The sequence below is a fragment of the Hemiscyllium ocellatum genome, chromosome 39 (assembly GCF_020745735.1).
Source record: "Hemiscyllium ocellatum isolate sHemOce1 chromosome 39, sHemOce1.pat.X.cur, whole genome shotgun sequence".
NCBI classification, from domain to species: domain Eukaryota; kingdom Metazoa; phylum Chordata; class Chondrichthyes; order Orectolobiformes; family Hemiscylliidae; genus Hemiscyllium; species Hemiscyllium ocellatum.
Window position 1 is genome coordinate 19,133,899 of NC_083439.1, and position 576,716 is coordinate 19,710,614.

Consider the following 576,716-nt stretch of genomic DNA (forward strand, 5'->3'; position numbering starts at 1 on the left):
CCACAGTATTGTCACAATCTTCACATGGTGAAACCTGCCTGATGTCCATTCATTCATTGATCATAAGATTCCTTACAAGGAATTCGCCCATTATGAATATTAGGTAGTATTAATAAAATCCTCTGAAGTTGCCCTCATTTAAGTTGAGGATATTAGTTTGTGACCTAAGTTGCTCACCCTCAAACTGAATTGGAAATTCTATCATGTTGTGATCGTTACCTTGGGTAACTTAAATGAGGGCAATTGCAGAGGTATGAAGAACTGGTTGGGAAAATAGATTAAGGGGAAAGTCAGTGGATGAGTAATATCAGACATTTAAGCAGATAGAGCAAATGTTTTAGTAACCGGCACTTATGGGATCAGGACTTGTCAGTTGATGAAATATTCCTCTTGATTAAGAGGTGTGTAAAAACACACACTAAGTAATAGAAATGTAATGCAGGAGCTACACACATTATTGGTATACTTTATTTACAGCATAAATTACTTGAATAATAATGCAACTTTTCCTAAAATAAGACTTACCAGCAGACAGCCTGCTCATTTGCACCCTCAATTGACTACTCAGATATTGCGCAGATCACAATAATAGAGTAACCTTCCAGTATTTAACGTAAACGTCTGGTATTTGAGGTAAATTTTGGCTGGTTGACTGAGAGTGTTTTAACCTTATGAACCAGCACAGTTTTCTGTATTTCATAACGCTCAGCAAAAATTCATTCCGATTAAAAAGGACTCACTGAGAAGGAGGAACCATCAGTGGTTAACAAAGGTAGCAAAAGTGAGCATCCAATCAAAAATGAAAGTATATAAAACAACAAAACTAATGGTAGGCCAAGGAATTGGCAATTATTTTAGGAACCAGCTACAAATGACTGAAAAACTAATAAAGATGGAGAAAAACGATTACAAAAGTAGATTGGCAGGAAACATAAAAACAAACAGCTTCTTCAGCTAAAGGAACTGAGAGAGCCTCGGAGGATCCACACGATAACAGGGAAAATAGAAATGACACATAATTTGAAGCAAACCTTTACATCTATCTTCACAATGGAGAACATGATAAAATTCCCAAGTTTAAAAAACAAGGTGGGCAAACAATACAGCTGAAATAGCTCACTTAGGAGATGACTTAAAGGTCCCTGGTCCAATCCCGGGCTTTGGCAAAAGAAAGCATTGCTATGGGCAGCATGATGGCTCAGTGGGCAGCTCTGTTGCCTCACAGTGCCAGGGACCTGGCTTGGGTGACTGTCTGTGTGGACTTTGTGCATTCTCCCTGTGTCTGCATGGGTTTCCTCCCACAATCCAAAGATAAGCAAGCCAGGTGAATTGGCCATGCTAAATTGCCCATAGTGTTAGGTGCAGTAGTCAGAGGGAAATGGGTCTGGGTGGATTACTCTTTGGAGGGTCAGTGCGGACTTGTTGGGCCGAAGGGCCTGTTTCCACACTGTAGGGAATCTAATCAAAGGTGCCAGTGGAAGGAAAAGACTTGTATCAGCCTCTGTTTTAAGAGACAATGTATTTGACAAATTAATAGGACTGTGAAAGTGGAAGCATTGGTCGAAATATTCCAGAACTGGTGGGGTTGCAGCAGATCACAAACTTCTATTGTGCCACTCCTATTCAAGAAGGGAGGCAGGCAGAAAACAGGAAACAATAGCCTAGCTAGCTTGCCCATCTATCATTGGGAAAATGCTTGAGTCTATTATTGAGGAAGAACAAAAGCAGGATAATTATAAAAGTTTAACTCAATAAAAAAGTCAACATCATTTTGAGAAAGGGAATTCATGGTTAGCAAATTTGTGAGAATTAATTGAGGATATAACCAGTGGAATTGATAAAGAAAAACTGGTGGATATAGTGTCTTTGGATTTTTAGAAATCATTTGATAAAGTGTTACATAAAAGATTATTGCATAAGATAGAAGCATATAGTATTAGGGGTAATGCATGGATTATGGATTGGTCAGGATTAATGAGTCATTTTCATCAAAAGACATAAATAGTGGAGTGTCATAAGTAACAATTCTTGGGCCTCAGTTCATTACCATCATATTGTGTGTTTTTTCCCTGGTTTCCTTTAGAGACAGATTGGGGGACAGGTGATGAGTATTCCAAAGAAAGGTTATCAACTTGACTTTTTAAAAGTTGGAGCAATAGAAGCAGCCTGAATGGGTGTGGTCAAGCCCACAGAACCATGGATTTTGAGTTTAACTTTTAACAATGCTATTGGGGTCTTGAAGAAGTGAAAGTTATGTTTTGTCCCCCTCTCGGTTACAGCCAAAAGCTGGAGGTTTTATGACTGCCAATGGAGGTACATGTGAGTCATAGAGTCATAAAGTCATAGAGGTGTACAGCATGGAAACAGACCCTTCGGTCCAACCCAACCATGCTGACCAGATATCCCAACTCAATCTAGTCCCACCTGCTAGCACCCGGTCTATATCCCTCCAAACTCTTCCTATTCATATACCCATCCAAATGCCTCTTAAATGTTGCAATTGTACCTGCCTCCACCACATCCTCTGGCAGCTCATTCCATACATGTACCATCCTCTGTGTGAAAAGGTTGCCCGTAGGTCTCTTTTATATCTTTCCCCTCTCATCCTAAACCTATGCCCTCTAGTTCTGCACTCCCTGACACCAGGGAAAAAAACTTTGCCTATTTACCCTATCCATGCCCCTCATAATTTTGTAAACCTCTATAAGATCATCCCTCAGCCTCTGACACTCCAGGGAAAACAGCCCCAGCCTGTTCAGTCTTACCCTAGAGGTCAAATCCTCCAATTCTGGCAACATCCTTGTAAATCTTTTCTGAGCCCTTTCAAGTTTCACAACATCTTTCCAATAGGAAGGAGTCCAGAATTGCATGCCATATTCCAACAGTGGCCTAATGAATATCTTGTACAGCCACAACATGGCATCCCAACTCCTGTACTCAATATTCTGACCAATAAAGGAAAGCATACCGAACGCCTTCTTCACTATCCTATCTATCTGCGACTCCACTTTCAAGGAGCGATGAACCTGCACTCCAAGGTCTCTTTGTTCAGCAACATGGAAAACCACACAGACAGTCACCCAAGACAGGATTTGAACCTGGGTTCCTGGTACTGTAAGGCAGCAGTGCTAACCATTGAGCCACTGTGCAACAATTTGCTTTTTGAATTTACCTTTTGTGAAGGGTGTGTTCATGTGCTGTTACTATGTTGGAACAATTAATTAGTAAGAGTTACTGTATCTATTATTCTGTTAAGCTTTCCAATAGAGTTATGTTTTCAATTCCTTCTTTCTTTTGCTGTGTTTTAACTACAATGTTTGAATAAAGTGTGTTTTGCCTTAAATCCAGTAGTTTGGCCAATCAAATTGCATCTGGAATGCAACACCTCATATTTACCTTTAAAATAAGAAAAAGTTGGGGTCTAGACTCTCTTCTGAATATTTTGAGGGGTTTGGCCTGGTCCACAGCAATATTAATGCCTTACATGGGTTTGCTCTGGGTGCTCCGGTTTCCTCCAACAGTCCAAAGATGTGCAGGCCTGGTGAATTGGCCATGCTAAATTGCCCATAGTGTTAGGTGCATTAGTCAGAGGGAAATGGGTCTGGCTGGGTTACTCTTCGGAGGGTCGGTGTGGACTGGTTGAGCTGAAGGGCCTGTTTCCACACTGTAGGGAATCTAATCTAATCATAGCAATATTAATGCCTTAGATAAAGGGGCATGTTTTGCTGACAATACAAAAATGGATGGGAAGCCATCTTAGATCCAGTGGTCATGGTCCAAGGAGGTACCAATGACATAGATAAAACTAGGGCAGAAATTCTGCTAAGGGAGAATGAAGTTCTAGGAGCTAGATTAAGTAGCAGAACCATAAAGATTATAATTTCTGGATTGCTATCTGAACCACGAACTAATTGGCACAGGCTCAATAAGATTAAGCAGAAAAATGTATGGCTGAAAGATTGGTGTGGAGAAATGGGTTTGAATTCATGGGACATTGGCACTAGTACTGGGGAAGAAGGGACCTGTTCCAATCGGACGGGATTCATCTGAACTGCGATTGGACTAGAGTCCTAGCGAATCACATAACTAGGGCTGTAGACGGGGCTTTAAATTAAAAGGATGGGGGTGGGTTTGGTCATAGGGAAATTAGAAAATCCAAATTAAAGGAGGAAGAGGTAAAAGTGCAGATCTCATGAGAGGTTATTAAAATCTCCAGCACAGACACAGCTAGAACAGAGTGTATGGAAAGGGTTAGCAATCAAACTTCAAGCACATTGGACAAATGAATGACAATGAGAAGAGGGACGGTTAATACAGGACTGAAGGTGTTATTTCTGAATGCACGCAGTGTAAGGAACAAGGCAAATGAGCTTGTGGCATAGATTGAAATTGGCATGGTGGGCATCCCGGAGACATGGCTGCAAGGGGATTAGGGTTGGGAGCTGAATATTCAAGGGTATACATCCTATCAAAAATATAGGCAGGGGGGCAGTGGGGTGTGGTTACCTTATTAGTAAGAAATGAAGTTAAATCAATAGTATGAAACAAAGTAGGGTCAGATGGTGTAGAGTCTATGTGGCTTGAATTGAGGAACTGTAAAGATAAAAAGAACATAGTTGGAGTAATGTACAGGCCTCCAAGCAGTAGTCAGGAGCTGGGGCGCAAGATACACCAGCAGATAGAAGAGATGTGTAGGAAAGGGGGATTTCAATGATCAGGGGGGATTTCAATATGCAGGTGGATTGGGAAAATCAGGTTGGAAGTGGATCGCAAGAAAAGGAATGTGTGGAAAGTTTATGAAATGGATCTTTGGAGCCCACAAGGCAGACTTGATAAGGGAGCTTTAGGTGAAGGAACCCTTAGGAGGCAGTGACCATAATATGATTGAATTTACTCTGCAATTTGAGAGGGAGAAGATAGAGTCACAGGTAATGGTATTACAGCTGAATAAAGGCAGCTGCAGAGGCATGAAGGAGGAACTGGGTAGAATTGATTGGGACAGGAGCCTAGCAGGAAAGACGATAGCAGCAGTTTCTCGGAATAACTCAGGAGATAGCACAGAGGATGAGTCAACCATGGCTGACTAGGGAAGTCAGGGATAGCATATAATGTGGTGCAGGGCAGTGGGAAACCAGAGGATTGGGAATCTTACAAAGATCAACAGAAGGCAACAAAAAATAACAAATAAGGAGGGAGAAGATTAAATATGAGGGCAAGCTAGCCAGTAATATAAAGGAAGACTGTAAGAGTTTCTTTAACTATATAAAGGGCAAAAGAGAGGCAAAAGTGGACATTGAGCCACTAGAAAATGATGCAGGAGAGATAGTAGTGGGGAACAAGGAAATGGCTGAGGAACTGAATAATTACTTCACTGTGGAAGACGTGAGTAATATGCCAAAAATTCAAAAGAGTGAGGGGGCTGATCGGAGTATGGTGGCCATCACCAAAGAGAAGGTGCCAGAAAACTGAATGGCCTGAAGTTGGATAAATCACCTATACCTAATGGACTACACCCCAGAGTTCTAAGGGAAGTACCTGAAGAGATAGCGGAGGCAATAGTGGTGATCTTTCAGGAATCGCTAGAATCAGGGAGGGTCCCAGAGGGCTGGAAATTGCTAACGTGACATCCCTGTTTAAATAGGGAGTAAGGCAGAAGATCGGTCATTGGTAAGATCCCAAAATCCATTGTGAAGATTGAGATTTCTGAATACTTAGAAGTGTATGGTAAAATACGGCAAAGTCAGCATGGTTTCATCAAGGGGAGGTTATGCCTGACAAATCTGCCAGAATTGTTTGAGAAAGCAATGAGCAGGTTAGAGCAAGGAGAGTCAATGGATGTTATCTACCTTCAAGAAGGCCTTTGACAAGTTGACACACAGTAGGCTACTCAGTAAGATAAGGGCCCATGGTGTCAGAGGCCAGGTGCTGGCATGGATGGATGCTTGGCTGTCTGGCAGAAAGCAGAGAGTGGGGATAAAAGGGTCTTTCTTATGATGGCAGCTGGTGACAAGTGGTGTTCCACAAGGGTTGGACCACAACTTTTTCACTTTATACATTAATGCTCTAGATGAAATAACGGAGGGCATTTTCGCTAAGTTTGCAGATGAGACAAAAATAGGTAGAGGGACAGGGAGCATTGAAGAGATGGGGAGGCTGCAGAAGGATTTGGACAGGTTAAGAGAGTGGGCAAAGAGTGGCAGATGGAGTACAATATGGGAAAGTATGAGGTCATACACTTTGGTAGGAAGAATAGAGGCACGGAATATTTTCTAAATAGGGAGAAAATTCAGAAGTCTGAAGTGCAAAGAGACTTGGGAGTTCTCGTCATGGATTCTCTGAAGGTACACTTGCAGATTGAGTCAGTAGTTAGGAAGATAAATGCAATGAGGGCATTTAGTTTGAGAGGACTTGAATATAAAAGCAGAGATGTACTTCTGAAGTTCTATAACACTTTTGTCAGACCACATTTAGAGTATTGTGCTCACTTTTGGGCCCCATATCACAGGAATGATGTACTGGCCCTGGAGCATGTTCAGAGGAGGTTAATGAGAATGGTCCCAGGAATGAAAAGCTTAACCTATGAGGAATGTTTGAGGACACTAGGTCAATACTTGATGGAGTTTAGAAGGATGAAGTGGGGAGGGGGGTGTCTAATTGAAACATGCAGAATACTGAATGGCCTGGACAGAGTAGAGTTGGGAAGATGTTTCCATTGGTAGGAGAGACTAGGACGTGAGGGCACAGCCTTAGAGTAAAGGGAAAACCTTTTAGAATGGAGATAAGGAGAAACGTCTTCAGCCAGAGAGTAGGGAATCTATGGAATTCATTGTGACAGAAGGCTATGGAGGTCAGGTCATTGAGTACGTTTAAGACTGAGATAGATAGGTTCTTGAGTATTAAGAGGATCAAGGGTTATGGGGAGAAAGTGGGAGAATAGGGTTGAATGGTGGAGCAGATTCATTGGGCTAAATGGGCTAATTTCTGCTCCTATGACTTATGGTCTTATGCTGTGACGAAAACACAAAGAATCTTAAAGTGGATGCAGATAGATTGGATGAATAGTAAAAAAAAAGCTTGGTAAATGGGAGTTTTTTGAGGGAATGCGTGAAGTCATACACTTTGTTAGGAAGAATCAAATGGCAGACTATTATTTAAATTGAGAGAGACTCCAAAAAAGAGTAGCACTGAGGGCTCTCGGCAGTCCTGGGCATGAAACACAGAAAGTTAGCATGGGGGTGCAGCAAGTAATTAAGAAGGCTAAACAGAATTTTAGCCTTTATATAGAGAAATATTGTTACAAATATACAGGGTGTTGGTGAGGCTTCATATAGAGTACTGTATACAGTTTTGGTCCCTGTATTTAAAAAGGATATACTAGAATTGAACACAGTTCAAAAGAGATTCAGTAGGCTGATTTCTGGGATGAAAGAGTTGACTTATCAAGTGCAGCCAAATAGGTTATGTCTTTATTCAATTGAGGTTGGAAGAATGAGGTTTGATCTTATTAAAACATGTAGGTTTCTGAGGGGGCTTGAGAGAATAGATGTTGAGGTGTTTCCACTCGTGGGGGAATCTCATTTAAAACTAAAATACAAAGGTATTTTTTTCTCTCATAGGATAGTGCCTGGAATTCTCAACCGCAGAGAGTTGTGGAGGCCAGATCACTGCAAGTAATTGAAGAGGAAGGACATAGATTTTTGAGGAGTTGAGGGCTATGATGAGTTGGCACGAAAGAGGAGTTGAAGCCTGGGGTAGATCAGCTATACTCTTGTTAAATGGGGTGGGCTGAAAATGTGTTGCTGGAAAAGCGCAGCAGGTCAGGCAGCATCCAAGGAGCAGGAGAATCGACGTTTCGGGCATGAGCCCTTCTTCAGGAGCTCATGCCTGAAACGTCGATTCTCCTGCTCCTTGGATGCTGCCTGACCTGCTGCGCTTTTCCAGCAACACATTTTCAGCTCTGATCTCCAGCATCTGCAGTCCTCACTTTCTCCTTAAATGGGGTGGGGGCAGGTTTGAAGGGCTGAATGGCCCACTCATGCTGCCATCTCTTATCTTCTCATGTTGTGCATGGTCTGTTTGTTGCATTGGTGCAGATAGTTGTGCAACTACACAGCTAAGCTCAGCATCTAAAATGAGCTCCGAAATTAGTAGAAATTTGAGCTTCTGCTTCACCAGTGGAGTAAAGGTTAGATTATAGTAAATACATTTTTACTCTTCCTGCAGCCCGATACTGATAAGAAATTTATAGACATCTCGAGCTGACCTGTGACACGGCACATAGCTCCTTATCTACACATTGAAAACACAATTCTAACTCTGCCATGCTTCCTAAATCCTTTGAATTCACTGTGTGCTACCCACATTTTAGAGTCAAAAGTAATTACCTATAAGTCAACAACTCCATCAGATTGAAGTAACTCTTATCCTTGCCAACTACAATAGGTATTTGGACAACTTGAGTCTTCACTGCTGCACTGCTGAATAAGCAGCAGCAGGATTTGACTGGGGGATTATGATATGACTTTAGCTGCATGGACTCTAACAAATATAGAACAGATCATTCAAGATGTTACTAACTGGTTTTCTGTGCGGCCACATACCTTTCCTGAATGTTGCAGAGAGGAGTCAATGCTAAAAGAAATAAATGTGCCTCAAAATAAAAAAATAAAGTTGGGCAGTATTGAAAAGTGCAGTTTGATACACCAGGCTTTCGATAATATTTTGCATAATCACAGTGCTGGAGTTTCAAAGAGGTATAAGGACAGCCTTGTGGATGCGCCAAGCTGTCAGGTTTGCTGTGGGGCTCAGGTTAAATGCCTTAACGGTTACAAAAACAACGCCATCCAATGGGTGAAAGTGTGATCTGCAAATGCTAGAGATCAGAGTTGAGAGCATTCTAGGAGCAGGAAAATCGACGTTTTGGGCTGGAGAAGGGCCTGACCTGCTGCGCTTTTCCAGCAACACATTCTCAACTCCATCCAATAGGCTCCTGGCCTCCTCACCCCTGGCTGCACTCTGTTTCACTCCTTTCCTGAGAAGCTACCTGCTGTGATGGGCAAGGCATTGAAAACCCTCAAAATGGCTGCCATCTGGCTTTGCCGCTGACCATCAGGCAGACAGCTCTCACCATCAATCAAACCACTCATATTTGAAATGGCATCACCAGAGCAATGTGACTTGGGCACAGAGCAGGGGACCCAGAATTCATGTGGGCATCAGGCTAGCAAAGTCCTCTTCAAAGTCTTCAAAGTCCAGTCCCTGATCATCAGTCTGATATGTGTGTAAGTTTTTATAACCAATCAGCCGTGTCACTTTAACAAATTACAAACGCTGCCCACCGGGGGCAGTTCAACATTTGCAAGCTTTTAGGTAGTTTCTAATCAACCTGTACAGGGATGTTATTACACACCTCTGGAACAGGTGGGACTTGAACTCAGACCTCTTGGCTCAGAGGTATGGACATACCACTGTACTATAACAGCACTAATTGCAGGTTTTTGTTTAAGGAATTTAAAGTCCATGTAAGGATGTTAATTCCCCATGAATTAGGCTGGACCTCTGGATGAGATGACATTAATCCCATGCCCCAGTCTCCCGAGTGAACAGCAAGGTTTTCTTAATTCATTTATGGGACATGGGCAACACTGGCTGGCCAGCATTTACTGCCTGTCCGTAAGTTGCCCTTGAGATGGTGGTGGTGAGCTGCCTTCTTGAACCACTGTGGTCCACGCACGGTGGGTTGACCTACAATGTCCTTAGGGAGGGAATTCCAGGTTTTTGAGGGGAAGTTAAAGGTGATGGTTTTCTCATGTACCTGCTGCCCTCGTCCTTCTAGATGGAAGTTTTGTGGGTTTGGATGTTGCTGGCTGAGAATGTTTGATGAATTCCTACCATTCATCTCGTACATAGTATACACTGCTGTTATTGAGCGTCTGTGGGGGAGGGAGTGAATATTTGTGGATATGGTATCAGTCAAGTGTGCTGCTTTGTCCTGGATGGTGTCAAGCTTCTTGAGTATTGTTGGAGACATACATAGGGAGGCATGTGGGGAGTGTTCCATCACACTCCTGACCTGTGCCTTGTAGTGAGCTGGCATATCTACCCAACAGAGGCAGATTCTTCATTGCAATGTTTCCTGATCTCTAGGCCAAAGGACAGAAAACTTGGCAGTAATCCCAAACCATAGCACCTTCCAAAGCCACAACTTCCACCAGCTGGAAGGACCCACTACCACCAGCCAGATTCCTGTCAAGTGGCATGGTGATTCAGTGGTGAGTACTCCTGCCTCACAGTGCCAGGAATGTGGGTTCAATTCTAGCCTCAGGTGACTGTCTGAGTGGAGTTTGCACATTCTCCCTCCCTGGGTTTCCTCCGGGTGCTCTGGTTTCCTCTCACAGTCTAAAGATGTGCAGGTTAGATGGATTGGCCATGCTAAATTCTCACAGTGTCCAGGGATGTGCAGGCTAGGTAGGGATACTGGGATGGGGTGAGTCTGGGTGGGATGCTCTTCAGAGGGTCAAGGTGAGGCTGATGGCCTGCTTCCATCCTGTTGAGATTCTATGAAGTCACACAGCATCCTGAAATAGAACCATGTTGCCATTCTTTCACTGTCATTGGGTCAAATTCCTAGAAACCTATCCCCACTTGCTGTAAAATCAGGAACAGAGTAAAGAGGCTGAGAGAGGAGTTTCTGTAGAAACAACGGAACACTGAAAGAGTTTTCAAGGTTCATTTGGACCCTCATTCCAAAATATTGCACTGAATAAAATGCATTTACAACCTCAAACGACATAAATTTGGGCATCAGGCTAAAATATTAAATATTATTCATAAGCATTATTTTTGAACTGTGATTATGTGATGTACTAGACTGCAATTTACTAAAACAAAAACCAATTTTGATTCTTCATCTAATTCACTTATTTTGTTTGGTTTTACACTGACATTTGATTAGTTTGGACATTCATATATTTGCCCTACTGCAAACCACTTTATATGTATCCATAACTGCGCAAGTATATTCACTGTTGCTGAGTATAACTTGTTTATATCATACAACTGAATGGTAATGCTGGGATAAGTTTAGATATGAACTGAAAATGTGTTGTTGGAAAAGCGCAGCAGTTCAGGCAGCATCCAAGGAACAGGAGAATCGACGTTTCAGGCATAAGCCCTTCTTCAGGAAACGTTGATTCTCCTGTTCCTTGGATGCTGCCTGACCTGTTGCGCTTTTCCAGCAACACATTTTCAGCTCTTATCTCCAGCATCTGCAGTCCTCACTTTCTCCTCATAAGTTTAGATATACCTTTCATCTCGATGTATCATGCCTTGCGTATTCACCTTTTATATTACTCCAATTTCACTGTATAATCCTTAAATGTAGATGACCTACAAATTGTTCAATATTGATAACTCTCCCTCTATCTTTATTGCCAAAGAGTTTCCTTCATCCTGTCAGTGGTGTCTGAAGGGGGAAGCACAGACACATGGAGACATAAAATTCACATAATCATGCTTTGTGCTTAAACATCTTTGTAGGTCAAACTTCTGAAACGGGATGATTGCAGTTTTCAGTGAAAAGAAAATAAATCCTGTTTTAAAAAGCAAGCTCGTCTGTCATTTATTATAATGCAATAGGAAAAAAAATCAGAGACTCCAAAATTTCATACTCCGTTACATGTTGAGATACAAAAACAAGACACAACAGCAATTGTTTTAGTTTAACATACTAGTTGGACAATTTAATACCAGGATTTTGTGTAATGAGAAGTTTAAACATTTTAGTAAAATGAAAGTAATATCACAATTTGAAAAAAATACCTTTCAATAGTGCTATTTTACATATCAAACCTTGACAGATTAGTTTGGGGAATATAACTTTTTAAGATATGTTGCTCTAGTTGTTTAACAGGAAGGGTAAACTTGAGTAAACTATTAACTCATAGCAATGTGCAGTGAGTTGCTAAATCCATAGAGTCTCTGCTAAAACCAGTCTCCATATTACTGCATGTTCAGTTTATTATAAATGAAAGACAGGATTTTGTATGTTTCTTGTATGGGTTTTGCCACACAATTGTTTTGTTATAATTACCCAGTACAGAATATGAATACACAAAGCATTGTGATAGTTCAATTTTAGCTGCATATTTAACAGTATTGTATTTAGGAGCATGGAAATGTTTAGCATCATGAGAGATAAGGTCACCCTCCTCATCTACCCAAAGCTTAAAATGAAACATATCCCACTTTCTATACTACAATTACTTTCTACACTGAATATTTTTGATGTTTTCTTTTAAATTTACTAACACTATCCACCCCTATTCCTCCTTCCAGCCCATGTAACGTTTTTTCAGATATTCTGCATAGTTTAACCTGAATTGTCTGTTCATGTTCCTTGCTCTAAGCTTGTGTTAATGTTGTTGTGGTTCTGCTCGCTGAGCTGGAAGTTTTTGCTGCAAACGTTTCGTTCCCTGGCTAGGGAACATCATCAGTGCGGTGGGAGCCTCGTGTGAAGCGCTGCTTTGATGTTTCTTCCGGTATTTATACTGGTTTGTTCTTGCCGCTTCCGGGTGTCAGTTTCAGCTGCAGTGATTTGTATCTGGGGTCCAGGTCGATGTGTCTGTTGATGGATGTTCTTGCCGTTTCCGGGTGTCAGTTTCAGCTGTAGTGGTTTGTATATGGTGTCCAGGTCAATGTGTCTATTGATGGAGTTTGGGGATGAATGCCATGCTTCTAGGAATTCTCTGGCTGTTCTCTGTCTGGCTTGTGTTAATGTTACTTATACCAAAAGTCAGAAACTTCAAGGATCTAGACTGACACTCCGAGTACTGAAGGAGATCTATACTGTCCGAGATACCAATTTCCAGATGAGTTGCGAGACTTAGGCCCAACCTGCCCCCTCAGGTGGGTGTATTTCAAGGAAGAACACAGGAATTATCACCAGTGTCCCAGGTAGATGAGAGTAAACAGGTTGATGTGGTGTATATGGATTTCAGCAAGGCATTCGATAAGGTTCCCCACAGTACAAAATGCAGAGGAATGGGATTGTGGGAGATACAGCAGTTTGGATCTGTAATTGCGGACAAGTGTGAGGTGATTCACTTTGGTCGGAGTAACTGGAGTGCAAAGTACTGGGCTTATGGTAAGATTCTTGGTAGTGTAGATGAGCAGAGAGATCTCGGTGTCCAGGTACATAGATCCTTGAAAGTTACCACCCAGGTTGACAGGGTTGTTAAGAAGGCATACAGTGTTTTATCTTTTATTAATAGAGGGGTCGAGTTCCGGAACCATGAGATTATGCTGCAGCTGTACAAAACTCTGGTGTGGCCGCACTTGGAGTATTGTGTACAGTTCTGCTCACTGCATTATAAGAAGGATGTGGAAGCTTTGGAAAGGGTGCAGAGGAGATTTACTAGGATGTTGCCTGGTATGGAGGGAAGGTCTTACGAGGAAAGGCTGAGGGACTTGAGGCTGATTACATTAGAGAGAAGAAGGTGGAGAGGTGACTTAGTAGAGACATATAAGATAATCAGGGGGTTAGATAGGGTGGACAGGGAGACCCTTTTTCCAAGAATGGTGACGGCGAGCACGAGGGGGCATAGCTTTAAATTGAGGGGTGGTAGATATAGGACAGATGTCAGAGGTAGTTTCTTTACTCAGAGAGTAGTAAGGGTATGAAATGCTTTGCCTGCAATGGTAGTAGCTTCGCCAGCTTTAAGTACATTTAAGTCGTCATTGGACAAGCATATGGACATACATGGAATAGTGTAGATTAGATGGGCTTCAGATTGGTATGATAGGTTGGCGCAATATTGAGGACCGGAGGGCCTGTACTGCGCTGTAATGTTCTATATTTTGTGTTCAATGTTTATTTCTTATTCAACATCATTAAAAACAGTTTAGTTACTGTCACATTGCAGTCCATGGGAGCTGGCTACATGCAAATTGGTTACAGTGTTTTCTACATCATAAGTCATTACACTTCATAGAATGCTCAATTACTGCAATGTACAGATCATGACAGATATGATATAAATTCTTTCTTTATACATTTGGGAGTTCAAATCATCGATACATTTGACTTTATTTTATTTTCATGAAACATAAAATTGAGAACAAATCTTGAATCTGGCATTTAACTTTTATTATCAATAAATGGTACACTGGATTAATTACAAATGGCAGCACAATTGCATAATATAAACCAAACAGCAAATTCAAGAAATGCTCTCAAAGTCATCTCAGTTTTTGACACATGGATTTGGTATTGTTGGATAGAATTATTTATTTTCCGTCTCAAAATCCTTACCCATTCCAGTACCAGGTCATGAATCCAGTCTGTTATTAACAGCTCAAACTCCTTCAATATTTAATCCATCTTAATTTTGATATCATTTGATTAAATGGAGGACAAGTCACCAGTAGTAGATGCCTGGTTAATTCAGCAGACTTTGCAAAAACAGATCCTGGACATAGGCCACTCTCTCAGACTGTCTGCATAAAAATTACAAAATTATGATTAAAGTCATGCATATTGATAAATCTGCAGATGTAAAATTCAGTTTTGTATTCTCTTGGGTATATTTTAAAGTCAAGTCAGAACACAAATATTAGCTTTAAAAAAATGTACTGAAGAATCCTAAAGCTCAATCCCCAAATCAGTTTGAAAATGTACATTCTTTCAAAAAAAAAGGCTTTGTTTTCCATTTCTATTTTTTAATGCTGATTATGATGAGAGACGTTAATGATGGTGTTAACTGAATATGGGTGGGATAACCCCAGAGACTATATAACATTGGAACTTAGGGAGAGCGTGGGAGAATTGTGTGAGATCAGCAGTGAGGAGTGAAATTCAGAGTGAAACTGTCAATTCAGGGCAAATGACAAGCAACTTTCTGAATGCATTAATTCAGCTCACAAGTTAATTAATTCTAAATACTGCACCCCTCCACCCCACCAACAGGTGACTACAATCGAAAGGCTTTTCACTCCAACCTTCTTCAGCTTCACTACTCTGAGTTCTCCACATAGTAAAGGACAAGTTGCCTCGTCATACATTCCTGTAACCTGAACATCACTTTGCCTCAGGCAATCAGAGAATCCCTACAATGTGGAAGCAGGCCATTTGGCCCAACAAATCCACACCAACCCTCTGAACAGTATTCCACACAGACTCATTCCCCTACCCTATTACTTTACATTTATGCTGATTAATGCATCTAACCTACACGTACCTGGACACTATGGACAATTTAGCATGGCCAATTCACCTTAACTGCCCATTTTTGGAATGAGGGAGGAAACCAGAGCATCTGTAGGAAGCCCATGCATACACAAGGAGAATATGCAAACTCCACACAGGCAGTCACCTGAGGCTGGAATCGAACTTGGGTTCCTGGTGCTAACCACTGAGCCACCATGCTACCTCAAGGCAAGGATGGAGATTGAGAAGATGACCTCAGCTGGTGCAGGAATTGAGCCCACACTGCTGACATTACGCCGCATTGCAAATCAACCATCCAGCCAACTGAGCCAACCAATTTGTCCATTACTGGCCTCTTGAACATCTCTGATTTTAATTGCTATCACCATTGGTGACTGTGCCTTCAGCTTTCAAGTCCTTAAGCCCTTGATATCACACTATAAAACTCTCTTTTTATTTGTTTAAGATACTGCCTTTATCACATTCAACTGCCCCAATATCTCTGTATATAGATTAGTGTTAAATGGTATTTGATAAAGTGAAGCACCTTCCTATGTTAAAGGAATAGTTAACATTGTTAACTATGTGCTACAGCAAACACAATTTACTGCTGTTATGCCCCTGCACAATTTTTCTTACACTAATCGTGTTAACATACCGTACATTTTGTTCTGCAGAAAAGGTTTGTCGGTGGAATCATTAATATTTTAGGGGCATAAGAACATAACACTTAGGAGCAGGAATAGGCCTTTCAGCCTTTTGTGCTTGCTTCAAAATTCACTTTGATTTTGACTCAAGTAACTTTCTGTTTCACCCCATTGCTCTAGACTCTCTTATCTCTCAAAAATATGCCATTTCCTGGGAGGATAATTCTACAGACTAACAGCCCTACTCAAAAAACAAATTCTCCTCATTACCATTCTAAAGGAAGGCATCCTATTCTTTGCCATAGCACAGCACAGAAACAGACCCTTCGGTCCAACCCAAACATAATCCCAAACTAAACTAGTCCCACCTGCCTGTTTCTGCCCATTTTCCTCCAAACCTTTCCTATTCATGGACTTATCCAAGTGTTTTAGATATTGCAATTTTCTTTAATAAACATTAGATGAGATTCCTTACAGTGTGGAAACAGGGCCTTCAGCCCAACCAGCCCACAACGAGAACCCACCCCGACCCATTTCCTAAGGGCAATTTACCATGGCCAATTCACCTGACCTGCACATCTTTGGACTGTGGGAGGAGCCCCACACAGACACAGGGAGAATGTGCAAGCTCCACACAGACAGTCACCCGATGCTGGAATCAAACCTGGGACCCTGGTGCTGTGAGGCAGCAGTGCTAACCACTAAGCCACCGTGCCGCCCACATTCACCATTCCCTCAGCAAGTTCATTCCGCACAAAAACCACCCTCTGTGTAAAACGTTGCCCCTCTTGTCTTTTTTAAATCTCTCTCCTCTCACCTTAAAAATGCACCCTTTATTCTTGTAACCACCACCCCCCCATCCTAGGTAAAAGACAACTACCATTCACCCTATCTTTAACCCCTCATGATTTTATATATTTCCTTTACTCCAGTGTAAAAAATCCTAATCTATCCAGACTTTCTTTATAACTCAAAGTTCCAAACCCGGTAACATCCTGGTAGATCTCTTCTGAACCCTCTCCACTTTGTAAAGTTGGGCAACCAAACTGTGTGTTCTAGTTCTAGACCCGCCCAATAGAGGAAACATCTTTTCAGTATTCGCTCTATCAAGTCCCCTCAGGATCTTATGTGTTGTAGTAAGGTCACATCTCGTTCCTCTTATCTCTTACAGATACAGGCTCAGTCCATCCAAGCCTTTCTCAAGGGATATTCCCTTAAACTTATAGTGAGTCAAGTGAACTCCTCTGCACTATTTCAAATGCAATTCTGGATTTTTCTAAATAATTGGTTCAGTGATGCTATTACACACATCAGGATCAGGTGGGATATGAGCCCAGGCCTTCTCATTTTAAAGTAGAGGCATTGCCACTGTACCACCAGAACCCTCAAACAGAATTAAATCCTTTTTCAAGAAAGGAGACCAAAAACTGATTTCCTATTGCATATTCTGAAAATAAGTCTGCAATCTCTTTACATTCCCTTACACTTTAACAGCAAACACATTTCATTGGCTGTGGAGCACTTTTTGAGACATCTGGTGATGTTGAAAGGTGTGGTATACTGGAAATGTAGCTGCATGTACTGAGTGAGGTGTCCAAAAGGGTACACCATCTTCTAAGAGCTTGGCTACAGTGAAGCAAAGTAAAAATGTACAGCCCTTCGTGTTTCATTCTGGAGAACGCAAAACCAAATCATAAACAGTTAAACCTCTGAGATTTCATTTTGTGAAAGGACCCTCAACTCTCATTTGTTCCCTTTGTTTTGGATGCAGTAATTGTGCTGAATTGTTTCAGGTTCGCGGTGTCCCCAATGCCAGGTTGGGAGATCGGAGACCAACAACACTAGGTGAATTTACTGCCCACCTTCCAGCTGGAGTCAGGACTGCCCTTCCTTTACGAGATGAGCTCCTGCTTCCAAGAGCTGCTGGCTTATTGGCAGCTCCTCAGTCCCAGGTGCATTACTGCTCCTGTTGGCAATTGTGAGTATTGCACTGACATAGGAGCAATTGCATTGAACGGTGCCCTTGGAGGAAGGTAAGATGGGTTCAGTATCACAGGGGACAATCCACACAATTGGCACAGCAGATGGGGGGGGGGGGGAGGGTGGCTAACTCAGAGACAGAGTTAAAGGACACAGAGCGGGTCCATGGTGAGACTGCCACGGTTTAATGAGCTGTCTGCATCTGTGGCTGAGGGGTCCTCTACCCCACCATTTTACAGAAGCCACACAACCCTCACTGGGGGCTTCCAATCCATTCTGAAAGACCTCCTTAAATTCTGCTCATTGTCATGGCGCTGTAGAGTGACAGGGTCATACAGCACAGAGAAGACTCTTCAGCCCATCTGTCCTGATGAAGGGCTCCTGCCCGAAACGTCGATTTTCTTGCTCCTTGGATGCTGCCTGACTTACTGTGCTTTTCCAGCACCACTCTAACCTTGACTGCCCATAGTTTCAGTGTACCTGCTGGCCAAGCCTCAATAGTGCCCACTGTTCTGGGTGGTGCTCTGAATGTTTCAGCAGGCCACTGCTGGAGGCAAGGTCGCACTACTGCCCCATGATTGAGGGGAAAGCCCCCACCAGCTTCTCAGGTTTACCTGTGACCAGCTTTTCTGTCTGACATCAGTCTGTGCACTGGATCAGCACCCACTTTCATAGCAGGCTGTCAAATCTAATAGAGGATTGTGCCTTGTGAATCATTTTACAGATTTAAAGTTGCATTTTGATCCACTTGTTACAATAAGTTCGGTAAATTCCTTTGAAGAGTTCATTCAATTCCTCTGGATTTGAATTCATTCTGAATTCACTTCTGACTTTTAAAATAAAGTCACCCAAGGTTTGCAAACCATGTGTTTCTTTCTTGCTTCACTAGATGATGTGAAACAGAAATGAGTATCAAGTGTGGAACGTTGCTTGAGGAGAATAATATGCGTTTTCACTGAATTGAATAGTTCGGTGTGCCTGGGCCACATCATTTATTAAAGCCAGAATAACCACTCTCAGATTATATCTATTTTTAAGAAATCATACCTGTTATCTGTAATTTAATATGTGAAATATAAAGTCATGTCGGATGGTTTTCATTACTGGAGGATTAACCCAATGTTGCTTCGCAGAACCAACATGATAGTTTTGTAGCCAAGTCTCTGACCCATGCTCCAATTGAATCCACTGGTGACACAAGCTTGTCCAATCCACTCTTTGGTGAATTTAACAGCACTCATGCTAAATTCATACATTTCAGCATTTTTAATTAAACTTTAACTTCTTCCCGATAACTCCTATTTCCCCAAGCAGAACAGAACAGAAGAGATAATTTATGATTCCATAATCCCAGCAGAGAAGATGGTCAGAAAATCACAAGCAGTGCACGTGTGACTTTCCAATTGTAAAGTTACCCCCAGGAGCAGACAAAGCCACAAGAAGAGCACCATGACAACAGAAGAATATATCACCAGCTGTCATAACTGTATTGGGATTTCAGCTGCCATTGGTATTCTTGTTCTGATGAACATTAATTCTACACGTCGTTGTATGACAGATTCCACTGATGACTAGGCAACTGTTTGAAATGCCAAACAATTATTTTGGTGCATAAAACTCACATTGCCTTTTCTGACTAAAATTCATTTGCTGGAAAGAATTGAGCATGTGTGGGTGTTCAAAGGCTATGAGGTAGAAATCATCCAGCCCATTTTGGGCAGGGTGTGGCACTTAATAGAGCAGTCCAAGTACAGGGTCTCCTGCATCATTAAGAGCTTATGTGCAAGGAGCTGCTTGCCCAGATTAGGGGTGCTGTGTCATGGGCTGACACAAAGGAGCAGACCAGTGAGCAGGACGTCAGTGGTAGAGAGGATTCTCAGGGACAGGATTTACATGCATTTGGAAAGGCAAGATTAATTAGGGGTAGTCAACATGGCTTTGTGTGTAGGAAATCATGTCTCACTAATTTAATTACGTTTTTTGAAGAAGTGACAAAGAAGATTGATGAAGGCAGAGGGGTGGTCGCGGTCTATATGGACTTCAGCAAGGCCTTCGACAAAGTTCCACTGAGTAGACTGCTCAGCAAAGTTAAATTGCCTGGAATCCAGGGGGAGCCAGCCAACGGAATACAAAATTGGCTTGATGTTAGGAGGCAGAGGGTAGTGGCAGAGGATTGTTTTTCAAACTGAAGGCCTGTGACCAAGGTGTGCTGCAAGGGTTGGTGATGGGTCTACTGCTTTTCCTCATTTATGTAAATGATTTTGATGTGAATATAGGAGTTATCGTTAGTAAATTTGCAGATGACACTGAAATTGGTGGTGTAAGTGGACAATAAAGAAGGTTATCTGAGTACAATGGAATCTTTATCAGATGGGCCAATGGGCTGAGGAATGGTAGATAGAGTTTAATTTAGATAAGTGTGAGATGTTGCACTTTAGAAAGGCAAACAAAGAGACTTTGGAGAGCAGGTACATAGTTCCTTGAAAGTGAAGTCACATATAGATAGGATAGTGAAGAAGATGTTTGGTATACTTGCCATAATTGGTCAGTGCATTGATTATAGGAGTTGGAAGGTCATGTAGCAGCTGTACAGGACATTGCTTGGGCCATTTTTGGAATACTGCATTCATTTCTAGTCTCCTAGCTATAGGAAGGACATTGTAAAACTTGAAAGGATTCAGAAAAGATTTAAAAGGATGTTGCCAGGGTTGGATGGTTTGAGTTGTAGGGAGAGGCTGAATAGGCTGGGGCTATTTTCTCTGGAGTGTCGGAGGTTGAAGGGTAATCTTATACAGATTTATAAAATTATGAGGGGCATGGATAGGGTGAATAGCCAAAGTCTTTTTCCCAGATTAGGGGTGTGAAAAACTAAAGGGCATAGGTTTAAGGTGAGAGAAGAAAGATTTAAAAGGGACCTGAGGGGCAACTTTTTCACAAAGAGGGTAGTGTGTGCATGGAATGAGTTGCCAGAGGAGATGGTGGAGGTTGGTACAATTACAACATTTAAAAGACATTTGGACTGATCCACGGCTAGGAAAGGTTTCAAGGGATCTAAGCCAAATGCAGGCAAATGGGAATCAATCAGTTTAGGATATCTGATTGACAGTGACAAGTTGGACCGAAGGTTCTGTTTCCTTGCTATATAACTCTATGATTCCGTGACCTTTCTCCATAAATAGTGGGCCATGTTTCATCATTTTGATACCCATAAAACTTAAGTAAACTGCATGGGAAGTCATAGCAAACAAAACAATTGCCACATGGAATGTGTTATTGTTGCTATCTCGGCTATGGAACTCTCCAACTGAAGTCTCTTCATGTATGAATATACAGATTGAGAAAATGCGACTTAGAATCACAGAGAAAGGCCGTTTGACCTATTATGTCTGTACTGGCTCCTGAAAGAGCTCCCCAGCTATTTCCATTGAAGAGCCCTATCTCTGTAAAACTCTAAATTCGTCACTATCAAAACAGATTCAGCTCTCTTTTGAAACTTCCTGTGGAATCCACTTCCACCACTCTCTTAGGCAACACATTCCAAATCCTAACAACTCTCGGGGTAAACAACAACTCTCTTCCTGTCAGTCCTAGCTCTCTTGCCTGACAGTCATGAAATTGTGCCGCCTAGTTACTGACATACTAACTAGTGGAAACAGAGTAGCTTTCTTTACCAATCAAAATTCTTCATCATTTTGAACACCACAATAAGCTCACCTCTGAATCTTCTCTGCTCCAAGGAGAATAAATCCGATTTCTCTAATCTTGCATCTAAAATCCCTCATTCCTGGTATTCTAGTAAGTCACCTTTGCTTTCTCTCAAGGGCTTTAACATCCTTCCTTAAATAAAAGTGCCCAGGATTGAACACAATACTTCAAATGTGGTATGAATACAGGTAGAGCATCATTTGCTTGCTTTTAAACTCTATGCCTCTATTTATAACCCAAGGTCTCCTCAAAGATAGAAGACAGAGGGAGGTGGTGGAGGGTTGTTTTCCAGATTGGAGGCCTGTGACCAGTGGAGTGCCACAAGGATCGGTGCTGGGTCCTCTACTTTTTGTCATTTACATAAATGATTTAGATGTGAGCATAAGAGGTACAGTTAGTAAGTTTGCAGATGACACCAATTTTGGAGGTGTAGTGGACAGCGAAGAGGGTTACCTCAGATTACAACAGGATCTGGACCAGATGGGCCAATGGGCTGAGAAGTGGCAGATGGAGTTTAATTCAGATAATTTTGGAAAAGCAAATCTTAGCAGGACTTATACACTTAATGGTAAGGTCCTAGGGAATGTTGCTGAACAAAGAGACCTTGGAGTGAAAGTTCATAGCTCCTTGAAAGTGGAGTCGCAGATAAATAGGATAGTGAAGACGACGTTTGGTATGCTTTCCTTTATTGGTCAGAGCACTGAGTACAGGAGTTGGGAGGTCATGTTGCGGCTGTACAGGACATTGGTTAGCCACTGTTGGAATATTTCATGCAATTCTGGTCTCCTTCCTATCAGAAAGTTGTTGCGAAACTTGAAAGGGTTCAGAAAAGATTTACAAGGATGTTGCCAGGGTTGGACGATTTGAGCTACAGGGAGAGGCTGAACAGGCTAGGGCTGTTTTTCCCTGGAGCGTCGGAGGCTGAGGGGTGACCTTATAGAGGTTTACAAAATTATGAGGGGCATGGATTGAATAAATAGACAAAGTATTTTCCCTGGAGTCGGGGAGTCCAGAACTACAGGGCATAGGTTTAGGGTAGAGGGGAAAGATATAAAAGAGACCTAAGGGGCAACTTTTTCACACAAAGGATGGTACGTGTATGGAATGAGCTGCCAGAAGATGTAGTGGAGGCTGGTACAATTGCAACATTTAAGAGTTATTTGGATGGGTATATGAATAGGAAGAGTTTGGAGGGATATGGGTCGGGTGCTGGCAGCTGGGACTAGATTGGGTGGGATATCTGGTCGGCATAGACAGGTTGGACCGAAGGGTCTGTTTCCATGCTGTACATCTCTATGATTCTATATGCCTTCTTAACAACTGTTTCAACTTGCCTGGCTACCTTCAGAGAATCATGCACATGAACCCTGAGGTCCCTCTGCTCTGTACTCCCCTCAGAGTTGTACCATTGAGCTTGCATTGTCTCTCTATATTTGTTTTTTCAAAATGTATTACCCTCACATTTCTCTGCATTGAAATTCATCTGCCAGCTGTTTGCCTATTTGGCTGTCTTCTCAGTGTCTCTCTGAAATCACTCAGCATCATCTCCACAATTCACTATGCTCTCTAGCATTGTATCATCTACAAATTCATAGACTTTTCACTCAACACTGATTATCAAATCCTTGATATAAATGAAAAAAAGCAAGGATCCCAACATCAATCCTTGGAGACCATGGCTTTCAACTCATCTCTGCTCTGAGAAATGCCCATTTCTGCCCAACCTCTGTTTTCTATCCTTTAGCCAACTTCTAATCCAAGCTGCCAAGGACCCACCAATCCCAAACATTTCTAATTTGCTAACCAATCTGCCATGTGGCACCCTATCAATATTTTCTGAAAGTCCAAATATACAACATGCACAGTACTACCTTCATCTACTTCATCCTTCCTTAAATAAAAGTGCCTAGGACTGAACACAATACTCTAAATGTGGTCAACTCATTAAAAAAAAATTAAATTTCTCAGCCATGACGTGGCTTTGAGAAAGCCATGTTGACCCTAGTATTAACTTATTTTTCTCTAAGTACAGTATATATTTACCATATCCTGCATTATGGCCTCCATCAATTTCCCACTATTGATGCCAAGCTGACAGGTCGGTCGTTTCTTGGGTTATCCTTTGCCCTTATCTTAAACAATGGCATGACATTTTCAATCCTCCAGCCCCCGGAACTAATCTTGTGTTCAGAGAAGTCTGGAAAATTTCTGTCAATGGCTCCGCAATTTGCTCCCTTACCTCTCTCAGCAACCTAGGATGCATCCCATCCAGGTCTGGTGACTTCTGTACCTGGGGTGCTGCCAACCTTTTTAGTACCTCTCCTTTATCTATCACTAAACTGCTCTGTTGCTCAACACCCACATTTTCACTTGGGCCATTGTTTCCATCTTCTAATTTGGTAAAGACAGAAGTACAGTACTCATTTAGTACATCTGCCATACCCTTTGCTTCAGTGAGCAGCTTTCTCTGTTCGTTCCTTAGGACTCCTCTCTATCCTTCACTAATTAATATGAAGAACATTTTACCATTTGTTGAGCACAGCCTCCCATTCCTTTCTCACACTTCCTCTTAGCCTTCCTTATTCCGGCTTTAACTCCTCTCCTACATTTGAGATTCTCTTCCTGGTTTCTGGTGCTACTATTATTCCAGTATGCATTGTATACCTCTTTTTTTAATTTCTTATTTTCTCATCAAAACCTTAGTCATTCAAGACACTCTAATTTCTTATTTTCTCATCAAAACCTTAGTCATTCAAGACACTCTAGCTTTAGATACCCCATATTTATTTCTCATGGATATGTACCTTGCTACTAACCTATTCATTTCTCTTTTGAAATTCTCCCATTTTCCTTCCACTGTTTTATCTACCAAATGCATTTCCAGTGTACCTGCTCCAGTTCAACTTTTAGATCCTAAAACCTACCCTTTGCCAGTCTGGGATCTTAATCATTAACTATTTTTTATCATTTTCCAACTTAATATGGAACCTTATTATATTATGATCACTATTTACCAAATGGTCCCCCACTCTGACATTCTCCACTTAGCCTGCCTTATTTTCTAGGAGCAGATCCAGCAAGTTTCCGGCCTGGTGGACTGGTAATGTACTGGACTAGAACATTCTCCTGCACACATTGTAGGAACGTCTCCCCTTCCACGTCCCACACTGTGTATTTTTCTCTGTCTATCCAAGGGAATTAAATTCACCAACTTACTACTATCCCTGCCCTGCAGATTTCCACAATCTGCTAACAAATACTTTCTTCTACTTCCTTCTCCTTCCTTTCCTCCTCTTACTATAGACCTCCTGTTTGGAGGTCTATAATAACTACCCAACAAGGTTCTGCTGCTTTTCTGTTTCTTATCTCCAACCATATAGATTCTATTTTAGCAACTGCATCTTGTTCAAAGGCAATGATACTATCTTTGACTATGAATACTACACCACCTCCCCTTTTACCCACCCTGATTCCACTAAAGGCCTTATAACTGGGCAGGATGTTTAGTATCCAGCCCTGTTCTGAATTGAGCCACATGTCTGTCAAGGTTACTATGCCATATCTAGTTCCCCAATTCAGTTCATGATACTCCATGCATTTACAAATATACAATTTAACCTTGCCCTTATCTCTTTCTTAGCCAGGCAACATCAGGGGGTGGAGAAGTCAACATTTCAGGTAAAATCCTTCTTCAGGAGTCCTGGACAATTTCTCCACTTCCTGATGCTGCCTGGCTTGCTGTGTTTTTCCAGCCCCGTGCTTGTTTTGGATTCCAGCAGCTGCAGTGTTTTTGTCTCTTATCTCTTTCTTGCCCATTTGAACATGACCATTTCCTTGTTCACTGTCACCACTCAAGCCTTCCGTCTCTTGCTTTTCCTTGCTCCCGAACTTCACTCTTTTGCCTTCTATGCACCTCCAAAACTCGGCCCATTAGTCCTCCCCCCCTACCCCATGTCTTACAAGTTTAAATCCACCCTCACTGGAGTAGTTATGCTCTCAGCCAGTAGATTAGTTCCTTTTCTGCTCAGGGGAAGCCTGTCTTTCCTGAACAACCTTCTCCTTTCCCAAAAATGATCTCAATGTCCCAAAAATCTGTACTCCTGCCTGCTGCACCATCCCTCAAGCCACGCATTACCTCCCTCATCTGTCTTTGCCTAACCTGTGACACAGTTATTATTTCTAGAATTACTACCCTGGGCAGGTGCTGCCCTCAATCTACTCCCTAATAGCTAAAACTGATCCTGCAAGTCCTCCACACTATCCCTGTAGGGTTGGTTCCCTCACCAGTTGTCCCCTTTCCAGAAGCACGGTGATACAATGGTACTGTGGTTAGCACTGCTACCTCACAGCGCCAGAGAGACCCGGGTTCAATTCCCTCCACAGGCTCCTCTGTGTGGAGTTTCCACGTTCTCCCCATGTCTGTGTGGGTTTCCTCCCACAGTCCAAAGATGTGCAGGTTAGATGAATTGGCCATGCTAAATTGTCCGTAGTGTTAGGTGTAGGGGAATGTGTCTGGGTGGGTTGCTCTTCGGAGGGCCGATGAGGACTTGTTAGGCTGAAGGGCCTGTTTCCACACTGTAAGTAATCTAATTTTAGATTAGACTTACAGTGTGGAAACAGGCCCTTCGGCCGAACAAGTCCACACCGACCCGCCAAAGCGCAACCCACCCGTACCCCTATACGGGCAATTTAGCATGGCCAATTCACCTGTGGGAGGAAACCGGAGCACCCGGAGGAAACCCACGCAGACACGGGGAGAACGTGCAAACTCCACACAGTCAGTCGCCTGAGGCGGGAATTGAACCCGGGTCTCAGGTGCTGTGAGGCAGCAGTGCTAACCACTGTGCCACCGTGCCGCCCACAATCTTATGCCCCAAGCCTTCGCACAGACCATGTGGGGCTCACGATCTCGGGCTGCAGACTTGACCGGTCTATCCCTATTCCTGATGAAGGGTTTTCACCCGAAATGTCGATTTTCCTGCTCCTTGGATGCTGCCTGCCTGACCTGCTGTGCTTTTTCCAGCACCACTCTAATCTAGACTCTGACCTTCAGCATCTGCAGTCCTCACTTTCGCCTGGTCTATCCCTCAAGCTATTGAGTCAGCCGCCACCACTGCCTCACTCATCTGCCCACCAGCCTCTACTTCCCTCCACCATCACATTCATCACTCCAGCAGCAGCCCAGTGATGAGGAGAGCCTCGATCACGTTTTGGGTCAGTTGACGTTTTCTTCCGAGTTATCTTAATTTCTTGTCACGGGATTGCAAGCCGAGGTGCCGCGATAAATAATTCATGGCGCCTCTTCTTTGCTGCACATCCCCACATATTGCGGGCTGCAGTGCTGACAGCTGTGTCAGGAGAAACAGTGAGGATCTGACATGACAAGGGACTAACAAGTTTCTTTGAGTTTGTTGGGGGGAGGGGGCAGGAATAAATACACAATGTAGCCAGTACAGAAGTTCAGAAAGCAAAATTTAAAAATAAGCCTCCCTTTCTTTCCACCCAAATGTTTGCCATGAGCTAATATCCGACCTCTGGTCATTTATGAAGTTACCACACCCCCTATGTGCTTCACACATGCCTAGTCCTTCACGCTTCTCGACAGATCAATACAAGCAATTCTTGGAGAAATACGATGTATCCATGGCAACAAAGCCACATATTCTCTGTGGAAACCAATGAGACCAGTAGTGAAATCTCAAGAGGGTTTCCATCTTACAAGGAAAGACATATTTAGATATGGGAACGGCGACTCAACAAAAAAAATTCATTTTGTTTTGCTTTGCTCTTTCACGTCAGCTTCAGAACCTGATGGACACAGGGCGTTTAAACAGACCTTCCATTTTGATGTTACACCAATAAAGTGCCTAAAATCAAACCACAAGGAGCACACGCACATTCCCTTCCCACTGCGTACAAATCAGGTTAAAGTTTTAGTGGGAAAAGAAAGAGGAGGTGGGGTGGGATAGAGAGACAAATGTTGAAAGTCAGCAGCCATCACGGCAGCCGTCAAACTCTGCGAGAATCTCGGCCGAGCGGAGTGCGGTGAAAGATAATCCTGCTGCCATGGGTCCAATCTGAGTTTGCAGATGACCTGGGGGACCTGACATGGTTTTCAAACTGCACCCTTTCACCGAAAATTAAATCTCAGCCGGGCTCCTTTGGGATGGATTGGGGAAGTCTTTGCAGCTGCCCCCTGTCAGAATTGGCTGCAAGATTTGGAAATCTCTTTGCTAGTTTGACAGGCCTTAGAGAGGATGAATCATATATATATATATATATATATAAACAGCCCGTATATAAAATAAATGAATCGGGCACAGAGTATATAGGGACTTGAGAAAGTCCAAACAGTTTGCAGAATAGAGGGAGAGCAAAATGGAGAATTGCAAAAACAAATGGTTAGAGATGTCGGTTTGACCGACCAGAATTAGATGTTCTGCTGTGCTTTACTGCAGTCGCAGGGACATGAAGATGTCAAGGTGCTCTCTGCTTCCGCAGTCAACCTCATGTCATATTTGTCACTGCATTTCGCATTTATCTTTGAAGGGTTTTCACCTGGACTGTCCGACTCCTCAAAGGCACGTCTGTCAGGCACATCCTCAGGTTCTTGGTGCTTTGCCGGCTCTGGGCTGTTGTCATGCATGTTGTGTGCAGCTGTCAAAGCAATAAAAAAAAACGTTGAACACACACACACACACACTTAAAAACATAGTTTTGGCCACCTAATTCGTGAACAATCCTATCTCTGAAAAATGTGGAGAGAAATAGAGGCCAGTGAACGGTGTGTTTCTAAAATGTTCTCAATCAATATCAAAACAAGTAACAGTAGACAATTAAAACAAAATCGAGAAATGCTGTCCACTGAGGGAACATGGAAGATGTTAAGACATCTGTGCGCTTATGGATGTGAATGTACTGTCCTTTTCTCTCAGAGATCGTAAGCTTTATAATAATTACTGAACGGTACATAAAATGATAACATCAGAGTGGACTTGCCAACTAAGTAGCCCCTTTCTCCTGTAGTATAAATTGCTGTGAGTGTTGAAATTTGGCATTCTTGTGTTTGACCTGGTGCAGCAAGGCAAAACTAATTGACAATGTGGTTCTTTTTTCCAGGAAAATATTGCCATTGGTGCTATAGTTTATGCATCTATGCTTTATTTCTGTCAGTACTAAGGACTCCAAAACAAGTGCTGCCTCAAATTTGATGTTACAGATCCTTACAATGATCTCATACCACACCACGGCTGAAACCTGAATGAGTGTTAGATCAGTCATGTCCACTCACACTTCAACTTTAAACTGATTGTAAATTGTGTGCTGATTACGAATGAGATGAACAAGCGCAGTGGTAAGAAGTACAAGGAAACTCTTAACAACTACCTGAGCAAGAAGGAAGGAATGACACATTTTTGTCATAACCATTTAGAACAGGCTTGCTAGGAAATAGCTATGAGATAATTTGTCACACACAAGAGGTGGAAGAGTTGGTCTGATCGCTTTGTGTAGTGACATAACAAATACTTATCTGGAATTAAGTATCCAATGAGGACTATGAATCCATTGCCAATTGTTGGAAAAACCGATCTGGTTCACTAATGCCATCCTTACCTGGTCTGGCCTACATGTGACTCCAGACCCACAGCAATGTGATTGACTCTTAACCACCCTCTGAGCAATTAGAGATGGGTAATGAATGCTGCCTAGCCAGCGACGCCCTCATCCCGTGAAATGAATACAGAAAAAAAATTATTAAAAACCTTCCTCCTGGGGGGTGGTTAGCTCAGTTGGCTAGACGTCTGGTTTGCAAAGCAGAATGCTGCCAATAGCATGGCTGAATGTTACCAAGAAGGGTTTTCCATCTCAACCTCTCCCCTCACCTGAGCTGTGGTGACCCTCAGGCTGAATCACCGCCAGTCATCTCTCTCTACTGAGAGAACTGCCCTGAAATACTGGCCTGGCCAGCGACATCCATTCCTCAAGAATGAATGAATGAATGAATGAATGAGTAACAAAAGGGTGACATCAGCCCTGTCTACTGGCTGGAAAGCCTGGAACAATACTACCAAGCCTTGACATGGGAACACTGCTACCTGCAAGTTCCCCTCCATGCCACACACCACCATGTCCTGAGACTATATCGCTATTCCATTTCTGTCGTTAGCTCAACTTCCTGGAATTCCCTTCCTAACAAACTGTGGGTGTCACTACACCGCAAGAACTGCAGTGGCTCAAGATGAAAAATTAACGATGGGCAATAAATGCTGGTCTAGCCAGTAACACCCACATCCCATGAGCGAAAGGAGCAAAATGCCAAGGAAACTCAACTTGTTTCTAACAGCAGAAGCACATCATTAATAAGTTGAGACTGTATAAAAATATGAACATAAAAACTAGCGAATGCAATGAATGCCAGCAGAGACATAGATTTGAATATCCTAGGAATGCCAGTCAAATCATTAAAGAACAAAGAACATTACAGCACAGGAACAGGCCCTTTGGCCCTCCAAGCCTGCACCAACTCAGATTCTCTATCTAAATCTTCCATCTATATTCTAAGGATCTGGACACCTCTGCTCCCTGCCCATTCATGTATCTGTCTTGATACATCTTAAGTGACACTATTGTTCCTGCCCCTACCACCTCCGCTGGCAACGCTTTCTGGGCACCCACCGTCCTCTGCATGCATATCTCTCCTGAGCTTTTCCCCTCTCACTTTGAACTCATGATCGCTAGTAATTGAGTCCCTCACTCTGGGAAAAACAGCTTCTTGCTATCCACCCTGTCTACACCTCTCACGATTTTGTAGGCCTCAATCAGGCACCTCCCTCAACCTCTTTCTTTCCAATGAAAATAATCTACTCAACCTCTCTTCATAGCTAGCACCCTCCTTACCAGGCAACATCCTGGTGAACCTTCTTTGCACTCTCTCCAAAGCATCCACGTCCTTTTGGTAATGTGGGCGACCAGAACTGTACGCTGTATTCCAAATGTGGCTGGACCAAATTCTTATACAACTACAACATGACCTGCCAACTCTAATACTCAATACCCTGTCTGATGAAGGAAACCATGCCATATGCCTCCTTGACCACTCTACTGACCTGTTTTGCCACCTTCAGGGAACAATGGACCTGAACACCCAGATCGCTCTGTACATCAACTTTCCCCAGGACTTTTTCATTTACTGTATAGTTTGCTCTTGAATTGGATATTCCAAAATTTATCACCTTGCATTTATCTGGATTGAATTCCATCTGCCATTTCTCTGCCCAACACTCCAATCTATCTATTTTCTGCTGTATTCTCTGCCAGTCCTCTTGACTAGTATGGTTACCTAGTTTGGTGATGAAATGTCTGAAAAAGAACCTTTCAGCTCAGCAAGCAAACCTACATCCAGAACCTCAACCTGAGCTACAAATCTTCTCAAAATTCATTAGTTATCTTCACTATCTGTTACTCCACCAATCATAGTGTCATCCACAAACTTGTTAATGAGGCAACCTACACCTTCTTCCAAATCATTTACGTATATCACAAACAACAGTGCTCCCAGCATGGATCCCTATGGAACACCACTAATCATAGATCTCCATTTTGACAAGCATCCTTTCACTACTACTCTCTGTCACCAGTTACCAACCAGTTCTCTAGCCATCTAGCTAGAACACCCTGGACTCCATGCGACTTTACCTTTTTCATCAGCCTACCATGGGGAACCTTATTAAACACCTTGCTAAAGTCCATGTATATGATATCTACATCCCTTCCCTCATCAATCAATTTTCCCGCCTCTTCAAAGAATTCTATTAGGTTTGTAAGACATGACCTTCCCTGCACAAAACCATGCTGCCTATCACTGATAAGCCCATTTTCTTCCAAATGGGTATATATCCTAAGCCTTTGTATCTTCTCCAGAAGCTTCCCTACCACTGATGTCAGGCTCACAGGTCTGTAATTACCTGGATTATCCCTGCTATCCTTTTTAAATAAGGGGACGTTAGCAATTCTCCACTCCTCTGGGACCTCCCCTGTGTTCCAGGGAGCTGCAAAGATATCTGTTAAAGCCCAGCTAATTCCTCTCTCACTTCCCCCATCAATCTGGGATAGATCCCATTTGGACTTTAATGCCACCTTAATGCCTTTTAGAGTACATAACACTTCCTCCCTCCTTATACTGACCTGACCTAGAGTAACCAAAGACCTATCCCTTACCTCAACATCTGCCATGTCCCTCTCCTGACACAAAGTACTCATTAAGAATCTCACCCATTTTCTCTGACTCCACGCATATCTTTCCTCCTTTGTCCTTGAGTGGGCCAGCCCTTTCCCTAGTTACCCTCTTGCTCCTTATATGTGAATAAAAGGCCTTGGGATTTTCCTTAACCCTGCTCACCAAGGATATCTCAAGACCCTTTTTAGACCTCTTAATTCCTCATCTCAGATTGGTCCCTTATTCCCGATATTAGAATAGATTAGATTACTCACTTACAGTGTGGAAACAGGCCCTTCGACCCAACAGGTCCACACCAACCCACCGAAGCACAACCCACCCAGGCCGATTCCCCTACATCTATCCCTTCACCTACCACTATGGGCAATTTAGTGTGGCCAATCCACCTAACCTGCGCATTTTTGGATTGTGGGAGGAAACCGGAGCACCCCGAGGAAACCCATGCAGACACGGGGAGAATGTGCAAACTCCACACAGAGAGTCGCTTGATTCTTCCAAAGCTTCATCTATCATCAGGCACCTAGACCTTATGTATGCATCCTTTTTCCTCTTATCTCGTCTCGCAATTTCACTGGTCATCCATGGTTCACTAATCTTGCTATTTCTATCTCACAGGAACAGATCTCTCCTGAACTCTAATCAACCCCTCTTTAAAAGCCTCACACATATCGAATGTGGATTTCCCTTCAAACAGCTGCTCCCAATCTATATTGCCAAACTTTGGTATAGTTGGCCTTCCTGCAAATTTAACACTATTCCTTTATTTCCATTCTCGTCTTTGTCCATGTGTATTCTAAAACTTAAGGAATTGTGATCAAGTACAGGCACACTGTCCGATGGAGAAATATGTTTGGGATATAAGGAAGGTGTGGCACATGCAGCCACATGGTGATCTCCAGAAAACAGCATCAATAATAGATGTCTTTATGTAGTTTAAAGGATACTTGGTCACCTGCAATGACGCTTGCCATCTTCAAAGAGGAACCAATACGCCCATATATACTCTCAAGCTTGTTGTTGTGGTAGAATATTTTGGTACACAACCGTGTTACTTTGATGAAACGTAGGAACACAAGGAGTAAGGATCACACTAACCATTTGTCATTACCTTTTAGGAGAAAATCGACCAAGTCAATTTGCAACTGACTTAGTAGACAACTGACTTGCAATTAATTTAGTAGCACTGAATCAATGTCATTGGGGACATCCCCTGTTTGCCACTTGTAGTGAAACTATTAGCAAGTTCTTTGTACACACATTTAAAACTCTGCTACAATTTGAGAGCAGAAGAAACCTTTCTTGGTGGTATGGATGCTAACAATACCAGTTTTCTGGAACATAAGAAAGACCAATGTTGTATAACAATCATGCCAATTGTACAACCTTCAGTCTGGGGCAAACCTACAAATTTTATTCATTTTAAACTATATGCTCTTGGTAAAAATACTTCCACCATAACTGTATAGAACATCCAGGATTAGCAATATAGTCTACCAGCAGCATTTCACATTGTTCCCAATTTCAAGTGCTTGTGGCTTGTTATTTGATTGTACCCTGTAGTGCAGCATTAAATATTGGAAAATCTCTAACACACTGTTGGCAAACAAGACTCCCCACTGCAAACATGCATTCAAGATATCGACTTCCTTGAAGTAGACCCTGAAAACGGATTTCTATTCCAGGACTATGCATCTATGGATTAATGTAAAAAAGGTAACTGTAAAGGAAACATAATATCAAACACTGGTAAGCAAACAGCTATATTCATCTACAACTAAAATGAGCACATCACAATGAAAATAACTAATAAACATTTTATCAGGGATATAACTAAAATAAAACTGAATAAAAGGTGACTAAGGTAGAAACTCCGCTGACTAGAATCTGAACTTCAATTCAATGTAACAGGGAAAAAAAAGTCAATATATAGCAATGTTTTATCTTATGTGTTATTGCATTCAGAATTAACTAACTTACAATAAGCCACTCTTTTTCATAACTCAAATCAGTGCAAGCATCCTTTCTCAATCCTACTGAATGAGCAGACAGATTTGCAACTGAAAACTTAAAACCTCACTTTCAAAAGATCGGTTACCATTGTATTGACACAAACAGTTTGTTTCAGAGTTGACATTAATGATGACAAATTACACTACAGTGAATTAAAATGAATCTACACAAGGAATACAATGTACTTGATCTCTTCTGAGTCAATTTTAAATGGAATCTACCATTCTTGAGTACATTAAAATGCAGATAAACAACTAATCAAATCCATTTAGCTATTCAAAGGAGTCATTTCAAAATAAAGTCACAGTAAACTGGAGTGTGAAATTGTCCTAATTGAGGGAGGTTAATAGTCATTAATTTTCAACTTGTTCAAGGTATTAGCTTTTTCCTTGCAAGCAGGGCTGCTGTGCTGGCATCAGGTGGGACATATAGGGGGCCAAGGGCTATCTTTGGAGAGAATTCCAGAGGTGGTTCAGAAACTGGCTAGAGGCCACCAAGCTGAGAAACCTTGGTTAAGCAAACAGAAATATTCATGAAATAGGTCAGTGTCAGATGATAATTGGGTGACTCTATGATTCAGAAGCACTGATTTCCAAAACGCCAATCTGAAGTAAAACAGAAGTCCCCGTAAACAGCAATTCTCCAGAGACTAGCACAAACATAATCACATTCAAGCTATGATTTTGTTTCATTAATACATGGGATGTGGGTGATGTTGGCTCAATCAACATTTATTGCCCATTCCTGATTTCCCTTGAGAAGGTGGTATTGAACTGCCTTCTTGAACTGTTGTCATCCATTTGGTGCAGATACCTCCATAACGCTGTTACATAGGGAGCTCCAGGGTTTTAACCCAGCAACATTGAAGGATATATTTCCAAGCGAGGATTTTGAATGACTTGGCAGTGCTGTTGTGTCCATATATCCGCTACCCCGGCCCCACCAGATAGAAATTATTGTAGTTTTGGATGGTGCTGTCTAAGGAGCCTGAGGTGAATTTCTGCAGTACCTATGCAAATGGTACATTACTGCTGCTGAGCGTTGGTGCTAGGGTTGTGAATGTGGAGATTGTGGATGTAGTGCAAGTTGCTTTAACCTGGATGGTGCAAAGCTTCCAGAGTGTTGTCACAGCTGCATTCATCAAAACATTTGGACAGTATTTCATCACATTCCTGACTTATGTTTTGAAGATGGTGGATAGGCTTTGGAAAATCAGGAGTCTAATTATTCACTGCAGGATTCCTAGCCTCTGACCTGCTCTTGTAGCCACTGTATTTATATGGCTAGTCCAGTCCAGCTTCTGAGAGTGGTAACTCCTGGAATGTTGGGGGTTGCAGGAGTCAGAGGTGGTAATGCCATTGAATGTCAAGGGACAATGATTAGATTCTCTTTGGATAAAGACGGTAATTACCTGGCATCTATGTGGTGTTGAAATTACTTGCCACTTGTATTATCCAGGCCTTGCTGCTTTTGAACATGAACTGCTTCAGTATCCGAGGAGTCGCGAATGGTGCTGAACATTGTGCAATCATTGACGAGCATCCCCACTTCCGATGTTATGATGGAGGGAAGGTCATTGAAAAGCAGCTGAAGATGGTTGGGCCAAGGACGCTACCCTGAGGAACTCCTGCAGAGAGGTCTTGGAGCTGAGATGACTGACTTCTCACAAACACAAGCATCTTCCTGTGTGCCAGGTATGAGTCCAACTAATGAAGATGTTTTCCTCTGATTCCACTGACTCGTGTTTGTCTATGAGCTCCTTGATACAATGTATGGTCAAATGCAGTTACGCTAACTTCATATCCGGAATTCAGCTCTTTTGTCCAGGGTTGAATCAAGACTGGAATGAGGTCAGGAGCTGAGCTGCCCTGGTGTAATCCAAACTGAGCATCACTCAGCAGGTTATTGCTGAGCAGTGCTGTTTGATAGCACTGCTGATGACTCTTTCATCACTTTACTGATGATTGAGAGTAGACTGATGGGCTGGAAATTGGCTGGGTTGGATTTGTTTTGTTTTTTATGTACAGAACATAATTGGTCATTTTTCCACATTGTTGGGTAGATACCAGTGTTGTAACTTTACTGGAACAGCTTGGCCACGGGGAAGATTGTACGTTGTGTAGCCAAGTATTTTGCACTGAAAGTATTCCCCAATACTGACCTTCTTTGAAGAGTTTGAAACACAGTTTGAAATGTAGGTGAACAAAATTGGATGATTAACAATACATCAAGTCATAATTTGCTTGTGGTTAAATTATGAAAGAAATTATTTAAATAGTTAGTTTTTTTTTCAAATGTAGTCTAGTCAATTCATCTGCAGTGATGTAAACAAAAAACAAAGAACAATTTTGCACAAGAGCAGGCCCTTTGGCCCTCCAACCTGTGCCAACACATGATGCTATTCTCAATTAAAAAACATTTGCCTCTACACTAACTGTATCTCTCCATTCTCTGCCTATTCATCGATCTGACAAAAAGCTTCTTGAACATTGCTATTATATTTGCCTCTCACACCTCCTCAGGCAGCGCATTCCAGGCACTTACCACACTCTGTTTAAAAAAAATCTCCCACATCTGTTTTAAACTTACCTCTATCATCTTCAACCTATGTCTGCTAGTAATAAACATTTCGAGCCAGGGAAAAAAACTCCAACTATCCATGCGTCTGATAATTTTGTCAACTTCCATCAGGTCATCACACATCCTTCGACATTCAAGTGAAAATAAACAAAGTCTGTTCAAACTCTCCTCATAGTTAATATCCTCCAAACCAGGGCAACATCCTGGTAAACTGTTTCTGCACTCTCTCCAAAGTCTCTGTATCTTTCTGGTAGTGTAGCAACCAGAACAGTGCATAAGACTTCAAATGTAGCCTAACTGAAGTTCTACACAGTTGCAACATGACATGCCAATTTTTGTACTCTATGTCCCAACTAATGAAGGCAAGCTTGCCATATGCCTCCTTGACCACCTTACCCACTTGTGTTGCCACATTCAGGGTGCTGTTGACCATTCTACTTAGATCCCTCTGGATGTTGATGCTATGAAGACTCCTGCCATTTACTGTACAGTTTCCTCCCACATTAGATCTCTCAAATGCATCACCTCACATTTGTCTGCATTTAACTCCATCTGTCATTTCTCTGCCCAAGTCTCCAGCCTATCTTTATCTTGTTGTATCCTCTGATAACCCTCACTAACCACAGCTCCCCCATTTTATGTGTTGTCCACAAATTTACTTGTTAGGCCACCTACAATCTCTTCCAAATCATTTATATATATATATATTATATATTACAAACAACAGGACTCCCAGCACTGACTTCTATGGAAGACCACTGGTTACAGATCTCCAGTCAGAAAAATGCCCTTCCAGAGCTACTCTCTGTCTTCTATGACTAGGTCAGTTCTGTGTTCATCTTACCAGCTAACCATAGATCCCATGTGACTTCACCTTTTGTATCACTCTGCCATGAGTGACCTTGTCAAATATCTTGCTAAAAATTCATATAGCTAACATCCACTGCCGTGCTCTCATCAATTGTCTTTGTCACTTCCTCAAAAAAGCTCATCAAGTTTGTGACACACCACCTTCCCTGCACAAAGCCATATTGCCTATGGTTAGTAAGACCAGATTTTTTACAAATGTGAGTAAATCCTATTCCTAACAGTCTTCTCTGATCAGTTCCCTCCCATTGATATCATATTCTCCAGCTTTTAATTTCCCAGATTATCTCTTTGTCCTTCTTAAACAAAATAACAATGTTGTCTAATTCCAGTTCTCCTGTGACTAAAGAGAATGCAGTTTCCTCACCTGCCTCTCTCAGCATTCTAGGAAAGATCACACCAGGCACTGGGGACTTAATCTAGCTTAATGCTTCTCAAAGTGCCAAACATCTCCTTTTTTATGTTAACATGCCCTAGAATACCAACATACCCTTCCCAAAGCATGCACGATTCCTTTTTCTTAACATCACAAATTAAAAAAGGGTCATTCTATCAATGGAGATTCAACGTTTTGGGCAAAAGCCCTTCATCATTCCTGATGAAGGGCTTTTGCCCGAAACGTCGAATCTCCTGTTCCTAGGATGCTGCCTGACCTGCTGCGCTTTAACCAGCAACACATTTTCAGCTCTGATTTCCAGCATCTGCAGACCTCACTTTTTACTCATTCTATCAATCCCATGTTCAACCAATTTAAGAACCCTAAGGTGAATTATTAAGGTGAATCTAAATTTCCCCATGTTCAGAAACAAAGCCGCTCAGAAACTTATACAAATCTCCTACACTTCCTTCCTTTTTGTACGTCAAATAAATAATGACTTCACTAAGATTTGGAATAACCATTACAGTGCTTTTTCATGACTTGAATTAACTTCCATCACTTGCAGTTGCTCCAACAAAAGATGTAACAATTTTATTCTAAATCAAAACTCATATCCACCTACAACATGACTCAATAGTTTACAATGGAGAATCACGTTGCTGGGTGCTTTCAATCTCAGCCTGACAATAGTGCTGATAAATGTCAGCGTACCTGGTCAAGGTCTGTAAACAGTAGAAACTTTTGGCAATTTGATTATCATAACACCAGTGGAATACTCAAAATATATGTACAGTACTACAGATCTTCCATCAATCTGATGCACAAATATAGTTCAGGCAACATAACTTGCTTAGATTAGATTAGATTCCCTACAGTGTGGATACAGGCCCATCGGCCCAACCAGTCCACACCGACCCTCCAAAGAGTAACCCACCCAGACCCATTTCCCCTCTGACTAATGCACCTAACACTATGGGCAATTTAGCATGGCCAATTCATTTAATCTGCACATTTTTGGACTGTGGGAGGAAACCGGAGCACCTGGAGGAAACCGGAGCACCTGGAGGAAACCCATGCAGACACAGGGAGAATGTGCAAACTCCACACAGACAGTCACCTTAGGCTGGAATACGAACCTGGGACCCTGGTGCTGTGAGACAGTAGTGCTAACCACTGAGCCACCTGAGAACAAATATATTCCTATTAAGGTTTCAGAAGTCAGATGGCAACAATAATAATAAAAAGATCTTAATGGCAGAAAGACAATTTACTGATAATTAGCAGGAATGTTGATGCAGACAAGCGCAGCCATGTACAGATCCTTGAGAGTTTAGAAACAGACAGCAGAGGTGTGAGAATCCAAACTTTGGAGAGAAAGAGCAGAAGGAAGGAAGAATTTCGGAATGACTTAGCACAATTGCCTCCTTTGTGTTGTAGAATCCTAGATTCCTCAAAATTAACATAGCACCATTTTTGAGCTTTGAATTCTATTTAAAAAGTGGTGCAGATCTCAAAGAAGAAAGCTTTGAGAACCGTCCTTAGAGGGTGTTTTGACTGAGGGAAGGCTAGGATAAAATGTATATAGAATACTGTATTGTTCTGTTTTCTGAAGGAAAGTCAGGCAGCGTGAAAAGTGTTGAAACTGTAAAACTAGTGAAGAACAAGAAAACATTCCCCTTCTCAAAAGTTGCTCTCCTCACGGCTCACCTGAACATGGATACACGAACTATATGCCAAGAGAAGCCATTGGAGATGCAGGAGCTGACTTCAAGTGTTAATGATGAATGGCTAAGGATCCTGGGATTGTATTCATTAGAGATTAGTAGGTTGTGGGGAGATCAAATAGAAACTTACAAGATAATGCAAGAAAGGGTGGATGCTGGGAATTTGTTTCCATTAGGCGGGGAGACTAGGACCTATGGGCACAGCCTTAGAACTAGAGGGGGTCAATTTAGAATGGAAGTGAGGAGACATTTCTTTAGCCAGAGAGTGGTGGGCCTATGGAATTCATTGCCACGGAGTGCAGTGGAGGCCGGGACGTTAAATGTCTTCAAGGCAGAGATTGATAAATTCTTGATCTCGCAAGGAATTAAGGGAGACGGAGAGAGTGCGAGTAAGTGGAGCTGAAATGCCCATCAGCCATGATTAAATGGTAGAATGGACTCGATGGGCCATATGGCCTTATTTCCACTCCTATGTCTTATGGTCTTACGGTTAATCTCCTTTCTTTGGCAACAGAGAATTCAAGCAACAGACTCCAATGATACACCACAGAGACTTAGAGGGACCTTCTCCTCAAAGTATTCTTTTGTCATGTAGGTACTTGTCCTAATCTTGGTATGTGTAATCTTTAGTTAATAACTTTATTCATAAAGATCATTTAATAATAGTTTGAAATAAATTAAACTTTAATCTGTTTACAGAAGAAACTTGACTGCTGATTTGTTTGAACTTCAGGCTTTACAAATAAAAAGGTACAAGGGGCCTATAAGACCTGTATTAATCTTATAGTTCATTGATCGTGTGGTGGGCACCTTTAGTGGTCATGATAGACACAAACTGGAAGTTGTAGGATTCTGGTGGCAGGAAGGGAACAGGCTTTCCCTGGGATAAGTAGAGGTATAAATGACCAGAGTGAACACTGTGCCAGTTATACAAAGTTTTTGTTTGTAACCTATTTTGATTAGTTCATAAAGAGGCCCATGGAAAGCTATTCAGAAAAGCCAGTGTCTGCTGACACCCAGTGTCCCTTGTGGCCGCTTCAGAAAAATGGCTGCAGGAACTTAAGTTTAATGATGCTATAAATATGCCTTCAGGCCCACACATGACATTAACCCATTACTTTGTGCACACAACTTTACGAGGCAACTTTATCATTATTATGCATAGCATTTTAACATGCGCAATAAGAAATACACCAGTGTTGGGAGTGGGCAAGTGCACGTACGTTATACTGAAAGGAATTATCCTAAACGTTTACAAAACATATTTTAGATTTATATTTAGTCTGAGTATTGCATCAGTTTTGGGCTGCAAATTTCAGGCTGAATGTCAGAGCCTTGTGGAGGACAATGTCGAGAGGTAATACCAGAAAGCTTTCAGTTACAGATGAGGGAAACGTTTTCTCCTCACAGAAGGGAAGGTCAAGGGGGATTTCAGAGTTCAGCATTATGAAGGGTCTTGACACAGCAAATAAGGAGGGACTGTATCCACTGGCAGAGAGATTGGTATGGAAAGGACACAGGCTTCAAAGAATTGGTAAATATACCAGATGGAGCTGACAATATATTTTAAAATGTAGCAGTTATGATCTAGAATGTGCTGTCTATGAGGGTAGTAGAAGAAGATTCAATTGTAACTTTCAACAGAGAATCGGATGGATAATAAACAGGAAACATTTACAAGCGAAAGGATAAACAGCAAACAGCAGGACTAATTGGACAAGTCTTTCAAACAGCCGTCACAGGTTAGCACACTCTATACTGTGTGACAGCATTCTTTGATATTTAAAGAGATGGAAATAGGGAAAGATCAACATGCCTGAATAATACCAAGACCTCCACCATGGGCAGGGCAAGAACTCAAGGCCTAAATTCATCCCAACCAGAACAGGAATTGAACCTTATGCTATTGGCATCAATCTGATTCACACTGGCCTTCTTGCCAACTGAGACAAACTGCCCAAACCCGAGTGAAATTCCTCGTGGAATCTTTAAATGTACCTTCCTCTTTGGATGACACAGTCCTCCTTTCACATCTGGTAGTATCCTTTCAACTGCTACTCTGGCAAGGCAAACAGCTGGAAGGTGAAAAACTGCTTTTCATCATTTATATAAATAGTTTGGATGTGAACATAAGAGGTATGGTTAGTAAGTTTGCAAGTGACACCAAAATTGGAGGTGTGGTGGACAGCATAGAAGGTTACCTCAAAGTACAACGGGATCTTGATCAGATGCGCCAATTGCCTGAGCAGTGGCAGATGAAGTTTAATTTAGATAAATGTGACATGCTGCATTTTGGAAAGGCAAATTAGGACGGGACTTACACACTTATTAAGCCACTATTGGAATTCTATGTGCAATTCTGGTCTCTCTGCTATAGGAAGGATGTCATGAAACTTGAAGGCGTTCAGAAAAGATGTACAAGTGTGTTGTCAGGATTGGAGGGAAAGCTGAATAGACTGAGGCTATTTTCCCGGGAGTGTCAGAGGCTCAAGAGTGACCTTACAGGGGTTTATAAAATCATGTCGGACAGGGTAAGCAGACAAGGACATTTCCCAGGGTGGGCGTGTCCAAAGCTGGAGGGCATAGCTTTAAGGTGAGAGGGACAAGATAGAAAAGGGACCTAAATGGCAACTTTTTCACACAGAGGGTGGTGCATGTATGGAATGAGCTGCCAGAGGAAGTGGCGGAGGCTGGTACATTTACAACATTTACAAGACATCTAGTTGAGTTTATGAATAGGAAGGGTTTAGAGGGACATGGGCCAAATGCTGGCAAATGGGACTGAATTAATTCAAAGTATCTGGTTGGCAAGGATGAGTTGGACTGAGAGGCCTGTTTCCAGGCTGTACATCTCTATGACATTAAATATGTATCCTTTCAGCCTCAGTGATCTCTCTGTCCTGTCTTTGCCTCTGGTCAATCATGTATAACACTCGGTGATGATTTCTCTCCAACTAATGCCCAGGACCTTACATAGATAATGCTGATTGGAAGATTCCCCAAAAGACTACAACTTCAATTCAAACTAATGTTTTCGCTTTAAAAAATGCATCCTATGAAAGTATAGCACATTCTTCTGCAGTATCCTTGATTTAAATCCAAAACAGTTCAACGGCTGGTGATAAGTGGTTAGCACTGCTGCCTCACACTACTAAATCAGGTTTGATTCCAGCCTCAAGCGACTGTCTGTGTGGAGTTTGCACATTTTCCCCCCGTGCCTGCATCGGTTTCTTCCCACAGTACAATCAAGTGCATGATGTGGAGGTGCTGGTGTTGGATTGGGTGGAAGTCACACAACACCAGGTTATAGTTCAACAGTCATAGAATTATAGAGATGTATAGCATGGAAACAGACCCTTCTGTCCAACTTGTCCCTGCCGACTAGATATTCTAACCTAATCTAGTCCCATTTGCCAGCATTTGGCCCATATCCTTCTAAACCTTTCCTATTCATATACCCATTCAGATACCTTTTAAATGTTGTAATTCTACCAGCCTCCCCCACTTTCTTTGGCAGCTTACTCCATACGTGCACCCCGCCGTGTGGAAATGTTGCTCCTTAGGTCCCTTTCATATCTTTTTCATCTCTAGTTCTGGACTTTTTTTTTACCCTCTCCATGCCCCTCTTGATTTTATAAACCTCTATAAGGTCACCTCAAGCCTCTCATGCCCCAGAGAAAACAGCCTCAGTCTAATCAGCCTCTGCCTATTGTTCAACCCCTCCAACTCCAGCAACATTGTTGCAGATCTTTTCTGAACCCTTTCAAGTTTCACAACATCGCTCCGAAAGGAGGGAGACCAGAATTGCGCACAATACTTCAGAGGTGGCCTAAGCAATATCCTGCACAGCCACAACATGACCTCCCAACTTCTATATTCAATGCACTGACCAATAAGGGCAAACATGCCAAATGCTTCTTCACTATCCTATCGACCTGTGACTCCACTTTCAAGGAATGATGAACCTGCCCTCCAAGGTCTCATTGTTTAGCAACACTCCCTAGGACCTTACCATTAAGTGTATAAGTCTTGCCCTGATTCGCCTTTCAAAAATGCAGCACCTCCCTTTTATCTAAATTAAAACTCCATCTGCCACTCCTCAATCCGTTGGCCCATCTGATCAAGATCCCATTGTAATCTGAGGTAACTTTGTTTACTGTCCAATATGCCTCCAATTTTGGTGCCATCTGCAAACTTCCTAACTATACCTCTTATGCTCACATCCAAATCATTTATATAAATGACAAAAAGTAGTGGACTCAGCACCGATCCTTGTGACACTCCATTGACCACAGGCCTCCGGTCTGAAAAACAACCCTCCACCTCCACCCTCTGTCTTCAAACTTCGAGCCAGTTCTGTATCCAAATAGCTAGTTCCCAATAGCTTGTATTACGTGTGATCTAACCTTGCTAACCCATCTACCATGAGGAAATTAATTCAACACCATACTGAAGTCTATATAGATCACACCCACCAATTTATCCTCATCAATCCTCTTTGTTACTCCTTCAAAAAACTCAATCAAGCTGGTGAGACATGATTTCCCATTCACAAAGCCATGTTGACAATCCCTAATCCTTGCCTTTCCAAATATGTGTAAATCCTGTCCCTCAGAACTCCCTCCAACAATTTGCCCAATGCTGACGTCAGGCTCCTTGGTGTCTCTGGCTTTTCCTTATCATCTTTCTTAAATATTGGCACCACATTAGCCAACCTCCAGTCTTCCTGCACCTCACCTATGACTATTGATGATACAAATATTTCAGCAAGGGGCCTAACAATCACTTCCCTAGCTTCCCACAGAGTTCAGAGGTACACCTGAGTAGGTCCTGGGGATTTATCCACCTTTATGCATTTTAAGACATCTAGCACTTCCTCCTCTGAAAGATGGATATTTTTCAAGATGTCACTATTTACTATTTCACCATGCTCTATATTTTCCATATCCGTCTCCTCAGAAAACATTGATGCAAAATGCTCGTTTAGTATCTCCCCATCTCCTGTGGTTCCACATGTAGGTGCCTTGCTGATTTTTGAGGGGTTCTATTCTCTCCCTAGTTACCCTTTTGTCCTTAATGTATTTATAAAATCCCTTTGTATTCTCCTTAACCCTATTTACCAAAGCTATCTCTTGTCCCCTTTTTTCCCTCCTGATTTCCCTCTTAAGTATACTCCTACTGCCTTTATATCTTCTAAGGATTCACTAGATCTCTGCTGTCTACACCTGACATATGCTTCCTTCTTTTTCTTAACGAAAAAACCTCCATTTTTCTAGTCATCCAGCATTCCCTATACCTACCAGCCTTTCCTTTCATCCTAACAGGTATATACTGGCTCTGGACACTCGTTATATCATTTTTGAAGGCTTCCCATTTTCTACCCATCCCTTTACCTGCGAACATCTGCCCCGATCAGCTTTCGAAAATTCTTGCTTCGTATTGTCCAAACTGGCCATCCTCCAATTTAGAACTTCAGATTTTAGATCCATTCTTTTCCATCGCTATTTTAACAGTAATAAAATTCTGGTCACTGGCCCCAAAATGTTCCCCCACTGACAACTCAGTCACCTCTCTGCCTTATTTCCCAAGAGTAGGTCAAGTTTTGCACCTTCTCTAGTAGAAACATCCACATACTGAATCTGAAAATTTCTTTGTAAACACTTAACAAATTCCTCTCTATTTAAACCCTTAACACTATGGCAGTCCCAGTCGATGTTTGGAAAGTTAAAATCCCCTACCATAACCATCCTATTATTCTTACATATAACTGAGATCTCCTTACAAATTTGTTTCTCTATTTCCCACTGACTAATGGGGTAGGGAGGGGTGGGGGTCTATAGTACAATCCTAATAAGATAATCATCCATTTCTTATTTCTCAGTTCCATCCAAATAACTTTCCTGGACATATTCCCAGGTGTATCTTCCCTCAGTACAGCTGTAATGCTATCCTTTATCAGAAACACCAGTTCCTCTCCACTCTTGTCCTCCTTTCTATCCTTCCTGTAGCACTTATATCCTGGAACATGAAGAACCACGTCTCTGTAATTGCTAATGATATCCCTGTGCCATGTTCCTAATCATGCCCTGAGTTCATCTGCTACCCTGTTAGGCTTCTTGCCCCGAAATAGACGCAGTCTAATTTATCAGTCTTACTGTGTTCTCTGCTTTGTTCCAGCCTGCCCTGATTGTTTGACTTCAACTTTTCCCTACTGCATCAGTCTCAAACTGATCTCTTTCTTCACTATCTCCCTGGGTCCCATCTCCCTGCCCCTTACTAATTAGCTTAAATCCTATCAATCAGCTCTAGCAAATCTCCCCGCCAGTATATTAGTGCCCTTCCAAGTTAGGTGCAATCTGAACTTCTTATGTAGACCACTTCTACCCAGAAGAGATTCCAATGATTCAAAAATGACTATACCTAATTGTAGCTTGTGACAAGAAGGTCAAGTATCAAGGAATATGAATTTTAATAAAAAGATATATGGAAATCAGAAGCTAAATCAGGCATAATCTATCCAAAAACCCTTCTCCCCTATACCAGCTCCTCAGCCATGTTTTCATCTGCTCTATCCTCCTATTCCTACCCTCACTAGCTCATAACACTTGGAGTAATTCAGATATTACTACCTTCAAAGACCTCCTTTTTAAATTCCTGCCTAATTTCCTACACTCACTCCTCAGAACCTTGTCCTTTTCCCTTCCAATGTTGTTAGTTCCAATGTGTACAATGACATCCTGCTGATCCCTCTCCCCTTTGGAAACATTCTGTACCCTCTCTGAGGTAACCAGGGAGGCCACACACCATTCTGATTTTTCACTGCCGGCCGCAGAAACGTCTGACTGTGCCTCTGACTAGACAGTTCTCTATCACAGTTAATCATTTGGGACTTAGTATACCCTTCATTACATCAGAGCTATTCTTAGTGCAGAAACTTGGCTGTCAGTGCTATATTCCCCTGAGAGTTCATCACCCCTACATTTTCCAGAACAGCATACTTGTTTGAGATGGGGATAGCCACAGGAGACTCCTGCACTACCTGCCTCCCTCTCCTACCTTTCCTGGAGGTAACCCATCTACCCAACTAAATGTTTGGTTTATCTCTCTCCTTACAACTGCCATCCATCACACCCCCAGCTACTGTAAATTCCGAATTGCCTCTAACTGCCACTACAACCAATCCATGCAATCCGATAGGATTCGCAACCAAGCATACTTGCTGCATAATCATCAATAACATGGAAACTCTCCCTAATCTCCCATATCTGACAGGAAGAGGATATCACTCTACTACAGGCCATCTTTATTCCTTCACAATCTACAGATCCAGAAAACAGCACAATCTTATTGCTCTAAAACACTGCTCCAGGCTAATTTAGTACCTATGTTTTATTATTTTTAAAGTTTTATCAAGAGAAAGATCTCATTAAAAACATATAATTAAAAGAACCCACTCTACTCACTATTATAGATTTACAAAAACAAACCAGCCACTTAGTTGCTCTCCTGCTGTGATCTTCCCACACAAGGTCAGCTGTGAATTTCGCTGCTTGTTTATTTTTCTTTGGCAAACTCCAATGTCTAGATATACTTGAAATCCAACAGCAAAGGCAGTATCTGTGTTATTTATTTATCTCTTAAGGCTGGCAGAAACCATATCTGGAACTAGAAGACGCCACTGAATACTACAGACCAGCCCTTTTTGATCAGTTAATCCCAAATGACCATTTTTTAAATGATATCAAGCTCAAAACAACTTATCTAATCGTCATTTGACGTCACATATGGTAATAGATTTTCACAGTGTTCCCTTTTGCTGCCTCAGTCACCATCCATATATGGAATACAGAAGGCAGACTCTCCGTAACTTTTTGATGAAAACTAGCAGCAGACAAGATGGGGACAGGCAAAAAGGGAAAGGGAGGGGAGAGAGGTTACTTTGACCTGTGCACAAATTTGGGAAGCCTGCCTTACTGACACCAATTGTTTCCTGTCAATTTATTTCACAAAGTTAATTGCCAAAAGGTTGAAAAAGATTATGCCTGACTTAGCTTCTGATTTCCATGTATCTTTTTATTAAAATTCATATTCCTTGATACTTGACCTTGTCACAAGCACAAATTTGCTTGGATCAACTTTGTCACTTATCTTAATAGACTTGAAAATATGATTTACGCCATTTCAAAATCTCTTTATCTTCGGAGAACACAGACCCAACCCCTCTAACCTTAACATCATAAATTCCTAACATAATTTGGGCTGGTCTCAAATCTCGCTGGGAACAATGCCAAGATACATGAGTCATGATGGTATCCTGCCGAAAATATCAATGCCTTGGTGACAAATGTCACACCACACTAACAACTTGCTCAGGAATTGACTTTTTCTATTGCAGCCATTTAATGTTGGAAAGGATATATATGTCATCACTTTCATCCTGGCATGTGCCAGAAATCAACTGGAAGGGCTGAATTTGGCTACCAAGACAGATCGCTCAAACTGGGTTATTTCTCAACTTGGCAAAAGTGAGGACTGCAAATGCTGGAAATTAGAGTCTAGATTAGAGTGGTGCTGGAAAAGCACAGCAGGTCATTGCTGATGAAGGGCTTTTGCTCGAAACGTCGATTTTCCTGCTCCTCGGATGCTGCCTGACCTGCTGTTCTATTTCTCAGCTTGCTAGACTACCCTGCTTAATATGTAGACCAACACACACAAATTGCAATCTGGGGGCAAGGGGAAAGGCTACAGCCCTGCACACAATCTTGGAAACAGTGTAGGTGACCATAGGGGTGGAGAATTAGTGGCATGGTTTGGGTAGAAGGCTCGCCTTACTCTGCTTTTGGGGCTTTAACCCAATTGCTTTGGAAGATTTTCTAGCCCTCAAAGCTCATTCACTAATGCCCCCCACACTCTGTTACGATGCCCATGTCAACTTAATACCACGTCATTCTATTCACCCACCCCAATGACTCCACATAGATTCCATGTAACCTGCAAAGCCACCCACCGGACAGACGCCACAACAATGACAGATAATGCTTCATTAGCCCCTTTAAACTATTGATCAAGTTGTGACCTCTGAACCCCTTCTGAGATAATTCTAGCTGTCATATTGACAAAAGTATGATCCTTGAGGAAGATGTCAACAAATAACTCTGTTAAAACTGATCAATCAGATGCTATTTTGTTTTCCCAACATACACCAGATGGCCTGTCAATCAAAGCTGTCCAGCAGGTTTTAAAAAAAAATTCTCAGTGATAGCCTGCTTTTGTTAAGGTTTAAAAAAACAGGGTCTTTTAAAAGCTTTAGATCATGACACTGAAACATTACTAGTCCTTGAAGAGTAGTTATGTTAACCCCATCACTTTGTCAATTCCATTTAGTGGGTTAATGGCCTCGTAATGGTGAAAGTGGTGTCAGGTAGAATTCAACACTGAGTTCAGATTTTCATACCCTGCCTCCTTCCCCCAGCAGCAAGAATTGGATCACTAGGATATAGGGGCAGAAGTTCCATATTCAGGCCCCATTCTCAGTTCTTAACATTCCAAAATCCAGCTCCAAGTCTCAAGTTCTGAAAAAGATGTTGCAACTGAATTTTAAAAATCACTTCCAGATTCTCTTTAATATTTTGTGGATTTATAGCTCTTGTTTTTAGCTTACAATTTGCAGCATTTATGGAGGCAGCAATAAAATATAAGTTGGGATGCTACTGATCTACATTTTCTGGAAGAGTAATCCAGCAATCAGCTCACTTCCCTGGGACATCAATAATTTAATTATAAAACCTGCACTTCATAGATTAGCTAATGTCAAAGAAATCACCAGTCAAAGATCATCAAACTCTATTGCTACAAACAAGTCTCCGGGATAGAAATTATCAGTGATGCTGGTACAGGTCTTTTAACCTATTCGTAACAAATTCTTCTCCACTATTTTAACAAATACACTAAACCCTAACACTTTAAAATTTGTCACTACCTTTGTTATGACAGTAGAGAAATAATCTTGACATAGACATATTAATATGATCATAGAATAGAATCCCTTTAGTGCGGAAGCAGGCTGTTCAGCCCATCGAGTCCATCTTAGACCCAACTCCAGCCCTGTAACCCGACATTTCCCTATGGCTAATCCACCTAACGTTTGGACTGTGGGAGGAAATCTTCATGGACGCAGGGAGAATGTGCAAACTCAACACAGTCACCTGGGGGAGGAATTGAATCTGGGTCCCTGGTGCTATAAAGTAGCAGTGCTAATCACTGAGCCACCATGCTACCCTAATCATTGCTCTCACTTCAGCTAGTTGTTGACTTTCTAAAAATTTTTTCACATAATCATTCAAACTTTAGCCGAAATTCTTTCATTGAGAACAGACGAGTACAAGAGTATTGATAAACTGCAGGGTGTGTATGTATTACAATTCACTCAGGGAGTCCAAGTTGCCATGGCACAAGGCAGCATGCACTTTCCCATGTATGTTGTGGTCTGGACTTATGGATTGTGGTGATGAATGTTTCAACATCCTTTTCATCATTTGGCTGATCAGAAATCTCTCCCACTCTTATCACCTGCCATTGGTGAGAAATGCAGAGTAGGATATGCTCATCCCTGTAGGATTCTCACACTGGTAATGGCTGCTATATTCATTATAACCTACCAATTAGGGTGTATCTTGGGAAAGGATACTACATTCTGTGCTACGCTTCTAGTACTACGACAAGTAGCTGAAAGATATGGTGCAAGGCATAACAACCTCATAATATCATCATGGTGAAGCTACACACAGCTTGAGGGGTTGCTTAGCTCAGTTGGCTGGCTAGTAAGTTTACAATGCAGAGTAACACCAGCAATGTTGGTTCAATTCTTGCACCAGTTACCATGAACGACTCTCCTTCTCAATTTCTTCCCTCACTTGCGGTGTGGTGACCCTCAGGCTAAACTATCAGTGGTCATCTCTCTAATGATAGAGTAAGACTATGATAACTTTCCTTATCTTCCCTTTTAAGGACAACGGGAGATTGGATATCTTAATGGCGATCATAGAATCCCTACAGTGTGGAAACAGGCCTTTTGGCCCATCAAGTCCACACCAACCCTCTGAAGAGCATCCCACCCAAATGCACCTTCCTATTTTGTCCCTATAACCTCACATTTCTTATGGCTAATCTAGCTAGCTGACACATCCTAGACATTATGGGCAATTTAACATGGGCAATTCACCTACCTGCACATCTTTGGATTGTGGGAGGAAACCAGAGCACCTGGAGGAAACCCAGGCAGACACAGGGAGAATGTGCAAACTCCACACATGGTGGAATCAAACCCGGATCTCTGGTGCTGTGAGGCAGCAGTGCTAACCACTGAACCACTGTGCCACCACGGTGGTGCTAAGAATATAAGATATAGAGAGTGGAAACAATTTGATTAATCAGTTTGTTGTCTTCTGAATGAAGGCATGCACCACAAGCAATGTGAAGAACAACATTTTAGCGGAAATTTTCATACAGATACTTCAATTGTCATATTATACCCACGACATCTTCAGTTATTTTATCCAAGGGAATAATTTTGCAATAATCCGTTTCTCTTACAACAGAATGGGATAAAGTCTTATCATTTAAATGTGTTTAATAGGATATACTTTGAAAACATAAATTTGTTTAGGAACACAGAAACATAAGACTTAGGACTGGGAAGAGACCATTCGGCCCCTCAAGCCTGCTCTGCCATTCCATAAGATCAGGGCTGATCTGATTGTGGCTTCATCTTCACCTTCCTGTTTGTACCTCCATAGCTCCTTGACTGTCTGGTCTATTAAAAATTCAACAAGCTCAGCTTTAAATGAATTCAATGACCCAGTCTCCACGCTTGCAATGGAAGAGAATTCAAACAAACCTCTAAAAATCTGTGTTTAGAAAAGAATTCTTGTTATTTTTAAAGTGTGTTTCCTAGTTCTTTTCTCTCCCACAGGAAGAAACATTCTCCTGGTGTTCACCTTATCAAGCTGCTTCAGTGTGTTATGTGTTTCAACAAGATCACCTCTCATTCTGCTAAACTGCAATTGGTATAGCGCCAACCTCGTTCAAGCCTTTTATCCCAGGAATTTGGCTAGAGAACCTTCTTTGATTTGTTTGTAATGTGTTTATTCCCTTTCATGTAAAGGTCTTTTGCTGTTGCAATAAAGCTTCCTTACTTTTATATTCCATTCCCTGTGCAACATACCCCAACATTTCATTTACCATCTAATCACTGCACCCACATTTTGTGATTCTGGTAGTAGGACATCCTGGTCCCCCCTGTCATTTGAGTTCAGAAGCATCTCTCTATTTAAACAGTATACTTTTTTTTATTCTTCTTGCCCAAGAGGACAAGTTCAAATTTTCCCAATTTTATACATCATCTGTCAATTTTTGTGTACTTACTTAGTTTTTCAATTTCCCTTTGTATACTCCTTTCTCTTGACAATTTACTGACCTATCTGTCTTGGTGTCATAGGCGAATTTAATGACCATACATTCAGTTCCTTCATCCAAATCACTAATATAGGTTGTAAACAGTTGAGGCCTGAACATCTTGCCAACCTGAAGATGACGCATTCGTCCCTCCTTTCTGTTTCCATGATTTGGAGATGCCGATGTTGGACTGGGGTGTACAAACTTAAAAATCACACAACACCAGGTTTATTTGGAAGCACTAGCTTTTGGAGTGCTGTGTTGTGTGATTTTTATCTCTGTTTCCAGTTGGTTAACCAACCATTTATCCATGCAAATATGTTACAACCCTATACATGAGCTCTTACTTTATATTGTAATCTTTGATGTGTAAACTTATCAAATTAGTTTTGGAAATCCAAGCACATCGCATATACAGGTTCCCTGCCCGTTACTTACTCAAATAGATTTAATAAATTCAATGCAATCTACTTTCCACAAAACTTTGTTGACTTTGCCTAATCCTGATATGATTTTCTATGTTTCCTGCACCTCCTGAGTAATGTATTCTCGTAATTTGCCTTTCACAGATGTTAAGCTGCTTACTACTCATATATTAAATAATAGTCATAAACAATAATCATGCGAACAATGTTACATTAATTTTAAAATTTCTGTGAAGAACATCAAAATATTATAATCACAGTATTTGACAAGTATTTTCCATAATCTGTTATTAACTAACTGGAAAATGAAATATCTGAGCAAATATACTCAGGAAGCCCATTGAACCTGCTGTTCTAGATTTGTTTGCCATGATGACTTGAGTTTCAAAATCTTCATTTTTGCCTTTTCTCCAAATCTGTGATGCTCATAGCTTCTAACTAAGTCTCTATTTCAACTTGAAGTATCTCCATCAATGTTATATTTAACGTCCTTTGGAACAGTGCTTTGGATATGACCACAACCCTTTCTCGGAAGAACTTTGATTCCCTTATAATCAGTGTGGCATGAATTTTGAAATAAAGGGCAAGGTTTTAACTCATTCTGAACCCATTCAATTAATCAGATAAAATTGAGCTAGTTTCCTGATTGGAATTCGTCCACGAACAAAGTAATTTCTCTTCATGTTCACAATGCCTTTCATTATTTTAAGCACTTGTGATGAGAAAACCTCTTAAGCTCCTCACCTACAGGGGTTAGAAACCAAACTTACCCAGTCCATCAGTAGAATTGAATCTCTTTAACACAAAGGCAATTCCTTTGGCTGCCTTTTTATTCCCATGTATCCTTCTTAAGGCAGTAGACATGACATTCCACATCTATCCTACAAAATTGCTTCTAACCCAACTCTTTGCCTCTAAGTAAACCAAATAGTTTTCCAGGTGAAAGTGAGGACTGCAGATGGAGATCAGAGACAAGATTAGAGTGGTGCTGGAAAAGGACAGCAGGTCAGGCAGCATCTGAGGAGCAGGAAACTCGACGTTTCGGGCAAAAGCCCTTCAAGCTCGGATGCTGCCTGACCTGCTGTGCTTTTCCAGCACCACTCTAATCAAATAGTTTTCCAACTATGCTACAAAACCATCAAGAATTCCAAAAAGAATCAGTCTGTGGCAGCTGAGTTCAGGAATGACTTGGTGATGAACACTGATTGTTGAACCTAAAAGTGAGCAAAACCACCAAATTCTAAATCTGTTATACTCCCGTACACTTTTAGTAAATTGTCATTTAGAAGAGGGAAGTGACTAAAAAAGAATTTGTCTGTTTGAGAATCAAGGCTGAGAATATGGAGCAAGCAAGGCAGTTCAGCCCCTCACACCTATTCTGGGATTCAAATGGTTCAGAAACCTGCAAAGTTGCATACTTGGTTTCAGAAGTTGAGCACAAACAGTAACTGATGAAAGAATGCAGAATATATCAAGGACAGTGCTACTTGCTTCAAACAATTCAGGCCATTTAACCTTTTGAATGAGTGTCTGAAATAGAGATTGCCCCATTTCTACTGCACTAACTTCCTACATCTCAAGATTCAAACAGTTCATAAAGAAGTAAAACATCACATTGTAACATAAAATGCACAGCTCTAAATAGGCCATTGGCCAATTATTTCATATTTCACATATACCTCCGCTTAAACTATCAGCATAACCATGTATTTCTTCATAATGCTTTTACCTAGTTACTTTTAAACACACCTATGCTGTTGACTACAACTACATCATTTGCTTAGAAATTTCACAATCTAATTACTCTCCAAATAAAGAAGTTTCTTACAGATTCCCCATTGAATTCATTAATGACTAACTTGTTTTAATGATCAGTGCTGGCTGTAATAGGCTGCTCCTTTTTGAGTTATTTTAGGTGTTGGTGATTTCCTCGAATTCCTGGAGCAGCAATTACCGTTTTATATGCTGTTGCACTGCTTTGCAACTTTGGTGAAAAAAAGGTCTAAACAAGGGCACTTTTAAAAGGGAGAAGGACAGACAAAGGAAGCAGATGGTCCGGTCAGTGCAGGAGAGAGAGAGAGAGAGAAAGAGAGAGAGAAACCACACTGCTAACTGACAGAGTGGTGAACCTGTGCAGTTACAGCCTTAACTATTTGAATTCATGTATCTCTGGACATCGGAGTGTGTTGAGGAAAATTAACAAACAGTGAAATTCACAACTAACCTTGGAGGAAGCTGTTTGGGAGAGGTCACAGCACAGAAACACATAAATCTATGTAAACCTACATAGTGAGTAGAGTGGGTTCTTGATGATGTGTTTTATTGAGATATGTCTCTGAAGCCATTTTTATTAAGTTAGCCTGGAGCAGGGTTTTATAGAGGAATAAGACAATGCTATTTTCTGGGTTTGTAGATTTGAAGAAGCAAAAATGCCCTTCAGGAGAGTGATATGCTCTACTTGTGTGATATGGGAATTTAGGGAGAGTTTTCTTGTCACTGAGGATTATACCTGCAACAAATGTTGTTGGTTGCAAATCCTATCAGATCGAATGGATCGGTTAGAGTGACAGTTAGAGGCAATGAGGAATTTACAAGAGCAAGGGGATGTGATCGATGGCAGTTATAGGAAGGGAGAAAAGCTGCAGATATAGCCACATAGATGGGTTACCTCCAGGAAAGATAAGTGAGCTAGGCAGATAGTGCAGGAATCTTCTGTGGCTATCCCCATTTCAAACAAGCGTTCTGTTTTGGAAAACGTAGGGGGTGACAGATTCTCAGGGGAATGTAGCACAAACAGCCAAATTTCTGGTATTGAGACTAGCTTTAACGTAATGAGGGGTATGTCACATTCCAGGTGATCGATTGTGTTAGGGGACTCTCTACACTGAGGCACAGACAGATGGTTCTGTGGCCAGCAGCAAAAAATCTGAATGGTGTGTTGCCTCCCTGGTGCCAGGATCAAGGGTATCTCAGAATGTTCTCAAGAGGGAGAGGGACCAGCAGGAGGTCATTGTACACATCAGAACCAAAGACACAGGAAGGGAAAATGATGGTATTCTGAAGGGAGAATATAGAAAGTTAGGCAGGAATTTAAAAAGGAGGTCCTCGAGAGTAGTAATATCTGGATTACTCCTGGTGCTATGAGCTAGTGAGGGCAGGAATAGGAGGATAGAGTAGATGAATATATGACTGAGGAGCTGGTGTAGGGGAGAAGTATTCACATTTTTGGATCATTGGAATCTCTTCTAGGGTAGAAGTGACCTGTACAAGAAGGAACAGATTGGACTTAAATGGGAAGGGAGCTAATATATTGGCAGGGAGATTTGCTAGAGCTGCTCAGGAGGATTTAAACTAGGAAGGTGGGGGTGAGGGATAGGTGGGGGTGAGGGGTGGGTGGAACCCAGGAAGATATTGAGGAAAGAGGTCAATCTGAGACTGGTACAGTTGAGAAAAGAAGCGAGTCAAACAGTCAGGGCAGGCAGGCACTACGCAGAGAACATGATAGGACTGATAAACTATACTGCATTTATTTCAATACAAGAGGCTAACTGGAAAGGCAGATGAACTCAGGGTATGGTTAGGAACATGAGACTGGGATATGATAGCAATTACAGAAACATGGCTCAGGGATGGGCAGGACTGGCAGCTTAACATTCCAGGATACAAATGCTACAGGAAGGATAGAAAGGGAGGCAAGAAAGGAGGGGGAATGACGTTTTTGATAAAGGGTAGTGTTACAGCAGTGCTCAGGGAGGATATTCCCTGAAATATATCCAGGGAAGTTATTTTGGGTAGAACTGCAAAATAAGGAAGGAATAATCACCTTATTAGGATTGTATTTTAGACCTCTTAATAGTCAGCAGGAAATTGAGAAACAAATTAGTAAGGCAATCTCAGCTGTCTATAAGAATAATAGGGTGGTTATGGTAGGGGATTTTAACTTTCTAAACATAGACTGGGACTGCCATAGTGTTAAAGGTTTAGATGGAGAGGAAATTATAAACTGTGTACAAGAAAATGTTCTGATTCAGTATGTGGATGTACCGACTAGAGAAGGTGCAAAACTTGACCTACTCTTGGGAAATAAGGCAGGCCAGTTGACTGAGGTGTCAGTGAGACAGCACTTTGGGACCAGTGACCATAATTGTATTAGTTTTAAAATAGTGATGAAAAAGGACAGATCAGATCTAAAAGTTGAAGTTCTAAATTGGAGAAAGGCTAATTTTGATGGTATGAGGGAAGAACATTCAAAAGCCAATTAGGGCAGATGTTCGTAGGTAAAGGGACAGCTGAAAAATGGAAAGTCCAGAGAAAGTATATTCCTGTCAGGGTGAAAGGAAAGGCAGGTAGGTATAAGGAATGCTGGATGACTAGAGAAATGGAGGGTTTGGTTAAGAAAAAGAAGGAAGCATGTGTCAGGTATAGACAGGATAGATTGAGTGAATCCTTAGAAGAGCATAAAGGCAGGAGGAGTATACTTAAGAGAGAATTCAGGAGAGTAAACAGGGTCACGAGATAGTTTTGGCAAATAGGGTTAAGGAAAATCCTGTTCTTACAAATACATTAAGGACAAAAGGGTAACTAGGGAGAGAATAGGGCCCCTCAAAGACCAGTAAGACGGCCTTTGTGTGGAACTGCAGGTGATGGGGGAGATACTAAATGAGTATTTTGCATCAGTGTTTACTGTGGAAAAGGACATGGAGGATATAGAATGTAGGTAAATATATGATGACATCTTGAAAAATGTCCTTTTTACAGAGGAGGAAGTGCTGGTTGTCTTGAAATGCATAAAGGTGGATAAATCCCCAGGACCTGATCAGGTGTACTCTAGAACACTGTGGGAAGCTAGGGAAGTGAATGCTGGGCCCCTTGCTGAGATATTTGTATCATTGATAGTTATAGGTGAGGTGCCAGAAGACTGGAGGTTGGCTAACGTGGTACCACTGTTTAAGAAAGGTGGTAAGGAAAAGACAGGGAACTATAAACCAGTGAGCTTGATGTTAGTGGTGGGCAAGTTGTTGGAGTGAATCCTGAGGCACAGGATTTACATGTATTAGGAAAGGCAAGGACTGATTAGGGATAGTTCACATGGCTGTGTGTGTGGGAAATCATGTCTCACAAATTTGATTGAGTTTTTTGAAGAAATAACAAAGAGGATTGATGAGTGCTGAGCAGTGGACGTGATCTGTATGGACTTCAGTAAGTCATTTGACAAGGTTCCCCATGGGAGACTGGTTAGCAAGGTTAGATCTCATGGAATACAGGGGGAACTAGCCATTTGGAAAAAGAACTGGCTCGAAGGTAAAAGACAGAGTTTTTTTTCAGTCTGGAGGCCTGTGACCAGAGGAGTGTCACAACGATTGGTGCTGGGTCCATTACTTTTCATCATTTGGATGTGAACATAGGAGGTATAGTTAATAAGTTTGCAGATGACACCAAAATTGGAGGTATAGTGGACAGTGAAGAAGCTTATTCCAAATTACAACAGGATCTTGATTAGATGGGCCAATGGGCTGAGAAGTGGCAGATGGAGTTTAATTTAGATAAATGTGAGGTGCTGCCTTTTGGGAAAGCAAATATTAGCAGGACATATCCACTTAATGGTAAGGTCCTGGGGAGTGTTGCTGAACAAAGAGACCTTGGAGTGCAGGTTCATACTCCTTGAAAGTAGAGTCTCAGATAGATAGGATAGTGAAGAAGGCATTTAGCTTGCTTTCCTTTATTAGTCAATGTATTGAGTGCAGGAGTTGGGAGGTCATATCATGAATGTATAGGACATTGCTTAGGCCACTTTTGGAATATTGCATGAAATGCTGATCTGCTTCCAATTGGAAGGATGTTGTGAAATTTGAAAGGGTTCAGAAAAGATTTACAAGGATGTTGCCAGGGTTGGAGGATCTGAGCTATAGGGAGAAGTTGAATAGGCTGGAGCTGTTTTTCCTGGAGGCTGAGGGGTGACCTTACAGAGGTTTATAAAATCATGATGGGCATAGATAGGGTAAATAGACAAGGTCTTTTCCCTGGGGTGGGGGTGTCCAGAACTGGAAGGCATAGGTTTCAGGTGAGAGGGGAAAGATATAAAAGAGACCTAAGGGGCAACCTTTTCACACAGAGAGTGGTGTATGTATGGAATGAACTGCCAGAGGAAGTGGTGGAGGGCAGTACAATTGCAACATTTAAAAGGCATCTGGAGGGGAAAAGAATAGAAAACATTTAGAGGGTTTTGGGCCGGGTGCTGACAAGTCGGACTAGATTAGATTGGGGAATCTGGTCGGCATGGACGGGTTGAGCCAAAGGGTCTGATTCTGTGCTATACATCTCTATGATTATGACTCTATGGTGGCGTCCTGATAATTGGCTGAAGGGACATGATGCCTTATGTACTGGAGAATGAATTTCATTCCCAATAACAGACAAATGTTTAAACTCATTCGCTTGCTTCTTTACCTTTTGTAACCACAACGACAGAACACCACACCATTCAATCATTTCACAAGAAGCATATAAGTAGCAGAGAAATATTATGGCATGAATATTTGTAACTTTTTCCATTACACAGTGATTCAAAAGAATAGCTTCCAAAAATGTCACTGATGGAATGGCAATACAGCATTCATAATCAAGAGTATTTTTGTGCCCTATCCAAGGCAACTCATACGGAAAAGACAGAGACAATCAGATTACAGCAATTTCTTTTAAACCAAAATAAAACAATCAATCAGTCTGGCCAGGAAAGCTTCCTGAGTTTTCTAAATTCTTGCCCTAATGTAGCACGAAACATAATGAACAAAGAAACTGAGGACACCTGCTGACCAGATTTAATCATTTAATTGACTGCAAATGAATTTTGAACAGAGCACATGGATTAAACCTGTCCTGCACAAACCATGTTTCACTCTAGTTTAGTTTCATCACTGAAAACAGAATGATGCTGTTGATGTGCTTTGTAGCACCGTTTTGTTTTGCCCAACAACATTTGCATTGTAAATAATGTGATGCCAAAACCAAAAAGACTTATCAAATGGAGAATAGTATTTTGAAAGCATCATAATATTAGTTGCAAAAGTTAAATGAGGAGAATACGAGCTGCAAAAATGTGAAATATTTAGAAGTAAAACTGATTCAAGTTGTTAGATTACAACTCCACCAGCCACAGGTAAACATAGCTCCTCAGCTCCCAGATATTTCTTTTCAGTTAATTTGTGGGTTGGTATTCTGTAGATGCATTCAAAACAGTTGGTTGGTATTCATATGGGCTGATTTCTGGTTCACATAGAAATTATTCTGGTTAGAGTGTATTTTAAAAATACTTATATTTATACAGCACCTTCAACAATCACAGGATTCCCAAAGCGCTTTACAACCAATTAGATCCTTTTGAAGTACAGTCACTGTCTTACTGTAGGAAACATGTTTGCCAATTTGTACACAGCAAGCTTCCACAACTGGTAATCTAGTGACGACCAGTCAATCTGCTTTTCAGATGTTGCCAAGGGATCTTTTTCGAGAGTATAGGCCAGGCCTTGATTGAAGTGACATTCTTGAGCTTTGTGTTCAAGTTCTGGTTACAAAAACAGACCTAACCCCCGAAGATAGGGGACTGAACGCATTGGCTATGGCATGCAGCAGTGTCAAATCTGGTTTGCAAACGTGAACATGTCATAAACCTACCTCAGCTTATTCAAATGTTTAGGCAATAAAGACAGTTTGGCCTCCTGGTCCTTCTTGAAATGTAAGACTCTCTGCCCCACAGATCAAACTAATTTTCGAAGCTTTGGGGTATTGAGGATTGGGAATGTGCAGGGCTCAGAGGTAGAAGTAAACCTAATGAGATGGGATAGCAGAAGACCAGAACTTTGCTAACCTCCACACCTTAGCACTAACTAATCTCTGAATCGGAAGGAACAAGCTTGCCATTCCTGCCTTGCCACCAACTGGCTGTCCTGTTGTTAATTAATGACCAACTAAAGGTCTCAGTCCATCTGAACTGCAAGGACTTCAGTTTCAAGTGGGACAAGAATGATTTATTGCTCAACTGGGCTGACCTGTTTAGGGATGGTGGTCCCTTGATCAGCACTAATTTGTCCAAAAACCATGCAACTGGACCTAGGGCTGGGAGCACAGTCACCCTTTGCCCTTGCTTCTGACCGCCTTGTGACCTCCAACCCCAGAAAAAATGCCCTTAACCAACACTTACCTTTCCTGACAATCCAGTGGATTTTCTCCCCTTTAGTAGGCCGCAATTTTGAAACTCCCTACTTTCAGACTCCAAAATGAAAAGATTACCTGCTGATCTCAGTTGACATTTGAGTCACGTAGGAAGCTACAAACATTCACAAAGGTTCTTTCTGCCTGCTGTACCTGAACTGCGGCTGCGACAGTGTTAATGTACCAAAATCTACCAAGACGAAAGTAACAGTTTGGTAACTGGTCAGCACAAAGTCATGGATGTTGGTTAATGCTACACTGTTCCAAGAAGCTATCGCAGGCAAGATCTGTTTCCAGGTGGTCAATTGTCAGAAGTCAGTGGTGTTATCAGGAAAGGAGCTAGTTACGTAAAGATACGGCTCAAGCCTGACATACAGATTGACTGGCTCACACTAATTTACTTCACACAGATTCCATTTATCTCCTGGAAGGTCCCCTGGCAGTAGCTTATAATGGTGTCTCCCAGGTTTTTTTTTAAAGCTGCAGAACTTGATGAATCCAGTCCAGAAAACAGTTTGCAGATTGAACCCTGGTGCAATCAGAAAACATCAGGCAGCACAGCTGGGTCTTGCTTGACTAGCTGAACCAGCTGAACATTAACTACACTGGCTACCCTGCTGGCAGCTCCACATCACCAGGATAAACACAGGCCGCTGCACACAAAGACTAAAAACACCCAAACCTGCAGAATTTACATTGAACCTTGAGTCAGAACTACAATGAAGCTATTAATAGAAGGGACAATAAACCATTTCAAGGCATGATCCACTCCACCAAAGTTATAATGTAAACAATTTACACACTATCAAAATACCATTCTTATTACAAGGTGTTAGATTAAATATTATACTGGAAGAAAGACTTCCATTGGTTCTCCATATTGATTTGCTCACAGACAATTCTGTTACGGTACAGGACGTCAGCAATTAACTAACTTTGTACCATAAATGGCTATACAAACAAAAGTAACCCACAAAAGTGTATTGAAGTAACCCACAACAAAGTTAACATTTTGTGATTATCTCAATAATGTGATGACTTTATTAACTGGCTTTATCCAAAGGTTACCTTAAAGATTGTGCATGTAGAATATCTTGCTTTATATCAGCATTTTTAGTAACCATCACTGAGTATGATATTTTAAATTGCTGTTGTATACATTACATTATTAATCATGGTTCTTTTAGTAAATATAAATGTATGCAACTCTAATTGATGCATTATAATATAACCATTGTCAATAATTCATTATTTCCATGCCTAACCCTGCATCCAAGTAAAATCTCTCAGAATATTGTCACTATTATTAAAGTAAAGATATTTTTTCTTTAAAAACATGCACAAGTATATTGGGAATTAAATTTAATTAAGGAAACAAATGTCATCTTTTCGGATCGACATAACAGCGTGCAATCTGTGAAACCTGTTCCTGTTTTGCTGAAAAGTGGGATTACTCAACATGATCATTTTGTCTCTCTGTCATTTTAAGTGTTGCTACAGCAGAGAATTATCTGCTTATGAGCTCGAACCAAAAGATGCTCAGACAGTTCCAAAACCAATTAAACATGCAAAATGCTGCCAATAGCCATGTTGATCCTCATTAAGTTATCCTTAATGGGAAAAAACTGTTTAATTGCAGGCTGTGAAACCTCTTAATCCAAATCTTTATAGTGGACAGACTGTTTCACATCAACTGTGCTGAGTTGAACCAACATCGATACCTATATCAGCTTCTTAAATATAGGCCCATCTTTATTCTTTCCTAGATCATATAATCCGAATCTTACAATCATAACACTGTATCTAATATTAACACTAATTAGGTTCAAACATTTAACAAATTCAGATGTAATACTGTGAAGCTTAAAAAAACCCATTTAATCTGTGCATTTGCATATTTTTGAACCCATTTTCAAATGCTAAATAAAGGGGCAAAAATAAAGGGACGGCACAGTGGTTAGCATTGCTGCTTCACAGCGCCAGAGACCCGGGTTCAATTCCCACCTCGGGTGACTGTCTGTGTGGAGTTTGCACGTTCTCCCTGTGTCTGCGTGGGTTTCCTGCAGGTGCTCTGGTTTCATCCCACGGTCCAAAGATGTGCAGGTCAGGATTGGCCATGTTAAATTGCCCATAGTGTTAGGTGAAGGGGTAAATGTAGGGGAGTAGGTCTGAGTGGGTTGCTCTTCAGAGGGTCGGTGTGGAGTTGTTGGGCTGAAGGGCCTGTTTCCACACTGTAACTAATGTAATCTAATCTATGATGGTCACAATATTTAATTAATTTAATGTTTATCATTAATGAATCAGGTTTACCTTTACAGCAGGAAGTGAAATTACTATGTGCCAAATAAGCAAGACAGTGAACAAACATTATTAGTGTAAATATCTAGAATGTACAGTAACCTGTACCTGAATTTAAGAAAAATAGTGGGAGTGGTAATGTTACTGATATAATAATCCAGAGGTACTGGCTAATGATCTGGAGTTTGGATCCCACCACACAATGGTTAAATTTAAATGAAATTGATTAATTAACTTGTAAATAAATAAATAATGTTCTTGGGGTGCTCTTGTGGTGCAGTGGTAGTGTTACTCTCAGACTAGGAGGCCTGGGTCAAGTCCCACGTGTTCCACAGGTGCGTAACAACATCCCTGAGCAGGTGGATTAGAAAAATAAGTTTAAAAAATAAAAACTAGTCTTAATAATGGTGACAGAGTACAGTGTCCAGTTCTGGTTGTCCTGTTGTAGGAAGGATATTAGCAAGCTGGAGAGGATTCAGAAAAGATTTACCAGAATGTCGCCAGAAATGGAGGGTTTGAGTTATAGGGAGAGGCTGGATAGGCTGAGACTTTTTTCATTGGGGCATAGGAGGTTGAGGGGTGACCTTATAGAGGATTTTAAAATCATGAGGGGCATAGGCAAAGTGAATGGCAGGTGTCCTTTCCCTGTGGTGGGTGATTTCAAGACAAAGGGCATATTTCTGAGGTGAGAGGAGAAAGATTTAAAAAGGACGTGAGAGGCAATTTTTTTTTTACTCAGAGTGGTTCGTGAACAGCCAGAGGAAATGGGTGATGCAGTTAGAGTTACAACATTTAAAAGACAATTCGATAAGTATATGAATAGGAAAGGTTTGGAGGGATATGTGCCAAACACAGGCAGATGGGACTAGTTTAGTTTGGGAACACAGTCAGTGTGGACTAGTGGGACTGAAGGGTCTGTTTCTGTGTTGTGTGATTCTACTAATTATTGTGAAATATATTTTCTAATTGATCTCTGCAGAAATGTTATTACACGCCTCTCGAGCAGTTTGAGACTTGAACATAGGCCTCTGGATTCAGACACTACCATTGCACTGCCAGAGCCCTTCCAAATTATTTTAAAACAAAATCTAATCAATGACCTTCAAATGTGGAAATCCACCTACATTATCCATTCTGATGTATAGGAGAATGTAGACGCGGAGTAATATCTCTGACCTTTGAAAACAGAAATCATTGAAAATACTCAGCAGGTCTCAATGCTTTCATGGAGACAGAAAAAGAGTTAACGTTTCAAATCAAGTGTGACTCTCCGCCTAAACTGCTGACTCTTCACTGTCCTTGGAAATGGTTTGGATTGAATGCAATTTGGATTAAGTCCAGTTTTGTATACCTGAAAACATTTTGACCATTAGCTTATTTTTTGACCCTTTATTAAGCGTTTGAAAATGGGTCCAGAAGTGAATCTGAAGTGAGTGTTGCAGAGTGTAAGAAAGCAGAACTACAGAGAGAAACACCCACATCCATCACCATAGTCCTCCCAGACCATAGGGCTGCTCTATCATTAGAGGGAAAAGACTGGTGGTGGTTTAACCAGAGGTTCAGTGTGTCTCAGATGAGGAGAGAAGTTGAGAAGGTGGGACCTTCATGGTGCGTTCAAGCTGGTGTGGAAATTAAACACAGGATGTTGGCATTAATCTGCGTTGCAAACTTGCCGTCCAACCAACTGAGCTAACCAACTGGCAACAAAGCTGCAAGCCACAGTTTAAAACCTGGTTAAGATAAAATAGCTGAAAAATGTGTTGCTGGAAAAGCGCAGCAGGTCAGGCAGCATCCAAGGCGCAGGAGAATCGACGTTTCGGGCATAAGCCCTTCTTCAGGAATGAGGAGGGTGTGCCAAGCAGGCTAAGATAAAAAGTAGGGAGGAGGGACTTGGGGGAGGGCATTGGGTATGCAATAGGTGGAAGGAGGTTAAGGTGAGGGTGATAGGCCAGAGAGGGGGTGGGCACGGAGAGGTTGGGAAGAAGATGGCAGGTCAAGAAGGCGGTGCTGGGTCTGAGGGTTGGGACTGAGATACGGTGGGGGGAGGGGAAATGAGGAAGCTGGAGAAATCTGCATTCATCCCTTGTGGTTGGAGGGTTCCTAGGTGGAAGTTCCTGATCTCCAGCATCTGCAGTCCTCACTTTCTCCAAGATAAAATAGCTGCAGCTTTTCCTCTATCGATATCACTATTGGGGCATATCACTAAATCACAAGATGTCAAGGCATCAAAGGTGCCAATTCAGTCAATTCTCTCTGCACCAACTCTCCAAATATATGGTGACTTAGTGCTAATCTCCTACTGTTTTCCTATTCAAGTGCATATAGTTTCCATTCAAATAATTATCCATTCCCACTAGTGCCTGACTCAAACCACTGATTGTGTGAAAAAGCATGTTCTCATCACATTTGCTTCTTTGGCAAATCACACTAAATCTGCTGTATTGTTCTTGATTCTTTTATGAGCAGGAACAAATTAGAGTCACAGAGACATTCAGCATTGAAACAGGTCCTTCGGCCCAACTCGTTCATTTATCTGTCCAAGTGTCCTTTAAACGTTGTAATTTCTTCCGACCAACTCTATCTGGCTTTTACGCAATTCTGAAAACTTCTGTATGTTCTCCTCTGTCCTCTTCTCTCCTATCTACCTTCAAGGCCAAAGTTTCTCATCTCTGGAATCATTCTTGTTAAGTTCTCTTGCCCTCTCTCAAACATGTTCACATCCTTTCAACAGTGTGTTGCCCAGAACTATACAAAATACTCCAGCTGAGGTCTAACTAATGTCTCATACAAGTTCTACATCACCTTCCTTGCTCTTGTACTCTATGCCCAATTTATGGTGACCAGATATGGGATACTGTGTACTGTATTTACTGCTTTCTCCACCTGTCCGACCATCTTCAATGCTATATACACCCAGTCCCCCTGCTCCTGTACCTGCTTTGGAATTGTACTCTCTATTTTGTACTGTCTTTCAAGGTTGTTTCTACCAAAGCTCATCACCTTACACTTAGAATAGAATCACAGAATCATTGAATCCCCTACAGTGTGGAGGCAGACCATTCAGCCCATCGAGTCCATATGACCCCTCGGAAAGGCATCTCATCCAGATCCATCCCCCTACCCTAATCCTGCATTTCCATGGCCAATCCATCTTCTCTCCATTGAAAATGATCTGTCCCTATCTGCCCACTCCACCCCTTGTCAGTTATCTCTGAGGTTTTACACTGTGCTTCTCATGTTTTGCAATGCCTCTGAGATTTGTATCATTCCCAATCATTTGAAATCTACTACTTCCTCTGACTTGGGCAATTTTGGATCCGCATTGCAATTGTCCCCTTTATTCCATGAGCTATAACTGTTCTTACAAATTTGTTTGGATGTCTATGCCCACCATCTCAACACTGATATCCTCTTCAAAATACCTCCAGCAAGTTACTTAAACTCAATACCTCTTTAGAAATCCAGGCTAGATTTCAATAATTTATCCACCTTTTTCGATATGATTATCAATTCTATCCTGAATGATTGTTTCTAGAAGCTTCTCCACCACTGAAGTTAAACTGACAGGACTGTATTTACTGGACTTATCCTTACAACCTTTAGAAACAGTGGAATGATGATTACAATTCTCTGATCTTCTAGCACTTCCCCTAAATCTAGGGAAGGCTGAAAGATTATGGCCAAAACCCAACACTTTCCATTTTCAATTCCTTCACTATTCTCAGATACATTTCATTCAGTTTCTGTACCTTGTCAACTTTAAGTACCAGCAGCTTATCCAATCCAGAGTTTCCTCCTCTGCTACCATGGCGTGGGCAGTATCTAATTCTTTAGTCAAAGTTGGATGCAAATTATTCATTTAATAACTCAGTCACACCCCTACTTCCATGTCTAAAACCCGTTCTTGGTCAGTAATTAGTCCTAGACCCTAAACTTTATGATGTAATCATCATTGCCTCCTAAGTGTTCCTCCACTGACACCTGACACACCCAGCCCGCCTCATTTCCAGAAGCAGGTCCAACAGCGCTCCCTTTCTTCATGGACCGGACACATCCTGCTGCAGGAAATAATCTTGAACACAATCCAGGAACACTTGCTCCTACTGTCCCTTACACCACCTATATTTAGGCAATTAAAGTTCCCCATCAAAGCTACTCTACAATGTTAGCATCTCTCTGTTATTTCCTTGTAGATTTATCCCCTTATATTTTTTCTAACAGTTGGCAGTCTAAAGCCTACACCTCACCTCTACGTTACTTTGCTCTAGACACAAGTGGCATGGTGGCTCAGTGGTTAGCACTACTGCCTCACAGCACCAGGGACCAAGGTTCCATTCCTATCTCGGGCAACTGTCTGTGTGGAGTTTGCACATTCTCCCTGTGTCTGTGTGGGTTTCCTCTGGTTGCTCTGGTTTCCTCCCACAGTCCAAAGATGTGCAGTTCAGGTGAACTGGCCATGCTAAATTGCCCATAGTGTTAGGTGTAGGGGAATGGGTCTGGGTGGGTTGCTCTTCAGATGGTCGGTGTGGACTTGTTGGGCTGAAGGGCCTGTTTCCACACTGTGGGGAATTTTTAAAAATGATTTTGCCCCTTGAACCCTCTGGGGCATCCATTTTCTCCAGCACTGCAATGGCATCCTTACCAATCCCTCCTTTTTTTTAATCTTTCGTGAATACCCCATAATCGGAACATTTAACACCTTCATTGAGTCAGGTCTCTGTGATCATCACAACATCACACTTAGCAACCTGTGTATAATTGTCCAATATTACTTTACTATACTGTGTGCATTCACACGTACATGGTAACTCCAATTTATAACTTGCATGACATGAAGCATTTTCCTTGCACAATGGCAGGAAACAAAATAGCGACAGATCTGTTGAGCAAGTCGGAGCAGTATCAGGTTGCTCCATTCTTATCACTAGGAGAAAGTGAGGACTGCAGATGCTGGAGATCAGAATCGAGAGTGTGATGCTGGAAAAGCACAGCAGGTCAGACAGCATCCAAGAGCAGGAGAATCGATGTTCTGGGCATTAGCCCTGCATCAGGAAAGTTTCCTGATGAAGGGCTTATGCCCGAAACATCGATTTTCCTGCCCCTCGGATACTGCCTGGCCAGCTGTGCTTTTCCAGCATCACACTCTCAACCCCCATTCTAATCACCATTGGGAAGAGATTGCTTCCAAATGTTTCCCACCCAAACTCTCTTGGAAGAGCAGAAAGAATACACAACAGATATCTCATAGGCCTGGAAGGCACATACTGAACCCCAACTGAACATAATGGAAAAATGGAAGATCTTCACTGTTAGGGGCCAAAGTGAAAAAGAGTCAGTTGGTCAACATATGACCTCATTAATGCAGCTTGAAAAAAAAACTGTGAAATAGTGCCATTTAAAGACAATATAATTAAAGTCACGATTATATTAGACACAAGACACTGCAATCCTGCAGTGAAAGCATGGTTCCTGGGAAAGGAGAAACTTGCACCCCAGAGACCAAATGACATGTGCAGAAGTGCTGCAGTTATGAATCAACAGCTAGACCATTTTCATGGCAGAACAGGCCATACCAATTATTTTTCTGACAGATATTCCAGGCAGAGAAGGCAGAACAATCACAGACAAACAGATAGGTACAAACACTATAGAGGATGTAATGCAAAGGAAAAGAAGGAATACCCAACAGCAGGAAAGCAGTATTCTCACTGCAAGAAGCTGAATAATTATGCACCCAAGTATTTTCCTAAAAAGTCACACGACAAGCAAGTATGGATTGGCTGAAGATTCTGAAAAATGATCCTCCACCATGCAACAGATTATTTAGTCAAGTCATTGGTGATTTCTGACTTGGAATAGGGACTGGAGATGGAAAACTTCAGATCAACATAGAGTATCAGGTAGACAATGGGCTATCACAGAACATGTGAAGTGGCTCAACATGGCCATATGAAAATAAGCCACTCAGAAGGCAGATTAAAGCTGTATGATGGTGCGATATTCATTCAGAGAGGATGGACTGCTCTGGAAGCCCATTGCAATAACATGAAAGAGCATCTGGAATTTCAGATCATAAACTGCATGGAAATGCCATTCATTTCAGCCATAACCAAAGGGTCTGCTTCTGTGCTGTATGACTCTATGACTGTAAGACATAGCAAGTCTAAAGTCTCAATGTACCAAGAGAGATGTTTGACCTGTGGCTTGAGGAAAATGCATTGACGTGCTTGTGGTTGGAGTCAACTGTCACTTTGTCTGTGTAAGCACACTAAACCATTGACTGTAGAACAGATCCTAAAGGCATATAATAATGTGTTCACAGGGTTAGGATGTCTTCCAAGAGAACATCTTTTCAAAGAAGCAGTGAGTGCAAGGCTAATTCAACATCAAAGGTGTGAAAGAAAAGATAGAAGAACTGGAAATGAAGGGGGTAATTAAGAAAATGAAAATGATTAAGAAACCTCCTATGGAATTGATTAGCAGCATGGTAGCAGTATGGAAACAGTGTGGAAAGCTGAGATGATGGATCAGCCTGAGGGATCTAACTAAAACCCTGAAGAGATTGCCCTATTCCATGTCAACTACTGAAGGAATGTTGGCTGCTGATAATAAAAATGTGACTGCTTAACAGAGCTTGACAGCTGAAACTGAATAAGAAAAAAGTGCACAATTAAAATGTCCGAACTCAGACACATAACCATGCAATGAAAGAATAATGTCTTTACCCAGATCCTGAAAAGGAGAGATCTGTAACAGTGATGCAATGACCATCAGAAGTAAAAACGGTGCAACAATTTGTTGGATTCATCAACTACTTGGCAACATTGTATCCCCAATTTGTCAGCAGGGCATGGACCATTGAACCAACCCATGGTTAGGGTTTGTGTCATGGTTCTCAGACATTGAAAAAGCAGCAGCATTCACTAAAACCAATCAACAACTGATGACAGTCAGTGCTGAAATACAAGAACTTAAATGATGAAGTCACCTTACAGTGTGATGAACAGCCTAATGTAGCAGGAATAACCGTTTACATTCAGGGTGCTAAATAAAACGATGTTACATCCAGATTGAGAAAGAGTGGTTTCTTCCATTATGTCTCTGTACTCATACACGAACAGATCATCCACTGTATATTTACTATTCCTCTTGAGTAGTGTAACTATCAAGCAATGTGCATCAGCATCTGTGTCTGCTGAAGGGTGACCAGAAGGTGATTCAAAAAACACCTGCCTATTGTGTATGCTCATGAGCATAATCATCAACAACTACTTGGAAGAGACAAAGTGACAGTTGACTCCAACCACAAGCACCTCAATGCATTTTCCTCAAGCCACACTGTCTGCTCCAGTGTCCAATAGCTTGCAGGCAGAGGGTGCAGATGTGCTGTCAAGAGCAGCACTCCTGATGAAGAAAGTGGAGGATGCTGCCACTGAATGTGAAATCTTCCAGCCTCAACATGAAGGAGCAGCTCATTGTCCTCTGGAAGCCATCAACCCAGTCGATACTATGAATGTAGGAGATGAGTGCTTTGGCTCAAATCAAGCAAACTACCCAACAAAATGTAACTCTCCATATGTTACAAGAAGTAGTGATGAAAGAATAGTGCAAGGACACCCAGGACACACCTATTGCTTTAAAGAGAGAATTGAACAGAGAGGAAATGCCAGCCCAAGATGGTATACTGTACAAAGGAAATTGAGTCATTATATCAAAGGAGTTGAGAGGAGAAATGTTGAAGCACACCTGAGTAAACAAATGCGAAATTGAGTCAGGTGTGAGGAATACATGCTCTACTGGCCAAACATGAACGACAAAATCAAGGAACACATGAGTGCTTGTAATGAGTACAAGGCTTGCATAATTCCTCAGGTATAGAAGTAGTCTGTGCTCACATGAGGCAAGACATTAATAACATTCAGGCTTGGACTGATAAATGGCAAATAACAATTCTGTAACATAACTGCCAGGTCCAGACCGTCTCCAGTCAAAGAAAATCTAACCAGCTTCACTTGATGTTCGATGGCATTACCATTTCTGAATCCCACATTATCAACATCCTGATGATGACCATTGACCATAAACAAAACCAAACTAGCCATATAAAATACTTTGGCTACAAGAGTAGGCAAGAGACTGGGAATTCTATGGCAAGTAACTCACCTCCTAACCAAAGCCTGTTCACCGTCTACAAGTCAGGCGTATGATGGAATACTCTCCCCTTGCCTAGACGAGTGCATTTTCAACGGCATTCCAGGAGTTTGACACCATCCAGGACAAAGCATCCTCCTTGATTGGTACCCCGTATACATTCTTAAGCATTCACTGCCAACACCAGAGACTCAATGGCAGCAGCATATATCATCCACAAGATGAACTGCAGCAATTGATCAATTGTCCTTCAACACCAGCCAAAAGTACAAAGGCAGTAAATTCATGGGAAATACCGTCTCCTACAAATTCCACTTTAAGTTATTCACCATCCTGAAATAATATATTACTAGTTCTTCACTCAACGTCCTGGAACCCCCTTTATGACAGCACGATGAGTTCTCCTGTACCAATGTAGTCCAAGGCTACTCATCACTGTCTTCTCAAGAACCACATAAGCAGAAAATGCTGGTCTTACCAGTGATATTCAAATCTAATGAACAAATTAAAACATTTTATTGCTCCATTAAATTAAACAATTAGTTGCTATGTAGCTCGTTATTAAAAGTGTTGCTTTTATGATTTGGATTTAAATGCTTAAAGGAACAATGTATGAGGATAACACAAAATGTGAATGTGCCTTAAAAAGGGAAACATAAACATATCACATCGTAGAAAGAACAACTCTGATGAAAAAAACAAGTCAATCACAGCAATGATACACAATTGCTGAAATAATGCAATTCGAAAAGGGGTTGAAATTTCAAGAACATGCTGGAAGTTTCACACACGATTCGTGACTTTGTTGGTTCCTGGTCAAACTTCACACATCTGGCATGCAGTGAGATCTTATCTAACGTACTAGTTATCACTTTAGCCATGGTCTCAACAGAGACAAACATCAAAGTTGAAATCAAGTGCAATACTGGCTGGACTAAAACCAGGAATTTTCTCAAGACTTTTCAGTGATCCTTATCTGATTGTCAGAACATGGGATTTGCACTAGGAAATATGATCAGTATGCTTTCAAGTATATTGAAGTATCAGTCAATAAAACAGAATACAAGTGGGCATCATGTATGTGGAAGGATCTAAAACAAATTACAACAGTAATAGGAGGAAGGACAGGCATTTTGCAGCTGTCCTACTTCTGGACAGTCTGTTTGAATTACAGTGAGATTCTGAAGCAATTTGGGGATCATCCCAGAACCATCGCACCACAAACAGTACAAAGTGTTGCAAATTTGTTACAAAAACAGAAGTTGCTTGAGAAACTCAGCAGGTCTGGCAGCATCTGTGGAGAGAAAACAGAGTCATGCTTCAAGTCGGTTCTGATGAAGAGTCACTGAACTCGAATCATGAACTCTGCTTTCTCCCGACAGATGCTTCCAGAACTGCTGAGTTCTCCAGAAATTTCTGGGGTTTTTTTGTGTTTCAGATATCTAGTATCTGCAGTTCTTTGTTTTATTCCTGATTTATTATCCTGCTTTCTGTCACCCTTATGGCTTTGTTGTCATTTGAAGACAGGTTCCGTGCCACTGACATATCCAAGTATTCGCTTAATATCATTAGTTGCTTAAGTCACTTAACTGAGGAGTAAACAATTGTCTTGATTCTTGACCATTCTTCCCTCTCTAAACATTCGAACTGAGCCAAGCAAATGCACATCTTGAGAACAGAAAAGCAGTAATGACTAGGCTTCATGCACAGATCTCCCTAGGGTGAGTCACAAATCATACTAGACGTTTTAGCCACCCTTCCATCAAAAAAAATTATTTCCTTCACCCTCACTTCCCATAATACAGCAACTAATTAATAAATGCTTCCAAAAATATTACCTGCAAAACATTCTGGGGAAGTTATTGCACAAATTTGTCGCAATTTAGTCTTGGTGTGAAAAGAAGGATATTTTGATCCGAAAACTCGCATTTGCAACACTGTTTGACTTTCTACTTAAAATATGAAGCTGGAAATTTCTTTTCCATCTAGTTTCCATTATTCTTTTCCTGAGATAAGCTGAGTGTTGGTTTTGTTAATAGTTACATTGTCGTTCATGAAATCACTAATTAATACAGGAATTGGTGACTTTTCAATAAATACCATGAAAACACTGACAATATGTCCCTGCACTTGGTTTCCATCACTATCCTATCCAAAGCATTATTAAAGGACCTTTATTAAATTATAATGTCTTACCTATTCATCATCTGGAATGTCATGAAACACATGGTCACATCTCTTACAGATTGCTTGAAGGTTGAGACCTAAACTGACCTTTGCCTTTTTCGTTTCTTCTCCAAGCCTGACTCAGTGCATCAATACTAACCAACGGCGAGAATAATCAAAGCCATTCAGAATCTTCTGATAGTTATCTATGACTCTGCATTCCCCTCCAATTTCTATTTGCAGACTGTTAAAAATTGGCAAAATTGAAAATCGTGCTCAATCATGTTATCTGTCATGATGACCATAGTTGCAAGAGAATCAGGTATTTCAAGCTTCACAGCAAAGGGCAAATTGTGCTCCATTTTGCTAGTGTTAGCTTGATAACATTCATGTTACCAAATAAAACAGATAAGATACATTTAACATGGTGCCTCGAAGATTTCAGTAATTTATGTATAAAGTAACTTAATAATAATTGCAACTTGAATAATGTTAATAAAATTTAAGATTGTGCAGTAACATAAAGCCTTAAATAAAATATGTTATTAGTGGTGATTCATTAACAATCAACTTTCTCCTATCCATGAGACAAGTAGTACAGGAAAAAAGCTTTAAAGATCACTGAATTATAAAAGCTGAACACCCCCCTAGCAATTCTGCAAATCATAACTATAAACAACATTTTTTTATCATGTTAAAAAAAGAATGTATCTTTGACAATTATGTATCTGCGGCCAAATATTGCCTTCAACTTTAAATCAAGCTCTCTGTCCCCAACTGATAAGTAATCTATATTGGACAGCTCTCTATCATGTTCAGAGAAAAATGGACTAGCTATGTCCATCTTTTCCCATTTGCTCCATTAATCTGGTCTATGGGGAATACTATTGAGCTAGCCATTGCTAAAAGAATGATGCAATGTACTGATAAGATTTGAAAAAAAAAATTACCTTTACCCATAGTCTGCTACTTCTCACAATATCACCAAAAATCTGTTTTATATTCTATCAATAGGAAGCTTCCATAAGCCCAACATTAAAGTGAAACACATCCGAGTTATGGAAACGCGTAAATGGTGTCGAGGAGCCTCGTTTGCTACTGTTCCCTAAAAGAACGAATGTCAAAATAGATTGACCTATCTCACATAACAAACATTTGCAGTGAAGGGCAATAAGAGACAAAGCCTATTGGAGTCAGTTCAAAAATTCAACCAACAAGAATGCTGAATCTTCTGACCCAGCTGGAGAAAGGTCAGAGAGCAATTTTGAATAATAAATGAGAACTCCTGACCTTGCACCCCAAATCTGGCAGGGTCAGCAGCCGTCCTTTCACCAGATGCTGAAGCCAGATATTGAGGCACTAACATCTAAGCTAATGAGCTTCCCAATAAGTTCCAGTTACAGTGATAATTCTTTGCTGTTTCAAGAAATGCATTTCATGTAGAACAGAAAGCATTAAACTTAACTATGGACATTTACATTGACATTAAATATCTACCAGTTTATTTAATAAATTGTGAGTTGTGAATAGTTATAATATTAAGTTATTAATTATATTTTATTTATCAGTACAAGACCACGATTCAATATGTGGATGCAATCAAAAATTGTACTTTCTTATTTTAATTTTGAGAATTTTTTTGGCATCAAGGGCAAGATATTAGTGCCATTTTTGATGGCAGTCCCATGTGAATTGAAACTCTAATTAACGCAGGTTAAGCCTCCTGTACCCAAATCTAACAATGGGGGAGGATTTCCTCTGTGGACTGGGTGCAACAAAACATAAGGCCACAGAAGGTATTAAAACTCACAGTGACCAAGTCATGATAGGGGTAAGTGAAGCAAAGGCAGAAATTAAATTTGACAATAAATATTTACATTTCAAACAAAGATGTGCAATCATTGAAACAAAAGAAACTCTCTAGCTGGCAAGTGAAGTTATAAGACATTTTAACCTTGAAGATCACTTAGGCCTGTACTATTTTCATCGTGCAGCTTTCTCATTCTGTCTGCATGTTTTTTCTCTGTATAATTCTTTAATGTTTGCCTGTTCTCATCTAAATATTGTTGGCCCGCAATTGAGGAAGAAATCTAATCAGATCTTTGTTTAGTTCGACCATAAGATCATAACGCAAAGGAACAGAAATAGGCCATTCGGCTCATCAAGTCTGCTTCACTATTGATCCCCTTCCAAATCAAGACCTATCTTTCCTGTCTTAAATACACTTAATGACTGGGCCTCCACTGCCCTCTGAGGTGGACAGGTTCACCAATCTCTGGTTGAAGGAATTCCTTCTGATCTCAGTTCAAAATGATCATCCCTTCACTCTGAGGCTGTGCCCTCGTGGTCTTGTTTTCCTACTAGTGGAAACATCTTCTCCATGTCCACGCTCTCCAGGCCTCTCAGTATTCTGTAAGTTTAAATCAGATACCACCTCCCCGCCCCCTTCACATTCTTCTAAACTCTATCGAGTGCAGTCCCAGAGTCCTCACATGCTCCGAACATGACATCTGTTCATTCCTGGGATCATTCTTGTAAACTTCCTTTGTTAGATTTATACATTTAGGTTTTTACATTGTTTTGTGTGCAGGTCTTTGAAGAATTATCTACACTGGGAACTACACTGGGAAGGAAACCAGAGGCAAGAATGGAGGTGGTTGGGCCCTAACAATAGTACCCCTGGCTATGTGCTACTTTCCCAGCTCCATCTAGCCCTGGCCCAGTTTCCTGGAGGATGGGGGACACCAGAGCTATTTGCTCAATAGCCAAAGGCAGCCATCTGATATAATTAAACATCTTGAGTACGGCTGAAAAAGACACATTTTGTCCAAATGTTTTTTTTTGTACCACTCTCATTAGGATACTTTGCAAGAATATCTTTAAAATACAAAACCACCATTTATATTGCATGAGAGTAAAGTATTGATTGTTTGACAAGTGGACTCTGATTGTGAGAGGTGTTACATGGTGAATGCAGCATCTATCATGATTTTAGTGTTGGTGGAATGCCAGGAATGTAGGCTGTACATCCCAAAGACTGGTGGATAATATCAAAACGTATGTCCTTTCTACTATTCATAATGAGCACGGTACTGATCGTACTTAATAAGCCCATGCTTAGTGACGTTTTAACCCAGTATCCAGCGGCCTGCAACTGGACAGCGTTCACTGGGTAACCCTGAAGAACTGCTGACAACCAATTTCAGATTGTCAGTCAGGCTCACAATATGGTGTGTATATTGTCAGCTGCATATATTAATATAGAGAGCAGTGTTCTTCACAGACAGGATGAACGTGTACTCACACTGTTCAACTCAACAGAACAGGTGACAGCCTTTCACTGGTTCATTTCTTAGGGCAATACTTTTACAAATTAGACAACCCATTGCCCTGTGACCAACCACTTCAACTCCCCCTCACAATCCCCCAAGGACATGCAAGTCCTCGGCCTCCTCCATGGCCAAATCAAAGCCACCCAACTAGAGGAAGAACGCCTCATCTTCCACCTCCACATGTCATCAACACTGGCTTCACCAGTTTCCAAATCTCCCCTTCCCCACCTCATTCCCGGAACCAACATTTCCAACTCGCCAACTCCACACTCCCCACTAATCTATCACAATTACCTCCCACCTACATCCACCTATTACCATTCCACCTACCTTTACCCACACCCATCACCATATTTATCTCTCAGCCCCCTTCCCCTCCACATTTCGGGCATAAGCCCAAAACATTGACTCTCCCATTCTTTGGGCGCTGCCTGACCTCTTGTGCTTTTCCAGCACCACACTTTTTGACTTTGACAAATTAGAGTCAACCTGTCTGGTTTAAAATCTAAACAAAGCCTGGCAGTTAACAGTCAATCATCATTAACTGTTACATTCTCCACTGCAACTCCTCTGCCAAGTAGAGTTCACTTTCCAACCAACCAGCACTCTTGTCTCATACAGAGAAATTTTCCTTTGTTTGTATTCTTGTGAAATGTCCTGCATGCAAGATGAAAGGCTTTGACAAAATTGGTCCTCTATCAGCTAAATTCAATTTTCTGCACTGCCAAATAGCTATTAAATAAGTACTCATTGAGACCTTTTAACTGATGTCAACTGAAGTTTTGTAGCTTGTGTCTAGGGACTGAAATTTCATCTTCAGTTTGAGAATTACATGTGGGCATTTTCCAACATCTGACTTCAAAAAGGCAGAGCATTTCCACGAAACACTGATTTCTTCAAGATGTACCAGGGCTGGAGTTGAAGCCTCCTCCTTTTGAGGCAGATCTAAGATGGCAACACAGATGGGAAACTCATGAAGGTAACAGTTTAGAAGTTTTACCTCCATTAATTGGACCATCTGTACAATTGTATTCACGTTTGTTAGACTCTCTAACCACCAACTCCATCACTACCCTCCAACCACCTTCATGACTGCTCATATTTCCCATTCCTTCTTCATCATACCTTATATCTCCCATGTGCCTTCCACATTCCTTGCCAACGGTGCATCATCCACACCCACCTTTTAAACCACACGTGCCACATTACAATGAAGTGTTTGAAATGCTCGCAAAATATTTTAAAAAGACATCGATCAACACAGTCAATAAAATTGGCATTGCAACAACTGTATTCTACTTAACATTTCATAATCTTGGTTGAATAAACAAATAGGCATTGAAAAACATTTCAAAGAAAAGTAGATGTAATATAGTAACATAATACTGTTGATGGAATTAATTACTGGGCATCAGAGTAGTTTGCCTGGCAGGTTCAAGACATGCCAACTGGCATTCCAACACATTGGTTTCTGCTTGCAGAAGCCAGCGACCTTTAAAGGACTGCAGAGCTGGAAGAAAACATAACCTCAGGGAATGTTTGTTGCAACCATCTCAAAAGCATCTGCAGACGACTTGCTGCAGAAGAGGATGAGAAGACCTAGTTGTTTAATGGCAGTAGAGGGCTTCACTTTACAATATTTACCAGAAAGTATTGCATAATGTGCTTTTCCAGCTAGCTGAACTCTGAGAACACACAGCATTGACTTGAATGTATGGGTCAATTTGATCTCTCAATGAATTCTCTAATGGTTATAGCTGCTTTTTTCATAGAATCCCTACAGTGTGGAAACAGGGCCTTCGGCCCACCAAGTCTACACTGACCCTCCAAGGAGGAACCCACCCAGACCATTCCCCTACCCTATACTTACCCCTAATCTACACATCCATGTACACATTTGTGGGCGGCACAGTGGCACAGTGGTTAGCACTGCTGCCTCACAGCGCCAGAGACCCGGGTTCAATTCCCGACTCAGGCGACTAACTGTGCGGAGTTTGCACATTCTCCCCGTGTCTGCGTGGGTTTCCTCCAGGTGCTCCGGTTTCCTCCCACAGTCCAAAGATGTGTGGGTCAGGTGAATTGGCCATGTTAAATTGCCCGTAGTGTTAGGTAAGGGGTAAATGTAGGGGTATGGGTGGGTTGCGCTTCGGCGGGTCGGTGTGGACTTGTTGGGCCGAAGGGCCTGTTTCCACACTGTAAGTAATCTAATCTAATCCCTGAACACTGTGGGCAATTTAGCATGACCTGCACATCTTTGGATTGTGGGAGGAAAGTGGAGCACCCGGAGGAAACCTGCACAGACAGGGCAAGAATGTGCAAACCCACACAGACATTTCCGCAAGGCTGGAATCAAACCCGGGTCCCTGGCACTGTGAGGCAACAGCACTGAACCACTGTGCTGCCCCACGTACCAACATTGTACTGAAAGCAACACTATTCAGCTCGCAAAGTTAATATTGAGAAAAACAATAATCTTATCAATGCTGATAGGTATTTAAAAATCTTCAGCTGGGTGTTGGACCAATGACTGAATTACCATGAGGAGGCAGGATATGAACACATGAAGAATGGATAATACAGAGCATTACTGATAGTGTACTTTGCAAAAGAGACTAGTAGTAAGTTAGTAAGTTTGCAGATAACACCAAAATTGGAGGTGCAGTGGACAGCGAAGAGGGTTACCTCAGATTACGACAGGATCTGGACCAGGTGGGCCAATGGGCTGAAAAGTGGCAGATGGAGTTTAGTTCAGATAAATGTGAGGTGCTGAATTTTGGGAAAGCAAATCTTAGCAGGACTTATACACTTAATGGTATGGTCCTAGGGAGTGTTGCTGAACAAAGAGACCTTGGAGTGCAGGTTCATAGCTCCTTGAAAATTGCATTGCAGTTAGAAAGGATAGTGGAGAAGGCGTTTGGTATGCTTTCCTTTATTGGTCAGAGTATTGAGTACAGGAGTTGGGAGGTCACGTTGCGGCTGTACAGGACATTGGTTAGGCCACTGTTGGAATATTCCGTGCAATTGTGGTCTCCTTCCTATCAGAAAGATGTTGTGAAACTTGAAAGGGTTCAGAAAAGATTTACAAGGATGTTGCCAGGGTTGGAGGACTTGAGCTATAGGGAGAGGCTGAACAGGCTGGGGCTGTTTTCCCTGGAGCATCGGAGGCTGAGGGGTGACCTTATAGAGGTTTACAAAATTCTGAGGGGCATGGATAGGATAAATAGACAAAGTCTTTTCCCTGGGGTCGGGGAGTCCAGAACTAGAGGGCATAGATTTAGGGTGAGAGGGGAAAGATATAAAAGAGACCTAAGAGGCAACTTTTTCACTCAGTGGTGGTACACGTATGGAATGAGCTGCCAGAGGACGTGGTGGAGGCTGGTACAATTGCAACATTGAAGAGGCATTTGGATGGGTATATGAATAGGAAGGGTTTGGAGGGATATGGGCCGAGTGCTGGCAGGTCGGACTAGTTTGGGTTGGGAAATTTGGTCGGCATGGACGGGTTGGACCGAAGGGTCTGTTTCCATGCTGTACATCTCTATGACTCTATGACTATGACTCCCAGTTATGGCTTGGAGGCAAGAGGAAAGTATTTCTTAAACATGTTCCATACAACATTTGATCATAGGAGATAGTGAGCACTGCAGATGCTGGAGAAGTTATAATTGATAAAGTGTGGCGTTAGAAAAAGCACAGCAGGTCAAGCAGCATCTGAGGAGCAAGACAGTCGATGTTTCAGGCTTACCTCCCTTTCATCTGGAATGATGTATTTGATCATATGCAATCATACATAATGGACTATCCACTGGACATCCTTCATTGGTGGATATAAACAACAAGAGACACAGAAATGATTGCAGACCGTCTCCAACTTAGCAGACCTGAGGCCTAAGGTATTCCTCAGCTCTCAGTGCAACCAGCAACCACAAAGTGGGCTGTGAAACTGCCCACAAGCTATGAAATGCCTCATTAGGCTCCTGACCTCAATATAAACATGGCAGTCGACATTATAATGTGACTAGAACATCTGGGCAGCTCTCCATCTGCACTTGTTAGACAGATACTGAACAGGAGGTTTTCAAATCCAAACATTTATTTCAAAAAGCCAGCCCACCTGCCTTTTTGACTCTGTCAGCCTGAGTGTGTAGCTCTTGCTGGATGACCTGAGTGTTCTTCACTGGAAGGTGAGTTAATTTTCTGTGTTGATGCTTGTAAACCTTGTGCAGCACTGGTGGCATGGCATTCCAGTCATACTATTGGTCTCTGAATGTGGAGGAATATTCGGGTATGGGCATTGTTATACAGAGCCCATTCCGATATGACAGGATGTCCATTCATGTAGACTTCCAGCAGAGTTTGTTCATTAGAGATTGGAAGTGGACTGTTTCATTACTTTTTCAAAAACAATACTATCTGGTTCAGGGGTACTGGAACAATTTGCAATGTACATACCATTTGCACACTTTGGCAGGAAGTAGCTCATAGAGCATAGAACATTATAGCGCAGTACAGGCCCTTTGGCCCTTGACATTGTGCTGACCAACCTGAAGCCCATCTAACCTACACTGTTCCATTTTTGTCCATATGTTTATCCAATGACCATTTAAATGCCCCTAAAGTTGTCAAATCTACTACTGTTCATTGCAGTGCATTTTATACCCCTACTACTCTCTGAATAAAGAAGCTACCTCTGACATCTGTCCTTTATCTGTTACCCCTCAATTTAAAGCTATGTCCCCTCATGCTAGCCATTACCATCCGAGGTAAAAGGCGCCACTGCCCATTATCTGATTATCTTATATGACTCATCAATGCAGTTTCAGCCTGGAACCATGCCAGTCTGTATGACATACTATTTCACTGGCTGACCTACCATGGAAACCCATTCTGTTTCGGTCCTGCATGCTGATGATATCACCTAGTATTGATGAAGAATGTCAGTGTGGTGTTGCACAGTCGCCTGAGGGTGGAATCAAACCCAGGTTCCTGGAGCTGTGAGGCAGCAATGCTAATCACTCAGCCACCTTGCCAACCTCATTGTGAATGCTTTACTGAGCAACCAAAATTGATGAAAATGGCAATGCATGAAAATATATTTGGACCAGATATTTAAATAACAAGACCTGTTCTCAGTGTAATTATTGAATCTAAACAAAATTTTAAAACAAATCAAGCCAGCCATTAAATTCATATAAATCCAAAACTGTTGACTGCCAGAAATTGGTTTAATATCAAGAACGTGGATCAAGAACGTAGCGCAGAAATTTTCAGAATCAGCAAATGCTACAACATTAAAGTTGACCACTTGCTCATCATGTACGTGCCAGCTCTTTGGAAGAAATAACCATTGGTCCCATTCCTCTGCCCTTTCCCTGTAGTCCTTCACCACTTTCACTTTCAAGTATTTGACTGTTTTGAAAATTATGATGGATCTCTTTCCACAATGGTTTCAGAATTTACAATCCAGAAATGCTTCCGTTTATCCTCAGAGAATAGAAAATAGCAGCAAACTTCTTACAGAATACAAGGAAAGGAAGTTTATAACCATGCTGCATAGAAGTTAAGAATTTATGAACACACAACTGATGTGATTGAAGGCTAATAGCACACATTAGTAAACCTATTACTGGCAACGTGGCGATAAACACAGCAATATGACAGTGAGCATTTATGAACAGCAGGCAGCATTACAGATCTCAGTTACAGAACAGTTTCTATGAAGTGGAAATCGCTTATACTTCTAGAACATCCTGTTTTGATTATTAGAATTACTTACTTTCAAATAGAAACTAACACAACCACAAGGAAAATCTCTGCTACCAGCTGAATAATAAGTTTACAAGTAGTTTCACTTTTTGAAGGCTCCCTGTATGAGTTACAGAGATATAAAGAATTTACAATCTATTTGCTTGATACATATTTTGACCACAACGCTGGAGGCCTCTTGCCTGTCCATTCACTTCTATGGAAAAAATTGTCAAAATTGAAAAACTTATGAGAAAACAAATTCAGGACAGTGAAGCTCCCTGGTATCTTTAACATAAAACATCACAGATAGTAAGCTATCAGATAACCTCCCAAAGAAACAAGTTTACTGTCTCCAAGTAACTGTGTACAGCAGCTTGGATGATGCCTTAAACAATATTAAATTTAAAAACATAATCAAAATATTATAATTATAGATTCTGACATTACTGAAAAGGTTGTGACACTTTTTGTTTCTTTTCATTCACTCCAAGGACTTCACAATAGTTTATTATTAATACAGTCAAGTATTAACTTCTTCAAGACTGACTCACTATCCATCAACAAAAACTTAAGTTTTAAAAGCACCTTCAACCAATAGAAATCATCACAAGATGCTTCACAGGAGCATTACAAAATAAAGTATGATGCACAGCCTTCTAAGAAAATATTGAGTCAGCTGGACAAATGCTTGATCAAGGAGGTTAACAGTCATAGAGTCATATCGATGGAAACGGACCCATTGGTCCAACATGTTCCCAAATAAACCTAGTCCCACCTGGCTGTGTTTGGCCCATATCCCATCAAACCTTTCCTATTCATGTACTTATCCAAATGTCTTTTAAATGTTATAATTGTACCTACGTTAACCACTTCCTCTGGCAGTTCATTCCACACACTAGCCACTCTCTGTATAAATATGTTGTCCCTCGTGCCCTGTTTAAATGAATCTCCTCTCACCTTAAAATTATGCCCCCTAGTTTTGAACTCCCCCATCTGAGAGAAAAGACATTTGCTATTCTCCTTATCTATGTACCTCATGATTTTATAAACTTCTGTAATATCACCCCTCAAACCTCCTATGCTCCAGTGTAAAACGTTCCAGCCTATTTTTATAACTCAAACCTTTCATTCGAGGTAACATTTTGGTACAGAGGAACCTCGATTATTCGAATACCAATTATCCAAAAATCAGATTATCCGAAGGACATCTCGAGGTCCCAATAGAAACATTATATCAAACACGTGTTTCCAACAGGAATTGCGTCTTCTGTTTACAATGATTAAACAGCACCGTCTCCAAATGACTGACCTTACACCCTCCCTCTCTCTCCCCACACTTTCCCTGGAGTTCTACAGAGGAGTGGGGGCGGGGTCAGGGTTGGGGGCAGGAGTTGGATGGGTTGGGGGCGGGGATAGGGTTTGGGTGGGGGGGGTTGGATAGGGTTGGGGGGCAGGGACGAGGTTGGGGCAGGGATGAGGTTGGGGCGGGGCCGAGGTTGGATGGGGTTGGGGGTGGGGCAGGGGTGGGGTTGGACGGGGTTGGGGCAGGGATGGGGTTGGATGGAGTTGGGGGCAGGGGTGGGGTTGGACAGGGTTGGATGGAGTTGGGGGTGGGGATGAGATTGGGTGGGGCGGGGTTGGACGGGGTTGGGGCAGGTGTGGGGTTGGACGGGGTTGGATGGAGTTGGGGGCGGGGATGAGATTGGGGTGGGGCGGGGTTGGACGGGATTGGGGGGCAGAGACCAGGGTGGGGTTGGATGGAGTTGGGGGCGGGAATGGGGTTGGACGGGGTTGGGGTCAGGGATGGGGTTGGGGGCAGGAGTGGGGTTGGGGTGGGGGCGGGATTGGATGAAGTTGGGGGCGGGGATGGGGTTGGGCAGTGTTTGGGGCAGGGTTAGATGGGGTTCTGGGGGTGGGTGAGGGGGTGGTGTTGGGGGGCGGGGTATCATGCGCTGTGTGTTGCTGCAGTCTCCTGAATGGGGAGCAGACATTTAAAAACTCCGAACGCCAGTGGAAAGGCATTTAATCAATTAACTGAATAATCAATTATCCGAACGAAATAGTGGCTGCCCATCACCTTCGGATAATTGAGGTTCCCCTGTAAATCTTTTCTGAAACCTCTCCAGTTTAATAATATTTTTCCCATAACAGGGTGACAAGAACTGGACACATTACTTCAGATTAGGCCTCACCAACGTCTTGTACAACCTTACTGCTATACTCAAAGGTCTGAGAAATGAAGGCAAGTTTCTAAATGCCTTCTTAACCACCCTATCTATCTGAGAAGCAAATTTCAAAAAGGTTATGTATCTGAACCCTTAGGTCTCTCTGTTCTGCAACACTACCCAGGGCCCAACCATTAATTGTATAAAGCCCTGCCCTTGTTTGTCTTATCAAAATGCAAAACTTTGCATTTATCCAAATTAAATTCCATCTGCCACACCTCAGCCCATTGACCCAACTGATCAAGACCGCTTTGTAATCTTTAATAATCTTCTTCACTGTCCAGTATATCACCAATTTTGGTGTCACGCCTCCTATATTCTCTAAGTTTTAAGTTATAAGGAGGCAGGGGTTGAGGGTGTAGGGAGAGAATTCAGAGCTGGAGGCTGATATAACTGAAGACACATGATTGGGTAATTATAATTGGGAATGCACAAGAGGCTAGAGGTTGCAGAGGTCCAGTCACAGCTGACGGGACTGGAGAAGGTAAGGAAGGGTAAGGTTCCTTGATGCTGAAGAGGGAGCTTTGAGTAAAAAAAACAAATGATTTCTTATAAATACACTTCAACTTTGCTGACCAATCTATAAAATGATACTTTATCGAAGAGTTTTCAAAAGTCCATGTACACCATGTCATTTGTATTACATCATTGACTTATCAAAAAACTCTATCATGTTAGTCAAACATAATTTGCCTTTAACAAGTCCATTCTGGTTTTTGCAATGAATCACACTGTCCAAGTGATTGCTACGTTTGTCTCGGAATATCCTTCCTGAAATCTTTTCAAACCCCTCAAAAGTTAATATGACCAACTTTCAATGGCTGGGTTCATCCTTACCCTCAGAACATGGAGTAAACAAGCATGGATACAAACTTGGCTGAGTAACAGGAAACAGAGTGAGATGGTTGAAAGGTTGTCTATCAACTGGTATGAAGTATAAGATGGGGTTTCCAAAGTGTTTTATAGTCATAGAGATGTATAGCACGGAAATAGACCCTTCGGTCCAACTCGTCCATGCCGACCAGATATTCCAACCCAATCTAGTCCCACCTGCCAGCACTGGCCCATATCTCTGACCCATATGCTTCCAAACCCTTCCTTGGCGCAAGAACCACAGTTTCAGGATTTTCTGATCCATACTAGTAACCCAGGCTTGGGTGTAGACTTTCAAATGTAGATGAAAGAAAGCTTGAAAGTATTGTCAATAATGATAAATGTCAAAACAAGAAAGACAGGTATCATGGGCAGAGACCTGACAAATTAGAACTAAGTGAAGGGACACATTTGGATAGGAATAATAAGGAGAGACCATATCAAATAATGGTTGCAATTCCAGACAGGCTTTGAGAGAAGAACAATGCTTGTTAGATCTCAGATGGAGTATTGTTTACAGTTCTAGGTGCAACATTATAGGGAGGCTGTGAATGCTTTGGAGTGAGTGCAGAAACAATTTATCAGAATGGCTCCAGGGATGAGAAACTTCAGTTATGAGGATAGATCGAAGATGTTGGGACTGTTCCCTTGGACAGAAGGCTAAGATGAGATCTAGTAAAGACTTTCAAAATTGTGGGTAAATAGGAATAAACTGTTACTATTGTAAGAGGAACAAGAATGAGAGGGTGTAGATTTAATGTGATCTGCAAAAGAAATAAGGGAATTAGAGAAAACAGTTTTTCAACATCTTTTCAGGTCTGGAATGCACTGCCTGGAAGTGCAATGGAGGCAGGTTCAATTGAGGGAATCAAAGGGGCATTGGATGAATATTTGAATAGAAACAATGTGTAATCGTTTGGAGAAAAAAGCAGGAGATTGGTATAAGGTAATGATGCTCTGATTTGAAGATGTGATGCAGACATCATGAGCCAACTTGCTTCCTTCTGTTCCCGAAGACTTCAGTGGCTGTGAATTGATAGAATATTGTCTTAAATTCTGGGAATATTTGGAAAGATATGAAGGCTTCAGAGTGGGTGCAATAAAGTGTAGGAGACTGGTGTTTCAGTTGAAGGTCTTCAGTTGTATGGATGGATTAGCATTGTTGGCCTCAAAGAAGAGAAGATTGAGAGGAGATTGAATCAGAGTCAGGAGGGGTCTCAGTAGACTGAATGGAGAGAAACCAACAGTGGAAGAGTCAAGAAGGCAAGAATAAATTTAACGTGGTTGGCAAAAGAACTACATGCCACCTGCGGAAAAGTGTTTAACACATCGATTGAATTTGACAGTGGATTTCAGATTGTAAATAATCATGGCATTTGCAAGGAAATTCGATCAATCTGCAGGTAAGATTTGCAGGATCGCAGGGCAAGGACCAGTGACGTGCTTTAGCTAAATTACACCCATAGAACGTTGGTACAGAAGCAATGGAACAAATGGCCTCCTCCTTTTTGCCGGAACCATTCCATGATTCTGATGTTGATTGAAAAAGTGCAACAAAAGAAAATAAGTAGTTGGAAATTTTGGTACTGCTTCAATTATGAAATATCTAAAAGTTGGTCCAGTTGGGTAGAACAGCTGATTTGATGCATTTAATTGTTTTGGAGACAATGGAAAATGAAGACTAATGGAGGAAAAATCTCTGGAAAGGGAGTACCTAGGTTTCAACTGCTTAAATAAGTTCCAAATAAAAGCACTGATATTTACATCTATCTGGCAGTGCGGAAAATTATGCAGGGTACATCCTGTGCTCAAAAAGCCAGCAGCATCTATTTCATAGCCAACAAATCCAGGAGTAAGATTTGAACCCAGGGAGAGTTCAGAGATAAGACAGCTGTCCACTGAGCTATACAGTGGGTGAGCTGCTCTCTGTGTAACAGAACTAAGATAAAAACGCATTTTCACACCCTATCTGTTCCTTTCTGCCAAACTGATAACATAGTTTGGCCAGTGTGAAATCATTTTGATGAGCTCACATTTGTAACTGAAGGAATTTGGTTAATTTATGCATGTCTGACTGACTGCTCTGGCTTACGGTAAAGGAAGGATTGAAAGAATGTAGCCACAAACATCTCTGTCTATAATCTCTTTCCCTCCACCTCTCTAAGCCATGGTAAAAAGTCAGGTTGAGTGCACAACTATTACAATCCAGACGTACTGTGTTAAAGATACAATGCAATCAAAGTGACAAGGAGGGAAGATAGTTCTTGGTCTGAAATCCAAAAGCATGTTTTGATTTTCAATAAGACTGTGACTGCCCTTAGCCTGTAGCCTTAACATTCAGGGATTTTGTGAACTTAGCATGACCAGGCCATGGACATTGCTCATTGTCCATTCTAAATTATGTTTATTCATTTGTATTCATGTCATCGACACTCAATCTATTGGTGAACAAAAATCATCATCTGAGCTTGTATATGAAGGACAAAATTCTGTGCCTTAGATAACAACTACTTCTCACGCCTTTGAAAGGAAAACTTATACCTGTGTAATACATCAATGTTAATGTAATATAAACCCCAGGATAATGTCTGCCTTGAAATCAGGTCAAATTAAATGGCAGGGCTGCATTGCAATAAGACTTGGTCATGCAAGAGACAAGGATGAAGTGCCATGAGACAGAAGGAGATTGATGACTTTCTGTCTTGGCCTTGGGAAAGTGATAACATACTGAATGAATGAACTGGATGTGTCAGATCAGTGACTCGGGAGAGTCTGGCTCAGCAAGGAACATGAAAACTCTGAAACGAAAACAGAGATTGCTGGAGAAACTCAGCAGATCTGGCAGCATCTGTGGTGAGAGAAAGCAGAGTTAACGTTTCGGATCCAGTGACCCTCCATCAGAACTCGTGGGAAGGCAGTCGACCACATTAGCTGGAGGAGTGTTCAGAGGCTTCATGTAGTCAGTCTTTCAACTGACAACAATCGTAAATTCAGGAGCACTGGGGTCACTCCAGCTACCAGAGTGTGGCTTTGCTGGCCTTAATCTGATCATTAATAGCTACCTGCCCAAAGAAAAGACAGCATCAAAGCACAGTCATCTTAGACTTGAAACATTCACTCTGTTTCTGTCTTCACCGATGCAGCCAGCCCTGCTGGGGTTACTCTGGTTCTTCTGTTTTTATTTCAGAAAGTGCCACGTTGGCTTGTTTTCCAGAAGAATGGAAAAGTAATCAATCCTTCCAGGATCCCTAAAAGACACCTGTTCATACAGCGAAGGTTTTAATTAATCAATGCTGGCACTCCATACATTGGGATAGGATAAAGTATTCCCACTTTATGAATGAAAACTAATATTCAAATAATATACACTAGTGATTAGCAATTCCAACTTCACAACGTCGCAATTTTCAACACTGAGGAAATCAAAGGGAGTTGCAAATTTCTCAAATTAACATACAATATCCTGTTTGTTCTAAATCTGCTGTAGCACAACAATCAGCTTACTGAACAACAAGAATATCCTTTAAAACATTGGCTGATAAGGCAATTACCCAATTCTCAATTTCAGCCAAGTTGCCTTATAACCAATATGTAACATACATTTACAACTGCAAACAGTGTAAAGAAAACTACTGCTTCACCAAATGAAAGCACTCACTTTTATTCTGATGCGTTGTGTGCTGTACTGCATAACCAATTCGCAGAAACAGAAGGGGGACAGGGACTGAAATTGTAGTCGAGTATATGGAAGGTTAGGAGTAGTGAAGTCAGAACTAAGGTTTCAAGGTTGCAAGAAAGCACCAGCAAGCAAGAAGTTCGTTTGAAGTGTCTACTTCAATGCCAGGAGCATCCAAAATAAGGTGGGTGAACTTGCAGCATGGGTTGGTACCTGGGACTTCGATGTTGTGGCCATTTCAGAGACGTGGGTAGAGGAGGGACAGGAATGGTCATGGCAGTTTCTGGGATTTAGATGTTTCAGTAAGAACAGAGAAAATGGTAAAAGAGGGGGTGGTGTGGCACTGTTAGTCAAGGACAGTATTATGATTGCAGAAAGGACATTTGAGGGCTTGTCTACTGAGGTAGTATGGGCTGAGATTAGAAACAAGAAAGGAGAGGTTACCCTGTTGGGAGTTTTCTATAGGCCTCCAAATAGTTCCAGAGATGTAGAGGATAGGATAGCAAAGACAATCCTTGATAGGAGCGAGAGTAACAGGGTAGTTGTTATGGGGGACTTTAACTTTCCAACTATTGACCAGGAATTCTATAGTTCAAGTACTTTAGATGGATCAGTTTTTGTCCAATATGTACAGGAAAGTTTCAGGCCAACAAGGGGCATTGCCACATTGGATTTGATATTGGGTAATGAACCCAGGTAAGTGTTAGATTTGGAGGTAGGTAAGCACTTTGGTGATAGCGACCACAATTCGGTTACGTTTACTTTAGTGCTGGAAAGGGATAGGTATATACCGTAAGGCAAGAGTTATAGCTGGGGGAAAGGCAATTATGATGTGAGTAGGCAAGATCTAGGATGCATAGGATGGTGAAGGAAACTGCAGGGGATGGGCACAATTGAAATGTGGAGCTTATTGAAGGACCAGCTACTGCGGGTCCTTGATAAGTATGTACCGGTTAGGCAGGGAGGAAGTTGTCGAGCATTGGAACCGTGGTTTACTAAGGAAGTTGCATCTCTTGTCAAGAGGAAGAAGAAGGCTTATGTTAGGATGAGATGTGATGGCTCAGTAAGGGCAATTGAGAGTTAAAAGTTAGCCAGGAAAGACGGAAAGACAGAGCTAAGAAGAGCCAGGAGGGGATATGAGAAGTCGTGGGAAGATAGGATAAAGAAAACATCCTAAGGCTTTCTACAGTTAAATCGGGAATAAAAGAATGACTAGAGTAAGGTTAGGACCAATCATGGATAGTAGTGAGAAGTTGTGTTTGGAGTCATTGGATATAGGGGAAGTGTTAAATGAATACTTTGCGTCGGTATTCATGCAGGAAAAAGATAATGTGGTTGAGGAGAATACGGAGATACAGGCTACTAGACTAGTCAGGATTGAGGTGCATATGGAAGAGGTGTTAGCAATGCTGGAAAGGGTAAAAATAGATAAGACCCATGGGCCTGATGGGATTTATCCTAGGATTGTCTGGGAAGCCAAGGAGGAGATTGCCGAGAGTTTGGCTTTGATCTTTATGTCGTCATTTTCTACAGGAACAGTGCAAAAGACTGGAAGATAGCAAATGTTGTTCACTTCTTCAAGAAGGGGAGTACAGACAACTCTAGAAATTATAGACCTGTGAGCTGACTTCGGCTGCGGGTAAAGTGTTGGAAAAGCTTATAAGGGAAAGGAGTTATAATCATCTAGAAAGGAATAAGTTGATTAGGGATAGTCAACCCAGTTTTGTGAAGAGTAGGTCATGCCTCACAAATCTATTGAGTTCTTTGAGAAGGTGACCAAACAGGTGGATGAGGATAAAGCAGTTGATGTGGTGTATATGGATTTCAGTAAGACATTTGATAAGGTTCCACATGGTGGGCTACTGCACAAAATACGTAGGCATGGGATTGAGGGTGATTTAGCAGTTTGGATCAGAAATTGGCTAACTGAAAGAAGATATAGTGTGGTGGTTGATGGGAAATATTAATTCTGCAGTTCAGTTACTAGTGGTGTACTGCAAGGGTCTGTTTTGGGTCCACTGTTGTTTGTCATTTTTATCAATGACCTGGATGAGGGCATAGAAGGATGGGTTAGTAAACTTGCGGATGACACTAAGGTCAGTAGAGTTGTGAACAGTGACAAAGGATGTTGCAGGTTAGAGAGGGACATAGATAAGCTGCAGAGCTGGACTGAGAGGTAGCAAATGGAATTTAACGTGAAAAATTGTGCAGTAATTCACTTTGGAAAGAGTAACAGGAATGCAGAGTACTGGGCTAATGGTAAGGTTCTTGGTAGTGTAGATGATCTCGGTGTCCAGATACATAGATTCCTCAAAGTTGCTACCCAGATTGATAGGGTTGTTAAGAAGGCATATAGTGTGTTCACTTTTATTTGTAGAGAGATTGAGTTTCGGAGCCATGAGGTTATGTTGCAGCTGCACAAAACTCTGGTGCAGCCACATTTGGAGTATTGCAGAGAGCTCTGGTCACTGCATTACAGGATGGAATGGGAAGCTTAGAAAAGGGTTCAGAGGAGATTTATGAGGATGTTGCTTGGTATGGATGGAAGGTCTTATGAGGAAAGGCTGAGGGACTTGAGGCTGTTTTCATTAGAGAGAAGGTTGAGAAGTGACTTAACTGAGACATAAGATAATCAGGATTAGATAGGTTGGACAGTGAGAGCCTTTTTCCTTGGATGGCGATAGCTAGCATGAGGGGACATAGCCTTAAATTGAGGGGTGATAGATACAAGACAGATGTCAGAGGTAGTTTCTTTACCCACAGAGTAGGAGGGGCATGGAATGCACTGCCTGAACAATAGTAGACTCGCCAGCTTTAACGGCATTTAAATGGGCATTGAATCTGCATATGGACGAGAATGGAATAGTGTACATTAGATGGGCTTCAGATTGGTTTCACCAGTCAGTGCAACATCAAGGGTTGATGGGCCACTACTGTGCTGTAATGTCTTATGTTTCATGTTCTGTAGAAGGTTAATCAACCCCTTGAGCCCACTCCATCACTCAATTAGATTGTGGCTGATCAGAACTTCAACTCCATTTACCCACAGAAATGCAGGACATCTGGCCTTCTAGATATCATGAAAGAACACACATTTCATGGCCAAACACATTTGTGTCCCGAAAAGAAAAGACAAGGCATTCTCAGAGTCTGCTTTAGGAATCCTCACCCGATAAGCCTTAAGTTGTCAGGCTATCTCTAGTCAATGGCTCTCTCTAGTCAATGCATTTCCAATTCTTATAGTATCCCTTCCTGCTTTCATGTGTTCAGTACTTCACCTAAAAACTGCAGGGAGCTCCAATGATATGACATTGATAATGTGAGCTCCCTTTCTGGTGAAGATGCCGACAGACAATATGAAGTTAATGTAGTTTGTTGTATAGTGCTGTTTTAACCCACACTACCTGCATGACATGATATTCTTATGTGTCTGTGCAAGTGCAGTATTCTTTGTAGATTTTTATGCCATGTCGCACATTTAACTTAATCCTCCCTCTCACTGACTTCGCTCGTGTGATATAGCAGTGGAACTTGGAAGGGAGGGAGACGCCACAAAATGTACCCATGGCATTACACTAGTTTTATGAACCATTAGCTGCCACTTGATCTGGGCAAGTGTAAATGTCTGCCCATGTGTGCACTGTATGCCAGGTTATTGGTCTGTGTAACAAACATGTTGTGTCTCTCTTTGCCTCATTCCCATACTCCATCAGTCGGTTTATACCATGCAGCCATTCCACGTCTCAGTGAATGAACCAGGTTTTGGTTATATTCTTTTCACTATTTCTCTACAGCTTGATGCACTTTGTACAGGATGAATGAAATATTAAATATTTATACCTGTTAAGAGGCTGATTGGAGGTCATTAGGATCAATGACAAAAATGCCACGCAACCCTTTTTATAAACGAGTGCAAGAGGGAAATATGGCCCTAATGCCTGTTTGTTGTGATCACCAACATTATTTTCACAGCATTTGCAGGCCTGGGGAGGCTAGTAACTGATAACTAATATCTCAGCATTTACACCAATACACTTAGCACCCCTTCTCCCACTGCCCCTTAGTCATTTAGTTTCTCAGCCCCTAATGGCTTTTCAAAAGCTGGTTTTATACACTTAAAAATCCATTAGAAGCATACTTTTTAAAGAATACCCAAGATTGGAATGCCGTCTGTAACAATTCATATTTTAGACTGCTATCCACATTCCAGCTATCCAAGGTAATAAAGTTTCTGAGTGGATCAAAATGTATACCACATTAGATTGTACATTTTATAAATAGTGTGAAGCGTTTTACAAATAATTAGAGGAAGAATTCCGACTGGAAAACAGTGCTATGAATGGGATCTGTTTAGGGTGCAATAAAAGGCTGGATTTTATTTCTGTGAGGTGGGTGGTTTTCCAATGGATTAAATTTGGGGCCACCAGGGTCAGTCAGTGATTCCCTCAATTCCTAACGGATAGTCCACTGAACAGACTCAGGAGCTGACAGAAGCACAAAGATTTCATCAGATTCTGATGCACCATATCTCAACAATGTCTCTGCAAATATCCACCCACCCAACATTCCCCCCATCACAGGAGCAAGAGGAGGCCATTCAGCCCCTTGAGCCTGTCCTACCATTTAATGAATTTTGCAGCTTAACTCTTTCTACTTGCATTTCACTCAGTATCACTTAATTTTTTGCTTTATCTACAAGCATTACCTACATAAGATACCAGAAGAACATGAAAAGCAGACAACAATGACAGTAGCAAACAGACTACTGGTTACCAGACAGTGCAATTTTAAATCAGGTAAAAGTGATAGGTTTATCATGGCCAGCAATTAGAGAATGTCATTTTTATGCACACTTACCTTTTCAAGATTACTATTAGAGTCCGTAAGGAGAAAGCCACTATAGTCTTACCAGATACAGGGGTGCTCTAGTTAGAGACAGACCTGGTGGCAGTTTAACCTGAGGGAAGAGGTTGAGTAGGAGAGTCCTTCACGATAACCTGAGCTGACACAGGAATTGAACCCACACTGTTAGTATCACTCTACATTGCTAGACCAGCTGTCCAGCCAACTGAGCCTACCAATTCTTGATTGGAAGCAGTCATCTTTTATGAAATGTATTCAAATATCACATGCATACATATTTCATGGGCAGGAGCTGCTTATTCACACTAAGGACCACAAAACATTGTGTAATATTAAGGATGGCCAGCGTCCATAGCGTCATTATTGCAGTTGCAGTTGCAATGATATTCATTCACACACCAGCTAATGATGGGTACTGAATGTATATTTACAAATGTGAAAACATATTTACAATGAAGTCCCACCCAGGCCTCCTATATGTCCTGAGGAGGTCTTTTTCAATTCCTTCTCATATGTCTTAATGCAGCCCTGGTCGCCACAGCTAGAGTGGAGGGAGCCACCTCTACAGTGGAGTCCATTGTTCTTGGAGTTTTGGCTGGGCACGCCAGGGGTGTTTGTGTCTACAGGGCCAGACATGCTGACTGACTGCTGCCCAGAGGCAGGTACATGGCCTGACCTCCCCCACAGGTTGAGGGTGCCAGTCAGGGTGGAAGTGGAAGGCGAGGCAACTCCTGAGCATCCTGAAAGGAGACTTCTGGAGAAGGTGGGAGGAGGAGTCTGTATGTGGTTCCTCCTCTGGCTGGTTGCCTCTTGACACTGCCCTATCTCCTCCGAGGAAGAGGCACGTCCAGCGAGGTCAAGGTCCTCACTCCCCTGTCACTTTGACTTTGGTGCTGAGCACCTATGGCTGGGGCAATGGACTGTGCGTCTGCACACCTCTCCAGCAGACCCTGAGGTTGCTGTGCCAGGGCCTGCATGGAGGTAGCCAGATGCTCTCATTGCCAGAGGCACGGGGTGCAAACAGTGTTGGTGCAGTACTTCAGCCTTCAAGGCAGTTTGCCCAGTGCCTAGTGCCTCCAACAAACAGGAGGGAAAGTGGGCTGCCAGGTTTTCTCAGTCAGCCATATCTGGGCCAGAGATAAAGGACCCTTACAGGGTTGCTCTGGTGTGTTTTCAACATGGCAACAGGAATCCTGGGATTAGTGGGAAGTACTTCTGTCTTTGACAATGGAGAAGATACAATGAGCAGGCCACCAGTGAGGCGCAGTGCATAGCTAATGAGACAACTTTTAGAAAAGGAGCCTTCTGCAGAGGGTGGGGGGAGGGCATGAGGAATCTTGCTATGCGTCACAGAGAGAAACCTTGCACCAAAATTGATGTTTAACTAATTTCTGGTAAAATTAAGCCCTCTGATTCGACCAGCTTAATTTTACTGATAATGAAGGTCCTCGCTTCATAATTTTAAAATAAAACAATTTCCATTCAAATTGTGGAGAGACAGCAGTTGGTAGACATTTGGAAGTATCTTACCTAGTGATTCTAAAGCAGTTGCTTTAAGGAACAGGAAAAGGCCATTCAGCCCCTTAAGTCTGTCCCACAATACAATTAGTTCATGGCTGAACTGTACCTCAAATCCATATGCCTACCATTATTGTAAAACTCTTGATTCCACTTCCCTAAGAAAAGTCTGTTGCTCAGTCTTGGAAGCTTCATCTAAGTCAGCAAGACTTCTCAGGAGAGTATTCTAGATTTATAAGACACACTGTATGAAAATGGCCTGTCCCAGTTTCAATCCTGAATGAACTACTCTAGTTTTAAGATTTTGCTATCAGCTATCAAAACATGTGAACAATGAATGGAGGTAGGCCTTTCAGCCTCTTTGACTCTGTTTCGCTATTCAATAACATCATGGCTGATCTGATTACCACCAAAAATCTTCCACATTCTCACCTACCCTGAAATCCTTCCATCTCCTTGTTTAATAACAATCTATCTACCTTCACCTCGAAAATCACCTTTCAAAGTAGTGACTTCCAAAGATTTGTGGCTCTCTGAGAGAAAAGAATTCTCATCTCTGCTTTGAAGCATGATCCCTCATTTTTAAACATCACCCTTTAATTCTAGATTCTCCCTATGAAGAAAGCCCTCTCCACAATGACCCCGATTAGCCTCTTCAGACCTTATACGTTTGAATCGAGTTCCTCTTACAACCCTAAACTCCAGTGGATACAAGTCTAACCTTTCTTCATTATAGAAATGGCACATTGCAAGTGTTCGAACAAGGGTTCCCGAAACGTTGACTTCTCCATCTCCTGATGCTGCCTGGCTTGCTGTGTTCTTCCAGCCTCTTGCCTGTCTACTTTACGTTCCAAGTGTTAGTCTGGTAAACTTGCTCTGAACTGCTTCCACAGCATTTACAGCCTTCGTTACAAACAAGACCAATACTGTGCACAGTAATCGATTCCCCAAATCTGGGAAATTCATTTCTCATAATATATTCCAATTTATTTTATCATTTTAATGGTAATTTTAATTGCATTTCATCATTTTAATTACATTCATTTGAAATGCTGACATGGGAGAGAGGAGGGGAAGATTTATTTGGAGATGTCATCACACTAGAGATGGCAGAATTTGTGATAAAAGACCTTTTGAATCAAGAGGCAGAATTCCAACAGGACTCTTCCCACGAGGATACCCTGGTGCACTCCCCTATCACACCCAATGCCTCTTCTTCTACCCATGCAATTATGAGCAGTGCAACATGTAACCTCCTCCCTCCTCACTATCCAAGGCTCCAAACACTCCTTCCAGGTGAGGCAATGATTTAACTTGTACATCTTGTTCAATCTAGTTCACTGTATTTGCTGCTCAGAATGCAGTCCCCCTTTGAATTGGGGAGACCAAACGCAGACTAGCTGACAGCTTTGTGGAACACCTCTGTTCAGTCTGCAAACATCATGTTGACCTTCCAGTCACTTACCATTTTAATACATCATCACGATCATAATTCTGTCCTAGATCTGCTGCAGTGTCCTGATGAAGTCCAACACAAACACAAGGAACATTTTTCACCTCTGTACTTTACAGGCTTTGAGTTCAACAAATTTAGACCATGATTTCTTCCCTCCAATTTGTTTCTGTAGCATTCACTGTTGATCTTTGTGGTTTTATTTTCAGCAGAGCTGACCTATAGTCTGCTATTAACACCTGCTTTGAACACCTCTCCCTTCCCTACAACCATTACAACTTATGTGGTCCCTTGTTCTGTGACACTTGTGATCTCTAATCTCACTCATCCTACAGCCTTCTTGCATTGTGGATGGCATAATGGTTAGCACTGCTGCCTCACAGCACTAGAGGCCTGAAGAATAATTCCAGCCTTGAGTGATTATCTGTGTGTAGTTTGCACATTCTCCCCATGTTTGTGTGGGTTTCCTCCAAAGGATGTGCAGGCTAGGTGCATGAGCCATGGGATTTACAGAGATAGGGTGTGGGTCTGGATGGGGTGCTCCTCAGAGGCCAGTGTGGGCTTGACAGGCTGAATGGCCTGCTTCCACATTGTAGGGATTCTATGAACCATCAGTTTTATTTGCTCCTCCTCAGGTATTGAATTGAATTGAATTTATTGTCACGTGTACTCAGGCACAGTGAAAAGCTTTGTCTTGCGAGCAATACAGGCAGATCACAGAGTTAAGTAGCACAGATAAGTAAATAATCGGTAAACAGTGGCAAAACAAAAACACAGGTATAGGCAATGTAAAGAGTTTGTGAGTCCATTCAGTATTCTAACAACAGTACAGAGTCAAAGAGATGTACAATATGGAAACAGAACCTTCGGTCCAACCCATCCATGCCGACCAGATATCCCAACCCAATCCAGTCCCACCTGCCAGCACCCGGCCCATATCTCTCCAAACTTTTCCTATTCATATACCCATCCAAATGCCCCTTAAATGTTGCAATTGTACCAGCCTCCACCACTTCCTCTGGCAGCTCATTCCATACACATACCAACCTCTGTGTGAAAAGGGTAGAAACTGTTTCAAAAACGGCTGGTGCGTGTGTTCAGGCTTCTGTACCTTCTCCCTGATGGTAGTGGTCGTAGGAAAACATTGCCAGGGTGGGATGGATCTTTGAGAATGCTGGCAGCCTTTCCTTGACAGCGGACCTGGTAGATGGATTCTATAGCTGGGAGGTTGGTCTTTGTGATTGTCCGAGCCGAGTTCACCACTGTCTGTAACCATGTGCGATCTTGAATGGTACAGTTGCCATACCAGGTCGGGATACATCCAGATAGAATGCTTTTTTTTTTGCAATGTAAAATGTACCACATTTTCACCTCGGGTTTCAGTTCCGAAGATGATTCATACTGATCTCAAAACATTAATTTGCTTTGGTATGAAGCTGTGGTTGCTGGGTCAGGAGATGTACATTTGCCATGTTTAGTTGTAAATAAATACAAAAAGTATCAAGATAGATTCCAGTTCCAGCCTGTACCACCTGCCACCTAAAGGGGAATGTCAAACACATTCATAAACTATTGTAAATAGTCATTTCTGTCATTTGAGCTCTTTTCAAAGATAAAATGGTGGTCAGTAAATGGCGGTATCACAGTTCCAGAGTCAGGTTACTGAGTTGTGCAAAAGAGGGAAAGAAAAACAACCAAACTAAGATTTCACTAGTAGAGCTACAGGTGAAGGTTTTGATTGATGGGATGAGATGATGCCAAGCTGTCTGATAGCCTTCCACAGAATATACTGAAGGAACTCGAGGTCTTTCATGATGATCTCTGACGACAGATGAACAGCTATTTTATTGAAGTATAAATGGAGGTTGCATCAAGTCTATATCCTATTTTCTTAGACACAGCCTACCAGCTTCTTCAAGCTCAGGAACATCAAAATGCCACCAGACAAAATTATTTTTAAGCACAAGCAAACACAGTAGATAAACAACAACAATTGTGAGCATTTATATATCACCTTTAACATAATAAAATGTCCCAAAACACTTAGCAGGAGCATTATCAAACAAACATTTGACACCAAAGCTGGAATTGAACTCTGGGCCCCTAGTGCTGTGAGGCAGCAGTGCTAACCACTGTGCCACCCACAGCATGGAAAGGCTGTAGGATGAGTGAGATCAGAGATCACAGATGCCACAGAACAAAATACCATGGAAGTTGTAATGGTTGTAGGGAAGGGAGAGGGGCTCAAAGTAGGTGTTAATACCTGACTTCAGGTCAGCCCTGCTGAAAATAAAACCACAAAGATCAACAGTGGATGCTGTTGGCGTCATCTCATGGCAGATGGAGTACAACGTGGGAAAGTGTGAGGTCATACACTTTGGTAGGAAGAATAGAAGCAGGGACTAGTTTCTAAATGGGGAGAAAATTCAGAAGTCTGAAATGCAAAGAGACTTAGGAGTTCTCGTCATGGATTCTCTGAAGGTAAACTTGCAGGTTGAGTCAGTAGTTAGGGAGGCAAATGCAATGATGGCATTTATTTTGAGAGGACTTGAATATAAAAGCAGGGATGTACTTCTGAGACTCTATAACATTCTGGTCAGACCGCATGTGGAGTATTGTGTGCAGTTTTGGGCCCTATATCTCAGGAAGGATATACTAGCCCTGGAGTGTGTTCAGAGGAAGTTCACAAGAATGGTCCCAGGAATGAAAAACTTAGCCTATGAGGAATGTTGAGGACTCTTGTCTGTATTTGATGAAATTTAGAAGGAATGGGGTGGGGTGAAATCTAATTGAAACATACAGAATATTGAATGGCCTGGACAGAGTAGATGTTGGGAAGATGTTTCCATTGGTAAGAGAGACTAGAACATGAGCGCACAGCCTTAGAGGAAAGGAAAGACCTTTTAGAATGGAGATAAGGAGAAACGTCTTCAGCCAGAGAGTGGTGAATCTATAGAATTCACTGCCACAGAAGGCTGTGGAGGCCAGGTCATTGAATATATTTAAGATGGAGATAGATAGGTTGTTGATTATCAAGGGGATCAAGGGTTACGGAGAGAAAGTGGGAAAATAGGATTGAATAATGTACCAGCCATGATTGAATGGTGGAGCAGACTCGATGGGCTGAATGGGCTAACTTTTACCCCTGTGTTTTATGGTCTTATGGTCTTATAAAGAAATGCTAGGCCACTTGTACTTTATTCATGTTATGTGGGCGTTGATGGCAAGGCCAATATCTGTTGTTAATCCCTCATTACTCTTGAACTGTATGCTGTACTAGGCTATTCAAAGGGCAGTTAAGAGCCAACATATTGATCAGGGCCTGGAGTCACATGTAGGCCACACCAGGTGAAACTAGCAGATTTACATGGGTTTTTACAATCGATGATAGTTGACATGGTCACCATGAATCAAACCAACTTTAACTTTCAGATTTTTTTAACTTTTCTCCAATTCCACCAATTCCTGGGTGGGACTTGAATCCAGGTCCCTAAAGCTTCAGTCTCAGTCTCAGGATTGCTTGTCCAGTGATCCGATCACTGAATGACCATCTTCCCTGTAAGAACTGTATTAAGCCTGATCTAAGAAGCTGGCTTTAAGCAGCATCTCAAAGAAGGAGAGTGAGGGAGTGAAGCAGAAAGAACTGGGGAGAGTATTCCACAGCTTTGGGCATCTGCTAACAAAGGCACAGCCATCAATGACGGAGTGAGATATCAGAACTGAAGGACCACAGGCAGGTTGTGGGCCTTCAGGATGTTACAGAGATATTTTTAAGAATGAGAATTTTAATGTTGAGCTGTTGTCAGAAAGGGCTTCCACAAGTAGGTCAGCAAACACAAAAGCAATGGATGAACGGACTTAATGAGAGTTAGGATACAGGCAGCAGAATTTGGAATGAGCTCTGGTTTATGTAGGGTGGAAGATGGCTGCTAGCAAGGAGAGAATTAAAACAGTCAAGTCTAGAGATAACAATGTTCTATTGGTTACTTGTTTTGATTCCATTGGATTTAATGGCTGAGGGTCAGTATAGTGAAGAGATGTTCATGGCTGATTCAGCAAATCAGCTTACTGTTTGATGTGGTATAGGCTCATCGGAAAGCTCCCTGGTCTGTACTCAAAGCATCACGGCATCAGAGGGAAAGCATAAGAGAAAGATCGCTACTCAGAATGCAACCCAGGCTAGAAAGAGGCCAAATCAGTGCAAGTGATATTCCCAAACTAAATGTTGGAGACAATGGGAACTTTTTGAAGACAGGATTAAACTCAGCTCAAAAATTAAATGATCATCTGAAGTTATTATCATGGCTTACATGGTAAGAATGTGGAATAAGAAAAGATGGCCAATATATGCTTTGGAGTCTTGGACAGTCTATCCCAGGATCACTGGGTAAGTACTATCAGCAATAGATTTACACGTTCCTCCAAGTACAATGGCAAGAAACAGTGTCCACACCCACATCAATTTGCCTGGTGCTTACCATTTGAAACTAGCCATGGTGGGTGTGATCTGTGGTTTGAAAGCTGGACAGTCCCAAAAGACTCGGTGATGGCAGGAGGTGCATGGGAGAATAGTAGAAATGCTTTAGGGATGTCACAAGAGGATGTCTAAAGAAATCAAATGTACCCACTGAAACCAGTCTTATGACTGAACCAATGGAGAAGATGAACTCGGAAATGTGCCAAATACGTTCAGAGACTTTGTTAGGAAAATGCAAAGGCATCAGAGGGGGGTGTACAAACCTCTGCAACAAACCATGACCCTAACCCAACAAGCAATAACTGACCTGCATGAGTCAGAACCTGCAGATCATTCACTAGATTGTTCAACCATATTGGAACCATTCTGTGGGAGCAGGTCATCCTTGTATCCAAGGGATTACCAAGATGAAGAGCACACCTGAAGTGTCAAACTCCCAGAATAGACAAGAAAAATGGACAGACTAAATTACTTAACCAGATTTTGAGCAATTAATCCTTTAACTGATTCATATTGCTTTCATTTACATCACAGCAGAAGAAGGAATACAAATTTGTCAGAAAAAGGTCGAAATGAGAAACAAAGAGTGAAGAGAATGGTTATATCTGCAGCACAAACACATCACCAGAACACACCGAAATGCTGCATAACTACTTGTTTTACTTTATGCCCACATCAGGCGGTTTGACAGAGAGCATATGCGTTGGCCCATCGCACTGATTGCTTGATGAAATAGTAAGCTACCTTAAGTGAATTGCATCCTTTCCATTTTTCCAATCACTTAGGGCTTGGTATCAGTGGATATCATCAATCATCCCATGGGCCTCAAACAAATGATGCATCAGCAAATCTTATGCTTGAACTAAATGGGACTAAAAGCTGCTATACAGTGTGCTGCAAGAAATACACATGTTGAAATACAGATTTATTGTTGGGTAGGGAACATGGTAAATTAGAACATAGATGGGATTAGATAGGATGCATCTTTAAAGGATTCAAAAATGTATCACCCATCAGACAGACAAGCAGAAGATCCAAAATAATTGGTTAGCAGTGCTTGTCAAAATGCTGGAATTTTAGACCCAACTTCTATGTTCTTCGATGATCCATATATCATGTATTTACAACTGTATTTTAAATTCACCTTTAATCTACAATTGAATAGTTTCACCTTCCTTTTAAAGCTGAATCAGAGATTCCTAGCAATTGTAGTGTCTGTGTGTATTTGTACATTCCCTGTCCCTTCATGCAGTTTAACATTCATTAAAATGCAGCTTAAGAATTTTGGCTCAGACTCTCATTTTGCAAAGCCAATCATCTTGGAACACATTGATATAAGTAATACAAATCACTTATAGGGAATGCACTGCAAGAACTGGCCTCTCTCAACACCAACATTTTACCAGAAACACTGTTCTGTCATCAAAACAAAAATAAAACCCAGCTGCCCATGAAGTACCAGAGCAGAAATAAGCAATAAAATCAGGTTGGTTCCATAAACTGAAACAAGCCAGTGGACATTTCTTTTAGTTATAAGGCCCTTACACAAAACCGAAACATTTATGTTCTACTATTTGATGATTTACTGTGACCTCAGAGATTTTAAAGTAAATGACGTCTCTGTGCAGCAGTTCACGTAAAATCCTTCTGACATGTGAGCTGGAGCTAAGTGGAAACTGCGCTGCGATAAAATTGTATTCGTTCATCAAGAGCATACATCAAGACAGTATTCAGAGTGAAACCTTTGATCTCCAGCATTTAGTAGAAATGGATGGTGCTTTTGTTAGGGGCATGAAAAATAAGTAAGTTTTTGAAAATAGCAAATCATGGGTTGCTATTTCTAAGTGTGTATTTGGGGACTGATTTTGCTCAAAAGTAAATGATTATGGGACAATCTAAATGAGATATTGCAAATTAGAAAGGGTTGAAACAGAGTTGATAGGAACACATTGATGACTAGTAGGTAACGCACAAATATCAGATAATGATCCTCTCCAACAAAGATGAATCTAACAATTTTCCAATGGCATTATCATCACTGAATCTCCCACCATCAATCACAACCAACCTGAAACTGAGTTGAATCAACTATATAAATACCGAGGCTGCAAGAACAGGTCAATAACTCACCTCCTGACTCCCCAAAGCCTGTCCACTATCTACAAATCACAACTCAGAAGTTTACTGGAATATTACACCCTTTCCTGATCAGGCCTTCATGTGATTCCAAACATAGCAATGAAGCTGACTCTTAACTTTCCTCTGAAATGATCGAGCAAGCTAATTAATTAATGGGCAATTAGGAATGGACAACAATGGCTGGCCTTGTCAGCAACACACACATCCCATGAAAAAAAAGAAAAACACTAGCTGCAGATTGTAAATCTGAAGAGAATGTAGGATGAGGGAGGTGTGGGATATGAGGAGGAGGGCTGCTATGATGAAGGTGATATCATTATCTATTATTCCATCACCACTGTCCTGGTTTCAACAATGTTTGTTCATACAATACGTGCACAATGTGCTCCATGGGAACAGGGGAGTGCAGCAGTGCTCATGGAGCTGCTGTTTAGCACCTGTTGCATCCAATTGTGGTTCACATTGCAAGAGAGTGGGAAATGCATCAGCGAGTGCTGTTTTTGAGTATGGCTGACCTCGCAGAACAGAGTTTGTGAGAACTGAGAAAGTGGATATGGGGCACACTGCAATGATAATTGCGTGAGTATAAGTTGAACATGATTAGTCCTGATGGGCCGTGACTGTGATAGCCAAATGATGGGGAAATCGTACACTGGGCACCATCTGATGCTCCTGCTGTAGTTGGTAGGTATGCCATTTGAAGATGCATTCACTAACCTTGCCCATTTGTGTGAGGTTGTTGAACGTTCCGCAGCACTGCATTGAGGTCTTGGAGGGCCTGATTCCTGGCAGTGACCACCGTGGTCTCTGAAGGTCCTCCAGGGCCCCTTCTGCATAGTACACAGCTTTCCTACTCTTCATCTCCACAAGACATTCAGTGTCATATCAGAAAATTGTACAGACTGCTTGCTTCCTTGTTATGCCATGACTACGCCTTTGCCTATATCAGAACAATTTCTGCATTGACTTCCAATGATTTAGCAAGAATACATCTCCCTTTCAAGAGGTAGAGGCTGACCTGAAGCACTGCAGCTTAGCTTTAAATACTGCCTGCATCTCACGATGTTAGGTTCCCTGCTGAGCTGTGTAGCCAGTCAACAGGATGTTTAGTGCTTACTACACACTACAAGCTTGTTAACTAGAGGCAATACAAACTTGGCATGCCACCTGCATCGAAAGTAATGGGTATGGATTAATCTCCGATCATAACCCTGTGCCTTTCTTTATTGGGGGTGGGGGTGGGGGCGGGGGCAAACAAATTTAGCCTCAAGAGGGAGAGACACTGAAAGTGAAAGAGTGAGAGAGAGAGACAGACACACACACAAAGAAAGAGAGAGAGACAAATTAAGGACACTATAAAACATGGAAGCGAAGTGCACAGGGGTTGATTTTCATGTTGCTCTCTCAAGACTCGGCTTAAAGATAAAAGCATCTATAAAGAGATAACAGCAAGGGAGATACCAGGCAGCACAATCTCGGGATGACTCCTTTAGATCAGGGGTCCAGGTATATCCCAGTAGCATCTGGATGCCAGAGCGCCTGAAGCAAATGATTAGGCAGAGTAAGCCCTCAGGCCTCTGAATTTCGAATGCTTTGTTGTTTATGCACTTGCTGAAGGAGGAATTTTCAAGTAATGTGGTGACTGCATTGCGTAACCTAATGATACCAAAATTAGAAAATAATTCCTGGAAATCCAGCCTGCATTAGAATTTAATTTCTGCTGTGAGGTATTTACCTAATCAACCTCTGGCACTGCAATGCTTGAGGACTGATTCAGAAAGCTGCCGTTAGTAGGCTGACACCATATGGGACAGTAGTGTTGTACTGTTGGTAATACCATTTGCTAAACAGTGCTATTTGTTTCGCACCATTATCAGCAGAAAAACTGTGCTGTAAATCACAGGTTCTGTATCTTGCTTGTCCTAACTATAAAGTCATAAAGTCGTATAGATGTATAGCACAGAAACACACCCTTCGGTCCAACTTCTCTATGCTGACCTGATATTCCAACCTAATCTAGTCCCATTTACAGCATTTGGCCCATATCCCTCCAAACCCTTCCTATTCATATACCTACCCAGATGCCTTTTAAATGTTGCAATTGTACCAGCCTCCACCACTTCCTTTGGCAGCTCATTCCATACATGCACCACCCTCTGCATGAAAAAGTTGTTCCTTAGGTCCCTTTTATATCTTTCCCCTCTCACCCTAAACTCTATGGATAAAGATATTTTTCCAAAAGGTAAGCATTGCATTCAAAGACCCAGAGTGTGCAAGCTTTAAATAACGACAGACTGCTTGGTTGTTTAAGCCTTTGGACATGGCCAAAATACCTTACACAACTAAACAAGTTGTCAGATTGAACAGTAACTTCAATACACTTAAGTCCGGTTTCGTTTCCCCCTTGTCAAACTATTATCTGTCCAGAGATAAAGTGAAATTCACTGCCAAAGACCTTCAACAGATTTTATGCTCCATTACACAGGATCCAGAGTGCTAACAGACAGGAAGCACCTTTTTCTAACCTAAGAGATCTCACCTCTTTTGTATATACGAACATGTAAGATAGGAGGAAAGGGCCATTTAGGCCCTCCAGCCTGCCTCCACTATTCAATAAGACCATGGCTGATCTGACTGTAACCTCAAACCCACATTCACACCCACTGCCTTAAAAATACTAAAGACTTTCTTTTCAGGAAAACAGCTCCAAAGACGGATGATCCTATTTGAGAACAACAGAAAGCTCATTCTGTGTATTACACAGGCGACCACTGATTTGTAAATCTGGTTCTGAATTCTCCCACCAGTGGAAACATCCTCTCTACATCCCACCCTGTCAAAACACCTGAGGACTGAATTTAAACTTTTCCCTCAGCATTGAATGTATACAAGTGATCGTCACTGCCATTTTTATATGCTTGCAAATTTAAATCCTAATTGCAGCAACTGGTCAAGTCCAAAGATTTTGAAATTGTAGGCTTGATGAATTTTCAGCAAGAGAACTTGTTGACATAATGAAACTCCACTCGATATTGAAAAGTCAGTTGAGGATTCCTTTAATAATGTAGTCTCTCTCTTTTCTATGCATGCAGTTCACTTGACTAATCCTAATGGGCTAGGCTGATATCTCTCCTTCCGCTAATATTAGAAGAGTCGAGAGTTTGACTCAATCACTAGCAGAGCACATTCCCAGTAATCGAACCACAACAACACTGCTATCAACTCTCCAATGTCAAGCAAGAAACTAGCAAGCATCCACACTGCCTTAGAAAAAAGCCTGAGAAATCCAACCTGATTTGAAAGGACAATGTCTAACTTAAACCAAACACAACAACAGCACAGACAAGACCCTTTTGTAGATAATTTTGGGTGATGAATATTTAATTGTTCAACATTGTTTTTCGGGCTAAAAGAACCAATGGGAGAAAGCAAGAACAGCTGGATGATTAGCCAGGATCACACTGAATGACACAGCAGGCTCGAAGGGCCAAATGGCCTACTCTTGTTCCTATTTTCTATGTTTCTATGTTGGTTTGACATTTCTCTGTTAATTTATCTGAAATAAACAAGTAAAAATAATACACCTTTAATTGTCAAATCACCAATAGTGAATTACAGACATCACGTGGCTTAAGATGATAAGTTATCTTTCATTTATATTGTAATTAAGACTAGATTCCCAACCTAATGGAAACAGGCCCTTTGGCTCGACAAGTCCACATCGACCCTCCAAAGAGTGACCCACTCCCCTACTCTATATTTACCCCTGACTAATGCCCCTACTATGTACAATTTAGCATGGCCAATTTACCTGACCTGCACATCTTTGGATTGTGGGAGGAAACCAGAGTACAGGGAGGAAACCTACGCAGACATGGGGAGAATGTGCAAACTCCATCCAGACAGTCACCTAATGCTGGAATCGAATCCAGGTCCCTGGTGCTGTGAAGCAGCAATGCTAGCCACTGAGCCATCGTAACACCCGTATTAATTAATTACTTATTAATTTCTAATCTTGCTAAACAAAAAAAAGAGACATTTCAACAGTAGAATAATGAATGTCTTCTCATGGCAATAATACTCCATCCTGATCAAAGGTGTACAGTGCTGAAGGTTGTTGTGGGAAGCAGGCTATGAAAAGGTCAGTGGAAGCCCACTTCCATTTGGTGAGAGTATCCTGCAGCCACTTATTGCCCGACCTGTTTTTAAGTGGCTGAAGGAGGACCTTCCAGCTCCATTGAGGAGAAAGTCTCACCACTAAGAGCTGCCAGCCACTCAAACTGCTCATGGTTCTTCTGTCTGAGCAGTGCACAGAGGGCACAGTTGGCAGGGCAGAGGAGCTAGGGAGCTTGGGTGAAGCTAAATCTGGGATCTTACTGAGACCAGGCTAGCAGACGTTAGTGAAGGGATGGGCTATTGTCAGGGTGAGAGGGGGAAATTGGCCTCCACTGGGCACAGGAGATCTGAAAAGAAGGCACCCACCCTCTCCTCACTCTGCCACCAGACCAGTTTCCAGTTGTGGGCTGTGGCCAGCCTCCTCTGCCATTGGTAAAGTACCAGCAATGGTGGGAGCAACCATAAGGTGTCCATTAACTCACCATGAAATGGTCTAAGTTGACCTACAGACAAGGGGCCACCCAATGCCTTCCCTGACACTAATGAAATCACAGCAGGGCAGGGGAGGGCAGGTAAGAAATGGACATGGCATCACTGGCATGCTCTCTAGTTTTACTTCACTTGCCTTCCCTGCCTTAGGTGCCTGTAAATGCCAGCTATACTCTGACGTACTTCAGGAATATCCTGGCGTATCTACCTGTTGTATGAAAAACAGTGCGCCATTCCTTCCTGTCATCACACGACATCTAAACAAAAAGCTGCAGGGCACAAAACAATGGGGCGACATTTAAATTTTACTAAAGCTCACATGCAAAGAATTACAATCAGGCACAAAGTGTTACCCATGTATGAACTGACTTCTGTACAAAGTTATTCCACATTTCTTGAGCATCATTTAAGTTTTGCGTCCTTAACTGGGCACAGATTTGCCTTACAAACAGAATAGTGGAACTAGTATGGCTTAATATAACATGTCTGTCTATACAAAGAAGCACATCATTTGATTTGAAGGTAATACCATGGGAGACCTTCCAGCCATATATTGAACATTGTAAACTTCAATGCTCAAAATGAAAATTGGACTCTGGATGTTATCCATTGTTACAACGGGTAACTAAAGATGGAGAACACATACCAGACTTGACAACGGTGTCCATTTCCCTAAAAATTCAAAACAGATTTAATATACTGAAGCCTGAGACTGAAAAACATACTCTTAGCTACAGTTTCTTGTCCCATTAAGATCCATGTCATTATAGGGTACACTCATTTAATTACAGTTAAGACTTTATTGAACCTATGAAGAACGGATAGTTTAAATTAACACGAACATTTGTTTCGGAATACAAAACAAATTGAAGTATTGAAGGCACAGACAGCTGAGCTGCATATTCACACATTCTACAAATTGTGCAATTGTCCTGTCTTTATTAAAGAGTGTATTGTAACTCACTATGGGTCAGTACACAGGAAATCTGAAAAGCTCCATGTTTATGTAATGTAGTAAGTTCTTTGTTCATACCTCACTGTTTGAACATTAGTCTTTGAAATGTTGATGATCAAAGGGATTTGCTCACTTCACCACATTTTGACTGATATCTATAATTAATAAAGGTAGATCCTTCAATATGCAGCAGCTACATGTCAAGGTGAACAAGCTTCAGCTGGACCTGCCCACTGGGGCAAGCAAAATCGAAGTAACAACAAATATGTCAGATCTCAATGAGCACTGTTAAAAAGGATTCACTTAAAACATCCATATATTTGTCTGTTGCCACTCCAATCTAATGGGTGCTAAAAACTAAATGCTTTTTAATGAAATAGTTAATAAGCATGGGGTTTGAAATCAATTGAAAGCAACTTAATAATACAACTGGAATGTTGCCATGTCTATTGTGAATACAACAAGCTAGTTCTTTCAACATTTGTATAAAATATTATTCCAGCAATCAACTCCATGGCTTCAGAAATCACACACATTATAAATGCCTCTAAAATTGGACAGCAAATACTTTTTTTGTAGAAAGCATAATTAAAGCACTGAAGGTACAAATTACTATTGATGTGAGATTAACAGTGGATATTAAATCTGAGATTGCTCAATATTTGTTAATCAATGGCATTCAGGGATGGAGTAAGAGTATATAGAGTTAGCCTGTAGATCAAGGATGATTCCATTGAATAATGAATTAGACCTTAGAGACATATGCTCAACTCTTGTTCCTATGTAGCACACAGTACATATTTCAGTGTTTGTCAAAAAATATCCAAAGCATAGCCTATACGCTACTAGTACCATAACAAGTTGTTGTACAAATTGGTAGCAGCAAGGCAGTTAGGGAAAGGATTAAGACTTTGAAGAGTTGAAAATAAGAGGTTAGGTAGAAGGTTATAAAACAGAACCTCAAACGTGGTCATCTCTGGTTTATTCCTGGTGCCAAGTTCCAATGAGAGAAGGAATAAAAGGATAGGGCAGATAAATCAATGGCTGAAGAGGTGGTGCAATGTGCAAGGGTTCAGATTCTCAGATCACTGGGAGCTCTTCTGGGGTAAAAAAAGACCTATTCAAAAGGAACGGGTTTCACCTGAACTGGAACGTGACCAACATCCTGGCAGGGAGATTTATTAAATCAATTTTGGGAGCCTTATAAAGTATTAGAGAGATGGGGTGTAGGGGTTCCTAAGTAGCAGTGAAAATAAAAAGACAGATGAGGATGGTTCTGAATCAGGAAAGGGTAAGTTAATTAGAAAAGACAGACAAAAGCAAGTCAGAGAACAAAGTAACTCTGAAGAATTAAACTGCATTTATTTCAATGCAAAGGGTCTTACAAGTAAGGCTGATGAACTCAGGGCAGGTATCGGAACATAGGACTGGGATCCTTAGCTTTTATAGAAATTAGGCAGAAAGGACAGGCAGCTCAATAGTCTGGATTTTAGATGCTAAAGGAAGGATAGAAGGAAAGGCAAACTAGCAGGAGGAGTGTTGCTTTTGACTAAGGAAAACATTACTGCTGTAATTAGAGAGGATATTTGAGAGGGATTGTCAAGTGAAAATGTATGGGTTGAAAATAGAAATAAGAAAGGGATGATCACCCTGATGGGATTGTATTATAGCCTCCCCCAATAGTCAAAGGGAAATTGAAGAGCAAATATGTAGGGACATCTCAGATTTCTTTAAGAATAATAGGGTTGCAATAGTAGGGGATTTTATTTTCCCAAACATTGACTGGGACTGCCATATGGGCAGCACGGTGGTACTGCTGCCTCACAGCGCCAGGGACCTGGGTTCAATTCCCGCCTCAGGCGACTGACTGTGTGGAGTTTGCACATTCTCCCCGTGTCTGCGTGGGTTTCCTCCCACAGTCCAAAGATGTGCGGGTCAGCTGAATTGGCCATGCTAAATTGCCCGTAGTGTTAGGTAAGGGGTATATGTAGGGGTATGGGTGGGTTGCGCTTTGGCTGGTCGGTGTGGACTTGTTGGGCCGAAGGGCCTGTTTCCACACTGTAAGTAATCTAATCTAATAAAGTGTTAAAAGTTTGGATGGTGAGGAGGTTGCTAAATGTATTCAAGAAAGTTTTCTTTATCAATATGTAAATGTTTCTACCAGAGAAGGAGCAGAGCTTGACCTTCTTTTGGGAAATAAGGCAAGGCAAGTGACTGAAGTGTTCGTAGGGGAACACTTTGGGACCAGTGATCATAATTCCATTAATTTTAACATAATAATGGAAAAGGATAAGCCTTCTTAATTGGAGTAAGGCAAACTTTAATAGTATTGGGACAAGACTTTTCAACAGTTGATTGGAGTAAACTGTTCGCAGGCAAAAGGACGACTGACAAGTAAGCAGTTTTCAAAAGTATAATAATGAGAATTCAGGGGCATTATGTTCCTGTTAGACTGAAAAGTAAGACTGGTAAGATTAGGGAACAATGAATGAATAAAGATAGTGATGTTCTAGTCAAGTACAAGAAAGAATCATATGTAAGATATAGATAACTGGGATCAAAATATTCTTTTGAATAGTATAAGGAGTGTAGGGACATTCTTAACAGGGAGATCAGGAAGGGAAAGAGATGATATGAGATAACCTTGGCAGATAAGGTTAAGGATAATCAAAGAGATTCTACAAGTACATTAAGAGCAAAGCGCACTAGAGAGTGACTAGGACTCCTTACAGACCAACAGGGTTGTCTTTGTGTTGAACCTCAGGACATGGAAGAAATATTAAATGAATATTTTGCATCAGTTTTTACTGTGGAGAAAGAAATGGAGGCTAGAGAATTTGCAAATAAACACTGATGTTTTCAAAACAGTTCTATTTCCGAAGGGGAAGTGCTAGAAAACATAAAGGTGGATAAATCTCTGGGATCTGATCAAATCTATCCCAGGACATTGTGGGAAGTTAGGGAGGAAATTGCACGGCCCCTAGCAGAGATATTTGTATCATCTGTAACAATGGGTGAGATGCCAGAGGACTGGAGGGTGGCTGATGTTGTACCTTCATTTAAGAAAGTGTAAGGCGAACCCCGGGAACTACAGGCATGTGAGTCTGACATCCGTTGTGGATAAGTTCTTGGAGGATATATATGCATTTGGAGAAACAAGGACTGGTTAGGGTTAGTTAGCATGGTTTTATGTGAGGGCAATTGTGTTTCACAAACTTGACTGAGTTTTTTGAGGAAGTCAAATTGATGACAGTTGAGCAGTAAACATTGTTTATTTGGACTTTAGTAAAGCCTTTGATAAAGTTCCGCATGGTAGGCTAATTAGTAAAGTCAGATCACATGGGACTCAGGGTGAGCTTGCCAATTGGATATAAAATTGGTTTTATTGTAGGAGACAGAGGGTAGTGGTGGAGGGTTGTTTTTCAGAGTGGAGGCCTGTGACCAGCGGTGTTCCACAGGATCAGTACTTGGTCCACTTTTGTTTGTCATTTATATAAATGATTTGGATGAGAATATAAGAGGCATGGTTAGTAAACTGGCGGATGACATCAAAATTGATGGTATAGTGGACAGTGAAGAAGGTTATCTAAGATTATGAGGAGATCTTGATCAATTGCATCAATGGGCTGAGGAGTGGCAGATAGAGTTTACTTTGGATAAATGTGAGATTTTGCATTTGGCAAAACAAGTGAGGGCAGGGCTTATACAATTAATAAGGTAGGGCCCTGGGTAGTGTTGCAGAACAGGACGATCTAGGGGTTCAGGTACATAGTTCTTTTAAATTTGCATCACATATAGACAAGATGGTTAAGAATGTGTTTAGCACACTTGCCTTCATAGCTCAGACGTTTGAATGTATAAGTTGGGACGTCATGTTGAGGTTGTATAGGACTTTGGTGAAGCCTCTTCTGGAGTACTGTGTGCAGTTCTGGTCGCCCACTTATAAGAAGGATATTATTAAACTGGAAAGGGTTGAGAAAATATTTACCAGAATGACTGGATCAGCTGGGACTTTTTTCACCGGAGTGTAGGAGATTGAGGTGTCACCTTACAGAGCTTTATGAAATCATGCAGGGCGTAGATAAGTGAATAGCAAACACCTTTTTCCTAAGTTGGGGGAGTACAACACTCAGCGGCATATTTATAAGGTGAGAAGAGAAAGATTTAAAAAGGACATGAGGGGTAACGTTTTTCCAGAGAGAGTGGTTAGTGTGTGGAAATGAACTGCCCGAAGAAATGATGGATGCAGATACATTTACAAAGTTTAGAAAGTATTTGGATAAGTAAATGAATAGGAAAGATTTGGAGTGATACGGGCCAAGTACAGGCAGGTGGGAATAATTTAGTTCGGGAAAATGGTCGGCATGGGCTAGTTGGACCAAAGGGTCTATTCCCATGCTGTGGCCTGGCCAAAGCTCTGATATAACTGTAACACAATTACATTCGCTTCTGCATTCCAATCCCATTTAGAGAAAAGCAAACAGCTCATTAGGCTATTTGATCATTCTTGCGTTTACAAGCATTTCCTAAATGTCTTGGATTGTGTACACTTCCGAGTTTCTCATATTTCAGAAAATGCTGACGGTGGATATCTTTGCCTCAGTCACATTAAAGTCTATCCGTCATAGTTTTGCCCCCTCACTGCTGAAGCCAAATTGTGATTTCCCGGGCCCATCTGTGCTGGTTAATGTCCTGTCATCTGCTGGCATTTACTCTGTTTGTTATTCCATTGTATAATTGCTCTCAAGCTTTTTAATGTCTTTCATCATTCTTGTCTGAGTCGAGATATTTTGTGAGTCAATGGAACTATATGATGAGATGGTGAGACAACTAGTTCCATGGGTTGGTTTTTTTAAAACCAGAAATCAGCGAAGAGTTCTTTTTGGCCAATTTCGTGGAGGCACTCTCTGTGTCACATCTCGATGGCACCCTGCTCATCCTACCTAACCACCCACCAAAGGTGGAAGCACTCCCTACTGCCAGGGGTCTCTGAGGATTCCTGGTGCCATGTAAATTCCTAAGGCCCAGCTAAGCAGCCAATCAAGCCTTACCAATCGGGAGTGCCCTTCACAGGGCACGTAGTGGGAGGGAAATTTAAAAAAAAACACATCTCAGGTAATGCACAGCTGACACTTCATTGCACATTTGTACATGTATTGCTACTTAAGAAACAAATTGCACAGCTTATTGGTCCTTAGCCTCATTGCCCTCTTCCCCCAGTGTCCAGTGCGGCCCACAGCTTAGTCATGCCAACCGCCAAGTTGCACTTTCCTGCAGGAAAGTCAGGTTGGTTGTGATCATCAATGAGTTCCACTGCAGCAGTAACCCATCTCCTTCAAGCTTAGATGCTGACTTGCTGCCTACCGCCATTACTGTTCCCTCTCTAGCCCAGCATGCTGACTCCAACCCCGCAACTGACTTCCCCAACTTTTGTACCACAGTCCCTGATCAATGGCTGAGGATTGTTCAAATTGACAAAGCAAAGCACAAAAATCACACTCACATAAAATCAAACATTGCCACGCTAAACTAATACATTTCCACATTCATCAAGCCAGCTCCAGGATTACTGCCCTTATTAACCCTTACCACTGCAATTTTTTTAGACACCCTTTCATCTCTCCCAACTTTGATAAATAGCTTCCTGTGGTGCCCAGCTTTGTGGATACCTACCAGTGAATATGCAGAGTATTTTCTCGCCTCTGCATTCAGTCAGATGCACTTCACCTGATCTGAAAGTCTGTGATTTCAAATAAAACTGTTGGACTATAACCTGGTGTCGTGTGACTTTGTCCATCCCAGTCCAACTCCTGCACCTCCACATCAGACACAATAACTCAGGTCTGCGAGTACATGCAGTGCAATTTCAGCTTAAATCTACAAATTGGAATTAGACTTTTCCCACACACCTTCAGGGTTGGTCGAAGCACAATGGTTTGCTCAAAGTTTATTATTAATAATAATTCAGTATTAATATATCACCCAGACTGGATTGAAACTTCTCAAAGAAACATAACTGAATTCACAGGCTGCCCGTCATTAACACTGAAGAGCCTTCCTGCACTATCCGGTCCTCTCCTGGATGTTGCCATGTGGGAATTTTATCCTCAGGATGTACGTTTGCTCGTTGAACTGGAAGGTTCATTTTCAGACGTTTCGTCACTATACTAGGTAACATCTTCAGTGAGCCTCTGGACAAAGCCCCATCCGATGAAACGTCTGAAAATGGACCTTCTAGCTCAGCAAGCAAACTTACATCTAGTGCCTCAACCTGCGCTATAAATCTTCTCAAAACTCACTAATTTTATCCTCAGCTAAACTATGAAGGAAGCTGAAGTGATTTGATTGTGTTTTAAATGTACAGACAACATTTGATTTCTTTGAAATTAGGATCTCCTTACCAAATATGTAGGCCAAAGATTTGAACTCACTAAGACTTTTGAAGAGTGAATAAAAATGCTCTTCCTTTGCTTCAGAATGGTTTGGTAAATACTGTAAAGAGTGTCTTTAATTGAAATGTTTCATTGAAAGCTGCATGCATCACTGCACCATTTCTGAATAAGTTTTCTCCATGTCTTGTAGATATGAGCAACTTCTGCTGGTGGCAGCATCATTGCTTTTAGATCAAATGATAAATAAAAGCAAAGGTGCATGCATGATGCTTGAAGCAAGTATTTTTTGTAAATGGGATGAGGCATTGCTGGCTTGGCCAACATTTATTGCCCATCTGTAGTTGCCCTGAGAATGAGACGGTGAGCTGCCTTTATGACCTGTTGCAGTCCATCGAAGCAGCTGTGAAGGGAGTTTAGGATTTTTGATGCAGAGACAAACAATGAATGAATGATTTTATTGTCATGTGTACTTCACAGTGAAAATTATAGTAAAATACAGTGAGAAGCTTATATTGTCGCCATGATTCTGGAGCCATTTTGAATAATTTAAGGATTTTTTTTTAAAAAAGAGATAGCTTAAAGTGAATCCATAATCCTTCACCATTGCTAGTACTGGACCCAACCAATGTTGATGCTTCTCAGGCTCCACCTTTTGCCGCTGGGCCTACGTCACGAACATCGCCCCCACCACTGTAGCAGCTGATATCGGCTCCCATGCTAGCCCCTCTGTCACACCATCCACCAGAGTCATTAGATTAGATTAGACTTACAGTGTGGAAACAGGCCCTTCGCCCCAACAAGTCCACACCGACCCGCCGAAGCGCAACCCACCCATACCCCTACATTTACCCCTTACCTAACACTACGGGCGATTTAGCATGGCCAATTCACCTGACCCGCACATCTTTGGACTGTGGGAGGAAACCGGAGCACCCGGAGGAAACCCACGCAGACACGGGGAGAACGTGCAAACTCCACACAGTCTGTCACCTAAGTCGGGAATTGAACCCGGGTCTCAGGCGCTGTGAGGCAGCAGTGCTAACCACTGTGCTACCGTGCCGCCCACGCTCTGTCCCTGACAAAGTCCCCTTCCCCCTTTCTCATTGATGCCACCAATGTCGTCAAGCGGGCTCTCCCCAGAAGGTAAGCAGGAGCAAAACTGAAAAGAAAAAAAAGAGAAAAAAAAAAGAAAAACAACAAAAAAAGAGCAGACAGTGTGAATGAGCCATGGATACTGGGGCACAGACGCTGACCACTCAGCTGCCACCATCTTGATATAGTTGAACATCAAGAGAATGTGTGTCTTGGAGGGGAACTTGCAGGTGGTCATGCTCCAATGGATTTGCTGCCTTTGCCTTTCTACATGGTGGTGATGGTGGATGAGGAAGGTGCTGTGGGAGAAACCCGGTGAATTGCGGCAGTATTTGTTGGTGCACATGCTGTTGCCATTGTGTCCTGATGGTGGAGTTCACATGGCACATTCTTAAAGGAAGTTTTAATTTGCAATTCCTGGAAGTATCCTGTGTTTTTGTTTGATGAATTATGTCACTTGCAATCACCAATCTATGGTTTGGGCTTCGCTGATTGAAGTGTTGACATTGCAGGTAGAAGGAAAACATAGACCCATTAAGGTACAGCCTTTCAGGGGGCAACACGGTAGCTCAGTCATTAGCATTGTAGCCTCACAATACCAGGGACCCAGGTTCGATTCCAGCCTCGGGCGACTGTCTTTCCGGGGTTTGCACATTTTCCCCCGTGTTTGTTTGGGTTTTCTCTGGGTGCTCCGGTTTCTTCCCACCATTCAAAGACGTGCAGGTTAGGTGAATTGTCCATGCTAAGTGTTCAGGAATGGGTAGGTTAGGTGCCTTAGTCAGTGGTAAATGTGGAATAATGGGTTTGGGTGGGATACTCACCGGATATGGACTTGTTGGGCCAACACTGTAGGGATTCTAATTCAGACTACAAGTCCATGCCAGCCTACTGCACAGCACTATCCTTCTCCTGCTCTTTTATCCTGATAAATTGATTACCCTCAAGTGTCCATGCAATTTCTTCATCAAACCATTGGCTTCCATAATCCTCATTGGCAACCATTTCCAGGTCATTACAATTCACTGCATAAAAATGGCCCTTCTCCAAACCTCCAGTATCTTTTTGATATGTAAAGTTAAAAAAAATGCTCTTAAAATAAGTAAAAACTTCAAAAGTGGCAAGTCCGATTCAATAGTTTCCCTGGCCAGGTTAGAGTTGGGTCATCGCACCAGCTACTTCCCCACAGTAACCACAAACATATCATAAGTAGTGCTACTCTGTCAGCTTGTGTACAGCTACTTGAACAGACTCACAAAGCTGAAGCCTCCTCCTGAAAATTCCCCGTTAATTAAACCATGCAAAATTACTTCAAAATTTGAACCTTTGGCATATTACTCTTAAAAATAACTAACACTCCATCTGTATGACTGCTACTGATTATTAAAAAGGAATACTCTTCACTCTTCCCAAGGCTAATTGCACATTTCAGGAAGCATTTTGTGATTTAGTTGTCAAATAGTTACTTCACTATGTTTGTCTGCAGTATCTTTCAGCAGCAGGTAAATTGATTTTTAAACTCATATTTACTTGGTGGCAAAAAAATATAATGGGTAAAAATGAAACAAAAGTCCTGAGAGATTGAGAAAGACACATTCCTTAGTGAATAATTATCTAGGGAAAACTTCCGTGACTAAGATATATAATATTGCTTAATTCAACAACACTACAGAAACTTTATAGAGGTTTATAAAATCATGAGGGGCATGCATAGGTAAAATAGACAGCATCTTTTTCCTGGTGTGGGGGAGTCCAGTTCCAAAGGGCATAGATTTTGGGTGAGAAGGGAAAGATTTAAAAGGGACCTAAGGGACAGAGGGTGGTGTGTTTGTGGAATGAGCTGCCAGAGGAAGTGGTGGAGGCGGGTACAATTACAACATTTAAAAGGCATCTGAATGGGTATATGAAAATGGAGGATTTAGAGCGATGCGGGCCAAGTGCTGGCAAATAGGACTAGATCAGATTAGGATATCTGGTCGGCATGGACGAGTTGGACCAAAGGGTCTGTTTCCATGCTGTACATCTCTATGACTCTAAGCGAGACCACAATTCAGTGCAAATTGGCTTTGTTTCTTTTAGTTCTGCTATTGTTTTTTAAAATTCTGGATTTTGTGACCAAGTTGTTGCCAGAGAAGGGCAAGTTTGTATATTTTTACTGTACTCCTGTATTGCCATACACTTGACAACAATAAAATCCAATTCTAAATATAAAAAAAAATTTAGCTTGCCTGTTAATTCAATTATGTTTGGCTTATTCAGCTGGTAGTGCTAGAAGCTTATGAGCTTGAACTTGCAATCTAGACCAACATTGAAATGCAGCACTGAAAAAGCGTTGCATTTTTTGGGGTATGCAAACCAAACCAGACAGACATTGAAGATGACATGGTTCCACTTGAACAGGAGTAGAGAACAATGTGCTTGCCATCTCTCCTCACATCAATAAGAGTTTCATTGTAAATAACCAATGTCCTGTACATCCACAGCATGATCTCCCAACTCCTATACTCAATGCTCCTTTATTGGTCAGTGCATTGAATACAGGAGTTGGGTGGTCATGTTGTGGGTGTACAAGACATTGGTGAGGCCATTTTTGGAATACTGGCTCAATTCTGCTCTCCCTCCTATAGGAAGGATGTTGTGAAACTCGAAAGGGTTCAGAAAGATTTAGAAGGATGTTGCCAGGGTTGGAAGATTGGAGCTATAGGGAGAGGCTGAACAGGCTGGGGCTGTTTTCCCTGGAGCTTTGGAGGCTGAGGGGTGACCTTATCGAGGTTTATAAAATCATGAGAGGCATGGATAGGATAAATAGACAAGGTCTTTTTCCTGAGGTAGGGGAGTCCAAAACTAGAGGGCATAGGTTTAGGGTGAGAGGGGAAAGATTTAAAAGGAGCTTAAGGGGTAACTTTTTCACAGAGAGGATGGTGAATGTATGGAATGAGCTGCCAGAGGAAGTGGTGGGGGCTGGTACAATTACAACATTTGAAAGGCATCTGGATGGGTATCTGAATAGGAAGGGTTTAGAGGGATACTGGCTGGGTGCTGGCAAATGGGACAAGATATACTTAAATATCTGGTCGACATAGACGAGTTGGACCGAAGGGTCTGTTTTCGTGCTGTACATCACTATGACTCTATGAGCTACAGCAGGTAATTAGGAACAAAATGGAACATTAGCCTTTATTGCAAGGAGTATCTAACTTAGGATGTCCTTGTACAACTGTACAGGGTATTGATGAGACCACCTCAACTGCTAGGTACAGTTTTAGTCTCTCATTTAAAAGGAGGAATATATTCACATTAGGAGCAGGTGAAAGAAATCAGTTGATTCCTGAATGAAGGGTTGGATTCTGAGAAAAGATTGAACAGGTTGGGTCTATAGTCATTAGAGTGTAGAAGCATGACAAGTGACCTTACTGAAGCTTAATATTCGGTGGGGGGTTGGACAAGACAGAATCTAAGAGGAAATGTGGGACTAGGTAGAACAGCTTTCAAATAAGAGGCCTTGCACTTAACGTCAAGAGAAGGAGGGATATTTTTCTCAGAGGCTTGTTAAACCACATGGAGCAGTGGAGGCGAGCTCATTGAGTATATCCAAAGCTGAGCAAGAGCATTCCTGATTTACAAGAGCCAGAAGGTTTTGAATCCACACAGCAAAGTGAAGTCTAATAATCAAATTAGACATGATCTTATTGACTGGTGGAAGGGGCCAAATAAGCTAGCCCAGCTTCTATTTCTTATGTTCTGGTGTAATAGCACAAGAAAAAGACTGGCCTTACATTACTTATCAAATCTTAAGGCCTGAAATTAAGTACACTTATGACTAAAAACATCCCTGTTTTCCCAAATGACCAGTAGCAACCCCTTCAGTGCCTTGGAATGTAGGAGCAGATTACAGCAGATGCTTGAATCTGTACTGGATGCTATCATGGAGAGACAGCAAGTCAACAATTCGAGATGAGATGACCCTTCACCAGTGCTGACTGACTCCCTGCGATTTCCAGCATTATTTGGAATGTTGTTGCCTTCCCAATGTCTATTGGCAGAATTCTGACACAGAAAGTTTCACCAGCCCAATTATTCAATTCCTGCAAGCTTTTACAGGCGAGGGATAGGCAACAGCCAGTGCTGCCACATCCTGTGAATGAACAAAAAACCAAGATGACACAGAAGAGAGGAGGAAGAGGTTGAACATGAAGGAGGTAGTGTTACCCTGTCTGACTTTGCAACAAAGTGGTTTCCAACTAAAGGTACAGCATTTTAAAGAGGAAATAATTGGGGAAGTAAAACACTTTGGGTTGACAATGACACACAAGCTTCCTTTATGTATATTCTACTCAGTCACATAATCATTGTTAAACAGGAGGCCCATGTTATCTAATGGCTTGTTAGTAAAAACTGTCAACCTAAACTTAGCTAATGTTGCCAATCCAATTGGCTCCTTCCCTCCAATCCTCCCTCTCCCTATCACAGCCCAAACCAAATGAGAGAGGGCGAAAAGCTGCAGCAGTCTCCACTATCACTGGCAATAATGCCGTACCTGGCCTAGATGGAAGTCAGCAATCCAGAAGGTCGTGGAGGCATGCGCCTCACTTTCAGGTGTCTTGCTCAAGACCAGGTACCTAAGCTGCACCCCATGTGGTGTCAGGGAGGAAGGAAATGCCATCCTGTGCCTTTGCATTTCTGATCTTAGGACATTCATTGTCATTCACTTTCTCCAACTTAACACATTCATACTCTGTGAAGCCAGAGACTGAATGCAAAGTGACCACCAGGTGGCTACTTGCTCGTTAAAGTTTAGCAGAATTTGAAGAAATGCAGACAGTCGCTTGTCAACACTTGCTGAAATGTTCTAGAACTATCACTTGTGAGTCACTGACTAACCCTTGAACTTACTGCTTTTGGCAAAGATACAGCAACAAACCCTGTGCAATCAACCTACATGCCTCAGATGTTACAGTTTGAAAGTGATGGGGAAGGTACAATTACACTACAAATGCTATGGACTGAACATTTCACACGGCTCTCTTCTGCACTGGCTAATGACCAGGTCTTTCAATGAGCATTAGTGAGCCTCCCAAGGGCATCAAATGACGTAACAGCAGGCCCACTACCCAATGCCAACCCTGCTGCTGGTTAACTTCCAATGGGGGCAGGGGAGGACGTGTTAAGAGTAGGCCACTCAGCCCTTTGAGCCTCCTCACCCATTCATGAAGATCATGGCTGATCTGATTTTAACTTCGACTCTATATTCTTTCATACCCCCAATAATCTTTCATTCCCCCCCCTTGGAATCAGGAATCTATCTACCTCTGCCTTAAAAGTATTTTGGCAGTGGCATGGAACCCATGGCATTTACAGAACATCCCACCACAAACCCACTGCTGGGGCCTGTAAAACCCAGCCGCTGTTTTTTTTACAATGGTAAGCTTTCCAGGAAAATTCCTCCTTGCCTGGCTTGAAATAATTTTAACTTAGTGCTGCCTTTGTCACTTTTAATGTTAATCCCCAATTTTAGAACATAGAACATTACAGCACATTACAGGCCCTTCAACCCTTGATATTGCGCCCACCTGTGAAGTTAACTTGATGCCCATCTAACCTACACTGTTCCATTATTATCCACATGTATGTCCAATGCCCATTTAAATGCCCTTAACATCAGCGAGTTTACTACTTTAGCAGGCAGGCCATTCCATGCCCCTACTACTCTCTGAGTAAAGAAACTATCCCTGATAGCTGTCCTATATCTATCACCCCTCAATTTAAAGCTATGTCCTCTCGTGCTAGCCATCACCATCCGAGGAAAAAGGCTCTCACTGTCCACCCTATCTAACCCTCTGATTATCTTCTATATCTCGACTTAGTCACCTCTCTATCTTCTATCCAATGAAAACAGCCTCAGTTCCCTCAACCTTTCCTTGTAAGACCTTCCTTCCATAGCAGGCAGCATCCTAGTAAATCTCCTCTGAACCCTTTCCAAAGCTTTCACATCTTTCCTATAATGCAGTGACCAGAACTGCATGGAATACTCCAGGTGAGGCCTGACCAGTGTCTTGTACAACTGAAGCATGACCTGATGGCTTTGAAACTCAATCCCTCGACCAATAAACTCCAACACACCATAAGCCTTCTTAACAATCATATCAACCTGGGTGGCACCTTTCAGGGATTTATGCACCTGGACACTGAGATCTCTCTGTTCATCTACACTGCCAAGAATTTTACCGTTAGCCCAGTACTCTGCATTTCTGATTTTTCTTCTGGAGTGAATTACCTCACACTTTTCTACATTCAATTCCATTTGCCACTTCTCAGTCCAGCTCTGCATCTTATCTATGTTCCTCTGTAACCCACAACATCCTTTGGTACTATCCAAAACTCCATCTGCCTTAGCATGATCCACAAATTTACTAACCCATCCTTCTACGCCCTCATCCAGATAATTTATAGAAATGACAAATGCTACTGGAATACATTAACCGTCGCTACATTCCGATGATGCCAACTTCGACAATGGAGCCTCTGAAATGTCCACCTTCTTCCTCAATTGAAGATTCCCCAGAACTGTTATTGACAGGGTCCTCAACTGGCTCTGACCCATCTCCTGCACCGGGATAGGGTTCCCCTGCTCCTTACCTACCATTCCCCCAGCATCTACATCCAGAAGATCATTAGCCGCCATTTATGCCACCTTTAGCAAGATGCTACCACCGGACACATATCCCCCTCCCTCCCTTGTCTGCCTTCAAGGGACCATTCCCTCAGAGACGCCCTGGTGCACTCTTCCTTTCCTCTCAACACCCCGCAGCCCAATGGTACTTTCCCCAGCAATCACCGAGGTGTATTTACCTCTTCCCTCCTCAGTATCCAAGGGCCCAAACACATGTTCCAGGTGAAGCAGCGCATTACATGCACTTCTCACAATATAGTCTACTGTATAAGCTGCTCACAACGTTGTCTCCTCTACATTGGGGAAATGAAGTGTAGACTGGGTGACCATTTCACAGAACACCTTCATTCTGCCTAAAAAAAAGACCCTGAGCTTCCAGTCACCACCTTAACACCCCCACCCTGTTCCCTGGCCAACATCTCTGTCTCAGGCTTGGTGAGGCACTCCAGCAAAACTCAGCACAACCTGGAAGAACAGCACCTCGATTTCCACTGAGGGACCCTGCAGCCTTCAGGACTTAGTATTGATTTCTCCTTCTTATCACATAGTCTGTTATTACACACAACTCATTGTCAGCCATTACCGGTCTCCATTAACAGCTATTCACCCTCCTAGCCAGATCGTTATCCATTCCTTTGTCTGTCCAATAACTTTCCTCTCTCTTTGGGCTCTATCCCCACCCATCATTTACTCCTTACCCCCACACGCCACCCTATTTACTGCATAAAAGCCCATGTTTCCCTCACTACCATCAGTTCTGAGGAAGGGTCACCGGATCCAAACCATTAACTCTGATTTCTCTTCACAGATGCTGCCAGACCTGCTGAGCTTTTCCAGCAGTTTCTGTATAGCTTAATTCCACATTGAGAAGTGCATTAATTAGCCATGCAAGTTAAATTACTCAATTTGTTTTTGTCAAATACATTTAATTTGTTCCGTCCCCTACATTTACTTCAATTTTTGAAGCAAGTCGAATAGAACTGAAATTTAATTCCTCCCAAAACTCTGACCTGGCAACTGGCATAAACAGACGAGTGGTCACAAAGAGTCAATGAACCTCACAGGAAGTGTTTGTAATTTGGTCTACTCATCAAACCCCGTGTTGCTTAATTCAAAGCCTGTCCTGACCCTGTACCAGTCAATGGAACAGAAAGGGGGATTAGTTGGCAGAGTGGTCTAGCATACTGTTGCTCTAGCTCCAGGGATTGGGCTTGAGTTGAACCCAGACTAATGGGATGGAAGTCTCATTTCTTCACAGCCTGAGAGGGTCTCAGGAGAAGGGAGTTTGAGCAGTTTCAGCCCAGTTGCTCACAGATGTAAGGCCACAGCTCAAAACTGCCCGTAATCCATCTCTAATTGGCATCCTCACTCAGAAAGGTTGCAAGGATGGCTGGTGCGTGAAGCAAAAATATCACAAACGGTGCAGTAGGGGGTGTTTTAATGAGGTTGAGGTTAAGGCACATTGTGGGGGCAGAGCGCAGGGAGCTGTAACTTACAGCTGGTTATACTGTACCTGATCTGCGACTGCCGAATGCTGACATCGGTTACAAAAAGAAGAGAAGTATTTCACTCCCCAGCACTGACAGCCTTCACTTTGAAGAACAAAGAAAAATCACCAAAAATCTAAATTAAAAAAAAATCAAAAACATGCTTTGTTCCATTATTTCTCCCACTTCAGGTCTACGATTGTCTAAGAATAGATTTATTCATCATTTTACAAGAAATCAGAACTCTGCTGACGACCCAGCCTGATCTAACGAGCCTGATTCTTTGCTGTAGCAAAGCTAACTCTAAATGATAACATTTGAGCTGATGTTCAGTGCTGATTACATGTCAAATAAATATGCATGCATCAAAACAGATATATAGATATGTCTATCATGAGTCAATGTTGCCCTAGATATAAGACAGGTTGTAGTCAGCCTTTAGCTACATATTTTGTTTAATTGGAGACAAAAAAAATTACATAATTTTTCAGCAAATGAATCTGATCTCCGAAAATGAATGCTGCATCACCTCAGCTGAAATTGTCACTCTCATCAGCTTCACACATTGAAACTCAGCCGACCAGAGAGCTTGGTTCTTAGGCTGATCTTTTTTAACAGATCCATCAGAAAATACTTGCTTGGTTGGTTTTAAATGTTGTGGGTTTGATGAGCATGTCTGTTTGGAGAGGGATACAGCAGCATTAACACAATCCCCAAACACCCAATCTGTGCTGGAGTGTTATGAACCTGAAATAGAAGCCTCTAAATATTTTATTTCTTGGGTAGAATTAATCTTTAGATTCTCAGACACGCAAAAGATTAGGAATAAAGTGTTCAAATTACTCCCATTACTATTCTTCTGATATAGACGCCATTGATTCACATGTAACACTCTAATTACAGTCACTTGCATGCATTTTGTTAACCAAATTACTTCATTTATTAGCCACAATTATGACTTATCTTGTAAAACTCACAAGATAAATGCTCACACTCTGGGATGTAAAACTTTTTATGTTCATGGTCAAAGGAATTTGTCCAAGCTGTTTATCCAATTGAGTTTCTTTAATATCCTAATACAGTAAAAGCTTAATCGAATCTGGAACATCAATCCACACCAGCGATAAATCATTGTATTTGTTTTAAGGCGACATCTTTATGGTGCAGAACTCTAATTGCAGTCACTGGATAACACCAAGGAGTGAGCAGCTGAACATATCACGAAGAAACACCTTCTAACTTCATCTATGAAAGGTTCAGATTCATGGAACACAGTCAAGCATCAATGTTATTAACTGCTCCAAACGGTGAGCAAAGCATCAAAGTTGGAATAACTCAGGAAACCCGACTGGAAAGTAACACAGAACATAGAACTGAACAGCAAAGAAATGGGCCCTTCGGCCCACAAAGTTGTGTCAAACATGTCGCCGAGTTAAACTAATCCTTTCTGCCAGCCCTTGGTCCACATCCCTCCATACCTTGCATATTCATGTGCTTATCTTAAAGTCTTTTAATTGTCCCTGCCGTATCTACGTCCACCACCATCCCTGGCAGCATGTACCACACTCCAACCCTTCTCTGCATAAAAAGATTTGCCCCTCACATCTCCTTTGAACTTTCTCCCTCTCACCTTCAATGCATGCCCCCTAGTGTTAGTCATTTCAACTCTGGGAGAATCATTCTGACCATCAACCCTATCTATGCTTCTCATAATGTAATATATTTCTATCAAGTCTCCCCTCAGCCTCCGCCACTCCTGAGTTTTTCTAGATTCTCCTTATAGTTCATACCCTCTAATCCAGGCAACATCCTGGTTAACCTCTTCAGCACCTTCTCCAAAGCCTCCGCATTCTTCCTATAATGTGGCGAACAGAACTGAATGCAATACTCTAGGTGTGGTCTAACCAAAGTCTTATAAAGCTGCAATATGACATCTTATACTCAATTCCCCGACCAATAAAGATAAGCATGCCATAAGCTTTCTTTACTACCCTACCTACGTGTGTTGCCATCTTCAGAGAGTGATGGCTTTGATCCACAAAACTCCTGTGTACATCCGCTGTACCCCCTGTACATGGGTTTATTGCTGAACACCAAAATAGAGCCACGACTTGTGGCATATATCAACTAGTCCCTGCCCGGGACAGATAATTCTGCAGATCCAGCTTTACAAAAGGCTTAGGTGATGAGTTCTAGCTGGGCAGGTTACTAAGGCAACTTGTACTTAAGCAGCTCTATAGGAAATTAATTACTGACTCCCCATGAGTCTTAAAGAGGTTATCACAGAAGTGTTTCTTCATTTGATGTTTTAAACATCCTAACCCATTTCTGTTACACTGTTCATCATCTATTTATCAAAGCAGGAAGCAGAGATCAATGTCTTTCACAACTGTTTTTTATGTTTCATATTTAAATACAAACTCCAGTCTGTTCCCACATTTTCCCAATTAACACTCCTCACTAGGGAAAACCAACTCCTTAAATATTGTCTCCAATCAACACCATGAGCATTTCCTGATGTGTCTTTACAAAGACTGACATTTATGACATTAATAGTCACTGTTATTGGAAAAGCAAAACATTCAGAAACACAACATATTGCTGGCATTAATAATGACGAGCTTCCAATTTCTAGTTTTGTAATTTGTCCTCCAAATACTAATGAACAAAGCTTTGGCATCAAATACAGTCCTTTCTACTTACAGAGGCATCTGAAGTAATGCCTGACCGTCCCCTGATCCCTCGTTTTGTAAACAGGAGCTAGTCACACACCAAGCTCAATTCTCGCAGACAGAAGTATTTCCAACTATTGAGGACCTATTTTTGAAAACACGTTAAAGCAAGGCTTTGATAAGAAAAGGCAAAGGAGAGAAAAACATCAGCTATAATGAAAAATGGATTCCAATTCAATTTAAGGATGTCCATTCCAAAATGAACCAAATTTCGCGTAATTTCCTCCAACTGGCATCGATTGTCCCAAAAATGGAACAGGGTAATTTGGTACATCATTGATATCAAATCACAAAGGGTGGATTGTTGTCAACTATAGGATAGGTAAAAAGGAAAAAGAGGTGGGACAGCACTCATAGCAAGGAACATTAGTGAGGAAGGAGCATAGATCAAATAATCAAGACAAGGAGTATGTTTGGGTGGAGATAAGAAACAGCAAAAGGAGTTGTTTATAGGCCACCAAAGAGTAATGATAATGTTGGACAGTGTATAAAACAGGAAATTAGGAATGTAAGGTGGCTCATACGGTAATTGATACAATGGAATTTGACTGAACGTTACAAGTTTTTAAAGAACTGCTACATACATGATGTACAACGGATTCCTCTATATTCCTCTAAGGTACAAATGTCCAATGGAGAAAGCGAATCCACTGAGGCTAGCAAAAGAAGTTAAAGATCAAAACAAAAACACTAGCTTATAAAGGACGCCAGAAAAAGTAGCAAACCTGAGAATCGGGAGCAATTTAGAATCTCAAAAAGGGTGACCAAGAAACTATTAAAGAAAGGGAAAAGGGAAGACAAATCCAAGCTAGAGAGAAACATCAAGATGCACTGTAAAAGCTTCTTTAGGTAAATGGAAAGGAAAAAATTAGCTAAGACGAATTTTGTTCCATTGCAGGTGAAGACAGGAACAATTATAGTAGAGAACAGGGAAATAGTCGTGAAGCTACATAATTATTTTTGTATGGTCTTCATGGAAGAAAATACAGAAAATCTTCCAGAAATACAAGGGTACCAAGGACCTACAAAATAGAGAAATTGAAAGTATATATTGAACTTGTAAAAATTAACTGAATTCTAGGTGGATAAAATCTCTGAAACAGACAGTTACATCCCAGAGAGTTGAAAGAAGTTTTTTTTTGAAATACTGGATGCCTTGAAGATTATCATACAAAATTCAACAGATTCTTGAAAGGTCCCAAAAGGTGATGAGAGATAAGGAGCTTGGTCCCTCAGGCCTGCTCTGCCATTCAATAGGATTATGAGTGATCCGACTTCCTTCATGTCCACTTTCCTGTCCTTCCCCTTTAATCCTTGAATCCCTCAAAATGATCAAGAATTTATATCAGACTACATATACACAAGGACTCTGTCCCCACACCTCTCTGTAGCAAGGAATCCCAAGGACTCTCAACTCTCTGAGAAAAGGTGTCCCTCTTCATCTCAGTCTTAAATTGGTGCCCCTTTATTCTGAGACTATGCTCTCTGGTTCTCCTGTGAGGGGAAAACACCATCTTAGCATTTACGCTGTCAAGCTTCTGAAGATGCTGATATACTTCAATGAAATCATCTCTCATTTTCCTAAATTTCAATAAATGAAGTCCCAGCCTGAGTGTGAGAGAGGGTGAGAGAGTGAGAGAGAGAGTGAGAGAGCGTGAGAGTGTGAGTGAAAGTGAATGAGAATGAATGAGAGTGTGTGAGCATGTGTGACAGTGTGTGCGAGTGTGTCAGAGTGTGTGCGAGTGTGTCAGAGTGTATGCGAGTGTGTGCGAATGTGTTAGAGTGTGTTAGAGTGTGTGTGAGTGTGTGTGAGTGTGTGTGAGTGTGTGTGGGAGTGAAAGAGTGAGAGAGTGAGAGAGTGTGAGTGAGTGTGTGAGAGAGCAGGTGAGAGAGCGGGTGAGAGAGCGGGTGAGAGTGTGAGCATGTGAGAGCGTGAGAGAGGGTGAGAGAGTGAGGAGTGTGTGTGACAGGATGTGAGAATGTGTGGGCATGTGTGAGCGTCTGTGAGAGTGTGTGAAAGAGTGTGTGAGAGTGTGAGAGAGTGTGGGAGAGTGCAAGTTGGGAGTGTGAGAGAGTGAGAGTGTGTAGAGAGTGTAGACAAAGTGTGAGAGTATGAAAGAGTGTGAGAGTGAGAGAGTGTGAGAAAGTGTGTGAGAGTGTGAGTGTGAGAGAGAGTGAGAGTGTGAGAGTGTGTGATGAAATGTGAGACAGTGAGTGTGTGAGAGAGTGTGTGACAGTGCGAGAGTGTGAGAGAGTGTGTGAGCGAGAGAGTGTATGTGAGCGTGCCTGAGAGTGTGTGAGAGAGTGTGAGAGAGTGAGAGAGTGTGTGAAAATGTGTGAGTGAGAGTGTGAAAGAGTGAGAGAGCGTGAAAGAATGAGGAGCGTGTGCGAGTGTGTGTGAATGAGTGAGAGTGAGTGACAGTGTGTGAGCGTGTGTGAGCATGTGTGAGCCTGTGAGAGAGTCTGAGAATGTGTGAGGGAAACTGAGAGAGAATGAGAGAGAGTGTGAGAGAGTGTGAGAGTGTAGCGAGTTTGGAGTGAGAGAATGAGAGTGAAAGAGAGAGTGAGAGAGAATGAGACAGAGAGAGTGCGAGAGTTTGTGAGAGTGTGTAAGAGTGTGTGAGAGAGAGTGAGGGAGAGTGAGAGTGAGATGAGTGAGAGAGAGAATGTGAGAGAGTGTGAGAGAGACTGAGAATGAGAGAAAGAGAGCATAAGAGACTGAGAGAGAGAGAGTGAGTGCATGAGAGATAAAGAGCGTGAGAGAGAGTGAGAGTGTGCGAGATTGTGCAAGAGTGTGCAAAATGTGTGAGAGTGAGAGAGTGTGAGAAAGTGTGAGAGGGAGTGAGTGTGAGAGAGTGTGAGAGAGTGAGGTGTGTGTGTGTGACAGAATGAGAGAGAGTGAGACAGTGTGTGAGAGTGTGAGAGAGTTTGCGTGTTAGGAGTGAGAGAGTGAGAGTGAGTGAGAGAGAGTGAGAGAGTACAAGAGATTGCGAGAGTGTGAGAGTTTGAGAGAGTGCGAGAGAGCGCAAGAGAGCGCAAGAGAGCGGGAGAGAGCTGGAGAGAGCGGGAGAGAGCGGGAGAGAGCGGGAGAGAGCGGGAGAGAGAGAGAGTAAGAGAGAGCACATGGGAAAGAGTGAGAGTGTGCGAGAGAGTGTGAGAGTGTGCAAGAGTGTGGGAGTGTGTGAGTGTGTGTGCTGGGAGTGAGAGAGTGAGAGTGAGTGAGAAAGAGTGAGAGAGTACGAGAGATTGCAAGAGTGTGAGAGAGTGAGGGAGAGTGAGGGAGAATGAGTACGAGAGATTGCAAGAGTGTGAGAGTGGGAGAGTGAGAGAATGTGACAGGGTGCGAGAGAATGTGACAGAGCATGTGTGTAAGAGAGTGAGAGAGAGCACATGAGAGAGTGAGAGTGTGAGAGAGAGTGAGACAGAGAACATGAGAGAGTGCGAGAGTGTGTGAGAGAGTGTGAGAGAGTGCGAGAGAGCGCGAGAGAGCGTGAGAGAGAGCACCTGAGAAAGAGTGAGAGAGTGCGAGAGAGTATGAGAGTGTGCAAGAGTGTGGGAGTGTGTGAGTGTGTGTGCCGGGAGTAAGAGAGTGAGAGTGATTGAGAGAGAGTGAGAGAGTATGAGAGATTGCGAGAGTGTGAGAGAGTGAGGGAGAGTGAGGAAGAATGAGGGAGAGTGAGAGAGAGTGTGACAGAGCATGTGTGTAAGAGAGTGAGAGAGAGCACATGAGAGAGTGAGAGAGTGCAAGAGAGAGTGAGAGAGAGAACACGAGAGAGAGTGCCAGAGAGTGAAAGAGAGTGTGACAGAGCATGTGTGTAAGAGAGTGAGAGAGAGCACATGAGAGAGTGAGAGGGTGCAAGAGAGAGTGAGAGAGAGAACACGAGAGAGAGCGCGAGAGTGTGTGAGAGAGTGAGAGAGAGTGTGACAGAGCATGTGAGTAAGAGAGTGAGAGAGAGCACATGAGAGAGTGAGAGAGAGAACACGAGAGAGAGTGTGAGAGTGTGTGAGAGAGTGAGAGAGAGTGAGAGAGTGAGAGAGAGTGAGAGAGAGTGAGAGAGTGAGAGTGTGAAAGAGTGAGAGTGAGTGAGTGAAAGTGTGTAAGCATATGTGAAGTATGTGACAGTGTGTGAGAGTGAGAGAGTGTGAGAGAGTGAGAGTGAGGGTGTGAACGAGTGAGTAGCTTATGTTAGAGTGTGTGACAGATTGTGAGAGAGTGTGAGAAAGTGTGAGAGAGTGAGGGTATGAAAGAGTGAGGAGCGTGTGTGAGAGTGTGAGAGAGTGAAAGAGAGTGAGAATGTGAGAATGTGTCAGAGAGTGTAAGCGTGTGAGTTGGGAGTGAGAGAGTGCAAGAGAGTGAGAGTAAAAGTGAGTGAGCATGTGTGAGAGTATGTGACAGTGTGTGAGAGTGAGTGACAGAGTGAGCGAGAGTGAAAGAGAGAGAATGAGATAGTGAGTGAGAGTGCGAAAGAGCGAGGAGCATGTGGGTGAATGTGCGAGAGTGTGTGAGAGTGTATAAGAGAGTGTGAGGCAGTGTGGGAGTGTGCGAGTTGGGAGTGTGGGAGAGAGAGAGAGTGAGAGACTGCATGGGAGTGTGCGAGATTGAGAGAGTGCACAGGAGTGTGTGAGAGTGAGAGAGTGCGAGAATGTAAGGGTGTGCTAGAGAGTGAGACAGAGTGAGTGAGAATGTGTGAGCGTGTGTGAGAGCTAGTGAGAGTGTGCGAGATTGAGAGAGAGAATGAGAGAGTAAGAAAGAATGAGGAGCATGTGCGAGAGGGTGTGAGAGAGTGTGGCAGAGTGTGAGAGTGTGCCAGTTGGGATTGTGAGAGTGAGAGACTGTGAAAGAAAGTGGGAGTGTGAGAGTGTGTGAAAGAGTGAGAGTGTGTGAGAGTTTGACAGTGTGTGTGAGAGTGAGAGAGGGAGTGTGTGAGAGTGTGTGAGAACATAAGAGAGTGTGAGTGTGTGAGATTGTGTGAGTGAGAGTGCGTGAGAGAGCGAGAGTGAGTGTGTGAGAGTGTGAGAGTGCGTGAGAGAGAGTGTGTGAGAGTGTGAGAGAATGTGAGTGTTTGAGAGAGTGTGTGTATGGAGCAGTGAAGCAGTTCCTTTCTATTTTGAATATTGCTTTATTAAACCCTGTCGCCGACGTCACAGCTAAACCTTTGCTGTGGGTTTGCATCAAAAACTGGAATCCACAAAATAGAATTTAGGGAACACCTTTCAGCCTATCTCAGACAGAGACAGAAGTAAAAAGAGGATGTTGACTATATCTGGCTTGTGAAGGAAGAAGTAATTATAATTTAAATTCACTTCTCTTGTCCCCTTGTCCATTCAGTAACATTTCCAAGTTTGCAAATGGGTTGTGTAGAGAATGCAAACTTACTTCACGGGGATTCGGAGAGGCTAAGTAAGTAGGAAAAGAATTGGCAGATGAAATGCAATGTGGAGAAATGTGGGATTGTCCACTTTGGGAGGGACAACAGAAGTGCAGAGAATTTCTTAAATGGTGCGAAGCTAGGAAGCGTTAAACTTCAAAAGGCCTTGGCTGTCCCAGTTCATGAGTCACTGGAAGTTAACCTACAGGTAAAACAATCAACTGAAAAGGCAAGTGATACGTTGGCCTTCTGAGAAACAGAACAAAACGTCTAATCACAATTTTATTGGGCCTTGGTGAGACTAAAACTATATGCAGTTTTGGTCTCCTTAATAAGGAAAGGTATACCTGCCATACAGGGTGTGTGACAAACCTTTTCCTTATTAATTCTTGGGATGGTGGGATCATTCTGTCAGATAAGATTAAATAGACTGGGCCTATATTCGCTGGAGTTTAGAAGAACAAGAGGTGATCTCACTTAAATATCAAGACTTCTTGCAGGGATCAACATCGAAGATGAATCAAAGACGTCTCCCTTGGCTGGGAGAAGTAGAACTAGTGGGACAGTGGCAGGAGAATGGCCAGACCACTTAAGACAGACATGAGGAAGAATTTCTTCAATCAGCAGTTGGTGAATCTTTACAAGTGTCCATCTCAGAGAGTGGTGGAGGGTCATTTGTAGACTAAGTTTAAAATTCAGTTTACTCAACAGCTTGCAAGGCACAGCAATTCCAATAGCATGGGTTCAATTCCCACACGAGCTGAAGTGACCGAAAGGAACTCTCCGCCTGAACCTCTCCCATCACCTGAGGAGTGGTGATCCTGCACCAGTCATCTCCCTCTAATGAAAGGGCAGTCCTGTGGTCTAGTAGGGTTATGGCAACTTTATTTTTGTGTGCAAGACTGAAATGGATAGATTTCCACAAATTAAATCATCAAGGGGTGCAAAGATAGTGCAAAAAAAGTTGATGTAGAAGGTCATCCATGATCTCACTGAATGACAGAGTGGGCCCAAAGGGCTGAATGGCCTACTCCAGTTCCTATTTCCTATGTACTTGTTATTCAATGCAGCTACGGTGCTTTAGCTATATGATGTGGGAGCTGGCTGTTCCCATTGTGAACAGCAGTGACCACATCTGCAGCAAGTGTTGGTTGCTGGAAGAACTCCAGATCAGAGTTGATGATCTGGAATCTGAGCTTCAAACACTGCGGCACATCCGGGAGGGGGAGGGTTACCTGGACACTTTGTTTCAGGAGGCAGTCACACCTGGGAGATTAAGTAATTCACATTCAGCTAGTGATCAGGCACATCAGAGTGTGACTGTAAGTGAGGCAGATAGGGGGAATCTGAGTTCAGGAGTGGAGGAGCCTCAGCCCTTGACCTAGTCCAACAGGTACGAGATTCTTGCTCCCTGTTCAGATGAGGAAAAGGGCTCTGGACAGGATGAGCCAACTGACCAAGGCACCATGGTGCAGAAGGCCATTCAAGAGGGGGAAGCTAATAGACAAGTAGTGGTTATAGGGGATTCTATAATTATGGGGACAGATAGTATCCTTTGCAAGCCGGATTGGGAGTCTCGCATGGTGTGTTGCCTGCCCGGTGCCAGGGTGCGGGACATCTCCGACCGGCTTGAAAGGATATTGGAGCGGGAGGGGGAGGATCCAGTTGTTTTGGTCCACATTGGTACTTACAACATAGGCAAGACTAGGGTGGAGGACCTGTTTGGGGATTACGAAGCACTAGGCAGGAAATTGAAGCACAGGTCCTCAAGGGTCATAATCTCCAGATTACTGCCTGAGCCACGTGCCAATTGGGATAGGGACAAGAAAATTAGGGAAGTAAACACGTGGCTAAGGGATTGATGTGGGAAAGAGGGATTCCACTTCATGGGGCATTGGCATCAGTTTTGGAACAGGGGGGATCTGTACCGTTGGGACCGTCTCCACCTGAACCGATCAGGTACCAATGTTCTAGCGAAGAGGATAAATAGGGTGGTCAGTAGGACTTTAAACTTCTGAGTTGGGGGGAAGGGAAAGTGAAAGCGACAGGGAGTATGGCGTTAAATGGAAAGATAAGCAGCAGGATAGCATGCGTCCTGGCGGATTTAAAATTGAGGCAGACTGGGAATGCAGAAAAAAGCAAGGATAACTTAGGACATCATATGACTTCCAATATCTCTAATGATAAGAAAGTTAGCATTAAGGCAATTTACCTGAATGCTCGTAGCATTCATAACAAAACCGATGAAATAATGGCACAGATCATAGTGAATGATTATGATGTGGTAGGCATCACAGAGACTTGGTTACAGGAGGGTCAGGGCTGGCAGTTAAACCTCCAAGGTTTTTCAACTTATCGAAAAGACAGGGAGGTGGGCAGTGGGGTGGGGTTGCCTTGTTAGTTAAGAACAAAATTAAATCTATGGCATTGAATACCATAGCGTCAGATGATGTGGAGTCTGTGTGGGTGGAATTGAGGAACCAAAAGGCAAAAAAGCCATGATGGGAGTTATGTACAGACCTCCTAACAGTGGTCAGGACCAGGGACACAACATGTACTGGGAAATAGAGAAGGCATGTCAGAAAGGCAAGGTCACATTGATCATGGGAGACTTCAATATGCAGGTGGACTGGGTAAATAATGTTGCTAGTGGATCCAAAGAAAGGGAATTCATGGAATGCTTACAGGATGGCTTTTTGGAACAGCTTGTCATGGAGCCCACAAGGGAGCAGGCTATTCTGGACCTAGTGCTATGTAATGAACCAGACTCTATAAAAGATCTTAAAGTAAGAGAACCCTTAGGAAGTAGCAATCATAATATGGTAGAGTTCAGTATGGAGTTTGAAAGAGAGAAGGCAAAATCGGATGTAATGGTGTTACAGTTAAATAAAGGTAATTATGAGGGCATGAGAGAGGAACTGACAAAAATAGACTGGAAGCTGAGGCTAACCGGGAAGACAGTAGAGCAAAAATGGCAGGAGTTTGTGGGTATTTTTGAGGACACTATACAGAGGTTCATCCCCAAGAAAAGAAAGATTATCCGGGGAGGAATTAGACAACCATGACTTACAAAGGAAGTCAGGAAATGTATGAAATAAAAAGAGAGATCCTATAAAGTGGCCAAGAACAGTGGGAAATCAGAAGATTGGGAAGGCTACAAAAACAAACAGAGGATAACAAAGAGAGTAATAAGAAAGGAGAGGATCAAATATGAAGGTAGGATAGCCAGTAATATTAAAAATGATAGTAAAAGTTTCTTTCAGTACATAAGAAACAAACGACAGGCAAAAGTAGACATTGGGCCACTTCAAACTGATGCTGGAAGCCTAGTGATGGGAGATAAGGAAATAGCAGGAGAACTTAACAAGTACTTTGTGTCAGTTTTCACAGTGGAAGACATGAGTAATATCCCAACAATTAAAGGGAGTCAGGGGGCTGAGTTAAGTATGGTTGCCATTACAAAAGAGATAGTGCTAGAAAAGTTAAAAAGTCTTAAAATTGATAAATCTCCTGGCCCCGATGGGATACACCCTAGAGTTCTGAGGGGGGTGGCTGAGGAAATAGTGTAGGCATTGGTTGAGATCTTTCAAGAGTCACTGGAGTCAGGAAAGGTCCCGGATGATTGGAAGATCGCTGTTGTAACCCACTTGTTCAAGAAAGGATCAAGACAAAAGACGGAACATTATAGGCCAATTAGCTTAACCTCGGTTGTTGGTAAAATTCTAGAATCCATCATTAAGGATGAGGTTTCTAAATTCTTAGAAGAGCAGAGTCTGATTAGAACAAGTCAACATGGATTTAGTAAGGGGAGGTCATGCCTGACAAACCTGTTGGAATTATTTGAAGAGGTGACAAGTAGGTTAGACCAGGGAACCCCAGTGGATGTGGTCTATCTAGACTTTCAAAAGGCCTTTGATAAGGTGCCACACGGGAGGCTGCTGAGAAAGGTGAGGGCCCATGGTGTTCGAGGTGAGCTGCTGGGATGGATTGAGGATTGGCTGTCTGACAGAAGGCAGAGAGTTGGGATAAAAGGTTCTTTTTTGGAATGGCAGCCGGTGACGAGCAGTGTCCCGCAGGGTTCAGTGTTGGGGCCACAGCTATTCGCATTATATATTAATGCTTTGGATGAAGGGACTGGGGGATTCTAGTGAAGTTTGCCGATGATACGAAGTTAGGTGGACAGGCAGGTAGTACTGAGGAAGTGGGGAGGCTACAGAAGGATCTAGACAGTTTGGGAGAGTGGTCCAGGAAATGGCTGATGGAATTCAACGTGAGCAAATGCGAGGTCTTGCACTTTGGCAAAAAAGAATAAAAGCATAGACTACTTTCTAAATGGTGAGAAAATTAGTAAAGCCAAAGTACAAAGGGATCTGGGAGTGCTAGTCGAGGATTCTCTAAAGGTAAACATGCAGGTTGAGTCCGTGATTAAGAAAGAGAATGCAATGTTGTCACTTATCTTAAGAGGGTTGGAATATAAAAGCAGAGATGTGCTACTGAGACTTTATAAAGCTCTGGTTAGACCCCATTTGGAGTACTGTGTCCAGTTTTGGTCCCCACATCTCAGGAACGTGCTGATACTGGCTCTGGAACGTGTCCAGCGGAGATTCACACAGATGATCCCTGGAATGGTAAGTCTAACACATGAGGAACGGCTGAGGATCCTGGGATTGTATTCATTGGAGTTTAGAAGATTAAGGGGAGACTTAATAGAGACGTACAAGATAATACATGGCTTGGAAAGGGTGGACGCTAGGAAATTGTTTCCATTAGGCGAGGAGACCAGGAGCCGTGGACACAGCCTTAGAATTAGAGGGGGTCAATTCAGAACAGAAATGCAGAGACATTTCTTCAGCCAGAGAGTGGTGGGCCTGTGGAATTCATTGCCACGGAGTGCAGTGGAGGCCGGGATGCTAAATGTCTTCAAGGCAGAGATTGATAGATTCTTGTTGTCTCGAGGAATTAAGGGCTACGGGGAGAACGCTGGTAAGTGGAGTTGAAATGCCCATCAGTCATGATTGAATGGCAGAGTGGACTCGATGGGCCGAAAGGCCTTACTTCCCCTCCTATGTCTTATGTTCTGCTGAAATTATTAGGTATGACCAAACTCAAGCTTGGGTAGAGTGCAGTTTGCATCAGAATTCAGTCAACGGATACCACAATAACATGCATTGCAACTTATGTCGTAAAGCATTGGGCTGGAGAGGAAATATAACAATGGGAGGACATTAAGGAGGAAACCAATAACCCTGACACGCCACAACCTGACAAGTGAAACCTACTAGGCTAGAGATTGGCAGTGACCCTAAAATCCCACTGGCAGTGGGAAGTAGCCCTTCATGGGGCCATCTCAGTGTCTCAATTGGCATTTGGGTAGTATAACCTTCCAATGCATCCCTTGCTGCTGGTAAAACTACAACTGGGTGTAGGCAGATGCCAGGTGCAGCAGTTGGCATGATGCTAAATTTAATGGCCAATGACCCCCATGCTGCCTGGTTATCAACCCATACCCCAGGGGGCTGCAAAATTCAGTCTTTTAACTGAAAATGAACTCTTATAACTGTTACACTGTTAAATTTGTAATTCACTGGAACCAGGAATTATACATAAGGGAGGCACAGGTGAAACTCAAAACGGGAACGCTTTATTTTCTGCTAACAGCTCGATAGCCAACCCTAGACTCAGCTCCAGCTCCATGCCTTGTGAGTCACCTGAACAGCTCTCTTAAAGGGGCAGTGCCCCAATGATAGACATACCATCAAGCAAAAATAAGTAACTGTTTGGAACAATACAGTTCCTTTGTCCTAGGAGGATAACGTGCACAAATGCAGGCCTATTAAAGAATTCAGTTGTCTTCAAGAATGAGTTTCCTTAAGAAATCAAGCTTTTCCTTTAGATTTTCCAACCAGCTACCCATTCTCTAATTCTCTGCAGACTATACATTCCGATGGTTTTACCAAATTGATGATAAAGACAGGATGAATTGGTGACTGTGAATATCCCAATGGAGCAGAAAGATTAAAAAGAGAAATGCTCCTGGGTTAAAATTCGAATTGGGATATCTTTTGAAGGTGTGGGACCATGCTGAACGCACAATTATCTTTCTCCTTTTCTGTTTTTAGAACGCAGGTGATGTTCTGCATTGTAAGTTCGTCAAGTTTTTGAAAGTACAACAAAAGGTTATTGAGAAGGGTTACAAGTACCAGCACTTCCCTGCTACTTGCAAATGAGATCTGTCATTCCAACCTTCTCGCATCCATGAACCATAGTAACCACCATGAGGGATATTCAAAACAGGACGACCCACACTGAATAAATCACTTTGGCCTTCTCATGTACTACTCTGTCCAGCAGCATAAGATGGCTGAAGAATCATGAGGGCTGGAGGAAATTCAATATCTAAATGTTCAAATAAAGGTATCCACAGATGTTATGTAAATACTAAAAAGTGAAAATACAATAAAGAATTACAATAACTACCAAAAAATTCAAACTTTGTACATTTCCACTTACAAAGCATTGTTGTGCTTGGATTTTGTTGTGTTTCTTGTAACTCTATTTGTTCACTTTGGGAGTCACTGCTGCCATTCTGCGCTCCAGTCAATGCTTGGTTACAGATTGGTTTCTTTCTCAAAGATCTGAAAACCCTCTGAACTTCTGAGAGCAGCATGGCTTGTACTGCTTCCAACAGCTGTCAAAAATGTTTAACCAGAAATGCGCATTAATACGTGTCTAAACCCAATCAGTGAATTCACTTTCATTATTGACTGCAAGAGCTTACCTCCACTGACTGCACTTGCCAACTAGCGATCAGGCTGGTAAGGGTGTCGAAACTCTTTTCCTTACTTAAGCCCCAGGGTAGAGAAAAAGTTCGGTCTATGGAAGGGGAAACGGTGTTTTAATTTTGAGAAATAATTTGAATTATTATATAGATAGCACCACATTGATATATTTGTTTCTGTACTGTTGTAAAACGCAACACTTTCAACAATACCCTAACAAAGTCCTGAGGATCTGCCCTAGCTCTGGGCTTCCAATAACCAATGTTAACTTTCTTTGTGCTAGCTATGACACCAGCCAGTAGAAATGGTGAGGCTCCCCCCATTGAATACTGCCTTCAATTTGACTAGAGCTCCTTGAATCCATACTTGGGCAAATACTGCCTTGATATCAAGGACTCTCAGCATCACGTCATCACCAGAACTCAAATCTTTTGTCTGCATTTGGACCAAGGCAGTAGTGAAGTCTGTAGCTGAAGTGTCCAGGTCTAACCCAAACTCAGCACTGATTAACAGCTTCAGTATTTCTGTGTGAGTGGCTTGACAGCACTGTCATTGGCACTTCCCTTACCTGTGTTGATATTTGAGACTACACTGATCGAGGGCAAAAGTGAGGACTGTAGATGCAAATCGACGTTTCGGGCAGGAGCCCTTCATCCTGCTCCTCGGATGCTGCCTGATCTGCTGTGCTTTTCCAACACCACTGTAACCTAGACTGATGGAGTAGAACCAGCTGGACAATTGTCCCATTTATTTTGGACAGGCAATTCTCGCATTGCCAGTGGTTGTAGCTCACTCTAGGCTCAGCCTCAGCTCCATGCCATGGGCGGCACCTGAACAGCTCTCTTAAAGGGGCAGTGCCCCAAAGTTAGACATAACATATACAATCAAGCAAAAATAAACAATTGTTTGGAATAATATATTTCCGTAGTCTCGGGAGGGTAATGTGAACAAATGCAGACTTATAAAAAAAATGTAGTTGTCTCCAAGAATGAGCTTTCTTAAGAAATCAGTCTTTTTCTTTAGGTTTTCCAACCATTCTCTAATTCTCTGTAGATTATACATTCCGACAGTTTTACCAAATTGATGATAAAGGCAGGATGAATTGGTGACTGTGAATATCTCAATGAAGCAGAAAGATTATAGCAATGTGGCTAAGGCAACTATCTCACTAGCACTAGGCCCTACTAGGTTAATTAAGATGTTGCCCAGAGCTTATATAGTATCTAATGCTTTCAACCATTTCTCATTAACATAAATGTAGAACAAATCAAATTTGTTTGGTGGCCGTACGTCAGAAGAAGCCAAAATGGATCATCCACTTGGCACTTTTTGCTGAAGGTGTTTGCAAATGCTTTGACCTTCGCACTGATACACTGGCTCCCCCATCATTGGGGATGCAGATGTTTGTGGAGCCTCCTCCTCCTGTTTGGACACATCACGGCTTTGTATGGCAACTGCTCTGGCCAAAACCATAATGAACACCAGAGAGTTATGATCACAGCCCAGTCCATCATGCAAGCCAACCTTCCATCCATTGACTACATCCTTGGAAAGGCAGCCAATCTTATCAAAGACCCCTCCCACCCCAGTTATAACCTCTTTGAAACTCTTCCATCAGGCAGACGATACAAAAGCTTAAACATGTGTAACAACATGTTCAAGAATAGCTTTTTCCCTTGCTTTTATTAGACTTCTGAATGGACCGCTCAAATATCAAATCTAATATTGATTTTGCTTTTTGTGCACCTTCTTTGCAGCTGTAACTGTGTATTCCTTGCTGTATTCTATCAGCCTATGATCTTTGTATGGTATGGTCTGCCTGTACTGCGTACAAAACAAAACTTTTCACTGTACCTAGGTACATGTGACAATAATAAATCAAAACCTGTTGTTTAATAGTCCATTCACAACTAGATGCTGCAGGACTTCCACACGATCGATTAATTGTGAGCTCTGACAGCAAAAGTAAAGATGAACATTTTTTTGAAATAGGAAGGAAAAGTTTTTAAAAATGTGGTAAAAGTATTGATGCTTTTATTGTTTGACTACAAAAAACAAAGAGGAGATGAACATCTTTTCGGTCTTATTCCAACAAGTGCAACCTTTTATTCAGAAGCCGGACCATTGTCCTTGAAAGTTCCTGTTTCTTTTCTGTGGGTCAATACTTACTTTGTTTCCCTTCTGCAGAAAATGATGGGATTGATGAGTGGAAGGCATCCCCTCCTTTACCTCTTAGGCATTCTGTCTTCTGCTGCCTGTGGAGAAGGAACAACATTGCTGGTAACCAAAGGGTGGGTCAGATCCAAATAGAGTCATAGAGATGTACAGCACGGAAACAGACCCGTCCATGCTGATCAGATATCCCAACCCAATCTAATCCCACCTGCCAGCATCCGGCCCATATCCCTCCAAACCCTTCCCATTCTTATACCCATCCAAATGCCTTTTAAATGTTGCAATTGTACCAGCCTCCACCACATCCTCTGACAGCTCATTCCATACCCGTACCACCCTCTGCATGAAAAAGCTGCGCCGTAGGTGTCTTTTACATCTTTTCCCTCTCACCCTAAACCTATGCCCTCTAGTTCTGGACTCCCCAACCCCAGGGAAAAGACTTTGCCTATTTAACCTATCCATGTCCCTCTTAATTTTGTAAACCTCTATAAGGTCACCCCTTAGCCTCCAACGCTCCAGGGAAAACAGGCCCAGCCCAATCAGCCTCTCCCTGTAGCTCAAATCTTCCAACCCTGGCAACATCCTTGTAAGTCTTTTCTGAACCTTTTCAAGTTTCACAACATCTTTCCGATTGGAAGGAGACCAGAATTGCACGCAATATTCCAACATACTTTGAGTTTTGAGGACTATTAACACCTAAGAAATAAGTTTAGATTTCAATCTAAATAAAATCCCCCGTTTGCATTATGAGACCATTTTATTCAATGATAAACGAAAAAAGGGAATTCAGCACACAGCAACAATGCTGCATTCTGTGTAAGTTCATGTACATCCTCCCTCACCCAGGACTGATCATTGCAGCCACAGCACTCATGATATAAACCAACTTCACAGTATTCAGCTCACTCAAACAGACAACCCAGTAATACGTTGGTTTGAATGGAATATTTTCAATCCTTCACAAACGTTTTATATTTCAAGAACTCCAGCACTGAATAAAAATGCAAAGTATTCCACATTCCAGCATGAACAACTGAACAAGTAGCTTTTGCTTTGCCTGAAGTGTCAGTAGCTGACCTGAGGAAGTGCAGTTTATTTTGAGACATTTATCCAAAGGCATAGCACACTGGGAGTGGGTGGGGAAATGGAGCGGTGAAAAGTTATTGCTGTTAGAAGGCAGCACAGTCTATTTTCTGAACGTGATAGGTTAGAATTGAAACCCATGCCCTGAAATAGAATCCTCCCGCCCTGATACACAACGTGTTTTCAGCGGACAAAGTCACATCAACACACTGCACTATCATTCTGAATTGCTGTCCACGTGCTCTCTGTTTGGTGTCAGCAGGAGCATTAGATGCACATACCACACAGTGAAAATGTTATAAGGAAATATAGATATAAGTAAGTGTGTGTGTATAGCTTGAAAGAAGGGCTCATGCCCGAAACGTTGATTCTCCTGCTCTTTGGATGCTGCCTGACCTGCTGCGCTTTTCCAGCAACACATTGTCAGCTCTATAGCTTGAAAGTGACAATCTCTGAAGAGGAGTAAACACTGGTTCATTGTTGCATGAGACATATGGGTTAATTGGACAGAATAATTGGGCAATTTATCCATAATGATCTAGTTTAAGTAGGCAACAAAATAAACTTTTCTAAGCCAGCTCTGAGTTTCTGAATGTTGCCAAATAGAGCAAATGTAACTGCATATGTTCCCTGGGCATGAAGTTCAGTGAAAGGGGAAATTAATTATAGTAGAATTCATGATTGCACTACAACTGTTGTACTCAAAGTGAAAGTGTTCCCATTCTTAGCCTTTTTCATAATTTAGTACTGGATCATTAACAAGTCTCAAATCAATTCAATATATTAAATACAAAATGATCACACAACAGAACAGCTGTGTGACTACATGCGAATACAATACTTATCATCAATTAATTACATGCGCTCAGAAGTTTTTAAATTCTATAAAATTGTTTATAAAGTGACCTGAGAGATTTGAACAATGAGCCACAGCCAATAAAAGTTAAAACTAAGAGAACTGTGAATACAGTAAATTAGAAACAAAGCAGTAATTGCTGGAGAAGCTGAGCAGGGCTGGCAGCATCTGTGGAGAGAAACCTGAGTTAATGTTTCAGGTTGAGTTTTGAGGAAGGGTCACTGGACCTGAACCGTTAACTCCGATTTCTCTCCACACCTGCTGAGCTTTTCCACCAATTTCTGTTTTTGTTTCCAATAAAAATTAACTTGAATATCCTACTGTAAACTTCCATAATTTTGCGTTATCACTACATACTATACTTGTGAAGTAACCGATTATTTCTATTTCCCTTTTAACAAAGTTGCAACAAAGTTGGAAATATACAGCAGACTCGTGAACATCTGGATGCAACAAACGCAATCTATTCTCAGAGAAGTTTGAGATGTTCCCCCTCAAAGCGATGATAATTTTAACAAGCATGGCAGGTAGTTAGGCTTGATGCTTTAACATTTAGAGTCATATAATTAAAGAAATAATGCCTGGTGTGAAGAGATATTAATTTAGAAATAAAAACACCTAGACAATACAGGTAGCAAATTTATATATCCAATAATCCTGTCGCTGCATTATATTATCAGGTGCCAAGTACAAAAATAACCAGCAAAGGAACATAAACACAGGACCTGGTGTTGTTAATGGAATATTTACTGACAAGAAGCACTGAATTTTTCAATGCCTCTCAAAAATTGATTTGCCACACCAACAGCTTTACACATTGCTATCAAATACAGAGGCACTGTTTATTTTCAGATTATCCAACACAGCCTTAGAGCTTTGAGTCCATCAGATAGTAAACACTGCAGAATCCTTAAGGTGGTTTTCAATAAGACAGCTGCCTGGTTTGTTAGTTTAAGCTCAGCCCTTTAAAAGCAGCATTCGACTAAATATTCAATTCCTCTCTAATATTATGATTTAAGGTAATTTTGTTGCAAATAAACCATTTGTCTAAAAGTTCGAAATGTTTATTAAATTATTAGTCATTCTTAAAAGCTTCTGGCCTCCACTTAACACATATAGATTTACTGCCATGGTTGGAGAACGGTGATTATTTATTGTCCTGGGAACTGATTATACACAGAAGTTACTATTTTGCCTAATTTGAGTATAACCCACATCCGTAACTTTAATATTATTCAGCATTTTAAATGATTGATCTTGAAATCACACTTTTGTTATCAGATTAACTATTTACAGGATTATATCCATGAATGTTGAGTTAGTAGGTCTCAACAGTGGCTTGCAGTAGGAAAGGACCAGGTCTGGAAGTTGAAAACCGAACCACGTTCTCTTTCCTAGACACTGCCCACTGACACTGATTGTAAAGCACACGGGGAGATTACAAACAAGTTTGACCCTGCCAGTGAAGTGTCTCCATGATCCAATAGTGTGCTGACATCTACTAGTAAGCATCACATTGGAACAAAATGAGACGTGGTAGGGTGATGAAGGATTCAGTGAGGAGCCATCATATTGAGAAGGGCAGAGGAGAGACCTGTGCCGTATTTAATTGCTCTGTGTTTGATTCTGTGAAACAGTTTACTATTGACGCTCACTTTGCTTGCTTGATTGATTCAGCTCAGATGAAGACTCAGAAACATAAGAAAGACCTGGAAGCCTGTCATAGAAGTGTGGCATAAACCATTTTAAAGCATTGTAAACTAAACCTGTTACACACATAGATGCAGAATAATCAACATGACAAATGATTGCTAGATGCAATGTCTAATTTGTAATAATTTGTCAAACATGGTATCTGAGTACTCAAGAATACTAAAGTAATTCTAAGTTTACAGTATTATAGCATTTGAGTTACATGGTTAGTATATGAAGTTAATGCTCATGGATATATTTCACCACTAGAATGTGGGTGAGTGTATGCAATAAATGATTGAAAATATGTCCGATCTCAAGTAGAGACTACGAAAATACATATAAGCAAAAATCAACACCATTCTCTGTCATCGCATATGCCTTCCCCAAACAAAAATAAACGTTGCATCAAAATTAAACCTCAAACTAGTCAAGCAACACTGCCACTCAAGAGAATTTTACAAGTCAATGTATCATTTATGCATTGATTTAACAGAAGGCACTAAACCCCTTTCTTACTGTAAATGAATTAAATTTCTGTTTAAATATGGTAACGAAATGGTCGGTAAGTGTGTTAAACCACAATGCAATTCCACTCCAATAAAGTTTGGGGGAATGGTAGAGGTTAGCCAAATGTTGAACAGCAGCATTGTGAAGACACATACGTTGTCTGTTGAACAAGAATCAACAAAGCAACGGGGTGAGGAGGATGTCAAGCAGTGAACAGAAACAGAGCAGGCCATGCAGAAAGTAACACAGATTCTGCAAACTTATCCCAAGGCCTGCCTATACCTCCTCATGTTTCTTGTAACCAGCCTCGCCATTGATAACATTTGCATATCAGATAAACAAAGATTTTTTTTTGAAAATGTATTATTATTGAAAACAATGCCAAATGTGCATTTGACACAATGTGATAACTGTGCTTGCTCCTTGTCATATGCGCATTCATGGTTTGTAGTTTGTGGAACTTTGTTTTTATTTATTCAGTCATGGGCAGAGGGCATTACTGACCAGGCCAACTTTTATTGCCCATCCCGAATTGCCCAGAGAGCAGTAAAGAGTCAAGCACATTGCTTGGGTCTGGATTCACATATAGATCAGACCAGGGTTGGATCGCAGTTGCCTTCCCTAAAGGACATTAGTGAATCAGATGGGTTTTTCCAACAATTGGAAATGGTTATTGCTAAAGACTCTTAATTCCAGATTTTTATTGAATTCAAATTCCACCATCTGCCATGTGGGGATTCAAACCCAGGTCTCCAGGTCATTGATCATGTCTCTGGATTAGCAGCCCAGTAATAATACCACTGGGCTATCACCTCCCCATTCCTATAATAATATTCCGATTTGAGATGGTCCTGAAAGACGTGATAAGAAGGTTTCCACGTTGTTAGAGCATGTAATCTAACACATGTATAAGCCTCCATGTGATGAGTTCTGCATCTACATGAAGAGCCTGTCCTACTGCATTCATAGGATCACCTGGAGTTTACTACACCCACAATGCTTCAGCCTGCTGTATATTAGGGGCACCTAGAAGATTGGGTGCCACCTCGTTGTCCCTGTACATTTCCCCACATGCTACAGGTGGAGGCTGGGTGGAGGTTGATGTCACTCAGTGTTCAATGTGAACTGTTGCACTGATATCTCTGAATCCCTGGCTCCTGACTCACTGAAGTCTGAGATGAAGCAGGTTAAACCAATGATTTCAGTTGCAGTGCTTGGAACAAAATATCTGACAAGGGAGGCAATGCTCTAGTGGTATTATTGCTAGACTATTAATCCAGAAAACTTAGCCAATGTTCATGAATGAAACCATTGTCAACTGTTGTAAAATCTATCTGGCTCACTAATGTCCTTCTGCAAAGGAAATCTGCCATCTTTACCTGGTCTGGCCTACATGTGAATCCAGACCTTCAGCTGCCCTCTGAAATGGCTTGGCAAGCCATTCAGTTCCAGGGCAGCTAGCAACAGGTGAGAACCAGCTGATGACGCACAAATCTCACGAACGAACAAAATGAAAGCTGTCCAATGGAAAAAAAACACCTTTAGAGAATTAATACCTGAGTGTTCCTAATACTGAAGAAATTTCAGTGGAAAGATCTTATCTTTATATTGTTCGGATCCCTTCTGCTATGCAAATGTGGGGGTCCCTTATTCATTCAATCTTAAAAGAATCCTTCATTCAAAGTTTATCACTAAAGAAGATGGTTCACTTCCTGGCCTTGGTTTGACAGAAAAATAGATGCGAGAGTATGACGTGATGGGGCCATAAAGAATATACATAAGTTCAGCAAGTGAGAAAAAAATATGGCAGATGAAGTTTAATGTAGAATGTGTAATGTCTTGCACTTTGTTAGGAAGAAGCAAAAGGCAGATTATTTAAATAGAGAGAGAGAGAGAGAGAGAGAGACTCCCAAAAAGTGGAGCACAAAGGAATTTAGATGTTCTTGTGCATGAAAAGTTCGCAAATAGGTGTGATAAGTAAATATGACAAATAAAATTTTGTCCTTTATGTCTAAAGGATTGATGAGGCTACACCTGCAGTATGATACACAATTTTGGTCACTGTACTTAAGGAATGATATACTGGAATTAGAGACGCTTCGAAAGAGATTCACTCAGCTAATTCCTGGAATGACAAGGTTGACTTATCAAGAACAGCTACAGAGGTTAGGTCTTTAATCATTGGAGTTAAGAAGAATGAGAGATGACCTATTGGAACATTCATGTTTTTGATGAGGCCTGAGAGGGTAGATGTTGAGTAGATGTATCCACTAGTTGGGCAACCTCAAAGTAGGGGCACATTCAAATGGGAAAGAGTTTCTTTTCCCAGAAGGTAATGAATGTCTGAAATTATCCACCTTGGAAAGTTGTGGAGGTTAGATAATTGGAATTATTTAAAAAAGAGTACATAGATCTTTGAAATATTGGGGAGCTGTGGTCCATGAGGAGCTGGCATAAAAGCGGTTAGAGGTCTCAGACAGATAAGCCATGATCTCATTGAATGGCAGGGAAGGAAGGATTCCACCTTTCTTGTGTCCTTGAGGCCCTGGTATCTAATGGTATTCAAGTGATAAGTATCTTTACTATGTTTTGTCAGTTGGATGGAAGTGTTCTTATGTTGCAGTGGTAATTTCTGAACCAGGAGGCCAGGGTTTAAATTCCACTAGCTCGAGAGATTTGTAATAACATCTCTGATTAGAAAATTTCTATCAGTTGGATGTATTCAATATTCCTCGTGTATTTAATTATTGTTTATACATTTCTGTTGCCGGTATTGATGCCTAATCCATTAATTCAATTCAAAGCTTATCTGTATCCTGCCTGTCCCCTCCAAGTATATCCGAATTTCAATGGGGATTTCTGGCTTTTCCTGTTAAATTCCGAACAACACATTTAGCAGGATTCAACATGTCCAGGTAATGGTTACACCTGAAACAGGTGAGAATGTTATAAAAAAGTTTAAATCAAGCTATTTTTGTATGAAATATGAATAAAACATGAACAGACTGGGAATAATCGAGCTACAAGCTCTTTCAAATGTTGCACATTACTCACTGCAGATTTGCATGAAAATATCCTCAGTTGTTACCATCAATTTCGTGAAATCCGTACAATTTGACTAAACAGCTGAATAGGAAAATCACAGTAAGATCCTTACATTTGCTAAAACAAGGTTGCACATTCAGACTGAAGTTCAGCCTCACATGTTTGATTGATAAAGTTAACCTGAACTAGCAGCCAGACATCCAAATAGAATATGGGTCGAGAGTGTGACATGGAAAAGCACAGCAGGTCAGGCAGCACTCGAGGAGCAGGAGAATCGACGTTTCCGGCATAAGCCCTAAGGAATTCAATTCTCCTGTTCCTCGGATTCTGCCTGATCTGCTGTGCTTTTCCAGCACCACTCTCTTGACTCTGGTCTCCAGCATCTGCAGTCCTCACTTTCTCCTATCCAAATAGAATGTAAGTAACTTACATCTGCATGCAATTTTCTATCATACATTCCTATTCCCACATTTGCAAGGAAACTGCTGAAATAAACTTGTCACCCAGACTTCCCAAAGCTGGTGTTTCATCACTGTGTGACATCTTTACATGAGCCATTTTTGTTTTAGCGCGGGGCACAGGAATTTATGATGAAAATATAAATATTATGCACTGGCATGTTGTGATGTATTGCTCTTTTCCTAAGGTTTATACCTGTTCTTCATGCCCCATAACTAACACTATGGGAGACAGAGTTGAATCGATAAACTAGTACATGCAGTGGTTTCCAGTCATTAACATCTCAGCAGTGCCTTCTGAAAGATGCAAATCCTGTTATTTTACCCAAACTACAGGGTTAGTTCCACAATCCCATGGCTCCCTTGTGGGAACATGCATTTAAAAACGAGTGTAGGATGGACCTGAAGGTGACAGCACCGTCATACAGCGTGGACACTGGCCATTCAGCCCATCAGGTCCACAGCAATCCTCCCAGCAACATTTCATTCAGACCCATCTCCACAACCCTTCCCCTATAATCCTGCATTTTCCATGGCTCATCCATCTAGCCTGTCCATTCCTGGATACTATGGACAATAGGGCAGCACGGTGGTCAGTGGTTTGTACTGCTGCCTCACAACGCCAGGGACCCAGGTTCGATTCCAGTCTCAGGCAACTGTCTGTGTGGAGTTTGCAAATTCTCCCCGTGTCTGTGTGAGTTTCCTCCGCGTGCTCCGGTTTCCTCCCACTGTCCAAAAGATGTGCAGGTTAGGTGAATTAGCCATGCTACATTTCCCACAGTATTAGGTGCATTAGTCAAGGGTCAATGTAGGGAACTGAGTCTGGGTGGGTTATTCTTCAGAGGGTTGGTGTGGACTTGTTGGGCCAAAGGACCTGCTTCCACACTGTAGGTAATCTAATCCAATTCAGCATGGCCAGTCCACCTATCCTGTACAACTTTGGACTGTGGATGGAAGCCAGAGCACTCGGAAGAAACCTATGCAGACATGGGGAGAATGTGCAAACTCCATACAAACAGTCACCCAAGGGTAGAGTCAAACGTGGGTCCCTGGTGCTGCGAGGCAGCAGTACTAACTACGGATGGAGTTACAATAACGATATATTTTATAGTATTTACAGACTATTTATAAAATTATGTCATAGGAAAGCCAGTCGAGTTTTGAAAGTAATACAAATTTTGGTGAAGCCATTAAGGACATTACATTTTTAACGAGGTTGCTATTACATTTAGTAAGAGCAGACTTCATGCATTAAGAGCCATGCAGTCCTTTGTCAGAAATGTTATTTATGACTCACTGCCATTTGAAAGAAAAACAAAAATCTGAGAGGTTGAATAAAAGGCACTGGTCTTCTGAGCATTATGTCTGTTTGGAAGATTTGCAATTTTACTCATGAACAATTGCAGATTTAGCCCAAAACACACATTGAATAGAATGCTACATTTATTGAAACTGTTTTGCATTTCTTTTATCTTAAATAAAAAAAATTATGCTCTGTAAACTCTATTCATTGCTCAAGTTCTCTTCTATGGTAATATCCCCACTGACTGTTAATTGAAGTCGCATTGATATCCATAACAATAATCAAATACCAAAATTAACTAGCAAAAGGTAATTAAAAGGCATTTTCTAATCAAGATCTCGTCTGTTAGCAGGTATGTTGTAAATATTCCATATCAAAAAGCTTTAATATTGGTGAGGACTTGGATGTAATCCCATTTTTTGTTGTATTGTGACTGAACTCTATTATCCTTACCTCATGGCATTATGTGTTTCGTTCCCCTTGGACAGAAAAGACATTCTCATCTGTACATTGACCAACAAGATGACAGATAGCAAATAGGATGTCATTTCTAACTGAAAGTTTCCATCTGCTTCATCACTCAGGATCTCCTCCACAGAGACAGTACAAAGCTGGGTAATGTTTGAGACCTGTTTTGCAAGTTCCACAACTTTATTTGATATCTTGCTGCAGAATACATAATCCTTTGTCCCCTCCCGATTGAGCCGATACCATCCCGGCAAAAGGAGAGACAAGTGATCGTCTTGTGACAAAAGGCCAAAGGACACTGGACAGCAAGGCTCAAACATGCCCAGATGCTTTGTGCAGAGTTCATCCAGGTCTCGATCCACACCCCATGGAAACAGGCAAGAAATGAGTAACTTAGCTGTGTCTCTGGCTGTATTAACATCCATTCTTTTTACTGTTGATGGTGTAACCCTTTTCGTACCCTTGAGTTTAGTTTTTTGTTTGCTAATTGCAGCACTTTCCCGTGCAAGTCCGTTTGTGATGCTTTCGCTATAAAATAAATGGTCATGGACTAAATCTTTAACCGAACCATTTGCCTGACATGGAGACGATGTTGCCTTATTTCTTTTTAAGGATATTGGTGGTTTTTTGCCATCAATGTTAGCTAGTCTCTTTAACGTTTCATGGTTTGGGATGGTATTCTGTATCTTGGGCTCTTTCTCTTGATGTGAGAGCAGCTGTTCGCAAATGGCACTGACGTCAAATAGTAAAACGTGGATGGTGCTATCACTCCATTTTGTCTTCACAGGCAGCACCGTGAATGGCTGCAGAGTTGGTTCCAGAAATGCAGACTGCAATTTAAAAGCAAAAACAATGATTAACAGTGATGAAATGATGATTACAAGTAACCTGACGCTTAAAAGAGACAGAGGAAGATTATGACGCAATAGACTGTCACAAAGCACGTTGATGTCACTCTAGGTTTACGAAATATGTTAAACACAAACTAAATAAGCTTGTTTGATAACTTGAAGTGTTCTACAACCTGCAATGGATTAGTTTCAGCCAGAGTACTGCAATATTTCTATTCTTGTGAGGTTGTCACGATCCCAGACCTGATCATCAAATTTATGTTATGGTTTATCTAGGGACCAATAACCTTTATTTATAAAGTAGTCAACATATGAGATCCAGCTTCTTACTAAAAGAATAAAGACACAAGATTCCACAATTTTAGAAAAACAATAAACCTTACTATACTAAGTTAGAATAGTAATACAATCCACAAACAGTGCCCTCCAATCTTTATAAGCGCAGGATCACTTTTTGAATTTAAGTGCAACTCAGGATCTGAAGAAAATACACAATAAAAGTCTTCTTTTTAGTGCCATACAGATCTAAAACCAAACAGATATCAACATTCCTTTTGTCAGCGACTCACCCCAAGTCTCATTGTGACAACTACTACCTCTGCACATTATCTGCCTGTGTCCTGAAGTCTGGGTTGTATTTGATAATCCATATATAGTCCACCAAATGGGTATTTGAGAGGTGGGTGCAATGCATGGAATGGATTATCTTCAGTTGGGAGAACACTGTCTCACAGAGGAATGTGGAGTTATAGTAACCTTTCACTTTAAAAACACAGGATGGTAGTAGTGTCTGCTTTTCTCTGTTTACAAGTCTCAAAAAATTAATCTCCAAAAAGCTCAATATCACTTTGGACACCAATTATCTCCAAGGTTAGTAAATCAAACACCTGATGGAATCTGGTAGCCATTACATCAATTTCTACTTGAAGGAATTAGAGACAAACTGGGTAAGTTGTTCCATCACAACTAATTCCTGAAAATAGCTTGTTGAATTCCTCTGCTATCTTCCTTAACTGTGCACAAATGTTAATTGTGTGGAACCACTTTTCCTAAACTTTTGTAGATTTCTACTGTTTTATCCAGATATAGGAAGCGTTGTAGTGTCATTATTTTTAAATTGGGAGGACTACAGACCCCCTTTTAAGTTTTATTGCAATCACAGCACTGATCCAAAGTTGCTAAGTCTCTATCCTTTCTCTGCAGTTGACATTCAGTTTCGATGTTATGTCTATAAGGAACCCAAAGCCAACCCAATCATGCACTGTCTAACAGCTCTCTGCATACTTCATTCTTTGATTTAAGGGAAATACAAATCTCAGGCATCATATATCAAAATCTTTGCAGGATCTTCCCTCAACCTAAGCACAGCACATGAGCACGGTGGATTAGTTCACTGTAGCCAGCATCAGCTTTGTCAAGTAAGGATTTAAATATTGCTGAAGGCCCCTAACTCTAATCAAATGTCTCATTACATGGGACAAGTCCATAACTTTACTTACTAATACTTGCTGATGGATTATATAAAGGTATTGATAAAGGAGAGAAGTCAAGATCATTTCTACAAAATGTAACATAGTTCACCAGAGATGCTTGGTCCAAATATGGGCTACCAATTATGTTGGAAACCAGTTTCCTGATTAGAATGCCGTTTTCTCTCAGGCATGTGCCTCTTTTTGGTAGTTTGCAGTATTTTCCTTGTTCTCTCTTTAAGGGGCAAAAGAGTGAGATTCTCTTTGATTGCTATGTCCTTCAAAACCATGCACACAAAATCCAACAGCTGGACTGTGCCAATCACATGAATGGATTAATCTAACTGCAGGGAGGAACATTCACAAACCTCAAGGTTCTGCTGTAGTTGATGAAAGAAATCTTCGGACAAAGATTCCACTTGTCAGACTACAGTGGAGGCACCGAGTGACATATCTGCATTGTCGTTATTATTTCTCTTTTGTTTTAAAGTTTGTGGGTGAAGAGTGAGCGACCAGTCATTGCTTCTTTAATTATTTTGCCATCCGATAATGATTTCAGGTGTTTTGCCAGGAGATGGCAAATTCATAATTATTATTCAAACAGGCCTTACCTTTTTCTGCTGTTTTAGAAAATAATTACATTCAGCTTTCAAAACAGCCTTAGCTCATCACCTGTCCTAATCTGGAGCACGCTGTTCAAGGGAAGACCATCATTGGATTTACTCTGCATCACTGTGTGACATTGTTCCAAATTCCCCCCTTTTACCAATCCACGTAAGTTTGGTGATGTACAAATCAAATGCTCTTATGTCTTTTTACAATTATGACCAGACATTCATTTTCCTACTCAGTGTGGAACTCTGTGCATTTTTGGTTTTGTTTTCAATGATCCAGCTTTATCACTCATCATTACAGCTTCATTTTGTAGTCTGTGTTGTCACTCTGCTGTTGGTCACACTGCAGGCAAGCCCTCTGGATCAGCACCCTGGAGTATCTCAAAGGTTGCAGGCTGCTTTCAAGTTTGGAGGCACAGGAGGTCACTTACAGAGTCATGCAGCACGGAAACAGACCCTTTGGTCCAAACTAGTTCATGCTGAACATAATCCTAAACTAACCTAGTCCCACCTACCTGCTCCTGGCCCATGTCATCTAAATCTTCCCATTTGTGCACTTATCTAAAGGTGTTCTAAACATGGTGTTCGAGGTGAGCTACTGGATGGATTGAGGATTGGCTGTCTGACAGAAGGCAGAGAGTTGGGATAAAAGGTTCTTTTTTGGAATGGCAGCCAATGACAAATGGTGTGCCACAAAAAAAAAGTGGGCGGCATGGTGGCACAGTGGTTAGCACTGCTGCCTCACAGTGCCAGAGACCTGGGTTCAGGCGACTGGCTGTGTGGAGTTTGCACATTCTCCCCCTGTCTGCGTGGGTTTCCTCCAGGTGCTCTGGTTTCCTCCCACAGTCCAAAGATGTGCAGGTCAGGTGAATTGGCCACGCTAAATTGCCCGTAGTGTTAGGAAAAAGGGGTAAATGTAGGAGAATGGGTGGGTTTTGCTTCGGCGGGTCGGTGTGGACTTGTTGGGCCGAAGGGCCTGTAAGTAATCTAATTGTAATTCTGCCCACATCTACCACTTCTGCACAACTTTCATTCCACCCTCTGTGTAAAAAGGTTGCTTCTCATGTCCTTTTGAAACCCTCCTCCCCTCACTTTAAAAATGTTCCCCCAAATCTTGAAATCACCTATCCTAATGAAAAGATACCAACCATTAACTCTGTCTATCCCCCTCATGATTTTATAAACTTCTATAATATCACCTCTCAACCTCCTTTGCTCCAATGAAAAATGTCCCAGCCTTTTCTTCTAAATCAAATCAAACCCTCCATTCCTGGCAACTTCCTGAATCCTCTCCAGCTTAATAGTATCCTCCCTATAACAGGGTGACCAGAACTGGCCACAGTATTCCAGAAGAGGCCTCACCAATGTCCTGCACTACCTCAACATTACTTCCCAACTCTGATACGCCTGTGGTCACAATTTGTTTTTGGGCTCTAGACCGCTTGTGTAGCTCAGATATTGGATGTGGACGTGGCAACCTTCCTTGTAAATGTCCTTCGGCCTTTAGAGACCTTTTGCAGCTGAAGATTACATGTACACAGGAAAGGAATGGGCTGCAGAGAGTCCGGGTGGATATGACAGGCTGAATCACCTCTTGTGTTTCTTGTACTGTAATACAATGGTTTCATATTTCAGTTCCTAGTATATTTCTTACTCATTTGCTCGTATTGCTACCACAAAACATTATTTAGCCTGCTGATGACAGTCCATCTGGACCGAACTGAAACACATGCCCACAAGCTGACAAGGCCTGTGAAGAGCATGGACTTTTCTTTAGCTGCACAGCTTCCAGGAGTGGCATAATGATGGACATGCGTGCAACAGGGGAAATGCAAAAAGATGGTGAGATCAATTGTTAGAGACTCCGCGATCGACGAGACAATTATCAGCTCGACTGCGTCTGTGAAGTTTGCACATTCTCCCTGTTTTGTCTGGGTGCTCGGGTTTCCTCCCACAGTCCAAAGATGTGCAGGTGAGGTGAACTGGCCATGCTAAATTGCCAGTGTTCAGGGATGTATAGGCTAGGTGGATTAGCCATGGAAAATGTGGGAATTCCAGGGAAAGGGTAGGGGAGTGGATCTGGGTGGGTTGCTCCCAGATATGTGCAAGAGGCCATAGATCCACTACATGTATACATCTATATATAACTTCAGATTAATTCTGGATGTCAGAATTGAAGTAACAAAACACACTGTGGTCAATCACTCCACTAGGTGCATTAAATAACATATAAAATCAAGACAGATCCTACAGACGTCACAGCAATCTCCACCTCCCAAATGTTAGTGATCATGTGTGTTGCCAAAATTCATTGAAACATTCCAAGAGCTTCCAATTCTCCTGCTGACCCAACTTTGGAATTTACTCAAAAGCAATTCCATTATGGACTTTCCTGATGAAGAGCTTATGCCCGATACATTGACTCTCCTGCTCCTTGGATGCTGTACTTTTCCAGTGCCACACTTCTTGACTCTGCCTCAACAATCGCTCGTGTCCACAGAGTCCACTTTCCCAATTGGGAGTGCACTCCCATGGATTCTGGAAACTGCACTCCAGCACCTACTGAAAGGCAGAACTTCAGCTTGTCCACCGACAGCTCACTTCGCTGAGTTGCTTCTACTTAATGTTTCTCAAAGCTCTTATCTTGCTCAGCTGCCCAGCACAAATATTGCTTGTGGGCTTCCTTTTCTCTCACGGTTAACTACATTGAGCTATTAACTGTGCATCACTTCTTCTGTATTTCATAACTCCCAGGTCTTTTCATTGCCCCTGGACTTTTGCTAACTCTGAACTGAATGGGGACTGCTACAGCAGCACCTTTTTTGGATGGAGCCTTGTCTCTCTGCTCCTAACTGACCAGCAATCTAAACATAGAGACCTTTTCCTCTGACTGTTTTGTTCAATTCCTCAGAATTGACTGTTGAGTACAACTTAAAATTCTTTGAAAGACCTATTTACAATCTTACAGGGCCCGCTCTTGATTCTAAGTGGTATTGCATGTAACTGTTATTTTGTAACAGTTACATGGAGCAGTTCTCTTGAAACTGTCCTGTTTCCTGAATGTTACAATATTCACAGATTGCTGGCTTACACATTACTAAACAGATACAAAACAAAGACTTCATTGCAGGGCCAAGAATATTAGATAATTATCCAAAGCTTCTCTCTCAATTTCTACCCAGCAGCCTCTGCCGAAAATGCATGCATATGAAGATAGGGTCGGTTTCACCTCTGATCTTACTTGCAGCTGAATGATGCGCAGACACTCAACATCAAGGGTTAATAGTAGCTACTTGGGTGAGACAACCTATAGAATTGTACTCTGGCAAGAAGTTACAGCTTTCCAAGGGTGTTCAAACCTTGGAAAGAGAAAAAAAACTCATTATATAAAGATGGGTAGAAATAAGTGCTAGCAAGTATAACACTGTAACATTTGGGAAATTCATCAACGATTATTTGTCTGTTATTTTAACCAAGGTATATTGAGTTAACGCAGCCAGCACAGGAATGTCATACAAACACATTAAGCACTGCATACTTTTATTGTCAACTCATTCGCACTCTGTAGCATGTGTTTTTTTTTCACGTTTTAAGCCATGCTTATCCTCTTTGTGATCACATGCTGGAAGCTAACAATCAGCACAGATGCTGTTCTGCAATATGCTCTGCCTTCAGCTTTTCAACATATGCACACACCTTCCCTCCAGCCAGGCTGAAACAATAGCCAGCAGCTTCCTCCGATAACTGACCTTGTGTGAGCCACCGCTTGTAAAGACATTACCATTGTGCTCAGGTCACAATTAACCACAGTCTGTTGCTCAAAAACATCACTAATGAACCTGTGCAGTAGAAACACATTGGAAAGCCTAAATCCAGCAGGGCTTACTTCATAACCGCATAAACAATTATTGCTCGCTGCTACAATCATGCAGTATTGTTTCAATGAAAATGTTTGCCTTGGTTATGCAATTTGCTTGTTCATTATCGCCACTAAATATTGGCACTCTTGGCTTGCCTATGGCAAAATGCCAATTCCTAATGCTCAGAGAGACGGCTTTCAGAAATTTACATAAAACGCCATTGTTTTATGTAAATCTTGTGGCTTAAAAGACCAAACTATTAATTTAAAATGAGTACAACAAATGCTCAATTTTATTCTTCCAGGATTGAATATTTAAATAAAACTGCAATTCACTGAACCTACAGATGCCATTGAAAACAAAATGCCATCGAAATGAAGGCATTTTACACCTTTGGAAAATACTGAGAGTATAGACTTGAAGATGATCAGAAGAACATTTGAGGAGAGGTTACTATAATGCAAGCCAGGAAAAAGTATGAATATTATTGGCCTCTGATGGTTCATCAGTCCAATTTCCAATTTAATGGTCAAGAGGTCAAGCCTCAGGGCTATTTGTCACTAAGTTTGCTCACCTCATCTTGACGGCACCTGCCAGACTATAGGTAGCCAACGTTGGCACAAAAACACCCAATAAGCACAAAACATTCCATGAGAGAGAGGGGGAAGGGGAAAAGGAAATAAATTGGAAGAGGGCTGTTTGATTTTTGGATCATACCGATTAATGTAAACAGATTAGAGACTAGGAGCAGAAGTAGGCCATTCGGCCCTTTTAGCCTGCTCTGCCATTCAATATGACCATGTTTAATCTTCTACCTCAACAAAAGTGGCGATTACCTTGCTTGGATCATGCCACAGACATCTCAATAATCAGAGGAGATCGAATATTAGATACGTAGGCAAATCACAGAAAGGTGTGAGAGAAACAGGGTTATAGTTGTAGAGGAATTCAACTTTGCTAACAGTAACTGGGAACGCCTTGATGTGAAAGGATTAGACAGGGTGGGATTTTTGAAGTTCATCCTGGAGAGCTTTTTGAGACATGACATAATTAGTCCTATTAGGATAATCATCATAGATGGGGCAGTGCTAAATTTAATTCTAAGGAACGAAGCTGGTCATGTGATTGAAGTTTCAGTGGGTAAGCATTTTGGGGATAATGGCCATAACTCTATAAGTTAAGGGAAGTGCAGAAATGAACTGTCTAAATTTGGAGAATCTCATTAGACAGGATCTGGTGAATCTAGACTGGGAGTAGCTACTCACAGGTAAGTTTACATTTCAAAGGTGTGAGTCTTTTAAAAGTAACAGAGTGAGAATTCAGGGCCAGTGTATCTCTCTAAGAGTGAAGGGTGAGGACAGCACATTACTGAAGAACTGCATAAACAATTATTGCTCGCTGCTTAAGTCATGCAGTAATCTTTCGATGACAACCCTGGATGTTAAAGAGTTTGGTAAGGAAAAACAAGGAAGCCGTATGTCAGGCACAGTGCATTGAAAAAGGGAAGGCCTTTCAAAGGTAGACAGTTGGCACAGAGGAGCAGGTGAGATCAAGGAAAACCCCAAAGCCTTCCATAAGAATATTAAACGTAAGAGGGGGACCTACTAGAGTGCAAAGAGGCAACCTGTACATGGAGCCAGTGGGCATGGGTGAGGTCTGAAATGAATATTTCTTAACTGTATTCACAAAAGAGAAAAACACTATAGCCAGGGATGTCAGTTAGGACAGTGAGGTTCTAGAACACGTTAAGATAAATAGGGAAGAAAGTTTTGATGTTTTGGTGAGCACCTAGGTACATTTATCCCCAGGGCCTGATGAGATATATCCCAGGCTGCTCTGGGAGGCAAGGAAGGGAAGAGATTGCTGGGACCCTCGTGGAGATACTTAACACTTTGCTGGCCACAGGTAAAGTGCCAAATGACTGGAGGATAGCTAATGTGGTTCCTTTGTTCAACAAGGGCAGCAGGGATAGGTTAGGGAAACACAAACCAGTAAGTCCAATGTCAGTGGAAAATATTGGAAAAGGTGCTGAAGAACAGGATTAATCAATACTTGGAAAGACAGGATTGACAGAGGTAGCACAGATTTGTTCGAGGAAGATCCTGTCTGACTAACTGATTTGGGTAGGGGAGGCAGGTACTTGTACGATATTAAAGAAGCATCTGGATGAGAACTGAAAATGCCAGGGCACAAGAGACTATGCACTAAGTGCAAGTAAATAGGATTAGTGTACTTTGGTTTTATAGGTCAGCACAGACATGGTGGGCTGAAGAGTCTGTTTCTATGTTGTCTGAATCTATGACTCAATGCCATACGCTCAGGATACATCTTTGGTACCTTTAAAATCTAAAAACATAACTCTTTCTGTATTATATTTAGTGATTTGGCCTCCCCAGCCTTCAGTGGTAGAGAATTCCACAGGGTCACTACCCTTCAAGTAAATCAATATTTCCTCATCTCAGCTCAGAATGGTCTATCCCAGATCCTGAGACAGCGAACCCTGTTTTTCGACTCTCCAACCGGGGAAAACATCCCCCTGCATCTGATCTGTCGACTTTTTATACAGTTCAATCAGATCCACTCTCATTCTTCCAAACTCTAGTGAATACAGGCCCAGTCAAGCCTCTTACGACTGTCCTGTCATGCCCAGTATAAGCTTAGTGAACCTCGACTATGAGGAAGGCCTTTTGCCTGAAACGTCGATTCTCCTGCTCCTCGGATGCTGCCTGTTCTGTGCTTTTCCAGCACCACACTCTCAACTCTAATCTGCAGCATCGGCAGTCCTCACTTTTGCCGATGGGCAAGTATATCCTTTCTTAAGTAGGGAGACCAAAACTGCTCTCGATACTCCAGGGGTGGTCTTATCAAGGTGCTTTAAACTGCAATGAAACATTCAACATGTGAACTCAAACCTTGACAGGACATTGGATGGGTAGCTACCCCCCACAGTTAAAAAAGATCACTGACTGGTGCAATGTGATTAAAGTATCATTGAATCATTTCACTTTTTTTTGTTCGTCCTTTACAGTCCTCAGTATCCCAGGTTTCAGGGCTAGGCCAGGGGCTACTGTGTTCCACTGGTTGTCTTACACTCCTTTTAGTAGCTTTCCTGAGCAGCAGAAACAAGATCTCAATATTAACCCGATCAGTTTTGAAGAGGAGGAATGGACATTGAGGGTGATGTGGAGGATGGTGGAACTGGTGGCGTGGGCAGAAGCCTTGCAAGCGGTGTGCCAGATGGAGGTTGGCAGCGAAGGTGGCGAAGGTGGCTGGCGAGTACGGGTGGGTCTTAGCCCAGTGTGGCATAAGCAAATCTTAGCAGGACTTATACACTTAATGGTAAGGTCCTAGGGAGTGTTGCTGAACAAGGAGACTTTGGAGTGCAGGTTCATAGCTCCTTGAAAGTGGAGTCACAGGTAGATAGGATAGTGAAGAAGGCATTTGGTATGCTTTCCTTTATTGGTCAGAGTAATGAGTACAGGAGTTGGGAGGTCATGTTGTGGCTGTACAGGCCATTGCTTAGGCTACTGTTGGAATATTGCATGCAATTCTGGTCTCCTTCCTATCGTAAAGATTAGATTAGATTAGATTACTTACAGTGTGGAAACAGGCCCTTCGGCCCAACAAGTCCACACCGACCCGCCGAAGCGCAACCCACCCATACCCCTACATTTACCCCTTACCTAACACTATGGGCAATTTAGCATGGCCAATTCACCTGACCCGCACATCTTTGGACTTTGGGAGGAAACCGGAGCACCCGGAGGAAACCCACGCAGACACGGGGAGAACGTGCAAACTCCACACAGTCAGTTGCCTGAGTCAGGAATTGAACCCGGGTCTCAGGCGCTGTGAGGCAGCAGTGCTAACCACTGTGTCACCGTGCCGCCTGTAAAGATGTTGTGAAACTTGAAAGGGTTCAGAAAAGATTTCCAAGGATGTTGCCAGGGTTGGAGGATCTGAGCTACAGGGAGAGGCTGAACAGGCTGGGGCTGTTTTCCCTGGAGGATCAGAGGCTGAGGGGTGACCTTATTGAGGTTTATAAAATTATGAGGGGCATGGATAGGATAAATAGGCAAGGTCTTTTCCCTGGGGTTGGGGAGTCCAGAACTAGAGGGCATAGGTTTAGGGTGAGAGGGGAAAGATATAAAAGAGACTTAAGGGGCAACTTTTTCCTGCATGTATGGAATGAGCTGACAGAGAAAGTGGTGGAGGCTGGCACACTTGCAGTATTTAAAAGTCATCTGGATGGGTATATGAATAGGAAGGGTTTGGAGGGATATGGGCCGGGTGCTGGCAGATGGGACTAGATTGGGTTGGGATATCTGGTCGGCATAGACGGGTTGGACTGAAGGGTCTGTTTCCATGCTGTACATCTCTATGATTCTATTCCCAGCACAGGGACAGTGAACCCCCTCAGGGAAAGCCTAGCTTGGAGCATCTGTGGGCCCATGGCTTAAGGAAGGTCTGTAACGTTTGACTTTTTCAACTTTATTTCTTTATTTTCCTATTTTTATACTAAGAGGGCTGTAGTGCTGAACTTCTAAACTTATTTCTTTATTTTTCTACTTCTGTCACAATGATTTTGCACTGAGGTACTTTGTAACTAAGATGGCATCCTGTGTGGTGACATCATACACTCCTAACTGTACTCTTGTACACTGTACTTGAATACATGTGACAAATTAATTTAGGATAACTGGCAACATGGACAGGTTTGACCAAAAGGTTTGTTTCAATGCTACAGATCTCTATGACTCTAAATCTACAATCTCAACATATTACTGAAGAGTGTGTGGAACAGGATGCCAGTAGAATTCTTTACAGCTCAGGAGTTTAGCTGAATGGATCTTGCATGAGGATCTTCCAGCCTGAATCAGAACTTTTATCTTGTCACTGTCTGTAATTGATTATGACCTTGATTCTCAATTGTTCTGCTGCTCCTCCCAGGCATTGGTTAGGCATCTTTGGACAAAATGACTCTGTAGCTGAGCCAGCTCATCGTCATGATGAAGCCACTGAAAAAACAGAAATTGCTGGAGAAACTCAGCAGGTCTGGCAGCATCTGTGATGAGAAAACAGCATTAGCATTTCAAATCCAATACCGTTCTTCAATAATGAGGACCTTGGTGTCAGTGAGCGTGTGGTGTTCGATGCCTCCAACTGATTGGAGTACCTGAAGAGCAGCTTCAAGTTGCCAAAAACATGCTTCACAATTATCCTGCTACCTCCCGAGTCCTTCAATTATTTGTGTTCTACATTGGCCTGCGGTTGCTGGATAAAAATCGATTACGAATAGAATCCCTTTCCACACATGTAGGATATATCAATATGAACTGTAAAACACATACCACATCAGCATAGTCATCCCCTGCCCTTGTAGAAAGACAACATTGGAATGGAATTGCATTGTTCACAGCCATGCTTGCTTTGGTCAGTGAGAAAATGATGGGATCGTTAGCCCTTCTGAATAAAGCAGCAGTCCTCCCTTCAATGTACCTATAGGCAGCAGATAGCACTGCACACCCCTCCATTTGGAAGGAAACAATCTTAATTGTAACTGAGTGCAGCACCACTCCTCCCTGCTCAGACACTGCTGCTCAATCTATCCCAGGAGTCTGGGCTTGTGGTAGATCCCGACAAGATGATACTGATGCCATCCCAACTCTCGGCCAACACATCCTTGCTTTTATTCCAGTTTGGCCACTATGCCATCAAGTTCAATGCCAACAGCCCACAATTGAAATGTAAATCCAGGGACCAGCTGAGATCATCATAACCTATACTGTCAGACACAGCTCAATAGGTAGCAGTCCTACACTAAGGGGTTACATAAAGGCAAGTCTTTCTTTCTGGTAAATAGAATACTTGCCATTGAGAACTGGAAGTTACTGTTGTAATATGTCTGTTCATAATGCTTTCTGTTCCATCCCAAAAGAAGTCTACCCAAGGATAATGGTCATGAATTTCATTTCTCCCCATTTCATCAGGCAGGTCACTGGGAAATTCAACCCAACCCCTGTCGTATTTGGAATGAGGTCAGTTAGGCGAATCTCATAGCATATGAGTTCCCTGATTGGGGCTATTAATCTGGTCCAATCAGGGACCCCTGGTAGACAGATGTAAACAGGAGAGCCATAGATTCTGTTCAATTTTGGAGCCAGCTCTGTACTAGCTGCGTTAGCGTCATGTACTGTGCATGTGTTAATAAAGGATGGCCTGATGATGGGATAGTGGACTTTGTGGAGTTATTTCGCCCCCAAGTTACAGTCAGGGCCATATGCCACTCCCTGTGTCAGAAGTTAATGCCCTTGGTATAATAGCAGAAGTGTGGAACAATCTACCATGCCAACTGACCTCCATAGAAATATTTAATAAAATTCTGCTTGAAGAGATACAACTTAACCTTAAAGATGTGCTGGTTCCTTGTGAAAATCTGGGAGTTGAGATGGTACTCACTGAAGGACAGGGGCAAGGAGCAATTGTTGAGAGCCACGCCAGTGTGCAGAAAGTATTGAATGGGGTGCTGTTGGCAGTATTTGGATTCCTACAGTTTCCAACTTTCAAAACAACTTGATTCAGAGACTTGAAGCAAACTGGTCCATTGAGATTCAAGATAGGGATTTTATTCTGAGAATTATTTCTAGAATCCAAGAATATGATAGAAATAGGAGAAACTTCAGCCCTCAAGCAGATGACTGGATAGTGACATATGGAAGACAATAGCCAAGAAAAGGTAGCTGGAGAACATTGTGATCAGACTTATGGTAGTTGGACAGCACTGAGATTCAAACTAATCAAAGGCAATGTCAAGAGCTCTTCCTGCAGACAAGATGGAATTAAGCTCTGGGTAGAGTGGTAAAGGCAATAACTTTGCTCACTGGGTGCAATTATGGGAAAACCAAACATTTTTTCCAAACGGAAAAGATGGGTCAAATTCCCACACACATTTGTATTAATATTGAGATCAGAATCATGAATTACTAGGAATAAACCTTTTAGAATCACAGGAATCCACAGTTGATCTGTAAATGAGGATTCGTACAGAAATAAAGGAGCTGGATGAAAAGGCCTTGGTTAATATTTTAGGAGCCCTGTAAATGCAGAGGTAAACACAAGGTCTAGAAGATCATGGACATGAACTTGATATTCATTAAGGACTGAGGCAAAATAAAAGATCTGTTACTTTAATACCGGCGCAGTGCAGCAGCTCAAGCGCATCAACATTTGTTTGACAAACTGACTCGTTGTTTATCTGGGAGCTCATTGAAGAGATAATTCAGTTAAAAGATCAGTGCTACCCAGCAGACATAATTCACTTAAATATTTAAGCTGTATTTAATAAAGCTCCACAAGTGAGGCATGTGGAATTAATGGCAAATTAGCTAGCTTGGCTTAGCTTGGCAATGGAAAACATGAGGCAGCAGTAAATGGAAAAGGACTACTTCTAGGGGCCAGAGACCATCCGAATTATGGAAGGCAGGAATCATTATCATGAGAGTTAAGAACAGTCCAGGGAATAGCACTTTCGCTCACAATGTAACAGTTCTGTTGACACGCAGGTGTGTTTGTTAGGGCTTCGTGCATTTTTTTCTAAGTAGATTGAAGAATTTAATGTCAGTAAAAATAAAGTAATACATCTCAGAATATTAAAGATAAGCTCATGTTCACGAACCACCTATTTGGTTTACACAATTATCAGTCACATTCAAATTGATAAAGTAGCACACCAATGTTAAAATGTCAGATCTAAGTCCCAGCAGAAACCAGAGAGGTAATACACTATGAAATAAGCTACAACGTAGTCTTAGGCGAGATATACAAACTCTGATGATTAGTTACATATTCTGGACATTTAATAATATAACTGCAAAGCCTCCTTTAATGATTTAAGGTTATGGACATACTTGACTGCACTCTCAGATTTATAATTTATTAGCCAGAACCTCCTCAGCAGTGTGTGTGTGTTTCCAAGGCAGGCAATGCAGCAAGGCTCTTGTGAGATGTGCTTTCCATTCTGCAGCCCTGCTCACTCACGATAATACAGTACAGGCGCAGCCTTAAATGCGAAGCTATTGTCAAAAGGCTTGTTATGCAGTCAGATGTTTCTTGAGACTATTTGATTATGAATCAAAGCAGAATGTTATAGTTCCAATTACGCAAATACTACTCAAATATGCATTTTCTTCCATTGTTCGACTTTGCGGTATTTAAGTCAAACTGCCAAGGATAACATTGGATTTGGGCCTCAGAGTGACAGACTCACAACAGTTAATTTAATTGCAAATAAAAACTGCTCTTAATTATCTTTGCAAATGAAACGGCATTGGTAGATCTACTTTGCTGGATGTTGTTTTCAAGATTACACTAAACTTTGTGCTGTAAAGATGCAGAATAGCAAACACATTCATGGACCACTAGGCTTTGTTGTGGAGCAGAAAGACAGGTTCAAACAGGCATGCAAATTGGGTCCTGCTGCATCTCAACATCCAAAGAATAAGAATAAGTGCCAACCTTCAATAACAACTACACTATCATCAGTACATTCTGAAAATGGTACAACAGCTACACTGCGGGAAACATTTCCAGGAACTTTTGGAACTGATTTGTGATTTCGAAATGTACACGTAGATAAAATAAGGTTAATTTATTCCCAGTGGTACTGTACATGACTCGTTTGTCTTAATGAATGTATGCTGTATTAAGTGCTCGAGTTATAGACGCACATCTTAGAAAAGTTGCCAACATTTCAAAAGAGTCTAAGCTCTCATGGAGATGGAGGTGCTTGTGTCTATTGTCTCGTAATGCAGACAGATACAGCAGCAAACTACGAATTGATTGCACTTTCTGCAAGTCTCCAAGAGAAATGGCATACTGTTCCCGTACCCAAGACACTTCACAATTTACATCACCCATAACAGTGAATTTGCCAGTTAATTTGCAGACAACTCTAGCTTTTTATTAATAAAAACAGTATAAATCTGTAAATAGTAAATTCACTACGTGCAGCAAGCACTTTGAATTGCATGCAAATTATTTGTAGCTTGTGCTGATTAATTCAAGATCATTTGTCTTCCACTCAAACATGATCAGACACTCCCTCCCACCCACCTGAAGCTTCTTCTTCCCATTAAAGCTGATAATTATTCTCCTCTGACTGATAAATGTCAATGGGGAGATGGGACTGATATTTGAGAGTCAGCCCTCAGAAGGCCTATCAACCCCTAACGTCTCAGAGGATAGGTGCTATGAACCATACAAATGTGTTGCCTTTGACTAGATTCCTCACAACCTGGCTTTTTATCCACCCTTGATGTCCACGAGAAGAATGCAGACATTATAAGAGGTCACCCTCAATCTCAGGAAAGGGCAATCTTCCCTTGGGTGTTTTTCCCCAAGCCATATGGACACCCAAAGTATTGGTTTAATCAATACGTGAGGATGGACCTCTATTGAGCTCAAGGGGATCTGGAGTCCAGCACTGCCAGATGTCACACTTGGCCTGCCCTTCCACTCCTTTCTTAGCAGATGGCTCTCTAGTCGCCTGTGCCTCAGGCTGCCAAGTATAAAGAAATTAAATGCAGAAAAAAAAGCCTCATCCAAATTGTAAAGGTTGAGAGTTCTTTGTCAACTCACTAAACAATAAAACTGAAAAGTTGAGAAAAGCAAGTGCATCTTGGGGAGAAATCCCAGCAGAGTGAGTATTTACATGATTTACACTCCCCACAATATCAGGTTTCTGTTGCTTTTTCCCATTGCAAACTTTGGTCACTTTAGTAGCTTTGTGCCATTTAGAAAAGTTCCTGTAAAGCAATTTGTGTTTAAGAGACATTTTCAGCAGTCAACAAAATTGACTGGCAGCTGTAAGACAGATACAGCAAGGCAGGTTATATGTCCATGTGCATTTATAAGATACCCTGATCAGAGAACATTCAGAATGATTTTAAGTCTCTATCAGATGCACTTTGTTAGATTCAGGCGGAGTCATGCTTGTCCTCCTCCAGTGACTAACAGCTGTAGGCAGGTTTATATATGATTATTTCTAAATTGTTTAAACTATTTTTTCCCACAAATATAGATGAGCAAACTTGGTAACTCAGTTACAAATGAAAACTAAGTTGGCGTCATCATTCTATTAATCTGTAATACTTTTACATGGCTGTTTCCGTCAATTGTTTCACAAATTTATAATTTACATACAAACTATGTACAGTATTGACTCATCCTCTGACATGAATTTCATTCTTTTAAATGTGATCTAAACTAATAGAAACTTAGACTGATCAGTTAGCACCAATTTGTGCTTTAAACCATTGCTGAGCCGAATGCATTTGTATCCCAACTATAAAATTGCAATATTGCCTTTATTTCTTCGACAATAGGGTAAATTCTATGTGTAACCCTGTATTGTAATTTCTTACTTTACTAAAGAATCTCTTGTGTATGATTTAACATGACACATGATTACTTGCCTTTTATTTACAAGCTTGAACTGCTTCTAGTGATTACTGCAGTAAACAAGGACATAATTTTTAAAAAGAAAACAAAATACACATTATTGCATGAGTGATGAGCAGCCTTTAAGCCCTTTCATGTTGTCGAGTTCTGCTTTTCAATTACATTAACAAAATCTGTTTGCTGCGTTCTGTTTGATCCTGTCCTATCTTCTGACCCTGAACTGGTAAGGCACTGTCTCTGGGATTAAAGGTAAAACAAACCACCAGTACCTGGGAAATTAAACATTTCTCTCTGGCTTTTGTCTTGAAGTGGACTGGCAAAGAAACCTTGAGACCTTTATATTCCCCAAGAAACACCTCGACCTGATCCACTATTCCATTGTGGGTCTTCCTTGAATTAGATACAACTTGGGTCACAAAAGCTCCATCCTCACTCAGTAGCAAAACAAAACTCCTCCTTTCTGACAAGTGTGGAATGAAAACAGTGGTTTGCGAAAAAAAAAAGAGGAAACACAAGCCCTTTCTTCCTTGGGGTGGGCGGTGCTGGGGATGTTTTGAACATTCAGAATTGAATCCTCAAATGCAGTAGAGGGAAGGGCAGCAATCTCAGTGATTGGCAGCAGAAGAGAAACGTAAAAGCCCTCAATTTTTGCAGCTGATGCACAGGCAGAGTTCAGTTTACAATAGAAAGAAAAACAGCATTACCCAGCTAATGGCAAAGGCAATCATCTGAACACCGTGCACCTCTGCTAACAGTGGGGCTCCCATCCTCAGTTAAGCGGTAGAGTGCCTTTTAGTTTTTTTTTGACCACGGCAGGGGTAAACAACCTATTGCGCAAAACCCACTGGCTGGTAATAAATTACTATATCGGATACCTTTGTTGTCTCTCACCAATGATTTCACTTCGTCCTCCTACTATCGTTACTAATTAAAGCTGTGACAGCTTTAGATTTTTTTTATCCTGCTGTAGATCACGCCTTCATCTCCCAACTGCTTCAGTGAAGGGTCAAGAGGCCCTTTTGACCCCTGTCAGTTACTATCCATTGACCACTTGCTATTTAGTGCAATCTCAAATGAACAGATGGACACCTCACTGCCAGCCACTAGAGAGGCCACAAAATAAAGAAAAATGATATTGCGCTGGGATTTCAAACTGGTCTGTGAATGCAAAAATTGGGCAGGAGCTCCTTAATAAAGCTCCATTCCCTTCAAAATGTGCAATCTATCAAGTTAAAAGCGATTGAAAGATTTTATCATTGGGACTTGTGTCCATTTTAAAAGGAAGGAATATTTTAGCTGAAATACTGTGCAAACCTGAACAGTAGCCTGGCCACATTTAGCATCTGTGCATTTTAACAGTCACTCGACATCATCTCATATCGACATGTGCTGCAGGAAACAGAGAGAGAGAGAGTGAGGTACAGTTTACCAGCAGAATTCAATTTCAGTTCAGTTCTTGGAGTGTTCAAGCATTGAAGCTTTTACTGTTCCGCTTTGGAAAAGAACAACTTTTCCAATGACATCAGCAAGTTCAGGCTCCACCCATTTACAGAAAAGGTAAATCAAGCTATTCTTCAAAAGGTCTCAGAAAACCTCAAGTACAAAAGCCTCTTCTGGTTGTCTATTTATATAATGCAAGGGAAAAAACAAACAAATTCTGGTGAAAACAACAGATGCTGGAGATCACAGCGGGTCAAGCAGCATCCATGTAGACAGAGTAAGCTAATATTTCGAGTCTAGATGATTCTTCATCAGAGCTGAAGTGTGGAGGGAGGCAGCATTTATCCTATAGTTTTGGAGGGGTATAGTGGGTGGAGGGTTCTGATGGAGAAAAAATGTTGATACAGTCAGTCCTTCTCTAATGCGATGGTTTTGTGTTCTTGTGCAAGTCCGCGCTATAGAAAAATCACACTTTAGGAACAGCACTTAAAAGTGTTGGCGCTGTAATCGCGTTATAGCCAACACACATTTTAAACGTTTGTGCCGTGGAAACAGCATCCCCAATTGGTCAATCCTGTTACAGTGAATTTGCATTGTCGAAACGCGCGTTATAGCAGAACAATTAGTTCAGACTAAGTGATCGGAATGTGAGAATGGCAGAACAATGGTACATCTAACTGCCAGACTGGAAAGAGAAACAAATTTTGGTGTTAATACTGAGATTGGATTAGGCGCCAAGAGAGTTAGCCCAGCAACACTGAGCACCGGTCCCATCTTTCTAAACAGTATCTTTTATTTCATTGTAATACAGCCACGCCCAGCTGGGAGGTAACTGTACAGCAGGAGCTGAAACAGAGGAACTCAGATTTTAACTCACAGATCGCCACTCTAGTTTTGTTGGCATTAAGAAAGAGCTGCACACTTCTGACAGGAGATTCTGATCAGGGCTGCTTCAGAAATGCAAGGCTGTCCTTTCTGCCCGACACTACCCTTTCATGGTGCAGGTTAGTGGGGGGGGGTGGCGGGCAGCACTCAGTTACCACCTTATGTGATTTAAACGCCCCCCCACCCCCATCACGGCCAACCACTTTGACAGCTCCTGTGAAGGGGTAAGCATACAAGGGAAGCATGAGGTTAGGGTACCAGGATGGTAGAGGGCCAGGAGGGCAAGGAGCCAGGGAGTAGGGTGCCAGTTTGGTAGGAGGTAGAATGCCAGGTGGAAAAAGTGACAGATGGTTGGGACGTGGACTGCTAGTTAGATAGGCTGCTATGTGGGTTGTGTGCCAGATGGGCAGGGCACAACATAGCAAGGGACCAGGTAGATGAAGGAGTGTTTGGATTTATGTGAGACTGGAGACTTTGTGTCAGGCAGGGATGACCTGGAGGTATTGGGACTCATGGAAGGTGGGGGGGGGGGGCAAGGTGGTGGAGGGTGAGATACTCTGGTCCTTGAGTGTGTGATGGAATCAGGTGCCCCTTTGGGTAGGGGTGTGGTCATGTTGTTGGGTCTAGCAGCTGGGGGGGTTTGTGGAGGTCAGTCCTGGGCAGCTGCAGGATGGTATGAACGTCAGGTCTGGGTGGGGGTGGTGATGCATGAGTGGGGGGAGATGTGTTGAGCTGATTCTTGTAGTAAAGCATCTTTGGGAGGTGCAACTGGATATGGGTTGTGAAGTAAGTATGAGATCTTTGTTTCCGTTGGATTGTTCAGCAAGTAAACTAGGTATTGGAAATCTAACTTTTCCTGGATATCTATTTAATCAACTGCAGTGGAACCCTCCAAATTCTCTGATTTAAATAGGTACTGCAGGAGTTTTTCAGGCCCAGGGGAATTCCCAGTGGAAACCTCAATTTTCTGAGGAATCCCCTTGGCATGAGCTCCGTCAGGATTCCACAAGTTCCTGATCCCCAACTCCGACCTACGCTGTAGAAACAGCCATCAGAAAATGTTCAGCCGTATAACTGTCTGTCATGATGAAACACGCATGCTTATATTTTGAAAGCTAAGGGTGTCTTAGTGAACAGTAAATGATTGGATGCTTTAAGACAATGGTTACAGTTGGGTTGAGGCTACACTCTCCCCAAGCCATCCTTGTGATCACAGCCAATGACTGATCCAATCCAGAAGAATCATAATCCTACAAATGGGATTAAAACAGATGGGTATTTGCTGACCAGCATAGACACGATGGGCTGAAGGGCCTCTTTCTGCGCTGTTAAAAACTTGACCACTCTATTTCCGAGTGTGTGTTATTTCCTGCTGCCTGGTAAAAGTAAAGCTGAGGTAACATGCTGACAGGACAAAAATGACAGCAGCCCTGCTTTAAACACAAAAAAGCCGGATATTACTCAAAGCAAGAAGGCTTCAGACCTCAATGGAGGGGGGCCTTGAAGACTGAGGAGTGCTGTTGGTGGGCCCAGGTCACTGGCAGGAGTAGTGCTGCTGCAATGACAAGACACTGTCAGCAGAGGGCTCTGCTTGTGGGCTATGGAGTGCCCATAAGAGGGCTCCCACTCTGGAACTCACTGGGAGGATACTCCCTGAGGGAGGAATTATCCCTGATGCAAAATGGCACAGTGGCAGGAAGATATTGGGCACCATTTCCAACCACCCTCTCCATCCTACTTTATCGTTTTGCCATCCTTTCTGACTCCCAGACTTCCCTGAAAGGATTGGGATAATTCAGGCCAAAGCATATTTTATGGCAGCTTAAATCCTCAGTCTAGAAGCTTGTTTGGCAGAAATGAAAGCACCCAAACCATTGAAGTATTTGGCATTAAATGATAGCGATTTCTGTGCAGGTTGATACACAATGACATGATGCTGTTGTGAGCAAAAACTGTTGGTCTGACTTCCTTCACTTAGATGCATCAGCATCAAACCACTTCTAATGATTTACTTCAAGGTAAATTCGAAGAGAAAACATCGTCAGATTATCCCTCACGTAATTTCAAACCTAGACACACAACAATCATTTACATTTATATAGCACCTACAAAGTAATTATCCCATATTACTTTAATAAAGCAGAAATAATTTGTACCAATTCGTGCAAGACCAGGAAGCAATGATGAAAACAGATGTGTAAGGCATGGATCAGGACAAAGCAAAGCTTATAAAACAGTGTTTTCAGGGAGGAGTGAGATATTGTTCTTAGGAATAAGAGGAGAAACGAGTATGGGGAGAAAACGGGATCACACTGAATGCTGGAGCAGGTTCAAAGGACTGAATGGCCTACTCCTGCTGCTACCTTCAGTTTCTATGCACTGTCTGAGAAACAGCTTATAAAGGACAAGGCAGATATGAGAAAATGTCAGATTTCTTACTCTAAGTATGGTTAATATACATCATAACCTTATTGGACTGCACTCCCAGTAAACAATTGGTTAGCAGCTTAACCTGAAGGCCATCACATCTCAGGTGAGGGGGGAGGTTGAGAAGCAGAGACCTTCGTGGTAACCTGAGCCAGTGCAGGAACTGAACCCACACTGTTGGCATCATGTTGTATCACAAACCAGCCATCCAGCCAACTGAGGTAACCAATTACCTTAGGCCACTATAAAAATACAGGCTAATGCAACACAAGGAAGCCACTCTCTGCATTGCAACTGTGTTAACATTTTGAAAGAGTAACTTAATTAGTTAGTTCCCCATTCCTTCCCAACCCAACTATAACCATTGTCTTAAAGCATCCAATTATTTACTGTTCACTAAGACACCCTTAGCTTTCAAAATATAAGCATGCGTGTTTCATCATGCCAGACAGTTATACGGTTGAACATCTTCTGATGGCTGTTTCTACAGCGTAGGTAGGAGTTGGGGGATCAGGAACTTGTGAAATCCTGACGGAGCTCATGCCAAGGGGATTCCTCAGAAAATTGAGGTTTCCACTGGGAATTCCCCTTGGCCTGAAAAACTCCTGCAGTATCTATTTAAATCAGATAATTTGGAGGGTTTCACTGCAGTTGGTTAAATAGATATCCGGGAAAAGTTAGATTTCCCCTTCAAGGGTTCATCAAGTTCCCCTATGAATTTTGAATAGCCTGCCACTTGGTTATGTGGTGGAACGCGTGTGCAGAGGGATGTCGTGAGCAGCCCCTGCTAGCTGAAAGTGCCTACTGCACCTGGCATTCCCAGGTGGTTCCCCCATTCCTTCAAAGCTATTATTGAAACCACTTCTATCACCTTTTGTGGCAATGCATTCTAGATCAGAAGCTTCTTCTTTCCAAAGGAGTCCAATTTCCATTTGGGAATCAAGGTGCAGTGACCGCGACAGACTGCGGAGGGGGACATGGAAGATCTGAGGGGAGGGCTGTGCACCAGTTGGCTTCATACATTCACCCAGCCACCTGCAGCCAGTGTACAGTGGTGACCACTGCAGTGGTCATGCATAGCGCCAGGAAAGTAATTGCCCAGACGTGAGGACTATCCAATAGCTGTGGTTGCTTTGTGCATTTTTAAGAAGTGTTGAGTGGATGCCTCACCTCTCTCTCTCTCCTACCTTGGGGATTCCACCTCAGACAGCCAATATGGAGAGTCTCCTGTGGGTCTCCCAAGCTCCGACATCTATTGCTCACCTCAATGCTTCTTGCTACTTATTAGACAGTCATTGGAAAATGACCTCAGGAGTTTACTTCCGACACACTGTGGAGTTGGGATCCAGAAGTTCTCCAAATGTTGGGTTCCTGACCCCAGAAGGAAAATCCAGCCAAAGGGCAGCTTGGGAGGAAGTCTCCTACATGCCATTTCATTCATTGAATAACAAGTACACACCCCAAGTGAACACTCCTCACGTGTATTTACTGCAGCAGCAGGGTTCTGTCATTGAATGTTTTGCCGATGTTGAATTAAAAAGGCCAAGATTCACCTGCCCCACAATCTCAGTGGATATTTGTGAATGCTGATTTGATGTTTCGGGCATAAGGCCTTCTTCAGGAATGCCCGAAACATCGAATCTCCTGTTCCTTGGATGCTGCCTGACCTGCTGCGCTTTTCCAGCAACACATTTTCAGCTCTGATCTCCAGCATCTGCAGTCCTCACTTTCTCCTCGGGTATTTGTGAATGGTGACCTCATGCCCCTCAATTCTCATTCATTTCCCTGCAAGGTCCAAGAGACAGAATACCCTCGTGCTGAGCTGCATTGACTTTATATGATGTTAGTTTCATTCAATGGATTTGTGGCAAGCAGGCCTGGCTCTCCCCAGTATCACAGGGTACTGATTAATTTACCTTGTACTGTACACACAGCCAGAGCTAGAGCGAGAAACCCTGCAGGAGAGTCTGAAGAAACAAACCGTGCTTCTCCCATTAACTGGGTGATGAGCAGGAGCATGCAATTGGAAATCAGCTTGGAATGATCTCTGATCAAACAGCCTTGTAGGCCCTTAAGCGCAAAGCTCTCTCACAAATCAGCTAAGCTGACATGGCTCATTGTTAAAAACTCCAGCTCCTCTGATAGCCTCTCAAGAGGATTGGCTGGAAGGACTGGAGGAATATTATGCCTGTCCTGACCATCGTCTTAAGTAATGTCGGTTTCCTTACCTAAAGAAGGATATATGTCCCTTCGAGGGGAATGCAGTGAAAGTTCATCAGATTGATTCCTGGAGTGAGACAGCTGACCTCCAAACAGAGATCGAGGAACATGGGCCTATGTTCTCTGGAGTTAAGATGAATAAGATGCAATTGCATCGAAGCATCCAAAATCCTCAGAGGGCTTGACAGGACAGAGCTGAGAGGCTCTTTTTCCCTCGCTGCAGAGTCTGGAACCATAGGTCAAAAACTTGGGATGAGGTGTCAGCTACTTAGGACGAGCTGACATGACATTTCTGTGAAGCTGTGGAATTCTACCCCGCCCCCCCACCACCTCCCACCTCCCTCCCCCCCTCCCCCCACCGAGGACTGAATGCTCCATCACTGAGTATATTAAGACTGATATTGATAGAGTTTGGGCAGTACAAGACTCACTGGATCTCGGGATTTATGCAGACGTAAATGCAGAAGTGATGTAAACAACCAGTCATGATGTTAGTGAATGGAGGAGGCTCATAATTATTTATTTGATGTCCTAATGTAAAACTCGTGGGTGGCACAGTGGCACAGTGGTTAGCACTGCTGCCTCACAGCGCCAGAGACCCGGGTTCAATTCCCGCCTCAGGCGACTGACTGTGTGGAGTTTGCACGTTCTCCCTGTGTCTGCGTGGGTTTCCTCCGGGTGCTCCGGTTTCCTCCCACAGTCCAAAGATGTGCGGGTCAGGTGAATTGGCCATGCTAAATTGCCCGTAGTGTTAGGTAAGGGGCAAATGTAGGGGTATGGGTGGGTTTCGCTTCGGCGGGTCGGTGTGGACTTGTTGGGGCGAAGGGCCTGTTTCCACACTGTAAATAATCTAAGTAATCTCATCTAAACTCCCTGTTACCGTATCTTAATAGATTGATAGATATGAACAAAGAGCAGGAGTAGCCTATTCTGCCCTTTGAGCCTGCTCCACCATTCAATACGATCACAGCTAATCTGATTGTGACATCAAATCCATAGTTTCACCCCTTTGCCTGAACAAGAATCTACCCACCTCTCCCTTGGAAACAGACAAAGACTCTGCTTCCGTCGTCTTTTCAAAAAGTGTTTCAAAGATTCACAATCATCTGAGAGGTAGATGTTTGCCTCATTTTGGTTTTAAATGGGTGACACCTTATCTTCTGTTCAACCTTTGACCTTAAAGGGGTGGCAATGGTGGCTCAGTAGTTAGCACTGCTACCTGACAGTACCAGGGACCCAGGTTTGATCCACCCTTGGGCAACTGCTTGTGTGGAGTTTGCACATCCTCTTCGTGTGTGCGTGAGTTTCTTTCTGGATGCTCTGGTTTCCTTCCGCAGTCCAACAATGTGCAGGTTAGGTGGGTTGGCCGTGGTAAATTGCCCATAGTTGTGCATGTTGGCCATGAGAAATGCAGTGTTACAGGGATGGGGTAGGGGGTGGGTCTGAGTGGGATGCTCTTTGGAGGGATGATGTGGACACGATGAGCTGAATGGCCTGCTTCCACAGTGGGGGGATCCTATGGAACAGCGACCCCCTAGTTCTTGATTCTGTTATGAAAGGACCCATCCTTTCCACAGCCTCTCTTCAGGCTCACCATGTCAACCTCACGAGGATCCATTCAACCAAGTTGCCTCTTACTCTTGTAAACACCAGCAGATACAACTCTAAGTCAACCTTTCCTCATAAGTCAACCCACTCATTCCACACATTAGTCTGGTAAATGTTCTTTGAACTGTTTCCAATGTATTTACATCCTTTCTTAAGTAAGGTGACTGATCCTATGCACAGTATGAGATGCGGTCTCACCAGTGCTCTATATAAGTGAAGTATAACCTTCTGACTTTTGTAATCAATTCCTCTCACAATAAATTATATGTTCTATTGCTTTGCCAATTACTTGCTGAACCTGCACACTAACCTTTTGTAATTCATGAATAGAATCCAGACCCCTTTACATCTCAGAGCTGTACAATTCCGTACCATTTAAATATTTTTAAAAACATTCTTGTTGCCAATATGGATAACTTCACACTTTTTCACATTATATGCTAATTGCTAAATCATTGCTGACCTGATTAGCCTATCACTATCCCTCTGTAGTGTCATTACATCGTTTTCACATCTTACTTTCCCACTTGTCTTGATGTCATCAGCAAATTTGGCAACCTAACCTTCCATTCCTTAATCCAAAATCATTTGTATAAATTGTAATGAGTAAAAGTCCCATCACTGACCCCTGTGGTACACCATTCCTGCCAATCTGGAAAAAAAACCCATTTATACCCATTCTTTGTTTTCTGTAAATGATAAGGGGCAGACCCTCCTCAGTCAATAAAGATTTTAAAAGTGGCTAGAATTCTCTTTTAAAATGTTTGAAGTGATCCACATTACAGAAAGATGTTGGTAAAAAGGTTCAGGAATATTCCCCACACGGATCCAATAGGCCATCACAGGCAAATAGAAGGGCTATTGCTATTAGCCCAATGGACGTAGACAATCTTAATTGTACAGCAGTAAGGGAGTGATGTCCTTGTGTGAAATGGATTTCTAGTTCACTGTTATTAGTGCATTTTCTGCCTGATAGCAGAAACCAGTTGCTTCTACAGCAGGAAGATTTATTGAACTGGCTCCCATGCCCTTCACCAGCCAATGGCCCAGAGATGGATTTAGCTCTTGCTGCCTTTGAGACATTGCTGAAACCAATGGCTTCACTGTAAACACCTTGGGAGCTGACATCAGGAAAACAGCCGACATTTGTGCTGCTTGTGCAGCTAATGATCACAAACCCCAAGGTATTTTCTTTGATCCAAATGGGGAAGGATATACTTTACAGTTTGACAGCTGCCAGTTCATGTCTCAACCCGACCTGACATATAATCTCAAACTTTTATTTCAAGCTCAAATCACCGAGAATTCTGATCAGCTGAAAACTACAGTATACTTAATGCATGACCAACATCTTTTTTAGATAGTTAAAGGAGTTTCTCTCCACATCTTGTGTATTTACTTGGGAGTGAGTCATAGAGTCAAACAGCACAGAAACAAAAACAGAAATTGCTGGAAAAGCTCAGCAGGTCTGTCATTATCTGTGGAGAGAAGAGAGTTAACTTTTCACATTGACTGACCCTTCCTCAGAAGAGTTATTAATTCCGAGGAAGGGTCACTCGACCCGAAATGTTAACTCTGATTTCTCTCCACAGGTGCTGCCAGACCTACTGAGCTTTTCCAGCAAGTTCTGTTTTTGTTACTACATCTGCAGCTCTTTCGGTTTCTACTTCATTAATGTTTGGGTCATCGGTGATCATCAAAACTACGTATTCAAAGTCTGCACCAGGTACTCTGGGAGATGTCTCAGTGCTAAAGTCCTTGAGAACTCGTATGTTTCTGCTTTGCTTCAAGGGGCAGATGCTTTCCCAGGGTGCGTACTGGGAGGCCAGAGCACCCGCTCAGTAACCATGGCTGATGACAGCATGATGCAACCCCCTGACTAAGGCCGGACAGAGAATCAGGGGAAGGGCCCAGTAGTGGTGAGTATTTCTGCCATTGTCGAGCATGGAGGATAGCACAGGCAGGGTATTATAGAGGTGGGGTACATACACGCTGAAGTGAGCAGCACAGAATGAGCAGCATCGTGGTTCAATGGGTAGCACTGTTACCTCACAGTGCCAGGGACCCAGGTTCGATTCTAGCCTCGGGTGACTGTGTGTGTGGAGCTTGCACGTTCTTCTTATGTCTGTGCGGCTTTTGTCCAGCTGCTCCCACAATCCAAAGGTGTGCTGGTTAGGTGAGTTAGCCATACTATGTTGTCCATAGTGTTCAGATATGTGTAGGTTAGGTGCATTAGTCAGGGGTTAATGTATGGGAATGGGTGTGGGTGGGTTACTCTTCAGAGGGACTTGTTGGGCCAAATGGCCAATTTTTCCACACAGTAGGGATTCTATGATGATCTCAGAACTGTGAGAAATAGCTCACAGCGAGAAACGCTTCATAAAACTCACCAAAATTGATACTTAGCTGACGCTTGGTAAAGTTCAGCCCATTATCACCACTGTCTTGACAAATGCAATGTTGAATATTTTCAACATTTTCTGTCTGTGTTTCAGGAAAGCCAGCTTTTGCCTTCTTGGCTCTGAGCAGACTCTGAGAAAATCCAATTTGAGGCACAAGGACTGGCTAAAAATAGATGTGGATTTTAAAAAAGAAAGTCAGAATTGCATAATTGTACTCATTTTAAATGTTGAAAACTGACAGATTCTTTAGGCTTCCTTCTGTGGACAATGACTGATTCATATGGAGTTCACCACGGTGTCCAGCACAAAATGTTAGAGTTGATTCGTAAATGACACATAAAACGCTGTGAGTGATGGATTGCACTATAAACTGAGGGGTCCACAAACAAAAGAAACTGTCTAGTCTTCATTCTCTTGTTTTATGGAGTCAGTGTATTATCTCTGTTGTTAAATTCTTATAACACATTCCAACAAAACCCCTGATCATCTGCATGTGATATGAACACATAATTCTTTGAAAATTCCATCATTGGTAGACAGGGTTGTTTAGAAGGCATTTAGCACATTTGCTTTCATTGCTCAAACCTTTGAGGACAGGAGTTGAACATCATGGTGGCTCAGTGGTTAGCACTGCTGCCTCATAGCTCCAGGGACCTTGGTTCAATTCCCGCTTCGGGCAACTCTCTGTTTGGAGTTTGCACATTCTCCCTGTGTCTGCATGGGTTTCCTCCAGGTGCTCTGGTTTCCCCCCACAGGGGGGAATTGGCCATGCTAAATTGCCCATAATGTTAGGTGCATTAGTCAGGGGTAAATGAAGGGGAATGAGTCTGAGTGGGTTGCGCTTTGGAGGGTTGGTGTGGACTTGATGGGCCAAAGGGCCTATTTCCACGCTCTAGGGAATCTAATCTCATCTTGTATAGGACATTGGTGAAGCCTCTTAGAGTCATACAGCATGGAAACAGACCCTCCAGTCCAACCAGTCCATGCTAAACATAATCCCAAACTGAACTACTCCCAACAGCCTGCTCCTAGACCAAATCCATCCAAACCTTTCCTACTCATGTATGTAGTTAAATGCCCTGTTAACATTGTAACTGTTCCTGCATCCCCCACTTCCTCAGGAAGCTCATTCCACACGTGAACCACACTCTGTAAACAATTAGCCCTTCACGTCTTTTTAAAACCTCTCTCCTCTCACATTAAAAATATTCCCCTCTAGTCTTGACATTTCCCATCCTAGGGAAAGGACATCTACCATTAACTCTATCTATAACCCTTATGATTTTCTAAACCTTTGTAAGGTCACCTCTCAATCTCCTACGCTGCAGTGAAAGAAATCCTAGCCTCTGTTTATAACTTAAACCTCCATACCCAATAAATTCCTGGCAAATTTCTTCTGATTTCTCTCTGGCTTAATAATATTCTTCCGAGAACAATTCTGGAGTGCTGTGTGCGTTCTGGTTGCCGTGTTATAGGCTGAACATCGTTAAACTGGAGAAGGTTCAGAAAAGAGAGTTACCAGGATATTGCAGGGAATGGAGGGTTTCAGAAATAAAAATAGATGGGAATGGTTGGGATATTTTTCACTGGAGCACGGGAGGTTGAGGGGTGGCCTTATGGAGGTTTATAAAATTATGAGGGCCATACATAAAATGAATGGCAAGGGTCTTTTCCCTAAGGTGGGGCAGTTCAAAACTCAGGGGCATATTTTTAAGGTGGGAAGAGAAAAATTTTAAAAAGACACGAGGGGCAATCTTCTTCCTAATAGAGTTTGTGTGTGAAATGAACAGCCAGAGAAAGTGGTAAACGCAGGTACAATTATGACATTTAAAAGATGTTTAGAAAAATAAATACATGAATGGGAAAGGTTTGGAGGGATATGGACCAAGCACAGGAGGGACTAGGTTAGTTTGGGAGCATGGTTGGAATGGACTGGCCAGACCAAAGGGTCTGTTTCCCTAATGTATGGCTCCATGACTCAATGTCCACAGGGAACAAAGTTGCAACTGCAGGAACTTAACTGATCCATGAAAACTACTCAAAATTGAGTAAAATCTAGCTCTGTGGTAGTGGTACCTGGAGGCAAATATATTTTTCCACAATCAAGCAGCTTTTCACATTTTAGGTACTGTCTTATATTAGCCCAGTGAAATTCTTAGAAGGAAAAAAACACAAATTAAAATTATCCACTTAGAGTCATAGAGGTATACAGCATGGGAAAAGGCCCTTCAGCCCAACATACCCATACTGCCCTGTTTTCATAATTAAACAAGTCCCATTTGCCTGCGTTTGGTCCCTGTCCCTCCAAACCTATCCCATCCATGTACCTGCCTAAGTGTTTCTTAATGACAAAATTGTACTTGCTTCCACCACTACCTCTGGCAGCCTGTTCCAGTTACCATCAGAACCACATGTTTGGAAGAACTGATTTAGTTGAGGAAGTTTGCTGAAATTGACATTTGTTTCAGTACTCATGAAATAAACAATATTAAATAGCTTTCACTGAGCAGACAGTGCAGCTGGGATGTAAAATTCAAATTTGTGGTATAGTATTGTATCTCTACAGTTCACACTGACCCTCCGAAGAGTATCCCACCCAGACCTGTTCCCCATTGGCCTACATTTATCCCTAACTAATGCACCTAACCTACACACTACGGGCAATTTAGCATGGCCAATTCACCTAACCTGCACATCTCTGGATTGCGAGAGGAAACCCGCACAGACATGGGGAGAATGCGCAAACTTCACACAGACAGTCACCCGAGGCAGGGATCAAATGTGAGTCCCTGTTGCTGTGAGGCAACAGTGCTAACCACTGAGCCACCGTGGTGCCCAAGCTGTATGTCAACTGTATTCCATCACCACTCCCTCACCACCAGACGCCTGGAGGAAGAACGCCTCATCTTCTGCCTTAGAACACTTCAACCCCCAGGGCATCAATGTGGACTTAACCAGTCTCCTCATTTCCCCTCCCCCCACCTTACCCCAGTTCCAACCTGCCAGCTCAGCACCATCCTCATGACCTGTCCTACCTTCCAATCTTCCTTCCCACCTATCCACTCCACCCTCCTCGCTGACCTATCACCTTTGTCCCCATCTCCATCCACCTATTGCACTCTTAGCTACCTTCTCCCCAGCCCCATCCTCCTCCCATTTATCTCTCATGTCCCAGAGGCTCCCAGCCTCGTTCTTGATGAAGGGCTTTTGCCCGAAATGCCGATTTTCCTGCTCCTCGGATGCTGTCTGACCAGATGTGCTTTTCCAGCACCACTCTGAACTTGAATCTGATCTCCAGCACCTGCAGTCCTCATTTTTGCCTGTATTTCAACTATACCAAATCCTGACACAACTACTCATGATAGTACATTGATCAAGAGTTTAAAATATTGTTACAAGATTGAGAAATGCTATTTTTGTTCCAACTTCTGGAAGTAATCATCAACATTTCCACCCCTTTTCTTGTAGGAAGAAATAGCCATCACAGTGAAATGGCTACTACAGTTTAAGTTTTAGTCAACAGTTACTCACAGGATGTTGATAGTGGGGGATGCAGTGATAGCAACACTGTCGCGTGGTGATACACAGATTCCCTCTTCTTGGAGATGGCCATTGCCTGGTAAGAATGTTACTTGACATTTGTCAACCCAAGTCTGGATATTGTCCAGATCCTGTTGCATTTGAATATGGGCTGCTTCAGTAGCTGAAAAGTCACGAATAGCACTGAACATTGTGCAATTATCGGCAAACATCCCACTTCTGAGCTCAGGACGGATGGAAGGTCATTAATAAAGCAATTGATAAGGGTTGGGCCCAAGACACTACCCTGAGGAAGTCCAGTAGAGATGTTCTGGAATGGAAATGACAGACCTCTAACAGCCACAACCATCTTCCTATGTGCCAGGTATGACTCCAACCAGAGAGTTTGCCTCCGATACCCATTGATTCCGGTTTTGCTAGGGCCCCTTGATGCTAGTATCAGTCAAATGCAGCCTCACTCTCACCTCACCTTTGGAATTCAGCTCTTTTTTCCATGTTTGAACTAAGGCTGTACTGAATTCAGGAGTCAAGTGACCCTGACAGAACTATGTCAGTGAGCAGGTTATTGCTGCTTGACGATATTGTTGATGACATATTCCATCACCTTACTAATGATCGAGTATAGACTGATGGGGCGGTGATTGGCTGGGTGGGATTTGTCCTTCTTCTTGTGTACACATTGTCCAACAGTGTTGTTACTGTTAGAATAGCTTGACTGGGGATATGGCAATCTTTGGAACACATACCTTCAGTGCTATTACTGGGATGCTGTCAGAGCTCATAGCCTTTGCAGCATCCAGTGCCCCCAGCCATTCCTTGATATCACGTGGAGTGAATTGAATTGACTGAAGGTTGGCATCTGTGGTGCCGGAGACCACTGGAGGAGGCCAAGCAGTTTCATTCACATCGCACTTTTGGCTGAAGATTATTGCAAATGCTTCAGCCTTATCCTATGCAATGACGTACCATGCTACCTCACCATTGAGGATGGGGATATTTGTGGAGCCTCCTCCTACTGTGAATTGGTTAATTGTGCACCATTATTCATAACTGAACAAGGCAGGACTGTTGGGCCTAGATCTGACACTTGGTTGCAGAGATGTAGAGATTTCTACATCTTCACAAGAATACTCCCAGTCCTCACCAATCCTCTCCTTGTTGGGGGTAAGGGGATGAATATTCAGCACCCACTCCCATCCTGGCTCTTTCAGCCCTGTTATGGACCATCGCTGACAAAGAGAGAAAGGAGGGTTTGAGTGAGATGAAAGTGGATGGTACAGCTAGTAACGCAGGTGCAGGTGGAGGTGGGGAGGTAAACAGTGATGTGGTGACCAAAGACTGTGAAGAACCCATGCTGGTGTTTGTGTGTGTGCATGCGTGTGTGTGTGTGCACGCTGTATATGTGCGTGTGTGTGTGTGTGTGTGCGCACGTGTGTCTTAGTGTGCACACCTGTCCATGTGTACCTGTGTGTGTGTGTATACCAGTGTGTGTGCCTGTGTGTGTACCAATGTGTGTGTGTGTATGTATGTGTGTGTCTGTGTGTGTATATACCCATGTGTGACTGCACGTGTGTCTGTGTACACGCATGTGTCTGTGTGTGCACGCATGTGTCTGTGTGTACCCGTGTGTGTGTGTGTGTGTGTGTGTGTACCAGTGTGTGTGTCTGTGTGTGTACCTGCGTGTGTGTGTCTGTGTGTACTTGTATGTGTGTGTGTGTACCTGTGTGTGTGCATGCGTGTGCCTGTGTGTGCACGCATGTTTGTCTGTGTGTGTACCTGTGTGTACCCGTGTGTATGCATATGTGTGCCTATGTGTGCACGCATGTTTGTCTGTGTGTGTGTGTATATATATGTGTGTGTCTCTGTGTGTGCATGTGTGTGGTCTGTGTTTGCACATGTATGTCTGTGTGTACCCGTGTGTCTGTGTCTATGTGTACGTGTGTGTGTACCCGTGTGTATGTATGCGTGTGCCTGTGTGTGCATGCATGTTTTTCTCTCTGTGTGTACCCATGTGTGTCTGTGTGTGCATGTGTGTGTCTGTGTGTGCAACGTGTGTCTGTGTGTATACCTGTGTGAGTGTGCGTATGTATGCATGTGTGTATGTGTGTGTACCACGTATTTGTGTATGTGTGTGTGTTTGTGTCTGTGTGCACACGTGTATCCGTGTGTACGTGTGTGTCTGTGTGTGTACCTGTGTGTGTACCCATGTGAGTGTGTGTATGTGTGTATGTATGTGTGTGTACCACCTGTTTATGTGTATGTATGTGTGTGTCTGTGTGATGCTGTGTACCCGTGTGTGTCTGTGTGTACCCGTGTGTGTGTCTGTGTGTACCTGTGTGTGTCTGTGTGTATGTGTGTGGAACGGGGGATACTAGGATGGGTCACAGCAAGTGAGGGAAGGTGTTGCACGTGACAGAGGTGGCAAAGTGAGAACGGAGGTATCTACACTGATGGAATGGAGAGGGTCAGTGAATGCCCATACCTTGCCATCCCTCTGGACTGTGGATACCACACGAGCCACAGCAGCGACCTTAGACCTGGGTGGTCGAGTTTGATATGTAAATCAGACACAGCTGGAGTCTCTCCAGCAACTTCTGTTTTAGTTTCAGATTTCCAGCCTTCGCAGTTCTTTGCTACTGTTCTGGAAGATTCCGGAGTCGTGGCCTCCTTTACTGATCTCCTGGGGAGATGCCGTCCCTCCTCTGTACCACCCCATCCTCATCCCTGTTGCCTCGTATCCACCATGTCTGGGGTGAATGAGTGCCAATCCATGCAGAACAACCGTTAACTGTCAGCCCACGACAGGATACACTATGGCCTTTTAAATGTGGCACTAGCAGCCGGGTTGTTAGTACATTCTGGAATGTCCCAGCAATGGCAAATGGGAGAATGTGACTTATATTGGATGACAGGGATACCATAAACGACATGTTAGGTACTGACTGAGTCGAGCTTGGAAATATTGTGTGAAATTGGTTAGCACTGCTGCCTCACAGCGCCAGGGACCCAGGTTCAATTTCAGCCTCGGGTGACTGTCTGTGTGGAGTTTGCACATTCTCCCTGTGTCTGCGTGGGTTTCCTCTGGGTGCTCCGCTTTCCTCCCACAGTCCAAAGATGTGCAGGTTAGGTGAATTGGCCACGCTAAATTGTCCATAGTGTTAGGTGCATTAATCAGAGGGAAATGAGTCCAGGTGGGTTACTCTTCAGAGGGCCGGTGTGGACTTGTTGGGCCGAAGGGCCTGTTTCCACACTGTAGGGAATCTAATCTTAAAAAAAAGGAACACCTTGTGGAGAGAAACCTTCTGCAAACCTTGGTGAAAATGAGTTTAAGCCAAAATATAGGAATAGCCAGCCCTACAATTCCCCAATTATTAGAGATGGCTGGTAAATGGCAGGCTGCAAGTGTTTAACTTTACACTATGAACTTGGTAAGCATCGTAGAGTGACAATGCAGAGTCTTTACCCTTTTAAAACAAAACAGACTGTTAATGCAAAGAAATAACATCTAAATATGTTCAGTTAGATGTACAGAGTAATCTGTTTCACATCTAACTTAGAATTGACTCCAAATTTGACATGCAAACACTTATCATACTCAAATCACATTGCTGTGTTTGTAATTTTAAACATTAATCTCATTTATTAAGCACTCATAGAGTACTGTTGCAAATGGAATGTTCTGTGGTAAAAGGAATGTAGTGAGTTTATCTGAAGATACTTGAATCAAGGTTTGAATTTCTGATTGTCACAAGCCAAGTGTGTGAGGTTTAATATTCGAAGCCAGGGCACTAGATAAAATGAAGGAGGTTTGGGGGAAGGGAGCAGGATAAATTACTCTGGGACCTGAAGCCTTGTATTCTGCAGTGTCACTTCTATTGCCTAATTATGGAGCAACAGTAGCTCAGGCTAGCCTGGCGGGAAAACATGACATGGTGGGAGCAAGAAAAGGATCATTAATAAATAGAAAGGAGTATAGCAAATTCAACATCAAACCCCCTTTAATTATTTTGCTGTGCCAATGTACTAAATTTAATATTTTGTGGACAAATAATTTGAATCCTGGCACTTTGGGAGTTTATGTTCGACATTTCCTTTGCTTGAAAATGTCTCAGACAGCCAGTGTTGTCATTCCCAATGCAACCAATGATGTTAAGCAACTGTGACAACTATTTACACTGTAAATTGAACAGAAGCCCAGCTTAATACATTTCCAGTGTGAAAAAGTTTGGTGTTGCTAATCCAAATACTAACATTTCGATGGCACCTCCATCATGTCCATTATATTACAGACTGTGTCGTGTACTGTGCACAAAATAAAACGCTGCAAAAATGCCATATCTGGAATATGATCAGTCATCCTTACACTTCAGTTCAGTTCTTTCCCCTGGGTGGGATCTACATCTTTTGCCTACCTTATAATAATTTACAATAAAGATTAATATTGGACAGCTGGTTAACTCAATGGAAATATTTAATGCATTTTGACTAAATTTAGCTGAATACTATTCAAGTCACACTTAGAATACAGCAGGATAAAAATGCAAGACAGGGATACAGTGCCTCAATGCTTTCAAAAATTTTTAATTCAATATGCTTGAATAAGTTAGATTAGATAAATCATTACACTGAATTAGTAATGTTACTTTGCACAGCTTACATACAATAATCTATTTATCTGTTACAAGTCTTGCATCAGCCCACATTCACACAGTAACATTCACTTATTATTCTGTTATATTTTGTGTCATAGTCATGTGTGTTGGGGGGGGGGGTTGGTGGGAAGGCGAATTGTGAAGTGGTTAAAGTAGTAATAGTTGGAAGCAAAAGAGAGAATAAGGGAGAGTGGAAGAACGCAGAAGCAAAGAAGGTGGTTTGAGGCAGAATGTTAAAAATCATGCAACACCAGGTTATAGTCCAATAGGTTTATTTGGAGGCACTAGCTTTCAGAGCACTGCTCCTACATCAGGTGGTTGTATCATGCAGAATGGCCCTTGCTGTTCTTTATCTTATAAAACAATTTCCTCTTTATCACTTCTTAAGTATAATATTTCACCTTTACCCTCAACTACTTCCAACATTAATTGTTTGCTACTTTTTCCAAACTATCACTTACTTACTTACATTATTGTGAAAATGTAACCACTTCCCAAACACATTGACTTTCACAGCCACCGGGAACAACACCGTTTCTGCCATCGCCGCAGACACTTCCGCCCCCAGTGACGTCACTCGCCTACACACTGACCACACCGAATGTGTCTCCGCCCCCGCACCGATCTCTGCTCCCTTGCCGATCCCCGCCCCGGCGCCTAACCCCGCCCCCACTCCCAGTTCCAGATTGACATAACTCCACAGAGGCTGGTATCCTGTCACCAAGCCACCCTTTATTTATCAGTGGAAAGTCAACGACGCTGATCCAGCTCTTTCAGAGCCAGCTCTCAGAGTGAACAGAACTTCTGACACTCCTGTTTATAGCTGTCAGCCAGGGCTCCTTGACTGGAACAGATTTACAGCTCCAGTCAGGGAATTCATTTCAAGAGGTCCACCTGGCTGAACTCCTCACAACCTCTACACATACCTTAAAACCACAGTGTGGAAACAGGCCATTTGCGCCATTAACCACGCGGCCGCTGCAGCAATCGTCGCCACGAACCATGATGTCACTTCCGCCCCCACCGACCATGCAATCTCTGCAATCGCCAACCAGACAACCCCCTCCACGATCGCCAGGAAGATCATCATCGACAGATTCGCGGCCTCCGCGGGCTCCACAGCCACCGGGAACAACACCGTTTCTGCCATCGCCGCAGACACTTCCGCCCCCAGTGACGTCACTCGCCTACACACTGACCACACCGAATGTGTCTCTGCCCCCGCACCAATCTCTGCTCCCTTGCCGATCTCCGTCCCGCGCACCTAACCCTGCCCCGGGCCGATTCCCGCACCGATCCCCGCCCCGGCGCCTAACCCTGCCCCCACTCCCAGCTCCAGTCCCACACCAGGTCCTAGCTCCCAAACCTGCCGTATTTTCACCATCCCTCCAGAACAACCCCGTCTCTGAGAATGAAAGATCAGTCCTCAGCAGAGGCCTCACCTTCATCCCCCTACACTCCTGGATTAGTGAATTCAGCACACGGCGAGACGTTGAACAATTCTTCTGCCGCCTTCGCCTCCGTGCCTACGTCTCCAACCAGGACTCCTGCCCACCCTCTGCCGACCCCTTCTCCCGCCTCCAACACCCCCATCCACCTGCACACCCCGTGCTGGCCTCTTACCCGCCCTCGATCTCTTCATAGCCAACTGCCGCCGCGACATTAACTGCCTCAACCTGTCCACCCCTCTCACCCACTCCAACATCTCACCCTCGGAATGTGCAGCCCTCCACTCCCTCCGCTCCAACCCCAACCTCACTATCAAACTGGCAGACAAGGGAGGCGCGGTGGTAGTTTGGCACACCGATCTTTATATTGCTGAGGCTAATGCCAACTCGCAGACACCTATTCCTACTGCCCCCTTGACTATGACCCCACCTCCCACAATCAAACCATCATCTCCCAGACATAGCCTCATCACCTCAGGGGATCTCCCATCCACTGCCTCCAACCTCACAGTCCCACAACCCCGCACCGCCCGTTTCTACCTCCTGCCCAAAATCCACAAACCTGACTGCCCCGGCCGACCCATTGTCTCAGCCTGCTCCTGCCCCACCGAACTCATTTCTGCATACCTTGACACGGTCCTGTCCTTCTTAATCCAAGAACTCCCCACCTACGTTTGGGACACCACCCACACCCTCCACCTCCTCCATGATTTTCACTTTCCCGGTCCCCCATGCCTTATCTTCACCATGGACATCCAGTCCCTGTACACCTCCATCCCCCAACACGAAGGACTCAAAGCCCTCCGCTTCTTCCTTTCCCACCGTACCAACCAGTACCCTTCCACTGACACTCTCCTTCGACTGACTGAACTGGTCCTCACTCTTAACAACTTCTCCTTCTAATCCTCCCACTTCCTCCAAACCAAAGGAGTTGCCATGGGCACTCGCATGGCCCTAGCTATGCCTGCCTCTTCGTTGGATATGTGGAACAGTCCATCTTCCGCAGCCACACTGGCACCACCCCCCACCTTTTCCTCTGCTACATTGATGACTGTATCGGCGCTACCTTGTGCTCCCACGAAGAGGTTGAACAGTTCATCCACTTTACTAACACCTTCCATCTCGACCTCAAATTTACCTGGACCGTCTCAGACTCCTCCCTCCCCTTCCTAGACCTCTCCATCTCTATTTCGGACAACCGACTCAACACGGACGTACACTATAAACCGACTGACTCCCACAGCTACCTAGATTACACCTCCTCCCACCCTGCCCCCTGTAAAAATGCCATCCCATATTCCCAATTCCTTCGCCTTCGCCGCATCTGCTTCCAGGAGGACCAATTCCAATACCGAACAACCCAGATGGCCTCTTTCTTCAAAGACCGCAGTTTCCCCTCAGATGTGGTTGATGATGCTGTCCACCGCATCTCCTCCACTTCCCGCTCCTCCACCCTTGAACCCCACCCCTTGAATTGCCACCAGGACAGAACCCCACTAGTCCTCACCTACCACCCCTCCAATCTCCAGATACATCGGATCATCCTTTGTCATTTCCGCCACTTCCAAATGGGCCCCACCACCAAGGATATATTTCCCTCCCCATCTCTATCAGCGTTCCGGAAAGAACACTCCCTCCGCACCTCCCTTGTCAGATCCACACCCCCCACCAACCCAACCTCCACTCCCGTCACCTTCCCCTGCAACCGCAAAAGAAAATGCAAAACTTTCGCCCACACCTCCCCCCTCACTTCCTTCCAAGTTCCCAAGGGATCCTTCAATATCCATCAGAAATTCACCTACGCCTCCACACACATCATTTACTGCATCCGCTGCACCCGATGTGGCCTCCTATACATTGGGGAGACAGGCCGCCTACTTGCGGAACGTTTCAGAGAACACCTCTGGGACACCTGCACCAACCAATCCAACCACCCCGTGGCTGAACACTTTAATTCCTCCTCCCACTCTGCCAAGGACATGCAGGTCCTTGGCCTCTTCCATCGCCAGACCATGGCAACACGATGCCTGGAGGAAGAGCGACTCATCTTCCGCCTAGGAACCCTCCAACCACAAGGGATGAATGCAGATTTCTCCAGCTTCCTCATTTCCCCTCCCCCCACCTTGTCTCAGTCCCAACCCTGGGACCCAGCACCGCCTTCCTAACCTGCAATCTTCTTCCCGACCTCTCCGCCCCCACCCCCTCTCCGGCCTATCACCCTCACCTTAACCTCCTTCCACTTATCGCATTCCCAATGCCCCTCCCCCAAGTCCCTCCTTGCTACCTTTTATCTTAGCCTGCTTGGCACACCCTCCTCATTCCTGAAGATTCTCCTTCTCCTTGGATGCTGCCTGACCTGCTGCGCTTTTCCAGCAACACATTTTTAAGCTCTGATCCCCAGCATCTGCAGTCCTCACTTTCTCCTATTTGACCCATCAAGTCCGCACTGACCCTCTGAACAGTGTCCCACCCAGACCCACCCTTCTACTCTATACCCGTAACCCTGCATATCCCATGGCTAATCCAACAAACATATACAAATGTCATAATTTGGCTGCTTCTTTAGAAAACACAATATCCTTTGACTCACACAATAGTATATTAAACATGATTGTAAACCTTACACAACAAAATTACGAAAGGAAGACTTAGATTTATCATGTTTCAGAAATATCTCCAAACATTTCATGTATAATTATCTTGGCCTCAAGGGCAGTCAACATGTAGATGAACATTTTGCATGGAATAAGCTCACACACAAAACACAGAGAAGATCTGGGGTAATCAGTTGCTGGTAGTGCTGACCGAAAGAGATAGTAGTGTTGGTAGTGCTGACTGGAAGAGATAGACAGGACCCGAGTACAATATCTTAACCTGAATGACAACACTTGTGATAAAGAAATAGACTCCCCCAGTAGTAAACTGGTGTGATGAAGGGCTTATGCTCGAAACGTCGAATTCTCTATTCCTGAGATGCTGCCTGGCCTGCTGTGTTTTGACCAGCAACACATTTGCAGCTGTGATCTCCAGCATCTGCAGACCTAATTTTTTACTCTCAGTCTACTCTACCCAGTCAGATGAATTGCTAATGAATGTTCCTTTGTCTTGTAAGTGATTATATCACTTCTTTTTCTTTACTCTTCTCACACCTAATGACATACGTGAAATACTATAAGTAATTAACACAGAGAGGGTAGTTACTAGATGGTTTAGCAGCCTTAAAAGTGAATAAATCCTCTGACCTGAATGAGATGTATCCCAGACTGTTGAGGAAGGCAAGGAGGGAGGCATCTGGGGCCATGTCAATTTTCAAACTTTTTCTGGCCATGGATGAGGCACCAGAGGACTGGAGGGCTGCTAACGCTGTCTCCTTTACTACAAAAAGGGAGGAAAGGATTACCAGGAAAATCCAGGCCAATCAGTCTAGCCTCGGTGGTGAGGAAGTTATTAGAATTCTGAGGGACCGCCATGGATTTGTTAAAGGAAAGCTGGGTGTGACAAATTTGATCAAACCTTTTGAACCACAAGCGTGATTGAGGATAAAGCATTTGATATGGTCTCCATGGACTTTAGCGAGGTGCTTGATTATATCTCTCACAGCGGATTGGACAAGAAAGTATAAACTCAAGGGACCCAAGTTAAAGTTGGACAGAGGATCCAAGATTGGTCAAGAGGCAGGTTGAATTGGGTGGTGGTAGCGGGATGTTTCTATGACTGCCAGCTGTTGGTGCTGGGGTCCTTGCTGTTTGTGGCATATGTGAATGATTTGGATGTAAATGTAGACGTGTAATTAAAAAGTTTGCAAATGACACAAAAGTTGGTATGAATAACAGGACCAGGAAAGTACTGACAATCAGAGTGATCGAGCTGTGCATACCCACAGCTCCCTGAAGCTGGCAGAGCAGGAAGATAAGATGATTAAGAAGGCAGATGGGATATTTGCCTTTCTTAGCCAAGGCACACACTGCAAGAGCAAGGAGGTTATATTGGAACTGTATAAAATGCTTGTTAGCCCTTAACTGGATTATGTGTGTCATTCTGGTCAGCACATTATAGGAAAGATGTGACGGCACTAGAGAGAGTGCAGAGGAGATTTACCAAGATGCTGCCTGAGCTGGAAGGTTTGAACTATGAGGAAATATTGGACAGGCTAGTAGTGGTTTTCTGTAAGGGAACCTAATAGAGGTGTATAAGATTATGAAGGGCATAGATAGTGTGGATAGAAAGGCACTTTTTCCATCATAGAGGGGTCAATAATCAGGAGGAATAGATTTAAGGTGAGACGTAGAAAGCTAAGAGGAGAGTCAAGGAGAAATGTTTTCACCCAGAGGCTGCTGGGAGTCTGGAACTCTGCCTGAAAAAGTGGCTGAGTCAGAAACTCTTATAACATTGAAGCAGCATTTAGATATTCACTTGGTCACCATCACCTCCAGGCCAAAGATTGGAAAGTGGAATTAGTGTAGTCAGATCATCATTGACAGCGTGGACATGGAGGACCAAGTGGCCTGTAAACATGCAGTAAACATCTACAAATCTAACAAAGTAACATTGGTTTCCAAAGCTAGATTTTCCTGGAATAGATCACTCATCTGTCACCAGAGGCTGAAACTTGAGGGGTGCCACTCCACACGGAGTCTGCCTGACCAGGAGTCTCTCCCACTCTCTCACCTCCTGCCAGGTCAGAAAGATTTACAGAAACAAAAACAGAAATTGCTGGAAAAGCTCACCAGGTCTGGCAGCATCTGTGAGTTCTGAGGAAGGGTCACCAGAACTGACACGTTAACTCTGATTTCTCTCCACAGATGCTGCCAGATCTGGTGAGCTTTTCCAGCAATTTCTGTCTTTGTTTCTGATTTACAGCATCTGCAGTTCTTTTGGCGAGGAGAATTTACAGATTGATAACCACATCACCTTATAACCGTTCCTTCCAAGGCTTGACAAGTGTTGGAGTGCAATATGATTCCAACTTCCAACTCAGAGAAGGAGGTCTTTCACTGTGCCACATGAGCTTGGAATTCACAATTACTCCAAGCAGATATAAACAGTGGATCACAATCAGAACCTGAAACAATCACAATGTAGGTCATCACTCTGCAATTCTATATAAACTGCAACGATTTAGAATTTAGTATCATTGCAGTTGGTGCCTTGTTTTAATCAACTTAATAGACTGCAATTTTTCGGCATTTTTGCATTAAACTCTCTGTGAGATTTGAACTGTCGAGATCAAGGCTGGAAGTAATGTTCATTGTCAGCTGAGCAGTTTGGAAAAAAAAACTGCTGCTGGGATGGTGGCCGAGGGTCCCCAGAAAATTTGAACAGAAGGTTGTTTCAAAATCATAAAATCAAAAAAGAAATCAATACACAAACAGCACAATATAAAAAGGCACTGTGCCCACATTCCCTAAACTTGCTGTTTTATTAGTTACTGCAAAATAATTCTGACTCCCTTGGTGCAAGAATAATGCAATGAATTCCCCAAAGTCCAAACCTTGTGTAATGGAAGTGTACCCCTGTGCTGTTCAAATCGGCAGCAGGAACCATCCAAGTCTCTGGGTATGCTGGGCTGAAGCAGCATCGGCTATATTTATGAAGGAGCTGCCACCTGCCTTCCAGTTGCCTTCACAACAGGTTTTATTTACAGTCCCATCTTTAATTTGTAGCTTCGACATTTTGTGAGGTGATGCCAAAAGAGCGGTTACTGCACATTGGAGATTTTCATGCAACAAATGAAACTCTCTAATGCTTGAAACTAAAGTGTAATCCTCCATCTTCATTTACATTACATGGTTTGTCTTAGAAGGGCTGTGGGTTATCTTCATGGGCAGATCAATACCATAGAGTGACAGACAAAACCAGAATCCAGAATGTCAAAATTGAACAGCCTCTGCAATGTGCCTGGCTGGCAGCAAGCATCTTCATTCAAAGGCTAATTGCACGTTTGGGGAAATTAAGCCAGTTTGAGCTACACAGCTTGTAAAACTGTTTTAATTGTGATACCACGTGTCTGAACACAACTATAATATAGTAGGGCTCAGCACATATTCAATAAAGAAGCATCAGTCAGCTGCAGCAATTCAGTGCCTTACACAGTACTGACACGCAAAACGCTTCTCATCTGTGAGGAAGTAATTAGAACACAGCAATTAGCCAATGTGATCATTGTGGCTGAGCAACAGTCACCCGTTAATGCAAGGATTGTAGGGCACCTACAATACAAAATACCATCTAGTGGTAACACAACCGCATGACATACACATGTCAGACAAAGCTATTGTTTTATGAAATGGCAGAAGGGAAAATTCATAGCAGAAAAGTTTTGAATATTAGATCAAGGCACTATGCCTCCAGATATAATTATGCATCTGCATTTCTATTATCTTGACTTAACCCTTTCAGAACAGTGAGTTAATTTGCTCAAAATAGGTACATTTGAATGTCAAAGAAGTTTTACAGATTGCCAATAGACATTAGCGGAGATTATTGACCTTAAGTATTAAATCGCTACTATCCTCTTCCTACAGATGAAATAGGTCTTGAGGACTGTTTCCTATCTTTTCTATTTTGGATTTCCAGCTTCGACAGTATTTTACTAAGTTGCAATTTTTTTTGTATTTTTGATGGATTAAATAATTACACTTTGAACTATGAAGCATTTTGCTAAGAGGTTGTTCTACGCCAGGTGTAAAAACCTGCTGGAGAAGACTCTGAAGAAGTTAATTTTCAAGACAGATGTGAGGAGGTAAATAACCCAGTGTGGAACTGCAGCTTGTCACACGACTCAATGTGGAACAGCATTCCGTATCCTGGACTCAAAAACAAAACCACACAAAATTGAGTGGCAGCCTGGTGCATCTTCACAGGAATGGGGCTGGGGGGGTGGCACAGTGAGCTGGCGGAGAAAATCAGCAAAGAAACCACTCCCCAATCTCTACCTGAAGATAATTCAAACAATGAAACAGCAGCAGGAATAGCAAATGGACAGACCTGGATCAGCAAGATGGACCTAGGTGCGAAAGGGATAGGGAATGGAGAACAGAGACAACAAACAAATAAGGGTATGGAAAAGAGAAACCAATTGCATCTTATTACTGTGTGCCACAACTGAGGAATATCAATAGAACAAGTGAAACTCTGAAGCAATTTTGCAACAAACTTAAGGATTGATCTGAGTAATGATGTAGGATTTCTATGCTGCATCACCAAGGAGCTCAGAGAAATGAGAAATCACATTAACACATAGCTTGAAATAGCACTGACTAAATAAGCAGCATTTACAAAATGTAATCCTCAAACCAAGTCTTAGTTGTTCCCCTCAATTTCACTCAGTTGCCAATTTCATATTAGCACTGTTTGCTCCTATTGTACTCTTTGAAGGGCCCTACACCCACTAGGTGTTCCCATTGTCTGAGGTTGCTTCTGGACAGACCTTAATTAGCCTTCCAATGCTGCCTGGCTAAGCACTTCAATCACAGGATGTTTGTCGAACTAGCCTTTGTACCACAGCAAACTGAATTTCTTTATTAAAGTAAAAGCAAAATACTGCAAATGCTGGAAATTTGATGTCAAAACAGAGTGCTGGAGAAATGCAGCAGGTCTGGCAAATCTGCAGATAGAGAAACAGAGTTAATGTTTCAAGCCCAATATGACTTCTTCGAACTGAAGAACTGTGGGTGCTGGAAATCAGGAACAAAAACAAAAATTGCTGAAAAACCTCAGAAATCTGGCAGCGTCTGTAGAGAGAAAGCAGAGTTAATATTTCGAGTCCAGTAAACAGGAATTCAGGGTCATTCGACCTGAAATGTTAACTCTACTTTCTCTCTATAAATGCTGCCAGATTTTTGAGTTTTTCCAGCAATTTTTGGTTTTGTTTCTGATTTCTTTGAAACTGAAGCGAAAGAGAGAGAGACTCTTCTGAAAAAGAACAATATTGCCTTCAAAACATTAGCTTTGCTTCTCTCTCCACACAGTATGCCTGACTTGCTGAGTTTTCTTTTTTATTACACTTCCATGTTAGTGCAATTTAATGTGAGTTTGAGTGGAAATGAACGGTAAACGATTGAACCCAAAATTCTGTCTGTCTGAGGCAAAGTTTCCTTTGTTTATGGTTTGAGTACAAACAGCAAAAAAGATTTTCTGCTCTGGCTTTTGTATATCTCCCAGCTGATTAGAGTATTGACATGAGCAGCTATAATATGTGAACAGAATATAGCTGCAGAATCGCCACTCCAGTCAGCAGGGAGTTTGATAAAGGACATATGTTAAAAATAAAAGACATAAAACACTAACTGGAATTTCACAACTGCAGGCTTGTTAAATAGCTTTCCATGATGCACTTTTTTCCAATGTCAAGATTAATTTCTCATATCATCATAAAGTATAACTGCCTTCTGTGATTCCACATAATTAAATGCAGATTATAAATGAGAATGAAGTGGTAACAAAGCACCCTTTAACAAGCAAGAGTGTGTTCAATCTTTGTCTGTTTTATTACAGAGTTTTGACTGTATGCTTTGAATGCTGAAAGAGCAATTCATATAGTTCATCAGTTTGCTTACTCCTTCCTTTCAGATGATTATAGTTGCAGTTCTCAGGAGTTTTATTACAGGAAAGTAACTGTCTTGTTCTTGCCTGACCATGATACTTACCTGTGAGAGGGACGAACGTTCTGAACACAGATACCTGAGAGAGAGCTTGAAGGCTGGAAAATCTGTAAACCATCAGAGGTTCAACTGGCATAATCAACAACAAAAGGCCCACACTAAACATTCAATATCAGAGCCCATGGCCGACAGTTGCAGACTGGCATGTTCCCAGGTCCGGGACTACATGCTGACGGATGCAGTAAAGCTCAGAGCTGCTGCAGGAAAGGTGCAATGGAGAAATGGACAAAACCCCTCAGGCTGTCTGTCTGACACAGAATGAATTTTGTAAGTATTAACTGCAAAGGTAGTGTGTAACATACAGAATTGGAAGAAATGGATTTGGCTTGCACCTACATAGTTTTAACTTTTAACATTCATATGAGATAATTTTTTTAATGAAATATAATTTTGGGAAAAGAACTGAATATCTGAAACCAATGTTATTTCTGTTTCTGAGTGTTGTCTTATACAATGCAAAAAAAAGTCTTTAAGCAGGCATACAACACCTACTTTTGACATTAGCACAACGTCTAAATAACCATTTTCAGAAAAAAAGCAAATGATCTGCCTGATGTTTTTCATCGAAATCTATTAGAGAACCAACATTATTCTTTGTGGTTTGCACTAAATATTAAATTAATAAAATTAGGGATTGAATTTTCAAGATGAATGATAATGACTTTCCAATCAGATTCTTGATGACATTACGAAGAACACCTAACCTCTAGGCAAAGCATAATTTACTGCACATAACACTGCTGCCACCTGCACATCCTTTATAGCTACTGCTAAAATGTATTTCTATATTTCAGTGCTAGTAATGTAATAAAGATCTAAGAAAAATCAAATTTCAGAACTGATATCCTTCAACTTGCGAACCTCTACTAGCCCTTGCAAGTGAGGACCGCACAAGGTTTCTGCTTTGATAAAATTTTGTATTTTTCATTACACTCAGTTTAGGACGATGTTGTACAATGCATGGAGACAGTAAGGACGGCAGCTACTGGAAGCCAGAATCAATAGATGTAAAGCTGGAAAAGCACAGCAGGTCAGACAGCATCCGAGGAGCAGGACAGTCAATGCTTTGGATTGAAACCCTTCTCTTTTACAACGCATTGTTGATGTCCATAGCTTAAAAGAGAAATTCTATGTAATTGCACCTTATAACTGAAGCAGGAATGAACTGCTTTGAGAGTTAGGTTTTATTAGTGGGACAAGATGTTGCCATGGTGATTCTGTGGGTTTTGCATTGTAGTACACTGGAGGCTCAGTGGAGTGCCACAAAGATCGGTTTGGGTCCACTACTGTTCATCATTTATATAAATGATTTGGATATGAGCTTAAGAGGTTTGTTTGTACGTTTGCACATGATATCAAAATTGGAGGTGTAGTGGACAGCGAAGAATGTTACCTCAGATTACAAAGGGATCTTGGTCAGTTGGGCCAATGGGCTGAGAAGTGGCAGATGGAGTTTAATTCAGATAAATGCGAGGTGCTGCATTTTGGGAAAGCAAACCTTAGCAGGACTTATACACTTAATGGTAAGGTCCTAGGGAGTGTTGCTGAACAAAGAGACCTTGGAGTGCAGGTTCATAGCTCCTTGAAAGTAGAACTGCAGGTAGATAGGATAGTGAAGGTGGTGTTTGGTATGCTTTCCTTTATTGGTTAGAGTATTGAGTACAGGAGTTGGGAGGTCATGTTGCAGCTGTACAGGACATTGGTTAGGCCACTGTTGGAATATTGCATACAATTCTGGTCTCCTTCCTAATGGAAGGATGTTGTGAAACTTCAAAGGGTTCAGAAAGGATTTACAAGGATGTTGTCAGGGTTGGAGGATTTGAGTTACAGGGAGAGGTTGAATAGTTTAGGGCTGTTTTCCCTGGAGTGTCGGAGGTTGAGGGGTGACCTTATTGAGGTTTATAAAATCATGAGGGGCATGGATAGGATAAATAGACAAGATCTTTTCCCTGGGGTGGGGGATACCAGATATAGAGGGGCATAGGTTTAGGGTGAGAGGGGAAAGACATAAAAAAAACCTGAAGGGCAACATTTTCACACAGAGGGTGGTGTGTGTATGGAATGAGCTGCCAGAGGAAGTGGTGGAGGCTGGTACAATTGCAACATTTAAATGGCCTCTGGATGGGTTTATGAATAGGTAGGGTTTGGTGGGATAGGGGGCCAAGTGCTGACAAATGGGACTAGATTGGGTTGGGATAGCTGGTCGGCATGGGTGAGTTGGACTGAAGGGTTGTTTCCATGCTGTACATCTTGCTGACTCTATGACTAAAGGCCATGTGCTTGGCTAACAGTGGGTCTTTTACATTCGTCTAAAAAGATGTTTGCCTGAACAACAGGCATAATATTGAAGCCCTCTGAGAAATGAGTTAATGCCACCTAAAGTCAATTAGTTATTTTTGGGTTTCTCTTTACAACAAATCCTACATCAAGTATCACACATGAAATTCCTTACGATTATAATCTTTTAACTACATGCTCCTGCATGGACTGCAGGCTGGAGTTAAAGAACTCAACATAGTGTTCTTTAACACTACTGGTAAGCTCTCAGTTAATTGTACCTCACTGGATGTTCATTGACTGGGCTATCTTAAATGGGATTCAAACCCTCTGAAGTAAATCCACAGAGGCCAGTATTCCATCACCAAGTCACCCTTTACTTGCATGTGGTGAGTACCTGACACTGATCCAGCTCCCTCTGAGTCAGCTCTCAGAGTGATCTGGATATTTGACATGGCTGTTTATATCTGTCAGTCAGGGCTCCCTGATTGGACCGGGTTAACAGCCCCAATCAGGGAACTCATAGAATACGAGATCCACTTGGCTGACCTAATTACAATCACTACATTCTCGCCCTCTGATCCAAGGACACAGGTCTTTTTTGTTGTTGTTGTTGTTCCTCCTGAGTCAGGTTCTGCCAACTCTGCCGTCGATACAGCCAGCGTATAACACGCAGTAGCTCACTTCTTGAACCTAGAGTGTCTCAGAAGAAATTCATTCTCTTCTTCAGGTAGCTAAGACATCAAAGGCACTGTGTCCATCTCAGATTCCGAGGGATCTTCAATGCTTGATGGAGGGGGAGAAGTTGTGGGTTCTGGAACAGTCAGAAAGGCTGTCGAGGAACCAGGCATGTTTTACGAGTTTGCGCTTGTTCAGGACCATCGTGCCTACCCAAACTTAATACACCACCAGCCCGACTAATGAACAAGTATCAGTTACTTCCTGTGGTGAATCCACCTGATAAGTTAATTAATCCAGGACATCAAACATTCACATTTAAAACTGGAATGTTAATAATCATGAAGATTGTGCAGGGATGACAATTTTCAGGATACTCTTTTCCAAACGTATTCCAGAGAGAAGGAAAGCAAGCTCTTAGCTCCTTTACTGAAACCACCTTGGTGTTACACAAAGTCTCATTTCTGTTAGGTATGTGGGTAGCTTTGGAGAATTAAACAGGAAATATTCCTCCAGCTTCACTCTCCACTGTGCACTGACTGTCAACTTTATTCATGAACATAGTTACAAGGCGCTGCAGCATCTGCAGGCCGACAAAAGGAATGGCGGAGGCAGCAGCCATCTGTAACATTGGTGCTTCGACTCTGAACATCAGTGAGCAGCAGCTAGGACCCAGCAAGGGGCTTAATTTGATGATAAAATTACAGCGCGAGTACAAAACCATACAATTACAGCTCATTCCAAGGGAAACCTAAAGATTTTCTTATATAAATCAACACAACAAAAAGCAGGTTACCAAGTACAAGAACCAAATATTGATTTCTTTTTTGTGTGGTGCAGTAAAGCATCTTCCTGCTATTTGGTTGCTGTCAAAGACACTGTTTAACAGCTGGAGTCAAATTGCACTATTTACAACAAGAGCTCCTGTCAAGTGGACTATAAGTGTTCTTTCACCATACTATTCAAATGTTGCTTTGCCACAAAAAAAACACATCGACCTCACCTCAATTGGAGCATGGTCCATGCAAAACATTCTTCATAGCCCACCAAAGTATTAAAGCGTTCTTATATTTCATGAATGAACTGTCTTAAATGTGTTTTGTTTAAATCACTCATTCTAAGTCACAAAAGCCCAACAGGAATACCATGTGCCTAACTTTAGCTGGATTTGTTACACTGCATTAAAGCAGACACTGTCCATCACCCCTCATTCCACTGTCACTTGAGAGATCTGTGGCACGTGCATGAACAAAGGCAGAGTTGAAAAAGTCAAAGCTGCGTGAAATCAAAGTTTTCTTCCATTGTACTTACAGCCAATTGTTGGGAAAATGGTTGCAGACAAAAGCGAAAACCAGCTCTGAATGAGGATTTGTTCTGCCGGCCGTTCAGCTTTTGTCTGGTGAAAGTAGCCCTTCGATATTCCATTGCTGTGGTGTATATAAATAATCACACATTTGTCTGCCTTCAGCAACATTCTTAGTATTTTGGACTGTTTTCCTTCTGGCATTAATCCTTTCACTGATTAACACACTTTGCAACATTTTTACTGTGATGTGTCCCAGTTTGTGACTCACACACTGTTTAAAATTAATTGCTCTTTTTTACTTTTAGAGACATCCTTATAATCTGAATTTTTAATTAAAAAATCCTTTGGAATGTGTTTAGGCAGGACACATAAGAATACACTAAGGTGTATTGTGTAAAGGTGACGATGGATAATTGTTGGTGTGGTGGGTGGAAAAACATTACGGAGATGATTAAAACCTTTATGCTTCTGTAGACTCAAAAACTAAACTCTCACAAGAACTCAGCAATTCGAACCTTTTATGTTAAAGTCTTCAGTAGAACACATACAATCTTCGACTTTTTTTCTTCAATGATTGAATATACTGATAATAAACACATCTCTAATAATCAATCTATTGAGCACAAAAATAAAACAAAAACTTTCAACCCTCAATGAGTGTCACTGGACTCGAAACGATAACTCTGTTTTCTCTCCACAAATGCTGCCAAACCTGCTGAGTTTCTCCAGTAACTTCTGTTTTTGAGTAACATATTAAGCATAGTCATTTTAACGTAATGGACAATTGATTAGCATACACACAATATAACCTTTAAAACAATACAAATTCAGCCAGCAGAGATTTCTATTGGCCATAATCTTAAGTTTTATTGTTAGGATAATGCAAACTTTCAAGTTTTGCATTGATGTGATAAAGTCTGACATGAAGTGCTAAACGTTACATGTATGGCCATATTTGATACATAAACAATTGTTTAAAAACAATAATTTCATTAACACTTCAGTGATACTGCACAAGAAAAGGAATACCAGTTTGATCAGTAGACAGTTTTAATTGATGGACCGTACTCTTGAGGATATCCCAATTGATATCTGCAGGCAACCTCCCTGAGCTATTTCTAGAATATCCTTAGCAAACATATTCCATAAACATACCAAGGAGTTGATCATGACCAGGTGCAAACTCCAACCACATCCATCCATCCTGCACTGCTCAGTTATGGGGAGATGCTCTCCAGATATGTCCATTCCCCATGTGGCTGCTGAGCCATGTGCAATCATAGAATCCCACTTGGCCAATCATGTTCACACCGAACCTCCCATCCAGACCCGCACCCTCTACCCTATCCTTGTAACCCTGCATTCCCATGGCTAATCCACATGGCCTGCAAACCCCTGAACATTATAGGCAATTTTAGTATGGCCAAGCCACTCAACCTACACATCTTTGAACTGTGGGAGGAAACCAGAGCGCCCACAGGAAACCCACCAAGGCAAACTCCACACAGACAATCGCTGAAGGATGGAATCGAATCCAGGTCCCTGGTGCTGTGAGGCAACAGCGCTAACCGCTGAGCTGCCTGTTAATAAATCAGCAGCTATTAACAGGGGTTTAAGTGCCGATGTGCACTATTAGCTGTCTGCAGACTCAAGGACCTCCTTTTGCCCATCACCTCTTAGTGCCTTCCTTCTCCAACCTAAGTTGACATGTTGCTCGAGGTTCAGAAAAACATTGTCTACTCTTTCCCTTTCATTTTGGCATCTCTTTAAATTCAGCTTTGGGCAATTTTTGCCAGCACCATGGTCCCTGCACTTGCTGCCCTTGATGCGGAGTAATTATAGACAAAAGACAGAGGTGTAAAAAACATGAATGTTATTCAAACATTCCCAACTGTGCATCCACAGTGCTCTGAAGTAGGGAATCTCCAAAGGATCGCCACCTCTGAGTGAAGGAATTCCTCCTCATCACAGTCTTAAAGAATCGATTTCCTATCCTGAGACAATGTCCCCTGACCTCTTGACTCTCTAGTAAGGGGAAACAACTTAGCATTTACCCTGTCAAGCCTCCTTTGGTCCAGATGTGTTTCAAAGACAGCACCTCTCATTTATTCTAGCCTCCAGAGAGAACTGATGTGCTGAACTCTCAACAGGGAACAACTCTCTTATCTCAGCAATCAACTAGTGAAGCATCACTGCTCCACTCCCAACGTTTACAGAACTTTCACAAAAGAAGGAAGCAAAATGCACTGTACCCCAGGTCTGTTTTATCAAACCCCTGTATGATTGTTGCAAGACTTCCTCACCTTTACACTCCAATTCTAGTGCAATAAAGGCAAATATAGTATCTGACTTCCTAATAGCTTGCTGCGATGGGCAGTTCATGCTAACTTTCTGTGTTTCAAGAACAAGGAACCAAAACTCTGGATGCACCGGACCGAATTTCATCAAAAGTTGGATGAGTGCCAATTTCTTATCTCATACTGTCTGGGTTCTCCTTATTGTGCATGCACCATGTTTCCAGGAACATCACAGTTGGCTATTGTACGCTCACCAGTGGAATAGATACTTGGCACTGCCAGGGCTTCCCAGGATATCCACCACCCGGGCCATATTTAATATCAAGCCATGCAGCAGGTCAATTACCGTCAGCCGTGAATACCCCTCCGCAGTAACAGATAGTGTCAGCGAGTCATAGAGATGTACAGCATGTTAGTGGTAGGGAAACAAAAAGAAAAGTCTGGGGACAGACTCTCACATTCATAAGTATATTACTATTTTACATTATCACCTGTCATTGTAACCACAGCTATAAGGATCAAGCTATACAGGCAACCTGTTCTTAGCATTATCCCATGTCAGAACCATGTCTAAGGGAATGCTTAACTTCCTTAATGCCCAGCTTGGCGTAACATCTTCACATTGTTCAATGTGGGTGCATCACATGGTGGAAAGCCTTTAAATGGTTGGAAACATTAACTTGTATTGAACCACAGAAAAAACTGAAAAAAAAAGAAATGCTGAGAAAAATCAGGGGCTGTTTGCCTTTGGAGCAACAATAAAATTCTAGTCAATGAATGATCGCTTCAGCCAACTCTCACCTTTTGAAAGCACTGCCTGTTGGTGGTCCCAGACCAAAATGTGTTGCTGGAAAAGCCCAGCAGGTCAGGCAGCATCCAAGGAGCAGGAGAGTCGACGTTTCGGGCATGAGACCTGCTGTGCTCTTCCAGCAACACATTTTCAGCTCTGATCTCCAGCATCTGCAGTCCTCACTTTCTTCTAGAAGGTCCCAGACTAACCCAAGGATCGAAAAGGGACCCAAGGCCACAGTGAGTGAGAACCTGATGGGGTGATGAGAGAGGAGGCAAGGGTGGGTGACCAATGGACAATACTGCCTGCCCAGTGGTGGGTTCTTCAATTGGGCACTGACTGCAAGGTATCCCACTGGCAAATTGCTGCCAAGGTTGTGAGAGACCAATACAGCCTCCATTTAATCCCTGAACCACTGTTGAATAGTTCAGGATTTATGGGTGCCGGGGGCTCAGAAAAAAAGCCTAATCAATACCCTGTCAGAGCCCATTGAAAATTGGCAGAGGCTTACCCATTGAATCATACATTAGAATCATAGAGTTCTATGGTGCAGAAAGAGGCCATTCAGCCAGGTACAGAGATTTATCTGGCACCTCTCCCATAAGGAGGTAGGTATAGCTACAGGGTTCCCAAAATGGTGAGCTGCATTAAATCCTCATGAGTATCAAGATAACAGGCATGAACTTGTAGAGCAAAATGGATTATGTATGTACTGTAATCATTTTGAAGGTACGAGATTTTCAACTCACATGATTTATCTTCCTACGTCACAATTAAACTCTGACGGACATCAACAACCATGCTTAAAGATGATAAAGATTGTCTAACAACACAAGGATTATCTCAAGAGTTCAAAACAGTTAAACTCTACCACCACAAATGTGTACACACTTAGATTTCAGCAGAAGTCAGTGGGATCATGCACCTGTCCGCATGTCCATTGATTGATAATTAGCAGTCCTGGCAATATTAGCCAGTCTAAGTTTTAAAAGCAGTACAGATGCTATGACTCAATAAAGTATCAACAATGTTCAGTCATACTTAAAAGAAGAATTTTAAAAGAAAAAAAATGAAATCATTAGTGATGTATAATATTCCAGATTTTATAGTCAGAGTGAAATACAGTCAGCATTCATTACGTTTACCTTTGACTGCAGATTTTTGGAGAACTCTTCCACTACGACCTACAGTTAATGGAGAGCTTAAACAGGGGAGCAGAAGTCTGTGTGAAAAAGTGAGCAACACAATTTGTCCCTAAAGCCAATTTGATTGAAGATGCTTACTCAGGTATGCAGAATCTAACCCAGGTAAATTGGAATTCTAATTTCTAGTCAATTTCAGGTCAAGAAAGTGAAATAAAGAGAGTGAAAAAAGATGGGATAGAGACAAAGCTGAAAAACCAGGATGAAAGAGACAGGAACAGAATTAAAATAAATAATTTTATTCATTTTTTTTTCAAAATCTCCAACAATAACTAAATCTCAGGGAATAAGAAACTACACTTGTGAATCTGAATGTTCAGTGTGTTTACAATTAAGAAATACTTTACATTTTAAAAAAAAATCATTTCCCCTTTAAGAAACAATCCCCAATTTTGGGCGGGGGGGGCAGATTTGGTCACTATACATTGAGCAAACGTTAACAGTTTCACACCCTTCGTTTGTTCGAATGCTGAGATTTCCAAAACGATCCTGTTAGAATACAGGTTTTGGAGGAATATGGATCCAGAGACAGCAACTTCCTGAACTCTGCATTTACTTGCACATGTGCACACGATGGAGGGTGCAGTCTGATTTACTCCCTAACATTGGTGATGCCGATACCCTTGTCATTATTCTTGCTGCAAAACCAGGTCAAAGAAACTTTCCCAGCAACAGAATTTAGGATGTTTGCGGTCTCAAACTTGAGAGATTACCCATGACCTCTACTGAAACAGATGCAGGATCTGTAACAGATCTTGCCATCAGAAAGTCCAATGAGAAACAGAGAAATTCAACAACAGGCTGATCGCACCTTGTACCCTTAAAATTGGTCATTCCTATAAACCTGCAAATTCTCTAATTCACTATGAGTGACACCTCAGGATAAATTGACTTCATAATAGTCAATCTCAGAGTTGATCATCACATCAAGAGATCCAGTTTATCATTAATAATATCATATCTGTAACAAACGCCTTCCATTGTTTCACAGAATCTGAAATTTACAGGCCGTTATAATCTCCATACTTTTATGTGCATACAATTGCCTATTGAAAATAATAGCAAAAAGCAACATGACAGATTTATGGATGCATACCATATTCTGCCGAACCCAAAATACTTCTAGAAACTACTTAAGAGAGGAACAGATTGTATTTAATTAACTCAGTAAGTCTTTACCTCTGTAAGAAATATTTAGGAAAACCGACGATAAGCCAGTCAAATGGAGCAAATCTTATTGGTGGAGGGCGGGATGACATTGAAATAAAATAATAACCTTTAGTTTTGATTGAGGATAATTTGAAATAATATTAAATATATTTGAGGAGAGGTGAAGTGGTAACCCAGAATCTCAATGTTCTGTGGACATTGGGTCTAATCCTACCATAGCATTGGTAGAAATTAAACTCAATAAAAATCTGGAATGAAAAGGTTGGTCTTATGGCAACTAGGTAACCACTGCTCATTATTGTAAAAACCCATCTGGTTCACTAATGTTCTTTAGGGAAGGGAATCTGCTGGCCTGGCCTTCATGTGACTCCAGATCTACAGCAATGTGATTGAAACTCAACTGCCCTCTGGGCAATTAAGGATGGGTGTTGCCCATGTAGCATGATTGAATAACATGACGTCAGGTTATTCATCGGCAAAGGTGCTTTCACCATCCCAGCATTAACACTACTTGTTAGCTTTCCGATGTAAACACAGACTTTTAAAAAAAAACTTAACAGTGGATACCTTAGAGTTATTTCTATTAAAGTAACTTCAATTACCTTCTCGGAAGATTTGGAGCTTTCTGCAGTTTGGAAAGCAGGTGAAGAGGAGCTGAATTTGAATGAGCCAGATTGTTTGTAGTTAGTGTTCTTCTTCTTGATTGGATCTGGAGGTCTAATTCCCAGAGATATCGAATCCATAACATTCACGAATGTAGATGATGTGTCATCACATGAAGCAATGATTGCTTTTGCAATATCACCAGTCTCATGACGATCAAGAGTACCTACCAAGGGAGTTAAGAACATTGGCAATGTAATAACAAAACATTTTCACACTTTCTTCCCACTGTATTCTGATGTGAGAACACTTTTTTGGGCCAACTGACAGACTATGTTGACAAGCAATGAGCATTCAATAAATAAATAAATAAAATGTTTACATGTCACTAATACATCTCAAACAATAACTATGTCTTATTGAATGAGATTCCACACTTGTAAAATCTAATTTTAGCCTATTCTCATATTATGTCAGTTGATTATGTTATGAATCATCACCAGAGTCCTAACACACCATACAGCAGCTCCCTCATTACAGAGAGATGACAGGTGGTGAGCTTAGTCTGAAGGCCACCATACCTCAGGTGTGGAGAGGGGTTGAGAAGGAGAGTCCTTCCTGGTAAACTCTGCTGGTGCATGAATTGAACTCTCACTTTTGGCATGACCAATCTACTGTCAAGCCACTGAGGTAAATCTGTGACTCCCCCACCCCCCATCCCCAACTTATTCATGTTATAGTGTATGTTAAAAGGGAGATTTTATCAGGCTTTCTGTCTGTGTTGAGTCCGGATTATGAGTTCTAATGCTGCAACTCCATCTCTGCAACTGTGTGCAGTGGCTTGAGGATCTGCACTGGGAAATTTCCGACAGTATTCAACCCTAGAATAAAACAGTTGTTAGACTGCTGTCTCACAAATGCATCCGGCTCCATTTCTGACCCAGGAAATGCATTGCTGAAAATGTGTTGCTGGTCAAAGCACAGCAGGCCAGGCAGCATCTCAGGAATAGGGAATTCGACGTTTCGAGCATAAGCCCTTCATCCTGATGAAGGGCTTATGCTCGAAACGTCAAATTCTCTATTCCTGAGATGCTGCCTGGCCTGCTGTGCTTTGACCAGCAACACATTTTCAGCTGTGATCTCCAGCATCTGCAGACCTCATTTTTTACCAGGAAATGCATTGAAAGCCACTCCTGCTCTTGCGGATGCAGCACACACCCACTCCTGGATTTCACGTTATTCCGTGTGGAATCCCAAAGCTTCAGTTTCAGTGGGACAATGTCACTGAACACTGACAAGTACCTTTACAAAATGCAAAATCTTCTCTTTCATTAAGTTCCGTCACCATTGTTGAGTTCTGGAGCAAAACAGCATTGCACTGATTTATAGAATCATAGACTCATACACAGTCTTTGGTCCAAACAGTCAACACCAACAATGTTCCCAAACTAAACCAGTCCCACTTAGAGTCATAGACGTGTCCAGCATGGAAACAGACCTTGCATTTGGCCCATATCCTTCCAAACCTTTTCTATTCATGTACTTATCTTGATGTCTTTTAAATGTTGCAACTGTACCAGCACCCACCATTTCTTCCACACACTAACCACTCTCTGTGTAAAAAAGCTGCCCCTCAAGTCATTTTTATATCTTTCTCCTCTCACCTTAAAAATATGCCCCCTGGTTTTGAATTCCCCCACCCTATGGAAAAGACTCGCACTATTCACCTTCTCTATGCCCCTCATGATTTCATAAACCTCTCAGGTCACCCCTCAATCTCCAGCTCTCCAGTCAACAAGTCCCAGTCTACCCAATCTATTTTTATAACTCAAACCCTCCGATTCTGGTAAATCATTTCTGAACTCTGTCTAATTTAATAACATCCTTCCTATAGCAGGGTGACCAGAACTGCACGCAGGACTCCAGAAAAGGCCTCACCAATGTCCTGTACAACCTCAGCATGTCATCCCTACTCCTACACTCAATAGTCTGGGCAATGAAAGCAACATGGTAAAACATTTACAGAACCACTCTGTTTAACTGTGATGCAAATTTCAAAGAATTAAGTACCTGAATCCGTAGGTCTCTGTTCTGTAACACTACCCAGGGTGCTACCATTAATTATACAAGTCCTGCCCTTGTTTCTTTTACCAGAATGCAATACCTTGCATTTATCCAAATTAAATTCCATCTGCCACTCCTCAGCCCATTGATCCAGCTGATCAAAATCTTTGTAAATCTTAGATAACCTTCTTCATTGCCCACTATGCCACTAATTTTGGTGTCATCCGTAGACTTATTAATGATGCCTCTTATATTCTCATCCCCCCAAATGGTTTATATAAATGATAAACAGATGTGGACACAGCAGCAATCCCTGTCAAAACACCACTGGTCACAGGCCTCCAGTCCCAAAAAAACAACCCTCCACCACCACCCTCTGTCTCCTACCATCAAGCTAATTTTGCATCCAATTGGTAAGCTCGGTCTGAATCCTATATGATCTAATCAGTAGTTGATGATTTACTCATGAAAGCCCTTAATAATGTTTTTCTTTGCTGAAAATTATCAAGGCAGGACTTCTGAGTTTACTTGGTATGAAGTATGATGAGCTCTGAGTATGCCGATAAACATGTTGCATGTGTCCTAGTAAAGTATCTGCCTTCCTCAACATCAACATCCTTCATCTTGATCAACACAAACATAAAAAGGGAATTATTAGTGCTCTAGTGGAATGTTATCACAGACATCTTAATGGTCAGCTTAAAAGTGCTAGCACAGGAGCCTTGGGAACAAGGCAGGTGCATTAGACAATAATGGACATCATTGTTGGACAGAATGTATATCTTTGTTGGATATACATCATTGGTGGATTTAAGGAGATAACATACACACGAGGCAGAATTGGAAAGAAAAAATGTTATTGCTCAATAAACATCTTCTAAGATACGCTCCTAAATCTAATAAAATTTTAATGCTCCATTTTATAGTGATGCTCCATTTCAGTGTTATATTCTTCTGCCACCCCACCAGAAAAAAAACTCCTGTTATTTATAGTTCAATGGTCCTGTAAACATTACACTACCCAGAGTCAAACAATTGTGCTGTCATGTCACATACACCATCCCTGGTCACAAAAGGAATTTGCCAGGAGATGAATGTTTAACAATATTGTTCAATCACTTACTCCCTTTAATGTACTTAACAGCTATGCTCACTTTGCATTTTACATATTTCTCTTTCCATTGACTAATCTTTACTCTGCGTTCCTTGCAACTTGGAAATAACTTTGCAGTTTGTTTTACCTTGAAGTCATTTGGCTGTGTCAAAAGGCAAACTGATCACTGAGCATTGCAATAAGCCATTTTGACCACTCATGGAGTACAAATGGCAGATGTCATATTAATATTTTAGAGTACATTGGTCAGACCACAGCTCTGGAATTATATCACTTTCTGATCACTAAGGCACAAAAAAACCTTCAAGCTTTAAATGGTGACATGGAAACAAATTCCTAGATTAATTGACTGAATTATGAGCAAATATTGCAGCCATAACAGTTACCAATGATGTTCAAAATGAGGTTAACTGGGCTGATTGGTAGAATGGGGGTATTTTCCTATGAGTAGACTTGACCTCTATATTCCTTAGAATTTAGAAACATGAGACAAGAACAATATGAAATTCTTAAAGGACTAGATAGATTAAATGTTGGGGGGATAATCCTTCTAGCTATGGAGTCTGGGAATAAAGGTCACAATCTCACAATAATGAGTTAGATATTTAGGATTAAGATGCGGAGAAATTTCTTAGCTCAAAGGGATTTAGATCCTTGGAATTTGCTACTCCAGGGGGCTCTGGATTCTCGTATTTAAGTCTATTCAAGATAGAGATTAATAATATTCTAATATTCAGGGAATTGTTGAAAATGCAAAAGTGGAGTTTAAGTTCAGTCTCTTGATCATACCAATGGTAGAGTGGGCTAGAAAGGTCCTGCTCCTATTTCTTACCTTATATTTTGTAAATAAAGTAATTCCAATCCAAGTCTGAATTTATTGTACCACACTGTTAAGAACACCATTTGAATCAATCAATCAAAAAGAAATCGATTGATTGATTTATTGTTGTCACACGTACCGAGATACAGTGAAAGCTGTTGTTTTATATACTGTGCAAGCAGATTGTACTATACAAAGTGCATCAGGGTAGCAGAACAGAGTGCAGAGGACAGTGTTACAGTAACAGAGCAGGTGTAGAGAGAAAGAGAGAGAGAGAGAGATTAGAATTAAAACTTGCAAGCCCCATTCAAAGTCTGATAACAGCAGGGAAGAAGCTATTCTCAAATCTATTCACACATATATTCAACTTTTATATCTTCTGCTCAAAGTAACTATAGAGAGAGAGAGAGAGAAAGAGAGAGATTAGAATTAAAAGCATCAGGGTAGCAGAACAGAGTGCAGATTACAGTGTTACAGTAACAGAGAAGGTGTAGAGAGACAGAGAGAGAGAGAGATTAGAATTAAAACTTGCAAGCCCCATTCAAAGAGTAAAAAATGAGGTCTGCAGATGCTGGAGATCACAGCTGCAAATGTGTTGCTGGTCAAAGCACAGCAGGTTAGGCAGCATCTCAGGAATAGAGAATTCGACGTTTCGAGCATAAGCCCTTCATCAGGAATAAGAGAGAGAGAGCCAAGCCGGCTGAGATAAAAGGTAGGGAGGAGGGACTAGGGGGAGGGGCGATGGAGGTGGGATAGGTGGAAGGAGGTCAAGGTGAGGGTGATAGGCCGGAGTGGGGTGGGGGCGGAGAGGTCAGGAAGAGGATTGCAGGTTAGGAGGGCGGTGCTGAGTTGAGGGAACCGACTGAGACAAGGTGGGGGGAGGGGAAATGAGGAAGCTGGAGAAATCTGAATTCATACCTTGTGGTTGGAGGGTTCCCAGGCGGAAGATGAGGCGCTCCTCCTCCAGCCGTCGTGTAGTTGTGTTCTGCCGGTGGAGGAGTCCAAGGACCTGCATGTCCTCGGTGGAGTGGGAGGGGGAGTTAAAGTGTTGAGCCACGGGGTGATTGGGTTGGTTGGTTCGGGCGGCCCAGAGGTGTTCTCTGAAGCGTTCCGCAAGTAAGCGGCCTGTCTCACCAATATAGAGGAGGCCACATCGGGTGCAGCGGATGCAATAGATGATGTGTGTGGAGGTACAGGTGAACTTGTGGCGGATATGGAAGGATCCCTTGGGGCCTTGGAGGGAAGTGAGTGTGGAGGTGTGGGCGCAAGTTTTACATTTCCTGCGGTTGCAGGGGAAGGTGCCGGGGGTGGAGGTTGGGTTGGTGGGGGGTGTGGATCTGACAAGGGAGTCACGAAGGGAGTGGTCCTTGCGGAACGCTGATAGGGGAGGGGAGGGAAATATATCCTTGGTGGTGGGGTCCGTTTGGAGGTGGCGGAAATGGCGGCGGATAATACGTTGTATGCGCAGGTTGGTGGGGTGGTAGGTGAGAACCAGTGGGGTTCTGTCTTGGTGGCGGTTGGAGGAGCGGGGCTCAAGGGCGGAGGAGCGGGAAGTGGAGGAGATGCGGTGGAGGGCATCGTCGATCACGTCTGGGGGGAATCTGCGGTCCTTGAAGAAGGAGGCCATCTGGGTTGTGCGGTGTTGGAATTGGTCCTCCTGGGAGCAGATGCGGCGGAGACGAAGGAATTGGGATTGCAGCAAGCCCCATTCAAAGCCTGATAACAGCGGGGAAGAAGCTGTTCTCAAATCTATTCACACATATATTCAACTTTTATATCTTCTGCTCATAGTAACTAGAGTTAAGACTACAACAGGAAACTAGTGCTAAAAACCACTTTTTCACAAAACTCAAAGCAATATTAATAGCACTCAACATGATTCCGGATTCCTTTATTCTAACACTTCTTTGAATTCCAACCTCCACGGGCCCACAAAATATCACAAAATTATAAAATATTGGTGATATTTTATACTGCGATTTGTGGCATTAGTCAAATATATTTCCATAAGATCGTCTACTTAGCCTGACTTCCAAAATGATTTATTAACAAATCTCCAGTGTTAAATTTGACATTGAAACATCAAAACCTAACTGCTTTTGTAAACAAGCCACAATAGAGAAAAGAAATAACAGTCAGCTGTAATTCAATTTTTTTGCCAATACCGTAAAACACTGAATCACAGAAATCAAATTCTGGGAAATATTCCAAACCACTGGCCTGTCTGTTCATTTTTCAGATGCAGATGGACTTGTCACCAATTTCCTTTTTCTGTTTAGATTTTGTCAAGTATTTTTGGCTATTGCCAAAGGAACTGTGCTGGGGATCCACCAATTGTAAAAGACTTGGAAGGAACAACTTGACCAAAATTGACAATTGGAAGTTGCAGCCTTTTTCAAAATGGTTTCTAAGCTTACAAAGGCATATATTAATCCTTGCAATAAAAATAAATGCGCAAACTATTTATCAGAATAATGCACCAAAATAAGTATTTCTAACTTTATGAAATTAATTTTAACTTTGGCAATTTCTAACATGTCTCCCAGAAGCTTGACATAGGCTGTCAATCATTTTAAACTGAAGAGATGAAGAATGATGAAACAGATACAAATTAATTTAAGGAGGGTCTACACCACAAGGTGAAACATTAAGCCATTTACAAACCAGCTTAAATCAGTAAATTATCATAAAATCATAACATGTCACAAAATTATAAAATATTGGTGATATTTTATACTGCGATTTGTGGCATTAGTCAAATCAGCACAGCACACTCTACAGGGATCCTGGGCCTGTGCAGAAAAGGCAGATAAACTAACAATTAGTGTTACTCCCAAGCCTGGCAGGCTCTCACCCTTCCTGAGGTGGGATTTCCAGCCTGGAGGGAGAAGATTTGGTCCATATTTCCTTAAATGTTGTGATCACTGGGAGAAAGTTAAATGTAACTCTGGCTGTGTACAATTAAAAGAGGGATAGCATTCCTGTTCATTTTGCTCCTCAGGCAGTGCTTTCAGAGAGTTGGGCAGCTTAGTTGGCTGGATGGCTGGTTTGCAATACAACAGCCTGGGTTCAGTTCCTGCTCTGATTCAGGTTTTCATGATTGCCCTGCTTTCTCAAACCCCTCACCTGAGATGGTGGTGACCCTTGGGTTAAACCACCACAAGTCATCTCTCTCTCTAATGAACATAGCAGCCCAAGAACCCTCTCAGATTATGACAATGCTTAACTTCAAGGTAGTGCATGCTCGTGACTGTAGAGTCACTGTTAAAGTGGAGTTTGTGAGAGACTGGATTTGTGGGGGGCATTTAACAGTGCAAGAAGTTGCTGCCTGATATGTTCCTTGACAACAATGAGCAGTGATTGTCGCAACGTTAAATCCAGCACAAGATCTGGGCTGATTTATCTCAATCATGTCAGATGGCAATGTATCATTTTAGGTACCTATGTTGTAAAAACATCAAAATGATTGCACTGTTTGGGAAAGTGGTGAACAATTACAATGCAATTCATGGTGTGTGCGTGTGTATGTGTGGGTGTGTGTATGTCTGTGTGTGTGTCAGCGTGTGTGTGTGCGCACGCACGCGTGCATGTCTGTGTCTGTGTGTGTGTGTGTTTGGTGCGTCTGCGTGTGTGCATGTGTGTATGTGTATGTATCTGTGATTTGTGTTCCTGTGCATTGTTAGTGGGGATTTGTGTGTGACACTGTGCGTAGGATTGTGAGTGCAGGTGTGAGTGTGTGCATGAGAGATCATGTGTGAAAGCGTGTGTGAGAATCTGTTTTGTGTGCGCGTGTATATTTGCATATTTGCGTGTGCATTTGTTTGTGTGTGTGTGTGTGTGTGTGTGTAGTTGGGGGGGGGGGGGGAAAGGACTCTGCAGGAAATAATGCTTTCAACCCAGATAAAAGGCAAAGCTAATTTTGACTCCAGTACCATTCAGAAACTCTAGGGCTGCTCATTACTCGGCATCACAAAGTAGTCATTGAATAATGTCAAAATCAAATTCACACAGTCACAAAAACTATATAAATTATTCACTGAAAGCAAGGGACTGGGCTTAAGCTTTGTGTATAAAATATACACCTTAGAAAACCGTACAAATTGGCAAGCTTCAGCTGAAGTAGTGGAAGTGAGTTTTGATGCTTTCTGTTCATATCCAGCCCTAGGCATCAAATCAACGCGCAGCTGTTGGACCCCTTTGAAGAATTTACTACTTACAACTGACCGCTTGAAAGGGCCCATTTGAAAGGTATTCATTGCTGACATTTTCTATGTTCACCCATCAAAACAAACAGGCTGATATCACGACAACAGTTTAATACAATCAGTTCTTATTTAACAATGGGCCGCACTTGCTCATTCAGGGAGTGCTGGATGAGATGTCAATCTAACTCTCTGCCTGCAAAAGATGCCATGGTGCTTTTCTGAAAAGGAGCAGGGGAGCTCTCTTGGGTGAACTGGCTGATAGCTATCCTTCAATCAACATCTTTAAAACAGATGATTGGGTCATTAACTCATGCTATTTGCGGGTTCTCTCTGTATGCAAATTGTCAGCTGCATTCCTGCTCTTTTAAACTACTTGAATGAATGGGATGTCATGAAGGCACGAAAGTCATTGCATTGGCATCTTTGTGCCTTTTCATTTGCTTGACAATTTTAAATGTGCATATTTTCTAACTTTCCCCACTGTTTTCCTTACATTCAACATTTACAGCATCAATCACAAAGTGGCAAGCCTTTCAGGACTTGTGAAAAAGCAGCAACTTCACGACTGTAATTAATCTTCACCTATAACAAATGTTAATGTATTCGTGTGTTGTGTCAAGCAGAGACCTATCCCTTGCTCTTCAGAACATAACCTTCACAATGTAGCCAAGCCATTGAGGGTGCTGTGAGTACACTCCTTTTGTCTATTAGCTTTAATTCTGTGCTTACTGAAACAATGGGTGAATCTGGTACCTTCACGAATGTACTACAGTTTGACTCTCTTGATTGTTTGGCTCACTGTCACACTAAACAGTTGCTTTACCCATTTTTTGGTAAGGAGAGAGCAATTGTAATTTTTTTACAATTATCTATTATGGGCGGCATGGTGGCACAGTGGTTAGCACTGCTGCCTCACAGTGCCAGAGACCTCGGTTTAATTCCTGCCTCAGGCAACTGCCTGTGTGGAGTTTACACATTCTCCCTGTGTCTGCGTGGATTTCCTCCTGGTGCTCCAGTTTCCTTGCATAGTCCAAAAAGGGCTTTTGCCTGAAACGTCGATTTCACTGCTCGTTGGATGCTGCCTGAACTGCTGTGCTCTTCCAGCACCACTGATCCAGAATCTGGTTTCCAGCATCTGCAGTCATTGCTTTTACCGAGTCCAAAAATGTGCAGGTTAGGTGAATTGGCCATGCTAAGTTGCCCGCAGTGTTAGGTGAAGGGGTAAATGTAGGGGAATGGGTCTGGGTGGGTTGCTATTCGGAGGGTCGGTGTGGACTTGTTGGGCCGAAGGGTCTGTTTCCATACTGTAGGGAATCTAATCTAATTTCCCTGATCTTTGGTTGCACCTGAGAACATAACTTCTGGAGGAAGTATGTTGAGTAGCAGTTTAAAGTTAACATAGTTAGGCCCAATCCTCTCCTGAGAATGCAAAACAAAGTGTTTTTCCTTCATCCTGTTAAATACTATTTTAACTTCTGGAGACTTGTAAGAACATGTGTGAACGGAACATTTTTACAGGTCCACTGTGTTTGGCTCATGAATTGTGTTCTATTTAACAGATTCAAATCACAAACACCTTCATAGCAACATTGTCCATGCTTCAGCTCTTTAAATGAACCCTTCAAAGAGCAAAGAATGATTCTTGTCACACCATCCCACCATTCTGTGCAAATGTGACAAAATAAAAGAGCATTAGTCCGACTTTAACCCTTTACTTTAACCTTTGTACCTTTGTAACACTCATTTTCTTAGAAATTGATTTCTTATAAATTTGAAAAACCGGAGAGCTGCAAAGCAAATAGTGAGGAAACAATGTAGATTTAACTCTTCCTTAAACTTATGATTCCAATTCTGAATAGATTAATCACTACAGTAATTTTGAGTATTTGCCTCTCTCAAGTACACAAATTTCAGTCTGATTTTCATGTTCTGCTTTCATGGAAACAATCAAGATCATAAAAGCAAAAAGGAAGCATTACAAGAAAATTCTAGTTTTTTGAACAATTATTCTGCCATTTACACATAGTCTCACAAAGTCCCAGTGTGTCAGCTGACATTGTCCTGACACTGGATTAGGTACAGTTGCGGAAGGTGGGTTATTAAATATGTTCTTTACATTCAGAAAACCTGAGGCTCATGTTTTAAATGCTTATTTATTTCATTCATTTGATGAAAAAGAAGTGGAAGTGAGTGATGAGATTTTAAAAAATGATATTGATAAAGTTAGTATTACAATGATTAACAAAAAAAGTATCCTTAGTAAAGCTTGACAAATCCATGTTGTTCTACTCAAGTGAATATTATCACACCCTCATATCATAATCATCAAACCTTCTGAGGGAAAATGAGTGTTTCTAGCACTTACTTAAAATGCTGGACACAATTTTTCATGTTCTGCTTTCAACAAAGGCAATAAGATACAAAACGATCCAAGGTCTCACAATCAATCCTATCGCCAAAGAATCTTTCAGAAAAATTTTAAAAATGCACGAAAAAGAAGACAGTTCGCAATAGCCAGTAGTCAATCATGATGCCTGGTCACTCAGTCCAATTGAACAGACATCATTTATCATCAGTTACAGATGAAGTTCATCGTCTGGGCAGCAAGAACTCAACACACATCGACCTATTGTGCCCCTTCCTGACAAAACCATTTCACAGTTACTGCACTGTACTCCTGCAAATATATAGAAAGGCTGAAAATCTGTCCAGGACACCAGGCCCCTAAGGTAATAGAGTTAGTTAACGTGGGATTCTGATCACAAAACATGGAAACAATCAAGCTCATAAAAGCAAAAAGGAAGCATTACAAGAAAATTATATTTTTTTGAACAATTATTCTGCCATTTACACACAGTCTCACAAAGTCCCAGTGTTTCAGCTGACATTCTCCTGATACTGGATTAGGTACAGTTGCGGAAGGTGGGTTATTAAATATGTACCCAGTCTTTACATTCAGAAAACCTGAGGCTACAGAGAATGCATTTAGAGAGATCAGTGACCACTATGACCTTGACCTGAGCTACAGCATAGCCTCCAGCACATGAAAGGCAACTGCAGGATTTATCAGCAGGGCCACATTTGCCCACTCAAATCTAATTCTGACCAATGACCTGGAGAAAAATAGAGGGAGAGACAATGATAGCAACTGTAAATCACTAATATTTGCAAGGACAAAGGGGTCAGAATGAAGGAATTATGATCGTGTATAACAAATAAGTCATGGATGACATTGGCCTTTTGAAAAAGAAATCTTTAAATCTTCAGAATATTTGATCTCAGAAATATTGGGCATCCAAACATTATTAGCACTTTTGAAGACAGCATGTTTTTAGATGTTAACCTGCTTAATTGGTTGCAGTGTCTGAAACTCCCCATCGTTCTTGTCTCAAATTTAGAATATAGCTCTAATGGCATTTGTTGTAATGAGAAAGATTTCATGAACAATAAGCAGTATGACTTCAATCAGTCCCCTTGTTACACTAAAATCAAGTACAGTGGGACCCCTCCCCTCCAGGGAACCATCTCACAATGTATAACACATGTGCTAAGTGAGATAGTACTCAACCAATCACAAAATCACACTTTAAGAGTGACCAAGTGATTCTATAGACACTTGATTTTTCAAGATTCTGATGTTCATTAGAAGCAGCCACTCCAACATGCAAGCCCTTAACATTAAAGCCAACCAGCAGGTCAGTAGATCACCATGCATGCAGACAAATACCTTTGAACTGAACTCTGTACAATCTTCCAATTGGTAGGTATAACTGTCAGACCCCATCCACCACCCCCTGAGAAAAGGAACAGGAAGTGACTTCACCAAAGGAAATAACATCACCACAGGAAATGACATCACCAACCCAAAGAAACCCAAACATATAAATAGAAAGCAGGAATTTTCAGCATTGCTTCGCATGAGGTCCACTGAAGATGTTATCTAGTAAGGTAACAAAACACATTGAAATGAACCTTTCAGCTCAGTGAACAAACCTACATCCAAACCTCAACCTGAGCTACAAATCTTCTCAAGACTCACTAAGGTATAACTGTCAAAAAACTGCGATCAGTCCACACATTAGAGCCACACGATAACTACAATCTTTGTTAATTCTATTAAAACTTGCTTGTAACGTGGCACATAACTACATTCACTAAAGTCTTCAGGATTCTTAGAATGGTGGTCAAAAATCACACCCCCAAATGAGTATGAAGATGTCTGACGTGGATCCTCTTCATCTTCCACTTCAAGAAAACATTGGTTGACAGTCTATAGCTAAACTGGACAATTTGGTAAATGAAGTAGCCCACAGCAGGTACACTTTACCAAAGTTATATTCTCATATGTACAATTTGTACATTTTACCTCCTACAAAAGCAGGAATCTCAGCAAAAAACATTCACAAAGGTAAAGTCTCTGCAATGTGCCAGATTAGAGACAGTGACAGTATTATCTCAAGATTACTAATCCAGAGACCTAGCAGAGGGTGGAATTGGAATGCAATAAAACTCCGGAATTAAGAGTCTGATAATGACCATGAAACCATTAAAAGCCATCAGGTTCACTCATGTCCTTCAGGGAAAGAAACTGCCATCTTTACCTGGTCTGGCCTACATGTGACTCCAGACCCATATTAATGTCGTTGGCCCTTAACCACACTCTGAGCAACTAGGGATGCGCAGTAATGCTGGCTTGGCCAGCAACACTCACACTGAATGAATTAAATAAACTACAATGACATCTATTGAAGAATTTGGGAGCTGCTATTGCTCCTCAGTAGCTTTGGATTGTCACTCACCATTTTTTCTATTTAATAAGAAACATGTTGGAAAACAAAGTTAAGGAATGTGAATTAGTTAGAAGATATAGGGCTAGAGATGCAACATTTATGCAAAAAAGCAACCATGCTCTGCCAAATCTGTTCAGTGATCAAAATAAAATTAAATGAATAAAGTCTTTTACCAAGTTACTACACAACAAATGTTATTTGTAAGGTGTCAGGCTTGGTTCAGCAGTTACTGTCTGACTCAAATTCAGAAGGCAGTGGATACTAGTCCCACTCCAGAACCTTGAGCACCAATTCTAGGCCCAGTTCAGGCTGGAGGGAATGCAACACTGTCTGGGTGTCATTTTAAATGGAACATCAAATCTGCCTGCTCTCTAAAGTGGATATAAAGAATATCAATGGAGGCTGGTACAATTACAACATTTAAGAGACATTTGGATGGGTATATGAATAGGAAGGGTTTGGAGGGATATGGGCTGGGTGCTGGCAGGTGGGACTAGATTGGGTTGGGATATCTGGTCAGCATGGACAAGTTGGACTGAAGGGTCTGTTTCCATGCTGTACATCTCTATGACTCTATTTCTATTTGAAATGCTGGGGGGCTCTCTCTATGTTTTCGCTGATACTTATCCCTCAATCAACACCACTCACAGCAGATCAACAGATTAACCTCAATGTCATTTCTAGGATCATTCTATATGGAAGCCAAAAAAAGGCTTAATATCTGTACCCTCTAAACTGATGAACTTTTACTTTCTATTCTTCTTATTTATGACTTCTGCCGTTAATCTAGGTGCCGTGGTATACAGTCTTACAAAACTTTTCACTGTATTTCTTTTGTAAAAATACATGTGACAATAAATTGCTATTCTATTCTGATTGGAAAAACTGCTGGCTATCTCAAGTGGAAACCAATTCAATGAGAGAGCTTAAACTTCATTACACATGTTCCATCGTTGGTATACAAGAAGCGAAGGAAATTGCAAAATGCATGCATAATTAGCTGTTAAAATTTTGGCACATTAGTAAGTGTCAGTTATATATCATCCATTGCATCACTCAATAGGCAGCTCCTGAGTGTTTCCATCAATTACAAAATGCAGCACATTGAATTTGCGAGTCTTAATCAAGGATCTGAGAAGCAAATCCTCCCTTTAAGAAATACATCTTTCCATATTCTTGCTATTCAGTCAATTTGAGTCAAATAAACAATTGTGGCTTGATATTTATAGTAGTGGTGAGAGTAACCTTCATTGCAAAACTGGTTCACATCAACACACCTCAATTTTGTCAGTCAGCAAATCAAGACAGCAACCTGTTTGGGGATTGTACTGAAAGAAAAAGATATGGGACACTGCCGTGAGATGCTCCCACATTCTCTCCCCCACCTCCTATTTCATAAACCGTTAACCAAACCATACATTTTATCAAAATCAGAAATGCAACCACCATCTGTAAACCTGTGTAAAGATCACAATTACTGGGTAATGACAATACTGTTTACTTCATTCAAGCCTCACAATCCACACCTTTACTCCTCCTTGTGTTTTAATCAAAATGATAATACAGAAGACAATTAAAGCTTCACGACTGAAAATGAAATTGATCACACAACAGAGGGGACAACACCTTTCATATGCTTCTTAATTTTATGGTCAAAATCTAGTTGAACACTATTTTACTTACCATTATCACAATATATATTCCTCATGTTATTACTGAGCAATTTGAGGTTCTATACAGTGTGCAAAAATTGCAGGATATTATTTTTTGTTTTTCTATGACGATTTTACGCACATGTAGAATACTCCAGACATTTATGAACAAGAACTTATATAGAATTAACAGCAGAGAAGCCAGCCAAGTAATCTATCAGTGTCTATATTCCACAAGAGGCCCATTTCCATTCTATTAATTCAGCACAACTTTATTTTCCTTACTATTTCATGCATTTAACTAGCTGTGCTTGAAATGCTAATCAGCTCAGTCATTGTGTGGTAGTGAGTTCCACATTCCTCACCAATTGTTTAAAATATTCCACAAGCAACTTTACCCAATTTTCTTGAAGTAAAAACAGATGCTTTTCAGCAGAAAGCTGAGTGTTCTAAATGCAAAATGTCACAGTCAACGTGACACCTAATAAATGCCTTTGCTCTTGAGGAGACCATTACTCATTTGTGACTTTGTCACTCATGAGTTATCTGAATTGGCATCACTCATGGACCATGTATCATTTGCATTATGACCTGTTCTGATATATCCTCAGTTTTTTTTAATTTAAAAAGAAATCTCTCTGAAGGCACATAAAATATAATGGTACTATAAAACTAATTAAACATTCTCAACAACTGATATGACATGCACTAGCTTTAGGAACACGAATGCACAACAGATAATGTCTATGTTAAAATCACTGGAAGTAGTTTCTGCAGCTCAGTGCATGTGGGAGTAGCTAATAAATCAAGTACCGGTATTGACTAATGTAACTAGTTACATTACAAGATGTCACACTTCCTAATTGGATGGGGATAGAAAATCATCAAGCAGAATTTGCACAAATGACTTTCTGTACTCAATCTTGATAAACACTTCCACATGCTTTCAGAACAGAAACTGAATACACTATGTGGAAATGTAAATCTTCTTGTACTAAAGACCTTGTGTTGAATCATCATCCATTTTTAGGATATGTAGTTTGGGTATTCTGTTGGCAGAATGCTTCCTTGGCTTCACTTGCACAGCAAATCCATGCTTTATGCAAACGAATGCGACTGTAATGCTGCTCCAATTAACACACAATATTTATATTTTTGTTGCTGCGGGTTATACAAGTTAAAGAACAACCACATTTTGTAGCATTTTGTCACATCGCTCTGAAGTGCTTGACATATAATGAATTACCTTGAATTCCAAAAGCTGTTATGTCGGCAAGCACAGCACTATTTTATAGCCAGCGGGTCCCACAACCAGCAGTGACAGGAATGACTCAGTCATCTGCTTTTAGTGGTGTCAAGAAAGGAACAGAATACCCAACTCATTTGCAAACATCTACTGAAGCAGGCACTAAAGGCCAATAGCTTAACATTTCATTTGAAGGATAGGACACTGTATTGTCAGCAATACTGTCAATGTATGTAACCGAAGTCTACTGGACACTCAAACACAATTGCTTCCTTGCTTAGATGCAGAAATATGACCAACAGAACCAAGCTAACATGCTTTACATCATTGACAAAGAAACACTGGTCACTGCTGATCTTGTAGAATGTTGCAATCAGATATTCTGTGCTTACTCCAGCCAGAACATGACCCATCTATGTGAATGGATAAACATATTTTTAAATAGGGATTCCAAGTGAAGGAGCTGTGGTGATCTCAACAATTGGTCTAGGCACTAAGCAGCAAATCACATCAAACGATTCCCACAGACAGCCAGCCAAGCAATCGAAATCCGCAGTTAAAAAATTACAGTGAGCAAAATACAGATTAGGGACATACAGAAAGTGAAGGGAAAGATTGAAATATCACAAAATAACTTTTTTGAAAGAGTGTCATTTTAAAAACTTTTTAAGAGCGTAGCAATTAATTATTATGGATTCATTTAAGAATGTTGTGCTGTCTTTTGAGGACCAAGCTGATTATTATGTAGTAGTTATTGTGCAGATAAACATTTAAAAAACAAATTACATTACAGTGAACTTAACTTTCATGGGGTTTACAGCAGTGATGTGACGATGGAAAAAGAGAACATTCCTGCCAAATCAATTGTTGGCTTTGGGATGAGAGGATGGGTCTATAGCTCCTTGTGGTGGAGCTGTGAGTGACAGACTGCAGCTACAGGATGCATGTCTGAATCTGCACTTGCGCTAAATCCTGAAGTTATGGTTAGGTTCAAAGGGGCAAAGTGCTGTGAGTATCAGGCCAAAGTGTGGTGAACAATTCACAAATAGTCACTTTTCTGAAAAAAACCTTTACTGTACAAACATCTGAAAGAAATGTTGGTATTTTATTGCACTATGGTATTGGGCTTCACCAGGCCTTTCACTTTCAATCTAAACAATCAATTATCCAAGCTGTAATAGAGAGCCACATCATTTGAGGACTTCAGTATTCATAATTAAAAGGAACAAATTCTCAAAAGATCATCATTAGAGTCAGGTTAATAGCCATGCTAACATTCTTCCAATTGAATAAACAAATCAATTGCACAGGAGAACTCCTATGTCTCTACTAGTGGATTGATAAGGGAAAACTGCTTTTACACACTTCCACCCACTGTCAACCCAATGTCACAGCCCCCATGTGGTACACATGATAGGGTCCGGTCTAACAGTTCAGTTATCACAGTTGGCAGATTGAAAACAGTTGCTGTAAAGCAACAAAAGTAGAATACTGACATAAATAAAATCAATGGGAGGTGTGGTTTTCTAATTCTCTCTTCCTAGTGGGGATCGTGGGATTTGGAAATGACCCTTCACTGGTTTTCCTGAGAGGTTCTGCTCACTGTGGTGAGAGGGTAGCATTTGGAATTGGAATTGGAATTGAGAATTGGGGCTGATTTCAGCTCCAGCCCTTACCCCGGTGAATTTGAGGCAAGGTTATGACTTTCATGAGGGAGCTCTCAAGTCTCCTAGAAATGGGCTCCTTATCCAGTTGGGAGAAGCAGGTGGTTTTTCTGGTCATCTAGAAGGGCAACTTCAGAAGGGCAGTCGGAGGCAGGACATGTTATGGCACTGAGAGGGTATTTCAACAGAAACATTTCCTCTCAGCTATCTTTACAATAGTTTTCACTATACAAAAGGAAAATTGACCAATGTTTTGGGGGGGGGGGGGGGCTGGGATTTGGTGAGGGTTTGTGGGACGGGAAGGGGAAACCACTCTACAGGGCATCTTTTAGCTGAAGCCCTCCCAAAATAGGTAGACAAGGTCTGTAGACACAGTGGTAGTGTCCCTATCTCTAAACCAGGAGGCCTTTGTTCAGATCCCACCTGGTCCACAGATGTGTAACAACATCTCTGTAGATCTATGATGGGTATGGCCTGCTACCTCACTCCCTTGTGTTCACCTCCAGACCCCTGTCACATCACAGCAATGCCATTCTGAACAACAGGAATCATTGGGTGAGTCAGAAATGCTAGTTTGTCCCAGTGCCATCTAACTTACTTACCTCATGTCGGCACTCAGGACTCTGTAAGGACTGATCTCTTGGAGGTTCCTTCACTATAGACCTGCCTGGAAGCACAATGATTACGATAGAGCACATAATGCTCTACCCCCTGAAGGCCTTTCCTAATCTCCCTGCTGATGGTATGTGAACCTTGGCCCAGGTTTCCTTTTTCAATCTATAAATCTCTTTTGACCTCACACTGGTAAGTCCCACTGAATTGTCAGAGGTACGATACTGAAAATAGCTTTTCTAGCGGGTTCCCTCACTGACGATTGATGGACATGAACCCGTGGTCCCACTGCCATTTGGTGACTTGCTGTGAGCTGAGTGATGAGAGGATAATTGAACCTCAGTATCTGTGTCCATTCCTTGACCAGTACCAGATGAACAGGTCAATGGGAAAGTTTAGTGGCTGCTGCATACATTGTCTTTCGGTGGCGGTGGTGTTAATCCAGTGTCCATTCTCCAGTTGGACCTTCAGATCTCAGTACATGGCACATTGTTAATTCTTTCTCATTTTTTCTAAGTTGTAAATATATGTTCTACACATTTCCGTCAGGTGCTGCTATAGTCAGTAGTTAACACAAAGTAGTGGGTCACCAAGTCAAAGCACAATATGGGTTATACCTCCCCAATTTCTCTCTCTCTCTCAGTTCATAGTAAATGTACATGCTGAGTGGTTCACTATCTCTGCAAATTTGACACTGTTGTGTTTTTAAATTTTAAACAAGCAGTTATTTCTTGTTGACTGCACACAGCATGTGAGCAGCTTCTCTGGAGGTATCTCCACCTGCTCAGCACCCAATAAACACTGCCCTTGCCAGTGATACCCAACTCCTATGAATGAATTTTCAAAAAAGATTCACATGGAAATCATGATTCAACTGTAACATCATTCTGATTCAACTCAGTTCAGCATGATTGTGGTAAAGTAATTGTAATTTTGTGTCAGTGTGAGTAAGTGTGTCTGTGTGTGAGAATGAATAAGTAAGCATGTATGTGTATGTGTTAAGAATAAGTGTGAGTGAGGTAAGTGTATGTGTTTGTGTGAGTGTAAGTAAGTATATGTGTGTGAGTAGTAAGTGTGAGTGAGTGGAAGTATGTTAATCTGTGTGTGTGTGTGAGAGAGAGTAAGTGTCTGTGAGTGTGTTATAACAGGAGGAAAATGCAAGCTGAAAGGCAAACAGTTTATAAGTTCCCGATTGGAGGAATTCTGCCGAAACTGACTTGGAGTGTGTGCCATCGCAAGTGAGTGTAAGGTCAGTTGTAGTTAAATCCACTCCTCATATTGGTTCTACTTCCCTTCTCTCTTCCCCCATGACCATGACTTGGGGCTTTGTCTGTCTCTGCCTGGCTCTGGTCCTCAAGTTAAAAAGGCAAAAAAAGATTTTTGAGTTAGCTCTGCTGCTTGGCACTTCGAAATGGTACTTTTCCAACCACACATTTTTGAAACAATCATCAACCTAATACTTTGACAATGATTATTTTAAATGATTTTGCTCAGCAATTTATGTTTCCTCCATAGCTTAACTTTTGTTTTGAAATTCATGCTTGGCTTTGTGCAGAAATGGATCTTAAGCTGCTGCTGGGTTTCATGCTGAAAGGAATGAAAGTCTCACAAGAAGTTGGATTGCTTTTTAACATCTGGTAAAAAGGGTTGTGTCTTCGTCAACCGAAACTTGCAGCGCTGTAAATACTCAGCGTCATAGGCAACATCTGAATAGAGAGAAAGTCAGTGACCTCTCGTCAAAACTATCGAAGATTGTGAACCTAAAACACTAACCGTTTCTCTCTCCACAGGTACAACCTGGCCTGCTGAATACTTTCAGCTGTTGCAGTTTATTTCAGATTTCCAGCATCCCCATTATATGCGCCATGCTGGGAATTTGTTACTGTGAATAGTTTCAACTTAAAGTGAATAAATATTTATCACTCAAATCAAAATGTGTTTTTTTTCCCCATACATAAAGAAAACTTGCGTGAACATGTGAATTAGTTGGTGCTGCCACTGGAAGATTTCACCAGAATATGTCGCTGTTAATTCAAGCTATTCTCAGTTGCACTTGCTTCCAGTGCTTGTAAGGTTCAAATAATGTTGCTATCTAGATATTGCATAGGGCCAGGTTCAAAGAAGCAAAGCCAGTTGCATATGAATAGCTAAGTTGTGTGTAATTGTCAGACACAGTAGCATTTGTCAAGCACATTTTCCTGAAATTAGAGCTTTCAATTGGCTTTACAAATACAGGGTCTGAGTGCAAAAGCCAACATGTTTTGCCCGGAGACAATAAACATTTGCAGATGCTGGCTTCTCAGGTAGAGAAGCAGGAGGCTGGAAGAACACAGCAAGCCAGTCAGCATCAGGAGGCAGAGAAGTCAATGTTTCGGGTGTAACCCTTCTTCAGCCCTGAAACATTGGCTTCTCCACCTCCTGATGTTGCCTGGCCTGCTGTGTTCTTCCAGCCTCCATCTTCTCTAACTTGGAATCCAGCATCTGCAGTTTTTTTTTTGTTTCTAAATATGTTTTGCTCAGCCTATATAAAACAATTCAATTTTATTGTGACGATTGTTAATTTTGAGCACCTGAAGGAAGTAAGAAGGAGCGTTTGAGTGGGGGAAGAGCTGAATAAAAAGCCAAGAATCAGGAGAAAGACCAGGGTTTGTGATTTCTCTCCCTCACCCTGACATGGGATGTAATGATATATCACCTGACATAAAAAAGCAGTTTGTGCTGTATTGGTAGATCCTCCTTAGCCTAATACAGCACTTTGTGATCAGAACCAGCTATTGGTATGAATGACCAAACCCTTTTTCAAATTCCAAAATACAGAAAGTTAGAAAAGTCCAAAATTCATTGACATATGCACTAAATTATAACAGTATATTGCAGTGTGCTGACCTCGAATGCTTGTCATACAGCTAAACTAATGATCAGAGGAGAGGGCAAATTCATTCTTTTATAGACCTCACTTAGGCTCAGTGTGACCTTGTGTAACATTTAGGCTTGACATTTTTATTGATTAGATCTAGCAGCTAATGTATTGTGTGCTGAGGCCGTACCTGGTCCTTTCCCAAGACATGTTTTTCTCGACACCTTAATTTAAACGGCTTTCTAATCCAGTAACTGAAAACAAAAGAAATGGGCCTCTCAGATATGGCTAACAAAAAGCAAATAATTGTTCACTATGATAACTTCCATTTTCCTAATCCTTTTGATGTGTCATAAGGACTGTTAAACATGATCACTAAACACACACACACACACACACACACACACACACAGTCAAGAAAGATGAACTTAGATCAAGGATTATTCTTGTATAACCTTACTTAGTATAAAGTATTACACAGTAAGTCCCATTTTGTAAAGCAAAGCAGCTACCCTCCTAATATCAAATCAGTCTTCATTTGATCAGATTAAATGCTGTAACTAGTCCAATTTACTGACTTGCGAAGCAATTGCACAGTTGACATTGAAATCTGAATTGCGATCTCCACTTTATTTTTGTATTAAGTTCAAGTACACCAGTGGACAATCTAAACTCTCCTGGATCACTCTGCCAGGGTCAAATATGAAAAATAAGGACTTGCATTGATCTGGAATCTGTGATACTCTGAGAACGTCCTAAAGCATTTTGCAGCCACTTAACTACTTCTTTGAATAAGGTACAATCCTGGTTGTTTGATAAGTATCTCATGAAGAACAGTGATATAATCACCAAGAGAGCAACATCTTGCAAGCCATATCAAAATATATTTGACCTTTTGCAATTGATGCAGATATTGTTGCGTTAGGACTATTGATCAGTCAGGAGGACTTCACACTGGTGAAATTATAGAATGGTTATAACACAGGAGGAGGTCATTCAGCCCATGATGTCCATGCTAGCTGTCTGCAAGAGCAGTAATTCAGCTACTCCCAGACGCCAACCTTTTCTCTGTAGCGCTACAGATTACTATTCTGTAAGATATAGCTCTCCAACATCTGACTGAAATTCATGATTAATCCTTAATCCACTATGTTCTCAAACGGAGCATGTCAGCTCCCAACATACTGCATAAGAGAGCTTTTAGTCACGTAGTCTTTTGCTATCCACATCAAGCCAGTGTCCTCTGGTTCTTAACCCTTCCATCCATGGGTACAGTTTCTTTCTCTCTAATCTTAACCAGATCCTTCATGATTTTGAACATCTCTACTGAAACTCCTCTTACATGTCTCTGATTGGCTTTAGCTTCTCTAATCTATTGTCATAACTGAAGTCCCTCCACCATAGAGTCATTCTTGTCAATCTGTTCTGCACCTTCTCTAATTTTGTCACATCCTCTTTAAAGGTTCAAAAAGCCCAGAATTGGAAACATTGCTCCACTGAGGCTGAATCAATGTTTTATGAAGGGTTGATTTTTGTACTCTGTGTCTCTATTTACAGCACAGGATCCTAGTGCTGTCTCAAGTGGTCTTGCCATTTTGAATCATTTATATACATAAAGCCAGACCCAGATCCCTCCACCCCTGGTCCCCCATTAGAATTGGATTCTGTATTTGATATTGTTCTACCCAAAAGGTTTAACCTCACCAATAAAACTTTATCTGCCACTTTCCATCCATTCCAATTTGCATGCCTATCCTCACAGGCAGATGTGCTCTTGCCATATCAAAGCACACAAGGCTATGGGTCAAGTGCTAGAAAATGGCATTAGAATAGTTAGGCATTTGTTTATGACAGATGCCATAGGCCGAAGGACCTTTATCTGTGCTGTAGATCTCTATAATAGTCTGTACTTCTTGCTAAGTTTTATGCATTCTGCAATCACAAAATGCCATAAGAAGTGATGTCGCCCTGGGTTAGGGTGAAAACAAACTCCCTCAGGATCCTTTCCTGATTATTATGCAAAAGTTATGACTGAACAGATACCACGGTTGGACTTGTTTTAGGTATGACCCTCACAGGCAACTCATGAAATCTGTCAATTTGGCACCATTCAGGGATCAAATTCTGAGAGTTTGCACCGAGATCAGAACATTTCCCTTTTGAAACAAGAGAGGTCATTGCAGCATGAAGCCAGGGTTGTTTTTTAGAACAATAGTAAGCTGTTCCAAATAACTTTGGCAGTATTTCCTTCCCTTAGACTTGTAGAAGTCACTGATGTTGCAACCAATCACTGTAAACTTGCTGAACTGAATCAAATGGACCCACATAATTAACTTGTCTTTACGGTCAGTAAACGCACAATAACAGCAGAATGTTCTTTATTTGGAATGACAGAGGGAGCACTTGGGTAGGTAATGAAAGCCACCACAAACTGATGGAATATAGAATCCACTTAAAAATGGGAGTCAAATAAAGTAGTAAATTAAATTTTAAATATTATTTATGTGCACATCTTCATTTCTTATTTTTAACCCAACCTCCAGCCCGTCCATGAAAAATGCATTGAAATGTTCAGCACCAGGGCAGCGTGGTGGCTCAGTGGTTAGCACTGCTGCCTCACAGCACCAGGGACCCAGGTTCGATTCCAGCCTTGGGTGACTGTCTGTGTGGAGTTTGCACATTCTGCCCATGTTTGCGTGGGTTTCTTCCGGGTGCTCCGGTTTCCTCCCACAGTCGAAAGATGTGCAGGTCAAATGAATTGGCTGTGCTAAATTGTCCATAGTGTTTGGTGCATCAGTCAGAGGGAAATGGGTCTGGGTGGGTTACTCTTCAGAGGGTTGGTATGGACTTGTTGGGCCAAAGGGCCTGTTTCCACACTGTAGGGAATCTAATCTAATCACCAATGGACTAGTTAAGTTTGGAATTATGCTTGGCATTGATTGGTTGGATCCAAGGGTCTGTTTCTGTGCTGTATGACTGTATGGCTCTATAACTCCAGCATTCACTCAGCTCTTTATCACAGAGACAGAAAGTAAGTCCCTGGTTTCCATGATATCACGTGCACTAAAAGGAACTATTGGCCCTCTTCTACTTACTGCATTCTTGACTATGCATTTAGTTCAAATATCAAATCATAAAGAAATTATGAAAGGAAGGGCAAAGTGATGGAGGGAAGGGTGAAGCAAGGGGGAAAGAGCTGGAAAAGAAGGGAAAATCCAAGAAGAGGATAGAAGGAGAAGAGATGAGGAAGAGATTGAAAAGAGAGGGAGCAGGGACGAGGAAGGTCATTGCAGGGGATTGTACCTCTGCCTTTGAAATCCTTAGTTGGAGAGATGGTTGAAGTTTCCAGTGAAGATAAAATAACCAAGATGCACTGGTAAGTGCAGGGGGAAGGGGAACTCAAATCAGGCACTAGGAAAATTGAGCCACAAGATGAGACATGTAACCACTAAAGGAAGAGAAAAGTAGTGCTTTTGTGGAGAATGTCATGCCTGGGAAATGCAGTTGGTGAGGAGGTTTACTTAAAAGGAGATAAGAAATGGAGCAGGCGCATCATTAAGTGGTGAAGTATTGGGAGAATAATCAGCGGGTTTGACCAAGAGGTGCAATGAATGGAAGTGTGGGATTTGGAAGAAGAACACTTGATAGTGGAGATCAGGCTACTGTGAAAAGATCTGAATGAATGAGTACAACTAAAGGTCATTGCTGCTGGGTGACATGCTAATTGTTTCCTCCATTGCTCTGCCTTGGCCAATCACAGCTAACTTGTGAAGCAGTCAGTACCCTTTCCTCCTCCACTCTAAATTATTGTGTTACTTTGAAGTTTGACATTCTTGCGTTTACCTTGATGATTGCAGGACAAAGAGCCGCAGCGACATGTCTGTCTTTCCATCAAGATTCAGGTCCTGGTGTATGAAGCACCTTTTTGCTGAACAGTCCATTTGAGTGGTCTGAGTATTTTTAAACACTGCTCAAAAACTGGTTCAACCAGATGGTGGAGGGGCTGATGAGTATAGTATGTGAAGGCAAAGAGCTTGAACATTGGAACCTTTCTACATAAAGAGGATCCCAACAATGTTGAGTGCAGTCAACATCTCTGCTTAGTTTAAGAATGCATTTTGAGTACCCTTTTGGCCATCAGATGGGGTTAGGCTATACCCTAATTAGTTACATAACAGTATAGGAACAGTGCGCAAAAGTGGGTACTGCAGATGCAGGAGATTAGAGTCAAGATTAGAGTGGTGCTGGAAAAGCTCAGCAGGTCAGGCAGCATCCGAGGAGCAGGAAAATCAACGTTTCAGGCAAAAGCCCTTCATTGGGAAATCGTGATGAAGGGCTTTTGTTCGAACCAGCGATTTTCCTGCTCCTCGGATGCTGCCTGACCTGCTGTGCTTTTCCAGCACCACTCTAATCTTGAACATAGGAATAGTGCCCCAGCCACAGGTTAGCCAGCATGAAATTCCAGAACCACTCGCAGGTTACAGTATATGTAGGTATTACTGAACCTCCTAGTTTTAGCCTGTAAGTTTCAAAGATGATAACTTGTGAAAATGCAGGGTGAAAACTGAAGGAGGTGAGACAGTCATTCAGTTGTGTGTGTGTGAGTGTCTGAGCCTGTGTGTGTGTGTGTGTGTGCGCGCGCGCGCACGCGTGAGTGTGTGTGAGCCTGAGTGTGCGCACGTGCACACATGAGTGTGTGTGAGCCTGTGTGTGCGCGTGTGCACGCGTGAGTGTGTGTGAGCCTGTTTGCATGCGCGCGTGAGTGTGAGTGAGCCTGTGCGCGCGTGCACGCGCGTGTGTGTGTGTGTGAGCCTGTGTGTGTGTGTGTGTGTGTGTGTGTATGTCAAAGGTAAAGTAGATTTACCCCTTGTACAACACCACTGATATATTTTTTGGGCTTTATTTCAGGTGCCTTTCCTTAAAACTTAGTGCTCTAGCAGACTGCTGTATAACCAGCTCTCACTCTCTAGGTACCAGTACCTGCCTTCACTTCTGAAAGCAGAGAATTAAATATTACACTTAGCTGTGGTTTTGGCTGTAAAGTGACAAGTGGACATCTCAGTATTTACACACTTAACTATTTCCCCTTGAAAAATAATGGATAGCAGTCAATATGCTGTAATAAAATATGATGGAACTTGACTAACACAGGGCCCCTATATATTAATATTTTTATGTGACTGATAGGTACGGACTGTCCACAGAGAACCTTTAGCCTTTCAATTTTTTTTCTCACATGTTTCCAAAGTGATGATTCAATCTGGAGGGAACAAGCTGAGAAATACTTTTCAAAATCTGATCCGGTGCAATGGGTTCCAAACTTAAAAAAGAGCTATCAAAGATGTAAACTACAAATCCTCAGATTTGGATTGAATACATTATGATAACGGATGGACAAGGGATATCTAAATTTTGGCACATTGTGTATTAAAATAACTTGGGACATGGTCTCTGAGTGAAGCTTGTATTTTAAGCCCATATGGACTGTAAGAGAAAAGAAACACAACCATACATCATAAATTGAAACATAGCCTTCAGAAATACTTGCAATCTCAAGTGCTCACCAGTGGAATTCATGACTGCTATTTCTCAATGTTAGTTCAACAAGACTGACATTAATTGCTGTTCCCACTTTTTGTCCTTCCTTGTTTTTCTTATTAAATTGTTTGTGGGGTGTGGGCATCACTGGCTAGGCCAGCATTCATTTGGCCTGGAAAAGGTGAAGGTAAACTGCCATCTTTGACTGGGTGCAAGAACACATTTAGTGCTGTCAGGAAGGGAGTTCCAGGATTTTCCAGCAACAGTAAAGGAATGCCAGTATAACTTACCTGAGGGCGGCACGGTGGCACAGTGGTTAGCACTGCTGCCTCACAGCGCCAGAGACCCGGGTTCAATTCCCGCCTCAGGTGACTGACTGTGTGGAGTTTGCACATTCTCCCCGCGTCTGCGTGGGTTTCCTCCGGGTGCTCCGGTTTCCTCCCACAATCCAAAGATGTGCAGGTCAGGTGAATTGGCCATGCTAAATTGCCCTTAGTGTTAGGTAAGGGGTAAAATGTAGGGTTATGGACGGGTCAGTGTGGACTTGTTGGGCCGAAGGGCCTGTTTCTACATTGTAAGTAATCTAATCTAAAAAACTCAAGGTCAGGAAGGTGTGTGAGTTGGAGGGACATTTACAGATATGGCATTCACATGCACCTACTGTTTTTGCCCTTCCAGGTGGTGGGGCTGTGGTTCTGGAAGGTGCTGTCAGCTGGGTGAGTTACTACGGTGCCCACTGTAGGCAGTGCATACATAGGGGCCACTGAGTGTCAGTAGTAAAGGGAGCGAGTGCTGAAGGTGATGGATGGAATGTCAAATCATCAGGCAGCTTTGTCCTGGATAGCTTTGAGCTTCTTGAGTGTTGTGGTTGGTGCTGTGTCCATCGAAGCAATATCATCATCCTCCTTACCTGAGCCTTGCAGATGGTAGAGAGGTATTGCGCAGAAAGGAGTTACTTACTCCCCACAGAATTCCTAGCTTCTGACCGGGTGCTGTGAACACAGTATTTGTGTGGCTGGTGCAGTTCAGTTTCTAGTCAATGGCTTTGACAAGGGTGTTGACAGTAAGGTATCCAGCAAATGGACTGCCATTGAACGTAAAGAGACAATGGTTAGATTCACTGTTGTTGGAGATGGTCATTGCCTGGCACTTGTGTGTGGTGATTGTTACTTGTCACTTGTCAGCCAAAGCCTGAATTTTCTCCAGGTCTTGATCCATACGAACATGGACTGTTTCAGTATCTGAGTTGTGAATGGTGTTGAACATTGTGCAATCATCAGCAAGCATCCCACCTCTGACCTTATGATGGAGGAAAGGTAATTAATTAAACAGCCGAAGGTGGTTAGACTAAGGACACTACCCTGAGCAACTTGCGCAGAGATGTCCTGGGACTGAGATGACTGACCTGCGACAATCACAGCCATTTTCTTTTGTGCTAGGTTTGACTCTGGTGAGCAGAGAGAATTTCCCCTGATTCCCACTGACTCCAGCCTTGCTGGGGCTCCTCAATGCGATACTTGGTCAAAAGCTGCTGTGATGCCAAGAGAAAGAAACAGGGAAAGTTTCAGCAAGAGGGAGAGAGACAGAGAAAAAAAATCAGAGAGAGGCAGTGAAAGTTTCAGAGAGATAGAGAGAAATTAAGACAGACAAAGAGAGGGGCAGTGAGAATTAGATTACTTACTTACAGTGTGGAAACAGGCCCATGCTGACCCGCAACCCCTACATTTACCTCTTAACTAACACTATGGGCAATTTAGCATGGCCAATTCACCTGACCCACACATCTTTGGACTGTGGGAGGAAACCGGAGCACCCGGAGGAAACCCACACAGACACGGGGAGAATGTGCAAACTCCACACAGTCAGTCGCCTGAGGCGGGAATTGAACCCGGGTCTCTGGCGCTGTGAGGCAGCAGCGCTAACCACTGTGCCACCATGCCGCCCAACGAATTCTACTATCTGGTGAAGAAAGGAAGAAACATTTAGCTTACAATAAAATCAGATCGAAAGGTGATGTTGCTTGGAGCTGGGTTTGCTGAAGGAGCTCATCTTTACAATGGGTAATGGGAAGCAAGGAAAACAGTCCAAGTATCCAAGATGCACCAAATCATCCGATCAAGATCAGTCCAAGTAAATCAGAATGATGAAGAACTCCCTTTGTTAAAAATATTAGAAGGAAGAAAAACACAAGTGGGGAAACATCAGAGATATATGAAACTATCGGAGGACCACACCATAATCCATTACAACCAAAGGCATGACGTTTATTATTGACAATGACCACAATCAGGCACAACGTCTCAGGAGGCAATGACCCATGTTTTCTGCTCTAACAAGATCTGAAATAAACGACAACCTTCCACAATGACTGCTGATGCCAACAAAGGTGACAACGACATTCATTTATCTTTGCTCCAGTCTACAGAAGGCAAATTGCCTTTGGAGAGCAGCGACCATTGTTACGTCGACAGCCACAACGATCATCCTCCATCAGCACGAATCCATGGCCAGTTAATTTGTTCTCCGTTCTGCTGACTGAAGGAGATGCTGGCTTGGACACGGGAGAATTGCTTGCTCTCCTTTTAAAAGTCATGCTACAGGATCTAATACCTTTGAAAATGTAATCATCAAAATGAATACACAAATGGGTATAAATAAGACAAAGACTGTGCAAAGGTAAGCACTCAGCAAGCAAAGATTGTGAAAAGCAGCTGCAGAAATGTGGCCTAGTGCATGTTGCAGGATTTGGACATTTTCCTTCAGGTAGAAGGGTAAGTCAGGACTAAAGAGTAACATTGGTAAAGGGGGCAGGAAATGCATTGTGGGATGGGGGGATGGGGGGTGGGGGGGGGGGCTATGTGAGTGTTTGTCTGCCTGCTGAACCAGGAATATTCACACAAGGAGGTTGATTTGAAATATGCAGAGTTAGGTAATGAAGATGACTGTTATCAGCTTCCACTCGAAGTTGGTACAAGCAGTTAAAGGAAGCAATAAGAGACATGGAGCACATTGTCCCCCTCCTATGTGGGTAATGGCAAGAAAGATGCAAAACTACATCAAGAATGAAAGAAATCGCATTCAGAACATTAAGAAAAATTTTCCAGATATTCCCCTCAAGCTTGAGGATCTCGCCATTGAGTGTCGATTATCCTACTTCCATGCAATTACTCATCTCAGTTCTACATCACTTCCAATTCTCCTCCCTTTCATTAATTGCTGGCATGTCGATAAGAGGGGATACCAAGCAGCTGCAATTCACCAAACTCCAGTCCTGATCATCACAGAACTTCTCCTTCAGAAGAACACTCATCACCTTCTCAACTCTTCAACTTCATAAGTTGGGGGCATCAGAAGCTTTAACACATTACCATGCCTGCTGCTGCTCGGACTAACACAGACACCACTTCAGAACTTCAGCTCTTTCTGTGGAACTCAAGGATTCCTACGACTTGTGTGTTTCTGCCAGGGTGCTTGGTGCATAGGAACAGACCGGGGTCTCGTACACTGCCACAGGGATGCTTTTGTGCTGTCAGGGACAAATGCACCTTCTGGCTCTCAGCTTGCTTTCTTAGGACACATTTGCTTTAGGTTTACTCAGAGACTGCCAGCCTCTGGGTCACATCACTTTCTCAGCACACGCTCACTTCAGCACCGACTTGCAGCTGGTTCAGTCTGTGTGGGTCACATTGCCTTCATGGCATGCTGGGCAGTTATGGGCAGGCCTTGCCAATTTCTCTAGCTGGCAATGGTGTTTAAATCAGGAGGGAGAGGCAGGCAAGCAGTGCTCCCTGACCAGTCCATCTGTCAATCGGATCGGAGATAGAGATGTTGCTTCAAACAAGCACATGCTTCAAACAAATGGCCATGTCTAAAAAACAAAGGGGAGCACTCCTTAGTGGGCTGGTGGGAGGACTACAGTCAGACAGGAAGTTACTGTCACAGTCAGTTAAGGGACACATCCACTTACACCACAGGAGGTTGGCAATGGTCAGGCAGGGGCTTGGTCTGAGCAGAGTCCAGAGATCTGTATGCTTCCACTGGACCATGGTCAGCCCTGCAAGACACATGCAGGGATTACAGATTTATCAGTCAGGTTGCTGTAGGATCATCACTCTAGGGGAATGGTTACCTTTTCCTGTCATGAGACAAAAGGAGGGAATGAGAATGATGGAAGCAGATGTTAGAGCAGTTGGTGGTTGTGTGTGAGCAGGAGAGGAGCTGAGTGAATCAGTAGGATGTGCAATGGGCAGGAAGGATTTTTCTCCAAGACGTTTTTCAGGGTGGAGCACTACCATTTGAAAGGGTAGTTGCAGCCTTCAGGCACCTGAAGTGACGCACACCTGGGCTTGAAATATGGCAGCAGAGGGCGGACAGTCAGTGCTTCACTTGCCCCAAAATTCCCCAACTACGTAATTGATGAGGCGCGGACTGGAAGGCAGTATGCAATGATGCATTCCTGGCCATTGTGGTCTGGATGCCAATGAGTTTACACTTTAACAATAACTGAGAAAAAAGCCATCCACAGTGTCCCAAGTAGTTGCACCTGTTTGTTAGAAGCAGAGAATATTACATTCAATGTCTCAATGAACAAGTGAAGCAGTGCTAGAATAGCCTACAGTGCAGAAGAAGACTGTTCAGCCCATCGAGTCCACACTGACCCTCCATAGAACATCCTATCCAGACTCACTCCACCTGCCCTAGCCCCTGCATTTCCCATGGCCAATCCACCTTGCCTGGACATCTTTGTACTGAGGGAACAGACTGGAGCACCCAGAGGAAACCCACATGGACATGGAGCATGTGCAAACTTCACATAAACAACTGCCTGAGGGTGGAATCAAAACCAGACAGCTAGGAGTCAGCAGTGCTAACCACTGGGCCACCATACCACCCACTAATCTCTCCAGTAGCCACTACTCTCCTCCTGGGCTGCAACACAAGCTGATTTAAGTGGAATTGCAAATTTAGCAATGGAGTTCTGCATCATCATGAAGCAATAGCTGCCTGCCCTTGAGGGAAGTTAATACACTGTGAGTGAAGTTACTACCAACTACCAACTATCAATGCACCATTTCCACAAAGTCTTCATTAACAAAGATTTAACAGTCTTAAAGTTGCCTATGTATTACCATGGACAACTGTTCACAGAAGCAATGTCAAGAGAAGAGACAAGAGTGAACATTGATTTAGTAGTTTGTGAGGCTGGCGATCTCAATCTGTTCATGCTCTAACACATATAACCTGCCACATTGGGGAACTTTGCAATGGTATTCTCTGTCAGCAAGCTGAAAGTTAAATGTGTAAGACAGAGAGAGAGATTGTTCATATTTGTGAACCAGATGAAAAGGTGCATCAACCAGATGCAAAGGGACAGGACGAGAGAGCGAGTGTTCAGGACATATGAGGGGGTGGAGAGAACATAGGAGAGAGGGGTAGGGTACAATGTCAACTAATTTAGGGTCTGCTGGTTTTTACAAAGATAAACTCAGGGTAGAAGCAGCCTTTCATTTTTAACCCACACAGCAACATTTTTGGACGCCTAAACAAAAGTGAAGCATTAGGCGTGACATATTCTGGTCTTGCACCAGCACAAGGGAGCATAGCAGCTGCACACTTCCATTGACCTGAAGCCTGAGTTAGTTTCCATGACATTTTGTGTCAAAGAGCAATGCAATTTTATAACCCTGGGTTTAAAACTGTCAGAGACCTGCAAGAACAGGCCATATTCAGACTGCAGCATGCTTTCAAAGTAAAATAAGATTGATTTTTGAAGGAATAGAAAAATCCTTGGGAGAAATGAGAAACAGAACAATTTATATTACAGATAAAAATGGAAAATCATTTAGTGATTGCTGGCAGAAAAATTTCCAGACTAATATTTGACTCGTTTGTTTAAAATAGTTCCTTAATTGGAAAACTAATTTCATATATTTAAACCAGAAATTCTCTCACAGTACTGCTTGAGAATGTCTTCAGATGAGACATTAAACTGAAGCCTCTGTCTGCCCTCTCAGTGGATGTAAAAGATCCCAGGACATTATTTTGAAGAATATTTAGCCCTGGTTTTCTAACCAATGTTTATCCTTAAATCAAAATGCTTGAAAACAATTATCAGGCCATTGACATATTGCAGTTTATTGGGAATTTTGCTAATTGGTTGCCATGTTTGCTACAGTACCACAGTGTCTACACTTCAGGAATATTTCATTGGCTTTAAACACCCCTTGATTAAGAAAGGTGCTATGTAAATGCAGTCCTTTCTTTATAACAACGTTAGCATTTTACATAGAAGAGCACAGAAACAAACAATTTAGCTCAACTAATCCACATTGACCAACAGCAGAATGTAGAAATTATAACATGGAGAATTTGGTATCTTGGTTTCAATTTAAAATGGATTTTTACTAATAAAAGTAACTATAATTTGCCTCTTTCAAATTTACCATTTAGTTACAGTAACAACCATCAGACTTCTTAGCAGATGCCTCCTTTATCAAAAATCCATACAGTAAGCTTTGTAGATGGTGACTATATGACTGGTTGCTATAGAAACCAGCCAGAAAGCAACTTCAATATTATTCTGACTGAAGGAGATAGAACCTAGGAATTTAAAACATAAAATTCATTTCTTTTTTAAAAAAGGTCTCTATCCTGTTCTCCCTCATTACGTACATTTCTCCTGCAGTTTATCTGTTCTTACAATATAGTGAGCTGTATCCCTTTCAGGCACATTTACATGTTTTCCCTCTCTAGGCCTTTTCCACATAGTTCCTCTTTGGTTTCACTGTCATGCTCACAACACATCCACTCTCCCTCATGCATCCACTCTCTGTCCTTCCTTCAACTATGTTCAAGGTCTTTACCACATACTCCCATAGACTTGCATTGGCCACACTTACATGCGCGCCCATCTTCACCATTAGATCATAAACGTGGAACAGACATTTGCCATTCAGCCCACTGAGTTTACTGTGCCATTCAATGGATTCAAGGCTGATCTGATAATCCTCAACTCCACTTTCCTGCCCTTTCCCCATAATCCTTGATTCCCTTACAGATTAAAAACCTGTCTTACTCACCCGTGAATATACATAATCACCCGGCCTCTATAGCGCTCTGTGGTAATAAATTCCACAGATTCACTACCCTCTGAATTCTCATCTCTCTTATTCTGAGATTATACCCTCTGGTCCTAGACTCTCCCACAGGGGAAATGCAAGTACATCTTCCCTATCTCTCCCACACATGAATATGCACAAACATTTGGTATCCTTTTAACCCAAGGGCAATCTCTCTCACACAGACACATGTGTGTCACAACCCATTTTCATCCAAACATGGCACAGTGGTTAGCCCTGCTGCCTCACAGCACCAGAGACCCGGGTTCTATTCCCGCCTCAGGCGACTCTCTGTGTGGAGTTTGCACATTCTTGCCGTGTCTGCGTGAGTTTGCTCTGGTTTCCTCCCACAATCCGAAAATGTGCACATTAGGTGAATTGGCCATGCTAAATTGCCCTTAGTGTTAGGTGAAGGGGTAAATGTAGGGGAATGGGTCTGGGTGGGTTGCGCTTCAGCGGGTCGGTGTGGACTTGTTGGGCCGAAGGGCCTGTTTCCACACTGTAAATAATCTAATTTAAAAATGTACATGGCTGCGTTATCAGACATGAATTGTACATCAACAAATGTACAATTTGTTATCATACAATTGTATTTGATATCAACAAACACATTGACTTGGATCCCATTTACCACCCCTGAGAAAAGGAACAGGCAATTACATCACCATAGAAATGATATCATCACAGGAAATGACATCACCAACACAAGGAAACTCAAACATATAAATAGGAAGCGGGCTACACTACCAGTGCTTCATTCGGAGACTCACTGAAGATGTTACCTCGTATGATGATGAAACGCCTGAAAATGAACCTTCCAGCTCAGCGAGCAAACTTACATCCAGAACCTCAACCTGAGCTACAAAACTCGCTAATAATTTCAAATAACCGAAGTTTACTGTATCATCGGGATCTCCATGACATCCAAGTGGTCAGTTAAGGTTGCGAGTGAGAAGGCTCTCTGTTGCTAAGTTTTATTTAAGGCAAAGTTGCATTATTATTTAAGTGATTTATGTTGTAGATAAATAATAACAGTGATCGGAATATCCTCTGCATTACGTTTCTGTGACTTACTGTGTGTTTTTACATTGATTATGTGGACCTTTTTATTATCCGGAATATTTGATCAACTGACTCCCTCCTGGTCTCATAGGTGTCAGTAAATAATAGGATTATTGTTGTGTCAGTGTATATAGAGGAACCTCGATTATCCAAATGTCGATTATCCGAATTTCAGATTATCCAAAGAAGATCACAAGGTCCCAATTCTTGGCTAAGCTGTTACCCGAACATTCGATTATCTGAACAAAATACTCAGCCCCGCGTTGTTTAGATAATCAAGGTTTTTCTACAATGAGAGCTGGATTCTGGGGAGCTGGAGTGCGTTATCTCCTCAGAACACTCCATGCTCCTGTGGTGGGCAGAGTTGGTAACTTGGAGATCGTGAGGACTGCAGACACTGGAGATCAGAGTCAAAAAGTATGGTGCTGGAAAAGCACAGCCAGTCAGGCAGCACCTAAGGAGCATGGGAGATGACATTTTGAGCATAAGCCCTTCATCCGGTTGGTAACTTGTCAATTAGGTATTTTAATTAATTGGAGGAGGGATCTAAAAATAAAGTTTTTTTTAAAAGCTGGCTTCTTTGGGTTTCCGTCCCACTTGCCAGTGTGTGTCACAATATTGTCAATCAGGTCGGTTTAACAAATACGAGCTGGGTTCTTCCCCACTGGAGAACTTAGCTCTGGACTCCAGGGAAATGGTCCCAGAAGTGAACATTGGATACTGATGTTAGTGCTAAAGTATCGATTTATAATAAAATCTTTGTAAATCTCTGCAAGTCTGTTACTGCCTCATTTAAGATATGGATATCGGCCCTCTAATCAAGGGTGGGGGTGGGGCAGTGCAGAGTTAGGAGGTGAGTTAACTACAACAGATTTCCCATACCCTGACCCACACTCATAGATACAGTATTATTGTGGCCACAGTTCTATTAAGTTTCTGGTCAATGGTAACCTCCAGAATGTCATTAATGACAACGCCATTGAATGTCAAGAGACACAACTTACTGCAACTTGAGTTGAAATAATTTGGAGAAACAAATGAGCAGAATGGCAAAATGCAATTTGCACTCAGACTAAAAGAATCACAGCAAGATATCTAGAATATTGTTAGTACGACACGCCCACAGAGATTTCAGCCTGGCAATTGCAAGCACAGGTTTATTTGTCAATTCCCTGCAGCTAACAGAGTAACAGCTGGGGAACAATATAAAGACCAAGCTGACACTCTTGAGAAGGGCTGTGAACTGAATGAAGCTGCTTAAAGATACAAAATGCAACTTTATAGTACGGTTTAGTCAAGGACATCAAAACAAAATCACAATGAGGCCAATGCTTGTGGACTGAGTGCTCTACAAGCTTTTCCTCAATGACAAAGGTGCAATGTATAGACAAATGCTTTTCCTTACAATGTGCAGGGTCTGTGTTTGAATATATTTAACATCTAACATGCGTAAATGAATCAGACTGCGACTCATGATACAAGATGAATTGTATATCCCTGAAATTTAAACATTTGCATGCTGATTTACCCTGTTTCCATGATATTAGGGAGTAAGATTTCAAGTCTTAGCTTTAATCTTCAGACAAATGGGGGTGAGTTCCACATCAATTTATATTCTTGCCAGGACGTATCTGCATCTGTATCACGCATAATGATCATTATGAAAGTGATTGCAAATAGCACCTCAGTTGTAAGATTACCAAAATATGTGTGAAATCTTTCCATGGCCCAAACACCTTCTCATCTCTGTAACTTCCTCCAAACTTTGCAGATTGACAGTTTACAGTTGCAGTCTCTTGTACCACGCCATTTTAGTGCCACGCCATCAGCAGCCGCCTACACTCAAACTCGTTCTCTAAAACCCCCTGCCTCTCTAAGCTCTCGGCAACACTGAAATATTTCTTAAAACCTATCCCTTGGCCAAATCTTTAGTCAGCATTAATTATATCTTCTTATATGGCTCAGTGCCCAGTTTTGGTGGAAAAATGTTCCTGCAAAGCACTTTGGAGAACTTCACTGTTTGTATTCAATTCAAATTGATGTTGTTGAACAAAGGCCAGAAATCTATGTCACAGGATTAGAATGTTAATGTGTGTAAAGTTACCTGGTGTTTTTATTATACTTACTCTTTGTAATAGAATCATTAGTATTGTCAGCACGCAAGACTAAATTTCAAACATTCTGATGCAAATTTATCTGCAGAATGTATAAGAAATCGATCACTTGTGCTAAGCAAAATTCAGCAGAAGAGTTTGTGGAAAGCCTCAATAGGATTCAGGAGATTTTTGCATACCAGTCTCAACGTCCCAAACATATGCTGCTCCATCATCACATCCAACTACAAGGAGGTCTTCTGCTGGACGCCATTTTATTATCTTCACTGGTGAAAGATGTTTTCTTGCATGCATCAAGCATGTTCGGTATTGAAGACTCAACAATGTGACAGAATTATCATTTGCTAAACAGCAAATGCACTGGTGTATCTCTGGCTAATGAAATAAAATGAGTGACATGTTTAGTCTCTATGAAGTAAATGTCAAAAAGAATCACATGTTCATATCTTAATTGTGGGGGAATGCAAAGAAACATTGAATTGCACATCTCTTAGAAACAGAACATCAGAATGGTATGGGGCATTATCACTGGACTATTTATCCAATGACCCAGGTAATGTTCTGGTCACCTGGTCTCACATCCTGCCACAGCAGATGGTAGACTTTAAATTTAAGCTTTAAAAAATCTAAAATTAAAAGTCAAATGACGACCATGAATCCATTGACAATTGTCAGGAAAAACCCATCTGATCCTTTAAGGAAGGAATCTGCCATCCTTACCTGGTCTTGCCTATATGTGACTCCAAACCCACAGTAATGTGGTTGACTATTAACTGCCCTCTGGGCAATTAGGGATGGGCAATAAGTGCTGGCCTAGCCAGAGACACTCTCGTTCCATGGATGAATTTTTAAAAACCCAGAATTTGCCTGAGAAACCCAACAGGTCTACCCACATTCGAGAAGAGAGATACAGAGTTGATGTTTCGAGTCAAGGGCTTATGCCCGAAACGTCGAGTTTCCTGTTCCTTGGATGCTGCCTGACCTGCTGCGCTTTTCCAGCAACACATTTTCAGCTCTGATGTTTCGAGTCCAGTGACCCTTCTTCAGATCTTCTGATTAGTCCAGTTCTGAAGAAGGGTCACTGGACTCTACTCCATGTAACTACTTTCTCTCCACAGATGTTGTCAGACCTGCTGAGTTACTCCAGTAATTCGTGATAATGTGTCAGATGTTCAGCATCTGCAGTTCTTTGTTTTATGTTCCAATCGTTGCTCTTTGACAAGTGCAAAACTAAACAAGCAGCAGCAAAGAGCAAAGAACCTGGTTCAGTTCCAGTAGCATTTTCATCAACAATAAAAATTCACAGAAGCCCTTAATAACCCCCTCTTCCCTCCCTCTCCCAAACCATCGTCGCCTGGGTTAGGCATGGTTCAAAACCAGCAGTCATCCTCAAATCCCTCACTCCCAAATGACTGAATCTTCATGCAAAGTCCTAAAAATGCATAGTGTTAGCATTTTGTTGTCACAATGGAGTCGCTCCTGCCCTCACCCAATGAGAGACATGTCCAGCACTGGCAGCTGGATAACAATTAGAATCCGGGACCCTGCTGTTTTTGTTTCTTTGACCCAGATGTGCTGCTGCCAATTATAACTCCCCTACCGTGCCGTGACTGAAATCTTGCACAGAAAATGAAATAGCTGCTTCCTTATGCCATTATAGAATGTATTTGTAATTGGCACAGCTTGGTACTGCAGAGAGGGAAATGATTATAGTTATCGTAACCGTGATTGTGAGCCCTGTGCAGAATTCTGCTCTGGGACACAAAGCCTTAGTTATGTTAGGCACTGCGCCAGCAAATATATTGATGTGCTTTCCAATGAGTACATCTAGCAAAGAAATGATTGTATACACACCATTACAATGCACATTACATCCATTTAAAACCTATTAAAATGTTAAATACAGTAATAAAAATGCTTAACATACAACATTTTTATATCAACATCAATATCATGATTTTATCATCAGTAAATCAATGGTTTATTATTGTCCCAATATGTCATAATTCAGTCGAGTCTACAGTGTGGGAATATTTATTTACTTCTGTTTTTATCAGTACTTACACCACAGTCTTCTGGACATACTGACAGGTTCAGTACTGGGCCTGCATGCAACACAAATTTGTGCAGAACTTCTCCTTTGAACATATTCCACCAGATCACATTCGAATCCTCGTCCCCAGAGACCAACCAGCTGGTGTCAAAGGTCGCAGATTTATTGCATGGGTGGAGGAGACAGGTGACTTTAGCACAGTGACCCACCAGAATCCTGTGGGGTAACCAGGCTGAAAGAACAAATGCCTTTTAATCTTAGAATTGGATTTTCAATGTTTCAAACAAAGCCCTTTGTACCAAAGCAGACACTTTGCAGACACCTCACCTGACAGCTCCAGGTCAACATCTTAAAATTGCATGGGAGGGGGATTAAAAATCACCATTTTACTAGGTGAAATCTAATTGGCATTATTATGTTCACTATTTCTAGGGGATTTTTTTTCAGTACTGTTGCAAGCTACAAATAACATCAAAGTATCCACATTATAGCTCCCTCTAGCAACTAACAATGTGCAGCCTGCAAACATATATCCTTTTGTTCTTGACAACATGAGGAAAATTCATTTAACAGATCCCATGGTACATAGAAGAGTGAAAAAGGCATTGCTAGTACTGTTAAATTAAGTTAACGCCTTGTGCCCCTAAGTGTAGCCTTTTATTCATTCTTGGGACATTCTTGAACCATTGTATCAATTTGGTGAAAGTGATCCCTCGTGGTGCCAGATATATAGATGCATGAATTTGATCCAACCACAATGAAGGAACAGTGATAGAAGTCCAAGACAAATTGGTGTGCGAGTTGGAAAGAAACTTAGAAATGGTGAAATTCATGTGTCCTAACTGCCTTTTACACAGTGGCTTTGTGCAAGTTAATAGTTTGGAAAGAGTTAAATTTGAGCGTCAACCATTTCAAAGACGCTACAGTCTGTGAGTGGACATTAAAGAGTTCAGTACAGGTTCCCAAAGGGAGATGATATGTTTCATATAGTCCCCAAGCATCCTTAGTGATTATACCGAGCAAGTTAATGTAAACTCTATTTATCACTATCATGCAACCAATCTACTTTATTATGCAAGGCAAGCACCTCTTGTGTTCAGACTCACCAATGGACTATTTGCCTCCACTGATACTTAGATAGGACCTAGACTCAGCACAGAGAAAGGAGGAGGACCGGTGGCAGTGAACAATCCAAACTGGAATACCATGTGCTGGTACTAGTGGTAAATAAAGATATAGCAAGTAGGCATTTTAGGTTTGGTCGATGCTACCTACAATGGTGTCTTGCTACAATGCATGTTATAGGCAATATACAATGTGATCAACAATACACCAGCTCTGGAGAAGTGCATCTTGAATCTGGTGTTTGGCATGTCTATCTCGTGGGCTCCTTCATCCTGGATGGTGTTGAGCTTCTTGAATGTCATTGTAGTAGGTAACACCCAGCAAACTGGAGACTGTTCCATCATACTCCTCACTTGGGCCTTGTAGGTTTGAACAGTCAAGAGGTAGGCCACTTGAGACAGAATATGAAGCCTTTCCCAGCTATTGTACAGAGTGGTGGCAGGTAGTGAACAGATACCCCTGGATATTGGTGGTGAGGGACTTGGTGATGCCAGTGAGTGTCAAGCGAGTGGGAAATATGCTTATTCTTGCCATTAACCAACAGATACTTTTTCAGATCATGATGCACATGGCATAAAATTCTTTATTATCTGAGGAATAATGAATGGAGCTGGCCTTTGTGTGTAACCATCAGTGGACAGTCTCATGTCTGGTTTCAGAAAAGAGGGAAGGTCATTGATGTAGCAGCTGGAGATGGTTAGATACTGCCTTTGAGAACACATACACAGAGATCCTTGTGGCTGCAGTAGCCTCACACAACTACCCCTACACCTGGCATCACTTCCACCATTGAAAAACTTACTCATTGATCATTTTACTGGGAATTTTTGGTCCCAGACTCCGTCAAATACTACCTTGATGTCAAGGACAGTCACATAGAGTCATAGAGTCATAGAGATGTACAGCATGGAAACAGACCCTTCGGTCCAACCCATCCATGCCGACCAGATATCCCAACCCAGTCTAGTCCCACCTGCCAGCATCCGGCCCATATCCCTCCAAACCCTTCCTATTCATATACTCATCCAAATGCTTCTTAAATGTTACATTTCTCTCACCTCTAGAAAATGGAGAGAAATAAAATTGGGCACCTCATCCTTCACTTGAAATTTGTAAGAAACTTATTGACCTCTAACTGATCTTGGCTCGATAACCTACTCTGGCCCCTCAATCCTCCAAGATGCCTGTGCTCCTCTCACTCTGCTTTTTAAACACCCCCAGATTTAATGGCATCAAAATGGGAGGGAGTAGTATCGTTGCAATATTACTAGTCCAGTAATCCAGGCTAATGTTCTTGGGACATAGGTTTCAATCCCACATTGCCAGATGGTGAAATTTAAATTCAGTGAACACATCTGCAATGAAAAGTGAGTCTAATTGAGACCACACACCAAATGTTGTGAAACCCATCTGCGTTCACGTCCTTCAGGGAAGGAAATCTGCCATTCTTAACTCAGCTGGCTGACATGTGACTCCAGCCCCATAGTAATGTGGCTGATTTCAAAATGCCCTCTGGAATGGTCTCGCAATCCACACAGCAGTATTAAAACCACTGCAAAGCCAAAAGGAAGGAATTACCTTGGCTCTGGAAACCTAGCCCTTTCAACTTGCAAATACCTTCTTGTATCTAAATTGGAAGCAGTGTTCCTTAGATTAGCCAACAGCTTGACATTGTCCATAAGGTCCAATTCCATGAATATGACTGTATCTCAGAAACCACTATCACCTTCCCTATCTCATCATCAAAGCATACCTGCCAAAGGTGGTGGGACAATGGTATACTGTCAAGTAGGAGTTGTGGGGTCGAGAGTGTGGTGCTAGAAACACACAGCAGGTCAGGCAGCATCCAAGGAGCAAGAGAATTGACGTTTTCGGCCATAAGCCCTTCATCAGAAATTATGCTTGTGGGCCAGGGGTCTGAGAAATAAATGGGAGGGGGTGGGGTTGGGGAGAAAGATAGCTGAGAATGCGATAGGCAGACAAAGGTTGGGGAGAGGGTGATAGGTTGGAGAGAATGGTGGAGTGGATAAGTGGGAAAGGTGATAGACAGGTCAAGAGGGCAGTGCCGAGTTGGAGGTTTGGGACTGGGATAATGTGGGGGGAGGGGAAATGAGGAAACTAGTGAAATCCACCTTGATCCCTTGTGGTTGCAGGGTCACAAGGTGGAATGTGAGGCGCTCTTTCTCCGGGTGTCGGATGGTTAGGGTTTGGCGATGGAGGAGCCCAGGACTTGCACGTCCTTGGCGGAGTGGGAGGGGGAGTTGAAATGTTCAGCCACGGGGCGGTGGGGTTAGTTGGTGTGGGTGTCCCAGAAATGTTCTCTGAAACGATCCGCAAGTAGGTGTCCTGTCTCCCCGATGTAGAGGAGACCACATTGGGTGCAACCAATACAGTAGATGACATTGGTAGAGATGCAGTTGAATTTCTGTCAGATGTGGAAGGATCCTTGGAGGCCTTGGATGAAGGGGGAGGTGCAGGCACAGGTTTTGCACTTCCTCTGGTGGCAGGGATAGGTGCTAGGAGTGGGGTGTGGGCTGGTGCAGGTGTGGATCCGATGAGGGAGTCGCAGAGGGAATGCTTTCTCCGGAACACTGATATGGATGGGGAGGGAATTACGTCTCTGGCGGTAGGGTCCATCTGGAAATGGCGGAGGATAATGAAGTGTATGTGGAGGTTGGTGGGGTGGGAAGTGAGGACTGGGGGTTCTGTTCTTGTTGCATTGGGAGGGTTGGGTTTGAGGGCGGACATGCGCGAAGTGGAGGAGATACACTGGAGGGCATTGTCAACCACATGGGAGGGGAAATTGCAATCTTTGTAGAAGGAGGCCATCTGGGATTTTCTAAGGTGGAATTGATCATCCTGGGAATAGAAGAAGTGAAGTTGAAGGAATTGGGAATAAGGGATGGCATTTTTACAGGCGGTAGGGTGGGAGGAGGTATGGAATAGGTAGCAGTGGGAGTCGGTGGGCTTGTAGTAGATGTCCGTGATTAGTTGGTCGCTGGAGACAGTGATGGAGAAGTCCAGAAAGGGGAGGGAGGTGTCCAAGATGGTCCATGTGAATTTGAGGTCAGGATGAAAGGTGTTACTGAAGTTGATGAACTGGTCAACCTCCTCGTGGGAGCACAAAGTGGCGCCGGTACAGTCATCAATGTAGCGGAGGAACAGGTAGGGGGTGTTTACCAGAAGGTGGACTGTTCCATGATTCGAACAAAGAGGCAGGCATAGCTGGGGCCCATGTGGGTGCTCATGGCTACCCCTTTGGTTTGGAGCAAGTGGAAGGATTGGAAGGAGAAGGTTTTGAGGGTGAGGACCAGTTTAGCCAGGCGGATGAGAGTGTCAGTGGAAGGGTACTGATTGGAACGGCTTGAGAGGAAGAAATGGAGGGCTTGGAGACCTTCGTCATGGCAGATCAATGTGTACAGGGACTGGAAGTCCTTGATGAAGATAAGGTGTTGGATTTTGGAGAAACTAAAGTCTTGGAGGAGGTGAAGGGCAAGGCTGGTATCCTGAACATAGGTGGGGAGTTCCTGGACTAAGGGGGACAGGAGCTGTACCTCCACCAATGTCATCTACTGTATCTGTTGCACCCGATGTGGTCCCTCTACATTGGGGAGACAGGGCGCCAACTTGTGGATCATTTCAGAGAACATCACTGGGACACCCGTACCAACTAAACCCACCTCCCCATGGCTGAACATTTCAACTCCCCTTCCCACTCCATCAAGGACATGCAGGTCCTGAGCCTCCTCCATCACCAAACCCTAACCACCCGACTCATGGAAGAAGAACGCCTCATATTCCGCCTTGGGACCCTGCAACCATAAGGGATCAATGAGGATTTCATCAGTTTCCTCATTTCCCCTCCCCCCTCATTATCCCAGTCCCAAGCGTCCAACTTGACACCACCTCTTGAACTGTCCATCACCTTTCCCATCCATCCACTCCACCGTCCTCTCTGACCTATCACCTTCTCCCCCACCTTCGTCTGCCTATCGCATCCTCAGCTACCTTTCCCCCAACTTCACACCCCTTCCATCTTTCTCTCAGCCCTCCAGCATAAAACTGCACTAACCAATCTGTGCAGTATTAGGCTACATTACAGCATGAAGTCACAGGAAAGTTTACAACAATGGTTGCAGAATGGTCTCACCCACTTCCTGAGAGAGTATGCATCAAGAGATACTTTTAACATGGATAAAACAAGACTGTTTTCATGACTTTTCCCTCTCATGTTTAACAATATAATAATGGAAAGTGAAGAAATAAAGGAGTATATCACTGATATAAACATGTACAGCATCAAAACATTGCTGCTTCTTTTGAGAGGTGAAATGAAAGCTGGATATAAAATATCATTTGTGGGGATTGGATTTCAAAATAGTAACATGGTTTCAGCAAGTTTTGAGAAGATTTGTTGCTCAGGTTGAGGTTTTGGATGTAGGTTTGCTCAAACCTATAAATAAAAAACAGGAATTTTCAGCATTGCTTCGCATGAGGTCCACTGAAGATGTTACCTCGTAAGGTAACAAAATGTCTAGAAATGAACCTTTCAGCTCAGCGAGCAAACCTACATCCAAAAGTGGCATAGTTTATTTTTACTTTTGTGAAAGGTTTTCTTTAAAATAAACAAGGATGAGAGAATCCTTCTGGAACAGTGACCTAATCCAGTCTGTGTCAGAGAGCAGCTGGTTGTAACCTGCTGTGGTGTTAATAGAAAGTTGTTAATATTATGCTGTTTATGACAGGTACAGTAAACATGTAAGGCCATTCACTTTGTTTTCAGTTCAGAGCAAGTCTTCTTTATTTTTTGAGTACTTTCATTGAGGTTCTGTATATAATAGGCATTGCAGAAACAGGAACTGTTGCCAAGTTGTTTTTTATTTGCAAACCCCTTCTCTAACTCCTATTCAAATATTAAACAACTTGCCTTGTTCTCTCTAAAATAACTCAAGTCTTCTTTATAAATGCAGTTGGAACTGTAATTCAGCTCAGAGGACAGCTGTGTTGGGTTTGGAAGCCAGTTTAAAAGGATTCAGGCCAGTTCAGAGAATACATTACATCAGCTTATGAAATTTTTAAACAAGAGATTTGGTTAGAAATCTGCAGAACACTAGAAATGAGAAAGTTCAGGCTTGCAAATCTGTGAAAAGTTCATGGAAGCAGATTAGGAAAACACTCATTGACCCTGTTACCACAGTCTGCAAGAGACAACTTGGAATGAGTTGGTTAAGTTGAATCTTGCAGAGTTGAGATACCTGGTAATTCTACTCTGAATTTGAGACTGTGTAAGAGATAGTGTTGGGAAACAGTTTTGATGTGCATTTTGAAATTGCTTTTCATGTCAAAGATACTGAGGTGGCTTTATTTGTTTTATTTGTTCGTTTGTGTAATAAACTTCTATGCTGTTGTTAACTGTCAGGCTGGGATCTGACGTGTCTAGTGTAGTACCTTTATGAATATCAAAATGTTCACACTGAGGCATGGATCAGAAGTGCTAACAAAATGCAGCAACAGAAATAAAGGAAGATGATCACCCCGAAGAGTCTGATGAAAGCCCACCCACTCACATGCTGTTTCGCAAAGGCTATAGACATGATCCAAGATTTTGCACTGAAGTGTGAAAACATGGAAAACATATCTGACTGTAACTCATCTGGAGATAACACAATAAGTAGAAAAAGATTACTGAGTTTTTCCTGAGTTAAGTCCCAATGTTTTTCAATGTCTTTTGCTGTCCAAGGTCAGGCCATTGTAAGGTGTGAACAAATTGAAAAAAAATAAAGACATTTCACATATTTCCTGCATCACTGTGTTTTCATTTTTTTTGACACAGAACACATTTGTAAGCAAATTGGGTTACACAGGACTTCCTTAGCTACCTCGGAGCTCAGCTTAACACAAACCTGTGGGTGGGTTTCCTATGATCCTTATGATTTTATTGTTCATCGTCGTCCCTTCACTATCATTGTTCCTTTGTTCCTAACAGCATTATGGATGTATTTACACCATAGTCCCGACCTCAGCAGGTCAAGAATATGGTTTATCACTAAGGGTAATTAGGGATGTGCAATAAATGCTGGAGAGCCAGCGAGGCCCACATCCCATGAATGAATAAATTAATAAATATTGGGTATGCTTTCAACAAGGTAAAAACAATGACTGCAGATGCTGGAAACCAGATTCTGGATTAGAGTGGTGCTGGAAAAGAACAGAAGTTCAGGTAGCATCTGAGGAGGAGGAAAATCAACGTTTCGGGCAAAAACCCTTCATCAGGAATAGAGGCAGAGTCCATCTTTATTCAACTTGGATTCATTCACAAAATCAAACACTACAAGTATAGAGAGCCTCTCTCGATTCACCACCTCAGTGACAACATACTTATCAAGTAATAGAAGCTCTCCTGCCTGTTTAACCTTACTCTTAAGTTATCCAATTAATGAGTCATAACAATTCATTTTATCTAACTAAATCTGCCTTGCCTCAAATTCGGATTTTGTAATACTGTATTAAGAAAAAGGAGGCCTTATGCTGAAGTGGGTAGCATCCCTGTCTCTGGACCAGGAAGCTTTGGATTCAAAATCAAGCCAAGGTCTTGATGATCAAGGGAGCTGTGTCCATAAAGTAACTAACAGGCTGAGCATCGATTCCTTCCAACACATGTCAGCGAGAGTGATAGGCCTGTGGAATTCATTGCCATGGGGCGCAGAGGAGGCCATGATGTTAAATGTCTTCAAGGCAGAGATTGATAAATTCTTAATCTCGCAAGGAATTAAGGGAGACAGGGAGAGTGCGGGTAAGTGGCATTGAAATGTCCATCAGCCTTGATTGAATGGCGGAGTGAACTCGATGGGCCGAATGGCCCTACTTCCACTCCTGTTTCTTATGGTCTTAACTACGTGACTGAAAGAAATTTGAGCCTCTACCATCCCTGTTCACGGACCCAGCCTACAACGTACATGTTGCCACCGAAACTTGAACTTCCTGAGTGATCTGCCACATGCCCACCCATTAGAAACAATGTGACATGGCAAACCGTTTATTAGATTTGGAACGAATGGGAGATTCGCCAATCGCATGACACATTTTTACTTCATCGTTCCGCAAAAACAAACACCAGCTCGTCAACAAAATACATATCTAAAAGGAAATCAGGTCAGCTATCTCAGTAAACTGTAGATTCAGGCATTAATTATAATGTACTCAGAAATATTGAAATCGGCTCATGAATTCAGATTCAATTCATGCTTGCCGAGTTTGAATTATCTTAAACCCTTAGCTAACAATAAATATACAGGAAAGCTTGCTTGAAGACATTAAACATCTTAACGATAATAACATGTGAAAATAACACCTGCTGAGCACATGGAGTTCTGAATTCATGAAATTTTCCTCTCAATTTGCAAGTAACCTATTGATGAGTATTTAAACTTTCGGTTTGTACAGCTAATGGAAGATAAAACTGGAAATTATCTGCTTATCTGTCTGTCTGAACATGTGATTTTTCACAGCAAGTCAATATTTTAAAAGCTATCATTTTTAAAATTCCTGTCGAGCCTCATCCCTCCCTATTTCCGTAATCTTTTCTAGTCCTTTGAGATATATGCACCTATCTAATTCTGGTCTCTTGAGAATCCACAATTTTAATGTCTCCACATTGGTGATGATATCTTTAGTGACTAAAGTTCTAAATTCTGGAATTCCCTCCTAAACCATTGACACCTCTCAACCTTACTTGCCTCCTGTAGGAAGCTGTTTAAAACCTACCACATCAATCAAGATTTGGCCACCTAGCCTATCTTTAACGGAACAGGAGATTTGACATTTCGGGCATAAGCCCTTCTTCAGGATTCCTGAAGAAGAGCTTATGCCCGAAACGTCGAATCTCCTGTTCCTTGGATGCTGCGCTTTTCCAGCAACACATTTTCAGCTCTGATCTCCAGCATCTGCAGACCTCACTTTCTCCCCTAGCCTATCTTTTAGTCAATTAGTGCCAAATTTTGCTTTATGACAATTCCATGGAACATCCTGACATAGGTTATTCCATTGAAGGTGCTATATAAATACAATGTGTGCTTGGTGCTGTTGTAATGTTTGGGGATAGAAACCCATCATAATTTGATGAGTAGTTTGCTGTTGACTGACTTTCATTTTGAGCAGAAAATCCAACTTCTTCATTTCTGAGCTGATCTTGCAAAAGCCAGCGACACTCCCTAGGACAATGGCTGAAGATAAATTGAGGTTGACATTTTCTAATCTTTTTAGACTTGTTATGTGACTAAGCTTCATTTTGTAAACTCAGAAGGATTTCCACTATTTTCTGGTTTCATTTATTAACACAAAATAGTTATTTTGTGTTACTTTCCTCACAAATCTAGTTAACTGGTGGAGAAGTCAAATATACCAGGGAAGCACCATTACCTATCATTAGCTTTTCTCAATGTCTGCCTGGGGTTTCACAGGACAAGGGTGAGAGATATTGTCTCAACACACAAAGCCTTTCGGTTTCTCAAATACAGTTACAGACAAAGTTTATGATATTATTTACCACATATTTGTCTTTACACTATTTTACTTCCTGCCCTGTTGTAATTAAATGGCAATTTCCACTATCTATTAGAGATGAGGCTGGAGAGTGAAGGTGGTGGGGGAATAAATATGTGTGAAGCTATAAGGAACCTAAAACCAAGGTGCAATTCAAATGTAGAAGGCTTTCAGCCACAATAGCCACAAATAAATGAATACATCAGTTGGGTCATTTGGATTCTTGGACAGTGAGTGTTTTAAAAAAGCTATAACATTTGTAACAAGATCAATACCTTTCAACAAGGAGTGTTCCACCAGGAGTTGAGCCCGGGCAGCATGCAAGCCAAGGGTAATTATAATTCTCCCATTTTCACATCCATAAACCAGGTTATCGAGATTGGGAATATAGACACTAGCGGTAATCAAACCAGTTTGGATTCCATTTGGGAGTACACCAAGCTGGCCAGTTATTTCTTCCGTCAAGATCTTATGTTGCTCAAATGCTTCTTGAAGACTCAATGTCGTAGCTATCTGAATTTCTGAAGTTTAACATAAGAAATGTACAGGTAAAAGAAGGTCCTTCAGTTCACTTGATCTCCAGCATATTGACTACCTGTCCTCTCACTATGTGCTCAAATCCCACAATGGTGGAATTTTTATTTCAACAAAGCAAAATTTGGAATTAAAGATCTAATGATGGCGTGAAACTATTGTTGATTGTCAGAAAGACCAGTCTGGTTCATTAATGTCCTTTAGGGAAGGAAATCTGCTATCCAAATGGTCTGGTCTACATGTGACTCCAGACCCACAGCAGAGTGATTGACTCTTAACAGTCCTCTGGGAATTAGGGATAGGCAATAAATGCTGACCTGGCCAGCAATGCCATGTCTCATGAACGAATAAAACAAACGATAAATTCAGGTTATATCTCATGGAATACAGGGAGAACTAACCATTTGGATACAGAACTGGCTCAGAGGTAGAAGGCAGAGGGTGATGGTGGAGGGTTGTTTTTCTGACTGGAGGCCTGTGACCAGTGGAGTGCCACAAGGATCAGTGCTGGGTCCTCTACATTTTGTCATTTACATAAATGATTTGGATGCGAGCATAAGAGGTACAGCTAGTAAGTTTGTAGAAGACACCAAAATTGGAGGGGTAGTGGACAGCGAAGAAGGTTACTGGGTTGAGGAGTGGCAGATGGAGTTTAATACAGATAAATGTGAGGTGCTGCGTTTTGGGAAAGCAAATCTTAGCAGGACTTATTCAGGAGTTGGGAGGTCATGTTGTGGCTGTACAGGACATTGGTTATGCCACTGTTGGAATATTGCATGCAATTCTGGACTCCTTCCTATCAGAAAGACGTTGTGAAACTTCAAAGGGTTCAGAAAAGATTTACAAAGATGTTGCCAGGGTTGGAGGATTTGAGCTATAGGGAGAGGCTGAATAGGCTGGGGCGTTTTTCCCTGGAGCGTCGGAGGCTGAGGGATGACCTTATAGAGGTTTATAAAATTATGAGGGGCATGGATAGAATAAATAGACAAAGTCTTTTCTCTGGGGTTGGGGAGTCCAGAACTAGAGGGCATAGGTTTAGGGTGAGAGGGGAAAGATATAAAAGAGATCTAAGGGGCACTTTTTTCACACAGAGGGTGGTACATGTATGGAATGAGCTGCCATAGGAAGTGGTGAAGGCTGGTACAACTGCCACATTTAAAAGGCATTTGGATGGGTATATGAATAGGAAGGATTTGGAGGGATATGGGCCGGGTACTGGCAGGTGGGACTAGATTGGGTTGGGATATCTGGTCGGCATGGACAGGTTGAACCAAAGGGTCTGTTTCCATGCTGTACATCTCGATGACTTTATGATTATGACCCTAAATACAAAGCACAATTTCAAGCAGCAAAATAAAAAAAGAATGGAAGAGACCTGGCAAATTTTGAAACTTGAATGAATTCAACATAGGCAAGTTTCCACATTATATATCAGCATGTATAACTACAGAGATAAAACCAATTACCAGAAAAATGTGAAAATACTTTTATATTTCTAGCTTAGAGGATGGTATTACTATTATTATTGGATTTTCACGCATTTAGTTTGATTTTCTTTTCCTCGTCGATGAAAGAAAATCAATCAGAAAATTAGGTTCTGGCAAAATTCACTTTTACCTTGAGGGGAACCATCACGGTTGGCCATTGGAACATCAGGAATGTGCCACATGGAAATCGTTCCTGATGCTTCACCAGAGAACAGAATCTTATGAAATGGTTCTTTACGCTCGTTGATAAAAATCAGAATTGTCTGAAGAAACTGAAGAAGATAACATGTTGGAAAAATGTTTTTTTCATCTGTTATGCAAGGCTGAATTTGCCTTCTTCAAATCTTAATGTAAAAACTGATCTTTTCTGTCTAATTTTAAAACACTTCAACCATTTCAACCATGTCAGAAATTTCATATCGAGATGGAGTTTCGTAATAAACTGAACCTAGTAAATCTCATTGTTCTACCCATTTGACACCTCAGGTACTTATTGAATCAATACCTGGAGCAAACCTCATTTCATCGGCTTCAGAAATAAAGCAATGAACAGAAATTCCACTTGAAAACATTTCGATTCATCTGCTCCTTCTCCATGTCTCATTTTTATTATTTTAACTTCAATTTTTTTTCCACCCAGTCTGCTAATTCTCAATTTCTTTAGTTCAAAGAGGTTTTAAACACTGCCACACCCACCGTTTTTCTTTAACCCCCAAGTATTTTGGATCTGGGAACTGCGTGCCAAAAAAACTCTGATTCTTTGAGAAGTACCTCAATAAGGTTGTTTTGTCAGCAGTTTAAGCTCAGTGGTCAAAAGGCTAATCTTATCTTTGCTAGTGCCCTGACAATGTTATGTGTCAGAAATATCAGGAGATTTTTTTTAAGTGTCTTGCATTCATATTCTGTTTTACAGGTTAATGCTACATAACATGGCTGGAAGTGGGATGCTCCTCCCATTATTGTTGGTTGGCACGTGGGTGGAGAGGGCATAAAATCAGGTCCCATTGTACTGGCAACACTCCTGTCACCTACTTACTGCCAGTGTCACCCCACCAGCAATGGGGAACGTGTCAAAGTCACCAGATCAGAGCAGACCAATTCATAGCCACTTAAAGGTCTATCTCCCATCCTCAATTGAATTTACCAGGGGTACAGGGTTCCTTTTTCAAGTAACAAGGCCTTTATTGTTGACTGCTGGAAGGGAGTAAAGGAGGACTGCAGATGCTAGAGATCAGAGTCAAAAAGTGTGGGGCTGGATAGGCAGCATCCAAAGAGCAGGAGAGTCAATGTTTCAAGCATAAGCTCTTCATCAGGACTGTGGGGGAGGCCCAAGGGGGCTGAGAGACAAATGGGAGGGAGGTGAGGCTGGGGGGAAGGTAGCTGGGAGTGCAATAGGTAAAGGAAGGTGGGGGGGGGGGGTGATGTTGATAAGACGGAGGGGAGGGTGGAGTGGATAAGTGGGAAGGAAGATGGACAGGTAGGACAGTTCAAGAGGGCAGTGCCGAGTTGGAGGATTGGATCTGAGATAAGGTGGGGGAGGGGAGATGAGGAAACTGGTGAAATCCACATTGATCCTGTGTGGTTGAAGGGTCCCAAGGCAGAAAATGAAGCATTCTTCCTCCAGCCGTTGGGTGGGGGCTTGGATTTGCGGTGGAGGAGGCCCAGGACTTGCTAGCTCTTGACGGAGTGGGAGGGGGAGCTGAAGTATTCAGCCACAGGGCGGTGGGGTTGTTCAGTGCATGTGTCCTGGAGATGTTCTCTGAAGCGTTCCAAAAGTTGGTGTCTGTCTCCCTAGTGTACAGGAGATCACATAAAAACAACAGACACAGTAGATGACTTGTGTGGAGGTGCAGGAAAGTCTCTGTTGGATGTGGAAGGATCCTTTGGGGTCTTAAATGGAGGTGAGGGGGGAGGTGTGGGCACAAGTTTCTTACTGTGGCAGGGGAAGGTGCTGGGAAGGGAGTGTGGGGGGCATGGACAGAACAAGGGAGCTGTGGAGGAAATGGTCTCTGTGGAATGCAGATGGAGGTGGGGAGGGAAATATGTCTCTGGTGGTGGGGTGTGTTTGTAGGGGCGGAAATGGCTGAGGATGATGCATTGTATCCAGAGGTTGGTGGGGTTGAGGGTGAGGGCCGGGGGGAGGGGGGGCGGGATTCTGCCCTTGTTGCGATTGGAGGGGTGGAGCTCACGGGAGGAGGTATAGGAGGTGGCAGAGATCCGCTGGAGGGCATTGTAGACCACGTGGAAGGGGAAATTGTGGTCTTTGAAGAAGGAGGCCATCTAAGATGTTCTATGGTGGAACTGGTTCTCCTGGGAGCAGGAGCTGGCAATTTTACAGGAGGGAGGGTGGGAGGAGGTGTAGTCCAGCTAGCTGTGGGAGTTGGTGGGCTTGAAGTACCTGCTGCTTAAGCACCCTGTGCCCAAAGGAGGCTTTCCCACAGCCTGTACCCGCCCTGACCTTGAACCCAGTCCTTCGCTCTCATTACCAGCCTAGCAGGCTGGCCTGGGGAAACCCAGAGCTTACCACCATAAGTGTCTAGCTCCATTGCAGGTTGCCTGCTTTCTCAGCTCTCTGTGGGAGAGCTACCCACTGCCTGATTGGCCAATTGCTCTCACTGGGGCTGGGGAAAAGGTTCCTTGTCCCTGATAACAGTGAAAGTGCCACACAGATTGAGCTAATGGCTCGATTTGAGGAACGTGAACTTAGCCAAGCGGGTCTCGGTTTGTCCCCTCATTTCAGCGTTATATCAGAGAGAAAAATGTACAGAACATACAGTTCTCTTGATTTAATACACACACAAGTAAAATATTACTGCTTCCTTCAAGATTCTATTACTTACATTTATGAGGTAGTCGAGACAGAAAGACTGAATGTCATAGACTGATAATCATCCATATTGCATTACAACCCAACCAAGCAATCATTAAAAGTCACTTACACTCAAAGATTTATAGCTAGAAGGCAGCTTAGTTTACACAGGGTGTTAATGTCATAATGAGGTGGTAAGGACATAGCTTTGATGTATTATCTTAGAACATAGAACATAGAATAATACAGCACAGAACAGGTCCTTCGGCCCACGATGTTGTGCCGAACATTTGTCCTAGCTTAAGCACCTATCCATGTACCTATCCAATTGCCGCTTAAAGGTCACCAATGATTCTGACTCTGCCACTCCCACAGGCAGCGCATTCCATGCCCCCACCACTCTCCGGGTAAAGAACCTACCCCTGACATCCCCCCTATACCTTCCACCCTTCACCTTAAATTTATGTCCCCTTGTAACACACTGTTGTACCTGGGGAAAAAGTCTCTGACTGTCTACTCTATCTATTCCCCTGATCATCTTATAAACCTCTATCAAGTCACCCCTCATCCTTCGCCGTTCCAATGAGAAAAGGCCTAGCACTCTCAATCTTTCCTTGTACGACCTATTCTCCATTCCAGGCAACATGCTGATTAATCTCCTCTGCACCCTCTCCAAAGCTTCCACATCTTTCCTAAAGCGAGGCGACCCGAACTGCACACAGTACTCCAAATGTGGCCTTACCAAGGTCCTGTACAGCTGCAACATCACCTCACGACTCTTGAACTCAATCCCTCTGCTAATGAACGCTAATACACCATAGGCCTTCTTTCAAGCTCTATCCACCTGAGTGGCAACTTTCAAAGAGCTATGAACATAGACCCCCAAGATCCCTCTGCCCCTCCACCTTACGAAGAACCCTACCGTTAACCCTGTATTCCGCATTCTTTTTTGTCCCTCCAAAATGGACAAACTCACACTTGACAGGGTTGAATTCCATCTGCCACTCCTCAGCCCAGCTCTGCATCATATCTAAGTCCCTTTGCAGCTGACAACAGCCCTTCTCACTATCCACAACTCCACCAATCTATATATCGTCTGCAAATTTACTGACCCACCCTTCAACTCCCTCTTCCAAGTCATTAATAAAAATTACAAACAGCAGAGGACCCAGAACTGATCCCTGCAGAACTCCACTTGTAACTGGGCTCCAGGCTGAATATTTACCATCTACCACCTCTCTCTGACTTCGACCAGTTAGCCAGTTTTCTATCCAATTGGCCAAATTTCCCACTATCCCATGCCCCCGACTTTCCGCATAAGCTTACAATGGGGAACCTTATCAAATGCCTTACTAAAATCCATGTACACTATATCCACTGCGCTACCCTCAACCACATGCTTGGTCACCTCCTCAAAGAATTCATTAAGACTTGAAAGGCAAGACCTACCCCTCACAAATCCGTGCTGGCTGTCCCTAATCAAGCAGTGTCTTTCCAGATACTCATAAATCCTATCCCTCAGTACCCTTCCCATTACTTTGCCTATCACCGAAGTAAGACTAACTGGCCTGTAATTCCCGGGGTTATCCCTATTTCCTTTTTTGAACAGGGACACAACATTCGCCACTCTTCAGTGCCCTGGTACCACCCCCGCTGGCAGTGAAGACGAAAAGATTACTGCCAACAGCTCTGCAATTTCCTCTCTTGCTTCCCACATAATCCCATGATATATCCCGTCAGGACAGGGGGGACTTGTCTATCCTCAAGTTTTTCAAAATGCCCAACACATCTTCCTTCCTAACAAGTATCTCCTCTAGCTTACCAGTCCGTTTCATACTCTCCTCTTCAACAATACGGTCCCTCTCATTTGTAAATAAATATCTTCTCCCATCTGATGACTTTTAAATCTTCACCAGGTGCCTCAAGGCAACAGCGCCCAGAGGGAGGGAGGTAAAGTCAAACATGAAGTCCAGTCAAACCACTCTCATCTACCCTTTAATGACCTGACCGGTTTCAGAACAGCATTCCCAGTGGCTCATAATTCAAAGCCCAGCAACCTTTATGATCATATAGGAGACACCATCAGTATTCAAGATGGGAAAGGTGCCAAACTCTATACAATATAATGATAGCAGGGCAAAGAGTTGTCACAGAAACTAGCTGTGTGCGGCTCTGTTGCAGCCAAGGGGCCTGACCTTCTGAGCTAAAACGTTGGAATTACTGCCTTTATATGAAAAATATTGGAGTGAAATTGTGACATTAAATGTTACCTTACAAGCAATGCCTCAGTGATAAAAACTCTCCTTAATGGTACTTTTAAAATGGCTTTAAACACAAGATGAAAAGGGAACTCAAAACCAACACTTTCCAGGATTGTAACCATGTTCAGCAGGACATAACATCAAAAGCAAAATCTCTTGTCCTTTCTATCAGCACGCTAAAGCATTTGATGGTTCTGATTAATGCCATACTGAAATGTGTTTAAATGCTTGTAATGTAACATGGAAAGGCACTAATATCAACGTTCAGATGATGTTTTAATTGACTGTGCTGTGCTCTTAAGGGTTACGTCATCTGAACCTCCAATTAGTGTGGTGCCTTTGTTCAGCTTGCTTTCAAGTCCCATATAGATTACAATTGTTATTACATTTCGCTACAGTCCATTCCCATCATATCATAAAAATGTCTTTCTAAAATACTTGCTCACCCAATTAAACCCATACGGAGTTTTGTGGAAAGACTTATCGATAAAAAGAGAAGTGCAGTTCCTCTCTGTAAAGTGGTGGTAGCTCTTCATCATTCAAAACGCTTCTAGCTAAACCCTCAGTATTCTAAGAATGATATTATTTCAGGTATTCTTATTTCTAATTTGTACAAAACCGAGAAAACATAAGTGTTTATCCCAGCCTGCTAAAACTTTAATACAACTGCTAAACAGCCATACTTGACGTAAATCTGCAGGCTTGGTTTTGAGATCCTACCAGGACCAAGAATGGAGGCAGTGGGCATTGTAAGTAGTGCCACAGGACTACTTATTTTTCAACTATGACCCTAATTCTACATTCTCCCGCAAGAGGAAATATCCTTGCAACAGCCACCAGCCAAATCCCTCAGAATTGTATTTGTTTTAATTAAAGTCACTTCTGAACTGCAGAGGAAGCAGACCTAACCAGTCTAGTCTTTCCTGTTTCAACAATCTGCTCATTCTGGGTATTAGTCTAATAAACCTTCTCTAAACTACTTCTAATGCATTATCATCTTTCTATAAGTTCAGTGACCAGTACTGTACACAATACTCCAGATGGGTGCTCACCAATATCCTGCGTAACTGAAGCATAATTTTATGTCTACTCTTGCATTTAATTCCCCTCAAATAAACAAGAACATTCTATTAGTTTTCCTGATTACCTGCATACTAACCTTCTATGGTTCATGCACTGAGACACCATAGTGGCAGTGAAGTCAAGTTGAGAGCCTTAAGTGGGCAGTTAAAGGCCCCAAGAGGCCTTAGGACAGGTGGCCTACAGGTGGTGCCTTACCCAGCTCTTCCAGACGTTACTGTGGTGCAGTGGTAGAGTACCTACCTCTCAAAGAGGAGGCCTGGGTTCTAATCTTAACTGCTCAAGAGGTGTGTTGCCACATTTCAGAATGAGTTGATTATTACCCAGTTCCTGTCTTACAGAGATCAGGGCAGGGTGAACGGGAAGGCAGTGAGCTAGCCATGAGACATATTTCATATGGTCCCTTTCACCCACACGTCTCCGTCCTGTCAAAAATCTGCCTTGAGTGCGGAGCTGTATGAAAAACAGTTGTGGATGTTATGAATATATTGGTCAATATTAAATGCATTATGGTATTCAAGAAAAAAAAACTTCACCTAGAATGTGGCTCTTGTTATCACTGAGTAGCTGAGGCAAGTCACGTGGATGGATTGAAGGGGCAACATGGTGGGAAAAGGAGTGGAAGGATATTCTGTTCGAGTTTGGTGAAGTGGGAGGAAGTGGGAAGAGGGTGGGAGGAGGCTTGTGCAGAAGATAAACTCCAGTACAGATCAGATGGGCCAAATGGCCTGGTATAGTTCTCTGTAGATTATATTTGAATATCAGTGGGTGGTACAGTGACACAGTGGGCAGCACAGTGGCACAGTGGTTAGTACTGCTGCCTCGCAGCACCAGACACCCGGGTTCGATTCTCGCCTCAGGCGACTGACTGTGTGGAGCTTGCACATTCTCCCCGTGTCTGTGTGGGTTTCCTCCCACAGTCCAAAGATGTGCAGGTCAGGTGAATTGGCCATGGTAAATTGCCCGTAGTGTTAGGTGAAGGGGTAAATATAGGGGAATGGGTCTGGGTGGGCTGCGCTTGGGCGGATCGGTGTAGACTTGTTGGGCCGAAGGGCCTGTTTCCTCACTGTAAGTAATCTTATGGGCGGCACGGTGGCACAGTGGTTAGCACTGCTGCCTCACAGCGCCTGTAGACCCGGGTTCAATTCCCGACTCAGGCGACTGACTGTGTGGAGTTTGCACGTTCTCCCCGTGTCTGCGTGGGTTTCCTCCGGGTGCTCCGGTTTCCTCCCACAGTCCAAAGATGTGCGGGTCAGGTGAATTGGCCATTCTAAATTGCCCGTAGTGTTAGGTAAGGGGTAAATGTATGGGTGGGTTGTGCTTTGGCGGGTCGGTGTGGACTTGTTGGGCCGAAGGGCCTGTTTCCACACTGTAAGTCTAATGTAATCAATTGATTAATATTTATTTCTAACTGAATTGATGCCTTGGAATAATACAAAAACGTTTTTTACAAGTACACACTAATACTCATTGCAATTTCAAGGCAGAATTTAAGAAAGCTGTACATATACTTCCACCCCATTGTCTTTAAAAAAAGTCCTCAAAGATTTCCTACTCAAGGTAGCTCAAGACCACAAAACTCTCCAAGTATATGCATAGAAAAATCAGTGTAACCTGTCAACAGTTTTAAGTGGATTCAGAATTTAAACACATTTTAGAATTACAGTGTATTGAACATTAAATTTTATGTTCAAAAATGTACATTACCTTCCGGTTAACATCTTTTGATGTATAGCAGAGCAACCGAGGTGAAACAGTTTCAGTTAATGAATGTCCGTGCGAAGTAAAAATGCCAGCTTTGAACAGGCTGCTGTAAAGACATAGAAGAATTTACTGGTCAAGAAGTGGGTTTGCTGCTGAGCACAAGTAAAGCCAGAGAGATTTGTGACTTCTCTATCAGGGAAAGGCCAACAAGTTGAAATCACATGCAATATACATAATATTGAAGGAGCTGTTTTGAAATCCATTCCTCCACAATTTTAACATGAACTGCCTACCGCTGAAACAGTCATCAGTGGAAGCTCAGAAAATATGTAAACACATTAGTCACCAGCCCACAATTCCAACCCCATTTATCTTCCAATATTACAAAACTAATTCCCAGTGATTCAAAATTCCTCACTTTTTAAATTATCCACTTCACCCTCCAGAATGTCCATTGTTTTGCATGCAGCATCAGAAGGATTCTTTCTCATTTTAATAAAACGAATAGACTTTACTTATTAAGTTCCTCCTCACAAGTGTAGCAGGAAGTTCTGGCTGATTACTCCCATTCTCTAGACTCTCACAGTGGGAGCCAATGTGCACAGCTGCCAACATCCTGACAAATGCCCCACTCTGGGAAAGCTTTGTGTGCACTGGTCTTTTTTAAAAAAAACATATCAGTCCCATGCTGGGATTTTCATGGTGGAATGAATGGAACATCCACCACTCATGCCGTACCTGAACTTTTCACGTGGTTTCCCCATCTGTCCCCACCTGTCGGGCAGCTGGTAGATGTAACTGTGCCCGGTCTCGGTCCAGATGATTATTTTGTTTGCAGCCAAGACTTCGCCACCAGCCCAGTGGTGACCATTATTGCAGTTGACAAAGCACAGCAATGAGAAGTCACAGTAATCAAATACCTACAGGACAACAATGCGAGAACAAAATGTCTACAAAAGAGGCACCATTTTGTTTTTACATCTGTGTAAGGCCTCAATCCAGTAAAACGTCAAAAAGTACTTCGCACCAACATTACCAGACAAATACATCCAATGAGTCAAAAAAGCACATATCAGTCAAAGAGACAGATCTTACAGAACATCTTAAAGGAGGATAGAAAAAGGCAGAAAAGCAGACAGAGAGAGGCAGAAAATTCTGGAAAGTAGGCCCAAAGCAGCTGAATGGCCCAACTGCCAGTAACAAGATTAGATTTTAGATTAGATTAGATTACTTACAGTGAGGAAACAGGCCCTTCAGCCCAACAAGTCCACACTGACCTGCCAAAGCGCAACCCACCCATATCCCTACATTTACCCCTTACCTAACACTATGGGCAATTTAGCATGGCCAATTCACCTGACCCGCACATCTTTGGACTGTGGGAGGAAACCGGAGCACCCGGAGGAAACCCACGCAGACACGGGGAGAACGTGCAAACTCCACACAGTCAGTCGCCTGAGTCGGGAAATGAACCCGGTCTCAGGCGCTGTGAGACAGCAGTGCTAACCACTGTGCCACCATGCCGCCCATAGACCATGGGCAGAATGAGAGGTCTTAGTTTTAGGCCAAGAGGTGGCAGATTTAAAACAACGATGACAACAAATTACTTCTCTCAAAGGATTGTGAAGCCGTGGCTTTCATTACCCAAAATTGTGGCCACTGGAATACTGGACTAATTTAAGAAGATAGTCAGATTTTTACTTGGTAATGGATTTAAAGGTTAAGGGGAATGGGCAGGAAAGTGGAATTGAGGCCACAATGAGATCAACCATGATCGTATCCAAATGGTGGAGCAGGCTCAAGGGGCTGCTCCTAGTTCTTCTGTTTTTTTATAACATAGGGATGCACAGTAGTTCGAGATACATTGCAATGAGGTCATGGAGGGGCTTAAACAAGAATATAAAGTGAAAATCAAGGCATTTATATACCGAATGCAAATCTGGATGGCTACAATTGCTTTCTACATCCAGCAGATTTACAAATTTAAATTGACAGATAAAGTTCACAACTGAAGGAATAAATCTTATTTTACAGACTAAATTCAGAAATTATTTGAATTGCTAGGCAGAATTAATTATCTATCCACGTACAAATTTTGCAGAGCTGCTTTAGGACTGAAAGAAGAGGAGTGTACACTGGTAACATTCCTGATGAAGAACTTATGCTCGAAACGTCGACTCTCCTGCTCTTCGGATGGTGCCTGACACCGCTGGGCTTTTCCAGCACCAGCATCTGCGGTCCTCACTCACTTTCTCCTGGTAAGTGCCTTATCAAGTCTCAGAGCATTGCGTGATCTCACAAAAAAGCAAGCTGCTCTTAAGTACCGTCACCTTTATGTTGGCAAAGTGGCAGCCATTTTGTGTACCAGTGCAAACACCAAGAAATTAAGTGATAATTAATCTAATTTTGGCACACAGTTGAATGAGAAGGATGTTGACCATGACCAAGGATGTGGCCCAATGGGTAGGGCAATGAGATTGTAAAAATCATGCTTTACAAGTAAATGTGACTTCGGTTGAACAAGTCTTTCAAAAGACAGTTACTAATAATAATATAGCGCTCTCCTAGCACTCAAGAGATGTGCTCACTGAGGTAATGTGCTCAGATCCTGTTATAGGGCTTGAGCCTGTGACTTTCTGACTGAAGGGCTAATGTGTTACTAGCTAAGCCAAGCATAGCCAATCCATTGTACATTATACTTTTTTGCTCTTTTAGTTTAATGTCCCCATACTATTTTAGCATGGCATTAAAACATACCTTCCAGCAATCAGAGCAAACTACTAACAGCAAACGTTCAGTATAGGTACAGAAACAGACTGCTTGACAATTAAAACATTGGAGTGACTTGGATTCTGCTTCAAAAACATCCTCCCTTGCCTGCAAAATACAAAAGAAATAATAGAACAGGCAATGAAGAATCTGTATTGTAATAGAAAGCAGAATTTCTACAATGTCAACTGCGTGTTTTGCCATGAGCTGACCTGGATACCATTAACTGATGAAGAAAGATCCCACACTTTGAGGTCTCCTGTCACTGATATGCCCACCAAGGAATCCTCTGCAAAATAAAGTCACAGAAGAGAAATATTATGGAGACTATTAGCATTTAGAATAATGTGGGTCTAAAAGGTGTGGGTCTAAATGTGGCCCTGTAACATTAGAGTACCATACTTACCTGAGTAATGGTCGATATGAAGTAAATATCGATCCCTAAGTTTCAGACATTTTTTTTGTATTTATACCTGCTTGACCTGGTGGTCAGACTTGCCCAGATGTAACCCACTCATTGACAGAACAGAAGTCTTAAAGGTACCTTGGGAGATGACCACTTCAATGGCACATACTGCATTCCTTTGGCACTTTTGGGAGTGCAGTTGAAAGAAACAATGTCCAACCTGAAGATTCCGTCATAGTGAGATGTTGGGAGAGGGTGGATTTCAACCCCTTGAAACTATTACTTATGTAAAAGTTAACCCTCTGCTTCTCAGCTAAAAATGTGACCTGAGAAACATCACTTTCACTGGAGTATATATGGTGACATAATGCTTATCCCAAATCTTCAAATGAAAGCACTTTGAACATACATGCAGTTAATCAATCCTGTTAAAAGATAGATTTGGAGAATGGCTTACAGTTAACGTGTTTGATCTCTAGTCAAAGCACTTCAATTTCATTTTGTTCTTGAATACTCAGTAACCATTTTTTAAAGGAATCAACATAAATTTTGAACAGGTACAACCCAGTGTTATCAATCTACTGTACGCAGTGTGGTGAAAGTTGTGTGATTTACATATAAATAAATTAGTTTCATTTTTAAAAAAATAGTTTGGATTTTAAACTAGTTGGTTATGAGTTTAGTCTATTTGTTTGAAGCAGTTTAATAATTAACTACATCAGCATTTTTGGCACCATGATTTAAAATGAGTCTGTGTCAGGCAGCAGATGACTAAAGGCCTCATACAGGGTTTATGTAAGTTGCTTTATATTATGGATTTTACAACAGTAGAAGAAATGAATAAACAATTTGTTTAATAGCAGAGGGATGAGTAAGAGTTTGTTTAACTTAACTAAAAAGCTTTTGAAGGCAGTTCAAAGGAGAACTGACTGAAACAGGATGTAGGAATAGGTTCTCTTAATGATCAGATTAGTTAAGGGAAAATGAGTTACCTCAGTGTTAGGCTTTCAGTTTGTGAAACTTTCATACCAGGAGCTGTTCTGAAGAAAGGTCACTGGACCCAAAACATTAACTCTGTTTTCTCTCCACAGATGCCATGAAACCTCCTGAGTTTTTCCAGTGGCACAGTGGCTCAGAGTTTAGCACTGCTGCCTCCCAGCACCAGCGACCTACATTTGATTCCAACCTCAGGCGACTATTTGTGCGGAGTTTGCTCATTCTCCCCGCGTCTGTGTGGGGTTCCTCCAGGTGCTCCAGTTTCCTCCCACAGTCCAAAGATCTGGTTTGTGAATTGGCCATGCTAAGTTGCCCATAGTGTTTAGGGATGTGTAGGTTAGGTGCAGTAGTCAGAGGTAAATGTAGGGTAATGGGTCTGGGTGGGTTACTCTTCAGAGGGTCGGTGAGAACTTGTTGGGCTGAAGGGACCTGTTTCCACACTGTATGAATTCTAATTCTAAATTTCTGTTTTTTGTTCCATTCCAGGAGTGTTTGGTTAGAATTCTGGGTTGATTATTTAAAACTAGAGACAGTCTAATAATTCAGTTGTGAGAAACAAGGAAAAAAGTTTCACAGCTTACAGGACTGGAACTGACCTTGACTGGCCTGTCTATCCCCCATACTCTTTGACTCTCGTGTCAAGTCACTCTACAAATTTGATAGGGAAGGAAAATTTCTCTGAATTTTGTTTAATTGCACCAATATTGTTTTGGAGAGTGGATGTGATTTCATTTTGCTGGGTTTTGAAGTCTTTTAAATTTTGTGTTACATGTTTGTTTTAGTTGGTTTATTCAAAGTTTGTGCGAAGATTTGTAGCTCGGGTGCTTGTTGTAGTGGTTCTGTTCGCCGAGCTGGAAGTGTTAGTTGCAAACGTTTCGTCCCCTGGCTAGGAGACATCATCAGTGCTGTGGAGCCTCCTGCGAAGCGCTTCTTTGATGTTTCTTCCGGTATTTATAGTGATCTGTCCTAATCTGGTTTATTTTACTTTATTTTTGAAAAATGTGTAATAAACTTCTGTTTTATTGTTAAAATGAAACCTGCAGCCTGGCTTGTTTGTGTTTCAGTGAAAGGCAGTCACACTAAACTGAAAAGAAGTATGATCCACCAAGCCAGATTTCATTCTGGGGTCTGACTCATCCTGTAGTAATCAACATTCACACTGCTCAGATGCTTGCAAACTCTGCACATGCCCAATAGTATGCTGGCACTTTGATCTACCTGTCAGTAAGTCATCGCTGCACACAGACTTTGGAAGTCTTCACAGCAAAAAGAAAATTTACAGAGAACGTAGATAGTTCAAATACAGAAGACCTAACAATACCCAGAGTACATTAGGGAGCATATTAGAATCGGACTTTAATGGATGGAAATTTTATGAATGTTTCACCGAAGGGAGACATCAGAACTGGTGGATAAATGTGAGTCACCCATCTCAAACAGAGATGAAGAGAATTATTTTTCTCTCAGAGAGACGTTGGTAGATGGATTACTCTTTGTGAGAGAGCAAGCTGGCTCACAAAATATCTTAAAGTCTGAGTTTGATACATTCGCAGCCAACAAGAGCGTCAAAGAGTAGAGGAGAACAAACAGGTCAGCGTAGGGGATAGGCAGGCCAGAGTAGGGGACAGACAGGTCAGTGTAGGGGATAGGCAGGCCAGAGTAGGGGACAGACAGTTCAGTGTAGGGGATAGGCAGGAAGGAGTAGGGGACAGACAGTTCAGTGTAGGGGATAGGCAGGCCAGAGTAGGGGATAGACAGGTCAGGGTAGGGGATAGACAGGCCAGAGTAGGGGATAGACAGGTCAGGGTAGGGGATAGGCAGGTCAGTGTAGGGGACAGACAGGTCAGTGTAGGGGATAGGCAGGCCAGAGTAGGGGACAGACAGGTCAGTGTAGGGGATAGGCAGGCCAGAGTAGGGGACAGACAGGTCAGTGTAGGGGATAGGCAGGCCAGAGTAGGGGACAGACAGGTCAGTGTAGGGGATAGGCAGGCCAGAGTAGGGGATAGACAGGTCAGGGTAGGGAACGTGGTACTGGGCAGGCACAGCCGATCAGGCAGCATCTGAGGAGCATGAGATCGATATTTCAAGCTTGACCTCTTAATCAGGAAGATGATGCTTAAAACATCGACTCTCCTGTTCCTTGGATGCTGCCTGACCGGCTGTGCTATTCAGGCACGACAATTTTCGACTATGATCTCCAGCATCAGCAGTCCTCAAATTCTCCCAGTGGAGGGGACAGACAGGTCAGTGTAGGGGACAGGCAGGTCCGTGTAGGGGATGGACAGGTCAGCGTAGGGGATGGACAGGTCAGTGTAGGGGACGGTAGGTCAGGGTAGGGGACAGGCAGGTCAATTTAGAGGACAGGCAGGTCAGTATAGGGAATGGACAGGTAAGTGTAGGGGACAGGCGGGTCAGTGTAGGGGACAGGCGGGTCAGTGTAGGGGAGGGACAGGTCAGTGTAGGGACAGACAGGTCAGTGTAGGGGATGGACAGGTCAGCGTAGGGGACAGACAGGTCAGTGTAGGGGAGGGACAGGTCAGTGTAGGGGATGGACAGGTCAGTGTAGGGGACAGGCAGGTCAATTTAGAGGACAGGCAGGTCAGTATAGGGGATGGACAGGTCAGTGTAGGGGACAGGCAGATCAGTGTAGGGGACAGGCGGGTCAGTGTAGGGGAGGGACAGGTCAGTGTAGGGACAGACAGGTCAGTGTAGGGGATGGACAGGTCAGCGTAGGGGACAGACAGGTCAGTGTAGGGGAGGGACAGGTCAGTGTAGGGGAGGGACAGGTCAGTGTAGGGGACAGGCAGGTCAGTGTAGGGGAGGGACAGGTCAGTGTAGGGACAGACAGGTCAGTGTAGGGGATGGACAAGTCAGTGTAGGGGACGGACGGGTCAGTGTAGGGGATGGACGGGTCAGTGTAGGGGATGGACAGGTCAGTGTAGGGGACGGTAGGTCAGGGTAGGGGACAGGCAGGTCAATTTAGAGGACAGGCAGGTCAGTGTAGGGGATGGACAGGTCAGTGTAGGGGAGGACAGGTCAGTGTAGGGGATGGACAGGTCAGTGTAGGGGACAGGCAGGTCAATTTAGAGGACAGGCAGGTCAGTATAGGGGATGGACAGGTCAGTGTAGGGGACAGGCAGATCAGTGTAGGGGACAGGCGGGTCAGTGTAGGGGAGGGACAGGTCAGTGTAGGGACAGACAGGTCAGTGTAGGGGATGGACAGGTCAGCGTAGGGGACAGACAGGTCAGTGTAGGGGAGGGACAGGTCAGTGTAGGGGATGGACAGGTCAGTGTAGGGGACAGGCAGGTCAGTGTAGGGGAGGGACAGGTCAGTGTGGGGACAGACAGGTCAGTGTAGGGGATGGACAAGTCAGTGTAGGGGATGGACAGGTCAGTGTAGGGGATGGACAGATCAGTGTAGGGGATGGGCAGGTCAGTGTAGGGGACAGACAGGTCAGTGTAGAGGACAGACAGGTCAGTGTAGGGGACAGACAGGTCAGTGTAGGGGATAGACAAGTCAGTGTAGGGGATGGACAGATCAGTGCAGGGCACATGCAGGTCAGTGTAGGGCACATGCAGGTCAGTGTAGGGGATGGGCAGGTGAGTGTAGGGGATGGACAGTTCAGTGTAGGGGATGGGCAGGTCAGTGGAGGGGACAAGCAGGTCAGTGTAGGGGACGGGCAGATCAGTGTAGGGGATGGGCACGTCAGTGTAGGGGATGGGCAGGAGAGTGTAGGGGACACAGGTCAGTGTAGGGGATGGGCAGGAGAGTGTAGGGGATGGGCAGGTCAGTGTAGGGGATGGGCAGGTCAATGTAGGGGATAGTCAAGTCCGTGTAGGGGACAGACAGGTCAGTGTAGGGGATGGACAGGTCAGTGTAGGGGATGGGCAGGTCAGTGTAGAGGATGGGCAGGTCTATGCAGGGGACACAATGGTCAGTGTAGGGGATGGAAAGGTCAGTGTAGGGGATAGACAAGTCAGTGTAGGAGATGGAGAGATCAGTGTCGGGGACAGGCAGGTCAGTGTAGGGACGGACAGGTCAGTGTAGGGGACAGACAATTCAGTGTAGGGGATGGACAGGTCAGTGTAGGAGACAGGTAGGTCAGTGTAGGGGACAGGTAGGTCAGTGTAGGGGACAGGCAGGTCAGTGTAGGGGACAGACAGGTCAGTGTAGGGGATAGACAGGTCAGTGTAGGAGACAGACAAACCATGGCAACACGACGCCTGGAGGAAGAGCGCCTCATCTTCCACCTAGGAACCCTCCAACTACAAGGGATGAATGAAGATTTCTCCAGCTTTCTCATTTCCCCTCCCCCCACCTTATCTCAGTCCCAACCCTCGGACTCAGCACCGCCTTCTTGACCTGTAATCTTCCTCCCGACCTCTCCGCCCCCACCCCCTCTCCAGCCTATCACCCTCACCTTTACCTCCTTCCACCTGTCGCATTCCTAATGCCCCTCCCCCAAGTCCCTCCACCCTACCTTTTATCTTAGCCTGCTTGGCACACCCTCCTCATTCCTGAAGAAGGGCTTATGCCCGAAACGTCGATTCTCCTGCTCATTGGATGCTGCCTGACCTGCTGGGCTTTTCCAGCAACACATTTTCAGCTCTGATCTCCAGCATCTGCAGTCCTCACTTTCTCCCAGTATAGGGATAGACTGGTCAGTGAAGGGGATGGACGATTAGTTTATGGAATGGACAGGTCAGAGTAGGGAATGGACAGGTCAGTGAATGGGATGGACGGTTAGTTTATGGGATGGACAGGTCAGTGTAGGGGATGGACAGGTCAGTGTAGGGGATGGAAAGGTCAGTGGAGGGGACAGACGGTCAGTTTATGGGATGGACAGGTCAGTGTAGAGTACAGGCAAAAGTGAGGACAGCAGATGCTGGAGATCAGAGTCAAGATTAGTGTGGTTCAGGAAAAGCACAGTAGGTCAGGCAGCATCTGAGGCGCAGGAAAATCAACGTTTTGGGCAAAAGCCCTTCATCAGGAATAGTGATTTTCCTGCTCTCCTGCTGTGCTTTTCCAACACCACTACAATCTTGATAGTGTAGGGATTGGCAGGACTGTGTAAGGGTAAGGCAGGTAGGTGTAGGGATAGACAGGTCAGTGTAAGGGAAGGACACGTCTGTGGAGGGGATGGAGAGGTCAGTGTAGGGGACAGGCAGGTCAGTGTAGGGGACAGGCAGGTCAGTGTAAGGTTGGACAGGTCAGTTTAGGGGATGGACAGGTCTGTGTACTGGACTGGCATGCCAGTGTAGGAGATGGAGAGGTCAGTGTAGGGGACAGGTAGGTCAGTGTAGGGGGTAGACAAGTCAGTGTAGGGGACAGAGAGGTCTGTGTAGGGGACAGACAGGCCAGTGTAGGAGATGTACAAGGCAGTGTAGGGGACGGACAGGTCAGTGTAGTGGATAGACAGGTCAGTGTAGGGGACAGACAGGTCAGTGTAGGGGACAGACAGGTCAGGGTAGGGGATAGACAGGTTAGTATACGGGATGGGCAGGTCTGTGTAGGGGATAGACAGGTTAGTGTAGGAGACATACAGGTGAGTGTACAGGGTAGACAGGTCAGTGTAGGGAACAGACAGGTCAGCGTCAGGAATATACAGGTCAGTGTAGGGGATGGACAGTTCAGTGTAGGGGATTCACTGGTCATTGAAGGGAATGGACGGTTAGTTTACGGGATGGACAGGTCAGTGTAGGGGACAGACAGCCAGTGTAGGGGACAGACAGGTCAGTGTCGGGGATAGACAGGTCAGTGTAGGGGATGGATAGGTCAGTGTAGCGGATAGACTGGTCAGTGATGGGGATGGACGGTTAGTTTATTGGATGGACAGGTCAGTGTAGTGTACAAGCAAAACTGAGGACTGCAGATTCTGGAGATCAGAGTCAGTGTAGGGGATAGACAGGTTAGTGTCGGGGACAGACAGGTCAGTGTAGGGGACAGACAGGTCAGTGTAGGGGATAGACAGGTTAGTGTCGGGGATAGACAGGTCAGTGTAGGGGATGGGCAGGTCAGTGTACGGGATAGACTGGTCAGTGAAGGGGATGGACGGTTAGTTTATGGGATGGACAGGTCAGTTTAGGGGATGGACAGGTCAGTGTAGGGGATGGACAGGTCAGTGAAGGGGACAGACGGTCAGTTTATGGGATGGACAAGTCAGTGTAGCGTACAGGCAAAAGTGAGGTCTGCAGATGCTGGAGATCAGAGTCAAGATTAGTGTGGTTCAGGAAAAGCACAGTAGGTCAGGCAGCATCTGAGGTGCAGGAAAATCGATGTTTCGGGCAAAAGCCCTTCATCAGGAATGGGGATGAAATGTTTTTGTCCATAATGCTGATTTTCCTGCTCTTCGGATGATGCCTGTCTGCTGTACTTTTCCAACACCACCATAATCTTGATTGTGTAGGGGACTGGCAGGACTGTGTGGGGGATGGACAGATTAATTAATGGATGCACAGGTCAGTGTACGGTACAGGCAGGTCAGTGTAGGGGACAAGCAGGTCAGATTAGGGGATAGTCAGATCAGTAGTGGCCACATTCAGATCAGCCATGAATTTGTCAAATAGCATAGCCAGCTTGAGAGGCTGAATGAACTACTCCTGCTCCTAATTCATCAGTTTACATGCACATAGGAAGCCCGTCAGTATCATCTGACTGTGCTGGATCTTTGGGAGAGGTATCCATTTAGTTCTATTCCTTTCTATTTCTCTATTGCATTGGTTTTGAGAATCTTTACTTTTCAAGTATGACTCCAATTACTGCTCAAAGGTCATGACTGAATCTGCTTCCACTACTCATTTTACATTAGATTCCCGACAGTGTTGAAACAGGCCCTTTGGCCCAACCAGTCCACACCGACCCTCCGAAGAGCAACCCACCCAGATCCACCTCCCTCCAACTAATGCACCTAACACTATGGGCAATTTAGCATGGCTAATTCACCTGACCTGCACATCTTTGGGCTGTGGGAGGAAACCAGAGCACCCGGAGGAAACCCAAGCAGACACGGGGAGAATGCGCAAACCCCATGCAGACAGTCACCCGAGGCTAGTACCCAACCTGGGACCCTGGCGCTGACAGGCAGCAGCACTAACTACTGAGCCACCCTGCAGTGTTGCACTCCTGACCACACCCACTCACTTTGTGAAAGAAATCCTCTTCATTGCTTGTCTGGTTCTTTTTCTAGTTTAAAATCTGTGTGATGCAGGAACAGGAGGGCACGGGTGCAGAACAATGGGGGAAGAGGGGTACAGAAGAGCCCAGATTTGCAGAAATAGAGAGGTGGTGGAAGAACAGGGCTGCAGGAAGTTATGGAGAGAAGGAGAGTAGATGTCATGGAGGGGGCCTCCTGATTGGCATTGTCAAACCCGCCCTAATTTGGAATTCCTTGCTACCTTGAATCCTTTGGGAACGGACGATACACATTGAGCTGATCCAGTCAGGTGTCGCAGATGAAACAAGCGCATGGCAAAGCTCCAGACTGCGAGCATCAATGACCAGGACATCCTGATACTGTCCACAACAAAGCAACCAGCCATCACCGGACATCCGAAACGAACGGTAATAGTACTGAATGAGGAGAATAGTGTCACAATTGTTTCATTAATAAATCATTCCAAAGTTACAAAGTCCTATTCAGGGTCATTGTTTTTTAAAAATAATTTGCAGTTAACTATATATTAATTTACCTGAGATTCTAAATTGATTATTGTTTTTCCATTCACATCATATTCTACAACAGAGCTGGCTGACACTAACCAAATGCCAAAAAGAACTAAACAGATCAGAATCTTACAGGTTCCCAGAGTGTTGACCAGCAATATCATTGCTCTTACGGAAATATTCTACAGTATTACCCTAAAATGACAAGTGATTAATCAACCTCAGGACTGACTTTTAGCCCTTGTGGCACTGGCAGCAGAGACTGAAGGGGCTCCAAAACCAGTCAGTGTGCTCATTTCTCAGCACCATCCCTCTCCTGGGTCATGTCTGCAGAGACAAGATGGCGGGGGGAGGGGGAACAGGGTATTACACATGAGCCTGAAATAATCTGAAAGGGTTAACACTTCATCGAGTGCAATAAGCACCACCCACTGTGATGATGTCATGAGGATCTTGTGAGTGTAAAGCAGGATTTTTTGAGAGAAAAACAAAAGTCGACGTCCTCCCAACTGCCTCTGTAGCAACATGGACCTCATTCTTATAACGTGTAAATAGCTGCAGAGGCACAATCAACTGCATCTTGTTGACCTTATATGACTTCTCTCGTTGGACCAAATGTTAGTTACACTCAGACACTTTAGGGGAGATGATGGCCTTGTGATAGACTATTAATCAAGAGACGCAAGTCATGATCCTGCCACGGCATGTGGTAGAATCAGAATTCAATAAAAATCTGAAATTAAGAATCTAATTGGTCATGAAACCAGTATTGAAAAAACCCATTTGGTTCACTATTATTCTTGCAGGAAGGGAACTACTGATCTTACTTGGCCTGGCCCACATGTGACTCCAGGCCCATAGCAATGTGGCTGATTCTTAACTGTCTACTGGGGAAAACAATGATGCCGACATGAATTATTTTAAAAATCAATTAGAAGATTGTGGGTGCAGGTGGTGACATCACAGCCTGTTTGCGGTGGGGGTCTAGTCAGGCTCATTAAACCCAGGCAGGCCCAAGGTCTTCAGCCTGGGTGTAAGAGTGGCTATAGGGTATTCACATTCCCTACTTCCTCACAGGTGGCTTGGCTGCAAAAACATTAGTTTACAAGATTAAATAAGACTGAGAGTGTGTGCTTCTGTTTTGAAGTTTCCCTCTCCCTCACTTAGCTCCTATTGAATCCTGGCACTGCTTTGTCCTAATCTCCTCCATTTCCATCTCTGTCGTTCAGGCTTGTTGTAAGTATGTCAAGGTTAGAGTGGTGCTGGAAAAGCACAGCAGGTCAGGCAGCATCTGAGGAGCAGGAAAATCGACATTTCGGGCAAAAGCCCTTCATCAGGTTGCCCCTTCATTTGAAGGGTTCCAGCCTGAAATGTTGATTTCCAGCACCACTCTAATCTTGACTCTGATCTCCAACATCTGCAGTCCTCACTTGCGCCTTGTTCTAGGTATGTGTTTACTCTCCTCTTAACCTTTAAGCATTTGGTTCTTGCAGCATGCTCTCAAATAAAACCTGTTTTAGGTAAACTCAGTTAGAATATCACAGGGACATTTTAATTTTCCACAATTAGGCAGGGTCTGATGGGAAAATGGACAAGTTGTGTCGGTCAATACTCCAATGTGCATCGATACACATCGCAGGTCTCTAAGGGCCAAGGTGAAAGGGGCAGCATATTGTAGCCGAAGTCTTCACGATCGATAGGTTTCACAACAAACAGTCTTTCTCCCTGCCTGCGACGTCATCCTTTCACTTGGCAGTGACCCATTCCTTTTCAAGTATTAACAACCAAGCTGAGAATTTGCAAATGAAAATCTTTTGGTATTCCAGTCAGGTAGGTTTTATATTATGGTGCTGTGGCTGAATCATGGGACCATGTTATTCACCAGGACGATACTGTATAACATATCAGTTGCATTAGTTCAGGCATCAATGACTTCTGTGTTCATCAATGACCCTTTCAAAACACCTAATGCTGAATGTTGGTTGTGCCTAACATTATAAACTGATAGCACCAGGAATTACTCTCAATCCTGATCTTGGGCTTTTTTTGGCAAGCTAAAGTTAATTTGGTCTTCACAGGCAGAATTTGGTAGCTTTGCATAAACTTTCTCAAACTAAGCTATTGAAGTCAATCTCAGATATTTTAAAAAAAAGTGTTCTTTTACAAATTCAAAATCATGGTTTGTTTTCATAGAACATTAAGGTAAATGCTTAAGTATAACAACAATCAGCAACAGCAATTTTCAGAACTCTTTTAAGTTCATAATCCCCATTTCAATAGACGATAGAGGACACAATCAAATGTATCAAACACAGAAAGCATCACATTGAATGTCTGAGTACTTACATAGATTGCAGTGTGGGTGAAGGGCAGTTTTGTATGTTCTATACATTGGCCACTGGTGACATTCCAAAGACACATCTCCCTACAAAGTGTACAGCAAATGTTATTTTTCAACATTTCTAGCCAATTGACTGAAATCACTTTATAACATCAAGGTTTTCTTTAGTGCCTCAGTTAAATTTGGCCAAAAACATCTTAAGTTGTTTTTCCGTTGTTGTAAATTGCTGAGTAAGACACTGTTTTGACTATTACTTAAAGGATGACATATCTGTACCTCCCTGTCAGAGTAATTACAGGCCACAATTCAGCTTGAAGCCTCAGTACGAACTAATTACTAACCTCCATCCAGACTATAGCAAATTGCAAGTAAACTGACATTTTACCTAAGTCTAGTATATTGTTCATCATGAATATGAGCTGAAATATGTTGCTGGAAAAGCGCAGCAAGTCAGACAATATCTAAGGAGCAGGAGAATTGACGTTTCGGGCATGAGCCCTTCTTCAGGAATGAGGAAAGTGTGTCCAGCAGGCTAAGATAAAAGGTAGGGAGGGGGGACTTGGGGGAGGGGCGTTGGAAATGCGATAGGTGGAAGGAGGTCAAGGTGAGGGTGATAGGCCGGAGTGGGGGTGGGGGCGGAGATGTTAGGAAGAAGATTGCAGGTTAGGAAGGCAGTGCTAAGTTTGAGGAATTTGACTGAAACAAGGTGGGGAGAGGGGAAATGAGGAAACTGGAGAAATCTGAGTTCATTCCTTGTGGTTGAAGGGTTCCTAGCCAGAAGATGAGGCGCTCTTCCTCCAGCCGTCGTGTAGCTATGGTCTGGCGTTGGAGGAGTCCGAAGACCTGCATGTCCTCGGTGGAGTGGGAGGGGGAGTTGGAGTGTTGAACCACAAGGTGGTTGGGTTGGTTGGTCCGGGTGTCCCAGAGGAGTTCTCTGAAACGCTCCGCAAGTAGCCGGCCTGTCTCCCCAATATAGAGGAGGCCACATCGGGTGCAGCAGATGCAGTAAATGATGTATATGGAGGTGCGGGTGAATTTGTGGTGGATATGGAAGGATACCTTGGGGCCTTGGAGGGAAGTAAGGGGGGAGGTGTGGGCGCAAGTTTTGCATTCCTTGCGATTGCAGGGGAAGGTGCCGGGAGTGGAGGTTGGGTGGTGGGGGGGTGTGGACCTGACGAGGGAGTCACGGAGGGAGTGGTCTCTTCGGATCGCTAATAGGGGAGGGGAGGGAAATATATCTCTGGTGGTGGCGTCCATTTGAAGGTGGCGGAAATGACGATGGATGATATGATGTATATGGAGGTTGGTGGGGTGGTAGGTGAGGACCAGTGTGGTTCTGTCCTGGTGGCGATTGGAAGGACGGGGCTCAAGGGTGGAGGAGCGGGAAGTGAAGGAGATGCGGTGGAGTGCATCGTCGATCATGTCTGGAAGGGGAAATTGCGGTCTTTGAAGAAGGAGGCCATCTGGGTTGTACAATATTGGAACTGGTTCCAGTTCCAATACCGTTCAACCCAGATGGCCTCCTTCTTCAAAGACCGCAATTTCCCCTTCCAGACATGATCGACGATACCCTCCACTGCATCTCCTCCACTTTCCGCTTCTCCGCCCTTGAGCCTCGCCCCTCCAATCGCCACCAGGACAGAACCACACTGGTCCTCACCTACCACCCCACCAACCTCCATATACATCATATCATCCATCGTCATTTCCGCCACCTTCAAATGGACGCCACCACCAGAGATATATTTCCCTCCCCTCCCCTATTAGCGATCCGAAGAGACCACTCCCTCCGTGACTCCCTCGTCAGGTCCACACCCCCCCACCACCCAACCTCCACTCCCGGCACCTTCCCCTGCAATCGCAAGGAATGCAAAACTTGCGCCCACACCTCCCCCCTTACTTCCCTCCAAGGCCCCAAGGTATCCTTCCATATCCACCACAAATTCACCCGCACCTCCATATACATCATTTACTGCACCTGCTGCACCCGATGTGGCCTCCTCTATATTGGGGAGACAGGCCGGCTACTTGCGGAGCGTTTCAGAGAACTCCTCTGGGACACCCGGACCAACCAACCCAACCACCTTGTGGTTCAACACTCCAACTCCCCCTCCCACTCCACCGAGGACATGCAGGTCTTCGGACTCCTCCAACGCCAGACCATAGCTACACGACGGCTGGAGGAAGAGCGCCTCATCTTCTGGCTAGGAACCCTTCAACCACAAGGAATGAACTCAGATTTCTCCAGTTTCCTCATTTCCCCTCTCCCCACCTTGTTTCAGTCAAATTCCTCAAACTTAGCACCGCCTTCCTAACCTGCAATCTTCTTCCTGACCTCTCTGCCCCACCCCTACTCCAGCCTATTACCCTCACCTTGACCTCCTTCCACCAATCGCATTTCCAACGCCCCTCCCCAAGTCCCCCCTCCCTACCTTTTATCTTAGCCTGCTGGACACACTTTCCTCATTCCTGAAGAAGGGCTCATGCCCGAAACGTCGATTCTCCTGCTCCTTGGATGCTGCCTGACCTGCTGCGCTTTTCCAGCAACACATTTTCAGCTCTGATCTCCAGCATCTGCAGTCCTCACTTCTCATCATGAATATGAGTCGCATTCAATTAACAAATGGTGCCTTTCATCCAACTTAAACTTGGCCTGCTTGCAATAGCCACGCATCCTGAAGACAGATATATTTTATCTTTCCACACCGTCCGATTACCACTTATTTGAAAACATAGTGCCACCCTATGGCAACTTATTGTGAGGCAGTTATTCCCAGAACTAAGAAAAAGCTTCACTATTTTGTTGCAGGAGTAACACCGTGTGGAGATGAGATTTACATTTTGTACCATTCCGCAATGTTTCAGCTCACTTCTCAATCTGTAAATAAGATTGTGAGGTAGTAATATCTGAGTGGGGCATGGTATACTGATGGTAGTTGCAGCATCTTTGTCTGCACCGTTTGTTGAATCAAAAAAAAGAGTCTGGTCACAGATTCAGCATTAGCAATGACTTGCATGTTACAGGCAAATGGATGCTGTCAATGAGCCCCTGGAGTGGCACCTACATAGAAAATGAACTTCGACCCTACCCCATCAGGTAAGAGATACCCATTCCTGCTGGCACCATCTCATTAAACATTACAGTGGGCTAGGTTGATCAGGTGGGCAATTATGAAAAAAGTTAAAGGGGGGAGAGGGCTCAGCAAAGGTCATTAAAGTTTCTGTAACAAGTAATAGGACAGAGAACAATGAAAAGAGTCAGAAATTTAACTTGAAGCCCAGCAGATAAGGGGCTAACTATGAGAAGGGGGCAGTCAAAGCAGCATTGAAGGTGTTGTACTTAAATGCACTCAGCATAGGAGACAAGGTAAATGAGCTTGTAATGTAGATTGAAGTTGATTGGTATGATATTGTGGGTATCAGAGAGATATGGCTGCAAGGGTGCTAGGGCTGAGAACGAAATATCCAAAAGTACATCTTATCAAAAAAACAGGCTGGTGCATAGAGGGGGGCAGGGTTGCCTTGTTAAATCGACAGGAAGAAGTGATATAAAGGTGGAGAACAGAGTCTGTGTGGGTAGAGTTAAGGAAATGCAAAGGAAAAAATATCCTGATGGGAGTTGTGTACAGGTTCCTCTCAGTTTTCAGGATATGGGGAAGAACATAAATCAGGAAACAGAAAAGGCATGTAAGAAACTACTGTTACAATAATTGTGAGGACATCAATACACCATGGAAAGGGAAAATCATGTTGGTAGTGAATCTCAAGAAAAGGAATTCATGGAATGTCTATGAGATGGTTTTCTTTGGAGCATTTTGTAGTAGAGCCCGCCAGGGAACAGGCAATTCTGGATTTGGTGTTGTTGAAGAGGCAAACTTGATTAAGGAGCTTAAGGTGAAGGAACATCCGGGGGTAGTAACCATAATATGATGGCATTCACCCTACAGTTTGAGAGGGAGAAGCTGGAATCAGGTGTAACGGTATTACCATTGAGTAAAAGTAACTACAAAGACATGAGGCAGGAGCTGGCCAGAGTTGATTGGAAGGGGAGCCAGTAGGGAAGACAGCGGAACAGCAAAAGCAGGAGTTTCTGGGGGTACTTTGGGTATCCCAAGGAGGAAGAAGCATACTGAGGGGAGGACAAGGCATCCATGGCTGACAAGGGAAGTCAGGGACAACATGAAAGCAAAAAAAGCATATAATATGAAGATGAGAGGGAAACCAGAGAATTTGGAAGCATTTAAAAACCAGCAGAAGATAACTAAACAAGCAATAAGGGAAGGGGGAGAAAAGGAAATTATGAGAATAAGCTAGCTAGTAATATAAAGATGATTGCAAGAGTTTTTTGATATATGTAAAAGATAAGAAAGAGGCAAGTGTGGACATTGGATGACTGGAAAATGAGGCTGAAGGAGTAATAATAAGGAACAAAGAAATACTGGAGGAATTGAATAGATACTTTGCATGTGGAAGATACCAGCAGCATACCAGAACTTTAAGAGAGTCGGGGGGCAGAGTGTTATCGGGAAAAGGCTGGCAAACGGAGTTGAGAAATATATCAGCCATGATTGAATGGTGAAGCAGACTCAATAGGCTAATGGCCTAATTCTGCTCCCATATCTTACGTTCTTATGGTATTTGAGTAACTGCATTTAAAGCATTGCTTCTTTAAACAGATTATTCCAACTCCCTTTAGGTTCGGAACTGAGTATCTTAAGTATTGAGGTCACTGAAGTCCACTAGTGGGAGGGTCACATCCACACAGAATTATACAGAAAATCTTAACTTTGTCTTGCTCTTAACCTCAGTCTTACTGAACTAAATCTTGTCCTGGGAGCATGTTGATACACTAACTCATACTACCGTAGACTGTGGAGTTATTCTGTAAGCGAACTGAAAGTTGTGTCAAAGAGAAACATAGAAAACACAACCTAGCTTATCACCCAGCAAATACCATTGAAAAGAACTTTTCCCAATCTTTACATTTCTTTCTGCAGCACCATTTGATTCTGAGCAAAAAGATGGGCCTAGAATGTGTTTGACACCATCTGACTCAGAAATATCTCAAACTCTTTTGACCTAAACTCTGGACAAATTTCTGACATCAACATCTTGGGAATTCAAATTGCAAACTAATTTATTAAAAACACAGTAAGATCTGGGTGTAGGTTTACTCGCTGAGCTGGAAGGTTCATTTCCAGATGTTTCATCACCCTACTAGGTAACATTTTCAGTGGGCCTCCAGGTGAAGCACTGTTGATAGTTCTTGCTTTCTATTTATATAGTGGTTCTGTTTGCCGAGCTGGAAGTTTTTGTTGCAAACGTTTCGTCCCCTGGCTAGGAGACATCATCAGTGCTGTGGAGCCTCCTGCGAAGCGCTTCATTGATGTTTCTTCCGGCATTTATAGCGGTCTGTCCTTGCCGCTTCCGGGTGTCAGTTTCAGCTGTCCGCTGTAGTGATTGGTATATTGGGTCCAGGTCGATGTGTCTGTTGATGGAATTTGTGGATGAATGCCATGCCTCTAGGAATTCCCTGGCTGTTCTCTGCCTGGCTTGCCCTATGATAGTAGTGTTTTCCCAGTCGAATTCATGTTGCTTGTTGTCGGAGTGTGTGGCTACTAGGGATAGCTGGTCGTGTCGTTTCGTGGCTAGTTGGTGTTCATGTATGCGGATTGTTAGCTGTCTTCCTGTTTGTCCTATATAGTGTTTTGTGCAGTCCTTGCACGGTATTTTATAAACTACATTAGTTTTGCTCATGTTGGGTATTGGCTCCTTTGTTCTAGTAAGTTGTTGTCTGAGCGTGGCTGTTGGTTTGTGTGCCGTTATGAGTCCTAAGGGTCGCAGTAGTCTGGCTGTCAGTTCTGAAACGCTCCTGACGTATGGTAGTGTGGCTAGTCTTTTTGTTGTGGCATGTCCTCGTTCCGTGGTCTATCTCTTAGGCATCTGTTGATAAAGTTGCGCGGGTATCCGTTTTTGGCGAATACCTTGTATAGGTGTTCCTCTTCCTCTTTTCGCAGTTCTGGTGTACTGCAGTGTGTTGTAGCTCTTTTGAATAGTGTCCTGATGCAGCTTCGATTGTGTGTGTTGGGGTGGTTACTTTCATAGTTTAGGACTTGGTCTGTGTGTGTTGTTTTCCTGTGTACCCTTGTGGTGAATTCTCCGTTCGGTGTTCTCTGTACTATCACGTCTAGGAATGGGAGTTGGCTGTCCTTTTCTACTTCTCTCGTGAATCGGATGCCTGTGAGTGTGGCGTTGATGATCCGGTGTGTTTTTTCTATTTCCGTGTTTTTGATGATTACGAAAGTGTCATCGACATATCTGACCCAGAGTTTGGGTTGAATTTGTGTTTGTTCTAACCTTTGCATAACTGCCTCTGCTATGAGTCCCGAGATTGGTGATTCCATAGGTGTTCCGTTGATTTGTTCGTATATCTGATTGTTGAATGTAAAGTGTGTAGTGAGGCATAAGTCCAGTAGTTTAAGTATGCCGTCTTTGTTGATAGGTTCCGCCTCCTGTTTTCTGTTGTGTATGTCCAGTAGGTTGGCTATTGTTTCTCTGGCTAGGGTTTTGTCAATTGAAGTGAACAGTGCCGTCACGTCGAATGAGATCATGGTTTCTTCTTTGTCTATGTGTGTATTCCTGATGGCGTCCAAGAATTCCTGTGTTGATTGTATGGAGTGTTTGGATCCACTGACCAGGTGTTTCAGTTTCTGTTGTAGAAACTCAGACAGAGAACAGCCAGGGAATTCCTAGAGGCATGGCATTCATCCACAAATTTCATCAACAGACACATCGACCTGGACCCAATATACCAATCACTACAGCGGACAGCTGAAACTGACACCCGGAAGCGGCAAGGACAGACCACTATAAATGCCGGAAGAAACATCAAAGAAGCGCTTCGCAGGAGGCTCCACAGCACTGATGATGTCTTCTAGCCAAGGGACGAAACGTTTGCAACAAAAACTTCCAGCTCGGCAAACAGAACCACTACAACAAGCACCCGAGCTACACATCTTCACACAAACTTTGAATTCTATTTATATGTTTGGGTTCCTTTGGGTTGGTAATGTCATTTCCTGTGGTGACATTATGTCCTGTTCTTTTCCCAGGATCTGGCACTTGTCATAATGGGCATGGAACCAACATTTACCCATTTGCTACTTCTGTTAACCAAAACAAGGTACTCTTTCCTTTCCACTTCTAAACGTCTTTCCATGTTTGCCTTATGTTTGACCATGGAACGTTCTCATACTGAGACACCCTTCACAACTTTTCAACAAGTCTTCAACATCCCTAATTATCTTTGGATACTGAAATTAGTTGCTTGCTCCTGCTTTCATTTGGACTATTCTTGTGTGCACTTCATGATGTTTCTTGAACAATCTGTCTCCAAACTTAACAAAATACTGCCATTGATCTCCTGGTTCTAACATGTGAAATTGCAATTTCTCATCATCACATTCTCTAGGCCAGACATGCGCAACATTTTACTGAAATTTCACCAAGTACCACATCCTTACAAGATTCTTCTAAAATCATTAGCAGATTCTGGCATTTCAATCATGTCTGTCAAGTAATTCTAAGTTAACTTGTGGCTAGAGATGAATCAGTCTTCATGGGAAATCTTGGAAGAATGTCCACATTTGCATGATTTGCTAACTAATGCCACTTAATATATTGTAGCTAATTTTATATTTTGTCCTTCTCGTTCAAAGTACTTTGCATTCCCAGAGCTCTTCCTCAATCACAGACGTTCTAAATAACTCTGCACAAATTAACTATAAGTTTTGTAGGTAATTCCTTCTTATCATGTAGTCTTTATCTCTCTTACTACCACAATGGGAGGTATTAAGATGTACTGTTGTACTGCACTCTAACCTCAGCCAACACTGGACATTATCACTAAAATAACTAGTCAGCTTCAGACCTGTGTGAGGGAATGCGACTTAGTGATTTCCTGTAATTTCTTTCTGGGATATCAGACCACAACTTTATCAACAACGAAAAGTCATAGTGAAACTGCAATGTTGCTTTCTGTTACAGGATGTTGGAATTTTATCTTCAGCCCTATTACTCTAATCTTACCATGTGAATTTGTTTAGTGTATTACTGAGTCACCTCTTAACCTTCTCGCTTAACAACATCAACTTTAGTTGTAATAGCTATCATACGTGCACTTAATGTTCCTCATATTCCTGAACGAACTTTAGGTCTACCATAACCTTGGTGAAAGTGCAGACTGCAGATGCTTGAGATTAGAGTCAAGAATGTGGTGCTGAAAAAGCACAGCAGGTCAGGCAGCATCCGAGGAGCAGGAAATTTGACATTTTGGGCAGAAGTCCTTCATCAGGAATCTACCATGGTGCAAGAGCTGGAGCATTTTCCTCCACTCCTGTATCTTGTCTGAATATCACTGACTCTCCTACAGGCAGAGCATGCTGACTAGAAATGGGGGAATGGGAATATTCAAATTTCCAACTCCTGAGATGACGAAGTTGGGGCCAGGGTCTTGATCTCACTGAAATTCATGGGGCCTTCCCTGTAAAAGGAGCTCCCTCACAATCTATAACTCTCCTCCTGCCATGTCAGTCCTGCAGCCTCTTTATAGATCTCTTCCCATGTCATCTCATTGCCTTTGCTCTAATGCTTGGTCTGGATCAGCCATGATCTCAGTGAAAGACAGAGCTGACTCGATGGGCTGAATTGCCTACTTCTGCTCTTAGGTCTTATGGTCTTATCATTTTAGTTTTCTTTCAGTTTCCTATGAACATATCTTAACTGTCAATTTCTAAGTTCACACCATGTCTACAGCAACAAGACAGTTTCTTTAATTTAAGAACATAATGTTTCACTTGGCAATTGCATTCATGTAACATGCCATGATGATTAGATTCCCTACAGTATGGAAACAGGCCCTTCGGCCCAAGAAGTCCACACCAACCCTGCGAAGAGTAACCCACCCAGACGCATCTCCCTACCCTATATTTACCCTTGACTAATGCACCTAACACTATGAGCAATTTAGCATGGCCAATACACTAAAACAATACATCATTGGACTGTGGGAAGAAATCCACGCAGACACGGGGAGAATGTGCAAACTCCGCACAGACAGTTGCCCGTGGTGGGAATCAAACCCATGTCCCTGGTGTTGTGAGGCAGTAGTGCTAACCACTGAGCCACCGTGCCATGCAATGATATGAATCCAATCTCATTAATTTCAGCACATTGCAGTGTCCTGGGATCTTGTAGACATCACTAGTTGGACACCACCTCAAATACATCTGGCCCCATCACGGTGAGGAAAACATCAGCTTTATCTTCACTTTTTATTTTATTTGCTTTCAGTCAAATGTGAAACTTTCCTGTGTAATTGCACTGGTCCTCTCTGCCAGGATTGGATATTCCTATTGTCCCCAAGTATGCCTTCAATATCCTTTTGCTGTCAACTACTGGCTGACTCACTCTAGATGAATATAATGTACACAAGGAACAACCTTTCAAACTGATCAAGCTTCCTCAAATCAAGTTTAGGGGCATTCGAAGGTGACATAACTTCCTTCAGTCATTGATTCCTCAAAGGAAAGAATTTTATCCCAGTATCATTTGTGGTGGCATGGTTGCTCAGTGGTTAGCATCGCTGCCTCACAGTGCCAGAGATCAGGTTCGATTCCCGTTTCGGGTGACTGTCTGTGTGGAGTTTGCACATTCCCTCATGTCTGCATGGGGTTGCTCTGGGTGCTCCGGTTTCCTCCCGCAATCCAAAAGGTGTGCAGGTCAGATGAATTGGCCATGCTAAATTGCTCAGAGTGTTAGGTGCATTAGTCAGGGGTAAACATAGTGTAGGGGAATTGGTCTGGGTGGGTTGCTCTTCAGAGAATCAGTGTGGACTTGTTGGGCTGAAGGGCCTGTTTCCACACTGCAGGGAATCTAATCTAATCTGTAACGTACTGCACTGGGAAAGACTTGCTCATCTACAGACAGCCATTACTGAACTAACCTTATCTACAGTACCCAAACAGAGAGGGCAACAGACATTACAATATAATATACTGCGAGTGGTGCTCACACAAAAAGAGATTCAGAAACTGGTTTTGTAACATGTGGTTCTATGCAAAGTGGTAATACAATAGGCTCTTCAGGTTTGCTGACGTGATGCAAGAGGAGAAAGGAAGAGGGATGCAGTGCTCATAAAGGAAGCCAGGAGGCTCTCAGGGCAAGATGAGAATACAATGGGAGCAGGTGATCATGAAGTTCAATTCTTGAAGTCTAGCCCTGAGGAGTTAGCTGCAGTGTCAGAAACATTCCAACAGCCTCGCAGGGGTGGTAACAGCCAGCGAATGGATCTTGACTTGACATCTGCTCCCTACAGCTCCACCAATATGACAATGTAGCACACCACCATCACTCATTCGTCAGCAGAAAAGACTAATGCCAAGATCATGAGCATGTTCTACTGCAGAGGAGACTGATGAGGAGTTTGGAGCGGCAATGTATGCTGCTAGGAATACACACTGGGATGCTTATTGCCCTGTCGAGCAGTATAGACACGTTTGTGACATAGGGCTTTGGTGTGAGATGAACTCTGTGCTATCCAGTGTGGAAAACATCAGATGACACCAAATCCAGAGGAATGGAAAATTGCAACAATCTATGAACAACTGCATTAGATAACAGATAGATAGCTGATAGATAGGCAGGAGATAGAGTATCAATGTTAAGGAATGGGTGCCAAAACATTTAGAATAATTAAACAAAGAGTGTCTGAAAATATAAAACACCAGGAATTTGCATATGTGATGGCACTGTTGAGGATTTAATGAGTTAGAGTGAAATGTTCCTCAGTTCACCAGTGGCAAATTTACACCATAATCTGTTCGAGAATAAAACAGAATGTCCCTCTGCCATACACACAGACCCACGCACACATCAAATCTAAACAGAATCAGCAGGAGTTGCTGTCATTCGCAGCTGGTAAATATTTTACATGGCACTGGGAGAACTTTCACATTATAAACTATTTTAATTGTTAGGTCTATCCTGTGGGCACCTTTTGCTGCTGTGACATTACATTCTAATACCATAAAATCGACCCACTTCATCAGGGCTTAAACTTTAACCATAAACTTCTTGTGTGATCAACACAGAGAGCAGCGGTAATGAAATGTGGCCAATTGCTGATGGTTGTTGTTATTCCTACCTGTGATCAAAGCTCAGTCATCTTCAATCCTCCATCTATTTAATCAAAATTGAGGAAGACAAAAGCATTCCCAGCAAGTTACAGTGAGATGTACATAAGCCAATCATGTAATAATCTCCTGAAGTGCACTTACTCAGCAAATTAATTTTTATTCACTCTGCCTCCAAAAGAATAAATTATACAACACTATCCAGTCGTATGATCAACACCATCAGATCCAATCCTACAACATTGCCCTTCACATTGGTGCAGAGACTCAGCACTGACACATAACATAGAACCAAAACCATTAATAAGAAGCTATCGGGAGCTATTTGATATAAAATAAATGCTAACAAGTACAAGTTGTAACTTAAGCTTGGATGCCAGCTCAAAAAACCTCTCAACTGAGTTGCTGCCTTCTTCCCCTCTGCTAGGTATTTACAGATCAAATGCTTTTGTGTCATGGAATAGTGTGAGAAGCCTTAAAACTCACACTATAAAGTGATACAATTTGGAGTGATAATCAGGTTCTGAATACCCACAAGGTGCTGAGTTCTCAAGCTGAGACCAGGTGCTTCATTATAGGGTGGGAAAGAGAGTTAGAGAGGCAGACGGCTGTGTCTGCGCCAGTCAGGAGAGTTGTAGGTTGAAGTTTGGAAATGGCTCCCGAACCTTTTTGGTCACACATGGTGCCAAGCTCAAATGAATACTTCAATGAATCCATTTTGTCAGGAAGACTTACCCATTTTCAGCTGCGCTGACAACACACGGTTGCTTCTCACTTGCTTTGCCCAGGCAGGTAATGGGAGAAGTGTGACCAAACAGAAAGTGTCTTGGCAGCGTCTAGGAAAATACAAAATATCATTTGTACATGGGAATAAAGCAAAACTTAAACAGGTCTGGTGGTTTTTAATGAAGACATTTGTTGTCTTCGCTCACTCATGGCAACAAGCAAGAACTCCAGACCAGCTTCTTATAGGAAGGCTGGCTGAATGAAGTGACAGTGATAGCCCTTACCCCAGGAATAAGGACGCTAGGAGTGGAACCCTACACCGCCTCCCCACCAAGGAGCTGTGCTTTGCTCAGCGGCGCCATTGAAGGAGTAGTGGCAGCTCCCCACATTGCATCCATCCAAAGCCCAGCATTACCTCGGGACTCAGGCAACAGTTGGGAAGTGGTGGGGGTCACAGGTTGGTGGAGGGAGGATAGAGGGAGTGGTCAGCTACAAGGGATGACTCCCAGCAAATCTTCCCTGTTACAGATGCCAAGTCCCTTTACTGGGTTTTGATTGCTTTGGACCCTCCCAGGAAAGCTAGCATCCCGACAAGATCTCCTTTTTGGCTTTCCTCATGGTGAAGCCCAAGCCCATCACTGGGGTGGGCTTGTTAAGTGGCCCACAGTTCCCTGATTAAACAGTTCCCCCACCTGCGCCAAATATGCCTCGTGGGGAGGCCACTGAATTTTGCCCAATATTTCTACAGCTCCAATACAAAAACAGTAACTGCTGGGAAAGCTCAGCAGGTCTGGCAACACCTATGGATAGAAATTAGAGTTAACGTTTAGGGTCCACTGACCCTTCTTCTACAGTTCTCCTGTTAAGTCCTCGAGTATGAAGAAAAAGGTTTCATTCCGAAGCTAAAAATTGCAAGGGATGGGATGATGAGTTATAGTCACCAAACAAGATGTAACAGCATTTGCAAACAGACCCTTTCAGTTGCAACAACAGCAGGGGTAGAGAAAGACCTCTCTGAGAAGCCAATAGCTGTTGGCTGGAGGATGAGCAGGGTCAACCTTGAGTCAAGTTTGCTGAGTGTCTCACCGAGCAGTAGATGATTACATTGCAGTGGATAGCGCAGGATTTTCAAGTGATTTAGGTGAAGAGTCCTGATTGCACCTGGAGAACAGAATGACTGCAATATTGTCATAGAGTCATAGAGATATACAGCATGGAAACAGACCCTACAGTCAACCCGTCCATGCCGACCAGATATCCTAATCCAATCTAGTCCCACCTGCCAGCACCCAGCCCATATCGCTCCAAACCCCTCCTATTCATATACCCATCCAAATTACTCTTAAATGTTGCAATTGTGCCAGCCTCCACCACTTCCACTGGCAGTTCATTCCATACACACACCACCCTCTGTGTGAAAAAGTTGCACCTTAGGTCCCTTTTATACCTTTCCCCTCTCCTGTCTATGATTTGTGCCAGGCTGTTAACCATTGCTGTGAAACTGCACTATTTTTGATGAACCAAACAAAGTTGTGTCAAATTGCTTTAAACAACATTAAATCCACCGAATGGCACTCCAGAGCAAACTCTTGAACATAACATCTCTCTTTTGAAGTAATCATGATATCATTCTGAATGACTTTTGAAACAAAGTTTGTGTAAACTCCAATTTAACATGAGTTTTAAATTATTTATTTAAGGTTCATTATGACTATCCCAGAACAGTTTCACCCGCTCTATGGTCTAGCCTGATGAGGAGTAGCAGTGACCTCAAAATGAAGCAAAAAGGAGCATGTTACCACATTGCACAAATCAATTTCCCATATTGATTTCTGGCCAGCCACAACATCTAAATGACAGTTCAGTCAAGCCCAAGATAGTGCAACTCTTCAGGTCATTAGTGTGCTGTGTATACACAGAACAAGATGTATCACCTTATAAACCACTTCAGTATAAGAATAGACTTCGGCTGCCACAAACACAAAATTATAAGGTTGAACAAAAATCGTTCTATGCTTAACAGAAGTAATTTTTCTAAAGCTGAAAATATAAATGCAAAGGCATACATTTTTCTTTCCTTCACATATTATTTGTACCAGACTGCACAAAATCAAGATTTTTTTCAAGATGCTTGTATTTCAACAAAAGGAACATATTTTTGTTGCAATTCATTTTGCAAATTGCTAACCTTGAAATCAGGTGACAGGTTCCAGAGGCAAATCTGCCCTTCCCGGCTCCCTGTCACGATAGTTCGCTGATCATCGGTTAGCATGAGAGCGCAGATTGAGTGAGACGGTGCTTTCCTCTCCCACACTGCTATTGGCTGGACAATACTCTTCATCGTGATCAAAATACCTGTAAATGATATTGATGGGTCAATATTCACTGATTCAAAACCTGTTAAACCAATTAATTCTTCCAGGTAGAAAAGTTTATTGTTCAAATTTGTACACTGTATTGCATATTTGTTACTACATTTTATGTTGCAAATTGGTTCACTGGAGGGGATGCAGATGAGCATCATGAGATTGGTTCCGGAGTTGAGGCGTTTGGCTTATGAAGAGAAACTGAGTAGACTGGGATTATATTCACTGGAATTTAGAAGCACGAGGGGAGATCTTACGGAAACATATAAAATTATGTAGGGAATAGATAAGAAAATAGTAGAGAGGATGTTTCCAATAGCGGGTGAAACTAGGACAAGATGGCATTATCTCAAAATCACGGGAATCTGATTTAGGACTGAATTGAGAAGGAATTTCTTCACCAGAGGGTTGTGACTCTGTGGAATTCTGTGCCCAGTGAAGTAGTTGAGGCTTCCTCGTTGGATGCTTTAGGCTAAGGCAGATAATTGTTTGAACAGCAAAGGAATCAAGGGTTACAGTGAGAGGGCAGGTAAGTGGAGCTGAGACCACAAAAAGCTCAGCCATGATCTTATTGAATGGGAGCAGGCTCGATGGGCCAGATGGCCTACTCCTGCTCCTAGGTCTTACGTTCTTATGTTTTACTGGAATTTATAGTGTTATACACAGTTGGTACACAATTTGAACTTACATGTTTTTGAGCAAAAAATGTCTCAAGGAGCCTAACTCTAGCATCAACACGAATTCCTTCAGAAACCATCCATTCATGTAAAGTTTTGAATTTCAGAAACGCAACCACAACTTTAAGAGAGGACTTAGTGGACTTTATGTGAAAAACTTCTAATGATAAAAATAAAACAATATATTATCATTTGGGATTTGAAGTTTAATAAAGAGACAGTCAGCCAGTTCTGTGAAAGTATTTTATTTTGAAGGTTAGAAAGTCAACTGTAAGAAGTAATCTAAATACATGATTTCCAAAAAAGGATGTTACTTTAGTCAATGTGGTGTTAAATAATAAGGAAAACAATTGTGTTCCTTTATATACAAATATTTTCTTTACTGCAGGGTATTTAAATTAAAAATTGTGAGATTAGTTCTCTTATATATTCTCTTGCATTCAATATATTACATTATATTCTTTTACTTTCCAAATGCTCAGAATAATGGATCTCCAAATCTTAAAAAGGTCACACGCTGAATCGCCATTCTTGTAAAGATAAAATTACTTCTAACACACAAGCCCTAACTATAGGGAGTTGCCAGCTTATGTGAAATATTAGTATGTTTTATTGCAGGATAAACTTACATTCATAGCATTAGGAACATCTCTGTAACCAATACATTAGGTAGCAAATACACTGGAAACCATTCATGTTGTTATGTTAATAAAGCTTGCCTTCCGCAATATATTGTAAAAAGAAAACTTTCAAATCATGCACCATAAAAAGTAATTTCATACAGCTTAAATGGTTTGTTATAATATGCTTACGTACTTGCTTCAAAAATTAATTTGGTTCTGAACAGACACGTACCAAATGCTTATTATCTGAGAGCTGCGACTGTGTTGATCAATTGAACATAATGGTATCTGAACTAAGACCAGACAAATTAGTGAATCAGGAATCCACTCACTCAAATCTAAAATCTAAAAAGCATAAAATAATCACACTTTGTGCAGTACTGTGGGAGTGCTACATAGTCAGAGGTGCAGTCTTTCGAATGCTACATTAAACTGAGGCCTTATTTAGATTTTTGGGTAAAGACAAAATATCCCAACACACTATTATGAAGGACATCAGGAGTGGCCTGGTCAATAGTTATCTCTCAAGCAACTTCAGCCTAACCGATTATCCGGCCATTATCATATCGCTGTTTGTGGGAATTTGCTGTGTACAGATTGATTGCCATCTTTCCTGCATTACAACACCTAACTGTGAAGCTTTCTCCGATATCCCAAGGTCAAGAAAGGTTTGATATAAATCAATGCTAGTCTTTATTTCAAATTAACATAGTTTTGTATAGTGACGATCATGATCAGTCTGTCTGTCTCTCTCAGCAGCATGGCTGTACTGAACAAGGAAGCAGACATGCAGCAGAGAAATAGCCCCGTTAGTCCAACTAGTCCATGTGGAACATTAATCCAAACTAAACCAGATTAGAAAAGGTTGCTGAAGCTAAGCATTTTAAGATATAAAACTTTGAATACATGTATGATTATATTCAAGAACAGTGTCTTCCCCACTATTATCAGACTTTTGAATGGGCCTCTCAAATGTTAATTCTGATGTCTGTCTCTCTCTACACTTTCTCTGCAGCTGTAATATTGGATTCTACACTCTGTTCTGCTGCATTTGTATGGTCTGATCTGCCTGTATAGCATGCAAAACAACACTTTTCACTGTATCTCATTCCATGTGACAGTAATAAATTATTAATCAATCAATCACCTCTCTTCATTGTTGTCTCTATTTCATATGCATCAAGTAGCAGAATGGGTTCAGGGTCAATCAAGTACTTTCTGGCATTTTGAAAAAGTAGCTAGCATAAGTCACCAAGTACAGTGAACACAGTAACATTAAAATAGTGTCCACTAGCTTTTCCAGCTTAGTAACTCCAGGTGAAGATACACGGAAATCCCGAAGACTCAAAAACTAGTAAGTCATCGGCTGAACAAAACAGGTAGTGTAAGCTGTGCAGTTGTAGTAAGGGAAAATGCAGCAACTTTTAATGTACAATTCCAATTATTATCATCATATTCTGCAAACTGCACCTGGTCAATATATAGACAAAAACTCATCCGTCATTTCAGCTCATTGTTTTGCTAAATGTTCCCACTTTAAACTGTGATAGAATGAACACTATAAAAAGACCATTGTTTGGGCTGAAAGCCAAAGACTCATTTTAGAAACAGCACATACTTAAAATGAATTGCCGGATAGCCAAAAGGCAAATTTCAGTAATTTGGAGGTCTTATTGGTTTTCAGGATGTTTACTGAATTCATTGCACATTTTCCACAACAGAGTTATTCCAGTGTTTATGGCTCACACGAGTCAGAACTCGTCTCTTTCTATATAAACACATTAACGTAATCTCTCCTTAAATCATGAAAATATAAAGAATCAAACCACCTTCAATGATTGTGTGTGTATGTGTGTGCCTGTGTGTTAGTGTACGTGTGTGTGTGTGAGTGTGTGTGAGTGAGTGTGTGTGTCTCCAGTGAGCTAACACAGCCTTCTGCCACCTGAGGAAAAGGCTGTTCGAGGACATCAACATCAGATCCGAGACCAGGATAATGTTTTACAGAGCTGTGGTGGTTCCTGCTCTCCAAATTCCTCTCAGATGTGAACTGGCTCCAGCAGACACCTAACGGCATTGGAGCAGTACCACCAACGCTGTCTGCGCAACATCCTGCAAATCACTGGGAATAAAGACGCACCAAGACTAGCATCCTTAAACAGGCTGTCATCCCCAGCATCGAGGCACTGACCACCCGTAATCGGATGCAATGGGTTGGGCACATTGTTTGCATGATACAAGACTCCCCAAGCAGATGCTCTATAATTGTGTGTGTGTAAATGTGCATCTGTGTGTGTGTATTTGTGTTTGTGTGTGTGTGTGTGTGTGTGTGTGTGTATATATGTGATTGTGTGTGTGGATGCACGCCCGCGTATGTATGCGTTTGTGGCTGTCTGTGTGAACGTATATGTATCTGTGTGTTTGAACGTGTGCATGTATATATATCTGTGTGTATATGCATGTGTATATATGTGAGTGCATGTATGTGTATATATCTATGTGCATGTGTATATGTAACAGAGGCATTGATATTTTTGCATCCTTGTTTATCTGCTTGTTATGCTAATTGAGTCTGAGGAGCTTCCACTATTCTAGACCAGTCAACCTCTCTGGCTGCCGTGACATCAGTGGTGCTCCATCTTGACGTTTTGAGTCTAACTGTCAAAGCTTTGACAAAGGGTCAGTTAAACTCGAAACGTCAGCTCTTTTCTCTCTTTACAGATGCTGCCAGACTTGCTGAGATTTTCCAGCATTTTCTCTTTTTTGGTTTCAGATTCCAGCATCCACAGTAATTTGCTTTTACCCTGTGCTGGAGCAGATACCTCAGGAAATGGCCACCTTGAATATCTGGAGGGGAACTCCGCAGGAATGGCAGTTGTTCACAAAGTCAAGATGGAGCACCACTGATGTCACGGCAGCCAGAGAGGTCCACTGGTCTAGAATAGTGGAAGCTCCTCAGACTCAATTAGCATAACAAGCAGATAAACAAGGATGCAAAAATATCAATGCCTCTGTTACAAATGAGATGCAAGTCTAAGACAGGCTAACCTAGCTCAAAACGAGTAAATCCCCAGGAATGAATGATATTTATTCCAGAGTATTATGAGGCTAAAGAAATATCTTCAGAAGTGCAGATAATCTAATGGAAAGGAGTCTTTTGACATGGGATGGGGGAGTGTGGGGGGGAACCAGAAGGCCATAAATAGACAACTATGGCCTCAATATTAGAAAATGACAACAGATATATGCAACTATAGACTTTACATCCTATTTCCACTCAATGTAAATGAAGAAAGTTAAACGTTCTGCCACTTTAGTTTCGTTGTGGCCGAGAATGGAGTTGATAAACATTGCAGGAGTCTTTGTTGACTGCAAACATTACCTTTTATTTGAAAAATGGTAAATATTAATTCAATACAGGATGAGACTTCAACTCAGACACAACATTGTTAGAGAGAACCAGCTCCTACAAGTCATGTGATCGTGTTTACATATTCAGATTAACCGTGTACACAACAAATCTCTGCTTTGATGGTATATCAACAATTGAGTTGATGAGACTCAGTGTGGATTCAGAATGGGGAAATCCTACTTCAACAATATGTTAGCAGGTTTGAAGATAAAAGTAGGTGACAGCGAAGCCAATGACATGATGTGACAGTGAAGCCAATGACCAGCAAACCTCAAAGTTCTTCATGAGCAGCTTAATTGAGATTTTTTGACGAAGTAACTAAGAGGACTAATGAGGTAGGCGTGATCTATATGGACTTCATTCAGCAGTCCATATAGCCATTCAGCAAGGTTCCTCATGGTAGACTGGTTAGCAAGGTTAGATCACATGGAATACAGGGAGAACTAGCCATTTGGATACAGAACTGGCTTGAATGTAGAAGAAGGTGGTGATGGAAGGTTGCTTTTCAGACTGGAGGCCTGTGACCAGTGGTGTGTCACAAGGATCCATGCTGGGTCCACTGCTTTTCGTCATTTATATAAATAATTTGGATGTGTACATAGAAGGCATGGTTAGTAAGTTTGCAGATGGCACCAAAATTGCAACTGTAGAGGACAGCAAAGAAAGCCACCTCAGAGCACAACTGGATCTTGATCAGATGGGCCAATGGACTGAGGAGGGAAGATGGAGTTTAATTTAGATAAACGTGAGGTGCTGCATTTTGGAGAAAGTGAGGACTGCAGATGCTGGGGAACAGAGTTGAAGAGTGTGGTGCTGGAAAAGCACAGCTGGTCAGGCAGCATTAGGATGTTTTTCCAGCACCACACTCTTCAGTGCTGCACTCCCAATTCCTTCGTCTCCGCCGCATCTGCTCCCAGGAGGACCAGTTCCAACACCGCACAGCCCAGATGGCCTCCTTCTTCAAGGACCGCAGATTCCCCCCAGACGTGATCGACGATGCCCTCCACCGCATCTCCTCCACTTCCCGCTCCTCCGCCCTTGAGCCCCGCTCCTCCAACCGCCACCAAGACAGAACCCCACTGGTTCTCACCTACCACCCCACCAACCTCCGCATACAACATATCATCCGCCGTCATTTCCGCCACCTCCAAACGGACCCCACCACCCAGGATATATTTCCCTCCCCTCCCCTATCAGCGTTCCGCAAGGACCACTCCCTTCGTGACTCCCTCGTCAGATCCACACCCCCCACCAACCCAACCTCCACCCCCGGCACCTTCCCCTGCAACCGCAGGAAATGTAAAACTTGCGCCCACACCTCCACACTCACTTCCCTCCAAGGCCCCAAGGGATCCTTCCATATCCGCCACAAGTTCACCTGTACCTCCACACACATCATCTATTGCATCCGCTGCACCCGATGTGGCCTCCTCTATATTGGTGAGACAGGCCGCTTACTTGCAGAACACTTCAGAGAACACCTCAGGGACGCCCGGACCAACCAACCCAACCACCCCGTGGCTCAACACTTTAACTCTCCCTCCCACTCCACCGAGGACATGCAGGTCCTTGGACTCCTCCACCGGCAGAACATAACAACACGACGGCTGGAGGAGGAGCGCCTCATCTTCCGCCTGGGAACCCTCCAACCACAAGGTATGATTTCAGATTTCTCCAGTTTCCTCATTTCCCCTCCCCCCACCTTGTCTCAGTCGGTTCCCTCAACTCAGCACCGCCCTCCTAACCTGCAATCTTCTTCCTGACCTCTCCGCCCCCACCCCACTCCGGCCTATCACCCTCACCTTGACCTCCTTCCACCTATCCCACCTCCATCGCCCCTCCCCCAAGTCCCTCCTCCCTACCTTTTATCTTAGCCTGCTTGGCTACTCTCTCTCATTCCTGATGAAGGGCTTATGCTCGAAACGTCGAATTCTCTATTCCTGAGATGTTGCCTGGCCTGCTGTGCTTTGACCAGCAACACATTTTCAGCTGTGATCTCCAGCATCTGCAGACCTCATTTTTTACTAGATGGGATGTACTCAAGGTTACAACAGGAAGTGAGGGAAGAGATTGCTCCATCTTTGGCGATGATCTTTGCATCCTCACTGTCCACTGGAGTAATGCCAGATGATTGGAGGGTGGCATATGTTATTCCCTTGTTCAAGAAAGGGCATAGGGATAATCCTGGGAATTACAGACCAGTCATTTTTTACGTCTGTGGTGGGCAGATCATTGGAGAGGATTCTGAGAGACAGGATGTATGATTACTTGGAAAACCATAGTTTGATTGGAGATAGCCAGCATGGCTTTGTGAAAGGCAGGTCATTCCTCACAAGGCTTACTGAATTCTTTGAGGATGTGACAAAACACATTGATGAAGCTAGAGCAGTGGATGTGGTATAAATGGATTTTAGCAAGGCGTTTGATAAGGTTTCCCATGGTAGTCTCATTCAGAAAATAAGGAAGCATGGGATACAGGGAAATTTGGTTGCCTGGATACAGAATTGGCTGGCCCATAGAAGACAGAGGGTGGTAATAGAAAAAAAGTATTCAACTTGGAGCTTGGTGACCAGTGGCGTTCCACAGGGATCTGTTCATGGACCTCTGCTCTTTGTGATTTTTATAAATAACTTGAATAAGAAAGTAGAAAGGTGGGTGAATAAATTTGCTATGACGTGAGGGTTAATGGAGTTGTGGATAGTGTAGTGGGCTGTTGTAGGTTGCAAAGGGTTGCAAAGCTCTGATAGGATGCAGAGCTGGGATGAGAAGTGGCAGATGGAGTTCAGCCTGGAAAAGTGTGAAGTGATTCATTTTGGAAGGTCGAATTTGAATGGAGATCATAGGGTTAAAGGCAGGATTCTTGGCAACGTGGACAATCAGAGGGATCTTGGGGTCCATGTCCACAGGTCCCTCAAAGTTGCCACCCATGTTGATAGGGTTGTTAAGAAGGTGTATGATGTATTGGCTTTCATTAGCAAAGGGATTGAGTTTAAGAGCCACAAAGTTATGATGCGGCTCCATAGAGCCTTGGTGAGACCACACTTGGAATATTGTGTACAGTTCTGGTTGCCTCATTATAGAAAGGATGTGGAAGCTTTAGAGAGGATGCAGAGAAGATTTACCAGGATGCAGCCTAGACTGGAGGGCATGTCTTATGAAGACAGATTGAGGGAGCTATGGCTTTTCTCATTGCAGTGAAGAAGGATGAGAGGTGACTTGACCAAGATGATGAGAGGCGCAGATAGAGTGGATAACCAGAGACATTTCTTTTCCCAGGATGGAAGTTTCTATCACACAGGGGGCATAATTTTAAGGTGATTGGAGGAAGGTTTAGAAGAGATGTCAGGGATAAGTTCTTTACACAGAGAGTGGTGGGTGTGTGGAATGCACTACTAGCAGTGGTAGTAGAGTCATGTACATTCAGGACATTTAAGTGACTCTTGGATAGGCACATGGATGATAGTAAAATGTAGAGTATGTTTGATCTTAGAGTAGGATAAAAGGTTGGCATAACATCCAAGGCTGAAGGGCCTGTATTATGCTGTATTGTTTTAGATTAGATTAGATTACTTACAGTGCGGAAACAGGCCCTTCGGCCCAACAAGTCCACACCGACCCGTCGAAGTGCAACCCACCCAGACCCATTCCCCTACATTTACCCCTTCACCTAAGACTATGGGCAATTTAGCATGGCCAATTCACCTAACCTGCACATTTTTGGATTGTGGGAGGAAACCAGAGCACCCGGAGGAAACCCACGCAGACACGGGGAGAACATGCAAACTCCACACAGTCAGTCGCCTGAGGCAGGAATTGAACCCAGGTCTCTGGTGCTGTGAGGCAACAGTGCTAACCACTGTGCCACCGTGCTGCCCACCGTTTTATGTTCGATGTTCTAAGCGTCAGTGTTGGGACTACAACTTTTCAATTTATACTTTTCAATTAATAATTTAGATGAAGGAACTGAGGGCTAAGTTTGTAGGTGATAGAAAGATACGTAGAGACGCTGGCAGTACTCAGCAGGTGGGGAGGTTGCAAAAGGATTTGGATAGGTTAGGTGAGTGGGCAAAGAAGTGGCAGATGGAATACAATTGGGTAAACGTGAGGTCATCCACTTTATTTGGAGGAATAGAGGCATGGACTATTTTCTGAATGGGGAGAAAATTCAGAAATCTGAAGTGCAAGGGAATTTGGAGTTCTAGTCTAGGATTCACTTCAGGTCAACCTACAAGCAGAGTCAGTAGTTAGAAAGGCAAATACAATGTTGGCATTTATTTCAAAAGGACTAGAATATAAAAGCAAGAATGTACTTCTGATACTTTATAAAGCTCTGGTCAGACCACGTTTAGAATATTGTGAGCGATCTAGGGCCTCATACCTCAGGAAGGTTGTACTGGCCCTTAACCGGGTCCACAGGAGGTTCACGAGAATGATCTCAGGCATGAAAGGGTTAACATATGAAGATCATTTGAGGAATCTGGGTTTATACTCGATGTATTTTAGAAGAATGGGGGGGATTAAATTGAATATTACGGAATACTGAACTGCAAAGATTGTGTGGACATTGGGTCATTGTTCCCATGAGCAGGAGAGACTAGGGCCGAGGGCACTGCCTTAGTGTAAAGGGATGACCCTTTAGAGAGAAAATGAGGAGGAACTTCTTCAGCCAGAGAGTGGTGAATCTATGGAATTCATTGTCACAGAAGGTTGTGGAAGCCAGTTATTGAGTATATTTAAGACAGAAATAGATAGGTTTCTGAGTGTCAAGAGGATCAAGGGTTATGGGGAGAAAGTAGGAGAATGGGGCTGAGAAACTTATCAGCCATGATTGAATGGTAGTGCGGACTCGATGGGCTGAATGGCCTAATTTATGCTCCTATGTCTTATAGGTCTTTCAGAAGTTTAAAAATTCATCAGGGGCATGGATAGGGTAAATAGACAAGGTCTTTTTGCCTGGGTTAGGGAGTCCAAAGCTAGAGAGCATAGGTTTAAGATGAGGAAGGAAAAAGTGAGGAGTGCAGATGCTGGAGATCAGAGCTGAAAATGTGTTGCTGGAAAAGCGCAGCAGGTCAGGCAGCATCCAAGGAGCAGGGGAATCGACATTTCGGGCATGAGCCCTTCTTCAGCATTCTTAAGATAAGGAAGGAAAGATATAAAAGGGGATCGAGGGGCAACTTTTTCACACAGAGGGCGGTGGCATGTATAGAATGAACTGCCAGAGGAAGTGGTGGAGGCTGGTACAATACAACATTTAAAAGGCATCTGGATGGGTGTATGAACTGGAAGGGTTTAGAGGGATATGGGCCAAATGTTGGCATTTGGGATTAGATTGGGTGAGGAGATCTGGTCAGCATAGTTGAGTTGGATTGAAGGGTCTGTTTCCGTGCTGTACATCTCTATGACTCTCTAACAGATGTTAATTAAATGTAAACCTTGATTCTGAATGGATCCTGGGAGCTGGTTAAAGAGAATGAAATGACTTGGATTCAGCAGAGAAGTTATTACAGAGAGTGGGGACCTTGTTTCTTGAAGCACCAAAGATATCCATTCACAGAAGGAATTACAAGGATGTTTCCAGAGTTAGAGGGTTTGAGCTACAGGGAGAGGCTGAATAGGCTGGGTCTATTTTCCCTGGACATTGGGGACTGAGGGGTGACCATACAGAGGTTTATAAAATCACGAGGGGCCCATACAGGGTGAATAACCCCAAGGTCTTTTCCCCAGGGTAGGAGAATCCAAACCTAGAGGGCATACGTTTAGGGTGAGAGAGGAAAGAGGTAAAAGGGACCTGAGGGACAATTTTCTCACGCAGAGGGTGGTGTGTGTATGGAATGAACTGCCAGACGAGGTGGTAGAGGTGGTATAACTACAACACTTAAAAGGCATCTGGATGGATAAATGAATAGGAAGGGTTTAGAGGGATAAGGGCCAAATGCTGGCAAATGGGACTAGATTATCAGCATGAATGGCATGGCCGAGTGCAGTTGAAGGGTCTGTTTCCGTGCGTACAGCTCTTATGGCTCTATGACCTGGTTTCAAGTCCTGAAATGTAAAGTTATTTCGGATTTGAGAATCTGAACATGGAAGTTGAATAACTGCAAAACGAGCTGTACAATGCATTAAGGTGGGCTAACAATGGCACAAGGTGGTGGAATTAAAGCAAATAAATACATATTCCTAGGACAAAAAGAGTGCATGCACTTGTGAATGGTATTGATTTAGGTATGGACAATATCTCCATGCTGGCTGCTAATAATGGTGTCACTATATACAGTCAGTGCAATTAGGAATTCTTTGGAAGGACATATTAAATTGAGATAAATGACCTCCCTCATTCAAAAATATCTTAAATCTTAATGTTCTTAACTGCCTGATACCAAACTCTTCTGGCCCATCTCCTAGGTGATTGGGTTTAAAATCGGAAACAAAGTCTCTCCATTGATTGGTGGATTACGATGATGATAATTCTTCACGCTGACTCTTATAACTGAATCAAATTGATAAACTGGACTCAATCTGGTTAAAAATTATCAAATAGATCAACACATGTGCCCCATAAGCACTTAACACATTGTTCTCTCATATTAGGGCTGACCACAATTCTCTGGAATTAGGAATGGTTGACTTTATTCTAGATGGGGTTGAAAAATGTGATGCTGGAAAAACACAGCAGGCCAGGCAGCATCCGAGGAGCAGGAGAATCGACGTTTCGGGCATAAGCCCTTCTTCAGGAACTAGATGGGGCAATACCACACATGGCTATACATTACTGGAAAGATCTTTTCCAATGATTGTGTTATATTACAATGTCACATGTTGCCAGAGACATTGTTTATTGTGAATACAATTAAACAGCAGGCAGAAGTCTGAACTGACTTGATTTTTGCTGGCTACCAGAGATTTCCAAAACTCTAACAAAAACAAAAGACTAAAAAGTAGCATCAACGAAGAATACACTATAAAAGTCTAGATCTCTAAGCTTTCATATGTTGAAAGTCTGCTGGTTTGTATTATTACAGGGCATCTTTGAGAAATATAAATTGCATATACAAAAATGTCCATTGACTTTTAGTTCATTGTTGATAGATCCACCCTACAAGTAATATTGATCTGGAAATAATCACAGGCTGATATCCAGGAGAAGGTAAAGCCACCTCATTAGAGAGACAACTGGTGTTGGGTTTAACTTGAGGGACAAGGTTAAGAAGGTGGGACTTTCATGGGGATCTTAGCCAGTGTAGAGCTTGAACCCATGCTATTGGTATCGTTCTGCTTCATAAACCAGCCATCCCGCCAACAGAACAAATGTCTGAAACCAACATTACTGTCATTTGTCCCCACAAATCTCCATGCTACACTTGACATAAAAGTTCAGAATAGCTTGTTCAACACCAGAAAGAAATATAAAGTAATTCACTCTCGCTGACTGGGACGAAGACTGATTGAGTATATTTGGAAAAATGGGAATGACACTAAGGTTGAAATGAAGGAACATTTCCAGAGAAAGAGGTGAGCCAGAGAGGTTACACAACACAGAATGTGAGGTGTAACCGTTGTGACATCAACGGCGCAGATACATCACAATCCACAATGTCATGTGAGTGCAGCTGAAGAGTGAGTACAGAACGGATTATCCGAACAAGATCCCAGTATGGCTTCCTTTATCAACGATCAGATCAGTTATCTGAACAATCAGTTATCCAAACAAAATACTCCCTACGCATCACATTTGGATAATCGCGGCTGTTCAGTCTTTAAAGTAAAACCAAGGTATTCTGCTTCTTTTAGGGTCTCCAGTCTTTTATGCTTTTGTTTATTTAGAACTGGCTTGTAGGTATTTTCCACTTTGGTGCGGCAGAGTAAGGGGAGGAGACCAAAGACCCGGGGGCATAGATTTGAGGTAAGGGTTGGGAGATTTAGAGGAGATGTAAGAACATTTTATTCACTCAGAGGAGGGTTAGAATCTGGAACACACTGTCTGTTATGGTGGCAGGGGTAGAAAGCCTCATTTGAAAAGCACTTAGATGTGCACTTGTGATGCCGAGGTATACAATGCCATGGGACAAGTGCTGAAAAATGGGGTTAGAATAGTTAGGTGTTTTTTTTTTGTCTGGCACAGACTCGATGGGATAAAGGACGTTTTTCTGTGCTGTAGACAACTGTAATGCCAGTGACATTGATGATATAGATGTAATTTCAGACAAGTATAAAGTGCTTCTCGAGTGAAACAGATAAATAAATAGAGAAAAAAAAATAATGACCAGGAAGGGTGATGTGTCACTGCTACAGTATGCGGGAGCTGCTAGACAACAAGGTGATCCAGGGTGATGAAAGGTTTTTGCCCGAAATGTCGATTCTCTTGCTTCTCAGGTGCTGCCTGACCTGCTGTGCTTTTGCATCACACCACACTCTTGACAGTAGTCTCCATCATCTGCAGTCCTCACTTTCACCTGTTCCAGGGAGAATACAACTGCACTGAGACTTTTGGAAGATTACAACCAATGCCTTCACTATTTCTTCACCCACCTCCCTCAGAATTCTAGGATGTAGCCCATCGGTGCCAAGAGATTTAGAATTAGAGGGGGTCAATTTAGAACTGAAATGAGGAGACATTTCTTCAGCCAGAGAGAGGTGGGACTGTGGAATTCATTGCAGTGGAGTGGAGGCTGGGACGTTAAATGTCTTCAAGGCCAAGATTTGATAAATTCTTAATCTCACAAGGAATTAGGGCTATGGGGAGAATGCGGGTAAGTGGTGTTGAAATGCCCATCAGCCGTGATTGAATGGCGGAGTGGACTCGATGGGCCAAATAACCTTACTTCCAATCCTATTTCTTATGGTCTTATGGAGTGTTTGCGACTCAAGGAACTTTGAATCTGAGTTGAAGTGGTGAAGTCTGATGGTACAGCGACACAAGTAGAGATTAATGAATAGGATTGTGTAGCCATTACAGATACATGGTTACAAGGTGAATGCTTGGGAACTAAATATTTAGGAAATATGTGACTTTTCAAGAGGACAGGCAGGCAGGAAGGAAGGATAGTCAGGAAGCTTGGTAAGAGCGCAATGGATTAACTATGATAGAAAGAGATGATCTTGCATCAGACGATGTAAAATCCATATCTGTGGAGGGAGGTAATGTCAAGGAGAAGAAGATACTGGTGGGAGTAGTCTATAGTCCCCACAACAATAGCTACACTGTAGAACAGAGAACGAAACTGAAGATAATGAGGCAGTCAATATATTAGTTATGGATGAATTTAATCCTCTTGTAAAGAGGTAGCTGTCAGGAAGAATTTGTTGAGTATGTTTGGGACTGTTTATTGGAACAATATATTGTGGATCCAACAATGATCAGGTTTTTTGAATTTGGTAATGTGCAACTAGGCAGATTTAATAAATTATTTCAGAGCAACAGATCTCCACAGAAACAGTGATCATAACATATTAGAATTTAGCATTCACTTTGAAAGTGAGGAACTTAGCTCACCAACAATTGTAGTAAACCTAAATAAAGGTAATAACAAAGGAAAAGGGGCAGAATTAGCTGCAGTGGATGAGGAGTTTAGCAGTAATAATGTTTGATGAATAATGGCAAACATTTAAGAAAATAATTTTTGACTCACAATAAAGGTTTATCCCAACGAGTGAAAAAGGATTCTCAGGAGGGGAACAAACCAACCACAGTTAAACAAATTAAGGACTGCATCAAATTGAAGGAAATAAAGTGCAGCAAAAATAATAATAAGCAAGAGGAATGGGAAAGTTTGAAATATCACCAAAAAATGATCAAAAAAGAAAGAGGGAGAAAATAAATCTTGGGAACTGGCAAGTAATAGCAAATGGACAGTAAGAGCTTCTTTAAATGTATAAAAAGGAAAAGACAAACCAAGTGATCACAGTACATTTAGAGATTGGGACTGGTAAATAATAATGGGGAACCAGGAAATGACAGAGGAATTGAATGAATACTTTGTATCAGTGTTCAGGGGAGAATACACTAATAACATGCCAAAAATACTAAATAATCAAGGGGCAAATGTGGGAGAAGAAATAAATAAAATAATTATCACTGGAGAAAAATATTTGAGAAATTATTAACACTAAAGGCTGACAAGCCCCTTGGACCTGATGGTATATCCTAAAGCTTTCCTGAGATATTATAGGGAGTAGCTACAAAGATAGTGAATACATTTGATAGCAATTTTTCATGAATCCTCAGATTCCAGAAAAGTCTAAGAGGATTGGAAAACTGCCAATCTTACACCCTTGTTGAAAAGGCCATGACCAAAACGGCGTGGAGGGGGCTTGTAATTAGCTCAGTGGCTGAATACCTGGTTTGCAATGCAGAGTCATGCCAATAGTGTAAGTTCAGTTCCCACACTGGCTGAAGGAGGGGAGGTAACAAATTTATCCTTTGAAGGGGTAACAAGCAGCATAGATAAAGAGGTTAGTAGATGTAACATACTGCATTTGGATTTCCAGAAGGTATCCAATAAGGTACTACATCGAGGCTACTTAACAGGATATGAGTCCCTAGTGTTGGGGATAGCATGCAACATGGGGAGAGAATTACTTAACTAATAGAAGACAGAGAGTTGGGATGGGGGAGGGCACTTTCAGAATGGTAACTTGTTACAGTGATCGGACCATAATTATTCACAGTGTATATTCATACCTTGGATGAGGAACATAGAACATAGACCATTACAGTACAGTACAGGCCCTTCGGCCCTTGATGTTGCGCCACCCTGTGAAACCAATCTGAAACCCATCTAACCTATACTATTTCATTTTCATCCATATGTTTATCCAATGACCATTTAAATGCCCTTAAAGTTGGTGAGTCTACTACTTTTGAGGCAGGGCTTTCCACATCGTGGGCGGCACGGTGGCACAGTGGTTAGCACTGCTGCCTCACAGCGCCAGGGACCTGGGTTCAATTCCCACCTCAGGCGACTGACTGTGTGGAGTTTGCACGTTCTCCCCGTGTCTGCGTGGGTTTCCTCCGGGTGCTCCGGTTTCCTCCCACAGTCCAAAGATGTGCGGGCCAGGTGAATTGGCCATGCTAAATTGCCCGTAGTGTTAGGTAAGGGGTATATGTAGGGGTATGGGTGGGTTGTGCTTCGGCGGGTCGGTGTGGACTTGTAGGGCCGAAGGGCCTGTTTCCACACTGTAAGTAATCTAATCTAAAAAAAAGTAATCTAATCTAATCCCTACTATTCTCTGAGTAAAGAAGCTATCTCTGACATCTGTCTTATATCTATCACCCCTCAATTTAAAGCTATGTCCCCTCATGCTAGCCATCACCAGGAAGGTAAATATACTTTTAACAAGTTTGCAAATGACACAAAAATAATTAGGAAAGCAAGTGATGAAGATGACACAGAGTCTGTAGAGAGACATAGACAGCCTAAGTGAGTAGCTAAAAACTTGGCAGTTGGAATATGGGAAAATGTGAGGTTATGTACTTTGGCAGGGAGAATAGTGAAAATAAATGACACTTAAACAGAGAAAAACTACAGAAAGCTGCAGTGCAGAGAGATTTAGGGGCCCTCATACATAAACCACAAAAAGCTGGATACATGTCATTATATTATCAGATTGTACAATGCCATTGAAAAAAAAGCTGTTTATAACAGAGAATGGGGAGGGAATAGAGGGATACGTAGAGGCAAAAGGTTTTTCATTTAAAAGGACATCATATGGCAGCACAATCTTGGTGCCTTTTCTCTTTATTCTAATACTGCAACTACATGGTCCGGGAAGTATGGCACTGAGGATTAATGGTAGGCTACAAACCTTCAGCACAAATTCAAACAAAGAATTTTATTTCCTTATTTTCCTCAGAAGAATCCTCAGTATATGTGATAGAAATTGTACTAATCCAGAAGCAATTCTCAAATAGTACAACTGAGATAATGAACATTTTGGTTTTACCAATATTACAATCACTAAAGGCATATTAAAGCATCCAACCTAGGGAAGTTGCAGTAAAACGAGTGCCCACTTCCAGCACAGATTTACCAGCAGACCACAAATAAAAATCTGCTGACACAGATTAAAGGCAAGATACTTGCCACTCCCTGGAAACCACTAATGAGGGAAGGCAGCCCACGTGCAAAGGTTGAGGACACCATCAAACAGGAACAGCCTCATTCAGAGGTCCAAGATGTTTCAAAGCAGAAAGAATCTGTTTCAACACAGCAGTCATCCTCCATGAAGGAAATCCAAGGGCTAAAAGATCCTCCAGTTTAAGAGGGACTTTCAGATCCAAACTTTTCAGAAATAGATTCAAAGTCAACAGTCTTCAATCCAGAGATTCACCAACTTTTTGAGTCCAAAGATAATGTGGTATGGGAGACTAGTGAAACTTCCTGTCTGATTGAATTTCTCAAATTAAAGTCTTGTGGGATATGGGGTAGTGGTATAAATAATATACATAAATGTAGAAATATTACTAACGGAAAAAGATCAGTGTATAAGGTTATAAGGATCTGAGCTGGTTAATAGTGCCACCCATGATAATAATGGGCCTGTTGGGGAAACATCTTAGAATCATAAAACAGTAAGATTTTGAACTTCCTCAGACTCATATTTATAAAGACTCTCACATCTACATCTTTTTTATGACCCTGTAAATCCTTAACCTGAGGGACTGCTGGCAGCAAATCTCTCTAATTATGAGTAACAGCATCGAGTGGTCTTACAAGATGATGAATATGATCATGGATTACTTGTATAACAATAATGGGTCATTATTGTACTGGAGTTACTTTTCCAGTATGGACTCCCAATTGACCCTCCAAAACCCCAAACTTCTCCTACAACAATTCCAGCCATGAACCATTCTGTTGGTCTAGTTACAGCACAGATCTCACCAACACTCCCATCTCCCTCCACTTCCATCTGATGCAGGATTGGATGCTTAATCTCACTGCATTCATGTTATAACAGTGCTGCTATCCTGCTACAGCAATCTAACAGGCATCTCAGCAACAAAGTGAAACAACTGACTGTATCTACTACAGAGCAGCCACAAATCCTCACTCTGTTCAACAGTCACCTTCTTCAACCTTTGTGGGCGGCACGGTGGCACAGTGGTTAACACTGCTGCCTCACAGCGCCAGAGACCCGGGTTCAATTCCCGACTCAGGCGACTGACTGTGTGGTGTTTGCACGTTCTCCCCGTGTCTGCGTGGGTTTCCTCCAGGTGCTCCGGTTTCCTCCCACTGTCCAAAGATGTGCAGGTCAGGTGAATTGGCCATGCTAAATTGTCCCGTAGTGTTAGGTAAGGGGTAAATGTAGGGGTATGGGTGGGTTATGCTTCGGCGGGTCGGTGTGGACTTGTTGGGCCGAAGGGCCTGTTTCCACACTAAGTAATCTAACAGATAAAATATTCAATGGTACCTTTCCCCTTGTGAGCAACTGTAAAGAAAAACATCATTCACTCATTTGTTTGTCACAACTCTGTGAAACTACTTTTCCTTTAACTTGGAGTTTAACTGAAACTTTTGGAAAGTTCGCTCATAATACAAAATCTTGCTCAACCAGTGTTGATCAAAGAACCAGCTTGAAGTCCAAATTTAATGTTTATAATCAGATAATGAGGAATGCAGCAAACCAAGTACACTCGCAGCACAAGTGAGTATTGACCCTCAATTTCCATCAAGAAACAGATTTGGCCCTTGGTTGACGAGTAGTGCCCAGCACAAGGTAAAGTAAAGTACCAAAGCTGTATAGCCGCAATGATAAGTCCTTCAATACCATGTTGTTTAAGTGAATTTTGAGAATCATGACGCTCTCTCACTAGTATCCTTACATACAGATAAGAAAGGACACCACTTCGACTGGGACAACACATACATCTTAGAACAAGCCAAACAGAGACACACACGTGAATTCCTAGAAACATGGCATTCCAACCGGAATTCAATCAACAAACACATCGAGTTAGACCCCATCTACCACCCCTGAGAAAGAGAACAGGAAATGACATCACCACAGGAAATGACATCACCAATCCAAAGAAACCCAAACATATAAATAGAAAGTAGGAATCATATACGCTGCTTTGCCTGAGGCCCACTGAAGATGTTACCTAGTAGAGTGACGAAGCATCTGTAAATGAACCCCCCAGCTCAGCGAGCAAACCTACATCCAGACTTTTTGTTTAAATTAGTATTAAGGAGGCAAGGGGTGTAAAGAACCCCCAATTTGTGTGATAATGTTAGGGCACAGCTCCCCAGCTGAATATCATTCGACAGGAGCTAGAATTGATTGCACCAAATCAAAGTTATATTCAAAAACAACATTTCTGAAATCGGCAGCAAGGTTTGTTTCTCTGAACTGCACAAAAATTAAAAGACAGTGCGTGGGGGTTCACTTGTGGCCTGGTGGAAGTTATCCTACCTCTAGGCCCACAAGTCTGCGTTCACGTCCCACTTGCTCCAGGAGTTTGAATGCTACAACATGTCTGAACAGGTTGAATAAAAATGGCTAAAAGACACTGCTTTGGTTTGTTACAGTTGATCACATCCAACAATTCACCTGAACAGCCTTACGTTTGACAACTTCAGGATGAAGTGCCTCATTCCTCATTTATGCTCAATATGAGACAATTGCTACACACCACTCCAAAAGTAACTTGACCTTGACAGAGAAACTACTGATGTATTTGTTTACATTTCTGGTTTCATTGTTTCTCATGAGCCTAACCTCACAGAAAGAACACATGTTTCCAATACATAATCCAAACGATTGCCCAGTCCTCAGGTGTATGTCACTGGGGGAGATCAAAAACCTCACTGTGCAATATTAAGCATGTTGTGGTTCTGTTCGTCGAGCTGGGAATTTGTGTTGCAGACATTTTGCCCCCTGTCTAGGTGACATCTTCAGTGCTTGGGAGCCTCCTGTGAAGCACTTCTGTGATGTTTCCTCCGGCATTTGTAGTGGTTTTTATCTGCCGCTTCCGGTTGTCAGTTCCAGCTGTCCGTTGCAGTGGCCGGTATATTGGGTCCAGGTCGATGTGTTTGTTGATTGAATCTGTGGATGAGTGCCATGCCTCTAGGAATTCCCTGGCTGTTCTCTGTTTGGCTTGTCTGATAATAGTCGTGTTGTCCCAATCGAACTCATGTTGCTTGTCATCTGAGTGTGTGGCTACTAAGGATAGCTGGTCATGTTGTTTCGTGGCTAGTTGGTGTTCATGGATGCGAATCATTAGCTGTCTTCCTGTTTGTCCGATGTAGTGTTTTGTGCAGTCCTTGCATGGGATTTTGTACACTACATTGGTTTTGCTCATGCTGGGTATCGGGTCTTACGTGCTGGTGAGTTGTTGTCTGAGAGTGGCTGTTGGTTTGTGTGCTGTTATGAGTTCTAGTGGTCGCAGTAGTCTGGCTGTCAGTTCAGAAATATTTTTGATGTATGGTAGCGTGGCTAGTCCTTTGGGTTGTGGCATGTCCTCGTTCCGTTGTCTTTCCCTTAGGCATCTGTTGATGAAATTGCGCGGGTATCCGTTTTTGGCGAATACATCGTACAGGTGTTTTTCTTCCTCTTTTTGCAGTTCTGGTGTACTGCAGTGTGTTGTGGCCCTTTTGAACAGTGTCTTGATGCAACTTCTTTTGTGTGTGTTGGGGTGGTTGCTTTCGTAGTTCAGGACTTGGTCTGTGTATGTGGCTTTCCTGTGTACCTTTGTGGTGAATTCTTAGTTCGGTGTTCTCTGTACCATCACGTCTAGGAATGGGAGCTGGTTGTCCTTTTCTTCCTCTCTAGTGAATCAGATTCCTGTGAGTGTGGTGTTGATGATCCTGTGTGTGTTCTCTTATTTCTGTGTTTTTAATGCATCATCTACATATCTGACCCAGAGTTTGGGTTGAATTTGCTGTAAGACTGTTTGTTCTAACCTTTGCATTACCGCTTCTGCTATGAGTCCAGAGATGGGTGAGGCCATGGGTGTGCCGTTGATTTGTTTATATATTGGTTGTTGAATGTGAAGTGTGTTGTGAGACACAGGTCCAATAGTTTGAGTATGCCGTCGTTGTTGATAGGTTCCCCGTCTTGTTGTCTGTTCTGTGTGTCCAGCAGGTTGGCTATTGTTTCTCTAGCTAGGGTTTTGTCGACAGAGGTGAACAGTGAGTTACATTGAAAAAGACCGTAGTTTCTTCCTTGTCTATGTGTATATTTCTGATGATGCCCAAGAATTCTTGTGTTGACTGTATAGAGTGTTTGGATCCACTGATCAGGTGTTTCAGTTTCTGCTGTAGTTCTTTAGCCAGTTTGTGTGATGGTGTCCCTGGTAGTGATACTATGGGTCTGAGTGAGATGTCTGGTTTGTGCACGTTAGGTAGTCCATAGAATCTGGGGGTGTTGTTGCTTTCAGGTTTCATTCTCTGTAGGTCAAACCTGGTTATCTATCCGTTTTTTTGTCGGACACTATTATTATAAGACAAGCCAAACAGAGAACAGCCAGGGAATTCCTAGAGGCATAGCACTCATCCACTGATTCAATCTACAAGCACATCGACCTGGACCCAATATACCGGCCACTGCAGCGGACAGCTGGAACTGACAACCGGAAGCGGCAGAGACAAATCACTATAAATGCCTGAGGAAACATCACAGAAGCGCTTCACTGGAGGCTCCCAAGCACTGAGGATGTCACCTAGACAGGAGACGAAACATCTGCAACACAAATTCCCAGCTCGGCGAACAGAGCCACAACAACGAGCATCCGAGCCACAAATCTTCTCCCAAACTTTGAATATTGATGACTGCCTCACCATCTGAAAAACCGCCCGGAAAACTATTTCAAGTTGGGAATTAGTTTTATCTAAAAAAGATACAGCAATGATTTACAAAGAATACTCAGCACACATCGGGCTAAATCTTATGGTTTCTTTTGTCTAAGTGCGAGTTGGAGTGATTTTTTTGGAGGGATTTTCGCCAGCAAGATTTCTCACTGTATCTTACTAGTCATGCCTCATTAATTACCCATACGGCCTCGAAGGCATTGTTCGTATCCAATTCTAGCCCTACCTTACCAAGGACCATTTCCACAACAACTCATCCTCACCAGATATCTGCCAGAAGTCCAGTATCCTTTGCGTCTGTTCCATCTTTGAAAGGACAGCGTGCATCCAAATAAGTGTTGGTAATTTGGCATTGTCTCTCACCAACAACATAATGGCACACCAAACAAGGTTATGTGGCCCATAGCACATTGCCAATATGACTGACACTCCCTCATACATACACCCCACCCTTTCACCGAAATCACTGTTTAATCACCACACACTTGACTCATACTTAGCTATATCCACCCTACATCACCAATGCCCTGTCCCCAGTGCCCATTGTTGGTCCGCAGCTTGTCATTGTCCAGTAGGAGAATATCACACACAGGCCAGCAGTTGGATAATTCCAAACATGAGCTTCCATTTACAGAAAGCAAAAGGAAAACAAAAAAACCAATAGAGGTTGCAGTTCACCACCTGAACGCTGGCATCATGACCAATGAGTCACTGAGAGACCATGCTGCAGCCAGCTCTCATCCGCTGGAAGGTCCTGTCTGGTCTATACTGACCAATGCACAAAGAGCGCTTTCTCCTCCCTAATGTCTACATCCTCCCTGATGTTGTTGTTGAGTACAACTGAGAGATACTGCACTGGGCACCGGTCATTCCCTGGAAGGTGCCAGTGGTGAAGATATTTAAGGCAGTGGTCACTTTCCCAGCTCCAGGGAAATGACAGTCTCCAACTCCTGCAGCCCAGTTCCAACCCTGTGTCCCAGGATATATGGAGCCTGCATTGGCACTGCCCCTCACTCATCCTCAGGAAATGGAGTGGGAGCTGTGCCTCCTCCTGCGCAGTGTCTCCATGATCCTGAAGGGGCGTGCGGCTGTGACCACTCCCTGAGCCAGGCGCTCCGTGCCCTTCACGGGGTGGGCGGGGGGAGGGTGGGGATGACCTGCTGCTGCTCCTGGACATCCCATCGGCCCTGGTCCTCCTGTATCCAGGGAAGGCAGCTCCCACAGCAACCAACATCCCAGCAGCAGCAGGGCCCAGTACTCCCAGTGGACAGGAGTAAGCGTTGGGGATGTAAGGAGTGAAGGAGGATATTAGGCCTCAGGGCAGTCATTGATGGTACATTGACCAGGCGAGGGTGAGCACACTTCTCCACATGGGAGACAGGCTACACCCAGAAAATGAGGGTCATGCTTCCACCTTCCATTCAGCTTTAGCCTCAGGGTCTGCAGCAACTCGGTGAGGGCTGAGTGAGTTGTACTTTCCCATGTTCCCCACTGCCTTGACCACCCCTCCCACCAGACCCTGGTTTGTCTCCCCTTATCCCTTCACAATCAATGGACTGACACAGGCACCCAAACCTCTCACTTCCTTTGATGAAAGCAGCCCCTAGACAGGACAAGCAGACCCCTGCCCGCTGTGTTTACTGCTCCCTCCATGATGACACTCACATTCCCTGATTGCTGCTGCCTAACTGCCAACTGCAATCACACATCACCCCTGACCGTGAGTATGGGGATACCAAGCAGACTGCTGCTAAGGCTCTTGGACTGAGTGCAGACTACGTTTGTGACTGACAGTATCTCAACCCTCTGACCAACCCTACCTCCTGGTCCCTGGACTAGACTGAAGATTGACCCCCACCCAGTTTCCTACATACCTTCAGTGTGTTTGCCACACATGCTCAAGGTGTCACATTAATGTCTCATTGTGCCATATGCCAAGGCATCAATCCCCCACCAAGACAGATCCTTGCTGACCAACATGACAAGCAGCCTGTCTGTGAGTCTCTGCTAAACAGGACCTCAGTACAGCACAACTAATAGCTTTCAACTCTGGCCAACAGCCATGGCACGGCATCACATGGTCAGTCACAGATAATGTGAGCATGCTGATAGGCACCAAGTGATTGAGCACTAGGTGAGCAAACAAACAGTCCTGAGATGCAGCCTGGTCCGATGCCTAAGCTGAGTACATGTACCTGTGTACACAGTGCCCCTGCTGCAGCATTTCAGTGCTTATTAGTAGTGCACCCTGCAATGTCGGTCTGTGCTTCCTAAATGTCCTCAAGTAGATGGGAGAGATGCCGTGAGGTCATGAAGTTGGGTGGGGGGTGTCAAGCCCCCACAGAACCAGGATTTTTAGTTTTACCTTTCTGCCAGCTTCGGTCTTGAACCTGGATGTGGAAACTCTTATTCCTCTCTCTGTTATAGCTAAAACCTGGGGTTTTCTTCCTGCTGCTAGAATTACATGTGAGACAATCTGTTTTACTGAATTTGCCTTTGCCAAGGGTATGTTTATGGGATGCTACTATATTGGAACAGTTAATTAGTAGTAGTTAATACATATATTATTTTGTTAAACATTTTGATGGAATTACAGTTTAGTCAATTATTTTCTTTTATCTTTTATTTTGTCTATACTTTAACCATAGCATGAAAATAGTTTGACCAATCGAATTGCATCTGGAATGCAATGCCTTATACTTACCTTTAAATTGAGAAAATGTTAAGGCTAGAGTATCATCTTAATATATTTTGATTGAATTTGGTCTGGTCCATAATAGCAACATGGATGCTCCTCACAGCCAGAAGCAAGCCGAAATTGCCAGGTACCTGCTCTGACTTCAATGTTGAGTTTTCTCAAAGTCTAGTTTGTTTGTGGATTCGTTAAGATGGGAAGTGGAATATCAATGAGATGAATTGTGATGTTACTAAGATGTTTCAAAAGCAATAATTTCCCCCTTAATCGTCATCTTGCTATTGCCTAGTGAGAAACTCACCTCGCCGATGGGAAAACCAAAAAGGATACTGTGAGGTCCTCTCAATATGGAGACAAGTCTCACTGGACCTCTCATCAATTCTGCCACAAATCCACCACACCTCACGTAGCTCAGACCTAATAGAATTCCACCCAAACACATTGTTCAGTCCAACCAGCACATACTGCTGTCTATATTCCCCACAATTAGAAGTTATTAATTTAGCCCGATTTCCCTTAGGTTTCAAATGCAAAGATACTCTTGAACATGTAGCATGTAATCTTGAATATCATATATATAATTAAAGGCCTTCATTAATTCAGAAATCATGAAACCAATGATCCACATATGACCTGCTGCCATATCCCAGTCACTGCCTTCTGAAACAAGATGGGAAGAAGAGTCTAACATTGGCCATGAGCAGTTCACATTCCAATTTCTGTTTGTTTCTCCGCCTTGTGGAGTACCTTCCACCTGATGTCTCCATCAGTGGCCTCATCAAGATCATTAACCTCCAATGCTAGGAATCACTCTTACAATTCCAGACTTCATTAATCTATATGACCTATTACACTGTTACATTCATACTTAACACCATTGCACTATTAGGGGTTTTCCCAAAAACAAGCCTCTCGATTTCCATTTCATGTGGCTCATGAAGGTAGACTAATGGGAGGAGCATGGTACTTGACATTTTACATAACACAGTGCTTTCATGACATCAGCTGAATTGAGCAGAAAAGCGACAATGATGAAAAATAGTCGTGAGCTAATGGAGATTCTTTGCCGAAAACACTGATGTTAGCAACTACTATCAGGTATAGTACAGTCAAGCTAGACAGGTAGGCCGAGGTACATAGTTGGTTAAACAGGGACCCAAATGCATTGTGGATATTGCCCTTAGAGGGGAACGCATACAGGGAGAAGAGTCATTTATTTAGGCATATGAGAACACCATAATTAGAAGACTGACAATGTCAATAAAGCTGCTGAGTCAGCGATGTGGGACCTGTGCCATTTGTGTATAGACACTCACGAACAAATATTTTTACAACTTCTACTCATCTTCATGTTCTGACAATCCTGTTACTGTGCTCTGGAGTAATGCAACTCCTCTGACCCTTTCTCGGAAGCAGTGATAGTACATTCAGCTTTTCACAATACACTGGCACAAGATGAAATTTGAGCTCAAACACTAGGCATGAGTTAGCTGGTGTTCCATAATTGTCATTGTAATTAGAAACAATCATTTTATTGCTTGCCTATACCCTAATTTTGTGGTTTACTCAGTGCTCTGTCAATACAGAGGTAACATTAATGAAAGTACATGGCTTTACCAAATCATGACTGGTAAAACAGCTCTTCCCTCTGATGTCTTGAGATTCAGATCCTGTGTTTATTCCTACATTACATGCATGATGCAATTTGCTTTGTAAGTAGTCAAATGTTGTTAATAAATACACACTATGTGTCAAAACCAGAAATGCGCAGCTGCTTCCAGTGAAGTACTCACTTTAGATTGAACATTAGTAAAAAATATCATCTGTGAAACCCTATTTATTGCAAACATCTTAGACTGATAGGCCACAAACCTTTGTAAACATCTTAAAATATAGAAACTCAAACAAATTTCTTGCAGAATTCAATAAGGAAACGTTTGAACTGACGGTTCCAGACCACCTCCCCCTTCCCCCACTAAGATAAAAAAACAGCATTTTCCATTTGGAAATGAGCCAAACGAGGCACTGAACTAATCTGGGAAATAACCTCACTAAATTCACTGAGCAAAGATCACAAGCAAGTAATTTTCCTACTCTTCCTAGACTGGAAACAAGCAAAATGCAATCAGGCAGTGATTGAGACCCAATGATCTTTGGAAGTCCAAAGAAAATCCAAATGGTTGATTTATATTCCACGGCATTCGTTGTAAACCATTGCCTCTGGCACTGGCTGCTAAATCATTGATGAAATGGAGACTGGTGCAGAGTAATTAAGATATTGCATTTGTTACAATAAACAAGGGTAGGACTTATACAATTAATGGTAGGGCTTCAGATAATGTTGGATAGAACAGAGGGACCTACTGGATGTCGGTTTGCTCTCTGAGCTGGAAGGCTCATTTTCAGATGTTTCGTCACCATGCTAGGTAAGATCATCAGTGAAGCTTCATCCGGAGGCTCACTGAAGATGTTACCTAGTATGGTGACGAAACATCTGAAAATGAACTTTCCAGCTCAGCAAGCAAACCTACATCCAGAACCTCAACTTGAACTACAAATCTTCTCAAAACTCACTAAAGGGACCTATGGGTGCAGCTACATAACCTTTTGATATTTGTGTCACATATAGACAGGGTGATTAAAAAGATGTTTGGCATGCTTGCCTTCATTGCTCAGTTCTTTGAGTATAGAAGCTTGGAAATCATGCTGAGGTTGTACAGAATATTGCTGAGGCCTCTTCTGGAATACTGTGTCCAGTTCTGATCACCCAGTTATAGGAAGGATATTATCAGAAGAGGGATCAGAAGAGATTTACCAGGATGTTGCCAAGTATGGAAGGTTTGAGTTATAAAGAGAGGTTGGATAGGCTGGGACTTGTTTCACTGGAGCAGAGGAGGTTGAGAAGCTAGCTAAAGGAAGTTTATGAAATAATGAGGGATATAGACAGAGTTAATGGCAGTTGTCTTTTCCCTAGGATGAGGGATTTCAAGACTAGGGGAAACATTTATAAGATTTAGAAAAGACGTGAGGAGCAACATTTTCACACAGAGACTGGTGCGTGTCTGGAATGAACTTCTAGTGGAAGTGATTGACGTAGGTACAATTATAACATTTAAAAGACATTTGGATGAGTATATAAATAAGAAAGGTTTGGAGGGATATATGCCTGGAGCAGCCAGGTGGGATTAGTTTATTTTGGGGGTATTGCCTGGGATGGACTAGTTGAACTGAAGGGTCTGTTTCCATGCTATATGCCTCTATGACGCTATTCCAAAGCACTGACAGAGCCCAGTGACAGAAAGTGATATTGCCGAATCTAACTTCAAATATGCTCAACTGCCTTCTCCTGTTTTGGAATTTCCTAAACATGCTATAAATAGAGTTACTTATAGTTTCACTTGAAATAGCAATTAAGTCTCATTATTCACAACAAATCTGATGAACTCTTAATGACTATTTGGGAAGAGATGGTGGTATCATTGTGTGTCACTGGTCTAGTAATCTAGAGGTATTTGATTTATGTTCCAGGGAACAGAATTCAAATCCTGTCACCAGTGGGTAGAAGTTCACCCAATTCATAAATCTGGAATTGAAAGCCTGTTTCAGTAATTCATCAACTACGATTGATTGTTATTAAAATACTGAGATATTTGTATCATCGATAGTCACAGGTGAGGTGCCGGAAGACTGGAGGTTGGCAAATGTGGTACCACTGTTTAAGAAGGGTGGTAAAGACAAGCCAGGGAACTACAGACCAATGAGCCTGACAGTGCTGGGCAAGTTGTTGGAGGGAATCCTGAGAGACAGGATGTACGTGTATTTGGAAAGGCAAGGACTGATTCGGGATAGTCAACATGGCTTTGTGCATGAAAAATCATGTCTCACAAACTTGATTGAGTTTTTTGAAGAAGTAACAAAGAAGATTGATGAGGGCAGAGCAGTAAATATAATCTATATGGACTTCAGTAAGGCGTTCGACAAGGTTCCACATGGGAGACTGATTAGCAAGGTTAGATTTCATGGAATACAGGGAGAACTAGCCTTTTGGATACAGAACTGGCTCAAAGGTAGAAGACAGAGGGTGGTGGTGGAGGGTTGTTTTTCAGACTGGAGGCCTGTGACCAGTGGAGTGCCACAAGAATCGGTGCTGGGTCCTCTACTCTTTGTCATTTATATAAATGATTTGGATGCAAGCATAAGAAGTACAGTTAGTAGGTTTGCAGATGACACCAAAATTGGAGGTGTAGTGGACAGCGAAGAGGGTTACCTCAGATTACAACAGGATCTGGACCAGATGGGCCAATGGGCTGAGACGTGGCAGATGGAGTTTAATTTAGATAAATGCGAGGTGCTGCATTTTGGGAAAGCAAATCTTAGCAGGACTTATACACTTAATGGTAAGATCCTAGGGAGTGTTGCTGAACAAAGAGACCTTGGAGTGCAGGTTCATAGCTCCTTGAAAGTGGAGTCACAGGTAGATAGGGTAATGAAGAAGGCGTTTGGTATGCTTTCCTTTATCGATCAGAATATTGAGTACAGGAGTTGGGAGGTCACGTTGCGGCCGCACAGGACATTGGTTAGGCCACTGTTGAAATATTGCATGCAATTCTGGTCTCCTTCCTATCGGAAAGATGTTGTGAAACTTGAAAGGGTTCAGAAAAGATTTACAAGGATGTTGCCAGGGTTGGAGGATCTGAGCTGCAAGGAGAACCTGAACAGGCTGGGACTGTTTTCCCTGGAGTGTCGGAGGCTGAGGGATGACTTTATAGAGGTTAACGAAATTATGAGGGGCTTGGATAGGATAAATAGACAGAGTCTTTTCCCTGGGGTCAGGAAGTCCAGAACTAGAGGGCATAGGCTTAGGGTGAGAGGGGAAAGGTATAAAAGAGACCTAAGGGGCAACTTTTTCACGCAGAGGGTGGTACGTGTATGGAATGAGCTGCCAGAGGATGTGGTGGAGGCTGATACAATTGCAGCATTTAATAGGCATTTGGATGGGTATATGAATAGGAAGGGTCTGGAGGGATATGGGCCAGGTGCTGGCAGGTGGGACTAGATTGGGTTGGGATATCTGGTCGGCATGGACAGGTTGGACGGAAGGGTCTGTTTCCATGCTGTACATCTCTATGACTCTATCTGTTTTATGTCCTTTAGATGATAAAATCTACTATCCTTACCTGATCTTGCATACATGTGACTTCAGACTCACAGTAATATGGTGGACTCTTCGCTGCCTGTGAAATGGCCCAGTAACCCATTCAATTCAAGGGCAATTGAAGATAGGCAACAAATTGATACCCACATCCCTTGAATCGACACAAAATAACTATTAAGTCTGTGGGCACAGTTTTGATTTCGGACAGTTGCTTTCTAGTGTAGGTCATGTGCGCTAGTTAATCTAAAAAGGGCAAAGCACACAGTTTCAGAAATGATACCATCTTCATTAAGGGATAACTTTTAATGTATAGCCACGGAGCCACTGCAAAGGTGACTACTAGAAAACAATCTTTATAAAGACCATAGGAATCATTCTAAAAGGAGCGATAAAGTCAGGTCATTTCAAGCTAACCCACAAGGTGGAAATTAATGCCCACACCACACTGGAGGTGAATTTGATGGTTGGGGGATGGGGTAGAAACTTGTTGGACTGGGGCGGAGGTTATCAGGTGAAGAAGTCACTGGCTGTCTGACTCCTCTCCGTCAAGTTCACGGCAGTAGCCTGACCAGGGACCTAGGTGTCCAGCAGCCAATTGTTATTTTTTAGGTGCCATTTCAGGGCTTTCTCCCACTGCCACCGGAATTCAACAAGTGGCCAGTGAAGAACATGTCACATGGCAATTTCCCAATCTAAGGGATGGCAACATCACCTGAAAGTGATTGACATGGAGTTCCCACAGGTATTCCAGCTGGTGGAAAGGGTCACCACAAAGCACCCTGGGAAAATGAAACCCCACTGCTTACACTGAGCTACCACTGAGCCAGCACTCTCCCCATCCCCTTCCTGAGGCAGCTATGTAGTCCATGGGCTTCTCTATTACTTCACCAAGTGAAGAGCTTCACCGAGTGAGCCTCAACGCTGAGGAGGTACAAGCTGCTGGTTAGGGGCATCACATCCAGGCACATATCTGTCCTCATATACATGATCAACAAGACAGTCAACAAGAGAAAAGACATGAAAACTTCTATTTCTGTAGCGCCTTTCATGATCTCAGAAGCACTTTATAATCGATTAAATATTTTGTAAGTGGGGATACAACTGTACTACAGGAAATACAAACAGAGCAAGACCCCAAAAATAACAGTGTGATTATTACCAGATGATCAGCTGTTGTTGATGTCGTTTGAAGGAGAAACATCAGGGTCAGGACCCCAGAGGTCATTCCTCTGTGACAGGTCCCTGGGATCTTTAATGTCCAGCTCCCCGCGCCTCAGTTGGGCGTCTCATTCAAAAAGACACAAAGGTTCTATCTCCTCTCTGTAACAAATAATGTGGTGGGGCGGGGGGAGGTGAATGTCAATATAAACTGTCCCCTGGTGTCGTCTCTGAGATTGGCAAACATCACAGACTGCCTGATCCCACCTGGCATTTCATTGCTCTGCATGGCTAACTCTGATGTTTCTCAACTCACCGGAGAGCACATTATTTCTAGTGCATTAATTTATTTCTCCTCCTCCTGTCTCTTTTCCACCATGGGGTTAGACAGTAAAACCACAAAGCAACTCACAGAATAGCAAACTACCGAGATCCCTCAAGGCTTCATTTCCTGCGCGCAGATCTTCGAATGTATAAATAACATGAACCCTGAAACAAGAGTGTACTGTATACAATCATCGTTCATTTACAGACCCTGACTCAAATAACTGGCAACAAGAATATTTATTTCCAAATTGAAGGAAGTCTTCACCCCAATACTAGACTGCCATAAAATTAAATGAACTCTCAGGTTTTGTATTTTCTCTCAGGAGAAGCGACATACCTGGCTGGTGAGGCTGTGGGCGATCGATGAGTTAGAGAGAGCTTCCTGACTTACTCTCAGATCAAAGGCGGAGCCATGGCCTGAAGTTGTTGCTTTCAGTCAGACTGCACTCTCGGGCAGTGAGCAGCAGCAGCCTGTTTGAACTGTGCTGAGGGAACCCGCTTGCCGCCTCTCTGATCAGGGGCAGTTCCTCTGTGTCTAATCCCTAAGCAATCCAAAAGGGCACCTCCCACTGCCACTCCATCACCCCAAACCCACACCCACAGTGCGGCTGGAAGCGGACACGAATTCCCAGTGCCACTGACCACCTCAAACCTCCACATTTTGCTCCCTGATCTCCAGCATTTTTGACATTTGTTTTCAGTCCAGATTCCCGCATCTGCAGTTATTTGCTCCGACGTCGCTTCCTCGTGTGTCTGGGTAGAAATTCAGGAGACCCAATCTGGAAAGGTGACAGCACAAGGGTTGTTTGCTTTACTCAGGCTGATCATGCCTGAAAATGGATATTTTAGACAAATATTGACCAGGGTTGTGAATATATCTGAGTTCATGAGTGCAGGGGTGAAGTATTAATTCAAGAACTTTACTACCAGAAGCCAAGAATGTGAAAGATGTTTGAAAGCCATTATTATACACTTGACTTCACATCTGTAACACCAGGGGCAATATTCCACTTTGCAGTCTCATAGCTGCCTGCAGAAAATTGTATTTTTGCAACTAATTTCAAAATATCAAAATTCATTTGAGGTGTGGAATGACAACAATTCACCCACTGAAGGTGCCCAATCAGCAGTGCCCATAACTTCACAATGTACCCGAGAATTCACTCTGACAATATAATTTGTCATATAGCCATACTGAAACAATTGAAATCAGCTTTAATATGTGATCCATTCTTAAAGGATGGGATTGCAAAGTTTTAACAAAAGATCTGAATAACAATGGAATGCTGAATGGTATTTTAACCAGATGACTAACTCCAGTCTTGACACATTCTCACATGAGCTTCAGTGCTCTCTAATCATGAGAGTTCCTGATGATAAGTAATCCAGTAATCTCAAAATAATTTGTCAGTGTGTACATTATACATAGGAATCTATTAGTTTAGATTGCAGAGGGTACTTCAGAAAAAGATCAACAGGCAGGTTCCATTCCTGGTCTATCTGGGTTAAAAATCACACAACACCAGTATAGCTCAATAGGTTTATTTGGAAGTACTAGCTTTCAGAGTGCTGCTCCTTCATCATGTAGTTGTGGAACAGGATCATAAGACACAGAATTTATAGCTAAAGATTACAGTGTCATGCAACTGAAACAATATATTGAACAAACCTAGATTGCTGCTAATTCTTTCATCTTTTAGAATGGGTTGCAGGTTTTGGTTCATTAATATATAAATCCCAGAACTTCTTTCATTTCACATTCTTGAGATAACTTAAGATTTTCTAACAAAAGGTGACATCTCAGCTCAGACAATGCATTAAAGGTGTGAAGTTAGAGTCTGTCTACATCCCGACCTTGAGTCAGACTGGTTCTATTTACAAAGTAGGCATTTATAAAATGTTACGTGGATTGACTGCCTGCAGATTGTGTGCTTTTTGAGCAAAACAGAAGGTGTCTGCAAATACTGCCAAGCAGAAAAGATGACACAACTACACCACGTACATGCACATCAATAACAAGAAACTGGGGAAACTTGGTATCACCACCAGCAGTGGCCAAGCCTCCCCAGCACCACAGTTGAAAATGCTATCACCATGGGGAAATCAATCATTAACTTATCAGACCACACACACCAACCAGAAGAGATTGAAGTTCTCAGCCTAGGTCTTTTTTTGATTAGATTACTTACAGTGTGGAAATAGGCCCTTCGGCCCAACAAGTCCACACCGACCAGCCGAAGCGCAACCCACCCATACGCCTACATTTACCCCTTATCTAACACTACGGGCAATTTAGCATGGCCAATTCACCTGATCTGCACATCTTTGGGAGGAAACCGGAGCACCCGGAGGAAACCCACGCAAACACGGGGAGAATGTGCAAACTCCACACAGTCTGTCGCCTGAGTCGGGAATTGAACCCGGGTCTCTGGCACTATGAAGCAGCAGTGCTAACCATTGTGCCACCGTGCCGCCCACATTAATTTCTGCCCGACCACAATAACTGCCTGCTCTGTCTGAGGAAGCCTTGTGACATTCCACTTCGACCTAGCTTTAAGAGTGAGATGCAGTGACAAAACATGACTGACAATGCTGCCAAGAAAATCGCTCAGGGTGAAGTGGCAGTGGGTGATGGTCTTTAGACAAAACACTTACAGAATGGAATGTTTTACACATAATGTGAAAGCTATTAGTTACAGAGCAGGCTTCATCACTGGATCATGAGTTTCAAAACATCAATATTTATTATAGATTGGAACAGAGCTAAAAGGAGTCAATTGGAATTTGTTTTCGTATGTTTTACAATTAAAGATTTTCAAAACAATTCTCTTTTTTCCATAAGAATAATAAAGCATTAATATGTCCCTTTCTCCAGAAATGTATTATGTTGCTTTGGTCATTACTTGATGTTGAAGCTCTGGGGAAGAGTGATAAGGGAGGGAAAGGAAGCTGGACAGAGAGAGGGCTGTGGGACTGACAGGTTCAAAACAGTATTAATTCCTCAGATTTTACTGATTCCTGCTGGAAATGCACTCTTTAAAAGTTAAGAACTTGTTTTGGGTCAGGGTCAACTTTGATGGGCCCCATGTCACGGCTGATCAGTGCAATACAGCCTTGAACAATTACAATTTACATTTGATGAGTTCAAACACCCCAAACTATGAAAACAAATGTTTCAGCAAAGTATCTGAAAGTTTCAAGCATCTAAGTGAGTGGCATCTTCAGAGTTGGAAACATTGGAGGGAATTAGATTGGAAAACATATTTAGAGATTTAAACTTTACCTTGAAAACAGTACAAGCAAAGCAAAGATTAAAACAGGGCAAAGTGACTTGGTTAAGTTTGCTCTTGCAGAAAGAAAGCACAGGTATAATGAGCTGAATAATCTCCAATTGTATTTTGTGTTGATTATCTTTTGATTCTGGGAAGTCTCTGCTGGCAAGTTATGGGTTGACATTTCAACATAACTTTCCTTGCTGAGCTATGTAATTGAGGCTGACCCTAATCTTTGAGCGCCTTGTTAATTTTGGCGCTCTTGTGTCGCAATCACTGAGTCCTGCATTGTCATCACAGCTGTCCTTCATACTTGTGTACACTGAAGTTTCATTCTCTCTGGAGATTCAGGCCAGGGTTCAGGAACCCACGACAGTATTTGAGGGCAAACAGATTAATTGGTTATTTGTCACAATGGTCGTCATCAATTATTTATTAACATAAAATGAGTTATCCAAAGTGCACAGCACAGGCATCTTACTTTGAAACACCTGCGTGATGTGATGGCTTTGTAAATGCTAACAAATATCTTCCTGTATTCTTTTAGTAAATGCGACACGCAAACTTTGAAGTCTGTAGATGTACAGTCTCGTTGTGAAACACAAATGAAAAAGATGCTTACAACAAAAGCACGGAACTTGCTGGAAATAATGAAAATTAGGTAAACTGACTACACAAGAAATTGATCCACAGGTGCATGCCCGGTAATAGCGAGTCTCTGTAGCTCCACTTTGGAGTAAAATGAGAAGGGGTTAAAGTCATTGGACAAAGAAGAGTATAACAGATATGCCACATTCTAGGATCAGTTGTATTTCTGTTTGATCAATATTGCAGGGTTTTTTTTTCCCATTTGCAGACTTCCAACCATAGATTCACAATCTTGTTGTTATGGCTCTCTGAGCAGCAGGATTTCTGATAATAATTCTGAATCAATAAAGGTACATGTACGAGAGGAAAGAACAAAGGAAAAGATACTACTAATAGGGAGCACATCAATTTTTACTGAGGCAGATTTCAGTCTCATAGGTTTTTCTGTTTGCCTCTGTCAATATTTTCATGTTTTGAACTCAATATTCTCTGAGGATTAGTGTTATCAGTTTCTCCCACAAGTGAACCTCCAATCCCTTCTGTTCTAGAAAGCCTTTTTGATTGCCCAGTATCTAGATTGACAGGTTTGTGGCCCAGGCATCATACATAGAACCTTTGTTCCATGTAGCAGCTATTCAAATGTCACATGTGGTTTCATATGTATACTTCACTCTTTACAGAAAAGTACATGTACTAAAATTAAGTTTGACACCAAACTGAAAAACTGGTTAAACGTGTAAAATCCATGAATGTTGCAATATTCTGCCAATGTTCTTTCAAGCCTGCTTTTTTTTTCAAACTAATTAGCTGTCATTCTGCAGTGGGAAGTTCCCCTTCACATGTCAATCATAATTTGCTGAGAGATGGAAGTAACGAGAGCTCTGGGCAGTGGGCCACAGTCGATATTCTGCTGGTCCGGTGAAACCAGGGGAGTTAGGGCACGTCAGCCAGGGAGCTGCACACAGATCAGCCTGGGGTCCAACGCACATCAATCGGAGACATCTGTCCAAACTGGTCAAAGAAGTGGCCCATGGCCAGTCCTAGGGGTCAGCTCACTGAAAGCGAAGCGGTGTTATCAAGGCGGCCGCTCCTGTGGTAGGGAAGTTGGGAATCCCTACAGTGTGGAAACAGGCCCTTCGGCCCAGCAGGTCCACACCAACCCTCTGAACAGTAATCCACCCAGACCCATTCCCTTATTTCTCTACATTTCCCGTGACTAATGGACCTTATACTATGGGCAATTTAGCATGGCCAATTCACAAACCTGCACATCTTTGGAATGTGGGAGGAAACCAGCGCACCTGGAGTAAACCCACGCAGACACGGGGTCACCCGAGGCTGGAATCGAACCTGGGTCCCTGGCACTGTGAGGCAGCAGTGCTAACCACTGAGTCACTGTGCTGCCAATGTGGAAATTGGAGGCAGCATGCTGGGATGTGGAGGAGGTCAATAATAGTGAAGGGGAGGTGGTGGGATACTCAATATGTAATGGGAGGAGTCAATAGAACATTGAATCCTGAAACAGGTTGGGTGTCACCATCAGTTGCACCAGGCCCTGGGTTGCTCCAGGCCCCAGAGTGCTCCAGGCCCTTGTGGTGCTCCATGTCTTGGGCCATGATTGGGGGAGAGTTCCTTACAAAATCTTTCGCTGATTCTTACCTGCATTCAAAACTCCAATTTCAAATAAAACAAAAAAGATTTCAAACTATAATAAATGTCCACTTTGCATCATTATTTCAATGTCTATGATCCCTACCATGTAACGTTGTGTAGTTATTAATAAGTTGTATCGCTGTCTCCAAGTAAAGCAGACATTAGACAGTACAAAGCATTCTGTTGGGCTGTTTGTGGCCTATGTACCATATGTCAGGCACTCCTATTGAAGAGATACCACAAACACACATCTTCAATTACCTCAATAGACATGACTTCCACTCTCCCATGCCAATGATTGTGTATGGTAACATACAGAGGCTCTTATATGCCAGCACCAGATAGACTACCATGATATGTTCAAGCTTTAGTTGTCCCCGAACCTTTCCAGTAAAGAAAAAAAAGACCAACAGGAAACTTCCAAATGCCAGATCCCATATTTTTCATGGATAATGACTTCAATGAGATTGATCCCAAGGTGAGCACTTTAATTAGGTACCTGTCCAGAAAGATCATTATGAGGTACCACCAAGGTCTCTAAAGCATGTTCTAGCTGCACAACAAGTCAGGAAATTGGGGTGGCAGGCAACTATAGAATACATTAGCCCATGGTGTTCTTGATAACTTTATCCCTGGTGAATTGGTCAAGTTTGCCATTGCCTGAGACACTGACCCAGCACTTGGGGACAGACTGAACACACACACAATATTCACCCACACCAGACTGCCATTCAAATCTCCTTGTGGCAATAGGAGAATGCTTTGCCCCAGAAGAGTGGGCAAATGGGAAAGAGTGTCAACCTGAAACAAATTCTGGGCCTCTCTTCGATGAGACATGATGTCAGGGGCAATGCTTGGAACCTTAGAGACTGGAAGATAACAATGTCCTAAGAGTGGATGCACAGCTCGCTCGAAATCCCGGTCAGGAGTGTTGTACAATGAGCAGATTGCCACATACATGTATTGCTCAGTCCCCAACCTCTCAGTTATTCCAGCTCCCACCCACACAGTATCAACCAGCACAAACACTTTCACTGACACAAACGGGGCGCCTGGTTCAATGTCTCTGGTTCTTAAATGAATTGACTATACAATCAATGGTTGCATTTACAAAAGGCTGCTAGAAAATAGCACAGTTTCTTGTGTCCCCTCCTCACAGGGTCATAGACACTTTGCCAGGATATTTGTTGTGAGCAAAACACTAAGACAGACTCATGAAAACAATGTGTGAGTTTTAACTGGATTAACTACAGCACGTTATGTATGGTAAATACTGGGTCCGTGAGGAGATTTTGGCCTTCAGTGATCACATGCCTGTTCCAGAGACAAGTGAGGCTGAGGTATAAATGTCAGCAGATTTACTTGATTCATTAAAAATACAATTCCATCAAAAGCAGTTTTCACATGTATAAATACTTGACATGCTGCTTTATGTTGCAGTGTCCATGGTTGGTAGCTTGTCATTGGGGTTTATTGTTGCTGTCGACTGTCCTTTCTACTATTTTAAATGAATTTTTAATGGTTTAGACAGTCCTGCTGGGGCCACTCTAACACAAAGTCAAGGGGTCAATGGAAACTCACAAATTTTACTTCAACCCATGCCCCCAGGGTATTAACGAGGGAGCAGGGATTACTAGCCCAGTGACATTCCCATTCCGTCACCCTCTCCTCACAATCCTCCTCTCTGGTTATTTTGTTCAACCCGTTTGGACATTTTATGGCCGACCCCTGGGGCAGGTGGGACATGAACCCTGGCCTAGAGGGAGGTACACTACCATTGGAAATCCAGAGTCCTTCAATTCTCTTTTCTGCAGGAGAATTTACAAAGTCCAACTGTTGAACACTCATACTAATGAATGTGATCCCATAAAGGGGTGTAATGTTAAAGATCCTACATACGAACGTTTCTCTGACATACATGCCTACAGCTATTTCATATTGTCCTGACTCACATACAAACCGACTTGTGAATGGACTTGGAACAGAACCCTTGCTCAATCCAGGGTCGCCTGTACACTCAAAATAAAACTTTAATCAGGTTAGACAGCCACTGATGGGGCACTGGAACAAAAACTATTGCTTTTAAAATTAATTCAAAAGGATGTGGGCATCATTGGCTGGCCCAGAATCTATTTCCTATCCCTTAATTGCCCCTTGCTCTGAGTGGCTTGTCAGTGTCATTTCGGAGGATGATTGCAAGTCAAACACTGTGTCTGTACGAATGGAGTCACATATGGGCCGTTTTTGAACCAAGGTTGTTATAATGTTGTTTTGATTTTGATTTTGATCTTTAATGTCACATGTACTCAAGTACAAAAGTGCAGGAGTACGGTGGAAAGTGTGTAATGTCACCACACAAGGCAACATCTCAGGTACAAGTACCAAGGACCAGAATCTTAAGGACAGGGTAGAAAGAAAGAACAAAGTTGAAAATTAAACATTGCATTGATTATAGTACAGTGACACCTTCTTAGTTTTAACTAGAAAATAAAGAAACAAAGCCCAACGTTCAAACATTAAGGAATCAAGTGGGCTAAAAGGGGTCATGAAATAGCTTTAGCGAGCAGAGTTAAGGAGAATCCCAAAGCATTTGATTCTTATATAAGAAGCAAGTGGGTAACTAGAGAAAGGATTGGTCCACTAAAGGATAATGAAGGAAGGCTGTTTGTCGAACCTGAGAGAATGGGTGAGATGTTGAACGATTACTTTGCATCAGTGATTACTGAAGAGAGGAACGTGATGAATCTTGAGATTAGAGATAGAAGTTTGATTAGTCTGGATCACGTTGACTTAAGGAGGGACGATGTGTTGGTAGGCTAGAGGTTGTTAAGGTGGACAAATCCCCAGGACCGGATGGGATCCATCCCAGGTTGCTGAGGGAGGCCAAAGAGAAAATAGCTGGGGCCCTGACAAATGTCTTTGTGGCATCCTTAAACACAGGTAAGGTGGTGGAGGATTGGAGGGTTGCTCATGTTGTCCCCCTGGACAAGATGGGTAGTAGGGATATTCCGCGTAACTACAGACCAGTGAGCCTGACGTCAAAGCTGGGAAAGTTGCTGGAGAGGGTGCTGAGGGATAGGATCTATTTATATTTAGAAAAAAATGGGCTTATTAGTGATAGGCAACATGGTTTTCTGTGGGGTAGATCGTGCCTTACCAACTTAATAGAGTTCTTTGAGGTAGTGACCAAGTTGATAGATGAAGGAAGGGTTGTAGACGTCATATACATGGACTTTAGTAAGGCATTTGATAAGGTTCCCCATAGTAAACTAATGGAGAAAGTGAAGTCACATGGTGTGCAGGGTAGTCTAGCTAGGTGGATAAAGAACTTGTTGAGCAACAGGAAACAGAGAGTAGTCATTGAAGGGAGTTTCTCAAAATGGAGAAAGGTGACCAGTGGTGTTCCACAGGGGTCAGTATTGGGGCCACTGTTGTTTGTAATATAAATTAATGATCCGCAAGAGGGCACTGTTGGTATGATCAGCAAGTTTGCAGATGACACGAAGATTGGTGGAGTATCAGAAAGCATAAGGGACTGTCAGAGAATACAGGAGGATATAGATAGACTGGAGAGTTGGGCGGAAAAGTGGCAGATGGATTTCAATCCAGACAAATGTGAGGTGATGCATTTAGGCAGGACTAATTCTAGAGCGAATTATACAATGAATGGAAGAGCCTTGGGAAAAGACGATGAGCAGAGAGATCTGGGAGTGAAGGTCCACTGTTACCCTGAAGGTTGCTGCACAGGTGGATAGCGTGGTCAAGAAGGCATATAGTATGCTGGCCTTCATTGGACCGGGTATTGAGTATAAGAGCTGGTAAGTCATGTTAAAATTGTACAAGACATTGGTTCAGCGACATTTAGAATACTGTGTACCGCTTTGGTCACCATATTACTAAAAGGATGTGGACGCTTTGGAGAGGGTGCAGAGAAGGTTTACAAGGATGTTGCCTGGTATAAAAGATGGTAGCGATAAAGATAGGTTGAGTAGATTAAGTTTATTTTCATTAGAATAAAGGAATTTGAGGGGGGACCTGATTAAAGTTTACAAAATCATGAAGGGTATAGTCAAGGTGGATAGAGACAAACATTTTCCCAGGGAGAAGAATTCAATAACGAGAGGTCACGCTTTCAAGGTGAGAGGTGGAAAGTTTAAGGGGGATTCATGCGGCAAGTACTTCACACAGAGTATGGTGGGCGAGATTCATTTAGGATGCGTGAGTTGCATGAGTAGGTGGGGAGCAGAGGGATACAGATGCTTAGGAATTGACTGACAGGTTTAGACAGTATATTTGGATCGGCTCAGGCTTGGAGGGATGAAGGGCCTGTTCCTGGGCTGTGAATTTTCTTTGTTCTTTGTTCTTTATTACATGGTGGGACAGAACTTTGAGGAATCACCTCGAGACTGAAAGTCTACGCTGAGGCCACATTAGGTTGAAAGTCCACTGCCCTGGGTCAAATATCCACCTCCCCGAGCCAGGTGTCCATCTTGCCAAACCGTGAGTCCACCTTGCCAGGTTGGGATTCCACATCCCCAAGCCAGGAATCCACCTTGCCAGGTCAGAGTCCACCTCCCAGGCCAAGAATCCACCTTGCCAGGCCGCGACTCCACCTTGCTAGGCTGGGAATCCACCTTGCTAGGCCGGGACTGCACCTTGCTAAGCCGGGACTCCACCTTTGCTAGGCCAGGACTGCACCTTGCCAGGCCGCGACTCCTCCTTGCTAGGCCAGGATTCCACCTTGCTAGGCCGGACTCCACCTTGCTAGGCCAGGACTCCACCTTGCTAGGCTGGGACTGCACCTTGCTAGGCCGCAAAACCACTTTGCTAGGCCAGGACTGCACCTTGCTAGGCCGGGAGTGCACCTTGCTAGGCCAGAACTCTGCCTTGCTCAGCCAGGATTCCACCTTGCTCGGTCGGGACTTTGCCTTGCTTGGCCGGGACGCTGCCTTGCTAGGCCAGGATTCCACCTTGCTCGGCCGCGAATCCACCTTGCCAGGCCGCGACTCCACCTTGCTAGGCTGGGACTGCACCTTGCTAGACCGGGACTGCACCTTGCTAGGCCGCGACACCACTTTGCTAGGCCCGGACTCCACCTTGCCAGGCCGCGACTCCACCTTGCTAGGCCGGGACTCCTCCTTGCTAGGGCAGGACTCCACCTTGCTAGGCCGGGACTCCACCTTGCTAGGGCAGGACTCCACCTTGCCAGGCCGGGACTCCACCTTGCCGGGCCGGGACCCCACCTTGCTAGGCCGGGACTGCACCTTGCTCGGCCGGGGCTCTGCCTTGCTCGGCCAGGATTCCGCCTTGCTCAGCCGGGACTCCACCTTGCTAGGCTGGGACCCCACCTTGCTGGGCCGGGACTCCACCTTGCTGGGCCGGGAATCTACCTTGCCAGGCCAGGACTCCACCTTGCCAGGTCGGGACTCCACCTTGCCAGGCCGGGACTCCACCTTGCCAGGCCGGAACTCCACGTTGCCGGGCCGGGACTCCACCTTGCTAGGCTGGGACTCCACCTTGCTAGGCCGGGACTCCACATTGCCGGGCCGGGACTGCACCTTGCCGGGCCGGGACTGCACCTTGCCAGGCTGGAAGGCTCTAATAGGGTCTAACAGAAACAAAACTGAGTGACAGTGGGTAGTTTGCTCCTTTTTAAGTGACACTTGATAGCACTACCTTCAGCCCTGCCTTAACTTTGCTGATGATTGTAAGTTTTCTGAAAGGGCAGCAATTGCAGGATTGCATTGATGCTGCTTTTTTGTGCACTGGACCTACCTGGGCAATTTTCCTCATTTTCAGTTCGATGTCAGTGTTGCAGCGGCAGTGGAACAGCATGGCGAGGGAATGCAGTGAGGTGAGTAGTTTCCAGCACTATTCCTGGAATTCTGTGATAGCCAATAGTTTTTGCAGTTTCCTGTGCCTTCTTGATGTCATGTGGAGTGAATTGATTTCATTAAAAATTGGCGTCTTTGATGCTGAGGAGCTCCGGAGAAGGCTAAGATCAATCTGGCTGTAGGTGGATGCGAATCAATCCTGTTTTTTTGCATATATCTGCTGCAGGCACCCATCATCGACGAGGGGGATATTTATGGAGACCCCACTGTTACCATTCAAGACCAAATGTGGCAGGACTTCAAAACTTAGCTCTGATCAGTCGGGTGTGTGATTGTATACATCTGCCTATTTCCTGCCACTTCTGCTGTCTGACCCACAAGTCATTCCGGGTTGGAGCTTCAGCAAGTTGACAACTCATTGTTAATCACGCCTGGTGCTGCTTCTGCTATGCCCTCTTGCATTGTTTATTGAATCAAGGTTGATTTGATGGTGATGGTAGTACGGTGGATATGACAAACCATACAGATCATGGTTAAGGACAATTCTGCTGCTGAAGATAGTCCACAGCGCTCTGAGAATAACCAAGTTTTGAGTTTCTAGATGTGTTCAATAGATGTCCTGTTTAATACAGTGAGAGGGTCATTCACCCAGCACAATGGAGGGTATGTATCCTCAACGTAACAATGGGACCTCACCCCCACATGCTCTGTAATGGTCACTACTATTCATATCATCACGGACAGATAAACCTGTGACAATTAGATTCGTCGGTCTTTTCCTCTTGTTTCTTCCTTCTCCATCTGCCAAAGCATGCCATAATATAGAATTTTAAAGGATTACCATGCTATTTGATATTTTTCCAGTAAAAAAAACTATAAATTCTGTATGATGGTAAAGATTTAGTGTGTTATTTCATTCAATCCTCTTTTTTTACAGCAATGTTGTATCTCTGTATTGCTTACTGGGAATTTTAATCACTTTTATTTCTGAGCAAAGAAGTAGTTTCTTACATTTGGAAGATTTTGTAACCTTTTGTATGAAGGTCTCCTGCCTCTTCAAAGGGTGTCAACAGCCTTTCGCAATCTACAACCAATTGGTAAGGCAAAACCCCAGACTAATGTTTGTACAATTGGAATTTAATGAAAAAAAGTCTTGAACTAAAATGCTAAGCTAATGGCAAACTATTAATATTTCTAAAAATGCACCTGATTCACTCATGCTTTTAAGGGAAAGAAATCTGCCCTCCTTCCCTTATCTGTCCTGCATGTGACTCCAGACCCATACAGTGGCTGGCTTTTAACTTCCTTCCGGGCAATTAAGAATGGATAAAAAATATTGGTCCAGCCAGTAACACTCACATTCCCTGAGTGAACAAGAAAAGGTATATTCCTTGCATATGTTTTTAAATAGACTGCTGTAGCTGAGACCTTAATTTATGGTTAGCATGCGAATGTCCCAATGTTAAATCCGAATTATCTTTGTACACAGTGTCCTGGCAATTCTTGTTATCTTGCAGGGGTTCTACCGGAATGTTTGTGAACTGGCTTCAAGGAAAACACGAGTATTTTCTGGAATTGTGGGATCTGGAGGATATAGCAGTGGCATTGCTGATAAGATTTTTCTGATGCTCTTCTATGTTTCTCAGTCCAGATCTCACTACAGTACAGGTCAGTAGTGGTAACACTGTTTTGTTCACCAGGATATCTGTGGAGGTCTTTGTTGTACTCATTACTGTAATCTGTGGAAGATTGTGCTGGCGCAGTGATCTGACATTGGATCTCCTCATCGGTGGTGACTTTTTGAGGGAGATGACTGACAAGGTCTGTGAAGCTCTGAACATATTCCAGAGTGCCTCCACTAAACATGTCAGGAAGGCAGGATGCTTTACTGACCAAGAATGGGTTTACACAAATTTTGCTTTGGCAACCTTCAAGGACAGGTTGAATTTCTCTGATAGAAAACTGAGGTTGTCAAAAAAGGCTTGCAAGTCCAGTGCAAAGCAGGCAATATTAGTGCACTCTCAGTACGCTGCCAATCACATATGTTTACGGTGGTCAGTTCAGGTTGGCCACAGAGATAACTGGGTTAATGTGCTTTCAATCTAGATGACACTTAATGCTAACACCAGGTGACAGAGTCACAGAATTGTTATGATGCAAAAGGAGGCCAATCAGCCCATCATGAGTGCACTGGTTCCATCACTTCATACCAGTTTCCTGTCCTTTCCTCATTCCCTATGCACCAGTTCTATCCCGATGACAGGTCATCTTCAATGGTGTGCATAGAGACTGTCAGGTAGATTGCTAGTAGTATGGAGGACTGTCACACAACCTTTCATGACACTGGCCCAGACTTTAAAGGCAGTTGTTTCAGACCTTCCACTTGAGACAGTTCACTCATGTTGCCAAGAAGCAATGGCAGAGCATTGTGCAGATTTTCTTGAACATCCAACTCTTTGGAGCACAATACGCAGAGCTTGATGTATCACTGAGCCTAACACTTTGGTCAGGTTGTTGAAGGCAATACCTGATAGTGATTGACAGTTCCTGATGCAGAGTGATTCCAATGTGCTCAATTCCTGTACTGGCTAAGATCACCACAAAGGCCCTGCCTTTTCAATCTTGTTCCTCACCTGAGATATGGTGACCCTCAGGTGAAACCCACTGTGCGTAGTCACTCTTGAATGAGGGAGCATCCTGTCATCGTCTCAGATGACGTCCATATTTTGTGAATAAGTACATTTTTAAAAGTGCACCCAGGTTCATATTCAGGAAGCTTCCCACACATTTCAAGTTCCAAGAAAACCTGCCCAAGAATGAATGAAAAAGAGACTGATTGCTCGTGACATCAAGGTAGGACTCAATCCAATATGGAACCAAACAATGGGGGTCAAAGGGAACCCCCCTGCAGTGGCTCCAATCAGACCTGCCACACACGAAGATACTTGTCAGAGGTCAAACATTACAGTCCTCATACATTGTTGCTTTGCCAACTATCTCCAACAATGGCCTTCTCTTTGTTGTAAGGTCTTAATCGCATAGTGTTCATTTCCTGCTTGCTATTTCTTTCATAAGACATGACAGCTCACTAAGGAGCTGGACAGCATCCAAAGATAAGTTGGCAAGAAGCCACAAGCTTTCATACCAGCTGGGAACCAAGGCAATGAACTCATCAGGAAAGGTCAAACCACATCCCCATGGCATTCCTCTAAATCAACATCTCGGAGAATATCATTGACTCGAAGTTTCAAGAGCCATCCCACCACCATAGCTACAAGGGCAGGGCAATGCAATGAGTAGCTCACTCCCGAATTCTTGATCACCTACGATACTTAAATCAGAATTATGAGAAGATATTAATCATTTGCTAGTTTAATGCAACTGAAAAACACTGAAGAGTTTGAACACCATCTGAGAAATTGTCACTGCGGGGTTCACTTGCTAGAACTGCAGCTGTTTTATATATTCTCACTCAACAGATTCCTCATGCTTACCTCAACCATGCCTCACTTTTCTCAGGATGTCTACCTTCAAAGCAACAGCATCAGATGGCCTCGAACTCCCTCTTCATCATCATTGCGCCGGTATCCTGGCACTAGCTACTCAATGCCATCATAGGAATGTCATTAATACCTGAGCTATTGTGATTCAAAAGCATGGTCCACCATCACCTAAAACCAGAGGTGGGCAGCAGGTATTCACTGACATCTTCAACCTGTCCCTTCTAAAAGCCAAAGTCGCCACTGTTTTAGGACGATTGCCATCATCCCAGTACCTGAGAAAGCATATGCAATGAATCTTATTGACTATTGGTCAGTGGCTCTGATGTCCATAATCATGAAGTACTTGCCCACTCACATATCCTATCGAAATCTCTGTGCTGATCCTCCACATCCTCTGCACAGTTTGCCTTCCACTCAAATTAGCGTCATCAGCAAACTTGGATACATTACACTCAGTCTCCTCTTCCAAATTATTTATATATATAAATATATATATATCATAAACACTGATGCCTGTGGCACCCCACTCACCACTGATCTCCAACCAGAGAAACATCCATTTACCCCAACTCTCTGCTTTCTATTGGTTAACAGTCCACTATCCCTGCACTCCATGCACTCTTAGCTTATGGATTAACCTTTTAAACACCTTATTGAACACCTTCTGGAAATCCATGTACACAGCATCCATCTGTTCCCCTCCATCCAGCACGCTTGTTACATTCTCAAAGGACTCATGACCTTCCCTTCCTGAATCCATGCTGCAATGGTCATAAAGGCACACCAACCCCCTTCTTACTCAGGCAGCTTAGCAAACTCGGCATGTCCAATAATGTTCCTCACCGACTTTTACAGATGCACCATAGAGAGCATACTATCCGGGTGGATAACGGCCTGATATGGCAGTTGCTCTGCCCAGGACCATATGAAACCACAAAATTTTGGGTGCACTGCCCAGACCATCACGGAAGCCAACCTCCCATCCATGGACTCCATGTACAGTTCTTGTTGCCACGGAAAGGCTGCCAACATCAAAGATCCCTCTTACCCTGGGAATGCTCTCTTCCATCAGGCATAAGGTACAGAAGCTTGAACACATGCACAAAGAGGCTCAAGAACAGTTTTCTTCCCTGCCATTATTAAAGAGCTACATGGACCTCTCCAAGCTCAAATAATATCGATCCTGTTTTGTGCACCTCCTGTGCAGTGTTACCTTGTATGCCTCACTCTGTCTAAGCGCTCTATGATCTGTATGTCCTTTCTTGCTATGATCTGCCTATACTGCTCACAAAACAAAGCTTTTCAATGCGCTTAGGTACTATAATGATGCTGCTTCTTTAATAAGGTTATGCAGTCCTTGACTTTTTTTTCAGAGCGGTCATAAAAAAGTCTGGCTTGGATGGATTTTAGCTAACAGATACTGCCTCAGGCACAAGGCTTTCAAGTTTTAAAAACCACTTGGAAAATGAAAGGGGGAGAGGCCAGTTCTCCCAGCTCAGCTTTTTTCTGGTTTGATTTGGTTTTGGCAGTCAGGCTGTTAGAGGTTGCTGATCCAAGAAACAGCGCCATGGAAGAGGGTGTTGCATGCTGCCGGCTCTCTGTGACATCTCTCCTGTAAGACCCTGTGTATGAGTTTACCTTTTGTGCCAAGAGGTGTTTATGGGGATTGTTGCAAGTACTGGGAACAGGGTGAGAGGTTAAGTTATTCAGTATTCTGTTCTCTTTTGTTTTTGTTTCATTCAGTAATCTTGCAAATAAATTCTGTATTGTTTAAAACTGAGTGGTTTGACAAGCTGCATCTCTCCTGGGATATCCACTGTACACCTGCTTAAAGCAACTCGCAAAGTTAGGGTCAGGACTACTTTCGTGAAATGTTTCGAGGGGATCTGGCCTGGTCCATAGCAGACTGGGGGCTCTCTGCAGGATTTGTTCTCTAGTTCCGATTTGAAATTAGGGTTGTTGTGGTAGGTGTTAGTGTCCTTTGTTCTGGGTGGTGAATTTGGTTGGTTTAAACGGTGCTTGGGATAGCAATGGCTCTTTCGGTCTGGGGATGGAAGTAGTGACTTTGGGGGTTTTGCAAAAGGTGATTAAGGCCAAGCTGCTAGAGTTAGCAGACAATTCGGATTGAAGCTGCCTCCTTCCGTGAGGAAAGGAGAGATAATTACGGCAACAGCTCAGCATTTAAATTTGCTGGAAATGCCATCAGAATCTTTGGAGATGGCTAAAATTCAACTGAAAATGAAGCAGCTTGACTTAGAGGCAAAAGGCAAGGAAAGTGCAACAGGAATGAAACAGTTTGAATTCTGATTAAAAGCAGAGGAAAGAGAAAAGGAATGAATCACGTTAGCAGAACAAAAAGAAGAGAGAGGAAAAGAGGAAATTGGTACTTAGGAAAGTCAGCTTAAAGGGATGGAGCTGAAGGTTGAGGGTAAGCTGAGTGAGGAAGAAAGTGAGGATGAGCAAGCCCATGGGAACCAAAGGCCTGGTGAGGATCTGTTTAAGTATATTCATACATTGTCTAAATTTGATGAGAGGGATGTGGAAGCCTTTTTCATCTCATTTGAAAAGGCGGCCAAACAAATGTGATGGCCAGCGACCATGTGGGTTTTGTTGATCCAAACAAAACTTGTCGGGAGGGCTAGTGAGGTATTCGCATCACTATCAGAGGAGGCATCTGGGGAATATGAGGAGATGAAGAAAGCCCTCTTAAGTACATATAAGCTTGTGCCAGAAGCCGACAGACAACATTTCAAGAATCCAAGACGGGACCCTGGCCAAACCTACATTGACTTTGAAAGGATAAAAGAAAGAATAAGGACATAAAAAATACAGCAAACCCATCATGTTCTTAGATGGTTATTTCAGAGGAGTTCAAAAGTACCCATCCTGAAGTAATGAGAACTCATGTGGAAGAGCAGCGAGTTAAAACTGAAATGGCTGATGGTTATGAGTTGGTCCATAAATCAAAGTTTGGCTTCCAACATCAGTTTCAATCCGTGAGGAATAGAAACTGGGGAAAAGAGAAATCCTCACATGGTAAGGGAAAGGTAGTTCTCGATGAAGATCATAAGAATAACTTACCACAGGGTAAAAAGGAAACCCTTAAAGGGGAAAGAGAAGTTAAAATGTTGCAGGGTTTTAACTGCAATAAAGTAGTACATGTGAAATCACAGTGTTGGTGGGTTAGGAAAGCACTGGGAAGCCAGATGTAGGCAAAAAGGACAAACCAGTGAATTTTGTTGGAATGGTAATGGAAAGCACAATGGAGGCTAGAAAGCTGCCCCCCAATGTACACCATGGTCAGAGATTGGTTAAGGAGGAAGTGCCAGATCTTCTTAAACCATGTGCCTGCAATAGGCCAGGAGCAGTAGGTAAAGACGTTACAATATTAACAGATACAGGATCCTCTCAATTTGTAATGTTGAAAGATAAGGAGACATGTACCTCTGAAGGACTATTGCCAGAAAAAGTACTAGTAACAGGAATTCACGGTGAGACAAGAAGTGCTCAGTTATATAGAGTGAAGAGTGGAGAATTTGTGGTAGGACTATTGGAAAAACAGTCAGCTCCAGGAACACAATTTGTCCTTGCTAATGATATAGCTGGTTCACAAGTAGAACTGTGTTTGAAATGCCAGTAGAAACTCAGGCAACTGAACTATTGCAGGATGTATATCCTGGGATTTTTACTGATTGTGTGGTAACGAGGTCACAAAGTCTTCAGTTGAAACAGGAGAGATCAAAGTGTACAGATAAGAAAGTTGAAGTGGAATTAGCAGAGACCCTGTTTGATCAAATGGTGAAGATAAATCAGGAACAGATAGATGATAAAGGAGTCAGATAAATTTAGCTCAGATACATTAACTGAGTTACAGCAGAAATATGAAAATTTAAAGAAATTGTATCAAAAGGCATACACAGAAAAAGAATCTGAATATGTCCCTGAATTTTACTGTTTTAAAAATGATGTCTTAGTGAGGAAATGGAGACCATCACATATTCAGGCAGATGAGAAATGGGCAGAAGTTCACCAAGTAGCATTGTCAGTGGTTTGTCGAAAGGAGGTGTTGCGGATAGTGTACGAGCTATCACTAGGGGGTCATTTAAGAGTAAGAAAATTCAAGCTAAAATATAAAAACATTTTTACTGGCCTAGATTGCATGAGGATGTAATTGAATGTTGCCAGACATGTCATACATGTCAGGTAATTGGAAAACCACCAACAGTAATAAAACCTGCACATTTAATACCTATTCCTGCATTTGTGGAACTTTTTACAAGAGTCTTAATTGATTTTGTAGTTCACCTACCTAAAACAAAAAGTGGGTATCAGTATTTATCAACAATAGGGATGTGTCCACTAGATTTCCAGTGGCTATTCCATTATGCAATATCACAGCTAAAATAATTGTAGAGAAGTTACTCAAATTTTTAACTAGATATGGACTATCCATAGAGATACAATCAGATCAAGGATCAAATTTTACTCCAAAATTGTTCAATGAAGTATGGACAGCTTAGGCATGAAATAATTCAAATCTACTGTGTACCATCCAGAGTCACAGGGTGCACTAGAAAGATGGCTTCAGCCATTAAAGACCACGTTGAGTCAAGGCTATCAGATGATTGGGATAAGGGAATTCCATTTGAGCTTTTTGTGATCAGAGATGCACCAAATGAATCGACCAAATTCAGTCCATTTGAATTAGTTTTTGGGCATGAAGTGAGAGGACTACTAAAATTGATTAAGGAGAAATTGGTAAGTCAGAATTTAGAGACCACATATTTGGACTATGTGTCAGATTGTAGGCAACAATTAAATAGAGCAAGGGAGTTGGCTAGACAGCATTTAGAAGTATCAGAACATACAATGAAACAGGAAGCAGACAAGAAATCAGAAACTTGCCATTTTGCTATCAGAGATAAGATGTTAGTGTTACATTCAAACCTTTAAAAGTAAGGTTTAGTGGACCTTATCAAGTCAAAAGGAAATTCAGTGAGGTGACCTATTTGATAAGGACTCCAGACTAAAAGAAATCTCACAGAGTGTGTCATGTGAATATGCTCAAAAGGTATTTTGACAAGGAAGGAAAGCAAGAGAAGAATGTGTTATTGGTGACAACACCAAGAAAAGAACCAAGTTCAGAGGATTCTGAATTGGACATTCTTCAAATTAAATTGGACAATGAGGATGTTGTCAAAAATTGGGATAAGTTATTGAATTATCTTCCAGAGGAAAATCGAAATGACCTGAAAGAGTTATTACTATCACATGGGGAGATATGTGGAAATAAGCTGGGAACTACTAACCTAATTATGCATGATGTAGATATAGGAGATGCTGTTCCGATTAAGCAACATCATTACAGGTATAACCCTCTAAAGTTGGCACATATTCAAAAGGAGATTAAATGCATCCTCCAAGACGATATAATCAAAGTGAGTTACAGTGATTAGAGCTCACCCACAGTAATGGTACCAAAATCAGTTGGTACCCAATGCTTCTGTATGGACTATCACATATTCAATGCTGTTACACAGACTGATGCATATCTGATTCTGCATTTGGAAGACTGTATTGTGAAGGTGGGGCCAGCAACTCTGAACTTGCTCAGAGGGTTCTGGCAGGTACCTTTGTAGCGAAGGCAATTTTGGCTTTCGTAAAATCAAATGGACTATCTCAGTTCAAAGTCATGCTGTTTGGTATAAAAAATACGCCATGCACATTTCAGAGACTAACCAATAAGGTCATTGCTGGAATATCCATCTGTGCCATATACATCGGTGACCTGGTGACTTTTAGTCATACATGGAAGGAATATTTGCAACATTTATCAGTCTTGTTCGATCGACTTCGGAAGGCAAGCTTGGTGATGCACCTGACTAAACGTGAATTTGCCAAAGCCAAAGTCACCTTCCTGGGCCATGTTATTGGACATGGACAAATGGCCCCACGGAATGTAAGAAGGGAGGAAGTTTCCCATACCATCGACAAAAAGAATAGTACTGGGATTGAGTGGATTTTTTTGAAAATTTGTACCAAAGTTTAGCAGTGTGTCTGCTCCACTCACTGAATTACTAAAGAAGGGAAGAAAGTTTCAGTGGGCAGCAAGCTGTCAGAAGGCATTTGGCAGCCTGAAAGCTGTGTTAACCAGTGTCCTGGTAATAGCCACACCTAATTATGCAAAACCATTCAGGGTGGCTATCGATGTGAGTGGTGTGAGTGTTGGTGCTGTGCTCTTACAGGAAGAAGACAAGAAAATAGAAAGACCTATTGGATATTTCTCCAGGAAATTGAACAGTCATCAACAGAAACATTCGACAGTTGAGAAGGAGATTTTGAGATTGGTTGTTGGCTTTACAACATTTCAATGTTTATGTTACTGGTAACTTATCGGAGACAAAACACTTATCATAACCCATTGACATTTGCAGAGAAATTTAAGGACAAGAATTCAAGACAGTTTAGGTGGAGCTTGTTGTTATAGCTATTTAATTTGAAAATTGTGCACATGGCAGAATGAGAAAATGTGATTACCGGCGTATTGTCGAGATTTGAATGAGAAATGGAGGCATTCGATGGCAGGAGTAAAACAGACTGGAGTAAAACAGACTGAAACAGAATGTTGCAGAGCATGTTTGCATGCTTGTAGTCAATTTAACATGTGTGTTTTAGAGTACTAACAATTTAGGATTGGGGGTTATAAAATGAAGCGATCTTTCGACATTGATAGTTCATTTTTTAAATGGGGGAGGTGTGACGATGCTGCTTCTTTACTAAGAATATGTTGTCCTTGTTTTTTTCAGAGAGGTCATAAAAGCAGCGATTTTGGCTGGCTTGGATGGATTTTGGGGCCAATTTGATCATAATTAACAGATACTGCCTCAGAGAAAAGGCTTTCAAGTTTTGAAAAAAAAACACTGGGACAATGAAAGGAGGAGTGACCAGTTCTCCCAGGTCAACTTTTCTCTAGTTTGATTTGGTGTTGGCAGTCAGGCAGTTAGAGGCTGCTGATCCAAGAATCAGCTCCATGGAAGACAGTGTTGCATGCTGCCGGCTCTCTCTGACATCTCTCCTGTAAGACCCTGTGTTTGATTTTACCTTTTGTGCCAAGAAGTGTTTATGGGGATTGTTGCAAGCATTTGGAACAGTGTCATTAAGTTGGAATAATCTATTGGGTTTTTGGGATGGGTTAAGTTATTTGGTATTCTGTTCTCTTTTGTTTGTGTTTCATTCAATAATCTTGTAAATAAATTCTGCTTTGTTTAGAGCTAAGTGGTTTGACAAGCTGCATCTCTCCTGGGATATCCACTTACACCTGCTTAAAACAACTCGCAAAGTTAGGGTCGGGGCTACTTTCTTGAAATGTTTTGAGGAGGTCTGGCCAGGTCCATAACAGGTCCATGTGACTACAATTAATCAAATCAAATCAATGCTTTGCCAGCACTGTCTCTGTGAGCCTTTTATACAGGTGCTACTTTCCTGCTCTGTCACTTCGCCAAACATTAGGGTTTCTATCTGTCTTTTTGCCATCCTCATTCGGAGTGATGAACCATGAACGAGTCCACACTAAAGTATGATAGTGGTTTTCCAATGTCCCCTTCAGGAGGGCTGATCAGGAGATTCTGCAGCTCTTACCACCTGCCAGGTGAATAATTTACCTGCTTGGCCACATTACAAACACCTTCCAAGACCAATATGTCCCGCTGTGGGACTAAAACCTGCAGCTTCAGCCTCTGAGGAAAGGACATTACCTCTGTGTCAAAAAGATCTCTTAACACCTTGCTAACGTTCAACAATAAGTTTCATTGAAGAGATCATATTTTTAATCTTTGTTGTCTTTCATCTCCACGTTAGTAAAATTCAGGCCAAATAATTAGTTCAAAACACATTGTCAGTATTGAAACTTATTATAGCTTCAAGGCCTTTTTGTAATAAAAAGGCTCTTATAAACACTGCACCGATAATTCTACAAATTGACCAATAATTAAAATCCTGGTCTCTCTACTTCAGGGAAATAAACTAGAAAAAGTCAATGTGCAAATAATCCTATTATGCACCTTTCTATTTTTAACAAAGGTCTGTGACTGGGTAAAGAGAGAGTCATTGAAACTAAACCTGCAGTGTTCAAAGTCACACATCTATAATCCAAACTTTACTAACGTGAACTTTGGCAAGCAGAGAAGCTGAGGAATAAATACGGAAAATTCTTGCCAACTTTTGTCAGTCAATGATCTATTAATATATCTAGTTAATGTGGCAGACTGTGATGAAATGGTGTACTGACAGATAACAGTACCCCTTTCTAAACACGTATCAATCACTTTTCCAATCTCACTCATCACTAAAATTATTTTAAAAATATTTTCACAAAGCTAATTTTTCTAGAATCAAGGCTACAAATTTTCTAATCATTAACTTCCTCCGTTTGAACAACATTCATGCTGTTGTTAAAAAAAAAATTATCTTACGATCTTCAACCAATTGCTTCTGTCCTTATACCTCTGAAATGTTGCACGCGTTTGTGGCTTCACCTATTACTTGTCCAACTGTCTGGAGGCTACTGAAACCTGAGCTTTATGTCAAATAACCACCACCTTGATTCTTGATTATCCAGCCTACTCCTTTTATATTTTTATTTCAATATAAAAGAAACGATCTGCTTTGAGGGCAAAACATACTCTTTCTGTCACTACCCCTTCCCTAGTCATTTCCAACCACACAGCAAAGGTCATCTTAATTCTAAATAACTCTGTTTTACCTGGTGCTATTGCTTGTAGCTTTATTAACACTACTGAGACATTTAATCTGCCAGTCCTCATTATTATCTTTAAAGATCACACCACCAGATTCCCACTATTCTCTCATCTGCCCATAGTCACTTCCCTGAATACAGATATAACAGATTCTCTCGCTAATTGCCTCGATGGATGAACACTATTTCCGCTTTCCCGAGTTCAGAAGAGTGAACAAATTCCTCACTTCTCATTCTTGAGGCAGTTGTGTCAGAGTTTTGAATTGTTATACAGATGCGTTTTCTCCCCCCCATTCAGTTGCTTTCTTGAATGTGCATCAAGGCAATGAACAACAATTTGTATCAAGCAATTTGGGTTCATCAAAAGTACGGAGTTAGCTTATTCTAAACTCACTCAAATAATATGCAAAATATATTAAAAATGTAAAAGTATATTCCAAATTCTCTCATACTTAGAACAAGGTGAAGAGTGAGGGGGAGCGATTGATTGATTGATTGATGTCACATGTTCAGTGTAGAAAGGGGCCATTCAGCCCATCAAGTCTGCACCGACCCACTGGAGATCATCCTACTTAATCCCTATAACCTTACACTTCCCATGGCTAATTCCCTCTAGCCTGCGCATCCATGGACACTGGGCAATTTAGCACAGCCAATCCACCTAACCCTGTACATCTTCAGAAACCAGAGAACTCTAGCAGGAACCCACATGGACACAGGGAGAACGTGCAAACTCCCCACGGTCACCCAAGGCTGGAATCAAACCCAGATCCCTGGTGCTGCTGGAACCACCAAGCCACCATGCTGCCCTGCTTAGGCGAAGGGGTTTTATATTTCAATATTGTGCTTGAAGTTTCAGTGTGGGGTATCGCTGAGCTGTCTGCTCAAACTGAGATCAACTTTTTGTTTCTCCAGAGTGGATGCTATTGCAGTTCCCCTATTTCACATCCCACGATCTCTGTGACATAATCCGACTTGGAACAGAGTCAGGGACCCAACATGAGAAACTGCAGAATGAGAGAAAGAGCTAAGCATACATACTGTGTTACTAGTTGTTACTGTTTACAGGAATAAGAACGCGGTTTCTCACAGGGGCAGTGTATCCATGTGCAAATAATGATTGTTGGCCACAATGAGGACAATTCAATTTTAATAGAAAGTTTTAATGATCTATTGAATTCACAAGTGATGTAGATGGGCTCAACTCTTCTATTTGCAAAACAAGTTTCAGAGAATGGCCAGTGTTCTGCTAATAGAGACATTCAGGCTTAAGCTGATAGTAATGAGTAACATTGGGGCCACCCAAGTGTGAGGCAATGACTGATGTTATGAAACAAGAACAGAAATTGCTGGAGAAACTCAGCCAGTCTGGTGGCATCTGTGGGGAGAAAGTAGACTTAACGTTTTGGGTCAGTGACCCGTCATCTGATGAAATGTGTAGCATCTGTAGAATTCATTGCAGTAACTCACAAGATTTCTCTAACGGCACCTTCCAAACGTGCAACCGTTTCCCATCTAGAAGGACAAAGCCAGCAGATACATGGAGACACTGCCACCTACATGTCCCCCCTCCAAGCCACACACCATCCTAACTTGGAAGTATTTCACTATTCCTTCAGGATTACTAAATCTTAATCACCCTCCAGAATGACATTGTAGATATATCTACATCCCTAGCAACAATTGAAGGAGGCACCTCATCCTGACTTTCTCCAAGAATAGGCAATAAATACTGATTCAGACAACAACAACTACATCCTCGGAAAGAATAAAATAAAACTTGTGACTGAGAAGCCTTGATCCCCAAAGACAATTGACAATCTCAGTGTGAGCTATACATTCTAACTGATGCATTTTACTGGCCAGATAATTACTCTTGGACATCTTGGATAGGGAGGTCATTTATTTAGACATCCTTTTGTAAATTCCTGTGGTTTAGCCACTTTCAAGTGAGCTTATTCAGTCCATACTTTCATAAGAAGTAACTCAGAGGCAAAATTGACCTGCACAAAGTTGAATATTTACACTGAATTTGTCAGCGTAATTGCTGATCAAGTTACCCAAGAGGTTTAATCTCCTCTAAACATGTTACTCTGAAGGAAAACTAACCAGAAAAGGTTCAGCCTAATATGTCAATTGGCCAATTTCAATGGAGTCTCAATTCATGCGAATCTTGCAATATTTTAAGCTGCCCAGTAGAGGGCACAACAATACCACATTCTGATTTAAAGTCTTGCTGCCTTCATTTTTTTTCACTTTATTTTGCAATGAAATGTTTTCACTAAAAATTAGTCAGTATTTACTTTCTGGAGAAAAACACTAACAAGAAACACATGCTGTGTTGTAATGCAATAGCTTAAATCAGTCCCTAGTTAAATACAATCGATGTAACTGTTTCCCAAAACTAGATGCAAGTTTTTCTTCAAGCTGTGTGCATCAGGGTAATTGCAGTCCTCAGGGGCACGGTGCCAATGTGGTGTTTTATAAATTTTCTAACGATTTAAAGAACATTCAGTGTCACAAAGTTCAGGTTAAAATGAACAAATGATTGAAATTCTATTTTGTCAATTCGCAATAATAATTCTATTTTTAAATGATAAATGCTAATTATAAAATTAATTTCTAATTTTTTTTCTTCTAATTATTTTAAGGCCTTTATAAGGGAATAACTCTTAATTTTAATTGTGACTGACTATTCCACCAACAATATGGTATGGGGTAAATTCTACATTCAATAAAAAAAAGAGAACTTTTGGTTTCTTTTGATTAATAAACTCATAAGGAGAAAGTGATGAAGGGCTCTGACCTGAAACGTCGATTCTCCTGCTCCTCGGATGCTGCCTGACCTACTGTTCTTCTCCAGCAACACACTTTCGACTCTAATAAGCCCACAACACAATCGTGGGAATGCACTGAATTCAAACAATTGATTTCCATCATGTTTGATTTATGAATTATTAACTTGTATAAAAACCTTTATTTCCCAATGCTTTATTTGTGGATAACCAATGTGATCATTCATTAACACGGTGTGTCCCATCACTCAGTCATTTCAGGAGAAAGGACAGTGTTGTGTCCAGTTTTGGTCTCTCTGTTATAAGAAGGATACCATTACGCTGACGAGGGTTCAGAAGAGATTTACCACGGTTGAAGGAATGAGGTTACCATGAATGAAGTGTTTGAGTTATGTGGAGAGGCTGCATAGGCTGGGACCTTTTTCACTGGAGCATAGGAAGTTGAAAGATGACCTTATAGAGGTTTATAATATCATGAGAGGTATCAATAAGGTGAATGACAGCGGGAAAGTTCAAGACTAGGGGGCACATTTTTAAGATAAGAGGAGAAAAATTGGAAAAAGACATGAGGGGCATTTTTTTAGCACAGAGAGTTGGAATGAACTTCCAGAGGAAGTGGTGGACAAAGGTAGAGTTACAACGTTTAAAAGATATTTAGATAAGTGCATGAATAAGAAACATTTGAAGTGATATGGGCCAAGCGCAGGCAGGTGAAACTGGTTTAATTTGGGATAGACTGGTTGGACCGAGGCGTCTGTTTCTGTGCTTTATGACTCCATGGCTCTACATAGTGACTGCTGCAGTAACAAGGTGTAAGGCCCAAAGGATGTTCCGGAAAGGCAATAAATTGTCCTGTTCCAGGGAAAAGACAAATCTGACTTATAGTTTTGATTTTGGGTCTGAGAATACACAGAAAATGAAGATGGACAAAATTCTTCACCGTTGCCCGTCCATCCTATTGAATTCTGAAGGATGTAGCACTCAAAACAGCCCCTCAATGCTGGTTACAGCAATTGGATCAGTCGGTGACTGGAATCAGCTTCTTTGAAAGGGCAAGGTCCAGTTATCCCTCGGTTTCTCCATTTGGCCTATATGTTGCGCCTACAAATTCACTGTTAAATCTCAGCTAAAGTTCAGAAGTTAAAGTTGTAAAGTTATAAGGCCAGTCTTGATACTACAGTCACTAGTTTCAATGAAGTAAAAGTGAGAAGAGTGTTTAATATAAACTGATTTCAATCAGAATGGAGCTGCATTCTAGAATTCACTACATTTCGATCAATGAAAATAGAACTGTCAGTGTTTACCAACATTACTCCTCTGAAGCTGACAGCAACTTCAGGAGTCTGCACATACACAGTTAAGCATGAAAGACTGCAGGTTACCATCAGTTATTCAGCTGTGCTGCAGGAGTACATTATTGACGTCTCAGAATCCCTGAGAAATCAGTTAATTGCTGGATACTATCCTGTATAAGTGATTTGGAGGTGCCGGGTTGGACTGGGGTGGATAAAGTTAAAAATCGCACAAGACCAGCTTATAGTCCAATAGGTTTAATTGGAAGCACTAGCTTTCGGAGCGCTGCTCTTTAATCAGGTGGTTGTCAATCACCCGATGAAGAAGCAGCACTTCAAAAGCTAATGATTCCAAATAAACCTGTTTGAATATAACCTGGTGTTGTGCGATTTTTAACTTTATCCTGTATAAGATGTTGGTGAAGCCACTGCAAGAGTATTGAGTGCAGTTCTGGAATCCACATGATTGAACAGTTAGTATCCTTTGTGAGCCGGAATGGGGGTCCCGCATGGTGTGTTACCTGCCCGGTGCCAGGATGTAGGACCTGGAGTGGGAGGGGGCAGATCCTGGAGTGGGAGGGGGCAGATCCTGGAGAGGGAGGGGGCGGATCGTGGAGTAGGAGGGGGCAGATCCTGGAGTGGGAGGGGGCAGATCCTGGAGTGGGAGGGGGTGGATCCTGGAGTGGGAGGGCGCAGATCCTGGAGTGGGAGGGGGCGAATCCTGGAGTGGGAGGGGGTGGATCCCGGAGAGGGAGGGGGCAGATCCTGGAGTGGGAGGGGGTGGACCTTGGAGTGGGAGGGGGCAGATCCTGGAGTGGGAGGGGGCAGATCCTGGAGAGGGAGGGGGCAGATCCAGTTGTTGTTGGGACTAACAATACAGGCAAGGCTAGAAAGGAGGACCTTTCTGGGGAGTAAAAAGCACTAGGAACAAAATTAAGGAACTTGAACCAATCTGGAACCAATATTCTATTGAAAAGGATAAATGGGGTGGTCCCTCGTACTTTAAACTAGTCAGTTGGGGGGAGGGAAAGGGAAAGCAACCAGAAGTATGGTGATAAATGAAAAGAAAAGCAATAGGTTAGCATGTGTGCAGGAGGATTTAAGTTAAGGCAGACTATGAAAGAAGCAATAGTGATGGATAACTGAGGAGATATTAGAGATGTTGTGAATCATGATGGTAAGAAAGTTAACATCAAGGCACTTTACCTGAATGCTCATAGCATTCATAACAAGGTTGATGAGTTAATGATACAAATCATCGTTAATGAATATGATTTAGTAGCCATCACGGACACATAGTTGCAGGATGGTCATGACTGGGAGTTAAATATTCAGGGGTACCAGACTATTCAGAAGGACAGACAGGGAGGTAAGGGAGATGGTGTAGCTCTGATATTCAAGGATGACATCAGGGCGGTGCTGAGAGATGATATAAGTTCTATGGAGCATGAGATTGAATCCATTTGGGTGGAAATTAGGAATTCCAAGAAGAAAAAGTCACTAATAGGTGTAGTCTAAAGGCTACCACATTGGGGTGGCAACAAACAAGGAAATAACTAATGCCTGATAAAATGGTAAGGCAATTATCATGGAGGGTCTTCATCTGCATGGAGGTTGGTTAAACCAGCTCAGTCAGGGTGGCCTTGAGGAGGAGTACATGGAGTGTATCCGAGATAGTTTTCTTGAACAGTTTGTAATGGAATCGGCAAGGGAGGAAGCAATCCTAAATCTGGTCCTGTGTAATGAGAGAAAAATAATTAATGACCTTATAGTTAGGGATCCTCTTGGAAGGCGTGATCACAGTCTGGTTGAGTTTCAAATACAGGTGGAGAGTGTGAAGATAAAATCCAATACCACGGTCCTGGGCTTGAATAAGGTGGGGGGGCTATGATAGAATGAGGGAGGACCTGGCCACAGTAAACTGGAAACTGAGACTTTATGGTGTGACAGTTGATGAGCAGTGGAGGACCTTCAAGGATATTTTTCAAAGTGCTCAGCAATGTATATTCTGGTGAGAAGAAAGGACTCTAAGAAAAGGGGTAATCTGCCATGGGTGTCAGAAGGCAGGCTATCAATCTGAAAGAGAAAGCAAACAAAGTGGCCAAAAACAGCAGGATCTAGAAGATTGGGAAAACTTTAAAGGTCAACAGAAAGCCACGAAAAGAGCTATAAAGGAAAGTAAGTTAGAGCATGCGAAAAAAAAACTAGCATAGAATATAAAGATAGATAGCAAAAGTTTCCTTAAATATATAAAATGAGGAAGAGTGGCTGAAGTAAATGTTGGTCCTTTAGAGGAAGAGAAGGGGCAGTTAGTTATGGGATAGGATGAAATGGCTGAGGTATTGAACAGATAGTTTGCCTCGGTCTTCACAACGGAGGATACCAATAACATGCCAGTAAGAGAAGGAGAGATGAAGGTAGGTGATGACCTGGAAACAATTATTATTACGGAAGAGTTGGTGTTGAGAAAGCTAATGGGTAGACAAGTCTCCTGGCCCTGATGGAATGCATCCCAATGTACTAAAGGAGATGGTGGGAGGAAAAGCAGGTGGACTGGCTGTAAATTTCCAAAATTCGCTGCATTCTGGGACAGTCCCAGCAGATTGGAAAACAGCAAATGTGACGCTATTGTGTAAAAAGGGAAGTAGACAAAAAAAGGGGTATTATAGACCATTGAGCTTAACCTCTGTAGTGGGGAAAATGCTTGAATCTATTATCAAGGAAGAAATAGCAAGGCATTTTGAAAGAAATTGTCCCATTGAACAGATGCAGCATGAGTTCATGAAGGGCAAGTTGTACTTCACAAATCTTTTGGAAGTCTATGAAGACATTTCAAGTAAGGTGAACAGCGGGGACCCAGTGGACATGGTGTACCTAGATTTCCAAAAGGCCTTCAACAAGATGCCACACTTGAGGCTGTTGCACAAGATAAAGATGTATGATATTAAAAGTAGAGTATTAGCATGGTTAGAGGGTTGGTTGACTGACAGGAAGCAAAGAGTGGGGATAAATGAATGCTATTCTCGCTGGCAATCAGTGACTTGTGGTGTGCCTCAGAGATTGGTATTGGGACCACAATTATTCACAATTTATATCGATGATTTGGAGTTAGGGACAATGTGTACGGTGTCAAAATTTGCCGATGACAATACGATGAGTGGCTGAGCAAAGTGTGCAGAGGGCTGTGAAACTTTACAGAGGAGCACAGATACATTGAGTGATAGGCAAAGGTCTGGCAGATGGAATACAATGTTAGTAACTGTGAAGTCATACATTTTGGTAGAAGTAACAGCAAAATAGATTATTACTTGTGTGGTGAAACATTGCAGCATGCTGCTGTGCAGAGGGACCTGGGTGTTCTTGTGCATGAATCACAGAGGGTTGATCTGCAGGCGCAACAAACAATTAGGAAGGCTAATGGAATGTTGTTCTTCATTGCTGAAGGGATTGAGTTTCAAAGCAGGGAGATTATGTTGCAGCTGTATAGGATGCTGGTGAGGTCACACCTGGAGCATTGTGTGCAGGTTTGGTCTCCTCACTTGAGAAAGGATGCACTGACACTGGAGGAGGTGCAGAGGAAGTTCACTAGTTGACTCTGGAGTTGAGGGGGTTGACTTACAGTGATCATAGAGATGTACAGCACGGAAACAGATCCTTCAGTCCAACTTGTCCATGACAACAGCTATTCCAACCCAGTCTAGTCTCACCTGCCAGCATCCGGCCCATATCCTCCAAACCCTTCCTATTCATATATCCATCCAGATGCCCTTTAAATGTTGCAATTGTATCAGCCTCCACCACTTCCTCTGGCAGCTCATTCCATGCACATACCACCACCTGTGTGAAAAAGTTGCCCCTTAGGTCTCTTTTATAACTTTCCCTCTCACCTTAAACCTAAACCCTCTAGTTCTGGACTCCCTGACCCCAGGGAAAAGACTTTGTCTATTTATCCTATACTCTATAAGGTCACTCCTCAGCCTCTGACATTCCAGGGAAAACAGCCGTTGCCTATTCAACCCCTCCCTATAGCTCAAATCCTCCAACACTGGCAACATCCTTGTAAATCTTTTCTGAACCCTTTCAATTTTCACAACATCTTTCTGATAAGAAGGAGACCAGAATTGCACACAATATTCCAACAATGGCCTAACCAATGTCCTGTACAGCCGCAACATGACTTCCCAACTCCTGTACTCAATACTCTGACCAGTAAAATAAAGCATACCAAACGCCTTCTTCACTATCCTATCTACCTGCGATTCCACTCTCAAGGAGCTATGAACCTGCACTCCAAGGTCTCTTTGTTGAGCAGCACACCCTAGGACCTTACCACTACGTGTATAAGTCCTGGGATTATATTCGTTAGAATTCAGAAGAATGAGAGGGGATCTTAGAGAAACATATACAATTATGCAGGAAATTGATAAAATAGAAATGGAGGATGTTTCCATTGGTAGGTGAAACTAGGATAAGAGGGTGTGGCCTCAAGATTAGGGGAAACAGGCTTAGAACAGAACTGAAAAGGAATTTCTTCACCCAGCGGGTTGTTAATCAATGGAATTCCTTGCCCAGGGAAGTAGTTGACGTTACTTCAGTAATTATTTTTTAAAGCTAATTGAACAATAAAAGAATTAAGGGATGCAAAGGATTGTAACTCACATGCACACAGATTAGGAAGGGAAGGAGTTGCAAGTAGATAGCATAGTGAACACGGCATTTGATCCACTTGCCTTTATTAGTCAGTGTATTGAGTATAGGAATTGGGATGTTGGGTTGTGGCTGGACAGGACATTGGTTAGGCCACCTTTAAGAAAAGAAAAAAAGTGGGCGGCACGGTGGCACAGTGGTTAGCACTGCTGCCTCCCAGCGCCAGAGACCCGGGTTCAATTCCTGACTCAGGCGACTGACTGTGTGGGGTTTGCACATTCTCCCCGTGTCTGCGTGGGTTTCCTCCGGGTGCTCCGGTTTCCTCCCACAGTCACAAAGATGTGCAGGTTAGGTGAATTGGCCATGCTAAATTGCCTGTAGTGTTAGGTGAAGGGGCAAAGGTAGGGGAATGGGTGGGTTGCGCTTCGGTGGGTCGGTGTGGACCCATTGGGCCGAAGGGCCTGTTTCAACACTGTAAGTAATCTAAAAAAAAGGGATATGGTGAAAGCACGGGTAAGTGGAGCTGAGTCCATGAAAAGGTCAGTCATGATCTTATTGAGTAAGGGCCAGGTGGGCTACTCTTGCTCCTAGTTCTGATGATCTTTTGTTCCGATGTAACTACAGTGGAGAGGATGCAGAGGAGATTTATTGGGCTGGAGAGTTTCAGTTATGAAGAGAGATTGGACAGGCTAGGGTTGTTTTCCTTAGAGCAGGAAAGATTGAGAAGGGACATGATTGAGATGATTATGAGGGACACAGATAGGGTGGACAGGAAGCTGTTTTTCCTCTTGATGGAACATCAATGACCAAGGGGAATAGGTTGAAGGTGAGGAACAGAAGGGTCAGAGGGGATGTGAGGAAAAACATTTTCACCCAGAGGTGAAACTGGTTGCCTGGATGAGGTGGAAGAGGCAGAATATCTTATGACATTGAAGAAGGATTTAGATGTGCACTTGTAATGCCAAAGTATACAAGGCTATGGGATAAGTGCCTGAAAACAGGATTTGAATAATTAGATTGATTAGGTGGTTGGTTTTGACTGGCATGGACACGTGGACCAGAGGAGCTTGTTTCCTGTGTTGTGGATCTTTATGACTATATGATGGTAACATTGTTTATCTCACTGTATAAAGCTACATCCCTGAATTCTTCCATCAAATTACAAGTAACGACTTGTCAGGTAAAATCCTGAAAGCTATAGAAAGAACAGGTGCTGATGACAAGGAGGCATCATGACCTGACATGGTCTTTATTGTGATGGCAGTATATGCCCAACAGCATTTGGTAATGACTTCAGTGGCTCATGCACACTTCTCGATTTGGAGGAGCAAACAAGAACTTGAAGAATCAGGAAAGCAGTAGACCATTCAGCCCATCAAGACTGTTCTACGATCATGCCTGATCTCAAGCTTTAACTGCACTTTTGCCCTGCTTGTCATGACCCTTTGGTGTCTGGGAGGTGCCCCCTGTGCATTGCTGCATCCATCTTTGCTCCTCCCTCCTTCAGTAATCTCTGACTGTGCCATTAGCCTTTTGGAGGAGATGTGTCACATCAGACGCTTTGTACTTTTTCCAGAAAACTTGTCTTGGTTGCACCTATCAGCCTCAAAGCTGAATTCTTCTGAGAAAGTAGACACTAACACTTGCTTCAGCTCAACCACAACCCTCGGTTAAATGGGGGGGTGTTGTTGTTGTCAATGATGTTAAGAATTCTTTGCTGACTTTCCCAATTTACACAGGAACAATTTAGATTTACAGGAGTAGCTGGTGTATATTAATTTACTTAACTCCTCAAAGCATTCCTTAGGTATTGAAACATGGCTTCGAAAACCAGACTGGTTTCCTTTGCGGTTTATTCCAAGATTGATAACACAGAGTAAAATATTCTGCCGTATTTAATCCCTTAGAGTTCCATCCTGTTTAACACTATCAGGGTTCAATTTCACTATATCACTGTTCGCTCATTTTTTTTGCACAATGTGAGCCAGTTTCAGTATTTTTAGCAGGAGTTCAACAATTTGAGAAAATCTTTTACAACTTTTTTACCTTTCACAGAGGAAATTCTGACAGAATGTTCTAGGTGTTATACTTTGCCATATCGATTAATCATTCAATATATAGTTCATCGAATATTTTTCATAGTCCAGGCTGTGGTGGAGTTTTTAAGTTAACCAAAATATCTCTTAACTTCTCAATTGGAGAGTTGGGTCTGTACAAAATTTGCTTTGCAACTCACCAAGGCCCCTCAGACAGCACCTTCCAAACCTACCACCACATGAAGAAGGACAAGGGCAGCAGTTACATGGCAACACCAGCACCTGACAGCTCCCTTTCAAGCCACACACTTCATCTTGTCAATGCCTTCACTGTTGTTAGTTCAAAATCCTGAAACTCCCACTGGGGATGTCCCTACATAAGCTGGGCTGCAGCGATTTAAGATGGCAGCTCAACATCACTTACTTGGGAGCAAGTTGGGATGGGCAAGAAATGCTGGCCCAGTCACATAATCATAGAGTCATAGAGATGTACAGCACAGAAACAGACGCTTCGGTCCAACTTGTCCGTTTTGACCAGATATCCCAACCCAATCTAGTCCCACCTGCCAGCACCCAGCCCATATACCTCAAAACCCTTCCTATTCATATACTATCCAGATGTCCTTTAAATGTTGTAATTGTACCAGCCCCCAACACTTCTTCTGGCAGCTGATTCCATACACACACCACCCCCTGCGCAAAAAAAGGTTTCCCCTTAGGTCTCTTTTATATCTTTCCCCTCTCACCCTCAAACTATGCCTTCTAGTTCTGGACTCCCTGGTCCCAGGGAAAAGACTTTGTCTATTTATCCTATCCATGCCCATCATGATTATATAAACCTCTATAAGGTCACCCTTCTGCTCCAGGGAAAACAGCCCCAGCCTATTCAATCTCTCCCTATAGCTCAAATCTTCCAACCCTGGTACCATCCTTGTAAATCTTTTCTGAACTCTTTCAAGTTTCACAACATCTTTCCGATAGGAAGGAGACCAGATTTGCAAGCAACATTCCAACAGTGGCCTAAGCAATGTCCTGTACAGCCGCAAATGACCTCCCAACACCTGTACTCAATACTCTGACCAATAAAGGAAAGCATACCAAACACCTTCTTCACTATCCTATCTACCTGCGACTCCACTTTCAAGAAGCTATGAACCAAGGTCTCTTTCTTCAGCAACACTCCCTAGGACCTTCCCATTAAGTGTATAAGTCCTGCTAAGATTTTCTTTCCCAAAGTGCAGCATCTCGCATTTACCTGAATTAAACTCCATCTGCCACTTCTCAGCCCATTGGCCCATCTGGTCCAGATCCTGTTGTAATCTGAGGTAACCTTCTTTGCTGTCCACTACAGCCTTTGTCCTCTTGGTGAACAAAAATGAATTCAGAAACCACAGAAGTGCAAGCATACTGACACACAATTATCCTGACAGTGTGGTAACTCTGGTAACCACATCCGAAAACATGAGCTTTAAAAGGGAAATAAAAAGTCCTGAAATGTCACCTTTGATGCATTGTGGTGGCTGTCCATTTGTTAACCTCAATATTTTGTTGTCTTTCTGCAGTAATGGACAATGTTGACAGGTGACCCTGTGCTACAACATCGCCAAATGTGCAAAGAGTCAAGGAGGGAAGAGATACTGGGCTCATCATGAATGATGCAATCAGCTCCCTTTATCTGACACTTTGTCAAGAGAGACAAAAATTTTACAGTTTTCCAATAAATATTTGCCTTTTATTTAAACTATTGGCCTGAACTGAGAAGAAAAAGCAACATTTAAGATCAGAATTGCATTCTTATTAATGCTAAATGATTATTCCAACCGTAGCAATTTAAGGTTGAGTTCCTGGGTAGGAGCTTTCTGGGATGCAGATTAATCGTTAGGTTTGTTGGGAAACCCTATTCTCTGATATTCATGTTCAACTGCTGATATGTAAGGACTAGTCCCCCTCAGATAAATGTTCCATGTGATTACTTGTGATTGCAGAGTATGTGCCAGAATGTGAAACAGTCACTGTAAATCATAAAATACTCATTATTTGCTGTTACAAATTTTAATTTGCCATCAATAACCATCAGTGAAACTAATTTTGCTTTGAATTGCCAGCAGCACGACACAGCCAGAAATCTTCCTTGCATGAATATTGCTCACTTTGTGAGCTCTCACATTGCGCAGGGATAATAACAAACTGCACCCCTGTGATTTAAAGAATGAGATTCTAATATTTTGACTTCACACGGGGACAATCAGGCCTTGAGCTTATCTGCAGATATTTTGTTGGATACTGTATTCTGCACAGCTTGCCAACTGCTTGCAAAGCTCCTGCACTCTCAGTTGCAGGAAATGCTATTGTAGTTGCTGAGTAAATCTGTCTGATAGCCCCTGAACTGTCTATGATAAGAATGAACAATGCATACCATCATGTTGCGAGTTTTCAGGCTGAACATACCCAGATTGTGCCCATATATTGGCAGGAGCAACAGACTGGATGTCTCTAAATTAAGCTGCATGGGGCAGATCTGCTTGAATCCCAGCTTGTTTAACCAACTGAGTCATACAGACTGAGGAACCCCAGCCTCCTGTCACCCGATCTCTGTCTAAGATACAGCATGCAAGACCCCAAGTGGGCAAGGGTTCAGGCTTCACTGTAACATGGAACAGTGCTGAGGTGGGGATGTTTCCCAGGGTCAAACACCCTGGCACAAATGAAGAAGGAGTAAGTGGGTAAGGTGATCCCACTGTCTGGAGTCAGCTATTATGAGGGGCCATAGCTTTAAATTAAGGGGAGGTAGGTATAGGACAGATGTTAGGGGTAGATTCTTTACTCAGCGAGTCGTGAGTTCATGGAATGCCCTGCCAGTAGCAGTGGTGGACTCTCCCTCTTTATGGGCATTTAAACGGGCATTGGATAGGCATATGGAGGATAGTGGGCTATTGTAGGTTAGGTGGGCTTGGGTCGGCACAACATCGAGGGCCAAAGGGCCTGTACTGCACTGTATTTTTCTATGTTCTATGTGATAAGGAAACCACTGAAACTCCAAAGGTGGCAGACATTGCTGAAGTATCAATGGTCTTCCATGCTGTCTGGAGAACCAATGAGAAATCAGCTCTATCTCTTCCAAGGAGATCACAGCGGGTCAGACAGCATGCACGGAGAGAGAGCAAGCTAATGTTTCGACTCTTGATGACTCTTCGTCGCAGTTGAAGTGAAGTGTGGAGGGGACTGCATTAAACAGCAATAAACTTTTAGATTGACTGCCTCAAGCTCTATCTATAATTGGAATTGAGAGCTGTTGCGGTGTGTCAGGAGGCCTGGGTTTAAGTCCGACCTGATCTGAATAACATCTCTGAATAGGCTGATTAGGAAATGTTTATAAAATTGACTAGTGTCTTAAAAGTAAAGTTAAAGTGAACTCCAAAGTCTTTTACAACGGCTGATAAATATCGTGCTTATTCCAAACTTCATGGGTTCCTCTTGTCATCTCTAAGGAACGGATGAATCAGGGCACTGTCAGGAAACTGGTAATTACTGGCTGCTCAAGCAGAACAAAAGTGAAGCTGGACATTGAGGGTGACGTATTCCTATCCAGTCAGAATCATGTGGTCCCTCCCCGTTTTCAAAGCTGCAGCCAATGAGTTAGCAAATCTGGTCACTCGCACAGGCAGCTGTGTTTCTTTTCCCCCAAAAGCAGCAAGTCACATCTTGTCTGGTGTAAAGAAAATAGACACCAAGTAAAAAAAATGAAAGAGTTTTCTTTATAAAGTGGAGCAGTGGATGATATCTGATGTTGGGCCAGACTCCCAGTACAATTGAACTGTGCTGTTTGTTTTATAATTCTGCATTCCACAGCTGTGGACCGACTGTAATTCTTGTGTTTGCATGTGTGGCTGTTTTGAATTGCCAGCAAATCCTCAATCTCTTTTCCATAACAGCCTTTGCCCAGTCAACATTGTACCAAAGTGAGCCATTGATTCAGTCACTAACAGAGATGATTGTAATGACAAGGTTACTGGGCTAGTATTCCAGAACCCTAATGCTCTGGGACATGGGTTTTTGGTTGTTCAATGGTGAAACTTGAATTCAATAAAAATCCGGAATGCAAAAAAGCTAGATGGTCAATCACAAAACCCTTGTGCGACAACATAAAAACCCAGCTGGCTCACTAAGGGTTGCTGTCAGGGATGGAAATCTGACATCCTTACCTGATTTGGCCAACTCCAAACCCAGAGCAATGTAGTTGACCCTTTAATGCTTTTCTGAGCAATAAATGCTCATGTTGCCCACATCCCATCAATAATAAAAATTAGTTCACAACATCTACTTGCCTTTCTTTCCTTTAACTCCAAGGTGTTTAGCATTCCAGTAACAGGATTAGATACTAGCAGATTATTGTCTTTGAACACAGAAAAATACACACAATAATATATTGCATCCTGCTCTTCGGATGCTGCCTGACCTGCTGTATTTTTCCAGCACCACACTCTCAAAGTTTTGTTTTATCATACAATCTTTAGTCAACTAAAAAAACAGTACAATTACAAGACAGATATTCTTTATTCTCATAATTCATTATGACAAAAGGTATTCCTGTCCAAGGATATCCAACATTTTTTTTGTAAAGCAATCTGATTGCTTCTTATGTACAATAATCTAAGAAACTTTGAATTTTTTTCCTTCTCACATTACTTTTGTGCTCACTAAAGCAAATCCTCAGTCTCTTTTCCATAACAGCCTTTGCCCAGTCAACATTGTACCAAAGTGAGCAATTATCAATAAAACCTACTGAAGGCAAATTTGTTCCCAATTGGTCCTTATACAGGTGTTCCTTTAAAATAATTGATCAATTTATAACCGTATCTGTAATTTCTGCCAATGCAAGTGTTTCTGCAACTAAGGCATTTTAATTGCTCTTTATTTTAGTTTTTCAATTCTATAATAGACAAATATTTGTAATTTCTTCCTAGTAAAAACATAATAAATTCTGTTGTACTTGAAAACCATTGGGAAGACTAACATGTGAGATGTCAACGAAGTGACTAATTTAGTTCCTCTGGGGTACCCAGGCTGGAAAACCTTTGGATTTGCCTTTAACACTTCTTCAACTGTTGCACATGTCAACATGGTGCTTAGCTCCTAGCATGTATCAGGTCTAGTTCATGTGCATAGCCATTTTAATTGCCCAATTAAACATTTCAACAAATCCACTTCTTCGTCAGTTGCAGAATTTTTCTTTTGTGAGAATTTGGCCTCATTTATTGGGATCTTATCAACATTCTTTAGATTAGACTGCTTATTCAGAGCTATTCCCAGTTTAGTCAGTTTTGTATCCAATCCTATATATTTTAAAGCCCCTGAAGACTGACTTCCTATTTCAAATTCTGCTTTAAGCTTTGTACAACAATGTTTACAAATTCCCAACTCACCATAAAAGATCAGGCTACGCATCATAAAGATGCTTGAAAGTTTTTCCTGCTGCACCAATAAAACATGGCAGGGTCTGTTCTAAACTGGAGACAATCCATTTTTAATAAGACAGTGCTTACTGAGAAGTCCCAAACTCTAAAAGCATATTTTCAGCAATATTCATGAACATTAGACTTACAGAGTGCCCCCAATATTTTTGGGAACTCTTTTGGAGGATGAAGAAGCACTTCCCTTTTGAGAATATCTCCTGTAGATAGTTAAAAATCACACAACACCAGGTTATAGTCCAACAGGTTTAATTGGAAGCACACTAGTTTTCGGAGTGACGCTCCTTCATCAGGTGATAGTGGAGGGCTCAATCGCAACACAGAATTTATAGCAAAAATTTACAGTGTGATTTAACTGAAATTATACATTGAAAAATTGATTGTCTGTTAAGCCTTTCATCTGTTAAAATACAGTGATAGTTTCACTTCTTTCATGTGTAAATCACAGAACCTTTTTTTTAAAAAGTTGCATTCTTGGGTTAGCTGTTAACAATGGTGATAGCTAGACAATATGTTGAAGGTGTTGGCCCCCTGTGTTCTCTGTCTATGCCATGATGTTTAGATTGATTCCAATCTAAAAAGTGAGATAACAGAGTTTTACATAAATTCATGCAGTTTTTGAGCTCAGAGTTCTACATGAATGCATGCAGTTTTTGAGCAAAGTACAATGTAACTCTGCAAGTACAAATTCACCCCATAAAATATATGTGTGCATGTGCGTCTTTGTCTGTCTGTGTGTGTGTCTGTCTGGGGTGGGGGTTGTGAGTATGAGCAAGTGTGTGTGTAGTGAGTGCAGAGTGGCTTAAGTCTGTGAGGGGGTGCAAGTGTGAGTGTGGGAGCGTGTGTGTCTATAAGGGTGTGGGTGGGTGTCTGTAGACACACACACTCACACACTCACACATGCACCCCCTCACAGACTTAAGATACTCTACACTCACTATATACACACACACACACACACACACACACACACACACACACACACACACACACACACACACACACACACATTCTCACACTCACAACCCCCACCCCAGACAGACACAACCCCATCCCAGCCTATCCCACCTCTCCTTAAAACTCAAACCTTCCAGTTTCAGTAACATCCTTGCAAATTTCTTCCACACCCTTTCCAGATTAATAACATCTTTCCTAAAACAGAGTGACCAGAACTGTACCCGGCTGTCCAAATGTGGCCTTACTAATGTCTTGTACAGCTGTAACATGACTTCCCAACTCCTGTACATAATGGTCTGACTGACGAAGGTAAGTGTGCCAAATGCTGTCTTCACCACCCTGTCTACCCATGGTGTTGCTTCCAAGGGAACGATGTGCCTGGTTTGACAACATTCCCCAGGGCCCTACCATTAACTGTATAAGTCCTGTCCTGATTTGTCTTATCAAAATGCAACAACTTGCAATTTCCTGAACTAAACTCCATCTGCTATTCCTTGGCTCACTGGCCCAGGTGATCAAGATCCCATTGTACTCTTAGATGATCTTTTTTTGACAACCTTCATCTGCAAACTTATAAACCATGTGTCTTAAATTCTCATCCAAAACTCTGTGCATTTAGCATCCCATTAACAGAATTAGATATTAATAATCATAAATATCCAAATCCCAAAGAGAACAGCAATTTATACTACAGGAGAGATGTTGCTAGGACTGGAGGGTTCCAGCCATAGGGAGAGGCTGAATATGCTCCATGGAGCATCAGAGGTGACTTTCTAGGGGTTTTATAAAATCATCGGGGGCATGGATAGGGTAAGTAGACAGGGTCTTGTTCCTAGGGTGGGAGAGTCCAAAATTAGAGATTATATGTTTAAGGTGAGAGGAGAAAGATTTAAAAAGGTTCTGAGCGGTAACTTTTTCATGCAGAGGGTATGGAACGAGCTGCAAGAGGAAGTGGTGGAGACAAGTACAATTACAACATTTAAAAGGCATCCGGATGGGTCTATGAATAGGAAAGGTTTTGAGGGCTATGGGCCAGGTGCTGGCAAATGGGACTAGGTAAGTTTGGAATGTCTGGTCAGTGCACATAAGTGGGACCGAAGGGTCTGTTCCTGTGGTGTATGACTCTATGACTTTAAGAAGTGCTGATTGATTACCAAGTGGGCTATGATTGGAAGAGGTTTTGCCTTGGAGAATTCATTGGGAAACAGTTCCCTGAAAAGCTTTTGATTCAATTCAAGCCAAGCAAGTTGGCTCTGATTGTAGTCAAGAGACGGCCTTTTCCTTCTGTATTCCCATGGCAATGCCTTGACCAACTAAACATATAAATGTAGCCTCATAAAATATATATAAAATATTCATGCACTTATTTTGCCATGGGGAAAAAAAAACAACAAGCATGTGTGATTTGGAAAATATTTGAGAATTTGTATTTCTTCAGTGCCTTGGCATTAATAGATTTCAGGCTGGATATCCAGCCAAACACTTGCAGAAACATTAAAAGTTTAACATTGAGAGTCATTCCACATAACGTCAAGATGATCAACACCAACACATGTCAGTCCTCACAATTAATTTACCTAGGTTAAATCTGAAGAAAGAAATGAACGTTATCAGTAATAAATATTTAACTGTTGAGTGTGAAGAACATTAACCTGCAACCAACTCCTGTTTATGTCTTATTTAGTTTGAGATATTTTATCACGAGCCCCAGCTACACTTGATAACCTGGCTTACCAAACTCACTGACTTAATAATAAGGGGCACAAAAGTATTTCAAATCGCTAAAGAGAAATAGCCTGGGTTAATCAGTGCTGGCCAGTTTATGTATTTAACTAAGGTAGTTTGATGTTAAATCAATATTGTAGTGCATTAGCAATTTAATCAAATAGAGATTGCAACAAAAATTTATCAATTAATTTATTGGATTGAATTTGAATCATTTCACCTTCTTGAATAACTCAAGTGGTATTACCACGGGTGGCGACATTTTGCAAAGTTGACGGCTACATAAGTAAGTTGAAGGCTACACAAGAATTAAACTGTGATTCAGTGAAAGAAGAAGGACCTTTGCTGTTGCTTAAGTCAAAATGTACTACATGTGGGAAAATGGCCAATCCACTAAGACTAAAATCCATTTGGAAAAAAAGTAGATAATATGGTTTATTCAAATTTCCCAATTTAAAAGCATTGCAATAACAAAGGGATGTTTCAATAACCTCAAAAATGGAAAGAAAATATCTAGAGCTAACTCCAAGGGCTAATGGATCTTAATATTTTCAATGAAAAGGTTGGTATGTCTGTTAAACACAGCACTGAGGACATTGGGAAGTATAATAAGAGTGACATCTCTGACTCCGATAGGTCTGACTAATATGTACACAGCATATGTGCATAATATGTACATAGGATATTAGATTTCTGACTTCAATAATCACAGAGCACTCTGTTTAGATAATATCCAGTTCCAGAATCCGATAATACTTTCAGTTTAAGATTCAATTTATAAACAACATTTTCTTTTTCTGTCCACAGGGTTTTCATCACAATTTCAGTTAAAAATCCTTACAAATGTACTGTGATCACAGAGACTCTTTCAACTTTCACACACTGATAAATCACACACGAAGCTCATTGCCAAGCACCAGCTACAGAAATCACTTGTTGTTTGGGATTCATTATTCCCAAGAAACCGATGTAAATACTGCAGCTTGTTGATCCATGACACAAAGGTTAAATCTTGAATAAGTCATGCTTGTGAAAGTTTCAGTCAATTTTGTGAGTTGCAGTTTGTAACAACTCTCAGTATGGTGAAGTAGTAAATATTTCAAAGATGCAAATGCTACTCTTATCTTGTCCACCTGAACTGCTCAAGATGAAACTACTAAGAGATCTTCATGGCTAATATTGGAATTTCCGCAGCAACACTTCATGAAATTGAAAAAGCTGATAGACAACAGCCATGTGCCAACAATACCTTTTATATTCATTCTTGAGATGTGGGTGTCTCTGCCTGGACCAGCATTTAATGTGAATTCCTAATTGTCCAGAGGGCAGATAGTCAACCATATTGCTGTCGGTTTGGAATCACATGTAAGTATGGAAAATAAAGAACATGAAAGCGTGGGCAGGGTTAAAGCATGAAGACTACTGGCAATCTGTGGTCTGTGGAAGGCAGGATGGGATAACCAAAGTGGAATGTTCTGACACCAATTAGCAGAGTAAGGTTAAGGCTGAAAGGTCACTATGGCGAGATGAGATAAACAAGTAATAAAGCAAGTTTTTCTGTGAAGTGTTATTATGACTGGATTGGAACAATAAATATTTGAGACATGACATTAAAATATCTAATTAATAGGTAGTAGAGTCAGCTTGAGAACAGGAGACTATTGTAACAGATGGAATAGCTAAATATCTATCATGACAGGTTAGTCTGTAAGATCACTGTAGCAGAGTTGGCAATAAATATCTAACCATGACATTAGAATAACATTAAGTAGAATGTACAACTAAAGAGATAATGGGAACTAACATCATTGGTTTATTGTGTAGCAAGAATGAGGAACTTTGATTAATATAGTTGGACATGCTGATCAGCTAACAGAAACATGATTAAAAAAGATATAAAACCCACGGACCCTGAGGTTCATGGGCATTCAAGAGTCAAGTGTCACGGTTTTTTGTTTGCAAATAAAAGACCTACTTCTTGAAGAACTCTCTGCGTCTTCTGGTAGTTTCTCCACAACATAAGTCAGGCCAGGTAAGGACAGCAGATTTCCATCCCTAAAGAAAGGAAATTAGTGAACCAGATGAATTTTTGCAACAATTGACAGTCATTAAATGGTCACTACTAGGCGAGATTTTCATTGAATTCAAATTTCATGGCTCGTCATGATTGGATTTGAACTCATATTTCTGGAGCATCAGCCTAGAGTCCTGGATTCCTAATCCAGCGGCACTGCCCCTACGTCACCTCCTCCCCCTAAATTATTAACTTCAAATCTGCAGTGAATCCATCTTTGCAGGGACTTTAACTTTATGAGCTGAGGTTTCGATAACTTGGACACAAATTGCACTGGAGATTATGATTATTTTCAGAAGTGGATTTACAATTCAAACTCTTCTTTTCAATTTTATTTGGGTAAAAACGATGACTGCAGATGCTGGAACCCAGATTCTGGAATAGAGTGGTGCTGGAAATGCACAGCAGTTCAGGCAGCATCCCAGGAGCAGGAAAATCGACGTTTCGGGCAAAAGCCCTTCATCAGGATTTATTTGCCCAATGCAAAATATTTCATGAGGCAGCACAACCAGTGAAATAATACTGTAAGTATAATTGTCTTTTCATTAAAACATATTTCTTAATGTGTTTAAGAGTAGTAACCTGGTGCAAGATGATGAATACAATTTAACACAAAGCAAGCAATTTTAATTCCGCCAATTCAGATGTAACTGATTTTTAATGACATTGAATCATTTATTAGTTTCATTGTCAGCTTATTAGTAAAGTTAGATTGTTTTAAAATGTACTTATTAGCATCTTTGCACTTCAAAATAAAGCTTAATTTCAATACCATCCATAAATCCCTGCAAATTGTAGAAACTCACCTTATTCATTATTTCAGTCGGTGGTGTGTAGCTACTTTTTGTGAAAGGAGTCAGTTTTCAGCATAATGCTTCTAAAATCAGCATCAACGCTTGGAGCAACTCAATTTCCTCTGGATGGAAGGTGCACTTCAATGTCCATAATCTGGTCAATTCAGTGCAAACCAATGAAAAGTCTAGGCATCGAAACAAAATTTGTCGGCATGCACATTTGCAGGTTAAATCACCTATTAGTTTTAATAAAAAACAAAATAAAAGTATTTAACAAATTTAACAACTGTAACATGGCTCAGGGATGGACAGGACTGGCAGCTTAATGTTCCAGCTTACAAATGCTACAGGAAGGGCAGAAAGGGAGGCAAGAGAGGAGGGGGAGTGGCATTTTTGATAAGGGATAGCATTGCAGCTGTACTGAGGGAGGACATTCCCAGAAATTCATCCAGGGAGGCTATTTGGGTGGAACTGAGAAATAAGAAAGGGATGATCACCTTATTGGGATTGTGTTATAGACTCCCTAATAGCGGGAAATTGAGAAACAAATTTGTAAGGAGATCTCAGTTATCTGTAAGAATAACAGGGTGGTTATGGGAGGGGATTTTAACTTTCTGAACATAGACTGGGACTGCCATAGTGTTAAAGGTTTAGATGGAGAAGCATTTGTTAAGCATGTACAACAAAATTTTCTGATTGAGTATGTGAATGTACCTAATAGAGAAGGTGCAAAAATTGACCTACTCTTGGGAAATAAGGCAGGGCAGGTGACTGAGGTGTCAGTGGGGAAACACTTTGGGGCCAGCGACCATAATTCTATTAGGTTTAAAATAGTGATGGAAAAGGATAGATTAGCTCTAAAAGTTGAAGTTCTAAATTGGAGGAAGGCTAATTTTGATAATATTAGGCAAGAACTTTCAAAAACTGATTGGGGGCAGATGTTGGCAGGTAAAGGAATGGCTAGAAAATGGGAAGCTTTTAGAAATGGGATAACCAGAGTCCAGAGAAAGTATATTCCTATAGATGAAAGGAAAGGTGTGAGGGTATGGGGAGTGCTGGATGACTAAAGAAATTGAGGTTTTTTAGTTAAGAAAAAGAAAGAAGTATATGTCAGGTATAGACAGGATAGATTGAGAGAATCCTTAGAAGAGCATAAAGGCAGGAGGAGTATACCTAAGAGAGAAATCAGGAGGGTAAAAAGAGGACATGAGATAGCTTTGGTAAATAGAGTTAAGGAGAATCCAAAGAGTTTTTACAAATACATTAAGAACAAAAAGGTAACAAGAGAGAGAGTAGGGCTGCTCAAGGCAGCCATTGTGTGGAGCCACAGGAAATGGAGAAGATAAACAAATGAGAATTTTGCGTCAGTATTTATTGTGGAAAAGGACATGGAAGATATAGACTGTAGGGAAATAGATGATGACATCTTGAAAAATGTCCATATTACAGAGGAGGAAGTGCTGGATGTCTTGAAATTCATAAAAGTGAATAAATCCCCAGGACCTGATCAGGTGTACCCTAGAACTCCGTGAGAAGCTAGGGAAGTGATCGCTGGGCCCCTTGCTGAGATATTTGTATCATCAATAGTCTCAGGTGAGGTGCCGGAAGACTGGAGATTGGCAAACGTGGTGCCACTGTTTAAGAAAGGTGTTAAGGACAAGCCAGGGAACTATAAACTGGTGAGCCTGACTTCGGTGGTGGGCAAGGTTTTGGAAGGAATCCTGAGGGACAGGATGTATATGTATTTGGAAAGGCAAGGACTGATTAGGGATAGTCACCATAGCTTTATGGGTGGGAAATCATGTCTCACAAACTTGATTGAGTTTTTTTGAAGAAGTAACAAAGAGGATTGATGAGGGTAGAGCAGTAAACGTGATTTATATGGAGTTCAATCGGGTGTTTGAAAGGTTCCCAATGGGAGACAGGTTAGCAAGGTTAGATCTCATGGAGATCTAGGGGAGGACTAGCCATTTGGATACAGATCTGGCCCAAAGATAGAAGACAGAGGGTGGTGGTGGAGGGTTGTTTTTCAGACAGGAGGCCTGTGACCAGTGGAGAGCCACAAGGATTGGTGCCAGGTCCACTGCATTTTGTCATTTATACAAATGATTTGGATGTGAGCACAAGAGGAATACTTAGTAAGTTTGCAGATGACACAAAATTGGAGGTGTAGTAGACAGCAAAGAAGGTTACCTCAGACTACGACAGGATCTTGATCAGATGAGTCAGTGGGCTGAGGGGTGGCAGATGGAGTTTAATTTAGATAAATATGAGGTGCCGCATTTTGGGAAAGCAAGTCTTAGCAGGACTTATTGGTAATTAATGGTAAGATCCTTCGGAGTGTTGCGGAACAAAGAGAACTTGGAACGCAGGTTCATAGCTCCTTGAAAGTAGAGTTGCAGGTGGATAGGATAGTGAAGAAGGCATTTAGTATGCTTTCCTTTATTGGTCAGAGTATTGAGTACAAGTGTTAGGAGGTCACGTTGTGGCTGTACAGGACATTGGTTAGGCCACTGTTGGAATATTGCATGCAATTCTGGTCTCCTTCCTATCGGAAAGATGTTGTGAAACTTGAAAGGGTTCAGAAAAGATTTACAAGGATGTTACCAGGGTTGGAGGATTTGAGCTACAGGGAGAGACTGAACAGGCTGGAGCTGTTTTCCCTGGAGTGTCAGAGGCTGAGGGGTGACTTTATAGAGGTTTACTAAATCATGAGGGGCATGGATAGGGTAAATAGACAAGGTCTTTTCCCTGGGGTTGGGGAGGGCATAGGTTTGGGGTGAGAGGGGAAGTTAGAAAAGAGACCTAAGGGGCAACCTTTTCACACAGGTACATGTATGGAATGAGCTGCCAGAGGAAGTGATGGAGGCTGATACAATTGCAACATTTAAGAGGATGGGTATATGATCAGGAAGGATTTGGAGGGATATGGGCTGGGTGGTGGCAGATGGGATATCTGGCCGGCATGGACGAGTTGGCCCAAAGGGTCTTTGTCCATGTTGTACATTTCTATGACTCTATGAATCTGAAAATTACTAAGGCAGTTCAGGATTTCCCTGCAAAAGGCTTTCTGGTTGTGAAATTGTAGTTGATCTCAATGTCTGAGATTACTGTAAATTAGTAGGATTACTGTAGGAATAAACCTTTGAATAGCTGACAAGTTAATACCATTAGTAAACCAAACCTATTGAATAGATTGGAGTCTGTGTGTTACAGCTGAACACTGTTTCCAGAGCTTCTAGAATCTTAATCCGATAGATTTTATGGTTGAGTTTTTGCACACCGTTCCCTGCAAGATTAATGATGGCTTGTGGATCAGTGAGTGACAATGTTTTTCCTTTCAAGTGATTACCCACTTCTCCTGGATTTTACTGAGCTTCAGTGTAAATCCATGTTACACTGTTAATGATATCTAGATCAGCTGATTTAATATTATCACGCTCATCCTAGGTAAATATGCCCATCTAATGAGAAATATCTCTGCCTATAACTAGCTGATACAATTTAATTTGCCTGTTATAGCTACTTCACTTCAGATATACAAGCAATGTTTTGTTGTGGGTGTTTAGGTTCTAAGTCTGTTTGGTTTTCCAAAGTATGGCACTGGAGTCCATGTATCTTTGGGCAAGAATACTTTATATATAACTTGATCCATACCCATACATTCATATTCTCTGCACACCAGATTCAAGCATCTGTGCCATTCTAGCTCTTGCTATTTCTATGTGACTTTGATATCACCATTAGTATCATTTTGTGTGTGTCTCTTGTGAATACCTTCTACATCCACTAGTTAAAGGTTAGAGAATAAGGTTACAGAAGCCAATGAGAGACCTTTTCAACTAAACAAAAAGAATTTAATGAAAATAAAGTCTCAAAGAATTTACCATGAGAAGTGTCAAACACACTGATAAATGCCATAAGTTCAAGAGAATAAAAACGTCTTCCGTCCAACTGAGCAATCTGAGTGACAGACTCAGAAAATGTCATCTGATTTATTCAGTAATGGCTAACAACTATAAGGCAGGCAATCGCATTGAGTCATAGAGTCATACAGCACAGAAACAGAACCTTCCGTCCAAACAGTCCATGCTGACCATAATCCCAAACTAAACTTGTCCCACCTGCCTGCTCCTAGCCCATATCCCTCTAAACCTTTCCTATTCATGGACTTAACTAAGTGTCTTTTAAACATTGTAACTATGCCCACATCCACCACTTCCTCTGGTAGTTTGTTCCACATGCAATTCACCCTCTATGTAAATAAGTTGCCCCTCGTGTCTTTTTTAAACCTCTCTCCCCTCACCTTAAAAATATGCCTTCTCGTCTTGAAGTGCCCCATCCTTGGGAAAAGACACCGACCTTTAACCTCATCTATACCCCTCATGATTTTCTAAATGTCTGTAAGGTCAGTCCACAGCCTCCTACACTTCACTTTATAAAGTCCCAGCCTATCCAGCCTTTTTTTAAACTCAAACCCTCCATATCTGGCAACATCCTGAAAGTAAATGTTTTGGAATTGAGTAGTAAAGGCATCATTTCACAAATAGGTTACAGGACAAATAGACTATGTGACAACTCAATCCCCTACTTTATAAAACTCATAAATAGTATGTAAATGACTGAAAATGTAATGAATGTTATTGGACAGCATGTGATCCATGGACTTTAATACAAAATTCAGAGGGTGCTTAACTTTTCCTTTTTATTTTCTGAATGAAGGAAACCTGCATTTTGCAAAGTATTATAATTATCCGCATGCTGAATTGTTCATCATTATGCACACCCCCTCACACTGAAGGTTGGCTAAACCACAGAGAATGTCAAGTAGACTTCTGATCTCATTGTAGCAAAAAATCTGCAAGGCACAAAGACAATCCAGTGAGTGAAGTGCATGCTCTAATCCCTACCCACAGCCTCATATTACACAGCAGTGATTTTCATTTTGGTGACAATGGGGAATATGGTGTAAGAAAGAATGAATGTTTCACAAGCTTTTCATTGTGCTATGTCCCATTATTAAAATGATCTGTTAATTCAATCTTTTATTACCAATTCCTATCCTATTTTCTATCCTATGTTGTATAATTCAAAACTTATGGAAATTTGTATTGTTTCCACTGAATATTATTTGTTTGGAAATTGTTATTGTTCCTGGCAGCAGGCTAAGTAAAACTGTTCTGATTTGCAATTGTTTTGAAATTGGCTGGTATAATTTTAAGGAGAATATGCTTTTATCCAATCCCCCCTTACCCATGTTTTTTTGAATGGGCGTGATGCCATGATGTCTGACATACAATCCCAGTTCAGCAGGAAACATAGGACTTGGCAACTGACCTTCTTCCAGCTTTAAATGTCCAGAAGTTGGTCAATAGGTCTACCAGCTCCTCTTGTACTCAAATGAATTACCCATTCTGACAATAACATGTTTGGATGATTCGGAGACTGCTTAGGTGACTTCCATAGAGTGGTGTCACAGGAACCAATTCACAATATTGCCTCACCTTCCTCAATTTTGAAACATTTGTTCATGGGATGTGGATGTCACTGACTAGGCCAGCATATACTGCCCTTCCTTATTGCCCAGAGGGCAGTTAAGAGTCAACCTCATTGCTGTGGATCTAGAGTCACATGTAGACCAGACCGAGTAAGGATAGCAGATTTCCTTCCTGAAAGGAAGGAACTAGATCGGTTTTTACAGCAATCAACAGAAATTAGCTTGTAAATTTGAATTCTAGCTTTAAAATATTCATTCTAAATTTCACAGACTGCTATTTTGGAATTTGAACTTCAAGGCATTAGCTTGGTCATTTGGATTATTAACCGAGTGGCATCATACTACACCACTTCCTTCCTTTCTAAGATCCACATCTCTCAGTTCATGACTATGAAATTCATTCCTTGGGAGCTATGTCTAACACAACAGTAACATTTCAGTACAAAATATACTAAATTCATTTAATGCAAAAATAGTTAACCGCCCTGAGTACTTATAGAGTCATACTTCACGGAAACAGATCCTTTGGTCCAACCAGTCCATGCTAAACATAATCTCAAATTAAACTAGTCCCATCTGCCTGCTCCAGGCCTATATCCTTGCAAACTTTACCTATTCATGTACGTTGTTGCATGGAATAAGTTTACTCTGAGAGAGGAGAAAGGTTCTGGTTCAGTGAGAATGTTACTTAAAGTAGCAGAAATGAGTACATTGGTCATCATCAAACTGAAAGGTCGGTTAAATTGGAAAGATAACATGAGACTGTGGTCGTTTGAGAAGGAACATAGGAAGTGAAATTTATTACAAACACCCAGTAGTGCCATTGGTAAACCCATTCAAATTAAAATTACACAACCAAAATGGTCAGTGAATGATATTTGAACCAATCTGTCAGTAGAACACAATGAAGGTGTAACTTCAGTGCATGAGAAAAGGAAGCATAAGAAGAGCAAACAACTGAGAATGAATTAAGTAACTGCATCAACATGGGTTAGAAAGCCAGTTAGATTCCACAAGCACTCTGCTCTTTATAAAAAAGAACTAAGAATTCCAGATTCAAACAAAAATGATAAGTATATCATCCATAGAATGATGCTGATAAGTCAGATTAATATTAGATAAAATTTATGCTTTGCAAAGATTTTCTTCTTACCACTTATCTCACTGGTAATTCTGAAGTAATAACAACTACTTTAAACACTGTACAATATAAAAGCATTTTATTCTTTTATTGATTGGCAGTATTTGTTTCTCTGGATAGGCTGGGATTTTTTCCCTGGAGCGTAGAAGGCTGAAGGGGTGACCTGATAGAGGTTTCTAAAATCAAGAGGGACATAGATAAGGTGAATAGCTGCAGTCTTCCGCCCAGGGTAGGGGAGTCTAAAATTAGAGGGCATTGATGGAATATTTAAAGGGGACCTGAGGGGCAACCTTTACATATACAAGGTGGTACACGTATAGAATTGCTACGGGAAGTGGCCGAGGTAGGTACAATTACAACGTTTAAAGGACACTTGAACAGGTACATGGATAGGAGAGGTTTCGAGGGATATGGGCCCAATGCAGACAAATGGGACTAGTTCAGTTTAGGAAAACTGGTCAGCATGGATGAGTTGAGTTGAAGGGTCTGTTTCTGTGCTGTATGACTCTATGACATCTTAAACACACTGGTGCAACGAAAATGCAAGTACGATGAGGAAATCTGAATGTCCTGCCCAAATATAATATTGAATATGCCTATACTAAATTAACTGAGTCATCTGTCTGTGATTCTTGTTCAAATTCTGATCTTAGCCTTTCTGCTAAAGAAATTACACAGAAAAGGGAAGTAAATAAATGAATGGACGATGAGTCAGGATAGGCTTGTATTTTGTGCCTCACAGCAGCGGGATTTGGAGTAACAAAGATAAGAACTGCAGGGCTGGTGTGTCCACCTAATATCCTAGTTTATCAATATAAATTAGCAGAAGGATTCTAAAAGGATTCTTCAGTATGATAAAGCAATAATGCTATGCAAGTAACCCTTAACAACTCACATAGCTTCATTCCAAAATCTTTACATTCCTTCCTGCGGATATAAACAAGTGTATTATTTTTAATTTTGTTATTATTTTATACAATATCTTGTGCCATTTCAGCACCCATCACTGATCACAGTGTGAGCATCATATGTGATGACATTTTTGTGCTCAACTGTTCTTTTTTTTCCAGATAATGTCAAATGTTCACGAGATCAATAAGTAAGATGTTTGACAAATAAATGATGTATGGGTACGTACACTGGAATGCAATAGTCTTTTCCGGAATTATGCATTATTCCATAAAATTGTACAAAAGGAAAATGCTGAAATAAAGAGAGGAAGTGCTTGAAATATTCAGCAGGTCAAGCAGCACCTGCGGAGTGGAATTTTCCCAGTCCCTGAATGATGTGAGCAGTGGTGAAACAGTTGGCAAAATGTGACAAAAATGAGAAGATGGAATTCTTGATGTCAAGAAAGAGAAGTCCGATTTTCTGCAAAAGGCTTCAAGGACTGGATTAGGATCATGCTGGTGAGCAATAAGGGCTGAAAGATGTGTTGCTGGAAAAGCGCAGCAGGTCAGGCAGCATCCAAGGAGCAGGAAAATTGACGTTTTGGATATTGGATGCTGCCTGACCTGCTGCGCTTTTCCAGCAACACATTTTTCAGCTCTGATCTCCAGCATCTTCAGTCCTCACTTTCTCCTCAGCAATAAGGGACCTGTTTGTATGCTATAACGTTCCAGTGATGGCACTTCATTGATATACAGGTTGCTAATTCCCCAGGCAGCACAGGGAAACTAGACAGCATCAATTGCTGACACTGAGTGTCAGAGTGGTAACTTGTCTCTTCAGCTCATTCAGCATACTATAATGCAATAGGGTCATCAAGGGCCATAGACATCTCCATGAGATGAGGTTCCAATGACTGCACAGTCCAGCAGCTTATTGCTGCACAGTACAGACAGGGTGCACTACATGATCCTCAGGTGCTGTGTCTGGGCAACTGAGGCCGAGGATCTCTGAGAGCTGCAGCACTTTTCTGAGCAGGTAAGAGAGAACTCTGATGATGAGGAACATCACCTTCACTACCCTTTGATGCAGCAGCATTGGTCAGTCTGTCAGTAATTGCATTCACTGGAACTGAGTTGGCTGAAGTCACCATTCAATGATTATAAATGCAATAATGCTGGAAAAGCAAGCAGCCACTGTCTATTCTCAGCTGCAAATGCAGCTCGCTGGTATCTTCGTTCATCACCTTTTCTATTGTTCAATAAAAGTTAAATTTACAAACTAATATAAACCTTTATAACATCAGATGTTCCCTCATTCATACATGGAATGTTTTATGCTAGCTTGGACACGAGGAAAGAACAGCTGTCCTTCAGACAGGTTTATAATAGTGTGGTGCTCAGGATGGCTACCCTCCCTGTTGTATTACACTGAGGACCTGAGCACATGCTGGTCTTCTGGGGTCCTCCAAGTGTTGGTGCCTTGGAGCATTTCTTCCTTAGCTGGCTGTGTTACCAGAACACGTTCCCAACTCTAACTTAGCTCATGACCCAAGTGAGATGTCACGCTCTGAGCTGGTGGAGGTTGCAGAAGACAGCCTCACTGGTGCACATTCTGAGGTGAAAGTGGATGTGTTAGCTGGAGGGTCTGGTCTCTTCAAGGAGGAGACTGCATGGATGGTGCCCGTCCTGGCAGGAGACAAGAAAGGGAATGCGTTGGGAGACAGGAATGGGGGCTCGGCAGTGTTAAAATGGCATTGATCATGACAAAAGAGTAGCACAGCACTTGACAATGATCCTTACTTGAGGCATGGAGGTCTCAGCTTCACAATATGAGCAGGCAAGGTCCTCTCCCTCTGAGGCAAGAATTCCCTCCTAGCAGGAGGTGAGGAGGACGGATGTCAGGCACCACACCTCGTTGACCTGCTCCTTGTGTCTCACTTTCTCCTGGAATGAGACAAGAACAGGGATTGAGTGAGATGAAAGTCTCTGGCACAGCTGCTAGTGTTGGTGCAGCTGGGAAAGTGGCAGTGAGCTGTCCCAAGACAGTGAGTAGGAGCTGGAAAATGCAGGAAGGGGTGGTTATTTGGGACGGGGATTTAATGGAGTCGGAGAGTATGAATGAGGGAAGATGCTGCAGGCAACATTGAGAGTGGGAGACATAAACTCTGGCTGGTGGGTGAGGGACGGGGAGGGGAGTTGTACTAGTTATGTTAGATTAGGTCTAAGTTAACAGAGAGAAAGTTGGTAGTTACCCTTATAGAGCACAGAGGATTATTTACTTCCTTTTTGCATTGTTGAACATTTCTCTGGACTGTTGATACAGCACTGGCCAAAGTGGCAACTTTGGATCTGTCCTGGTGCTGTGGGTTCCTCCAGCAGTCCTGTGGAAAGAGACCATCTCATCCACTGGGAAGTGCAGTTCCCTGTTGACAAAGTTGGGTGAATGTTTTCTCTATCTGCCATCTCTTCCCTCTGGGAAAGTCCAATTCCTGGTTTACAGCATTTGAACTGGGACACAGATGGGCTTTGTATGTGGTGTTGCCATCAGGCTCTCTGAAGGCCCCTGAAGTGGCGAGCACTTCTGCTGCTAGTGAGTGCAAAATATTATAAGAGCATTGCGTGGAGGCATGGTGCTGGTTAATGAGGGTAGCACCATGAAATTACCCGAGGATACTTGCTACAGCTCACAGAGAGAAACCTTCCATTAAACTCCCCGAAATTGACAAAAGCCAAATATTGGGAAATTTCCAGCTGAGGGGTTAATATTTTCAAATCAATGGTCGATTATTCTGAACTCTGAGAAATCAGATTTCTAACATTTTTTAAACAAGCACAGAGACAGGGATGGAAGGCAAAAGTGATCAAATGATAAAAGTGACAATGGCACGAGGCAAAACGACCTCTGAAATGGCCATTAAAAACAATTCTACTAAATTGTTGCAATTATGAATACACAATAATGTATTAAAGTCCTGGAGAAATGAAAGGACCTGAAAACTAACAGCAGGTGCTTCACTTAATCAGATTATACTGAAAAAGCAAGGAGTGAAAGATCAGCATCAGAAAAAAAATCAAAATTGTACACAAGTTGGATCTTGATCTTACAATATACCAAAGTGATTTTCAGTCAATGCTGTATTTTTGAAAGGTTAAATAGGCAACATTTGTAATGTAGGTAAGTGCAGCATTTAGTTTAGTGCATGGCAATGTTTCCAAAACAGCAATCAGATTAAATATCAATTTTTTTGCAGTTATATTGGTTAAGTGATAAATGTTAGACAGGACACTAAGAAAACTCACTTGTAGACAGTCAAAGCTGATCATCTTGCGTTAAAGGAAGGTTGCAAAATAACTAATGCTTATTATTGATTACTTCTTTATTCAGAAGAGGAGGGAGACGGAAAGCAGGAGATTATAGCCCAGGTAACTTAACATCAGTCATTAGGAAATTGTTAGAAGCTATTATTAATGATGTTACAACAGGGCACTTTGATGTGTTCAAGGTAATCAGGCAGAGCCATGGTTTTGTCAAAGGGAGATTTGCATAAATAATTTTGATGAAGAGATCAAACATGTGGTACTAAATTTGCTGACGGCACAAGGATAAGTAGGAAGAAAGTTATGACAATGACTTAAGGATCCTTCAAGGGGATGTTGAAAGGATAAGTGAGTGGCCAAAAATCTGACAAATGGAGAATGAAGTGGGAAAATGTGAAATTGTCCATGTTGTCAGAAATTACTGAAATGATATGGAGGTGTCAGTGTTGGACTGGAATGGACAAAGTCAGAAGTCACATGACATCAGTTTATAGTCCAACGGGTTTATTTGGAATAATAAATTTTCAGAGCACTGCTCCTTCATCCAATACCTGGTATCTTGTGACTTGCAGCATTATCTAAATGGTGATAAGTTGTAGAGTTCTCAGATGCAAAGAGATCTGGTTGTCCTGGTGAATAAATCACAAAAGATTGAAAATCACAAGAGGTACAACAAGCAATCACAAAAACACACAGAATGTTTGCTTTATTGAGGGGGGATTTCAATGCAAATGTTTCCACTTCAGTTATGCTGAGCATCGATCAGACTGCATCTGGATTACTGTGTACAGTACTGGTCACTATACTTAGGGAAGGATGTTAATGCATTGGGCACAATTCAGAGAAGGTTTACGAAACATTTCCTGCAAAGTGTGAATTTCATTATAAGGAAAGGCTAGACAGCCCAGGCCAGTATCCTCTGGAGTTTAGACCAGTCAGAGGTGACTTAATTGAATTATATAAAATCCTGATGAGACTTGACCAAGTGGATGTTGAAAGGATGTTTCCTGTGTGGGAAAACCTACAACTAGGGTCATAGGTTAAAATTAAGGGATCCCCTGTTTTAGAGAGAGAGAGATGAAGAAACTTTTTTTTCACAGAGGGTTGTGTGTTTTTTTACAATTCCCTTTTTCAAAAGGCAGAGGATGCAGAATCTTGAAATATTTTTAAGGCCAAGTTTGACCGTATCTTCGAGGGGAGAAAGGCGATAGCAACTTATTGGAGATATGCAAAATGTAGAGTTGAGATTATAATCAGATTGGCCTTGACTTTATTGAATGGTTGAGCAGGTTCAAAGAGCCAGGTGGCCTACTCTTTGTTCTTTGTTTGAATGTTCCAGTTAACCCCAATTTGTGAGCTTATTATAAAAGATTCATTTTATATAAAAGAGCAAGGCTGATGCCCAGCTCAAAGAAATTTTTTTGAGAAATTTCATTAAACCCACACACCCAGTTTCACCAGTGTTATCCACAAGATCACCAAGTAAAAATGAGGAAAGCTATGACATCCATTTGCTGACCCTGACCCAGAGATTGATGGTTTTAATTGTATGGAATGGGAGAGAAAGCTTCTTCCAATATTATTTCAAACAGGTTTCCAATTCAGGAGATTTAAGGAGCTGAACTGACCGAGTCCATAGAGATAATCATGCAGTGAGTATTATCACTTAAAGGGACTGCTTTCTGTCTACACTTGAGTCACACTCTCCTGAACTTTGGTCACGTTGTGGGGACGTGTCAGATGTCCTGCTGGGGTATCAGCTCCTGGGCCCTGGTCAAAGTGACCATCAACTCTGGGAAGGGTCTTTCTGGCTGCCTGCCCTTATATTGAGGCCTTTTCACCACCCATATGGAGCCTGGACTTCCAAAGCTAGTGGTGCTGGAACATCAACAGCAGAAATGACATGCTTTCCTAAAAAAACCACCATTAAATATGTTTACTTTTTGTGCATTGGTGGGTGTTTTCAATTGGCATGCTTCTTAAACAGCAATCTTTGTTAGACTGCTATTTGCACTTGGATTAATGAAACTTGCGCCATCTAGACCAATATTTATACCCAAAGTATTGGAATGGTGAACTCACTGCCACAGGGAATTGTGTGGGGACACTGGTCAGGCTGAGGGAGATGAAATTAGATGGTAGATTTGGATGAGAAAACATGGGAGGAAGCTCAAATAAAGAGTAAACATCAGCATGGCCTGCCTAGTCCGAATGACCTCTCTTGTATCTTGTCTCTATGCATGTAGCCCCATTAAGGTGATAAAACGAATAATTATAAAACGAAACACACATTGAGTCATGTAAGGTTAGATAAAAATGAGTATTTTTTTTAATGGGAAACCCAGTGTGTCCCGATTGGTGCACTTTCGAGAGCAGAGTGGAAAATCACTGATACTTTGAAAGAAAATGGGAGGAAACTGGAATCTAGCATGTTTAAAAAAAACAATTGGAGGGAGAGGGGAATTTGGGTGTAACATCTCTTTCTTAGTCAAAAATATAAACCGCCCCCATATTAAATGTGAGGAAGGAATCGCCACATCACCATGAATTGAAAAAAAACGAAGAGAATTGGATTGCAGATAAACAATGTCGTGTTACACTGAAGTCTTTCCCAATCTTGGGGGGATCAAAGCGACTTCCTATACGTGCGAACGCTAACGCTGTGATGGAACACGTCAGTGCTCTGCTAGCCAGCACCAAGCTCGATGGAAATGTTTGTTCAAATGCACTGAACGCTTCAAGCGCTAGAGTGCAACCTGTGGCCAGGCTAGTTGGGAGCTAAAGGCGTCTTTCCTTCCCCTCTCAGCATCGAGTGGGGTTCTGCAGCTTCCCCCTTGTTCCTGCCCAGTGCAGAACCACCCGCCCCGTCCAAAGCGGCGTCTCCGTCTGCCTCTCATCCCCCGACCAGACAAAGCTCTTCAGCTCCAGTGCTCATCCTCCAGCAGTGACAGGAGTTTCCCCCCTTCTCTCTCTCTCTCTGCAGTGACTAACACTCAGGGCTGAACCCAGCTCGCAGCCGCTAGATTCCGGTTTCATTTCTGCACCGCGAGTTGGTGAGAAACGGGGAGCCCGGTGAGTACCGAACTGAGGAGGCTACAACTTAGAGGTTTGGCTCACCCCCTCCCCCCTTGCAGGAGGGACGGGGGGTGTGGGGGGGAGGCAGGAAATCCGTTTAACAGAAGTGCCCAACCTTGAACTTCTCTTATTCTGAGCGTCTGCAATAAACGAGCAGCGGAGAGTAATAGTTTTTTGGGGGCGAGACGTTGTAACGTGTGTGTGTGTGAGAAAGTCCCTTGGTGGCTGTGTTTGAAGAGGCAGGAGTGGGAAATGCGAGCATTCCTTGAGCTTCCATGACTATTTAGGAGCTGGCGGTAAAGGCTGCAGTTTGTTGCTGAAGAGGTGAAGCGGTCATTAGCACCGCCTTAACTCTAATTGGCCACTGAGGTTGTGGGCTCGGTAGTTTTGACATGTTGTCTGTACGGTATTCAGCCGGCGGGGCAACACTTCAGATCACTTGGAGCCCATAAACAAAGGCTAATGTTGGAACTTCGGCACCATACCTCTTCACCAAAGTCCACTTACATATGATAATGGCCTTTGGGGAGGTAAGATCATTCTTAGGAGCAGCTGATGGATCATAGGCATCTCATTTTGCATTGCAGTTGCAGAACAGGGTTGCTTTAGCACCATAAAGCCAGGGATACTGGTCATGGAGATGAAGTAAAGCTAAGGAATAGGGAGGGGATGTTCAGATCAAATAGGTTAAGATTCCTTCCACTTATGCCCCTGGGACGTATCTATGGGATCAACATAAAGAAAATGTTACAGTTCTTTACCACGAGTTCCCAGAATACAAAATATACCACCATTGAAGGGGACCAATTAAGGCATTTAAAATGAATTTCAACATATATTTGCTGAACTATATAAAGGGTAAATTGGGTTCAATGGCTGACACGTGTTTTGTTTCATGAGAATGATGAACTAATTGGGGTCTACAGTACTAAATTCCTGTGTACTAAAACGTTTATGAGCACAATCTGTTGCATGGTAGAATTTATGGAGGGGTTGAGATGGCAATATAAACAGTATGTGCAGAATTTGAATACTTTGTTAAGATGATCTCAACTCCCAGATGGCTTGCACTGCAACTTAAACTGTGCTGTGTAACATGCAAATCTTTGTTTTAATTTTTTCCTCATGGTTCGGGAGGAATACTGCAGGCATTTAACTCCATCATCAAATTCTGTGGCATGTGCAGGTGTGCTGAAGTTGAGTCTTATTTTTACAGCATGTTGGAAGGATTTGTTTTAGATTGCGTCAATTATAAATGTGTAGAATTGTGGTCACATGAATGAGCTGCTTTCACTTGGGTCCACTTCTCAAATTATAGTAAATTTAGCACAAATGGAGGCCATTTGAAATTCTAGTTCCTGCCTCTATCCCCATTTCCTTGTGATTTTCTTTCCTCCTCAAGTATTTGTTTAACTTCGTTTTGAAAGTTACAGTCAAAGTTTCTGCGGTTTTTGTGATGTTATCTCAAATCCTCAGTGTTGGGACACATTTCATACAGTCATCTACTCTCCTCCCACCAACTCCATTATACAGATAAGCATTACTTATTCAGACACCCAGATGCTTCTAGATGTCTACAGTTATACTAGTTATATGTCTACAGCTGTACAGTTAATCAGATGGGATTTTTCACAAATCCTTGTGTCTTTAGTTATTACTCTGCTGTTATTCATTGGTAGTTCTATTCTTCACTTTTTGGGCCTACCTTGTCTTGAAGTAAATCATTAGCAGGCTAAGCAATAAGTCCATCTTTTAAATGTTTTGAACATGTTAATGTCTAAATTCTTCTCGTGATGGAGGTTCAACCTAGAACCAAGAAAAAGATAGATGATAGAGCGAAGTATGGTATTGGCTAGATGTTCAACTGTAGAGTACAGTGTAGCACAGCATTTCTTTTATTTTGTATTCTGTGTACAGTTTATAAAATCAATACTTTCTCGAGTTACTACTTTGTCTTATTTCAAAATGAAGTGAGGCTGCCTTTTCTTGGGTAGTGGGTTTTGAAGATTAAGCAACAAATCACATGTAATTCATGTGGATAAATATACATGGATGGTGATTTTCTTCAGTCTTACTCTGATTAGTAAATGATTGAAAATCAGGTGATTTTTGGTGGAATAGACTTGGTCAATGTTTATTACTCATAAGATTTTCCTCTTGTGCTTTTTAGTCATACATTTTGTTAAATTTGAGTTTTGCAATAGAAGTTGACAAATATCTGAATGTTGCAGCAAGTGTGGTTAGTATTGTTAGCACTGAACAGTAATGATGAAAGCTAATTTTCATTTTATATGAATTTGGAAATATAATGCATGGATGTGAAGTATTAACAAGAAGTTCCATGTTCTTCATCAATACACAATCCAATGGGTGAACATTGCAGGGTCAAGACAACATTGAGTTGTAGCAATGCAGTTTAATTGATTTAAAAATGTTACCTCATCCGTGAGAGAGATTACTGTCCTCTGGAACATGAGATTATATTTTCTACAATTTGTTTTGCCATATTTCCATATACAATTCACTGTCTTTTTGCTAGAAGCATAATGTGATGGATACTTAAATGGTCATACTGTCCGTATTGTGCGTTGATGATATTGTTCTTTCTTAGGCTGGATGAAGTGATTATACAATGTAATTTTGTATACCAGTTTGTCAAGTAGGTTTCTAAATATTTTTCTATTCTGGCCCAAACTATCAATATTACTCACTCCTGGTCCAAGTGTAGCACTGCTGTCTGAAAGCTAACTTTCCTTTCGACTGAATGAACAATGGGAAACCTTGCCCCCATGTCATGAAATTTTTAAATCTGCTTGAGAACTGATAGATGAAAAATATCCTCCCTCAGTGCTTAAGTGTATAACTTCATAAGAATATTTTTGTTTCAACATTCGTTTTGATTCCTTTTGATCTGAAAATGGTGGAGTTAAATTGTCTTATCAGTTAATTTGTGTGCATCAGTGAATTAAACTGTCTGGACTGTTTTACCTTCTTCCTGATTTTGTTTTAATCACAGAAACATAGGGAAAGGATTCGGGTATTCAGTCAGTTAGGTGTGTTTTTCCATTCTGTTAGACCAGGGTTGATGTGGACCTCAATTCTACTTACTTTTGTCCTATATCACTCCATTACTATGCCTTATGAAATTAACCCTTCTCAGTCTTGAACATTTAATTGACATAGCCCTATTAAGGAGAGACCTCTACACCTTCATCCACCAGGGCCTCCAAGCCCTCCGCTTTTTCCTCTCCAGATGTCCCCAACAGAACCCTTCCACCGACACTCTCATTTGTTTGGCCGAACTGGTCCTCACCCTTAACAATTTCTCCATTGAATCCTCCCACTTCCTCCAGACCAAAGGGGTAGCCGTGGGCACACGTATGGGCACCAGCTATGCCTGTCTCTTTGTTGGCTACGAAGAACAGTTGATCTTCCGTAATTACACCGGCACCACTCCCCACCTCTTCCTCTGCTACATTGATGACTGCATTGGCGCCACCTCGTGCTCCCGCGGGAAGGTTGAGCAATTCATCGACTTCACCAACACATTCCACCCTGACCTTAAATTTACCTGGACCATCTCTGACACCTCCCTCCCCTTCCTGGACCTCTCCATCTCCATTAATGACGACCGACTTGACACTGACATTTTTTACAAACCCACCGACTCCCACAACTACCTGAATTACACCTCTTCCCACCCTACCGCTTCCAAAAATGCCATCCCGTATTCCCAATTCCTCCGCCTCCGCCGTATCTGCTCTCAGGAGGACCAGTTCCACCACAGAACACACCAGATGGCCTCCTCCTTTAGAGACCGCAATTTCCCTTCCCATGTGGTTAAAGATGCCCTCCAACGCATCTTGTCAACATCCCACACCTCCGCCCTCAGACTCCACCCCTCCAACCATAACAAGGACAGAACGCCCCGGTGCTCACCTTCCACCCTACAAACCTTTGCATAAACCAAATCATCCACCGACATTTCCGCCACCTCCAAAAAGACCCCACCACCAGGGATACATTTCCCTCCCCACTCCTTTCCGTCTTTCCCTCCGTGACTACCTGGTCAGGTCCACACCCCCCTACAACCTACCCTCCCATCCTGGCACTTTCCCCTGCCACCGCAGGAACTGTAAAACCTGCGCCCACACCTCTGCCCTCACCTCTATCCAAGGCCTTAATGAGCCTTCCACATCCATCAAAGTTTTCCCTGCACATCGACTAATATCATTTATTGTATCTGTTACTCCCGATGCGGTCTCCTCTGCATTGGGGAGACTGGGCGCCTCCTAGCAGAGCGCTTTAGGGAACATCTCCGGGACACCCGCACCAATCAACAACACCGCCCCGTGGCCCAACGTTTCATCTCCCCCTCCCACTCTGCCGAGGATATGGAGGCCCTGGGCCTCCTTCACCGCCACTCCCTCACCACCAGACGCCTGGAGGAAGAATGCCTCATCTTTCACCTTGGCACACTTCAATCCCAGGACATCAATGTGGACTTCAACAGTTTCCTCATTTCCCCTTCCCCCACCTCACCCTAGTTCCAAACCTCCAGCTCAGCACTGTCCCCATGACTTGTCTGGACTTGTCCTACCTGCCTATCTCCTTTTCCACCTATCCACTCCACCCTCTCCTCCCTGACCTATCACCTTCATCCCCTCCCCCACTCACCCATTGTACTCTATGCTACTGTCTCCCCACCCCCAACCTCCTCTAGCTTATCTCTCCACGCTTCAGGCTCACTACCTTTATTCCTGATGAAGGGCTTTTGCCCGAAACGTCGATTTCGCTGCTCCTTGGATGCTGCCTTGAACTGCTGTGCTCTTCCAGCACCACTGATCCAGAATCTGGTTTCCAGCATCTGCAGTCATTGTTTTTACCTATTAAGGAGAGAGTTGACCTGTTTATCATATGAAGAGTGCTTCCAGATTTTGTTCCTAAATTATCAGGTTATTACTCCCTTTCCCTTTCCAACATTCTGGATCAACTCACTTGAGGAAAATACTTCTAGTTCATTCTCCCTTGAGCATGTGGGCAATGGCATGAAAAGTGAATTGAATTGATTCGTTTATTCAATATAAAATATGATGAAAAGTTTATAACGTCGCTATGCATTGGCGGTATTCTCATTAACCGAATATAGACAAAAGGAAGATAACTTAAAGTGAATGCAACTTCTCCTTCTCTAGTCCTGCTCTGGGCTTTACCAGACCATGCCATGTCACTGCCAGAGTCCCATTCCAGGCTTCACCAGCCCAAGAAAACATGGCAATAATACAAAAAATAAATTGTAATCTGGACTTTAAAAAATGTTTCTGATTTTTCCTTCAAGTTTTAAATGACAGCTTTAGGATCTCACAATTGAGTAGTTACTACCTTACCACCAAACATTCACATCTCACTGATAGTTCAGCTCACCTTATTTCTACACCACTTCCAATTCTCTTCTCCCTTTCCTGAGAAACTAGCCAGCACAAATTTCTGACACATAGGTGGCTGCGGTTTGTCAGTTGCTTCATCCAATTCTGTCTTCAACACACGCATACTGCACGGACACCAAGCTCCTCAAACTAACGTCCACATAAATCCGCAGCCCCAAACCCCCAGGCTGACCAAATCATCATGCCTGTTCTCAGACCAACTCTCACACCCCTCCAGGCCTTCAGCACTTTACTGTGGAGTTCAGGGACACATATATGACTCGCATGCTTCTGCTAGATGACTGATGCGATGAGGCACACATTCAGCTCTGCATATGCAATGTACCTTTTAGTCCTTGCATTTATTTCTTTCGAAGCACGCAAATATTTGGAGGCGCCTTTTTTTTCATTTGTTTGTGGGATACAGATGTCGCTACTAGAGTCATAGAGATGTACAGCATGGAAACAGACCCTTCAGTCCAACTCGTCCATGCCGACCAGATATCCCAACCCAATCTAGTCCCACCTGCCGGCACCCGGCCCATATCCCTCCAAACCCTTCCTATTCATATACCCACCCAGATGCCTCTTAAATGTTGCACTTGTACCAGCCTCTAGCTCAGCATTTATTGCCCATCTCTAATGGTCCAGATGGCAGTTAAGAATCAACCACATTGCTGGGGGTCTTAAGTCATATGTAGGCAAGATCAGGCCAAGACAACAGTTCCCTCCAAAGTGAGGGAATGGTGAATGGGTATTTCCTGACGTAGACTCTTACTTCCAGATTTTTATCAAATTCAAATTCCATTATCTGACATGATGGGATTCAAAACCAGGTCCCTCGGATGTTACCTTGGCCTCTGAATTAATAGTATCACGATAATACTGCTAGGCCATCACCACCTCCTGTTTATTAAGTTGCTTTTTAGCACAGAAGGAGAGACAGGTAGCTAGTAATGATGAGGAACAATCAAGGGAGCTGAATTCTTGTTGTATGGTGCGTTAACGTAACAGCTCCAACAAGTGTCAGCAGCACACAGGGCAAACATACTGCACGTGCTTTAAGCAAATGGCAACATGAGAGGGGCAGCTAATCTTTAGTGAGGTGGAGGGGGCCATGATAGTTAGGGGATACTGCCACAGTCAATCACAGGTTTGTCTGATTCAATTCAAGGAGTTTGGTCACAGTCAGTCAGGTGTTCAGTTCTACCAGAGTCTGGGGGATGTGTGGTCCTGCCATCCAGAGACTGGGTCATAGGCTAGTCCTGTACAGCAAGTGAAATCTGACCAGGGATTACACTTGTGGAGCCATCTGCCTTGGGATGAGCCATATTTCCTGAATCAGACAAATTGAGGCATTGAGAAATGATGGAAATGTTTGGATAAGTGATTAGTGTTGACACAAGAGCAGGAGAGGTGTCCTCAGTAAGCAAGGAGAAAGCACTGAGGGTTGAAAGGATTAGCAGTTTGGGAGCGTGTGAGAGGCATTGAGTAGACATGGGGTATACATTAGTGACAGTTGCAGTCCATGAGACTTAGTAAGAGGTGTCTGTGGTGGCAGAGTTAGGGCAAGTGGTGGCCCTGTGAACGTGATGTAATAGAGAGAAGAGAGTTGTACTCTCCCTGCAGAGCACAGAAGGTCACTGACCTTCCTGCAGTGCTGCGTGTACCTTTTAAACCCAGGACACTGCACTGCTGGGGAACCATCTGGGTCCAAGCCTCCTGTGGTGATCAGCTGGGAAAAGCTCTATTTCCTCTTCACTAGCCCTCTCGGGTCCCTGTCTGTGAAGCAGGGAGCTGGCCTTCCTCTCTTGGCCATGCTTTCAGTGAAGTGCCACAGGGTAGGGAGCAGTTTCTAGTTTGCACTGTCCAGCTGGACTTTAACTTTAGTTCCAGCCGGAGAAACACCACAAGTTCCTGGCACTTTCACCCTGTCCTGCTGTACAATGCCAAAGAGAAGGACTTTGAAAAGCCCAGCTACATCATTCATGAGGTGAAGAGTGGGTGATTGCGTAAGAAAGGTTTTTCAAGCCATGACCGGCTGGGGGCCATGAATCTCACTCAACAAAGCCCTTTGAAAATGGAAAAATTCCACCCTATAAGTATCCTGGCTAATCAACCTTTTAACTTCAAGAGGATACGATTTACGTTTATACAACCTTGTTTTCTAAGTTCTGATATCATGATAAAATTCCAGTAGGTATGCCCTGAACTGTTCCCCAGGGCAGTATATCTCTTTGCCCCCAGTTTTCTAGGTAGGTCTAAGCAAGCCTCAGCATAATTAAACTATCATTTCCTCACTTTTGAAATCATCTTTTATAATGTAAAATCTGGTCTTTCATTGAAGCTCCTCAATGAAATCGAGTTCTTAGAACTCATAGGAATCATTGGATGAATTCCTTTCCAGGTGCTAAAGGAATGTGTTGAATTCACTATGTACCTTTTCTTGTTGTGCAGCTTGAGTTTGAGCTGGAGTGGATGAATCATTTACAATGTGTGCTGATTCCAGCACAAACATTCTTATGTTGATTCACAGTCAGTCAATTCCTTAATGCTACTCTGCAAGAGAAGTTTCAGCTTTAACACTCTGGTTTGTTCTGTTAACCTCTGTTACGCTGGAAAATGGGTCAAAAGAACTCCAGTTATTCAGAGCTCTTTGAGATATTGTATTTCTGTCTCATTAATTACTTCGATAAAAGCAAAGGGAAACCAAAACGTCATTGTTCCTGATGTCCACAAAGTATTCCAGTTTTTGGCGTTTCCTTTTGTTATTGAAGAATTCAGGGATACTGACAGAGATTCCTTGCTCTAACTCCAGAGCTGTTTAGGTGCACAAAAGACAGTGGACGCAAAACTGTTGAAATCAGAGAGTGCAGGTGTCCAAGTTGTAGTTTTTAAAAGTCTGAGGAAAAAATAAGCCACTGCTTTCTACTGTTTCACAATTAAAAATCACACAATGTCAGGTTATAGTCCAACAGGTTTATTTGGAAGCACTAGCTTTCGGAGCGCTGCTCCTTCATCAGGTTTTGCGGAGTATAAGATTGTAAGACACAGAATTTATAGCAAATGTTTACAGTATGATGGAACTGAAATTATATATTGAAGAACTGAAATTATATATTGGATTGTTTGTTAAGTCTCTCATCTTTTCGAATGACCATGTTGATTTCAGTTCTTTCATATGTAAATCGCAAAACTTTTTTTAAAAGGCTACATTCTCAAGTGAACTTGAACAATTGGTGTCATGTTGGCCCAGATAATGCATTGAAGGTGTGAACTTTCCTGTGTGGGGCTGTCTGTGCCACAATGGTCAGACTGATTCTAATCTAAAAAACGGATTTACAGAATCTTACATGGATTCATGCAGTTTTTGAGTAAAGTTTACTTTGCTCACCTAGGGAAGCTAACTCATTCAATACATTACCTGGGCTGCCATAACACCAATTGTTAAAGTACACTTGAGAATGTAACTTTTAAAAACGTTTTGTTATGAAACAACTGAAACTGACATGGTCATTCTAAAAGATGAGAGACTTAACAAAGAATTCAGGTCTTTTTCAATATATAATTTCAGTTACATCACACTGTAAACTTTTGCTACAAATTACAATCTTATTCTTCACAACCACTTGATGAAGGAGCAGCACTCCGAAAGCTAGAGCTTCAAATAAAGCTGTTGGACTATAATCCGGTGTTGTGTGATTTTTAACTTTGTACACCCCAGTCCAACAGCAGCATCTCCAAATCATGACTACTATTTCACATTTTCATTTTTCTTTTCCTCACAGCCAGAAAGCCCAAATCCAACTCTGTCAGTGAACTGATCCAGTGCCTTTTCGTGGTTATTGGCATGTCCTCATCGCAAACTTCTATATTCCATTCAGGTAAGCTCCAAAGCTTGATATAATTTCAATAAGCAGTGCTGTATTTATTGGTTATTGCCATCACTTTATAAATGAAGTGGTTCAGGCAGGAGGAACACACTCAGGAATTAAATAGTGCTGCATTAAGTTGACGAATGTAGTTTTCAGAGCTTGTAAATAGGTCTGTAAATTAAGATGATAGCTTTCATTAGTCACACCTCTTTATATGGTGAAGATTATATACTGGTGTGATAGTTCAGTGATGGTCATAGGCAGCTAACATTTTTGTATAATTATTAGCAGTAACACTGAGATTAGCCCACATATTAACTGTCTGCTTTTTGGTCAGCAAATGTAATTTGGAGGCTGCTTCAGATAGTTAGTCCATGGTGCTAAGATTATGAGTCTGAGACACTGTTCAAATCACATACACTATCGTCTTTTGCTGGCAGGGTTACATTAAAAAATGGGGGCTGGGCTCATGTCGAACATCGATGCTGGCATGGACCAGTTGGACTGTATGGCTTGTTCTTGTGCTGCTGGTTTGAGGTATTTAAGAACGAGCTGAACATGAAGGAAGCTGACAGTCCTTAAAAGGACCAGAAAACTGACCTTTGGTATAGCAAAGATGAGGGCATGAATAAAAAACTGATGAAATTGGACATCTTGAAATGAGGTAACTGAGGGAGACACTTTAAATAAATATACTGGAATACAGAAGGATACAATGATTAAAAGGTAGACCAGGATTGAGGGGAAAACTAAAAAGTGTAAATAAAGAAATCTGGGTCTGTTATTGGGAATAATTAATTTGGAAGAGAAATAGAAGTGAATTTTCATTGTTTTGTTACAAGTTTGTTACTACTTTTTGTTTGAAACCACAAATTCATTCAAGGCAAAACTAAATTAAGGGAAGAGTTAACATGACTAGAGCTGTGTTTGTTAGATTTTAGAAGCTTCAAATGTATTTTTGCTGATTGGGGCACCTTGGATTGAGACAGTGTTTAAAAATGAGAAACAAATCTTTCAGGAGTAAATTTAGGGAATGCTTCCTAATGCAAAAGGTGGTGGATGTTTGGAACTCTCTTCTGTTAAGCAGCAATTGAGGCTTGATTGATTATTGATTTTTAAAACTGAAACTGAGAACTGTTTGTTTAGTCAGAGACCAAAGAGATACGGAGCAAAGGTTTATTGAGAGTCATATCAGCTATGGTCCGATAGAAAAGCAAACCAGGCTAGAGGGGCCATATGGTCTTCTCCTTTTCAGAAAACTGAATATCTTAGATAACTACTACTTGAGTTCTATTTCCGAATATTTTGACAGCTGACCCACAGCAGTATAATCCTCACCACAATTAGGGCAAGAAGGCAAATTCCAAATTAAACTCCGGCCAGAACAGGCATCAGTCTCCACACTGTTGGCACAAATCTGATCCACATACCATCCAAATCATTAGGCTAACTGATCTGCCAAAGAACTGTGGCAACATACACTTTTCCAGAGCTACGAATAGTGCTGATGGAGGCTTCTATTTTCTTTCCCTCCTCTTACTGACCTGGAACCCCTCCTGCTTTTACCAGCTTATTGGTGTACATTTGATGGATTTGCAGATTGATATTCAATTTTGTTGACCATTTCCTTCAACTTTATGCCCTGGAGCTCTGAACCTGAAACTTCTGCCTCAGAGGCAAGGCTGTGACACACACCTTAACAGACAATATAATAGCCTGCTCCATGAATGCTGAGTCAGGTCAAACAATTTTCCTTACCTTCCTCTTTTGATCTTTGTCAACTAACTTGCAACTGTAATCTGAAGAGTATGGTTGTCAGAACTATAGTATGGTGGCAATTCAGTTTGGGGTTATAATTTGAGGAAGGTTCTGAGGAAGGGTTACTGGATCCAAAATGTTAACTCTGAATTCTCCTCACTGATGCTGCCAAACTTGCTGAGCTTTTTCCTCAACTTCTGTTTTTGTTGGGGTTGTAATTTGTCTTTCTGAAATTAATGTAAGGTAACCAGTTTTGTACTAATACTCTTTAGTATACACAAGAATCAGATTGAGTCCTGAGTCCTGAGTCCTGAGTCCTGAGTCCTGAGTCCTGAGTCCTGAGTCCTGAGTCCTGAGTCCTGAGTCCTGAGTCCTGAGTCCTGAGTCCTGAGTCCTGAGTCCTGAGTCCTGAGTCCTGAGTCCTGAGTCCTGAGTCCTGAGTCCTGAGTCCTGAGTCCTGAGTCCTGAGTCCTGAGTCCTGAGTCCTGAGTCCTGAGTCCTGAGTCCTGAGTCCTGAGTCCTGAGTCCTGAGTCCTGAGTCCTGAGTCCTGAGTCCTGAGTCCTGAGTCCTGAGTCCTACTTCGGCACTCAGCTTGGTAGAAAAACATAGAAGCTTAGGAAATAGGAGAATAGTGGCTTGTTTGAGTCTTCAAGCCTGCTGTCATGCAAAATGATCAGAACTGTCCATACGATACAGAAGTAGAATTAGGCCATTCAGCCCGTTGAGTCTATACCATCATTCGATCATGGCTGATATCTTTCTCAATCTCATTCTCCTGTCTTCTCCCCGTAACCTTTGATCCCCATACTAATCAAGAGCCTATCTATCACTGACTTCGATCCATTTAATAACTGTCTGTAGCATGCATTTCACAGATTCACCACCATCGAGCTGAAGAAATTCCTCCTCATCTCAGTTCGGAAGTGTTGTCCCTTCACTCTGTGGCTATGCCCTTGGGTCCTAGTCTGGCCTACAAGTGGGTACACTTCTCCACATCCATTGTATCCAAGTCTTCATGAGATCATTCTCTCATCCTTCTAAACTCCATCCCGTACAGACCCAGAGCCCTTGAATGTTTCTCACATGACAAGCCTTTCATCCCCGGGATCATTCTTGTGAACCTCCTCTGGATCCCCTCCAATGTCAGCACAACCTTCCTTAAATTTGGGGCCCAAAACTGCACGCAATATTTCAAATGCGATCTGACCAGAGCTGTATACACCCTCAGCAGTATAACCCTGCTGCAGTATTCTATCCATTTTGAAATGAATGCTAACATTACATTTGCCTTACAAACTGCCAACTGAACCGTCATATTAACTTTAAGAGAATCCAGAACTAGGACTCCTCAGTATCTTTTTGCTTCAGATTTCTGTAGGCTTTCCCCATTTAGAAAATAATTTACATTTCTATTCTTCCTACCAAAGCGCACAACCTCACACTTTCCCACATTGCAGATTTGATTAGATTCCCTACAGCATGGAAACGGGCCCTTCAGTCCAACCAGTCCACACCGACCCTCTGAAGAGTAACCCACCCAGACCCATTTCCCTCTGACTAATGCAACTAACACTATGGGCAATTTAGCATGGCCAAGTCACCTGACCTGCATATCTTTGCACTGTGGGAGGAAACTGGAGCACCCAGAGGAAACCCACACAGACACTTGGAGAATGTGCAAACTCCACACAGACAGTCACCCAAGGTTGGAACTGAACCTGGGACCCTGGCAGTGCTAACCACTGAGCCACTGTGCTGCCCCAGATTGTATTCCATCTGCCACTACTTTGCCCACTATCCGAGCCTGTCCAAGTCTTTCTCAGTCTCCCTGCCTCCTCAACATAACCTGTTTCTCCACCTATCTTTGTGCTATCTAAATGTGATCACTCAATTCAGTACCATGTTCCTGCATTCTCCCCATAACTATTGATCCCTTTATCCCTAAGAATTATATCTGATTCCTTCCTGAAAACATTTAGTGTTTTGGCCTTAAGTGCTTTCTATGGCAGAGAATGCCACAGGCTCATCACTGTCTGGGTGAAGACATTTCTCCTCATCTTAGTCCTAAGTGCCCTACCACCAATCCTTACACTATCAATCCTTGTTCTGCACTTGCCAGTCATTGGGAACATCCTTCCTGTGTTTGCCTTTTCTGGTTTTGTTGATATTTTATATGTTTCGATGAGACCACCATTACTCTAAAGTCCGGTAAATACAGTCCTAACTGCTCCAGTCTGTCTCCATATGTCAGACCTGCCATCCCAAGAATCAATCTGGTAAATTCTTTGTTACACTTCCTCAATAGTCAGAGCATCCTTCTTCAGATATGTAGGGCAAGATTGCACAAAATACACCAGTCATGGTCTCATCAAGGCCCTGTCCAACTGCAGTTAGACATCCCTGCTCCTGTACTCAAATCCTTTCACTATGAAAGCCAACATCTTGGATATGTGGAAAAGTGGCAGTATAATTACAATTTGATTGACCATGACCTTCAGGACAGTTTCATGTATTATACTGTGAAGGAGAAGTGATGGCCTCATGGTTTTATCGCTGTAATATTAATCCAGAGATGAAAATCTGTTGCTAGTTAAAGCGCAGCAGGTCAGGCAGCATCCAAGGAACAGGAAATTCGACGTTTTGGGCATAAGCCCTTCATCAGGAATGAAGGGCTTATGCCCGAAACGTTGAATTTCCTTTCCCTTGGATGCTGCCGGACCTGCTGCGCTTTAACCAGCAGCACATTTTCAGCTCTGATCTCCAGCACCTGCAGACCTCACTTTTTCCTCGAAGATATTAATCCAGAGACCCAGGTAATGTTTTGGGAACCTGGGTTCAAATTCAGCCATGGCAGGTGGTAGAATTGGAATTCAGTAAAAGAAATTTGGGATTAAGAGTCTAATGGTGACGACAAGTCCATTGTCAATTGTTGGAACAACGCTTCTGGTTCACTGATGTCCTTGAGAGTCCTTGCCAGGTCTGGCCTACAAGTGACTCCAGACCCACAGCAATGTGGTTGACTCTTATCTGCCCTCTGGGTAATTAGGGATGGGCATGAAATGCTTGCCTGGCCAGTGGTGCCCTCATCCCATGAATGAATAAAATAAATATGTTCAAAGACTAAGGTTGGAATGTAATGCTTGTGAGACCTTTAGATTTTCCATGTGGCAATGGGTTTGTAAGGATTCATATGTTAAAGCTATCTATCAAACCCCTATAAGTTATTGTCTGTTACATTCACTGATAAGTTCATGTACGGGAGACTGAATCTCTGTGTAATGGCAAAGGCAAAATTTTAATTTTCCCATTAACGTTTTTGAAATCACTCTGTGGAGGCCGGTATCCCATCACTAACTGACCTTTTATTTACATTTGCACCATCATGGACTTTGACTATTTGGGTAACAGCCAGTCCCTGGAGTAAGGAAACTCTCTGAGACTCCTGTTTATATCTGGGAGAGGGTGAGGACTGTCGATGCTGGAGATCAGAGTCAAAAAGTGCAGTGCTGGAAAAGCACAGCCAGTCAGGCAGCATCTGAGGAGCAGGAGAGTCAGCATTTTTGGCATAAGCTCATCATCAGGAATGTGGTGGGGGGGGGGGGGGGATCCAAGGGGTCTGAGAGATAAATGGGAGGGGGGGTTGGGACTGGGGGGAGGTAGCTGGGTAGATGATAGATGAAGGTGGGGGATGATGGTGATCGGTCGGAATGGAGGTGGGAAGAAAGACGGAAAAATAGGACTGTTCAAGAGAGTGGTGCTGAGTTGGAGGGTTGGAACTGGGATAAGGTGTGGGGAGGAGAGATGAGGAAACTGGTGAAATCGACATTGATCCAATGTGGTTGGAGAGTCCCAAGGCAGAAGATGAGACGTTCTTCCTTCAGATGTCGGATGGTTAGAGTTTGGTGGTGGAGGAGGCCCAGGATGTGGGTGTCCTTGATGGAGTGGGGGAGGGAATTGATGTTTCAGAGAATGTCTCCGGGACATGCCCAGCAATTAACCCCATCTCCCTGGGCTGAACACTTCAACTACACCTCCAGCCCCATCCCTCTCCCATTGATCTCCGCCCCCTTGGGCAGTTTCCCTCCACCCCGCCCTCCACACTCCTGATGAAGAGCTTATTCTTGAAACATCGACTCTTTTGCTTCTCAGATGCTGCCTGGCTATCTGTGCTTTTCCAGTGCCATACTCTTGTTTATTTTTAATTTTTTTTCTATTCTTTCTTTTTCTTTATTACCCCACACTATAGCCTAACTGCGGCAGTGGTAATTTTTTTCCCCAGCCCCCCATGTTGTGTGTGTGCAGGTGTGAGACACAGTGAGAGACACAAGATGAACAAACCTTTATTCAATTTCCACCACCAGGAAGATAGATTAGATTAGATTATTTTCAGTGTGGAAACAGGCCCTTCGGCCCAACAAGTCCACACCGAGCCGCCGAAGCGCAACCCACCCATACCCCTACATTTATCCCTTACCTAACACTACGGGCAATTTAGCATGGCCAAATCACCTGACCCGCACATCTTTGGACTGTGGGAGGAAACCGGAGCACCCGGAGGAAACCCACGCACACACGGGGAGAACGTGCAAACTCCACACAGTCAGTCGCCTGAGGTGGGAATTGAACCCAGGTCCCTGGCGCTGTGAGGCAGCAGTGCTAACCACTGTGCCACCGTGCGGCCCCACCCAAGTGGCCAGTGACAAGCAGTGCCCTTCACATCAAAGGGCAATGCTGTGTGATCAAACAGTGAAGGGGAGGGCAGGGATTAAATCACAATAGAATTGGAGGATACTCTTCTTTATTTTTTAAAAATTTTTTTATTTTCTTTTTTCATGACCCTGATCCAGCTCCCTCAGAGTGAACAGAACCTCTGACATACCTGTTTTTTTTTAGTGCTTATTTTTTTCCCCAGCCCCCATGTTGTGTATGTGCAGGTGTGAGACACAGTGAGAGACACAAGGTGCATGAATCTTTATTTAATTTCCACCACCAGGAAAATAGGAAAACACCCAAGTGGCCAGTGACAAGCAGTGCCCTTCACATCAAAGGGCAATGCCTGTGTGATCAAAACAGTGAAGGGAAAGGCAGGGACTAAATCAAAATAGAGTTGGAGGATACTCTTGCTTATTTTTTTTTCCCTTGACACTGATCCAGCTTCCTCAGAGCCAGCTCTCAGTGAGCCAAACTTCTGACCCTCCTGTTTAATTATTTATTTTTCTTTTTTTCCCTTTAACTCCCACACTGCCACCTAACTGCGGTAGTGCTTATTTTCCCCAGCACCCATGATGTGTGTGTGCAGGTGTGAGACACAGTGAAAGACACAAGGTGCACGAATCTTTATTCGGTTTCCACCACCAGGAAGAGAGGAAACACCCGAGTGGCCTGTGACAAGCAGTGCCCTTCACATCAAAGGGCAATGCTGTGTGATCAAACAGTGAAGGGGAGGGCGGGGATTAAATCAAAATAGAACTGGAGGATACTGTTTCTGATATGTCATCCCGGGTTCCCTGATTGGCCCAGGGTTAACAGACTCGGTCAGGGATCTCATACTCCATGGCATCCACCAGGCCAGCCTCATTACAATCAGTAGAGTTTTATACCAAAGATGGAGACTGGAGAAAATCAGCCAGTTTGGCAGCGGCTGTAGAGAGAGAAACCGAGTTCATGTTTCAAGTCTGGTATGGCCATTCTTCAGAATGAAAAGTATTGGAAAATAGGCTCCATTTTGTCCTTTTAACAGAAGCAGGGTAAGAGCAAGACAGCAGATGGTATGGAGGCCAAATGCAAAAGACAAAGGAGCTGTTAGTAGTCAAAAAGAAAAGGAAGAGAAATGTAAAAAGGATGTAAATTAAGGTTGAAATGGAAGGAATTAGTTCCTTGCTACAAAGTACAAAATAAACAAAGTACAAGCACAACATAACCATGGGGGAAGAGAATGTAAAAAAAACTGGAGGACGCCCAGATTGGTTTCAACACTGAGACCTTGAAGCTGTAATGTGCCTGAAGGAAAATGAGAAGTTGTTTCTGAAGCTGGCATTATCCTTTGTTGGAACATTGCAGCAGGCCCAGAACAGAAACGTTAACATGTTTTATTGAAATGGCAAGCAACAGGAAGGTCAGGGTTATTCCAATGGACAGAACAGAGGTGTTCCACAGGTGTTACAGAGGGAATGATCCCAGTGGAATGCTGACAGTGAAGGGAAAGCACTAGGTTCATCTCTGATTCTTCCCAGAGTCAAAATCACTCATTCTGTTTCCCTTTTCACAAAGGCTGCCAGAACCTACTGAGTTTCTCCAGCAGTCTGTGTTTGTTTCAGATTTCCAACTTTCACTGTGTTTAGTGTTTTGTACTGACAGTGTGACCTCAGTTATCTGTCCTATGATGAAGTCTTTGCCTTCTTTTAAGTAAAGTAAAAAAAAAATCACACAACACCACGTTTTGGTCCAATTTGGAAGCAAGAGCTTTCGAAGCGATGCTCCTTCTTCAGGTGGTTGTTCATCAGGTCTCTTTAAATAACAGATATCTGGAAACTCCCAAAGAAAGACAAGCTACTTTTCTTTTGTCTTTATAATAAGTCAATGATTCAGATTTCTTTGAATAGTTTTTCTTCACTCACTCAAAAAAAATCACTGTTCATGCTTTGCAAATTCGCTGTTGTTCAATCACATGAACATTTTCTCCTCTCAGCTGATGAGTTAGTTATAAATACTAGAGCAAATGGAAGACTTGATTGATAGAACTGGCATAATCGTTGTTCAGACGATTTTGTGAACTGGGAGACTGATTAACTGTCAACTACAAATCAACTCCTTTGCCGTCAACTAGTTGAACTGCCAAATATTTATAATTAAAACAAAAACTAAAAATGATTTGTAATTGAGGCCAAAGATCGCAAAAGATGATGCTCATGTTAAAAATATGAAGGGCTGTTGTGGAATTTATGGGTTTGACACATTTCATTCTCCCATATATTGTCAATGACTGAATTACGTTGTGTTATGTATACTTTTCGTACACTTCTGTTTTGGGATGGAGGCCAAATTGTTGTGTAACAAGGTAATATTAATGCACATAATTTATCAAATATACAACATTGTAAAGAGCAAATTTAAGACTTCTGTATACACATGAGTAACAGTCAATCTCATATAAAAGTCAACCCTAGTTCTTCACAGATAATAGATCAACATTTGTGAGTCAAGTTAATATCCCATACCTAAATGTTACGATGAGGATATGCATTTTATTTTCATGCTAGTATGTGATTTGATGTACAATTTGGCACAAAAAGAGTCAGTTGACAACCAATCTCATGGAATCCAGTCACATATCTAGTTGAGGTTTTGAAATTTCTTCTTCATTTTGTGTAAAAATGCCCTCCAAAAATACAAAAAATGTCCAGCAGCATTTGAACTGAAGATGATTGAAGTTGCAGAGAAGACAAATAGCTGTGTAGCAGCAAGAGAATTTTGTGTTTCAGAGAAATTTGTGAGAGGCTGAAGGGAAGATATCAAACTAGTTTCAAACAATGCTAAAACAAAGTGTGGTGACAGAGGTAGACCGAGTAAGTGACCACAATTGGAGGAAAAAAGTTGCTGAGTGGGGACTTGAAAATTGTCAAAATGGAAATTGTGTTAGTCGTGAAACCATCTGAATCCATGCAGGAGATGAATCAAAGAAGGATGGAATTTCGGATTTTAAGGCAAGTGCTGGATGATGTACGAGAAGGCAACAGAGAACCAAGATGGCACAAAAACTGGGCTGCTGAATGAGAATATGTTACAGTTTCACCAGTTTGCAATCAGAAATTGGCAGAAAGAAGGCTGCAAGTTTTATCATGTGTTGGAAACATGGACTCAACATACTGAAGGATTGAACTGCGAACCTAAAAGGAGAACAAATAGAGTTGGTGAGAACCCCTGGCCGTGAAAAGAATAGGTTTACTTTAGTTCTTTCTCGCATGGCTAGTAGTGCTAAGTTAAAACCGATCGCTGTTTTTCAGAGGAAAAACCTTGCCAAAGGAGAAATTTCCAAAAGTAATTGACATCCATGTGCATTCACAAGGCTGGATGGATGAACATAGAACAATACAGCGCAGAACAGGCCCTTCGGCCCTCAATGTTGCACCAACCCATGAACTATTCTCAGTTCGTCCCCCTACACTATCCCATCATCATCCATGTGCTTATTCAAGGATTGTTTAAATCTTCCTAATGTGCCTGAGTTAACTACATTGGCAGGTAAAGCATTCTACACCCTTACCACTCTCTGAGTAAAGAACCTGCCTCTGACATTTGTCTTAAATCTATCACCCCTCAAATTGTAGTATGCCCTTTCATACAAGCCTACGTCATCATTCTAGGAAAAAGACTTTCTCTGTCTACCCTATCTAATCCTCTGATCATCTTATATGTCTCTATCAAATCCCCTCTTAGCCTCCTTCTTGCCAATGAGAACAGACCCAAGTCTCTCAGCCTTTCCTCATAACGACTTCCCTCCAGACTAGGCAGCATCCTCGTGAATCTCCTCTGCACCTTTTCCAATGCTTCCACATCCTTCCCGAAATATGGCGACCAGAACTGTACACAATATTCCAAGTGTCTCGCGCTAGTGTTTTAGGCAAAAATGAGGACTGCGGATGCTGGAAACCAGAGTTTAAACTAGAATGGTGCTGGAAAAGCACAGCAGGTCAGGCAGTATCCGAGGAGCAGGAAAATCGTCGTTTTGGGAAAAAGCCCTTCGCTAGTGTTTTGTACAGTTGCAGCATAATTTCTGCTCATAATACTTTATGAATTTTGATGGGCATGAATATAAACCATTCAAAAGTAGTATCCATGCAATAGTCCATCCCAAAAATTTAACCTTAAAAAGTAGATTTTAAAAATTTGACCATTACACGAGTACATATGGTATTTAAAAGCTGTTGGATCTGGCAATTTAGTAATATTACATGAATATCATTGCTTTCTTTGAACACTAATTTAGATAACTCACCTCCCTTGTATTGACTGGGGAGCTGATCATCTGCTTATTGTATCCCGAGAGCAGAGTCATCCAGTCTTTGGCAGTTAAGTCCTCAAATTCTTACTTCTCAATCCTAATTAGCCTTCTATTTCTGACTGACTCGTGATTACTACCTGGTTTCTTTTTGGTTTTTCATTTAGCCTTTTGAAGAGACTAATAAGTTGAGAATTTTGGGGCTCCAGGTATTAAGCTTAATCATAAATAATTTTTGTTTTGCTTCCTAACTGTCCATATGTTTGCTGATGCCTGTATATTTGTTGATCCCTCTACTGAAAATTGTTCAGTTAGATTTTTTGTTAAAACTCCAGGATAATATTAAATAAATTATGCAGCAATTAAAATAAACTGGAAAAGTCATGAATGCTTTCAGTAGAAAATATTATAACCGCGTGTTGTAATGTGACATGTGTTTTCATTTAATTGGCCAGGACATGATTGTGGTTTACCCGGTTTGTTTACTTAGACTTATCTTATTAAGACCTTTCTTTTTAAATCTATTATTAGACACAACTTACACTTACCAAAGTTTTCCGATTTCTCATGCAAAGCTTCACAGTCTAAATAATTATCCATTTGGCTGTATTGTCCAGTAGACCTTGGTCCACTCCTCCGTCACTCCCCAATGACACCTACCCATATGATTGCAGAAGGTGTAACACTTGCCCATTGACCGCATCCATCCCCCAGGTCCAAGCTTCCAAACACCTTCCAGATAAAGCAACATTTCACTTGCGCTTCTTTCAGTCCAGATTCCTGTATTCACTGCTCATAATGTGGTCTCCCTTTCACTCAAGACCAAAAGCAGACTGAATGATCACTTTGTGGAAAACCTCCATCCTGTCCATAGGAATAGCCCTGACCCCTCAGATTTAAAACTGGAAACTCTTTAATAATTTAAAGAAACAAAGTGAACTAGCATTTCTTGTAGACTTGAAATGATTGTACTGGACATTTACACGATAGGGACCAATGAACAGTACAGTATTATTAACTGGGTTGCTTAAACAATGAAGTATTCCCCTCCATAATTTCGTTGGTGTTAGATAATTGAAAGCCACTTGCTGGTTATCATAGCTGTGTCCGACTGCTGGACAAGGTTTGTATGCTAAGTAGAGAGCTTTATGGTAAAGGTTTTAAAAATGTGTTGCTGGAAAAGCGCAGCAGGTCAGGCAGCATCAAAGGAGAAGGGCAGCAGGTCAGGCGGCATATGATATAGGTTGCTAATATTAGTATTGTGAGGAATTCTTTGGACGATGTTGTTAAAATACATTTTAAAAATCTTTTGCATTTATACAGCACATTCAGAACTGTTTGATGTCCCAAAGCACCTCGCAGTCGGTTAAGTACTTTGAAGTCTAGTTACTGGTGTAATCTGGAAGCTGATTTGTACACCAGAAACTCTCCATATCTGGCAATGTAGAGAACAATCAGATAATCTGATGCTTGTGACTTTGTGTAAATAATAGATAGTGAACAAGTCACAATAATTACCTTATTCTCCTTCACAATAACAATAGGATCCCTTATGTCTACCTGAAAAAGTAGATGGGACCTCAGTTTAACAACTTGTCCAAAATACATGGCATTTCTGCAACATTCCCTTAAGCTCAGTGATGAGTACTGCTGTCTCACAGCGCCAGGGTCCTACGTTCAATTCCAGCCTTGGGTGACTGTCTGTATGGATTTTGCATATTTTCCCGACATCTGCGTTGGTTTCCTACGGGTGCTCTGGTTTCTTCCCATAGTCCAAAGTTGGGCAGGTTATGCGGATTGGCCATGGGAAATTGCCTGTAGTGTCTACAGGTGTGGAGTTAAGGTTAAAGTGGTGCTGGAAAAATCAGGAATGAGACTTTTGCCCGAAACATTGATTTTCCTGCTCCTCGGATGCTGCCTGACCTACTGTGTTTTTCCAGCACCACTCTAATCTTGACTCTAATCTCAAGCATCTGCAGTCCTCACTTCTGTCTACGGATGTAGATGCTAGGTGGATTAGCCATGGCAAATGCAGAGTTATGGGGATAGGGTGAGGATCTGGGTGGGATGCTGTTCAGAGGGATGGAGCAGACTCGATGGGCTGACTGGCCTCTCTTCACACTGTAGGGAATCTCTGATCTGCACCAAAGTGACCTCTGGAATGAGACTTAGGTCCAAACTATACTGAGTGTCAAAGGTGAATGAGCCATTATGTGTGACTAGTTTTCAAGGATACTGCTTTTCTTTTCAAGCTGAATAGTTATGGCTACTGGAGAAAATGCATGCCTGATGGCTATGTGCTCTTATAAAAATCAAAACTCAAGTGTCCATTTCCAATTTTAAAAGAAATTGGAGAATTGTCCCAAATATTATTTCCCTTCAAAAAACATTATGATGTCACTCACTGAGAATACTGGAAATCTTTGTCCTGTTGTACATCCCAATTTTTTTTCTGCCTGGAGATCCTTACATGGACATCATCCTTGCAGGACCTCAAGGGCTGTTTATCTGACTGGCCTCACTTATAAGCAGGACCACAAAGCAGGAGTAAAAATATTACAAAACTTCATTACAAATGTGTCCCACAACATTTTACCTGGCTGCAGTTATTAAAAGCACTATGTTTCTGCAGTGGCTAAAAAGCTACCAATTGTAAAGGCCAATTCTGGTTATTCCTCTAAAGTCACGTAATTCTTGGCAGAATTTGCTTTCCTGATGAAGGGCTTTTGCCCGAAATGTCGATTTTTCCTGCTTCTCGGATGCTGCCTGACCTGCTGTGCTTTTCCATCACCACTCTAATCCATCATCTGCAGTCCTCACTTTCACCTAGAATTTGCTTTCAACCTTTTAGATTGTGTATTTTATTTTAAATTCACATGTCGAATGTGGGTGTCGATGGCTGGGCAGCATTTATTGCCTGTCCCTCGTTGTAATAAAACACAATTCTCAGACCTCCGTATACCAGTGGCGAGATCTGAAACAAGGCAATACAAATAGCAATCATTGTTGGTTAACAGCCGAATTTAACTTTTACTGTAATAATAATATTTTGTACAACTACCCTTCTACAGAGTATGTTTGGGATAGTTTACTGTGTTGAATGGAAGTGATGCATTGTTTCTAAGTGTGTATTAGGCTCTGATAATAGGAGCTGGCCTTGTCAGCGCATTCCAGTGAGTTTAATAAATACCATCAAAAAATTTGAGGGATATGCTCTGTATTGTCAATAAAAAAAAGATACCAGGTACAGTTCATATTGGCAGAAAACAAATGTGTTGTCTTGAAATTTTACTGTTGCATGTAGGGAGTTAAGGGGAAAATTAGTGAAAGATTGATGATGAGAATTTCACACACCAGTCTATTTCACTTCATCACTGCAGGAATCTGGGACTTGATTCACTGAAATAAAAGCAAACTACTGCAGTTGTTGGAAAATCTGAAAGAAAAAGAAATGAATCTGTAGAGAGAGAAACATGGGTGATTGTTCAGATTAACAACTTTGTCCTCATATTCCCCATCTCAGCAACATGTGTTATCCACTGGCCAACGTTCCTTTGCTGAACTAGTGAAGAGCAGTCGGAGCTTTTTCTCCCCCATGCCTAACTGGGAAACTTCTATCCTCCTCCTTGAAAAATCAAACAGCCTCTGAAATGAATTTAATGCATTTATGTGTAAAATTTGCATTGAGCCATTTAAGAAGCAGCAATTAGTATCAGTGTTATTTATAAATCTTGAGAGACCAACTCCAGAAGCACAGTAAACTGAAAGGATGTTGATAAACTGAAGATTTTGTAGATAGATATTCACCTCAAAATCATGCTGGAGAAGAGTTGAGAAATGGCTAGTGCCTTGATGGCATGTACCGAGGTAATTAAGGCTTTCGAAGAAGTGGTGTGTATGTTGATTATAACCAGTGTCTGACTGGAGAGTGAAAACTTGGTTGGGCAGATGATCCCGCATTTGTTGATCTTTCTGGTAAATGTCTGTGCATTTAACTCTTTGCTGGTAAAAGTCAATTTACTGCATGTCAGCATGTTTTTCTTGAGCACTTGGCCATTGACAATTATTTGCTCAGCCACAGCAAAGGGCCACACTTTTTTTTAAAATACTGTGGGTAGGGTGAGAATGGAGGACTCTCTCCCTTAGCTGGAATGGGAATTGAATTTTGTGCTGTTTGGTGTTAATCTGATCCACGCTGTAGCTGCCCAAACTAACCTGACACTGCGGAGGTAATCTGAACAAATGGCAATCTTCCACTGAATCAAATGTAAGAAACACTGACAATTACAATGGCATTAATTTTGATTCTCCCTTACATGGGCCATTCTGTTTTGCATCTTGAAGGAATTTGACTCATTTTCTTGTGGTCTGATTTGCTTTTCCTCGCCCTGTAAATTGCTGTCTTTCCCCATCTGTCTGCTAACTAGTTGCTTTATCCCTGTGCTGAGTTGACTCAGCCTGTTATTTCCCCCCCCCCACCCCGCCCTTGCTTTTTCAAGTGGCAAAGCAGTGATTGCATGGAGAACCACGAATTAATGAAGCCGCCTGAGAGCTGTAGTCATGTGGAACCGCACCTTTTATTATTTCAGTGAGGTAGCATTTGGAAGTGGAGGTGCAGAGTGCAAGGTTTGTGTTGTACCACAGGTACCAGTCTTGATGCCAGGTTAGATGAGCGTGTAGCCACTGACCTGAGTTATGTCACTAATTGAATGTTTGGCTGAGCTTTGAGACTAAGGAGCTCCTGCACATTTGTATTTGTTGACACGTCTTCCAGGACTTCGCTAAGAGGCTGATTTATTTGTTCAGAAATCTGTAGGGACCACAGCTGAGATTACTATTTTCTCATGATGTTGTAAACAGTGATTTTAAAATTCACAGTTGGACTAGCAGCCACCTGTGCACTTTTAATACCTTGGGTTTGTCGTATATCCGGTGTGAACACCAGATTTCATATCTCTTAGAGGAAAGCAACTCGAGAGTGAAACTGCTAACCTACAGCGATACAGAAATCAACATACAACTTTTGACATGAGCAGAAGAAAAGAGAAGATTGCGTTTTAATGTCTGTGACAGACATAAGAATTGCGAAATTGTCCTGTTACTTTTGTTAGAGAACCTGCCTTGCATCCGTGCAAAAGCAGAAGTTAGCGAGTTTTGAGAAGATTTGTAGCTCAGGTTGAGGTTCTGGGTGTAGGTTTGCTCGCTGAGCTGGAAGGTTCATTTTCAGAAGTAGCAGAAGTTAACTACAACTCAGAACTACACTCCTAGTTGATGCAGAGTAACGAGCTGTTTAAAATTCCCTTCTTGGAATGTTGTACGAACAAATGTTCAAATAATTCAGAATGGGTTTATTTAATTTGGTGGTCAAAATAAGTTGGATAGTAATTTAAAAATTTTGTACATTATAGTGTTTTAACAAGGATTTCTCAGAAGTTAACATACCATTGACTATCTTTCGATAATAATAGACACAGTACACTTTCCTGCTTTGATCAGAATATATTTTTAATATTAAACTGGAAGTGGAGACTTGACCTCTATATTTCCTCATCAGGGAATCTAAACAATAGTCCTTTTCTGAATTTCTCTGATTCCTAAACAGATTTTCGCCAGTAATGGAAATCATTATTACCCATTCTATGCTTGTCCTGGAAAAAAAACTGAATTTATGAGTCGATTCAATGGATGCACGTTGTAGCAAATGATGGATGTTAATTAGCGAGTCCTGATCTTTGTTACAAATGCTCTTTCCATATTACATGACCATTAGCTGGAATGAAAATCCGCTTCATTATATCCCTGTTTATTCCACATATTTTTAAGATCATCTAAATTGTACTCAGACAACATGCAACAACCTAAGTTTTTGGAATTCTAATGCATGATTCCCTAACCTCCATGTCATGTACTAACTTCACCTTTTTACTCAGTGAGCATCAGGCCAGCTGCAGGGAGATGGGAAGCAGCTGCTCAAAAAATGGCTGGCTGCATTTTTCCCCAACTCCTCACATTGTGTTTGATTTCTGAGACTGACTCACCATATCTATTTGAGGACACTCTGCTAAAGGTATTTCTGTCAGGAAAGTGTGGAGAACAATTGAAGCTTCATCACCGGAATATGGTGATCTTGGTGATTGATGGTGCACACCAAAATAATACTGGAAAAGGTGGTGCAGGAATTGTTGGCTTGAGCCAATGTTTCCTGTTTGGTCCAATCATGGCTGATCCCCCCTGCTTTGTCAAGAGGATGTGGTGCTGGAAAAGCGCAGCAGGTCAGGCAGCATCTGAGGAGCAGGAAAATTGACGTTTCGGGCATAAGCCCTTCATCAGGAATGATGCATCTGCATGCTGTGCTGTGTAATTTAATTGCTGAATGCGAGCTAACAGTTAGTTAGCTGTTATAAATGTCTGTTGGATACCACGATATCAATGCCAAGTTTTTTTTATGCTAAGGGAAATAAAATAAACATGACCTCATTAGGTAAAACACCCTATTGGAGGCAAACTTGTACCAAATGGTCCCTTGCTTCCAGGCACTTGCTGCTTCTCCAGAGACCACATTGGTGATTGGAAGTTGGCGTGGAAGAGAGAATTTTTGATTGGAGGAGCTACCTCAATCTCCTTGGTGATAAGGTTGGCATACCTTGACTGTAGACCTTTGACATCCTCCAGGAGGTGAAGGAGAAGGACCAGAAAGTGAAGCAAGAGGCTAGAAAGGGTGGCTGAGGTTGGAAGGAGGTCCATTGGAGCTGCCTGGACTGAGAATGTTGGGCCCCTTGCTGAGATAAGGGTCATCGACAGCCATGGGTGAAGTGCTGGAAGATGGAGGGTGGGTGGCTAAAGTGGTGACATTTAAGAAGAGCAGTAAGGAAAAGCCAAGGAAGCCACTGTAGACATGACATCAGTGGTGGGTAAGTTGCTAGAAGGGATTTTGAGGGACAGGGTTTCCATGTATTTGGAAAGGTTCTAGACTAGAGTGGTGCTGGAAAAAAACCCAGCAGTTCAGGCAGCATTCGAGGAGCAGGAAAATTGACATTTCAGGCAAACGCCCTTTATCAGGAATAAAGGCAGCAGGCACTCTGCCTCTATTCCTGATGAAGGGCTTTTGCCCGAAAAGTCGATTTCCTGTTCCTGGGATGCTGTCTGAACTGCTGTGCTTTTCCAGCACCACTCTAGTCTAGAATCTGGTTTCCAGCATCTGCAGCCCTTGTTTTTACCTATGTATTTGGAAAGGCAAGGACTGATTAGGGATAGCCAGTATGGCTTTGTGTCTCAATAACTTGATTTGGGTTTTTCTAAGAAGTAACGAAGAGGATTGAGGGCATCCTCTGAATACCAGAATATCTCGGCCTAGTTTCTTATGCTCTGGGAGATGAATAAGCACTGTCTTATCAGCCAGGACTCTATGTTGGAGGCAATCTCATAGCAATTCCTACACTTGCTGCTTCCTTAGAGACCACTTTACAGCTGACCATTCCCAACTCTTGAGGATGAAGAATTTCAATGATTCATCACCCTTTGAGTGAAGGCTTTCTCCTCACCTCAGTGCTAAATCTCTGAACCTTAGACTATAGCCCATGGTCCTGGGTCTCCAGCAAGGGGAAATAGCTTCTTGTCATATACCATGTAAAACTGCCTTTGAATCCTCAAAAAGGCTACCTCACGTAAACTACAGGATTTACAGGGCCTTTCCAGTTAATCTTAACTCAGAATAACCCTCTCAGGCCAGAAATCAATCCAGTGGAATTTGTTGCACTTTTTCAAAGACAAATGTTTTCCTTTGCAGCTGAGGAGACCAAAACAGTACACACTTCTCCAGACGTGGTCTCATGAAAATCCGATATAATTTTCAGGAGTCTGCAGTCTTGTACTCCAACCCCTTTGCAATAAATGCTCACATAACTGAAATCTGCAAGATTTTCATGCGTCACTGCAGTTTAGTCCAAGTTAGCAACTCCTCAAAATCTTAAATGGCACATTCTCCTCATGTCTGCGTGGGTTTCCTCCAGGTGCTCTGGTTTCCACCCAGAGTCCACAGATGTGTAGGTTAGGTGGATTGTCTGTGCTAAATTGCCCAAAGTGTTCACAGATGTGTAGATTAGGTGCATTAGTCAGGGATAAATGTAGAGTAATAGGGTTGGGGTCTGGGTGGGTTATTCTTCGGAGGTTCGGTGTCGACTGGTTGGGCCAAAGAGCCTGTTTCCACATTGTAGGGATGCTATGTAGGGATTGTGGAATTCTATGATTTCTGTGCAGCTGTGCAACCCATCATGTGTACCTGAGGTCTCGGAATGACCGTTTCAAGTAATGCCTCCCTCCAGCCTACTCTCTGTAACCAGGCACGTTCTTAGAACATAGAACATTACAGCGCAGTACAGGCCCTTCACCCTCGACGTTGTGCTGCCCTGTCGTACTAATGTGAAGCCCAGCCAACCCACGCTATTCCATGTACGTCCAATGATGTCTTCTCAAATAACAGTCTCATTCCCTTTGGAATGCATGGTTTGAAACGCCTCTGTCACCCTGTCAGGCAGTGCACTCCATCCTCAACCTATTTGCTGCCTGAATAAACTTCTCCTACTGTTGCTTTTCCTGCTTTTGCGAATTTCTTTCACCTGTGCCCTCTTATCCATGATCCCCTCACAGCTAGGAGTATGTTTGCCAATCTACTCTGTCCAGACCGCTCCTGGTTTTGAATTCCTCCATCAGATCTCCCTCCAGTGATGAAAAATATTCTGGATTGCACCTCATTTCTCAACATTCAGCTTCATCTGTCAGTTATTTGCCTCTTCCACTCAAAATTATCCTCCTCAAAATGGTGTCAAGCTTCATATCATCTGCAAAATGTGAAATTATGCCCTAACATGAATCAGGGAAAGCAATGATCCCAACACCGACCTCTGGGGAACTCCACCATAAGCATTCTTCTGGTCCAGAGAATATCCGTTAACCGTCACTCTGTTTCCTCGCACTCCTCCAATCTGTAGCCATGTTGCTACTCTCCCTTGTACTTCATGGGCTACACTCTTAGGTCAGTCCATGTACGTTTTTCAGTCAGTGCTCCCTCAGAGATGAGGATGACTCTATCCCATTCTCAGGGTGAGTCCGTAGGTGGCTGTACAGACCGATGCAATTACCCCAGGCTCTGTTACACTTGGGACAGAGGTAGCTGTGGGAAGGGGTGGGTGGGGCATCAGTGTGACCGCGCACTCCTTACGAATTTGCATGTGTCTTCTGCTTTTTCCCAACGACATGGCCAAAGGTATTCGATAGCTTCTTGGATGCTCCTCCTCTCCTGTGAACGGTCTTGGGCCAGTGATTCCCAGGCATCTGCGGGAATGCTGCACTTCACCAGGGAGACTCAGAGTGTTCTCTCTGTCACCTGGAGCTCACTTGCTGTTTTGGAGCTCGGAACACCTGCTTGGGTGGTTGTGTGCACCACATGAACCGCATCATCCTCACCCAGCCTCCCATTGCCCTCATCAAAAAAACTACAGCAAGCTAGTTAAAGATGACTTTCCCTTAACAAACTTATCCTAGCTTTCCTTAAGGAATCAATATTTGCTGACGTTACTAATAATTGGTTGCCAATTATTGTTCCATACTTCATTTTCACAGTTTTAAAATAAAAATAAAGAATGAGGAAATGTTACATTTTAATTGTCAACATCTCAAAGTAGTACCAGATATCACGAGTCTTTGAAATTGCTTTCCTGAAAAGATGGTGAAAGCAAACCCTTGAGTATTTTTTAAGGCAGTGCCAGGGAGATTCTCGCTAAGTTCAGGGGTGAAAGATTGTCTGGGCTGGGTGTGAATGCAGATTTAGGGTTACTGTCACATCCGCTCTTATTAATAACAGAGGGGCTGAATGGCCTGCTCTGGCTGCTGCTTCATATGTGAAACGTACCAGGTTAAGATCTGCTTTTAACTTTTGGATGTATTTAAGGAGTCATTGATCAGGAAATGACAAATACAAAGCATATTTTGAAGCGAATGCAGTTATCCAGAAGTGGGAAGGATTAAGAGCACAAGCGCCCCACGTTGTGATCCGAAATCTGAGTTGATTCATTGATGATTTTAAAAAATGTCCCTGTTTGCTGTTTTGCCTTCAATCTGTTTGTGACTTGGCTTTGCATTCCCGTGCACATGAGCATTACAAATAGCGTGCTTCCTTCCAATTCCTTCTCCTTTTCCAGGAATGTGCTGTAACGTTTTAGGAATTGCTTCAAGGAAATTTTAATTTATTTTAAATGAGATGCACATTTTAAATGCACAGGAAAATGTAACTGGCTTTGTGCGGGAATAAAACTGAGTTGCTTGATCGTAGAAGTTTAAAGATAAAAATCACACCATGATGCAATGTTTATTTGGTAAATCCAAAATACTGCCACCCCTGCTTCTCTTTTGAAACCTAAAATAAGAAGTGTTTGTGTAGTGCACTGCAGATTTATTCTCTTGAGATTCCTCTACAGTTTCAAAAATGAAAAGCTATGTTCTTCATTGTCAACAAGATGTCAGCGAAAGGACATCATACACAGTAAACATTAGTTTTCCTGAGTCGCCTGGATTTTTCTTTTTAGCAGTCCAACTTTTAGTTAAGTTTGCTGAACTAATGTTGCAAATTCTGAGCACAAAAATGTGCAATGATCAAATATCTGCAACAAAACCACATAAAGAGGCCAACTCCCTGTCTCGAATTCCTGCTCACAGGCCCCATAACAAAGAGTAAAAGAAATTTGTGACTTTTCTAAGAAAATATGACTTGGAAGTAAAAATGTTCATGATTAATCATGTGATACTAACAAGGCGAGCAGGATGTGAGTCTGCTTCCAGAGTCTGTGAATCACAAGGAAAGGGGAAGTAAATAGTAGTATGTTGACCAGAGTCATAGTCATAGAGATGTACAGCATGGAAACAGACCCTTCGGTCCAACCTGTCCATGTCGACCAGATATCCCAACCCAATCTAGTCCCACCTAACCTTGGTTTAAATGAGTTTAAAATACTTCAATTACTGTAGGAGAAGTAATTGTTGGGTTTTTTTCATAAAATATGTTTCCAGTCCATCTTTGCCCAAAAATCCAAGTGTCTTTTGTCTGTTAGAGTCACAATGTTACTGGGTAAAATAAGGCCATTCAGCACATTCTCTCTGTGTTGCCCTCCTGAGCAGCAATTCACATGCTGTTACTGTTCTGCTCTCGCCAATATAATTGTATCTTCTCCTTTCCTACTCGTGTTTAATGTTATAATTTGGCTGTTTACCTGTTTTACTCATCTGTCATTTGCAATGCTTCTGCCCAGTTGTGAAATGGGTGCCTTCCAGGTTCTGAGGTTAATTGAATTTTTGTAGATTGCCCACTCTGGATGTCAGTGATTTGGATCTTCTCCCATTTGATTACTACTAATGCTAATTATATGTAACCTGGGCAGCAACAGATTAATTGTGGAAAATCCTGTGGAGATCTATTTTCTGCAGTATTTTCTCAAATCTCTCATTGCACTGAAAAATTTTGAAAATGCTTTTGTTGTGGGGCAGCATACTCAACACAACCCCTTGACCAACCAGCCAACCCTAATGAAATAGAAACATGCCGTTAACTGACTGCTGATGTTCACTTGTGATTATGGAAATAACTCCAGAGGCCGGTGTCCCCTCACCCTTTTATTTATACAGTTTATGACTTGACACTGGTCTGAGTTCCCCAGAGCCAGCTCTCCAAGTGATCAGAACCCCTAAAACTCCTGTTTATTTTTTTCTGTCTAGAGTGAGCAGAACCTCTGACACTCTTGTTTTTGTATTACCCCCACACTGTCGCCTAACTGCGGTAGTGTTTATTTTTTTCCCTAGCACCCATGGTGTGTGTGTGTGTGTGTGTGTGTGTGTACAGGTGTGAGACACAAGGTGCATGAATCTTTATTCAAATTTCCACCACCAGGAAGAAAGGAAACACCCAAGTGGCCAGTGACTAGCAGTGCCCTTCACATCAAAGGGCAATGCTGTGTGATCAGACAGTGAAGGGGGGGGCAGGGATTAAATCACAATAGAGTTGGAGGGGGAAATAATGCACTCCACTCCCTGCGGCGCCCACCTCTCCCTGAACAACTCCCGCCTCGGGCAACTATCTGTGTGGAGTTTGCACATTCCTCCCGTGTCTGCGTGGGTTTCCTCCGGGTGCTCCGGTTTCCTCCCACAGTCCAAAGATGTGCTGGTTAGATGAATTGGCCATGTTAAATTGCCCGTAGTGTCAGGTGCATTAGTCAGGGATGAATGTAGGGGAATGGATTGCTGTTCGGAGGGTCGGTGTGGACTTGTTGGGCCGAAGGGCCTGTTTCCACACAGTAGTGTAGTGAATCTAGTGTAGTGAATCTCACTCCAGGGTGTCGGTGGACACCGCGTGCTTCTCCAGAGACACCCGGGCTCTAATGTAACCATGGAAGAGGGGCAGGCAGTCGGCCATAACAACTCTGTCCAAGAACCCCTGTTTATTTTTTTTATATATAAGCAAGATAGATTCTTTTTTTTTAACCCCCACACTACTGCCTAACTGCGGTAGTGCTTATTTTTTCCCCAGCACCCATGGTGTGTGTGTGCAGTTGTGAGACACAGTGAGAGACACAAGGTGCACAAATCTTTATTTAATTTCCACCACCAGGAAGAAAGGAAACACCCGAGTGGCCTGTGACAAGCAGTGCCGCACTTCACGTCAAAGGGCAATGCTGTGTGAACAAACAGTGAAGGGGAGGGCAGGGACTAAATCAAAATAGCGTGGAGGGGGAAATGATGCACTCCACTCCCTGCGGCGCCCACCTCTCCCTGAACAACTCCAGGGTGTCGGTGAACACCGCGTGCTCCTTCTCCAGGGACACCCAGGCTCTAACGTAACCGCAGAAGAGGGGCAGGCAGTCGGCCATAACAACTCTGTCCAAGAACCCCTGTTTATTTTTTATTTTTTTTTATTTTTTTTGACACTCCTGTTTATTTTTTTCTCTTTTTTTCTTTTCTTTTTTTTTTAACCCCCACACTACCGCCTAACTGCGGTAGTGCTTATTATTTTTAACCCCAGCACCCATGGTGTGTGTGTGCAGCTGTGAGACACAGTGAGAGACATAAAGTGCACAAATCTTTATTTAATTTCCACCACCAGGAAAAGTAGGAAAACACCCGAGTGGCCTGTGACGAGCAGTGCCCTTCACATCAAAGGGCAATGCTGTGTGATCAAAACAGTGAAGGGGAGGGCAGGGACTAAATCAAAATAGAGTTGGAGGGGGAAATGATGCACTCCACTCCCTGCGGCGCCCACCTCTCCCTGAACAACTCCAGGGTGTCGGTGAACACCGCGTGCTCCTTCTCCAGGGACACCCAGGCTCTAACGTAACCGCAGAAGAGGGGCAGGCAGTCGGCCATAACAACTCTGTCCAAGAACCCCTGTTTATATCTGTCAGCTGGTGCTTTTTGATTGGGGCTGTTAACCTGGTCAAATCAGGGAACTCATATTCTATGAGGGTCACCTGGCTGACCCTGTTACAATCACTGTATCCCTCTCCCTCTACGTCTGGGGATATAGGCCTTTTTTCTCTTGTAGCCTCTCCTTGCACGTTTTCAGCCTGGGTCCAGTTCCTCTGACTCAGCTTCTGATATGAGTGGCGTATGTCAAACTGTCACTTATTTTTTTTGTGCCCAGTACATCTCGGAAGAAAATCGTCCTCTTCAGGCAATAAAGTTATTGAGACTGTAATATCCACCGTGTCTATCTCCTATTTTGAGATTTCTTCAATGTTGGGCAGAGCAGGAGAACCCCTGTGTTCTGACAGCCTTTCTGGCTGGTCTGCGGGGTAGGGTAGGTTTTGCTCTTGCCCCATTTGTGAGTTTATTGTTTGTTTAAAATTCCCACAGAGGCGAACTAATTTGCCAGGCTTCACAAATGGATATGACCGGTGCTGCAAACTGGATTGGTTTGATAAATACTTCACTTTCCAGCCTCCTGATTTCTGCCCTCGTGAGGCAAATGGCACTGGGCATGCCCTGCAGTTTTGTGGAATTGCTTCATGGTCAACATGTAAGGTGGCCTTGGCTCACTTGATAGTTCCCAAAAAAAAACACCTGATATTTAATTAGGACTTCATTCGGGCAACTACTTTCTATCAAAATGTTGAGCCAATTAAGGTGAATTGTTCTCAACCTATTTCGTCCCATCAGAGTTAGGCCTGAACCTTTTATAACAATCAGTGATAACTGAGCCAGCTGCTTCTAATACAAGACTGGAACTGTAGTTATACCCTTAATCAGCAAAGGTTCTCTGGTATAGGTTCTCGGTCTAGCTTGAGGTCTTGAATAAACTTAAGGGTTGGAGTCCAGAGTGAATTTTTTAGATTAGATTACTTACAGAGTGGAAACAGGCCCTTCAGCCCAACACGTCTGCACCAACTCTCCGAAGACCAACCCACCCAGACCCATTCCTCTACATTTACCCCTTCACCTAACAGTACGGGCAATTTAACATGGCCAATTCACCTAACCTGCACATTTTTGGACTGTGGGAGGAAACCGGAGCACCCAGAGGAAACCCATGCAGACACGGGGAGAATGTGCAAACTCCACTTTTGTTGAAGACTAGTTCTGTGAGCACTGATATAACCGTGATGATATCGATTGCCATTAGAACCAGGTGTCCGTTTAACCAGACATTTATTTTGATTGGTTCTGATTTTGATGTTGCCAAGTGATTTAACTGTTCCAAACCAAATGTAGATAGACTTTCAAGGGTGTGCTCTTAGCTGGATACCAGACTGAGTTCTCTTACTCAGTTCAAGCTATTGGGACTTTTTTTTGCTGTCTTGAAACGACATAGCAGTAACTACAAATAGCTTGCTGGTTCAGATCCTGAAGAAAATGTTAACCGTGTGGCCAAGGCTTTGCTGTGGGTTGACCTAGAGTCCCTCTATTCCAGGTATGTCTTGAGTGAGGCTGTGCAATTGACTACACTCAAAGGGTGTCATCCAAGCTCAGTCAGACTGGTGTGGGTGTCCACTTCCATTACCATACCCTGGAACTCATATACTCCATTTGTTGCATTTTCTGATGACAAGACCAGTTGTTTGAAGTCCACTTGGGTTTCAGCTGGTAAGTACTTTTGCATGATCACATCATTATTCCTACATACCAAACAGTCTCTCAGCATCTCATTAAAGATTAAACCAAAGTCCCATTCCTCTTTCTTAACCGTGTCAAAACTCACAATATATCTTGGTTCTCAAATTGCTGATGAAACCAATAGCATCTCCGAATTAAAGGAAGCTTAGGGTCATAATATTCTTTGACTAAATCCATCAACTCGTGGTAGTATCTGGTGCTTCAGAAAATGTTGGGCTTCTAATAACCAAAAAAGCTGTGGGTCCACAAGCTGTCAGGAAAACTACTCATTGCTTTTCAACTGCCCCAATGACATTTGCCCAGAGAAAGTAACGCATTCTTTCCACATTCTGAGCCTAGTCTTTGATGTCAGGATCAAATGAGTCAGGCTTCTCAAATAACAGCTTGGTGCCAGAAATGCTTACCCCATCTGAAAGACAACTGTTATGAGTAAATTTCTTCAGAAGCATATTTTTTCTCTTGTCACCACAGATATAACTCCACAGAGGCCGGTAACCCGTCACCAAGTGACACTTTGTTCATGAGTACGTAGTACTTGACACTGGTGCAGCTTCCTCAGAGCCAGCTCAGAGTGAACAGAAACTCTGACACTCCTGTTCACATCTTTCAGATAGGACTCCATGATTGGATCAGGTTAACAGCCCCAATCAGGGAACTCTTATTCTATGAGGTCCACCTGGCTGATCTCATTACAATAACTGTAGTTATCTTGACTGCTTTTTCAATAGCATGAAAGAAAAATATGTATCTAGTTTAAGATTTCACCTTCTCTTACGGTGTTGCTGAGCTGCCTCCTTTAACGCTGCAGTCTTTGGTAGCGTTGATGACCTCAGGGCTGTTCAACATGGAGTTCCAGAATTTGAACCCTTTTGGAAATCCAAATGCACTACATCGATTGGTACTATTTATCTACCCTGCTCGTTACATCCTCACATCCTGATAACTTTGCCACATATGATTCTCTTTGTAAATTGTATTAACTTTGTCTGATTGTACTATGATTTTGTGAAGACTTCCTTTTTTTTGGTAGATATTTTTATAGAAATTTAACATTTTTGCAAATTTACAAAAATAAACAAAACTCTCAAATACAAACATTGATGTACAATTAAATCATATATACAATAGTCATAATTTAACAAAGAAAAGAGGAAGAAAGAAAACAAAAAAAGAAAAAAAAAAGACACGAAAAAAGAAAAAAAAACTCAACTTTCTACTAATCTAACCTATAACTAACCAGAGTGTATACCTAAGTCTCTTACATGCTCGGAATGTATAAACATCAAATATAATAAAACCCGTATTCGCGCAGGATTCCTCTCCCAAGGGGCCCCGGAGCAGCCCGGTCTGAAATCTTCACTAAATAAAAGCCCTTGTTAGGATAGCCGAAATATCTGCATTTATATAATTCAAAAAGGGCTGCCATATTTTATAAAATAATTCGGTCTTTCGGTGCACCATATTTGTGAGGAAGTCAAGGGGGATATATTCCATAATTAATCTGTGCCAATTTGAAAGTCCAGGGGGGCTCTCAGCCACCCAGTTCACCAAAATATTTTTCCTTGCACAGAAAGAGAGAATAGAAAATAGTCTCTTCCCATGCATATCCAGAGATGAGAGGTTCGAAAAGCCCAAAAGGAGAGATACAGGGTCCATCCTAATTTCCGTTCCTAAAATTTCTGTCAGGGTATTTGCCACTTTAGTCCAGTATCTGCGGACTTTCTGACAAGTCCACAGACAATGTACAAGAGTACCCACCTCTATTTTGCATTTAGGACACATTGGAGATACTCCTGCCTTAAATTTTGCCAGTCGAGCCGGAGCTATATGGGCCCTATGAAGTATCTTTAGTTGGATAGCCTGAGTTCTGTTACAGATAGCAATTCTTCTAGCATTTTCCCAAATGTCATTCCACATATCCTCAGAGATTTCTAGTCCCAAGTCCTGCTCCCATGTTTTAAGCAGGTCATCCATGTCTCCTGAGACTCCATCATGTAGCAAATGGTATATAGTACTAACGGAGGATGCCCCCACTGGTCGTAAGACATTACGTTCTCTGTCTGATTTATAAAGACTATCTATTAATGTAGTCTTCCTCTGTATATAATCTCGAACTTGGAAGTATCGAAAGAGATCCCCATTAGGTATTCCGAATTTCAGACGCAGCTGCTCAAAGGACATCAGGATCCCATCTTTAAATAGGTCCCCTAAGCATGAGATGCCCCTGGATCTCCAGAGTTTAAAGGTGGCATCTGTAATCCCTGGTTGGAATCCCCATGCGCCTACTATTGGTGCATGGGGGGATGTTTTATGTGAGTTACCCTCATTTTGCCGCATTATATTCCAGGCCTTAATTGTGTTTAATATTATGGGATTTTTACAGTGGTCTGTAATGATTTTCCTCTTATCTGAAAATAAAAGGTTAAGAAGTGGGTATTTTACTTGGGAGGCTTCGATATGTGAAGACTTCCTTAATAGTAGATTGCAATAACCGATGTCAGACTAGCTTGTTTGTAGTTTCTCGTTCTCTCTCTCTCTCTCTCTCTCTCTCTCTTTCTCTCTCTCTCCTCTCTTGAATAGCAAAATTACATTTGCCACCTTCCAATCTGCTGAGACTATATTAAAATCTTGGGAATGTTGAGCAATCATAACCCTTATCATGTATCTCCCTCCAACATAGAAAGGTAGAAACATAGAAGACAGGAGCAGGAGGAGGCCATGCAACCCGTCCAGCCATTCAATATGATCATAGCCGATCATCGCACTACTGTCCGCCCCATATCCCTCAATCCCTTTAGCTGCAAGAGCTATAAATACCTCCTTCTTGAAGATACAATGTTTTGTCCTTAGCCACTTTCTATGGTAGTGAATTCCACAGGCTCACCACTCTCTGGATGAAGCAATTTCTCCTCATCTGAGTCCTAAAAGATTTACCTATTTTCCTTAAACTATGACCTCTGACTCTGGACTTGCTCAATGGTGGGAACATCCTTCCTGACAATATCTTGTGGGTGTCATGTTTGTTGTAGACCCTTTAGATTCGTGGGGACCTTTCCTTCTGTTCTCATTCTGTTGCACTGTAGGTGTTTGACGCAACACTTGGTGTTGAAAGCAGTCACTCTTTCCTCATCTTGGGACTAAGGCTGAGGTTTTGGAGTAACATAAACTTTGCATAGCAGCTCTTGAACAGTAAATGCATTTTGATAATGCTGTCAACTTTTATTTATCTCGAGTGAGAGTTGACTAATGGGATGGTATTTGATCAGGCTGAGGTTTGTCATGCTTTTTGTGGTCATATCTGGACAATTTTCCACCCTGTCTTAGAATTGTACTTACACCTGGAACAATTCAGTAAGAGACGTGGTTCTTCCAAGTTTTCAGCACTAGAGTTGGGATATTTCTGTTTTATTCAATATGCCCAGCCATTTCATGAAATGTGATGAGAGTCGAATTGGCTGAAGTCTGGCACATGCAATACTGGGCTCCTCAGGAGTAGACCAAGATGGATCATCCATTCAGCACCGGTGGTGGAAGATGGATGTACATGCTTCACTGCTGTCCTTTGTGTGCTGGGCTCTGTCAATAAAGGGGAACCTTTACCTCTTGTTAATAGTTCACTTGACCACCACCATTAATGATTGGACATGTTCAACTGCAGAGCTAGGATCTGATCCATTTGATTTTAGTAATATATCAAATTTGCCAAGCAGTATTGAGGCCAGTTTGTTAGTGAATCTGAAAAACGTTATCGTGCAATTACAACTGGTAATTTGGTGTTTATTGCAGTGGGGATAGAGTGTAACAGTAGGAAAGAATTGCTACAACTAAGATTTGATGAAACTGTGCACAGTTTTGGTCTCCTGACTTAAGGAACGATGTACTGGCATTGGAAGCAGTTCATTGAAGGTTAACTTGGCTGATTCCTGAGGTGAAGCATTCGATATGGAAAAGTCAAGTGGATTGGACATGCATCCATTTAGATTTTGAAGAAAGGGAGGTGATCTTGTTAAAGTATATAAGCTTCTCGGGGGGGGGGGTTTAACAGGGTAAGCACTGACAACATGTCTCCCCTCATGGGAAAATCTGGAATTTCGTTAAAGGGACACTGTTTAAGTATAAGGGATCTCCAACTTAAGACACAGATTCAGAGGAATTTGAAGTAGGGAAGGCCAGGACGTTGGATCGATTCCAGGCTGAGTTGGACATAACCCTTGACTGCCTTGTCAATCAAAGTTACTGGGACAAACAAAATGGCAATAAGGTCGTAATCAGACCAGCCACGATCCTATTGAATGGCAGTATAGATGTGACGGTCACAATATTTATGACTAAATCAACCAGAAGCTAACTGCAGAGGGAAGCTTCTGTAAATCGATAGCTGCCTTCGACGGCCCTTCACAGAGGGAGGGAAAGGCTGGTTTATCAATATGAGTAAAACCAGCAGAAAGTGACTGACTTCAAGAATATTTTCATGGTTTGAAGCAGGGCCCTATGTATGTTTATGTCAAGATGGTATTTCCCCTTTTTAGGTCCATATGATCAAATTGCAAAATGTCCAGAAGAACCGCAGTCAACTTAATTTTAATTGCTACTTAGCGACTAACATTTTGTGATATCAAGAGGTGGTGGTATATTTCTGGCTTGTAGGTCCAAAGGCAGCATGATGAAAATAGTGACTTGTTCTGTTTTGAAGTGTGCTGGCTTGAATATAGTGGCCTCATTCGACTGATTTTATCAACTGTTGATGAGCTTCACTGAGGCAATGGGGAATGCTTTCAACTAGGCAGTGAACTCTAAACCCTTTCCTGTAGAGGAAGTAAACTAGACTTACTCTGTGTTTGTCTAAACAATATGTGCAAATGCTTGTGAGAATCCAGCTTTGGTGCAGCGAGCTTCTTAATTTTAGTTTTGCAACACACAACCATCAACTTATAAAGGAGAATAACAGAAGTCATTTTGAAGTGAACCAGGAAAATATGTACCCTGGAGCTTTCGAACTGTGGTGTAATCTCTGGCATGAAACTAGGCCTGTTAGCACATGTTAATAACTAAGTGCACCAGTGTTCTGAGTAAGATGCTTATTTGGCCGGGCCCAGTTTCTAAATGTTGTAATTTTTTTAATGTTTTGCGAATAACTGCACAGTTTGCTTTCCCTACAAGTTGCAATCTTGAAAGAAGCAAAATAACAAGGATGAGTAACCCTGTTTGAAAACTGACACACATTTGAGACATGCATCATGGTTGACTGATGTGCAGTAACATGCAGTGAGGAGCCTGCACAAGGCTGCTTCAGATAATCAGGGAGTACTACTGCTACCTCTGCCCTCTTGGTATGTCAAACCAAAGAATTCTAACACTCTGTAATGTCTCTAATTTGGTAAAATATCTATGATCGCAACTTTTTAGAAAGTGTGTGAGAGTGGGGAGGACCTGGAAATAGTCACATCAACCTAAAAGCACAAGAGAGAGTTGACACCAGAAAAAGAATAATATGAGGAGAAGAGAAAAATGTCTCAGGGTTACATCACAGGAAAGTTATGAATTGATAAATTGTTCAGCGGCTGCTCTTAAGAATGGTGTTTCAGTTTTACAAAATGTGAATTTCTTTTTTTAATATAGATATTTTTATTGAAAATCTAACATGTTTTTACAAGTTTACAAATAAAAAAAACACAAGTACAAACATTATTATACAATTAAATCTCAAATAAATAATAGCCAAAACCTGTCAAACAAAAAGAAGAGATATAGAGAAAAAAAAGACAAAACTCAGCTAACTACTAATCTAACCTATAACTAACCAGAGTGTACGATCGAATATTTTACATTACTCAAGAGATAAGAGAAGGATAACATAGTAATTAAGTAGTGAAGTACATGCTCAGAATGAGTTAACATCAAGTCTTAATAAAACCCATAATCATGCGGGATTCCTCTCCGAAGGGGCCCCGGACCAGCCAGAACCATTACCGCAACTAGATGAAAGCCCTTGATAGAATGGCTGAAATATCTGTATCTATGTAATTCAAGAAAGGGCTGCCATATTTTCTAGAATAATTCAGTTTTTTGGTGCACGATATTTGTAAGGAAGTCAAGGGAAATACATTCCATGATTAATCTGTGCCAATTCGAAAGTCCTGGAGGGCCCTCAGCAACCCAGTTTATTAAGATATTTTTCCTTCTAACCTAGCATAGGAGAGGGAGTTGGCTTGTAATATAAATATTTCTATTTTATGCATATTTTATTTTCTATTTTATAGAAACTAGGTGCAGGAGTAGGCCATTTGGCCCTTTGAACCTGCCCCACCATTCATAATGATCATGGCTGATAATGAAAGTTCAGATTCCCACTCCCACTTTCTCCCCTCACCCCTTGATCCCTTTAGCCGCAAGGGCCACATCCAGCTCCCTCTTGAATCTATCTAATGAACTGGCCCCAACAGTTTCCTGTGGGAGAGAATTCCACAGGTTCCCAACTCCCTGAGTGAAGAAATTCTTCCTTATCTCAGTCCTGAATGGCTTACCCCTTATTCTTAGATACTGACCCCTAGTCCTGGACTTCTCCAATGCCAGGAACATACTTCCCTCATCCAACCTGTCCAGTCCCATCAGGATTTTATATGTTTCTCTGAGAACTCCCCCTCATTCCCCTAAATTCCAGCCAGTCAATCCAGTCTTTCTTCTTATGTCAGTCCTACCATCTTGGGAATCAGTCTGGTGGACTCCCTCAATAGCGAGAATGTTCTTCCTCAGATGAGGAGACCAAAAATGCGCACAATACTCAAGCTGTTGCCTCACCAAGGCCCTGTATAACAGCAGCAAAACATCGTTTCTACGATACTCAAATCGTCTCACTATGAAGGAGAGCATGCCATTAGCTTTCCTCACTGCCTGCTAACTGCATGCCAACCTTCAATGACTGTTCCACCATGGCACCCAGGCCTTGTTACACCTCAGTTTTTCCTAAACTGCCACCATTCAGATTCTAACCTGCCCTCCTGGCTTTGGCACCGATGTGGATAACCTCACATTTAGATTACCTACAGTGTGGAAACAGGCCCTTCGGCCCAACAAGTTCACACTGACCCTCAGAAGAGTAACCGACCCAGCCCTGTTCCCAACCCTATATTCACCCCTGAACACTATGGGCAATTTAGCATGGTCAATTCACCTGACCTGCACATCTTTGGATTGTGGGAGGAAACCAGAGCACCCGTACAAATTCCACACTGACAGTTGCCTGAGGCGGAATTGAACCCAGCTCTCTGGCGCTGTGAGGCAGCAGTGCTAACCACTGTGCCACCGTGCCACATGTCTGGGTGTTAAATATTCCTGGTTACAAGGTACTCAGAAAAGATTGGAAATGGGAGGAGATGGCATTTTGGTTTAAGGAGAGCATCGTGCATTGCAGTACTGAAGAAAGTTAAGAAGATTAATAAAGGCTGGATGAGCTACATTCAGGGATATTGAAGGAAATGAGTTGAAATTATGGAGACACTGGCAATAATTTAACTTTCTCTAAATTTAGGGGTAGCACCAGAATACGAGAGAATTGAAAACATTATGGCTTCATTCAAAGAAATTTGAGGCCAAGTAATTACAGACTTGCCATTTTAACTTCTGTGGTGGGGAAGCTTCGAGAAAAATTTGTTCAGGAGATAATTAATAGTCACATGGAAAAATCTGGGTTAGTTTGGAAGAGTCAGTGTGAAATTGTTAAGAGTAAATCATGTCTGGTCTTTTGAAGAGGTTACCAGAAGAAGTTGATTAATGGCAGTGCTGTTGAGGGTGTACATGAACTTCCAAAAGGTGTTTGCTACAAGACCACACAACAAAATTGTAAGGAAAGTTATTTGTCATGGAATCAAAGGACAGTAGCAATGTGAATACAAAATTAGCTGGGAGAGGAAATCGAGTGGAATAATTATTGGGTATTTTTCAGGCTGGAAGAACATTTGTAGTGGACTTGGAGACCCTTGCTTTTCCTAATATATGTAAATATTTCAGATTTTGGTACGCGGAGAATTTTAAAATTTGCTGACGACACAAAATTTACAAGAATTGTAAAGTGCAAGGAAGACAACACAGAACTTCAAAAAGACATTGACAAGTTGGTTGAGTGGACAGAGGACGTTCAGTGTAGAGAAGTGTGAGGGGATGCACCATAGTCCAAGGAACATGTCAGGTTGGTATAAAATAAAGGGTACTATTCTAAAAAGTGTGCAAGGGCAAAGAGGGAGTATTTGTACATAAATCACTGTGTGCAAGACAGGTAGGGAGATCTCTTAGTAAAGCATACTGTATTCTAGGCTTTATTAATAGGGGTATAGGGTACAAAGCAGGAAGGTCATGCTGAACCTTTATTGGACACTGATCAGACCTCAGTTTGAGTACACGTTTGTCAGGATGTGTACACATTTGAGAGTATGCAGAAAATGTTTATGGGAATAGTTCCAATGATGAGAAACTTTAATTATGAGGGCAAATTGCAGAGGTTGGGGCTGTTTGCCTTGGAGAGGAGAAGGCTGAGATAAGATCTGATGTAAGTTTTGAAACTCATGAGGGGCCCGGACAGAGCAGGCAGGGAAAAACTGTTCAGAAGGTTTGAGTACTGGAGGCCACCATTTTAAGTTGTTATGAACAAGAAACGAATGCAAGTTGGGATGAATATTTATCGGGGAGTAATCTGGATTTGGAATGCACTGTCTGGAAATGTGTAGGAGATGGGTTCAACTGAGGCCTTCAAGAAGAATTATTTAAACAGAAGCAACATGCAGATTACCAGACAAGTCAGCAATTCAGTACTGAGTCAAAATGTTCCAAGAAATGGAAAAGACATGATGGACCAAATGGTGGCCTTGCACATTGTAACAAGTCTGTGATTCCAGAGATGGCAGGACTGACAGATGAGGAGAGATTGACTGACTAGGTCAGGATTGTTTTCACTGGAGTTCAGATGAGTGAGGAGGGATCCCATAGAGACTTATAAAATTCTAACAGGACTAGACAGGATAGATGCAGGGAGGATGTTCCAATGGTGGGTGCGTCCAGAGCCACGGGTCACAGTCTGAGGATTCGGGGTGGACCATTTGGGATGGCGATGAGACATTTCTTTACCCACAGAGTGGTGAGCCTGCCACTTAGGGTAAATGGGGAGAAAGCAGAATTAGGTTATTGAATTGGACGATCAGCCATGATTGTGATGAATGGCACAGCAGGTTTGAAGGACCGAATGGCCTCCTCCTGCTCTTATCTTCTGTGTTTCGATGTTTTGGTTGATTCATCAAGCTAATAGCCTGCTGCTTATGTAGGTGTTTAGTGTAAGTTATATTCCAAAAGACCTTCCAGACATTAGTGAGGAAATAAAATCACGGTTAATGAGATGGTGGTTTATCTGTAGGAAAAGAAATGTGCAAGGCGTTTCAGTAGAGAATTTCAGAAAATGAAACTTCAAGTGCTCCTGTGCAAATAAATATGTAATTTGAGTTATAAGTTGCACATTGAACAGATATTTCTGGTTAAGTGAAGGGATGACTGACTGTTTGCCGAAACATTGTTTCTCTGACCTTTACTGGAAATTACGGATAATAGGAAGTGAATCAAGAAGTGAAGAATGGGGAACTTGCAGCAAACATTCATATTGCAATGGGAACTAATTAATTAGGACATCACCTCCACTAATAGTGAATCGTGTCCTTCCTTTGACTGTTTTTGTGGAAAAAAGATGGTATGGAGGTGCCAGTATTGGACTGGAGTGGACAAAATTAATATCACACAACAAAAGGTTATAGTCCAACAGGTCTATTTGGAAATCCTTCATCAGGTAGCTGGTGGGGCACGGTCATAGGACACAGAATTTATAGTAAAAGATCAAAGTGTCATGCAACTGATAAGTATTAAGCAAATCTAGATTGTTGTTAAGTCTTTAATCACTTATTCTCATTCTCTCTCTCTCTCTCTCTCTCTCTCTCTCGCTTTCTTTCTCTCCTCTCTCCTCCTCCTCTCTGTGTCTCTCTCTCTCACTCACACACTCTCTTTCTCTCACACACACACACACACACACACACACACACACACACACACACACACACACACACACATATTTATGGGGTGAATTCAGCACACAATGTGCAGGCAGTCAGTCCATGTGACATTTTACAAATTCCTACTTTTGGAAATAGAACCAGTCTGACACAAAATTAGAATTCAGACAGGCTTTAACCTCACACCTTTAATGCATTGCCTGAGCTGAGACGTCACTTTTTTTGTGTATAAAACCTTAAGTTATCTCGGGAATGTGACTTGAAAGAAGTTCTGGGATTTACATATTAATCGCTCAAAGCCTGCATCCCCATTCTAGGTGATTAAAAACTTAATAGCAGCCTAGATTTGATCAATATTGCACAGTATTGTATGACACTTAGATTTTGCTACCTGACGAAGGAGCAGTGCTCTGAAAGTTTGTAAATCCAAATAAATCTGTTGGACTATAACCTGGTGTTGTGTGATCTTTAACTGTGAAAAAGAGAAGCACAGTTATACGAGCACCTTCTAATCAAAATCGTTGTTTCATTGAGTGACCATTAACGACTGCGTAAAATTTCTGGTCAATGACAATACTGTCTAACGCTGCCCAGTTGGGTTTGGAGGGGGAGGTGAGGTAGTTATTAGAGGTTTGTGCGTGTGGGATGACACTTGGATTTGTTAGATCAGGTTTTAGATTCCTGGGTAATTATCTGGGGTGTTGTTATCCATGTGGATGTGGCCCACATCTCAAGCCCAGAGACTGAGACTGTTATACAGGCTGCTGGGAATCATCCAATTGGAAGTTGAAACTTCCTGCACAATTCCCCATAGGTCCATGTGTCAAAACTTTTAGAGAATCCCAACTCCAATTTTCTGTAGTATGTCTGGTTCTCAATGACCTGAGACCAGGCAATTTGTGTCTATATATCTTGAGTGCTATCTATTCACTAGAAATGCGTGTTCTTTGTTTCTGTTCTACTTGCATCCCTTCTCCTCTTTGTTCTCAGTGTTTTTCACTGTATTGGTTTGTCTGATCTCTTCATCAAAAATCACACGACACCAGGTTACTGTCCTGAAGAAGCAGCACTCTGAAAATTTGGGGTTTCAAATAAACCTGTTGGACTGTAACCTGGTGTTGTGTGATTTTTGACTCTGTCTACCCTAGTCCAACACCTCCACATCATGACCGCATCATGTCTGACCTAATCATTTCTAGAATTTTATCCCATTCTCCCAGTTTCTTCATTCTTGTTGCATCGGTTCTCTGACCATGCACCTGTGTGTTGATGTTTCTGGTAAAAAATTTTTTTTTTTAATTTTTCTCAACTGGATTCCCCACCTTTACACTTTATTGGCTCTTTAACCCTTGCCCACTTGGCACCAGCTGTTCCTCTCAGAAATGCAGCAAGATTCCACTCATCCTCAGCTTCTCCTCTGCAACGCACCATATTCAACGAATCATTTTCGGCCACATCCACAACGATGCTGCCACCAAAGACACCACCTCCTCTCTTCCCCTTGCAGTACTGGTAAGGGATTGAGCTTTCTTTGATTCCCTGGTTTCCTTTTCCACCGCCTCCAACACCCATCCCCCTTCCAGTGCAAGCCCAGGAGATCAAATGCCAGCCTTTTCATTTCAGCCCACACTCTTGCAGGCGAAACAGCAATTTATTTGTATGCATTTGTGTCAAATGCAGATTGGGTGACCACATTAGTGAGCATTCCCATTCAGCCCTCAAGTGTAACCCTGGATTTCTGGTGCTTGTTGGTTTAATACCATGTCCTAATCCTCCCAGCTTTCTGACATCGAATGGTCAAATAAAAATGGGCCAATGGAATTTGATCTAGACAAGTATGAAGTAGGGCATTTATCTCTCAGTCCCTTTCCACCACCACCACCCACCACCATTCCTGATGAAGGGCTTATGCCTGGAGAATCGACTCTCCTGCTCCTCGGATGCCTAGAGTATAAGAGTAGGGACGTAATGTACAAACTGTGTACAATACGAGTTAAGCCATAGCTAGAGTATTGCATATAGTTGTGGACCCCACATTACAGGAAGGATGTGATTGTACATTCTCAAGTACACAGGAGACTTGCAGAATGGAGAATTTTAGCTCTGTGGAAAGATTCATTAGGTTGACATGTTTTGAACAAACATTGAAGTGTACAAAGCTGAGGGGCCTAGACCGAGTGGATTGGAAGGATCTATTTCCATTAGACCCTTCCTATTAGAAAGGGAATAACCAAGGTAATAGTCTTTAAATAATTTTCAGAAGGATTAGCGGGAGCGTTGAGAATTTTTTCATTGAGGTTGGGAGGGTCAAGAACTCTCTGCCAAGAGGTTTCATGAAAGCAAATACACTCAACACATTTTAAAAACAAAGCTAAGGTAGGCTCCTTGAAAAGTTGCAAACTACAGGCCTGAAGACCAAGAGCTGGGAAATAGGATTAAGCTGGAAGGTTACTTGTCAACCAGAACAGAAATGGTGGGCTGAATGGCAGTTTCCTGAATTGTAAATGTTGCTATTTTTCAAAACGGTTATGTCTCTAACACTTTGCAGTTCTGGAGAAAGGTCATTGACCTGTAAACACATTTCTCTTTCTCCACAGATACATAGAAATATAGAAAATAGGAGCACGAGGAGGCCATTCAGCCCTTCAAGCCTGCTGTGCCATTCATCACGATCATGGCTGATTGTCCAACTCAATAACTCAATCCTGCTTTCTCCCCATAACCCTTGTTCCCATTTGTCCCAAGTGCTGTATCTAGCAGTTTCTTGAATACATTCATGGTTTTAGCATCAACTACTTCCAGCGGTAGTGAATCCCGGAGGCTCACCACTCTTTGGGTGAAGAAATGTCTCCTCATCTCTGTCCCAAATGGTCTACCCTGAATCCTCAGACTGTGACTCCTAGTTCTGGATGCACCCACCATCCGGAACGTCCTCCCCGCATCGATTCTGTCTCATCCTGTTTGAATTGTATAAGTCTCCATACTGCTATTTCCACAATCTTCCATTTTTATTTTACCCAACCAACAACTGCAATATTTTGCATATTGTCTAGCACAACAGAAGAACCATTTATTTGCTACTCATGCAGGATGTCTCTGTGTCGACTAAATGCTTCCTGGATCAACCAAACTTTGAATCAGTACACTTATATTTGGATTCGAGTAGGTAATTAAATTGCCCCAAGTCCCAGAATGAAAGAGGATTCCAAATGCAAGAGTAACGTTAAAGCAGGTTTAAATAATTTTGTTTATTTAGTTTTGCATCTCCGTCACAATCAGTTTGACTTTTGCAGTGATTCAAAACTGGACGTAGAACTGACTGAGGTCAGCAATTTGGTGACTTGTGAAACTGAAAGGGGATTGCTCTCGCTGTGGTTCTGTAAACAGCAGGACAACAGTTAGCCCCCAGGCTTTGGTGAGTAAAAGGAGAGAGTAGCGGAAGTACCTGCTTGGGTCATGGGCAGTCATGGTGGATGGTCAGGAGGCTTTTGAGGTGTGGGGTTGGGTGGAGATGGAGCAGGGCGACGGTAGGGTTTGACAAGGTTTTAAATTGGCTGACATTTCCGGGATAAATCTATCCCATGTCCAGCCCACAGTTAGAGTCATAGTGTGGAAACAAGCACTCGAACCAGACCCATCCTAACCCCGTAACCCTGCATTTCCCGTGGCTAACCCACCTAGCTTTCATATCCCCGGACATGTGGGTAATAAACATAACCTGCATATGTGGGAGAAAACTGAAGCACCCAGAGCAAACCCACACATACATGGGCAGTGTGTCCATACAGACAGTCACCTGAGCATGGAATTGAACCCTGGGTCCTTGGTGCCGTGAGGCAGCAGTGCTAACCACTGGGCCACCCTTGAGTTGGAGATGTTCAACATCACATGGACTGAAATGAGTAAACAGCATCAGCCTGGTTTTACATTTAGGCAGTGCCATATTAGGAGTTTATTGTTTGAACCAATAATCCCAGATAAAATTATTCCTTTAGTTTTCAGGATTTAGTATGTGTGTTTAGATCAACTGAAAGCGCAGTATTATCTTGATGATGGAATTACTTCAAAAAGTTGCAGAAATCACAACTGCAGCTGCACCTGATTGGTTGGAAGCCCTGCACTAAACTGGTTTTTAACTGGTGTGCTTTTTATCTGGAATATTGCATTTCATTGATTTGTTTAAACAGTTGGATATCAAGTTGTATTTTGTCGCAGTGTTGTCTCACTTTCTTAGCTTATATATTTAGAAAAAATTTTATTTGAACTGTTAAAATTAATTAAGATGGCTGCTTCAGCGCTTAAGTTTGAAGTTCTATGTATGTATTGTAAAGGAGTTCAGTTTAGGAATACCTGCTATCAAATTATTCTTGACTAATACCCATCATGGTGAGACGTTTTTTGATTTCTAAAACTTGCTTTTTTTTATTTACTTCAACTGTTAAAATTAAATTAAACTCATGTAGAGTCCTACTTGACGTTCAGTCTTCAAGTGAACCTGTTGGAAGTTCTGAGATCTTTCACTTTGTTAAATGACTCATCGAATTGTAGTGAGGAAACATCCCCCAGAACATTCGGCACAACCGGGTTTCCTGTATTTTGTTGACACACAAAGTATTGTATCTTTACTTCTGCTGTTAGTCTATGGGCAAGTCAGGACCAGAGCACCACCATCTACACCATAGCTAGGGCGAAGAAACAGGTCCTGAATCTACCCCAGTCAGAAGTGGGACTGAACCCACATCGTCGGCACCAATCTGACTCTCACCAGCCAGCCAGTACAACTGGCCTCCAAGGCTGTGGTCAAACAAAATTACATGCACCTTATGGCATGAAGTTGTGGAGAATGATGGTGGAGGTTCCCATTTTGTTATGTCATGTAGTTGACCCAAAAGTCTCATCCACGCTCATTGCCCTGAAGTGTGTGTTAAAAATATTTATTACTTAACCTATATGGCTGCATAATGGAAATGCCTTCCTTTGTCACCAAATCCTGGAGTAGCACTTGAACCTGCAGCTTTTGGCTCCGAGGCAGTGACATTACTCACCTCAATTCAAAACCCCATTCCGTATGTGGACTCAGGAGTAAGCGAGGCAAAAGTGAGGACTGCAGATGCTGGAGATCAGTGTCAAAATTAGAGTGGTGCTGGAAAAAGCACAGCAGGTCAGGCAGCACCCAAGATGCAGGAGAATCGAAGTTTCGGGCAAAAGCCCTTCATCAGGTATGAAGGGCTTTTGCCCGAAACTTCGATTCTCCTGCATCTTGGGTGCTGCCTGACCTGCTGTGCTTTTTCCAGCACCACTCTTAATCTCGACTGAGGAGTAAGCAAGCTCATTTAAAGTGGTAGTTCTATATGATGGTGATTATTAGATATGCAGAAAGAACAGAATGAAGCCTCTGTTTTCCTGGTTTGTATTAATATAGCTGCTTATAAATTTGCCAAGACGCATCACTTATCAGGAGTTACTTTGATGTGCACCAGCTGCTGTTGAGGTGACAGCCATTTTACAGAAGAATCTCAAATGTCAGCCATTGTCCGCATGTAACAGCTGGAAATAATGGTAATTGGACAACTATGTATTATATCAGAATTTGATTCATTTTAATAGCCCTTCTCAAAATGACCCTAACCTGGAAATGATTAGTATCCCATTTCTGTATTCCCCCTTGTAATTCTGCTGAGCTGAAAATGGCAAGATCATGACCGTATATCATTCACTCCCTCACCAAACAGACCATACAATAACGAAATTACATTCAGGATCTTGGTTCCCAAAGCTACAAAATGGCAAATCATAAACAAATGAGAAAAATAACAAACTCAGAATTATCTGACCTAAGCCAACTTAGGTCGGTTAAACTAGTTGTTAGGGCAATTGTAATGATCAACGTTTGATTGGACTTGCTCATTGTAAAACATAACTGTGCGTTAGGTGCTGATTATAATGTTGCTGGATGGATTTCACTTTCTCTACGTGGTCATTCGTATTTGCAGTGACAAAACTTTGGCTTGTTTTGTTTTCAGGTTCCAAATCGAACCCATTATTCTTCAGACGGTTGTGCAACTTGCACGTTGAGTATGGAAACAATGTCTCAGTATTTTTAATGGTGATTCATTGCTTGATTCACCTGGAGGCAATTGTGATGACAATGCTTCTGTGTCCATGTGAACCTACTTTATATTGTTTTCACTAATGATGAACTACATAGATGTGATAGAAGTTGCTCACTATCCATCTCTGATGAGACATGAAAATACAACATCTGATAAGTTGTTGATGTAACAGAATAATAATTGTAACAGCTTATAACATACTCTGTTATGAAAACCACTCTTTGGTTAGGAGAAAGTGAGGACTGCAGATACTGGAGATCAGAGTGGAAGAATGCGATGCTGGAAAAGCACAGCAGGTCAGGCAGCATCCGTGGAGCAGGAGAGTAAATGTTTCGAGCATAAGCCCTTCCTAGAAATGAGGCTTATCTCATTCCTGATGAAGGGCTTATGCTCGAAACGTCAAATTCTCCTGCTCCTCGGATGCTGCTTGACTGGCTGTACCTTTCCAGCATCACATTCTTCCACTCTTCAGTTAGTCCAATTCGAAGGAGGTTCTGAAGAAGGGTCACCTGAACTCAAAATGTTAGCTCTACTTTCTCTCCACAAATGCTGTCAGAACTGCTGAGTTTTTCCAGCAATTTCTGTTGATGTTGCAGTTCCAAGGAGTTTTTTTTAAACTCGGTGCTCTGGTGTGAATAAACGAATTGAGATAGAAGCCAGCTAATGCACTGAATTAGTGGAATGAAGGAAAAAGCTTGCATTCATACAACACCTTTTATCACCATAGGACATTCTAAAGCACTTGATTGTTGAAAACGTACTTCTGAAACCAATTTCTCCTTGACTTGGTATTCTCGTGAATTATCCAGATGTGTGCAAGTTTTAGTAAATATGTCTTTTTTCAATAATAGCTGAAAATGTGTTGCTGGAAAAACGCAGCAATTCAGGCAGCATCCATGGAGCAGGAGAAATCGATGTTTCGGGCATGACCCCTTCTTCAGGAAGGGCTTCCTGAAGAAGGGGTCATGCCCGAAACGTCAATTTCTCCTGCTGTTTGGATGCTGCATGAATTGCTGCGTTTTTCCAGCAACACATTTTAAGCTCTGATCTCCAGTATCTGCAGTCCTCACCTTCTCCATTTTTCAACAATATTCAAGTTCTGTACTGTCAGCCAACTATACTTCTGAAATACTGATCTCATTGGCAGTCAAATATTAGTCACAATAATGGTAAAATATGATCATCAATTTTCAACTTCCATCATTTGAATTTAAGAAAGGAGAAAGCACAGATTTAAGATGGCCACAATGATCGTTTGACCAGATGAGAGAAACGAAGCCACTCGGAGCGTAAATTAACAATGTATCAAAATATACTAAAACTCAGTCAGATGTGAAGAAACCCTCATCTATTTTTAATTTTCACTTTTCTGGAAGTTTCACATTTTGCGATAAAAACTGCCTGCAGATTATCCAGCTTGAAAACAAAATGATGCCAGACATGGGAATACATAGTGAACTTCAATTCAAGGAAACTTTTTGATGAGAGAACAAAGGAGTGATTTGTAAGACAGAATTGGAAGACTCTTCTCTCTCTCTCTCTCTCTCTCTCTCTCTCTCTCTCTCTCTCTCTCTCTCTCTCTCTCTCTTTCTTTCTCTCTCCCACACCCCCACTGCCCCTCCCCCCCCATCTCTCTCTCTTTCTTTCTCTTCCTCAGTCATCTTCCCTGTTTCCCCTTAACCGCCAGTGAAAACAGTCAGTGAAAAAGCAAACTGGGAAAAAAAATCTATTCATTGTGAACTGAAGGATATTTACAGATTTTGCCACGGCAGAGGGTATAAGATAAGGGGTCTGTTAAACTACAATGGTTTTGGGTTAAAGTCTCCACCTAGTACAATTGCAACATTTAAAAGGCATTTGGATGGGTATATGAATACGAAGGGTTTGAAGAGCTATGGGCCGGGTGATGGCAGGTGGGACTAGATTGGTTTGGGACATCTGGTTGGTATGGACGGGTTGGACCGAAGAGTCTGTTTCCATGCTGTACATCTCTATTGACTCTTATGACTCTAACATTCATGAATTCTAAGGACTCTTAGTTTCAGTGTTTTAACCAATTGATCAAAGCTGAGAAGCTACCAGAGGCCTCCTCTAAAAGACAGAATGAAGGGCATGAGCAGGAATGGTCGCTAGACGCAGTGGGATGATGGATGTTACAGGTATTAAGCAGATGAGCTTCAGTGGATGTGGTGTGGTGCAAGACAGCCGAGCATGACATAACATGACAGCAGATTTTCTGGCTAAAGTTGCTACAAGATGCAAGCAGAAGTTATTACCACATGGCAAAAATTGAATTTTTACTGAGTTAGGTCTTGCTCAGACAGCAGCAAGACTTGGTGAAAATCCAAAGTTCCTACGGCTGATTAGTGAGAATCTTGGACTGTAATTATTTGAACTTGCTGTTGTATTTCAATATACATGAGACAGAATTCCACAGATCAGTATTTTCTGAAGTAGAATTAATGAGTGAGAGTAGATCCGTCACAGAAACTTTGATATGCTTGTAGATAAATATTGAAGTGCAGCTGTGATGTGACCCTAATCTAGATAAGATTCCAAACTGGCATAGCATTGTGTATTGCTCCATTATTGCTCTCTTACCTGGCCTTGATTTTTTTTTTAGATTAGATTACTACAGTGTGGAAACAGGCCCTTCGGCCCAACAAGTCCACACCGACCCGCCGAAGCGCAACCCACCCATACCCTTACATTTACCCCCTACCTAACACTACGGGCAATTTAGCATGGCCAATTCACCTGACCCGCACATCTTTGGACTGTGGGAGGAAACCGGAGCACCCGGAGGAAACCCACGCAGACACGGGGAGAACGTGCAAACTCCACACAGTCAGTCGCCTGAGTCGGGAACTGAACCCGGGTCTCAGGCGCTGTGAGGCAGCAGTGCTAACCACTGTGCCACCGTGCCGCCAAGCATTTCAGAAGGTAATTTTTGGCAAACCATTGATCATTTATTCAGTTGTTTAAATTGAGCAATATGCTGCTCAAGAGCAAGAGATGATCCTCTTTACAGACTGGCGCCATATCATGGATAGTTGGTTACAGGAGTCAGTGAATTTTCTTTCAGGAGAATCCTTGCCTTTCCTGCATCTTCTGAACAATTGTCACCATCCATTTGCTCTAATGCAGTTTAATACTCAGATGAACAGTCGGATCCCCTAAAGCAGAGATCCCCTTATGCTTAAGGTTGACATCACTCTCAGTGGTTAGCTATTTTAGTGCTTGTGATAACCAATTGATAGTCAAACCTCTAATTTTATTTCAGATATATTTCTGACTGGTAAGCAATCCTAGCTTTTGCTTTAGTTATTGACTTAACCAATCTGACAAGCATGATAGGCAGCAAGTGACGGCCTGCAGGTTCTTGATGAACAATTGAAGTTGAGTCAGGTCAATGGCATCTCTTCAGAACCGAGATGAAGAAGTTGATTATGACCCAGTATTTTTCTCCTCTGTGAAAGTCACATACGAAATGTAATAGTTGCTTGGATACACTGTTCAGATTTCCAGTCTGAATGAGATACCATGCTTTTTTTTCAGTTTGGAATACTGCCACTTTGATTAATGCTGAGCAGCTCAAAAATTGCTGCATTCCCACATCATGACATTGGCTATTATTAGTTAACCAGTTTCATTTTAAGCCAATTTGCTGACGGGATTGGAATTGAGATGGTTGCAATAGCTTCCCATTCTTTCACTCTCTGTGTAATGCTTTCCATAAACTATTGATGCATTACATTGGCCTTTAAGTGGAAATCTGGCTTTGATTCCTTTTGATGGGCAGACTGTTGTCTACTTAAATGGCAGGAGAACACAGCCAAGGGTGGAAAGTAACCTCAATGATCCATATTGGTTTGAGAAATCAAGTTTATGACTTACTTTGGGACAGAATGTTTGTGCTGGTTTGGGATTTTGGTTGATTCCTCACACTCCGTGTCTCCAAAAATCAAGTTTTGAAACATTCCTTGGAATTATGGGACACAATTCTTCAAACAATGATACTGAGATGGGGCCTGTGAGGAGAACAAATTTGACTAACTTGCTCCAATTCTTGAATCCTTTCTCTCACATGTACAATTTGAGGCTACTGAATTTATATCTTTGGCCAACAACTCTTAGTTTTTCTTGTCATGTCCTGATCTTCAATTTCTCAGGATAATTGTTTGAATGTTGTCAAATTCTGTATAAAAGTGTATTTTAGTACCTTGCATTGGATTTAAATCCTCACCCAATCTACTTGTTAAAAATCTTGCATAGATTATGCTCTTTTTGTCGCTTTCTTAATTTCATGTTGTCACAGCTTGATGTCAACAATGACCTTTGCAAATTGAGTGGGAAATGTTGATACAGCAGTTTTCATTCAGTGTCTCATTGTAGTTTGATCATCTGGCCAGTAGGTGGATCAGTGCAATGGGTTTTCAAAGTCTCTCCCAGATGAGTTACCGTGTGTAGGTGTGAGGGAGGGAGGGTGTGTGTGAGTGAGTGAATGAATGAGGGAAGGTGTGTGAGTGAGGAAGTATATGGGTGAAGAAGGGTGTCTTGAGGGAGAGGATGTGTTTATGTGTGAGTGGGGCAGAGTGAGTGAATAAATGAGGGAGTGTGTGTGTGACTGTGAGGGAGTGTGTGTGTGAATATGAGGGAGTGTGTGAGATTGTAAGGGTGTGTGCATGTATCCATTTGCTACGTCATGTGAGATACCCAACAAACCCTTGAAGCAGGGGTTAAATGTTCATTCTGATTTACATATGCAAACTGTTTGTGGCCTTGCTCAGTCAGTTCCTGAATACAGTATATTTTTTGAAGAATGTAACTTGGTTTTCCGTGGGAACTAGAATTTTGTGTTACTCAAAATCCTGTGGCTAAAGCCAAAAGCATTAGCGTATATAATTAAAAATTAAAATAGTTTAGCAATGCATGAATGTGAGAGTGACAGAAAGACTGGCGATCAGTATTATTGTAAAAATGTGATCAAGTATATGCATCTCCTGGATGGAGACTGCAGGAGTTCTGTGCACTGAATTGTGACACATCTAACTCCTTCTATTTCGTTGGCAATGGATTCAAAATTATAGTTTGGTTCAGAAGTTTTCTCAATGTGAAAATAAATTCAAGCTTGTTTTTGTTACAAGAAGTTGAATTGCTATATTGATAATTCTAACAGGAAACCATTCTGCCTTTTTTTTTTAAGTACTTGATTTGGTTTGATTTATTGTCATTTGTATTTATTACAAACACTGGTGAAAAGAGTTGTTTAATGTCACCACTCTCCAGCACCATTTAAAAATCCTAAAACTAAACTGAAAATAAAGCCAGAAAAATAAATCCATAAAAGTTTATTGAATAGTCCTACCTCAATAAAGTTACATGGTCTTTGGAACAGCTCCTGTTTCTAACTCAGTCACAGCCTGGATAGACCCTGCTGCTAATCTAATGATGCTGCTGCAGTCGGTTTAACAGCAGAGTTTACTTATTGGGTTTACCATATTAATAGCATGGGTGAGGTGCTTTTTTGACGGCTGCAATGTACATGATGACGGTACTCCCACTGTTACATTATGGGAGAAGCTCCAGACTTTTAATCCACCAATATATTTCCAAGTCAGGACTGAGTGTGACTTGGGAGTAGGAGCTGTACTGGTACCTGCACCAGCTGCCCTACCTTCCCTCACAGCAGTGGAGGTTGCAGGTTGAAGAGGTACTGTTGAAGAATCTTCAGTGCGATGTTGCACTGTGCCTTTGAGATGGTGCACATTGTAGCCAGTATGCTTTAGGGTTGGCAGGAGTGAATATTTAATGTAGACGCACCTACTTATCATTCATCAGGAGTGTGAGCTGTACTGAACACTGTGCCAATGATGGTGAATATCCTCATTTCAAACATTTTTGATTAACAGGGGTTATTATTGATGAAGCAGCTGAAGGTGGATACCCTGAGGAACTCCTGCAGGAGTGTCCTGGGCCTGAGATGACTGACCTCCCAGTCTTTCTTTGTGCTCGCTGTGACTGCAGCAGCTGGAAGGTTTTGCCTTTACTCCCATTGTTTCAAACTGACAGTTATCCCTCTGCCACTTCACTGACAATCGAGAGTTACAGGCAATCCCCAGGCCGCGAATGGGTTCCGTTCTGGAGTCCATTCACAAATCGATTTTGTAGACAGTTCAGAACACAATGCAGAACAGCATTAAACAGCCCTCATGTGTACAGGCAATGTATGTTGAGTCTTTTAAAGTATCCCCCACCCCCCTACCACCGCCGTCCATGTGGGACAGATTGCATAAATACAAGCATTCATAAGTCAGACATTTGTAAATCAGGGATCCCTTGTTGAGTGATACAGGGTATTATTGTCAGAACAATTAACTGACACTTTCTCAACAATAACCAGCTCTGGGCTGCTCTGAGACTTCATGTAATCCGGAGTCAATGTAAAGCATTCTGTGGGCAACAGCCTTCTGACTGTGTGTGTGTGTGTGTGAGATATATCTTGTAAGTCTGTCATATCAGCAGGACAAGACATACCTGGGGTTAGTGATGGAGAGTGTATGACACTGTAATGTGATTCTGTGGGTGTTACTTTCTCAGGCTGTTGTGTTGCTTCACAGTCTGTGGAACAGCTCTCCAGATTTAACACACATCTCGAGATCAGTGATTTTTAACCAGTCTGCCGCACACTGGTGTGTGGTGACAAGGGGTGCAATGTGCTATGGAAGTTTTGAGAAGCAGTGTTGTTTTACCTGTTGAGGCTGTGCCCCTACTTTTGATCTCCTCTGGAGCTTCGGTGTGTGTTATTGAAGGCAGTACCTGCAGGCACCAAACACACCATTTCAAATGCACACGCGCAAGCTTCCAAAGTCATAATGTGTAGACTTCGGGACAGTGAGCATGCTGAATGAAGGATGTGGCTGTGTTGTGGAATTGTTTGCCTCATCGATGTGCCTTGATGAGAAGGAGGTTGGAAACCTCTGTTCATGAGGAAGACTTTCCATGGATGACTGGGTTGGGTGTATCTTTATGTCCAGTGCCTAGTTTGTTGCTAGGTGGTCCATCTGGCTTCAATCTTATGGTTCTTTGTAGCAGTTTGCAGCAACTGAATAGCTTGTGAGGCTGCTTGAGATGGTAATTAAGAGTCAACTACATTGGGCATGCAGTCATAGAGATGTACAACATGGAAACAGACCCTTCGGTCCAACCCATCCAGGCCGACCAGATATCCCACCCAATCTAGTCCCACCTGCCAGCACCTGGCCCATATTCATATACCCATCCAAATGCCTTTTAAATGTTGCAATTGTACCAGCCTCCACCACTTCCTGTGGCAGCTCATTCCATACATGTACCACCTTCTGTGTGAAAAAGTTGCCCCTTAGGTCTTTTTTATATCTTTCCCCTCTCACCTTAAACCTATGCCTCTGGTTCTGGACTCCCCGGCCTCAGGGAAAAGACTTTGTCTATTTATCCTATCCATGCCCGTCATAATTTTGTAAGACAGTCATTGAGAGGCTAGACCAAGCATTGCTAAATAAAATCTGCTTCTCCGAGAATTTTATGTAGGTAAAGAGCTTCACAATTTGCAAATTGTGTTGTAGTGACATGGGAGTTTGTCAAACATTTCTGACAACAGTATCTGAAGAGACAATCAGATTTAAGTGATGGCAGTACCTGTGAATTGGAACTTGAATTCATCACCTTCTGATTTGGAGAATTGAACACGTAATCCCGTAACATTTCCCTGGCAGAGATGCTAGTTTTGGATGAGAGGTTAAAATGAGATGCTGTCTCTCTCTTCAGGTGGATGTGAAAGATCTTGTAACTTTCCAAAGTAAAGCTGGGGTACCATCTTAGTGTCCACCCAGCATTTATCCCTGAAAAGACACTGTTAAATTGACCATATGGGTGGTTTATTGACTTGTGTTTGTTGGATCCTGCTTGATATGGCGACTTTTCAAAATTATTTAATCAGCTACAAAGTACTCTGAATGCCCACAGCACATGTATGTGCACGATTTCTTGAGCAGTTTACAGGGAGATGCCATTTATCCTTTTTTTAAAAAAGTTGATCTACCACTATTTCAGATACAGCTATCCAACAATTGACCATCCCACTGTTGGGTGGGATCATGGTGACTGTTTTATTGGAAGTTGTGGCTACAAGTGAAACATTGAAATTCTTTTCCCAAGCACGTCAGCTTCTCAGTTTGGACTGTCTGCGTTTGAACAACACAAAGTAAATCAGGCATCTGATGCTGATCTTAAAACAACATTCTGAAATCCACAAAGTGCATTTCCCTTCTACAATATGAGACTCGTGACAAGAGCTTGCGTTTTTACAACACCTTTAGGATACAAGATGTCCCCAGCTACTTGACGGGATTCTAATCGCACCAAATTTGACTCCGAGCCCAAGAAGGAGGCTTCAAAACAAGTGACCGAAGCTTGGGCAAAGAGCTAGGCTTTAAAGGGGAATTTTAAAGGAGTTGGGGTAATTAGGGAGGGAATTCCAGAATTCACCGTCCAGCAGCCAATGCTGAACTTGGATTGTGGAAGACTTTCACTTCCAAAAAGAAAATATACTTACTTTCCCTGTCTTTTTTTGTTGAAATCAGCGTGGAATGGCATCTAATTTGTAATTGGTTGTGTGTCGCAATTTGTATCTTCTGAGTATGAGAGTTCTTTCAGGACTTGAATGAGTGGGCTTCTGTGTTTGGAAGCAACCACCTTCTGGTCTAAGAAAAGTCATGTAAAGTTAAACAGGATGACGTTTGTTGCTTCCCTGCAGCTATTTATAGATTACGAAGAAAAGACTACATTACAGCAAAGACCGTTGGGAGGACCTTACTTAGGGGTGACTCCCACGACATCCTATTTGATTCTTGGACCAAGTCCTCGTGGTGTCAGTCCAGTGGGTGCTATCACTGCATTTGCTGAAGCATTAACCCATTCAGTGCCTTCCAGACCCAGATGTTCCTTAATGGAATCTGTAAACTGCTCAAGTTTTTGTTGACCGCTATGGTCAGTTTAATGATGTTTACAAAATAACGAGCTGTCAACCTCTCGCTTCTTTACAACATTAATTTTCTCTTCAGAACTTTCCTTCAAGATTCCCTTCTCTAAAAGCCCATTCACTGCCCTTTTAGCTTTCGCGCAAATTTAACTCTTTCCTTGCTGACGTTCTGATAGGACCCCATGCTCATTCATAGAATCCCTACAGTGTGGAAACAGGCCCTTCGGCCCAACAAGTCCACATTGACCCCTCCCCGCCCTCCCTGAAGAGTAACCCACCCAACCCATTCCCCTACCCTATATTTACACCTGACTAATGCACCTAACCTACACATCCCTGAACATTATGGGCAATTTAGTGTGGCCAATTCACCTAACCTACACATCTTTGGACTGTGGGAGGAAACCCACGCAAACATGGAGAGAACTTGCAAACTCCACACACAGTCGCCCAAGGCTGGAATTAAACCTGTGTCCCTGGCGCTGTGAGATAGCAGTGCTAACCACTGAGCCACCGTGCTGCCCATCATTCTCAGGACTCTGCTGAAATCTCTTCTGTCTGACGGTTCCTCAGAGCACTACCATATGGAAATGATTTTGGTCGAAAACATTAATAGAATTTTGACTGACTAACACCCATTTATTTTGTGTCATCCTTACATTCATCCATTCCAGGTGCTCGGAATAGCAGACCATTCATCTCCACCATTCAATCCATCTCTGTACTTATCTGAAATAATTTCTTCTCATGTGCTTCAATAGTCATCTTTTGGAAAAGATAGTTGGCATGGTAGGTGTGCAACATGGGAATATTAAGCCTTGGCTTTGCACAGACACCAAGGGCTGCTCAGGATACGAGTTAAATCTGAGGCAGTACAGCAGCTCAGCGCTGCTGGTGATTGCTAAATACCATTTTGAGGTCACACTGCATCTGCTGATTTGTAATGAAACCTACAGACCAATTATGGTTGTTGCTGAGTTTATCTATATCTTTCAGTCAGTTTAAAACTTCAACTCAATAACACTGTCCCTGAAGAGCGGATTAGCTTCTAGACATGTACTGATGATGCTGTGCTTCACTCATGTGTGGCTTAGCTCCATAAATGTTACTGTTTGTCTCTCTGACATGAGTGATGGAAAATCCAGGACGTTATACGCTTTTGTTTGCTGGACTGAAATCATTCTCCTTCATACTACTCAGACACTTCTCACCATCGCTACTGACTCCACTTTCCTTCTCATTGCTAGTTCACCGTGAAACAACGCTTTAGCTGAGTTGTGTTTAACTTGGAGATAAGATCCAAATTCCACATCCAATCCATCACTGAAATGATGCTTTTATAGAGTAGGAAAGGAAATCTGCCACCTTTACCTGAGCTGGCATGCATCTAACTGTCCTCTGCCCTAGCCTACTGTACCATTCATTTACCCACCCTCTCCAGCCCAAATCCCAGGGCATTTCCCTCCTATTCCAACTTTCTCCAAACGAAGTCACTCATTAATGCCAACTCGGCCCTTATTGGCAGGCTGTGGGCTGAATGGCCTCCTTTTCCGTAGTAATGATTGTAGGATCTACTTCTCAATACTACCCCTCTCCATTTTTAATCTTCACTCCACTGACCTGTTCATCACTCTGCATCATCCAATTGCTCAACTGCCTATGTTAGTTTTCAAAGCTTCGAAACGATAATTTTTAACTGCTCTCTGGGCAATTAAATGCTGAAGACCCCACATTCTGTGAATGAATATTTTAAAAAACACATTTATTCATTGATCTGTCATCGCTGTCACATCCCATGGATCATCTCTTCTTTTTACTAATGCATCTGCCGTTGGGGATTTTCACTGACTCTGTAGCTACAATTGCATTGTTTCAAATTCTGTTCTTGTCTGTCAGTTCCTTGCCCATTCATGTTCCATCCTAACTTGAGTGCACCTGGAAACCCAATCTTCTGCCAATTACCCCCCCCCTCCCCCCCAAAAGCCTGAAACTTTACATAAGGGAGGCTAGGATCTGGAATGCAGTGCCTGAGGCTACGGTGGACACATTCAATAGATGTTTTCAAATGAGAATTGAGTAATTTTCTGAACAGGAAAAAGAAATGAAGAGCTGTGGGGAATAGGTTGGGGAGGAGGAAATTGGCTGCATCAGTCTTGTTGAGAGCTGGCATGGACCCTACAGGCTGAATGGCCTCCTGTACTGTAACTATGCTATGATTCTGTATCATTTCCTTCCTGCTGGCCACACATGAAGCACCTTGACATGTTTCTCCATGTTAAAGGTAGGTGGAATTGTTGCAGCTGTGCAGTTGTTAATTCAACAGGACCAGTTCCTGAAGAAACATCAGCCCAAAGATAGAACATCAAACCCACAGATAGAATCCTAGAATCCCTACAGTTTGGCAGCAGGCCATTTAGTCTATCAAAGTCCACACTGACCCTCTGGAAGAGCGTTTCCCATGACTAATGCTCCTACCCTGCACCTCCCTGAATGCTGTGGGGCAATTTAGCATGGCCAATCCATCTAACCTGCACATCTTTGGACTGTGGGAGGAAACCAGAGCACTGAAAGGAAACCCACGTAGACACAAGGAGAATGTGCAAATTCCACACAGACAGTCATCCATGGCTGGAATGGAACCCAGATCTCTGGTGCTGTGAGGCAATAGTGCCATTGAGCCACCATGCCGCCCCAGATGTTAGCATTAATTGGATTTCCACTCGGTCTGAATGCTCGTCAGCAGGAACTTCGCAAATATTTAAGTGCTTGTGGAGCCTCTTGTGTGCAGTCACAGCGATTATTTTGAATGTAAGTTGGAAAGAAGCAGTCCCTAATGTAATCCGGGCTTTAAGGTTTGTCATGTTTAAATATTCTGTTTTAGGCTTTGCCAGCTGCATTTGGGTGTAGTGCTCTGTTGATCCTAAACACTCTCTCAACAAATGGATGGGGGAGAGAGAAGATTGTTGTTCATATTTCTATTCCTTTTCTTTTGCAAAGTCTAAACATTGTGAATCTCCATACTGGTTAGTTGTACAGCATTGTGTGACAATTGTCAAGCAGAGGGACAGGGTCACAGCAACATCCATGAAAGGTCAGTGTAAATTAATAGGCTGTGATAATAGTTTTGAGGTAGAGTTATACTAGTGAGTTGTGAGAAGATTCGTAGCTCAAAGCCTGAGGTTCTGGATGTACGTTTGCCAGCTGAACAGGAAGGTTTGTTTTCAGACATTTCCTCACCACACTAAGTAACATCATCAGTGAACCTCCAGATGAAGCACTGGTGACATGACCCGCTTTCTACTTATGTGTTTAGGTTTCCTTGCATTTGGTGTTGTCATTTCCTGTGGTGACATCATTTCCTGTTCTTTTTCTCAGGGGATGGTAGATGGGGCTCTCACTCAATGTGTTTGTTGATAGAGTTCCAGTTGGAATGCCATCCTTCTCGGAATTCTCGTGCATGTCTCTGTTTGGCTCGTCTTAAGATGGATGTGTTGTCTCAGTCGAAGTGATGTCCTTCTTCATCTGTATGTAAGGATACTAGTGAGAGTGGGTCATGTTGTTTTTGTGGCTTGTTGATGTTCATGTATCCTGGTGGCTAGTTTTCTGCTTGTTTGTCCAATGTAGTATTTGTTGCAGTCCTTGTAGATGGTCTGGGAGATGATGGTTTAGTGATGGGAAGTGAGATCGTGGTGGAGGGGGCAGTAGGAGGAGGTGTCTGTGAGTTTGTGCTTGGCTTGAGCAGTGTAGAGGTCAGTGTGCCAAACTACCACAGTGCCCCCTTGTCCAATGGCTTGAGGGTGAGGTTGGGATTGGAGCAGAGGGAGTGGGGGGCTGCGCATTGTGAGTATTTTGTAAATGACTTTAATTTTGCTTGTTGCCTGTATAGGGTCTTTCAAGTTCATTAGCTGCCGTTTTAGTGTGTTGGTGGGTTTGCGGGCTACTATGATGCCAAGAGGTCTGAGTAGTCTGGCTGTCACTTCCAAGAGTGGTGATGTTGCCTGATATGGTGATGAAAGGTCTGAAAACGAACCTTCCAATCAGAGGAGTTATACTGGACTTGAAATGTTAACTCTGTTTCTGTCTCCATGGATGCTGCCAGACTGGCTGAGTTTCTCCAGCATCTGCAGTGTTTTGCTTTTACTTTTATGTAGTAACATTTTGGCACAAATGAATGATTGGCCATTGCTCACTCCCTGCTTTTAGTGAAAACCTAAAATTCTTTTCTGTTGAAGAATCAACGACATCAGTCATATGATCAGTTCAGCATTGGAAGAGAATATATTGAATACAGTTGCTTCAAGAAGCCGCATTCTGTCTGTGAACTTTCAGAAGTGTTTCTTTTTAATGTAAGTTTCAATTTTTGTCTTTCTGGGGAAAAGCTAACCTCGTGTTATATCTGTACTTGTGCTATAAATAGAAATTTGTCACATGTGAGCACAAATGATCTGATACTGTATGGTCAGTGCTGACATTTAATTTAGAATTAGGAAGAAAGCGTAAGCACCAAAGATGACTTTCAAAATTAAGAAGGGATTGCTATTGTTCCCTTGCTATTTGAAAAAAGTTGTTTCTAAACTGAAATTTCATACCTATCTCGAAGGAAGAATCTCAAGTCTGAAATTTTCTCAGTTACAGGGGGACTGTAATCTTGATTTAATTAAAGTCTTTCTAAAACTCAACTTGGTGATCTCAGTACTGCATTGTAACAGGTAGCAAAGTCTATATTGATTTTTCAATGATTAAAATATTTAGCTAAAGAACTCCTTATGTCAGTGTATTATTGGTGACCACCAGATATGAAAAATAGAATGCAGATAATCTTCATCGCCGATGTATGAAGAATTTGTAATCTTTCTCCTGTTCCCTACTCTACCCAGTAGCTTTAATTGATTATGCCTTGAATTTTAGTTTGGTTTAAGATATTAGCATTCTCAGTTTGAAACGTTTTATCCATGCCCATATTTCAAAGATTATGATCACAATCAAGTTTAGTTATTATTTATGCTTTTTCCTTCCACAGCATGAAGTCTTGTTGTACTGACACAAAACAGTTTTCCTGTTCCCAGTGTTAGTTTCTGTTCCTCACAGAGAAGCCCAGATAGTTAGTTTTGCAAACTAGTGGTACTTAGCATTGGGATTAATTTGATCCTACGTTATTGGGTGTCCAACTAAGTAGATTTGAGTAGGTAAAATGAAGGGGGGAGGGGTTTGGGTCACTGTAAGTGGAAACTGTGTACTTTATGTATATTTTTTAATATCGCTTATTGTAACTCAGGATTTTAGACATTTGAGTTAGTAATGTGGGTTTTCTGTGTGTCTAAAGTTAATAATTAATGGCTAGGTATTGCTACAGTCAAAGTGATTTCTGTTAATACAGAGTTTGAGGACAAGCATTAGAATTAATAGGTTTTTCAGAACATTGGAAGAGTTTTACAACTGAACAAGTTAAATAAAAACCAACTTAGAAAGTCGGGCCAAGCTTGCTTTTACGTTAAGGGAAGCACTCACAGCTTAGAGAGAAAATGGTTTTGTTTAATTTTACTTTGAGTTTTGAGCAGTCCTGTGAAGCCTTCGATGAAGATGGCTGCATAGACTGGAGGTCTTGAGAAGGAAGGATAGATTGAAACTAGAATGCCTTTGAATAAAGCTGTAGAATTAGTCCCAAACCAAGAGTGCTAGGATAAAAGCATGAAGAACACCAATCAATCACACCTCCCTGTGGCCCAACATTTCAACTCCCCCTCCCACTCTGCCGAGGACATGGGCCTCCTTCACCGCTGCTCCCTCACCACCAGACGCCTGGAGGAAGAACGCCTCATCTTCCGCCTCAGAACACTTCAACCCCAGGGCATCAATATGGACTTCATCACTTTCCTCATTTCCCCTTCCCCCACCTCACCCCAATTCCAAACTTCCAGCTCAGCACTGTCCCCATGACTTGTCCTACCTGCCTATCTTCTTTTCCACCTATCCACTCCACCCTCCTCCCTGACCTATCACCTTCATCCCCTCCCCCACTCACCTATTGTACTCTTTGCTACTTTCTCCCAACCCCACCCTCATCTCATTTATTTCTCCACCCTTCAGGCTCTCTGCCTGTATTCCTGATGAAGGGCTTTTGCCCGATACATCGATTTTCCTGCTCCTTGGATGCTGCCTGAACTGCTGTGCTTTTCCAGCACCACTAATCCAGAATAAAAGCATGAAGAGTTTACTTAAAGCCGAGTGCACTTCAGCTCAGGTGCACGAATAACTCCCAAAAAAAATTCCAGTCGAAAAGTCAACTTCACCAAGTGATTTAAACCTTTGTGAACTAAGAAATGGAGACTCTGGTGTGGTTACTGTGCATGTGGTATTTTGTGTACAGTACAAGCTGTGTTTTTGGATATTGGACCATGAGTGTGTTTTGGGCACTATAAAGAAGCTTATTTGTTTATTTTTTCCTCTTTAATTTATAAAGGGGAGTTTAGCAATTAATGGGATTATACTTTTACTGTGTGCCATATGTAGACAATCTTGTTTATTCTGCTAGTGTTTTAATGTGACACCACTCTGTTAAAATGAAAACAAGGGATCTATCATCCTAGGTGTGTGACTTGTCCACTAACAACATCAGCTGAGATCTTAACACGTGTGTCACGAATAGGAAATCTGGCAGTAATCATTTTTGACTCTTCACCTGATGTTTCTCTTTGACCACATTTCCTGAAGGTGCAGTCCTTGCCACCAGAAAGACCAAAGACAGAGGTGCACGGGAATACTGGTGCTTACAGTTCCCCTTCCAAATTACACACCATTGTGATGGACATAAATCATAGCTGGGTCAATGTCATAGAACAGGTAAAAACAATGACTGCAGATGCTGGAAACCAGATTTTGGATTAGTGGTGCTGGAAGAGCACGGCAGTTCAGGCAGCATCCGAGGAGCAGTCGTTTCAGGCAAAAGCCCTTCATCAGGAATAAAAAGCACAGAATTCCCTGCTTAGCAATTCTGTGGGTGTTGACAATTACAGTGGTTGAAGAAGGCTGCTTACTAGCACACACTCAAGGGCAGTCAGTACCAGTAATATCCATATCTTGATATTAAGACTTTTTTTAAAAAATGCTAACTGTAAAATCCTTATTGCCAATCTGACTGAATTCCAGCTTAATAAACAACTCGCATGGAAATAAAGGAGTCTGGTGCACAGACACTTGGGTTTTTCACTTGTGAATCTATGTACTTTTAACTTTTTAAAAATAGGTAGCACTGTCCCCATGACTTGTCCTCAACACAAAGATAAATGATTTATGTGCACTTTGGATTCATGAGTGACTGAAATATGATGTAATGTGCATGGTGTTATGATTGTGATGGCTTCAGAATAGTTGGAACTGGTTGCCTGAGGTTTGTAGCAGTTTTTCTGTTGGAACTATCAATGGCTCTGTATCAATTCAAGGGACATGCTGGCTATCGGTTCTAAATGTTATCAGAGTCATGCTGTTTAGTATTGTTCATCTCATCCTGCAGCATGAGTTCATCATTTTCTCAAGAAATAAATGTTTTTTATTGGGTCTCGATCGAGTCCGATCAATATCTCTAAAAAATTACTATTGCAAAAAATATGAAGGGCTTCTATTCTGCCACAATCTTCACCATCTTGTACATTGATGAGTGGGTGGATATTAGTGTGTTGCCAATAGCAACAACAACAATAGCTGCTGTAAATTTCCACAATCCTGCTTCCTTTTAATTCCCTAGATCGACAACATAGCCTCCTGTTTCAATGTAGGTTTTCTGATTGTAGAGCTGTAACAGATACATGCTTTGAATTTGAAAGTGTTGTAGGGTGTTGAAACATTTATTGTGCATTCATATACAAGAGCTTGATACCTGATCCCTTTCTAGAAAGGAAATCATAATGGGTTGAGAGTGGGTTGGCAGTTGGCATACTGCACTTAGGCTGCTGGCAAATAGTGTGGCCTCCGCAGTCAGTTCCTGCTTTAAGATTAGATTGTCTGTGCTAAGTTTTTGTTTCATCTGCTTGACGTGTGTTATAAAGACTGGAGTGGATAGCTGAGAATGGCTTCAGATCGATAGCATGATTAAAGGCCGGAGATCATATGAGACATGAGAACAAAATTTGATTTAAAATGAATGAACTGAACCCCAAGATCTTTAAATTGCTCCCTGATGTGGATTATATATTATTAATTACCAGGATGCTGTCTCTGTGCGAGTAAAGGAAATTGCCATTACTGTGTGGCACATTGTTTGTCATTGCTGATGATGATTGCCAGTGTGCTCCATGTTTGTGACAATACACGCATTGGAAGATTAATGATACCTCACTCCTACAAGTCAATTAAGATCTTAGTTGGAATGATTGTTGAGCAGTGTTATGACTGGAATAAAATATAAAGCAATTTGTAATTCTTCTTAAAGTTTTTGAAACATTGTTTAGAACTCAGTCAATTTGCCATTTTTAAAAATCCAGTTAAACCCCATAACGTGCCCTAGAATTTGTCAGTATTTCAGTTGTTTTTCTTTCACTGTGATCTTTTTGCCTCTTATTTTCTTCTCGAGGATTATTTGCATATCGTTAGCATAGGTCTTGAAATGGAGCAGTAAATGTTTCTGCTTTTACCCTGTTTTATTCTAATTGATTATTTTATTTCGGTTGCAAATTTTTAATATAGCACATAAATATTGTGTGGAACCAAATACAACACAGTGACAGAGCATCATTTACAAAGAGGTACTGTGATTCATTGTAGTTTAGATCAGTGCTTCTCAAAGTGGGTTTGCAAGCTGATAGTTCGAGGTTGTGAGCTGTGGAGGCAGCAGTGGCTGGCCATGATGCTCTGACTGAGGTATAGTAGCTGCATTTCCCACTCTTGTTGGCAAGACCTCCATTCACAAAGAGCCCTTCACCCCACGATTCTCACTCGGGTCACACCAATAGTTAAATTGGGAATTGAAGTCAGAACGGGTAGAAGTTTTGGTTTTGAGGAAAGGTCACTTGATCTGAAACGTTAACTCCAATTTCTCTTTACAGCTGCTGCCAGACCTGCTGAGCTTTTCCAGCAATTTCTGTTTGTGTTTCTGATTTTCAGCATCTGTAGTTCTTTCGGTTTTTATTCAAGAAGTTTAGGAACCTGATTTAGGTTGGATTGGAATATTTATACTATTTTTTAAAAAAAGATTTATATATATTATGTCAATATCAATTTTGTGTTACTTTGTGAACTAACAAATGGTTGCAGTTATTCATCGTTTTAAATGTTGTTTATTCACAGTTTGTGAGAAGATTTCATTAGTTAACCACAGATGCTAAAGTTGCTCCATCTTCTTTCCAGCTGTGTCTTGCGTCTCAAACCAAACCCTTAACACAACCTTTGGGCCATACAATGAATAAATTGCGTAGTTGATACGCCTTCACATTGCAAGTTGGTTGGGGAGAAATGTAGATCATTACATGCTGCACAGAGTGATGAAGGGACAGGAAAAAAAACCTCTTTACTGCATGACTGTTGGAAGTAGTGTCATGAGAAGTAACAGACTACTGTCGTGAATCACTAAATTACAGCATAAAGTAGGGCTGGTAACAGCAACTGAATAAATTGCAAAATTAAACCATTGCCTTGGGAATATAGTTAGCAGTCAGCACTATTACAAATTAACTGTGACACACATTTTACAATGTCAGACATGAGATACATATTGCTTTTGGTTTAAGGCTATCAGAAGCTAAAACATAGCAAATAGAATTCTTATGGTGACTGCTATTGCGTTGTTATGAATAGAATTTAATTGTATTGTCTATAGTGTTCCATGCATTTGCAGCCTTTCAATTTCTTTCCTAAGCTCACTGTATTCCTTGGGATTGGGATCCTTGACTTAAAATAAGGACAGGGTCCAGTTAAGAAGATGTGATTGCTGTCTGTGTTTTACAATGCCTCAAGACTGATCTGCTTGTTGTGTACCATTACGTAAGTTATAAATATCTCCTAATGTGCATTTTCACTGTGTTTCTCTGAGGGAATAACAAGTATCCATTCATAATCGAAGAAGAAATATGCATGAATGGCAAGCATGGGCCCAGACTAGCTGAATCACAGCTAAAGCCTTTATATCACGATACTGTGGGAGGAGTTAAAATCCTACACAAAAACTGGTGCCATACTGATCATGTTATTGGATTAGTAATTCAGAGATCCAGGCTAATGTTCTGAGTATTCAAGTCCCACTGGATTTGGAATTCAATTAATTAATTAGAATTGAAAAGCTTTTCTTAATACTGTGTCCTTAAAACATTTTTTTCATAGAATCCCTATAGTGTGGAAACAAGTCCACACCGACCCTCTGAAGAGTAGCCCACCCAGAGCCCATTCCCCTACCCAATATTTACCCCTGACTAATACACCTCATTTACACATCCCTGAACACTATGGGCAATTTAGCACGGCCAATTCACCTGACCTGCACATCTTTGTGATCGTGGGAGGAAACCAGAGCACCTGGAGGAGACCCATGAAGACACTGGGAGAATGTGCAAACTCCCCACAGACAGTCACCTGAGGCTGGAATCGAACCCGTGTCCCTGCGCTTTGAGGCAGTAGTGCTAACCACTGAACAACCATGCTGCCCCACTTGTCATAGTGAAAAAAAGATACTGTTTACTCCTATCATTCGGGAGGTGATCAGCTGTCCTTAACTTGTGATTCCATCCCCGTAACTACTCTTTGAAACTGGCCAAGCAAGCCTCTCAGTTGCATCGAAATGGAAAAGACTGCTGAGCAGTTCAAGTAGGTAGCTCACCATCAACTTCTGAGGGATAACTGGGGATGGACAATTCGCAGCCAGCTTATGTCCCATGAAAGAATTTTTAAAAATGAGGCAGCTTTAAACAGCTGGTTTCTCATGCCATCTCCAGAGGCAGCAATGTCAGCAATTATAGTACTCCATTACACACAGACAGTTGTTTTTAGGCTACCATCTGTCAACAGACCAATGTGTGCCAATTGCGTTGCTTTGATGTTGCTGGCCTGTGTGCATCTCCCCTTGCACAAGGGAGGAAGCTAAAGCTTGGAAGCAATGACTTCAGTGGGGTTGGACATCCTTCCAGTTCTTTCGCTATTGTTGATGCTGCTCTGAATTCTGGCCGATAATGTAAATGGGGTAATTCAGAGCTCAGGGTGTCAACAGGTTACACCACAGCAGAGCGGTGTTACCTTTTCCTTCCCCATTTATGTTGTAAGACATTATGTACGTTTTGCACAATCTTATGAAGAACAGAGTTTATTTGTTTTGTTACCACTGAATTCCAGGGGAAACGCCAGTCTCACTACGATGAATTGTGCAGTTTATTGCGCATGATGGTAATGCACATCGCCTGGTAACAATAACATCAGCTGTCGTGGAAGCATAGCATTCTTACAGCACAGAAAACGATGCTTTGGCTCTTCATGTGCAAGAGACTGTGAAGAAAGGATAAATTAACAAGAGATGGACTTACAGGGAACTGTGTTATGTAAATAGTGTAAATAGACTCTGCAGAAACCTTCCAGATTCAAACTCTCCTAGATGAGGGGAAAGCCTTAACAGTCAACAAGCTACTCGAACAGACAAGGGGAGCTGTCTCTCCAAGTAGCACTTGGAGCCACAAGCCTCATAGGCTACAAACCAGGGTTGCAGTGTCTTGACATATTCGATAGTTGAACGTGAACGACTGAAAACTGAAGCCTTCATTGTGGTAGCACCTGCACTGAAAATCTAATTAGTTCAACTTTTTCCCAAAGAGGAATTAAAAACAAGGTTAGAAAGTTCAAATGTATACTGATTTTAAAAAAAAAAGCAGAAATGATCTATTTGGTTCCCTCACAGTTTCCAAATTAGATACCTGACTGCTTTGCTTTGGAACAGTTTTGATGACAGCTGAGAGACTCTTCAGCCACATCCACATTGGCAACGGTGCTCCTTTTGTTAAGTGAGGAATGTGGGGTTAGTATTGCAAAGGATTAACATTAAGAAATGAATTTTAAATTAGATTACTTACAGTGTGGAAACAGGCCCTTCGGCCCAACAAGTCCACACCGACCCGCCCATACCCCTACATTTACCCCTTATCTAACACTACGGGCAATTTAGCATGGCCAATTCACCTGACCCGTACATCTTTGGACTGTGGGAGGAAACCGGAGCACTCGAAGGAAACCCACACAGACACGGGGAGAGCATGCAAACTCCACACAGTCAGTCGCCTGAGGTGGGAATTGAACCCGGGTCTCTAGCGCCATGAGGCAGCAGTGCTAACCACTGTGCCACCGTGCCATCCACAATGCATTAGTGTCAGACACTTTGTGCCTCAGAATACGGATGCTGATTGGACAGTATATCTCCCTAACCTGAGAAGGAGATGACAGCTGCTTTGAAGGTTAAAGGCTAATCAGCAACAGCCAGTGTGGGTTTGCAATGGTTAGGTCATGTTAGACTAACTGAGGAGAATTCTTCAAGAATTCGTTAATGGAGAACATGGCAGGTGTGGCACTTTTGGATATTTGTTAGGAATTGTGTGCTCCAGTGGTTTGTTTTGGAAATTAAAGAATGCTATATTTCTAAGAAAATCGCAATAGACACATGGGGATGGACAGAAGATCGTGTGATAAAAGCTATGTTTGTAAGTGGTAGGATGTAAGTAGAGGTATATCCCCCAGGGAGCTGTCCTTGGGCATTTTAGTTTCCATTTAATAATTTGGACGTATGCAAGTGCTGCGATTTAAATTTTGTCATAGCAGCTGAAGGGAACATCTCTTGAATTCTTTCTCAATTTAAGAAAGTGAGGACTGCAGATGCTAGAGATCAGAGTTGAGAGGAGAATCAACATTTTGGGCATAAGCCCTTCATTCCCGATGAAGGGCTTTTGCCTGAAACGTCAACTGTCCAGGTCCTTGGATGCTGCCTGACCTGCTGTGCTTTTCCAGCACCATACTCCTGACTGAGAGAGAATTCAGCGGAGGCTAGACTAGGTTAGGTTAGGGTGTGGAGGTAAGTGCAGTTTAGTGTTGAGCAAGTACATCGCACAACTAGGGCAGTGGATAGGGCTTTAAACTATAAAAGTGGGGATTAAGTTCAGTTGCGTGGAAAATTATGGCAAAAGTTAAAGACTGGAGGGCTCAGCAAAGGCCTACACTTAATGGAGTTTAGAAGGCTGAGGGGGTATCTTATTGAAGCTTACAGAATTCTGAGAGGCCAGGATAGTGTGGATGTGGAGAAAATGTTTGACCGTTAGGGGAGACTAGACCACAAAGGCACAGCACTGATGGGACTTTAGAACTGAGGAGGTGGAGTTTCTTTAGCCCAAGGATGGTGAATCTGTGGAACTCGTTGCAGTAGAAAGTTGTGGAGCCCAAGGTAGATTCTTGATCCAAGGGTTACGGGGAGGAGGCATAAAAATGGAGTGAGAAACATTATTAACCATGATTGAATGGTGGAGCAGACTGGGGCCTAATTGTGCTGCTGTATCGTACATTTTAAACTGCATATGGGATAGGGAGTGAAAAATGACCAGTGCCTGCCTATCATCAGTGTAGCATTACAATTGTTTTCACCAGCAGTTTGAGCTTTTGTGCCAAAACCTATCGGCACTACTGTCTCATCTTTCGAAAGGCAGAATTGGTACCTACAGCAGTGGGGAGACCTTCACTTCCTCTGAAACCAATGGGAACCAAACTGGGTGATATGAATGTGGGAGAAACACTTCTGGAAATACGAACAAAGGCTAATTAACCCATTTCCTGCTGGATTGCATTGGAGCACTTCTGAAGGTGGACTTCCCAGGGAGCATTTGTTCGATTTCCTTAAGCTGGTCACAGACGATGAATGTGGTATTTATGGTTTTGTGCTCTTTTCTGCTTAAATCTGCTTTTGAAAACGTGGCTTGCTATAAAAAGAAACTGAAGATTACATGGTAAAGCTACTTGTTCTCTGCCCCTGTTATTAACCCAACCTTGGCATGTTCTCATGCTCCAGAGTGCCATTCTCATCTATCCTATGCTCGTACGCAATTGGGCTTCTTTTAGCTTGGTTTTGTTGATCAACTATGGTATTATACAAGAGACCTGCACAAAGGTGAAGCTAGATCAATTTTGCCCAAATTCGTCCCAAGTGGGGGCAACCTGAAAGAGAGATTCAAATTGTAATCCCAAGTGCATTGTCTCAAAACCTGGCTTATCAATCATCCAGCTTCAGGACCAGCAACCAGTATCCAAAGACTATTGTTGCATTTGGTCACAAGTTACTGTTTAGCTGCAAGTACATAAGCATGAGAGAGACCGGTAGGAAATTATCATTTTATGTTGGATGATAGTAAGAGACTAATCTCTTTATTATCGAGTCTGGGCACTGTGCACATTCCCTGTGGTTTCTAACACTTTATTCCCCCCTTTGCTCCATGCCTTAACACCATAGGGTCCACTAACACTCAGCCCAATGACTCCCATCTGACTTGCACTTTATAACAGGTAATGAAAAATATTTGTTCCTACCTTTCAAGATGAATTCATACGTGCAACTTAGTCACTTTATGTGCTTCCTGCAATGCTTTACATTCTAAACATGCTTGATTGATTTCATGGATCATAACAGTTCTGACCTTTCTGACATGCTGCTTTTAAGAATATTACTGATCTTCATGCAGCAAATTCATGTTTTTGCTTGAAGGTACGTGGCCTTCGGCTTTATGTAAGAAAGTAATTAGTTTGGCCAACCTTTTGTATTCACACACAAAAGCAACACTCAATGATCTTAATTGGTTTTTGAAAAAAGAGTCATTGGACTCGTAGTGCTAACTCTGCTCTCTCTCGCTGCACAGATGTATCTAGACCTGCTGAGTTTCTCCAGCAATTTCTGTTTTTGTTTCAGATCTTCAGCACCTGCAGTTTATCAAAATTGGATTAAATTTTTTAATGTTGTTTGCAGATTTAGCGGAGGTGATGGCCTAGTGGTAGCTAGACTATTGATGATTCAGAGACCCAGGTCATAAGCTGGGGACCTGGGTTTGAATCCAGCCACAGCAGATGGTAGAATGCGAATTCAATAAAAATCTGCAATCAAAAATCTAATGATGATCATTATCATTTATCAGGAATAAATCTATCTGGTTCACTAAAGCTTTTTAGGGAAGGAAACTGCCATCCTTACCTGGTCTGGCCTATATATGACATCGCTCGTGATGACAATGAATTCTGGCCTAACCAGTGATGCCCACATCCTGTGAATGAATTATTTTTTTAAAAACACTCTTCTGGAGAAGAGGTGGACCTTGAATCTAAGATTGGTATTGCTTTAACATTTCCCTTCATTAGATTTCATATTTGTTTGTTTGGATTTGAGTTCCTTTTATGGTCATTATTTTATACTTATCATCAGAATTGTAGAAACTGAATTTCAATGTTAAAAAGCTGATTTTCAGAAATTAAAACATCCCAGTGAATTGAACATAGTGTGGTTCCTTGTCACGTTGATAATAAATTGGAACGTATTGCTTTGAGAAGTTGACTCATTTTTTATTTTTTATTATCACTTAATGTCTCTTAAGGGTGATCATCCTGAAAATAGTGCCTAATAGTTCTATTAATGGATGTAGGTTTGCTTGCTGAGCTGAAAGGTTCATCTTCAGATGTTTCATCACCCTACGAGGTAACATCTTCAGTGGGCCTCAGGCGAAGCATTGTACATGATTCCTGCTTTCTATTTATATGTTTGGGTTTCTTTGGGTTAGTGATGTTATTTCCTCTGGTGATGTCATTTCCTGTTCTTCTTCTCAGGGGGTGGTAGATGGGGTATAACTCGATATGTTTGTTGATAGCATTCCAACTGGAACTCTATGCTTCAAGAATTCTCATGTATGTCTCTGTTTGGCTTGTCCTCAGATGGATGTGTTGTGTAACACACTACATTGGACAAACAGGTAGAAAAATAGCCACGAGGATACATGAACATCAACTAGCCACAAAAACAACATGACCCTCTCTCACTAGTATCCTTACATACAGATGAGAAAGGACACCACTTCGACTGGGACAACACATCCACCCTAGGTCAAGCCAAACAGAGACACGCACAAGATTTCCTAAAAGCATGGCATTCCAAACGGAACTCTATCAACAAATATATCGATTAGATCCCATCTACCACTCCCTGAGGAAAAAGAACAGGAAATGACATCTCCACAGGAAATAACCTCACCAACCCAAGCATATAAATAGGAATCATGTACAGTGCTTCGCAGGAGGCCCACTGAAAATGTTACCTAGTAGAGTGACGAAACGTCTGGAAATGAACTTTCCACTCGGCAAGCAAACCTACATCCAGAACCTCAACCTGAGGTACAAATCTTCTCAAAACCCGCTAAGTTCTATTAATGCCCAAAAATTAGCAAGGTACAAATACTGCTGTAAGTTTCCTTGAACAGTTTCTTTATTAGTCAGTGTTATGCTGAAGACTATTGTTTAGAAATCCAGGCAGTGGAATACTTTTGCAAGATCATTTCCAATTAGTTTAACGTGTGTGTAACTTTGTTGAATTACTATGCTGGGTAATACTGAAGTGTTTCAATACAAATGCTATGCTGTGGCAAGCTCTCTTTCTGTAAACCCTGATGCTTCATCTCAATTTATTATTCAACATTTATCAACATTTATATGGAGCCCCTCTAATGTGGTAAGATGGCATTTGACACCAAGTCACATAGAGAGAGATTTAAAGAAGGAATTCCAGAGTTTGAGGCCTAGACATCTGATGACAAAACCACAATTGGTGGAGAGGAGAATTTCTGACTTTCTTGTGCTCACAAGGCAGCAGTCTTGTCTGTCTTTAGTGTAAGATAGCTGCCTTATTTAAAAAAAACTCAAATGACCGTTTTTTATCTGTTAGATGAATGTGTTTAAATCTATGCCCCTCTCCCCTCACTTTCCCAACGAATAGAAAGGAATTTGCATGGATTGCTTGCACTTGGGATTTTTCCGATCATAATTGCACACTGGTTCTCATGCATTAAAACAGTTTGCTATTCTCATCAATATGCCTATGCATTGCACACCATCTTTAAATTGTGATGGTTTCTTAATAGTGTGTATGTTGTTGTTGTTTTGTTGTTGACTGTTCATCTGAGAGATTTTACCTACCCAGGAGTGTAGTTCATGTGTCATATGTTTTTGCTCTGGTGTCTGTTGTTCTTTTCAGTTGTTTGTAGCAGCATTAACATTTGTGAACATTCCTGTGTCCTTCTATAAGTGGCTATGCTGTTTTATAGACCTCCAACACTCAATCCCAGCTCTAATGAGCATAGAACATGGTGTCTGAATAAGACAGCAGAGTAAACTGTACTCAGTCTGTGTTTAAAGTGCTTCAGTGTGTGCATCGCATGGTAAAGGTCATGTGACTATTTGTATGTGATTGCATCGCAATTCAAACACTGACTGACAAGAGGCCAAAATTGAAGAACGCCGATGACTCATAGGGTTGTAAGGATGGTAGCGAGAGATAACACAGTATGAAAATTCGGACAAATATTTTAAAGTGGAAGTATTACTGGACAGGGATGCAGAGTAAACAGGACTTAATATAAGTTGGTAGTAGCAGCAGAATGAACAAACATTTTTCTGTACTGTGTGAGAGTTGAGACTGGTCAGGAGAGCATTGCGACAGCCAAGTCGAAAGATAACATTGATGTAAAACCATTGACTCCAAACATGGAGGAACTTCTGCTTCTCGCACTCTTAGAGTCAGAGTCCTACAGCAGGCAGTCAGGCTCTTTGGCCCAAACTGGTCCATGCCGACCAAAATGTCCGTCCATGCTAACCCCATTTCCCTGCACTTGGACCCTATCCAAATTTATGGATTTCTCAAAATACTTGGGCAGATAATAAATAATGGATTTTTTTCCCGATCGAAGTAATAGTTTAATTGGAGATTTTACTTGCTTTGTTTTTCCTTCCCATTGTAATTAGTTGTGAAAATAGCTAGTGACTGAACTTGAGTAAAGAGAAATACAAGTGAGAATTGTGAAAATGCCCAGGAGGCCCGTCAGCATCTAGAGCAAGAGATTTTGTTTTTCCAGACTCCACTCATAAATCAATGCACAGCAGCATTGAGAGAGTGTTTTCTGAATTGGCCCAGTAACCTGATAATGTGCTTCCTTCCAATGAAGATACTGTTCTCCTCAAATGATAATTGCCACCTGTTCTTTAGTAAAATCAGTCTCTGCGAACAAGAGAGACAATCACAACATTGCGATGCAAGAAAGTTTTGTGCATTTGCAGTCATGAGCTCACTGCATAAGTGAACTATTCCGGTGACCCTTTCCAACAGTAAAATGCATCTGATGATGGATTGCTATAGTTAGTGGCCACTGTGAGATGATGCTGGAATTTGTTTTCTTTGATTGTTCATTGAATGTGGGTGACACTGGCTCGGCCAGAATGATTGCCCATCTCTAATTACCCAGAAAGTAGTTAAGAGTCAGCCAAATTTCTTTGGTTCTGGAGTTACATGAAGACCACACAGGGTACGAAGGGTAGATTACACATTAGCGAGCTGGATGAGTTTTTATAACAATGGGTACGTGGTTGCAGTTAGGCTAGCTTTTTGTTCCAGGATCTGCCATGGTGGAAATCAAATGTAGAACGTTAGCAGGGATTCTGGTTTACTCAGCCAGTGACATCACCACTATCTCGAATGCTTCCCCTTGGCTAAATTTTTGTGGTTTTACAAGCCTAGTAAAGAGTAGCAGAAACTTGTTGCCATTACCAGGGCAACCTATCGATCTATGAGTCATCAAGTCATGCAATGATTCTAAACATGAAAGAGGCCATTTGGCCTGTCAAGTTCAGATATACTTCTGAAAGTCCAGACAATGCTGAACCAAGCAAATACCCTTTGTGAGGAATGAAATTATCTGCTACATGGTAAGTAATCCTTTCAGTTGCACCAGATTTCAGAAGTAGTTTATTTACTCAAATTTTGACCCAAAATCTCTTTTGCATTTCACCGAATGCAGAATATTCTGGAAAAGAATGCAATCAGACAACATTTCAGATGTCTGAGAGAAAATGGCATTATACATTAACATAATTATTACCTAGCCTGTGAACAACTCCATTTTAAACACCTAGAAATGACTCTTTTAAAAAAAAACCTGTAAAGAACCGTTTATTGTTTGTATTGGGTCCAGTTGTGAGTTTCTTTAGGAATTTTAAACCAAAAGATAAATTCTTGTAAAACTTGTCTATTACCTTTGTACCTAAAAAGGAGCTTAATTTTAAGAGTTTTTGAAAGACCTGCAAAAGAAGCAATTGGCAGAAACCTCGCAAGGGTGAATCATTTAAGTTAGTTTTTAGGATGTTTTAAAAGTTGATCCGAAAGATCGCAAGAGCTCTTGACCCAAGCAGAAGTTGAATTTGAAATTTCCTGACCTTTTACATTGCTTTAGCTGCAATTGAGCAGAGTGCTTAAAAAGTACAAACACAACCAGTGGAAATTCCAGCTCTATGTACTTGCTACTGCAGTAATTGATGCTATAATTCAGAACAGTGAGAGCAGTGTGGGGTTTGGAGTTCATTATTTCAATTCCCTTTAGAACTGAAGGAGGGGAAAGCAAGTGTTTAGGATCATTTTCACTGTGCATTAGACGTTACAAGAAGGTTAGACCTGAATATATGCGACTTTTTTTTATTTTTGTTATAAAATGAGAAGATGAATAAGTATTGTTTAATAATAGAATTTTGCTTTGGGGTTATGCCTCACCTTACCACCTGTCTTTCTATGCTCTCTCCTCTCTCTACCACTGTCCATCTGTTCCTCTTCTGTATTTGTTTCTCTCTCTGACTCTCCCAAGCTGTTTTGTTATCCCTGTCTGGCTGGTATTTTCCCAGTCCCTGGGGTACATGGACGTTGGTGAGACAGCGGTATGTTATGGCGAGATCAGAATACCGAGATTCTAGATGGCAAGAAAAAATGTCCAATTTTTCAACCGAGATTGCAACAGTGAGATGAAAATCTCACCAGTAAGCAGCAAGTGGCCTAGTTGCATACATTAATATCTAATTATTACCTAATCTTGTCTCATTTATTGCGTTTTGGTATTTTACCAGGAAGTGGAGAGAAACTAAATGGTAACAATTATGTCATCAAAGGGAGCTTGGTAATTCCAACTGGCCGTTTGCTCCTCAGGGCCTCCATCTTGTTCAGCATCCCCCAAACACTCAGGACATGCTCCACGGGCAGTGACTGCCTGCATTCCTTTGTCCTCGGTGGCTGGCATGAGATATGCCCCAACTTCACCACAATACCGTTGCCAACTTCCTTACATTTTTGGGCCACCGTTCCAATCCTGCACTTTGGTCTGCACTGACGCAATCAGAACCGACTGCACTGCAGGGCTCCTTGGGTTTGAGAAACTTATCAGCCATGATCAAATGGTGGAGCTAACTTGATGGGCCGAATGGCCTAATTTCTGCTCCTGTTTTATGGTCCTATTGTGTTTGTACAGATGCTTTGCTCTCGACATCAAGCCTCTCATCACTGCCAACTTCACAGCTTTCCCAACTCTCTCACCTATGCAGACAATATTCAGTATCTGGGAAGATTCCACCCCAAATGTTTTACTCACTGAAAAGGAAGATCTCCGAAAAGTAGCTGAAAGGATTTATCAGCTGTGTCAGTTGCTCTCTTATCACTGTCATTTTGTGCCTACCTGCATGTTCATGACATCTCCATCTTGCCTTTGTGCATATTGCTAATTCCTTCAGAACGTACTGGCTCAGTGTCTTACCTTGATTTCTTTGGCGTAGACACAAAGCCAGGCAGCTTGTCATGTTTTCCAGCAGTGATCATTCAGAGGGTTGGACATGTTGCTGTAGATTACTGTTCTACATCAGTGTCATGTAACTACATCAAGAATCTCCTCACTGCTGACCTCATGATCTTCCCAACCTCCTCACCAATGCTCACATCGTTCAGCATCTGGGAAGATCCCACCCCAATGTTTTCTTCTCTAAAAAGTAAGCTCTCAGAAAAATAGCTGAAAGGATTTATCAGCTTTGTCAGTTACTTGCTTCAGGTCATCAAATGGATTCATAATTCCTTGTAATGATAGAGAAAGATACATTTGCGATGTTGTAATTTTAACACAACACTGCACCTCACAATATTACCTGTGCAGAAATTCTAACAAGAGTTGACATCAGAATCTGTGGCAGTATCGAGGGAATGATGGTGGAACTTTGAGTGATTGAAGTGGAGTCCTCACGTTGAGTGATAGGATGGTGATGTAGGGCTTTGGTGTTTGATAATGGTGTTTGATGTGGAGGTGTTTGATGGGGGAACAAAAGAGAAATATTTCACAGGAGAGCACTTTTCCTCCTTGCATCATTCCCCTTCCCCTGACCCTTACATTCAGCATCACCACTCCCTTGTCATCCAATGCTTTTAAAGATTTTAGATGTTCGTGTGATACCCATACCTATTCCATCCAATCTCCCGTCTGCCATTAGTACATGTATTTCCTAATATCAGCTGTACAGCAGATATAAGGGTGTTGGGGTTAGTAGGTGTAGAGTAAAGGAAATTATACCTGTAACTCTTGGTATAGTTACTAACCATGCGCAAAAGTAGTTATGTCATAGGGACATCAGATCACAGAGCTGGAGCCTGTCTACAGGACTCCAAGTAAGATATCCTCGCTTACCATCCTCAGAATATGGTTATAGTTAATAAACCCTGGTGTTGTTCAATCACAAGAATGTGGATGTTATTTTGTATGTGTCTAGGTAGAGTGAAAAGTTTTGTTTTGTGCAGTACAGGCAGATGTAACATGCAAAGATCATAGGATGATAGAACAGAGCGAGGAAGACATGGTTATAGCAACAAAGAAGGTGCACAAAGCAAGATCAACATTAGATTTGAAATTTTAGATGTCCATTCAGAAGTTTAATAACAGAGGGAAAAAGCTGTTCTTGAACTTGCTGGTACATGTGTTTTAAGCTTTTGTATCTTCTGCCCAATGGAAGAGATTATAACCAGGGTGGGAGGGGTCTTTGATGTTGGCTGTCTTTCTGAGGCAGTGAGAAGTGAACATGAAGTCAATGGACGGGAGGTTGGCTTGTGTGATGGACTGGGTGTGGTCATAACTCTCTGTAATTTCTTATGGTCCTGGGCAGAGCAATTGCCCTACCAAACTGTGATGCATCCAGTTAGAATGCTGTCTATGATGTGTCTGTAAAAGTTAGTGATAATCCTTTTGGACATGCTGCATTTCCTTAGCCTCCTGAGGAAGAAGAGGTATTGGTGTACCTTCTTGACTGTTGCCTCAATGTGGATGGACCAGGACAGGCTGTTGTTGATCATCCCTCTTAGGAACTCGATGCTCTTGTCCATCTCCACGTCAGCTCTGTTGATGTCGATAGGGCCATGCCCTCCTACTTGCTTCCTGAAGTCGATGACCAGCTGTTTAATTTTGCTGATATTGAGGGAGAGATTGCTATCTTTACACCACATCACCACATCTCTCACTCTTTCCTGTATTCTATCTTGATATCCGACCTACAATGGTGGTGTTTTCAGTGAACCTGTAGATGATATTCGGATAAAGTTTAGCCACACTGTCATGAGTGCACAGGGAGTACAGTAAGAGGCTGAGTAGGCAGCTTTGTAGGACGTTGGTGTTGAGGGTTGCCATGGAGGAGGTATTGCTGCCTGGTCTCACAGATTGTGGTCTGTGGGTCAGGGAGTCAAAGATCCAGTTGCAGAGGCCTCGGTCTCTGAGTTTGTTTGGGATTATAGTGTTAAAGATGGAGGTGTAGTCAATAAGTAAAAGTCTGATGTAGATGATGCAGGTGCTCCGGGGATGTGTGTAGGCCCAGGGAGATGGCGTCTGCTGAGGACCTGTTGTGCTAGTAGGTGAATTGCAAGGGAACAAGGCAGGCTAGGAGGCTGGAATTGATGTGAGCCATGACGAACTTTTCTAAGCACCTCATAATTATGGAGGTCAGAGCAACTGGGCGGTAGTCACTGAGGCACACAGCATGTGTTTCCTTTGGTACTGGGATGATAGTCATCTTGAAGTAGATGGGGACTTCAGGTTGTAGCAAGGAGAGATTAAAGAAGTCAGTGAATACTCCCGCCACCAGGTCAGTACAGGATCTGAGTGCACAGCCAGGGCCTCCATCCAGGCCAGTCGCTTTTCATGGGTTCACTGTCAAGAAGGCCGATCTGATGTCTGCAGTGATGACTGAGAGACCCTGTGCATCCAAGGCTGTTGGGGCAGGAACATCATTTCACTGACCTTCTGTTTGAACAGCACGTAAAATGCATTGAGCACATCAAGGAGGGATGTGTTTTTGGGCAGATCCACAGAATCTAAGGAGCTTATCAAGAGCCAGAAGTGAAGACCAGTGATGATAAACCATGAGGCCATCCCAGAGCTGGGGCAAATACCAGAAACTGGGGGTAGGGGGCAGTTAGTGATTGGTATTGAGGCATGCCAAGGCATCGAAGTGTGGAATGGGCAAATCTGTGCAGCCACTGAAGAAATGGCAGGAGGAGGCCCAGTGTATGTGGTTACCAATGAAATAATGTTCATTTGGGGCTGTGTTGTAGTGTGGCTGTAGGGTGAAGGTCTGTAAGCACCTGTCAATAACATGCTTTTGGGCCACAGGTGCAGAACCCCAAAGGATTGGCCATTTTTCAGTCAGTTTACTGAAGCTTCAATAGACAATATCAGTCTGTAGTTTGGACATTTAAAGGCTGCCACTTTGACCTGAAGTGAAGCAATAAGTAAATTCCCCCATGGAACAAGAAGATAAATGCGTATTCTTCTTAAGCGAAGTGATAGGTCAGTGAGACAAATTCTGCTTTGTGGATATTCTGGCCATCGCCAGAGAAATGAATTTCCAATTAGATACGGGGCAGTTGTATTGATTCTTTTGAATGCTTTACTGTGGTTGATAGAGAGGATCCCCGTCCCACATTGTACACTGGGTCTCAGGAAGTGCAGGAATAAGAAACCAAAAGGATGTGGATGCTTTGGAGAGGGTGCAGAGAAGGTTTACTAGAACTGTTCCCTGGTATAGAAGTGTTAGCTATGAAGAGAGATTGAGTAGGCTAGGATTGTTTTCATTTGAAAAAAGGAGATTGAGGGGGTCCTGATTGAGGTTTACAAACTCATGAAGAGTTTAGACAGGCTAGATAGAGATCAGCTTTTTGCAAGGGTGAAGGATTCAATCACGTGAAGTCACGCTTTCAAGGTGAGAAGTGGAAAGTTTAAGGGGGATACATGCAGCAAGTACTTCACACAGAGGGTGATAGGTGCATGGAACGCATTGCCAGCAGAGGTAGTAGAGGCAGGCACGGTAGATTCATTTAAGATATGTCTGGGCAGATGCATGAGTAGGTGGGGAGCAGAAGCATACAGATGCTTAGGAAATGGACGATGGATTTGGATCGGCTCAGGCTTTCTTCGTATTTAACGGATTTAACAAAGAACAATCTGATACAATGGAAAAGAGGCTATGGAGATCTTGTACATAATTGCTAATCGCTACAATTCTTTATTGTGTGGATCTGCTTGTATGACTTTAGACGTTCTTTGGTTAGCCAATGCCAAGGACGCCAGTTGTAGCATTTTACAATCTGTCAGAGGGTGGAGCAATCCTACACATTTTACCAACACAGAAGTTAGAAGGGGTGAGAAAGCAAGGTGTCAAAGAAGCCTGTGACCATCCATCAGAGAGTCGATAGGATAGTGATCTGCGGTTTTACATGAGAGTGACAGGGGAAGGAAATCAGCAGACAATAGCTGTTCATTTGTTCCAGTGTGAAATTTCTCATCTGATTCAGGTGACATAGTTCCTGAAACTAGAATGTTTCTTTTGAGGAGAACCAGTGCTTCCTTCAACAAAATGGAGAAGAGCTCAGATTGCTTCCTCCTGGCCCAGAACATGTAGCAACAATAGCTGCAGTAATCATTAGATAACAAGTTCTTCTCAGAGGACATTGCCAGATCTCTGCTGGAATGGAAAAAAGTAACTTTTCTCTTCTCGTCCTAGCAGTAATGAAAACCTGGAAAGCCATTTCTAGAGCCAGTAAAGTGCCTACAGAATCTGAGAGATCAAGAATTATGGAGTTAGAAAGAGATCCTTTATTATGCAACAAAGAGGTCTCAGAGTTTCCAAACAAAGTCAGTGCTGTTGAAACTTCAGTCAGGGTGGATGACCTACCCTGCACAGGCAGAAGCCAGTTGTCGACACCAAACCTTTTGCAATCACACACTTTGAACCTACATGTGAGCTGGACATAATTAGAAAAATCTCACTGAGCAGAAGGATAATAACTTAAGCAGCTCATGAGCTGAGCTGTCCAGAAAGGAAGCACCCCTTAAACCCAAAGTTGACCATGTTAAATATTCAACAGCGACAGATTGCTGAGAAGGCATTGGAGGGCTACAAGGGAAAAGGTGGTCCTTTTAGCCCATGAACTACAATTCCGCTCCATCAATGTGCCAGCCCTCCAAAGAAAAGAGATTATACACCACACAACTGAGGATACTGTTAGAGATAAGTCCCTCAAATAGAGAAGACCTGTTGGGTTGGCATGAAAGGGGAGTAAAGCTGTTAAATGTTTGTAGTTCAATAATAAGCCACATGGACTGGAATCAGTAGGTGCTTGATGATAAATGGTACAGACATGTTGGGCCAAAGGGCCTGTTTCAATGCTATGAAACTCAATTGTGAAACAGCATTGGAAGGGATGTAAAGGGAACTAAATCGTTTATTCTGGATATGGTTACTGAGCATGTGTCATAGTGACGTGTGATCACATGAAATGGGAACCTGCGTCTGTTGGGCTGCAGGTAAGATGTCTTCTCGTGCCTTTCTGTCTGTGTATCACTGTGTTTAATCAGGCTTCTGGCTGTTCATTTCCAAATATATAGATCTTACTACAATGGGGGCAAGGTGGAAACTAATAGAAAATGTGAGCAGGTAGCTACAGGTTTACTGGTAGTGATGGTTTGTCGTGTTAAATATCTTTGATTGTAACCAAATTCAAAACTTTTTAGGAAGTCATTCTGCATCCAAAGTAAATATGTCAATAGTGCTTTAAATAATATGAGTAGAGTAGAGCTTGGCTGGTAGTTCCTTATTTGGAATTACTGAGTAGAATTCTACCTCAGAATTCATTCTGAGAGATATATATCTCTAGCTGAACTGTACAATCATAAATTCATCAGAAATAGAAGCAAAGATAAACCATTTAGCTGATTGAGCCTCCTCCACCATTCAATTAGATCAGGGCTGAAATGATTCTGGCTTTTAATTACATCTTTGTGCCTGTTTCCCCCCCCCCCCAATAACTGTTACCTCTTTTGCCAATTAAAATCTGCCTAGTACCATGGATATATTCAGTGACCCAGGCTCTAAATGGAAGAGAATGCCAAAAATGAATGGCCTCTGAGGGAAGAGTGTCCTTATCTCTTTGTTACGTGATTTGAAACATTGTCTCCTTGTTCTATTTTCTTCCATGCAAGGAGTCCATTGAATAGAAACATCCTCTCGGCGTGTATTCATTTAAAAATGTTTAAATTCCTCTTCTCCGTTCAACAGATTGGTCTATCAGCACAAAACCGTGTGAAATTTAGAATCCATGGCTCACTGGTGCACCAAATGGACAAACTTAGAAATCACACGTCGCTAGGTTATAGTCCAACAGGTTTATTTGGAAACTCTAGCTTTCGGAGACATAATATAGGTAGAGCAGTGAATAAGTATAGGCCAGAGTGACGAGAACTTAGTTTAGCTTTTTACATTGTTTTAACTGACTGAGAAATCCACAAAATGATAACACAAATTGTTTTTTTAAAAAAGTCATACTGTAATCTTACAAACTTTCCTTTGTTCTTGCCTTGTATTTTCCAAAGGTTGCTCCTGCACAGATGAAAGCTGTGTAGAGACAACTTGAAATGTGACTTCCTTACCGTCCTTTTTCCTCCCCATCAGGAAACATTTAACCAAAAAACAGAAGTACGATGTAGGTGTCCCAGCACCTGTTTGAACCTCAAAATCATATAGTTCCCTAATATGTCTGAATATGTGTAATTACTTTGGTGATAGTGGCTAAAGTAAAACACTTCCGCATGCTCCAAACTGAACCACCCTCTTAAATCCTTGGCTTTTGAAAGCAAGATGATGTGGGCTCGCCTCATCATGGGACTTTCTTGTAATCTTGGAGGTTTCCAAAGTAGTTATTTACTTCCCCATGGGAGACCACTTTTGGTCTCCTATTCTATTGTGGATATTTTCTCATCAACATGTTCAGGTTTGTTATCATTCAATGACATACTTCTGGAGCAGATGGGAAAGTGAACTCAAACCTCCTGGTTCAGAGATAGAGACACTACCATTGTGCTACATGCATTCTGTGATACGATATAGAGGAGGGGCGTGAACCGTCTTTTAGGCAGAAGAACTTTTATTGGTAAATATCCTAGCTTCAATGGGAGTCAATTGAAACAATTTCTTCCAAAAGGCAAATGCATTTGGCAAAGACTCATGATGCAGGGCAATGATCTATTAACCTGTACTTCTCAATCTCCTTGACAGCAGATTGTGGCTCCCAGTTTCTAGTGTTTTGAAGGACTTATTGACAGATTGATTATTCTGCCTAGTGCCAGGAGCACAAAACGAATGCCAACCATCCATTTGTTCTCACCCTGTGCCAGAGAAAACATTTATATGGCTCTCTGATGCCAGCTCATTCTCTGGTTAATTATCTCAACTGGCACTCTGAGAGTTAAAAATCATCCCAGTTGACAGATCCAGGGTTAAAAGTGGCCAGAACGTTTGTAAGTATTTTCTACACAATATATTCCTCAAGTGTCTGATGAAAATAGATGTAACCAACTCTCTCTTCAAATGTTTGTTCTGGACATTTTTTGTTGGTTTGCATTTGGGCAGATGCTCAGGAAAATATTTGGTACCAGAATTTGCATATTGTGGTGATCTGATAATGAGTGCAGTGGCAACTGGAAATGGGTCAGGTTGAACCACCTTCAATTACCACATAAACAGTGATGAGGAATATATATTTAGCCTTACCCAAAGGAAATTGTTCTCAATCATTTCATCGTCAGAGTGGAACATTGTTCACTTTTAAGTAGGCAGCAGGGTAATTGACTACAAATCGAACCAACTTTCAAATTTGATTTATTTCCAGAATTATTTTTACATTCTCCTGCTTTTACAGGACAATGTTTTTTTGGGTAGGGGGTTATTGAAGAAACACTTGTGTCTTTAAGAAATTTGTTGCATTGAATTACATTGTGATAACCTAAATAATGGTCTGCTGGAGTAGGTGACTCATTAAGTACTCATGGGCATTTCATTTTAAAGTAATTGATGGATTGCTTGAATGTCTGCAGATGAGTTATGCTGCAATGTTATGCATTTGATATGCTGTTTGTGCTTTGGTGCTACGTAAATGAAGAGGGACCAAAGTAATTCACTTTGTACTGAATTGCTGTGTAGTTCAGGTTAACATAACCAACCCGATTATATCTGGAATTGAATTGCCTGGCCCCCATGTACCTGCAGTACTGACAAGAGAATGGCAGTGGAATTGATGTCTGAAATTGTGTGGGGTGTCCTAATGTACAGAATGTGACTAAAAGGGGAATTGCTTGCTTTGTGTCATTTAACAAATGTTCCTCACAAGTTTCAATGTAGGGCAGCAACAGACATTGCATGCGTAAATTAAAGTGCTTTGACTGAGGTATTATTAATTCAAATATACACTGTGATTCTCAGGATCCAGGCAATGGGCTGACATTGGATGAGGTTTATTGCAAATTAGCCTGGTTTGCATCGTACCTGTGTTTTTTTTAATTGAAATCAGTCGGGCATAATGGAAACCCAATTCACAATGAATGTGTCAGGTGTTGAAGATGAAGACCCTCAGTGTGTTTTACTTCAGCACTAATCCTTGACAGCATTTTCATCATGAATGATTGACGATGCTATCTGAAAGGCATTAAACAGTGCAAGATGGGAAATTTAGTCTTTTCTGGTGGTTCACTATCTTCCATGCATTACAGCACATCCCAGAGACTATAGATAGTATGAGAAAATCTTTTAAAATAGCTATTTCATTGTAGCGGTAGTGTTTTGAAAAATGTACTGTGTAATTCTGCTGCAAAGTATTTTGCTGTTTAATTGTTTTCCATTTTTTGTTCTTTTATCCAGGCCTCCACTGCCTCAAATTGTTAAAATCCTCCGGCTTGCATTTACGTCTCCTGTTGTTTTCATTCTTCTCTCTCTGACCTTTCCTTTGTAACCTCTTCCAGCCTACCCAAGCTCATCTCCCTGAACTCTTAATTTATTGTGCTGCACCCCCACCTTTTCCCACTCAATTCCCTTTGGCCGACAATTTGACAACTTTGTCTTCAGCCACCTGGATCCACATGCTCTGAAGTTTCGTCCCTAAATCCACTACCTCTGCATCAGCTCCTCCGACACTCAGGCCCTGTTTCAAATACACCTTTTTTTCCCCCAAGTTTTTCACTGGCCCCATTAATAATTCCAACTTTGGCTAAATGTTCATTTACTTTGATTATGCCTTTGTGAATTGCCACAGGAAGTTTTTCTACATTAGTAGTTGGTTATGAGGGAAGTGATGATGATAAAACATTATGTGACTAAGTTGTTATTCCAAATAACATTTTTGAATACCATATATTAATTAATTTGAGATGTAACATATGGTTAGTATAGCACACGTGGACTCTTACTTTTGGAATCAGGAGCTGGACTCCATAATGGTGATCATGAAACCACCATTGCTTGTTGGAAAATCCCATCTCATTCCTTAATGTCCTTCATTAAAGGAAATCTACCATTCTTACCTGTTCTGGGTTATATTTGATTCCAGAATCACAGCAATTTTGTTGATTCTTAAACTGAGTGATTTGCTACATCATTTAAAGCAATTAACAATGGACACTAAGTGATTGTTTTGCCAGTTGTGCCAAGATCTGTGGTTCCCAAAGATCTCCACTAATTGGATTTTTCTGTGTCATATTCGAAACAGGCAGACTACAGTATTTTATTTCATTCAATCTTCCATTAGCCATGGTACCCATATGAATTGTAGCCCATTCACAGTGATCGCACAATTATGCGAAATTGCAACTTTACCACAACAATGTGAATAAACGATGTGGCAGCACATAGCCACTGTGCATTACTTGGTGCAAACATATGTACATTGCAGAGCCTAAAAATCCACCAATGTCCAAGTACTACTGACATAATTTCTGTTCTGTTGTTGACGAATAGAGATTGAATGATTTGATAAAATTAGTCAAGAATTCAGTTATCATTGCTTCATGTGACTACTGGAAAAGTAGGGTGAGTTGGATATACCATGGTCCTTTTGCATTTGACATTCCTGTGGTACTCATCACGTCAGATGAGTGAAGGAACCAATAACAGTTTTATGTATTTATTGCAATTTAGCTTTACTATTTTTGATATGCTGCTGTAACCTGACTGAGGTTCCAAACAGTCAGAGATTTGGTCAGGTGATTAAAAACTATTAACTAGCAATTTACATCAGCAAACTCTGTTTTTGGAGTTGTAGTATCTTCAAGTGATGTACCCAAAGGCAAATAAAGGGTTATAGGTTACAAAGAGAAATTATTAAAACAGCTTCATTGGTAAGAAAATTATAAACAACATGTTTCTCCTGGACAGTTAATGTCCAAAGGTGATTTATGTATTCTTGTAGCATAATTACCACAAAATTAATCTACTTTCCCTGGGAATAAAGAATGTTCATCCCTGACATTTAATTCTAAGAGATTTTTGAATCAACAGCTTTTATCTGTGTCTGCCTGGACCATGACAAAATTGTCCCAGGGTGCTTCACAAAAGCATTATTAAACAAACTATGACAAAGAGTCATACATGGAGATGTTAGACTGGATGGGGAATAAAAGTCAACAAGACAAGTCATAAGGAATGCTTTTAAAGAGGGAGGCAGGCTAATAAGGTGGAGAAGTCTAGCTTGGATTATAGGCAATGGTGGAGTGATTAAAATCACAGATTCTTAACACACCAGAATTAGGGTCTTAAAGCATTGTGTCACTAGAGATGACAGATATGCGGAGGGGTGAAATCATGGGAAGGACTTGAAAGCATGGATGACAATTTTAAAAGTAAATGTCGCTGTAGGAGTCATTGTAAGCAATTAACACAGAGGTGATAATGGAATGGAGTTTCAGATGATCTCCAGTTACTGGAGAGTAGAGTGGTGGAGGTGAGCCAGGAGTCCGTGGAAGTAGTTGAATCTAGAGGTTTTTAAAAAGAAGAGGGCCTCCATTCCTTTGGGTATTTCGGATACTCTGTAGGTTGGATATTTTGCACAAACCTCTTTATGCATTCTTAAGTGTATGGGAAAGTAGGCTTTTCAATTCAACCTTCCCCAATTAATTAGAAGGCTTATGTCAGTTTGAAGTTTAAATCTGTCTTGCCTTCATTGAACTTCTAAAGCCAGCTGTAAGAGAACATGGCCTGGCAGTTCCTTTGATATCTTTTGACTTGACTCATTGAGATGTATTTGTTTACTTCCCTGGACTAACCTCATTACCTTATGCCATTATTCTAACCCTGTTATTAACTGGCATGACATAAATTACGAGATTTCAAATATTAATCCTTGATATTTTCTGAGAGGCTTCCCTTGCCTTGACCATGAAGAATCACTTAATTGCATGACCAACATTAACGTGAATTAGCTTCACCATCTCGAGTGCGAGTGAAGCAGTTTTGCCAAACTTTGCACAAGTTATATCGACTTGATACATCTCTACTCACTGGAAATGAGTCACTGATATGCAAATAGATTTTGGAACTGTTCACTCTATCTTCTGACTATCATTCAACTTTAGTTACTATGGGTTAGATCTTCTGCCTCTTCATAGTTAATATAAAGTATCAAGGATTGACAGAAGTTATGTCAGTAGTACTTGGAGTACTTAGTGGATTTTTAAGCTCATCAATGTACATATGTTTGCACCAAGTATGTATAGTGGCTGTGTGCTGCCACATTGTTTGTCCACGTTGTTGTGGTAAAGTTGCAATTTCGCATAATTGTGCGATCACTGTGAATGGGCTACAATACAAATGAGAACAATGGCTAATGGAAGATTGAGTGAAATAAAATACTGTAGTCTGCCTGTTTCCAAGAGTAAACATTTTGTTGGAATTTCAAGTTGCATTTATGAAATGATCTATCTGTGGACAACCAATTGTAAACTACATAAACTTTGTAAATGCAAGATTTAATTAATTTTGGGCCACATGTTTAGAAAGCCAAGGAGCTTGAATGTAGTTATTTTTAAATCCTATTATTCAAACAGAGTTGGATTAAAAAATTTGATTGGCTTTGTTTTACTGTGAGGTTCTCTTTAAATGTTTCTTCTGGAAAATTTGAAATTAAGCTGATGATACGGTTGGTTATAATTAGACTCCACTTATGAGTGGTATATTATCAGAGTTATTGTGTTACTTAATGTCATTGTGGCTTGCTGACACTGACAATTTGCTTTTTTTTCCTCCCTAGGCCATCATTTGAGCCCAAATCAAAGGTAATCAGATGATATGAAGCTCTGTGGGGATAAATTAATAGGTGAGTAAATCTCTTCCTATTGAAACAGAAACAACCCACTGGTCATGCTAAATCTGTTTCTGTCAATTGTTGTGATAAGCATTTGTCTCTAGTAAACATAATTGTCTGACGAAGAATGCTGTGCAAGTGATAGAAGCTACAAAGCTTACTGAGGCTGTTATCTTAGAGACTGAACACAGTGTGACTGAGGATCTATTATGGAGTGGACAGGCTGTTTTTAACGGCACAACATGCTGGTGGGGAAAGATAAAGTGGATCATGTGTTTTGCTATAAAGATTATTGTTCCATAGAGAAACTGGAGATGTGTATAACTTTCCTTTTGCCACTCATCGTCAGGTCCCCACATAACATTACGTAGTCCAGGCGACCTTTTAATGTTTCGATTCAGCGAACCGTAAAGTGACCTAAGAGAACAGTTTCCTTGACGTTCCATAGCAACCTGTTCATTTGTTGTTTGTAGTTGTAGAATACTTCAGCAGAGCTGCTTGGTTTTGAAAATGGGTGCTTTTGTCGTTTTACCTATGTGTATCCTAAGGGTTCAAGTGAAGCCTGCAGGTAGAAAAAGCTTTCTCTTTGAAATATCTTGCCTTGTGCTTGGTGGCAATTTTAATTTCATGTTCAGTAGATTGTAGAATCATGCTTGTTTAAACTGTATGATGTTGTTTCATTCATGTTTGCCTCACACGTGGTATTAAAAGATGAAAACCAGTCGTGGAGAGCTGGTAATCTGACTGTGCTGCGGAGCAGTCAGTTCCAGAATGGTGCCTCTCAGTTAATGGTGCTCAAATAGTAAATAATTTGCATGCTATGAATTGTATGTTTTCAATATTCATCTCACTTAATCACTTTCACCTTAATTGCTATCTTTGCGTAACAATTACTGATATTTACTTTTGAGTGTTGAAACCAGATTAAAATATCAATTTAGAAGAAAACCATTTATGTTAGCTGTAACTGACTATTCTAATCCCAGTGCTCAAGTTCAGGTACAAAATTTAATCAGGATTTAACAGTCTTGCTCTTAGATAGACATCGCAGTACAATCTTCAAGGTCTAAAATGGAGCAATATGATATTTACAGTTGAGCCTAATCTGTTCTGGTACCAGGTAAAGTAATGCCTCTTAGTTTCTGCTACATTGTAGATTCACAGCAACTATGAGCTTAACAATACAGCATGGAGAGCTTTGTGCATCAGAAAATTCAGGTTGTGACTTGAATAAATTGCAGCTTAAAGCAGGTTTTATAACCCATCCTTTGTTCACTTCATATCCTTTGTAACAGCATAAAAATTACACGCTGACAAACAATTGATGCACCAGATGTCTTCATTTGATCTTCACCATCACTTTCAACATGACTGTACATAAATATTTTAGCTCTTTGCATATATGTCATATGCCTCGTTGCACCCAATCTGAAGGAGGTATGTAGTCGCGTTAGGAAATCACAAGAGCATGTATGGAAAAGAATTGTGAATGCGCATCCTGCCTCTTGTTTCGGGCATTGCGTTGTGATGAGAGAAAAATGCGAGAAAAGGTCAATTTTATACAGCTTTAAAACAGAGTCATAGAGAAAATTGCTTATTGCTTTCATACTTAAGTAGACTATTTAATGTATTTCAGGACCAAGCCTTCATCTGGGTTCTTCCAATGTGTTTGTCTATAAAAGGAATGTATTCTCCCCAAATGAGAACAGCTGTGCAGATTGGGGCTCTTCATCAGCTTCATGGTTTTATGAAATCTGTGCCACTAACTTTATCAGCACCATATACTCATACTCATTCTCCATGAGGGCACTAAAGTGGGGGAGCATGCAGCCTACTTCTGGCTACTATCCAGACCAGCCGTTAGTTGTGAATGTCTTGCATATTTTGTCTCTCTGCATCAAGGCAGCTGAGATTTGGAACTCATTACTTGGGCAAATTAAGTCTCCTTAGATCAATTTATTGTAATGATTAATAAGAGCACCGATACTAAGATACATTTTGTCTAAGATATGTCTAATCAACTCTCTTCCTTACTGTTTTATTAAATAAAATTGCCTATTTAATGTATATTGTGCATTTAGATTAGATTCCCTTCAATGTGGAAACAGGCCCTTTGGCCCAACAAGTCCACACCGACCCTCCGAAGAGCAACCCACCCGGACCCATTCCCCTACACCTAACATTGCATGGCTAATTCACCTAATCTGCACATCTTTGGATTGTGGGAGGAAACTGGAACACTCGGAGGAAACCCATGCAGACACAGGGAAAATGTGCAAACTCCACACAGACAGTTGGCCTAGGTGGGAATAGAACCCAGGTCCCTGGCACTGTGAGGTAGCAGTGTTAACCACTGAGCCACCATGCCACCCTTCTTTGAAGTTGGTCAGTGCATTGAGTATAGGAGTTGGAAAGTCATTTGTTGCAGCTGTACAGAACATTAGTCAGGCCACTTTTGAAATGTTGAGTTCAATTCCGGTCTCCTTGCGATAGGAAGGTGTTGTGAAACTTGAAAGCATTCAGAAAAGAATTACAAGGATATTGCTAGGGTTGGAGGGTTTGAGCTGTAGGGAAGGGTTGAATAAGCTGGGGCTATTTTCCCTGGCATGTCAGAGGCTGAAGTGTGACCTTCGAGGTTTATAAATCATGAAGGGCATTGATACGGTCAATCGACAAGGTATTTTCCCCAAGAAATAGAGGGTACAGGTTTAAGATGAGGGGGAAAGATTTAAAAGGGACCATGGGGGCAACCTTTTCACGCAGAGGGCGGTGCCTGTACAGAATGAGCTGCCAGAGGAAGTGGTGGAAGCTGATACAATTACAACATTTAAAGGGCATTTGGATGGGTAGATGAATAGGAAACGTTGAGAGGGAAATGGGCCAAATACTGACAAATGGGACTAGATTAATTTAGGATATCTGGTCAGCATGGATGAGTTGAACCAAAGAGACTGTATCCGTGCTGTACAGCTCTATGACTCTCTGACTCTTATCGATTTAGTCCACAGTGCTCTTGCTGACAACCATTGTGGTCAGTAACAGCATTTGTGTATGCCAGCATACTTTATGCAGGGACATTTAAAACTATCTAACGTTATACCTTACTGATTATTACTTCAGGTATTTTAAAGGCAATGTCACCAATTTAAAATACTCTTTGAAAGTGCTGTTAAATAATTTAAAAGTATATTAAAAATGTTCATATTTCATGATGGGGGATTGTCTTTGTGGAAAAAAGCAATCTTACATTTTTTTTCCACTGGATTTTTCCATGTATGGTGGTAGCCCATGCTATTTGTCTGCTCTTTGTATGATTTCTGTATCTTTCTTTAATAGGGTGTGGTGTTGAAGTATTTCCACACCCTACATTTTGTAAATGTTCTCCTTTCCTCTTCCCTTTTTGTTTTGGCTAACACTTGCTCATATGGCAGTCTCTAGAAAGTTGCTAAAGTTTCGGGGACACACTGAGGAATTTAAGCAGAATTTTGATGTTCCTGCACTGGAGTCAGTTGTATCCCAACAGAGGTTAGTTAAGGCAGTACAGACTTGAAGCTGAACCAACTGCTCTGGGTGGCTTAGATTGTGATTTTTCTCACCTTGCCTATGTGATAGAAATATTTTGGTTATAAAGGGTTAAGTTGCCTTTAGAGCATTAATATAAAGATCATTGCAAGCTTTTAGACACTTGAAATGGCATTGAAAAATGTGCTCAACAGCAAAAGTGAAAGCAGATTTATTTACAAGTCTCGAGACCTGTTTCAACACAAACGACATGGAAAAGCAGAACAAAGAAGTGTTCAGAGATGTAGCTGATTGGCAGCAATGACAGTTGAGCTGTTGAGTAAATGCTCCCTGATTCAATTTTCAACCCACTCTCTATTCTCTCTGTATCTCTCTCTGCAGAGCTGTAACTGACATCCTTTCACAAGCTGTCCTTGTGTGGCACAATTGTGGTTTTTATGGAATTCCATTTTAATTTTGACGTGATAGTTCCCTTTGAAAAGGGAATATGAGATGTTCACGACATTGCTATTCAATGTCAAAACACCCATAATATCTCGATCCCTGTTTGGATCCAGATAACCAGAATCTAGATTGTCAATTTCACTTCTGGTAGTACTTACTCCCTCATATTAAAATTAGAATGAAATGTTTTGACCCCATTTATCTTTGAGAAAGTATTTTGTGGTAACCTCTTTATTGTTTTCAAATCGTTGGAAATTAACATTGTGATGAATTAAATATGTGGCAAATTCAATTGTAATAAAAACAGACCAAAGGTTTTATATTTTAAGCACTTGTTGTCAAACGTCAACTCTCCCTCCCTTGAGTTAATCTTTAAAACCATTCCTTCTTGGGGATTTTAATATGTTTGTAATAATGGTTAATCCTAGACCAAGAAGCTGGGCGCCTAATGAAATAGGTTAGCTTGGAAAAAGCTCCCCCGCTGGTTTGAATGAAGGAGCTATTTAATTAGAAGTGGATTTTGAAGGGTATTGACATGTGTTATGACAAGATATAATTTTAAGGCAGGTATACTACATGCAGATTGATGTTAGAAGTCTGCAGTACTGATACGTCCAAGGACATCTTTGGCATTTATGGTTTATCAGCTTTGCCATTCAGCTGTTTTATTCAACCTGCTGACTGTGCTGAGTGTGAAGTCCTCCCTTGACGAAACTGTCCTATAGGGAGAGCGCTATTTGAACTTGCTGTAAGATCACCATATTTTTAAATAGGAACTATGTAGGATTCTGTTGGGGCTGTCATTTATGAAAGGTGTTAACTATGGAGAAGAGATAGTGGAGTTGTAAAATAACAATATAAAACTGAAACAAAATACTTTTCTCTCCCCCCTACTTTTTCTTTTGTGTCTGCTGATTGCCCTCTTATATCCTGCCCCGTATGGATCGTTGCTAGCTAGCTAGCATTATGTCATTCAAAGATAGAGGGCAGTCGAGTACAGCCCAGTTAAATTCTGCTCAGAAACTTCCAACGTCTGCCAGGAGGGTGGCAACCCTGCTCATTTGCTTACTTCTCTCCCTTCTCTTTCCCTATGACCATGAGACATAGTGGCTGAAGTAGACCATCAATGCCGTTCAATCTAATTATGGCTAATCTGATGATTCTTGCATTGATGTAAAGGTTTCTTGCAATAGAACGTGAAATTGGATGGCTTTCTTGTATGCTGTTACATTCTAAGATAAAACTGTTGAACATCTAATTAGATATCCACCCAAATAAGTTTCCTCACATTTTTGTTTTCGCTCCAACAGTGGTACCATGTTGATTTCAGAATCTTGTCCCAGCGGTGCTGTGGAATGCAATTGCAATGATTGCCGTCTTTGATCATTGCCCACATTAGCTTCAAGCAAACTTACTGCTGATGTTAATAAGTCAGCTGGGAGATGGCAGATTGAGCTGTTCCTCCATAATCTTCACTTTGTGGAGATGCGCTCAGCAGGGTTTGAAGACCATTTACAGGGCAGCAATGAGATATAAGACCTTGCAGATGCTTCCATGAAACAGTTAAAGGTATTTTTAAGATAGAGAAATGTTTAGCTGACTTCCCATCGGAAGAAAGGCAGTAAACTGTGCTACACAAAGGATAATCAAATCTGTAGAAAGTGCAATAATGTTAGCCTGGTCTAATATATTAATTTGGTTACAAAAGCAATATTCAAACCCCTTGTCATCATTTCATAATGTCTCCAAATTCTATCATCTTCGGTCATATCACAATACTTGCTGGTGATGAATGTCACAATTATGGTGAAGTTGTCGTTAGATGGAGCATGATTCACACTCTGCTGCTCCAAACTCCCTCTGCTCATGTTTAAACAATGAAGTTTCTATGTCTACACTGACAAGTGTATGGTAACCACCACCATTGAATGACCTACTGCTTTGCTTTACGTCCTTTTCAGTTCAGCAGGAGTGGTGTTATTACGAATGAAAAGGATTCAGGATGAAAAGCAGTGGGATCCAGTAACTGACATTTGATGATTCAACCCTCAGCCCTTGTGTTTCTCTTTGCATGCTGATGCCTGCATGTACTTTTGGTTTTCATTAGACTTCCCTGTAAATTGTTGCAGATGGTGACTAAAGCACGTAAAAACAGCTATTTCCTTTCACATAAGGTAGGCCAGAAAACTGCGTTAATCTCTGGAATGGTTGTAAATACACAAACACTCAGCATTGAATTACAGACATTGGTTTCTTGTCATGTAAAACATTTTTCATTTTCATGTCCCTTGCATTCTTTATTCCACTCAAGCTTTGCAAGCTTTAGAAAAGTTGCGTTTGTCACAATATATTTTTGAAAGCTTTCCAGTCTGATATTGAACTGACCAAGCATATCAGTTGATAGTCATTAGTGCAGATGAAAAGCTGCTTTGGTGGTATGAAATGAGCAATGTTTCAGACTAGTTTAGTGCTCCAGCATTTTTGATGTGCAACAGATGCCAGGAGTTGCTATCAGTAAGTGGCGACTGGGAAATCATGTAGTTCCTGGCACAAACATTGGCAGAGCAGAGGCGAGAGTGACCTTGCCATTGTTTCTTTCGCAGATGCATTAAATATAATATTTCCGAGCTGACTTTATTTCCTGCTGAAAGTAAATCCATTCCCTGCTTTCTATTGTCCAACATGACTATATCTGGAAAGAGATTGTACTGCCTTCAGTAATTTTTTTTTCTATTTTTGTACTTCACCCCTCAGAACTTCAGCAAATTTTGTTCTTGGTCTCATCATTTCACTTCAACTGTTTAACTTCCCAAACTCTCCAGTGATGTACAAGCCTAATAAAACGGAAATCATGACCAACTGAGTTGCAGGGGACCAGACCACAGATTTGTGTTAAATTGAACTATGAGCTTTTTGAGGAAGTTCAATTGTAATCAATTTTGCCCACACATTATGAAAATACAGTAATGCAGTAAACATGCGTTTATTTATTTGACAATTTGTTCACATTTTACAATGGCCTGATCTCGTACAGTAAAAGGCATTGAGAAATGTTGGGACCTGGCTCTGGAAAAATTCAATAATCGTTTCCTGCGTCCACCACATCATCAATACCGTCAAACCTGTTTTCTCATGTTTTTGTACTGCGAAGCGAAATCCAGAGAATCCCTACAGCATATGCAACTGAAGCTGGCTGAGTGGGTGGGCAACTCATCGGCCTCTTCTGGGTCTTCAAGGTAATAATCACCTTTTTCATCTATCGATACATTTTGTCCACTCTCCTGATCCAGACCTCAAAGATGCTGGAGGTTAACCCCATGTTTCTTTTAGACTTCTACTGCGTGGGTAGTGTCTTGATGTTTTCCTGGCGTCTTGGATTCTTCTTGGAAGCTTGTCAGTGGTGCCCATGATGGTACAGACCATAGCAATAACTCATTGCTTGCTTCAGTTTCCACCATCACGCGCTGTATCTTTAAAGATTAAAGAGTAATCTGGTAAAAGCTAGTATAGCAGTCCAGGTTCATTATGCTAAAAGTGTCTCTTGATCCGTACTTATTCAGGATGTGGGTGAGACTATTTGGCACCCATTGCTGCAGGCCTGTCCATGTCTTTATCCTCTGTTGTGGCCTAAGTCCACTCCAGTTGGTTGACATGGTCATATAATAAGTATTCACGAGTTTGGCTAATCCAGATTTACCGATCCCGAATTTCGAATTCTCACAGGCATCCTTTTATTGGATTGGATTGATAAAACCAATCTGGTTCACGAATGTTCTTTTAGGGAAGGAAACTACCATCCTTATCTGGTCTGACCTATATATGACTTCAGACCCACAACAATGTGGTTGTCTCTTAACTGCCCTCCGGGCAATTAAGGATGGGCAAGAAATGCTGGCCTAGCCATAAATGCCCTTGTCCCATGAATGAATAAAGCAAAATACTGTTCTGTTGGTGGGAACGGCTGATAACTTGCTCAAACCCCAGTGGTCCAAATTTGACCTGATCGCAATTTCATTGTGGTTGCATGACAATTACTTTCTCAATTCATTTTTAGTTTTTGATGTCACATTCCTTGCTAAACTTTCTACATGTAGGAGGAAACAGGACAATGCATGCCCCAGAATACTTTGCCTTTTCTGAACAGACAGGAGGGTAGTTATGTAAATTTACTCAGCAGCTAAGATATCCTTGTAAAATGGACACATTTTTCCAGGCATGATCCAAATAATGTTGTTTGAGAAATATTGCCTATTAATACACACCGCCCAAATTACAGACAGCATAAGTTGTATTTTCTGCATTCATTTAAATGTGTGTATCTAGGCACTTTTCTTGTCTCCACTAACTTTGAGTTATTTCTAAGAAATTACTTTAACAGTTGTATGAAATTGCCAGTAGCTGCGCATGAAGTTTAATATTGGGACATTTTTATCAAAATGCTAATCTTACAAAAGTTACATAGAATAATGCTGGTTTCAGCATACTTCCAAGGATTTAATATATCTTGAAATTACATAGACTGATAACTCACTGACGCTTTGATTAGATGTCATTGCAACCCTTAGTGGCACTTACCTGATAAAACCTCAATCGGCATTACTGCCTGTTATTGCACTGTGGAATTAGACAAATCAAGTGGTTATATATTGGATATAAAGTTATGGAATGTGAAATGAAATGTTGATCTGCTTGCAATACCCTTGAAGACTTGCAGACAGTATATTCTTTAAAGTGGCTCATGTGCAGTGGCTGTGTATAATATTCATTAGTCTACATCAATGGATTCCTATTTATGTAATTGTCAGAATTATTTATCTATTGCATTGGTGACCATTCATGATGGACTGGAATGTCTTATTCACATTTTTAGGGTATCTGTATTTATCTTGCTGTGAGTGAAGAGACCACAATGTAGATAGCAATAAGAAAAAAAAGATGATTTTAGGTGGAGAAGTGCTTTCATTCTTGTTCTCCTGCTATAATGTTTCTTTAAATAAAAGCAAGAGCTGTTGAAGGAGTGAGAAGCAATGGGGTGTGTGTTCTAAGGGCCCCAAATATCGGTGAGCAGAGCCCCTGATCAGGCAGCAGAGACCTTCTTGCATATTGCTGTCCTTCATTGATTTGCAATGAAATCATTTGTTTGCTCAGGAATCACTCAGCAAACAATTTGAAAGTAAATGGAATTTAATGCTAGGCGTATGCAAGAGGCCTTTGCAATTCCCCAACTACCTAATTAATGATCTTCTCATTTTAAAAGAACCTTACTTCTCCATTGAAATGAATAGATGGTTTACACCAGAACTAGTTGAGTATTTTATTCTTCCTCCTGCTTTCTTTCTCTTTGTGCCCTATATGAAGTTGGCAAGACAGAAGAGTTGATGAATTTAACACAAGAACACAAACATGGAATAAGAAAACACCAGTTGCTCTGTGAAGCGTGCTATTTCCACAAATCTGTTGGCTTTAAGATAGATATTTGATGAAGACGGACTGTTTGGGAAACTGAGCATCAGAATCTAAAATAAGATTTCCAATGTTATTCAAGAATAGCTGTACTGATCATGATCGTCATTTGACTAAAAACAGACTTAAATATTTCAAAATTGAATTCTCAATTTAACCAAGCTCATTTGAGGAATCATTAGACTGCAAACTAATCTTTTACATTTATTGCTGACCTGAATAATAATGTGAAACAGTACAGCTGAAGAAAGGAGTAGGCCAAAATCTTCCTTCGAATAGAATTTTCAAGGCCTATTTTATGAAACCATTGTTCATTTTGAAAGCACAATACATGTGGCAGAGATTAATGATGCACTTTGCTTATTGGCGTGGTTGTTCAAACACTGGCGAGTACTGAGAGTAAACAGATGAGGCAGTTTGTTTGATTTTGGCTTCTGTGTTTGTTTAGGCTGGTGAACAATTAAGAATCCTGAAGTGTGGAACCATGCAGCATTTGCAAAGATTGCAGGATATTGGGTTCCCAAACTGACTCGAGCTACAAAATAAGCTCAACTTTATTGTTTAACAGGATAATTTAAGATGTTCTAAACAGCACAAGTGTGGTGGAAGACACTGTAAAACAGTGTGCATTTGGGTCTGGGGTTCAGTCTGTGAACAGAAAGCTTTGAAAGAAAATAATCAAAAACGTGACATCATAGGGAAGCAGTTAAGTAATTATAAGGCTTTATTATGTGTTGATAAAGTTTCTATCTATAATAAAACTTACTGTTTTAATTCAGATAGAGTAATGATTAATGCACAAAGGTGGCAGGTCAAGTGATGTGCTGTGACTGCAAGATATAAGAGCTTCTGGACACTGCTGTGATCCAGGGCAGTCAAGTCTGCAGTATGCATTCATAGCTGCAGGAACTCTGGCTCAGAGCTTCTGAAGGGCGGCTGAGCTGGATTTACACATCTAGGAAAGGAAGAATTACCTCAACATTTTTATGCCAGGAAGCAGTCACACCCCTTAAAATAGGATCTTCTGATTTGGTCCATGGTCATGGACATGTTGGTATGACTCTCAGTCAGGCTAGTAAGCAGATCAAGAAGGTGAAATTGGAGGAAGCTCAGCCATTAACAGTTGTCCAACAGTCTTGAGGTTCATGCAGCTTGTATGGATGAAATTGGGGACAGCTTAATAGATAAACAAACTGGCCATGGTACAGGAAGCTATTCAAGCAGGGGAGGTAATAGGAATGTGGTTGTAGTAGCAGACAGTTTATTCAAGGGGGAAGGCATTTTGCAGCTAAAAGTACGAGTCCAAAGGGCTGTGCAGCCTGCATGATGCCAGGGTTCAGGACCTGCACTCTGGGCTAGAGAAGAATTTGCATGTGGAGGAGGAAGAGCCAATGAGCATGGTCTGCATAGCAACCAACTACATTGTTCAAATAGGAAAGAGATTCTGCTGAGAGACACAAGCAGTAAGGAGTTAAATTAGAAAGAAAATCCTCATGATTAATAATTTCTGCATTATAACCTGAGCCATGAGAAAATTGGCATTGAGTAAATAACATTAGAGTGGTAAACATGTAACTCAGAACCTATTGAGGGAGCAATGGGTTTTGATTCCTGGGGCAATGACGCCAGTATTGGGGAAAGTGGGATCAGTACTGTCAGAACAATTTTCACCTGAACAAGGTCAGGCTCAGGATTCTGGTGAGTTGTATAATGAAGGTGATTAGAACTTTAACCTAAATATTTTGTGGAAGGGATCAAATTTAGGAACATTCTTAAGTCAAAAGTATCGAGGAAGATATTAATGTGGGGAATGATAGGGTAGAAACGTAAGAATAAGTTAACACATGAGGCTAGAAGTTGCAAAAATAATAAAGGGACAAAACTGAAGGTTGGGGATCTGAATCAAAACGGAACAGAACACTGATGGCCAAAATATAAACATGTACAGTGTGATAGCCATTACAGAGACATGGCTGCAGGATGACATTAACTGGGACCCGAATATTGAAGATAACATGACATTTAGGAAAGGCAGGGTTGGTTTTGTTAATTAATGACAACATTAGCACAACAGAAAGGGGTGCCCTAAGTTCAGGAAACCAACAGTTTGGATGGAGATGGGAAATGGGAAATGCAACAAATCACTTGGGAGAGCATAGGGGCCCCTATCAGTAAAAACATGGTCAGATTCAGGATAAAGGAAGAGATAATGGGAGCTTAGCGGAAATGTAACTTTACGTTCCCTTCGAGAGAGTCAAGAGTGTGTCCAACGCTTGTACTTTCAACTTTAATAAGGGTTAATTATGAGGGCATGAAAGTACAGCTAGCTAAAGTCAACGACAAACTAGATTAAGGAATGGGTCAATGCAATGGCAGGCATTCAAGGCATACTTCTGAAAAGTTACATTCTAATGGAAAAGGACATTTCTAATAAGTGAGGACCCACTATCTGTAGTTAACTGATGCTATGACATGAGGGCAGGCAGCCAACCTGCCTCTGTAATTACAGCACAGTCAAATTAAACCATCAAACATCCCATATACTCAGGCCAATGGTTCATAACCAGATTTTTGAATAACTGATCCCGGACTTTACAAATAATTTACTTTCCAGACATCAGTTTTGTATCCTAAACAGAAGACTTATTAATTTATTAAATATAAAATAACATTGGCAGAAACAAAATTCAACAACACAGTAAGGTGGTTAATGTCTACGCTTTAAACCAGTCATATTTGTTTTCAGGCCCTATTCACACACAGGACAGGCCAACAAACACAGTTAAGGGATAAATAAAATAACAAAGATGGACCGATTACTTAAATGTTCTTCATGATGCATTGTTTACAGACAGAACTGTGGATTTCTTCTCTGAAACATTTACCCAGGCAAAGGCAACAATATTTCATACTCCACTTTCTACTCTTTGTGCTTCCCAAAGCTAGAGTAGCAGGTCAGGCAAGGAGCTTTCAAATCGTTACGCCGTCTCCAGAACCACCTTTCTCAAAGCAAGGTTTTAAAAAAAAATTAATTCTGGTTCCAGCCTGATAGACTGATCGGCCTGCCCCGAGGTATCAATTACCCTTCAACAACTGCCATCTGCTTGAATATAGGGTCGCTTTCAGACTTGTCAGAACCAATTTCCAGGTACTGAACTTGTTATTAGTCAACCTCTGCTATCTGCTTGAACATAGTGCTCTTCTCAGGGTAGCTGTGTCTGTCAGAATTTTTTAAATCAAGGCTCAGCCGACAATTAGCCTCCAAGCTTGACCTCATAAAATAATGCTTCTTTGATCTTTTAACGCAAAGTGCAGAGGGGATTAACCAGGACGTTGCCTGGTATGGAGGGAAGCTCTTATGAGGAAAGACTGAGGGATTTGAGGCTGTTTTCATTAGAGAGAAGAAGGTTAAGAAGTGACTTTATAGAGACATACAAGATGATCAGAGGATTAGATAAGGGGGACAATGTCAGCCTTTTACCTCCGATAGTGATGGCTAGCATGAGGGAGCATAGATTTAAATTGAGGGTTGATAGATATCGGACAGATTTCGGAGATAGGTTCTTTCACTCAGAGAGTAGTAAGGGTGTGGAATGTCCTGCCTGCAACAGTAGTAGATTCGCCAACTTTAATGGCATTTAAATTGTCATTGGGTAAACATATGGATGAAAATAGAATAGTGTAGGTTAGATGGGTTTCAGATTAGTTTCACGGGTTGGCGCAACATTAAGGGCTGAAGGCTTGTAATGTTCTGTGTTCTAATCCACCAGTCATTTCCAGTTCATAAATCAAAATTGATAAGAGAATTAAAATAATGAAAAACAAGCGAGCTTTCTACCAATAAAAAACATATGGATAGTATCAAATTTAAAGAGAAAGTGTATAATTGTACAAAGATGGGTGGTGGGTCAGAAGACTGGACAGAATATAAAACGCAATCAAGAATATCTAAAAGTTTAATGAGAAGTGAAAAATTAGCATATGAGAGAAAGCAAGCTAAAGCTGTAAAAAGAGTAAGAATTTCTGTAGATTTTTTTAAATAGAAAATAGTTAACAACAATAGCTCTGATCCCATAGAAAATGAGCCTGGGTAAATCATAATCAAAAATACGGTGATGGCAGATGAATTGAACAGGTATTTTGCATCAGTCATCACTCATCATCATCGGTGGTCCCTCGCAGACTCTCTTCCTCTCTCAGGGTGAGTCCATAGGGGCCGATGCAGCTACTGCAGACTCGGCTACACTTTGGGCAGCAGATGGTCATGGGAAGGGTTGAGTTGGGTGTTGGTGTGGCAGCGCGCTCCTTACACTGTTTTTGCCTGGCTTCCGCTTTCTCCTGACGGCAAGTATCGAGACGTTTGACACCTTCCTAGATGTCTACTTTGGACAGTCTTGGGCCAATGGTTCCCAGGTGGGAATGCTGTACTTCGCCAGTGAGGCCTTGAGGGTAATCCTGAAGTGCTTCCTTTGTCCACCTGGGGCTCACCTACCGTTTCGGAGCAGGGAGTAGAGCACCTGCTTGGGGAGTCTTGTATCGGTTGTATGTACAATGTGACCAGCCCATCGCAGTCGATAAAAGCGGGGTCAGTGCCTCGATGCTGGGGATGTTGGCCTGGTCAAGGACACTGATGTTGCTGCATCTTTCTTTCCAGCAGATTTGCAGGAACATGAAATATCTCAGAAATAGCTGTAAACCAACAAATGTAATGGAAGAAAGAATTCGAGAATGTTGCAGTCAGTGAGGAGGTGGGGCTGAACAAATTCTGGAGCTGTGGGCAAATGGTTGCTTTTCTGGTGACGGATTTCATCCAAGGGTCTGCAAAGTAATGACCGGTGACAGAGTTCTTTTGTTGGCTTAAATTTTCCAAAATTCCCTAGTTTCGGTGAAGGTTCCAGTAGATTTTATTTGAAAAGGGAAGGAGACCAAAAGCAGGAACCCACATGCCAACTTGCTTGGCATCTGTCCTATGGAAGACATTAGAAGCTGTTATTTAATAAGTTATATCAAGGCACTGAGAAAGGGTGAAGGTAATTAGACTGGGTGAGAGTAGATTGTTTCATGTCAAATTGTTTCATCAGTGCCACAAACTAAAGTGAAAGTAAACAACAGCAGGGTGGAAATCACATGGCTATGGCAAGCCAGCTAGAATACTGTTTGCAAATGCATTTTCCCAAACATAGAGTCATAGAGATGTACAGCACGGAAACAGACCCTAACATAGATAAGAATTCATTACAGTCCATTGGCGAGTTCCTCATTTGGCTGGCTGCTCTCAATTTATAAAAAGTAAATTGGATATTTGAGATTTTAGACTCATCGTTGTTGTCAGCTGGAGTGTGTTTTGTTTTGGTTTAAAGATTTGGAGGGGAATTCGAATAAACTCTAAATTTACCATGGGATCTTCCTCTCTCTTTTTGCCTAGAAGGTAATATCATTAAATGGGTGGCAAATGGACAAATTAAATTGCACCAAATCTGAATTAGGTGAAATAGAATGAGTATTGATGAGCCTTTTTTTTCCCCAAAATATAGCAGTGAAATAAAAACAGAAAATGCCAGAAATTCTCAGAAGGTCAGGTCGTTCCTGTGGAGAGATGAAGAGTTATAATTTCCAGTATGTGATCATGCAGAAGAAATTATGATCTTTACATCTCCCTTTTGTATGTTCATATAATTTTAAAATAAAAAGGCACTTGACAATGCAACATCTCTTTGTGCAAGAGGGTAGAAGCACTTGCTAAGACCACATTTTGAAAATTTGTTGTTGTCCACAAAAATAAAAGCCCACTAACGATCGGCAGCCATCTTGCTTTTGCATGAGCTCCAGGGGCCAAGGATGGAGCTGTATGCCCTCAATCCCTAGATATTGGCTGGCTTGGCAGAAATAATAGCATTTCCCAGCCATTTTCAGTTTATCTCTGTTAATTCTTTAGAAGTCAGTAACAGCAGGTAGGAGGAAGGCAAGTAATAGGAAATAATGAAAATGGAGTGGATTGTTAGAAGATCAAAAATGTGTTAAATAACAAAACTTAGTTTTGTTTGCTGCATCAATACTAATGTACAAAATTTTCTTGCATTTGAATTATTTTGTGATTTAAAATATATCTTGGTGTGCTGCAGTGTAACACTTTAAACCTTTGAGATATATTGTAAACAAACCCAGAAAGAATTGGAGAAGCTCAGCGGATCTGGCAGCATCTGTGAAGAGAAAGAAACAGCACTAATGTTTTAAGGCTGTTATGACTTTTCAGATACATATATATGTATCTGGTCTTTTTCTACATTTGATTTTTATGTTTAAGAACTCAACTCAGGATTGGGGGAGGGGAACTGAATTTCCTGGATGCCTACAGAATTGTGGCTTAAATAATGTTGCATTCGTTGCACGGACTCTCACTTTTTAAATAAACTTTTGACAATACGTCAATCCATTTGTAAATCAGTCCACCAATTTGTAAATAATTTCGAGACTAAATTATGAAGTATGACTTGTTGAAGCTCTTTTAAGAACAAACTTTGGAAAGCTACTCCAGTTCAATCGCAGTGACATACCATCCACTTTGGAAGCAGTTCTCGTGCATAAACCCTATGGTTAGAAATCCATCCTCATGTCTTTGGGGAATGCATAAACCATTTTGTTTTCAAAGAATCCTTCAATGCTTCAACAGGTCCTTTAACGACATATTTCACGCAGCTTGAAGACTAGAAAATAGTAATTGATTTAATATTACCACACTCTTTTTTTTTAATTCACTAACTCTGATCAGTTGTACTAAGACTTCTGTAAAGTCACAGGGGAGTCTTCTGTCTTGGCAAACATTTACTGCTTAATAAGGTCACATGGTTCTGCTTGTTTAGTAAGACCGTGAAACCCTGTAAACGTTTATATTTACATTCTGGCAGAGAATTTCCATGTGTTTAGCCAGAAGTTTCTCTGTAATTGTTCACATGGAAAGTTAAAGGGGCTGTACTCTCCAGTTAAGATGCATGTCACTTGAAAATGGTACGTGTACCTTTAAGTTTAATTTTCCAAGCATCTCTCTCATGAGTGAATTTTGTGTTCTAAAATTGGGGGAATCTTAATTCTGGGAATTGGAACAAGAGCTAATTTTAGACTGCCGTTGCCAATATTATATGTTCAAGCCAATTTAAAGGCCTGAGCAGAATAAATTTGCCCCCTGCTCTAACTCAACAATGACCATCTTCCATTGCGTGACAGTTCTTATTTCTCAGCCCTCCCACCCTTAAGACCTGGTCGGTCAATCCTGGGACAATTTTGTACTAAGCCTAATCAACACAAATTGTTTTGAAAAGTGTTGCCACTTAACCTGACAGAGGTCAGGCAGTGTTTGAGCAGACATACAGCTGACGTTTAGAATAAAAGACTTTCACCATAACTGGGGAAAGTTGGATTTGTGGGTAGGATTGAAAAGCATTGTGTAACTGAAAAAGTTTTTTTTCTTGGTTCCTTCCATACTACTTCCTTTCATTCCTTCCTCCCTCAGTTATGGTGGTGCTTTTCTTAGCAGGTTTAACATCTTTGGCAGTGAACTAGTTAACGTGCTATGGTGAGATTCCCTTGTACACTATCTTGAAAATAGTGCACTAAAGAACTAATGTGCTACCAGGGGAAATTAAGCCCCCTATTTATTACCGTTCTGTAAAAGCTTACTACGCGTTCCATACCATCCACTTGGATGTTAAAATCTGCCATTCTCCTCCCTGTCATCCATTAGCTGTAACACTAATGAGTACCTCGGGAATTCTACCAAATCTGTCTTGTCATTGCTTTGAATTTATTGTTTGGCACCTCAGCTCCCAGTGACATAACTGCATTTTCATGCTTTGCATGATTTTCCTTCTCCTGTGTTTAGTTATAAGGGTTGGATATATTTGAAAACATCTGTAAAATTTGAATTAGAATCATAGTTGTGGAGATGTACAACACTGAAACAGACCCTTCGGTCCATCTCGTCCTTGTCAACCAGGTATCCCAACCTCATCTAGTCCCATTTGACAGCACTTGGCCCATATCCCTCTAAACACTTCCTATTCATGTACTCATCCACATGCCCTTTAAATGCTGTGATTGTACCAGCCTTCACCACTTCCTCTGGCAGCTCATTCCATACACGCACTACCCTCTGTGTGAAAAAGTTGCCCCTCGGGTCCCTTTTAAATTTTTCCCTTTTCACCCTCAACTTATTCCTTTTTATTCCGCGGTTGGAAAGACTTGGAGAGTGGAGAAAGAATCAAAAGGTTATAATCAGTGTTGTGGGAGAACAGGGAAGTGAGTGGGAATAAAGACCATAGGTAAGTAGAATACGTTACAGGAAACGGCATAAGCAGTTGTGGTGAAGTCAGTCTCGGGTGGAGCTGGGAGATCAAGAAGGAGGGTGTTGGAAGTTTGAACCAGCAATTGGATTGTTTGGTGACTGAGACTGTGATGGATGTGTTTGAGGCTTTGAAGCTCGTTCTCAGGTCAGTCTGGGAAATTGAGGTTGTGTGTTGTCCAATTTAGCCTGTGCACACAGCTGGAAAGCCAAATGCAATGTACAGGAGGGAAGCAATGAGAAGCTGGGGATTTGTTAGCTTGTTTCTTGCAAAAGCTGAACAAGATAGTTTCAGGCTTGTCAATATTGCACTGGAGAAAAGACCTATTTCGTTAAGATGTTTTGAACAACCCTCCATGGGCCCTCAGGGTTAAGAAAAACAAAATACTTTTCTCTTTCTAGTGCAGATAGCTATTGTTTTCCACTCCAAGCAGATGTGAGATGCAAAATGAAAACATCTGATTTCGGAAATGGACTCAATAAAAATCAAAAGGTCAGAAATTTATTGAGTGAGGAATAGACTTCTGATGTAAAACCCTCCTTTAATAAAAATGAATGATCTCTTTAAGTCACTTCTTACATAAATGTTGCCTCTCCCCCCTCTTGGGTGGTCACTGGCCCCTTGGCCATGAAGATGCAGCTGGGAGTTTTTGGCAGTTTGTCCCATTTGCAGTTGGCTTGTAAAGAATTGAAATACTGACAAAAGAACCAAAGGGGTGATGAGAAGGTTTTTCTTTAAATGCAGTGCTTTACGATCTAGGAATCCTGAAAAGGAGCTGAAGCAGATTTAACAGTATTCTTCAAAAGGAAATGGAATAAATGTAGTGGAGAAACCTGCAGGACTCTGGTCAAAGAGCACAAGAGCATCTTTCAGCGGCAAGCGTAGCAACCCATTTGTCCCCTGCCTTTGCTGTACAACTCTGTGCTAAACTAAATCCAAACCAGGAACAATGCACCACCTTGCCTTTAGCATATTGCGTATTTTATGTCAAAATTATAAGAACAACGGTATTAATAGTCAATTCCTCATAGATTACGAAGCATAGTGATATCTTCAAACTTGATTTACTTTACCAGATGGGAATTAAATGAACTGATGTGCGAAGTGTTCTGAAATGCTTCAGAATTGTCATTTTCGGTAGTTTTCCTGGAAGACTTTGCTCCTCATGTAGCCAAGAACATTATGTGCTGTAAAGTTAGAACCATTTCCTCCTGGGACACTGTGTACAGCAGCAAGTGGAACCTACCTTGCTAGCTGCATGTGTTGCTTTTTGCAGTTTTATCCAAATTGACTTAATTTGATTAAAAATTATCTGATGTTCTGTAGGTGATAAGTTAAGACCACTTCAGTGATAAATGATACTCGTGACTATATTTATTTGATCTTTAAATCTATGATTATGTTGGGGATAGGCATTATAAGAAGTTGCAACTGCTGTATCTCAAACACAGTGACATGGCTTTTATACCTGCACTGTTGAAAAGATTTTTGACTGGATAATGTTATTCTGGATGTTTCAAAAGGTATTTTTAGCTCTCTGGTTTCATGGATTAATGTACTGCACAGGGCTGCACCAAACCAAATGGGAGCAATCCAGGGCAAAGTAGCCCACTTGATTGGCATCACATCTACAAACATCCACTCCCTACCCCACCGACAGTACACACTGCTGCTACTACAAGATGCACGGCAGAAATTCTCAGACAGCACCTTCCAAACCCATGACGATGTCCATTTAAAAAGACAAGGGCAGCAGATACATGGGAACACCACCCCCCTGCAGGTTCCGCTCCAAGCCACTCACTCCGACTTGGAAATATGTTGCTGTTCCTTCACTGTCACTGGGTCAACATCTTGGAATTCCCTCCCTAAGGACATTGTGGGTCAGGTGGACTGCAACGGTTCAAGAAAGCAGCTCACCACCGCCTTCTCAAGAGCAACTAGGGACGGGCAATAAATGCTGGCCCAGCATCTGATGTGGGAATTTAAAAACAAAATGGAAAATTCCAGGCTGGATGATGAATATGACAGAGATTTAATGACCTCTGGAGAAACTTCATTCCTGATGAAGGGCTTATGCGTGAATCGTCTGCTCCTCGGATGCTGCCTGACCTGCTGTGCTTTTCCAGCATCACTCCACTCTTGACTCTGATCTCCAGCATCTGCAGAGCTTACTGTCTCCTCTGGAAAAACTACAATTGGATTCAGTATGTCAAGAGGAGAGTGAAGAAACTCTCCTGGGATTCCTACTGCTGATTGATAACTCAAAGAGGACAAGGGTAGCTATGAGTTGAAACAGCTTCAGCAGTGAACAAGATATAGCAGCATTGTAAATTCCGCCCCCCTAAATTCTCTATATTGGGAAGACCGAACGTAAACTCGGGGCACGTTTCGCCGAGCATCTTACCCAGGCCTGCAGGGACTGACCTGACCACCCAGTCACTGCCCATTTTAATTCCTCTTCCCACTCCTTCCCAACATAACCATCCTTGGCATCCTCCATTGCCACAATGAACTCAACCACAAATTGGAGGAACAACACCTAATTTTCCGCTTGGGCAGCCAATAGCTCGGAGGACCCAACATTAAGTTCTCCAATTTCAAATAACCTCCTTTCCCATCCCCCAACTCCCTTCGCAGCCCCTCCCCCTCCCTTCCGTTCCTCTGATCGACCCTTCTAGCCACCAACCAGATTCATCCATCCATCGACCAACCAGGTCATACCCTCTACCTATGTTCACCTATCACTACCGCACCACCCCACGCCCCCATCCCCCACCTCCCCATTTATCTGTAGCTCCCCTTACACCCACCCCCATTCCTTAAGAAGGGTTGCACCTGAAATGCCGACTTTGCCACCTCCTGATGCTGCCTGGCTTGCTGTGTTCCTCCAGCCTCCTGCTTGTCTACCTGTACCTCATGATGGCTGGAGCACCATGACTAAACATGCCTGACAGTATCCATATATCCACAAGCATGTAGTATCCCCTCAGGGACAGAAAAAAACGGGCCTAAGGGAAGACACTCTGGCAATTTTCTCTCTGACTCACTAGTGATCTAAATCACTTCAGCAGATCCCATGGACCACAAGGTGCTGGCTTTCTGTATGATTTATATCCCAGTGAGGGTCAGATCTACATCCCACTGGAAGAAATAAAGAGTATCAGTTATCCCAGAGTTACATGCACTGCTCCTTGCATAGTTTAAATTCATACGCCTGGGACCTCTTAATCAATTCAACTGGAATGCGCTTAGAACAAACACAATCTCTAGCTGTTTAATTTTTCTTTGAAGCTCAAATTTATAAAAGATTTGGAGTAAGCTTTAAATGTTGTTTATTTTCTTCGTATTTTTATTAAAACTATTTTTTTTCCACGTATTGATTCTTTGGGCAATATTCTTCCTCCAACCATCAATATTATTGAAGGGGTTCAATTGCTCATTTCATTTTGATCTATGACCTTTTCTGTACGAGTGGCTATCAGGCTTGTCTGTACTCCCAGAGAAGCCTGTTAGATGTTCAGGTGCTTTGAGGCAACCAGGAATCTGCCAAGTCAATGTTTAAAAACAATTATCATTTCTTGATTTTTGCAGTGAGTCAACAGTGAGAAGCAAGCTCATTAATGTTGATAGAAATGTGTAATAAATTACAAGGTGTATCTGCAACTGCTTAAGTAGCTGTAAATGTTGTTCCTCGATTGTCACCAGCGTTCTCCTGAATAGTGGTCAGCAGTCATCGAAACGTCGATTCTCCTGCTCCTCGGATGCTGCCTGACCTGCTGTGCTTTTCCAGCACCACGCTCTCGACTCTGAGCTCTAGCATCTGCAGTCCTCACTTTCTCCTAGTAGTAATAATATATTGATATTGCACCTTACCAAGAATGTGCATTTATATAGCACTTACATCAACGCACTTTACAGAAGAGCTAAGGAACAAAATTTGTCACCAAACAACATACTCAGCAGGAAAAGGGAATAGTCAAAACCAGTCATACGCAAAACCGAATGTACAACTCTTTACTGGCATTCCATTGAGGCATATAAGATGAGCAGAGAGATCTCGGTGTCCAGGCACATAGATCCTTGAAAGTTGCCACCCAAGTTGGTAGGGTTGTTAAGAAGGCATACAGTGTGTTAGCTTTCATTAGAGGGATTGAGGTTCAGAATTGATAGATCATGCTGCAGCTGTACAAAACTCTGACATTTGGACTTTGCAGAGAGTTCTGGTCACCGCATTATAGGAAGAATGTGGAAGCTTTGGAAAGGGTTCAGAGGAGATTTACTAGAATGTTGTCTGGTATGGAGGAAAGGTCTTACAAGGAAAGCCTGAGGGACCTGAGGCTGATTTTGTTAGAGAGAAGAAGGTTGAGACGCAACCTAATTGAGACATAAAAGATAATCAGAGGGTTAGATAGGGTGGACAGTGAGAGCCTTTTTCCTCGGGTGGTGATGGCTGGCACGAGGGGCCGTTGCTTTAAATTGAGGGGCAATAGATATAGGTCAGATGTCAGAGGTAGTATCTTACTCAGAGAGTAGGTAGGAGCATGGAACGCACTGCCTGCAATAGTAGTAGACTCGCCAACTTTAAGGGCATTGAAATGGTCATTGGATAGGCATAGGGACGAGAATAGAATAGTGTAGGTTAGATGGGCTTCAGATTGGTTTCACAGGCCGGTGCAACATTGAGAGCTGAAGGACCTGTACTGGGCTGTTATGTTCTATGAAAGACAATTGGACCAGTATGTATGATTTGCAAGCTTTATATTTTTCTCTTTCTGGGTAGTGAGGTATCAGGTCGAATGATATCGATTTTAAGAGGCATCTTAAAAGAGCAGCGAGAGGTGGGAAAACGGAGAGGTTTGAGGATGTCCTGGAGCTCCGGACTTGAAGGATTGCTGAAGCCATGGCTACCTCTGATGCAGTGATAACTGATGTCTAAGGATCAGAATTATAACTTTGCCGTCATCTGTGGGTCTGGTAGAGATGACCAAAATAAAGAGGGAAAAGGCCATAGAGGGATCTGCAAAGCAAGCTTAGAATGTTAAAGGTGAATCATTGCTGTGATGGAAGTGAGAAAGCAAGGGTTGAAAGTTACTTCAGATTCGTGGCGGTGGCTTGTGGTTAATTACGCTTTTGATTTTGTAAGAGGCAAGTAATTGCAAAGTTTCAAAATTTGAGTATTTATCACAAGCTTTCATCTCTGTAGTGTCCACCACTTTTCACACACAGCCCCCGCCCCTCCTGTTAACCTTTCCACCCATGATCCATTTCAATGTTCGAGTGAAGCCCAACCCAAGCTGGTGAAAGAGTATCCTGGTTTCCACCCGGGCACTTCAGTCTTCAGGGCTCAACATTGAGTCACTAATTTCGGAGTTGGAACATGGTCCTCTCAGCTTGGTCTCTGCAGGGAACCTATTTTCACACGACCATTAACACCTATTTCCCACTTTCATATTTTCTTTAATACCTTTACCATTACCATTCCCTTTGTTTTTTTGCTCTGGACTCCTTCACCATCAGTTCTGCTCATTCTTCCTCCCCTTCAGCAGCAAAAATTACTATTTCCCTCCACCCCCTGCAGTCCCATAAAGAGTAATTGTACTCGAAACATTAATTCTGTTTCTTTCACCATAGATGCTGCCAGACCTGCTGAGTTTCTCCAGCATTTTGTTTTAGTGTAGCTGTTTCATTACCTGTGTCACTGGGTAATGAGATGGCTGGATAAAGCATTGATATTATTGGGTGATGAGAGTTCAGGAGCATTAAGTTGCTGCTGAATGAGATAATTCCAAATCCAAGATGGAGGCAGAGTTGGACTCTTCAATTGGAGCTTGTCTGCTTCTTCTGTTTCTTTTTCTGTCTTTTTGTGTTTTGTTTTTCCTTCATTCTTCTTACCCACCTCGCTTCCTTGAGCCTCAAATGAAGTAATTGTAGACTTCCAGTTTTGACAACCTCAAGGTGAATCCAGAGTGGATTCCCAGCTTTGAGAGCCTTAAGGTAAGGCCCAGCCCAATGCGGTGTGGAAGCGAGGACTGGACCAAGGTGGTGTGGAGGCAAGGCCTGGTGCAATATGGTCAGGAGGTGAGATGAGGCTGGTGCAGTGTGGAGGTGAGGTGAGGCCGGCGCAGTATGGAGGTGAGGTGAGGCCGGCACAGTGTGGAGGTGAGGTGAGGCTGGTGCAGTGTGGAGGTGAGGTGAGGCCGGCGCAGTGTGGAGGTGAGGTGAGGCCGGCGCAGTGTGGAGGTGAGGTGAGGCCGGCGCAGTGTGGAGGTGAGGTGAGGCCGGCGCAGTGTGGAGGTGAGGTGAGGCCGGCGCAGTGTGGAGGTGAGGTGAGGCCGGCGCAGTGTGGAGGTGAGGTGAGGCCGGCGCAGTGTGGAGGTGAGGTGAGGCCGGCGCAGTGTGGAGGCGAGGTGGGGCCGGCGCAGTGTGGAGGCGAGGTGGGGCCCACGCAGAGTGGGACGAGATGAGGCCGGCACAGTGTGGAGGTGAGGTGAGGCTGGCGCGCAGAGTGGGGCGAGGTGAGGCCGGCGCGCAGAGTGGGGCGAGGTAAGGCCGGCGCAGTGTGGAGGTGAGGTGAGGCCAAGGCGCAGAGTGGGACGAGATAAGGCCGACGCAGTGTGGAGGAGAGGTGAGGCCGGCGCACAGAGTGGGGCGAGGTGAGGCCAACGCACAGTGTGGAGGTGAGGTGAGGCCAAGGCGCAGAGTGGAGGTGAGGTGAGGCCGGCGCAGAGTGGGGCGAGGTGAGGCCGGCGCAGAGTGGGGCGAGGTGAGGCCGGCGCAGTGTGGAGGCGAGGCGAGGTAAGGCCGGCGCAGTGTGGAGGTGAGGTGAGGCCAAGGCGCAGAGTGGGACGAGATAAGGCCGACGCAGTGTGGAGGAGAGGTGAGGCCGGCGCAGAGTGGGACGAGATGAGGCCGGCACAGTGTGGAGGTGAGGTGAGGCCGGCGCGCAGAGTGGGGCGAGGTAAGGCCGGCGCAGTGTGGAGGTGAGGTGAGGCCAAGGCGCAGAGTGGGACGAGATAAGGCCGACGCAGTGTGGAGGAGAGGTGAGGCCGGCGCAGAGTGGGACGAGATGAGGCCGGCACAGTGTGGAGGTGAGGTGAGGCCGGCACAGTGTGGAGGTGAGGTGAGGCCGACGCAGAGTGGGGCGAGGTGAGGCCGGCGCGCAGTGTGGAGGTGAGGTGAGGCCGGCGCAGAGTGGAGGTGAGGTGAGGCCGGCGCAGTGTGGAGGTGAGGTGAGGCCAAGGCGCAGAGTGGGACGAGATAAGGCCGACGCAGTGTGGAGGAGAGGTGAGGCCGGCGCAGAGTGGGACGAGATGAGGCCGGCACAGTGTGGAGGTGAGGTGAGGCCGGCGCGCAGAGTGGGTCGAGGTGAGGCCGGCACAGTGTGGAGGTGAGGTGAGGCCGACGCAGAGTGGGGCGAGGTGAGGCCGGCGCAGAGTGGAGGTGAGGTGAGGCCGGCGCAGAGTGGAGGTGAGGTGAGGCCGGCGCAGAGTGGGGCGAGGTGAGGCCGGCGCAGTGTGGAGGCGAGGCGAGGTAAGGCCGGCGCAGTGTGGAGGTGAGGTGAGGCCAAGGCGCAGAGTGGGACGAGATAAGGCCGACGCAGTGTGGAGGTGAGGTGAGGCCGGCGCAGTGTGGAGGTGAGGTGAGGCCGGCGCAGTGTGGAGGTGAGGTGAGGCCGGCGCAGAGTGGGGCGAGGTGAGGCCGGCGCAGTGTGGAGGTGAGGTGAGGCCGGCGCGCAGAGTGGGGCGAGGTGAGGCCGGCGCAGTGTGGAGGTGAGGTGAGGCCGGCGCGCAGAGTGGGACGAGGTGAGGCCGGTGCAGTGTGGAGGTGAGGTGAGGCCGGCACAGTGTGGAGGTGAGGTGAGGCCGGCGCAGTGTGGAGGCGAGGCGAGGTAAGGCCGGCGCAGTGTGGAGGTGAGGTGAGGCCGGCGCGCAGAATGGGGCGAGGTGAGGCCGGTGCAGTGTGGAGGTGAGGTGAGGCCGGCGCAGTGTGGAGGTGAGGCCGGCGCAGTGTGGAGGTGAGGTGAGGTGAGGCCAGCGAAGTGTGGAGGAGGCAAGGTGAGGCGAGGCCGTCACAGTGTGGAGGCAAGGCCTGGTGCAATATGGTCAGGAGATGAGATGAGGCTGGTGCAGTGTGGAGGTAAAAACAATGATTGGAGATGCTGGAAACCAGAGTCTAGATTATAATGGTGCTGGAAAAGCACAGCAGTTCAGGCAGCATCCAAGGAGCATTAAAATCGACATTTCAGGCAAAAGCCCTTCATCAGGAGTGTGGAGATGAGGTGAGGCTGACGCAATGTGACGGTGAGGTGAGGCTGGCGCAGTGTCGCGGTGAGGTGAGGCCGGTGCAGTGTGGAGGTGAGGTGAGGCCGGCGCAGGGTGGAGGTGAGGCCCAGACTGATTCTATTTCTAAAAAAGTAATTTACAGAATCTTACATGGATTCATGCAGTATTTGAGCGAAGTAAAATATAATTCTGCATTTCAAATTCACCCCACAAGCTTGTCTGTGTGTGTGTGTGTGTGTGTGTGTGTGTGTGTGTGTGTGTGTAGGACAGTGGGATCACCTATAGGGTGACATAAACCCAAGACCCTGGTTAAGGCCACGAGTACCAAACTTGACTGTCAGCCTCTGTTCGGCCACTTTGCATTGTTGCCTATCCTGAAGTGCCATCCTCCAAGATGAACACACCCACACATGCACCCCCTCTCAGACTTATCCCCCTTTGCACTCACTCTCACACACTCTCACAGACACCCATATACCACCACACCCACACGCACACACACCCACTCTCTCACACATGCACATACACACATATACATTTGTTGGGTGAATTTGTACTTGCAGAATTACATTTTATTTTGCTGAAAAACTGCATGAATCTTTGTAAGATTCTATAAATCCCTTTTTTAGAAATAGAATCAGTCTGAACATTGGGGCACAGACAGCCTCTCGCAGGGCACCTCACATCTTCAATGCATTATCTGAGACAACATGGCATCTCTTATTAAAGGGCTTTTGCCCGAAACGTCGATTTCGCTGCACTTTGGACGCTGCCTGAACTGCTGTGCTCTTCCAGCACCACTAATCCAGAATCTGGTTTCCAGCATCTGCAGTCATTGTTTTTACCTCTTATTAAAGTTCACTTGAGAATATAATTTTAAAAAGGGTTCTGGAATTTACATATGGAAGATTTGAATTGAATTGAATTGAATTTATTGTCACGTGTACCGAGGCACAGTTGAAAGCTTTGTCTTGTGAGCAATACAGGCAGATCACAGAGTTAAGTAGCACAGATAAGTAAATAATAGGTAAACAGCGGCAAAAACAAAAAAACAGATGCAGATGAATGTTAAGAGTTTGTGAGTCCATTCAGTATTCTAACAACAGTAGGGTAGAAACTGTTTCGAAACCGGCTGGTGCATGTGTTCAGGCTCCTGTACCTTCTCCCTGATGGTAGAGGTTGTAGAAAAACATTGCCAGGGTGGGATGGATCTTTGAGAATACTGGCGGCCTTTCCTTGACAGCGGGCCTGGTAGATGGATTCCATAGATGGGAGGTTGGTCGTTGTGATTGTCTGGGCCGAGTTCACCACTGTCTGTAATCGTCTCCAATCCTGAATGGTACAGTTGCCATACCAGGTACATCCAGATAGAATACTCTCGAAGGCGCACCGAAAAAAGTTGGTGAGGGTATTCACCGTCATACCAGATTTCCTTAGCTGCCTGAGGAAGAAGAGACATTGTTGGGCCTTTGTAACCAGTGCATCCACATGAAGAGTCCAAGAAAGCTTGTGGTGGGTGACCACTCCCAGGAGCTTGACACTCTACACTCGTTCCGCCTCTGTGCTGTTAATGTTTTGGGGGGGCGTGAGTAACATCCTGCCGAAAGTCAGTAATGAGTTCCTTGGTTTTGCCGGTGTTGAGAGCTAGGTTGTTCTCAGTGTACTATTTTTCCAGGTCTTGCACCTCCCGTCTGTAGTCTGTTTCGTCGCCATCTGAGATTCGACCGACTATGGTGGTGTCATCAGTAAACTTGTAAATGGCATCAGTCTGGGGGGCTCCAGTGTTGAGTGTTAGTGAGGATGAAATATTGTCCCCAGTCTTCACGGATTGTGGCCTGTGGGTCAGGAAACAGAGACTCCAGTTGCAGAGAGTGGGGCTTGGTCCGAGATCACTAAGTTTAGTAATCAGTGAAACCAATATTGTCATTCTAAGAGATGAGAGACTTAACAAACAATCCAGGTTCTTTTCAATTGATAATTTCAGTTGCATCACACTGTAAACCTTTGCTATAAATTCTGTGTCTTACAAACTTATTCTCCAAAACCACCTGATGAAGGAGCAGCGCTCCGAAAGCTAGTGCTTCCAAATAAACCTGTTGGACTGTAACCTGGTGTTGTGTGATTTTTAACTATGAAATATCAAAGCAGGCGTAATCTGCTTTTGCAGTTAGTTGAGAGATTACTATTGGCCAGGACATGGGACTGTTCTTTATGCTTTCCTTAAATTGTTCGTCTGTAAGGCCTGCAATAAATAATTCAAGTTTCCCAATTAATTCTTTGACCCGTTTCAGTTAAAAGGATATTTTCCAATTAAAGTGATTAATGTAACACGTATTAACTAATGAAGCCTGCTCAATACACCCTTTATCCCCATATTTAAAATCAACTCTTGGATGTGGACCAGTTTCCATCCCTGGAGGTCAAAGGAATACGTAGATACATAGACACATCCTCTGCTACATCACATGGCCTTGTTCATGGACAATGGCCTTTTCAAGAAAGATTGGTTCATCATTCCTCAGAGGAGGGAGTGTAGTCTGTTAGCACACAGAGATGTGTCATGGGGTTACAACAATATTGCGGATTTGAGTTGTATGATATTGTCCAAGAAGAAGGTGGGTGTCGTGATAATATCACCGGACTAAGAAATCAGCGTCTTGGGCTGATGCTCTGAGGATTTGTTTTCAAATCCTACCCCAGCAGTTGGCAAAGTTTGAATTCAGCAAATAAAATATCGAATTGAAAGCTTGTCTCGACAATAGTGCCATAAAAGGTTCATTGATTTTTGTAAAAATCGATTTGTTACACTAATGTCCTTTAGCGAAGGAAATCTGCCATCCTTGAAGGTCTGGCCCAGTGTGTGACTCTAGACACATTGCAAATGTGCTTGACTCTGAAATCATTGAACAAACACGACAATCAGTGCAAGTGAGATTAGGGATGGGCAACAAATGGTGACCTTGAGAGTGAGGCCTACACACCATGAAAGAATAAAACAGATTGTAAGTGTTCTTGTGTTGAATGGGGTGATCAGAACCAAATTTATTTACGTCACGTCTGCGCACAAACGCTTCAGTTTTTTTATCATTCACAATGGGAAAATGTACATTCTGAGTCTCGTGTGTTATGTTGAACTTTAAGAAGCTATCTGTTCTGGCTTGCAAAATCTGTAACTCTATAAAGACAAAACGTTTTGTCAAAATTTTTCATCTTGCACTCATCAGGACAATTTGCAAGAATACCAGTTCAAGGGGAAAACCAATAATTATCCTGCATGAGTGGAGAATGCTGAATGATTGGCAAGTGAACTCTAACCAGTCGACGCATTGTCATGGAGAAAGCGCCAATCAATGATAGATATTGCTGGAGAAACTCAGTAGGTCTGGCTGAAATGCCCTAGAATCATAGAATCCCTACCGTGCAGAAACAGACATTCAGCCCATCGAGTCTGCACCATCCCACTGAAAAGCATCCTGTGCAGACCCACCCCATCTAATCCACTTCGCCTGCATACCCTTGGACACTCTGGGCAACTTAATGTGGCCAATCCACCTAACCTGCACATCTTTGGACTGTGGGAGGAAACCAGAGCACCCAGTGGAAACCCAGTGGACACGGGGAAGATGTGCAAACTCCACACAGACAGTCGCCTGAGGGTGGAATTGAACCCGGGTCCCTGGCTTTGTGAGGCTGCAGTGCTAACCACTGAGCCACAATGCTGCCCTCCCCCACCCCCATCCCAGCAGCTATCGGCACTGGGGTCCTGGTCCTGCCATTGATTTTCCGTATTGTTCTGAGTCATTATGGTGTTACCTTCAGGGGAGGAACGATGACTTGGATACTTTTAGATGCTGGTAATCCAGGCATTTTCCATTACAGTGAAGGCTTTTGACCGTGTTGATTTGCGACTGAATATCTTTTGATCTAGATTTGTTTTCCTGCCCACATGTTAGTGGGAAATGGCCCATAACTCTTTTCAACTCTTTTTTTTGGTCTTGGAAAGGAAACGTGGCCCTTTTCAGTTTACAGCTGGAAATAGTCTGAGAGATAACCACTGAACCAACAGGGCAAAACAAGAGCAACATGTTTTTCAAATGTACAGCTGTTTAACTGCCAAGATAACTCCGAGCTGAACATAATTGTTATTGTTCTGTGGAAATTTGGGGAGTAATTTTCTTCACTTGCCTGGAGCTTTTCCAAGGGCAAGAGGCAAATTCGAGGCAATGGCATTGTCCGCAGAATCTTTCAGACACGTTCACTGCATTTACATTCAAGGTCACAGTCTTTTGGAGAAAAAACAGGACCTACACGCTCACAACCCGACTACAGATGTGATACCTGGCAGGGTTGACGCCTTCCTCCAAACCTCCAGTGAATACAAACTCCTTCAGTAACGTGCTTCCTTCATTACCAAGGTGTTAGTTCACGCCAACATTTTCAGTGTAAAATCTGACCGGGTCAAATAGCCACATTGGCCGACGCCAACAAACTAAACGAGAGTGGGCAAGCAGAGCTAACCAAGGAAGGAGGAGTCTGAGGCCCACTTAAAGGTGGGAGGGTTTGGTAGACTGCGGAATGTAAAGGGTGTGGTTGGCGTGGGCATTGGAAGGATCCTGGGGAATGGAGAGGGGAAATCGGCACTCTGGGGAGTGTGGGTGGTTGGGTCAGGTCACAATGTTGCAGTTGACCTCCTCCCTCTTGCCTGATTTGGCAAGAGGAGAGATGGGGTAGCAGGGTATGTCTGGGGTGTCTGAGATGTTAGTCCCAATTAGCTTGTCTGATGCTGTTCCTCTCGGTTGATGCACAATCATGTCATGGTCACTCAAATGCCTCCAGCCTCGGTAGGGAATGAATGAATGAATGAATGAATGGAAGCATGACTGGGGCAATGGGGTGAAGAGTCATTTACGTAGCCAGCAGATACCAAATCCTTTGGACCTGGTGCCCACAGCAGCTAACATCCGGTTCATGGAGGCAGCTATGCACTCACGTGTTGAGAACAGCCTGTAACGGATAGAACCTGGGCAAGCTCCTCTGCCCTTCACTTCAAGTCTGTAGATAATCTTTGCCAAACATCACCCTTCTTGTCTATCCATCTTGGTTAGCTCGTGAATGGCCACATCTGGACGTTGATCGTTGTTGGTGGGTTCTGCAGGGACCTGTTCCCCAGTAATCCTCAGGGTGTCTGAGACCAGTGGAGTTACTTCTTCCTCTAACTGTGAGCTCAAGTCGATGCTGTATTCATATTAGACCTACACTTGATGGAGGCAAATGACTCTGTGCAGGAGGAGGGTGGGAGTGCAGAGTCTGAGACTCATGATTGTTCCTCCTCAGTGATGTGGTTTGTGGGGCTGATAGGGATGGGTCTTTTTTTATTTCCCCCCCACCTTCGCTCAGGAATGGGATTCCGAAGCTGTAAAAAAAAAGACAAAGAATTGTTTGTGTCTTGAGTTCCCACATTTTAGTGACAGCAATGCTGCTTCCTGTACAGATGGGGGTAGAAGATTGGAGTCCCTCTGACTGACTCAGTGCCTGTAGGTATCCAATCTCCTGTTACTGCAGGAAAGGCCCCCTTGCTCTCCTGCTAGCTCAGCGGCCCGCTGCGTGAAACGGTGAGCAGCCTCATGTCTTCCACTTATCATATTGGTTGCTTCCCTGCAGAAGGAGAGAATCCTTAAGAGACAATCAAATGGCTACAGGAGCACTCTGTCTGCATGGATTGATAGTGAGAGAGATGGCAATTTCCAGTGTTGTTATTGTTTGCATGCTTTACTTGTAAGAAAATATTGGTGCAAGGGAAGTCAGGAGTTAAAGATTTCTGAATGAAAGGTTAGTGCCTTTAAAGCGCTACAGTTGATGTAAAACAGGTCAGTATTATAATTAGATTAGATTACTTAGATTAGATTACTTACAGCGTGGAAACAGGCCCCTCGGTCCAACAAGTCCACACCAACCCTCCAAACAGCAACCCACCCAGACCCATTCCTCTACATTTACCCCTTCACCTAACACTACGGGCAATTTAGCATGGCCAATTCACCTGACCTGCACATCTTTGGACTGTGGGACAAAACCAGAGCACCCGGAGGAAACCCACGCAGACACGGGGAGAATGTGCAAACTCCATACAGACAGTTGCCTGAGGCATGGGCCTGTGGTACCTGTCAGGTGTTTAGTACGAACCCATTCTTTATTGCTGTCTCCTTGTCCCGTGTGAGTTTTTGGTGAAAAGCCCAGTCGTGTACGTTCACCTAGTTGGGCTGAATGGTCAGTGAAGCCTTTCGAAATATAGCACCCAGAACATTCTGGAAGCTGGGGCAGGACCTCCTGGCTATAAAATTTGCCATTTCTCTCCCACATGCATGTGCAATGAGGAAAGTGGGCTACCTTCCCCCTGCAAAATGCAATTATTTCAGCTCGCCTCCACATTCACCCTCAAAAGAACAAGAATGTGGCCCTTCTTTCTTGTGGCTTGATTCCCACTGAACCAATCTTTAACAGGAAACTGTTTTTGTTTTGTAAATAAGTCAAATTAGTCAAAAACAAAATCCAAGTTAACCATCTGGCAGTATGTTTAAGCATATTGTCAGGGGATTCAATTGTGGTGTTATTCTAAATTTCCAGCATGTACTTTAACATGGGCATTAATATCTCTTCTTTAAGATATTTTGGCATAGAAAATACATACAAAGTACAAATTAGGCCACTCAACCCTTGAACCTGTTCCACTATTTAAAGAGAATGTGGCTGATATCATTGTCATCCCAACCTTCCTTTATACCCCCAGCATCTTTAGATTCTGATGTCAGTCAAAAACCCATCTAACTCCGACTTAAAAATATTCAATGACCTTTACTCCAGTGCTCTCTGGGGAAGAGAATTCCACAGACTAAAGACCCTCTGAAGAGAAACAGTCTCCTTGTTTCCTCCTTAAATGGGACATGCCTTATTTTAAAACTGTGTCCCCTAGTGCTTGTCACTCCCACAAGGGGAAGGATACAGTTCCAATTTGTCCTCGTATGACAAACCTTCATTTGAGGAATCAGTCAAGTGAACCTTCTTGCACTGCTTCAAATGCAATTATAATTAAAAGGCAATTATATCATTCCTTAAATAAAGAAACGAAAGCTAGACAGAGTATTCCAGATGTGGTCTCCCCCAATGCCCTGTACAGCAGTATTTATTTATTTAGTAACAATAGCTCTATTACATTAAAATGAACAAGAAGGTCGGCAATATCTACCATTACGTTATGTTGTGTGACTGCTATGTATCCTGTTTTCAATTCATGTCCTAGCTTTAACTGACCATATGTTCATTATAAAATTCTCTTTTGTGATTTCTTTGTGCAAACAGGAAACAAATTCTTCGTATGTCAAGCCTACATTTACCTATGAACAAAATGGCTCTTGCTGACACTTTTTTCAGAATTAAGTTTTGTTTTGACAACTTGCTCACAACTGCATTTTATTTTAGTTTTACACCTCCTCCTAAAGCTTGCGCCAATGAATGGCTGACTAATGCTGCACATTAGCATTAACCTGAATACCTTTATAGCTGAACACTATATGGGAGACATGTGCCTTGCAACTTGGGCATGGCTAAATTAAGTCTATGAAAGTAAAAGGTTTCCTTTAGATCAGGTGGGAATGTGCTGACACGTCTCTGGAATGCTGCCAGCTCACCAGAGGCTGTCACAGATATGAGGGATATAGCCATTGCCAAGTCCCTAAGCTGGGAAAAGCTGGAGGAACATGTTAAAAATAGGAATGAATTCTTAGGAGAAACAAATTTCTACTTGTGCAGAATCCAATTTGTGGAGTTACTGACTTCAAAATCCAGGGCTCGTGCAGTATTCCTCCTGATGATAAATAGGCAGAACCAGATCTGGATGAAACCCACCAACTTTGTACCACAAAATGGAAATGGTCTGTCCCTTCAGAGCAAATAGTATTTGTGCTGTCAATTAAAACTCTTCAGAAGTTGGAAATCTGAAATTTATACAGAAAATCTTGGAGCAAGTCAAACCCCATCTGTGGACAGCGAATCACAGTCCAGGTTTCAAATCCAAAGATTCCTGAGTAAGAGTCAGTGCAGAAGACAGTTCTGGGGAAGTACCTTCTTTGAAGTTTCTTCTCAAGTTGCCTTTCTGATCCTTTACATGGATTGACACATGTTTCAGTGTTTGAAAACTGAGTACCTGGTGTGTTGTTTGTTTGGGCATAGAGTTAACACGAATATTGACTGAGTGATTTGCAGACAAGATGATGAATGCTCCCATCCTAAAAGATAAAAGTAAAATTGTTTTTCAGATTTGTTACTTTTGGAATGAAGGAGCTTTCTTATTCAGTCTGTAATTGAGGTGTTACAGATTCTATCCAATTGTATTATCTGGTTCCTCACAATCTGATGAGGTGAGTAACGGTGGTTAATTGTTTTTGAATCACTTTTTTTTGTCTTACAGAGGAGGAGCGGAGGGTGATAGCTAACAACCGTGAATATAACGAAAAGTTTCAATATGCTGTAAGTGAACATTTTGTCTTTGTAAACATTCCAAAGTCTATAATCTGCAAACCATAATCCAATAACAACAGAAAACTGTAGTCAAAACTCATCGGATTGAACTTTAAGAAACTTTATGAATGTAACTATGTTAGAAGGTATAATAAGGGGAGTGTATGCTGTATCCTTGCAGTCACATGTTCTAGGGGCATGTGATGTGGTATCTTTGTAACCGTTCCTTTCACACATGCAAAGTAGCTATTCTAGGAGTAAAGACATAATTAAACCTTTCCTCTAAAGTGACAGATATGGTTATTGCGGACTCCTGCCTGACTACAAAAGTATCTCTTGTATTGCACTGCTTTTATGCAGAGTAATTTGCTTAGGAAGCCAATGTTCTTCTTTATAGAGTTATATATTATTTCACGTGCTAATATGTTTCAAAGGCATTTATGGGCGTTCATTGAAATTAAGGTCACAATAATCCTAATTATTACCAGTAACTGAATATACAATGCTTATGATTACTACCAATAATTACATATATCCTTGAGAGACTTGCAGCCAAACGATTGTGACAATACAAGTATTGAGGTCAAGAGGACCAATTGGCTGGTTCAAAAGTCCATTCCCAAGGTTTTTTTTAATGAACCTTTCTTTTCATCATGTTTCTTTCACTCTGACTCTATAAGATTCCACCTGTTCCTCCATTACTTCATGCCATTAGTTGCAATAACTTGCAAGAAGAACATTTCTCAGGCCTTCACCTTAATTGTCCTGTTAATTAGGTGATGCAGTTCAGAGTTGCTAAAGAGAACAGCAGCTCTCTCTGTGAATGTTACAGAGCTGTCTTTGGAGGAGGCATGATCTAAAGCTACAGCTTCTCTATTTGACCATCAAACTGTCTCCATAGTACCTCACTCCTGAGCGATCTGCAGAAAACTCTTGATGCTGAATCAGAAAGGGCAGGTGATGGGACTGCCCTGAATTTGCTGTTAATTTCACTAGAACTGATATTTCCAGTCTGCAAACCTACAATACATAACTGACAAAGGCTAAGGGTTATTATGAAGAATGAATCATTTCCTTACACTATCTATAGATAGGTAAAATGGCACCATAAGCTATTTCATTGTCCTTTCAACTATTAAAATAACAAGTTAAATAACCCCTGGTAAAAACAATGACTGCAGATGCTGAAAACCAGAGTCTAGATTAGAGTGGTGCTGGAAAAGCACAGCAGTTCAGGCAGCATCCGAGGAGCAGTAAAATTGACGTTTCGGGCAAAAGCCCTTCATCAGGAATAAAGGCAGAGAGCCTGAAGGGTGGAGAGATAATAACCCCTGGTCTCCAGTTGAAACCCATCCAAGAATAGAGCGGTAAAAGCTTCCAACTGAAAGGATTTGAGGTAGAATTTGTTTGCATTCTCACCTGAGTTTGGAAACTACTGCTTTAATTTGGGGTGGCACGGTGGCTCACTGGTTAGCACTGCCTTCTCATAGCGCCAGGGATCCTGGTTTGATTCCAACCTCAGGCAACTGTCTGTGTGGAGTTTGCACATTGTCCATGTGTCTGCATGGGTTTCCTCCAGGTACTAAGGTTCCCTTCCACAGTCACAAAGATGTGCAGGTTAGGTGAATTGGCCATACTAAATTGTCCACAGTGTTCAGGGGTGTGTAGGTTAGGTGCATTAGACAGGGGTAAGTGTAGAGTAATAGGATATGGTAATGGGTCAGGGAGGGTTACTCTTCGGAGGGTCAGTGTGGACTGGTTGGGTTGGGCCTGTTTCCACACTACAGGGATTTTATGCTCTTAGTGATGTATTCATAGTAAATGGGTAATACTCTATGATGAAAAATATTGTGGAAAGTTAGAATAACATATTATTGGGAATGATAACTTTTATTGCAGCCACAACTGCCAGCCTTAGCCAGTTTTTTTAACGTTGCTTGTGATGGGATACGTTTCATGGAGAGAGGATGAGCAATCTGAACATATGGCTTGTATTAGAGTCAGTGACATCTGGAATACCATAGAGTTCTTCCCAAGGGAGTTTGAAGCACTCAGATGCTTAGAAAACAGGACCTCCAAGGTAGTAATCTGAGGATGACTTCTGGTACTACATGCTAAACCAGCATGGGGTAGTAAGATTCAGCCCATCCTCATAAAGCTTACAGATCATTTTGAAGGGAGAACTTCAGAATTCTCCAGTGTGATGAGTTCTAGAGCAAACTGAGCTCAACAATGAAATAAAAATAGAAAATACTGGAGAAACGCAGCAGTGAACCTGTGGAGAAAAGACACAGAGATAATGTTTTGAGTCTGATTTGAAGCGTGTTTGTTTACAAAAAATTATATTGAACTCAATGTTAAATTTAATGTTTCAAATCCTATACAATGTTTTCCGAATAAGCAAGAAACAAATCAGATTCAAATCATTACCTCTGAGCTTCTCCTGCATTTTCTGTCTTTGTTTCAGATTTCCAGCCTCCACGGTATATTGCTTTTGTTTGGACTCAAGAATGGAATAATAACAAAGCCCTTGGAGAGGTTAAAATGGGCGAATATAAAATCGTAAAGCAAGGAAGATGAAGAAAGGATTAGGAATAATTGTACAAAATGGGAAAGAGCAGATAAAATAGTTAGATGAATGACACTGAAGAAAAGAATAGGAGAAAAAGGAGAAGGGAAGATAGTTCTGAATCAGGATTACAGTGGTTATACACCAATGTGCAAAATATTTTAAATAAAAGCAGGAAACTAGACAGAATAATTAGAATTGAAGGACATGATGCAGTTCTGTCAGAAAATAGTTTTTAACAGAGCTGCCAATGTGAATCATGTATGCCTGGTTATAAAATCGTGAGAAGACAGAGAAAGAAAATTGAATAAGAAGCATTATTCTCATTGCAGTTCCATCTGGAAAATAGTTATTGAGGTTGGTGCTTGGACAGTGTATCTATATGTTAATAATTAATGATGGATCTGTATGTTATTTGCAGCATATCATAGCTATTCCTCGATAATGAGAGAGGTTTGAAGTGTATGCATGTGCTATTATCTTTGACCCTTTACAGGGGACTGAGATAGTGGTGAAGGCCCTTTAGAATGCATCCAGAGCTGTTTTCCCAATCGATATGTTGTCAATCTATTGAAGAATGCAGAGCCTGATCAGATTGTACATACAAAACCAGGGCATGTAACTGATGCACAGAGAATCCTTGGGAAACATTGTCCATAACCTAACAAATTCAAGATGAAAATGGTTGAAGATTTAAAGTGATTCAACACACGGGTGTCTAACTAGAAGGTAGCTATTTTCAGTTGTGTTTCAGACCCAAAACTGGATAATGGATTTGGAAATACGGTATTCTACACTACACTACAATGATAGTTCTGGTCTACTCTGTTGCAGAATCTGCTCCTACTCACGGTACATCAGTCCTTATCAGAAACTATGGATGTGCGTCTAACTCTCGTCATAAAGCTGGAGGCAAAAATCCATCCAGCTGAGTGGCTTCTGGTGCTGTCCCACATTCTCCATGTTGTCATTCACCATGACAACATTGTGCTCTGAAATTTGGGAAGGATTGTGAATAATCCCAAACTCTCCATTCATGAAAACATGTTTTAACAAAAAAAACAAATAGATGCTCTGATTATATTTTGCTTAATTCCTTCTTGTACTAAAGTGTGTCACAGGCTAGGCCTACATGGAGTGTTGGATTTTCTTTAAAATTGGCATATACCAAATGTAGGGTCGAATACAGAAGAAAATGGAGTACACTTAAAGAAGTACCAAAGAAATGAAGCAAAAGGAGAGATTAATTAATTCTGAAGAAAATATGACAGAAAATATAACCTTAGGTAAGGGAAAACACCAAGAGCTAACACCAGCATCAAAGGATGGAAGCGCAAAGAGGCATGTTTACTTTTGAATGAGCCCAATACTGAGATAGTGGCAGAAATGAGTCATGTATTTTGAAATTTTAAGGTTGAAAGTTGGATGTTAGTTTCTACTCTAAGAGAATTCCAAGACCCACCTCTGGGATAAAAGACACAGTAATTAGGAGTAAAAGCAGGAAGTTGCCAAATCTGGCTGCTTGCAGGCAGAACACGGAAGAGTTGTGGGGAGTCAGTGAGATAATGGAGACGCTGGCCATAATTTATAAATCATTTTGTAAATGAGAATTGTTTCTGAGTTCAATGGCCGGGTCTCCATTTGTCTTTCCCTCAGATGTGAGTGATCCTGTGGGCTCCATATATGGAAAATGATTAATAACCAGATTTCAGGGACAATTTGCATTGATTTGTAAACGATACTTGACATACTTGATGTTTTGAGGAAATCAAAGTACATAAAAGGAAATTAAATATCTTTTTAGAAATTTATTCTCATTGATTTCCAGAATTTGAAAGGTCATACTTTATGATGTTTGTAGATTTGATGACAAGACGTTTACTTTTCAGCCTGAAAAGTACTTCACATTTAAGCATTTGTGCGTCAATTGGCAAATGAGTGGGGTCAAACTTGGAAATAGCATCTCCTCCGTAAATAAGCAGTCTGATCTCCGTCGTGAAAACAATTCCAAAATTTATCTCCGAGAAGATTTCCTTTCAATGAAAGCAGTGGTGAAACTCCTTTTTTTAAGTTGTTCAATTTTTGTTAGTTATTGTTTTGAATAAATTAAAATTTAATAATTTTTATCCTCTACGCTTCAGTGCTTTTTGGTTGTAATGTGGGAAATTCTCATCAACAGTAAATTCTCTGGTGGCCAATCCTGTTGTTATTTATGAATTCTGAACTTCAATTCAAGAAGGATAATTTGTCTGATAAAAGCATGTTGAGAATTAACCACCCAATTGTACGAGTGCAGGAAGGCCTAGAACCATTAGTCTGACTCCACAGACTTCAATTAGCTGGACTCATGATGCATTTTCCAGACATTGTCTACTTCCAACTGAATGTTGTTTTTTTTTAAAATATCAGGCACAAATCCATAATTTAAGTCACAATTTCAACTTTTTAAAAAAAAAATGCACTGACTCCATCTGGTGGACATTAGGTTACAGGCATTGTACATGACCTTTTGAAGCATTATTTTTAATTGCATTGTCCAGTGTTATCTTTGGGCATCTATTGGGCCAATGAATTTCCCCATATAAATATGTGAATTTATGGTTTGACGTTTTAGTATTTCTTGAAATTGTTTTAGCTAGTTAAAATTTCCTAATTCCTAGATCTGCTATAACATATGTTTCATCAATGTGCATTTGCTGCAATGCGATTGATGAATTGAGGACACTTTCTACTGCGCAGACTTTTAAAACATGTTGGCTTAAACGCGATTACGGCGCCAAATATTTAAGCGCTGTTTCTAAAATGCGGGATTGCACAAGAATGCAACTTCCACATTGTAGAAGAACTGACTTTATATTGATAAAACCAAAACTGTTTGAACCTCACTTCTGTATAAAGGACAATGTATATCTGGGGTGTGAGAGGAGAAGGCAAACGCCTTATAACCACATCTTAATATTCTATTGTCCATTGCAATAAATGCTTACTTTTGTATACCTACCTTCCCAATCAACACCTATTCATTAACTTCTTGTTGTATTCATTGAACAGGCAATAGTTAAATTTTGTTATTATTTTGATTTCAGCTCCCAGCATTTTTCTGAAAGCATGGATGAAATTAATTGTTAACTCCCCATTTCTAGTTTGGATGAAATCAAAACTAGTTATCAAATTGGTCATATTTACCAAAGCAAGTTAAATATCTTTTTTGGTCAGTGATTTAAGCCCTACCCCATAGACTGGAGTGTGACTCCTTTTCCCAATTTGTAGTCTGACTCTGAACTGAACTCAGAAACCTCGACACTCTGTTTTCTTGTTATATATGGTATTAATGACAGAACACACTTTACCATAAGTGAGGTAGATTATGGATAAGCTAACTATAGCAAGAGCAAACTTGATTATTTAAAGAAAAATATTAAAGTGTACATGACAGCAACTGAAAACTACTGCTTTCTGCATTATGTAGTTGATCAGGTGTGAGCAGACAATACTGACAGATCATCCTACAACATGACCGGGTGACATCAGAAAGTCAGTTAGAGTGTAACATACTGGAACCTGTATCTTGTTTTCTGCTGAAACCTTCCTGGTGCGGTTGTTAATGATTCACCTAGAATAGCCACTTTCTGTCCCAGTTGGAGTCCAATACCCTTAACAATTTCTCCTTCGAATCCTCCCACTTCCTCCAGACCAAAGAGTTAGCTATGGGCACCCGTATGGGCCCCAGCTATGCCTGTCTCTTTGTTGGCTACGTAGAACAGTTGATCTTCCATAATTACATGGGCACCACTCCCCACCTCTTCCTCCACGACCCTGAGGAGTGCATTGGCGCCACCTCATGCTCCCGCGAGGAGGTTGAGCAATCCATCAACTTCACCAACACATTGCACCCTGACCTTAAATTCACCTGGACCATCTCTGACACCTCCCTCCCCTTCCTGGACCTCTCCATCTCCATTAAAGACGATCAACTTGACACTGACATTTTTTTACAAATCCACCGACTCCCACAGCTACCTGGATGACACCTCTTCCCACCCTACCTCCTACAAAAATGCCATCCCGCAGTCCCAATTCCTCCACCTCTGCTGTATCTGCTCCCAGGAGGACCTGTTCCACCACAGAACACACCAGATGGCCTCCTTCTTTAGAGACCGCAATTTCCCTTCCCACGTGGTTGAAGATGCCCTCCAATGCAACTCATCCACATCCCGCACATCCGCCCTCAAACCCCACCCCTCCAACCGTAACAAGGACAGAACCCCCCTGGTCCTCACTTTCTACCCTACCAACCTTCACATTAACCGCATCATCCAACGACATTTTCGCCACCTCCAAACGGAACCCACCACCAGGGATATATTTCCCTCCCCACCCCTTTCTGCCTTCCGCAAAGACCGTTCCCTCCATGACTACCTGGTCAGGTCCACGCCCTCCTACAACCCATCCTCCCGTCCTGACACCTTCCCCTGCCACCGCAGGAATTGCAAAACCTGTGCCCAACCTCCATCCTCCCTCACCTCCATCCAAGGCCCCAAAGGAGCATTCCTCATCCATCAAAGTTTCACCTGCACATCCACCAATGTCATTTATTGTATCCGTTGGTCCTGATGTGGTATCCTCTACATTGGGGAGACTGGACGCCTCCTCACAGAGCACTTCAGGGAACACCTCCGAGACACCTGCACCAATCAGCCCCACCCCACCGTGGCCCAACATTTCAACTCCCCCTCCCACTCTGCCAAGAGCATGCAGGTCCTGGGCCTCCTTCACCGCCGCTCCCTCACCACCCGACGCCTGGAGGAAGAATGCCTCACCTTCCGCCTCGGAACACTTCAACCCCAGGGCATCAATGTGGATTCACCAGTTTCCTCATTTCCCCTCTCCCCACCTTACCCCAGCTCCAGCCTTCCAGCTCAGCACTGTACTCATGACCTGTCCTACCTGCCAATCTCCCTTCCACTCCACCCTCCCCTCTGGCCTATTACCTCCATCCCCACCCCCATTGCACTCTTTTCTACCTTCTCCCCAGCCCAACCCCCGCCCCCCCCCCCCCCCCCCCCCCCCCCGGTCCCATTTATCTCTCCACCATGGAGGCTCCCTGCCTCTATTCCTGATGAAAGGCTTTTGCCCAAAACGTCGATTCCCCTGCTCCTTGGATGCTGCTGACCTGCTGTGCTTTTCCAGCACCACTCTGATCTAAACTGCAATATTGACTAGTTTCATCCAGGCTGTGTGAAAATTTAAACAAATTGAACTGCTTTTTGTTATTTATGTAAATGATTCAAGAATGACCGTCAGGGGAGGCAGTTTGAGATTTGTGCCCAGTCTTGGCTTATTTGTGATTGCAGAGCTAGAGTGGTAAACTGCCCTTGGAAATGCCCAGCAAACCATTTAATTCATGGGCAAAATCTGCCGACCTGGTCATCAATGCTGACATAAAAGAATAAATAAATGTTTCCAGAAACATTAAAATCTACAGATGCAATATATATGATAAAAACATTATGGGAAAAGTTATTAAAATTGCCATTGGCTGAACCAATGTATGTCACCCATTTATATTGTTCTAGATGGTCTGTAGACAAATATAGTGAAAACATGATTATTGCCATCAGTTTATAACTTGATATTAATCAGAAAATTCAACAGTTGTTGATTACATTTAAATATCTTTGAATAATTGTACTTTTATGTTATTTCAGAATAACCGCATCAAAACCTCAAAGTACAATGTTATCACATTTCTGCCTATCAACTTGTTTGAGCAGTTCCAACGAGTTGCCAACGCATATTTTCTGTTCCTGCTGCTTTTACAGGTTAGCGATTTTTAAAATACAGCACACAAGAACAGGAGTGGAACATGTTTACAATTGGTATCATGTGACTGACTCTTCTTTGACAGTGGAGTATTCAATCACACGTGCTTCAAATATTAGAAGAGAAATATTTTCATCTAATGAAACAAGCTCGCGGCTGCTGTTAAAACCGTGATTTCTAGCATCTTTTTGTGTGTTCGAATGGTTCATAAAACTTATTGTGTGTTAAGTTAAACTCGGCAAAGAGCGCAACTTTCCTTCTGATTTATGAAATTAGCAAGGCCACACCCTTTGTGAAATGAGTGGCCCAGTATCCAAGATGATTAGTTACCATCCTGAACAGGATCTTATAGTTTATTTGTACCATATCTACTATCAATGGGCACTTGTCATAGGCGCTGTACTCTTTCCACTGTTGGTCTTGAGATTTACCAATTGAATATGTGTGTCAATATAAAATTATCTTGAAACAATTAAACTAAAGAATAGGGAAAGTACCATTTCTATTGTCTACAATACTAGTTTTCCCCATTTTTTACAGCTGTCTCTGTGGAGCAACCAGTGGACTTAGGGTGCACCAACCAGGTACTCAAGGGGGCAGAAAATAACAGTGAAAGGGATGGGGAGGATGGGATGTGAATTATTAGTAACAGTCTTAGGTGGTTCCTCTTCAGGGGTGTGCCATCCACATACTATTAACATCCAGAACTCAGCATTGGGTTTAGTGCATCTTCTATTTATTCAACTCAATGTCATCAGCTGCAATGACCTTCCAAATCTGAGCATGGCATTGAATTCAGCACAATGTTGAAATCAAAATTATTAACGTTAAAAGAACAAATTTAACATGATATGTTTTTGCAACCATGAATTCACAGTTAAGTCCGGATATAAATATATGTTTTAATCCTTCACAAAGTTTAAAAGTTTACAAGCTTTTGTTTAGTTCAACTTTTATTTCATCAGTTTGATTCTATTTCATTGTAATCACTTCTGTGTGCTATAATTTAGCCTCGACTTGTTGGCTTGAAGTCACTTACAATTATTAAATATGTGACTTATCCAGTTTAAGTCTTTTAAGCTGAAATGGATTGTTTTATGTAGACACACAGCACAGGGTAAATGGCCTTTTTTTCTTACTGCTCCGTGTTTATGCTTCACAGAAGCTTATTTAAGGGCAACATTCCTGTTAATTTAGTCTCTTAGTTCAGATTGCTTGATAATTCAGTTGTTTTATTTAAAATTTGTCTTAGGAATTAAGCAATGCAATGACAATCTCCAGATCACTTATTTATTATGTATTAAGTGAAGCATCAGGTGTAAATTGAGCTAAATCCCAGGAGTGTACACTTGTGAATTATTTAGCTTGATTCTAATTGGGTCTGTTTTGATTTTTTTCAGCTGATTCCTCATATTTCTTCACTATCCTGGTTTACCACAATAGTGCCTTTAGTGCTGGTATTAACCATCACTGCAGTCAAAGATGCTACAGATGATTTTGTAAGTACTTAATTCATGTTGGGTGAAGTAAGGTGCCCATTGCACTAGTTCAGATTCGCTCCTTCAGAGTTTAGAGGCAGCTCGTGAAATCCTGTATAAGAATACAGGATTTGGGCAGCACGGTGGCACAGTGGTTAGCACTGCTGCCTCACAGCGCCTAAGACCTGGGTTCAATTCCCGACTCAGGCGACTGACTGTGTGGAGTTTGCACGTTCTCCCCGTGTCTGCGTGGGTTTCCTCCGGGTGCTCCGGTTTCCTCCCACAGTCCAAAGATGTGCGGGTCAGGTGAATTGGCCATGCTAAATTGCCCGTACTGTTAGGTAAGGGGTAAATGTAGAGGTATGGGTGGGTTGCGCTTCGGCGGGTCGGGGTGGACTTGTTGGGCCGAAGGGCCTGTTTCCACACTGTAAGTAATCTAATCTAATCTAATCTAATAGTGATGCTGGTTTCACTTCTTCATTCTTGGCTCCACGTCAGTCGGTGGTTTGTGAGATGGTTTTTTGATATAAGATACCGCATGCTCATTTACGTTTGGGCTCCTTTGTTATTGTCACTTCACTCAAGTCAACTTTGATCCTCAAGTGTACTTCCCATCATTCTGTGAGTTTACAATGCGCCATTCTTGAATTGCCCTTGGTATACAAATGGCCTTGTTGCCTTGCACAATGTCAATGGGGAAGAATCAATCCATAAGCTCAGGTTTTGGTTTAGCAAGGTCAGGCTTATGTTTTCCAATCCATTTTTGAAGGATTTGTTCATTTATGATGTTAAATGGAGGTGGCTAACCTTTTAAGAGCTCATGTGCCAGAAGAAAAAAGTTATGTTAAAAAGCCCAGTGTATGGGCCAATTTGCATTTAAGTTCAGAGAAAACAGTGTGAGATTGATTTACATCGAGGCTGGTATCATTTTGAAGCCCCAACCTTGTTTAAATTTGACCAAAAAGCTGTGGGATTCCAGATAGATATCTTGTTAGAAGTTGTCAGGTTAAGATCTAAAATGCGACCCTTTTGACAGTCTCTGTTCAGTTCCATCATGCATGGAAAGCAGACTCCCAATACAGAGGAACCTCGATTATCCGAAGAGATGAGCGGGCACTATTTCATTCGGATAATCAATTATTCGGTTAATCGATTCAATGCCTTTCCTCTGGGGCTCAGAGTTTTTCTCAGTCTGCTCCCTGTTCAGGAGATGAGGCAGTACACTGCGCGCAAGACCCCACCCCTGTCCAACACTGCCAGCCTCCCGTCCCTGCCCAGTACCGCCTCCAACCCCATCCAAGACTGCCCCCTGCTGCTCAAACCTGTCCAACATCACCCCCACCCCCCCAAACCTGTCCAAAACTTCCCCCCCCATGCCCCCAAATCTGTCCAACACCACCCCTCCGCCCCCCCGAACCCGTCCAACAATGCCCCCTACCCCGTTCAACACCTCTCCCCCGCCCACCCCCAAACCTCGTCCAACACCGCCCCCCCGCCCACCCCCGTCCACCTCGGCCCCACTCCAGGGCAGCCGGACTGGACACCAGCAAGAAGACTGCTGCTGCCGCTGCCGTCTTTGTGGAGTAAGTCTCCATGTGTGTGCGCGTGCGCGCGCGCGCGCGCGCACACACACAATGTTTTACTGCAACTTTTTGACAGGTTCCACCTTTACCCTGTACAAGACAATGTTGGAGAAATTATCTGGGGAAGGGGGGTTTAGGGTACACCCTGGTGTAGAACTCCAGGGAAAGTGTGGGGGGTGAGAGAGAGAGGGAGGGTGGGAGGTCAGTCATTTGGAGACGGTGCCTGTTTAATCACTGTAAACAAAAGATGCGATCCCTGTTGGAAACACATGTTTGATGTAATGTTTCAATCTGGACCTTGAGATCTCCTTCGGATAATCTAATATTCGGATAATAAAGGTGCCTCTGTATATCTTTGGACATTGATCACTATATTGTATGAGCCTGCAGCTTAAATAGACAGGCACTTCAGCCAAATTCCAGTTAACGCCATATGAATCCTTTGAAAATTCCCATCATTGCCATTGGCTGCAAATGATGGGAGCCAACCATCATTTGTTGTGGAACTTGAGGGCGAAGAAAGAGAGGAGGTTGGGAGATCAAATACTGACCATCAGGTTGGGGAATGAAATACAATGAGTTTGCTCATTTGAGCTAATGGACTGACTGCACTCAGGTGTGGGAATCGTGGAAGCGAGTGAGCTGCTTGCAGGAAAATAGCTGACTTCAATTAACTCAGCAAAGGCCTGGGGTTAAAAGAAAGTGATAGGGCAGTTTTGAACAAATGGATCCATTTTCTTATGAAGAACTCTTCTTCACACAAAAGCAGTCAGTGGATGGGTACAATCACTCTGCGGGCAGGTACAATCACTCTGCGGACGGGTACAATCACTCTGCGGACGGGTACAATCACTCTGCGGACGGGTACAATCACTCTGCAGACAGGTACAATCACTCTCTCTTACTTTTCAGTTTCGCTATAAGAGTGATAATCAGGTCAACAACCGATCCTCTCAGGTGCTCATTGATGGCAAGTAAGTTCTTTATCAATTTTCAACCTGGAAAGGTGACAATGGACTGAATTGTCTCTTTCTGCATTGAAATTTCTATGACGCGTTTATTATTTCCAAAGCAGTTACTGCATACACTGGTTTTAAAAATTGAAACATAAAGTTAACTTGTTTGCTTAACATTCTGCCTTTCTATTTGGCTATTGTGCCAATTAATAATTTTACTTGAAGGATATGAATGTAACAAAAGCTCTTGAACAACAATTAGTAGCACACTGATTAATCTTTGAATAGATTTGTGTGAGAACATAATTATATGTTTGTGAGGATATATTGATAAGGCTATATATAGGCACTCATATCCTGTTATTAAAGAATTTTGTTGGCATATGGCAACTAATAATTACAAGTATTGCAGAGAACTGTCATCCAGTGCCAAGTGACCCAATACTGTACCTCCTGCAGATGCCACTTTGCCCAGATCTTAGTGCTGTTTGCCAGCATTGGATCATGTCCCAAGCTGTGCTCAAATTTCAGCCCCTGTTGAATTGAATGGAGCTAATTCCTGATGTAGATGATGCTACCCTATGTCTCACATTAATGGAGCAATTTGAATGGGAATGAGTTTGGAAAAGTCAGCTCTCCAAGAAGACATTTGGACAGTATATAACTAGCAGATACATGATCATTTTACTTCCATCTGGACATTGGTAAAATTAAAAAGTAAGCTAATTAGTTTATTGGGTGATTTGGTGGCGGGTTTTTCAAAACTGAAAAGAGCAGACCACCTTTAGTCAGGGGAGTTGGTTAGGAATGGGAGAGAGCAGGCTGGAGTTTGTATTGAATGATGAAATGCAAGTAAGAAGTTATACTAAAAGACTGACACCTTGGTTTCCTCCGGGTACTCTGGTTTCCTCCCACAATCCAAAGATGTGCTGGTTGAGTAAATTGATCATGCTAAATTGCCCATAGTGTTAGGTGCATTTTTCAAAGGGAAATCGGTCTGGTGTGTTTCCATTTAATTTAATCTAATAACCCATGTATATTCAGCTGGAGCTATGAGCAAGATCTAGGAGGCTGATATAAAAAAAAGGTCCAAATTTTCCATACAAGTGGAATGGATGGAATTTGTTCAGTGGTCATGTGGATAATGTGAACATTTGAGGTGAGGTTTTGTAAGCTTGAATTGAGGTAAACATCAATTTTTTTACATCATCAATCACCTGAGTTTCTTCGCTTTTAGAATCATGCTCCTCTTTGACTCCTTCCTTCCAGTTTTCTGCTGATATATCCCAGCAGTGTTATATTTGTTCCCCAAAATGCATTTCAAGTAATTTTAATGTAAATACTCTTGCGTGTTGTTTAAAGGAAGGAAGGCAGATGAGTGGGGAAAAAATATTCCAATCATAGAATCTATGGCATGTGCTTAGCACTTACAAGAAAGTACAAGAACTAGGTGATTTACTGGGTGGGATAGGCCTGGCTGGGATGTTCTTCCGAGAGTCAGTGCAGACTCAATTGGTCGAATAGCCTCAATCTGCACTGGAGGCATTCTATGATTCAATGTGCCAATTTAACCCAGCCAATCCTTTTCTCCCAAGCCAGCTTTAACAATACTGTAAACTCAAAAGACTACAATGAGGGGAGTTAACCTGTGGTTGCTGCGAATGTGTAACGGTCACGTTTTGAGATCACTTTACTTGGTTCACTGGTAGTAGTTTAGCTTATAATCTTGGGATGTAGGCAACATGAAATCCTTGATTGTCCTAAAAATATTGAAAAAAACAATGCAGTATGGGACTAGAGCCATTGAGACAGGTGAGCCCCTTCTGGAGGATATTAGAGCAAAGAAAACTATAGGGGATTGAAGTATAGAGTAAACAAAGAGGAACTGACAGAAGGGTCAATAATCAGAGGGCACATTTACAAACCAGTAGCAATATAAGGAAGAAAGAAACGTTATGGCCTGAGTGATTGGGTTTTAGAGTGTGCTGCATGACAGAGTGGTGGAAATAGATTCAATAAAAGCTTTCAAAATGAAGAATGAAAACTTGAAAGAAAAACAATACAATGCTATGAGGAAGATGTGGGCGATTGAGATTCACTGGGTCACTCTTTTGAAAGAGTCAGCGCAGATTCAATGATTAAATAGCCTCCAGCTGTTTGTACAATGATTCCATACTGCTGATCCAGATGATTTTCTTACAAAGGTCTGGCAAATTTCATGGATGCTTTTCTGGTTCTGGCCCATTAATTAGATGATTTATTAAATTCTAATTAGCAATTCTAAATTTCTGGGATGCGAGTCCATTATTAATTTAAGATGTAAATATTAGTGTAATAGGGTAGGGGAGTAGGTCTGGGTGTATTACTCTTTGGAGGGTCAGTGTGGACTTGTTGAGCCAAATGGCCTGTTTCCATACTGTAGGGATTCTATGATGTTCCATGCAACACTTGTTAGGGAATTTGCTTTCTCCAAGTTCATTGAAAAAAAATTGTAAAATAGTATACTCCATCAAGCCACACTTTCATTTAATTGTCATACTTTTATCAGTAATTTTTAATCTGTTGCTTGGTATTTACAATTTGCTCCTGATGTTGATTGTGAATTGTTTGTAAATATATATTCGGTCAGAATATTGGAGACAATGACCTTCTGGGTATTATCGCTGGAGTCTTAATCTAAGGCCCAGATAATGTTCTGGGCCATGACAGATGGTTGAATTTGAATTCAGTAAATATCTGGAATTGAGAGTCTGTGATGACCAAGAATCCATTGCTGATTGTTGGAAAAACCCATCTTGTTCACTGTCTTTTGGGAAGGAAACTGCTGTCCTTACCTCGTCTGAACTGCATGTGACTCTAGATCCACAACAATATGGTTGATTCTTAACTGCTCTCTGGACAATCGGGGATGAGCAATAAATACTGCCTGGGTGAGAGTGAGGTCTGGAGATGCTGGAGATCAGAGTCAAGATTAGCGTGGTGCTGGAAAAGCACAGCAGGTGAGATAGCATCCGAAGAGCAGGAAAATCGACATTTCAGGCAGAGGAGATGACCTGGGAATTGCAGTGAGAGAGAGACTCAGAGATCTTTGTAGAGAGAGGAGGAGAACTTCTTCAAGGTACGAAGTTAAAAATCACACAACACCAGGTTATAGTCCAACAGGTTGAATTGGAGCATCGCTCCTTCATCAGGTGATTGAAAGCTAGTGTGCTTCCAATTAAACCTATTGGACTATAATCTGGTATTGTGTGATTTTTAACTTTGTACACCCCAGTCCAACACCGGCATCTCCAAATCATGACTTCTTCAAGGTAGGCATCCTTGAAAGAGCTGATGAAGGGCTCCTCCCCGAAATGTCGATTTTCCTGCTCCTCGGATGCTGCCTGACCTGCTGTGCTTTTCCAGCACCACTCTAATCTAGACAATAAATACTGCCTAGCCAGTGACACCCTCATCCTGTGAATAAATAAAAAAAGCACTTTTGAATTCTACTACTTGTTCCTTAAGTGTTCATTATTTATTTTCCAAATACTTCTGTTGCTGTCAAAATTACATGATGATTAGCCGATCGCAGAGGTTTAAGTTTACGAATCAGGTTAATTAAAGCTTTTAGGAAAATGCAATCAACATGTCTTTACAGGGCTAGCTTTGAGTTAACACAACAGATTTGAATAAGACTATAGATGAAACACCAGAGTAAATATTTGATGTTGATTGTAGGCAGTGCTGCTGCTTCTTTGACAGGGCTTATGAGCATAAAGATTCCAATAAGTGCAGTAGACCTTCCAGGAAAATTATGGAGTCAACATATCACTGTAATCATTAAAATTATTGTTTAATGGGGATGAGTTTGAGATATTGTTGTTTTAGTTCCAGGAATCTATGATTATACTCTCATAACACTAAAGTGATTCACCTCCTGGCACCTTTAAGACCTAGACTGGATAAATAGTGGATCAACCTGACACTGGTTAGATTTTAGGGGGTCATGACCACAGTTCCGTAATACAGGTAGCTGCCCATTTGTAAGGAACCTTCTGCTAGTTTAATATGTTCAGCAGCGATTTTCCAAGCTGTCTCCTCTTGCATTCTGGGTCCTTCAGTAACTGACAGTGCCCCATACAGAAGCACTCCTCTACCATGGTCACCAGACTACAAAAGCCACTGTTGCCTCACAGCGCCAGGGACCCGGGTTCGAATCCAGCCTTGGGCAACTGTGTGGAGTTTGCATGTTCTCCGTGTGTCTGCGTGGGTTTCCTCCCACAATCCAAAGATGTCCAGGTCAGGTGAATTGGCCATGCTAAATCGCCCATCGTGTTCAGGGATGTGCAGGTTAGGTGCATTAGTCAGAGGTAAATATAGGATAATAGAGTAAGGGAATGAGTCTGGCTGGGTTACTCTTCGGCGGGTCAATGTGGACATGTTGGGCCAAAAGGCCTGTTTCCATACTAGGGTTTCTAATTCTGTAAAAAAAAGCTTTGGATAAAGAGTCATTGGAGAGAAGGCCCCACCACGTTGAAGCTTCATCTCCCTTACTTAGCTCACATTGCAGCCTGACGTTTCTTTTAAACTGGAAACCCTCTCACTGGCTTCATCAGCCACCCACTGCCCTTGAGTGGATGATGAGCTTGCTTTTAGATGGCGAGTGGCTACTCAGTATGTGGGCTTCTAACATCCGTTTGAGTCTGAATGTGGGGTGTGGAGAATGCTGCCCTGGCTTCCTAAAATTACAGGATTTCCATTTTCTGGCATGGAAACTCACTTTGAACACAAATCTTTACACAAAGAAGATGCCACTAGGACACCCAATGGTTCTCTTTACAATATAAGGCAGTACAGGAGGATATACAAATGAAATTACCAACTTGTGAAGGTTCTTTGTTGAAGCTGGTTACAAGAAATAGAAAAAGTTAGTTTCCCAGTTCCCAACTATTGCACTCTCATGGCCATAAAGTCAGGAGAACACATTCGATGCATAGACACGTGGAAAGAAGCAAGGCTTTTTAATGATTGGTATGTTCTCTGCAGTATGTGTAATCTACAGAAGCGACAAGATGTTTGGGGGACAATTGTAACATGTTCTGCATGTTTTTAACCAGGCTACAGAATGAGAAATGGATGAATGTCCGGGTAGGAGACGTAATCAAATTGGAAAACAATCAATTTGTGGCTGTAAGTTTGTTAAAATCTTAATTACTTATGCATTTGTCCTCTGGATTGAGGTAATCTGCCTGACTGTATTTATTTCCTATCCCTACCTAAACTATGAATGTGGCATTGTGTGTTCTCCTTGAACAGCCTCAGTCTCTTTGTAATAGAAGCTGTGCCCCAATTATATATACTATATATATTTTTAAAAGTGTCAACTCTTCTTGCAGTCTGTAAAAGCCATGACCATACATGAATTGGGCGGCACGGTGGTTCAGTGGTTAGCACTGCTGCCTCATAGCGCCAGGGATCCGGGTTCGATTCCCACCTCGGGCAACTGTCTGCGTGGGTGCTCCGGTTTCCTCCCACAGTCTAAAGATGTGCAGTTCAGGTGAACTGACCATGCTAAATTGCCCATAGTGTTAGGTGCTTCAGTCAGGGGTAAATGTAGGCGAATGGGTCTGGGACGGTGTGGACTCATTGGGCTGAAGGGCCTGTTTCCACACTGTAGGGAATCTAGTCTAATCTAAACTGGGATTCAGCTCCTTCTGTTACTTGGTCATTACAAAATGGGATGGTGATTTTGAATAGTGTTTGATCAAAGTCACTTTAAAGTGAAATGTAATTATTTCAGAACAAATTATTTTGTAGTATTAAAACAGTGTGTACCTCCTTATAGAATTCAACTCTGTATTGTGCACTGACGCTGTCCCCAGAAGGTTGACTGCTGAGAGTTAGGCATGCAGGCTATATTTATGCGTGCAGTTGCCATGCTTTATTGCTGATGGGAAGCTTTTTTAAATTTCTAAGCTGTAAACTAAAACTGCATTCAAACTTTCTAAATTCCTGATCAAATATCAACTAAACTCTGGGAATAGCCCATTTCCATAAATAGGCATCAAATCCAAAGGGGATGGACCCCTTTAAACAGAGGTCCATTTTCACATGGAGAGCTGTAATATGTTGGAAAATATCCTGACATTCAGAAACAATTGATTACTAAATTCACCATCACACAACAAAATGTGTTTACACAATTCATGGCTATATTTCTTGCTTTCTCTCTCACTTCTCTGTTGTGTGAATATTTTCTATGTTTAGCAAAACTCCTTTCGTCTATTTGATGAATCGTGTGTGACACACTGTCCCAGCAGCCCCTCTGGTTCCTAGTCCTGGTATACAACACTAACTGACTTGCCAGTCTCCTCAATATAGTAAAGTGAAATGTACTGAATAATGTAACCGCTTATGTAGAGATTCCAGATTGGTGTCCTCCTGCCCATACTGCCCTCTGATGACATTGATTGCTTTCAGCCTCTCTGTCAATCCTGTAACTTTTCAGCTCCCTTTTTTCAAAGCTCCTCCCCTTCCCCCCCCCCCCCCCGTCCCACACAATGCCCACTAACCCATTATCACCTCCATAATCTGCAACTTCACATCCATACACTAAAAAAAACTAAAACTTTCTCTACACTCCTGTCAAACGCCACGCTTCTATGCATTTCCCAGAAATAGACCTAACTTCCCCACACAGCATTTTTGCAATAAAATACAGTACTGCTCATTAAATCAAAAAAGGAGCACGATTTGAAGGAAAAAGTACGTTGGATCTTAAACTATTGTTGTACTATGCCATCAGTGAATTGAATGGGGAAAGGTCATTTCTGTTGATTAACCTTGTTCGATTCTGTAATTCCTGGATTACTGACAATTTTTTAAAAAATAAGTTTGTCCTGTTCAAACTCGGAGCGCTTCGCAGGAGGCTCCAGAGCACTGATGATGTCTCCTAGCCAGGGGATGAAACGTTTGCAACCAAAACTTCCAGCTCGGCGAACAGAACCACTACAAGTTTGTCCTGTCTTTGTCCCATGTTCAAGTCCGGCCCCTACTTCTCCCCTGCATCTCACCCTCTCCAAATTCTGAGGGTGAGTTTAATCCATAAATTCCTTCCATGGTTTAATACTGGTCAGCCAGTATCTCGCGTTCCCATACTTGATGAGGAAACCTTATGATTATTCCTTCAAATTTTAGAGAAGTCCTCCAGCAATTGCTGCAACATTCTCTTCACTTTTGTCACTTAGCTTGAGGAATTTGCTGCCCATTTTTCCGAATGAAAAATTAACGTAATTTTGGTGACCCCATACCTGGAAACTGTGCCACTTTCAGCCTCCTTATGCCAGAGAGGTAAAACTTGTATTGGAGGCAGTGATTTGAAAGTTCCCCAAATTGGTTGTGGGATGGGAAGGTTGTCCTGTAATGAAGGGCTGTGTAATTTTGACTGATGCTGTTTCTGGAGTGCAGAGGAATGAGAAGTAATCGCGCTGAAGTCACAAGATTCTCCAGGAGCCTGGTACGGTAGCCACTGAGGTAGCTTTCCCCTGGCTGGGGAATTCTGAAATTCAGGACACAGACTCAGGCTAAGGGTCTAATCTTTTAGGACTGAGCTGAGAATTTCCCTCATTGAGGAGTGCTGCAAATCGTTGCAGTGTTGTGGATGCTCCATTGTTTAAAATCTGATTGAAGATTTGTAGCTCGGGTATCCGTTGTTGTGGTTCTGCTCGCCGAGCTGGAAGTTTTTGCTGCAAACGTTTCGTTCCCTGGCTAGGGAACATCATCAGTGCGGTGGGAGCCTCATGTGAAGCGCTGCTTTGATGTTTCTTCCGGTATTTATATTGGTTTGTTCTTGCCGCTTCCGGGTGTCAGTTTCAGCTGCAGTGATTTGTATCTGGGGTCCAGGTCGATGTGTCTGTTGATGGATGTTCTTGCCGTTTCCGGGTGTCAGTTTCAGCTGTAGTGGTTTGTATATGGTGTCCAGGTCAATGTGTCTGTTGATGGAGTTTGGGGATGAATGCCATGCTTCTAGGAATTCTCTGGCTGTTCTCTGTCTGGCTTGTCCTATGATAGTGGTGTTTTCCCAGTCAAATTCATGTTGCTGGTTGTCTGAGTGTATGGTTACTAGAGATAGCTGGTCGTGTCGTTTTGTGGCTAGCTGATGTTTGTGGATGTGGATTGTTAGCTGTCTTCCTGTTTGTCCTATATAGTGTTTTGTGCAGTCCTTGCATGGTATTTTGTAAACTACGTTAGTTTGGCTCATGCTGGGTATTGGGTCCTTTGTTCTAGTGAGTTGTTGTCTGAGCGTGGATATAGGACAAACAGGAAGACAGCTAACAATCCGCATCCACGAACATCAGCTAGCCACAAAACGACACGACCAGCTATCTCTAGTAGCCATACACTCAGACAACCAGCAACATGAATTTGACTGGGAAAACACCACTATCATAGGACAAGCCAGACAGAGAACAGCCAGAGAATTCCTAGAAGCATGGCATTCATCCCCAAACTCCATCAATAGACACATTGACCTGGACACCATATACAAACCACTACAGCTGAAACTGACACCCGGAAACGGCAAGAACATCCATCAACAGACACATCGACCTGGACCCCAGATACAAATCACTGCAGCTGAAACTGACACCCGGAAGCGGCAAGAACAAATCAATATAAATACCGGAAGAAACATCAAAGCAGCGCTTCACACGAGGCTCCCACCGCACTGATGATGTTCCCTAGCCAGGGAACGAAACGTTTGCAGCAAAAACTTCCAGCTCGGCGAGCAGAACCACAACATGCTCCATTGTATTTAAGACTGAGACAGACAGTTTCTCAGGGAATCAGTGGATTTGAGAAGCAGGCAAGAAAGTGGAACTGAGACCTGACAATCAATGACAATCAAATTGAATGGCCAAAAAGACTGGAGGGACTTTGTAATCTACTCCAACTCCTATTTCTTATGTTCTTACATGTATGTGGAAGCCATGTTGCAGGTTCAGAATGCCAATCATTGTGTTTTGATTAAATATGATTTCACTTCATGTAGTTTCTTAACCTTGACTTGTTACGTTATCTTTCAGGCTGATCTGTTGCTGCTGTCAAGTAGCGAACCACATGGTCTTGGTTATGTTGAGACAGCAGAGCTTGATGGGTAAGTGTCTGAGGGGAGCTATGGCCAATCCAGCAAAATCAGTTTAAGTTGCAAACGAAACTGAATCTGTTAAGTAGAGATGGTAAGCAATTTAATGCTTGGTGAAATCGCTAAGCTGGAATGCAGTCTTGCAACCGGTAGATATTCCACTGCTTACAATGTTGCGTTTTTATACAACTTTAACAAACAAAGTGAGTTTGTTCTCTCCTCACCCAGAGCCCAACCCTTCTCCATCAATATGTGAAACTCAAGCTGATGATAACATTCCCTTAATGAGGCATCTATTGTAAACCCCTTTTTAAAGAAAGCATCTACAATTCCACTCTTCCTCCAGCACAGAGGAAATTCACACTGTCACCTTGTCAGAGTTAATAGTCTAATAATCAATTGCTCATTGGGGAGCGATTAACTTTGTGTTAGTTTATTTGAAGCAATAAAATACATTATAAGTTATGAAGCAATCGTGAGTGCCAACCAACTGACTTCTGTGTGTGCAGTTTGCAAATCTACAGCAGACTATCTGCATGACAGGGTCACAGCATTGTCTACAAATTTCACACATAGTCTTCAAGGCAAGCTACATATATAACACATTTCAAGCCCCAGTATGTTTTCCACCATCTATGAGAATTGATAATGTCTAGGCCATGGATGTTTAGTGATCTGCAGTGGGTTATGAGACCAAGAGATGTATGTGGGAGATAGTCTGCCTGTTTGTTCAGAATTTGTTTTTACCAAAAGCCTGCTTTAGCTGGCATTCTATTTCCTGCCCCAGTCACTGTTGGTGACTGATGTGAGTGGAAATCATGGTGGTTCTGAGAGTCAAAGACGTGATCTCCAGATTTGCACTGAGAAGTACTCTTATTCCCAAATCCCAAAGCATTTCTATTTGACTCCACTCGCTATAAACTTATTTGTCCACTGCAACAGTTCACTTAAAATTCAGTACTGGTGATGACTCAGTGGCAAATCCACACAGCTCTGAATCAGAAGAATGTGAGCTCAAGTCCCGATGCGAAGATGTGAGTAGCAATACTCTAGTGCAAGACCAAGGCAGTACAGCGCTGTCGGTGGTGGTTTTGTTCAAGTGAGGTGTTCAAACTGAGGTTCCGACTGCTTCCTTCATCTGGATACAAAACAAACCATGATACCAAGTACACCCAGGGTTCTAGCCAAAGTGTACCCCTCCACCATCATCACCTACAGCAGATTATCTGGCTGTGATCACATTGCTGTTAGTGGAATCTTAAGGTGCATTGATTAGTTTTAGCATTAAAGGTATAACTTTACAGAAAAGGTACGTATGCGATGCACTTCTTGAGAAAGGCCATTGTGAAAAGGGACAAGCCTTTCCATTGTTTCATACTTCACTGAGATTTGAAAAAAAATCTCTGAGAAGACAAATCTAATTGGAAAGTTGACACACCATATCGACCTCAGAATATACAATGAGGGATGGGTCCTACATAGAAATGTTGCTGTAATAAATAATAATATTCTGTGCTGCAATTAAGGGAAGGTGAGCAAGACCAAAAAGAAAGTATCTGGGAGAGGAGCTATTTATTTTACAGTATGAAATATATCCCAGACATAAAATGAGACTGGAGAGAAAGGTATTTGAATATTTCATTTCTGTTCTCCATTAAAAGGAATAATCAGATTTTTAACTGAAGAGGGATTTGATTGCACAGAAAATTCTTCCTCCATGGTATCTGATGTAACAGCTCCTACTGACTCATCCCAATGTCAAAATGCCTTCTCTCCTTCACCCTACCTGAGCATTTTAAGTGCATCAAACCATGCAGAATTAACGTGATAAAAAAACCAAAAGAACTGCAGATGCTAGAAATCAGAAACAGAAATTGCTGGAAAATCGCAGCAGGTCTGGCAGCATCTGTGGAGAGAAATCAGAGTTAACATTTTGGGGCCAATGACTCTTCCTCAGAACTGACTTTCTTCTTGATGACTTGCTAAACTCCTTACCTGAAGGAGGATCTTCAACTCCTTGAACATCCTCCTTTATTCAACCCTTACTATTACCAGCAGTTTTTACCGCTGTCTATGTAGAATAATCTTTGCAGATGATCTTTAAATGGTATGTTATCCCTGGTACAGATCTGGGCAGATTCCAGACAGGATAGACTCAGGATAGATGTTCCCAATGATTGGAGGGTCCAGAACCAGGGGCCCTAGCCTAAGGATACAGGGTAGGCCATTTGAGACTGTGGTGAGGAGAAATTTCTTTCCCCAGAAAAATCTTTATTCCAGACTGTGGAATTCTCTGTCACAAAAAGCTGCTGAGGCCAAAATATATTGCAGGTTTTTGAGAAGGTGTTAGATGGGCCGGCATGGTGGCTCAGTGGTCAGCGCTGCTGCCTCACAGCACCAGGGTCCCGGGTTCGATTCCAGCCTCGGGCAGACTGTCTGTGTGGAGTTTGCACATTCTCCCCGTGTCTGTGTGGGGCTCCGGTTTCCTCCCACAGTCCAAACATGTGCAGGTTAGGGTGAATTGGCCATGCTAAATTGCCCGTAGTGTTAGGTGCATTAGTCAGAGGGAAATGGGTCTGGGTGGGTTACTCTTCGGGGGGGGGAGTCAGTGTGGACTTGTTGGGCTAAAGGGCCTATTTCCACACTTGCGGGAATCTAATCAATGTAGTTGGCAAGGCTGAAGGAAATGGTATGGAGAGAAAGTGTGAACAGCTTACAGAGTCGGATGATCAGCCATGATCACATTGAATGGCAGAGCAGGCTCAAAGAGCTGAATGGCCTGCTCCTGCTGCTCGTTTCAACGTTTCTTTGATCTCCAAATTGGCCGTTACAGGGTTGGATTTTCACTTGGTGGTGGTTGCCCCAGTTTTCCTGTAATATTTCCTTCCCTTGCTAGCACGTCACTTTTCATCAGCTACACGTTTTTAAAGTTTTGTTTGACCTTTATTTAATCCGTTCCGTGGGGCATGGGCATCGCTGCAGAACCAGTATTTGTTTCCCATCCCTAGCTGCCCTTGAACCAAGCAGTTTACTCGGCCATTTCAAAGGGCAGATGAGAGGCAATCACATTGCTGGAGTCACATGTAGGTCAGATCAGGCTAAGATGGCAGATTTCCTTCCCTGAAGGACATTAGTGAGCTGGATGGGCTTTGGCAGCAATAGTTTCATGGTCATCAGTAGATTGGCAATTCCAGATTCTTGCTTTGATTTTACAATTTGGCATGACAAGATTCAAACCCACGGTTCGCAGAACATTCGCTGAGTTTGTGGATGAATAGTTCAGCAATAATACCACTAAGCCACACGTACTTCAAGGCAAAGCCATGTTTCCAGCTGGTTACTGTACGAGCTGATCATGTCCGTTATACAATGATTAGGTCTAAGTGCTCATGAGACCAGCACTTGTAAAGTGGAGCCATCTAGTGACTAACTAGTTGTTGCAATCACCATTTGAAAATTGCTTTCACTGTTTCAACAGGTGAGAGAGAGTTAGATCACTTGAACGTCAAAACAAGTCACAAATCTGAGCATTAAAAGGGAAACAATGACAGAGACTGTATTTATATAGCATCTCTAATGTCCTCAGGCAATAAACTACCTCTGAAGTGTATAAGTGCACTGCTGTGCACTGCAGGCTCCCAGAAACAGCACAGTGTTAGTGGATGTTGTTTGAGGGCTGAAAGTTGAGTATTAAGCTGCTCTAATACAAAATTGTTAAGTGTGCTCCTTCTCACTACCACCTCTTTTGTCACCTCCATTGTTGCTATCAGACTACTTGTCCAGCATTGAGTCCAGTATGAGCAAAAATGTTCTCGGGTTAAATACTAGGAAGTCTAGAGTCATTGTTTTCGATCCTCATTCCAAACTCTGTTTCTGAGGTACGGACACCATCTCTCATCCTGGCAACAGTGTGAGATATTAAGCTGGTCTCTTTGCAATTCTTCGTGTCATTGTTGCAATCCATGGAGACCAATAACCTTTAGGAAGTGATATGAATTTAAAAGCAAGATGAAGCAAAGGATTTCATAACAATATTCCACATTTTGCAATGTTTACTGAAACAAAATAACAATAGCCAGACATTACTTAACAGGTAACGAACAAAGTAAACAATAAAGCAGGTACTCTCTATTATACTATAGATTAGATTCCCTACAGTGTGGAAACAGGCCCTTCGGCCCAACCAGTCCACGCCGACCTCCAAAGAGTAACCCACCCCAACCCATTTCCCTCTGACCAATGCACTTAGCACTACGGGCAATTTAGCATGTCCAATTCACCTAACCTGCACATCTTTGGACTGTGGGTGGAAACCGGAGCACCCGGATGAAACCCACGGGGAGAATGTGTAAACTCTACACACAGAGTGTTGCCCGAGGCTAGAATCGAACCTGGCACCCTGGTGCTGTGAGGCAGGAGTGCTAACCACTGAGCCACTGTGCTGCTCGAATTAACAGAACCAAAATCCTCATGTCATATTTACACTTTTTGCTGGACTTTCGGCAGAAGTATGGTCTTCGGTTTAAAGTCTCTAACTCCTCCCAGCTTTATTAGAAACCTCTTACACTGTCCCATTGGAGTGATCTCCAGTACCTTTTAAACAAAGATTTTCCATTCAATCTTTTGGAAGAACTCTCAAATGTATTTCAAGGGTGGCACGGGACTCAGTGGATAGTACTGTTGCCTCACAGTGCCAGGAGCCTGGGTTTGATTCCAGCTTTGGGTACTGCCTCTGTGGAATTTGCATGTTCACCCCATGCCTGCATGGGTTTCCTCCCACATTCCAAAAGATGTGCAGGTTAGTTGGATTGGCGATGCTAAATTGCCTTCAAGTGTCCAGGGATGCACAGACTAGACGGATTAGCCACGGGAAATACAGGGTTACAGGGAACAGAGGCAGGGTCTGGGTGGGATGCTCTATGGGGGGTGGTGCAACTCAGTGGGCCAAATAGCCTGTTTCCACACTCTGATTCTAGTTGTAGTAATTTTGTGGCTGGAACTCTTCATTATATTTGTTCCTTTGAATCGGGAATTGTCTTCACCAGCACTCTGGTAGTTAATGCAAAAAGAAACCCTTTGTTCTCCTGTATGGCACAGCAGCATCTGTTATGGAACCTCTTTTCACAAATCTCTTGGCTCTTCATATCGTTATGAAAGTTTTGGCAGCAGCAGGACCAGCCACCACCACCTTGTTTCAGATTTTAAAATCCACATCTAACATGGAATAAAATTTGATTTGAGTTTCTGCCTCCACATCAAGCAGGTCATGCAGGTTTGTCTCTGGAAAGATTTAGGATGAGTTCACATTCTGCTTTCCACATGACTCCATTTTACCTTAAATTAAAGGAGACAATTCAAACATAATCATCTTCTGAAGTCTAGTGTTTGTAAAACAGTCGCATTTGATCTCAAGGTGAACTTCAGTCCTCACGTTCCAATAATCAACTGTCTATTTTCACCTTCTGTTAGACCACCAACTCCAAACCTGTCGTAACTCAACCGAGCAACCCTCGTTCATGTCTTTGTTGCCTCCGAGATTCAATTATTTCCCACGTTATATCTTACCTAAACTTGAGGTCATTCAAACATTCAGACTGTGTCTGAACCTGCAGCAAGCCCCCTTCACCTTTCACTCCTGAACTTGCTCATCTCATTGACTCCCATTCAAGCAGCTCTGTCTTTGTAAACTCCTCCATGGCCTTACCCCTCCTTATCTCTGCCATCTCCTTGAGCCCTAAGATACTCTGCACCAGCTTCCCTCCTTTAATTATAACCACTGGCTTGTCTCCACAGTTTCATCATGCCATGGGCACAATATGAAAATGAGTTGTTGTTTTACTGCATTACAAAGGGCAGAGAGATCCTCAGTTTAATGTAATCTCTACTGAAGTGTCAGGCTTGGTTTCAGTGCCCAAGACACTGACGAGGGTCTTGAACTCACAACCTCTGACTCAGGGCAAGAGTGAGCCACAGGATCATTGCAGTTTAAAGTATTTTTTTACTGTGTAAATATTGATTGAGGATGAAGATTATGGGGCAGTATTATGTAAGATGTGTAGAATGTAGCTTTCTTATAGTAATTCTAACCCTTCAGAGAACAAGATGTTTTGTACTAAATTCTGGTTGTACAGTGGTATTGTCCCTACCTCTGAGCCAGGAAACCTGGGTTCAAGTCCCACCTGCTTCAGAGGTGTGTAATAACACTTCTGAACTGGTTGATTAGAAAGTATCTATAAATATCACCAGCTACATGCGGGGTGAGGAATAACGTCCATGTGTTCACAGTTGTAATGCGTCTTTAGAAATGCTTAATTTGAAAGCAACAAATTTGCTTCATTGTTCAGAAGAAACTAATTATAAGATGGAATTTGACATATATGGTGCACATCACTTTCTTTATTAGAAATATGAATTATTTGCAGCATTTTTACCTGAGTTATTAAAACATTGAAACCCATGTAAGTGTTCCTGTGAATGTTTTGTGTGTGATGACAACACTATATTCTTCTGACTTCTTCTAACAGAGAAACCAACTTGAAAGTTCGACAAGCACTGCCCATAACTTCAGAGCTTGGTGCAGATATGTGTAGGTTGGCAGAATTTAACGGTGAGTTTAATTTCTTCTACTAGTTTCACTAAGTAAAGTCACCAGGGAATGGCATTCAAATGGGAGTGGGTTCCAACACCAGAAGAGTTCCATGAAGTCAGTCCCAGGGAATAAGGGTGGATTGGAAATCAGAAATGGCCCCGCCAAATTCATTCAGTTTCATTGCAGAAAATGAACAGCATTGTTTTCTACGGTCTGCTGCAACACGCCAAGTTCATACACCAATCTTTTCCATGCTGATACTTGCCACTTGAACAGTGTGCACTTAAATCATTAAATCAGCAACAACATCATTATGCTCCCACACAAAATCTGCTGTCTGTGTGTGTGTGTGTGTGTGTGTGTGTGTTTCAGGTTTCAGGCATGGAAATTACACTGCAAATGAACGGGGGAGGTGATACTGAAATTACATTCATCCTGTCAGTTTCATGCTTTGCATTTCATTTCAATTTCCTTGTTTTCAATTACATTTTTTAACGTTATTTTTGTGAAAGGTGGCCATTCCCCTGGCGAGGTCAGCATTTATTCCCCATCCCTAGTTGCCCTTCAGAAGACCATAGTGAGCTGGCTTCTTGAATCACTGCAGCGCATGGGGTTTAGGTACACCCGTAGTGAAGTCCAGGACTTTGATCCAGTGACACTGAAGAAACTGGGATTATAATTCCAAGCCTGGATGGTGTGTGTGGCTTGGGGGATTTTGCAGATCTTGGTGTTTCCATGCATTTGCTGCCCTGGTCCTTGTAGATGGTGGAAGTAACAGGTTGGAGATGTTGTCAAAAAAAGGCTGGGTACATTTCTGTAGCATACTCTGCACATGGTACAAATGCAGCCATAGTCACAGTGAGTCTAAATGTGCTGGTGTCTAATGTGTGAGTGTCTAATTGAGGGAGAGCTGAATGGGGCTCCATTCAAGTAGGTGGCTTTGGCCTGTCGAGCTTCTGACTGAATCAGTCATCCATCCCAGACTGGGGCTCAGCAGAGAGTGAGCCTATCCAGGCCATAGGGAGTCAGGAGGTCAGTCACTCATTTCAGAATCTCACCCTGTTCTGATTAGATTAGATTCTCTACAGTGTGGAAACAGGCCCTTCAGCCCATCCAGTCCACACCGACCCTCCGAAGAGTAACCCACCCAGACCCAGATCCATTTCCGTCTAACTAATGCACCTAACACTATGGGGCAATTTAGCATGGCCACTTCACATCTTTGGACTGTGGGAGGAGTGTGCAAACTCCCAAGGCTGGGATCGAACCTGGGACCCTGGTGCTGTGAGGCAGTAGTGCTAACCACTGAGCCACCGTGCCATCCTGTAAACCAGCCATGGTAACTACAATATTTACATGGCTGATTTATAATCTCTACTCAATAGTGATCCCTAGAACAGAGCTTCCCAATCTTTTTTCCAACGTAACCCCATTGCAAACCTGAAAGTTTAAATAACCCGACAGGGAGAACTACGTAACTGTGGGTTTGCAGGGAGAAAAGGTATTATTTTACAAGTGTTGGAGGTGGCATCGGAAGCCCTGCTGTCTCAGAGCTTGCAACTTCAGAATCTCGCCTGAAGATTGACCCATAGTTTGGGAAGCCATATCCTGGGATATTGACGCTGGGGAATTCAGCAAATAGTAATGCTTTTGAACACGTCAGGTTCTCTCTCCTTTGGAGATGGTCATCACTTGGCAGTTAAAACAAACTTGCGACATCCCAGATGTGAAAGTTGTCCAGGTCTTGCTGCATGCTGGCACAGACTGCTTCAGGATCTGAGCTGAGATGAATGCTACTTAATATTGTGCAATTATCAATGAACATTCCCGTTTCTAAGGTTGGACAGAATGTCTGTAGTGAATCAGGTGAAGATGGTGGGGTTCAGCACTTTTACTGGGTGGGGGGCCACAGTTCAAATACGGATTACAAAAGTAGGGATACATGACTCCAGTTTGACAGGGCATTAGCAAGATGATATCTGGAGCAATGCATCCAGTTTTGTACTCTTTAATTTAAGAATAGGGATGCAATTGTATTAGAAACAGTTCAGAGGAAATTCACTTGACTCATTTTCGAGATAAAGAGGATCTCTTAAGAGGAAAGTTGCACAATTAGGCCTGTATTCACTGGAGTTTAGTGTCAAAAATAAGCTCTTTATCAGGAATGAAGGGTTTATGCTCGAAAATTCAACTCTCCTGCTGCTCGGACGCTGCCTGACCTGCTGTGCTTTTCTAGCGCCACCCTTTTCAACCCTTTCCAGGTTCTGTAGTCCTCACTTTCTCCTCCATTGGAGTTTAGATGAATGAAAGGTGATCTTGTCAAATATATAAAATGCTAAGGGGATTTAATAGAATGGAAGACTTCCTCTTGGAGGAGAGATTAGAACAAGGGGATACTGTTTAAAAACAAAGTGTCACCCCTGAGGGAAGATATGGGGAATATTTCTTCTTTCAGAACGTCACAAATCTGTGAACTCTCTTCAAATTGGTGGTACCAGAGTCATTGAATATTTTCAAAGTTGAGGCAGATAGATTCTTGATAAACAAGGGAGGGTCAAAGGTTATCAGAGTTAGCTAGGGAAGTGCGTTGTGGCCACAATCACAACAGCCACCATCTTGTGGGATGAAGGAGCAGGTCTGAGGGGCCGAATGGCCTGCTGTTGTTCCTAATTTGCCCAATTGTGACAATACCCAATAAGATCAGAACCCAAACAATTTTAAGGCTTCTGTTGTGACGTGTGAATACAAACAAATGATTTTAACTGATTAAAAGTCTTTGCATCATTAAAATGGAATGATGTTGAGTCTGTCTGTGATTTGTCATTCTTGCAAGCTTTTAGGATTGTTTGCCATTTTGCTCGGATTTCCTCTTAGTCTGTGGTCAACCAATTGTATTTTTGATAGTTGCAGACTCTAATTGCAGATTTCCGCATAGGAATGTGAAGATTCATCAAGTATGAAATATTTTAAGTTCTTCTCTTGACTATTGACCCTTAACCTGATTACCATTGCAATTACCTGGGTCACTGGCTTTGAATGGCTAAGATTTGTACTGAAACTAATCCCAAAAGACAAATTAGCTTCTGGCAAGCTGCTCAGCAAGTGAAACCCACTTTGTTGCTGTATCCTTTAAAATGGCTTCAGCAGCATATTCAATTTCTCTCTTAACATTTGAGTTCACGCTGAGTAGCCAGGATATTGTCCTGCATATCTAATTAATCTCAAGCTTCAGCCTCCAAGCACAATGAATTATGCTGGGCTCCTGCTATCCACTATTCCTATCCAAATGTGTCAGGTTACAATCCTTATCCTTACGAGTGAAGAGATGGTTTATGCAATTACTCCCAGAGTGAAAACTCCAGTATATAAGTAGACTGAATAAAATTAACAATAAAAACAGATAACAGGCAGACATATTTAGCTCCATTTCCTACAAAAGTTAATTAAGAAGGATTTGACAGTAATCCTGGCTCAAGAATACTTGAGTTTAACATGTCAGCATTGTTGGCACAAAAACCTAATTTTGATTTGTACATGAATAGGAGAAGTCTCTCTGATGAGAAGCTCACACTGTTCAAAGCTAAAACAGAAAGCAAATGTATTCTCCTTTTGTGTATATTCAATGTAATTATTAAGATGATTGAGATGGTTGCTTCATGAGCTATGCAGTGAATTTTTAACAAGCTCATTTTCACTCAAAAATCAAGTGAACCAAAACTCCCTATGCAATAGAAAAGGGGAGATTTGGCATTTTCCCTATAATTAATGATGCTCAGTGAAATTGGAGGAAAAAGGAGCTTTGAAAACTGCAAACCCTGAAGATGGGAGTTTGTGAGCGGGCTGTTCAATGTAGCAAACATCTTTATTAAATAAAGTTCTGCCACATCTAGGCTGAACCTAATACTTGGAAAATAAGTTATTCATGGGTAGATTTTGATGGATACCTAACTCTGTTTGCATATACACACACACTTTCTCTGTCTGTCTGTCTGTCTGTCTGTCTGTCTCTCTCTCTCTCTCTCTCTCTCTCTCTCTCTCTCACACACACACACACGCACACACACACACGCCCAAGTTTTTTGTTCGTTAGACTTCATGAATAGAAAGTGTTTAATTTTAGGGTTTTTTAAATTACTGATTGATTTTCTGGAAGAATACATATTATCATTAATATTTATTTGTCACATGTGTTTTGTTAGAGTTGAAAAGTGTGGAGCTGGAAACACGCAGCAGGTCAGGCAGCATCTGAGGAGTAGGAGAGTTGATGTTTTGGGCATAAGCCCTTCATCAGGAATGTGGGGGGGCAAGGGGTGGAAAGATAAATAGCGGGGTGAGAGTGGGTCTGGGGGGGGAAGGGAGCTGGAAACGTGATAGGTGGATGCAAGTGGGGGGTAACTGTGATAGGTCAGTGGGGAGGGTGGTGTGGAGAGATGGGAAGGAAGATAGACAGTTCAGTGTTGTACAGTGATGCCACTGTCCAAAATAAACCAAAACATAGAACACAAAGCCAGAAAAATAAAGAAATAGTGTTCAGCTTTACAGTCCTTCTTGTCCAGTGCTCCATCTTGTATCTGGTGGCTAGTTACGAGTCCCCTTCACTGTGCCACTCTCACTGGAGCAAGTGTCACCATTCTTCAGCTCCACCACTAGGAGTCCTCGCTAGCCCTCACCAATGCAGGCACCACCGATGGCACTGGGAACTGCCCTGATCCAAACTTGACTCCACCATTGCCAGGACTACTGGATTAGTGGTGCTGGAAAAGCACAGCAGTTCAGGCAGCATCCGAGGAGCAGTACAATCGACGTTTCGGGCAAAAGCCCTTCATCAGGTATTCCTGATTGAAGGGCTTATGCCCGAAATGTCAATTTTACTGCTCCTCGGATGCTGCCTGAACTGCTGTGCTTTTCCAGCACCACTAATCCAGAATCTGGTTTCCAGCATCTGCAGCCATTGTGTTTACCATTGCCAGGACTGCGTTTTGGGCCCACCTTGTCCATGCTGCCAATGCCTCTGGGTCTCGTACAGGGCACAAACTCACTTCTGCCGCTGCCTCCATGAATCTGCACTGGACGTAGATGCTGCCAGGAACCCAAACCTGCCTCCATCACAGTGGACATGAATCATAGATTCCCTTCACTGTGGAAACAGGCCATTTGGCCCAACAAGTCCACACCGACCCTCCGAAGAGTAACCCACCCAGACCCATTCCCCTACCCTATTACTCTACATTTCCCAAGTCTAATGCACCTAACCTACACATCCCTGAAAACTATGGGCAATTTAGCAATTTAACATTGCCAATTCAATTAATCTGCATATGTGTGGACTGACCCACGCAGACTCTGGGAGAGTGTGCAAACTCCACACAGACAGTTGCCCAAGGCTGGAATCGAACTTGGGTCCCTGTGGCTGCGAGGTAGCAGTGCTAGCTGCTGAGTCATCGTGCCACCCTAAATTATATAAATGATTTGGATGTGAACATAAGAGTTAGTAAGTTTGCAGGTGACACCAAAATTGAAGGTGTAGTGGACAGCGAAGAAGATTACCTTGGATTACAATGGGATCTTGATAAGATGGGCCAATGGGCTGATGGAGTTTAGTTTAGACAAATGTGAGGTGCTGCATTTTGGAAAGGCAAACCAGGGCAGGACTTATACACTTAATGGTAAGGTCCTGGGAAGTATGGCTGAACAAAGAAACCTTGGAATACAGGTTCATAGCTCCTTGAAAATGGAGTCGCAGGTAGATAGGATAGTGAAGATGATGTTTGGTATGCTTTCCTTCATTGGTCAGAGCATTGAGTACAGGAGTCGGTGCAGAATCACTGGGATCACTCACCGACCGCTGCGAGTCTGCTCTGGGCCCACATTGCCTCCATGCTGGGCTCAACTGCAAATATTCCATATAAACATCTGAATTAGAGGCAGAAATGGGCTGTCCAATCCTTGAAAGTTGTTCTGCTGTTACAGAGCCATAGAGTTGTACAGCAAAGAAACAGACCCCTTTGGCCCGAGTCGTCTGTGCCAACCAGCTATCCTAAATTAACCTAGTCCCATTTGTCAGCGTTTGGCTCATACCCCTCTAAACTCTTCTTATTCATATACCCATCCAGATGCCTTTTAAATGTTGCAATTCTACTCTACTCTACCACTTTCTCTGGCAATTCATTCCATACATGCACCACCCTCTGCATGAAAGAGTTGCCCCTCAGGTCCCTTTTGAATCTTTCCCCTCTCACCCTAAACCTATGCCATCTAATTTTGCACTCTTCCCGCCCCCACCCAGGGAAAAAAGACCTTGGCTGTTTCCCCTATGGATGCTCCTCATGATGTTCAACAAAATCATGGTTGACCCATTTTTGTTCCGAGCTCCACATTGCCATTCACCAGTCTGCGATAACCTTAGATTCTGCTGCTGAAAGAGTATCAATCTATCTCTGCTTTCAAAATATTCAACGACTCCACCTTCACCTCTTTCTGAGGTGAGAGTTCCAAAGTCACTCATCCGTCTGGGGGAAAAGAAATTCCCTCATCTCTATCCTGAGAGGCTGGCCCCCTGATTGTAAACCAGTTTACCCTTGTTCTGGATTCACCCACAAGAAGAAACATCCTCTGCACATCTATGTTGTCAAGACCATTCAGGATCTTACAAACATCAATTAAATCACCCCTCACACTTCTAAACTCAAGTGCAAAAAATTCCAGCCTGTCCAAACTTTCCTGATAAGATTCCGGCTCTTTGCAAATTGAGCAAATCTGCTCTGAATCTCCTCCAGTATGATTTATATCTACCTTAAATAAGGAGATCGAAACTACACACAGTGTTCGTATGTGTTTTGAAAAACACTTGTGTTATACTTTAATATTACACCAGCACAATGGACAAATTTTGTTCTGAATAGTCTAAGCTACTGAAAACACTAAAGGACGTTTTCTAATTTAATTGTTATCATGGTTATGCCCAGGGTCGTTAGAATGTTCTATTGATCATTCCCTTCCATAACACTCATGCAAAAGATTGTTCCAAAGATGTAATGTTAGTTTTGACAATCTGGCTTGGCTGATCTGCCATTTAGGACATGTATTCGTTCTTGTAACTTTCTGTGAATCCTGTAACGTGTAAGCAGGTGTCCAGAGAAATGGAATAATTCAGATGGATATCCTGTCCTGACCTCCTTGTAAAGACTCTGTTCAAGACACTTTTGGGAATAGAGATAAATACAGGCTGCATGAACCATGCTATTGCCTTGCTGAAAGAAAAGAACACTTGAATCAGAAAGAGCTCTTGAGAACTAAATTGCATCCAGGCAAGAGAGAAGGAGAGGCTGAAGGTAGATATGGCACTTTTCACAACCTCTATGTGTCCAAGAGCCATTCACGAACCTTTGAAGCCTGTAGAGACTGTCATGTGGCAGATTGCACAGAGCACATTGGCTTACTGCAGCGATGGCCAGATAACGTGTTTTGGTGATTTTAATTGAGGAATAATGTTGGTCAGGACGCCAGAGAAATCTACTGTGCTCTTCATTGAAACAGTGCCATCGGATCCTGAGAGGACAGACAGGGCCTCTGTTTAATATCAGATCAGACAAACAGGTGTCTGACAACAACACAGCACTTAGCATTGTCCTGGAGCGTCAGCCTTGATATTGTCATCAATTCGGAATGTAGGGCTTATCTGGAAAGGCAAAGCAAGCGACTGAAATCTTTCCGGTCCAAAGCTAGGAATGTAGAAATTACAGACCATAAAATTTGGATAATGTTTCTAACCATATTGTGCCTCATAACCATCAATCAAATACTTACATGTTTGCAGACAGACAGAATAAATGCTCTCCCTTAAATGTTTCACAGACATGTAAATGTGACTCATCTGTGTAAGACAAGAACAAACTATTTGCCACAAGAGGGTGTGGACAGAGTTGGTTTTGTGGTCCAGCTTTCTGAGTGTGTTTAACCACATACTTGTTTCTGTCTCAAAAAATCAGCATTTGAAATGTTTTTGTTTGGGTACAGGCCCGTTGTGTGGAGATGAATGACCATTTTTTTCTGCCCAGTAGTGGGAGGTTCCAACCAAAGGCTGTAGTTACTTTTGTCTTTTACCATGTAGCAACCAGCCAATGAGGGAAGGTCTCTTGGTGGGCTGTCTGTAATTGTTGGAACCCTCAGCAGTCCACTTAGGGTGAAATAACAGAAGTCCCACAGTTTACGTGGACAGCGTTGAGCACATCTGCTGTTGAAAATGCTGAACATATTCAGCTGGCTGTGGAGAGAGAGAAAAATGGTCAACAGTTTGGGCTTGATTATGTTTCCTCAGAACTGCAAGAAATTGGAGATGAACAGGTTTCTAGCAAGTGTAAGGGGAAGAAAGAAGGCAGAGACAAAAGAACAAAAAGGCTAGTTCTATGTCGAGCAAGAGGGCCAAAGAAATTAAATGCGGAAAGAGATTAAATAGAGTCACATAATCGTAGAGATGTACAGCATGGAAACAGACCCTTCAGTCCAACTCGCCCATGCTGACCAGATATCCCAACCCAATCTAGCCCCACCTGCCTGCACCTGGTCCATATCCCTCCAAACCCTTCCTATTCAAACGTCCATCCAGATGCCTTTTAAATGTTGCTATTGTACTAGCCTCCGCCGCTTCCTCTGGCAGTTCATTCCATACATACACCACCTTCTGTGTGAAAAAGGTGCCCCTTAGGTCTCTTTTATATATTTCCCCTCTCACCCTAAACCTATGCAATCTAGTTCTGAACTCCCCCACCACAGGGAAAAGACTTTGTCTATTTATCCTATCCGTGCCCCTCATGATTTGATAAACCTCTATAAGGTCACCCCTTAGCCTCTGACGAATGCGGCAAGAAAAAAATGGGATAATAATGGGACTATAAGAGAACTTTTTTAAAATTTATTTACTCATGGGACATGGGCATCATTGGCTGGCCAGCGTTTATTGCCCATCCCCAGTTGCCCTTGAGAAGGTAATGTTAAGCTGCCTTCTCGAACTGCTGCAGTCCACATGCTGTAGTTTGTCCCACAATGCTCTTAGGGAGAGAATTCCATTGCTTTGACCCAGTGATACTAAAGGGATGGTGTTATATTTCCAAGTCAAGATGGTGAGTGGCTTGGTGGTGAACTTGCAGGTGGTGTTCCCACGTATCTGCTGCCCCTGTCCTTCGAGATGTTTTGGAAGGCATTGTCTTAGGATTTTTGGTGAATTTCTGCAGTGCATCTTGTCAGTAGTGCACTCTGCTGCTACTGAACACCAATAGTTGAAGGAGTGAATGTTTGTGGATGTGATATTAATCAATTGGACTGCTTTGTCCTGGATGATGTCAAGCTTCTTGTTTATTGTTGGAGCTGCACTCATCCAGGGAAGTGGGGAGTATTCCATCGCATTGCTGGCTTGTGCCTTGTGGGTGATGGACAGATTTTGGGGAGTCAGGAGGTGAATTATTCACTGCAGTATTCCTAGACTCTGACAGGCTCTTGTTGGCACTGTGTTTATGGGCAAGTCCACTTGAGATTTTGGTCAATGGTAATCCCCAGGATGTTGTTAGTGGAAGATTCAATCCTGGTAACACCACTGGTTGTGAAGGGGCAGTGGTTAGATTATCTCTGACTCCAGATGGTCACAGACTGGCATTTGTATGCGGCAAATGTTACTTGCCACCTGTCAGCCTAAGCCTGGGTATTGCCAAGATCTTGTTGCATTTGAATATGGACTGCTTCGTATCTGAAGAGTTGTGAATGGTACTAAACATTGTGCAATCATTGGCAAACATCCCCATTTCTGAGCTTATGACGGAGGGAAGGTCATTGATGAAGCAGCTGAAGATGTTTGGGCCTGGGACACTATCCTGAGGAGCTCCTGCAGGGGTGTTCTCAAACAAAGATGACTGACCTCTAATAACCACAACCATCTTCCTATGTGTCAGATATTACTCCAACCAGCAGGTAGTTTTCCCCCAATACCCATTGATTCCAGTTTTGCTGAGGCTCCTTGATGCCATTCTTAGTTGAATGCTGCCTTGACGTCAAGGGCTGTCATTCTCCCTCACCTTTGGAATTCAGCTCTTTTTGTCCATGTTTAAACCAAGGCGAGAATGACCTCAGGAGCTGAGTGGCCCTGGCAGAACTCAAAGTGGGGCTAGTGAACAAGGTGATGCTGAGCAGTACTGGTTGATAGAACTGTAGATGACAGCTTCCATCATTTTAATGGTGAGGAAATGTAAAATCATAGAATGGGTTCAATACAGAGGAAGACCATTCCCCCTGTTGTGTTGGTCTTGGCAAGTGTATCTCAGCTGTCCCACTCCCCCTTGCTTTCCCCATAAATCTCCAAATTTCCTTTTGGAAGCCACAATTGAATCTTCCCCTGCCACACTCACTCGCTGGTTGTGCATTCCAAGGTCTTCCCACTCGCTGCATTATTCATCTTTTCCTCGTGTCATGTCTGAGTTGTGTTGCCAATCAGCTTAAATTGATAATAGAATCACAGAATTCCTACCATACAGAAGCATTTGGCCCATCGAGTCCACACTGACCCTCAGAAGAGCATCCTACCTAGATTCAATCCCCTATTCTAACCCTGGAACCCCTGCAAAGCTCATGGCTATCCCTGCGCAGCCCTGGACCCTTTAGTCAATCCAACGAACCTGTACATCTTTGGACTGATGCTCTCAGATTCTCAATCATTGTGCCATTGGCAACAGTTTACTGGCTCCAACTGCCTGAAGAAAGATAGGAGGTGTGGTTCTGATCTGAAACTGTCGGACTCGATGTTGAATCTGACAGGACACGCAACAGCAGCTCATCTTTCATTAATGTCTGATCAAGCACATAGTTGTATTGAGTCAGCACAATTCTTTTTATTTTTCACTCACTTGCCACTTCACCATCTGGCATCAGGAAGCTTGCCAAACCTTGACTGAAGAAATTCATAAATCTTGGAAAGTGACAGAGAAAGAAAATAAATTTGTTCCTGATGAAAGTGGTCTGTCGATCAGTTGGAAAAGAAGCCGACCAATTCATTGTATTGAATTCGCTCAGCACGGTTGCATAATTCATCGCAAACCTTTACCTTGGAGTTTAGTTTTTAATTAATTCAGGAGTATATTATTTGCAAAAGGAAGACAAAAATATCAGTCATTTCAAGCAGCAAATAACATGCAATTATTTGTATTTAAATGAACATCTTGAACCTGTTAAATCAGAGGTGTCCAATGATCACAATATTCTGCACAGAATGAGATCACTCTGCCTATTGTCCCCATGCTGGTTTCTTGAAAGAAACTAAATAATTGGTCTCATTTCCTGGATCTTTCTCCCGGCACTGTGCTTGTTTGTTTCATTTTATGTCAAGAATGTATGCAGTTCCTTTTTGAAAGTTGATTTTGACTCTAAAAGAAAGACATGCATTTTTATAGCACCAGGTATCTCAAAGCCAATCAAGTGCTATTTGAAGTGAAGTCATTGTAGTAATGTAGGAAACACGTAAACCAAATTGGATTCAGCAGACTCCAAATCGCAACATGATAATAAGCAGCTAATCTTTTTTTTGTAATGCTGAGTGGGAATAAATATTGTCCAGGGATAAATGTTCTTTGTTGTTTTTCAAAATAGTGCCAGAGCGTCTTTTACATTCAACTGAGCAAGTGGATGGAGCTTCAGTTCAACAACTCAAGGATGGTATTGTTAATAGTGCAGTGTACCTCCAACAGCATAATGTATTGCACTGCAGTGTCAACTTAGCTTTTTTTTCCAGACCTGAATTACAAGACATTGTAATCCTGGGCTGGATATGATACCAAATGAGCCACAGTTGACTCCTTCTGAGTGTGGTTCAACACACTTTCAGGCAATACCTTTCATATCACCAATGCTCCCCCTAAACCGCTCTTGAGTTTCCACACTTGGCGATCAGCATTGTTCCCACCATTTACTTCCAGCTTCAGCCATGCACGGACCTCAGAGGTCACAGGTATAAAGAAAATATGAGGAAATGTAGCACATCACTGTAACTGACAGCAAAAAAAATTCTAGTCGTCACTAAGGCTGGAAGGTTTAAGTTAGAAGGAAAGACTGGACAGTCTGGGACCTTCTTCCCAAGAGCATCGGAGGCTAAGGTGTGACTTTATCGATGTTTATAAAATCACAAGGGGCATGGATAGGGTGAACAACTAAGGTTTTTTTTTCTCCATGGTAGTGGAATCCAAAACTAGAGGGCATAGGTTTAGGGTGGGAGGAGAGAGATTTAAAAGGGACCTAAGGGGCAATCTTTTCACACTGAGGGTGGTGCGTGTATGGAATGAGCTGCCAGAGGAAGTGTTAGAGGTGAGTAAAATTATGACACTTAAAAAAACATTGGACACATATGTGGGTAGGAAAGATTGAGAGAGATATAGGTCATACGCAGGCAAATGGGACTATCTTGGATGAGGAAACCTGGTTGGTATGGACGAGTTCAACTGAAGAGTCTGTTTCCATGCTGACTTTCCTTCCCCTCCCCTCCTGTTCTTTTTGCCAGCAATCTTAAATTTGGATCTTCTGGTTACCTACGTCCTGTCAATACAATGTGTATCTTTTAATTTGCTATATTGAAACATCACGTAATTCAAAACCACTATTCAATAATATTGATCTTCAATAGTATTTAAGAAGTCATGTATGTTGAGCTGTTATTTTCATCAAAAACGTGCTAAATTACCAACAGAAACTCAGTGCTGTTTGGATGTTTCTAGTTTGCATTTTGGTCAGTCCAATCTGACTATTATTTGCAGTATTCATTCAAGAAGAACTAGTATTTGGATCAATTTTCAAAAGGAGCAGTTTTCAGGAACCTAGGTATCCAGGTGTTACTTGGACCTGCATTTGAATAATTGCAAACACAACTGAATACAACTTACAAAAGAAAGAAAAGTTCCCTTCAGCTAGTGCAAGCAGGCAGAACTGGAAGAGTCCAAGACTAATGGGTGCCTCTAAGGGAAATGGTCTATTCAAAAAGCCATAACAATGACTCATGCAAGCGGTGAACCATTGTATTCGTGCAGTAAGGACAATTCTTCTGAAATTAATTTGTATCGTTTGGGTAAATTGAGGGAACTTTACACTACAGCTAGTTGCATTATTTTAGACCTTTGTATGTGTGATAGCTTACTATCACCTTCTCAAGAGCAACCAGGGACTGGCAATAAATCCTGAGCCTTTCAACCATGTCCTGTGAGTGAATAAAAACTATCTTAATGTTCGAAAAAAGTGTGTTTTGTTTCATATGTAACATTGATATTATAAAATTCATCGAAGAGATCCATGTTGCTGAATCACTTTGTGGACTTTAATTATAAAAATATCCTCTCATTTTTATTTTCCTACTTAAATGAGAAGGTAAAGAATGAGTCGCAAAGAGGATAATTCTGTAAATTGCAGTTGGGTGGGTGATTTATTTAGTGAGTTAAATACTGGCTTTCTGCCAATATTGCTGGATTGTTGTCAAACTGGAGAGAGATCTGTGAAATGCATGAAGCAAATATGGTTTGATCGGGCCAGCTGACTGCACCATGAGAGCTGCTGCTCTCAATGCAGGTTACTTCCACCACCTCTTTAAAGGTAGGAAACTACATAGAATCCCTACAGTGTGAAAGCAGGCCATTTCATCCCTTGACTCCACGCCAACCCTCCGAGGAGCATCCCACCCAGACCCATCCCCCTATCCTGTTTTTCCCATGGCTAATCCACTCAGCCTATACACTTTGTGGGAGGAAACGGGAACATCCTGTGGAATCCCATGCAGACATGGAGAGAATGTGCAAACTCCACACGGACAGTCACCTGAAGTTGGAATTGAACCTACTGTTGAAAGGCAGCACCGTTAACCACTGTGCCACTGTTCAGGACCAGCTTTCTTTCAAGAAGATGGAAAACACTTCTATGTTTAACTAGGGGAGTTCTTTGCAGTTAACAAGATTTGGTTGATAGTGTATTAGAAACCAGTGCCAGGTTACATTGACATTTACCGGAACATTTAGGAGGATTAAATATTTGGTCCCACTCTTTCCAGAACCTAAGCTGTTCTGCCCACAAGTCCCCATGTCGCCGTCACAATGGGTGGGGTTCACACCAGACTTCAGAATTAACCCTTTCAGACTCGAGTGCAACAGCAGATAACAGTTTCCAGATTACTTCCATTTTTTTTAGTGTTTGTGTGTGTGTTTAAGTATTGAACGAATCACCTTGTATTGACTTCCTTTTGCTGTGCCAGGGGAAATCATTTGCGAGCCTCCAAATAATAAATTGGACAAATTCACTGGGACACTATTTTGGAACGATAAGAAGTATTCCCTAGATAATGAAAAGATGCTGCTTCGAGGCTGTGTGCTGCGGAACACGGAGTGGTGCTTTGGCCTGGTAATCTTTGCAGGTAAATCACAGATCAGTGCAGAATGGATCATTAAGAAACATTCTGATAGCCCAATTTTCCTTTTTTTTTAAATAAAAAGGACCTTTTAATGTCCTCTGCATCCTTGGAATGTCCCAAAGTGCTTTACGGGCAGTTAAGCGTTTTTGAAGTCTTGCCATTTTTATGTAAGACAGTAAATGCAGCAAGCTTCCACAAATGATGCGATAGTAACCAGATGATCTGAATCACAAAATCCCTACAGTGTGAATTTGACCCATTGAGTCCACACCGACCCTCCGAAAAACGTCCCACCTAGACCCACCCCCGCTATCCTATCCATGTCACCCTGCATTTTCCTATGGCTATCCCACCTAGCCTGCACATCCCTGGACATTATGGGGCAATTTTGCATGGCCAACCCACCTAATCTACACATCTTTGGACTGTGGGAGGAAACCAGAGCATCCGGAGGAAACCCACAGTGACACTGGGAGAATGTGCAAACTGCTGAGGTGATGTTGTTTAAGTGATAAATACTGGCCAGAATGTTTGGGGTAAATCCTACACTTCTTTGAATAGAACCCAGGGAATCCTTTATGCCTACTTAAGTCATTTAGGGTCTTGGTTTAAATTCACATCCATGGCAAAGCAAGTCAAACACCTAGCACTTCCCTCATTATTGGAGTAATTGTATATGTTTAAAGCTGGTGTGGGACTTGAACCCATAGACAGCAGTGACATCCGTTGAGCCAAGCTGATATCTAGTACCTAATGATTTGATTCAGTATTATGTATAACAGACCTTCACCTTTACGTTTTAGGGCCTGATACCAAGCTAATGCAGAACAGTGGCCGAACCAAATTCAAACGAACGAGTATAGACCGACTGATGAATACTTTGGTACTATGGGTAAGTGAATGTGTTTACCTGGTCATCTAGGGTTACAGACTATATTGCAGATTGGAAATAGGATTTTTTAAAGTTTAATTTTTCATGAGATGTGGGCATCGCTGGTAAGACCAGCATTTGGTGTCCATCTCTAATTGTCCTTGAACTGGATGGCTTCAGTTCAGAGAGCAGTCAAACACATGAATGTGGCTGTGCTGTCTCATGTAGGACAGACCAGGGAAGACCCTGAAGAACATTAGTGAACCTGTTCTAATGAATGCTGGTTTCATGTTTGTCATTACTGAGACCAGCTTTGTGATGTATGAATTGAATTTTAAATTCCACCAAAAGTTCTCGTGGAATATGAATTCATAACATCTAAAGAATCAGCCAGTTTGTTGCATTATTAGTCCATTGACATTACCACTACACGCTATTTTGTATGGATTATTTAGAGTCATGTGGAGTGTGTATGATTTCCATTATTTATGAGTTTGGATCTGCAATAAGGTAATACATCTTTACAGGCATTACAACTACCTTCTCCTAGTCGTTACGAGAAATGCTGAGGAACTCTATCAATCATCACTGTAATTGAAATTGAGTCCACAAACACTTACAACATACAGTATATTGAAATGTTAAAGTAAATGACATGGATTTGTTAAAGAGATGGGGATGGTTGGATAGGGATGAGGAAAGAAAGGAATGGAGTAACTGCTGATAGGGTTAGAGAAAGAGAGGTGCGTGGATGCTCCTGTGGAGGATAGAACAAGTGGGCTAAATGGCCTGCTTTCTGTGGCAATCTCAACATAATTCAAAGAAACAAAGAACTGCAGATGCTGGACCAAAAACAGAAATTGCTGGAGAAACTCAGCAGGTCTGGCAACATCTGTGGACAGAAAGCAGAATCAACATTTCAAGTCTAGTGACTTGTCTTCAGAACTGACTTTAGCTAGGAAAAGGCAGTATTTATACTGAAGACAGGGGAGTGGGGGTGGGTGTAGATAACAATGGGCGGAGATGTGATCCAGAGACACAGAAGACCAGTTGGCAGACAAAGGGTTGGATAATGGTCAGATATAATTCAATGTAAATCAACTTTTGTAATGGTAAGTAAAGCAATAGTTTTATATAATGATGAAAGAGCCCTGCCGTGTTGTTTGAGTATATTTTGCTTTTCTGATGTATCCTTCTTTCCTGTTATCTTCTTGGTCAGGGATGGTGTGATGATCCCACATATAGACAGCATTCAGCACAGCTAATGGTAGGGGAGTCAACACTGTTGCAAGACTGAGTTTCCCGCGTTTAAAGTTTAAAGTTTCTGCTATGCAAATACTGGGGAATACAACACAATACTCTTTTCTGAGTTAACTGTGATTCTCTCTTCAGATCTTTGGCTTTCTTGTGTGTATGGGAATCATTCTGGGAATTGGAAATTCCATCTGGGAAAGTGAAGTTGGATACCATTTTCATATCTACCTGCCCTGGAACAAGTGGATGAACAATGCGATTTTTTCGGGATTTCTAAGTTTCTGGTCATACATAATTATCCTGAACACAGTTGTGCCGATCTCACTGTATGTCAGGTGAGCCATTGTTCACAGTGAATCCTCTGTGGGGATGATAAATAGAGACTTTCTCTCATGCCTTTGCTTTCAACATTCAATTTTATTATTTAATGTTAATTCCAGGGAATATTCATGCATTTATCAGTCTGGCAAATCCACGTTAGATTAGATGAGATTCACTACAGTGTGGAAACAGACCCTTCGGCCAAACGAGCCCGAAGAGCAACCCAACCTGATCCATTCCCCTACATTCACGCCTGACTAATGCACCTAACACTACGGGCAATGTAGCATGGCCAATTCACCTAACCTGCACATTTTTGGACTGTGGGAGGAAACCAGAACACCCAGAGGAAGCCCACGCAGACTCGGGGAGAATGTGCAAACTCCACACAGACAGTTGCCTGAGGTGGGAATTGAACCTGGGTCCCTCGCGCTGTGAGGCAGCAGTGCGAACCACTGAGCCACCGTGTGCTCATCAGTTTGAAAATGCGCTGATTAGAAGTATTGATTCAGGGATTCCTAGGTCCTAGGAGGGTTGTGTCTGATGGATTAGCCTCTCTGCTCAAGGTCCAATTACTGGATTGTGAGAGAAGATCCCTCTATAGTTTGATAAATCCACAACGTACAAGACACCGTCAGGAAGCAATGGGGATTTTGTTTTTAAAGTGTGTGAAGTTTCTGTCTGGACCTGTGAGGGATTCACCCCAAAATCTTTTTAAGGTTAGCACATGTGCAAATTTCCTCCAACAAACAGCTGGAATCCCTTTAAGAATGGTAGTTAAATATAACAGAGTGTGACACTGAGGGCGAAATTTTCTGATTTTTCTTCAAAGTATGGTGGCAGGCACCATACTCCTTACACCAGCACCAACACCTATCGATGTGGTCAGCCAGTAGGCGGTTCAGCACTTCACTTCCTGGGAGAGTGATGTCCCACTCCACCTGAAGCCAATCAGGGGACAGCACTGCTCTGAATAGTAGTGCCATGCCAGAGGCTGAAGTTACTAGTTGCATAGCAACACTAATGTTCTGGAGCAGCAGGAAAAGTAAGTGACTTTCCAGGGTTTGGCTTGTGGAGAGGGGGTTAGAGGCAAGGCCATGAGGGTGGCTTTCAACAGCCTCCCCATGGTTTCCATTAGTGCCCCAAATTATACCCAGATTGAGGCTCTTGGTTGTCTGAAGAGACCCTTGATTGATCATTGTTTGACTACTAAAGCATGTCAATTGCTGATAGGTCAGGACAGTTGATGATGAGACTTTCCTGACCAGAACTGAAATTTGGAAATGGCAGCGAAGCAGCAGGTATCTCCCCGATGCCAATCTGACTGATTATCACGGATTCTTAGAAGGGAAAGATTCTGCAAAGTGTAATGTAATGGACAAGAAATGCGTGTGCATATTAATTACATGCCAATATGTGAATAGCCCTATTAAGATGCATAAAAAGAATGAAAGAATGACTTGCATTTACATAGCACGGATTATGAACACCAGACATCTAAAAGTTCTCTGCAGTGGAATATCTTTGAAGTGCAGCCACTGTTATCACACAGGAAACATGGTAACCAATTTACCCACAGCTAACTCTCACCAACAACATGGTGATAATGACCAGGTAATCTCTTTCTCTGTGAGAACATTACAGGGATAAATATTGGCTAAGGCACAGAAAAAAATCACCTGATGTCCTTGGGGGAAAAAAGAGCATGTTTATTTCATTTGGTTACCTCTTTGATATTGTTTCCTCAAAGGAAACTGAGAAGAGCATATCCATCATACCTACCATCTCAACGTGCTGGCATAGGGAACCTTATTTATAATCTGTGACTTTTGATTTTCTTTTGTAGTTGACTTAGAAGATTCCTCTTACTGTTATTTTCATGGTGATTTTAAGGAGGAAGACTTTCTTCCTTGCATTGTCCAGTTTTGATGTTGAGTTTGGTTTTCGACAGTTGCATGTTGCAATATTTGTTATTTTAGTTTTTGTAATCCCAATTTCTTTTTCATTTTGTGTTTGTTGAAGTGTTGAGGTCATTCGACTTGGGCATAGTTACTTCATCAACTGGGACCGAAGGATGTATTATGCCAAGAAAAACACATCAGCTGAGGCACGAACCACAACACTCAATGAAGAGCTGGGGCAAATAGAGTACATATTTTCTGACAAAACAGGAACTCTTACGCAGAACATAATGATTTTCAACAAATGCTCAATTAATGGGAAAGCTTATGGTAAGTTTCAATAGTTTTTTTTAAATAACTTGCACTTTGCATCTATAATGGCAATTGTCATGATGTGTTCCTTGTTAAGAGATTCTACTTCCTCCCTCCAATCCAGCCATAAAATTCACCAGTGATATTCATGCTTCCTTTTTAAATTATTGATATATTAAGTGGAAGTCCTCAAATGAAGGTGAAAAAAAAAACAATTGCTGGGGTTCATAGCAGGTCAGGCAGCATCTGTGGAGAGAGAGGGAGCAAGCTAGCGTTTCGAGTCTAGATGACTCTTCATCAAAATAGACGTGAAGTGTGGAGGGGGGCAGCTTTTATACTATTGTTGGGGGAGTGTAGATTGCTGGGGGAGAAGTGACAGTTCAGATTCAGGATTGGAATGTGAGAATGTAAGTCAAGATGTTTTCTTTACTGTACCTTCCCAGTTCTGTCACTACTCACAAAGGATGCTCCCCCAAGTGACCACAGCAGGTAATAGTGGGTCACACAAATGAAGGTAAAAATGACACAACACCAGGTTCTAGACCAACAGGTTTATTTGGAAGCACTAGCTTTCGGAGCGCTGCTCCTTCATCAGGTGGTTGACAATTATAAGACACAGAATTTATAGCAAAATTTACAGTGTGATGTAACTGAAATTATACATTGAAAAATACCTTGATTATTTGTTAAATCTCTCATCTGTTAGAATGACCATGTTAGTTTCACTTCTTTCATATGTAAATCGCAAAATGTTTTTAAAAATTTACACACTCAGATTAACTTTAACAATTGGTGTCAGCCCAGATAATGTGTTGAAGGTGTTATTCCCCTGTGTGCTGCTGTCTGTGCCATAATGTTTAGACTGATTCTAATCAAAAAATGAATTAACAGAATCTTACATAGATTCATGCAGTTTTTGAGCAAAGTACAATGTTACTCTGCAAGTACAAATTCACCTCACAAACGTATATGTGTATGTGTGCATGTGGGTTTTGTGTGTGTTGGGGTAGAGATGATTTTTAACTTTGTACATCCCAGTCCAACACCGGCATCTCCAAATCACACAAATGAAAACCTTCAAACTGATTCAAAGACTTGAAACTCAAGAAAATGATGATTGGAACAGTGCAGGACATGACAATGATAATTCGCATTGAATGCTTGAAGCACATAGTGCTTCCTTGTAGGTAACCCTTTCAGAGTTACCTCCATTGTTAAAGATAAATGATATTAATATATCATGATAGACAATGCTATTTGTTTTATTAGTTTATTGTTTTAATTCTGTTTACATTGCATACCAATATGCAAACATAATATATTTTTATACAGTATATGTTTATGAGGAGAATTGATTCAATTGTCATGTCAATGAGTCTCACGTGAATTTCCAACTGGGAAGGGTACAGCCAGGTTCTGCCTTTTATCAGCATTCATGATGCCACACTCACAGCCTGGATTACTAATTCAGATTCAGAAAGTACCTGAAGGTCACCAATACCAATTCTGATCAGCACAGACTGAGGTTGAATCTTGATCCTTTCTAGCCTTTATAGTGCAGCGACAGATACTCTCCCTCCAAATCTTCTGGGGAGCCATGCTATTTGTAAGATTTGACTACTCGATAAACCATAGTAGAAATTATTTTGCATATGAATTGGTGACATGTTAGTGGTTCAGGTCATTTAGTTATTTGGGCATACGCATTTTTAAATAGTCTTTAGTAGCGTATCTGTGCTAATAGAAATAGTCAGATTTGGGAACAAATATGGTTTTGACTGCCACAATTAAAATGTTGCCCCTACAGCCATCTATCTACAAGAAATAGAACAGCCTTAATCCCAAGCGAATCTTGATTAAGAACAATCCATATAGTCAGCATGAACCATTAGCTAATGTCCTTAAATCTGACTGAAATATTAAAATGCCCTCCAAACTCTCAATTTTTTTTAAATTCACAATTAAATAAAATGTAGAGTTATTTTTTCAAAATTGATGCAGTCTGGAAAATGTACGGATTGGCTGTTTTTCCCTTTGAGGGAACTCATGATTTTTATTTTGGAATTCTCCTAGCGCAAAGCAAATTATTTACCATCCTCAAGACATGAGTAAGACAAAAAGCCTGGTATCAATCCTGAGTGACAGCTGGTTGTGTTGGTGGACTGATACGGGAGAGGTTTCCCAGCAGTGAGATTGCATCAGGATCTCTCCTGGAGCAGTTCTGGATTATGACTCTGCTTAGCATCCCATTCCATCCCCAAACACCCCACCTTCAAACTCATCTCCTGCCATTTCCGGTGGGCCACTCCTGTCTCAGCTGTGCCAGCATATGCCTGTTAAATGTACATTCATTGCCCGCCAAAGAATTTCAATCGGCTCACTCACAACCGGGTTGCCCAGTGCGGCCCGTGCTCTTGGTAAATTGAAGTGGGGGCAGGGGTGGATGGGCAGGAAACCCATATATATTGGGTCTCTCCCCCTCTGCCAAACACCAAGCAGGGGAGCGTAAAATCAAAAAAACCCCAGAAATTCCTGGAAGAGCTCAGCAGATCTGGTAACATCTGTGGACAGAAACCAGAGTTAACGTTTCGGGTTGAGTGACCCTTCCTCATTGTTAAATCCAACCATGTGTGTATGCGTAAGGATGATGTTGTCAATGTGAGGCTGACAATCTGACCTGTTTCTCTGCATTCCACCTTTACAGACTGTTAGAATGTTAGTCTTCTCACTTAACTCCCAGATTTCACAGATTACTGTCTAAAGAAATGTATTGTTTTTTTTCCCCCTCTAAATGATGAATGGTAATTCTTAATGATTTTCTACATTTCTTCTTTAGGAGATGCTTATGATGAACTGGGACATAAAATTGAAATATCTGAGGTAGGGACACTATAATGAAGGTGTCTGAACTTAAGTGATCACTAGACTTTTACAGATCTGTTTAAACATGTGAGGTACAACAGTGACATTGTGTTGAAAAACAATTTTCACATAGCCAGCTTTTGTTCAAGCTATGATCTGAGTTGAAACCTTATTTCATATCCAAATCTATCCACACCAGACCTCAACCCAAAGGTCTCTGCTTAAGTCTAACATCAGCTTTATAATTCCAAAATTTCATCCCTGCATTAACTGAGATATTTTTGTCAGCTTTAGGCTCACCCTGATCTAACACACCACACTAACCCTGAGGACCTGAATTTATCTAGTTGATTATGTTAGAATAAATGATTCCTTTGTCAGTATAGATTTATATTCCCTACATATGATTATACAGACCTGAATTAATGGATACTGCAAGCTTATTTATCCTGTCCACATTTCGACCACACCAAGTCACAAATTCCCAGATTTTAATTTGTGCTAATTGATCCTTGTATCTCTCTTTATGGCCAGGATATGTTTGTATAAACTCAGTGTTCATTAGCTTGTGTGTTATGGCTGCCACTTCAAAATCAAATCTGTTACTTTATTAAATCAAACTCCAAACTTTCCTTTATTTTAGGCTATGCTGTTCTGTCCCCTCCCTTTCCTGTCACCAAATGGTACCACCATTCCTTTCTCCCCGTTTGGATACTTGGCCTCTATTGATAGTCATTGTCATAGCAAAGGATGAAGCTTATAAATTTATTTTTCCTTAACTACTCATTAAATTGCATATTGAAATGATTGACTGACTCATAAGCAACAAGTTCCTGCTCTCTGAAGAGTTCATTCTCACATCCCACTATATCTCTTGCTTAAAACTAAACATCTGTGTCCATTTATTGTCTCATCACCTATTGGGAGCAGCGTTTTGAGTTTGTCTGCTTTATCAAGCTTGCCATAATCAAATGTTTCCTTGTTCTCTTGCATCAAAGCAGATTAATGCTACTTCAATCTAACCCTTGTATCTACATTTGTTCATTGTGATAAATCACATCTGTCCTAAACTGTAGTGATAAAGACTGCCTGTACCACTTCAGAGCTTCATAAAGATTTAGCATTACTTTTGTACTCAGTGCCCCTATTTATGAAGTTCATGATCTCGCAGACTTTATTGACCACTCGGTCAAGATCTGAAAGATTTGCACACCTGACCTCTGAGTCCCTGTGTCCCTGTATACTCTTAGCACAGTGACATTAAGGCATCTATTTTGTTAAAATGCATCACCTCGCACTTCTCCGTATTGAATTCCATTTGTCACCAGTTTACCCATTCAATTAGGATATCTATATCCTGTTGCAGTTGATGTATACCATCCTCACTGTTGCCACACTTGTAAGTTTGTTACCATCCACAGGCTCTGAAATTTTGTTGTTTTTTGTTGGAATATACAAGACATGAATATATATCTAAAACAGCAGTAGCCCTAGGACTTAGCCTTGGTGACCACTGCTGTCTATCACTTTCCTATCCTATCTGTGCTTCTTTCTGATGAAGCAAAAATTCTTTAATCTGATAGGTGAAGGAGAAAGACTGTTGTCCTATTCCCCCAGGCCCCAGAACCCTGTAGAGGAGACTGGAATACAATTCCAAACTCAGCAGGTTCCAGCTTCTTTAAAATATGCTGACCGTTACATCAGGGAGGAGAAAGTGAGGACTGCAGATGCTGGAGACCAGAGTCAAGGGTGTGGTGCTGGAAAATCCGAGGAGCAGAAGAATCGACATTCTGGGCATAAGCCCTTCATCAGGACCACTATGTCAATGTGCATTTTGTTGGGACAGGAAATAAATACTCTTTCTTAGTGATAGGTGTTGTATGAGGGAACCTCCTGGGATGAAAAGCTTCCTGGGCTGAATGGGTTACATCCTGGGATAATAAAGAAGCAGCTACAGAGATGATAGGTGGGTTGGTTGTGATCTTCCAAGAATTTCTAAAATCTGGCAAATATCGAGGGATTGGAAAACTGCGAATGTAACACCCTTATTCAAAAAGGGAAGGACACATGTAATATAGGCCAGTCAGCAAACGCCCATCATTGGGAAAATATTAGAGTCTATCATAAAGGATGTTTTAGCAAAATGTATGGCAATGCATCATATAACGAAACAGCATGGCTTTATGAAGGGGAAATCGTGTCTGACAAATTTATTAGAGTTCCATGAGGTGACAAGCAAGATAAAGGGGAACCATTAGATATAACATGGTTGGGTTTCCAAATGGCATTTGTTAGGGTACCACGTGTTAGGCTGCTGACTAAGAGCCCATGGAATGGAGGGCAAGCACTTGGCAGATGGAATATAATGAGGGAAAAATGAGAGGTTATGCACTTTCACAGAAAGACTGAAGGAGCTGAATGTTACTCAAATCGATAAAGACTGCAGAAAGCTACAGAGAGATCTGGGGTCCTTGTGCATAAGTCATGAAAAGCTAGTGTACAACTTCAGCAGGTAGTAGGGAAGCCAAATGGAATGTCGCCTTTGTTTCAAAGGGAAAGGAAAATAAAAACAGGGAGGTATCGCTTAAACTATACAAGCCACTAATTAGATCACACTGAGAATATTGTGAACAGATTTCATCCCCCTGCCTACGAAAAGATATACTGGCGTTGGAGGCATTCCAGAGAAGGTTCCTATTGTGAGACTGTTTTATGAGGAGAACTTTTGTAGATTGTGTAGGCCTGTGCACATGGAGTTTAGAAGACTTTATTGAAACATATACGATCCGGGGCTTTACGGAGTAGATGCAGAAAGCTTGTTTCCCCTTGTTCGAGAGTATAGAATTGGTGCGTGTAATCACAGGGTAAGGGATTGTCCATTTAAGACTGAGAGACAATTTCTTCTCTTAGAGGCAGTGAAGATGTGGAATTCTTTACCGTAGAGGGCTGTCGAGACTGGGTCATTCAGTAGGTAAAGGCCGAGCTAGACAGTTTTTAATCAGCGAGGGAATCATGGCTTATCAGGATAAGACAGGAAAGTGAGTTGAGGATTATCAGATCGTTGAATGGCATAGCAAACTCAATAGGCCGAATGGCCTGCTCTTGCGCCTATGTTTTAAGGTCTCACAAACTTGGCGTCACAGTTGATCTTGAGGTGGGCTTCTGGACTCTTACACATATCATCACTTAGATTGCCTATTTCCACCTCTGCAGTGTCACCGAACTTTTCCAGTCCCTTAGTTTATTCTGCTGAAATCTTCATCCATTCCTTTGTTACCTCAAGACTTGCTAGTCTCCGACATAGTCAGCAGGTAAAGTCATCGTAGTCCTTGGCTGCGCTCTCATTATAGAGAGATAGGTAAAAACATTGACCGCAGATGCTGAAAACCAGACCTTAAAACATAGGCGCAAGAGCAGGCCATTTGGCCTATTGAGTTTGCTATGCCATTCAATGATCTGATAATCCTCAACTCACTTTCCTGCCTTATCCTGATAATCCATGATTCCCTCGCTGATTAAAAACTGTCCTCTTCTCATTTATCTCTCCACCCTTCAGGCACTCTGCCTGTATTCCTGATGAAGGATTTTTGCCCAAAACATTGATTTTACTGCTCCTCTGATGCTGCCTGAACTGCTGTGGACTTTTCCAGCACCACTCTAATCCAAACCCCCATTATACAGAGATATCTGGTGTTGGTTTAACCTGAGGGTCACCACAGCTCAGGTGAGAAGAGAGACTGGGAAGGAGAGTCCTTCATGGTAACCCTAGCTGGGACAGGAATTGAACCCATGCAGTTGGTGTCACTCTACATCACAGACAACCAAGCCAACCAACTCCCACATACTACCCTCCGTAAGCTTGAGAAAACTCTGCTGCTAATGTCTTAACTTGAAGCAAGCCCCATTCCCCTATCAGCCCTGTGTTGGCGGAGCTGCATTAGCTCCCAGTCAAACAACTCTTTGGTCTTAAAATTAGCATTCTTGTTTTTAAATCCCTCCAACGCGTTGCCATGCCCAGTCTCTGCCATTGCTGCAGCTCTGCCACTCTCTGAGATACCTCTGCTTCATAAGTTCTAATCTCACATGTTCCCATGCAAAATTGCACTACTTTTGATCACATTTTCAGTTAAATCCACCCCCCCTCCCCCCGTCAGGTCTGAAGTTCTGGAAGTGTCCTCCCCACACCTTTCTACCTCTTAGAAGACCATTCTTAAAACCTGCCATTTTGACAAATTGGTCATCCAACTCAATATTTCCAATTGCCGCTCGGTGTTACATTTTGTTTGCTAATGTTCCTGTGAAGTGCCTTGGGACATTTCATTAACAATCCTATATAGATAAGTTTAGTAGCACAGGGAACACTGCTTTCTTCATTGTTAAAGTTCCTATATCAAACAGCGAAGATCTGCTGCTTGTGACAGAACTCCTGAGTGAAGTCTAAATGTTGACAACCTTGTCTGATGCAAAGAAAAGCCTAAAGAATGACGCATTGATCCATGCCTTACACAGTATACACCAGAAGGCCTGAGATGTGGTCACTTGTTCTGGTAGCAAACTGTAGACATTTTCAGTGAAAGTCAACATTAATAAAATGCCCAGATATTAATAAAGTGCAAAGTGTTTATTTCCAAATTGGGAAAAGTGTGTGAATTAGATGATTTAGTCATTATTATAATTCTTTTTAATGTGTACTTTAGCAGCTTATGTAACAGCAGTGCATGAATAATGTTTGTAATTAAAACATATTAAATACCCAGTTCTCAAGGTCAAAGATTGAGCACACAGCGCCATCAGATAAAAGCCTCAAGGAGCTGTAATACTTTCACTTGTATCTTGTGTAATCTAAATTAATAACTACCAGCAAATGTAGTTCATATCTAATTCAGTGATCGGCCAAGTGATCAGACTGCATGTAACCTCATGAGAATGTAATCTAAAAGTTATTTATCTTAATTCATTGTGTCCATTTTCCTCGTTAAATTGTTTCTTTTGTTGCAAATGTCGCTGTGGGAAGAATTGCGATGAGTTATGCAATCATAGTATTAATTCTTTGCAAAAAACACACACAAACGTTTAGCTGAGCTTCAATTGGCAAAAACAATGCGATTAAAATATGTACAATTCCAGTATTAAAGTTTAATCATTTTTCTCCAGTGATAAATAATGTTCAGGCTTTTTTCACATTGTAATTGATATGGAAGTGTATCTGCTATAATGGTTTCATTTAAAAATGAGCCAAATCGAGAAAAGAAGGTAAGAAATTGCATTTGGATAGAGCCTTTCACATCCTTAAAATTTTCTATCTGCATAAATTATTTTTGAGGTAAACACAGCAAACCAGTTGTACATAACCAGTTACCTTAAAATAATGAGATAAATGATCAGTAATCTGGTGTTGCTGTTCAAAAGTTGAATATTAGGTAGGCTACAGGGACAAATCAAATTGAGTAGATTCTAAATTCACTCCTTGGGGCTATTTTCCCTAGAGCGTCAGAGGCTGGGGAGTGACCTTGTAGAGGTTTATAAAATCATGAGTGACATGGATAGAGTAAATAGACAAGGTCTATGGGGAGTCCAAAACTAGAGGGCATAGGTTTGAGATGAGAGGAGAAGGATTTAAAAGGGACTTACAGGACAACGTCTTCACATAGAGGGTGGTACGTGTGTGGAATGAGCTGCCATAGGAAGTGGTGGAGGCTGGTACAATTGAAACATTTAAAATGGGTATATGGATAAGAAGGGTTTAGAGGGACATGGTGGCAATAGTGGAAAATGGGACCAGATTAATTTAGGATAACTTCTTAGCATGAACAAGTTGGACCAAAGGATCTGTTTCCATGCAGTACATCTCTGTGACTCTGAGTTAGCTGAATCATTCAGATTTCATAGAAGGAGATTTATTTGGAGAAACACATCAGTGTTGATCAAGAAATAGCAAATTTAGCACTTAACAGATGTGCAAATTGCAAAAGATATTTAATACTCAAAAAGGTTAGTCTGCTGTGTTTCACTCAATGATATATGACTTGCTTTGGCTATGTTTTTTAATGCCATTCACTATTGTTGCACCTAGTTTGCTTTAAACATTTATTTTGTGATTCAGATTGTATGTTTGTCGTTCAAGAAGTTGAGCATGTGTGGCCTTTCTTTTTCAAATTTTCTAACTTCTAATCAAAGAATTGTAGCGTTGTGAGATAACATGCAATGTATTCCATGCTGCCATTTCTGATTTGCAGGGGACACTTAAATTTAGTTTGATAGGCTAAAGGCCCTTTTTTTCTGTGTTGTTCCTCATAAAATGGACCTCATTGAATATATTCAATGTAAAGTTCCCAACATTGCATTGTGTACCTCCTCACTCTGATGTCTTCAATATTAATGGGTCCAGACGACCATTGAAGATTAATGCTGCAGACAATCATTTCTGGAACAATGGTTCTGTTTGAGATTGGACCTGAAATAGATTGAGAAGCCCCAGTTTAGTATTTGAATGCAAAGAGGAAGAGTTAAGACCGCAATCTGACTTCAATACACACCCCTGACCAGCATGTCACAGCTACAAATAGGGTTTTAGGAAAGTGTAAAGCAGATATGCGTAGTTTACTGTCATATTTACATTCTAATTTGTTTTCTCTTCAATTTATAGAAAACGCTCCCTGTGGATTTTTCATTCAATACGTTAGCAGATCCGAAGTTTAAGTTTTATGATGCGAGTCTAGTGGAAGCAACAAAACTGGGGGATTCATCTGTGCACGAGTTTTTCAGGTTGCTTTCACTCTGCCATACAGTGATGTCGGAGGAGAAAAATGAAGGTAATAAAAATTTCAAGCTGGAAACCAAAACCAGCTTTCCTTGGAGTGTGAAAATTTCATTCGGATAGCACTTGCTTGGTGATCAGGCAAAAGAGGTCATAGGTTGAGCATTTTGGAAGACATTTTGAGAATTTGGGACGTGAGATAACTAAATGAGAGCTAATAGCGTTCATTCTACTGATTTTAAAAAGAAGCAGTCGATTTAAATATATCAATGAAAATGGATGCAATTGTGATTATAGTGTGAAATACTGAATTGTGGTGACCTTGTTTGAGTGTCTCCTGCTTTGCAAAAAATAAATGAAAGTCTGTTTTACACAGATCTGCAGTTATCTTTTACGTTAACTGCATCTTATATTCAATTCAAGATCAGATTGAATGAGGATAGAGTTTTGCTATGGACAGGTTAAGAGTGGACAAAAACCTGTCAGATGAATAGCATGAGCTATTAATAGCATAAAGTATTAATCATCATCATTGATGGGCCCTCACAGACAAGGCGCTCTCTCTCGCTCTCGCTCTCTCTCGCTCTCGCTCTCGCTCTCTCTCTCTCTCTCTCTCTCTCTCTCTCTCTCTGTGAGTCTGTAGGTAGCTGTACAGTCTCTACCACACTTGTTGCAAAAGGTGGTCATGGGAAAGGTTGGGGTGGCATTGGTTTGACAACATGCTCCTTGTGCTGTTTTCGCCTGGCTTCTGCTTTTTCCCAATGGCAATTCTCAAGGTGTTTTTATACCTTCAGTATCAAACACCATTATCAACAAATTTTAGACCTCAACTATCCGTTCATTGAACAACATTCAGTCTGGTCATCTTGCATCATAATTGCCAGCCAATAGTTCAATACCTTCCATGTTAAACTCCCATTTTGTATTATTGACTTGCTCAATGGTTGGGTTGTTCTCATCGATCCTGTTATCAATAGCTTTGAATGATCAGGTATAAACTATGTTGTATGTTACAATGGGTTTTGTTTTAAATGAAATTCCAGCTGTTTGATTTTTGTCTGCAGGAGAGCTTGTTTATCAAGCCCAGTCACCTGATGAAGGAGCCTTGGTCACAGCTGCAAGAAACTTTGGTTTTGTTTTTCGATCCCGCACCCCAGAGACCATCACAGTGAATGAGATGAGCCAGCCTGTTGTATACCAATTGCTGGCCATTTTGGATTTCAACAATGTGCGAAAGAGGATGTCAGTGATTGGTGGGTTGAGTACATAAAATAATTATCACCCCTTTTACATTCACTGTTTTTCTGGGAAGATTATTATTCATTTGTACTTTGTTCTTTTAAAACAATGGAATTCATCAGAATGATGTATCTCTTTATTTTTATAGCATTGATATTATCTCTGACTTAATTATTTTGTGTTTTAGTTCGGAATCCTGAAGGACAAATAAGACTTTACTCAAAGGGAGCTGATACAATTTTGTTTGAAAGACTTCATCCATCTAATGAAGACCTGATGTGTGTCACCTCAGACCATCTCAGTGTAAGTGCCTCTTCTGTTCTTTATATGTCTTTAATAGTTATTGGGCTAGGTTAATGAATAACGTGATGATTAAATTGGGCCTTGCATGATGTTGTCACAATAGATTGAACGTAATATTGGTGCTCTTGGATTCTGCATTCATTTATTTTCTACTCTTCATTCAAAGTAATTTGGAACTTCCCTTGTGATGTATAGAATTTAGGAACATTTATTCAGTTTGGTAGCACTTGAGAGTGGTCATGATTTTGGCAACGCTGGTGCACCAGAGTGAGGCTGGAAAACCAAACTAGTCCTTGGGCCTCTTCATAATAAGTTAGCACAACTCCCTGGTTAGGGTGGAATTAATTTCGGCTGGTGTTGAAGTCCGGCAGGGCAAGGAGGAGGCAATTGGGCTGTAGAGAAGGCTGGTAGTAAACCATAGTTGTCTTGTGGAGTCTGGAGTATTTGTAGCCTTTATTATGAGCGTCCTCCTGTGACCATCTTAATAATGGTCAGTGGTGAGGGAGCGCAAGTCCGAGGATTATAGGCCCGCATCCATCCTTCTGAACTCTAACTGTCTAAACAAATTCAGGAAACTAGGTGTCAAATGAATGGAGGAGCCTCATCTCAAGATTAAACTGAGGCCGTGTATGCTCTTAGGCATCTGTCAGTATCACCCACAGAAAGTAAAAGACCCGATCAGTTTAGCCATGGCCAGAGCACCCATGTCAATTTGGGAAAGGTCTTTGCTTCGAGAAATCAACTACCATTGTTTCCTGTTGGTGCCTGTAAAATAGTTGCAACTGTGTTGAATTTAGACATGTGGTTGTTGAAGACATATGTATTATCACTATGATGAGCAGCACAGTGGCTCAGTGGTTAGCACTGCTGTCTCACAGCACTAGGGTCCCAGGTTCAATTCCAGCCTTGGGTGACTGTCTGTGTGGAGTTTGCACATTCTCCGTGTCTACGTGGGTTTCCTCTGGGTGCTCTGGTTTCCTCACACTGTCCAAAGATGTGCAGGTCAGGTGAATCAGCCATGCTAAATTGCTCAGTTTTAGGTGCATTAGTCAGAGGGAAATAGGACTGGGTGGGTTACTCTTCGGAGGGTCGGTGTGGACTTGTTGGGCTGAAGGGTCTGTTTAGGCGGCACGGTGGCACAGTGGTTAGCACTGCTGCCTCACAGCGCCAGGGACCTGGGTTCGATTCCCACCTCAGGCGACTGACTCTGTGGAGTTTGCACGTTCTCCCCGTGTCTGCGTGGGTTTCCTCCGGGTGCTCCGGTTTCCTCCCACAGTCCAAAGATGTGCGGGTCAGGTGAATTGGCCATGCTAAATTGCCCATAGTGTTAGGTAAGGGGTATATGTAGGGGTATGGGTGGGTTGCGCTTCGGCGGGGCGGTGTGGACTTGTTGGGCCGAAGGGCCTGTTTCCACACTGTAAGTAATCTAATCTAAAAAAAAATTGCTTCCTGGAACAATTTTTACTTGGTCTGAATCTCAATAATTTACAATGTTTATAGTGACTGTTTCCCATCAGTGATTGCTGTTGAGAAGATAATGCCTTCTTAAACTGCTACAGTCCATGTGGTGAAAATGTGCCCACAGTATTGTTAGAGAGGGGACCTCCAGGATTTGTGCCAGAAATGAAGGAACGATGATATATTTCCAGTTTAGGATGTTGCTTGACTCGGAGGTTAAACTTGGGAGTTTTCTCATTTACCTGCTGCCTTGTTCTTCAAAATAGTGGAGATTGTGGATATGGAAGGTGCTGTGAAAGAAGTCTCAGCAAGTTGTAGATAGTGCACAATGCAGCCATAGTGTGCTGGGGTTGGAGGTAGTCATTACTGAAAGTGGTGGAAGGATGCCAAATAGTTAAGTTGCTTCATCCTGAATGATGTTGCGTTATTAAAATTTCATTGTCCTGGATAAGTGCAGTTCCAATGGAGAGTACTGCATCACACTCCTGACTTGTGCTTTGTAAATGGGGGGTACAATTATAACTACAAGCTTCAAGCAGTTTTGGCAAAGCTAGAGTCAGTGGGAATCACGGAGAGAAAAGAAATCTTCCTTGGTTGGTGTCATATCTTGCACAAAGGAACGTAACTGTGGTTGTTGGAGTCAATTATCTCAGCTCCAGGACATCTTTATGGGAGTTCCTCAGAGAAGGTAGTTGGCCCAAATACCTTCAGCTGTTTCATCAATGACCTTCCCTTAATTATAAGATCAGAATGGGATATATTTACTGATGATTGCATTATTTGCTGAACATTCAGCACTATTTGCATATCCTCAGATACTCAAGCAGTTTGTGTTGCAATGCAGCAAGACCTGAACAATATCCAGTGTGGGGCTGACAATGGCAACTAACATTCACCCCACACACGTGCAAGGCAGTGTCTGAGTCCAACAAGAGAGAATTTAACACTCTCTCCTCAATCGCTGTGTTATAATCACTGAATCCACCACTGTCAACAACATGGGGGTTACCATTGACCACAAACCGAACTGGACTAGCCACAGAAATGCAGTAGTTACAAGGGTAGGTAGGTTAGGAATCCTGAGGCAAATAACTCAATTCCCCAAAGCCTGTCCATCATTTGTAAGGCACAAGTCTGGAGTATGATGGAATACTATCCATTTGCCTGGAATTGATGAAGCTCTTACAACCCTCACAAAACTTCCCACTATCCAGAATAAAGCAACTACTTGATTGGAACCCCACCCACCACCTTAAATATTCATACCCTTCATCACTGGAGATAAAATGGCAGAAGGTGTACCATCTACATGATGAACTGCCAAAAAACACACTCAGATTTATCAACAGCATCTTCCAAACATACGACCTCCAGCACCTAGAAGAACAACGGCAGCAGATTCATGGGAACACCACAAGACTGTTGCAGAGGGCTATCAAGGCTGGATCATTAATATTCAAGGTTGATTTAAGCAGGTTTTCAGTCAGTAAAGGAATCCAGGGGAATGGGGAAAAGGCAGGAAAGTGGACTTGGCGATTATCGGATCCACCATGATCTCTTTGAATAGCAGAAAAGACCCGATAGGCTGATTGGCTTACTTCTGCGCCTACATCGTATGGTCTTATGACATCACCAGCAAGTTCCTCTCCAGCCTGACCTGAATCTTAAAGGGCCCTGGATGACGTACTCTGTGACGAGAAATATGGGAGAATTGTGTGACAAGTCAAGTGAGGCCTAGCTGGACATGAGCAACAAGTCACAAGTTTCCAATGAACTTGCAGGTGCTGGGCTGAGATTCCCGCTAGACAATGGCAAGGTGCCTATTAAGGAGGGTAATTGCTTGTGCTTGGGGTCATTAACTGTGCATCTCACCGCATTAGTGCACCAGCCACCATTAGGAAGCTATTCACTGAGAACCTTCAATAAGAAGATTTGAGCAGGTTAACAGCATGCTTCTGTGGGTGGCCATCTTTAACACCCGGCAACAATATCTCAGGACACACGTCATAAAGTCATACAGCGTGGAAATAGTCCCTTCGGTCTAACTTGTCCTCACCGACCAAGTTTCCCAAGCTAAACTAGTCCTGTTTACCTGCATTTGGTCCATATCCCTCTAAACCTTTTCTATTCATGTACTGATCCAAATGTCATTTAAATGTTGTCACTGTACCTGCATCTACCATTCCTCTTAGAGTTCATTCCATGTACAAACCACACTCTGTGTAAAAACGTTGTCCCTCACGTCCTTTTTCCACTGCCATCTGACCCCTGCCAGTTCTCTCGGGACCTCATGGCACCTCTTCAATCCATTCAATGGAAGCTTCTGAACTTTAACACATACTTTGGGAGATCCCAGCAACTAATATTGAAATAGTGTAGCAAGAACACTCTGCACCCAGGGCAGCTTCATCTCAGGCCTGCTCACTTGGTCTCTTGCTGCTCACTCTACTTGAACCTCCCTGGATGCTCACAACCTTGAACTTTACCCTCCAAGCCAGCCTGTCAGTTTCCTATGCCTTGCCCCGCTGTTTAGCACAGACACAAAGCTAGGAAACTTGTCGTGATTGTTGACCGTCCTCAGTCAAGTCAAGGGAGATGGCCTTCAGGGTCCTGGAACCAAGGGCAGTCACTGCTATCAGTCCAGAGGCTTGGGACAATCAGTCACTTCGTAAGGGATGAGGAGCTGAATGTCAGGCAGCCATCTTGACTCCTTCTGCCCAACTTTGGGCTGCCTTCCTCTGGAATGAGTAAACGGAAGGATTGAGTGGGATGAAAGTTGGTGGCATGGTAGTTGGAATAAATGTGTTTAGATCTCCTGAGCAGGTAGTAGGCTGTGCAGATGCTGTGCAGGGTTGGGATTTGGAGTGAATGAGAGCGAGTGAAGGCAAATGAATTAGGATGTTTCTCTACAACAGCTTGCCGTTAGGTAGCACCTTTTGCACAATAAATCACCCCAATGTACTTCCCAGAAATGTTACAAAAATATGACATCCACAACTACAAGGAGATTTTACATTAGATGATCAAAAACTAGATCCAAGAGGTAAGTTTAAGAAGGATCTTAAGGAGGGAAACAAAGTACACAGACAACGGCATATTGGAGGGTAATGAGCGTGCCTAGTTACCATGGTTACAGTGAGCTCAGCCACCAACAATGCAGCAAATATCACTGGGAATGCTGGAGTGGCCAGAATTGCAGGTGCATCAATATCTTTTCTTGATGATTCATTCACAGGATGTGGGTGGCACTCATTAAACCAGCATTTACTACCCATCCCTCAGAGGGGAGCTGAGAGTCAACCACATTGGACAGTTATGTACTTGCTGGAGATTGCAGATAGGGAGGACATAGACCACAATCAGATTTAAAAACAAAGACGGGAATTTTTAAATTGAAATGTTGCTTGACCAAGAGCCGATGAAGGTCAGTGAGACCAGAGGTACTGGGGAGACGGGATTTGATGGAAGTTAATACACAGGCAGTAAAGTTTTGGGTGACCTCCGATTATTTTAAATTTATCTTTTTATGTGTTGTGGAGGTTGCTGGCGTGGTCAATATTTATCGTCCATTCCTAAGTGCCTTTGAACTGAATGGTTTAGATTAGATTCCTGACGATATGGAAACAGGCCCTTCGGCCCAAGAAGTCCACACAGACCCTCTGAAGAGTAACCCACCAAGACCCTTTCCCATACTCTATATTTACCCCTGACTAATGCCCCTAACACTATGAGCAATTGAGCACAGCTAATTCATCTGACCTGCTTATCTCTGGATTATGGGAGCAAACCGAAGGAAACCCACGCAGACACTGGGTGAAAGTGCAAACTCCACACAGACAGTCGCCTGAGGCGGGAATCGAACTCGGGTCCCTGGTGCTGTGAGGCTGCAGTGCTAACCACTGAGCCACCGTGCCGCCCACCAAGGGTAGTTTGTTAGGTCATTTCAGAGAGCATTTGAAGCATCAACCACTGGGTTAGAGTCACATGTAGGCCAAACCAGGTAAGGATGGCAGATTTCCTTCGCTGAATGACATTAATAAATCAGATTTGCAACCATCAAACGTCAATATCAGCCGTCAATACACAACCATCAAAGACGCCTACCATTCCATCTCCCACCCACACCATAAGGCTGTGCTCCTTTTCCCAGTTTACAAGGTGTGAGGAGGTCATACAGAAAATTGCACAGTGCTGGGCTCAGGTAATAGATGAGCTGCTATGTGAGTTTGAAGTTGGTGGATTGGTCCATGTTCAAGAACTCAATGACCACCCTAAACGAGTATGCCACCACCGTC

The 576,716-nt window shown here is 42.2% G+C and overlaps 2 protein-coding genes across 6 annotated transcripts in view; one reads left to right on the plus strand and one right to left on the minus strand.

The window, feature by feature from the left end:
• Positions 1 to 11,752: 11,752 nt before the first annotated feature.
• LOC132834289 (WD repeat-containing protein 72-like) lies at positions 11,753 to 326,097 on the minus strand. 4 transcript variants are annotated; one of them, XM_060853011.1, is made up of 20 exons: positions 325,966 to 326,097; positions 294,599 to 294,765; positions 292,420 to 292,520; positions 280,498 to 280,576; positions 277,884 to 278,058; positions 269,299 to 269,375; positions 269,075 to 269,194; positions 267,056 to 267,237; positions 266,321 to 266,420; positions 258,594 to 258,735; positions 256,718 to 256,963; positions 246,788 to 247,008; positions 244,903 to 245,098; positions 207,867 to 208,093; positions 150,993 to 151,837; positions 141,587 to 141,672; positions 139,417 to 139,511; positions 139,149 to 139,326; positions 28,096 to 28,194; positions 11,753 to 14,496 (listed from the first exon to the last, which is right to left on the minus strand). In XM_060853011.1, exons 2-20 carry the CDS (start codon positions 294,749 to 294,751, stop codon positions 14,444 to 14,446), a joined length of 3,375 nt encoding a protein of 1,124 aa, XP_060708994.1. In that variant the 5' UTR covers positions 294,752 to 294,765; positions 325,966 to 326,097; the 3' UTR covers positions 11,753 to 14,443. The 4 variants fall into 4 exon arrangements, with proteins under 4 accessions (XP_060708994.1, XP_060708993.1, XP_060708996.1 ...); XM_060853010.1 differs by having other exon boundaries at positions 266,321 to 266,423; XM_060853012.1 differs by having other exon boundaries at positions 14,445 to 14,492; positions 266,321 to 266,423.
• Positions 326,098 to 384,542: 58,445 nt separating this feature from the next.
• Positions 384,543 to 576,716, plus strand: part of atp8b4 (ATPase phospholipid transporting 8B4) — a 258,094-nt gene continuing 65,920 nt past the window's right edge. For both annotated transcript variants that reach the window (XM_060853370.1, XM_060853371.1), the window contains exons 1-18: positions 384,543 to 384,942; positions 394,160 to 394,255; positions 477,982 to 478,047; positions 512,550 to 512,608; positions 520,877 to 520,990; positions 522,392 to 522,490; positions 524,965 to 525,026; positions 530,108 to 530,180; positions 534,077 to 534,147; positions 540,660 to 540,742; positions 554,988 to 555,146; positions 555,947 to 556,035; positions 557,407 to 557,603; positions 559,612 to 559,820; positions 562,639 to 562,682; positions 569,311 to 569,476; positions 570,486 to 570,674; positions 570,848 to 570,963. In XM_060853370.1, the coding sequence (XP_060709353.1) occupies positions 478,020 to 478,047; positions 512,550 to 512,608; positions 520,877 to 520,990; positions 522,392 to 522,490; positions 524,965 to 525,026; positions 530,108 to 530,180; positions 534,077 to 534,147; positions 540,660 to 540,742; positions 554,988 to 555,146; positions 555,947 to 556,035; positions 557,407 to 557,603; positions 559,612 to 559,820; positions 562,639 to 562,682; positions 569,311 to 569,476; positions 570,486 to 570,674; positions 570,848 to 570,963 (1,758 nt within the window). In that variant the 5' untranslated portion in view covers positions 384,543 to 384,942; positions 394,160 to 394,255; positions 477,982 to 478,019. The remainder of the gene's footprint in view (positions 384,943 to 394,159; positions 394,256 to 477,981; positions 478,048 to 512,549; positions 512,609 to 520,876; positions 520,991 to 522,391; positions 522,491 to 524,964; positions 525,027 to 530,107; positions 530,181 to 534,076; positions 534,148 to 540,659; positions 540,743 to 554,987; positions 555,147 to 555,946; positions 556,036 to 557,406; positions 557,604 to 559,611; positions 559,821 to 562,638; positions 562,683 to 569,310; positions 569,477 to 570,485; positions 570,675 to 570,847; positions 570,964 to 576,716) is intronic.

Excerpts from the sequence above, each read along its gene's own strand:
- LOC132834289 (XM_060853010.1), bottom strand. The coding sequence starts at position 294,751 with ATGAAGAGTATTGTCCAGCCAATAGCAGTGTGGGAGAGGAAAGCACCG. Across the intron at positions 245,099-246,787 it reads TATGTCCAGAAGACTGTGGT|CCAGAGATACACCAGTGCAT; the intron begins GTAAGTACTGAT and ends TTATTTCATTAG. Across the intron at positions 14,497-28,095 it reads TGAGGAGTCGGACAGTCCAG|ACAGTCTGAGAGAGTGGCCT; the intron begins GTGAAAACCCTT and ends ATTTTTATGCAG.